The sequence below is a fragment of the Periplaneta americana genome, chromosome 4 (assembly GCF_040183065.1).
Source record: "Periplaneta americana isolate PAMFEO1 chromosome 4, P.americana_PAMFEO1_priV1, whole genome shotgun sequence".
Taxonomy (NCBI): Eukaryota; Metazoa; Arthropoda; class Insecta; order Blattodea; family Blattidae; genus Periplaneta; species Periplaneta americana.
The window spans coordinates 178,311,050-178,785,895 of record NC_091120.1 but is presented as its reverse complement, the minus strand read 5'-3'; the positions used below and the strand labels follow the sequence as shown (position 1 = coordinate 178,785,895).

Genomic DNA, 474,846 nt, shown 5'->3' with positions numbered 1-474,846 from the left:
ATTCGTTCTACGTCACAAGACGTTCCTGGAGCAAATTTGAAATATGATACAGTGTACCTTACTATCATCAGGTGAATAACTACTTTATGAATATAATAGTGTATCTCGTATGTGCCACATAATATTAAACCCATAATTGTTTTCAAGAACATTTTTTTATTTCTATTGTAATGACAGCTAGGAAGTTCGTATCGTAATTCCGATATTGAACTTGGACTGTAACGCAACTGAATGCATAGCAGCACGAGATGACAGCGTTTAACAAAGAATAATTCGGAAAAAAAATAAACGTGTTACACATTCCTGTTTGCATAATTGTTTAATAACAGATGAGTTTACTTTTTTGGAATCATGTATAATATTAACATTACTTAAATAGTAACAGGATAACTCAGTTTTTTCAGATCCTAAAATATTAATATAAATTAACAATATTCTTCAAACTATTCACAACTGCACACAGCTCCATAGAATGATACTATGCGTTGTTTATTTGTGAACTGCGTATCGTCTACAGCAGGCATGCCAAAACCCTGCACATTGTGCAGTAGTCTCTGTGCGATGTGCATTTTCTATTCCCCTACCTGGAGGGAGTGAATCACCTTGGAGGGGAACGCGACAGGGCTATACAGACCTGCAACAGCATATCAACTTTTGTTTCTGTAACGCAGTTTCAGTACGGGTACTGATTTGGCTGTCTGTGAATGAGAGTTATGATAAATAAAATGAGGAGTCCACAGATAACGAAGAAGAGAAATTACAAATGATATAACATTATTGTTATAATGTTTTCCTCAGCCAACAGTAATTGTTTTAAAATGAAAGGCTTTCATCAGCCCATCAGCTTTCATCAGTGTGTTGTGAGGTGACAATTTAGATCAGCGCTTATTTCTTCGGAATATGTATGATAAGTCTTTCCTGTGTTAAATTTTAACGTACCTTGTTAATATGTTTCGACCTATTTTTGGTCATCTTCAGAACTGGTCGTTGTTGGTGTGGGCGCCTCTTGTTTCCTGTGTGGGTGCGTTCGTAGTGTAGAGTCAAAGAGTGTATGTGTTTTGAAATTGAGTTGTGTTGAGAATATCGTAGGGGTGTGTTTTCGTGTGTCTGTATATTTCATATTGTTCTAGTGTGTTGAGTTTCTGGCTTTTTGGTTGGATGTGCAGTATTTCCATGTCTGTGTTGATGTCTCTGTAGGTGTGGTTGGCATTTGTGATGTGTTCTGCATATGTGGAGGTGTTTTGTAATTTTGTTTTTTCTTAATTGCTTTTTCTTAATCAGTACTCTCACGGCAAAACGAACTTGACAATGGCGTTGTTTTGGAGTCTGTACTAACACAGCCATCAAAGGTTAGACGACTTACGACTTTCATTTCATAAGCTGGTAAGTGATGAGAATATAGTGAGGAATACATGTGAGGCTCTTGAGGTTGTAAGGAGCGAAGAAAGCAACTATTTGCAAGACGGAAAAATGTTCTGGAAAAATATATAATGGCAAATTTTCCTTCTCATGTTACTATATTATGCTAATATACTTACATTAATAAAACTTTAAACCTGACATAAAGAGAATATCGTCGCTTCACAGCTTGTGAACTACACTTTTAATTTCTTTCAGTAACGCTCCCAATGGTCGATACTTGCTCTCAACGTTTTCCAAATAAACTATATGCGAATTTAAATTCTAAGCTTAATTTATATTATTCATTAATATTGATGTTAATTCATATTGACATACAGCAAGGAAATTATTTCAGTGTGAAAACTTCACAATGTTCTACTGCACATACAGACGTGGACAAATTATTAACAAAATTGACGATTTTTATGATAATTCTGTTTACAAAGTTTGACTTTTCAATTTAAACTACAGTTGACAATTTTGCATATTTCCATCATTACAGTAGACAGAAATATGCAAAAAATGTCAACTGTAGTCTAAATTGAAGAGTCAAGTTTTGTAAAAATATATAATAAAAATCTTCAATTTTGCTAATAATTTGTAAATTAGCAAAAATGTCAACTGCATTGAAGAGTCAAATTTTGTAAAAATAAAAAACAAAAATCTTCAGTTTTGCCAATAATTTGGAAATATCAAAAATGTCAACTGTAGTCCAAATTGAAGAATCGAATTTTGTAAAAATATACAATAAAAACTTTCAGTTTTGCTAATAATTTGTCAATATGCAAAAATATCCAATGTAGTCCAAATTGAGGAGTAAAATTTTGAAAAATATACAATACAAATCTTCAATTTGGCTAATTATTTGGAAATACACAAAAATGTCAACTGTAGTCTAAATTGAAAAATCATATTTTGTACAAATATATAATAAAAATCTTCAATTTTGCTAATAATTTGTCCACGTCTGTAATTAATTGGGAGTATAATATTTTATTCAACATTTGTAACAATGGTCCCAATAAATAATAATGCTCGACGAACAATGAATGAAATACTTGTTCGATTTTTGTTGGTTCGAAATTACTGCAATATTTTTTTCTTCAGATACTAGGCCTATACAAAAATCATATTAATAAATTATGCTTTACAAACCACTACTTTGTGAAGTATAACTGAGTAAGCCTAAAGTTTCTAGTATTACAATTGTCAAATATAGACACTGATAATAACAGTGTTTTTTCCTTCTGCTATGTGTGTTTATAATTTCCAAATGTCTATTTAATCCAACCCTAGAAGCGCAGAATAGATTATTGTACACCCCTCCAGCTAAGAACGGGTAAGAGCAACGCTTGAATGATGCAGTCTGCACAGACCGGCGATCCGCGCACAAAACTGCACATTTAGGGCCGTATTCATAGACATTTTTAGCGCGGGTTTCCGGTGGATGATCAGCGTTTTTCGTATTCATAAACCAGTGTTAGCGATAGGATATGATTTGAATTCTGTACTAGTAACCAGTGGATAGCCGGGGCTAGCTTAGTACGCTCGTAGGGCGTGCTGCGAAATGTCTATGAATAGCACCCTTAGAGTCTGATTTCTGGCATGCCTGGTCTATAGCGAGCGAGAGCAGGGCGAGGCTCAGGTGACATCTATACTCCTCGCTGTACTCAGCTGAAATCTACTGCTTTGGTACGAACTTCCTACCTATGATGATAACCGTTACTCCACAGCGGTGGTCTCAGACTACCAGTAGATGGAGAATAACTCTTCCATAATCCGCAATATAACCACCAAAATCCCAGCGATATTACATCATTTTGTGTGATAGGTAAACTGCGATGTCCATCTGTTTTTAAAAAGCGGAGAACGTGTTAATTATTGCGTAAATCATAAATTTCCTATCTCGTTATCTTAATACCTGCCAGCATTTTGTGTGTGTTAACAAAATGGATGTTCTTCCAGCGAGATGACGTCACTAATTGGCTTGCATTCGCATTTTAGTCCCTCCCGTCGTCAATATACGGTTCATCAAGAATTGAGGGACGCCGGGCGCCGGCGGCGTGGCTATAAGGCGCTTTTAATTTTCAGTCCAGTATCCAGCACATAACGTTGTCATAGTTACAGCCAGGCACCAGTTTAATACGCGCGCTCTGTGGTTTTAGAAAATATTGGCTGTAAACTTCCTTACTGCTTTCATATGATTGGCAGTAACCACTTCTATTCCGCTCCCAGCACTATACTGTTTCACGACATGCGGTGGGTTTATGGGGCGCGCTTAGGGGGAGGGCATCTCTGCAACGGTGTGTGTTCTACGCTTAAAAATAAAGTTCATATCCGCTGCTGTATTCACATTCATGGACTTGGTTCCGTATCACGTGCTAGCTATATTGCAATGGATTGTTAACCTTTATCGCGGTAGAGTTCTTTTGTTTCTGTTACCAACGTAACTCGTTATTTCCATTGCTGCAACACTAAAAGGAGTGGATTTTGAGGTTCCCCACCGCACAGCTTTACTGTTCATAAGATGGCTTATTTATACGACGTCCTGTTGTTTCGCTTACACCGCTAGTGCTTCCAGCCTCTGCAGCTGAATTGGCAGCGCTGACTTAAGAGTTCAGATCCCGGTGATAGCGAAGGTTTGGGGGGTTTTGACGAGAATTGTCTGTCTCCTCACTAGATATGGCGGGTAACTTGAGAATTCAGCATCGCATAAAAATGCAACCTCCTCTTGTTGTCCTTGTTTTCCCCCTGTTCTCCTTGTATTCCCCTTGTTCTCCTTGTATTCCCCTTGTTCTTCTTGCATTTCTCTTGTTCTCCTTGTATTCCCCAGTTCTCTTTGTATTACCCTGTTCTCCTTGTATTCACCTTGTTCTCCTTGCATTCCCTTGTTCTCCTTGTATTCCCCTCGTTCTTCTTGTATTCCCCTTGTTCTCCTTGCATTCCCCTGTTCTCCTTGTATTCCCTTGTTCTCCTTGTATTCACCTTGTTCTCCTTGCATTCCCTTGTTCTCCTTGTATTCCCTTGTTCTCCTTGTATTCCCCTCGTTCTTCTTGTATTCCCCTTGTTCTCCTTGCATTCCCCTGTTCTTTTTGTATTCCCATTGTTCTCCTTGCATTCCCCTGTTCTCCTTGTATTCCCCTTGTTTTCCTTGTATTCCCCTCGTTCTCCTTGTATTCCCCCTGTTCTCCTTGTATTCCCCTTGTTTTCCTTGTATTCCCCTCGTTCTCCTTGTATTCCCCTTGTTTTCCTTGTATTCCCCTCGTTCTCCTTGTATTCCGTTGTTCTCCTTGTATTCCCCTGTTCTCCTTGTATTCCCCTTGTTTTCCTTGTATTCCCCTCGTTCTCCTTGTATTCCCCTTGTTTTCCTTGTATTCCCCTCGTTCTCCTTGTATTCCCCTTGTTTTCCTTGTATTCCCCTCGTTCTCCTTGTATTCCCCTTGTTTTCCTTGTATTCCCCTGTTCTCCTTGTATTCCCCTTGTTTTCCTTGTATTCTCCTCGTTCTCGTTGTATTCCGTTGTTCTCCTTGTATTCCCCTGTTCTCCTTGTATTCCCCTTATTTTCCTTGTATTCCCCTCGTTCTCCTTGTATTCCCCTTGTTTTCCTTGTATTCCCCTCGTTCTCCTTGTATTCCCCTTGTTTTCCTTGTATTCCCCTCGTTCTCCTTGTATTCCCCTTGTTTTCCTTGTATTCCCCTCGTTCTCCTTGTATTCCCCTTGTTCTCCTTGTATTCCCATTGTTCTCCTTGTATTCCTCTTGTTTTCCTTGTATTCCCCTCTTTCTCCTTGTATTCCCCTCGTTCTCCTTGTATTCTCCTTATTCTCCTTTAATTACCCTTGTTTTCCTCGCATTCCCCTCGTTCCCCTTGCATTCCTCTTATTCTCCTTGCATACCTCTTGTTTTTGCTTTATATTCTTCTTGTTCTCTTCGTATTACTCTTGTACTCCATTTACATATTGAAAAAGCGGATGTACAAAGACAAAATAGAAATTTTCTATTTTCATATTATAACTAGGTTTCGTATTCCAGCTACCTATAAACTGGAATGAAGTTGCCTCACTCTTAGTATATGTGACGTCACAGCGCAGGTATAAGTACGTTCGTATACAAAATAGTTACGCCTCCTCTGCCCTCTTTCTCTAGAAAATCAAAACCGGGACGCAATTATAGTGAGTAGTCTTATCGATCACTGCTCTTACTAGTCGTATTATTTAAATAACTACATCTTTGTGGCTGATTGAAGGTTTATTGCAGAGGTAAAATGCCTTAGGTAAGACGCTCAAGCGTGTAATATTGCAGGGCGTAGTTGAGGATATTTGAACTAATATTTTCACTATCGATATATACAACATTACATATAAATTGTGTAAAATAAACGTAAAAGCGACAAAAAAACAGTGCACTGAAAGATACTGCAATACCAAAAGGCACAGAAAGTGTGTTGAACGTAATCAAAAAGAACCAGTATCATCAAAATCTGAAAATTGTGAAGATATTAACTCGACGTTTAGCATGGATTCGTGTGGGCTACCATGTTGTTAGTGCCAACATTCCAATTAATGAATTAAACAATCTACATTTTAGGGAATTTCTAGTAAAATACATATAAAATTAGTGGGTTTTCAATATCCTAATGAAACATGAAAAAAATATCAGACAATAGGAATATCTTGTACTACATCATGCACCAGTAACGTCATTTGCTATTAAAGAATTTATTTATTTTATTTTATTGGGTTATTTTACGACGCTGTATCAACATCTAGGTTAGTTAGCGTCTGAATGATATGAAGGTGATAATGCCGGTGAAATGAATCCGGGGTCCAACACCGAAAGTTACCCAGCATTTGCTCGTATTGGGTTGAGGGAAAACCCCGGAAAAAACCTCAACCAGGTAACTTTTCCCGACCGGGATTCGAACCCGGGCCACCTGGTTTCGCAGCCAGACGCGCTGACCGTTACTCCACAGGTGTGGACCCTACCATGTTGTTAGTGCCAACATTCCAATTAATTAAATAATCTACATTTTAGAAAATTTCTAGAAAAGTACATATAAAATTAGTGGGTTTTCAGTGATGAACGACATGCAATATCCTAATGAAACATGGAAAAAAATATCAGACAATAGGAATATCTTGTACTACATCATGCACCAATAACGTCATTTGCTATTGAAGGAATTTCTTGCAGTATAAAATCATTTCTAGTGAGATCCGCATATGTTCAAGTTCCGTAACTTACGAATGCACGTTATTATTCACTGCAAAGATCACGACGAAAATGAACGTCACAGCTTAAGCATGTGTTTAGTAGTATAGCTTCAGAATGTCGGCAGTTGACTGTACTCCATGAACACGCAGCGACGACGTGTTTATTTATAGCCTTATCCGTTGCATTACCTGTGTTCGGCATACTATATATCCAATGTGTCTTTAACTTCAGTCTTTAGGTAGCTGGAATACGAAGCCTAGTTATAACAAATATTGTTGGCTAACAGGGTGCTCTAAGGCAAATACCTAAGTTATATTGTTATACCTGTATTCTGTTTGGGGGTGAAAATGAGTGGTCATCATCTTCTTGTAGGGTCTGTATCACAAAAAAGTTTGATAGAAACAGCGAGAAACATCTGCTCAATAAAAATATATAAGGTAAGCCGATTTTTTTAATCTACGCAGTATTTACAGCTTAGCTGTACACTGGTGTGTATGGTAGTTATTAGCATTGGACGGGAAAATTGTAGACGACTGCCTAAGTAATCGCAGATGGGCTTCAAGCAAGAGACCCTCTTGGCTTCAAGTTTGCAGGCATGTCATATTCCTGTCCTGATAGCCTGTACACTTGGATAGGAAACAGCAGTTTAATAATAAATATGACCGCTTCTAGCTGTATTGTCGCTTATTTTTACATTTGTTTTCTTAAATAGCAGTAGCGGCCAGTGATCGAAATCCTCGGTGAGGCCAGATACAACTAGTTTAAGTGCCTCCGATAGGAAATGTTTATTCATGATATTAATTATTATTATTATTATTATTTTTATTATTATTATTAGTAGTAGTAGTAGTAGTAGTCTATTATTATTACTATTAATGAATAGTACATTATGCAACGAGCCTATAATGAAGGTAATTAAGAAGCGAGTATGGATATTTATGAAACGAGCGCAAGCGAGTTTCATAATTTTCATACGAGCTTCTAAATTACCATTATAGGCGAGTTTCATACGACTTTTTATGCTCGACCATATTTCTAACTTGATATTATTAATTTTCTTTGTATCTGACCTTGACCAATGTCCCGTATGTTGTGAGATGTGCGCAGACGCGAAAGTATTGATTTTTTCCGAGGAACAGATGTCCACATTGACCTTGCTAGGCCATAAGAACCTAAAGAGATAACACTGAAATTAAATTAGACATTGAAAAACGAGATGACAAATTGAATTTATTTGAATATTATTTACAATTAACGTTAATTATTATAGTAACAGAACATAACCTTCTGCGACAGTATTGGATTTCCAGCCTCCGTGACTTTTCGCTAAATCTCTTTCGATTGCATATCCGAGAATAATCGATACTTGCGGTTTTATAACGGTAGAAAGCTGACCTGTCATTGGCTGAACAGTTGTAACCTGAGTCGTCATTGGCTGAAAGACCTGACCTTTAATGAGTAGGTGTACTTTAATGACATGCATTAAAGGTCTGCTACCAGGTGTATAATTACTACATTTCGGCATGGTCGAGCATAAAAATAATAATGTCACTCACCAAATAAGCTGTTATGCTGTGAGTTTCAGTGATTATTTCAGTGTGATGATCAGGCTTCGAGACTTTGGACCCGATACAATAAGTTTACTGTGAATGTACTATAGGTTGTTGACTCGCTGCAGGTAGTGAAAGGTAGAGATGTGTTGAGGTAACAACGTTGCTATTTAGAATAGAGTACGGTAGTATGGCAACCGCACACATATGGACATTCTGAAAGTAAATATACATTACACAATGACAATGTCAAAAGAATGTGAAAAACATTTATTCCCCTGTCTTTTATAAGCATTTGTGTTTAATTATACACAGAGTTAATGGTGGAAATAAACATGTAGCAATTTTAATTTCTTCATTTATCCTATTGGTCGTCTTTAGGAAGTGCAGTTACAGTACCGAATTGCAATGTACTACAAGATACATTTTCAATGTCTCACACGTAAATCTTTTTCAGTTGTCTGCCAAACACAGTTTGTACTGTGAAAAGCTGCGCTCTACGTCGCATGACTTTATAGGAGCAAAACAAAAAAAACCTAACATCATTGCAGTCTCTAAGAGACAGTCCTTCATTCTCGGGTGACTCTATGTCCACTAATTTGCTGTTTATGTTACACAATGTTTCATATCCGTTATTTTTACATAAAATTGATTTCCACTTCTGTTTTACACGTTCAGTAACCGGTGTACTTGGTGTCTCATTAATTCTCTGTGTCATTTCCTCAATTAATTTGAGGGCTTCCGGCATCTCTTATTCTGACTTTTCTAACCGTTTAATAGTTTCAGACACAGATTGAAAATAAGTTTGTATGAAAACTAAATTATTCTTCAGAACCTTCAAATCCAGAGCGTTTTTCTTTGCGTATTTGTTGGCATTCATTCTACAGTACCCCCATCCGCTGTACGCTTTACCACTATACTCAGTACGCCGTTATGCAGATTTCCCACTGAACTGCTCTATTGGGTCCGAAGTCTCGAAGCCTGGTGATGATGCAACCCATATTATGTGTTGAAATTCCCCTTTCTTTCTTTTCTTTTTATTTTTTTCCCTTGACAGCAACAAGGCCAACAGAGAAGGTTATTTTGCACCACATTACCACTTAACCATTTATGTTGTCCATACCAGGATGCAATAGAAACTCGCGTTTTTAGATTATATGTCAGAAAAATTGTCAGCGATGTCGTAGGTATCTCGGTAGGCTCTCTCTTAATTTAAAACTTCCTTTCTTTCAATATTATTTCTTCTCGAAAAAGGACACTCTAACAATGAATTAACTACACCAGCATTATTTCTCGCATTTGTTTCCGTTTATATTTTCCCGAAATACATAACAACATTGGCCCAGATTCACTACTGTAGTACGAAGTACAATGTACAACACCCCCGCTTAAGTCATGAACTAAGACATAAGGGGAGAGAATAGTGTGGGTCTCTGCCTGCCAAAGAGCTGGAAATCTTGTTATTTATGGCCTATTTAGGAAGACAAGTTACCACTGTTATTCCCACCCCAATCTACCCTTGAGGCCGGCCCATGGATGGGAGGAGTGAAACCTGACCAGGCCAGACAAATTGTGCCTCAGCTACAACGTTTCAAGCGCAACCTCAAAGCCCGCGAATACACACGAAATGCAGAAGCCAGACCCGGCACGAGCGATTCTGGCCTCAGGAACAAATTTTACTGCAAAACAGGTCTATATACATCACAAGTCAGACCCGGCACGAGCGATCCTGGCCTCAGGAACAAATTTTACTGCAAAACAGATCTATATACATCACAAGCCAGACCTGGCACGAGCGATCCCGGCCTCAGGAATAAATTTTAATGAAAAACAGGTCTATATACATCACAAGCCAGACCCGGCACGAGCGATCCTGGCCTCAGGAACAAATTGTACTGAAAAACAGGTGTATATATACATCATAAAGTTTTCAAATGCTTCTACAGGCATATATGCCTCATTCAAATAACTCATACATTATACAGGGACATCATTTTATTTTTACTTCAATTTTTATTGTACCTGAGTTTTTTAATGTACTTCACTCCCACTCCTTCTACTAATGAAGTTCCAGCTGTCCTCCACACAGAATGAAGGCCGCATATAGTGAACAGCACTGAGTTAGTGAGTATAGTACGTTCCAGAAATATGTTTGCGTTTTCCAGTAACGAAAGAGCTTTCAATATTGAATCATATTTTCGCACAGGTACTGTCCGTTTGCCTACGTCGCATCCCGGTTTCCCCCACCTGCTTCTGCACGCCCCTCTGTAAAAGCTGGGCTGTCTTAGCTCTTTTCTGAAAACATTAATTTCTGTTAGGAATTGGACGTTTACGTAATATTATACAACTGTTTAAAATAACTTAAATAAAAGGGCCTCGTTAAGTAATTAACTGTCACGTGATTTCCCCCCTTTCTACGATCCTGCGGTATAACCACTTGGACGGACAGTAGATAGCATGTCTGAGTAATTTTATATTTTCTGGTCGGGCAGAAGTGAAGATTGAATTTACAGTACGTAAGGTACTCTTTTATAGAGTAGGTACAGAATTATTTAAACATGACTTGCTAGTACGAAGGACGAAACTGGCAATTGAAATTAGATGCAATAGTCTATAGTGCGATAATATGCACAAAAGAACTGAAGCCTGTTTCGAAATGAACGGCCACCATTTTAAAAATTTGTTTAAATATTCATATTATGATTATTTTTCAATTTAACTTCTTTATCTATATTGTACGCTAATGTGTTGTAGACAGTAGACTGTAATATGCACTGCATAATGAATACGTTCACATGGATAACTCAGTTCGGGAGTAAAAACACTTTTTCTTAATACAGTACTGTATTCTGATTAAACAAAAACCCAATGAAAATTACCGAACTCAAAATCGCGATATTTCCTACTTTACGTAAATGGATGAACTACTTTTCTTCCCTCCTGTACCTAGTAAAGTGATTTGTTTGTGTTTTACGTCAGTATCATCGAACTACATTCGTGGAAAGGGGGTAGCAAACTGTGTTTCCGGTTCTCTAAAGGTATAGCCAGGTTAATATTAAAAATGTTAGTAAAAATAAAATGATGTCCCTGTATAAAAACACAAAATTTGATTTCAGTTAAGCCAAGTGACTGAGGCCCGGCCTCACTTGCCTCAGTCAACCAGCCGCCACTGTTAAATAGTAGTGGGTTTCGAAGTTAGACGCTTCAGCCTAACCTATCCTAAACCAGTAGAAATACTCGGAAATTGTGATGTGCTGTAAGTGAGTTCTTCTCAGTCAGCTGCCAGCCACGGCCTGTAATGTTTATAGTAAAATATAAATAAGACAGGAGTGCAATTTCCCACGTGTCGTGACCTAGCAACGCGTGGACGGCAGGCGATTGTTTCAGCGCCGCCACAAACGAGAGTAATGGTGCCTAGGCCCGTTGCCAGCTGCTGCTCAAAACAAAACACGGTTGTGCAGTGATAATAGTGTTATAGAGGTCGCAGTGTTTTTCAAGACCTCGTCCCCGGAAGAAAATGTTGCGAAAACCAAGTCTCGACCTGACGCCACAAGGTGTTCTAAATTGTCGCTCTGAAGGTGCCCTACCCTGACTTCTGTGAAGTATGTGATACATACCAGAAGTATACGGTCGTGAGACGGCGAACAAATTGTACAGTGTGTTCACAGAGCCATGATGAGGTTATAAATTATAATGTAATTGTAACGAAACACGATAGAGATTTGGATAACAATAAATGCTGATTCACAATAAACCGGGAACGGAAATGACGAGAACGAGAACGGAAATAATGTTAAAATAAATATATTTAAATATGAGCAGTCACAATTAAGTACTGTGAATGCTCACATTTAAATACATTTATTTCAACATTATTGCCGTTCTCGTTCTCGTTTTTGTTTCCGTTCCCGGTTTATTGTGAATCAGCCTTTACTCCCCAAGTATTTTCTGTGTATTGACTGATAGTGATTCGTCCATCGGACGAGGACGTTAAATCTGGCGGCCCCCTTGATGCTATTCGACAGGAGTACCGGTACTCTACGTGCCAGCACCGAGTTTTCCCTTCTTGTCCACACCTGTGGAGAACGGTTAGCGCGTCTAGCCGCGAAACCAGGTGGCCCGGGTTCGATTCCCGGTCGGGGCAAGTTACCTGGTTGAGGTTTTTCCCGGGGCTTTCCCTCAACCCAATATGAGCAAATGCTGGGTAATTTTCGGTGTTGGACCCCGGATTCATTTCACCGGCATTATCACCTTCATCTCATTCAGACGCTAAATAACCTGAGATGTTGATAAAGCGTCGTAAAATAACCTACTAAAAAAAAAAATTTCCTTTCTTCTTTCCTCATCTCCATCATCCTCACACATTCCCCACTATAATTACAATTACATATACACTCACTCTAGTACACGACATAATTCTTCATAGATATACATCATGCATAACATGGCCCGCCGAAATGGTGTGTAACTTGAAAATGGGGCACACTCCTGCCATCTATCTGCAGTATACGGAACCCGAATCACGCAAGTGAAGTGAATAGGCATTAGATACATACCAGAGAGCTGCAAGAACAGCGCTTAGAACCGGTTTATATTCCACCGGTCGCAGATCAACCGACCAGGTTTGACATTCGTTCGAATATCCGGCCTTGAAGCGGTTGCGCCTGGCTAGACAGAACCACAGATATAGAGGACAGAATACCAAGCGCATTTCACCATACAGGAACTCTGATGACATTTTGTAACTACACAATGGAGTAACTTTTCCTAATTAAAAAAAAAGTGTTAGCTTGAAATTCTTACAAAATATTTGAGGCTAAGAGGGATGGAGCTACAGGAGAATGGAGAAAGTTACACAACACAGAACTGCACGCATTGTATTCTTCACCTGACATAATTAGGAACATTAAACCCAGACGTTTGAGATGGGCAAGGCATGTAGCACGTTTGGGCGAATCCAGAAATACATATATAGTGTTACTTGGGATGCCGGAGGGAAAAAGACCTTTGGGGTGGCCGAAACATAGATTGGAGGATAATATTAAAATGGATTTGAGGGAGGTGGGATATGATGATAGAGAATGGATTAATCTTTCTCAGGATAGGGACCGATGGCGAGCTTATGTGAGGGCGGAAATGAACCCGCGGGTTCCTTAAAAGTCGTAAGTAAGTAGGCTAAGTAAGTTAGCTTGAAATAGGGTTATAATTGATTGGCCACTTTGGTACATTTACCTTCATAACTAATATATGAATCAACTAATGGACACCGGCAACAACAAAGGAAATAAGTGTAATGCATAGATGAAATCTGACGTGTAAACAAATACAAGAATAAAATAAATTACAATTACTTACAAAATAGAAGAGCAAATAAGTACACACTCACTATTGTAATGTCCATACTTTAAACTCAAAATACATAGGCTACCTTTGAAAGAGTAGTTGTTAATATAGCCTATGTATTTTAATTATTCTAAGTGAATGTATTATTATTTCTCTAATAAATCATTTTTAAGGAGATATAAAGTTATTAACAAAAATAAATGCACTCATAAGCCTAATGATTGTAGCTTCATGATGCGTGGTGTTGCATTACATGGATTAATGAATAAATGAATGAATCAATCAATCAATGGGAAGAGAGGAGGAATTATCATTTGAAAGGTACACGATGATAATCGCGTCCTTGCAACGATTCTTGGAACTCCTGGATGGCTCAATATTATCTGTCGTTCATGATCCAGAGCCGTCCAACCGAGTGAGACTCGGACATTCGTTAAACCAAATACAGTGAAACCTCTCCTTACGGACACCTCCAAGATACGGACACTCCTCATACAACGGCCAGATTTTTATGTCCCAACTGAACTAATATAGAAATAATGATAAATTTAACTCTCGTTTACGGACACTCTCAGACACGGACACGGACAGCTGTTTCACAGTTCTAAAGCTTGCTTTACCTCCTGACTGCGGACAGAACTTGGATTTCAAGATCTAATATGTTACAAAAATGAAAAATTTAGTTGTCAGAACTGTACAGAAATTCCTCAACATGAAAGAAAGCAATAAGGATCTCGTAGGCTACCACTAGCCCAGCCGGCTACCCCTTGTTAGCTGGAAGCGGGTGGATAAACAAAGTCATAAAATTTAACCTGTCTGATGGGTCCAAGATTTCCGCGATCGTGAAATTGTATTCGACACGTGATAGGGTTAGTAGGATTATTCTCTTCACTTCAATCAGTTCTGTTTAGAGAATAAAATGGTATGGCACAGTACTGTATTTTCATATTTCGGTCTTATCTACTGTAGTTCAAAGTTGCAAAGAATTTACGGTAGTAGTATACTGTATTTAGAATTAAACTACAGTAATACCACAGTCTAGTATATACAGTCATGAAGCTCAATACGTAGTAAATATGCATCCATAGATAGTTGCTAACCACTAGGATCGCTACTGTCGCTTCATTACAGACAATGCTAAATAGTACCTGCACAGTCTATTGTTCCTAGCAGCCTCATAAACTCAAGCTTCGTGACTGTATATACTAGACTGTGGTAATACATTTAATTTAAAGCGTGAAGGGATACATAATGCACGTTATAAATGTACTGTTAGATTGGGGAGCCTCCCTCCCAATGAAGGATACCTCCCAGATGCGGACACATTGTTACGTTCCTTCGATGTCCGTAAATGAGAGGTTTCACTGTATTGGACTACTCCGAGAGACGCAAGAGCTTCGCATACTGTCTATAGCGCCAGGCGTTCAGTAACAATATGGCTCTTCTATCTTTCATAACCGGTTTTGCACGTCTCTAATACATACACACACATATTTTATGTGCATCATTTCCTTAAACCCATTGTTGGCCTACTCGTAGATACTGAATGAGAATAAGAAAAAATTCCGTAATATATGTAATTGAAGGGAGTTCGCTGCATACAGACAGACATATGCATATCCGAAAACACGTTTTTCGATATCGATGTTGCTCAGAACTTGTAAAAATTTCCGCAAAAAATTTCATGATAATACAGGGACATCATTTTATTTTTAATTCAATTTTTATTGTACCTGAGTTTCTGAATGTACTTCACTCCCACCCCTTCTACTAATGAAGTTAAACCGTCCTCCACACAAATCCAAGAACGCAAATACAGTCATAGTAGCCTTACGGTCATAGTAAACAGTACGTTCCAAAAATATGCTCGCGTTTTCCAGTAACGAAAGAGCTTTCAATATTGAATCATTTTCGCACAGGTACTGTCGTCCATTTGCCTACGTCGTATCCCGGTTTCTCCCACCAGCTTTTATTCGCCAGCTAGTGGCTGGGCTGTCTTAGATCTTTTCTGAAAGCATTAATTTCTGTTAGGAATTAGACGTCTACGTAATATTATACAACTGTTTAAAATAACTTAAATAAAAGGGCTACCTTAAGTGATTAACTGTCACATGATTTCCTCCCTTTCTACGACCCTACGGCATAACCACTTGGACGGACAGTAGATAGTATGTCTGAGTAATTTTATCTTTTCGGATCGGGCAGAAGTGAAGATTGAATTTACAGTACGTAAGGCACTCTTTTATAGAGTAGGTACAGAATTATTTCAATATGAGTTACTAGTACGAAGAACGAAACTGGTAATTGGGATTAGGTACAATAATCTATAGTGCGATAATATGCACAAAAGAACTGAAGCCTGTATCGAAATGAAAGGCCACCATTTAAAAAAATGTGTTTAAATATCCATATTATGATTATTTTTAAATTTAACTTCATTCTCTATATTGTACGCTAATGTGCTGTAGACAGTATAATTTTTTTTTTTAGATTTATTTATTTAACCTGGTAGAGATAAGGCCGTCAGGCCTTCTCTGTCCCTCTACCAGGGGATTACAACTATAACATGAACAATAAGATTACAATTAATATTAAATTTACAATTACAATTACAATAAAAATTAAAGTACGACAAGAATACCTGATTAATGAAAGCTAGACATTTTATCATAGAAGTTAAGAACAAAGAATATTTTTGTATTTACTAAATTACAAATTAAACCTACAATAACAAAATTCTATAGTGATGAAATTACCGGATATTGAGATATTTTGTGGTAGATTAAAAGAACTATTTACAAGAAACCATGTCTGAACGAGTCTCAATTACTGACCAAGTGCCTAGTAAGTTTGCGTTTGAATTGAATTTTATTTCGACAGTCCCTGATGCTAGCAGGTAACGAATTCCAGAGTCTTGGCAGGGCTATTGTGAAAGAGGATGAGTATGAGGAGGTGCGATGGGATGGTATTGTTAGTATTGTTTCATGGCGAGAGCGTGTGTTCAGATTGTGGTGGGAAGAAAGGTAAGTGAAGCGAGACGACAGGTACGAAGGAATAGAAGAGTTCAAGATTTCGAAGAGAAAGAGAAGTGAATGTAAATTTCTTTTCTTACCTAGTTTAAGCCAACCTATTGCTTCCAGGGATGGGGTAATATGATCATATTTACGAACATTGCTTACAAAACGTACACACAAATTATGAGCACGTTGAAGTTTCATTTTGATGTCGCTGGAAAGGTCAGTCAGTAAAATGTCAGTATAGTCAAAATAGGGAAATACAAGGGTCTGCACAAGGGACTTTTTTAAGCAAGAGGGAAGATGAACATTTATCCTTTTTAGCACATGAATAATAGAATATACTTTTCTGCAGGTTTCTGTGATTTGCATGTCCCAGTTGAGATTATTATCCATGTGAATGCCAAGATAATATACACTGCATAATGAATACGTCCACATGGATAGCTCAGTTCGTGAGTAAAAACACTTATTGTTAATACTGTACTGTATTTTGATTAAACAAAAACCTAATGAAAACGATCAAACTCAAAATCGCGATATTTCCTACTTTACGTAACTGGATGAACTACTTTTCTTCCCTCCTATACCTAGTAAAGTGATTCCTTTGTATATTACGTCAGTATCATCGAACTCCAGTCGTGGAAGGGGGTAGCAAACGGCGTTGATCCAGAGGTATAGGCAAGTTAAAAATGTTAGTAAAAATAAAATGTTGTCCCTGTATATTTATTGCAGCATCACGGTAATTCTTAGAATGAGAAAGAAAAAATCCGCTACTGACATTCGGTTGCAATTGCTACATAAGAAGAGAGTCACGCTATACTTATTTCCGTCGCCAAGTTAAATGGATTGCAGGCAATCTTTACGAAGGTTAGACTCTACTGGTCCAGCTGCGTGAAGTTTAATTGTAAGTCTCTCGCCAGTCGCTCTTCTTATTCTCGCAGGAACCAGGTCATGACTCTTGCCCGGGTCGACCTGTTTGATATTTCTCCCGCAGCGCGCGCTGCGTCCGTGCTCGGAATGGCAGGAACCTTGTGCATATGAAACTCACTCGCGTACTCACGTCTAAATAAACATGGCGCAGAGCGCACCTCGTCCATACATATTTCAGTCACACGAGCTGATATTAATATACGCGAGTCGAGTTTCTACGAGGACTCGCTGCATCATTCTACGCAGTTTTCATTTCTTTGCCATATACATACGAATAATAAGGGCTGTACTCGCATTTCACGTAAAAAGGGGTGCGTCACTTCAATTTTTGCTTGGGGGTAGGGCAAGGTTTTTTTTGGGAACATCTTATTTTATTTTGTGCGAGATCGTGCTTATTTGCTTAGTTTCCGCACAAAACCAATCCGCGGAAAGTCTAAAATTCCACATTCAGTATTCCCAACCTAACACACATAACAATTTCCCTCTTCTTAAATGACATATTGATTTTACTGCTTTAGGCTTTTAACACAGTCTACTATATACAGTCACGAAGCTTGAGTTTTGAGGGTGCTAGAAACAATAGACTGTGACGGTACTATTTTGCATTGCCTGTAATGAGGCGATATTAGCGATCCTAGTGGTGAGCAACTATCTAATGTTTGCATATTTACTACGTATTGAACTTCGTGACTGTATATATTAGACTGTGCTTTTAACATATTATTTTTAGATACGTTCAATATAGTAATAATTATAAATTGGAAACTTACCACTGCAATTTCACCTAAATTGCACTGTTAATTATTGTTTTTAAATATTTGCAAAAATTAAGTAAACTCTACAACTCCACTAAAGTTACTGCATTCGTGATGCAAGTAGCATTAAGGAAGCCGTGAAAAATTCAACAAGATTCCAGACTCATCATAGACTGGGGGAAAAAAAGACAGACGTATATCACCGGCCAGCTGGAGTATAGTAAACATAGATAACATTTTAAAGCAACAATGTTGAATACAGATATTTTTGTTTTGCAAATTTGCCGTCATTGAACAGAAACCAAGATGGAGATTTCATTGCAACTAATTAGAAATTCCTCTTTCAGGTATGTAATAAACGATCTTCGCACAAAATAATGTACGATACACGAGCGGTTATGTTTTCTTTCAATTCTCGGAAATTAAAAAAGCTCAACTATGTTTCGCTTTTTCAAACTTTTCCTCGAACATAAAAACTTCTACATACCACTCTTGTAGCGCATATTACTATTACCTGGCAGTGTTAAGGCCTTGAGGCCTTCTCTTTCACTCAACCAGGTCTACAATTGAAGGGTTCAGAGCCATAGTGGGCCAAGCACCATTTATTAGAATCGGAGAAAGCAAGGGTTACAGTTGAGTAAATACCATAGTTTAATGAAGATTGACATATCATTTAGTTTCAATGTGCATACTTTATATTACTTACTATATGTTTCTTTAAATTATGGTATTCACTTAATTTTAACTCTTGTTTTCTCCGTTTTTAATAAATAGCGCTTGGCCCACTATGGCTCTAAACCCTTCAATTAATACAAATGCATAACTAATAATAATAATAATGATAATAATAATCTTCACCTGACATAATTAGGAACATAAAATCCAGACGTTTGAGATGGGCAGGGCATGTAGCACGTATGGGCGAATCCAGAAATGCATATAGAGTGTTAGTAGGGAGACCGGAGGGAAAAAAACCTTTGGGGAGGCCGAGACGTAGATGGGAAGATAATATTAGAATGGATTTGAGGGAGGTGAGATATGATGCTAGAGACTGGATTAATCTTACTCAGGACAGAGACCAATGGCGGGCTTATGTGAGGGCGGCAATGAACCTCCGGGTTCCTTAAAAGCAAGTAAGTAATAATAATAATAATAATAATAATAATATTAATAATAATAATAATAATAATAATAATAATAATAATAATAATAATACGGTACATGCATGTATACATACATACATTCATACATATGTTGTGAAATACAGTAGAACTCCAATTATCCAGACTAATTGGGGATCAGCCCGATCCAGATATGCAGAAATCCAGATAATTGGATATAATTAAAGAAAAAACGATGTCTGAGAAAAACCCAATTTCTATTGATAAAAACTACATTAAGCAAGCATAGTTATGTTTGTACTATATTGTAGGCTACTACTGAAATTGTACGTTAAAGTAAATAAAAACTAAAAATTAAGATACATAGACAAATTTCACACAGTAATAGGGTTCAACGAACACATTTATAACAATCACCATCTCTTTACGAACATGTAATCAGATATGACAATCGTGCATGTACAAAGTAAAGGTCAAACTTTAAACATTCTAGAATCGATAGAGATTTATAAGGAAAAAATTACAAATAAAAATAATTTAAATGATAAAGGTCCAATTAGCAAAAACATTCTCATTGATCTGTGTATTGTCTTTCAACTTGACCAGCGTAGTCATAACACACGCCGCATTCAGTCTCCCACCCACACTGGCGTCGCATCTCAGCGGACACCAGCTGATTATTCGTAAGTATTCATTCTGTTCTATGGCAGTTTTCAATTTTAAACACATTATTAAATTTCACTTTCAACATTGTGATTTTTGAGTAACATTATATCAAGAGATTATTCTCCGTACAAGTGACCACTGAAGATAGGACCGCACGTCATGGAACATGTTTGCTTCAAACATGATTTTCAAAGTGTGTTTTAATACTGTAATAATTATATTGTCTTTGTATGTTACATTTTTTAATCAAGTGAATGAAAACACTGTCGAATTAGGACTAGATTTTAACATGTCTGTTACAAGCATGTCCAACGTTATTTTTATTTATTTATTTATTTATTTATTCATTCATTCATTTATCTATTCATCCATATTCATTTGTTTACGTATTTACTTCCAATAAGTTAGTTATTTATTTAGTTATTCGCTTATTTGATTATTAGTTATTTCGTTGTTTACTTATTTGGTTACTAACTTATTTACTTATTTAGGTTTTTACTTATTTTATTATTTATTTATTTGATTGTTTAGTTATTTGGTTATTTACTTATTTTATTATTTACTTATTTGAGTATTTAATTATTTATTTATTTATTTGATTATTTACTTATTTGATTATTTACTCATTTGATTTAGATATTTGATTATTTAGTTATTTCGTTACTTATTTGGTTACTTAATTATTTCGTTACTTATTTGGTTGCTTACCTATTTCGTTATTTATTTTGTTACTTACTTATTTGGTTACTTACTTATTTGGTTGGTTACTTATTTACTTATTTATTTATTTATTTATTTATTTAATTAATTTTTATTTATTTATTTATTCATTTATATATTAATTAATTTATTTATTTATTTATTTATTTGGTTACTTAACTATTTCGTTATTTATTTGGTTACTTATTTGGTTATTTATTTATTTATTTATTCATTCATTCATTCATATATTAATTTATTTATTTATTTATTTATTTATTTGGTTCCTTACCTATTTCGTTATTTATTTGGTTACTTATTTGGTTACTTACTTATTTGGTTGGTTATTTATTTATTTATTTATTCATTTATTTATTTATTTATTTATTTAATTTTTATTTATTTATTCATTCATTCATATATTAATTAATTTATTTATTTATTTATTTGGTTACTTACCTATTTCGTTATTTATTTGGTTACTTATTTGGTTATTTATTTATTCATTCATTCATATATTAATTAATTAATTTATTTATTTATTTGGTTACTTACCTATTTCGTTATTTATTTGGTTACTTATTTGGTTATTTATTTATTTATTTATTCATTCATTCATTCGTATATTAATTAATTAATTTATTTATTTATTTATTTGGTTACTTACCTATTTCGTTATTTATTTGGTTACTTATTTGGCTATTTATTTATTTATTTATTCATTCATTCATTCATATATTAATTAATTAATTAATTAATTAATTAATTAATTAATTTATTTATTTATTTATTCACTTGTTGATTATTTATTTATTTCATACGTTCTTACGCCTATTAATTTTATTATTTTTTCATCATTCCATTCGTTCATTGATCAACTAATTTATTTATGAATTTATTCGTCTTTTTATTCGTTTCTTAATTTGTTATTTCGTTAATATACTTCTGTTTTCGTTCTTCAGTTATTTGTTCTTTCTCCTCTTTGTTTATTCTTTCGTTAGGCCTTAGTGTTCCTAATTATTTTAATTAATTTAGTCTTCTTTCGTTTATTTATTCGATATGTATCATTCCTTTAATCAGTTTATTAATCAATTAGTTAAGTAAATATTCAACTATTAATTCATTTGTTAGTCCATACCATTAACTTGCAAAAGGTAAATAGCGGCAGAAGTTCAAAAGCGTCATTAAAATAACTGAGGAAATGAACACTGTAATTTCCTCTGTACCTAAATGGTTACAAAGCGTCAGTAAACTAATTCTGACAAACGAAATACGCTATAATACGAGAACACTAGTCTGACATTTTAGCATTGGAGTCTTACGTGCGAGAGTACACGGATGTCTGGTAGAAAAATAAATAATCCAAAACATTGCCGGTACAATAACAGTGAAAATGCACTCTTCCATACTTCCATGTTACAGTGCAATCAAGAGTGCTAATTGCCAACGTTTTCCACTGTTACAAAAAAAGGTTTAATATATACAGCACAATCATTGCATGGTTTACAGCCCCATTTCAAACAATACTTCAGCTCCCACAAATATTCTCTGGGGAAATACTAGCAATTTGCTAGCACCGTTTATTTCTTTAACACTGTAAACGGTAGTTAAGCTCGGCAGCTCCTTCTAAAACTAGAAGTACGGGGTTTATTTCGTAGTCTCTTAGCGCCTAGCGTAACAGGTTGTTTTACAACCATGCTTTACAACTATTTGCCAATGTAATCACAGTACACAGCACGCTGTAACGAACTTTAAACTTGTTTACTTTCATTCTGTTTTCGTTCCCACTAGTGATTCGTGTATATTCGAGAGTGGTAGGTATTCTTTATACTTTTGACGTGAAACTTCTGTATTCGACCTACAAGGAGGAAAAGATTGTAACGTTTTAACATTAAGGGTTACTCTGACGTCACTCGTGGTACTATGGAAACAGAAATTTAAGATGGATTTTGGACTACGCGGTTTTCAGCATCGGGAATGACTTTAGAAGTGTTAGCGATAGAATAGAGCCTCCAATGTAGAAACAGTCGCAACTATTGCATGTGAGTTTGTATACGCCTGACAGTTTCTACATTGGGCAGACAGCCAGATCATTCCAAACTCGATACAAAGAACACATTAAAGCAATAACAAGAGGACACAATACATCTACATATGCCGAACACATAACTAATGCTAACCACACATACAATAATATAAATACAGACATGGAAATCCTACACATACAGCCCAAAAACCAAAAAGTCAACATACTAGAACAATATGAAATACACAGACACACTAAAACATACCCTGATCAAATCCTCAACACACAGATCAATTTCAGAACACACACACTATTTGACACCACATTTCAACACTTTTCAACGATCGAACGCACCCACACAACAGGCAGCGAAGTTCGAGATGACGCCGAGATCTAGTAGGCTCTGAGGATGGTGTGAAGAAGCACCGAAACAGCTGCAAGCCGCACATTCTTACACAATTAACACGAGTAAGATCACCATTTAATCAATTATTTATATTCAAATGTTAAAAGTAGTGTACGAAAGATTCAACATGGAGTATATTTTCCTCCTGGACTTCTCGCATATTATGTTGGTAATTAGGATTAGTATGATCTAATACTAAAATCTATTTTGTCTGGCAACATGAAATTCATTGCTTTAACTAAACAGTTCACGATTCACGAGACCTAACCTAAAATGTTTGATCACATGAAATGATTAGTACGATTTCCGAAAACAGAACACCACTTTAAAAGGTATAGCTTACTTAAAAACTTACAAACAACTTTCTTTCTTGGGGAAGTCGCTACCATACTATTTCCTCTCTTGGACATTTTAATACAAATCTAAACTCGAAAGAATCCCATTAAAATGTTAAACATACTATTTACGTGCATCTTTCGTACGAAGTAGCTCCATCAGCTATTTCTTATTTAAGTACACTTACCTGAATATATAGAGTTGAATTGGAATCACAACGCAACAGAACTGAATTGTGTATTGATATTAATATTAATACCGGTATTACTAATTAATTATTAATTCACAAGCCTAGATACTTGCATTCTCATCAGTTTACTTTACTGCAAACCGAAGTTATTGCTGCCAACATAACAGTTAGAAAATAACTGTCAGTTGTAGTATTTGTCAGTACCCGAAATTCGAAACGAAGAACGTTGGTAAAAGAAAATTGAACCTGAGAGCTAGAAAATCACTATAATCCACTAGCGTATGTAATAATAAGGGGAAAATGGTTACATTTCACCCTTAGGGTATTAAGTAAGCTGACCCAGATTATATATATTGAAAACCAGGTATTTATAATCTGTCTATTGAAACCGCTTCTTCCCTAGTTTCCAGTGCCTCTTTGTTTATTTCTTTCCACCAGTAGACAGTCTAACGATCCTGAGTTACATTTTTTGTGGAATACAGTTGTTAACCCCCCCAAGTATATACGTTTGCTTGCAACGTACCCACGTTGTATTATGACGGCTATGCAGCAAATTATCGTACGAATTAATTTTCAATTATATTGCTCAGTGAAGCTGTCCCTACGTAATCCAGTCGATATGTTCGCTATTGATGACCCACAATACGGCGAAGCGAACGTGGAATAGCAATTGCACGCCTCTGAATTCCCATATGGCGTAACAAGTACGCGAAAAGACGAACTTCAACTGTCTCCTATAAACACACAGCCAGTAATTTCCTTTTTTTTTTTTGTCGACAAAAGGCTCGTGTTCGAGTCCCGGTCTGGCCTGGAACTTTTCTGTGAAAAATCCATAGTGACACTAACGGTAGACAAGACCGCAGTTTGAATTTTTACATAGAACTACAGCTCGATTCAACGTTATTGGCCCCTGTCCTTGGTTGTTTGGCTAGTGAGCGAGCTGTCTATGCTCGAAGCTGAAGGACACTCACGTCAACATGATATTGTTTAATCAACAGACGTAGTGGTTAGTAACGGGACGTGTAGAAGAATATTGTGTTTTAAGACGGAGTGTACCGTGACATGATAAGAATAAAGTGTTATGTTTTATGACTGCGCAGCCTGACCTGTGTGACCCAGCCCACCAGTAGTTATGAGTAACTCGCTCTTAAGGGCCATTCACAACGAAAATTAAACATAACCGTAACATAAACACAGAAGTTTGCGCCCAGGCTACCAAATGGGATCATTCACAATGATTCACATAAGCATTGACATAAACATTACCGTAAGACGTTAACATGAAAGTTTGCAAACTCCAAAGTTTCATGCTTATGCTTACGTGATGAAAGAGTGATGGAACGGAGAAAAATTCTCTCCGGCGCCGGGATTTGAACCCGGGTTTTCAGCTCTACGTGCTGATGCTTTATCCACTAAGCCACGCCGGATACAACCCCGACGCCGTTTAGATTCGTCTCAGATTAAGCTCCATCTCTTGGGTTCCCTCTAGTGGCCGCCCTCTGCACTACGTCATAGATGTCTATGAACGCAGGACCGAAATCCATACATGTGTTGAGGTGCACTCGAGTGAGTGACTGGTTGGCCGGGATCCGACGGTATAGGCGCCGTCTTAAATCACAAAGTGATTTATTACGCATACCATATATATTTTGATGTACCGAGGTACATATGATATTTCCATGCAGATATTCTGCGTCATCATATGATGAAAGAGTGCAGCACGTAGAGCTGAAAACCCGGGTTCAAATCCCGGCGCCGGAGAGAATTTTTCTCCGTTCCATCACTCTTTCATCATATGATGACGCAGAATATCTGCATGGAAATATCATATGTACCTCGGTACATCAAAATATTTATGCTTACGTGATTTGCAAACAGAACACAATCGTGGAGCGCTGAAGTATACGACAGAATATGAGGAAATGGCGTTGTCGTTATTTTTCCATGGTTACCAAGTATGTTTGCGGTTATGTTTATGTTCCCATCGTGAATGATGGTATGACTTCTTGATTTTGCCGTAACGTTTATATTATTAAGTTAACGCTTACGTTATGTTTAATTTTCATTGTGAATGAGCGTTAAGTCTATGTACTGTCGGTGACTCAGGAGAAGACGAGAGCGGACTGAGGAGGAAGGGATGTGAACAGATAACGTACGACAACACGTGCAATATTTGTACTGCAGTAAGCGGAAACATTAGGTCTCCTTCTGTTGAACTTAGCTTTAATTTCCATACGCATTGTTACTCATGTTTCCTGCACGAGTAATAACCTGGCTACTGGGATGCTTATCTGAGTGATGTTTATAATAATCAGCAGCGAGAGTCAAGAAGGTCACATTCTTTCCTCTCGTCTTCTCCTGAGTAACGGACAGTACTTACTTTTTGCAGGGGCCAAAATCTCTGAATCAAGCTGTACATACGTCTTTCGCCTCACTTCCTCCCATGTTCTCCTTCTTTCCCCTTGTTTTCATTTTGTTCCTTTGTTCTTCATGCATTCCCCATACTCCCCTTGTTATCCTTGTCATTCCCTTGTTCTCCTTGTTTTCCCCTGGATATATTTGAGTATAATGTGGAATTTTTCATAAGTAAGAGGTAAATTTAATCGCTCGTACTTTTTTTTTCATTTTCTACACAATTTTAAAAATTCTTGCACTGGTATATTACAAAAGACGTGAATCTTTTTTGCATCACCCCCATTACCGTAACTTCATCGTAGATTTGTATGTGTTCACAATTTTGTTCTTGTTCAAGTAACAGCCTGTCTTCAAATGCTGCATACAGCAGCACTGAGTTCGATTTCTGTAACATCTGCCAAAGTGTGTGCGATGGAGTCCTTCAACTTATTTATTGTCGTTAAGTTTGCTCAAAAACACTCTTTCCATCATGATCCATATATCTTAATGTCATCTATCACCTGATATCTTCTTCTGCTCCGAACTCTTCTCCCGTTCACCATTCCTTCCAGTGCATCCTTCAGAAGACAGTTTCTTCCCAACCAGTGACCCAGCCAATTTCTTTTCGTCTTTCTGATCAGTTTCAGTATCATTCTTTCTTCATCCACTATTTCCAACACAGATTCGTTTCTTATTCTGTATGTCCACTTCACACACTCCATCCTTCTCCATATTAAAAAAGTCAATGTATATATTATTTATGAATACTTGCTTTACATGTGCGCGTTGTAACTGGACACAATTTTCATATGTACAAATAAATATATGAATTAATTAACGAATGAATGATGTAATTACTTAACGAAGGAATTAAGTAATGAATTAACGAATTAATTAACAAATTAAGTAATTAACGAATTAATTAATTAACGAATGAACGAATAAACGAATAAAGAAATGAATGAATAAATAAATAAATAAAATAAATAATTAAGGAAATAAATAAATAAAGCAGTAGTTCCCCCTGGAATGAGTTGATATTTAGTCACAATTATACAGAGTGTTTCGGAGGTGGTGTTACAAACTTTCAGGGATGATGGCGAAAGGAAGGCGAAGGGCACATGTATCAATTTGAGATAAGGAAATCACCGAGTCGAAAGTTACAAGCAAAAATAGTTGTGTGGAAATGAAATAATTTTTATTCCTCTGTACACCTTATTTATGTGAATTTGTCTGTGCGTCTTACACATACTGTATTCATCTGACGTTGTTTACGTTGTCTACTTACAGTATTCCGTTCAGTGCGCTGTCTGAGGGATGGGGACAGGAAACTACACTAAAGCAATGCAGATAGCGTAATGTGTAACGGACATGGTCGGTCCTGATATGAACGTCTGTAGACAGCAGTGTATGTGTACAAGTTGAAGTGACCAGTCGATCAGTCCTAGTGAAATGGAGGAGTACACGAGAGCGGAATAAACAGACTTGATTTTCGAATACGGATAAGCCAATGGGAACAGTAGACAAGCTCACAGATTGTATCGGGTACAAGTACCCACGTAGGAGGCATCCGGCCCATATCATTTTTCCACGACTGTTCCAAAAGTTAAGGGAAGGAGGGAAATAATCTTACCGTAGTTGACACTCTTGGCATGAAAGAATGATACATCGTAAGGAATACTGAAAACAAAGTCTGGTTGCGGATATGAGCGAGGTTTAGTAGAGTGAATTTTCGTAATCAGCACGTGTGGACTGATGAAATGTGTGCCAAATTACAATTCCATTTCCACACAACTATTTTTGCTTATAACTTTCGACTCAGTCATTTCCGGACCATGGTTCCTTATCTCAAAGGGCAGGGCATAGTTGCGCCCCACGGTCAGATAAAATGCAGCAGATGAAAAGGGTCCCTGTTTTGTGGGCATAGTTTCGCCCCATTCCCATAGGTAGAGAAAAGGGCATGGTATAGTTGCGCCCCGATGAAATAGGTAGAGAAAAAGACATTACGGAAACTCGAGCCTCGTAATCAAGCAGCCTTATTGATTTCTTATTCGATTTAATTTTCATTATCGATACCGTTGAAATGAACACCATGAAGTTGGCAGTACATTATTAACTGTTCTTCTACTGTTTATGTAGTGAATATCAATACCCTACCGTTAAAATGAACACCATGAAGTTGGCAGTACTTTATTAACTATTTTTCTACTGTTTATGCAGTGATTATCAATAGCCTACCGTTAAAATGAACACCATGAAGTTGGCAGTACTTTATTAACTGACATATTCAAATGAGTGAGCCGTTGGAATAGGGGCCTTAGCAGTGTTGACATTTTATTAGTGATTTTCACACCGTCTGTGGCGTATAGTGAGGTTAATTTAAAATGAATGTTAAGTTTAATGAAAAGGGTGAAGAGTTAATAATTCACAATGGTTCTAAATTTCAATTTTCGAAACCCTGTACCGTAGGGTTTAAGATATCGATGCAGAAACAAAAAATGCAGTTCATTTATTGTGTGTGATCAATAAAAAGTGTTATTTTAAATAGCAAAATTGATCATACGCTAGGCCTACTTGATTTCAATGCAGCTATCACTGTAATATTTTTAAGTAATTTATTTATTTTATGACAATCACTTTCGTGTGTACTGTGCCTATCGGGGCGCAACTATGCCATGTCCCATCTGTTACCTGATTTCTTCGGGGCGCAATTATGCCATGTCCCATCTGTTACCTGACTTCTTCGAGGCGCAACTATGCCATGTCCCATCTGCTACCTGACTTCTTCGGGGCGCAACTATGCCATGTCCCATCTGTTACCTGATTTCTTCGGGGCGCAATTATGCCATGTCCCATCTGCTACCTGATTTATTCGGGGCGCAACTATGCCATGTCCCATCTGCTACCTGATTTATTCGGGGCGCAACTATGCCATGTCCATTCTGCTACCTGATTTCTTCGGGGCGCAACTATGCCATGTCCCATGTGCTACCTGATTTCTTCGGGGCGCAACTATGCCATGTCCATTCTGCTACCTGATTTATTCGCGGCGCAACTATGCCATGTCCCATCTGTTACCTGATTTATTCGGGGCGCAACTATGCCATGTCCCATCTGTTACCTGACTTCTTCGGGGCGCAACTATGCCATGTCCCATCTGTTACCTGATTTATTCGGGGCGCAACTATGCCATGTCCCATCTGTTACCTGACTTCTTCGGGACGCAATTATGCCATGCCTAGGCCTCCCAATTGACCGTAGGGCGCAACTATGCCATACTGATCTCAAATTGATACATGTGCCCTTCGCCATCATCCCTAAATTTTGTAACACCATCTCGGAAACACCCTGTAGATTAAATCATTCCAGATCGTCACAAAAGACAGAAACTGTTATTCAGACGAATTTTAAATTAAAAATCGAAGTTGTTATACTGTACGTGGAGCGGGTCGCGCTCTGTCTGATTGACAGGCAGGCTGAGCGCCAGAGTCCGCTGTCGTCAGGAAGCGCTGCAGCTCTGCTTGGCGTCGGGCCACACGCAACACGTGGCTCCTCACAAATCGAGTAACAAGGATCACATGGACCGGACATCTCGCTGTTCTGATTGAAATTTAAACAAATGCTGATACCGTATCAGTAACATCATCATTAATATCACCAGCAGCGACGCTAATGCACCCGTGGCGTGTATGCAGTATTCCAGTGGCGGGTTTCGTTCGTGCCAAAAATTACGTCAGCAATAATAGTTTAATGAAACACACAATGGTCACGTATGCATTTAAATAAGCATATTTAATGTAATTAATAAATACTCAGTATGTTCATTTGTAATATCAATAATCTAAAAATATGTCTATTCTGAAATTATTGAGGGGTCCAGTGAAAGAAGTGGACAAACCACAAATCCTGATACGTAGAATGTCTCATTACTTCACTGAAATTTTTACTTTTCATTCGAGCCCAAGATTAAATAATATAGTAAATAATTAGAACCGGAGATAGATCCGAGGAATTGGTAAAAATGTTTTTTTTTTCGAGAATTTCGTAATTTAATACCTGCCGAAATTAGAGTTCTAGAAAAAAAAACACACACGGATCAAATTTATTTTAGAGTTAAAAGTACTCGAAAAAAAATTGGAAATAGCAATATGAAATCTTGATAGGTTTGAAGTGGAATGGCTCTTGTGCTAGGGCAGGAAAATTAAACAAGACAGCTTCAGTCCACATAATAATAATAATAATAATAATAATAATAATAATAATAATAATAATAATAATAATAATATAATAATAATAATAATAGTAAGGAAATAATAATAGGAATAGATCCAGTTCCATCCAAAATCATTATAAATGGCACATTAATAGAACGTGTGAATTCATTCAACTATTTAGGTTATAATCCATCATTCATCACTGATATAGACGACAAAATCTCAAAATTTCTAAAAATTGCTGGAACCATCAACACTGTATTCAAACCTTCCCAAGTACAAAGACATACAAGGCTGAAAATCTACCAAACTCTCGCACGACCAGTTTTGGCTTATGGCAGTGAAGCATGGACACTAAGAAAATGTGACGAAAGACGGCTAACAACTGCCGAAATGAGATTCATTCGAAAAACTGCTGGATACTCTCTTCTCGACCATCATCGGAACGTAGATATTCTGAAGGAATTAAAAATTGACTCTATTGTCCATTATTTGCAGCAATACAGGTTTCAGTGGCAGACACATGTCAAGAGGATGGATCGCTCTAGATGGCCCAGACAGATTTAATCGTATGTCCCAAGAGGTGGAAGAAATTTAGGAAGACCTAGAAAACGCTGGCAAGAGACTGTAACAGATCCACTGGAGTCTAACACTTGAAGACTGATGATGAAGATGATGATGATGATGATGGTGGTGGTGGTGGTGGTGGTGGTGGTGGTGGTGGTGGTGGTGGTGGTGGTGGTGGTGGTGGTGATGATGATGATGTTAACAGTAATTCCAATAGTAAATGTAAAGATTCCTATGATATTGTTTTCATTTTTCTGAATTTCAAAGTATATCATACTGGTGTTTAATCAGCATAAATGAATAGCTGTTTGTTAAAAGTGCCGAAGTCCAGAATGATAAATTTTACAGGAAAAAGAAAAAACTATTTCATGCTTAATCATTTAAGTTTATTAATTTTCTGAATTATTCAAATTAAGAAGTTACACTTAACTCACATCCATGAGAAGTGTATTTGAAAATATAATCAATCATGCCCTTAGAAGGGACACTTAAATTAGCTGGATATATGCCCTTTTAGCAAATAAATATTTTAACAGCTACTTTTTTGTTTAAATATAATAAAAACGAGTTTTGTATGAAAAACAAGATTTATTAATATGTTTTACTGTATACAAAATATTTTTATAATGAATTTGAGCAATTTGAAATTTATTTTTTTGGAATATGAAAATATAATATTATACTGATCTCTTTGATTTTTTCACATCAGTGTTGGGTTCACTGTTCAATCTGCTCATAAAATACTTTAATATTATCCCCAATGTATGATTTTACTTTCTTTGCGTCATTAAGTTTTTTTTTTCCAAGTCAAAGTTTTCCTTCTGGATGTGCAATAACACTAGACAGTTCAATAGATGTATGCGAATTTTGACGCAAAACAAAGATGTGTGTGGTAAACCCAATAATGGATGGTGAGGCAATAATAACTCCTGTACGCTCCTGGTCATAAATGAACTTCATCTTCTTATGACGCTCGGCATTAGCTTTCTCCGAAGATTTTTCTTGTAATATTTCTGCCACCAGCCTTCAAAATTATAAATTTGGACAGATTTTGTTGCACTTCCACAACGGCAAATTTGAGCGAAGAACTGCTAAAAAATAATAATTTAAATCAGTTGTCATATGCTGTAAATTCGATCATGCTTTTGTAGAGCTCGTTTGATAATAGCAAAATCTGTCACAAGGCTCAAACTGTGGCTCCTGATAGATTTTGAATCAGATTTGTTACTTCGTGACATGAATAACTAGTTCTGTAGCTGCTGCTCTTTCGGAATCATCATTTAGGTGTGTAGATGTCTGAATTTGCAAACTCCTTGCCTTTTTTAATATTAGTATTACCTACAGCGTCTACTTCAATATCAGAATTCATTGTAATGTATTCAAATGTTGTTTATGTAATAGAACTATTTTCATCAGACTTCAAAACTTACGATTAACTCGAAAGCTTTAAGCAATGGAAACATTTCGAAAACAAATTTGAAGTCCCGGCGATGATTTCTACGATAATGCGCAGTTCTAGCAGACAAAAATTTAGTCACTCAGCATACGGAAGTCCGCCAGGCGAAACTAATCCTTTGTTTAACTCGTTATAACATGGAAACTAGTAAAGATTTTGAATACCAACCACTTTTAAAACTAATTTTAATTCTTTATAAACATTTCTCTCGCTTTGACCTCCCATCTAAAGTGAAAAATAAAAAAGTTTACCGCTTGCCAACTTTTGAGGGTGTTAATGTCTATTTTGAACAGGTCTCTTCGAAGTTAGTTTATTTTTTCCTCACTGTCCAAAAAGATTTTGATTTCGATTTTTTTTTTCTATGCTTTCTTTAGACATTTATCTATGAATACTAAAAATTACAGCGCGATTGATTGACTATCATAGGAACTATGACATGATAATGTTTAACGGTGCGGCAAATAGAGTCTTCATCTACAGCTACTGACTACTCGCACCAGCTACGGCTCAAAAGTGTGTGATATAAAATGTTTTGTAATGGAATGCATTTGAATGAGATGGAATGCAGGCTTGAAATGTAATGTCCCATGCTTGTGTGTTAAGTTTTGGCTGCGCATCACAAAACTTCACAGTTACAAGAGAATTATACGCTTCACCCAGACTAATTAAATTATGTAGTGGACCCCACATAATAATAGCGGACCATTTTACAGAAATTTCAACTCCCCATACCATGTGACGTGTACGTCAGGGCAGATACATACTGTAGCAGGCCGGTTCAACGCCTTGTTTCAACTTGACATCAGTGTGAGAAACTTGTTCGTTCGCTACCAGCGAAATGCAATGCTATGAGTCTTTTCTTCGTCGAAATATTTTACTATGTATAATTTAAAATTATTATGACTTCATGTTGAAGAGAGAAGTTTTGTTAATGAATTTGGCATTCCTAAGAAACTAGTTCGATTAATTAAAATCTATTTATTTATTTATTTATTGTTTTATATTTGTTTATTTATTTAATTATTTAGCTCTTTATTTATCTACCTATTTATCTTATGTGTAGACTTCGTTGAATTGCCACACGTAGCACGCAATCAGGTTGCCGATGTACGGTAGTATAGAGGAGGTGAGCGACCGCCCGGGCTCGTAGTATAAGCAGTTCATGTTAAGAGTTGTGACCGGTCCAAATAGATAGAGCAGCTACAGCTAATGTATACCTATGTAAGCACTTGTTTTTGCATTACTGTAGTTGGAATAGTCAAAGCTGACATTTGTTCAGTGCAGACAAGAATTCGATCAAACATACTACAATGAGAGTGTTGCTGTTCCAAATAATTTCCCCTGGAATACCCTTACCCCCGCAGCCAGTCTTGACCCATTGGGGAACGTATTAATTATTATGCAGAATATTACAGCAAAATAATGGAGGTAATTGATGCATTGGATAGCACAGACAGTTCCGCTGTTGCAGCTATAAAATCATTGCCTTCTGAACAGCTATTGGAAGATATTCTGTTCATTGATTATAATTTTAAAATCGTGTCCAAAAGCATCATACTGTTAGAATCGTCTAAACTACATCTCTCATAAGCTCTTAATATAGTGGATAAAGTATCACAAACTGTTATCCAAAATAACAATTCACTAATTTCAGAAAAAGTGAAATATAAGCTGGGAAACATTATTGCTAAAAATTCTGCGTATTCACAACTTCGTATTATAAATTATGTACCATCAAGTCACGACAAGACGTCTGAAGTTGGTGTACTAAAAAATAGTGATTTCCGTTCTTCAAATATGTACGTATTACATCGTATGATGTTGAACGTACATTTTCCCAAAATAAAAACTGTTTAAGTGACCATCGGAGGAGGTTACTTTGCAGTAGCTCAAAATGCACGTAACTCTTCACCGCAATGCACATATTCAAGGATGATGTGAATATCTTACATTAAATTTTAAGAGTTAATATATCTCACTATAAAATAATTGTGTATTTACATGTTTAGACATTTCCTAATTCAAAGATCATTCATTATATCATTTCTTGAATGCAGGATACAGGTTTTATTGTAACCGCAGCATACTGCTCAGTGTTTACATCAGAGGCATACTCCATCCGTTGCACGCCCCTTTCTCATACAGTCTATAACGCGTGCGCAGTAAACCTTGCGATTCTCATGGCAATTCCACGAAGTCTACTAATGTATTTTAACGTCAAATTAAGCAGGAGTTTTGATTCCCTGTCACGAGATGCGCAGATGTTTATTCTTTAATCCTTATTGTTGGCAGATGTTTTCGACATTTTGTTTTAGTCACTGAAATGTAGTACACATTAAATCAGGCATGACAGAAATCAGACTCTAAATGTGCAGTTTTGTGCGCGGATCGCCGGTCCGTGCAGAAGAAATCATTCGAGCGTTGCTCTTTCCCGTTCTTAGCTGGAGGGGTGTACAATAATCTATTCTGCGCTTCTAGGGTTGGATTAAATAGACATTTGGACATTATAAACACACTTAGCACAAGGAAAAAAACACGGTTGTTATCAGTGTCTATACTTGACAATTGTAATACAAGAAACTATAGGCTTACTCAGTTATACTTCACAAAGTAGTGGTTTGTAAAGCATAATTTATTAATATGATTTTTATATAGTATTTGAAGAAAAAAAAATATTGCAGTAATTTCGATACAACAAAAAACGAACAAGTATTTCATTTTATGTAGTAGGTGCTAATTATTTTAAAGTAATATACCCTACTCTTTCATTGTTCGTGGAGCATTATTATTTATTGGAACCATTGGTACACAAATGTTGAGGAAAATATTATACTGCAAATTAATTACATGCAGTAAGACATTGTGAAGCTTTTACACTGAAATTATTTTCTTGCTTTATATCAATATAAATTAACATTAATATTAATAAATGATATAAATTAAGTTTAGAATTTAAATTCGCATATAGTTTATTTGGAAAACATTGAGAGCAAGTATCGACAAGTTGGGAGCTTACTGAAAGAAGTGTAGTTCACAAGCTATAAAGCGACGATATTCCGTTTATGTCAGGTTTAAAAATTTATTAATGTAAGTATATTAGCATAATATAGTGACGTGAGATATAAAATTTGCCATTATATATTTTTCTAGAAACATTTTCCGCTTTGCAAATTGTTGCTTCCTTCGCTCCTTACAACCTCAAGAGCCTCGCATGTATTCCTCACTATATTCTCATCACTTACCAGCTTATGAAATGAAAGTCGTAAGTCGTCTAATCTTTGATGGCTGTGTTAGTACAGACTTCAAAACAACGCCATTGTCAAGTTCGTTTTTCCGTGAGAGTACTGATTAAGAAATAAGCGCTCGCAATACCATATTTTAAGAACTTTACTAATCTGATCTACTGTTCGCGCAACTTATCTGGGCAGCTAAAAGAGCGGGGAAGCGGGGTGTAGCGAGGTTGCTTGTAGCGGTAGCGTGGCAGGAGAGGGAAGGAGAGGGGCAGCGAGAGAGCAGTAGGGAACCCAAGTGCCTAGATAAGTTGCGCGGACAATAAACTGTCACAAGACTATTACCTCGACATGGGCTGACGAAAGCCTTTCATTTTAAAATAATTATTGTTGGCTGAGGAAAACATTAGGCCTATAACAATTATGTTATATGATTCGTAATTTCTCTTCTTCGTTATCTGTGAACTCCTCACTTTATTTATCATAACTCATTCACAGACACAGCCAAATCGGCACCCAAATCTGCTGTTGCAGATCTGTATAGCCCTGTCACGTTCCCCTCCAAGGCGATTCACTCCCTCCAGGTAGGGGAATAGAAAGTGCACATCGCACAGAGACTACTGCACAATGTGCAGGGTTTTGGCATGTCTGCATTAAATCAACGGCTCTTCCCTGTGAAGCAATACTGGATTACGAATTCAATTACAGCTACTCAAAGGGCATACCAAAAAGAATCTGGTGTTCGTAATCCTCCTCAAAGAAACGCAATACTGGGACTGGTAAACAAATTGGAAACAACTGGAGCTCTGTAAGAACAATAATTTTGATGACAATAAATATGCAGAATAAATAATAAACATCTGCGCATCTCGTGACAGGGAATCAAAACTCCTGCTTAATTTGACGTTAAAAACTGGTCATTAAGTGAATTTCCAGCCCAATAAATAAATAATTTTCCACATTTGCTATAGATGTTAGTAATCTCCCAAAGATATTCTATCTACATTTGAGGTAGTTGAATCGGGGGAAGATGACTATCGGGGGAAGATGGTTATTTCTTTGTAGTTTCACATTCTTCCAAGAGAGAACGCCACGCGCATGTCTTCATGATCACTGAGACAGTTGAATGTCTGTAGAGTGGAAGCTAACTCATTTTGCCACGTGTTCTTGTTGTGAGAAGAAGAAAAGCAAGAAAACAGCTCATTTTTCTGCTATAAAATAATTGCAAAAGTATGTTAAAATTTTAATACATCTTTGAATTCGTAATAACTGTCAAACCTTTGTAATGGATATTGTAGTAAAGGTTCTTAAGTTTGTATTGTTAACAACCAACGACCTTGTTCCGCCATATTAGGTTGCGTCACAGCACTAGGCATCTTACTCCCATACTTGGGGAAGATGATCATTTTTTTTCGGGGTAAGATGGTAACTTGTTGCAAGAGTTTCATTTTTTTTTTTGCAGGGAATGTGTAAACATTACGTTAGATCCTCTGGTAGTCAGTGGATTGAGGACAGTCTTCAACTTGCGATGGAACATGTTATAACAGAGGGTATGAACTGTTTTAGAGCATCGCAAGCATACGGGATTTCTTACCGTACCCTTAAACGCTGCCTAAAGAGAATGACAAAAAATGTACTGGATTGAATTCATTGTGTGCAAGAAGTGATTTCACGAGTCTTGCACACGGCAATAAAATATTTGCAATGACTGTGTTGCTAAGTAATGATAAACGAATGAGAAAGAATCCATGAGCTTTAGATTAAGCCAATTTTGTTATATACATGTATCAAACCAAGTTCAGGTAAAATACATATATCAGTAAATGTACTAATTGCATTTGCCATTTTACCCGACTATTGGGGAAAGATGCCTACAGTGCAGGCAAGAAGAAAACCTGTATCTATAAACAAGGTAATTAATGTTTTCCATTTTGTACCAAAAATATACTTTCAAAATAACTTTCAGACTTTGATATTTCAATATGATATTCAAAACTAAATGAACAGTATGTTAAATTTTCAATCAAAGAAAAAGTCAGGCATCTTCCCCCGATCCACTCTATAATAAATTGTGACTAACATCATTCGTTTTGAAAGAAAGAAAGAAAGAAAGAAAGAAAGAAAGAAAGAGAAAGAGAAAGAAAGAAAGAAAGAAAGAAAGAAATGTGTTAGTTCTATATAAATCACTCCGTATAAGTTCTGAACTGTCAGTCAAATTACAGCGAGCTCAGAATACAGTATGTGCGTCAGATACGTGTGCAACATCCGACCATATGATCACATATCACCGTCCTTCGCAAGTCTTTCGTGGCTCCGACTTCAAGAACGCAGAACTTTACACTCTTTGTCTTTACTCTTTCGAATTCTGCACACCTCAACACCAAATTACCTTTCGTCTCGTTTCTCTTATCTATACTCTAACCACGACGTAAATACCAGATCACTTATCTGTTGCACGCTAAGTATACCTCTTCATAGAACATCTTGTTATTCATCATCTTTTACAGTAGCCACCTCGCGTCAATAGAATTCCTTGTCACAAAGTATTAGGGGCTGCAAGACAATAAACACCTTCAAAAACAGCTTAAAAGATAACCTTATTAGCATTTCACTCCAATCTTACTGATTTAAACTATCACTGACTACATTGTTACTTCTTTCTTTAGACATCATCCTGATAGTGCTGTATTTTCAAAAATGTCTCATAATCTCTTTCTATTATCTAATATTATTTGAAATATATTAACATTCTATGTATTTTAGCTTAATTCTGCTACACAGTTTATTTCAGTGTTTAATTAATAGTTCATAGTATTTTGTTGTTTAATTCGTAAATAACTCTTGTATACATATAACTCTCATCTAAATCAAATTGTTGAATTCTTTGTAAGTTCATGCATATGTATGTATACCTTTTGCTGGTTGAGTGGAAGAGAAGGCCTTACGGCCTTAACTATGCCAGCTAAAATAAATTATTATTATTATTATTATTATTATTATTATTATTATTATTATTATTATTATTAAACTATTTTCTGGTGCAGTTCAGAGAAACTTGTAGATAGAAGCTTGTTAACAGAGATGCTTCGCTATGAGAAATCAAAATTTACAATTATATCTCGCAAAAAGAATGATCTGAATGAAATCTGGTTTAATAACTAACTTGACCTTCTCTTGTCTTTGCAGGTGGTGTTGGTGTTCATACTCAGCATCGCATCGCTTATCATCTACTTCATTGATGCCTCCAGGTTGGTGTATGTGCTCACACTCTTTTCTCAAGTTAATGTGACTTTTTTTTTTTGCACTATGTTTCTTTAAAAATTGTGACTACACAAATATTCACAATTTTCTTACGACAATGAAGCATTTTAAACATGGTTTTTAATGTCGGTATTCTTAACGAGGGTCCTGTAAATGAACTCAGGTCGAAATCTCCCTTCAAACTTACGTCGTATTCGATAAACTCAACAATGTGAACAAATTTAAGCTTGCTGCCCACGTAAATGTTTGAAAATATAATTGAAATACTGCATTAAAAGAACGACGAATGCTTGCAGATAGTCAATGAGTTGCCATCCGACGTCAATCCCTACGCTGTCACGTGACATGGGAGATGGCCTGGTGAACTCAAAGCACTTCGCCATCTAATCTCAATTTTTCGATAATCGGTCCGTTATTTAATCTTTAATTTCTGGACATTACAGTCAGTATAGGATAGCTAATATTCTGTGTGTGTCTGTCTACTGTGGAGATACTGTATAACAGTGTTCGTAGTTTGAAGGGAAGTTTCGTCATGTAGTCGTTTACTTCCTTTGTGAGTGTGACTATAACTGAAATTTGTATTACACAATATTCTGACAATACTAAATTAAAACAAGAGGCATAGATATTGCACTGCTGAATTTATATAATAATAAAATTAATTTACATATTTATTAGGAAAATGTATAACGAAAAGTTCAGAATACTAGGAAGAATGTTACTCTTTTTTCTTAATCTCTGTCATTCAAGATAAACACTGAAATAACCAGAAATAGAAGTTCACCCCTTCTTTTGCTTCCTTCTCCTTTTACCCTTCTTCAATACGTTTCTCTCTTTCAGTCTCTTCCTCACATTGTCTCTTCTCTCATCACAATTCTACCCTTTTCTCCTTTTATGTATCATCCTCGTCAAATTTCTATATTTTGTCTTTCTCATTTCTTCCATTCTTTTCGTCGCTGTTATCTGATCTTTTCCTTCCTCATCTCATGCCTTCTTTTCGCCACATTCCTCTCCTATTTTCGTTACTCATCTTCTTCCATCTTCTTCTCTATGCTTTTCGTTGTGTGACTCTCCTCTTTTCCTTCTTCATCTAGTCTCATTTCTCTTCTTTTTACAGTTTTCTTATATTCGTATAATTTCATTCTTCTACTCTTTTTCACCTCCATTCTCTTTGTTGTTTTTTCTCCTCTTTTCCTTCTTAATCTTTTCCTTTCGTCTCGTCGTATTTCTCTCCTTTATGTAAATTTCTCTATTCGTCTATTTTTGTTCTTTTCCTCTTTTTAATCCACTCCATTCTCTTTGTTGTGTTTCTCTATTCTTTTCCTTCTTCACCTTTTCCCTTCGTCTCGTTACATTTCTTTCTTTTTCGTAATTTTCTCTATTTCTATTTTCGTTCTTCTTTTTCATCTCCTCCATTCTCTTTGTTATATTTCTCTCCTCTTTTCCGTCTTCATCTTTTCCCTTCGTCTCGTCGAATTTCTTTCCTTTTTGTAGTTTTTCTATTGGTCTATTTTCATTCTTCTCCTCTTTTTTCATCTCCATTTTCTTTTTCCTGTCCCTCCTCTTTTCCTCCATATTTTCCCTTCGTCTCTTCGAATGTCCTCTTTTCGTAGTTTTTTTCTGTTCTTCAATTTTCGTTCCTCTCCTCTTCATCTCTTCCATTCTCTTTGGTACGTTTCTCTTTTCTTTTCCTTACTCATCGTTTTCCTTCATCTCTTCGCATTTCTCCCTTTTTGTATTTTTTTCTATTCTGCTATTCAGGTACCTCTCCTGTCTCTCGTTTTCTCCAATCTTCCCTTTTCATGTCTTTCCTCTTTTTCTCTTACTCCTTTTCTGTATTCCCAGCTTCTTTTTTCCTGCCGTTATATTTTTACGTCCTCGTGTTCAAAACACTTTTCCTCATCTGATACTCTTTCCTCTTCAACAGCTTTTATATCCAGTTCTTACTTCTCTTTCTTTGCCAACCTCCTTTTTCTTTTCCTTTATTCCTGTGTTCTCCTACTTTTTTCCTTCTCTTCTCTTTTTCTATTTTCCTGTCCTTTTTCCTCCAATTTCTGTTCCACTTTTCCTTTTTATTACTTTTGCTTTTCCTCTTTCTCTCCCATCTTTCACATTCTCCTTTTGTTCCTCTTTCTTCTCATTTCTCTCCATTTCCTTTGTATTTCCTCTCATTTTACCCACCCTTTCTTTATTTTAAATCTCTTTTCTCTTATTTATGCTCTTTCGATTTCAATTACTCCTGTTGTTTTCTTCTACTCTCCTCGTATTTTTCTTCCTTGCATATATTCTCCTTCTACATTTTAAAGTGAATATGTCTCTAAGCTCTGTCTAGTATTGGGGTTCCATCCCAGGAAGTCAGCCGACACATTTTCAAGCAAGTTTTGTCGCTCCTGTAATTTCTAAAGTACACGACATATTCCATTCAAGTATGCTATCGATAAAGGTTCAATGTACTGTATCTAGCGTGACCTTGAGATGGAGCGGGTGACGTCATTTAGCGATACGCGGGATGCGGAATTTGAGTCGCGACAGTCGATATAGTATAACTCTAGTTTGCGAAGCGATAGAACGTTCGCAGTGCTGTCAAACGAATCGTAATTGAGTAACAATCAAAAGCCGACAAGTTAAATTGGAAAAATTCTCGGGTAAAGTTGAGTGAATAGAGAAAATCAGCAATATCGAGGCATATACAGCGCAAATGGAAGTTGGCGTATAAACAATGGATACCTTACATTCAACATCTCATCCCGAGAGACGTATTCACATATAAAACTTGTGGCTGTCTCTCCGATACAGCTTCGTTCTCTTTTACTCATTTTTTTTTTCCTTTTCCTCTTACAAGCAAACGTTCTGATGGGGGCAGATAAAAAAGTTAATTTTTTTCTTCCACCATGTTAATAATGTCAAAAGAAGTGCTTATACAAATTTTAGCCACTCTATCGCAATTACGAGGGCAGTAAAAAAATAAGTTCGCCAGAGGTCGTTAACAGAAAAAAACCACAATTTCATTGACAATTTTATTGGAACAGACACAGCAATTGTTGAGCTATTTTCCAACATATTTTCCATCGGAATTGAGACATTTCTCATATCATGGGATCTACAGAGAGGTGTGTAAATGCAGTCAAACGCTGGTTCCGATCTGAGGCGTCTGACTTCTACGACACAAAAATTGATCCCATGGTATGACAAATGTCTCAATTCCAGTGGGGGGGATATGTTGACAAATAGCGCAACAATTGCTATATCTGTTTCAATAAATATTTCCATGCAATTGTGCTTTTTTCTATAAACGGTCCCAGGGAAAATCACTTTCTGGACGGTCTCGTAATTGCGGTCGAGTGACCAAAATTTGTATAAGCACTTCTTTTGAGATTATTAACCTGGTGGAAGAAAAAAAATTAACTTTTTTATCTGCTCCCATCAGAACGTTTGCTTGTTAGTCCATCAGAACGTTTGCTTGTTAGTCCATTCTCTGCCTTCTTAAGGCTGCTTCACAATAAACCGGGAACGAGAACCAGAATGAAAACCGAGAACGTAGACGACTATGCATATCGATATGTATGTTAATAACGATATGTAAAGTCGATATTACGCATTCTGATGTTATTTGTGTATAATTGACCAATGACGTTCTCTCATGAGTACAAGGCAGCCAACATAAACACAGGTTAACCAACTTCGAAATTTCAACTGAAACATTGCGTTAGGTACGGTACTATAAATATGCCCATGCATCTTTATTATCACAACCTATTTTAAGTCTACCATAACGTAAAATAATTAGAGAAGAAACATTTGTAATAGAACAAAAATGAACACAACAGTAGTTATTGAATTGAGGCATGAATATGTAGTGTGTAATACAACCAATACAGTAATAAAATATGATTCACTTACGATCGGTGTTCAAAGATGCAGCTATTGAAAGCCACGTATTCTCCTTCATTTTCTCATCTTTATACGAGGCGCGCCGCTTATCGTAAACGTGAGGATTTTCCTCAACACTCAATATTAGAATCTCATCAAATAAAACTTGCTCCATGATGCACAGCACAGAACAAAATAATGTATAGGTTATGTCACGGTCTTCTTGCTACAAAATGTATGACGACAAAATAGCTTTTAGATGGCAATAGAATGAATCTAGTGGAAACGTGAATGCCAAAGTTGAAACTTGGCCAACTCTCCGTTCCCGACCCCGGGCTCCGGCAAGCTTTTCGTTAATTGTGAATGCTCACATTTAAATGTATACATTTTAACAATTTTACCGTTTTCGTTTTCGTTCCGATTCTCGTTTCCTGTTTATTGTGAACCAGCGTTTACTTTGCTTCCCCATCTGTTTTTCTTCTCCGCAATATACAGGGTGTTTCAAAAATACGGGGCATAATTTCAGGTATGTATTTCCCACATGTAGACAATCAAAATAGTTCATTACAACATGTGTCCGGAAATGCTTTATTTCCGAGTTATGGCCTTCACAACACTGAAATTCACCGGAACCATGTTTTAGAAGACACTCCACTGATCAATCGTCAACACATTCACGTCTTGCATGATGGCGCTCCTGCACACTTCAGTCGTACGGCTCGCCAGTACTTGGATCGAAGGTTTCCTGATCGATGGATAGGTAGAGGTGGCCCAATTGCTTGGCCTCGACGCTCACCTGATCTGAACCCTCTCGATTTCTACTTGTGGGGCCATTTAAAATCATTGGTTTATTCGTCTCCGGTGCCTGATTTGGAATCCCTTCGGAATCGAATTGTGGCATGTTCTGAGGACATACGCAATACTCCTGGAGTTTGGGATCGTGTTCGCAGGTCAATGAGACATCGATGTGAGGTCTGTATTCAAGCTGGAGGTGGACATTTTGAACATCTTCTGTAATGACAAGGACCTACGGAAAGAAAAACGTTCCGGTGAATTTCAATGTTGTGAAGGCCATAACTCGGAAATGAAGCATTTCCGGACACATGTTGTAATGAACTATATTGATTGTCTACATGTGGGAAATACATACCTGAAATTATGCCCCGTATTTTTTAAACATCCTGTATAGCCTCAACTTAACATTTCAGCATATACTAAATAAAAGTCCGAATGACTACGTCACTTCTGTAGCAAATAAAACAAATTTAGTTCCTCCTTACAATTCACAAGGCAGACAGTGTCATGCTGGCCACAAGATTGTTTTCCAAAACGTTACGAGGTAGATATAAGTAAGCAAACGAACCTCTGCTTAAGTAAAAGTCTCCTAATGCTCTTGTTCTCTGGGTAGAAGTGTGCTTCTCATGTCTGACTACTCAATTTTAATCCTGGTGATGTACTTCTCACACCATGCAGCATATCAGGAGGGAGTCGTAACAGTACAAGAAGGTGTGTATCTCTGAGAGCACTGGATTTGAGCACTCCGCTGCACCGTCTTGTGTGACCAGAGTTCAGTTCACACCTGAGTGTTTGTTATTCCAGCAGTTTGAAGCTCTCAACAAGCTGAGAGTGTTGTGTGTGGCAACTGAAGTAAACGAAACTTGCAGTGTGATCTGTTCTTCCACATGTGTTGTTCATTCTTGAATGGTTTTGTGCACTTAGTTAATGCTTCTGTCATAAAACACAATTTGAGAATTGTCCTTATCCAAGCACTGTCTATTTCTGAACCCGATAAGATATCTTGTTAACTGTGAAATTTTTAAATGTTATTCATTATTATTGTTCCTGACGTTTTAATTAAACTTAGATTTTCATCATTACTGTTGCCGCAATTTAATTTACAATTTATGATTTAGTAAAATTTTAAATGTCAAGCTTTATCATCACCATAAGTCTTGCCCTTAAACTATTGCTTTGTAAAATTTGAACTTTCAAATATTGTCGTCTTCTACTTATATTTCTTGTGCTATTTAATAAAATTAGAGTTATTTATTTATTTATTTATTTATTTATTCATTTATTTATTTAATTATTTACTTATTAATTAATTTATTATTTATTCAATTATTTATTTATTTATTTTACTTATTAATTTACTTATTTAATTATTTACTTATTAATTTATTCATTATTTATTGAATCACTCATTTATTTACTTCATTATCTATTTATTTACTTATTCATTTACTCACTCAATTATTTACTTATTAATTTATTCATTATTTATTTATTTATTTACTTATTCATTTGCTTACTTATTTAATCACTTATTAATTAATTAATTAATTCATTCATTCATTCATTCATTCACTTATTTACGTATTTATTTATTTACTCAGTTTTTATTTATTTATTTGTTTATTTATTTACTTAATTACCTATTTATTTATTTACTTACCCACTTACTTACTTATTTATTTATTTATTTATCCAAAAAGGAGTTAAAAACATAGGACTTGTCAAAGAAAGAAAGGAAAAACAATAATTAAAATAGAAAACAATAATTAGAATAAATAAAATTCATTATTTATTTATTTACTTACTTATTCAATTGTTTAATTGTTTCCTTATTCATGTATTCATTATTCATTCATTTATTTGGCTGTTTACTTATTTATCTACTTATTTATTCATTTACTCATTTAATTATTTATTTATTGATTATTTATTTATTCATTCATTTATTTGTTTATTTGTTTATTTACTTACTTATTCATTTACTTATTCATGTATTCATTATTTACTCATTTATCTATTTATTTATTCACTTATTTATTTATTTAGTCATTTATTTATTTATTTAGTTATTTATTTATTTATTTATTTGTTTATTTATTTATTCACTTATTTATTTATTTAGTTATTTATTTATTTATTTATTTAGTTATTTAGTTATTTATTTATTTATTCACTTATTTATTTATTTATTTATTTATTTATTTATTCACTTATTTATTTATTTATTTATTCATTTATTTATTTATTCACTTACTTTATTTATTTTTTATTTATGTATTCACTTACTTTATTCATTCATTCATTCATTCATTCATTCATTCATTCATTCATTCTTGTGCAGTTAAGACCTACGGATATTTAGGTCAATCTGTAATTCACATAAGAACTCAGAGGTTTGTTTTGTAAGTTTTTCAACCTTTCTGTTCGTGAACATAACGGAATTATTTTTTGGGCATAATAAATCTCTGATTATTTAATTTTCTTAGTTTTTCAAAAGAATTACGTTCTTTTCAAAATATTTCTAGTAGTATAGTCCAGGCTATTTAGGAAAACGTTACCAGAGCTTATTTCTCGTTACAGGAACAGAAAAAAATTTCGGTCAATTAAAATATAATTATTATTTATATTGCGGGAACTTCAAGAATTGTGGATACATTACTAGTGTTCAACGCAGCGTAAATGAGACTTTGCGTATGGTTAGTTCAGGGCGAAAAATATAGCGGCTTTCATTATACAAACCATACAACATTTTTATTAACATTTTTGTTGTGTAAACATCATGAAATAAACTTCGTTTTGTTATTTTATTGCCATATTTCTTTGTCGCTTTTTCCCTTTCCTAGGATTCCTTTCTCTCTTTCATTTATCGTGCTATGCAATTCTGATAAAGCCACCAGCGTAGCTCAGTCGGCTAAGACGTTTGTCTACCGATCCGGAGTTGCGCTCGGCCGCGGGTTCGATTCCCGCCAGGACTGATTACCTGGTTGGGTTTTTTCCGAGGTTCTTCCCAACCGTAAGACAAATTTCAAGTAATCTATGGCGAATCCTTGGCCTCGTCTTGCATCATAAAAATCGTAATAAGATTATATTACAGGCACACAATGATGGCACGACACGAAATAATAATTCAACATTAGTAGAACCTAAATGTTTCACGTCTGTTGGTTAGCATTAATTTTGACCCTCGGTTGTATAATTCTTTAGCTAAATTAGACCCAGAACTTCTAACATATAACCTACTAACAAGAAAATTTAGAAACGTGTTAATGTCTTCAATTTGATTAAATTAATTTATAGCCTATGTGTATTAATCAGCCTATATTATATTTATATTCTATTATTTCGGAATATATATTTTTCATAAATTCTCATACTTTATTCACGTACGATATTATTCTTCTCAATGTTAATATTATATTATATAATTTTATTGTAGTTGTAATTTTAATTTTAGTTCCTATTTTATTTTATTTTCTATAGTCCTCTTATATTAATAATATATGCTCGCTGCTCATTTGATCCTCAAATTTTGTTAATATTATTATATCCTCTTTTTATATTGACTATATTATTTTATTTCTATTTCTATTATTGTAAATATAGTCTGTAGTCTGATGTATTATTCTGTATTATATGTTCTCTTCTGTATTATTATATAAATTTGTACTGACCATGTTATAGCATCTTCCTATGCATTTGAAATTTGAAAATTTGAAATTTGTAAAATAAACAAAATCAATATCATCTCGCTATCGTCAATTCCATTGACGCTAAATATCCTCGTAGTTTATACAGCGTCGTTAAATAACCAAGTAAAAAAATCTGACAATATATAGAACGCAAGACCCCATGGAACTTTGATACTGCAAGTGGAAGGGCAGCGATTATCGAATTAGCCTGTCAGGCATCTCAACCTGACGATATGTTTTAATATTGCCCAGCAGAGCACTTATTTTTACCATTAATATTAATTACTTTCACCTACATCTAGTGACTTTTTAGTTTGCCAATAATATTTAAGGTTTTTTTTAGCAACGTCTAGTGAATTTTGAGGTTCAATTTAGTTACAAAGCATTATCAGGAATTCGCATCCCAAGTCAGCAAGTGGGAGAAAAAGAAACTACGCCTACGAATTTTATTTCAATGCTATTTAAACTTAAGCCCCGGTTTCTTCAACCTTTGTTAAAATGCACCTAACATAGCGTTAATTAACTGTAAGTTAAAAGTATGAATTGCTGTTAAAATATTGCGTTTCTTCAACTTTACATTTCACATTTTAACATTCTGTTTGTTAACTCTCTGTTAGGACCAGAATTTCTAGAGTTTAACCATAACCTATAACCAAGTATAGGCTCACTTCTGTTTTCTGAACTCTGACAATTACGATTCTCGCTTGTTTCCGTTGTTTAATTCAGAGAGGATAGAAGTCTTTCTATTCTCTCAGGTTTGATTTCTGCTTCTTTTCTCATCTGTATCACAATAGCATGGAGTGCCGTATTGGTATTGCTGTTATGAAATGGAAAACACTGGAACAAATAGAAATCATGGGACTAATTTCTCTTCGTTCTAGAGAAGTCTTCTGCTGGAAATTATTTCGCAGCATAAACCAATTAATGAGAATAAACAAACAAACGGATCTAAGTTGAAAGCGAAAAGTGAGGCTTGGCAGAAAATAACCTATACCTTTGTATGAACTTCTGGTCTGTCAAATCACAGAAATCGTCCCCTCTGTTTATGTATTCATGGATATCATTTTCTAAATAATCCAAATATATAAGTTCAGCATCTAACGCACCAGCCATATTGGATACTTCTATGCTAACAGAGAGTTAAATGATTTAACTGCATGAAATTGGGCAGTTAAATTAACATAGGTTTTAACAGCCTGTTAGTACTAACAGCAGTTGAAGAAATGCTTCAACTGTTAAGTTTACAGTTAAAATGGAATAACAACACGGTTATAATTTAACAAAGGTTGAAGAAACCGGGCCTAAGTGTAATTAGAGAAAAAAACTTAAATTAAAATCTGATCATATGTATTAGTAATATACGTTACAAGAGCGGTATGTTGACGTTTTCATGGTCGAGGAAAAGATTGAAAAAGCGAAACGTAGTTGAGCTTTTTTAATTTCCGAGAACATGAAAACAAACATACCGCTCGTGTATCGTACATTATTTTGTGCGAATATCGTTTATTACATACCTGAAAGACGAATTTCTAATTAGTTGCAATGAAATCTCCATCTTGGTTTCTGTTTAATGACGGCAACTTCGGAAAACCAAAATATCTTTCTTCAACATTGTTGCTATAAAATGTTTTCTGTGTTTACTCTACTCCAGCAAGCCGTGATATACGTCTGTCTTTTTTTTCCCCAGTCTATAAATGCGAACTTAAAACAAACGGTAAGGTTATGTAATGATTTATTTTTTCATTTTAATATTATAACAATATTATTTATATAACATATTGCAGTAATAACATCGGCATCTGGAATCTTGTTGATTTTTTTCACGGCTTCCTTAATGTTACTTGTATCAGGAATGCAATAAGTTTCGTGTAGTAGTAGACTTTACTTAATTTTTGCAAATATTTAAAAACAATAATTAACATTGCAATTGAGGTGAAATTGCAGTGGTAAGTTTCCAATTTATAATTATTACTATGTTAAACGTCTCTAAAAATAATATGTTAAAAGCCTAAAGCAGTAAAATGAATGTCGCGCTTAAACGGTAAGAAGAGGGAAATTGTTATGTGTGTTACGTTGGGAATACTGAATGTGATATTTCACACTTGCCGCGTATTGGTTCTGTGCGGAAAACAAGCAAATACGCACGATCTCGCACAAAATACTTTATATCAATAATTTAGACTAAGTTGAATTTTCGGTTACATCAACACTGCAAACAGAACAGCTTGAAGTTCCTTGAGTTCTGACGAGGTAGGTGAAAAATAATGGATTAATTATGAGAACACAATAAAAATGTTTTGTGGCACATTTCACTGTCTGCATTTGAAATTCCTGTTTTCCCTTTCCGGAAGGTAATCTACACGTTTTCTCTGCTTTTCTACACTACGCACCATACCTAGTGTTCTTCTGCCAGGCTGCTATTTACCCATGCTGTTGTGTGTAAATTAGACCGTAGGGTTATCATGACACATTGACACGACATTCACTGAGCTCCTGTATGACTAAGACATATTTCTAATGTAAATTTTTATTCCAACAGGAAATCAGAGTTACTTAATTTATGTCATCTTGAATAAACTTTTTAGTAAGTGAACTGTGTTTTTGTAAATCCACCTACGTTACAAATGATACTGATATCAAAATATAGTTACTCTTCTACAGAGTGATTTATATAGAACTGACACATTTCTTTCATTAATTGTTTCAAAACGAATTGTGCTAGCGACAACTTATTATACCCAAAATGTAGAGGAATTTTGGGAGATTATTTACCTCTATAGCAAATGTTGAAAATGTCCTCCATCCTGCATAAGGCACAACTCAACACGTCGTTCCATGTTACTGGCCACTCGTTGGAGGACTCTGTTGTTAGCATGAATCTTCTGTGTGATGTTGTGCTTCAGATCGTCCAATGTCTGGGGACGTGTGGCGTAAATCCTGTATTTTAAGTAACCCCATAGAAAGAAGTCCGGCGTTGTCAAATCCGGAGATCTCGGTGGCCACAGGTTCCTGGAAATTATTCGATCGTCACATAACCGGATAAATGGAACCATGCTTCATCTGTGAACCATGTGATGGACAATATGGCAGGATTTTGCACAATGAACGTCTGAAATCAACGACAATAATTCAATCTTTTATCCTTATCTGGTTCCTGCAGCTGATGAACAACCGTAATCCTATATGGCTTTAGGCTCTCTGACACATTGAGTAGGTGTACCCTGCCTCCTGCGACAAACGTCTTAATGATTTTTTGGGTGACTGCTCCAGTCGTGCTCTTACGTCAACAACAACCGTGGGAAGCCTAGATGAACGATGCTTGCCCTTTTCACTCACCAGAGATCCAGTTGTTTCCAATTTGTTTACCAGTCCCAGTATTGTGTTTCTTTTGGGAGGATTGCGAACACCAAATTCTCTCTGGTATGCCCTTTGAGTAGCTGTGGCCACCGAGATCTCCGGATTTGACAACGCCGGACTTCTTTCTATGGGGTTACTTAAAAGACAGGGTTTACGCCACACGTCCCCAGACATTGGACGATCTGAAGCACAACATCACACAGGAGATTCAAGCTAACAACAGAGTCCGCCAACGAGTGGCCAGTAACATGGAACGACGTGTTGAGTTGTGCCTTATGCAGGATGGAGGACATTTTCAACATTTGCTATAGAGGTAAATAATCTCCCAAAATTCCTCTACATTTTAGGTATAATAAGTTGTCGCTAGCACAATTCGTTTTGAAACAATTAATGAAAGAAATGTGTCAGTTCTATATAAATCACTCTGTATAATCGTTTAAAACTATGGTGTTTGTACGCTGCGTTCCATAACCTTTGGGAAATTCCCATAACTAGCCGATATATCTAATAGTACATTATGCAAGAGCCTATAATGGTAGTAAATAAGACGCGAGTATGTTTATGAAACGAGCGCAAGCGAGTTTCATAATTTTCATACGAGCGTCTTAATTACCAGTATAGTCAAGTTTCATACGACTTTTTATGCTCGACCATATTTATAACTTGAAATTATTCATAAGTATTCATGTTATTCTTATCTGACTGAGGAGTGGAACTGACCTTATGCAATACCTCGTAAATTGTGAGATGTGCGCAGACGCGAAAGTATTGATTTTTTCCGAGAAACAAATGTCGACATTGACCTTGATATAATCTAGAGAGTAAAATAAACATTAATCTTCATATAACCTTGAAATTGAATTAGACATTGAAAAACGAGATGACAAATTGAATTTATTTGAATATTATTTACAATTAACGCTAATTATTATAGTAACAGAACTAGTTGTTTTTCGATTGCATATCCGAGAATAATCTATACTTGCGCTTTCATATTGCTACAATGATATTTTCTGATTGATGGAACAACTGAACTTTAATGAATAGGTGTACTTTAATGAGGTCCATTAAAGGGCTGCTACCAGGTGTATAATTACTACATTTCGGCATGGTCGAGCATAAAAATATTTACGGATTTACGTTACAGGGTTGACCAGTGCCTCCCGTTCGGAGTAGTTGGCAGTTATACAGTATGTTACAGAAATTCGTTGTAGCAAATCAAACCCCTGTATCTCCTCACGAGGAGCATAGGGCATTCACAAAGTGCCTCCATCGGACCCTATTTGCAGCCAACTTCTTCACTTCGCTCCATGTTTTCCCTTCCCTAGAAATTTACTCCAAAACTGTTCTCTTCCATATATTTTTTGGCCTTCCTCTTGTTCTACTACTATCCTGGGGATTCCAATCCAAAGCCATTCTTTCTACTGCTCCATCTTCTTTCCTGATTGTGTGCCCTATCCAATTCCACTTTCTTCTTTTGATTTCTATTGTGATTTCTTTCTGATTTGTTATCTTCCATAGTTCTGAGTTTGTGATTATATCTGGCCATCTAATTTTTAAAATTCTTCGTAGACATCTATTAACAAATGTTTGCAGTTTATTTTGTATAATTTTACTTGTTTTCCATGTCTCACAGCCATATAATAAGACTGATTTCATATTACTGTTAAACATTTTAATTTTTGTAGATCTAGATATAATATAAGATTTCCATATTGGGTACAACTGGACAAATGCACTATTTGCATTTTTATTCGGTTCTTTAACGTTGTAGCAAAGTAATTCTTAAAATGAGATGACCTGTATTTCATTCCATAAATTATTTTCACTTTTTATTCTGATTTAAATACGATAATCCATGGGAAACAGCCACTGGCGTAGCTCTGTCGGCTAAGGCGCTTGTCTGCCGATCCGGAGTTGCATTCAGGCGCGGGTTCGATTCCCGCTTGGGCTGATTACCTGATTGGGTTTTTCCCCCAAGTTTTCCCCAACCGTAAGGCAAATGTCAGGTAATTTATGGCGAGTCCTCGGCCTCATCTCGCTAAATACCATCTCACTATCATCAATCCCATCGACGCTAAATAACCTCGTAGTTGATACAGCGTAGTTAGATAACCAAGTAAAAACATCAATGGGAAATGGGACCTTAGCTAGCATTTTGACCACGTTGAGTTATTGACATGTTACAGAGGAGAACATAATGGACAAAATGATTTTTATTTGTTTAAAAATTCAAAATAGTGAAATTTTAAATTTTAAGTTTCGAAAATTTTCATTTTGAGAAAAGCAAGTTAAATTTAAACATATGTTAAAGTTTGGTACCCAAATATTACTTACCTTTTGTGAGCATATCTAGTATACCATATCACAGGATATTTTCTGCTGAATCCAGATCTGATTTTAGAATTGTAATACGCTAATTTTTACATGAATGATAATTTATCTCTCTCCTATAAAACGAGGTCTCTGAAGTTAACGTCCCTTTTCCTATGGATTGTCACAAATTAGGGCCGTATCGATGGTGTTTCGGTAAAGGCAACTTAAGTCATAAAAATGAATTTCGAGATAGATTAAAATTAATTTCTGGGGGTACTAGTGTGACGTTATATAAAAAAGCAATATGTATCTTTATGCAAGTCTAGTTTTTCAGGATCGATACCCGACCCCGGAACAATTTTTCCCTTGAAATTATTCAATATGTATCTTTGTTCTGGCGATAAAGTATTATTATTATTATTATTATTATTATTATTATTATTATTATTATTATTATTATTATTATTATTATTACTTACAAATGGCTTTTAAAGAAACCGGAGCTTCATTGCCGCCCTCACATAAGCCCGCCATCGGTCCCTATCCTGTGCAAGATTAATCCAGTCTCTATCATCACACCCCACCTCCCTCAAATCCATTTTAATATTATCCTCCCATCTACGTCTCGGCCTCCCCAAAGGTCTCTTTCCCTCCGGTCTCCAAACTAACACTCTATATGCATATCTGGATTCGCCCATACGTGCTACATGCCCTGCCCATCTCAAACGTCTGGATTTTAAGTTCCTAATTATGTTAGGTGAAGAATACAATGCGTGCAGTTCTCTGTTATGTAACTTTCTCCATTCTCCTGTAACTTCATCCCGCTTAGCCCCAAATATTTTCCTAAGAACATTATTCTCAAACACCCTTAACCTATGTTCCTCTCTCAGAGTGAGAGTCCAAGTTTCACAACCGTACAGAAGAACCGGTAATATAACTGTTTTATAAATTCTAACTTTCAGATTTTTGGACAGCAGACTGGATGATAAGAGCTTCTCAACCGAATAATAACACGCATTTCCCATATTTATTCTGCGTTTAATTTTCTCCCGAGTGTCATTTATATTTGTTACTGTTGCTCCAAGATATTTGAATTTTTCCACCTCTTCGAAGGCTAAATCTCCAATTTTTATACTATTTCCATTTCGTACAATATTCTGGTCACGAAACATAACCATATACTTTGTCTTTTCGGGATTTACTTCCAAACCGATCGCTTTACTTGCTTCAAGTAAAATTTCCGTGTTTTCCCTAATCGTTTGTGTATTTTCTCCTAACATATTCACGTCATCCGCATAGACAAGAAGCTGACGTAACCCGTTCAATTCCAAACCCTGCCTGTTATCCTGAACTTTCCTAATGGCATATTCTAGAGCGAAGTTAAAAAGTAAAGGTGATAGTGCATCTCCCTGCTTTAGCCCGCAGTGAATTGGAAAAGCATCAGATAGAAACTGACCTATACGGACTCTGCTGTATGTTTCACTGAGACATATTTTAATTAATCGAACTAGTTTCTTGGGAATACCAAATTCAATAAGAATATTACATAAAACTTCTCTCTTAACCGAGTCATATGCCTTTTTGAAGTCTATGAATAACTGATGTACTGTACCCTTATAATCCCATTTTTTCTCCATTATCTGTCGAATACAAAAATTCTGATCAATAGTCGATCTATTACGCCGAAAACCGCACTGATGATCCCCAATAATTTCATCTACGTACGGAGTTAATCTTCTCAAAAGAATATTGGACAAAATTTTGTACGACGTCAACAAAAGTGATATTCCTCGAAAGTTACCACAGTTGGTTTTGTCCCCCTTCTTAAAAATAGGTACAATTATGGACTCCTTCCATTGTTCTGGTACAATTTCCTTTTCCCAAATAGCAAGTATAAGTTTATAAATTTCGCCATATAATGCACTTCCACCCTCTTGTATTAATTCTGCTGGAATTTGATCGATACCTGGAGACTTGTACTTTTTCAGATTTTATATCGCAATTTCGACTTCTGAAAGCTTGGGTTCGGGTATAAATGGCTCAGCAGTTTGTATTATTATTATTATTATTATTATTATTATTATTATTATTATTATTATTATTATTATTATTATTATTATTATAAATAATTTTCAACGCAAATAAAACTTTTAAAATGCTAGTATTATTTTGTTTTTGCACACCCACGCTAGAGCCGGTGAGCTTAGTCCCACACTATCTCAAACGGTATGCTTTTTTCAGCCCTATAACGTAAATACTATTTTTAGATTCACTAAAATACAATGGGTTTGGGATATGCTTCGAAAACTTTTTCTCGCCTCTACGAATTAATTTCTGTTGTTTCTGTGTATGTTTGTGTATTTGTGTGTAGGTGTTCATGCTGTCTCTCGCTCTTTCTCTCTCTGATTTGTTTCTATAGTATAGTTGATATTATGCTATATAACTCTGAAACAAGCTGGTGCTTTTTGAAAATAACCTCAACTTATAGTGTAGGGTGAATTTTGAGAATGCTGACATTAAAGATATTTTTCTGAAAACACAATATGTCGTATTTCATGCCCCTATTTGTACACCTCTTTGTACTTGTCATCATTAATGCGTCATTAAACAACACTTCCTAATTCTATTTATCTACATCCCCTTCCTCTTTCTCTTGTTTTCTTCTTAATATTCCTCTTCCTGTTGTTTTTCTTCATGCTCCTATTGGTACGCTTGTCATAATTAATGTGTCAGTAAACAACAATAATCAGAACTCTTTTATGCAACCATCATCGTAATCGTTCACATTAGCCTATTTTTAAGTGCAGATCCATCGGAGATCATAAGCCAGGGCCGGGCATGAGAGCGGCTCTATTTAGTCGGCCAGAGCTGCTCTCGCTCCGCAAGGCACTTCAATTCCAAGCCAGAGCAGAACGCTCACGCAGTGGCGGACTCGCATTACAGCTACCTTCCCTGCATTAATATAACAAGAGTCACGGTTGTTCTAGTCATTCAGTCTGTCAGTACATAATAGTTTATAAGGATATTACATCAATCCATCCTACAGTACACACTTTATAACACTCTTATTAATTTAATGAAATAAACTTCGCTCTATGCAAACACACAAATCATTAGGCTTATTTACATAACCCATACGCACATACTGCAACCTCCTCACCACGGTTCTACGAGACAGGCGTATGGCTTCCACTTCCCTTACTTGCTGTGGACAGAGTTCATCTGCCAATATAATTAAACATCGCTTGATGAAATTACGTTCGTTGAATGTTTTCAATTCCTTTGCAATTTCGTGGCAAATTTTGTAGCTAATTCTCATAGCCGATTCACTAAGTGCATTATTGTCATTCTGTTAATATAATATAATATGATATGATATGATATGATATGATATGATATGATATGATATGATATGATATGATATGATATGATATGATATGATATATGATATGATATGATATGATATGATATGATATGATATGATATGATATGATATGATATGATATGATATGATATGATATGATATGATTTGATATGATATGATATGATTTGATATGATATGATATGATATGATATGATATGATATGATATTATATTATATTATATTATATTATATTATATGATATGATATGATATGATATGATATGATATATGATATGATATGATATGATATGATATGATATGATATGATATGATTTGATATGATTTGATATGATATGATATGATATGATATGATATGATATGATATGATATGATATGATATGATATGATATGATATGATATGAAATGATATGATATGATATGATATGATATGATATGATATGATATGATATGATATATGATATGATATATGATATGATATGATATGATATGATATGATATGATATGATATGATATGATATGATATATGATATGATATGACCATAAATTAATACAACTTAAAGAAAATGTTTCTCAGGTACATTATATTAGAGTATTTATTCGATATTTGTATTGCATTATAAGTTATTATAGTACATTTAGTAATATATAATTTTAAATTATACAAATATTATGATATATCATAGTATAGTATATTACAGTTCCAGTAGTATAGTAGAAAGAGGTGCCGGAACAGGATGAACAGTATATCCACCACTAGCAAGAGGCATTGCTCATGCCGGAGCATCTGTTGATCTAGCAATTTTTTCATTACATCTAGCAGGTGTATCCTCAATTCTAGGAGCTGTTAATTTTTTCTCCACAACAATTAATATATATCATGAACTGTAATATACTATACTATGATATATCATAATACTTGTATAATTTAAAATTATATATTACTAAATGTATAATAACCTATAATTCAATGTAAATATCAAATAGATATTCTAATATAATGTATCTGAGAAACATTTTCTTTAAGTTGTATTAATTTTGTGGCGTTCATTACCAACATATTTGTCATATTCAGTAGCATTTTGTAAAGAATACTGTTGTTAGATATTGAACCTCTCAATCAGTTGGAGTGTTTTATCCCAAATTAAACACTTTGCTAATCCACTGCTCTCTACCGAAAAGAACTCCTCCTCCCATGATACATTAAACGCATTGGGAATAGCGGGACGCTTTAGTGTATGAGCGGAAGCTCCGTCTTCAAAGTTCGCCATCATACTGCAGAGTCACCACTGCACCGACACTGAATGACGTACAGTATGCATACGTCACACCGCTCGCGAGACCCGCTCTTTAAAGCACACAGCGCTCATTTCTCAGAATCACGTAATGTGCCCAGCCCTGTCCTAAGCAAACCTCTCTTCGAAAATTGTAACCGAAGCCAGCCCTTGGAATGAGAAATGGCTTGCTAGGTATGCAACAGGTGACAGCGGCTTCTTAGGGTAGAATGAATAGTCTATTCTAGGGTCCTTGTCTAGCAGAGAAATGAGCAAGCAAATTGGCAAGTATATTGATTCGCGTAGATCACAACAGTAGACAAAGCTAGCAACTTAAACACGTCACTGGTCTGTGTTTGTTACAAAAGAAATGGTATAGTCAAAGGCGCACACAGATGGTTGACTGTCACTCCCACTGCAAAGCATTGCGACGCCAGTGTTCCGCCTATATCCAGCTACTTTCAAGTTCAGCTTCTCTTTTCGATGTCAGTTCTAGGGTGAAAGACCTTGTATTATTATTATTATTATTATTATTATTATTATTATTATTATTATTATTATTATTTTACTTTTTAACTTCTCTCTAGAATATGCCATTAGGAAAGTTCAGGATAACACAGAGGGTTTGGAATTGAACGAGTTACATCAGCTTCTTGTCTATGCAGATGATGTGAGTATGTTAGCAGAAAATCCACAAACGATTAGGGAAAACGCGGAAATTCTACTTGAAGCAAGTAAAGCGATAGGGTTGGAAGTAAATCCCGAAAAGACTAAGTATATGATTATGTCTCGTGACCAGAATATTGTACAAAATAGAACTATAAAAATTTGTGATTTATCCTTCGAAGAGGTGGAAAAATTCAAACATCTTGGAGCAAAAGTAACAAATATAAATGGCACTCGGGAGGAAATTAAACGCAGAATAAATATGGGAAATGCGTGTTATTATTCGGTTGAGAAGCTTTAGTCATCTAGTCTGCTGTCAAAAAATCTGAAAGTTAGAATTTATAAAACAGTTATATTACCGGTTGTTCTGTATGGTTGTGAAACTTGGACTCTCACTCTGAGAGAGGAACAGAGATTAAGGGTGTTTGAGAATAAGGTTCTTAGGAAAATATTAGGGGCTAAGAGGGATGAAGTTACAGGAGAATGGAGAAAGTTACACAACACAGAACTTCACGCATTGTATTCTTCACCTGACATAATTAGGAACATTAAATCCAGACGTTTGAGGTGGGCAGGACATGGAGCACGTATGGGCGAATCCAGAAATGCATATAGAGTGTTAGTTGGGAGGCCGGAGGGAAAAAGACCTTTGTGGAGGCCGAGACGTAGATGGGAGGATAATATTAAAATGGATTTGAGGAAGGTAGGGTATAATGGTAGGGACTGGATTAATCTTGCTCGGGATAGGGACCAATGGCAGGCTTATGTGAGGGCGGCAATGAACCTCCGAGTTCCTTAAAAGCCAGTAAGTATTATTATTATTATTATTATTATTATTATTACTATTATTATTATTATTATTATTATTATTGTTATTATTATTATTATTATTATTATTAATTGGACTTCGTATCTCTGAAAGAATTGAACGTTTTGCCTTCGACATTTTGAATGGATCAGACTAACACTATTCAACGCGTACTAAATACTTGAGCAGGATAACACAACACATTGCGTTGCAATGTTACTATGAACAGATCGGGGTTCCTTCGTTTTGTACGCTGCTGTACTCGCCAGGTACACAAAAGACGGACGACGCGGCACGTGCCATATACTGCGATACTAAACAACTTCACTTTTCCTTAAGTCATCCCGCATACACTGTCTGGTAATCAATCAAAGTTGTGTATATCAGGGCTTTTGTGAGAAAATTATAGTATGGCTAGCATGAGTGATATTAAACGATGCTCAGGGTCACAACTGAATTCTCTGTGGGAAAGTGATTATTTATTGTTCAAATTTTGCAGGCCACAAGACACATTGTTCTTTTCTTTGGACACCCTTCTTGCATAAATTGTAACAATGAAATTATTGCATTCTTTCGATTATTTATTTATTTATTATACTCCAATTTTACAAAGAACCCTATTTTACCTGAGATAGGTATGTTAGGGTTATAAATACATAATAGTAGGCTAATAATAATAATAATAATAATAATAATAATAATAATAATAATAATAATAATAATAATAATAATAGTAATAAGAATAATAATAATATGATATAGGTTTATGAAGTCTCCTATTGAATTAGTCTTACGTGTCAATTATGAAATTAATACAATTTAACAAATCTATATATTCAGCAAATCTGTACAAAGTTTTTTAAGTTATACACATGAATGAATGAAATGGAATGAGTTGAAATTAAATCCTAAAATACAATCTTATATTTCTATTAATAAGTTTCATGAAATGTATGCTATATTATAACCTAAGCAAATATCTAATCCTCATATTCACTAGAATGTAGTTTAAATTTCTGTGGGTTGAAATCTGTGAAGACGTTACACAGTTTTCCGTTAAACATTGTTGTCACAAGCAATTTTTAAATTATATACATCACAAACATAAGAACACAAAAATACATCACACTAACATACGAAAAAAAAAAAAACGCACATAATTACTACCTACATTCAAGAAATTAAATTACAACATCCCATACAGAACAAATAACACTCTACAAAAGCATCTCAACACACAAACAACACAAACAAACAAATACAACCACACAGGCGTATACAAACTCAACTGTAACACCTGCAACAACTTCTACATTGGACAAACAGGCAAATCGTTTCAAACAGGTTACAAAGAACACATCACAGCCATAACAAAATTACAAAACACCTCCACATATGCAGAACACATACCAAATGCTAATCACACCCACAGAGACATCACTACAGACATGGAAATATTACACATCCAACCAAAAACGCCAGAACTAACACAGTAGAACAATATGAAATATACACACAAAAAACACATCCCAACGAAATTCTCAACACACAACTCAACTTCAAAACACATACACTCTTTGACTCTACACTATACCACAGGAACACACCCTCACAGGAAACAAAACAAGTGGCGAAAAAAAAATAAAATAAATTGACACCGTATTTTTTCTTCACTGTCTCAAACTTACAGACGAAAAACTTTGAGAGTTTTATTTTAAGCTGATAACAATATTACATTTCTACCTCTATTCATTCAAAAAATATAATCCTCTGAAACCCGGCCATGACTTTTGGGATACAGTATAGCTACTTCCATTCATTATGTCAATGGAAATGAATTACTAAAACGCACAGAAAACACACCAACCTATGTAAGGTCTCTTGGTGACAGAAATGGAAGCAGCAACAGCCAATTAAAGTTCTTTCACCTTCGCATTGAAATTAAAGCAGTAAGCTAAATTAGACAGAAACTGGGCACTCACAAAACTGTGACGCTACAACCCTATTACAGCGAAAGGCTCAGCCATCTGAAAACACCTTTGGTTACATTTCTTTTGAAATGGACTCAGATCAGCGATGTGTGCGTAAGTTGCAGGCTTTTGTGTTATTGTGACCTTCATATAAAAGGTCAATGAAATTTGTTTCGTAATATATAAATAGGTTACAGTATTTTAGCAGTACGTGCAGTCTATATTAATAGTGAAGTATAAAATCATACAAATTGTTGTCATTATTTTAAAATTGTATATTATTGTCAAATTGATGTGGTAAGGGAAATAAAAGGGAGAATTATGCGGTTAGATGAAGTATACAAGTAATGTAGATCAAAGTATTAAATGCCACAGTCATATTTTACGACTGATAAATTGAAACAATTTATGATCCATATTGGAAGAGGAGTACGTCAAGGAAATTGAATGTTATTCAGTAATGCCAATTGAGAAAAGCGAAATACAGGTTTAAAAATGTTAATTATATTTACTGCGCTTTTCTCTTGTTATTATAACAGAAATACGTCTTCATTATCTGCTGAAATCATAGTTTAATTTCAACATTTCATAGTATAATTACAAATAACATGATTAATACATTAATTAAATGAACAATTGTTATGAAGGAGTGTCATTTTCTTTAGATACAATGGACATGGAATTAGAAGATGAAGATGAAGATGTTGAAGTAGGATTTCGCACTTTATTTAGTAGCCTACAATTGGATTCATGCTCATCGATTTACATGGAAACAGTTGGCGGCACTGACTAAACAAAAGAACGACCATGCGATAAATTGATAGTGATAAATCGAGCTGCACAAAATTATCGCGATGTATGACTGTGATTGGTTGGAATTCAAAATTTCATTACACTTCATTGGCAGAAAATGGAATGACGTCATATAAACGAAATATTCAAAATAATACACTGCTCTCTTAAATTGAACATATTGGTAATTAAATCAATACCTTTCCCAAAATACGCTGTGAAATGTTTCATATAAAACAATTTTTATCTTCGGAAAGGAAACAAAAACGAGCAAAATTGTATTAAACATTTTTGTTTGAAATATCTCAAAGAATAACCCCCTGAAATTAATGACATTACTTACGGTTCACTTTGTATTTTGATATAACATTAATAAAATTATTTAAAGATACTCTTGTATTAGCTAATTTTCTTTCATTGGTAGAGAAAACTGTACAATTGTACTCGTATGGAACTACATTTTTGAACTATTACTTTTGTGGAATAGGACAATAATTTCACTTGTAATGTTAAGTAAGGAATAACAAATTACAATAACATTGTACAAACACAATCCTCATAATCTATTTGCATTATAGGTGAATATACCGTACTTGTATTATACAATACTTTTGTGGAATAGGACCCAGAGAGTAGATTCATGATCCTGAAGCGTTCGAATTTCGCTTGGCTCGATTATTTAGTCGGGTTTCTTCCGATGTTTTCCAACTGTAAAGAAAATATCAGATAATCCAATGACAAATCCTGGGACTACCCTTGCATAAAGAAATCATTTCGCTCTCATCAATTCCGCCGGAGCAAAATAATAATAATAATAATAATAATAATAATAATAATAATAATAATAATAATAATAATAATAATAAGAAGAAGAAGAAGAATAAGGATAATAATAATAATAATAATAATAATAATAATAATAATAATAATAATAATCTATACTAATAATAAATCTGTAGCCAAAATTTTTCTGGTAATTTTCGATTTTCCAAAAATAATTGGTCCTAACACATATAATTAACCACCCTGAAACCGAAAATCGCTTTTTTGAAATTTTTTGTTTGTATGTCTGTCTGTTTCTCTGTATGTTTGTTACCTTTTCACGCGATAATGGCTGAACGGATTTCGATAAAAATTGGAATATAAATTAAGTTCGTTGTAACTTAGATTTTAGGCTATATGGCATTCAAAATACATTATTTAAAAGGGGGGTTATAAGGAGGCCTGAATTAAATAAATCGAAATATCTCGCTTATTATTGATTTTTCTGAAAAATGTTACATAACTAAAGTTTCTTTAAACATAATTTGCGATATGTTTTATTCCTTGAAAAATTTTGATAGGACTGATATTTAATGAGATAAATGAGTTTTAAAATTAAAATAACTGCCATCTAAGGCCGTGTAATGAATTAAAAAACAAATGACTTCGTCTATAAGGGGCCTTGGACAGCAACAATCGAAAGCTATGAAAGATAGCCTACAGAGAATGTTTCTGTGTTTGTATGAAGTAATATCGGAAGCTAAATTAACCGATTTGTATAATTAATTATTATTTCACCATTGGAAAGTGTAGTTTCTCTAGATGGACATAATGCTATAATGTTATTACAGTAACTTCTGATATAATATAATATAAATAATATAATATAATGTAATATAATATAATATAATATAATATAATATAATTTAAGTTATTTGAAGGGTTCAGAACCATAGTGGGCCAAGCGCCATTTACTGAATACGTAGAAAACAAGGGTTAAAATTAAGTTATTACCATAATTCAATGGAAACTTATAACAAGTAAGATAAAATATACACATTAAATCTAAATGATGTCAATCTTCATTAAACTATAGCTGCATGTAATAAAATTTAAGAAACAGGTTAAAGGAATTGTCATTGCACCAAATGAGTGTCTCTGGATCAAAATGATCGCATTTTAATTATTTGGATGCAATTTAAATTAAGTAACATATTAAACGATTTATCCTTCTATCAAACACGAATGTTCCCTGGATCAAATGTCCTATTTTAATTATGTAATTACTTTATATTTATTTCTAACGGGTGCAGCGGAGCGCACGGGTACGGCTAGTAATAATAATAATAATAATAATAATAATAATAATAATAATAATAATAATAATAATAATAATTTGCCAGAACAAAGGTACATATTGATTTTTTATATAAAACACTCTAGCACCCCCAGAAAGAGTAAGTTACATACTCGTGCTCAGGGGACATTCCGTATAATGTTAAGACATTTTATTAAATAACAGAGTAAAAAGTAAAGAAAAAATAAGAAAAAACATAGATATCACAATAATTGAACTTTAAATTTTCTCTGTAAACAGCAGTTTTTATTAACGTTTTTAAATAAGGAGCATTAGCAAATTGTATGTTTGGAATTTAGCTATTATCAAGTTATAAAGCCTTAGGTCGAAGTTGTTATTGTGATTATATGCTACAGTTGTAGTACATTTACGTACTGTCAAGCATATTTTTTCTGATCTTTTGGTTTTATATTTATGCGAATATAAATTAAATATACAGTATTTCGGTTTTTATGTACCAAATTCAATAATACATTTTTATAAATTTGATGAAAGTCATATACTTTAAATTCTGAATACAGCAGCTCTGAAGGATAATCAAGAGGTTTGTTAAGGCATATTTTTATTATTCTTTTCTGTAGCAGAGTTATTGGCATGAGGGAGGTAAATGCCGTATTGTAATATAGCTTGTACTAATGCAAGGTAAATCAGTCGTAAATTATGGACAGTCAAGTAATTTCATAGAATGACAAAATAGTGAATAATTGTTCTTAATCTATTGCACAGAAAAAGAACATGTTTATCCCAACGTAAATGTTGATCGATTAGTATTATTCCGAGATACTTAACTTGAGGAGATTCATTTAGAATAGGACTGTTACAACTATTAGAAGAACAATTGGGTGTATGAATTTTTAAATACAAGAGCGAATCATGAGATTTCATACCAACAGATGTTAATGAAAATAGTACAACCGTAGTTTTAGAATGATTTAAGACAAGTAGGTTGGAATCAAATCCATTTTTAAATCAATGTGATGCCATTATTTGAATTAAGGGGAGAGGATGGTATTTTTTGGTGAAAAATGAGTAAATTAAAAAAAAATTCTTTAAAATACTCTGTGATATGTGTGGAATGCATAGCATAATTTTTTGTGGGTATTTGTGCCCATGTCTGATGTTGAGTCGCCATTTTTAAACTTCCTGCGTTAGTGATTTCTAAATCAATCGCCCACTTTTATTGTTGTTTCCGGTAAATTAAATTAAAAAACAATTTTTTCTTTAAAATACCCTTTGATATGTGTGGAATGCATTTCATAACATTTTGTGGGTATTTGTGCCCTTATCGTATGTTGAACGTCATTTTTTAACTTTCTGCGCTATGGATTTTTTAATCACACGCCCGCTTTTATCGGTTTCCAGTAACTTCATTTTTTTTTTGCTACATTGCCAGACAAAAATGGATATAATTTCTGAACTATTAAAGATACATGCATTAAATTTAGAACACACATTCTTTAGACCATTAGGAAACTTTTCTCTGTAACAGAATTTTGTTAATTGATTTCATTTTAAAAGTACGTCCGTTTGTTTGTAAGAAAGGAAATCAGAAAATTCTTATTAAATTTTAATTGTTTATTTTACAAACATAGGGACTAATATCAAAATTCTGTTACAGACAGTTTGTAGAACATGCTTTTGTAAATACATTGCAAAAAACTGTTTGAATCTATCTTTAAAAACGGTTTAGATATATCGGTTTAGTACAATCCTGCATTGGGTACATTTTTTTCAAATTTGGGCCTCAAAATAATTTTTTTTTTTAATATTTTTATTTGATTGAGTTGTCACAGCTATGAGCTCTGTACATACAAAAATTAATATTTTACACCAAATAGGAAAAAAGTTTTAAAAAATACCATCCTCTCCCCTTAAAGTAGGTATCATCCAAAAATACCCTACTACTTGATACAGCGTTGTTAAATAACAGATTAAAATTCATATCCTTCCTTTTCTTTCTTCCACCTCAACCTCTTTCCCCCCGACTTCGTTCGTATTCGTGAATGAAGTAAATGTTTTAGTTGGTGCGATGTGAAGAAGTAAACACTCTTAGCTAAATTACAGCCAATGTTTCGTATCGATCTTCATCCAGGCTACACCTTGCCAGGGAAGCATAAAATCCTACGGTGGAGCTTTATGATGTTTGTTGAAGGTTCTTGGAGCAGTGTGGGTTGTTTGCTTGTGTGGCGAGAGGCTGTTTGATGTTGCTACTGTTCCGAGATAGTTACCGGTATGCAGCTATTGTCGCACGCTACGCTATGGTACGAATTCGACCCTTGAGGCGAGAGGTATGCAATGTTCCAGCTTGCAATTACCAACAGCAACAACATTAATGATGCATGATATACTATAGACGATGATTACAATAACGATAATAATAACAATAATAATAATAATAATAATAATAATAATAATAATAATACTTACTTACTTACTGGCATTTAAGGAACCCGGAGGTTCATTGCCGCCCTCACATAAGCCCGCCATTGCTCCCTATCCTGAGCAAGATTAATCCAGTCTCTACCATCATATCCCACCTCCCTCAAATCCATTTTAATATTATCTTCCCATCTACGTCTCGGCCTCTCCAAAGGTCTTTTCCCCTCTGGCCTCCCAACTAACACTCTATATGCATTTCTGGATTCGCCCATACGTGCTACATGCCCTGCCCATCTCAAACGTCTGGATTTAATGTTCCTAATTATGTCAGGTGAAGGATACAATGCGTGCAGTTCTGCGTTGTGTAACTTTCTCCATTCTCCTGTAACTTCATCCCTCTTAGCCCCAAATATTTTCCTAAGAACCTTATTCTCAAAAACCCTCAAACTCTGTTCCTCTCTCAAAGTGAGAGTCCAAGTTTCACAACCATACAGAAGAACCGGTAATATAACTGTTTTATAAATTTTAACTTTCAGATTTTTTGACAGCAGACTAGATGACAAAAGCTTCTCAACCGAATAATAACTGGCATTTCCCATATTTATTCTGCGTTTAATTTCCTCCCGAGTGTCATTTATATTTGTTACTGTTGCTCCAAGATATGTGAATTTTTCCACCTCTTCGAAGGATGAAACTCCAACTTTTATAGTTCCATTTCGTACAATATTCTGATCACGAGAATAATAATAATAATAATAATAATAATAATAATAATAATAATAATAATAATAATAGCAACAATGTTAAATTCGATGTACATAGCTGTTAAAGCGCAGATTTAATTTGCGTGTAGCTCTATCCTAATTTCATTTCAGAGATAGATATTTGGTTACTATTAGTAACAGATAACTCATTGCTATGTTAAAATCGGCAGCACTTTAAAGAGAACAATCGCCAGGATCGCCACCCGTCCGCCGTAAACGAACACGAGATGGCAGTACAGTCGCTAATGCAATTCAAATGGGAATTATGACGTGACTCCTTATGTAACAACTAGATGGCAGCGTAGTAAACCTGACAAAAGTTGTTAACGTCAAAGCCTATAAGGCCGACCTATCTGGTTACATATATATGATCTAGGCTATTAGTTACGTTTCATATTGTCATAGTTGAGCGTAAGATACCCTGCTGGATAGCCCGCTGGAAAATAATAATCAGTCGATTGGAATAGACTGATGGGGATCTTAAAGAAAATTTGTATGGACTGGAAAGAGAGAAGGTTGTTTTTTTCAGTAATATTTATATAAAACAACAATTCAAAGTCATGATAGGAGAAGAAACGTCAGAATGAAATGAATTTGGGAGAGGAGTACGTCAAGGATGTTCTTTATCACCTACACTGTTCAATATCTACTTGGAGGATTTAATAAAGAACTGTTTTCAGAACATGTGAGGAGTAATAGTAGGAGGAAGAAGAATAAAATACTTAAGATTTGCTGATGATATGACGTTGTTAGCAGAAGAGAAGATGATACTGAAGGATATGCTACTGGAGCTAAATGACAGCTGTGATCAGTATGGAATGAAGATAAATGCCAATAAGACGAGGAGCATGGTTATAGGAATAAAAATAAAGAAGGTAAACTTGCGAATTCTAAATGAGGCAGTAGAGCAAGTGGACAGCTTCACTTTGGGTATACTATTAGCAGTAACATGAGCTGCTGCCAGGAAGTCAAAAGGAGGATAGCAAAGGCCAAGGAAGCTTTTAATAGAAAAAGGAGCGTCTTCTGCGAACCTCTGGAAAAGGAATTAAGGAAGAGACCAGTGAAGTGCTTTGTGTGAGTGTGGCAGTGTATGAGGCGGAAACATGGACATTACGACGAAGTGAAGAGAAGCGAATAGAAGCATTTGAAATGTGAATATGGAGAAGGATGGAACGTGTGAAATGGGCAGACAGAATAAGAAAAGCTGTGTTGGAAAGAGTGGGTGAAGAAAGAGTGATGCTGAAACTGATCAGGAAGAGGAAGAGAATTGGTTGGGTCACTGGCTGAGAAGAAACTGCCTACTGAAGGATCCACTGGAAGGAATTGTGAACGGGAGAAAAGTTCGGGACAGAAGAAAATATCAGATGATCGACAACATTAAGATATATGGATGATATGAGGAGAAAACGAGGAAGGCAGAAAATATGAAAGACTGGAGAATGCCGGGTTTGTAGTGAAGGACCTGCCTTTGAACAGAACACTGAATGAAATGAATAATGTTAATAATAATAATAATAATAATAATAATAATAATAATAATAATAATAATAATGTTAAATGTGGTGAGCTCACGATTATGGTACGGTATATATTATATTATATTATATTATATTATATTATATTACATTACATTACATTACATTACATTACATTATATTATATTATATTATATTATATTATATTATATTATATTATATTATATTATATTATATTATATTATATTACATTATATTATATTACATTATATTATATTATATTATATTAAATTATGTTATATTACATTATATTATTTTATATTACAATTACATTATATTATATTATATTATATTATATTATATTATATTATATTATATTATATTATATTATATTATATTATGTTATATTACATTATATTACATTATATTATTTTATATTACAATTACATTATATTATATTATATTATATTATATTATATTATATTATATTATATTATATTATATTATATTATATTATATTATATTACATTATGTTATATTACATTATATTACATTATATTACATTATATTATTTTATATTACAATTACATTATATTATATTATATTATATTATATTATATTATATTATATTATATTATATTATATTACATTATGTTATATTACATTATATTACATTATATTATTTTATATTACAATTACATTATAAAGCCATTTCCAACTTTACAGCGTTTGCTCTGGTTGCGAGTGTGTACACTAACCTATTCTCTTTGTAAAATGGAATGTGCGAAGCTGCACGTGTCAGTGTTTTGGTCGGAGATGGACCCACCCTGCAATCTGGCTTACTGCCATGACCAATGCATCATGAAAAGAAAAGCAGTTGGCATTCAGCAAATAGACATCATCTTAGCAAACGTGTCTACTGCGTAAACACATGTAAACAAATGCTATGATTTCACTTTTCTCAAGCCAGGATTTTGCTAAGTTGTTTATTTCTATGCCGAACCAATCTTTGCGAGATCGTCTTCTGCTGCTTGATTACATCGTGACATCGAACAGCAAATCTAGTCCATCCCTACCTCTAAGGTAATGAATAGGAGTTATTCAAAATTACTTAATTAATGAAATATCGATGTCGCTATAATGACAGAAACGGAGATTTATTGGAGTTTTCCTTTAATAATAATAATAATAATAATAATAATAATAATAATAATAATAATAATACTTACTGACTTTTAAGGAACCCGGAGGTTCATTGCCGCCCTCACATAAGCCCGCCATTGGTCCCTATCCTGAGCAAGATTAATCCAGTCTCTATCATCATATTCCACCTCCCTCAAATCCATTTTAATATTATCTTCCCATCTACGTCTCGGCCTCCCTAAAGGACTTTTTCCCTCCGGCCTCCCAACTAACACTGTATATGCATTTCTGGATTCGCCCATACGTGCTACGTGCCCTGCCCATCTCAAACGTCTGGATTTAATGTTCCTAATTATGTCAGGTGAAGAATACAATGCGTGCAGTTCTGTGTTGTGTAACTTTCTCCATTCTCCTGTAACTTCATCCCTCTTAGCCCCAAATATTTTCCTAAGCACCTTATTCTCAAACACCCATAATCTCTGTTCCTCTCTCAAAGTGAGAGTCCAAGTTTCACAACCATACAGAACAACCGGTAATATAACTGTTTTATAAATTCTAACTTTCAGATTTTTTGACAGCAGACTGGATGATAAAAGCTTCTCAACCGAATAATAACAGGCATTTCCCATATTTATTCTGTGTTTAATTTCCTCCCGAGTATCATTTATATTTGTTACTGTTGCTCCAAGATATTTGAACTTCTCCACCTCTTCGAAAGAAAATTTTCAACTTTTATATCTCCATTTCGTACAATATTCTCGTCACGAGACATAATCGTTTTCCCTTAATAATAATAATAATAATAATAATAATAATAATAATAATAATAATAATAATAATAATAATAAATTATTATCCATTTTAGGACTTTCTACAGTACTGTAGGTTTTATTCAACCAAACAAAGTATCATGTTTTTTATTTAATTTTTTCCTCCATTTATCCGAGTCTTGCAGTCTTTTCAGTTGCATATTTCTCCTTATTCCGTTCATCCAGTTTTCATTAGTTCTTCCTTTCCCATTCTAGCTGAGTCTTGCACTCATTTGACCCATGTTTAGAGGGTTAAAGTGCATTTCTGTTAATAAACATAAAGTCACCCTCTAAAATCAGTGTTCACCTCGAGCTTACATTAGTTCCTATAATACACCCCACATGAGGAAATGCAGTCCATATCCCAAAAAAAAAAAAAAAAAAAAAAATTTCGAAGACGGGAGATCTGCTCACTCTTACAGGCAGAATATCATAAATTTGAGTCTACTGTAAATCGTAATTTAAAAGTGATATGGGTGTTGAACTACTACAAAAACCTAGCTTTCGTTCACTCGCGTTTAACAAACACTTTAATGAAAAGAAACACTAATATTACTACTACCTGAAGTACAAGGCGCCCTCTTCACTAATGTTAGTGGCTAACTAAACGTAGGGCCTATAGTCTTTACACACCATCAAGGTGCTCACGGGGCTTCATTCTTTCATGACTTCGGCACTAGAATAAGGTGGTGTGGTCGAAACACAGACGTTAGGTCCTTTTTATAATATCCACAATTTTAATGTCCATTTTATTATGTCCATTATATAAAAGTTCATTACACTATGTTCATAAATATATGTCCTATGAAGTATGTGTCCACTTTATTTTAGTCCGATAGTACAAATTTTATGTCCACATTTTTACGTCCACTACATGATTGTACAATACATTATGTCCATCTACAAAATTTACTTCAATTCCCTACTCAATCTCTTCTGTCTGTTCATCTTCATACAGCTTCAGATGATAACTAATAGCTTTGAGGTAAGTTCTTCGTTGTAGTGGTTGTAATTACGAACAGTCTCTTCTAGTCGACTTAAATTATGTAGGTACGATCTTTTAATAGGGTTTCGCACATTCAAATGCCCGCCAAGCAATTGGATTATTATAATTTCATTATTCCTTTGGTTTTTCTTGATAAATTCCATGAATTTCCAGATCGACTCGTGATGTGTCACGATGTGTTTCTGAAAGCGATTGTGCCAGTCCTCGACTATGTTAGTTGTTCGATGTTGTCCTGCCAGAACCTGATTATAAGTGTTCTATATTTCAGTTGCGAATCTAGGTGGCATTTCTCTTCTTCTTCCTCGAGCAGATGTTCCTCGGATGTAAGTTCTTTCCATGTACAATGCTAAATCCATTACGTCAGGCTCAATATTATCTATAAGGCTATCAAAAACAGCCTGAACATCTTCCAGTGGTACAAAAGGAAATGAATTGAATAAAAGTGGACATAAATGAAAGTGGACTTAAATAAAAGTGGACATAACAGCCATGGACCCAAAAAAATGGACGCACATGAAATGTGGACATAAATTAAAGACAAAAATATTAGAGGACATAAGTCATATGGACATGGTTTCAATGGACTTAACGTCTTGGAAGCGGTGTGGTCGGCACTCAGTTTGATACGAGGCAGCGAAGGACTGAATATTTTCCTGCATAATAAATAAATGTTGTAATCTGTACACCAATAGCCAGAGAGAGAGAGACAGAGAGAGATTTACCACATTAAACACAAGAAATCACACATTATTCTACATTCAGAATGTTTATAGAGGAGAAGTAAACAAAATAAATTACAAGTTAAAAGCGTGGTTCACAAGGTTTTATTTCAGTCATATTTCTTGAGGTTAAAGGAATTAGAAAATATATGACATAAGTTTATTAATACACGATGTGTCATTATCATCAATATTACTTATAAAAGGCTTTTAAGGAACCCGGAGGTTCATCGCCGCCCTCACATAAGCCAGCCATCGGTCCCTATCCTGAACAAGACTAATCCAGTCCTACCATCATATCCCACCTCCCTCATATCCATTTTAGTATTATCCTCCCATCTACGTCTCGGCCTCCCCAAAGGTATTTTTCCCTCCGGCCTCCCAACCAACACTCTATATGCATTTCTGGATTCGCCCATACGTGCTACATGCCCTGCCCATCTCAAACGTCTGGATTTAATGCTCTTAATTATGTCAGGTCAATAAAACAATGCGTGCAGTTCTGCGTTGTGTAACTTTCTCCATTCTCCTGTAACTTCATCCCTTTTAGCCCCAAATATTTTTCTAAGAACCTTGTTCTCAAACACCCTTAACCTCTGTTCCTCTCTCAGAATGAGAGTCCAAGTTTCACAAATACAGTATACAGAACAACAGGTGATATAACTGTTTTATAACTAACTTTCAGATTTTTTGACAGAAGACTAGATGACAAAAGCTTCTCAATCGAATGATAATACACATTTACCATATTTATTCTGCGTTTAATGTCCTCCCGAGTGTCATTTATATTTGTTACTGTTGCTCCAAGATATTTGAATTTTCCCACCTCTTCGAAGGATAAATCTCCCATTTTTATATTTCCATTTCGTACAATATTCTGGTCACGAGACATAATCATATACTTCTTTTCGGGGTTTACTTCCAAACCTATCCTTCAAGTAAAATTTCCGCGTTTTCCCTAATCGTTTGTGGATTTTCTCCTGACATATTCACGTCATCCGCATAGACAAAAAGCTGATGTAATCCGTTCAATTCCAAACCCTGTCTGTTATCCTGAACTTTCCTAATGGCATATTCTAGAGCGAAGTTAAAAAGTAAAGGTGATAGTGCATCTCCCTGCTTTAGCCCGTAGAGAATTGGAAAAGCATCAGACAGAAGCTGGCCTATACGAACTCTGTTGTAAGTTTCATTGAGACACATTTCAATTAATCGAACTAGTTTCTTGGGAATACCAAATTCAATAAGAATGTTATATAAAACTTCTCTCTTAACCGAGTCATATGCCTTTTTGAAATCTATGAATAACTGACGTACTGTACATATTCCTCACTACACTACATAATAAATTATATAATCCATTAGATCACACGCTCGTAACACGTGATGTAATAAACACTACATATTTTATTAAATATTGTGTATTTTATTTGTATTGAATTACCTATGTTGTCTAACAAACTTATATGTTTTCTCCGCATCAACAAACTTGACCAAGTAACGACAAAAACAATTGAAAAGAGCACAATTGAATTCGTAGTGTCCAGTAGACTGTGTTGCAGATCTAAAACACTTTTAAACAAAAACGTAAAACATCCCATATTTACAAACAAAACACTTGCGCATAAAAAACCAACTTCACAGACTGCGAGTGAACCAAGCTCTGGAGGGAGATTAGAGCGCTTAACCAATAAGGGACAAGCAGCCACGTCACGGGCTGTTTACTTCCGCTCTATAGACATTCTGAATTTAGTAGAGTGAAATTAAAATGACAATCGACTTGTGATATTTGAAGACGCTAAGGAGTTTCCAATCGCAACAACTCTTCCCTCTTTTTGTGGCCAGTAATACACTATCGTTTCCTCTTCCCTCTTCTCTTTATAAAGTACTGGTGAAAGGATAGAGGTAGCGGGGGCGTCTTATTGGTCACAGAGAGATTAGAAGTTTATATTTCCATGGAAACCGTTTGACGCCTTCAAATGTCACAGACGTCAGTTGTTTTAATTCAACTATAGTCTCACTTTGTATATTATATTGTTTACTGCAGATTCAGTTGTATGGAAAACTGGAAACAACTGGAATATAACGATTAATTTATTTTTTGTTATAATTTACAAATTTATGTTTCATGATTTAGAAGGAAATGAAAGATATTTAATGAATTTCGTGTTTTGTTGCAGTGAGGAGGTAGAGCGGTGCCAAAAGTGGAGCAACAACATCACTCAGCAGATAGATTTAGCCTTCAATATATTTTTTATGGTGTACTTTTTTATACGAGTAAGTATATGTCATCTCTTGATATTTAACAAGTTCCTCGAGTATAAAATGGTAAAATAATATTTCTCTATTTGATTTTGGTTAATTAAAAGTTTTTAGGGGGAAAGAACACTTCACTACTAACAAAATAACTTAAAAATATTTATTTGAAGTACTAATTATGAAACGTTTGAATAGCTATTAACATAATAGAGGCATAACAATCAGGGGCGAATGCTAGTCACGAAAGTTAGGCTTGCTCTTTTATTCATAGAGGAAGATGGGAGGATATAATAATTCATAATTATTTTTATTAATCAGACCCACATAAATAATTTATTTTATAATTATGAAATCATTATGAGTCATGGATCATATTCGCTTATCAGATGTAGACGTTCGATATGATATAACAAACATGGCCAACAAAACAGTTTATTTAGTTTTTTCGACCCTGCCACCAAAGCATATTGTTGTATTGAACTGCACTGAACGAGCGCACATATTCTCTATAATGTCTGTTTTCTCTTGAATAGTCCTTACGGAAAATGAATTTAATAATAAGGTTTCAATAACACACAATTTCGAACGCATTGCAATACTTCAAACTAATGTTTAAGAATTAATAATACATGCAGCAGCTAACACAATTACATTGCACTCGCAAATCACAGCACATTCCCGCTGTCAATACTGAACCGTGTAACGTTAAATAGTCGTTGGTGTAGCTCTCGGACCAGAGCTTCAAACAACACATAACAGAAGCATGTGCGCCTAGGACGGACTAAGGAGGAAGGCACTTGCGTGCGCATCATATTCTCGCTGTTTCTACGTCTTTCCTATAGCTCCGAGAAACGAGCAAGCGTTGCGATACTTGCGGTGTGCAACCTGCGGATGGTATTACGCCTATACAGTATTCCAAAAATCAAAATAAATTTTAATGTACGTAATCCCATTTTGAGAAATACACATTCTACGAAAATATTGGGCTTGCGCAGCAAGCATAGCATACCCTGAGAAATCGCCCCTGAACAATCTTCATTTACTTGCATATGTATTCACTCACTCACCTACCTATTCACTTCCGTAACGTCTTAATCTCAGAAATTTGTGAACTCATTCCATAAGCGTCCTCCATTCTGTCCTGCCGTGTGATTTATCTTCTGTTCTCCTAAGTGATATAGGTCCAAGCGAACTTTACCTTTTCATCTCAATATTTAGGTCTGTCCAGTGGTCTGGGACAAAGTTTTTCGACCTTTTTGAACATATGGCACACTAAAGGTGGAGTAATTAAAATTTCCAAGGCAGACGTATAATTTAGAGCTGTGGTTTCCAACTAGGAGGCAATTTTGATTTGTTTATCCATAGATACAATGATGTTTAAAATTCTATAGACTCCAAAATGTGCTTTAGTGGTGACCAGACAAATATCTCCATAATACTCTAATTCCTTCCAGGCGTGTTGCAACATTTCCATTGACACAGATTCACAAACAGTTTGAATTTTCTTCCGAAGATCGGAGCTGTATCCGGTGATCTAGGTGGTCATAAATTGTAACTTAATCTACCAATCCATCTCCCTGGAAATTGTTAGTCTGTGTAATCCTTGACTTTGAGAGTTTTAAGAGAGAATAAGGACTATAAAACAAAGTAAATTAGATAAATTTATGTGCATTAATATATAAAATAAAATATTTTCAATTTTGTATGCATTATTTTTTTAGTGAACGTGACTGACATAGGCTACGTATTATTCACAAATAGAACAAGCTCTTTTGTATTTTTATTTGCAACAAAATAAATGTAACATTGTAAAATTACTTTGCAGAATGTAAAATTTACATCTGTTCGGGTCAAATTTTAAAGGACAAAACTAAAATTCTTTCAGTCATTTAGTATCATAATACACTGCTTCCTTTAATTGATTGAGCATATTGGGAATTAAATCAGTGGCTTTCCTAAAACACTCTATGAAATATTTAATATAAAACAACTTTTATTTCGAAAAGGAAGCGAAAACGAGCAAAATTGTATTAATTTTTTTTGTTTAAAATATCTCAATGACTAACCCCCTGAAATTAATGACAATACTTTCCGTTCACCCTGTATTCTGGGTGACTCACGAGGATTTACCGTCCATTACGGAGCTTATTTCCGAAGACATTCTGAGCAAAAAATGTCATATAAACATGGGTCCTATTCTCAATATTTACAGAGTTACGTTTCGTTACTGGAACGCATTGCTGTGAACGCATGATCTTGGTCAGCGTGCAGTCAGCAGCCAGCGCGAGCGCTGCGGAAATCAAAGATAGCCGTATGCAGTTACGTAGAGCGACGAGTGCCGTTCACAAGCGTGCGGCCAAGTGTACTCAAGCGGACGGCGACGTTTTTTAAAATGTGTTGTGAACTCTCCAAGACTGTAAATTAGTATGCAAAATTGAACTGCAAATAATTAAGTCGGAGGAAGTGATGTGATTTGTAATAATTTTTGTGATAAGTGCGTAAGAATAATGTAATTTTCTAGTTAAAAATATAAAAAATATATATCTCTACGAAGCAACTAAGGAGTTCACAGCACATTTTTAGCTTCATAAAACTTGCCAATTAAAGAAATGATACTTCTGAATGGTTCATTCTCTATTTGTATTATTCTTTTACCTTCTAACTAAAGAAGAAACGTATTTTACAAACAATTTTAAATTAGTGTAACTCTGAAAATATTGAGAATAAGAACTATGTTTATATGACATATTTTGCTCAAAATGTCTTCAGAAATAAGATCCATAAAGGACGGTAAATCCTCGTGAAACATCCTGTATATGAACCAATAACTCTAGACAAGGAACTCTGGCGAACACTGAGCTCTTACCGTCCATGTCCTCGTTTTGAATTGGGAATTGGGCTTGGGACCGGCTATGGCAGACTTGTCTATAATTATCATCTCGTAGTAACTTGTAACCTTAGTACCGACATGTGATACATACTAATTAGAAGTAAGCTCATTCACATGCATATACGGTAAAGACACTTGTGAAACTGATAGAAAAGTATAGTTTTCTAATTAATCACTTCATTGGTGTTTTATGTATAATGAAATCATACCGTAATAACCGATGCAGCATCAATATTATGTGCCTTAAATATGTCCTAAAGTGGATTGTGTTTTTCGTGATGGTTTATGAGACATTGGACATGTATTTCTTTGTGTTACAGTTTATAGCTGCAAGTGACAAACTGTGGTTCATGCTGGAGATGTATTCGTTTGTAGACTACTTCACAATTCCTCCTTCCTTTGTCTCAATATACTTGGATAGAACGTGGATAGGTGAGTATAGTTATACTGCCAATAAAATCGTAATGTGTCTAACTTGACCTTTTTTCCTTAGATACGCTTAAAATAACAACACAGAAATTTTTGAAGGAACAAATAGCAATCTCAATATTATCCATCTATAAAATAATTATCTTTAAAATGCTAGATACCTGCTATTCTCGTAAGCAATTGTGTATTCCTTGTGAAAATGTAACAACCATAAATACATAATTATTATTTTCTGATAATTTTAATTTCTTGTTACTACTTAAATTAATTTTTTTTTATTTTAGTAATAGCTCTGACACATATAACAGATTGATCAGCTTAATGGACTTTCAAGACAACAACTTTTATCAATCTCACTGTGCTGCCTTCTAGCGGCTGCAAAAGAAATAACTAGAGCCCGGATGTTTTGAAAAATGCCTATTTTTACTGGGTGGAAGTAAATAATTATTTTCATAGATATAAATGTGATTTGGAGTAAATCAAAGTGATAGGACCAATTTTTATTTTGCCTTTTTAAGGTGTTTGTTACTAATAAATGTCTTTTTTGTCATTTTAAAGCAATATTTCTTGTTTATTTGCAATTTTCTAATTAATTGTAATGTAATGTGTATGAAATTTGAACGTTTGAAACAATGATTCATTTTACTAACAATAGTAAATAAAAGTGATTTATTTCGGTGCTTAATCTGCTGATAATCGTGCTTTAATACTATTGGTGTAATATGAATATTGATGGATAATCCACAGTTACAAATATAATATTTTCATGTCTTCACGATACTAACAATCAGCTTTATAATTTTAAATATTAAGTCCGTTCTCGTAGAAGTTGTCACGTAGCATTTTCAATTCCTTGCTTTCATATTTTCAAATCTTACTGTTACAATTTTTTGCTACACGTGTTTATTATTATATGAAGGGTACACGGGAATAACGAACAATGTCCATCAAAAATCGAAATTGAGTTAATAGTGCCATCTGATAGTAGAAGGGGAGTACTTTCATGTGGTTGCATTGGTTTTATGTAAGAACGAAAATTGTCCTCTGTATTCTGCGTTAAAGTTTCTGTATACTTTGGAAGAATGAACAATGTCACATCCATCCCAAGAAAGAACGAACAATGTCCATTTTAAACACAGAAACTAATCCAGACAGCTTTTACAAACTTGATCTTAGAGTCATAGCACATTGCTGATTAGGTTTTTTTTACATATGCCAATACGATCTGTTTTATACAATAATAACATTATTAAATGACTGTATGATGTTTAGCTGTTATTCCATGTGACAATAAATTATATTAATTTTCATTAGAACTACTTGTGAGCATAATACAAACAGCTGTACTATTCCAGTGTTCAGATGTCTGTGGTAGGGTATTGATTATTTCCTTGATTAAACTTTTATGGTACATATTGTAGTGTTTGTGGTTAATGCAGTTTATTTTTATAATGTCTGACGTTAGAGAAAATTAATTAACCGGACCCATTCCATGTTCTGTAAATTCAAGGAAGAGAAAAGTTACGGGACGTGTTACAGATGCATAAAAAAATTCGTGCTAAGAGTTATATTATGGGAGAAGACTGTAAATATTCTCGTTTTCCGTGTTTTCAGAAAATAAGCCAAAGTGAAAGAAGCGATCTTATTAAACATTTCAATGAATTAGCATCATATGACACTCAAAATGCTCACCTTTCAGTACTTCCTGTGCAAAGAAGAAGATCCAGAAAAACACAAGCCGAAGCTGATTTTCGTAATTTTTCTTATATATGTAAAATGCGAATAAACAAAGATGGGCAAAATACTGATGTTCCCGTTTATAAAGCAATTGCTCTACATGGAGTAACAGGCAGACGTTTAGTCACTTTGAAAACGTCATTGGCTACTACTGGAAAAGCCCATACAGAAACAAGAGTTAAACATGGAAAATGGGCTCACCAAATGAAAGGAGAGATTTTATCTAAAATTTGTCAGCACATTCAATCACTTAGAGGTCAGAAAGTCCACTAATCTCGTCACGATAGCCGAAGGTCGTATCTTCCAGAGCACTTGAATATTTCTAAGCTGCTTAAGTTACACTTAGAAAAATTTCTTGCGAACCCTGTGTCTTACGAGCAATACAGAGTAATTTTTGTCACTAAATACAACATTAGCTGACATTTCATACATTAAATCAGAAATTTCCAATGAAAAAGATGCAAGTAAATTAGATAATTTTGAGAAGGAGAATCAAATTTGATTTGAAAGAATGAATTACACAAGAGAAAAGGACATAAGTTCTATGAAGTAAAACAGGCTGCACGTCTAAAATCCAGGAAGTCAGAGTATAAAGAGGCTATCTGCATGGCTTTCCAAAAGAATTACCAGTTCCAAACTTTTCAACTATTGAGGGCTATTATCGTCGACTGCTGCCCTTTTATTCTTGTAACATACATACGCTGACAACAGGAAGACATGTATGACCAAAATATTTAAAGTAAAGGCTCTGAGGAAGTTTGCTCTATGTTATAGCACCACTGTATGAATATTGTACCAAGCTGCGTTGGTGAACTCCGTATCTTCTACGAGTCTTGTTCCGGACAAAATAGGAACTTTACGATATTTAGATTTTGTCTTTATGTAGTACATACTAAGAATAGGTTTGATGCTCAGTGGATCACATTTCCCACTCCAGGTCACTCGTACATGGAATGTGACAAAAACATGGGACTTGTCAATCAGAGAGCAAGATGTGAAGTACCCGATGACAGAAGGCAAGAGATTGCGAATTCTAGGAGGAAACCAAACCATTCATCATTGTAAATTGTAAACAGCTACAAGGCAATGTACAAGGAATTACAAATTTTGAAAAATGTTTGTTCTCCAACTGCTAGAGAATATTTCAGTCTTTCTCCTACCAATGACGAGTCACAAGAAGTCAATAACAGTGAATGAGACGATTTTATAGTTCAATCTATTCATTCACAATGGAAAATTCAGTGCAATTAGATTAGTTTGTAGATTTGTTTTTCAATAATTGTTTGGAACAATGAACACTCAAAGATAAAAATATTTATAATGGGTCAACAATATTTATAACCTTTAAAAAGGATACTCTACACGAAAGTTAACATGTGCTACATTGTTTGAAAATATTATGCCTGATTCTATTCCCAACAAATATTCAATTAAATTGTGACATTGTTCATTCTTCCCGTTTATAAAACGTAGCAAAGTAGACTTTTTGCAGTTTTGCATTGTTGTAATTCATGAAATCAAAACAATATTTTGTCACATATTTGCTTTATAATGGTACATTCTTGTGTGATAAAAAATAAAAATAAGTTAACAATAAACTAAACATTTCAAGTCCTCAAACTTTAAATTTCATTTATCTCAAAATTATTCTGAATGGACATTGTTCGTTATTCCCGTGTACCCTTCATATGAGAAAGAAATTTGAGTGAGGAAGAGTCAGTTATTGTCGTGTGACAGAAGGCAGAAGATCGGTTAGCTAGAGTGTCTAAATTCAGTAAACCGTTAAAAAGTAATCTTCATGCTTACGTTAGTGAATTTGATGCCGATGTGTTTTCAACCAATGTGCTATGTAAGGTTTGTGAAAAGTCAGTTAATCACAGAAAAAAAGTATTTTATAAGTCAACATGTCGTGTCAATTACGAAGTAAAAATATGAGTTATGTTGATATAATTTAAATTTATTGCTAAAATATATTATACCTTTTTAAAATTTACAATGTTTTTTCAAAATTTATTGTGCATTTTTTTTACGTTTTATTGCCTTTCTTGCCTGCCTGTTTTAACTGTCATAAATGCCTAAACATCCGGGCTCTAGAAATCACGTTATAACCCTGATGGAATTGCATGGAGTAATAGCTTGCAGCAGTACTTCTATCTAGCGGTCATTTTGACAAACAATTCATTTTCGACAGTGGAGATCCTGGTGGTTGTTCTCTTTTATATTTCATAGCATGGTAATGGCCAATCTGATATAAACGTGATCAGGGGAAATGGTTTTATATTTTTGTGTAACTTGCCTGAATTTCGTTTCTCGTGATTTCCCAAGTCTCTCTAGGCGAATTCTTGAATAGCACCAATTACAACGCCCACTACCCGCTTCTTTCCCATTCCTACAATCCTTCGTAACATGCGAGGGGAAATAAGATATTAAGTTACATATTATGGTAGTCAGTGGCGGCTCGTGATAAAATATTGTGTGTGTTCACAATTTTGTGTTCCAAAATCGAAGAGAATTTGAAATCGTACGTTTTTAGCCTAATATGAAATGCCATGATTCCAATGTTTCACTGTCGAAAAAAACCGTATATAAATTCAAAACATATAATAATAATAATAATAATAATAATAATAATAATAATAATAATAATAATAATAATAATAATACTAATAATAGTAATAATAATAATAAAATCTAATCTTTTTATTTCCAATTTTTACTGGAAAGCCAGTTTACCCAGTTCTTTACCCTTCAAAATGATTTGAACAGAGTTCATTCTTTACGTCTATTAAAAATTAATACATAAAACAATTTACAAAAGCGTGTGTTCAGTAATATACTGTATTTTGATTCAAAACACGCTGATACACTATAGCCTATACCAGTACTGTAATCCCATTCGCATAGATTGATTACTATAAATACATGCCAGTAAATATTATTCTTAAATAATATACACCACCATACAGATATTTAAATTCATACCACCATCACATTCAGCCAGCACGTCTTTGAAAGCCAAACTATGCTATATGCCGACACTGAAGTATAGTAATTCACAAACTACACTCTCGTAGCAGCACTGTACACACATCCACATAAAGTAAACATTCCGACAGTGAGATGCTGACACCTGCAGGCTAAAATACAGACATTAAATTTTCTCCTCGAGATATAGCACGTAAACGATAGGCATCGATGCACCTGACATCTGTAGGGTAGATTCACTGTTCACTTAATGCTTTGTGCTCTTGACGAGTCATAAGCGGCCAGCGAAAGACAATTTTCTCCCGCGCATGCGTGAAATTTCTGTAACCTTCTTGAAAAAAGCAAGGCTTGTACGTGAACGGATGTTGCCAAGTTTACATGAGATTTATTTATTATTATTTATTTGTTGGGTTATTTTACGACGCTCTATCAACATCTAGGTTATTTAGCGTCTGAATGAAATGAAGGTGATAATGCCGGTGAAATGAGTCCGGGGTCCAGCACCGAAAGTTACCCAGCATTTGCTCGTATTGGGTTGAGGGAAAGCCCCAGAAAAAACCTCAACCAGGTAACTTGTCCCGACCGGGATTCGAACCCGGGCCACCTGGTTTCGCGGCCAGACGCGCTGACCGTTACTCCACAGGTGTGGACTTTACATAAGAATTTTATGCAAGATGCGGAAAGTTTAAAATACTCGATCCTGATATTATACATCCCCACTACGCCAATACGGTATTAAATAATAAAACTAGTCGTGCATTAATGGAAACAAGGTGTTCACGTACTCTTGTGCTCTTATTGACACACCGCCACTGATGGTAGTAGGAACTTACATTGAAATTATCACCGCTAGATGGCAGTATTATCGATGTGCGAGCAAGCGAAACAAAGAAGCAACAGTTGCAAGTTGGCGGGACCTTTACACGAGTGTACCATTAGCTGCTTGATCCAAGCAGTGATGCACGCTTTGTATCTGGCTGGTAGTGATGCACCCAAGGCTCATCTGTCACATCCGGACTTGCATATCATCCTCTTCATCCTGTCTGCCCAGATGAAGTCTCCAACCTGTTGCACATTTGCCTTCATGACAGTCTCCACTGCCCAGCTGACTGCGTTCGATACTTGTCCGCCCTTCAGAGAATTCTGCACTCAATGTAGGCAGTTTGACTTGACAGCCAATGCTCACCATCCATACACAGGCAGTATTTCTTCAGATACGGAATAGAAAAACTACCCCATTATTGCTTAATCTCTGTATTCTATCAATTCGAAATAAAAACTTTTGTCACTGCGAAAAAACGCTACGAAGTTTTACATCAACCTAATAACATATTGTGTGTAAAACCTCATTGAATTGTAATGCTCAAAACTTGCACTAAGGCACATTCAATTTGTATAATGATGCGTTCTGTTGACAGGTTTAAGATTTCTCAGAGCATTGCGTCTGATGACAGTGCCAGACATTCTGCAGTACCTCAACATCCTCAAGACTTCGAGCTCAATCCGTCTCGCTCAGTTGGTGTCCATATTCATTTCAGTATGGCTCACAGCTGCCGGCATCATCCACCTGGTGAGTGTAGCAATCAGCATAACTCCCGACGTCTCAGACGTGAGAATAAAATCTCTCAGTACTGTGCAAATAATTACACAATACTTTACTAGATATCAGAAAGAATTGCTATCAATAAAAACAACGTATATCCCATAAACCATGTTTTATAGAACAATGATTTATTTATCCATAGATACAATGATACTTAAAATTCTGTAGATCCAACATGTGCTTTAGTGGTGGTCAGACAAATATCTACAGTACATAATACTCTAATTCCTTCCAGGCGTGTTGCAACGTTTCCATTGACACAGGTTCACAAACAGTTTGAATTTTCTTCCGAAGATCGGAGCTGTATCCGGTGATCTAGGTGGCCATAAATTGTAACCTACTCTACCAATCCATCTCCCTGGAAATTTTTAGTCTATGTAATTCTTGACTTCTGTGGCGCAGTAGAGTGATGTTCCATTTCCTTGAAATGGTACCCTTGAGATATCCTAGGAATTTCATAATTTCGTGATCAAGTCAGTCATCCACATTGCTGTGTCCTCAAGAAAAAATATATAATAAGAGATTTTTAATTCAAAGTACACTACACGTTTGGCTTCTGACTGCTGTACTCATATTTAATAACCAATTGAACGGAGTTACGCAATAAAAGACCAAGAGCCAAAAACCTGTTTTCGAGATACTAACCATTGAAATAAATCTGGTTTCTATTAAACATTTTATGCAAGAAGTCTTGTAACATTCATAATATTACAAAAAAATAGCTCAAATAATACTAAAAAAAAGGCCAACCGATTTTTAATAACAGACCAGCAGTTGGTTTAACATTGCAAAGCAAAATAAATAAATACATTTTATGCAATAAACGAATTTTGCTTATAAATAACAGCAACATGCAGATATCGCATTCTTGATTTTTTGCGAGTTAAATAATGTAGCCCACAACAGATTTGTGCATATACAATATATATATATATATATATATATATATATATATATATATTTTTTTTTTTCAAATTTTCCGTTTGTCTGTTGTATAACTCTATCCAATTGTGGACTTTTATTTTTCCGAATTTTACGATGTTTTAGGTTGATATTGCTGCAAACATGGACGATGGCTTCATCATGACAACATTACTGATAAATTGGCTTTGTGGTTAGATTTTATGTAATATCAATCTCAACAATGAAAACAATAACCTATATGAAACAATACTGAATATCAAAATTGGACAGCTTAGAAAACTACAAAAAAAGTTTACTCTATAATAAATTGTTTGCGAGATATTTGCTATTTTTATTGGTAGTAATTCTGCTGTATTATACCCAGATCGTCAGAAGGACGATTATGACATTATTTTTCTTAGTCTTGCCAACAAACACCATTCAGAGTCTCATATGACTGTTAAAAATTAAGTACTGTCTAATATTCTACCTAAGATACATTTAAATGATCTAAGCTATACTGTACCTTATACAAGGAGTAAATAAAAATTGGCGGCAGTCATTTCACTAAGAGATTATTTCGCAAAAATTAGATAATAAAAGCATATTTCTACATACATAAAATCTCTGTATTGCAATTTTTTAGAAATACGAATTAAAATTGAGAATATGCAACATTTTCAGTATTTGTTACTGCTACTGAAACAAGTTTATGAATGTTTATTCTTTATTTTACTTTTGGGACTTTAAGGTAGATTTATTGCTATTTTATTTTTAAATTTAGGATATTCATGTTTTTTTTAGAAAGGTTAAAGTCATGTACATATTTTCAACTCGCATTAAGACAGGTATTTTGTGAAAACACTTAGAAATATTTAATTGTCCAGAGTATTGAAATAATAGTTTAATTTCAATAGTAACAGTGTACGAAACAAAATTTTCCACTTACTTAAGCAAATACATGAGATTTGGAAAAATAAGTCTAAATATTTTGACAGGTGATGATAAAATAAACGCGAATAGAAAATTTTTCTCCAACTTTTTTCTTACCCCAGCGATTTGTTCAATATTTATCATTATATCGTCGAGCTATTGCTTTCTTCGAACGAATACAAGCGCCTGCAAGATTAGATTTCCTGCTGAACAGTTAATTCTCATTGTGTTTTGAAGACCTTTAATGAACCGGTCGTTCTGAGTTAGTTTATACTGTTCCATTGTATAGCGAAAATATTTATGGAATAATTGCACATATTTTCCTAAAATTCTATAGTTTGATGCCCATGTTTAACTTCTTCCTGAGGCGTTAGTGCATCTTACTCCATATTTATTGTATAAGTGGATTTTTAAATTCCGAAATGAATATTATAATTTTAACTTCATCTTCATTTGAATACCATTCAATATTTTTTATTCTATTATTTTGTACTTGGCCTGTTTTTGTGTACCTATCATTAATATCGTCTATAGCTGTCTTTTTCTGCTGATTACTAAAATAAATAAATAAATTAATTAATTTAATTTAATTGATAAACATAAATTGCAATTTTAATTTATGAAAACTTGAAAATTCAGTCCCTGTGTTAATATTTTGCTCTGGTTTCTAAATAAATATTTATTTTATTCTAAATATGGAGATTTCTTTTACAGCTGGAGAATTCTGGAGACCCGTTAGAATTCCATAATCCTCAGCAGTTATCGTACTGGACGTGTGTGTATTTCCTCATTGTAACAATGTCAACCGTTGGTTATGGTGATGTCTACTGCCAAACTGTCCTAGGGCGTACGTTCCTTGTATTTTTCCTCCTTGTCGGCTTGGTAAGTTCAGATAAATACTAATTCTTTTAAAATATAAAACCTCTCTTATTAAATTTGACTGTATTTTTTATGTATTAGTAAGTGATGTGTCAATACGCAGCATGTTGTATTATGGCATGAAGGAAGTTATATTTATCTGATTTTCAAATTGTAATTGTTACAATTTAAATATCTCTTAAAGGAAACTGATTCGTATGAAATGCTTTTTAAAATATAATTATAATGAAATTATTCAACAATATTATCTGAGATTAAACGTCATTAATATCTTAACACATTCTTCAGTGTTATACTTATTATCTTAATTTAATGCTACTGAATTGACACATTACTATTTTTAATGTATTATGAACCAGTGAAATGTCGTAAATATCTGTACTCATAATGAAATGAGATTTACTTTATAGGTTATGTTACATACTGAGATACGTTTCACGTTTTGGTATGTAAACTTTTCTTTCCTAGTTCAGATGTTTTTCCTTTCAAGTTTTTCAATAAGATTTTGTTGTATTTCACATTACAATTTGGACTGTGTAATGAAACCTGAAGAATTGTCTATTTGAAGCATATTATATAAGAATATTTTACAGAATAAGACAATATCACAGTCTACTATATGCAGTCACGAAGCTTGAGTTTTGAGGGTGCTAGAAACAATAGACTGTGCCGGTATTATTTCGCATTGTCTGTAATGAGGCGATATTAGCGATCCTAGTGGTGAGCAACTACCTAATGTTTGCATATTTACTACGTATTGAGCTTCGTGACTGTATATACTAGACTGTGACAATATGGCGATTATTTGTTGCTCCAAAATACATATTCTTCATTATTTCTCGCATAGAAAATCTTCCAAAATACTTAAATAATTAATTGTCTTTCATGCAACATAAAAATTAGTTATGAATACCGAAATTTATTGTAAAATAATATTGGTTAGCATATAAATTGATAAGAAAAAATATTTTTCACTGGTTCATAATTTATCTTTCTTTTTTTTTCAATTTGTACTTTGTTATGCTACTTTGAAGTACTGGTATAGTTTTTACTGAAACTTTTCTAGCTCATATCTATGATTTAGTCTGGATTTTAGTGATGGGTTACAAATGAGACGTGATTATGAGTTAAAATATGTTATTTACTGAGCAAGTAAGCATAACTGGGCAGTGAAATAAAAAAAAAACAGAATGTTTCTTGGTAGGAGGAAAGGAAATTGTAAAGCAAACTTAGATACTAGAAGAGAATTTGTTTGCTAATATCTTCTAGGACTGACTGACTCTTGCTTTCCTGTAACGCGATTGTAACTGTGTATTTGTTCTTTGCTTGGCCATAGCAGCAGGCCGCAGAGGACTGCCGCCATTTCTCTTATACTACTACTCACACTTCTCCTTCATTTTTCTATGTGTGCGAGTGTATTTCTGTCTTTCTCATACTAATGAAACTACTTTTACCTAGCATAATGGAATGGCCACTCTGATTGTTCTAACCATGGCTTTTGAGACTCTCTGAAGTTGTCGTCAGTATAAAGGTTCTCGTGTGTTTTACTTGTGATTGTGAGAATGTGTGTGTGATGTTGGAAGAAGAGGATTTACAACTCTCACAAGACACAGAATTGAATTGAATTGAATTGAAAGATATGAATTGGGAGGACAAATTTAAAAGGTACGCAAACGCGTCCTTGCAAGGGGTTCGGGACTGCAAGAAACTAAATATGTGAGCTCCAAGCAGCGGCGGATTTTCAGGGGAGGCAAGGGAGGCCGTGCCTCCCCTAATATTTTACGAGAACACAATATGGCAGTAATAATTCCAGCTGAATTAAGATTGCAGACAAGTTATAGCAAATGACGAACATTTTTTATTTTATATTAATTTTACTAATCAATATGACTAAGATGTAAGTTACGTAAAGTCGACCACATCCAGTTGATGCCCGCTCGCTATACTGTAGATAGTGCAAAAATTCGTACTGAACAATAGCAGATAGCGCTGTAACCTGTATAGTCGACATCTAGCAGCCTCCAGTGTCTATGCGAGAGCGGGAGAGAGGAGTCGGCTACATGACGCTACTCCCCGGTAACCATGACAACAGCAGTTCAACCAATAAGATAGCTGGTTAGAAGAGTATTTAAACTTGATAGAACGCGCGAGGGAAGCCGATTTGGACACGTCCTACCCACCGCTGACAACTGTAGCATTTACGGCTGGTTTCGGCTGTATTGGGAAGCTCTCTCTCTTTCTCTCTTCTTGGTTTTAGAAAATTTTGTCACGTGTTGTTAGTTTTCTCTCCCTGCGTTAAAGTTTTCATTTATGTTGTTAGATTTTCTCTTGTTTGCGGGTGTTCTTGTTATTTTATTCTTTTGTGTTACGAGATGTATTTACTTATACAGTATTTTAAATATATCGAGAGTTTAGAAACAAATGCAGATTTGTCTCTAGCTTCTTCTAGTAGCAGTTATTCAGTATGTTGTGATCTATTTGATCGGTTTGCGAAGAAAGAGGAACCTCCAGTTAATTTACTGTAAAATTAGACTATGTAATAGTAATGAGCAAGCCCCGGATTCTTAGGTTGGAATCAATTTTGTTGATATCTCGTTACTCTCGAAATATTGCTTTTCTTGTTCGTTTTGTGTAGCAAAGAGTAACATTCTTAAATTCAATATGACCTAAAAAGACCTAATTCGTATGTTAGGACTTACAGTGTTCTAAAGAGAGGCAATTTTTACTAAGCCGTTGTAATAATATTAACAGTAGGCCTATGTAGTTTATTTTTATTTTTTTTCCGTAAAATTATATAAATTCCTAAACATAAAATTTAAAATCCTAAAACATAAATTGGAAAACCTAATTTTAATTTCTTAAAATCTATAAATTCTGCGCTTGGTAATTAGGTACGTCACAGGCCTTATATTTTTATATTCTCATCATTCACGTCTTGGCCTTCTCAACTTTCAAACCCACCGTCCGCTACTGGCTCCAAGCCTGTTGGCCACTTGTCTCACTCCGGGTTACGCTGCTCCACTGAAGGAGCTCTAGAAAATTTTGAAGGGGAAAACCGAAAATGGACGTAACCTCTTAGGAACCACATACGCGAGGGGGACGGAAATGTGATCACGGGACGGGGCGAGGAGGAGATGGCTGGTGTAAATCTGCACATTGAAATTAACTGTGTCATTTCGCAGTGCAGGAGGAGTCGAGAAGACTCTGTCGTCTGTTGTTCGATGACAAGACAGGTGAAGACCGCCAGGAGAGACGCCGTGAATTCTGAATCTGCAAATTGAAAGGTTCCCTGTCCTTTCACATTGCGACTACATGAGTGACGTTGCACATGTATTTCATAATTTTATAGACTCTGAACTAGGCCATTAAGTTGTTTGTTAGAAAAAAGGGGATCTTATGGGGAAGGGCATATAGGTCCGTGGCCCATTTCTCTTAGGGCTCATCCCGACATTTGTCTTAACGCCTTAGGAATACCACGGAAATGCCTTAGGCAGGATGAGTTGTCTCAATCTAAGAGACTAGGCAATTTGGCTTTTAGGTAATAGGTCGATTGATTTATGAATTTATGATAGATGTAATTATTAATTTAGAGTAAGTAAAGGGGTCATGGGGATATGAATACAGGTCCGTGGCCCATTTCTTTTAGGGCTCATCCTGACATTTGTCTTAGCGCCTTAGGAAAACCACGGAAAAACCTTAGGCAGGATGAACAAGACACAGGAGCAAAAGCTTACATTTATAGCCCTTCAGACAATACCTTAGTTTAAACAATACCTTAGTTCAGGCTTGCAGAACTGGTGAAGAGAGGGGTGGTAGCATGGGGAAAGAGTTTGTTCCCCTGTCCACAAGACCGGAGCCTTCAGTGACGTTTCTGTGACGTTTGGCAAGCACACTGAATACATATCTCTTCTCCCCCTACCCTAAAATGACGCGAAGGTTGAAGGGAAGGGATGAGTTACGTATTCTGGCTTCTGACGTCTGCCTCAATTGGAGCACAGTTTTGCATCCCTGCCATTATTTATCATCATTCACCTCAAGAATTGGGCGCTTTGATTTCTTCCATCATGATTCAATTATGTACAGTAAAGATCTTGACATTCACGAGTTTTATTAGTCCCATTTCATTAAACATAATATATTTATTTACATATTTAAACATATGTAAATGTATGGTACAGTGCATTCAAAAGTGGGGAGATTCTGTGTATACTCGTATGTACACATATACTCGTATATTCGTAAATTTCTGCGATATTGCTTAAAGTTATGTTTCATGGATCGTTATCAGCGCTTGAAGTGAACATTCACGATACCAGGACGGAAAAGAAAAGCAACTACGCTTCAAGTGAACCACTTCACGCACTATCCTGTAACGCGGAACACCAAGTAGCGTAGTTTTACATGCGAAATATTAAACATTCAAGTGAATTACAAACAGTGGCGTATTTCTAAACAGTAAAGTGTCCTAACTCTGGGATTTCGGTAGTATCGGAAGTATAGATGTTTTAATAATAATAATAATAATAATAATAATAATAATAATAATAATAATAATAACAATAATAATTTATTTATTTAATCTGGCAGAGCTAAGGCCAGTAGTATAAGTAATGTTAGTGTGACAATAATAAGCATTGGTAAGAAATAGTGATGATAATAATAATAATAATAATGAGATAATTTAAATATTTATTCTGTGATATATATAACCATTAAACGTTGAGAAACCTGAGAGAGCTATTATTGTTTTCGTCATCGCCATTTTTCTCTTCATCATCAATCATCATCATCATCATCATCATCATCATCATCATCATCATCATCATCATCATAATTTCCTGAGGAATACGAAAATAGGTATATGGGTTAGAATCTTTAGATATATAGAGATTTTTAGATCTACGATGTAGATCTCACTATGAAATCGTTTAAATAGGAATAAAATATGACTTTTTATAAATTCAAAATTTGACGATAATATGAAAATCATACAAGTGCCCTGGCAACACCAGACTTCGAAAAATAGTACCTTGGCGCCGCCAGGATCCGCTAGACCTGAAATATACCCTTAATTATAAACAATACTTCAAGATGCACAAAAAACAGCTACTACTACTACTACTACTACTACTACTACTACTACTATTACTACTACCCACCGCTGTGGAGTAACGGTTAGCCTGCCTGACCGTTAAACGAGTGGGCCCGAGTTCGAATTCTAGTTGGGACAAATTACCTGGTTGAGGTTTTTTCCGGGGTTTTCCCTCAGCTCACTAAGAGCAAATGCTGGGTAACTTTCGGCGCTGGACCCTGGACTCATTTCGCTGGCATTATCGCCTTCAGCTCACTCAGACGCAAGATACCCATAGTAGTTGATAAAGCGTCGTAAAATAACCAACTAAAACGCTGCTGATACTACTACTACAACTACTACTACTACTACTACTACTACTACTACTACTACTACTACCGTCCACACCTGTGGAGTAACGGTCAGCGAGTCTGGTTGCGACACCAGGTGGCCCGGGTTCGAATCCCGGTCGGGGCAAGTTACCGGGGTTTTTCCTCAACCCAATACGAGCAAATGCTGGGTAACTTTCGGTGCTGGACCCCGGACTCATTTCACCGGCATTATCACCTTCATATCATTCAGACGCTAAATAACCTAGATGTTGATACAGCGTCTTAAAATAACCAAATAAAATACTACTACTACTACTACTACTACTACCATTACTTAATACTACTACCTCCATTACCTCTCACAAACCCATGCAAATTGGCTACTCCCTACGTATGCGTTTCTAATAATTCTTAATGATCAAATGTTGTTTCTTAAATGTTCGCTTTACATTAAACTACTAAGTTTACGTTTAAGTTTTCATTTGTGGCTCATAGATGTCACTAGTTTCAGGAAGCGCAGACCATTTAGTTCGTCTGAGGCTATCAAATTATTGTTTATTTAGCGACGCTCGCAACTGCAGATGTTATATTAGAGTCGCCGGTGTGCCGGAATTTTGTCCCGCTGGAGTTGTTTTACATGCCAGTAAATCTACCGATATGAGCCTGTCGCATTTAAACACACTTAAATGCTATCGATCTGAGCCGGGATCGAACCCGCAATCTGGAGCACAAAAAGCCAGTCTGAGGCTATTCAGAGTGCATCGCAGGCAGTAGGTCCGCATTATAGCATTATTATTATTATTATTATTATTATTATTATTATTATTATTATTATTATTGGGAACTGAAGTACCCGGAGAAAACCCTGTGTTCCCTGAGCCACGGGTTTGTCTAACAAAAGTTATAAATTTAGTGTAGACCGACCAGAGTTTGAACCCGGCCATCTGGCTTATAAGTCCAGTGTGCTGGCACTGAGTCACCGTGGCTGTTAAAATAGAAGAATAAACGAAATATGCAGTTAGTTCAGTCAACATTCTGCCCAGATGGCTGCACAGAATCTGAAAGGAAATGATTGCAGTGTAAGGAGAACACCCTGAATTTAAATTATTTAAAACGAACTGAATGCTCTTTTTTACTTCAATTGCATTTATTGCCATTACTTTTAATTAACATTTTGTAATTCATTGTTTGCCTTTCCGTCCAAAACTTCAGAGCTTTTAAATAAATTATTATTTGCTCTTGCGTTGTGAACATAAAAATTAGCTAGGTACTTTTAATGTAATTACAATCTATAGCCCTAGCAGTTGTCCCTCATGACCTAACGGTTACCAAGCGGAATCAAAATTGACTAAGTCGGATAGACTTTCAAGGAAGATAAATATCCCTAGTTACTATTTCTTTTAGGGAGTCCCGTGTTGTAGATTTACAACACACAAAAGAACTGTCTCTAAAACAGTGGGATGTAAACAAATTTTTTCTCGTTTTATTTGTTGTTCTTGTATAAACATAAACAGATATTACCATTGTTGCTAAATTTATTAACTATTCTATAGGGCTGTTAGATCTTTCAAAATTATGAAGAACTGGTTTATGTATTTATGTCATACTACTAAAACTAACTAGATACGGTAACAATACGTGGGATGTAACTTTAATAGTGGCAATAAGAAAATAACCTTCGATTTTCTGTACATTTTTATAAGTTGCAATGTTCTATGGAAAACGTAAAATATCTAGAGATTTATGTATTTTACTTTTATGATAACATCGAAAAGTGGAATTATCGGCAAATAATATAAAGTACCTATTTTAAAACGCAACAAAATAACTAGCATGATCATCTCTGAGAATGAAACCAAAAGAATTAAACAATGAACTACTGCGAATAAAATAATGCATATAGAGTGTTAGTTGGAAGGCCGGAGGGAATAAGACCTTTGGGGAGGCCGAGATGTAGATGGGAGGATAATATTAAAATGGATTTGAGGGAGGTGGAATATGATACTAGGAACTGGATTAATCTTGCTCAGGATAGGGACAAATGGCAGGTTTATGCGAGGGCGGCAATAAACCTCCGGGTTCTCTAAAACCACAGTAACTAAGTACCGTATTTAATAAATTTTATAGTGTTTTTTGTATCGCAGTTTTACTCCTGGTTGAGTGTTAGAGAATCCGTATGGCATTAACTCCGACAGTTTAAATAAACTATTATTACTATCACCTTTACTTTTTAACTTCGCTCTAGAATATGCCATTAGGAAAGTTCAGGATAACACAGAGGGTTTGGAATTGAACGGGTTACATCAGCTTCTTGTCTATGCGGATGGCGTGAATATGTTAGGAGAAAATCCACAAACGCTTAGGGAAAATACGGAAATTTTACCTGAAGTAAGTAAAGCAATAGGTTTGGAAGTAAATTCCGAAAAGACAAAGTATATGATTATGTCTCGTGACCAGAATATTCTACGAAATGGAAATATAAAAATTGGAGATTTATCCTTCGAAGAGGTGGAAAAATTGAAATATCTTGGAGCAACAGTAACAAATATAAATGACACTCGGGAGGAAATTAAACGAAGAATAAATATGGGAAATGCCTGTTATTATTCGGTTGAGAAGCTTTTGTCATCTAGTCTGCTGTCAAAAAATCTGAAAGTTAGAATTTATAAAACAGTTATATTACCGGTTGTTCTGTATGGTTGTAAAACTTGGACTCTTACTTTGGGAGAGGAACAGAGATTAAGGGTGTTTGAGAATAAGGTTCTTGGGAAAATATTTGGGGCTAAGAGGGATGAAGTTACAGGAAAATGGAGAAAATTACACAACGCAGAACTGTACGCATTCTATTCTTCACATGGCATAATTAGGAACATTAAATCCAGACGTTTGAGGTGGGCAGGGCATGTGGCACGTTTGGGTGAATCCATAAATGCATATAGTGTGTTAGTTGGAGGGCCGGAGGGAATAAGACCTTTGGGGAGGCCGAGATGTAGATGGGAGGATAATATTAAAATGGATTTGAGGGAGGTGGAATATAATACTAGGGACTGGATTAATCTTGCTCAGGATAGGGGCCGATGGCGGGTTTATGCGAGGGCGGCAATGAACTTCTGGTTTCTCTAAAACCATTTGTAAGTAACTAAGTACTATGTTTAATAAATTTTATAGTGTCTTTTGTATCGCAGTTTTACTCCTGGTTGAGTGTTAAAGAAGGCCGTATGGTCTTAACTCTACCAGGTTAAATAAACTGTTATTATTATTATTATTATTATTATTATTATTGTTATTATTATAAATAAAATTTTAAGTTATCATTATTATTATTATTATAAATAAAATTATTATTATTAAAGAACACTGTTTATCTTGCGAAATAATGACTGACTTTGAAGAAAAGACAGGGAAAAGCAAAAAGAGAAGATACTAGATAGAACAGTGGAGACTGAAGATCAAGCTTGTCATATAGGCCTATATATATATATATTTTTTTTTCTTTCTTTCTTTTTTTTTTTTGCATGGCATGTAATATTAAACTGATAAATTTATTTAGAATTAAGTCTATTTTTGTATTATATTGTATGTTATGTCATTTTTCTTGTGTACTGACGACGCCATGAATGCTTGTAATTCTATCGGCTAATAAAGATCTAATCTAATCTAATCTAAAAACGTGACCTTCAGACAGAAGGCTTCACAATCAGCCGTATGGCGGCGCTGTCGGCATCACTTACCTCGGACAGATGGGCCGAGCGCCTGGATCGAATGCTTGCTGTCCACCCAATACAGAATATACTAATCATCTTTCCCCTTCGGATTTAATATGATTATAAATGTTTGGTGTCACCACGCTTATCATTCATATATATATATATATATATATATATATATATATATATATATATATATATATATATAATTTGAACTGGTAATGGAAATTACGGGAAAACGGCTGAACGGATTTTAATAAATAGCCCCTCATTTTGAAGCTTGGAACCCAAAGTTTTTCGGAAAAATAGTAGTTTTCAGTGAAATGTCAATTTTCCTACATAATGTTCCTATTTTCCAAAATCCATCTGTCGTCAGTTTTGAGAACTAGCTAATTGCATTCAGGAGAAGCGAAGTGAGCATCAAGTCGGCCGTGTTGCATTTCAGAATAAAACAAAACACACAATACAGTAAACAATATTACACGAAGACCATGATCTGCAAAAATGCTGACATATTTAGAGCTCAAATTAAATTGGTTATTAAAAACTTAACTTACTAAAAATAATTTACAGGTTCGATTCTGTGGTGTGTAATTTTCTGGGTACAGCTGTGTATTGGATATTAAAAACTACAAAACTTGAGGTGGTTTGATGACGTTATTACTATTATAAATGAAATATTATTATAGTCAATGCCGTGATGTGACTATTTTTAATTAATTATACATATTAATGCTATATTGATGACATGAAAGTGAAACGGTTTGGGGTTATATAAGTAGATGTAGAGAATAACTTAAATTAGATTTTGATTTCTATATTTTACTGAGTGGAGGCTATATAGTATATGTTACTGAAAGCTATAAAACTTACGTAAGATAATAATATTATTAAAAATCAAATATTTTTATAGTTATTAATCAAGTGGGGTTGGGTCTTTTTCATATATTTAATGGCGGTGTGATGTATATATTTATATGCGTGGTTCTCTTCTGTATTGGCTCGAGAGAGAGTATCTTTCATTATTATGGAAGCAAATAACTTTCAGAATGTCTAGTATTCTTCATTGAAAATAAATCTGAAAAATGTTTATTTGAACGTCTAATGAACTTAGTTTGCAGCATTTGCTGCACAAGCCACTAGTGTAAATAGAATTAAGACACAACGCTAGCAATAAAACTATGGAGTCGTCGATCAATTCATTAAAAATGTTTTACGCAATTAAAGGATTCATTGAGGAATTCCTTGTCGCCCCTCATTTACGAGGACGGCGACGACAATCTTTGTTGTCCTGGAAGAGTTGTAGATCCTCTCAAAGAGAACTGTGAGATATATATCTGTCTCGTCGAGTGTGTGAGAGTATGCATGTGACAGACTAACTGCATGGTGGAAGGCAGTAATTGTTGATTGTTGTATTGTTTGCTTGTTGGCCTACAGAAGGGGAAGCGGCAGCTTCTTCATTAACATTGTCAATACTGGCATTTATGTCCCCAATGTGTCACTTCACATGTTTGGTACTGATACAGACATTAATGCAGGGTGAGATAACCGTCGTTCAACTTTTATGTATGTGTACGTTTGTGTTCGTGTCCATTCGTTATGGTACCCCTGTGACATATCACTCCCTGGCAGAATTACTAGTCAACCCTGTGAGTGATTAGTCTATAAATTTCAGTTTAGAAATGCTTCTTCCTTGCATTGACAGCATCCAGATTTTCATTTTCCACTGATTCCTTTGTTACCCTTTTTTAAATTTATCCGTAATTCTATGGCTGCAGAAATATCGTATAATCAGGCAATCGGTGACAAATAATTTCTAAATTTTTAGACTGAATAATAGTATTTCTGTGTTTATTCTATGAACATCGTTTGTTTTTGTTTCTTGATTTTTAAGCATTTCAGACCAACATTACGACAAAAAATGTATCTTATCAATTCCAGTTGTAAATAATGCGTAATATTTAAAAAAACAAATTGATAGTAATATTATATTTATTGAAATTAAATATATCGTACACAAATACTATTTCTACGGTACTGAACGATATATACATTATTTACTAAATATAGGCCTGTAATAGTAATATATGAAATTAGCTACTATTTAGGCCTACACTCTCGATTAATTTCTATGGTTCTTCATCAACGAACTGTAGCACGCAATATAATCGATTTTACACTTTCATATACCTTGAAAATCTTACATTTGTAATATAGTAACAATATGGGAGGGAAAAAACAGTTTCTGCCAGGGGGTTATTGCATTTATGGGATCCCTGCACAATAAACTTGAAATGCATAGCAATTCTTCAAATGACATTTTTAAATTACTGTTCAAGATTGTCTTTTAACTTTACTCGTTGAAGGTAGCTAGTATAATATACATTTAAAATTATTTCCTGCTAAATAGAGCTTGATTTAAAACAATGGATCGAGAAATGGAAGGCATTTGGTAATTATTTTATAAATATATCATTACTGTATGTGTATACACATATTTTTATGAAATTCACATATTTTATTTGTTTAATTTAAGAGTAACGTAAGTGAACATAACCAAACTTGACAGTTGTGTTTTGTGAAATGCACATACTTCATTTGTTCAATTTAAGAGTAATGTTAATTCCTCCATCAGCTATCATTACTGATTTATGTATTAATTTAAAACAGCTTAATTCATAATCAAAATGTGCATACAGGTTCTATGATATTTAACTCAAGTAGTTAATCTTTATTCAAAAATTTTCTGCAAAAATGTTTGACGCTTTAATTAAAGAATGTATCATTATTTCTCTTCTGATATTCATCTCTCTGGAATATACTAAATGGCTTTTAAATTAAACATAAATACAAAGAGATTAAAGATAACTTGTCTAATAAACTTGTACTTACAATTTTCTTTAAAAGGTCTACAGTATATTGATCATTTTTCTTGTATACAAATATTATTTATGTTTATTTCTTCTTTGGATATTAGCCTGCAATATAGAATCTTATTTATAGATGCTAAAGATTCAACATGAAAGTGTTTCAAAATTTCAATAAAAGAGTACATGTATGTCTCTTTTTAAAACTATGCAAAGGTTCGACGTATATGTACAAAATTGTTATTCTTCCTGATCACAAAAATAGACACGATATAAAACATAAATATGAGATTTAAAGTTTCATTTGTTCTTCCACAGGCCTAAATCTGAACACAACTGATAATTTGACTTAATCGATGCTGTGTAGAAAATTATAAATATTAAACAAATATTTTTAAAAATAATGTTAAATCACTGGCATACTTCATATAATGCCTATCTAACGCATTCTACAAATTTCATTCATATGTAAATCTCTTACACTCGAATTAAGGTTGGAATAATAGCCTTCCATTTCTCTACTGCAGGAATATTGCTTTCATTACTAACTGTAACTGCTTTAGTGTGCTGTTTTACATAATTCATATGTTACATTTTTACTACTTAAATGATTAGTGCTATTGTATTCGCTCTATTGCCTTTTACGTAATTTGTTGAAATAATTGCAGCTATTTTGTCTAATGTTTCTAAAGCTTCGTAAATTTTACAAAGAAAACCAAATTTAGATTCAGTACTTTAACTTACCTTATAGTTAGTAGCGATTATGCTTATTATGCTCAATAATGCTTCAATGTTGAAGGCATGAAAGGAGTATAATAAAAATAGGAGCTAACATTATGATTTTTTTTAAATTAACCTTTAATATGTCAGTAGAGAATAGGCTAACGGTTTTTACTTTTGTATATAAACTTTTAAAATGCTAAAAAGGAAATAGCAAACATATTTATATAGGTATTTTTTATACTTTGTAGTATATTTAAAATTTCTTTATCAATTCAATACCAAATCTGCATGTCAATTTTCAATGTGCTTGCGAAAATAATGTTAAATGCGATCTGTCAGCTTTCTTTGAGATACAGTAAATTTGAAGAAATTTAAATATGTTATATTTTTTATTTTTAATATAAGAATATACGGTCAATTTTCTTGTAATCCAAGAAAATATAATATATTGTAATTTGATGTACAAATTGATAATGGAAAAATCGTATACATTGAGAAAGAAATTAATGTTTCTTCTTGTATCTTACTTAAAACACTGGCACTAATGGCCGGTTTTTTCAAGTATTGTTAGAAAATTTAACGACTGTTAAACTCTAAACAGTTTGTTAATTAATAAAATTGTATGTTTTCAACACCAGTTTGGTTTAACAGATTGTTAACAGTTTGTTAATTTTAAATGTAGGATTTCGGGCAGTTAACTCGTTTAACAGTTAGTTAAATATGGCCGATGTCTCCACAGCTGTTCGAACAGAAGCTGCGAAATTAATATTTTGTGTCTCTCTGTAGGGAATGTTTAGCATATGACTGGTAATATAACATTTAAAAAATACTTTGGACTGTTTAAATACATCAGTGTTATTTTATTTCTTTCGTATTTCGTATCAATAATAGCAATGAGGAAATATAACCTTACTTTGTAATTATTATTCAGCACGTCACCTACAACTTTCATTTGTCAACTGTTTGCTTATGGAGCGTGGCCTACAATAACAGGTTGTCATTTTATGCAAGTTTCATGACTCACTCTATAATATAGAATTTAAAGATTAATTTTAGCCAATCGAAAATTGTCTTACATGTGTAGAATCATTACCAACTGCTGTTGAGTAGTTAAAATAGTGCTAACAGACGTTATAGTTAAGTGTTGGTTATCTTAAACAAAATTATGTTGAACAAATGGAAAATACATTAACAAAGCGTTAAAAATAAACAGACTGTTAATTTAACATTCGTTAAGCAAAATTAAACATTACTTGGACAAACTGGCCATTAATCCTTTATTTTGAACATTTTTATGTTTATTTTAAAATATTTCAATTTAGTTATTTAATATAACTTCCAACATTTCTTTTTTCTCAGTTTTATTGTAGAGTATATGTTATATTTAGCCAAAATTTTTCTATACTGTAGAAACAATTTGAAATCTTGTAATAGTTATGGAGCAAGGATTCTGATTTTTCTTCAGAAACCATATCATAAAAGGCAATAGATTTTTACTGTACAGATTTGAAAATAGGTACTGCTACTGCTTTCTAATTGTATAGTGGATGCAAGAAATTATTATCTTGAATTCTAATGCAAGAATGTCTATAATGAGCTACTAGCAAGTAGTGATTTCACATAAAACTAACACAGTTAAATAACTTTTTTTTTTTTTTGCTAAACACCAAAAATAAAAGTATGGTTCAGATACTTTTCTAAAATATAGGCCTAAATGTTTTCAGATTTACCTCAGATTCACATAAAATGTAATTTTATTAAAGTAACAAGTACCAGACTTTCCAAACATTATCATAAGTAAATTGTTAGCACTCTTATCCAATATTGTTTAGAAATAAACACAGTTCTTTTTTAATTTGACTCTTAATCTCCCATCCAAAATTTATTCAATTTGGACACATTTAAATATTAAATTGTAGTTATGTGAAAGTCTGAAATAATGTATCTACTCTGGATATAAGAAAATTTACAGTACCTTGAATTTGAGCCCATAAAAAGAATTTATAACAATAAAGGAATGCATTAAACGATGCTGTGTTTCTACAGAATATATTTCAAGAAATGTTTAAATGTAATACAATTTTAAAGGAACATAAGATAATGTCACACTGAATGATATAATATTCTGTACAAAGTGCCATAGTTAATTTAAAATTTTGTAGTGGAGTATGTATAGATTATAGTGTTATTGAAAAGAGAAAAATCACTTAAATAACATCATACTTGAACTCCCCTCCTCATTGCAAATGCTTAGGTAAAACCAGTTACACAAATTTAGTTCTGGGATCAGGGAAGTTTTGAAAAGTATGGAAAATTACGACATAACTACAGAAAGTACATAAAAATCACAGAAATCAATAAGATCTAAAAATTAAAAGGAGACAAAACGTGGTTTTAAATAAAATAGCTATCGTTATCTTCATAGAGGTGTGTGATAAAGTAAAGTCCAAAAATAAAGTGAAGGTTAAATAACAAAATATAAGAATTTGAATATAGGAGTTTGTCGAATGCAGAATATAAACTCCTATGTCGTATCAGCAATCATTGGAGTTAGAGGAATTACAATTAAAAAACTGAAAACTTATCTGAAATCAATACCAGGAAAGTAGCACCCACTCTACAAAAGCAATCATATTAGAAACGTTACACATAAAAGGAAAAGTGCTGAAAAAATTATGTGAAATCAGTATTACCAGAAAAATAGTAGAATTTCATTTTATACTTATTTTTTTCGTTTAAAATTAATTTACACGATCAAATTTAGCATTTATAACTGTGACTTCCAGATATTTCCTTTAATAAGTTCTTAATTCAGCACGGTTCCATAGCAGAGAAATTAATTGAAATTAAACATTTTATTTCAAGTAAATACTTTTATTTTATAGCTGTCTACTTCGTATTAATTAGGGAAAAAATTCAAATGCTTCTGAAGCTAATTTGTTTAAATTATAGTTCGGCAAAATTTGGCACTTTCATTTATATATGAACAATATTCAGTTTATCACAATTCAAATTCCAGGCCTATATTAAATTCCACAAGATGTAAATAGTTGATATTCTGTGAACGGATAAAAAGAGATGCAGGATTTCTTTTAAATGCTGGACTATATCAAAATTGAAGGATGCAACAACTCTGTCCGTAACGTCACTGGTAATTAAGTAAAGATTTTCAAGAACTTTTAGTATGCCCTATACATTTATTCATTTGTTTATTTATTTTATTTATTTATTTATTCACGTATATATTTATTTATTCACTCATATATTTATTTATTTATTTATTTATTCATTTATTTATTTAGTGTTTTTATTTCTTTTTATTTACTTATATATTTATTTTATTTATTTATCTATTTATTTATTGTTACCTATATTTTATTTATTTATTTATTTATTTATTTTATTCATTTATTTATTTATTTGTTTATTTATTTATTGTTATCTATATTTTATTTTTATCCATTTCTTTTTAACTTTATATTTTGTTTATTTATTTATTTATTTATTTATTTATTCATTCTTCTCGGACGATATGTACACATATAGGTCTATACTTTACGGATAAGAAGTAAAAAATATTAATGATAATAATAATGATAATAATAATAATAAATAATAATAATAATAATGAAGGATGTAGTAATGATTATAATGAAGATGTTGATTATGTACGATATATGGTTATGGATTAATATAGGTCTTGTATTTTAAATTAAACATAATTATTAATACGTACTTAATGTAAATTTGTTATGACCATTCAGTGTGACTATGATCTTAATATTCCTTTGAAATGTGTCACTATAAAACGAATAGGATCTTTACCATACTAAGATCTGAAACTAGTAGAATTTTATCTTTGACTTCCATTTCTCAATTTCTGTTTTCTGCTGTCTGTATTTTATTCTTTATTTCTTCCGTTGCTAGGTAACCTTATCTTTATCCATTTCTGTCAATTTCACATTCTCTTCTATTTTTCATACATCTTTTTTCATCTCTTTTTCTTTTGTCCTTACATTATATATCGGTTCCTGGAAGAAAACCGAGTTGTGCTGTGTTTTTTGCTTTACTAATAATACTTCTGTTTTTACTACTATCTAAGATAACGATTTCAGATAATAGGCCTACTTATAGACCTACTAGAACAATAATTTTCATCAGTTTTAGGAGTCAGAATATTCCCCTGTACTTTTGTACAGACGTAAATATTAGGAAGAGAGTGAGATAAGAGATGATGGGTTTTTGTAATCGTTGTTTCATTAGAGTGTACCTTTGTATATTTTCTGTCCGTTATGCTACTGTATTTTCAACCAAAGAAAACGTTATTTGTCTTGTTCCACGCTCTGTGTTTCCCGCTTGTTATTGCGTCGGCCGTCAATTGTTTTATTGCTTTAATGCTATTGAAGCCTAGTTGACCCGACATCTTTAGTCGGGCTTTGCTGGATTGTAGTTTCCTATTTATTTAGTGCTTTTGAGATTTTGTCTTCTTGTTTTCATAAAGATGGTAACTCTGAACCTTGTTTATCACATTGTATTGTCATATTTTTTTAGATTGAATAAATGCTTCCTTAACCTCCCAAATATCAATATAAATTCTTATTGATATTCATATACAGGCCTAGACAGTTTGCTTTATCAGTTTACATTCAGTCATTTCCAACCTGTGACGTCAGAGCGTGTTTACCCTCTCGGAGCAGAGCTATATTTTCGCTGTAAGAAAAATCCTAATATAAACAATAGCACGTGACTGAAGTGAGGCTTCATTGGCCGCTGTTTGGCGCCATAGATTCTCAGTGCGTGTTCCCGCCTACTGTTGTACATTCTGTTTCATGTTAAACATTTCCCGTTACTCGTCAAGTAGACCTAACCTCACTACTATACATTCATTTTCTTAGGAAACATTTACTTTATAATTATTGTAATTAAAACTCACATATTATATACATTTAAGCCTATTTGTTTTTCTCCGCTTTTGAGAGGGTTTCTACTCTTATGTTTAAGGGTATATGTACGTGAACGATCACAAATATTATCAGAAAATGCAGGCTCTAAATTTCTAAAATTTTATAAGGAAATGAACTCACAATTGGACAAAAATTACAAAGTACCACAACAAGACTTACTAGAGCTTAAATATTTGATAAAAGTATAAAAAGGTTACTAATAATATTTTTAAGAATTGACTTTTTACTTTACATTAAATTTTCCAAAATTTGAAAATTTTCACACATATTATTTCCTAACTCCACAACCGTTAGAGATAGAATTCTGAAATTTTGTACACTGATTTAACATGCATTTAATGAAACGATAGACTACAAAAATGCCCATTTCTTTGAAAATAGAAAAATTAGGTCACAAAACATTATGTAAATTTTAATATATTTTGTATAGGACAAATAAAAAATTAATTGCATTAAAATAAACAACTCTACATGTCTGAGAGTAGTCTACTTTTCAGAAATAAATATTTATTACAAGCATGAAAAATATTAAGATGTCAGAGCTACCATAACAATGTTATGGTTACCAAATTATGTAATGCTGATTTTTTGTTTTTTGTTTTTTTTTCATACTCTGATAAAACTGGTTTGAAAAATATTTTTAGTAACTTTTTTATACTTTTATCAGATATTTAAGTTCTAATAAGTCTTTTTGTGGTACCTTGTAATTTTTGTCCAATTGTGAATTCATTTTCTTATAAAATTTTAGAAATTTAGAAGTGCATCTTCTGATAATATTTGTGGTCCTTCACGTACATATACCCTTAATAACCAAACACCCATGGTTACAAGAACAGACTACTTCGGTATTACTGTTTGTATTCATCCGCGTTCATAGTACATAACAAAATATAAAAGTAGCTTTTCTTTCACATGTCGTTTTACATATGAGTGAAGTTATAAGATCCATCATATTTAACAACTAGAATTCAATTTTTTTTTATTTTCAAATAATACAACATGATAGTTTCCAAATACGGACTATATTTTCCTGCGTCGTGCGAGTGTTTCGACTGTGAGCCAATCACGGGTATGACAGCCACGTGCTTGTGTTTACATTAGGATTTTTCTTACAGCGAAAACGGTATAGTGGAGCACGTGAGGGAGGATAATGTCTCCGCTACCTAAACATGTCCATCTCTTCCACTGCCACTTCTCTTGCAGCTATGCTTCCCCTCCCAAGAAGCTCGAGAGCAGAGATGTGTGACGTCACAGAGCCAACAGTTGGAAATGCCTGTGTATATTGTTATTAAGTCGTTTTCGGAATTACTTTTAATTGGTTATTTTACGACTCTATATCAACTGCTATGGTTATCTAGAGTCTAAATGAGATGAAGGTGATACTGCCAGCGAAATGAGTCCAGGATCCAGCGCCGAAAGTTATGTAGCATTTGCTCATAATGAGGGAAAACCTCGCAAAAACCTCAATCAGGTAACTTGTCCCAACCAGGATTTAAACTTAGGTCGCAATGGAAATATTACGAAATTAATTGTATTATTAAATTTTGGTATTCTGCAAAAAATAAATAAAAATATTGTAATTAAGCATCATTCTAAATTTTACATTGAAAATGAATTTAATACTGTCCTATATTGTTTTGAATTGTGGCGTATTTGAACATTCAGGCGTTTGGCGCCAACTCTAGGGGATTCATGTAGTTTCTAAAGTCTGTGTGATGAATCTTGTGTCACTGTGAAAAGAGAGAGAAAGGAGATATATCTTACTTCGTCTGTATTGTTATGGCGATGGGGGGAGTGGAGCGATGCCGTCCATCCATCCAGTGGCGGAAGGGACTAGTTGATACGTTCTGTAACACAAAATAAAATAACAAAATCTCTCTCTTCGTAATGTATAGTTCCGTCATTGAGCTTGTCTTTCAAGAAACTGTGTTCCGGTAGCCTATACAATAACAAGGGTTTGAAAGGAATCCTGAAAATTTACAACCCTCCTATAATTTCCACCCTCGTTTGAAGGGACTTGGTTTTATTGCTACTGAGACAAGATAAACCAAAGCAGGTATAGCACTCGAGAACTTTCGCCTTGGTAAACCCACGAGGTTGTCTCAAAGGTAAAACTGTAATATGCTGTAGCTTTCCGTCGATGTTAAGGTTGTAGAATTATTCCAGCAGAAACGGTAGTATCCCAAGAAAATAACGTCTTTTCCCACAGGAAATTCAATTAGACTTGCCAGAATTTTCAGAGTAGAAAACCCGACTTTTTATCCTTTGAATAATATTATAATAATATGTAGTCTGTCTATACGGGTTAATTTAGTTTTAAACGAGCGATCGGCGTAGTTCAGTCGGCTGAGTTGCTTGCTTGTCGATCCAGAGTTGCGCTCAGTCGTAGGTTCGATTCCCACTTGGGTTCTTTTCCGACGTTTTTCTTTTATTATCCAATTTAATAAACCCTATTTCACCATGAGGTATATTAGGGTTATAGTTGGCATCAAAATACATATTTTATAACCAATAAACAATAGTGAAATGATAACATAAAATAGTGGTCACAGTTACAATTTACATGAATTATGTAGAAGCATGCACATTAGTGAAAGATTAATGAGATGTTTGAGGAATAATCAATATAAAAGTTATACAAGAATGTCTAACCGTTTCAGAGTAAATCACGATCTTAAAAAGATAATCAATAGTAGATTAATAAAACAAAGTTTCACTTTCACTTTCAAATTAATACTTAATTCATGAACAATGAAACAGTTAAGAATAATAAAGTGATATTACAAGCAAGTTTTCCGAGGTTTTCCCCAACCGTAAGTCGAATGTTATGTAATCTGTGGAGAATCCTCGGCCTCATCATCGCCAAATACCATCTAGCTATCACCAACTACATCGATACTAAATAACCTAGTAGTTGATACAGCGTCGTTAAATAACCAACTAAAAGTATATTTTGAATCGTCTGATATGAATCTTTATTGTAGGGAATATTTTCATCCATTTCCCTTCCTATATTGTCAGTTTTCATGTCTAAATTGTCGTCACAATCTCGTTTGATCTTCAAAATAGCATTTAACCAAAAGTGCAAATGTAATGTTATTAGACAATTTTTTAGTTACAATATTGCTTGACGATATAAGTTACATGAGAAGAGAGTTACTGGATTCTGTAGTCTCAGAAGATTATCTTTGAAGTTTGAACTCTCTGACTCTGTCACTGGAATAATAATATCCTTATGTTATATATTATAGGGTTTGAAGTTCTTAAAGTGCATTTATTTAAAATTGATTTCTAATAATTAATAACAATGTCGAAGTCATTATTGTGAAAGAATAAAATATGTATTGCATTATCCGCATGTATTTGTATTTATTTGAACAACATGTGATTGTAAGGCTCAGAGTTTCTGTCTTTGGGAAGCAAGTTAGCTTTTCTGCTTTGTTGACTCAATCACTTACTGCTATGTTGGTCAGATTTAGGATTGATCTTTATTATAAATATTATCATGAGAAAAAAATATTTTTGAAAAAGTATTTAATATATCTTAAAGTGTATAATGTACGGTACGCAGAAACTTTTATAATACAGGGGTATTTCCTGAATCTGACCTCAAGATATGGAAGAGCTGGCAGGATATTTTGAATAGGCTTATATTAGTTTGTAGTGCCAAGATGATATTGCGACATAATGTAACGAATTTATTTTGAGGTTATGAACTGGCTTTAGATAAGCTTAGTACAAAATGTAATTTGCTATGAGTACATTTTTCTTCTTATTTAAAGGCTGGATATAACAATATTTCTATGATAAATAAATTATACAAAAATTAATTAATGTTAACCATTAGATCATAAACATTTTATGTTGTTTTTACTTCATCTATTGTATTGTGCGAAAGATTTAATATATAGGCTAACAATATAGCCTAGTTTTGTAGTGATCTTGTTTTTGGTATAAAAACTTCAATTTTTGTAGCTTTAGCATAAACTATCGTGAGAAGTAATTAATTGTTTTCTCTGTGCAGGACAATTATTTAATATTTCCTTAGATATAATTTATTCCTTTTCTTACTAGGTACACATTACTCAGTTCCTTATGAACATTAAAAGTATTGTTATTATATGTGTAATATGAATAAAATACCCACAATTTTGTTTATCGGTACTATCCATCTTAATTGTTCGCAAATGTTTTTTCTTATACTTCTGACAACTTTCCTTATAACCCTCCCCTTAACTTTATTTAGTAACAAACTCTTGCAATAAATATTGTAATAGGGGTGGGAGAATATTGTCCAAATGCTTCAATCAGGATTGTGGCTTAGTAGTTTATGTCCCTGCCATTTGAAACTATATCTTGCCTATTATTCTACATATATTAGAGACTTGCTTTCTGTTATTCTTTCAGATAATTCTAAATAATACAAGTTTTATAAAGGGATAATTTTAACAGATGCATTGTAGGTACCGCCAGTTAATATATCTCCTAAAAAATGTCAACGGAAGTAACAGTTCGATAAATGAAATTATCGATACCTATTGTTCGAATGATTGAGAACCAAAGTTTATTTGTTTACATGTCACCATGTCGGGTATTTAAACGCAACAAGGTCGAGGGAAAATATTTGCTTAAAAAACTATAATGAATAATGAAAAAGTTTGGAAAAGGCAGTGACATTACGTATTATTTAAATATATTTTTAAAAATTAATTTTATTAAGTTGGCTATATTAGAATAACAATCGATAATATACAATTTGCAGATAATAATAATCATCATCATCATCCTTCACGAATTAGGCCTCTGTAGACCTGTTTCGGCCCCATCTAGCAGTCTTCTTAACGGTCTTCCTGGTCGACGATGTCCTCTAGGTTTATATTGCATCATAATTTTTGGGATTCTTGAATTTTCCATTCTTCTTACATGATCTAGCCAATTGAATTTGTATCTGCTGATTTTTTCTTCTACTGACTCTACTTCTAATTGTTCTAAAATTTCTTCATTCCTTTTTCGGTCTAAAAGAGTATATCCTGCTGTTCTCCTGAAAAATTTCATTTCCGTTGCTTTGATTCTGTTCATGTCTTTTTTCTTTAATGTCCAAATCTCGCTTCCGTATAGAAGGGTGGGTAATGCTAGTGTATTATATATTTTTATTCTTGTAGATTTTTGTACTAATTTAGCTTTTAATGTATTGTTTATTATTCCTAGAATTTGTGTAAATTTGGTAATTTTCTTGTTCACATCTTACAAGCCTGTCCAGAGGCTAAAAGTGGCAGCCCCACTACTGGACTACCTAACGATAAGGCTAGTAACCTATCTTAGGGAAAACTACATTACTTTCAAGCCTCAAACAAGCAGATAATAATATGAATCAATATTATCAAATAGGTTGGCGGTACCTATAATGCATCTAAGCCAAGTATTCTCTTACTTTCCTACTTTGGTTTCTGTAAGAATTTTCTTATAATCTAAAAACATCTTAAGACGATGAAGTATCAGCCATTGTTTACATACTTGAAGATGTGAACGTAATTTCCTGTAATCGCTTGTATTGTGTGTACATTGATGACAGACAGGTGAATTTTTCACCAACATACATTTTTTTGTTGCGTAATAAGAAACAGTAAACATTTGTGGTGGGTCTTACAATTTCATTAAAGCGAAAAATATGCCTGATCAGAATTATTGCAAAGCGAATTAAAATGTAAATACAATGTAATAATTAATTTTAATATATAGTGTGGATTTAAAAATATAGGGATTTAACATTGTTATTAGAATCGTATCGTGTAAACAATGTAATTGGACATGTGTATTAAATTATTACGTTTCTTATTTTTCTGAAAGAATTTCTTGCGTAGCTCAGTTCTATGAATAAAACCTTTTCTTCTGAAGTATAATAATAAAATTCATTATTTTAAAGGTTAATGTCATCAAACAGAATAAATTATTCTATTTGCCATAATTAGTAAATACCGATGCTCTTTTCTTTTTTACAAAGCCTTCCAATTCAATCCACATGGCCAGTTACATAAGGTATGAGTTAAAATTTGTTTACACATACATTTCTAATGGCCGTTTTAAATTCCTATATAGGTTGAAATCCACACAATGTATAGAGTGAAACGTAAGTCTTGTCATTAATACAAGGTTTCTTTTTAAATATTTCAAACAAAAATGTTTAATACAATTTTGCTCGTTTTTGTTTCATTTTCGAGATAAAAAAGTTTTCTTTTTATGAAAGCCATTGATTGAATTGCCAATATACTCAGTCAATAATGATTGGAAGAATTTTAATTCCGTCCTTTAAATGTAACATTTTAAAATTCCTTCGCAGAACGAAAAGTTCCATTTGTTCGGATCAAATTTCTGCACATTTAAAGGAAAAAATAAAATACTTTCTATAATTTATTACCATACACTGCTCTCTTAAGTTGACTGAGCATATTGGGAATTAAATCAATGGCTTTCTCGAAACAAGCTATGAAATGTTTAATGTAAAACAATTTTTATCTCAAAAAGGAAGCAAAAACGAGCAGAACTGTATTAAACTTTTTGAAATACTTCAAAGAATACCCCCCCCCTGAAATTAATGAAATTACTTAAACACTACTGTTTCTTTATTTGAATACAAATTTGGTAATTTCACGTAGATAAAGTCCCTGTTTCACAGGTTACTAATACGTTCCATTTATTACATCATTTTATTTAAATAAGAAATTTTCAGCCTTTAATTAAGGACAGAATAAATATGCTCATATTACCTAATAGCTCAGTGCTTACTTGTAGCTTATAGTAACAATATATAGTAACAATTAACGTAGCTTATTTTTATAAACATGGATTATTTTAGTACATCATAGTGCATGTGTTCATCTGTAAATATTGCAACAGGCAAAGTGAAAATTGAAAGTGGCTTACTTTATTTTGCTATGATAATAATATGAAGTGTGTCTCACCTGTAACAAAATAAAATGGGTCACATTTATTAAACTTATGGACAAGAACACATTTTAAACATGTTTATTTACCACCTAAGTGCTTAAATTTACCATAGTTAAGCAACGATTAGTTTATTAGTAATGATTTTGTTGTAAACTGTCAATGGGATTTGCACTGTAGGAATTTGTCGCATATTCACTGACATATCCTAAAAAGACATTCTACGTTGATCCTTAAACACGTTAAGTATAAATGTACCCTTAAATTTTAGGTTGTTCTTACAACTAAGAATGTTAACTTTTTAGAATATATTTGTTGAATACAGAATTTTTATGCATAATATAAAATGTTATTTTATTATTTAACGTTTTTGCACTAGTTGTATTTGCCAGTTAAGCAGTACATTTTTCTAATATTTTATAATAATTTTTGTTTTTTACCATTTTTCCCCACCTTTATACTTGCACATATGCACATTGAGAATGGACTTGGTTCTAACTGATGCCATTGGCAACATTTGAGAGGGATTAGATCATGTCTGAATGTGTAGGTTGTTATAAACTCAATTTAAACTATAAGTATCTTGATAAAAAAAATGCGTAGGTACTGATTTCACTTATTTATTTAGCATTTCCTCAAAATGTTACACAAATGTTAATCAAACTTCCTGGAAATCACATTTCAGATATTTCTAATCCTTTTCAATTGCTAAAATAGTAGGGAATACTAGAAGAAAAATATGTGCATTGCTGGTACACTTACCTTACATCGGCATATAGCCTATCACAGCATAATGATATGACATAGGATATAAATAAAATATTATTTAATTCATATCTCATACCATATTATTCTATAATACAGAACAGGGTAATGTTTTTGCTTTCATATAATTAAGAAGAAGCACGACGTAATAAAATGCTCTGTACATTTTGGTTTTTGAAATTTTTACTCGACTAAATAGGGTTACAGTATTATACCGGCAGTGACTTGGACAACGTACTATAGGGATTTCAATGCTAAAATTTATATGTTGTTGTATTAGCACAGTCTACTATATACAGTCGCGAAGCTCAATATGTACTAAAAATGCAAACATGGGTAGTTGCCCACCACTAGGATCGCTACTATCGCCTCATCAGCGCAGATCTCTCTCTCCTAGTAGACCACAAAATATGTTACACTTTAGTTGTGTTGTTTTGGAAAAATTAACACCTTCCTTCCATTATTGAAATATTAAATGCATAAAGTTAATTTATTATTTTAATGACGTATATTAAATTCCACCATAAACTCGAAGATACCTGCAAGAAATAGGTTAATATTATTTTTGTTTGTGCAAAACGAACTGAAATTTACTATAATCGCTTCACTCATTCAAGATTATAGCAATAATTAACTATGAAACCAATAAATATTAATTTGCATTTCCCTTTACAACAATAATAATGGAAATATGAATTAATGGAGTAACTTACGTGTACCGGTAGTTGTAGTGTAGGCTTACGTAGTTAACAAAGTGGGATGAGGTTAAGCAATAATAATCACACCAGAATTGGAAATAAAGCGTGATCAATAAATTTTATTGTAACAGACTTTTTCTACGTCTCTAGTAAAGTAACAAATAAAAATAACAACAAAATTAACAGCTATAATTAAAAGCATATCCTTTGAAAAAAAAAAAAGTAGGTCTAAGCAATAATAATCCCACCAGAATTGAAAATAAAACGTGATCAATAAATTTCGTTAAAATAAACTTAATTTTTCTACGCCTCTAGTAAAATATTATTATTCCAATTATTGTATTTTAGCCATTAACATTTTCATTACAACCAATAACGAACATTTCACAAGCATCAATGTGAAATACGCAACGAGCTAGCACTCGATGGAAATACGACACAGTCCAAAGTCGACCGTGGACAGTCTATTGTTTCTAGTTGCTAACCGCTTGGAGCGCTTTATCACGAGATTTGCAAAAAATCACCTCAAACTTCGCGACTGTATATAGTAGACTGTGGTATTAGCTTCCCTAATTATTATAGAAGAAAATATCATTAAAGTTTTTTGTAGAGAAAAAATACAACATAGCATACAGAACAGAAAACACACTACAAAGACATCTCAACACACAAAAACCACACACAAATAAATACAACCACACAGGTTTATACAAACTCACCTGTAATAGTTGCGACAAGTTCTACATTGGACAGACGGGCAGATCATTCCAAATATGCTACAAAGAACACATTAAAGCAATAACCAGAAGACACAATACATCTACATACGCCGATCACATAACCAATGCTAACCATACATACAATATGCGGACATGGAAATCCTACACATACAACCCAAGAACCAAAAACTCAACACACTAGAACAATATGAAATATACAAACACACTAAAACACACCCTGATCAAATTCTCATCACACAGATCAATTTCAGTACACACACACTATTTGACTCCACTTTTCAACACACTTCAACAATCAAACGCACCCACACAACAGGCAGAGAAGTTCGAGATGACGCCGTGATCTAGTAGGCTCTGAGGATGGTGTGATGAAGCACCGAAACAGCTGTAAGCCGCACGGACTTATAATTAACACGAGTAAGTCCACTAGTTAATCAATTAAGCTGATATTTTGTGTTCAAAATAAAACAGTTTAGGATCCAACCAGTTATAATAAAATTTAAAGAGAAAACAAATGAACGTGACATCAATGTAAATTCATTTTTTATAGATTGATAATGAAAATGCCAATATTTATATTATTTTGCGGTAAATTAGTCAATAACAATATATGTTCAAATAGACCTCCATTTCCTGCTAACAATAACCAAGTTGTATGACTTGGTGTCGGGCTTAATGGATATTCCTCACGAACATCGCACATACTCTGAGTGTACTGTTTCCAGTATAATACAATTTAATAATTTGAGTTTTTCTTTCATGGTTTACATTTTCTCAGATTAACAAATGAAGCATAAACAACAATATCTTCCCATTCAATTGTTTTTACTAATCCATGGCCAACTATGATCAGTATGCATTAAAAATTAATGCAGTTTCTGTGACGGGATTATTTTGTATTATTTTTCAGATTTTTTTTATCTCCAGCCAAAAATTGTTTTTAATGGTATGATTGGACGCAGAATTTTTTTCTCTACATTTTCTTCTATAAAAGTTAAGGGAGCTAATATATCAAAATATACATTTTTGCATTGAAATCCCTGTGGTGCGTGTTTCAAGACACCACACTGTATAGTAACTAACATAGTTGAAATTAATATAATTTCTTAACAAAATGAGTAATCAAGATAAACTGCTATGGAATGTGTGAAGAACAGGATTTGGTAGGTATTCCGCGTTAAAACAAATGCGTCCTTGTTATGATGCAACAATTAAGCTTTGGAAAATAAACAGAAATTTGTTAGCCATTTGACTTATTTGGTCCTGCACTTAAAACATTAATGTAGTAAAAATTTCACCGCAGATTAAGATTTCGAACGGAAGAAGACGATCCTTACACCACACTCTCTTATCATATATAAATGAAGAAGTTTGAAGGAACTGATTCAATTCATTATAAAATTAAATCGTGAAGACGAAGATTAGTGGTATATTCGAGCTATAGATATGCTTAATGAAAGGCAAAATCTAGCTAGAGAGAACACGTTATAAATCACCAGTGCTAATGTGTTAAACACTTGCAAGTATCTTACAGCAAATTTTACAGAAACTTCTGAAAATGTATCCCTATAAGTTGCAAATAATGTTTTAATTTAGAATAGATTATTACGAAGAAAGATACAACATTTTATTACATATGTATATTAGCTCAAGTGTAAATTGAATATCGATAAAATTAATAATCAACTTTGCAAGAAGACTGTAACAACTCAAAAAATCTAGTTTCGAGAAGACACGCTTCAAACTTTTGATTTCAGTTATAAACTCACATACAAATCATAGAACAAAGTTATGTTCTATGGCGGCAAAAAATACACAAATCAAATAAAATATTATTTCTGCCAACAGATGACACTATTCGGTTCAAGAATATATGAAAATAGCAAAATGGTATTTTTAGAGTCGTTAGACCGGTTACACACTATACCGAGAGACATGTAATGTGAAATGTGCGCCTAGAAATGCGTGAGAAAAAATATGTAATGCGAACTATGCGTTTTCAGTAGCCTAGCTTTTTTTTCACAGCCTTCAGTAACTACAGTATTACTATGTGGTCATAGTATAGGAAGAGATGGGGTTTCTGTCATGGCGCCAATTATATAAAATATTTGACAAAATTATCAACATGCGAGAGATCCAGGGCGAATTACTAATGAAATGTCCAGTTTCCATAGTATTACATTTAGACCTGTCGAGTGTTATATTTGTGAAAAGTGTGGGGCTACAACAATGCATTAGAATACATCAACATAACATTGAGAGGTACGGACGAATTACTAAGGAAATGGCCAGTTTCCAAAGTATTACATCTTGGACCTTTCGAGTGTTATGTTTCTAACAAGTGTGGGACTACAACAGTGCATTAGAATACACCAACATAACATTGAGAGGTACGGACGAATTACTAAGGAAATGGCCAGTTTCCATAGTATTACATCTTGGACCTGTCGAGTGTTATATTTCTAACAAGTGTGGGACTACAACAGTGCATTAGAATACACCAACATAACATTGAGAGGTACGGACGAATTACTAAGGAAATGGCCAGTTTCCATAGTATTACATCTTGGACCTGTCGAGTGTTATATTTCTAACAAGTGTGGGACTACAACAGTGCATTAGAATACACCAACATAACATTGAGAGGTACGGACGAATTACTAAGGAAATGGCCAGTTTCCATAATATTACATCTTGGACCTGTCGAGTGTTATATTTGTAACAAGTGTGGGGCTACAACAGTGCATTAGAATACACCAACTTAACATTGAGAGGTACGGACGAATTACTAGGGAAATGGCCAGTTTCCATAGTATTACATCTTGGACCTGTCGAGTGTTATATTTGTAAAAAGTGTAGGGCTACAACAGTGCATTAGAATACACCAACATAACATTGAGAGGTACGGACGAATTACTAGGGAAATGGCCAGTTTCCATAGTATTACATCTTGGACCTTTCGAGTGTTATATTTGTAACAAGTGTGGGGCTACAACAGTGCATTAGAATACACCAACATAACATTGAAAGTACGGACGAATTACTAGGGAAATGGCCAGTTTCCATAGTATTACATCTTGGACCTGTGTTATATTTGTAAAAAGTGTGGGGCTACAACAGTGCATTAGAATACACCAACATAACATTGAGAGGTACGGACGAATTACTAGGGAAATGGCCAGTTTCCATAGTATTACATCTTGGACCTGTCGAGTGTTATATTTGTAACAAGTGTGGGACTACAACAGTGCATTAGAATACACCAACATAACATTGAAAGTACGGACGAATTACTAAGGAAATGGCCAGTTTCCATAGTATTACATCTTGGACCTGTCGAGTGTTATATTTGTAACAAGTGTGGGACTACAACAGTGCATTAGAATACACCAACATAACATTGAAGGTACGGACGAATTACTAGGGAAATGTCCAGTTTCCATAATATTACATCTTGGACCTGTCGAGTGTTATATTTGTAACAAGTGGGGCTACAACAGTGCATTAGAATACACCAACATAACATTGAGAGGTACGGACGAATTACTAGGGAAATGGCCAGTTTCCATAGTATTACATCTTGGACCTGTCGAGTGTTATATTTGTAACAAGTGTGGGACTACAACAGTGCATTAGAATACACCAACATAACATTGAAGGTACGGACGAATTACTAAGGAAATGGCCAGTTTCCATAGTATTACATCTTGGACCTGTCGAGTGTTATATTTGTAACAAGTGTGGGACTACAACAGTGCATTAGAATACACCAACATAACATTGAAGGTACGGACGAATTACTAGGGAAATGTCCAGTTTCCATAATATTACATCTTGGACCTGTCGAGTGTTATATTTGTAACAAGTGGGGCTACAACAGTGCATTAGAATACACCAACATAAAATTGAGAGGTACGGACGAATTACTAAGAAAATGGCCAGTTTCCATAGTATTACATCTTGGACCTTTCGAGTGTTATGTTTGTAACAAGTGTGGGGCTACAACAGTGCATTAGAATACACCGACATAACATTGATAGGTACGGACGAATTACTAAGGAAATGGCCAGTTTCCATAGTATTACATCTTGGACCTTTCGAGTGTTATGTTTGTAACAAGTGTGGGGCTACAACAGTGCATTAGAATACACCGACATAACATTGATAGGTACGGACGAATTACTAAGGAAATGGCCAGTTTCCATAGTATTACATCTTGGACCTTTCGAGTGTTATGTTTGTAACAAGTGTGGGGCTACAACAGTGCATTAGAATACACCAACATAACATTGAGAGGTACGGACGAATTACTAAGGAAATGGCCAGTTTCCATAATATTACATCTTGGACCTGTCGAGTGTTATATTTGTAACAAGTGTGGGGCTACAACAGTGCATTAGAATACACCAACTTAACATTGAGAGGTACGGACGAATTACTAGGGAAATGGCCAGTTTCCATAGTATTACATCTTGGACCTGTCGAGTGTTATATTTGTAAAAAGTGTAGGGCTACAACAGTGCATTAGAATACACCAACATAACATTGAGAGGTACGGACGAATTACTAGGGAAATGGCCAGTTTCCATAGTATTACATCTTGGACCTTTCGAGTGTTATATTTGTAACAAGTGTGGGGCTACAACAGTGCATTAGAATACACCAACATAACATTGAAAGTACGGACGAATTACTAGGGAAATGGCCAGTTTCCATAGTATTACATCTTGGACCTGTGTTATATTTGTAAAAAGTGTGGGGCTACAACAGTGCATTAGAATACACCAACATAACATTGAGAGGTACGGACGAATTACTAGGGAAATGGCCAGTTTCCATAGTATTACATCTTGGACCTGTCGAGTGTTATATTTGTAACAAGTGTGGGACTACAACAGTGCATTAGAATACACCAACATAACATTGAAAGTACGGACGAATTACTAAGGAAATGGCCAGTTTCCATAGTATTACATCTTGGACCTGTCGAGTGTTATATTTGTAACAAGTGGGGCTACAACAGTGCATTAGAATACACCAACATAAAATTGAGAGGTACGGACGAATTACTAAGAAAATGGCCAGTTTCCATAGTATTACATCTTGGACCTTTCGAGTGTTATGTTTGTAACAAGTGTGGGGCTACAACAGTGCATTACACTACACCGACATAACATTGATAGGTACGGACGAATTACTAAGGAAATGGCCAGTTTCCATAGTATTACATCTTGGACCTTTCGAGTGTTATGTTTGTAACAAGTGTGGGGCTACAACAGTGCATTAGAATACACCAACATAACATTGAGAGGTACGGACGAATTACTAAGGAAATGGCCAGTTTCCATAGTATTACATCTTGGACCTTTCGAGTGTTATGTTTGTAACAAGTGTGGGGCTACAACAGTGCATTAGAATACACCGACATAACATTGATAGGTACGGACGAATTACTAAGGAAATGGCCAGTTTCCATAGTATTACATCTTGGACCTTTCGAGTGTTATGTTTGTAACAAGTGTGGGGCTACAACAGTGCATTAGAATACACCAACATAACATTGAGAGGTACGGACGAATTACTAAGGAAATGGCCAGTTTCCATAGTATTACATCTTGGACCTTTCGAGTGTTATATTTGTAACAAGTGTGGGGCTACAACAGTGCATTACAATAAACAAACATAACATTGAGAGGTACGGACGAATTACTAAGGAAATGGCCAGTTTCCATAGTTTTGCATCTTGAACCTATCGAGTGTTATATTTGTAACAAGTGTGGGGCTACAACAGTGCATTACAATAAACAAACATAACATTGAGAGGTACGGACGAATTACTAAGGAAATGGCCAGTTTCCATAGTTTTGCATCTTGAACCTATCGAGTGTTATATTTGTAACAAGTGTGGGGCTACAACAGTGCATTACAATAAACAAACATAACATTGAGAGGTACGGACGAATTACTAAGGAAATGGCCAGTTTCCATAGTTTTGCATCTTGAACCTATCGAGTGTTATATTTGTAACAAGTGTGGGGCTACAACAGTGCATTACAATAAACAAACATAACATTGAGAGGTACGGACGAATTACTAAGGAAATGGCCAGTTTCCATAGTTTTGCATCTTGAACCTATCGAGTGTTATATTTGTAACAAGTGTGGGGCTACAACAGTGCATTACAATAAACAAACATAACATTGAGAGATACGGACGAATTACTAAGGAAATGGCCAGTTTCCATAGTATTGCATCTTGGACCTATCGAGTGTTATATTTGTAACAACAATGTGGGGCTACAACAATGCATTATAATACACCGACATAACCGGACGAATTACTATAGAAATGGCCAGTTTCCATAGTATTGCATCTTGAACCTTTCGAGTGTTATATTTGTAACAAGTGTGGGGCTACAACAGTGCATTAGAATACACCAACATAACATTGAGAGGTACGGACGAATTACTATGGAAATGGCCAGTTTCCATAGTATTACATCTTGGACCTATCGAGTGTTATATTTGTAACAACAATGTGGGGCTACAACAATGCATTATAATACACCAACATGACCGGACGAATTACTATAGAAATGGCCAGTTTCCATAGTATTGCATCTTGAACCTTTCGAGTGTTATATTTGTAACAAGTGTGGGGCTACAACAGTGCATTAGAATACACCAACATAACATTGAGAGGTACGGACGAATTACTATGGAAATGGCCAGTTTCCATAGTATTACATCTTGAACCTGTCGAGTGTTATGTTTGTAACAAGTGTGGGGCTACAACAGTGCATTAGAATACACCAACATAACATTGAGAGGTACGGACGAATTACTAAGGAAATGGCCAGTTTCCATAGTATTACATCTTGGACCTTTCGAGTGTTATGTTTGTAACAAGTGTGGGGCTACAACAGTGCATTAGAATACACCAACATAACATTGAGAGGTACGGACGAATTACTAAGGAAATGGCCAGTTTCCATAATATTACATCTTGGACCTGTCGAGTGTTATATTTGTAACAAGTGTGGGGCTACAACAGTGCATTAGAATACACCAACTTAACATTGAGAGGTACGGACGAATTACTAGGGAAATGGCCAGTTTCCATAGTATTACATCTTGGACCTGTCGAGTGTTATATTTGTAAAAAGTGTAGGGCTACAACAGTGCATTAGAATACACCAACATAACATTGAGAGGTACGGACGAATTACTAGGGAAATGGCCAGTTTCCATAGTATTACATCTTGGACCTTTCGAGTGTTATATTTGTAACAAGTGTGGGGCTACAACAGTGCATTAGAATACACCAACATAACATTGAAAGTACGGACGAATTACTAGGGAAATGGCCAGTTTCCATAGTATTACATCTTGGACCTGTGTTATATTTGTAAAAAGTGTGGGGCTACAACAGTGCATTAGAATACACCAACATAACATTGAGAGGTACGGACGAATTACTAGGGAAATGGCCAGTTTCCATAGTATTACATCTTGGACCTGTCGAGTGTTATATTTGTAACAAGTGTGGGACTACAACAGTGCATTAGAATACACCAACATAACATTGAAAGTACGGACGAATTACTAAGGAAATGGCCAGTTTCCATAGTATTACATCTTGGACCTGTCGAGTGTTATATTTGTAACAAGTGGGGCTACAACAGTGCATTAGAATACACCAACATAAAATTGAGAGGTACGGACGAATTACTAAGAAAATGGCCAGTTTCCATAGTATTACATCTTGGACCTTTCGAGTGTTATGTTTGTAACAAGTGTGGGGCTACAACAGTGCATTAGACTACACCGACATAACATTGATAGGTACGGACGAATTACTAAGGAAATGGCCAGTTTCCATAGTATTACATCTTGGACCTTTCGAGTGTTATGTTTGTAACAAGTGTGGGGCTACAACAGTGCATTAGAATACACCAACATAACATTGAGAGGTACGGACGAATTACTAAGGAAATGGCCAGTTTCCATAGTATTACATCTTGGACCTTTCGAGTGTTATGTTTGTAACAAGTGTGGGGCTACAACAGTGCATTAGAATACACCGACATAACATTGATAGGTACGGACGAATTACTAAGGAAATGGCCAGTTTCCATAGTATTACATCTTGGACCTTTCGAGTGTTATGTTTGTAACAAGTGTGGGGCTACAACAGTGCATTAGAATACACCAACATAACATTGAGAGGTACGGACGAATTACTAAGGAAATGGCCAGTTTCCATAGTATTACATCTTGGACCTTTCGAGTGTTATATTTGTAACAAGTGTGGGGCTACAACAGTGCATTACAATAAACAAACATAACATTGAGAGGTACGGACGAATTACTAAGGAAATGGCCAGTTTCCATAGTTTTGCATCTTGAACCTATCGAGTGTTATATTTGTAACAAGTGTGGGGCTACAACAGTGCATTACAATAAACAAACATAACATTGAGAGGTACGGACGAATTACTAAGGAAATGGCCAGTTTCCATAGTTTTGCATCTTGAACCTATCGAGTGTTATATTTGTAACAAGTGTGGGGCTACAACAGTGCATTACAATAAACAAACATAACATTGAGAGGTACGGACGAATTACTAAGGAAATGGCCAGTTTCCATAGTTTTGCATCTTGAACCTATCGAGTGTTATATTTGTAACAAGTGTGGGGCTACAACAGTGCATTACAATAAACAAACATAACATTGAGAGGTACGGACGAATTACTAAGGAAATGGCCAGTTTCCATAGTTTTGCATCTTGAACCTATCGAGTGTTATATTTGTAACAAGTGTGGGGCTACAACAGTGCATTACAATAAACAAACATAACATTGAGAGGTACGGACGAATTACTAAGGAAATGGCCAGTTTCCATAGTTTTGCATCTTGAACCTATCGAGTGTTATATTTGTAACAAGTGTGGGGCTACAACAGTGCATTACAATAAACAAACATAACATTGAGAGGTACGGACGAATTACTAAGGAAATGGCCAGTTTCCATAGTTTTGCATCTTGAACCTATCGAGTGTTATATTTGTAACAAGTGTGGGGCTACAACAGTGCATTACAATAAACAAACATAACATTGAGAGATACGGACGAATTACTAAGGAAATGGCCAGTTTCCATAGTATTGCATCTTGGACCTATCGAGTGTTATATTTGTAACAACAATGTGGGGCTACAACAATGCATTATAATACACCGACATAACCGGACGAATTACTATAGAAATGGCCAGTTTCCATAGTATTGCATCTTGAACCTTTCGAGTGTTATATTTGTAACAAGTGTGGGGCTACAACAGTGCATTAGAATACACCAACATAACATTGAGAGGTACGGACGAATTACTATGGAAATGGCCAGTTTCCATAGTATTACATCTTGGACCTATCGAGTGTTATATTTGTAACAACAATGTGGGGCTACAACAATGCATTATAATACACCAACATGACCGGACGAATTACTATAGAAATGGCCAGTTTCCATAGTATTGCATCTTGAACCTTTCGAGTGTTATATTTGTAACAAGTGTGGGGCTACAACAGTGCATTAGAATACACCAACATAACATTGAGAGGTACGGACGAATTACTATGGAAATGGCCAGTTTCCATAGTATTACATCTTGAACCTGTCGAGTGTTATGTTTGTAACAAGTGTGGGGCTACAACAGTGCATTAGAATACACCAACATAACATTGAGAGGTACGGACGAATTACTATGGAAATGGCCAGTTTCCATAGTATTACATCTTGGACCTATCGAGTGTTATATTTGTAACAACAATGTGGGGCTACAACAATGCATTATAATACACCAACATGACCGGACGAATTACTATAGAAATGGCCAGTTTCCATAGTATTGCATCTTGAACCTTTCGAGTGTTATATTTGTAACAAGTGTGGGGCTACAACAGTGCATTAGAATACACCAACATAACATTGAGAGGTACGGACGAATTACTATGGAAATGGCCAGTTTCCATAGTATTACATCTTGGACCTATCGAGTGTTATATTTGTAACAACAATGTGGGGCTACAACAATGCATTATAATACACCAACATGACCGGACGAATTACTATAGAAATGGCCAGTTTCCATAGTATTGCATCTTGAACCTTTCGAGTGTTATATTTGTAACAAGTGTGGGGCTACAACAGTGCATTAGAATACACCAACATAACATTGAGAGGTACGGACGAATTACTATGGAAATGGCCAGTTTCCATAGTATTACATCTTGAACCTGTCGAGTGTTATGTTTGTAACAAGTGTGGGGCTACAACAGTGCATTAGAATACACCAACATAACATTGAGAGGTACGGACGAATTACTATGGAAATGGCCAGTTTCCATAGTATTACATCTTGGACCTATCGAGTGTTATATTTGTAACAACAATGTGGGGCTACAACAATGCATTATAATACACCAACATGACCGGACGAATTACTATAGAAATGGCCAGTTTCCATAGTATTGCATCTTGAACCTTTCGAGTGTTATATTTGTAACAAGTGTGGGGCTACAACAGTGCATTAGAATACACCAACATAACATTGAGAGGTACGGACGAATTACTATGGAAATGGCCAGTTTCCATAGTATTACATCTTGAACCTGTCGAGTGTTATGTTTGTAACAAGTGTGGGGCTACAACAGTGCATTAGAATACACCAACATAACATTGAGAGGTACGGACGAATTACTATGGAAATGGCCAGTTTCCATAGTATTACATCTTGGACCTATCGAGTGTTATATTTGTAACAACAATGTGGGGCTACAACAATGCATTATAATACACCAACATGACCGGACGAATTACTATAGAAATGGCCAGTTTCCATAGTATTGCATCTTGAACCTTTCGAGTGTTATATTTGTAACAAGTGTGGGGCTACAACAGTGCATTAGAATACACCAACATAACATTGAGAGGTACGGACGAATTACTATGGAAATGGCCAGTTTCCATAGTATTACATCTTGGACCTATCGAGTGTTATATTTGTAACAACAATGTGGGGCTACAACAATGCATTATAATACACCAACATGACCGGACGAATTACTATAGAAATGGCCAGTTTCCATAGTATTGCATCTTGAACCTTTCGAGTGTTATATTTGTAACAAGTGTGGGGCTACAACAGTGCATTAGAATACACCAACATAACATTGAGAGGTACGGACGAATTACTATGGAAATGGCCAGTTTCCATAGTATTACATCTTGAACCTGTCGAGTGTTATGTTTGTAACAAGTGTGGGGCTACAACAGTGCATTAGAATACACCAACATAACATTGAGAGGTACGGACGAATTACTATGGAAATGGCCAGTTTCCATAGTATTACATCTTGGACCTATCGAGTGTTATATTTGTAACAACAATGTGGGGCTACAACAATGCATTATAATACACCAACATGACCGGACGAATTACTATAGAAATGGCCAGTTTCCATAGTATTGCATCTTGAACCTTTCGAGTGTTATATTTGTAACAAGTGTGGGGCTACAACAGTGCATTAGAATACACCAACATAACATTGAGAGGTACGGACGAATTACTATGGAAATGGCCAGTTTCCATAGTATTACATCTTGGACCTATCGAGTGTTATATTTGTAACAACAATGTGGGGCTACAACAATGCATTATAATACACCAACATGACCGGACGAATTACTATAGAAATGGCCAGTTTCCATAGTATTGCATCTTGAACCTTTCGAGTGTTATATTTGTAACAAGTGTGGGGCTACAACAGTGCATTAGAATACACCAACATAACATTGAGAGGTACGGACGAATTACTATGGAAATGGCCAGTTTCCATAGTATTACATCTTGGACCTATCGAGTGTTATATTTGTAACAACAATGTGGGGCTACAACAATGCATTATAATACACCAACATGACCGGACGAATTACTATAGAAATGGCCAGTTTCCATAGTATAGCATCTTGAACCTTTCGAGTGTTATATTTGTAACAAGTGTGGGGCTACAACAGTGCATTAGAATACACAAGTATCAAAATATTCTTATCCTGATAGTATCTGTAGATGCAAACTAAAGGTAAGCGTTCACTACATCGTATCTCACTCATCGGACAAATCGCATGGATCGGAAAATGATAATCTTTACTGTACAGAGTAATTGTTATGTAACCGCGTTCACTACATCGTATCGCACGCATCGGGTCACGATAAATCCGTCCACGTTTCTCGGATGAGCAACTTTTCCGATGCGTGCGATCATGGCCTTCTTTAATAAATCATTTTTAATTGGTCAACTGTTACTATTATGTTGTGCCATATTCAGTGTCGCGCCAAAATGCCAAACGGACAACTTACATGCTTGTAGAAAACTGCGAAGAATTATATAATTTGAAGCATTCCCATTATAGTAATCAAGTCGTTTTTTACATATATTATGTAACCAATATCTCTTTCGTTTCTTCCTCTTCAATTAAGAAGCATGAAGCAATTACAAATTCTTATTCGCTAGCACTCATGATTAATAGACCTAACCTCAACACTCCTCTGTTTTCAGCAATGTCAATATCGTACGTCATATGTTTTAAACAGCTGATAGGGAATCCGAGGAGGCGATGAGGTAGAGCCGTTACAGTGAACGCAGTGCACTTTAAATATCCGTTGCGTGCGATTCGTACGAGGATTGCGATACGGTGTAGTGAACGCTTACCTTAAAGCTACGTTTTTACTACTATGTACATCTCGCAAAAGCCAGTGAAGCAAACGAAAATTGAGCTTTCTTTGGTGTAACTTTTCTGGAGAAATAGCGTTATTCTCTCACTAAATTAAACGGCATGCAGCAAATTGTATGTTACTTTATCACGAAATGGAATGAGATTGTTCACTTTTTCATTAACATGAACAGTATTCGCTCCGGTAATTCAACTCCTGCATCACGGGTACAATGAAGAAAACAAAATCCTTAATAAATTATCGTGTTGACTAGTATGTAATACATACAGTAATATCTAATATTATAAATCATCATATTTTATTTTTATTGTTAAATATTGTCTGATAATGAAGTCGTAATTTTATTCATAGCCACTCGCATGTTGATTCACATTGCAAATCAGAAGCCTAACCTAATGCCTAATGTTTAAATTTATTGATATCTGTTTCTAGATTTCTTCTTCTAATTCAGTATTTTCATAGTTATCGTTTCGTATCTCATACAATAAGTATGACATGAACAATTTCAATGAGCCGCTGACATATTAGAAAACATTTTGCCATGTTTCCGAATAATTAATTTAAAACAGCTAAAAAAAAGTATTTTCCCCCATCTCTGTGTGTAATGGTAATCGTTGACAGAGGCCGTATGTGTCTTTTAATTTCACGCATTTCTCGGTGCACATTTCGCATTACACATCTCTGGGTATAGTGTGTACCGACCTAACAGTCTTGTTACCAAGGTACGTAAATATAATAATAGAGTAACTTGATATAATTATTTATCCTGTATTTTACAATCTTTCTGATTGAAAGTAAAATATACTGAATGATATATTATCTCGGAAATTGTGAACACTTGAGGTACACTTTACTCTCAGTTGTAGGTTCAGTATTCACAATTGTCGAATATGGACAACAGACAATCCACATGTTCAGACTGTCCCATTCTTATCACATTCCATAGCCGCTTGCATCATCTTGTTGGCTCAGTTTGTTTAGCAGTTATAATAATTTTAAAAATCTATGTTGATTACCTTTGAGAAACCATATATTTAAAGTTAAAACAAGGATTTAACTTAATTAATTGTTTCTTTCATAAACATGCTCGGAAATGTAATATATATTTTCAGAATTTTAATTCGCGTAAAGCGTTGAAAAATAATTTGTTGTACAGAATTCGTTTCATGTTATTTTATTTACGATTTTTTCGAAAGAAATCTTCATCTAATATAAATAATAGGCCTAATAACTTAAAATAATTACATACCGTATGGTAATGGCTATCGCCCATGGTGATATCGTGGTTGCCATACTTTCGATTCGATCTAAGGTTCACAGACTCTAACCCGGCAGAGAATTTGATTTTAAATGGAAATTCAATCCTGAGCATGGCTTCTTCCGGGAAGTAAGTAAAGCTGTGGGTCGTGTGTCGTAGATTTATGACAGGTAATAAATTATTTTATTAACAGACAACCATAAAATATCTACTCCGCACTATAATTATTTGAAGTAATGTAAAAGTTATGTAATTTGTTCAATTCAATCTTCAGTCTCTTAAATTGGCTAAAAATTAGTGACAATTTCATTATGTAATTTTTTTACACAGCAATGCACGTATATTTTTCTGCCCAGTATTCCTCTTAGTTGTGCTCTATTATATATTTTAGTTATGATCACTTTATATTCTCAGCAAACTGGATTGTTATGTCTATGAACTTATATAAAATTACCATAAAACATTTGCGTATAGCCTATACAGTAATTTATAGTTACAACTTTTCAAACGCTGTTCAACTTTCAGTAACATTTGATTATTATTTATAATCGTTAAGTTTCACATGATTAGCTGTTAACATTTAAAAAAATTAAGTAGCATAACACATTATTTCTCATACTCCACAGATTTTTCCAGAAGTAGGCGCCGAAAATTACGTTATAATTACATCAATTGTTATAATAAATATAATTTTCCATGGCTGTTGGATTATTTCGTTGTGACTTAGTTTAAAGTAATGTATTATTTAAAAAAAGTATGATATATGCCTACATACCGTGAACCAAGCGATTTCAATTTCACAATCGTGTAATAAATTTCTTTGTAATTATTAATACTTTCAATTGTTTAATATTGTTAACAAGAATTGTTTATTTTTACGTAGGTTATAAATTTGTTTGTTCTTAATCCCGTTAAAGGACATTGTTTATCTTTGCTTGTGAGTTGTACATATAGGCCTACGTATTTTGAGTGATTTTAATAGAATATATAATTTAAAATATGGAGAATGTTGGAATACTAAATCTTTTTGTATGCATTTTTGCCACTGAAACTCAATTTCTTTTTGCATAGATTAGAACAACCATAGTAACTGTTATAACAAATAATTGACAATTTTTTCAATTTCGTAGCATAGCATTTTCAGTCAGCATTATTTTATAACTGCCGTTTTAATACGAATAAAATTATAAAATATATCCTGTTCTAAAACACATTATCTTTAATATTGGCTTTTTTTCGGATTCCCATCACGTGAATACTGCACTACGCTTCAGACTTTTGAGATAAACTGACCAGGTATGACGCCAACTGCTAACCATCTTGTCATGAACTTGAAAATTTCATTGAAATGTGATGTTGGCATATTAGTACGAAACTCCTGAATTCGTTGTAACGATAATCGTTGTGTTGTGAATATATTGTAAAGGAGGCACTGAAAAGTTATCGTTTCTGTACCTATGCAGTGCCTTTCACTGTATTTAAAAATTTTGTAATTAAAATTTTTGTCGAAATCTATTTAATAATATTCTAAGGAACAACGTATGTAGTCGGCCTGGTTGGCTCAGTTGGTATAGCGCTGGCCTTCTATGCCCGTGGTTGCGGGTTCGATACGGGGCCAGGTCGATGGCATTTAAGTGTGCGACAGGCTCATGTCAGAAGATTTACTGCATGTAAAAGAACTCCTGCGGGACAAAATTCCGGCACACCGGCGACGCTGCAGTTGCGAGCTTCTTTAAATAAAACATAACATTTAATCACGTATATATTTATGTAGCCTAGGCTATTAGAACCAGTAAATCGAATAGTACGTTTTTGTGTTTTTTTACAGCTAAATATGATCTCGTTCTTTCTTTAGTTGAATTATTACTTTCAAATATTGTATTGACATTTTTCATAACCATCTTCGTTATAAAAATATAAAAGAAAAATATATTTTTTACATGATGGTGCGTTATTTCGTACTTATGGTGTTGTTAACATGTCATGTAAATTGATTATACTAAACGATGACTGATTGCTATATAAACTCTAAAAATATCGATGCCCGGTCTCGGAACAATTTTTTTCCCTTGACGATGACGATGACGAGGAGTACGATGATACAATAATTTGAACATGTTTGTTTTGCGTTGTCGGTAACCATGTTTCATTAAGGAAAAATTCATTAATCATTAAGGTTGGTCATGTAAGTATGCATATTAATTTATTTTATTGTCATGAAGAAAATTATTCTGGAAATAAACAAACCAATGATATAATATACAGGGTGTTTCCGAAGTGGTATTACAAACTTTCAGGCATAATGGCGAAGGGCACATGTATCAATTTGAGTTAATGAACCCTGGTCCGGAAATGACTGAGTCGAAAGTTATAAGCAAAAATAGTTGTGTGGAAATGGAATTGTAATTCGGCACCACGTGCCCTCCTTCCCTTAACTTTTGGAACAGTCGTGGAAATATGGTATGGGCCGGATGTCTTCTACGTGGGTACTTGACCGATACAATCTATGAGCTTGTCTGCTGTTCCCATTGGCTCATCCGTATTCGAAAATCAGGTCTGCTTATTCCGCTCTCGTGTACTCCTCCATATTACTAGGACTGATCGACTGGACACTGCAACTTGCACACATACACTGCTGTCTACAGACGTGCATATCAGGACCATGTCCGTTACACATTACGCTATCTGCATTGCTTTAGTGTAGTTTCCTGTCCCCATCCCTCAGACAGCTCACTGAATGGAATACTGTAAGTCAGCCGTGGCGAAAAGGCCATGGTGCGCCGAGCCACTGTGTAAGCTGCAACGTGCATAGCACCTATGGAGGGAGGCGGACAACCGAAGGGGAAGTTAATGTTTAGGACGTGTAACGAAGAAAGAAATGAACAAGAAAACATAGGACACATTATCACAACCTAAAATTAACTGTCTTCAGAATGTCTCTGCGACAAAGTTTCAAAATCAGGAATTATGTCACTTACTGCCAATCGTAGTTGATCACGAAGGTATTTGTCTGTCAGTCGTGATCTAAATTTGATTTTTACTATTTTCATTGTTGAAAACAATTTTTCACAAACGTAAGTTACAGCGAACATGGCTTCAACAGAGCAAGCGAAAGAACGAAGCTTCAAATATTTATTTTTTTCCAAAGATTTGAAAAGTTCAATATCTGTCAAGTCCTTACATCTAGCTTTCATTTAACGTCACATTGTAAATCTGTGAGTTTAAATTGAAAATCTAACCGCATTATTCGTACATCTGCTGTAAAAGAATCGACGTACAGAGATGATAATGATAATAATAATAATAATAATAATAATAATAATAATAATAATAATAATAATAATAATAATAACAACACTTAACCTTTTAATGTTTCATCAGTAACATGTAGTAACTTATAATGCCGATTTATGTTATACAACCGGTTTCCTAGTAATATTTGTGAACAAATCATACATTTAATATTTTCATCATATTGTCAGCAAAAGAATGCATCCTCCCATCCTACTTGAAACTTTCGTTTTTTATAGAGGCACATGGTATCGAGAGAGACATTGCGACGATACGCCACTCGCAGGTCCGAGACAAATACAAATAGAACGGAGTTTGACTCCAGTGAGTGAGAGGGTGGGGGTTGTATGTAGGAAGCGAGAGAAAAGCACTGCGAGCCACAATGTGCTCGTGAGTCGCATTTTCGCCGCGGCTGCTGTAAGTAGACAACGTAAACAACGTCAGAGGAATACAGTATGTGTAACATGTACAGATAAACACACATAAATAAGGTGTACAGAGGAATAAAATTATTTCATTTCCACACAACTATTTTTGCTTGTAACTTTCGACTCGGTCATTTCCGGACCAGGGTTCCTTATCTCAAATTGATACATGTGCCCTTCACCATCATCCCTGAAAGTTTGTAACACCACCTCGGAAACACCCTGTATAAGATGATTTAAATGCAGTGTTTTTTTAAGAAGTGCAGTGTTAAATCTGTGTTATACAGTTACATGATTCAGTCTATGCAGAAAGGAGTGCGAGTGTGGCGATTGAAGTATCAATAAGGAGATTCCGAAATATAAAAATAATATGTTTTTACAGTTAATATATTGCGAATATCTTCTGATTATTCATTTATGTATTACGATTATTAGAGAAGATTTTATATGCAATTTTCAATTTATAACTTAAAATTGTTCAAACCCATTGAAATAAGATACCTTAGAGTAATTTTAAGCCTGTGATTCGTAGTTATATTTTATGAATTGTTTAAAAGCTTTTAAAATAATAATTTCATTGCAATACACAATTCAGTTCGCTGAGTGCTTGGTGGTGGTTGTGTAATGTTTGTTATGCCCTGTTACCTTCTAGGCAATTTTTGCCAGTAGCATCCCTGAGATAATAGAGCTGGTAGGGACTAGATCCAAGTACGGGGGAGAGTACAAGCGCGAGCATGGAAAGAGGTACCTACAAACAACACATGGTAACCGTACATTGGTTGCCTCACATTACACACATCAATTCATCTCACTCATAATCATTGCTTGATAATCTTAAGGAATCTTGCATATAAAACACGGTTACCAGAAATGAGATAATATTAGAATACACCATTCAGACACTTTTATTACGCTATGAGCAACATGTGATTTCATTGCAGTTTCGTTTAGAATCGTTTTTCATGGGTACGTCAGCGAATAGGGATTATAAAGAATGGACACTTCGCGTCGGTACCTTTGATGTAGTCGGACCGATTTCAGTGACCTTCAACCCAGCTAGAGCGTGAGATTCTGCTTTCTCCCTAGAGTTGGCGCTGACATCACAACAGCTAGCAGTCGACACAGCGGAAATATAACACATATAATTAATACATCTAGGTACATTATGTACTCAAATAAAATAAATTGGATCCATAAAATAATAAATCCGTCATTAACTGTAATGTCTAGACTCTAGAGTTCCTTTATAATGAGAGTTGAGACGTTGGCCCCAATAACAATTAAAATATGTAATGATTTGATAGCACTGAAAATGGAAAAACAAAACTCTTGTGAGAAGTAAAACCATATACCTATATTATATTATATATAAATATTAAACGAATTTGATACATAATTTTATAATGTATTATATTATTTCATAATATAATTCATTATATCTGATATATAAAAAATTATTATTACAACTAGTTTGGCACTGAGAAATAAAGAAAAGCTGTTAACTTGAATTTATTTGAAGCAAAGCGTTACTGGATTATGCAATAAGGTAGGCGATGTTTGGATCCTGTGTCTCAACTCTGTACTCAATTATTATCTTAGCGTATGCTCGATTACACTGACCTCTAGCGCTTGAAAATAGAACTAAACGCTGGCGCACAGAGAAACAAAACACAGGAAAATTCGCTCAGTGTCCATTCTTTATAATCCCTATTCGCTGGGTACGTAGATAATATTACAATACAGTGACCTTCATCCGTATGATTATATATAACCAGTGCTTTTCTTCTGGAAGAAAAGGTGGTGGAACTTTGTATACGTATAGAATAGAGGACGGAAAGATGATTACTGTTCAGTGCAAAGGAACTTTGTCGTTTTTAACCTCCTTTTTGTCAAACTATAAGACTTTCAAGGCCTAAGCGGATTTGAAGAAAAATTATGTTTAAAAGATAATTATTAACACATTTCTCGGTTCCATTATGAAAAATAAAACAGAAACGGTGCCAGAAAAAAGCCAGAATGTACTATATAATGCACTTTATTAAAAGAAATTGTCATTTTTACACTTTATATTGCTAACTAAAACAACACATGTTCGCAAACAACTTCATGGTTAACTGAAGCAAGTAGAACAGTAGTGAAATGTGAGTTTAATTCTATTTTCATGTTTAGAATTCTTTAATTGAAGACAAAATATCCGCAACTGAAGCTATGATTTCAATTTTTGTTGTAAACGATAAACACAGGTACTCCATTCCGTAGTGCTTTGAGCTCCACGTTAAAATATTCATTTTTACTCCATTTGTATTCTATTTTTGGTACAGGAGAAAATGCAATAAAATGTACAATTTGGTACTTTACCTGGACCAAATTTGTGGTAAAGTGACTTAAGTACACTCTACCTAGGCTAATAGAAACTGTTTCCTTCATTTTATAGGTTATCTGAATGATTATGAAGTGCTATAAGATGGCGTGCCTGTACTTATCATTTAATTTTTTTTAATCTCAAATTTGATTTTCTTTTGATATACTTGTCGGTATTACTGGAAATCAGTATAATTTTAGTCTTTATTCTGAATTAAATAACACAGAATGCTAAATTGTCGAACACAAAAAAGAACATTAAGCCTAAATTATATATGTATTTAAATTATGATCGTTAGAAACTCTGTTCTATTACAGAATGTGAATATGGAATTTAACGTCTCTTAAGCAATGATCACAAAAATAGTAAGAAAGTAGCACGCAGTGAGTTAGATGAAAACGAGATAATATTAGAGATCATATAATGATATTAAAATTTAAAATTGCATTCAAAATTGTATAGTATTGTCTCTGATGGTATAAATATCAGTTTCCCATTAAGATTGTTGTACAAGTACATGAAACCACGTTTAGAATGCAGATATATCTCGTAACAATATATTATGCAAGATTCCAAATCTTTGAGGTTTTCAAGCATGGATCCAGTGTTTCATATTGATTCTGGTGGAAATATTGGAAGACTCATTAAGCATTTTCAGATTCTGGTGCTAAGACATGGAAAATCAGTTTAAAGTCACAATTTAGTGGAACTGGTACATTCTATTAAGGTTTCAAAAGATTTAAACATTTGTGAAAATGGAAGTACCGGTACAGGATTGTCTTATTTATTAAATAGTACATTCTTATTATACTAAAAACTTCACCATTTTTTCCACATTCGAATAATTTGTTTCATTTCTTACTTTTCATGTGTCTTCAACTTCTTGCAGCTACACTACCTAACAAACACTTCATATGAAATTATAACATGTATCCATGCGGAATTAGAATGCGATGGATTATCTGTTAATTTTACCTAATTAACCCTTTGTAGAATGTGCAGCCATGTTTTTGTGTAATTTTTTATTTTCTGTCACTTGTTAGCAATCCTTTTTCGCCTCATATTAGCGGACTAGAGGTAATTCTTAGATTAAGTATTTATTTTTAAACAAATGCGCTCATAACTGATAAAGCTTTGATGAAGTGATTGTAGGAGTAACAGTGGATGTAATGAGTGCCGATATACAGTGTTACAGCCTCCACAGATAGGCTATTCATAAATAAATCGGTATGATTTGAGGAATTATACATTTTGAGCCATGATAAAATAGTGTAGACCTACTCTCTAATCGCTACAGTAACCTGTGTCCTTTCAAATTTTTAACTGCGTATGACATTTGGTCATTGAAGATAGACAGTTAGGGCCGTATTCATAGACATTCTTAGCGCGGGCTTCCGGTGGATGATCAGCGTTTTTCGTATTCATAAACCAGTGTTAGCGATAGGATATGATTTGAATTCTGTAAAAGTAACCAGTGGATAGCCGGGGCTAGCTTAGTACGCTCGTAACGCGTGCTGCGAAATGTCTATGACTAGCACCCTAAAAGATTAAACAATCATTATTACCTGACTTTAATTAAAATATTTTAATTTTGTAATTTCTTCGAGATATTTAGAATCTCTCACTAAATATTATCTTCAGAATAATATTATTCTGTTAATCTGTGTGCCTTCTCCATAAACATTAATTGAATCGTTTATTCTAGAAAGAACATAAGACACTTTTTTGTCAGTTTTACAAGAGCCATAAAAACTATTTAAATTGAAGACAATTTTTTTTCAATTCCTTGTATTGCATCTTCGGAAGAATACTAAAGTACACTTTACACACGAGTTTCAGATTTTCTTAAAGAAAAGAGTGGTTTCTATGGATTGTTTTTTTTTTTTTGTCTTGGACTTGTTTGGAAGTAACTCCCGAAAAGACAAAGTATATGATTATGTCTAGTGACGAGAATATTGTACGAAATGGAAATATAAAAATTAGAAATTTATCTTTTGAAGAGGTGGAAAAATTCAACTATCTTGGAGCAACAGTAACAAATATAAATGACACTCGGGAGGAAATTAAACGCAGAATAAATATGGGAAATGCCTGTTATTATTCGGTTCAGAAACTTTTATCATCCAGTCTGCTGTCGAAAAATCTGAAAGTTAGAATTTATAAAACAGTTATATCACCGGTTGTTCTGTATGGTTGTGAAACTTGGACTCTCACTTTGAGAGAGGAACAGAGATTAAGGGTGTTTGAGAATAAGGTGCTTAGGAAAATATTTGGGGCTAAGAGGGATGAAGTTACAGGAGAATGGAGAAAGTTACACAACACAGAACTGCACGCATTGTATTCTTCACCTGACATAATTAGGAACATTAAATCCAGACGTTTGAGATGGGCAGGGCATGTAGCATGTATGGGTGAATCCAGATATGCATATAAAGTGTTAGTTGGGAGGCCGGAGCGGAAAAGACCTTTGGGGAGGCCGGAGCGGAAAAGACCTTTGGGGAGGCCGAGACGTAGATGAGAAGATAATATTAAAATGGATTTGAGAGAGGTGGGATATGATGATAGAGACTGGATTAATCTTGCTCAGGATAGGGACCGATGGCGGGCTTATGTGAGGGCGGCATTGAACCTCCGGGTTCCTTAAAAGCCAGTAAGTAAGTAAGTAAGTCTTGGAATTGTGCTCTTTCTAAACTAAACACAGGAACAATGAGAACTCAAAAAGGCGGAGATATTACAAATCAATGCTTTAATGAACAATAAGTGTACAAAATAGTGATAAACATGGAAATATGCCTCTTATTTTCATTTTTGGAATGAAAAACTTTACTCTGCATTACCCTGTGTTGTAGTTGGCTAATTCACAATGGTGTCTTAGAAAGATTTTGTCCCTTCACTTACATATTTGAGAACTTTTTTTATATCTTGAATTTCAGTGTTGATTTCAGTCAGCTTAGTGAAAAAACTCACATATCCATGTTATGTGCTCTTTCTCAAATGAACGTATTTAGGCTATCTAACCTCCATAGCAACAAATGGAGATGAGTTAGAAATGTCCCATTCCTAAACTTAATGCGGCTATCCCAATAAAATATATATTTTAACAGAACACCAATTTCCACAAAAATGTGACTTGTGCCCTTTCTAAAAAAAAAAAAAAAAGATTCAATTATCCTGAATGTTCCAACTAGTCATTCAGTCTTCAATTCTTTTTTTTTCATTTTTAAATCACTATATCCATTTATAACCACACGATACATCCATTCTGTTTGGATGATCGTCCACCTCTCCTTCGACATGTGGGCGTGAGGCCAGCAGCCGGCTGGTCGGTCTAGGCCCTTCACGGGCTGTAGCGCCACGGATTTTTATATCCATTTATTGTGTAAAATCAGTGGTCCTGTAAAAAGCTTTGACTCTTAATTTAAACAAACTGGGTTATTGTATTGATTTAAGATTTTCGAAAAGTGGCTTATAAATTTCTTTTTTCCAGAATATAGTACTCTAGTATGTACAGATCTATTATGCATATGTACATCTAGATTCTGTTGAAGAATATTAATACAGTATCTGTTTTTACACGCTAGAGGAAATATACGATACGCAGTTTCCTGAAAAGGGCTCATGGTTCAAATTTTTCTACCATTTACATTATTTTATTAATTTTGATTTTAACATCGATTGTAAAAATGTATTGTCTCGCATTCTTTCATGGAATGAATGATGAAATTTACATAAAGGTATTTATTGTTATACAGTATATAAATCTATGTTTTAAAATTACATTTATTTTATCATGCACATTTATAATATGTCGATAACTGCAAATTTCAAGAGCAGAATTAATCAAAGCTTTACAGTTATGTAGTTGCATATAGAGTCATGTAAGTTTCCTGTAACAAAATAACCGTTTATGACAAACAGTAATAAGAACCCATTTTAATAACCTTTTGAATATAGACACATCATTTACCCCTCGCTTGCAGTGTGCCATTTCAAGATGTAGTGGCTTCTGTTTGGTGTTTGTAATCGTGTTTGTGAACCATAATGATGCCAATATTTCCACCACTAACTTTATGAGTAAATCCGAATATAAATATTCAATAGCAAATTCATTTCTTCCATTGTTGTGCAAATAAGAAAGATAACTAGGTTACTTCTTCTGTTTTCACATAATATAATCACAGTCTAGTGTATACAGTCACGAAGCTTGAGTTGATGAGGGTACTAGAAACAATAGGCTGTGCCGCTACTGTTTCACATTGTATGTGATGAGGCGATAGTAGCGATCCTAGTGGTTAACAACTATCTATGGATGCATATTCCCTATGTATTGAGCTTCGTGTCTGTATATACCAGACTATGGTATAATCTTATCACATTTGATATTCCCGCTTCCTGTATTACAGCCTAGAAATAAAATGTTTGGCTATCAGAATTCCTTATTATTTCTATCAGAATGTTTTGTCATTAAATATTATGATAAAATGGAATTACAACAAAAATTTTATAATTTATAGCTGCGAGTACAATATTTGTTCCTCCCTCCCTGTTGATATTGAGGTTAGGGCAGAATTGAAAAGCTGAAGCACACAATGGAAGGAGTGAGTTAGCTTGGTTCGATGTTGTTTGTTTTAATTTACTTACTTAGATGTTACGTAATGATGTCGCACCTGAATGGTTGTTTTAAGTTTTTGTGTTTTATTAACAAGTAAAGGAATTTACAATAACACATCTGTCAGCTGCTCTTTCCTCACAACTCTATCTCTGTCTCTCTCTCTCTTTTTGGTGGGGAATATTAATAGATTAAATTTAATTTAATACTACTTTTTTCACTTTCTTTCCATGTTATGTTACAAGCTTAAGAACTGGATGAGATTGGTTCAGAAGAAAATATCGAAAAGTTAATTAAGTTAATGAATGTCTTGTGTCAACGGTTACAGATTTTATGCAATGAAGATTCATTACATAAGTTAAACATGTTGACTATACGTGGTGGACCATTTAAGTTGATACTGTACAATATCTCCAAAACTAAGCGTTGTAGAAATAAATATCTTGAATAAAAGTTGCTTGATATTATGGGGGAAAGTAAATGCCATTTGTCGTGTTTTATTTGGAGGACGTTGTGATGGTTATTTTAGGGTCAATTTAATTTTTTTAAAATAGGAACCTACATTTTTATGCTGTTTTCTTATTCCTCATAAAAAACTAAACAACTTTTGTATGAAGCACTTTGCAATAATTATTCTTACACCAACGTAAATAACAACAAAAATTATGAATGGCTCCTAGATTCCCCGTAAAATGAGAATCATTTCCACTTTTTCTTGTTGAGAAAGTAGGTCCATTTCAACCCACAGACAACTGAGTACGCTTCAGGCCCATTCACAATGAAAATTAAACATAACCGTAACATAAACACAGAAGTTTGTGCCCAAGCTACCAAATGGGATCATTCACAATGATTCACATAAGCATTGACATACACATTACCGTAAGACGTTAACATGAAAGTTTGCAAACAACACAATCGTGGAGCGCTGAAATATACGACAGAATATGAGGAAATGGCGTCGTTGTTATGTTTCCATGGTTACCAAGTATGTTTGCTGTTATGTTTAAGTTCCCATCGTGAATGATGGTATGACTTCTTGATTTTACTGTAAGTTAACGCTTACGTTATGTTTAATTTTCATTGTGAATCAGCCTTTTAAACGATTTGCATGGAACTGATGGTTGTCGCTCGGTAATCATTAATTGTAGGTACGTACCACCAGTGGACCAACCTGAACTCGAAGACGACTGCAAGTACACTAACGACAGATGCAAGGAAACCGTCCTACCGTGGAAAGTAAACAAACAACGGACACAATGTCTCATTTCCTCCTCGCCTACTGTGATGCTGGACTGTTTCGAATGGGTCCAACCATTCATTGCGCTCTTCGTACACAAGCATTCATAATTTTTGTTATTTACGTTGGTGTAAGAACAATTATTGCAAAGTGCTTCATACAAAAGTTGTTTAGTTTTTTATGAGGAATGAGAAAACAACACAAAAAATGTAGGTTCCTATTTAAAAAAAATTAAATTGACCCTAAAATAACCATCACAACGTCCTCCAAATAAAACACGACAAATGGCATTTACTTTCTCCCATAATATTTAAGCAACTTTTATTCAATACATTTATTTCTACAACGCTTAGTTTTGGAGATATTGTACAGTATCAACTTAAATGGTCCACCCTGTATATTTCAGTAACAGTTTTAAAGTAGGAATTCACTTTCTTTGCAGCCACTCTCATAAATACATAATATTTTCTTACACATATATTTTTCTAACAATTAAAATTGACATTGTAATGAGCCTATTAGTTGCTGTGCATCAAGAATTTGTGTAAGTTTAGATTTTAAATAGTATAGTGCTTTTATTATGTGCGGAGTTGATTATAATACATTGTAAAGAAAAAAGAAGCTACCATTGTGCTGACATAACCTAATTCTCGGTTAAGCAGCAATGGTATATCAGCATGAACATTAACACAGGATAATATTCCTGAATACCCACGTTTCTTCCAGCTCAGTGGATTAGAAGAATGTAGCAGTCTTGCATAGTAATAACACACAACTGGGAAATTTGCGGGGGCTCATTTAATGCATAACAAAAGACTCATAAAACCAGATTAATAGCTATTTCAAAACGTAGAACTAGTATGTGTTGAGTAAAACATCACTCCATAATAATTAAAATGCATTTCACACTATATGCATAAACATAATAGAGTAGGTATACGTGTAATAGAGTGAGTTACATACAGGGTTTTCATTTCAAAACTTCCCAGTCTAAATAACGAATTATTTCAATTGAATTCAACTTAAACAAAAAAAAGTCAATTTAGATATTGAGGGGGAAGTCTGAAACCAAGTTTAATTGCATTTTAAATTTCACCTCCCCACGCTCAGCCTCCCCCACTTTGAAATTCCAAACGGCACCCCTATATTTTTTATACTTAAATATGAAACAGCAATCAATTGTTTATACACCTCATTCGTTTTCGCATCTTTTGTTTTCTATCGTAGCTTGGCAACCTGAATTGTTATTGTTGTTGATTAGAACTGAAGAGAATAAAGCTACTAAAACTTATTGAGCATTTCATGTAATAGTTGTGTATGTGTATTAAATTTTTTAAGAGAGAGAGAACATAAATCATCCTTATTGATTAAATTTAGGAAATTACACAACATAAGGGATGAAGTTACGGGAGAATGGAGTGCAGAACTGCACGCATTGTATTCTTCACCTGACATAATTAGGAACATTAAATCCAGACGTTTGAGATGGGCAGGGCATGTAGCACGTATGGGCGAATCCAGAAATGCATTATAGAGTGTTAGTTCGGAGACCGGAGGGAATAAGATTTTTGAGGAGGCCAAGACGTAGATGGGAGGATAATATTAAAATGGATTTGAGGGAGGTGGATATGATGGTAGGGACTTGATTAATCTTGCTCAGGATGGGACCGATGGCGGGCTTATGTGAGGGCGGCAATGAACCTCCGGGTTCCTTAAAAGCCAGAAGTAAGTAAATTACACAAAATAAGCTGTTTTTTCATCCTACAATCAACTGATAATAACAAAAATACAGGTTTCCAGGCAACGATAGAAAACAAAAGATGCGAAAACAAATTAATGAGGTTTATAAACAATTGAATGCTCTTTAATATTTAAGTATAAAAATATAGGGGTGCCATTTGAAATTTCAAAGTGAGGGAGGCTGGGGGTTGGGGTGAAATCTAAAATGCAATTAAGTCTGGTTTCAGACTTACCTCTCAATATTTAAATTGACGTGTTTTTTGTTTAAATTTAATTCAATTTAAATAATTAGTTATTTAAACTGGGAAGTTTTGAAATGAAAGCTCTGTATAATACAGAACAGGTTAAGGAAAAATTGGAAACAGTTTAAGGAAATCGTACGTTGTAAAATATACACCACATCCAAATCATGTTCTTGTTTGACTAGATTTTGTGCTAAAGGATTGCACCTAAATTTAATATAAACTGTAGATGAATTAAAAATATTGCACAAAATGTTTGGTTTATTGTTGAAAATCACATTGTTGAATTTTATTATTTGAAAATTTATCGTTTTATCATTATTTGTATTTGTTGTGAAATTTACATAAGAAAATATACGCATTTAAGAATTACATGTACGGAACCTATATTCGGATATAAGTATTTCTGAATATTAGCTCGTTGTTATCAAGCTGTAATATGTAAAAAAAAAACAAAAGAATTATGAGCAGAATTTACCGTACATTCAGTAGAATCATAGGTAAGCTATTTGGTCCGTTACTATAGCAAAGTAATAATAATGTATTCAGTATAAAAAATTATGTTCATTCACGAAAACAGCAATAATGCAAATTAAAAAAAAAAAAAAAAAAAAAAGAAAAGAAACGGTGGGCGTACTACATTGAAAGTAAATCTTGATTATGGAGGCTAACGCGTCATTATCTTCTCCTCCTCACCCTCTTCAGATTTCTGCTACCATAGACGCTTAATACAGTGCGATTGAAAAGTCTCTCCGCAGTGCTTGTGTAGCCGAGAATCCACTAGGTAGATAATTCAAGTGGCAGCACTGGCCGCTAAGCATATGATGGTCGGAGGATGTGAGATTGTCAAACCGGAATGAATGGGGAAGTGCCAACTTTCTGCAAGGTTACTAGAACTAATGGAGCTGCGGAGAAACTTTTCGATCGCACTGTATAAGCGTATCAATTTTGTATGTTCGATCATGGTTTATAGCAGTGTTATTAATTTACCTCATTAATACACGAGAACAACGCAACAAGACTGTAATCTTTCCAGTGTTAATAAGTAACTGGATAATACTTCTTACATTTATGAGAATAATTTGAAGAATATCAGTAACAATTTTTTCGTTTTGTAAATTTTGCTGAAATATAAGAAAATTCTCAATATTACCTAATCTAAGATGCAGACAGAATACCAGTATTCTTTAAAAGAATCTTTATTGTTCAGTTATGGTCAGTGTACATAAAAAATATGCCTGAACATTTATTGAAATATAAAGAGAAATAAGAAGAAAAAGACAAAGTTTTACTAGGCAGCAAGACAGAAAATAAGGAAATTCTTCCGTCCACTATTTTACATAGACAACAGATATTTAAAAAAAGTCTTTACATATGGAGTATGTAGGCTTTTTAATACATGCAAGATATTTAATAACCTAAAATATTAATGAAATTTATATTCCTACCAAATCCAATGAAACTGTACGATATCTTATATAAAAATTACAAATTTTAAAGGCCCATTCACAATGAAAATTAAACATAACCGTAACATAAACACAGAAGTTTGCGGCCAGGTTATCAAATAGGATCATTCGCAATGATTCACATAAACAGTGACATTAACATTGCCGTTAGACGTTAACATGAAAGTTTGCGAACTCCAAACTTTCATGTTTATGCTTACGTGATTTGCAAACAGTACACAATCGTGGAACGCTGAAGTATACGACAGAATATGAGGAAATTTATTTATTTATTTATGGCGTCGTTGTTATGTTTCCATGGTTACCAAGTATCTTTGCGGTTATGTTTATGTCCCCATCATGAATGATGTGATTATACCGTAACGTTTACATTCTTAAGTTAACGCTTACGTTATGTTTAATTTTCATTCTGACTGGGCCTTAAATATAAATAATTCTGTACTTGCACACAGTTTGCTCAAAATTCAGGAATATGCCAAATTATGTAAGATAGCTCAATGTCATTAATCAGGAACAACTGAATACACGTGACCGCACGTGCGTGCGCGCCCATATACACGCTCGCGCGCGCGCACACACACACACACACACACACACACACACACAAATCTCATATAATAAGTCATTGAACATAGGACTTTCTTTTCTATAAAATTTAATTCGATAAATAAATGCGTATTATTTTATTGTTCTCTTGATGCAGGTCAAAATCAATGCTTCCTGATCCTCTAGCGGAGATAAAATAACGATGTTTCCCTTAGCAATGCCGGAAATAGGCCTAATACATACATAACAAATTTAATAGCGTTCTTCTAAATATGTTTTTATCGCCTTTTTTCCATATTGACGTAGTTCGTCATCATACCCGCAGAGGGCACGTGGGTGCGATACTTGAATGTTGCAGGCATGTTGCGGTAGATGAAAGGATGATAGATGAAGTAATGGTGAAGGGTTAATTAGGGTTGGGAAGGGTTGGGATTGTGGCCTTCCAACTTGGTACTATCCTAGCATTCGTCTGGAGGGATTTGAAGAAACCACAAAAAAATAAAGCCAATATAGTCGGCCTCTGGGATCGAACTACAAACCTCCTGAATGCAAGGCCACAATAATAATAATAATAATAATAATAATAATAATAATAATAATAATAATAATAATAATAATCTCTGATGTCTCCTTTAAGTTTGTGCTGTGCCGATATATCTTGGCAGTGACCTATGGAAGCAGAAATCTGAATGAATATGCCTTTGACTTTCAATCAAAAATAATTTAGGATACTCAACACGTCTTTTATAAAAAAAACTGGTTTGTAATATATATCATGTCAGACATATGACACATATTTTCTTTATAATTAGGTGTCTATACAAAGAACATGCTTTGTTGCTTTGTTTACAGAACTCTTTTGTTGTGAGTCGTTAATGTAGAAATTTAAAAGCAATATGAGACACACAAAAATAGGCTAATGTTACTGACCTCTTTACTAATCATTGTGTTTGTAGTCTATAATATGCGTTAAATAAAATACGTGTGGTTTGGCATCTTCCCCTTATATTGGTTTTACTAATAGTTTAGTTTTATGTTCAGTGTTCGTTGGAGGTTGTGGTACGCTAGTTTAGGCAAATGTTAAGTCATGTACTTTGACTCGTTACAACACTTACTTAAGTGTACACTTATTTTTGGTGAGCAATTCACTTAATTACTTCCCATATATAAATGAAAGTGAACAGCTGTTGAGTTTAAGATCGCCTAATCTTCGCCTGATTTCTTCTGTCTGTATTTTGCTCCCTTGAAATTTCCTTACTCCCGTTCTCCCTATAAATACAGATTCACAATTTTTAAAAATTTAATAGCTGAAATACTGTAGGTAACAAATACAAATTAATTTTGGCTATTAAAGATTCAATGTTTAGTCAAATTAAATAAAATTAAATTTATTTTTACAGTACAAAAAGTGGATTGTATATTTCTTTCTAATTTGTTGTAAAGGACATTTTAAAAACAATTACAAATTCAGGGTATATAACTCGAAGAGTAGGGTTAATTGTTCTGGACATTTATGCATAACTGATTTATATAATAAAGTGAAATAAGTTAATGGAACAACAGTAGGCCTACTAAGATGTGTGGTCAGTAAAATTAAAAAATAAATATCACCAAATTATTATGTAATTAATTCATTTCTTACAAACATAACACTTCCTGTTTCTACGTCTCAAAGGTCAATCTTTTTTTTTTACTTAGGAACGTTTTTTAAGTACTTTAATTTTAATAGGCCTACATTTTTTCTTCGCCTTACCCCGGTAAAAAGAGTATTTAATCTCTTTATTAACTGTTTATTTACGTATTGATTAAATAATTTTCTCGATGATTTGCTTATTGTTATTTTCCCTTTACAGTTTTGTCATGGTCATACATTAGTATAGGAACATTATGTTCATAAGGAAAAACTCGGAATATAACAGGCCTTGAGACGAAAGTAACATTATAGGTTCCATAAAAAAATACATTACAGGTGTTGTAATCCATGATAGATTACAAAAATAATATAGGCCTATATAAGCAGCTTTTTTCATAATTCTACCAGTTATTATTCGTTTATATTTATGTTTTATATACAGGGTAATTCACGAGAGTTACCACCATTTACGGAGCACATTTCCGAAGACATTTTGAGCAAAAAAAAAGTCATATAAATGTGGGTCCTATTCTCAATATTTTCAGTATTACATAATTTGAAATTGTTTGTAAAACAACTTTTTTTCTTTAGTTTTAAGGGTAAAAGAATATTATAATTAGAGAATGAACTATTCAGAAGTATCATTTCTTTAATTGACTGGTGTTCTGAAGCTAAAAATGTGTTGTGAATTCCATAGTTACTTCATATAGAATTTTTTTTTTTTTTTCGATTTTAACTACAAAATTACATTTTTGTTATACACTTATCACAACAATTATTACAAATCATGCCACTGTTATAAACTCTTTAAGACTGTACATTAAAATATAAAATTTAACTGTAAAGAATCAAATTACTGGAAGTTACGTGATTTGTAACAATTGTTGTGTTAAATGCGTAGGAATAAAGTAATTTTAATTAAAATTGAAAAAAAATATATATATGTAGAAAACAACTATGGAATTAACACATTTTTAATTTCAGAATAAAGAAATTATACTTCTGAATAGTTAATTCTTTATCTGTAATATTCTTTTACCCTTAAAACTAAGTAAAAAAAGGTAGTTTACAAACAACTTCAAATTAGTGTAACTCTGAAAATATTGAAAATGTAACCCATGTTTATATGAAATTTTTTGCTCAAAATGCCGTCGGAAATAAGCTTCGTAAGTGGCGGTAACTCTTCTTGAATCACCCTGTATATACTTATTTGTAATATGGTTATGTAATAAAATTGATAGTAGATTACATATTATGAACATGTTTTATAGCCTTAAAAATTATTAATTATATTAGGTGTTTTATTATAAAGCAGGATTATTCAAAAGTCAATGATTTAAACTCCCTTAATTTTGTTAGACAGTAAGTAAGCTTATGGAAATATAATAATAGGCCTACAGTTTTATTCATAAAAAATGAATTTTATTCAGATGTAAATAAATTTCAAAACATTCAAATGTGGTCATCATTTCTCTCCTCCGTTATTTTATCCTCTTTTCTGGGGAATGAACAGCATTAAAAAAAAATCTTGCGGGATATCTTTATATTTTTAAAAGCTTTACAATGGCGACAAATAGCAGAGTCTATATCTCAACCCATTTACAGTTTTGAATGTTCTCAGTGCACTGGAACAATCTCTATTACGTTTACAGTAGCACTGGATAACGACAACTCGCATTTGTGGAGGTATGAATTAAAAAAAAACACACACACACATTAAATTCATCCAAGAATAGCTTGAATTTCTTTTTATTTATTTCATTTGCCATAGGAACAATAGCGAAACAGTTGAAAGGGAAGTTTCTGTTAAAATAGAATATTTTCTACTTTTTAATAGCCCCTTAATTGTATCACTTCTAATATGATAATATTCCCCATGTTTTACTTGAAATCAGGAAGTAATTGAAGACTATGGTATCTGCTTATTCTAGTTGTCAGAAATATTTATAAATGAAAAAAAAAAAAACGTGCAATTTCTTAACACTACTAATGACAGTCATCAGTTTACTAAAATTTAAACTTCAATAAACCAATTGCAAGTAATGTATATTTCAGGACCTAATTTATTGTATTGTTTTATAAAATAAATGTCTTATTAAAACTATATACAGGGCAGGGCTTTCATTTCAAAACTTCCCAGTCTAAATAACTAATTATTTAAATTGAATTCAATTTAAACAAAAAAACATGTCAAATTTGAATATTGAGGGGGAAGTCTGAAACCAGGCTTAATTGCATTTTAGATTTCACCCCCCATCCCTAGCCAACCAACCCAATTTGAAATTTCAATGGCACTCCTATATTTTTATACTTAAATATGAAAGAGCATTCAATTGTTTATAAAACTCGTTCATTTGTTTTCGCATCTTTTGTTTTCTATCGTCGCCTGGCAACCTGTATTTTTGTTATTATCAGTTGATTGCAGTATGAAAACACGGTTTATTTTGTGTAATTTCCTAAATTTAATCAATAAGGATGATTTATATTCTCTCTTGAAGGGTATACACCATTAAAACTTTTGTAACTTTATTCTCTTCAGCTCTAATCAACAGTAACAACAATCCAGGTTGCCAGGCGACGATAGAAAACAAATGAATGAGGTGTATAAACAATTGAATTCTCTTTCATATTTAAGTATAAAAATATAGGGGTGCCATTTGAAATTTCAAAGGAGGGATGGTTGGGAGTGGGGGATAAAATCTAAAATTCAATTAAGCCTGGTTTCAGACTTTCTCCTCAATATCTAAATTGACGTGTTTTTTGTTTAAATTGAATTCAATTGAAATAATTAGTTATTTAGACTAGGAAGTTTTGAAATGAAAGCTCGGTATGTAAAAGTACAGTGTATCGCAGCTGTATTTTGACAGTTCATTTTGTCAACTCAACTGTAGAGTTATTACAGACACTTGGAGATAAGATATTCTGTCGTTTCATAATTTTATTATATAGTATTTTGAGTTTGCAGAACTAGTGTGCCACGATCTTAAATATCCCTGATATGAAGGCAAAACAACCTGATCCGACCCAACAAGTCCCTATGGACCTACTATGTGTTGATTAACCAATTGTAACCTGTGACTGGAGTAGCAAGGAAATGGGCGGTCTTCTAGCTGGCTTATGTTGTGTGGAGCAAGCACTCTTTTGTTCTTCAGATGTTAAAAACAACTGAAGATGATATATGTTGTGCTTCTATCATATTTATCCCGGTGTTGCAAATGTTATCAAACTTATTTAAATATATGAAGTTGTGTTTTATAATATATATATATATATATATATATATATATATATATATATATATATATATATATATATAGGGCCTAATTGTGTATTACATAATGTAATAATACAATGTTGGAAATTCTAAACCATCATAAATTACAATTTTGTTCATTTACTCATAATATGGTATGCATCTAAAACCGAAATACTTCGTGCATTATTTGCAGTGGCGGCTCATATAAAAATTATATATATTATAATATATAATGTCAATGTGTAAGTTATACATATGTACAAATGCAACGTTGGAAATTCCAAAACATCGTAAATTACAATATTCACAATATAGGTATTAATCTAAAATCGAAATACTTCGTGCATTATTTGCAGTGGCGGCTCATATAAAAATTATATATAATACATGTCAATGTGTATTACATATGTACAAATGCAACGTTGGAAATTCCAAACCATCATAAATTACAATATTCACAATATAGGTATTAATATAAAACCGAAATACTTCGTGCATTATTTGCAGTGGCGACTCATATTAAAAAATTCTATATAATGTGTATTACATAATTTACTAATACAACATTGAAAATTCCGAACTATCATAAATTATAATACTCATAACATAGGTATGTATCTCAAATCGAAATACGTCGTGCACTATTTGCAGTGGCGGCTCATATAAAAAATTCTATATAATGTGTATTACATAATGTACTAATACAACGGTGGAAGTTCCAAACCATCATAAATTACAATTTTGTTCACTTACTCATAAATATAGGTATACATCTAAAATTGAAATATTTCGTGCATTACTTGCAGTGGCGGCTCATATAGTGAATCATAGATATCCTCAGTTACGAAAATCAAACTGTCAAATGCTAATGTTGCAATTGTAGAATGAGGAATCATACTTATTAGAGAATGCAGTTAGCTTATTTAAATTGTCACTCTATTCATATCCGCCGTGAGCACTCACTTCCAAGCATTTGAATTGCCATTGTATTCATAGCTGTTGTATGGTTCATATTCACACACACATTTACATACAAACCATAAAGATTCGAATTGACTCTCCGTAACCATTGAGTGAAAACATTTAAAGATTTCATCAAACATGCGCCTGTGATGTCAGTGACAGTAGTGGCAGTGTCTTTTGTCAGGACAATGCCATGTTTAATACAAATCATGCTTTCAGGTATAACTTCCTGTAAAGTTTATTTGAATAATTTCGAGAGAAAAATTGTTCCGGGGCCGGGCATCGAACCCGGGACCTTTGGTTAAACGTACCAACGCTCTACCAACTGAGCTACCCGGGAACTCTACTAGACATCGATCCAATTTTTCCCTCTATATCCACAGAACATAAAGTGGGCTGACAAAATTCAAGCAACCAACATTGAGTGCACACTAACTCTGTGTAACTTGAACTGAGGTTTTCTGTCAACGAACAGTGACGTGTATTATGCAAATCTGGCTTTCCTTGAAATTATTAAAATCAGCTTCACAGGCAGCTATACCTGAAAGCTATATTTGAATCATTATTTCAATTTTACAATTAGTAATGTTTCCCATTTGTCAACTGACTCCTGTGTCACACAGTATAACGTAATGACGATACCCGTGTTAAAAACGGTAGCATGTGGAAGAGAACAACCACACATACAATAACATAAGTACAGACATGGAAATCCAAAAACTCAACACACTAGAACAATGTGAAATATACAGACCTACTGAAACACACCCTAATCAAATTCTCAACACACAGATCAATTTCAGAACACACGCACACTATTTGACAACTCTTCATCATATGAACGCACCCACAAACAGGCAGCGAAGTTAAAATGGCGCCGAGACACAGAAGGCTCTGAGGATGGTGTCAAGTAGCACCGAAACAGCTGTAAGCCGCACATGCTTACATAATTAACACGAATAAGATCGCCATTCAATCAATTATTGATAAAAGTTGTTGCCTTCGAAGCCCATAAGGCTGATCAATCTGCTATATGTTATCTAGGATAAAAATGACGGGACAGTCAATAAAAAGGGACTTGATCACCCTGTCGAAATGTATTCAAATAAGTTGTTTATTACTGCTTTAATTCTATTAAAACCTAAGACTAATATTTATTTTAATATGCAATCAGAAATAGCTAATTGCAACAGAGATATATTTCATGAATTCACTAATAACTATGTTGAAATCTAGAATCTGTCTCCTATAGCCTATATTTTATTGATAAAGCACAACATAGACTACTGTAAGGTACTGTACCGGTACTTTAAATAGTTTATAAAAAGTAAAATCGTTTTCTGCAAGTTCTAAAGCCTGTTGTAATATGTTCTTTGACACTTTAACAGTGTCGACTCCATGAGAGTGTTCTTGTGTTTGCTCCATACAACTATAATGATGTAATAATTATTTAATTTGAAGTGACAGAATATAGGTTAGGTAGTTGCTTATTCATGTCCTTAACTATCTAATGTATCTTTGTATTACAGTTTACAGTTTCCGTCCTGTCTACAACATAACAAATAGTTGAAGTTCCTTCTTCTTCTTCTCTTTACACATTTCTCTTTCAACAATTTATTTATTTATTCTAGATTTTATTTTAGTACCTGTAAACAGAAGTCTACTCATATGCTTTTCTAGATAATTACATGGAAATTAAAATCGCAGTAACAAGTATTATGATACAGTCAAACTTCTGTTAAATTTTATATAAATATGTTCTTAAGATCCATGCCTGTTCTTCAGAGACAATCCAATTAAATTTATTATTCAAATTTACACCACATCAATTATATTTGAATATATAACAAATCCAGTTTCTGAACGTAATGGGTCTAGTTAAATTGTCGTACACTGTGTAAATCATTGACTGTAATGTAAATATAATAAGAAATATTAATTTAATCGTATAACTTAAGATTTTTTACGTTTAACATGACACAGAACTGTTAAGATGTATGGAGTTAATGATTCATCGTACTCTCTGTAGAATGGTTCATATTAAACAGGAAAGAATGATTTTTGCTCACATTATTGGTTACGATTAAAGAGCCTCCACTTTTGTAAAAAGATTATTTAAAATAAAATACTTGGATAATATCCATATGCTAATAATCGTATAATTTGGTAACATACGTATTTTTTTGCTAATATGTACGCTTTATTTTCCTTCGAAGGAGGACTCTTTGGGCAAGCATTACAGCCTTTAGGCTTATTGTGCAACCTCTTTATATTGGAATTTCAATGACATTTTCAATGGTATATTGGTCCGTTAAGTACAATATCAATTAATATAAGAATTTAATTCAGTCAATACTTATCAATGAGAAATACATTAAAATTTATGTTATACAAAAAAGTAACATTACATATGTTTTTTAACAACAAACGTTTACGCCAATTATATTGGCATCTTCAGGTCGAATAAAACATGTTCACAAAATGAACACTTGGTCTTAACTAGTTAAAACAACGTTAAAAGTAGAATATAAATTAAAACAGTTAATAAAATTGAGTGATGCAGCCACCAGGTTGTATGTAGAAAATTATGTATAGTAGAAAGCATGTATGACGAGGGGGACGATAAGACCTCTTCTAGCATTGCGGTAGCAGTTTTGAAATCAGATTAAAGATGCTACAGATTATATTAGGATGATTTTTATAAGTCCTTGGGATCGTTTTTCTCAAGTGCATGATTCACTGCTTGGTACCATCGTATCGATTCAGCCACAGCATCCAGGTCTGACAGGAGAACCACATCTCCGCCTCCCTGTTTGTACCTCTGCAGCCTTCTCAGATCGATGGTATCTATTCGCAATTCACGTACTTAAATCTGCTGCATCCTTAACTAGAGGGACACGTCGTCGTCGATTCTGTGATTCACCAAGGCGCCATCTATCCGAGGGAGCTACACTCCCCCGTTAAACCGCAGTCCGCTTATTGAAGCCCCGGCGGCTTCTCTAGGGTATGTGTAGCTCCCATAGACAGATGCCATCTGTAGGCAGATCCCGGAACCACGTCCGCTATATCCTCCTGATCAATCTGTAACTATTAAAGATGATTAATAAAATGATGCTAATGAAGGCGAAATGAGGCCGAAATCCAACGTCTAAAGTTACCCAGCAATTCTGCTTCAAATGGTTGAGGGAACACCTCGGAAAAAAAAACCCAACCAGGTAACTTGTCCCAAGCTAACCACAGCGGTGGATAATCGGTAGGTTTACTACATACTTTTCACAACTATACTCTGAAGTTAAACTTATTTTTAAGTAAACTGTACTAAGTAAATAGTACATACTTTCTCATTATACTTTCAAGTAGTACACCGAATTAACATAGTGGCGGTTTAATTCAGATTAGATGAAACTACTTTTTGTTTCTATTATGCAGAATAAACCGACAAATGAAGTGACATAACTAGTACCCAACAAATAATGATTTTTTAAGATAAAGTTGTTTATTTCTACAGAAGTGATTTGGTTCTGCATTTGCTACCATGATGAATATTGCAAATTGCAATGCAATGAAATTAAAAAGTAAATTAAATTATAAAATGTGCTGTGGAAAGTAATATTAAAAAGTAGCAGTAAAATGTAGAGAAGGGGATTATGGGCAGAGTGAGGCGGAAAAGGGTAAAGGTCCCAAAAAGGGAAAAAAGATGCTGGAAAATTACCTCCATTCTCATCTGGGAGCAACATATCACACATGCGTTGTTTTAAGAGCTCTAATTTACTCTACAAAAAAAATGTGCGCCTAAAGTCCTAATCCTTTCATGGGAGTTGTAATTTAATTAAAAAATTATGTTATTAGTTGTGCTTTGACATGAACGTGAAACACGTGAAATGATGTTTGTTTTATGAATATTACTATTTTGGCAGATAAGTGCAATTAATTTAGAAGCTTTATACCCATACAGATTTACTGCGAATAATATTTATGCGCGTGCACAATACATGCGTAATAGAGTTGAACAACGATCGAGAAAACGAATCAGCGCCCGCAAAGCCGAAAACCCGCACGACAATGTTGTATTACGTCGCGTCCTTGACGTAAAGACCGGTTGTGAGTCTTCCGAGACTCGATATTGATCATCTCCCAAAGTCAGCAGGTGTTTATACCTGACTGAACTTTTATCTACTTTGGCAACTGTTATAGATGTATAAACAATCAAGTAGTCTATTTGAAACGTCATATCTACCTTTCAGTGTATAATAAATAATCCGTTCCCCAGTCTTTATTTAATTACTAGGCCCTTATTAAAAGACTAGGAATTTTCTTTTCATATGTTTGAGATCAAGTGTGCAATCTCAACTAAAAAGATATTAATGTAATGTTTTATGTTTCTTAGAAATGCAAATTTATTTGAGAATTGTTTTTTTTATTTATATAACCATAGGTAATATCATATAATAGAACCACAACATTTTGATAACTAAGATACTGTTCTGTTTTGCCTTTCTATCTCATTTAAACATTTGTATTATTTATTTCAATGATGTAGACTATGTTATTCAAAGTTACGAAATCTTTCCACGCCGACCAAATGCTATTTCGAGAATGATGAGCGAGACTCGAAGCGCACGAGAATGACGACCCGAGACTCAAAAGACAAATGCCAACGAACACAGCGAGCGAGAGCGGCAGTTAGTTTTGTTCATCTCTAATGCGTAACCATGGATAAATATATAATTATATATTTATCCATGGCGTAACTATGGAAAATTAATACAGGTTGGCATTACTCACATGCAGTGGCGGCTCGTGATAAAATATTACGTGTGTTCACAATTTTGTGGTTCCAAAATCGAAGAGAATTTGAAATTGTACGTTTAGTCTAATATGAAATGTCATGATTCCAATGTTTCACTATCGAAAAAAAAACCGTATATAAATTCAAAACGACATATAATAATAATAATAATAATAATAATAATAATAATAATAATAATAAGAGTAATAATAATAGTAATAATAATGAAACTGAGTCTTTCTATTTCCAATTTTTCCTGGTAAGCCAGTTTACCCAGTTCTTTACTGTTCCAAATTTCATTCGAGTTCATTGTGTACGTTTGTTAATAATGAATACATACCACAGTCCCGTTATTTACAAACACGTGTGTTCAGTAATATATTTTGATTCACAACACACTGATACACTATAGCCTATACCAGTACTGTAATCCCATTCGCATAGATTGATTGCTATAAATACATGCCAGTAAATATTATTCTTAAATATTATACACTACCATACAGATACTTAAATTCATATCACCACCACAGTCAACCAGCACGTGTTTGAAAGTCAAACTATGCTATTATGCCGACACTGAAGTATAGTAATTCACAAACTACACTCTCGTAGCATCACTGTATACACATTACGTAAAGTAAACGTTCCTACAGTCAGATGCTGACATCTACAGGCTTTTAAATTTCCTCGAGATATAGCACGTGAACGATAGGCACCGATGCACCTGACATCTGTAGGATAGATTACTCATCATGTTCACTTAACACTTTGTGCTCTTGACGAGTCATAAGCGGCCAGCTAAAGACAGTTTTCTCCCGCGCATGCGTGAAATTCCTGTAACCATCTCGAAAAGAGCACGGCTTGTACGTGAACGGATGTTGCCAAGTTTACATAAGAAGTTTATGCAAGATGCGGGAAGTTTAAAATACTCGATTCTGATATTATACATCCCCACTGCGTCAATACGGTATCAAATAATAAAAGTAGTCGTGCATTAATGGAAACAAGGTGTTCACGTGCTCTTGTGCTCTTATTGACGCACAGCCACTGCTCACATGTACAGACGTGGACAAATTATTAGCAAAATGGAAGATTTCTGTTACATATTTTTACAAAATATGACTCTTCAGTTTAAACTACAGTTGACATTCTTGCGTATTTCGAAATTATTAGCAAAACTGAAGATTTGTACTGTATATTTTTTACAAAATTTGACTCTTCAATTTGGACTGCATTTGATATTTTTGCATATTTACAAATTATTAGCAAAACTGAAGATTTTTATTATATATATTTTTACAAAATTTGACTTTTCAATTTGGACTAGAGTTTATATTTTGGATATTTCCAAATTATTAGCAAAACTGAAGATTTTAATTTTATATTTTTACAAAATTTGACTCTTCAATTTGGACTGCAGTTGACATTTTTGCATATTTACAAATTATTAGCAAAATATGAAGATTTTTATGATATATTTTTACAAAATTTGACTCTTCAATTTAAACTACAGTTGACATTTTTGCATATTTCTATCTACTGTAATGATAGAAATATGCAAAATTGTCAACTGTAGTCTAAATTGAAAAGTTAAATTTTGTAAACAGAATTATCATAAAAATCGTCAATTTTGTTAATAATTTGTCCACGTCTGTATATGGATAAATATCAATAAAAATATTTAAGGGATATTTTCATGTGTTTATATAAAATATACCCAGTTGATTATTGTCTGCAGCTAGAGGGCATTTCTTTACTTTTCCTGTTAATAGTACATCCTGTTTTAGTGTATTATGAGTATTATCGAAGGATTGAGTTATCCATAATTTATTTCATGCCGTTCATTATAAACAATTATTACAGCAAATTATATTTATTTATCCTAACCCATTACCCTGAGAGTTATGAACGTTAGCAAAGAGGATATTCCTTCGATGCTACTGCCACCTACAGCACTAGCAAATTACTTGAAAAAGGTGTCAAATCAGATAGTTTCAAAATATCAGACATACAATTTACGAAAAGGAGGACATTTTTTTATTTTTTTTAAATCCGCCCAGACCCCGGACAAAGGCCTAAAAAGGACGACATGTCCAGATAAAAGAGGACGTCTGGTCACCCTATCCGAACAAATGTCACATTGTAAAATTCCTTTGCAGAACGAAAAGTTAGATTTGTTCGGATCAAATTTCTATACATTTAAAGGACAAAACTAAAATTCTTTCAATAATTTATTATTACAACACAATGGTCTCTTAATTAAATTTAAATTGTTAACTGCCTCCCATTGGAAGCAGTCCAGAAGGACTCAGTATACTCTCCTACATGAATTTTACAATATTAAATGTTTACATAAATTTGTTGACAGAAAATTAAAATAAACATACAGTATATGAATTATAAAGTGAAGAAAAAGAGCATATTGGGAATTCAATCGAAGACTTTTCCAAAACACGCCATGAAATGTTTCATACAAAACCATTTTTATCACGAAAAGGAATCAATACGAGCAAAATTGTATACATTTTTTTTGTTTGAAATATATCAAAGAATAACTCCTTGAAATTAATGGTATTACTCACGGTTCACTCTGTATAGATATAAACCATGATTTCGAACTAGCTATCATTACAAAATTGATATGTTATTTCTTTATTAATTTTTATTTATAATGCTGTCATACAAAAAATGTATGAAACACGTTTATAATGTTACACAGTTATTGCATTTGTCAAAATTAGCGAAGCAAGATTCCTAAACATTGACTCATGTAATAAAGTACAACATTGTGCACTAGTTTCAAAATGATGATATCTTTATGTAGGGCCTAGGCCTACTGTAATGCAGTGGCGTAGCATGAAATTTTGAGCAGGGGAAGCTAACTCAAGTTGTCTTTCATGCAATATGAGAAAACGTATTACAAAAATACAGTCTTAAAATAAATAGTAGTCAATTTCAAGTCAGCAGTCGAAGATTGGTTGGAACATCGTAAGTAACACCAATAAGGCATGACCTCAAATGATACGTAATAAAATATGATTTCACGGTTTACACATATCTCTAACAAATAGACACGTATACATATAACATTAGCTCACTCCCTGTCATACTTAGAGAAATCACAATATTAGTATCATTACGTAAGTATGCGTCTGTCTTTTGGTTGTATCCTCCATTGACAGCAAGGGAGTCGGTCATTTGTTTTTTAAATCACACTTTTGTCCGTAAGTCGGTCTTGATAATACAATTATCCTAAAAAAATTCAAGTAAATTAGTGTCAGGAACTGTTATTTCACTCATTATTTATTATATCAGCCAAATGCACGCTAACACTTCAACTGAACACAACTGACGAAAAGGGATAACTCGGAAACTACTTATTTTAAATGTTAAAGCTAGCTTCTTTGCGAGCCTTGCGACTAGGGTAGCTTAGTTAGAAAGGGATGGAAAATCTGCGGGGTGGATTACACAGAAGAAACCGGTCTGCTTGGAAGCTGGTGTGTGCAGGCTTCTTGTTTACTGCTGCATCACAAATCATCCTGAGCTGCCGCATCGCATTATTTAACGCGTAAATATAAATTCTATTAAAATTAATAAATAATTTTCTCCATAAACTGCAGGTTTATTATTAAATTATTATTAACTAGGGAAGCTAAGCTTTTTAGCTTACATTGACGCTACGCCACTGCTGTAATGTACTCATTTCATATAACCGAGAAACATGAGTTTAAGTAGTCGGCTACCAAATCATATGTCTATAAATACTTCTGATTTTTTAAGAAATGTATCTTGTATCTGTAACACGTTTGATTTTAAAATAGTTGGATTTATAATCTGGAAAAAGAAAATTGGATGTCCAAAGAAAAGATGGGCTGATTTCTTCGAAACCGGAACTGGCCTTCGTTCCTATTCCACTATCATCTTTGCAGCTGGGTAACAAATAAAAGTTCCATCTTTATTACGAATAATTTTTTACTAAATTTAAAGTCATATATTCATAGAATGAAGTCAGTATTGTTACAGGATAATTAATAACTATATAATAAACTATCAGTAAGTTACTCTCCACTGTCATAATGATCAAAATTATAAAAATTCTTGACCTGTTCCCATGAAAGTAACTTGATAAATTTCTTGCAAATTTCAGCATTCGAGCATTTACAAAGTGCTACTTTTTTGTGTAAATATAATAGATTCTGTAAGTATTACCAGTAAGTGAGCAAATATCAGTCTATCAGCTGTTTGTAATATTTTTAAGTGATTTCTAGTTACGAGTAATTGACGCACTAACTAAACATTTATAAAATGTTAAATTTTATATTTGTAGAAGCTGAAACCAGCTTTTTAAAATCTAATTCGACCAGACTTTCTTTTACAAAATTTCCAAGCTTTCAATTTATTATATTTCATCAACTTCTTGCAATAAAGATATTGATTTTAGAATCTGTGACTAGTGTCAAGATCATTTTCTGTCTCGTTATGTACCAGTACGTTTAATTCGTGATTTGTGTTCCATTCGCAATACTCCTGTTACAAGAAAATCATCTTATAATTTTTTCCATTAACTAACCATAATTATAATGATTGAAAGCAAAGAAATTGAATTGGTGTGACAGCAATAAATAATTTTATATACCGGTACTTTATAGATTTAATGAAATATTGTGTTAGAAATCGATACATATTCAAAAGAACGAAATCACCATCTTCATTCCGGGTTAAATAAATGAGTTATTTACAACAATTTATTTTTTTGACAAATAAGAGCTGTATTTATATGATTTCTAATTTTTTTTTTTTTTTTACATTTTATGCGTGGGTTTTCTGATATACAGCTGTAAAAATTATAGGAATTTTTAGGTGAAATAATATAAAATTTGTTATAATAATTCTTAAAAATTTAAATTTTATGTTTTTATTCAAATATTACTTTAGATTAAAAGAGATTACAAATGTTACGATGTAAAGAGAAAGAAAAAGGTACTTATTAATTGCAAGATTTTCCTGTTCTTTGATAAATGTAGTATAATGTAATCGATGTAATAGAATAAAATGTTGGAAACCTGAAAGTCAGATTGTTATTGCATATATTTTCATACAAAAAGCAAGTTTCAGTTTAAGTTTTAAAATTATTACAGAATAGATTTAAAAAAGAAAGCCACAACATACGCTTTTGTCCAGAAAAAACATTTTGTTATCCCAGATGAAAGACTCTGTATACAGTAAATCGTTATGGGATTAGAATATGAAAGGCATTGTCTCTTAATTCCAGTATATGGTAGTCGAAAAAATTTTTTCAAAATTATTTTTCTCTAATTATGTCAAAAGCCAGAGTTTAATTTCTGTATAACGTTTTAAAAATAATTTTGTATACATGACTGTTTATTTTTGTGGGTTATATGAATCTTTAAATATGTTCTAATAATATTGCCTTCAACATTCATTTATAATCATTCCAATCTTGGAATATTAAATATCCCTACTTGTGTCTTCAGTCTTAATGTATTGTGGTTTTCTTTCCTCAGCCAAATTATTTTTAGGTTTTGTTACTACAGCAGGTTTCCAAGATATGAGTAAAATTACACAGTCAGTCAAACAAACTTCATGTAAAAGAGCTATATATCGGTACATATGCTTGGGAATAAAGACAGTTTACAAGAAACTAATAATGAACTTAACATTTGTTTTATATAATGATGTTAGCTTGGCTGACTGCAAAGAATGAAGGTTAGTGAAAAATAGAATAGCTTAGATTAGTTGTAGTGAAGAGCTTTATTGGACATTTTCCAGTGTATCTGATACCAAATTGGATGAATACTTGATTGTTAAAGTGCCAATAAATATAACGTGATGTAGTTATTGAGTACTGGGCAATGTCCAAAATATATTTTTGATCTGTGACTGTATACGTGCTGTGTACATAGTTAGGCTACTCTGCAAAAGAGCGGAATATTTCTGTCAGCCTTGTTATTGCTATCGGCATAATCTGGATTTACTACATGAAAATTACTTAGGCAAAAACTAATCGCGGAACTACAAATTGATGTCCAATCTCATTGACATACAATAAACTCGTTGTGATATAAATTGCGAAGTCTGTTGTATTAGTGTTCTTTCTCTTCGACTTTCAAATTAAATATAACACTATTGTTCCGATACCGATATTTAAATATGTCACTGAAATAATCTACTTAAGTAACTAACTAAATTCATTTAACAAGAACTAATTATCTTAAATCTTTCACTATAATATTCTTTTCTATCTCTATAATCATAGTTCAGTTAAAGATGAACATTGGCTTAAAAAATAAATAGATTAAAATGATCTAAGAAATAAGAATGAAAGTGTAGCCTATGCTTTATAAAATCCCGGTATTTCAATTAATGTTTAATGCTTTTAGTATTACTTAAAATTACAGGAACTACGGTACTGATATTATTTTTAATTCATCAAAATAATGTAGTCAAATGTGACACACTTGTCACGAAATATTATTTTGATTTTACATGAGAAACTTAAGTTGCATATTTCTGTAACTTTAAAAAGTTATGTTGTGAATGGTTTACAGAATTCCATAGGTATCTAAGATCAAATAAGTAATAAGATTTCTTGCTTAGGCCGTATATTTTTAAGTTAAATTTAGTACTTTTTGAAGAAATTTAACGTAAATTTAAAAGTACTTCAGGTTTTTAACTTTTTATTACAATTTGTGACTAGTTGCAAGAAATGGGACATAAAGTCGGATTTTTTCATTTTTTTTTTTTTTTTTTTGTGGTTTCAAAAAGAGGATGAAATACCGAGCATTAAAAAAAAATTCATGGTTCTTCTAGGTGCTATAGTTTTTAATATATTACTTATTGAATATTGATATTACATTATGCACTTTTCGAGAAAAATGCAAATTAAAATTTTCATTTGTTTCCTTAGCAACTATAAGAAAGATTTAAGTATTTAAGAAGCACTGTGTAAAACTACGTCCTAGTTTAGTATGTAAAAAAGCCTACACGTAGCGCAAGATGTCAAAACATAGAAATGCAGTTTTTATACCGCAAATTCGTTATTTTGTTCTCCTGTAAAATTTCCTTTCTCAACTTTAGGTCCCTTTTTGCACAACAGGTCACATTTATAGACCAAATCTATTCTTTTCTATTTTCTGTCTTTTTTAGTATATTGTAACTTTAATTCATTAATTTACATAAACGAAAAATAGAGACCAAAATAAAATGTTTTGTAATTATCATCCTTATTTCCACGTGTACTTTATTTTTCCTTTATAGATTTTCGTTTGCATGATCTTACAAATGAAACAAATTCTTCATATTACACCAAAATATACGTATAATGCAGAACATAATTATTGTTGAATTTGTTAATACAGCAATGATTGCAATTGCATGATACATTTGATAGCCGGATGTAGAATTATAATAATTTTTATAGTGTCCGGAGAATTTCATTTTCACAATATTTTACATAACATTTACGAAAAGTAATATTAATATCCGATGTTATTTCTATAAAATTATATTATAAAAATGTTATTGATGTTTATGAAATATTATTTCCATTTGTGCTGTGATAAGCAATTAATGAGAGAGACGTAGGAAATTTTTCAGCATACAATAAATACGAATTACATAATATGTGCTTGGCAATTAGCTTATTTCCCTCTATTAGGAAAAAGTTCGGTTAGTTTTTCTTTGTGTACATAAGTGTGAACTAAGCATTCTATATGCACAAAAAATGTGGAGAGAATATTAGCACTGAACAACAAAGATATCAGAATTTTTGTACATGAATTAGGTAGAGGGGAATGTAATCCAATAAACTGCAACACTGTGGTCTTATGGTGCTATTGAGGAAGTTTTATATACATATGTTTCATAAAATAAAGCACTAAAAGTAATGATAGATGTGCATAAAAGGACATTCTATAAAAAGGTTTTCCAAAATTTGGAAATCTTGACCTTGTCTTGTGAGTAGACCTACATTTTTTCACCTCATGACGATTTATGTTAAAATCAAGATACATCTAGCACTAACCAAACATTAATAATTTTAATACAAGGCACAAATCAGATCTCCATCTACTCCCTGTTAGTCTTAGCTATTTTAAGATAGGAGTTTGCTATTCATGTGTTATGGTATTCAATTACTACTGGTACCTAATTATATTAAAGCTTTGAAAGGCCAAGAAATAAAGGTTCAGAACAGAATTAACAAACTTTCTCCACATTCATACTTTCTAGTGAACTGCTGAATCGATTATGCTTGTAAATTGAATTAATCTGCTTACTATGTATTACGGATGTATTATGGTACATATTTCTGTGTAGTTTTTTACGTGTTCTTCCACATCTCAAAGCTATTGTGGTGATGTAAGATCTATGGAATACAACAAATGAAATAAAAATACAATTAAATTTTAAAATGTAAAGCTTTGAAGGACCAAGAGAAAAGTTTCAGAACAGAATTAACAAAATTTCTTCACATTTATACTTTGTAATCAACTGTTGAATTGGTTTTGCTTGCAAATTGAAGTAATCTACTTGGTATGTGTTTCATATTTTTGCATAATTTATCAAAATCACAATGCTGATATAGTAATAAATGAAATTAAATGGAGATAAAGAAAAATTTAAAGCACTGAAGGACTAAGAGAAAAGTTTCATAACAGAATTAACAAAATTTCTTCACATTTAGACTTTGTAATCGACAGATAAATTGTTTTTGCTTGTAAATTGAATTAATCTACTTGGTATGCATTTCATATTTTTGTATAATTTGTCAAAATCACAATGCTGATATAGTAATAAATCAAATGAAATGAAGTGAGATAAAGAAAAAATTTAAAGCACTGAAGGGCCAAGAGAAAAGTTTTAGAAAAGAATTAACAAAATTTCTTCACATTTATACTTTGTAATCAACTGATGAATTGTTTTTGCTTGTAAATTGAATTAATCTACTTGGTATGCATTTCATATTTTTGAATAATTTGCCAAAATCACAATGCTGATATAGTAATAAATGAAATGAAATGAAATAAAATGAGATAAAGAAAAATGTTAACACTGAAGGCTAAGAGAAAAGTTTCAGAACAGAATTAACTAAATTTCTTCACATTCATACCTTGTAATCAACTGGTGAATTGTTTTTGCTTGTAAATTGAATTAATCCACTTGGTATGCATAGTATATTTTCATATAATTTATCAAAATCACAATGCTGATACAGTAATAAATGAAATTAAATGTAGATAAAGAAAAATTTAAAGCACTGAAGGACCAAGAGAAAAGTTTCATAACAGAATTAACCAAATTTCTTCGCATTTATACTTTGTAATCAACTGATAAATTGTTTTCGCTTGTAAAATTGAATTAATCTACTTGGTATAGATTTCATATTTTTGTATAATTTGTCAAAATCACAATGCTGATATAGTAATAAATGAAATGAAATAAAATGAGATAAAGAAAAATTTTAACACTGAAGGGCTAAGAGAAAAGTTTCATAACAGAATTAATCAAATTTCTTCACATTTATATTTTGTAATCAACTGATAAATTGTTTTTGCTTGTAAATTGAATTAATCTACTTGGTATACATTTCATATTTTTATATAATTTGTCAAAATCACATTGCTGATATAGTAATAAATGAAGTGAAATGAGATAAAGAGAAATTTAAAGCACTGAATGACCAAGAGAAAAGTTTTGTAACAGAATTAACCAAATTTATGTATACTCGTATCTTCTCTTGTGATGAACTATTTATGTTTGTAAATTGCATTATGTTTGTAAATTGCATTAACCAGCTTACGATGTATTACGTATTTTTGTATAATATTTTACTTCTTCTACATCTCAAGATGTAAGATCTATGGCATCATTGAAGTGTAAAATCTGCACATGAGTTACCAGTAATAAAATGAAAGTCTTGAGAAAGAACATTCGTCAGATATGTGGTCAGAGATGGAATAAGTTCCAATCAGATCTCCAGGCCATTGATTAAGTTAATGAATGTGAGGATTAGTGAGGATCCAGGTGATGTCTTGAAGCGAGAACAAGGCTTGAGCTGAAGTTAGGTTCCATGTTGGTGTTGTAGCGGTCGCTAAGAGTCTGGTTGGTGGTTTGCTGGTTCTTGTACCCTATATAGGCGGTGTTCGCCAGCTGGATCCCAGAGATTACCGAGCTCGCAGGAAACCGGTGCAAATATGGCGGGAAATACAAGCGGGAACGTGGACGGAGGTACACGAACGGTGCTGCTCGCTCCGACTTGGTCGATTTGACTTCTCTCTCTCTCTTTCTGTCTCTCTGTCTCTCTCACTTGTGATGACACACGTAACTTTTAGCATTGTTATTACTATTGTTATATTTTTGCAGCTGATGCAAATCTTCCCAGTCTTTTCAGTATGGAATTTTTGTTGATTAACAACTTAGTTCCCCATTGGCTAGTTGGACGGGGAGATGCAGAGGGGTATCCCGGGCCATGTTGCACAGAAATGAGAGGAAAATAATTCCATGAACCATGAGCTATTGTTATGCGCCATGGTATCAATATTATACAGTATGCAGTTGGAATCGATTGAGCCTGGCCGGTAAGCTATGCATTGCTTGAGTGCCTTGACTACATGAGTCATTTTCTGAACGTTTCTGAGACATGGATCGATGTTCCATTGCATCCAACCGTGCAACTAGATTAAAGAGAACTGTAGAAACTTCTCGGGCTTATGACACCGCCCGTGCCCCTGCCGACCAAGTAGTAAGGTAGGTTAGGTTGGGATTGTTGGAGTTGTTGCAATTTTGAGTTGGGCCGGCCACCGGTGTCATAACCCTGAACGAAACCACTTGAGAGCAACTAACCGCCTTTGTAGATGGAGTTGTTTGAAGAGTGGTTACGTCATGTCTTTAGGCTAGGTTTTTTTGATTAATTGTTGGGTACGAGTATGTATGCGAATGTCCATCTACCACTGTAGCCAATGCCATTAGATTTCTTGGTGGCATGCCTTCATTGATTGATATAATCAGAATGTCTTAACTAGGCTTTTCTATAATATTTCTCTAATGAACAGAAGCTCTGCTCGGATATGCTACTACTAGAGTAGAGTTTTTATATGATTATAGCCTACTCATGCTAGTTCAATCCACTGGCTGACTTGACATGAGAACCTGTAACCTTTTAACCTTTGTAGTAGAAATGCACTTCACATGCTTTAGAGTCTCAAACAAAAAACATCCCTCCCCCTGCCCTGTTTCACTCACTCACACGTAAGTGGCGGTGCACGCTGTTCCGAGAAAGAACATGTTGGTGTCCTGATGCTTTAGTTTGAAATCGAGAGACGCGGACTTCGGCAGGCTACAGATTCTAGTTCGCGGGAAACGAAAAACCTAGAAAGCTTGCTTATTTACTTTTTTTGGCTTTGCTCCGTATCTGGCTGGAGATTGCTAAGGAGAAAGAATTTTGTTCCGTTTGGCTTTTGATCAGCCGCCTCGCGCGGCAGCCGGTCGTCTGAGGGTTTTACATGAATGCAATGCACGTCGGCTATACACCAAGAAACATTGGCTCGTTGGTTGGTGGATGTTGATTGTCTCTGAATAGCCTCACCGTAGTTACCCGAATAGCAATAGTTAGATAGAAAATTCTAAATTTGTATTGTTGTTCATGTCATTGCTGGAAATTGTTTCCCTCCTCTGCATTGAAGACCTTGCCTGGGGGAATTCGGTAATATTGGGGTAATTACGGTGACTGATTTGTAGCATAACAACATTTGAATTTGAAAGCTTGGTTTGTGACTTGTGGTTTAACAGACTAAAAGCGAAGAATTTGTGTGCCAGGAATCTAACAAGCCAGGGTTTCTCTGTGTGTGTGCCTCATTTTCTGCATTTCATTAACAATTTTTCTTCTTTATTTTAATGGGAATGAAAAAGAAAAATTAAATGACATGTTATTTTAAGGTTTAATTTTTGTGGGCTTTTTTGCGGGTAGCTGGTTGCCTCCTCTCAAATAGTCGGTCCAAAACTGGCCTCTTAAGCTCAAAAGCAAGGTCTACTCCTTTCCATTTCCTTACCCACAATCCCCTATACTCGAGTAAGTATTGTCCTGAAAGCATGAGTTTCATTGCGCTGTTGAAGAAACAGAAATGCAGTATCAGCTGTGCAACTAAATTTTCTGGCAGCTTTCTTATTTTTGCAGAAGTAGGTACGAAACAAAAGAAGTGAGATGAAATAACTATTTGTAATTTCTTTTTATACATTCGTCATGATTTTTTTTTATTACAGCCTATAGTACAATAAAATTTTTGTAAGTTTGTGCATACGGAAATAGGGATGCTACATACTGCACATTTATGTGTACATAATTAAAATTTGAATGTTCCTGCTGATTGATCGAATACCTACATACCTCCACAGTACTTCAATATGGTTGTGTTTTATAACATTTTATTCATAAATAAATATTAGTGCATTAAAGGGGATTTGTCTAATAAAATGTATGTAGGCTTAACGTATTTTAATGATATTTTGCATTTGAATTCTGCACTATTAATTTAGCATGCCTTTATTTATGCTTGTTGTAATTAATTCATTTCTGTTATAAAAATATATACGGTAGTTGATTTTCATAATTTTGTTGACTAAATTTAAAGCTACTTACATAAATGTGATTTACACCAGTAAAGATTTTCAAACTAGTAAAATTAATAATAACGTATGCATAAAATAAAAATTATTTTAAATTCCTAGATCTCTCGTACTGAGATATAAAATTAATTATATTCATATTATCGGTAAATAGGCTACTTAATATAAAAGATCAGTATTAAAATGGAACAACCGGTAGGATTAAGATAAATTTTTATATGGTTAAATAGTTTTTTATGTTTGGCAATACACAGATTGAAGTATATGATCTCGAATTTAAAATTTTAATTTGCAGCAAAAGTAGGACAAAGAAGTGAAAATCAAGAACCAATTTAACTAGCTCTAAAGATAGCATTAATTATTTTCTTTGCACTGAAAGACGAAAAGGAAATTGTTCCATAATTATTCTCCTTTCAGAGCGTAATTATTAAATTATTTGTCAAAAGATTAGTTGAAATACTATGTTAATATTTTATCAAGTAACTTGAATTCAAATTATGAAAAGTAAGAAAAAATTTAAGTTAATTTCAAGTCAAGAAAACTGACGTTTTTCAAGTTACAAATGAAGTCTGAAATAATTTCTACTCATTAATTTCTACTCATTGCTTGACTTGACATATAGTAATTGAAACGACTTGATCAGTGTGAAGTGAACTGCACTTGAATTTGTCAAAAGACACGAATTTGGTCAATCAACTGTTTTCAAACGGGAAACATATTCTATTTTGAGGTTTACAATTAGGGTTGCCAACTCTAGAGGACGGAAATTCAGGACACATTAAAAAAATTAAAAAGCACAAACTTATAATGAATTTCAATGTAAATACATTTGTATTTTGATGCTCAATTAAACAATTAGAATTACCTTCGTGTTATTATTTGGTTGTAGCGGTGTAGCCCTATATTAAAGAACATGCCATAAGTCTGTACACATTGAAAAGCACAGGGGTTGATATACATGTTCACTACATTAACATTGTTTAAAAGAATACTTGTTGTTTCCTTTGCTTTTGTTTAATAGTTCTTTGTTTGTTGAAACATAATCAAAAAATTCTCTACATGATATATTAAAGTTTATCTTTGTTAAGAGTTCTGATTTTACAAGTTCTGGCCTCATCCGGTTTCTCTCGTCAGTCCAGAGATTCTTCATTTTTTAAAAAAACTCGCTCCACATGAGCATTACTAATTGGAAGAGCAGTTATGTTTTCAGCAATTTTCTTTAAGTGTGGCACACTACGTGTCTTCAAAACAGTATTCCAGCATTCTTGAGGAGTTGGTAGATCTTTCAGTACTAGCATCATCTCTTTCAATAGGCAATACTCTTGGTACAATGCATCACCACTTTCAAAGTCCAGTTCTGTATTAACGTGCAATATATTCACAATTTCAGTAAGGACACTGAATGTGAAAGTATCATTAAGGCTTAGAAAAGTGATTTTCTTAAGAAGTGAAGAATAGTAATCAAAGCATTTTTGCAGTCATTGGCCCTCTGATACACATTCAGTGCTTCTTTTGTAAAGAGATGCACATCAGAATCACTCAAGTTATTCAAATGCTGATTTACTACCAAGCCGTTCCGAACAATGTCTGGTCTCTAATAATGAAATATCAGTAAGAAATTTCAGAATATAATATGGCAATGAACAAAATTCCAGACATTAAGCATCCTGAAAAGAACTTAATTTCTTTCCTGCATAGAGTACTGATTTCCTGACAATCCGGAAAAATTCCGAACAGTTGGCAACCCTATTTATAGTAACAATTAAAATCAGTAATAAGGTCAAGTAAGCAAGTAAAGAGATTGGGTTGGAAGTAAATCCTGAAAAGATTAAGTATATGATTAAGTCTCATGACCAGAATATAGTACGAAATGGAAATATAAAAATTGGAAATTTATCTTTTGAAGAGGTGGAGAAGTTCTAATATCTGGGAGCAACAGTAACAAATATAAATGATACTCGGGAGGAAATTAAACACAGAATAAATATGGGAAATGCCTGTTATTATTCGGCTGAGAAGCTTTTGTCATCTAGTCTGCTGTAAAAAAATCTGAAAGTTAGAATTTATAAAAAGTTACATTACCGGTTGTTCTGTATGGCTGTGAAACTTGGACTCTCACTTTGAGAGAGGAACAGAGATTGAGGGTTTTGAGAATAAGATTCTTAGGAAAATATTTGGGGCTAAGAGGGATGAAGTTACAGGAGAATGGAGAAAGTTACACAACGCAGAGCTGCAAGCTTTGTATCCTTCACCTGACATAATTAGGAACATTAAATCCAGACGTTTTAGATGGGCAGGGCATGTAGCACTTATGGGCGAATCCAGAAATGCATATAGAATGTTAGTTGGGAGGCCAGAGGGGAAAAGACCTTTGGGGAGGCCGAGACATAGATGGGAAGATAATATTAAAATGGATTTGAGGGAGGTGGGATATGATGGTAGGGACTGGATTAATTTTGCTCAGGATAGGGACCAATGGCGGGCTTATGTGAGGGCGGCAGTGAACCTCCGGGTTGCTTAAAAGTCAGTAAGTAAGTAAATAAGTAATAAGGTCAATAATGAAACAATATTTATATTCCTGAAGAGGTTATAACGTTCTGTGGAACATAGAAAGTGGTTTGTAACGGGATAAGAGTGCTCAGAGTATGGCAATGAGAAATCACTATTTATTTCCATAGTTTACATAACCTTTATCGACGCCATTTTCTTATAACTTGATACAAAATAATATGGCTTCACAATTTATGAATCATAATGTGTTACTTGATAAATGTGAAACTGACCTACAAAACAATGGTAAAAGCATGATGTATTGTAATCATGAGAAAGACCTTGCATATAATATTAATTAATATTTCTCTGTAAGGTAGTAAAATTAAACAATTGGCTGAATAATTCTGGATTCTGAACTGGTACAGTAATTAATGTACTGGTACTGGTATGTTAAAATTATTCCTTTAACCTATGGAACATATTAAAATATATTGATTCTTGATTACACTCTTTGAACTTCTGTATATCACTAAAGAATTAATAATTTATTTAAATAAAAACTACTTCACTGTGTAAATATTAAATTTTGTTGGTATCGGTATTTTACCTTAGTGTCGAGGTGGTGTGCATCATCCCAGCAAAATGATAATAGGAAACCAAAAGATATTGTGGAATCTCTCTAGAATTCAGAAGATGATGCACACTACATCGAAACTAGTCACTTAAGGTAAAATTCCAACATAGTTTAATTTATTAACACAGTAACTTAATAGTTTTTTTAGTTAGTTAAAAAAATTACAAGACAAAGCATTAAAGCACTATTCTACTAAATTTAACTAAATTTACTTAAAATGTAAAACTTACTGTGCATAATGCAAATATAAGGAAGATGCAAGATGGCGATACTGCGTAACACATACAGAATGTGTCTGATGCTCTCAGGTGAAATCCTTCCATCCCTTCTTGTCCCTAACCACTTACATATTCAACTACTTGCTACAAGATTTGAATTTCAGTAAGTGTTTTCTTGTCTCTCTGTTTTTTCTCGTTTCCCTCAACCATCATCCATCACGGTGCCTTCTTCTTCATCATCCACGGTTCGCGTCTTCTCTTCTTGTGTGTGTAGGCCATTTTCGCGAGTTGTATTCCCGAGATTATTGATCTGATCGGGACTAGGCCCAAGTATGGAGGGACCCTCAAGAACGAGCGCGGCAGAAGGTGAGATTTGACCCCACACAACAAACAAACACCTCTAGCTGTTATGTACACACCACCAACCACATGTTTTATCTCTTGGTTGGGAGTCATCGGCGAGTGCCAGAGGCAAGGAAGAGTACAGTCATGTCTCATCTTGTACAGTGTGTTGACTCTACCCCTCACCTCTCCCGTGTGTTTCCTCTTCTTTGTAAGGGATCCATGTCCTTTACAAATTCTGTATGCTTTCTTTAAAAGATATTATAAGAATGAGGTTTACACGTTTGTTAGTATAGAGCACAGACTCTCATTGAGATGTACGACAGAATATTATAAAACATTATAGATTAAAGAGATTAAATCTTTACCTATTCCAAAGAAATTAACAATAGATAACATTTTTCCCAAAGCAGTCGCTTTGTTGTGCATAATTTAGACCTCATGTTGGGTGGAATAGAACTGTTCGTGATGTAAATGAGTTCTGTTCGAATAATTTGATTATCATAATTCTGAGTTGTTGTTACTGCTGCTGTCTTATGAACGGCTGCAGATTAACTATAGAAAAGCTGTTGTAAAAATTATGGTATTGTTGTACGTGAACTCTGAACTCTTATACTGAAAATAAAATGTTTGAAAATTCACTAAACCAACATGCCGATAACAATGAAAAGGAAAATTATAGCTAATTCAACTATACAACAGTATACATTGAATAAATAAAATTATTTAACTAAATGTTGTTTTTTAATAACGTGACAGATTGAGTGGAAATTATATCTCTAATTGAATTCTTCCAAACGGCCATATTTTCGAACGTCTCGAGCATTTTTCTCATCGAGATGCAATGATTTTCTATTTCTGTTATGTACGTTATGTTAACAGGACTTTTCAGAAGAAACAGCGCATCTCCGAACTAAGTATAATTTAATTCACTTAATGAAAAAGTTTAATAAATATTGAGATAATTATGTAAGTTTCCCGCCACTTATGAAAATCAATATTTTAACATCGAATACTGAAATGTAGGTGGTTACCAATTTTTCTGGTAATTCAAAGAAAACAAATACTTTTGTCGATCTTTTAAAATATTACAATCTTGAAGGGAATGTATGAATCCCTAATGGTGACATATGCCGTCCTTATAATTCTGTATGTCGTTTTTATACAATAGTGCCATATTGTATTACATAATATTCAGTTCACTTAATGTTAGTCGCCAATATTTATATTTATTTGATACTACAGGACAGTGATATGGTTAATTGTATTCCAAAATTGATTATGTTATTCAAGTACAAGGCTATTGGTGTTTGTCCAGGGGTAATTGTTATTTAAAATTGGGAGTGACTTCAGAATTCAGCCTCAATAAATCAACCCGTGTTAGTGACCATGTTGTACTGTGCCGAGCCAAAATATATAAAACACTAACCCATGATGCATTGAGCAATGAAAAGGCATACCGTAACAATTAAAAAAAATGGAGCCGATTGAAACTGTAAAAGCAAAATATCAGTATTACATTGTATTTTGGTCCAGGGAAAGTATCCTTCTTTTACAAAATTACTCATAAGAAATACGAGTATTTTCGTTAAAAAAAGTCATATTTTAATTTCATAAGTTGGCACCCATAACCAGTGGCGGCTCGTGACTTTTTAAACGTATGCGCTAATACAATAATAATAATAATAATAATAATAATAATAATAATAATAATAATAATAATAATAATAATAATAATAATAATAATAATAATAATAATAGCACTCATCCTAATAACCAAAATTAAAGTCCATTCTCCTTCCTGTTGGCGAACTTTTCTGTCACCTTAGTATTGAAAAATGTTATGTTTTATTTAATGGCGCTCGCAACTGCCGAGGTTATATCAGCGTCGCAGGGTGCCGGAATTTTGTCACGTACGAGTTCTTTTACATGCCAGTAAATCTACTGACATGAGCCTGTCGCATTTAAGTTCACTTAAATGCCATCGACCTGGATATATGTCTAATTTTATGAACTAGAAGAATTGAAAACGATGGATAAAAATCATATTTCTAATAGAAAAATAAATGTTTCATATTTAAATACATTTTTGATAAATGAAGTTTTAGGTACTAAATACATAAGTTGGCTATTCTGTTCTGGCTACTCTTTGGTGAGCACAGAAGGGACAGCAGTTTGAAGAGGTTTTCAGTGCTTGCGGGGAAGTGAAAAGGGTAACTGAAGCACGCGCATTTCTCCATGTCGACATCTTTCCTGTGCTCAGCACATCTCGCACTACAGTGGAGGGTGAATGATGAAACGTGTCAAGGCGGACGATTCAAATGCTTTAACAATATGGAATGGAAACATATGGTAACTATTTAAATTAAAGAAATATTTTTTAGGTTTTTAAAAGAAAACATATTTTTCTCTCTTACTTTTATTATGTGCTGCAGCACATAAGTACCGGCCGCCCCTGCCCATAACATTCTTCGGTATTTTAGACGTAAAGAATGAAGTGTTCGTTTTCTCGAAGAAACATAGGCTAACATTGCAATGTAAGAAATAACAAAAAGGGTGGGGAGCTTGAAGAGGACATAGGCCTACAGTATACAACAATATATACCTATTACATTTCTAATAAGAGCGGCATATGTCACCATCACGAATTCAACATTCTTATCAATCTTCATGTTATTGTGGGAAATCATAACAGTGTTTCATTTTGATTTAGTTTGTTTTGCTAGTTATAAATAATAAACATACGCCTCAAATATCGACTATATTCCATGTAAATGTTCATTTAGGGTTGATTTTTATGTATTCAATTTGTTATTCGTGGTTGAGATTATGTACCAGTAAGTTTAAGAAGAACTATTTACTCATTATGCATACTGTGGACTGAAATATTAAGCAACTACCGGTATTACATAAACATATTGTTCACAGTGTTGCATTATTAAAAATAAGAATGAAATCTAGTTATCATACTGGTACTTTAATACATAGGTACTTTATTTTCAAATTAATTTTAGGTAAGAGATAAAAATATACAAATAAATCAATAATTGGCAAAACAAAAATTCAGTTATTAAACCTTTGAATGGAAATTACTTTATTGAATGCCAAGATATATTTCTTTTCCCAATACCACCAGATTGTCTTTAAACATTACTAGCCTTCTCTCCTGGCAATGGTTTATGTGTAACCCACTTCTGAGGTTCGGGCACCTGAAAGGCGGAGTTATGTTGCCCCAATGATATGGTGGGGATAATCATGATTATATAGCACCAGGAGAGGTCTTAAATCTAGACCTAACCTAAATTTCAGACAATGCACGAACACAGCAACATTTCTCTTTAAGGAAAAGTATGCCTTCACCAGGAATCGAACCTGGGGCTACAAACTGTGGCCAGGAACTCTGATCACTAGACCATGAGGCTGGTCATGCTAATGATATTGGTATGCAAATATTATGAAATTTCTTATTGGTGCTACAGCTCAGAAAATAAAATATATCATCTCTAGAGCTCAGTAAGAAATACAACACTAATTTTAGATGGAAGTAGAGAGAACTTGAGTTCTATTCCACCATAAAATGACCTATTAATATATATTTAAAATACAGTTTCAAATATTTATACAAACTGTAACTCTTATCATTTCCATCCTACAAGGATCATTTCATAAATAATGCACAGGTTGACAGAACTGTGAAGTTGATGGCGCAACACCAGTGAAAATTACCGGTACGTCAGTTGCAGTTTGAAGGATTGGAGAAGAAGCACGTGTGTTCGTTTCGTCCATAACATACTCTGTGTTTAGGTAACGAGAGCTAGAAATGGAGCCTACACGTGTCTCGGGTACTGTGATGATTGAAGATCAAAGATAGTATCTTTATGTCCAAAACCTCACAGAAATCCACAGCAGAGCGGAGTTTGTGGTGAGCTTACAGTAGACAGTAGTAGAGTTTCTCTTTGTGCTACTCGTTTTCGTGTCAGTTTAGACGATAATGCAAACCAGAAAGGACGAAAACATCAACACGTGAACAAAGTGTGAACTTGTGGCATCTGCTCTTCAAAAAGATCTTAGAGTGTCGTGTGAGGAATGAGAATTTCACCAAATTCAGTATTCCGTATTTTGACAAATAATTTGAAGAGAAACATTTCTGCGCATTGGGTCCCTCACTGCTTGACTGCTGAACAGAAGCAGAAATGCCTGGGCATTGCAAACTTGCTGACAGGACCATCACGAAAACGAGTAGCCCAATGAGAAACTGTATTACGGTCCACTGTAAGTTCACCACAAACTCCACTCAAAGTACTGTGGAAGTTTGACTTTCTGTGGGAGGTTTTGCCACATAAATATTCGATCTTTGGTCTTCAGATGTCACAGTACCCGAGACACATGTAGGCTCCATTTCTAGCTCTCGTTACCTAAACACAGAGTATGCTATGGACGAAACAAGTAAACGTGCTTCTTCCTTAATCCTTCAAATGCAACTGATGTAATTTTCATTGGTGTTGCATCATCCACTTCACAGTTCTGCCAACCTGTGCATTCTTTATGAAATGATCCGCATATACTAAAACTTTGGTTAATTTCTTTACTGGTAAGTTTCTGACTTGGACGTATAATGAATTTGACCAATATTAACTTAATATTCTTACTGTAGATTTATTAATTAGCCTGAACATAAATTTAATAAATACTGTAATCTTGCTTAAAATATCATTAAACTTGAACTGTAAGAAAAACAGAAAAGAAAAGAAACGTTGACTGTAGGTACCTATGCCATTACCTTGAATTTTATAGGCAGTTCCCACTTGCTCACAAATGATATTTGTGTGTATATTTAACAGAAACCAAATAATGTTGTTGAAGAAAGAAAATAGTTTTTCTCAAAATATATCAGTTGTAGTAGGGTAGTTAAATTGTTACCTACTGTTCTTCATAAAAATAATTTAAAAATTTGTATTAAGTAATTTAATCATCGTGTTGAGTTGATTGGAATTTGAGTTCTGAATTAAACATTCTAATAAAATGCAGTAGGTTCATTTATGGCACAATTTCGTACTATGAAAATTAATTCGTTTTAAAGTTTGATGACGAATTTGTACAGTATCATACCTCAGACTTCATGACTGAGTTACATTCATTTTGTAATATGGTGCATGTGCCTTAATTTGGAGGTAAAATCAAAGGAGAGGAAAACTAAGAAGCAGAAGAACTGATATTAATTTCCTGATCTCTTAATTTTTTTATTGCACTAGACTATTTGTCGTATATACAGTGTGGTGATTTGGAATATGCACCATAGGGATTTCAATGCTAAAATTTATATTTTATTATATTAGCTTCCCTAATAATTATAGAAGAAAATGTCATTAAAGTTTTTATAGAGAAAAAAATTCTGCTTCCAAATTAAAAACAATTTTTGGCTGGGAATAAAAAATCTAAAAAATAATACAAAATACTCCCGTCACAGAAACTGCACTAATTTTTAATGCATGCTAATCATAGTTGGCCATGGATTCGTAAAAACAATTGAATGCAAATATATTGTTGGTTATGGTTCATTTGTTAATCTGAGAAAATGTATTCCATGAAAGAAAAAGTTCAAATTATTAAATGGTATTATACTACAGGGACATCATTTTATATTTATTAACATTTTTAATATTAACCTGGCTATACCTTTAGAGAACCGGAAACACAGTTTTCTACCCCTTTCCACGACTGTAGTTCGATGATACTGGCGTAAAACACAAACAAATGACTCTACTAGGTATAGGAGGGAAGAAAAGTAGTTCATCCGTTTACGTAAACTAGGAAATATCGCGATTTTTGAGTTCGATAATTTTTATTAGGTTTTTGTTTAATCAAAATACAGTACTGTATTAAGAATAAGTGTTTTTACTCACGAACTGAGTTATCCATGTGAACGTATTCATTATGCAGTGCATATTACAGTCTACTGTCTACAGCACATTAGCATACAATATAGAGAAAGAAATTAAATTGAAAAATAATCATAATATGAATATTTAAACACATTTTTGAAAATGGTGGCCGTGAATTTCGATACAGGCTTCAGTTCTTTTGTGCATATTATCGCACTATAGACTATTGCATCTAATTCCAATTGCCAGTTTCGTCCTTCGTACTAGTAACTCATGTTGAAATAATTCTGTACCTACCCTATAAAAGAGTACCTTACGTACTGTAAATTCAATCTTCACCTCTGTCCGACCTGCACAGATAAAATTACTCAGACATGCTATCTACTGTCCGTCCAAGTGGTTATGCCGCAGGATCGTAGAAAGGGGGGAAATCACGTTACAGTTAATTACTTAACGAGACCCTTTTATTTAAGTTATTTTAAACAGTTGTATAATATTACGTAGGCCTAAACGTCCTAAATTCCTAACAGAAATTAATGTTTTCAGAAAAGAGCTAAGACAGCCCAGCTTTTACAGAGGGGCGTGCAGAAACAGGTGGGGGAAATCGGGATGCGACGTAGGTAAACGGACAGTACTTGTGCGAAAATATGATTCAATATTGAAAGCTCTTTTGTCACTGGAAAACGCGAACATATTTTTGGAACGTACTATACTCACTAACTCAGTGCTGTTTACTATATGCGACCTTGATTCTGCGTGGAGGACAGTTGAAACTTCATTAGTTAAGGGGTGTGAGTGAAGTACATTCAAAAACTCAGGTACAATAAAAATTGAAGTAAAAATAAAATGATGTCTCTGTAGAAACAGTGCACGTAGAGTATGTGAAATGTTCAGTGAGAAATATCTATTAAGACTGGCAACATCACATTGATGTCACATCCATTTGTTTCCCCTTTAAATTTTATCATAACTGGTTGGACCCTAAACTATTTTATTTTAAACACAAGATAATTATAATTACTTCTTTACAAGAAACTTCAATATGTTCTTCTATAATTTTTTTTCTTTTTTTTTTTTTAAATCCAATGCCACCAGGTTGTCTTTTCGACATTTCTGGTCTTCTCTCCTGGCCGTGGCTTAGTTGTAACCCACTTCTGAGGTTGGGGCACCTGGAAGGCGGAGTTACATTATCCCGATGATGTGATAGGATGATTATAATAATAATAATAATTTATTTAATCTGACAGGATTAAGCCCATAAGGCCTTCTCTTCCATCCTACCAGATAGCACATATAAATACAAAAAATAAATACAAACACTGATGAAAATGATACAACTTAAGTTAAAGCCCTATAGAGGGTCAACAGAGTCAAAAGTACATTATAGTGCTCTCATCGAGCTAATACAACGAAAAGAAAGAAAACAGAGATAGCAATGATGTTATTGATAACTGACAATAATAATAATAATAATAATAATAATAATAATAATAATAATGGTAGTAGTAGTAGCAATAGTAACAATAATAATAATAATAATAATAATAATAATAATAATAATAATAATAATAATAATAATAGTAATAATAAATACATTACATATTAATTTTCAATTTTACAACAGCATAGTTACAATATTTACTATATGTCATGGGTTAAGGTGAAGTTGCGCAACCTGACATGTGTTCAACAAACAATTCCACGAACTAGAATGTGATTTTTTAATTTAAATTTGAATTTTGATATTGTCCGACAGTCTCTGACGTGGTCAGGGAGAGAATTCCAGAGGCGTGGAATAGATTATGATTATGTGGTGCCAGGAGAGGTCTTAAATCTAAACTTAACCTAAATTCCACACCATGGACGAACACAGAAAAAATTCCTGTGCTCTAACCGGGAATCGAACCCGGGACCTCATGAACTATAGCCAGAAGCTCTGACCACTAGACCATGAGGATGGTCTTCTATAATAATTAGGGGAGTTGATATAACAAAATGTTAATTTTAGCATTGAAATCCCTATGGTGCGTGTTCCAAGTCACCACCCGGTATAAACATTTAACGATTGTTTAAATTGTTTTAGATTTGTGAATGTTATTTATATGTTGGAGGTGCATGTGAAATTTATAGTAGCTCAAAGAAGACAACTTATTACTTATTACACTTTTAAAAGATTGTTTGTTCCTAACCTATACAGATTTGTATCACGATTTTTTCCTTGCACCTTCCTCTCTATGTAGTACCATTTTGTAAACATCATATCATTTTCACTTAGCAGCTACTGAAGCAGCAAAGAACATAAAATAAACAATATTCGTAATTTTGCGATACAAAAAAAAATGTTGTCAGGAATATAACATGAACCTACTGTACTCCCTCTTAGATAAAAATGATAGTTTTAGCAAAAAGGGCGTAAAAAAGGGTTACTTTCTCGGAAGAGTGTCAAGTGGGACTGCTCGTCAGCTTTCACAAAGATCCACTGATATGTTTCCATGTTAGTCAACCACATAACTATACTGTTACTACCACTACTGCTGCTATTACAAAAATACTGCTGATTAAAAATTAAATAAAACAAATGCAAACAACATAGCACCTGCCGCAGGAGTGAGCAAGCTGTAGCTAGTTTAGCTGTGGATGACTCTGGTAGCTTCCTGAATGATGTTAGATACTAGTATTTTGATACTCTGTTTTGTTCGCATCTCTCACAGCAGCACCAATAGCATTACAGTGTAGCCCACTTACAACGAATTATTCATTTAATGATTTAGAATTGTAATTTATTAGCATTAATTAAATAAAACTGCGAATTGTAACGACACTCTTTCTTTAAAACCTGGAGGTTTTGTGTTAAAATAACGATTAATATACCGGTAATAGTTTTATTTTATTTTATTTTTTTTTTCCGTTGTTGGTAACTCTATAGCATTTATTCGATGCTTTATGGTTGTGCTAACAGATTAAGTTACTTGTCAACAATGTGACGCTGAAACGTGTATTCAGATTACTGCCCAACGACAGTCCTGATGTATTTTTTATATTATGATGATTGGTTAATTAATATTAATCCGGCACACTCACAATCACACTCACATTCATGCAAAAGTAATAGTTTTATATTTACAACTTTTAACCAAATAAGATCCTGTGAAATTACCAATTGAGGACGTAGCTGCAATAAGGGCCCATACTCCAAAATACTGTTCTGAGATATATAGAGTTGAAATTTTTAAAAACAGTGGAGGCCATATAAAATATAGTCAGCCTGAATGCAAGAACTAGGTAACTTGATTTTTCATAGTTTGTGATATCGCCTATTTACTTATTTATTGCACTAAGAAACATGTCTTGTTTTCTTTTACCTATTTGTTATATTGGAAAATAGATGTTGCTGATATCGTTCGATCAGTTACCTAGATCCTGGATTACATTTTGTGCGATTTTTGCTATGCTATAAAAGAGGTAACTAAAAAACGCAAATTTCGAGTTACCTAGTTCTTGCATTCAGGCGACGATATATTAATATAAACAGGTTTATCAGCATTACTGTTCAAACAGTTCTCAACGAAACTTTGTGGGTATAACAAAGAAACTACGGAGAATCGATTTATGCATTCTCTGGAAAAAGGGCCTATGGGGCTATGGGCCCTTATTGCAGCTACGTTCTAAATGTTGTATTTGTTTCTTTTTTTAATTTGCATCTATGTAGTTACACTTTTAATGTAGTATCACTAAATTAAAATTATAAATATCAAGAAATGCTTTTAATTCTTCATATTCTGTAATAGATACATTTTATTTTACCTTCTCATATGTAATTTTTAGCAAGAAGAATTAAAAAATTTACCTCATAATCCCAGACGATAATGTATCTCCTATATTTCTTTACTTACTCTTGAAAGTCGATGAAAAATGATAACTCTGAGATTGAATTAAAATTACATTTAACGTAATATTCATAATATTTTAATCAATTTATTGAAGTAAGTGCTTAGATGCAGAGTTCTTTTAATTAAATTCTTACTTTTTAAATGTACATTTCCATGCTGCGAGGTAAAAAGAGCTAAGTCAGTAATTGTTTTGAGATAGGCCTCTATGGTACTTCTCCAGAAGGCATTAAGGGTATATGTCTATCCTTTTTCATAATGATATGGAGCATAGGATTTCCAGCCCATTGTAATGGTATAGGTCCTCATTTCAAACTTTGCTTTTGCTCTACTGAAAACTTTCAATTTATGACTTACGTCCTTTTTACTGCGCACCATAGATTTGTAATTACACACCTATTAAATTTAATGCAGCATGGCTGGTGAAATTTTAAATAAAAGTGATTTTAATTATTCATTTTCTACCGTTGATATTATTATTATTATTATTATTATTATTATTATTATTATTATTATTATTATTATTATTATTATTATTATTATTATTATTATTATTATTCGTCCTGTATAGTTAATTTTCATCAGAGCATTTCAGAATTTATCTATTAATTTTATTTTAAAGACTAATACACTCATCATGTTCCTTTACTTATTCTTGAAATACAATGAAAAATTGTAATTTGTAATGTTATTTAAAAATTGTATATTTTGAAGAAATATTTGCAGTTAAGCATCATAAATGATCGTACACAACAGATTCTATATAAATGATTTCCAATATAAAATTATTATTATTATTATTATTATTATTATTATTATTATTATTATTATTATTATTATTATTATTATTAAATACGAAAATTTAAAATTCGACTTTATAACTCTGAAAGAAAATTCTGTTTGGAATATACCAATAAATTATGAATTTTCCTTACATTTTGATTATAATTCTACCTAGTTGAATTGGCTACTCTGGCACTTTTATATTTTTAAGTATACTTTGTTAAACTGACTTAAACATTAAATAGTCGTAGATTAGTTTACCACCTCTTATTTAATTTGTTATTTGGTTAGTTAATATTCGGCGCTGTTGTGTTCTCACATTCTGTAAATGAAATGTAAATTATACTATTACAAAATTAAAAATTTGAATGGTATTAATATTTGTATCATAACAAGATATTTTCATTCAAGTGCCTGGGGGAGGGGGGAAATAGCTAACGCCAATACATGAAATACAACTGAAGATTATGTCATACAAATTAAATTATTAATATCTATTTGAATTTGAAACTACCGGTATGTTATTTGTTCTGTTTGAATTGTTTCAAATCCTTGGAATAACTAAAATTATTTCATTCGAATTGTATAAAATTATGTTATGGAGGATAAATAATGAACTAAAACCTGAAAGAAGAAACATAACTTTTTATGAAAATTTGTTGTTACTATTTTTTATTTTAATTAAATAAATAAAAAAATAAATAGATAGATAAGAAAAGGAAGGAAGACCATAGACAATACTTCACAGACATCGCACCAAATAATTTTATGCGTCTATTGTTGGAATATTTTACGAATACTTTATTTAATATTAATTTCTTTGCTGAATCTGAGAATCGCAGTTTAATAGCCGACATGTTGAAGTATTTTGTTAACTTCTTACTAATAATAACTAAATAAGGTGTGTTTATTGAAGAATCCTTGAGTTTCATTACAATTCAGTTTTTATTTTTTAATAAATCATAATCAAATTCATGGTAGCAGGCTGTACTAAAAACAGTCACAATTTTTAAGTTCTGGTTCTTATCCGTTCCGTAACCATAACAATATCTACATATTCGTAAGAAAGCGTCATTAGGAAATGCATTGCACACTATGAAGATATGAATGCATAAAACAATTGCATCTCTTTTCACTTAGCAAAGAATCATTGTAAGTGGGCTACATAGGCTTAGTTACCAGGGATTTGAGTGCATGAATTATTGTAATTAAAACAATCCACCATCACCTGCTTGACTAATGGATAGTTTAGATTGATTGAGCAGATGACTGTACTGGAATCCCCATTCCCTCGTAAGAAATTGTCATACTGTGTGTGAGTTTTCCAGCACAGTTAGTGCTAGGGTAGATTAAATTAATTGTGTTTAGGGTAGGCCAGAACTAGAGAAGTCCATTCGCCCTTTAGGAACATTTTGTATTTAGTCGTTTTGTTTTAACTCGTTGTAGACAGAGTTTTTGGAGTGATACTTGTATTGTGTTTGTATTTGCTAGTTAAAGTGATAATCCTTTCACTGCTAATTTCGAATCTTCTTTGCATATTTTGCTAAGTAATTACGTGCAAAAATTTCAAAGCAGTGAAGGGATTAGAGCGTATACTTTAAGGGTCATTTAACTTGTATCTACTTTAACGAATTTCTCACTTTTTTAATTCTACAATTTATCTCAACTTGTGAACTTTCCCTTCTTTGAGAAAGGGCAGCAGACGGGTAATTTGGTTAACATATTGTTCATTAAAAATAAATATTTTTAATATACTGGATTTAATTGCAATCGATTTTTCAGTATTGTTATTGTTGCATCTTGGAGGCTGAAATTAAAGCATAAATTTGCACTTAGTCTTGTTGAAGAAGCTGAATTAGCTTAATGCAATAAGTTTTTCATTATGAATTTTACATTTGTCATGAACTTATTTATAATAAGCATTGTGTTATAACAAGAGTATATCTGATATTTTGTTCAATTTGGCAAACTTTCACTTGATTTTATAGTCAGAACTGTTTTATATCTTACTTCCTAAGGTATTTTCATATATACTTGAAGAATAAAAGGATAATCATGTGTACACCTAAATATGTAAGAATATGTGTATAATCAGCTCTGTTATCGTTAATATAATGAATTTTGATTAGGAATAAGTTTATATGCTTGCAGTGCAACGCATTTTTAATCAAATAACTAATTTTAACAAAAATTAAAAAGTAATACTATAATTGTAATTTATTTCTGGAAAACAGCCAGAAAATTATTTACCGGTACTTCATTTACTCACTCATTCACTCACCAATACTTTTTTCCTTTTCTTCAAATTTTAGATCTGTCTTCTCTTGCATACTCACTTTTGTTAATATTTATACAAACTTTCCACTCATTTTGTTTCGCGTTTCAACATTTATAAGGTAATCCACGTTGAATCTTTCGTACACTACTTGTAACACTTGAATATAAATAATTGATTAAATGGCGATCTTACTCCTGTTAATTGTGTAAGCATGTGCGGCTTACAGCTGTTTCGGTGCTTCTTCACACCATCCTCTGTGTTTTGTGTGTTTGTCTTGTCTGATGTATTCTTGGTGTTCTGTTTTTGTGTTTTGTATTGCTGTTTCTGTGTTGATGATTGTCTGTGTTTTTTGTTTTGGTCCTGTGTAGTTGTGTGGTATGTTGCACAACACAACAAACATAACCTTCAATCGCAATACACCACACAACAACACAGGACCAAAACAAAAAAACACAGATAATCATCAACACGGAAACAGCAATACAAAACACAAAAACAGAACACCAAGAACACATCAGACAAGACAAACACACAAAACACAGAGGATGGTGTGAAGAAGCACCGAAACAGCTGTAAGCCTCACATGCTTACACAATTAACACGAGTAAGATCGCCATCTAATCAATGATTTATAAGGTTGGTACCTACATAAGGAAATTTAAGTGTTTTGGCTATACTGTAAAAATTGGGTCTTTTTTATGTTCCTATTTTTCATATGAATAGTGCTTAATTAAAGCTCTTAATTAATTGTCTCCACCATCAAATAAGATACAATACGAGTATTAATAAATTAATCTTTTCGGTAAGGTTTTGCTCAGAGATTTAGCTAAAAAGAAGATATCTGCTATTCATTTTCAGATGTTAAAATTATAAAAGATAAATCTGTGAAATTGCTGACATCGAAATAATTAATTTCAAGTTATATATCTTACACTAATGAACATTGTATTTTTATATGGTGAAGAATCAGTAGAATGGAGAAAAATTCTCTCCAGCACCAGGACTCGAACCTGGGTTTACAGCTTTATGCGCTGGTGCTTTATCCACTAAACCACATTGGAGTCAAGCTTTGATGCCAGATTGAATCCCTCTTAATTTTAAGTTCTACCTACTGTGTTCGCCTTTGTTGGTCATAGTATGTGTGACAGACACAAGTACAGAGGTGTCGGTATCCAACAGAACATGTGCCATCTTGAATCACAAAGTCATTACTTAAGGTAAGCATTCACTACACCGTATTGCACTCCTCATTGCCTCATCGGATTCCCCTATCAGCTGTTTAAAACATGACGTCGTACGATATTGACATTACTGAAAGGAAAGGAGTTGAGGTTAGGTCTATTAATTACGTCTGTTAGCGAATAAGAATTTGTAATTGCTTCGTGCGTCTTAATTGAAGAGGAAGAAACGAAAGAAATATTGGTTACATAATATATTTGCAAGAAACGACTTGATGACTGTAATGGGAAGGCCTCAAATCATATAATTCTTCGCAATTTTCTACACGCGAAATAAGTTTTCCGTCTGCCATTTTGGCGCGACACTGAACATGGCACAACATAATAGTAACAGTTGACCAATTAAAATTGATTTATTAAAGAAGGCCATGATCGCACGCATTGGAAAAGTTGCCCATCCGAGAAATGTGGACGGATTTGCCGAGAGGCAGTGCGTCCGATATGATGTAGTGAACGCAGTTACATAAGAATTACAGCAAAGATAGTCTTTTTCCGATCCGTGCGATTCGTCTGATGCGTGCAATATGATGTAGTGAACGCTTACCTTATGCTTTATCATATTACTATGATGTACCGCAGTACATATGGAGTTTCAGTGCAGTAATTCTGCGTTTCTATATGGTGAAGAATCGGTAAAACAGAGAAAAATTCTCTCTGGTACCAGGACTATGGATCGGTGAAAATAACGAAAAAAAGAAATTATAAATTAAAATTTTGTTTTTAACTCTAAAAAATAATGTAATGTTTTACTTTTCTAAATCTATGCTTATTTTGGCTCTAGACAATTTAAAGCTCCTCAGGATGAATTAAAGGGACCAGCGTGTGCTTGGAGTTGCAGTCGTTTAAACTGACACTCAGCTGTCATTCTGACAGACTTTGTTCTTCGTTCTAACCAATTTTACTTTTCATTGAGTTCATATTTCGTTAATTCCCGATTTACCACGAAAATCGTCTGTAGCTGCATTTAGATTGGCAACAGGCCATGATTGTTTGGCCAAACATCTACATAGAATTGGAATATATCAATCCCCTAACTGCCCATTGTGCAACTCAAACCAAGAAATGGATTCGGAACACCTCAAAATCTGTGCTTCAGTGGCTGACCATGATAATATCTTTGAAAAATATTGGAGTGCAAGAAGTCAAATGACTTTATTGTCAAATGCCTGGCATTAGAAAACAATAACAACATTTCGCGATCTTATGTAGGAGAAAAATGTGTGTGGTAGACCGGTATAGGAAGGAAGGATATCAATAGTATATACCATATAATAAGATATACTGTACTTCGATACTTGTGTTTTCTCGATTTTCCAATTTTCAACATTTCGTAACATTCAAAATGCTCTTGAATGTAATTTTCCTCCAATTTCAGTGAAATTTTGCACAGACATCCACAAAAGCAAGTGAAGTAAACTGACGCATGTGTTTTCTTCTGTTATTGAAACTATTCAAATCATCATGTGTTGAGGATGTGATAAGTTTAAAAAAAAATTGAAAAATTAACAACTAAAAGGGGTAAATATTTTTTTTCTCAAAAATTAATTTGAAGAATATGAAAAGCATGTGTCATATTTTACATACATCTATCAGGAATAAATTAAACATAAATTCAAATAAAGATTATGTAAACTTTTAAAATTGGAACAATTATAATTCAGTATTTAAAAAAATAAAATTAAGTATAAGCAAACTAATAGGAATATCAACGAGAAAATTTGTGTAGTGCATGTCCACATTGTAAAAAATATGTGGTACAAGTTTCAGATTAATTGATGCAAAAATGTAGAATTTAGAAATTTCGCAGGTCCATAGCCTCAAAAAAAAGCTAGACTCCTTGGCACAGTCTTTAAAAATGAAAAACATAATTTTTAAAAACGAGTATATATGCAAGCAGTGTTCCATATTTTTTACTCACTTTGTATAATGAATCAACTATGGTGTAAATGTTGTTGTTGTTTTCTAATGCCAGGTGTTTGACAATAAAGTCATTTGACCTCTTGCACTCCAATATTTTTCAAAGATATTATCATGGTCAGCCAATGAAGCACAGATTTTGAGGTGTTCCGAATCCATTGCTTGGTTTGAGTTGCACAATGGGCAGTTAGGGGACTGATATATTCCAATTCTATGCAGGTGTTTGACCAAATAGTCATGGCCTGTTGCCAATCTAAATGCAGCTACAGACGATTTTCATGGTAAATCGGGAATTAATTGTGGATTAGGATGGTGTAGATGTAAAATCGACTTCAAACCACTTTCTTTGCACATATACACACGCAAATTTCAAATCCAACTTATCCGTTCGCCTCTTAAAAGAATAAAGTTGAATCAACTTCACAGTAGCCTACTCGTATATCTTTTGAAATTAATTTATATATAGACAAACATAAAATGAATGATCTCGTTTTTTCGATCTATTGAATTCCTACATCTAGTGTTTAACATTTGGAACATATTTAGTTAATCTTCTTGAATACTTCTCTTAGCAAATAATTCCTAGTTATTATATTATTATTGATTATTCTAGTCAACTTCAGATTACACTTATTTAATTTTATTTTTCACATCAACATACATAGAATTTTTTAAAACTAGAGGTCAAATTTTGAAGATATATTGGATTCCTATGTCTGGTATTTAATATTTTTACCATTTTTTTCTTAAATATCTTCAGCACTTTCCATCATAAATAATTGTTAATTTATAACTATTAATTGCTTTGTGTAGATTGTAATGATTTTAAGCATTCTATTACTTCTAACCCTATAAACTCCAAAATAAAATCCATCACTCGCCCTATAAAATAAAATTTAACTTCATTTGAATTCAGTTTCAGCATACACATATCTTTTGAAATAATTTTCTTCACATGAGCTAATGTTTAATTTTACGAAAGTAATGATTTAATTTTGTGACTCTAATGGATTTCTATATCTGGTGTTTAAAGTTGTGAATATTTTAATTAAATCTTTTTAATACTTGTTATCGTAATTAATTACTAATTTAATGTCACTCATCTATTTAAAAAAGTAACTTTAAAGGGAGACATACACCGTTGAGTGCTGAAAAATGGTTGAAATTCAATATTTTTCTTTCTCAGCAAGGAATAACTCTGTAACCTTGAAATTTTATATGCTAAATATTTTTACTCTATTTCTACAATTGTGTAGGCCTACTATTTTCAGATTTAGTAAAGCTTTTACTGTTTAGCAATACAAAATGGAGCCGCATTTTGTGCATTGAAATGTCGTTTCCCTAATAATTTCCACAAATATCAGAATTTCTGAGCGATTCTTTTTTCTATGTATTCCTAAATGTCATATGAACAACATGACGTACAATCTTCGAAATATCTTTAGTATAATTTTTTTTTTAATTTATATTTTAAAGTCCAATTTTTTAGATTCCATTATGTTAAGAAAATAATAATAATAAACTGTAAGAGTTAAATCAATGGTTGTAGGTAGGTTTGTCTACAAGTATGATATGCAGTTGCACACGAAATGTTACTGCAACATCTTAAAAACTATTTGAATTATCAAAGAAACCATTTTAATAAACACAAGTTGTGGATGCCATTTTGTATTGATAAATACCCATACCATAATTTGTTTCACTAAATTTGAAAATAGTACCGGTACCTATACAATTTGCAGAGGTTGTATATTCAGTGTATTACATATCAAAGTTAATAATTAAATTTCATCAATTTTTCAGAACTCAAAGATACATATCCTCCCTTAAGTCATTTTCAGAGCACAAAAATGTTTTTAATTACGGTAATTTTATGCATGTACTGTACAACAAGAAATATATAATTATTTTTTAAAAGTAGTCTTCAAGTTTTTTGATATAATGGATTTCTATATCTCATGTTTAAAATTATGAACATTTTTTTTATTGAAATGACTTAAATATTGATGGCTTAAATAACACGTTTTGACTTGAAGTCAAATGGAAGTCTGCCAGTAAGACAGGAGTTTGAAGATTTTAGTACCACTGTTATGAATTTGAACTGTAGCTCTTGCGTATTTGTGTGTGTGTGACATCCTTAGGCACATCGTGGTATGTGGTCACATCACCTACGAGTCGGTATCACACTTCCTCAAGGACTTCCTTCACGAGGACCGAGAGGATGTGGATGTGGAGGTGGTATTTCTACACAGGTATGACCGAGCTTTGCCAAGCTTCTTGCTCAACAGCTTGTATCTAAACTTGAACAGCGGGAGTTTGACTTGCTTGACTTGATATATACAATAACATGCTGCCAGTTAGGTATAAACTCCTTGCATCGCATTACAGTGTTGACATGCATGCCACTGGTCGAGGAGTCTCTTTCCCAGAGATGAATGTTCAAATTTACTCTTTTTAAATGTGCTATTAAAAACTTGCACTCCCATAATAACAAATTCCATAGCTGTTCAACAAACATCCCAAGCGCTATCATTATGAGTTCGGATGTATATGCAGATCAAAAAACTGAACACACAAGACTTTACCGATACTAGTACAAATATAGTACACAAACAGAAAAAAATAATACAACTTTACCGGTACAGTAGAATTCCTCGTATCCGCAACTGTGGGACAAAGCCAGTGCTGAATATCTGATTTTGCCGAATAATTGGAAAATACGCGTTTATAGGTTATGTAAAGACATACTGTTCTGCACAAATATTTTTTTCCATGTTGAAATTTAGTAATTTTCATATAGATATTTAAAAATAAAGTTTTGAAATATGTACAATGTTTATTTTTAGTACTGAATACGGTAATGTATATTCATCAGGTCATAATTTATTGTAATACATAATAGCGTAAAAAATACTAAACATTTTCGTAACATGACAATTTTAAATAGCGGTAGCGGCCATGTGACGTGAAGAGCAGTGTAGCCAACATCGCAACAACGAAGATGAAGTAGCGCTCGATGATTTGAACCTCTTTAACATATCTATAATGTCGTCTTGTTTATATATACTATCTATCACTTGAATGAAACTTTTACGTGCTGTAGGAATAGAGAATTTCACACTTTCCTATTTAGACGGGCGAGTTCAAGTGGTAAATTTAAATATGTCTCTGCGAATTATTTGCAAGGCCCAAGTGACAGCTTACCGATCTCCAGGGACATAACGGGGTTTTTGTCTGTTTTCACGCGTGAACAATGTAAAGAGTAAACGATATGCGGCATGTGCGATCCATGAAAACCACTCACATCTTCATCTGACCCTTTCGCATGAATGACTTTTTTTTTTTTTTTTGGCCTGGCCAAAATTGCCGTTGTTTTGGTATTGCCGGTTATTTGGGTGCCTGATATGAGGGATTTTTACTGTACTTCACTTTTCATGAAAGTATACATGAAAAATATATTCTTATCGAAATATGTATTCATGTGGACAAACATATGCATGCTGTATAAAATCATTGACCAAATAATAATATCACTTAGTGCTTATAAATCAGAATATAATATGTAAAATATATTTTGCATATAAATTCGGACTTTGATCATCGTATCTGAAGCTCATATGTATCCTCAAATTCTGTATGCAATTTGTTTATCATTGGTGTGCAAATTTTTATAACACATTAAAAATAGTATTTACCTGCATTCATCTTGTACTCTTTAATCTCCAGTCATATTGAATTCTTAGACTGTATTTGGATAAGCTAAATTACTAAAAATACCGTAATACATGTTTTTCACTGATCTCGGTTGAAATTATACATTGACTGTTATGCTACTTTGACATGGAGATGGAGTTCTGTGGTTCTGGACTGGTGATTGTCTCACTGAACGCATTCAAGGCACTTGCAGTCAGTGCTGGTCCATAGTATAATATTTGTTTGCGTGGGGGTTTCTCCACAAACCCAGAAGGAAAAGGGATGCAGAACATTTGTAAAAAAAAATTAAGATTGTTTTGTATCTTTATTTTTAACTGCCGTATATTTATACTTTAGGCAGAATCAATATTATAGTATTAAAATTGGAAGCTTTCATTCTGTCATTGATATAAATGATATATTATATACCAAAGAGGTACATGTTGCTCTGACGCTAAGCTACTGTCCTCTGAGAGTATCCACTACTTCCTCCTGGTACCCTGGTCCACCCTGACTGCAAGGAAGAATTCTGCAGGTGTGCTAGTGGTTCTGTCCATGCACATGTCAGCTCGTTGCCCATCAGTCATTAGGAAGAGGGGGTAACCTTCCACATTCATCACTTCCAGTCATGCACAACTCACATCCCAACAGAAGTTTATAGTTTTTACATGGAATCAATTTATATTTCTTATTGCAGGTGATGGTTTAAACATAATAAATAAATACCTACATCATGGCATCAGCTGTGCTTATATACGTAAAACATTTATTAAATAATGTGAACAACTAGTTTACTTCTTGAATAAAATTGCATGTGTAAATTCAACGTAACTCTATCTAGTGATATTTACCTTTCATAACTGTAACTTGAATGTGAACATAACCTCTTATTCTTGTTAAATTATTTTAATTAAAAATCTGATGCTTAAAATAAAAGTATGTCATATTATGAAAGCTTATGTGCAACAGTAAAGCTTAATCATAAGAAACAAAATAGCCTACAGTAAGACTGTGGTATTTTATATGAAAAACTGTATTGAATTCTATTATCAGAACTTACTGCATTCGTAATTAATCTCTCATTGGTATACCATTATGCTAAAGTTACAAAACAAGCAACTTTTACACAATTTAACAAGAATTTAATGATTTGCAAACAGATAGTAAATGTTATGTTACGGTATCATTTTTGTTTACTTTTCAGACCAGGATTTTTATTTTATGAGAATAGTTTTATTTAATTATAATTTTAATAATATGAAGTTTTTTAAATAATCGAATTTTTATAATAATTCATTCTAACTTTTTATACAATACCGTACCAATAAATATAGCCTCTGATTGAGGTTCTGGCTGATATGTACATCTATTATTATCAGTCAGTACATCTCACTTGACGATGTGTGTCAGAGGAAGAATAATTGTTTGTATGCATCTGAAGTCTGACTAGTGTAATATGTAGCTAGTCGGTGATGTATGCAATGGAAGGGAAGGAACTGGCCACCCTACCCCATTATCTCCTGGCCTAGTTGCCTCATAAGTGGTACCTTCTTGGTATCACTTGTGAGGTTCGGACAGTTGACTAAACAATAACCAATAAACAGAAGATCCAGTTTACTCAGTCTTAATGTCGCCTGTGAGAAGAAAAATAAATTCATTTAATGTAGAAAATATATTTTCTACAAGGGAAACAAGCATTGAGTGATGTCGTGTACTGACTTATAATTCTTGAGGGTCTGTAAAATGAAAAGATTATTTGAACAGTTAAGTGGGAACTTTACATTTACATAATGGGCTTCTTTTTAATTTAATGTTCTTATTGTATTTTAATAAGAAATTGAGAATTGCTTACTAAGACTGCAAATCAATGGACTTGAACTGTTAGGTATGAAAATTATTATTACAGGTTAAAAGAAGATGTAATAAAATGTATATACCTTTTTGTCATTGAATAACACCCAGCTAGCCATGGCAATTGTAAATAACACTCTGCCTATAGTGGGTAAGTGACAACTATTTAGTTGGGTAGGATGATGACTGTAATTTTTTGTGGATATTAATACCACATATTACCACATACTTTTTTGAAAGAAGAAGAAGTAACTTTTTTTGCGGAACATATATCGTTACCATTAGTTCTGTATAAGCACTTCATATGTATAAACAATGCACAGTCCCTTATAGTAGTAGATAGACTTTTCCAAAGTGAATGTAATGGCTGTAATGCCCCACGTGCAATCTTGGTTGTCAGACCAGTGTATACAATGTATTCCGTTGTTTTATGTACGTAATTTAATTAAATATTTCCAAATTTTAAAGAATAAATCATATTTTCTTAATGGTAATTAAGCCAGTATTTATAAATTAATTTAAATACAGAATGGAATATGTCAATTTTTTTTATTGATCCAGGAATTTGTATTAGAATATTTTAAAATTTGATCATTATAATTTTTATTTTATTATAAACTTAAATAGCTTTTTGATTTAATTATTTACACACACAAATTCCACAGTTTTGGACATCTGGCCGAAATCTACGGCTGACCACTAGGATCCAGAATACAAAGCAGAGGTTAAATTTAAAAATACAATATGATTGCGGAGAGAATACGGAACAATGACAAATTTAAAAATAAAGTACAATTTGATTTCGGAGAAACATGAGATGAAAATACATTGAAGAGTGATGAAATGAAGTAAAAAAAAAAATACATAGTATTATACAAGTGATTGTGTAAAATAGATAATGATTCTCTCAATACCATTAGACAAATTTTGTTAATGTCCTTATTAGAAAATTTAAGAGAAAGGAGAATGGTTTTGGTTAACTTAAATGAAGTTCCCCTAGCGCCAAAAAGAAGTCCTTTCACTTCCCATGTATTAATATTCATTTTGTATCTCTCACTGAAGTGAGGAATACATGGGTTGTAAATAGACTTCTTTCATCGTTAACGTTATTGGCTTTAAAATTTTAATGCGGTATTTTCACTTTTTCTATTAGAAACTTTCCTCATTACAGAATTGCTACAAGGACAAAGTATACCAGTACTCTAACAATTTGTGTTTTTTGTATAGAAGAAAATTAATGTTACACATATAAGCCTTATTGAAAACTAATAAAACTAAAAAGTGTATCAGTAATGTAGGCATAGGCCTACTTCAATCTTTCAACCACACTAATAAAGTCTAAATTGGAACTTGGATTGATATATTAATTATTTGCAATCGACTCTAGAAATATATAATCTGTAAACTCACATAAGTATATTATACTTATGCCAACATCTGTACATAATTTAAATTCATATTAAATAAAATACTCCATAATGAATGTAATATGAGCAAGCTATTGACACGTTATTACCAAAAGTTAAGGTCTGTCAGTAAGATTATACAAAGGAATAGCTAACAAATTTTAGATTTTGTACTACTATTTAAACAAAGACTACAGTGTTATTAACTACAGTTCAGATTTGTGTGATGAACTGTACATCAGTTATTAAAAACTTTTTTTTGTAAAGAAGTTCAGTTATTCTCTTTTTTGGTTCCACGTTTAGTGAATATGCAATAATATTTTAAATCTGTCTAGTATGGAAGGCTGAGTTCATCATATTGTAATATGATATTGTACGTAAAAATAGATAACTATAGGTATATTCCATAATAACTGGCGTGTAGTCTATGGCATAGACATCACATTTAATTATCCTTTTTTAACGTGAAATTTTACTGGAATCTAGGCACATATCGCCTATTCTGATTTGTATGTAATCAGCCCACCTTTCATGAGGATGGTCTGTATTTTTTTATAAAGCAATTTGTTAGTAAAACACCAGTATCGTAAACTGGGGTTATTTTGAACAGAGAGGAAACTTTGAACATTTTTTTTCAGAAAATCATATTTACGTTTCTACATGCTGCACTTGTTATAGATGGAGGTAAATTATCATAAAATCATTCTCATACCAAATTTACCTCCATCTATAACAAGTGCAGCATGTAGAAACGTAAGTAGGATTTTCTGAAAAAATGTTCAAAGAATCCTCTGTGTTCAAAGTAACCCCAGTTTACAGTATTTTATATAAAAATAATTTTATTTTAATAATTTGATTCTTAAGATTGTTATTAAACTTGGCACATTTACAATACCGATACTTAACGTTAGGTAGTAATTTCAGTGTAATTTGCTCCTTCTATTTGAATTCGGTACATACCAAGTGAAGTAAAATTGTTTAAATTAATAGTACCGGTACATTAAGAATTGCGTGCACAAACAAAACATTGCAATACGGCCTTAAATCACTGCAGTCTTACCAACCAAGATTCCAAGTCATGTTGTATGTTTGTGTTGTGCCATTCCAGGGTTTAGCTGAAGTCCCTTGCATAATATATTCATGATCTGTGTTTTTCCATAATCCCACTGCATTATGATTCTATAAGGGAATGACATGTGGAGTCAAAGAGAGTGTAGAAGAGTCGAAATTCATTAGTTGTAATTAATTAGCTATTTCCATGTAGTTATACACTTCTTATAACTTAGTGTAGGTTCAGACTGAAGACATGAAAGAATAACGTCTTTAGAAATGGGTGGGATGGGTGTAGTGGTGGTAGGTTGGAAGTGCACTCAGGTCCGGGAAGTAACATTTGATGGCCCATATGTAAATATTACAGTTTTTCCCACCAGACAACATACTATGGACGGTAAAATCACTCTGTTTTACTAAAAAAAAATCTGGCTTAGAAACTTCACAATCAATGGACATTTGTTGTCTTCTTTCTACCATTGCGAATGGTCACTAAAAGACGTGACAGTATTGTGGAAGTACAGATTTGGGCCTGAGTGCACAGCGGGGCTGACCCTCACCTTGTATTGCAGGAAAGAGCCTGACCTGGAGCTGGAAGGGCTGCTCAAGCGTCACTACACAACTGTGGAGTTTTTTCAGGGAACAATGATGAATGCTGTAGACTTAGAGAGAGTGAAGGTAAACCTAACCTAACCTTACACCGTACGCTCGTGCGTGGCACATCTGGGACCGTGGCATCGTGCGTTGGGCTCTAGGCCCTTCCCCCCCTTATCAACATTTGTTATTTATTTTTTTGGCTGCCTCGATGATTTTTTGATTGGCTAGCTGGAATGCTGGGTTCGGCAATGAAGTACATATCTAGAATTTGCCTCTTTAAAAAGTTATTGTTATTATTGCTTGCATATCTTAGTTCCCCTCTTGCTCCTTTCCAAATAAACCGCAAGATAAACCTTGCAATAAGTTATTTTTCTGTGAATTCCACCACTTTATACAAGATACAAATTCGTCTGGTACCGGTAGTGTTTTCAGAGTGTCTTTGAAATTTCTCGTTGAACTGGCAATAATGTAGAAGCACAGGAAGCAGTGATGTCCTGTAGTGACCGCAAGCATTGCCATAGTATTACCAGTTGCGAGTAACACTTTCGAAGACATTGAAATGCCTACCAGTATCGTAAGTCGCTCAAGTCATTGCATATAAAACATTAATTAATTGATTAACTAGTGGACTTACTCGTGTTAATTATGTAAGATTTGTCCGGCTTACAGCTGTTTCAGTGCTTGATGCACCATCCTCAGAGTCTACTAGATCACGGCGTCATCTCGAACATCTCTGCCTGTTAACTGGGTGTGTTTTATTGTTGAAAGGTGTTGAAGAGTGGAGTCGAATAGTGTGTGTGTGTACTGAAATTGATCTGTGTGTTGAGAATTTGATCGGGGTGTGTTTTAGTGTGTTTGTATATTTCGCATCTTCATTCAGAAAACAGAAATACAACATAACATACAGAACAGAAAACACACTACAAAGACATCTCAACACACAAAAAACACAAACAAATAAATACGACCACACAGGTGTATACAAACTCACATGTAATAGTTGCGATGAGTTCTACATAGGACAGACAGGCAGATCATTCCAAACACCCTACAAAGAACACATTAAAGCAATAACCAGAGGACACAATACATCTACATACGCCGATCACATAACCAATACTAACCATACATACAATAACATAAATACGGACATGGAAATCCTACACATACAACCCAAGAACCAAAAACTCAAAACACTAGAACAATACGAAATATACAAACACACTAAAACACATCCCGATCAAATTCTCAACAGACAGATAAATTTCAGTACACACACACTATTCGACTCCACTCTTCAACACCTTTCAACAATAAAACACACCCACTTAACAGGCAGAGAAGTTCGAGATGACGCAGTGATCTAGTAGGCTCTGAGGATGGTGCATCAAGTACTGAAACAGCTGTAAGCCGGACAAATCTTACATACCGGTAATTAACACGAGTAAGTCCACTAGTTAATCAATTAATTATATTCAAGTGTTGAAAGTAGTGTACGCAAGATTCAAAATGGAAAAACATTAATGCCTGAATTAACATAAATGGCTCATTTATCAAGCCATAATACAGTTGTAGCTGTACAGCTTAGAAGAAGAGTTACAGCTGTATAAAACTGGTAGAATTTCACGGAAAAGTATCTTATTCTGTCCTCTACTGGGGCCGAAGTTCATGTTGCAGTCTAGTTTAGCTCCTTATCCTACTATACATACTTATACTCCAAGACACAAATTTTGCATGATATTTAATAATGCATTCTTTTCTTTTAATAGCAAAACATTTTTTCTAGAGATGTTTAGGCAGCAAAAATTGTGCTTAATTTTTGTAAATAATTCATACTTTCATCTGAAGAGTAATTTGGTAAGATTGGCGATGGTAGTATCACTCTTAGCTAGATGTCAGCAAGGTTCAGATGTTGTTAAGAGAATATCTTGGTAAATAAGACTTCTTTGGGCAACATGTGCACCATTATCACTAGTAGGTAAATTAGTTGTAGCTGTCAGAAATAGTAGTAACCTAACAAAATAGTTTTTAATTACCAAATTACCTTCAGTGGTCGTATAAATGTGAATTCTATTCATATAAATCATGTGCTAAATGGTTATTCTTGCTGCATCTAAACGCCTCTTAAATTTTCGTAGCTGTTTTAATTTCTGCAAGGGGTAAGGGGACGGGAGGGGGGCAATTTCTTTTTTCCCAGGAACAGCTCATGTTATGCAATGGATCTCTCGCTGAGGAAGATCACAACTTTCTCCATTGCATACACATGATCAGTTGCCATCTTCTGTTGTCTGTTGGTTAGTAGCTCACATTAATTATTTTTTTCTTTCCCTTGTTTGTTGTTATTGGTCCGTGGTGTTCTGTGATTGGCTGGTTCGGTTTCGTCGTATGGTATGATTGGCAGAAAACCACCGGATCTGGAGCTGGAAGGCCTGTTCAAGAGGCATTTTACTACAGTTGAATTCTTCCAGGGGTCTATTATGAACCCCATCGACCTTCAGAGGGTCAAGGTAAGCTGGACAAACGGCCACTGCAGTGGAACGTGAAGAGTGGCGTGATTTGGTGGGTGTGTGCGTGTGGTAATCAAAGGAGTGTTTTCCAGACGTTGGTCTTCAGAGCTGTACTGTGTTCGGACGTGAGATGAGATGCCTGCTGTTTTGTGGCGAACCAATACGAATGAATTTGTGTTCTTTCTCCGTCCTCACTCTTTCTTCAGGTGTGAGCTTCTTTCATCCTTCTATGTTCTGTCTCATTTTACATATCCTGGTGTTACTGCTTCAAAGTTTTAGCTTTCTTCGGAGTATAACTAATTTGGCATTTCAGGTTTTATAAATAATATTAAATGTTTTCAGGATGCTGGGTCTTCTTTATTTAATAGGGACGTGAGAAAATTTAGATAAATTAATTCATTTTGAATCTTGCGTACACTACTTTTAACACTTGAATATAATTAATTGATTAACTAGTGGACTTGTGCTAACTATGTAAGATTTGTGCGGCTTACATATAATAGTTGCGATAAGTTCTACATAGGACAGACAGGCAGATCATTCCAAACACGATACAAAGAACACATTAAAGCAATAACCAGAGGACACAATACATCTACATACGCTGATCACATAACCAATACTAACCATACATACAATAACATAAATACGGACATGGAAATCCTACACATACAACCCAAGAACCAAAAACTCAACACACTAGAACAATACGAAATATACAAACACACTAAAACACACCCCAATCAAATTCTCAACACACAGATCAATTTCAGTACACACACACTATTTGACTCCACTCTTCAACACCTTTCAACAATCAAACACACCCACATAACAGGCAGAGAAGTTCGAGATGATGCCGTGATCTAGTAGGCTCTGGGGATGGTGCGTGAAGCACTGAACAGCTGTAAACCGCACATATCTTACATAATTAACACGAGTAAGTCCGCTAGTTAATCAATTAATTATAAATTAATTCCTAAGCCAGAAAACGCTAATGTAACTAATCATACACTGAAAATTCATAAATTGTGTTCTGAATGGGGGGGAAAGCTATAATGGATTATTTCGAAGAGATTTTGATTGGTTTTTCCATTTCTGATGAGAAAAGTAAGATTATGAAATAAGTTCCGAATGTTACGAAAGTTCGGTCTCCGCTTTGTTGTCAAGTGAAAAATCCAAGTACCGGTAAAACGTTAGAATGTATCCTACACATTGAAGTCGTTAATAATTGCTAAACTCGCGTGGATACTTCTTTCCTTTCATCCGGATTTTTTCACTTGAAGGCAGAGAGAGACTAAACCTCCAAAATGTCGTGAAATTTTTATTTTATATATGTAGCTTTTTCACCAACAATGGAAAAAGTTAGTTGAATTCAAACCTCTTCGTCATAAACTGTATTGTAAATTTTATTTATTAAGGTCTCGTGTGGCAAAATTTCCTGGTCTTAATTTGGAATATAATAGACTAATGCTCCATAAAAGTTCTTTAGAACCTATTAATGGTAATATTAATTATAATAATTACCATTTGGAAATGCAACCACTATTATTTATATATTGTTCATTGATTAATCTTAATTTCAGGAAAAGTGTTTTTATTCTTCAAGTTACGATGTCTTAAAATATGATCTAGAATTTTCAGTTAAAAGAAATTTCAGATGAGTTGAAAATATATTTTCTGTCAGTGACACCTCTTTTGTTCCTTTCAAATTGTGAATTGTCATTTCCTCCCATCTAGAATGCTTTCCATTTCCTGCCATTCCCCAAATCTTGTGAACGGCAGCAACTTGCTAGATCTGTCCCTTGTTTGTGTTCACTTTGTTGTGGGGTTGTATTGTCTGTGTCTTGTTTTGCTGCAGGGACTTACAAAGTGAGGTTCAGCACTGACTGAACACTTTCATAAATGGTTTTGTAATAAGAAAATAGTTTCATCATTGACCAATATATTTTTTTAACTTGTAAATAATGTCAAATTCACTCACTTCATTTGAAACTGAAATGTAGTAGAACAAATTGGTGATTTAGTTCAATGCAGTGTACCCTCACTTTATCATAAAATAATTTACAGAGCTCTGCATTTGATTGGATTGATTCCATTGTAATGAATATTGACTTGTGTGCCGATTTATTCATGACAGTTACTTATTTTCTGCCAGTTACACACCATTTTGTTAGAGTTTCTCCACGACTTAATAAATTACACATAATTTTAGTAACTTCGCCATGTTGGCCACTGACGCAGCTCAGATGGTAGAGTGTTGGACTCGAGATCTGAAGCTTCACTTGGCCACGGGTTCAAAACCCGCTTGAGCTGATTACCTGGTTGGATTTTCTCCGAAGTTTTTCCCAGCTGTCATGTGATTGTCATGTAATTCCATGGCGAATACTAGGACTTATCTTGCCAGATAGCCTACTATCTGGATGTCAGGAATTTCACCGGTAAGCATAACAAGCCTTGAGGCTGTGGTGTATTTGGAACAGTGATACAGTAAACGTATAAAATATATCGCAGAGGGCAACTATAGATTGGGTCCTCACAATATCTACAATAAATCTCACTACGTCACAAAATGGGTTTTATTTATACAGATACATCCATTATACATCACATATTCATTATATATGAGGTCTCGCCTACCTCATTGAATATTACACGACTACTATGAAGTAGCCAATGTGTATTATCATCATTTAATTCGAGAAAAATTCGTCCCGGCACCGGCAATGGAACCCGGGACCTCTCAGTTCTGCGCGCTGAGTGCTCTTTCCAACTGAGCTATATCGGGACACGATCCACAACGAGAGGAGTTCGGCTGGCACTGTGGATCGTGTCCCGGCATAGCTCAGTTGGAAAGAGCACTCAGCGCACAGAGCTGAGAGGTCCTGGGTTCGATTCCCGGTGCCGGAACGAATTTTTCTCGAATTAAATGATGAAAAGAACATCCATTATAGTCGCGACGCTGTTATTCCCGGCGTGACTCCTCCTCTTTGCTTACATCTTAGGAAGTGAAGGCTCTATAAAGTCTAGGTAGGTAGTATCGTTCGCCATTTCTGTTCTTTCGTTGCCGAGCTACCATACGAGGAATCTATTTGCCACACCGTTAAACATTATCATGTCGTAGCTCCTATGATAATAAATCAAACCCACTGTAATTCAGCAAATAATTGAGCTGCAAATAACGTCTTCGTGTGCTTTCTGCGAACGCCAACGAAAGAGCCAAAGTGGCTGCCGATTATATTAAGTATTTATCGAGCGAATCACAAGACGCACACGTTTAAATGTAGCCGACCTGCAATGCGATTGGCTGCCGGAAATTAGAGCGACGGGACTATAGTTCTCAAGAGAATAGTAGAGCAGGCATTTATAGTAAAGAATATGCACACTATAAGCGAAAGCAACGCAGCATTCGATGGAGAAATAAAAGCAATTCAAGTCGTACTGACTAATTTATTACACAGAGCCCAAAAACTTTTTAAAGCAGCCATATTGATTGACTCAAAATCAGCAATAATTGTAGCAATAGCATCAAATAGGAGCCCCAAAAACAAAGCAATAGGAAAAAGTCGAACAATTCTTCGAATCCTAGAGAAACAACAGAAAATAATTACCCTACAATGGATCCCCTCAATGGAAATGATATGGCAGATCAGCTTGCAAAAAAAAAAAAAAAAAAAAAAAAAAAAAAAAAAAAAAAAAAAAAAGGAACAAAACTTTTTGAACAAAACAAACAGCACCATTATTTAGCCTAAACCAAATAATGAAGTTAGAACTAGATAGCCAATAGTACGGCACATCACAAAAACAATGCATCTTGTGAAGATGTGGATCAATATCGAGAGAGATAGAATGGACTCTCACTCCCTACCAAGAAAAGAAGCAACAGCAAAATTTAAACTCTACACGGGACATGATTGCTTGCCATACCACCTGCATCACATCAACATAGTAAACTCTGAAAGCTGCTACTCTGCAAAGATGAAAACTCTACTATGGACTCCAGCCATCTCCTAACATGCACAGAACTAGAAGAGAAAAGCAGAAATCAAAGGACCAATACCCAAATAAGCCTCTACTGGAAAGCAAGAAGGAAGATGCCGTTAAGCTAAGATTCAGCCATTGGAAACTAACTAATTAACATCCAAATTTATAAGAATACATACTTGTGTTTTTAATTGACGAAATCTTTACACTTAACACTGCCAAACTTAATCATGAATGAGACAAAGGAGGGGACCTATATATTCAGAAAATGTCAAGTTCAACACTTAGATATTTCCCAAAGGAAAGAAAGTTTGTTAATGAGCGACAACCTAAATACCATTTCAGTTTAGTCCTCATGGATGATGTCAAAATATCTGAAACAGATAAACTAATTTCGAAGACTCTGGCTATAGAAACAATTGAGACAAGATTCCCACATAAGGAGTGTTACAAATTTACTTTATACAGATGGATTTCTTATATCACATTCAAGAGGAGCAGAACCTGGAGCAACATGTCCTCTCTTCTTATTTTACCATTCTGTAGCAGAATATACAACAAATTTTGAAGGAGAAGTTACTGCTATTTATATATATTTGCAAAACCTCTTTTTATGTGCACGTTATCCTAACTGGGCAACATATCGAATCAATTATTGGCTACAGACCTTCAGGATAAACACATTGTGAAGTAACTCATGTGTCTTCTACAATAAAATATTTTTCTTATTCAACAAATAAATTTGTTTTCTTAATACATCTGAAATTTAAAAGGAAAAAATATTAGTAAAATATGAACTTTTTGTTTTGCAGATATTAGAAACTGTGTGTAAAACATTATCCCATAGAAACATGTCTTTACATACGACAAAATGCATGTAACTCATAGACTAAAGCTGCTCGTACACGATCAAATTTTTAATCCGATTCAATACTTCAAAAGAAAACTTCTCAAAGATTTATCATTATTGAAAAGCATTTGTGGAAGGCTGTTTCATATTGCTCAAGATTTGACAAGATTATAAAACAAGGTCTCATTCCCAATGCAAATTTAAATGTAAAAATAATGTTGGCATGAAAACTAGAATTAGGAACTACGATATTCAAAATGTGTTTATGCAGTCTCAATTATAGCGCAGCTCCAAGCTTTTAAGTTTAATAATATATATTTATTTATTCTGGCGAAGTTAAGGCCATCAGGCCTTCTCTTCCACTTAGCCAGAAACAAAAGAAGCTGATACAATTTTACAGACTAATATTTAAAGAACACTGATAAAAAATTTATATAGTTATACAAGCACAAGTCGAGTAAAATAATGCGAACATACTAAATAATAATTACAAAATAATGTAAGGCTAGAAGTTACACTCAATGAATATACAAGCGGTAGGTGAACCAATATTACAAATTACAAGAATAACAAATTCAAATGTAAATTATAACTATACAACACTGAGGAAAATTACATATATACACATATACACACAAAGGAGAATGAAACCTGAATATTGGTCACGTGTTTAAACAATTCACTTTTAAATTGCAATATCGTTTGCCAGTTCCTGAGGGAGCTGGGTAGGGAGTTCCAGAAACGAATTGCTGATACTGTGAAAGAGGAAGAATAGCGAGCTGTTTTATGGCAAGGAATAGATAATAAAGGGTCATTTTTAGAACGAGTACCCATGCTGTGATAAGAGGATAAGAAATTAAAACGCACCAAGAGATAGTTAGGTGAAGAAGTATTGATGATGCGATATAGGAAAATTAGTGAATGGATATATCTTCGGTCCTGTAATCTTACCCATTGGAGCGTTTCAAGGGAAGGTGTAATGTGGTCGTACTTGCGGATGTTGCAAATGAAACGCATGCAGGCATTATGAATGCGCTGCAATCTTTGGGAATCTTACATCAAGGAAAATTCAATCTATTATCGTGTCATTAAACATACTTGGAAAAAAAATCGAGCAGTACAGCTAAACCTGCTTGCAATGTCAAAATTAATGCCCAGCCAAATTGTGTAATACAGAATGTAAACAAAACTTATAGCCTCGACAATATAATACACAATCGACTCCTCCACATACGAATCAATAAAAGTGATTATTGCTTGCGTATATGTTTCTTAATTTGAATGCACAAGTTTTCTTTCATATATTTATATTTACCTCAAGAGCTGTTATGTTTACATGTAAATTTACATTTTAAATATAACCCCATATCACATAGTTTGAACTCTTAATGAAAGCTCAAACATATGTACTATGAGTTCATTAAATCTTCTGTTCAGCAATGACATAGCATAGCTGCCTGGATAGGTTCTCGCAGTTGCAGAAATATTCTGTAGATTAGGTTAAAATGCGGAAAATTACCATGTAATGTCTGCACAGTATTTTTTTGCTAGTTAATCTAGTCTTCATTTCCGAAAAGCCAACTGTTCATGACTGGTTGGTGTGTTTTCCACAAGTTAGATAAAAGTGATTAATCTTGAACGCCAGTATTGCTTGATGCCTTAAAATTTAATAGGAGATGTTTACAGTATGCTTCCCTCTTGTATTTCAATATTACCTAGAAACCAGTAAACATAAGTGTTTATGCATATACAGGGTGATTCACGAGGAAAGGTAACAAATTTGGGATGTGAATTCTGAAGTCATTCTGAGTCAGAAAGTTCATATGAATATGGGTCCATTTTCGAACGGTTACGGAGATATGGCGCTTTGATTTCACAAAAACTTATGGGATTCCATTGTACTAACTCGCATTTAGGGAGAGATAAAGGACGAATTTAAAGTTTATATTCACGTATGCATACGTACCTAATATTCTAGACGTCGGGGTCTATGTTTTCGCACATTTTCAAAAGTACCTCCTTCTGCTTCAATGCACTGTTGCACTTGGGCGTGAATCATGCTCATCACTCGGGAAAGTTGCACGTGGCTGTTCTTAATGCGGCGTTCAGCATCCAAAATACGGTCGATTAGCGCCTCTCTCGTTTTCACTTTTCTTTAGTATACCAAGTCTTTCATCCAACCCCATAGACAGTAAATACTCTTCGATATGGTACCCTTCTGTTCGGAAAGCATTGTTCATATTCAGGGATGGCATGCAAGGAACTTCCATAGCACAAACCATAAACATACACAATATCGGCGTATTCTGCAGTCGAAAATTTATAAGGCATCTTGAAAAACACAACTTAACACTTCCGATAACTGTACCTGTATAACTACTGTACTGTAATTAGCTGACTGAACTGCAATGAACTGATAAGCGATAGTGTATTTGTGTTGTGCGCGGGATCTGTGTCATTACATCAGATAAGGGCAGGCGATTGGACATTTGTAATGCCCCATCACCCGGTTTGTGAGATAAATGAACTTATCCACGTCGCTCACAATGCAGATTCCAAATGTTACATCATTCATTGCAATCCGTGACCTTGTCTCACATCTCATGTCAGCAGCATATGGTAACGTCTGATTCACGTTGGGGCGAGACGTTTTACCAAGAAAATGCATCTATAGTCGCGATGCTGTTATTCCCGGAGTGACTCCTCCTCTTTGCTTACGTCTTAGGAAGTCAAGGCTCTATAAAATCTAGGTAGGTAGTATCGTTCGCCATTTTTGTTCTTTCGTTGCTGAGCTACCAGACGAGGGATCTATTTGCCACACCATTAAACATTATCATGTCGTAGCTCCTATGATAATAAATCAAACGCACTGTAATTCAGCAAATAATTGAGCGGCAAATAACGTCCTCGTGTGCTTTCTGCGAACGCCAACGAAAGAGCCAAAATGGCGGGCGATTATATTAAGTATTTATCCAGCCTTAGGAAATGCTTAAAATCTTCATCAGCGAATCACAAAATGCACACGTTTAAATGTAGCCGACCTGCAACGTGATTGGCTGCCGGAAATTAGAGCGACGGGACTATAGCTCCGCCATCGTTCGAAAATGGACCTATGTTCATATGAACATTTTCACAAAATGGCCTAAGATATCGTATACTAAATTTTTTATCTTCCCTCGTGAATCACCCTGTATTAAGTCTAAAATCATTGTAATACAGCATTCCTCTAGTAACATCGTTACCCTTAAATGCACGGTGTGTTTTATGGTTCAGAAAACATAGTACTGTCAAATATATTTATTTTCATACTCAGTGCTTCTAAAAATTCTAAATGCTGAAATTAGGAAAACTTATTAAATTGACCTTTTCATATTCGTTAATAAAGTAAATATATAGTTAACTTCCCTTTGCAGAGTAACTTGCTGTATTAACCACCCGTTTTTTGTTTCTAGCTCACTTTCCACGATACATTTTGTAGCATGAATTGTTATGAAAACAAATAAGTTATTTTATAATTGTAGAAGGTCCCCTATTTATAAGTCGCCCTGATATTTCTGTCTGTTGTTTGTTTCTGTTGATGGGATGAGAGGTATTGTTTGTCAGTTAATGGGCGATGTGATGAGGGTTGTATCACAGGTGTATGACATGATAAACTTGATTCCAGTGAAATGTGCTGGAAGTCGTCAGTCTCCATAGTTATGCAACATCTTATGATGATACAGTATGATTTCGCTACAATTTAGAACAGCATATATTTACTTACGTTGGCCAGCACCCAACTGAGAGAACTTCTACTTGCTTTCAAGTCTCACAAGACTGATGTGAGACTGTAACAGACCACTTGGTCTAATACATATTTATGATGATGATGGTGATGATGATGATGATGATGATGATGATGATGATGATGATGATGATGATGATGATGATGATGATGATATATTTACTTATACTTCTAATGTGAAAAATAAAAGCTATAAAAAGTTTCATGGGAATCCAGTTCTATGTAAAAAAAAAATAAATAAAAAAAAAATAAAAAATCTTTTTAAGACAGTGCAACAAACAGGATCTGCCTAAGGTTTTTCCGTGGTTTTCCTAAGGCGCTAAGACAAATGTCGGGATGAGCCCTAAAAGAAATGGGCCACGGACCTGCACTCATATCCCCATTAATCTCCCTAATTACTTTAAATTAATTAACTAATTACATCTCTCCCCCCTCTTCGTAATTGAGCCATCATATAGCCAAATGGCTTGTCTCAAAATTGAGACGATTCAACAAGGCTCATGACAACAATCACCTCCTACATAATAGCCAAATTGGCTAGTCTCTTATACATGAGACAACTCATCTCGCCTAAGGTATTCTGTGGTTTTCCTCAGGCGTAAGACAAATGTCGGGATGAACCCTATAAGAAATGGGCCACGGACCTATATGCCCTTCCCCATATATATATTCCCCCCCCCTTATTATAAACGATGTATGCCCTAGTTCAGATACTATAAATAGTCTATTAAATATACGAGGTCACTCAATTAGTCGCAAATTGAAAGGACAGGGACCTCTCAAATTGCAGATTTAGATTTCACGGCGCTTCTTCCGACGGCCTTCACATGCTTTGTCATCGAACAACAGATGACGGCGTCTTGCCATCCTAACGGCAAACACCAGCCAACTCCTCCTCGCCCCGTTCCGTGATCACTTGATCAAATCTCAGTCCCCCTCGCGTATGTGGTACCTAAGACGTTACGTCCAATTTCGGCTTCCCCTTCAAAATTTTCTAGAGCTCCTTCAGAGGAGCAGCGTAACCCGGAGTGAGACTAGTGTCCAACAGGCTTGGAGCTCACATATTTAGTTTTGTACAGCCCCTAACCCCTTGCAAGGACGCGTTTTGCGTACCTTTTAAATTTTCCTCCCAATTCTCCTTCGATTTTTCGATTTTTTCGAGGATCTTTCCCGAATACGAAGAAAAAAAATTCGGGGCAGGCTATATTGGAGGTGCGCGGCTGCAAGTTTTATGAGTGAACACGTTTTTCGGAATGAGTTGTTTAATATAAGATATCTGTTGCTTGTAGCCCACTCCCATTTGCGTTGCATATGCCTCAATATTGTTAATTTTCTCTCTTCGCTCAACTTCACTCGCGAATTTTTTCCAATTTAACTTGTCGATTACTGTTACTCAATTGAGATTGTGGTCCAATTCGTTACAAATCGTTTGACACCACTTCGAACGTTGCATTGCTTAGCATTCTCGAGTTACACTGCCTCGGTTGCCGCACAACCTTTCAATTTATGCCTGAAATTGTCCCCTCCCGTGTTTCACTAGATGATGTCACCTGCTCCAACTCAAGGTCATGTTGGATACATTAATCTATCGATCGCTGTTTACTTAATTAGAATATGTTGTATGTGGACCGAACCTGTGAATTATTCACGTCTAAAAAATCACTGTCGAATGTTTACAACTGAAGAATTAATCCATTTTTGAATCTTGCGTACACTACTTTTAATATAATTAATTGCACAAGAAAACGGATACAATCCAAACATAATAGACAACATCATAAGAAAGACAAAACAAAAACTTGACAAACACAAAAACACGCAAAACACAACACAAACACAAAAACACAAGAAATACATCACACTAACATATGAAAACAAAAGCACACATAAGATCGCATCTTCATTCAGAAAGCAGAAATACAACATAACATACAGAACAGAAAACACACTACAAAGACATCTCAACACACAAACAACACAAACAAATAAATACGACCACACAGGTGTATACAAACTCACATGTAATAATTGCGATAAGTTCTACATAGGACAGACAGGCAGATCATTCCAAACACGCTACAAAGAACACATCAAAGCAATAACCAGAGGACACAATACATCTACATACGCCGATCACATAACCAATGCTAACCATACATACAATAACATAAATACGGACTTGGAAATCCTACACATACAACCTAAGAACCAAAAACTCAACACACTAGAACAATACGAAATATATAAACACACTAAAACACACCCCGATCAAATTCTCAATACACAGATCAATTTCAGTACACACACACACTATTTGACTCCACTCTTCAACACCTTTCAACAATCAAACACACCCACATAACAGGCAGAGAAGTTCGAGATGACGCCATGATCTAGTAGGCTCTGAGGATGGTGCGTGAAGCACTGAAACAGCTGTAAGCCGCACAAATCTTACATAATTAACACGAGTAAGTCCACTATTTAATCAATTAATTGAAGAATTAAATTAAACGACATTGTGGTGTGATTAAAACAGTCTCCAAAAAAGTCATTGCTACATCTCCTACAACGTTACTGAAAGTTCTTCTTGGAGAGCTAGAAAATTGTTGCAACTTAAAGCATACAAAGTAACCTCAGTGCACAAGAATTTTTTTTAACTGTAGAGGAAGTGTATGAAAATAATCTGCATGCATTAGAAGAATTTGAAAGACAATATTCGAGCTACAATGGCTAGGATTATGCCACCTGAGCTTGAAAGAGTGACCCAGAACTTACCCAACCGGTGCCATTTGTGTCTGGACTGTGATCAAGGACATTTTCAAGCTTTCATGTAAAGGTAGGAGTGAATTTATTGAATTAATGAAATTTTATGCTCGACCATGCCGAAATGTAGTAATTATACACCTGGTAGCAGCCCTTTAATGGACCTCATTAAAGTACTCCTATTCATTAAAGTTCAGGTTTTTCACCAATCAGAAAGCACCATTTTAGCAATATGAAAGCACAAGCATCGATTATTCTCGGATATGCAATCGAAAGACAACTAGCGAAACGTCACGGAGGCTGGAAATCCAATACTGTCGCAGAAGGTTATGTTCTGTTACTATAATAATTAGCATTAATTGTAAATAATATTCAAATAAATTCAATTTGTCATCTCGTTTTTCAATGTCTAAATCAATATCCAGGTTATATCAAGATTAATGTTCATTTTACTCTTTAGATTATATCAAGGTCAATGACATTTGTTCCTCGGAAAAAATCAATACTGTACTTTCGAGTCTGCGCACATCTCACTTCCGCTCCCCAGTCAGATAAGAATAATATGAATACTTATGAATAATTTCAAGTTAGAAATATGGTCGAGCATAAAAAGTCGTATGAAACTTGCCTATAATGGTAATTAAGACGCTCGTATGAAAATTATGAAACTTGCTTGCGCTCGTTTCATAAACATACTCGCGTCTTAATTGCTACCATTATAGGCTCGTTGCATAATGTACTATTATGTTGTGTATACACTGTCATCCAATGGCTTCTACTCATAGAATCTGCTTGTTTACTTTCTGTCGAGTGTTCTGCCGGTATATGATTAGCATGGGCGACTTAATAGGGGATCCTTCATTACAATAATTAGAAATTCTTGCAAGTTATCACTTATTAAAGAGGTGGAATTAATATATACATTATCATTAACCTAAAATACTTTTTCTAAACTCAACTTGCCCATTTGGGTGGTTAACAGCAAATGTAGTATCCAGTCAGTAGTTGGGTAAAGATATTATGACATGAGGTTAAACATTACCTATAGCCAATGAATCGAAGGTAGAAAAGAGTAGAAACTTTGCTAATGCAGTACGGTACCGTAATATTTAATCGATGTGTTGTTACTTACGTATGGTACAGTAAGGGTTCACTGTATGTAGACATATCTATATTCATAGTTGCTAGTTGCTGATACTCTGGTCATCACTCAAGAATTCAACGGAAATCAGTCTCAGCAACAACTGCATCAAGAAATGTCCACTTATAGGAAAAATAAGGTGTATCGGTAATTAAAAGAAATTTAAATTTAGTAATTACAGAACTAACTTTTATTTCATGACACCATGTCGTTCTTCTAGAATTGTAGATTATATAAATATTTCATTATATATTTTTTTTAAGAATTTATTACAGATTACAGTTCCATTGCTGTATTAGGAGAAAAAGTTGCTTCTAAAAGCTTACAATATTATTTTGTCTTCTTTTCAGATATTAAATACCAGTAGTATTTTATATTAGGCCTTATGTTTGTATTCATGTCTTACAGATTGAGAAAAGGTGACTTTTGTTCTCCTAGCGTTAAATTATTTATTCTCATCAGATCACATCCCTTATCAAACTTAGACAAGGTCTTGATCGAGGAAAGCTTCAAAAGTTCTGTTATCTCATATTGAACCAGTTCAGAAATATAATATAATTCAGTTTAGAATAAGAAAATGTTCAAGATCAATATTGAATACTTTTGATTAAAACATTTAACTCATATATACAGAAATATAACATAATTCAGTTTAGAATAAGAAAATGTTCAAGATCAATATTGAATACTTTTCATTAAAACATTTAACTAATATACAGTATTTTTAAAAAATCATTGCCTTCACTGGCTTTTGTACGAACGAATTCTTGTACACTGATGAGTATTCAGCTTCAACGTGCTATTTGATGAGCCATTGTAAAATATGAAGAATATGTGGACTTTGAAAGCTTAGAAAATCTGAAGCTTTAAAATGAAACTGTGTAAGAACTATTCAGATATTTATTCAGAGCCAGTATATTATATACGTAGTAGTTGGTATATTTGTTCAGATCAAAACTAGTTGAGAGAGATGGATTTTTAAGAACGATATGAAATCTTGTAATGAACTCTTCTAAAGAAAAGTATGATCACAGTATCATATTGCGTATTCACAACTTGTAAAATAATATTATATTCCTAAAAGAGAGAGTTACGGGCAAAATTCATCGACTTTCTGCTGGTCTCACGTCCATATGTCTCAGTAGAGGTGAACGATCATCTAGCCAGTACAATGGTAACGTGTAATTAGCACGATGATCCTCTTAGTCACAATATCTGGCTTGCAAAACAGAATTTCACTATTTACTATAGCTCCTTCAAATTCATCACGTTGCTGGGGGGCACTGGTCCAATACACAGACCAAAATCTCATGACAAAATGCCTTTCTCCATGAAGATTAGAACCAGTGCTTATTCCGTAACACTAGTCCTAGGCATGCTTCCTTAGATCACAATGCTACAGGACATCTAAGTAAATTATTGTGTAAAAAAATTAATTTAACAATATTATGTAACTGTGTAATTATTAAAATCATTTAATTTTATAATGCTTTTCTACTGCTTTTTGCAGACAAATTTATATATTGTGAGAATGTCTACTTTTATTCAATATGTTTATATGTAGGATTTTGAGTTAGGGATTTTTTATAGTAAGTTAAATAACTTGTAGTCACAAATTGGTAGAATATAGATCTATATAAAAAAAATTCAAGCTTATTTGTTTTCGTGACCATAATAAACCGTTTCTTTAAATGTGAGAACGTAATACTTGTGTAGGCCTATAGAAAAATGAAATGAAGCTGTTTTCGTCCAAATACGGAAATGATATTTCCTGTCATGTTGATTTGGAAGCTACTTTGAACTAATCCTTCTAAACATTAATTAAAATTAAAGGAAATTGTAACAAAACCAGTGTACACTAATGGTTCATTTATTTAGCAGAACATTAAAAAGTTTTCCTCGTCAAATTCCTGATTTTGCTCATAAATTTACTTTTAATTGAAAACACGCAAATTCAATCATTGGTAAAGAATACAAGAGATATTTTAATTTACATATATTTGGTCTAATAACGTGCCTTTTTGCCATACTGAGGCTAAAAAAAATTAATATTGATAATAATATCAAAATTATTGATATCAGAAAAAATAATTACTCTAACAGGTAAGTAGATTAACTTTTTTGTACAATTTATTTACATGAATGTCGACATATTCATATTAAAACTGATTTTAATTAAATTAATTCAGAAGTGCCCTTTTTACATAATTTTTCCATGATTCTAGTACTGCATCTGTATATAATGCAATAACAGAGTATAGATTAAACTTAAAACTCAGATATTATATTTTTAGTTAGTTCCATTTTTTATTCTTTTTTCTTATCAAGAGAGTTTATAGTTTAACATTCACTTACAAGTTAACTGAGTGATATTAGTTCTACCATGAAGAGTGTCTTTCACTAGTAATAGTTTCCTGTTCCCCAGAATAGCCTAGAAAATAATTCAGTGATGTGCTGATTGTTTCTGCATAATTCAAAATTACGTATAAATTTACAAATGGTTCTGGACGAAATCTCATTGCAGAAGGAAAGAGGATATTTTTAACTACAATATTAAAAATTTAGATCTGGCACATCACTGGAATGAAAGAAAGAAGTACCTGAAAATCTTCACTTCACTTTAAGGTTACTCAAGTTTGATATTTACTATAAATATAGACCTACCTGTTAAAATAGCTTGAAATATTCTGTTGTGTTACCGGTATGTTTATATTATCATTTTTCTTTAGGTTTGGTATTATTTTTAGACGTGAAAAGTAGTTTCCCCTCGTGCCACAAGTTAGAGAAATAGAGAAGTGAAAAAACAGGCAATCACATGCATTAAGGTCGACCTGGTTGGCAAGTTGGTATAGCGTTGGCCTTCTATGCCCAAGGTTGCGGGTTCGATCCCGGGCCAGGTCGATGGCATTTAAGTGTGCTTAAATGCGACAGGCTCATGTCAGTAGATTTACTGGGATGTAAAAGAACTCCTGCGGGACAAAATTCCGGCACATCCGGCGACGCTGATATAACCTCTGCAGTTGCGAGCGTCGTTAAATAAAACATAACATTCATAACACATGCATTAAGAGGCAAAGTAATAAATAATAGAAATAACAACCTGAAAGCCAGATTTGCATAATAGAAACAACATATTTCTAAAAAATTATATCTCTTCTTCCTCACTCAAAAAAGAAATCTGATACAAATTCATCAATATAAAATGTTCCAATTTTTATTAACCTTACATATATTTAAACGTTTCTTCTTTCTGTTATATTTAACTTTCCTATAGACATTTTCTATTTTATAATTTTAATTAGTTCATTTTCAAACATCTATGGTTTAAATTAAGAATAAATTGTGTTGCGAATATCTATAATACATTATATTAATTGATCTTTTTGCTTAGAAAAACTACTGGTAAGTGATTTATAACTAAGTGTAAATATTAGATGGGTGTAATGTAGCAGTAAAAACAAGATTAAAACGACCTATAACACTTTGTCTGAAAGTGCTTTGTTTCAGAATTAATGTAGCAAGGAAGCAGTAACAAACTTAACACAAACTGCAAGTAATTTCTCTCAAGAAGTTAACAGAAATTACAATGTAGCCTACATAATAAGTGTTTGAAGTGATTTTCCTGATCTACTGATTTTGTAACATACCGTAACCTGTTCAACTCACTTCGAAAATTTTCACAGCAGCATTCAATTTGTCACTGAACTAATGCTGTCTGGAATGTCAGTGACGTACAGTAGTGACTTTAGACAACTAAACAAGTAGAGAATTCATGTCCGGTGATCTGACTGGCCAACCAACTGGTCCTTCACGACCTATCCATTTCACTGCAACAGCAACATAACTCTGAAATGAAGCACTTTAAGAAAAAGTGTTACAGAGCACTTTAGTATTGCTTTACTGCTACATTATACCCATCCAAACATTTACACTTGCTTATGAATCACCCTTATAATTTTATTTGCATACCATACTTCAGAAATTTTCAGTGATAACATTTATTGCTACGCTTGCTTTTAAATTAGGTACTCGTATAAATTGGTGTATTTTATTGTGGTCGAGGACGGTTGAAAAATACTTTGGTAGATTTAAGGTATACAATAGAATCAAGTCTCTGAACGATAGGGCTCCAGACAAAATTACCGGCCTTTTTTGCCTTTTTTCAGTTCTTCTAATCAACATCTTTATGTATTATAATATTATCAGTGGTAATGAATTATATTTTATTAATACGCTTGCCTGTCCTGCGCCATAGCGTCGCGGTCTAAGGCATCCTGCCTAGGACTCGCGTTACGGAATGCGTGCTGGTTCGAGTCCTCGTGGGAGAAGAAATTTTCTCATGAAATTTTGACCAGTGTATGGGACTGGTGCCCACCCAGCATCGTGATACACTTGGGGAGCTATGATAGATAGCGAAATCCGGTTGCGAATGCCAGCTATAACGGCTGGGGGGGATCATCATGCTAACCACACGATACCCCCATTCTGGTTAGAGATCGTCTCCCTCTGCTTCGGCATGTGGGCGTGAGGCCAGCAGCCGGCTGGTCGCTCTGGGCCCTTCACGGGCTGTAGCACCACGGATTATGTAATACGCTTACCTACCTCAGAAAGGGAATTCAACTCTAGCAGACTACCAGATTTTGGAACAGTCTTTGGAAGCATTATTAATTAACCACTGAATTTAAATATACCGGTACTTAATAATTGTATAACAAAATGGAAGGTAGTTGCATGTTGAAGCAAGTTTCCTTATGTAAAGTCTGTGTGTTTAAATTACTTGCTAGATTTGTCGGTATTTTAGGGACAGAGTAACCTTAGAATGAAGGTGTGAATGACGAGCAAGTGGTTTGTGTGAGCAAGCAAATAGGTGGATCAACATTTGCAAGTCTCCTTAAAAATATTTGACCTAGGCTGCTTACCTGTGTGTTGGTTCTGTTACATTTACCGACCCCCCGATTTACCATGGTAAGTGATATTACTTCTCTCTTACCATCTGTCCTGTTGTCTCTACTTGCCTGTCTCTCTTTCTTCTTTGAGAATGCTAGTCGGCATGCCGTGTTCCTCAATAGATTTAGGTTAGAGTTGTTATTGCTACCCAGTTTGCAACTGATAGTCTGTAAGCTGTATTCGATTTTGATTAATGTTAATACCACCTTATAAAAAAAAAGCTGTGCTTTCAACGTAATCTATTAAAATTCCTGCTACAAAGTTTATACTCTTCATTTGAAATCTCTAAAAATGTGATGGTTTAATTTCTTTATAATCATTGTTAAAACATAATGTATTTTTATATTTGTAAAAAGTTTATGTATGTGTTAAAACAAGCTGAGACTTCAATTTTCGGCATCTTCAAGTTTTTTTTCATAGCAATTGGATTGAACTCTGTTAAATAAAATTAATATTATTTTCTTTACAATTTTGCTGAATCACTAGAATATAATTAGACTTAAATTTGAAATAAATATTGTTGAATAATATTACGGTGTTCCCCAATTAATTTATTTTGCCATTAACCAACTACAAGATATTCTCAGAACATCTTTGGGGTCGAGGTTACTCAAGGCATTTGTAATATCACTCTGGGAATTTATTTGTCATAAATGAAACAAATTGTGTGAAAGAGCTTGTGACTATCAGTAGCTAAAAATTATATAATATGGCATGTAAAAGATAAGCTACCAATATAATAATAATAATAATAATAATAATAATAATAATAATAACAACAGTAACAGTAACAAATATAAATGACGTTCGGGAGGAAATTAAACGCAGAATAAATATGGGAAATGCCTGTTATTATTCGGTTGAAAAGCTTTTGTCATCCAGTCTCCTCTCAAAAAAATCTGGAAGTTAGAATTTATAAAACAGTTATATTACCGGTTGTTCTGTATGGTTGTAAAACTTGAACTCTCACTTTGAGAGAGAAACAGAGGTTAAGAGCATTCGAGAATAAGGTGCTTGGGAAAATATTTGGGATAAGAGGGATGAAGTTACAGGAGAATGGAAAAAGTTACACAACACAGAACTGCACGCATTGTATTCTTCACCTAACATAATTAGGAACATTAAATCCAGATGTTTGAGATGGGCAGGGCATGTAGCACGTATGGGTGAATCCAGAAATGCATATAGAGTGTTAGTTGGGAGGCCGGAGGGAAAAAGACTTTTGGGGAAACCGAGACGTAGATGGGAGGATAATCTTGAAATGTATTTGAGGGAGGTGGGATATTATGATAGAGACTGGATTAATCTTGCTCAGGATAGGAACCAATGGCGAGTTTAGTGAGGGTGGCAGTGAACCTCTGCATTTTCTAAAAGCCATAAATAAGCAATAATAATAATAATAATAATAATAATAATAATAATATTGTCTCAGGACATTCTTTTCTTCTCGGAACTTTATGCTGTTGCAATTTGGTAGCAAACAGTACATTGCTGTTCAGAGCACATCATATTTATTGTTTGTAAGTTGCGTCTAAAATTATCTGATATATATAAAATAAATATTTAAATCATTTTGTAATTATCGGCGAAATGGTCTGGAAAATTTATTTTTTGTTTTTTGTTTTTTTTGGGGGGGGGGATGTTATTAAGATTAGTTCCTGTATGCAAAAAAAAAAAAAAAATGGAAATTATCAGTAATTTGAAGTTCTTTGAAGGCTTGTGTACTTTACACAAATCATAAATTAGCTCTAATTGCTAAATACCAGTCTATCGTAGTCAAAATTTGAACTGAATATTGTTATGTATTTTATTTCACCTTTATTAGAGGCTTTGATAACATGTTTCGATAAGACTAAAATGCTAGTTATCCAATTATAAAATATTATATGAGTACCTTTTGGAACCATCACATTGATTTTAAATATGAGTTGTAGTGAACTTTGAGCAGTTTTATAAGGTGGCAATGGGGATAGTAATGATGCTGAACGGTAGCATAGAAATGCACATAAACAATAAGCAGCTTGAGCATCCAATGGAATGATTTTACACTTGAGCTTATTAGTTAACAATAATATATCATTCTGGCGAGCCATCAACACTCTGATAAATGCTTTCAGTACAGTAAAATTTAATGTACGTAACTAAGAGCGTAATATTTATAATTTCTGCATAAAAAGCATGTTTGCCAACAGTAGAAGTATATAATTCTAACAACAGTTCAAAGAACGGTATTTTCCGGTAAATCAAAGTCAGAAATGTTCAAAGTGTTGATGAAACATGTCAGAAATGGGTGATTATTGTGTTCCATCGTGCTTAAGCTTAGTTATGCAGAAGATATTACATGGTGACATTTTAATTTGTCGATACAAAATTTTTAAATTTGACTATAGAGTTCTTTTTATAGTGGCTCTGTAAAGATATACCTATCCATTGGTTCCTGTAGATTAGTCTTAAATTGTATATATTAGCTCGTAGCTCCAGTCAGTTGCTAAAATTATAATATAACATGTTTTTCAATTAGATGAAAGTTGTTCATTTTGCAATAACATGTAATTGATATTCTTTTTATAGCAGAATATATTTAAATGACGATAAATTAAGTAATTAAGTGTAATATGATAAAGAATTTATTACTTGTGTTTACTAAGTAATGATATATATTAATGAATAATGATTTGTAATTTGGAAGGAAGTGGGCTTAGCCACCATTTCCTAAAACGCAATTTCTTTGAAGCCCTGTAATTCTTTACTCTAGTTCAGGGTTTCTCATTTCATAAAATAAGAGATTTTGATACACTTTATAATTATTTACAGTTAAAGAAAAGTAGAATTCTAATGGAATGAATGAGGTTAATATTGAAACCAATATTTAAAAACATGGAGTTTCGAAATTGTTTGAAGTCATTTATTGAAAGATAAACAAAGATAACTGCATAACAGTGAATGGAAATATAAAATAAGATTTGCATTATTCTCTAAGCATACGTTATGAATTTGCATTGCAGTTAAATGAAGGAAGGAAATTTCATAGCATCTATTTCCCCTGATTTTGGCATTATAATAGAATTTTTTAAGTATAGCATTTGGTTGCATCTTCTGCATTTTTGAACCAACGTTAACTAGGCATGGCATTCAATTTTTTTTTTTTTACATTTGTAAGAATACGGAGTTCTTAAAAAAATTTTCCAGGTTATAGAAGTTATTAAGTATGTATTACATATGACAAACAAATATTCAAATCACTGGAAAATAGAATAATTATATGCTTTACCGGTACTTATGTATATACCGGTATGAGTAATTTTAGTGAATTTTTATTAGTAAGACATACAATTAATATCTCTGTTGCCTGGTAAAATTATTTTAAGTGACCCTGTGTATTTTAGACCTACGCTACTATTGCCTAAAATATATCTTTTTATTTTTGTTTGTTATCCAAAAATATGAACCACATAAAATATTTACATTTTGTACAATAAACAACATTTACTTGTTATTTAATTACACTTAACGGCATTTACTGCAAAATAATGTATCAGAAGATTATGTTAATCACATTATGAAAACTACAAATGTATACACAGCACTGGACTGCTCACATTACAAAAATAGCCTGTGCACAATACAAAGTCAAAGCATATATTTATGTCCTTGTGGCAAGTATAAACTTTATTATATACCAGTAGTACATACTTCAGTTTGTTTAATAGTTTCATTCTCATTATTTTGAGTAATATCTATGTATATATATTTATAATGGCCTGATCTTGTAATGCTTGGTCATTGACTATATTTTAAGCGAGACTAAATCACTTCAAAGAGTCAAGAGGCTGATTACTAGGTAGGATAGCATGCCTGTCCTTTCTGGACAATAAAAGAATAACATATAACAGTAAAATGAAGATATGGTATTGCTAATAAATTGTAGCATTCACAAAGGATGCCACACTCACTCTAGTATACCCAGTGGCACTTCTAACTTTTAAAGCATATTAATTTCGTTATCTGTATATAATTACAGTGAAATCCTGATAATACAAGTCCATTTGTTATGCTATCTGCATTATATGTTCTTTTCGTCTGGTCCCTTGATATCCCTATATAAAACCATGTAAAATCCACCGCTTAATATGCTAATTATCTCATTTAATACATTCTTTCATCTGCTGAAAATTCTAAAATATCGTACTTTAAAGGATACTGAGAAAATTTTCCTGGACTTCTACAATTACCGCTATTCAAGGATCTGTAGGAGTCTTTGGTGAATACAATAGAATGGAATGCAACCCTTGGCCTGCAAGACTGGGCGATAAGAAAGCTATTTTTTTTCAGATCCCATGTTCAAAACAATCAGCCTTCACAAAAACAGGAAGTAGAAAAGGACAGAAAATTTTATGGTTTGACAAATTAATTGGGCTATAGAATAGATCTGTACTTATCAGCGACAAAGAAGAAAATGTAAATTTAAAAAATGCCTCTAACCCTAAAATCGTTCCAAGTACTTCACTTTGAAAAACATTGAAAAAAAAATACATATGTACTAGAAACTAAAGAAGCAAACTCTGTAAAAATAGCTAAAAATAAGTGGAAAACAAATATAAAAAGATGTGTTCAAAAATTGAATCTGAAAGTAATTATAGAGACGTTACTTAGTAGACTTATCATTTCCTTAAACAAATATTACAAATGGAAAGTAAATTTCGCGGTGAAATTCCACGAATATTGCTAATAGCTAAACTCTATTATCTAACGTTTCCAAATTTAAACAGCCTTATTAAACAATTGTCTTTCTGTGATCTAGAGATTAATAAATTTTCCTTGACCTTATTCTTCTTCAGAAAAAAAAAAATTATTTACGTCACAATATTGCCATTAAAATCACTTCCAATAACACTTTGCATGTCCAAGTCTAAAATTCTAAAATGTAAACACAATTATTTGAAAACATTGAAATACAAACATATGTAACAAAATGACATCTACATGTTTGACATTGACATTGATAAAATAGATGCTAAAATTTCCTAATTCACATAACATAACATTCATAAAATTAGAATTCTACAACATGCAGAACAATTATTCTCACTTTTGGACAATGACATCTATTTCGCATGTCTTGATTATAATTTTCTTTAATTTCAGGTAGATTACATTACGGTAGCGATAAATTTCACTTGACACAGGTTCACAGCTGCCAGATGGTATATCATTAAGTGGGTATAGTTACAAAATTTATTTAGAGATTAATTACAGTTTGAAATTGGTTTGTTTCATGTCCATTTTATCTAAAGTAGATCAAGTTAAACTTTAAGACTAAATGTAGACCTAATGTATGAATATAGTTTTTCTGCTTTTGCATTGTTGTAGTCTGGGATTGCACGGGGGTTTCAAATGTATAAAATGTTTTGGAAATGATTTACGAAAATACAAGTACTGGTACCGGTACATGTTTTTAAGAACTGTCGCATTAATCTAATGTTTAAATTGTGTAATAAGAATCAGATTAATTTGATGTAGGCTACTTGCCAAGTTTATTTACATTTTTTAAATTCCTATAAAGACTAAGAATTCATCTTCATGTATGGTACATACTTAAAGTTCTAAAGGAATGCTATTTTCAGATTTTATACCAGTAATGTTATATTATTGCTTACAAATAATAATATATGAAGGGTTCAGAACCATAGTGGGCCAAGCGCCATTTACTAAAACCATAGAAAACAAGGGTTAAAATGAAGTTATTAACATAATTAAATGGAAACATATAGCAAGTAATATAATGTATACACATTAAAACTAAATGATATGTCAATTATCATTAAACTGTGGTATTCACTTAACTTTAACCCTTTCTTTCTCGGATTTTAATAAATGGAGCTTGGCCCACTATGCCTCTGAACCCTTTATATTTGATATATATTCATGCATGATAATTCTGAAGATAAAAAGGATAAAAGAATGTTTAATAGAGTCGATTAATGCTGCAAGAAAATTTGTAGGTACGGTACCTTATTTCTGCATTTGAAGGTTTTGTTATTTTGAAATTTACAATACTACATGAAAGTTGTCTAGCGAATCATTCGCTTCAATAGTTCTTAGATGTTATTTATTGAACATAAAGTTTTCCAATAAGTTACTGCAGTATTAAAAAAATTAGTTTAAAATAGCCTACGGGTACTAAATTCAAAATAGCTTGATATGCCATTATATTTTTATTATAAAACTTTCAACAAAAATACCTTTCATACAATTGGTTATTTTTATAAAATTAAATATAAAATAATTTATGCATTAATTTCTAGTGAAAGACGGAATACTCTACTGGACAAGATTTCTTGGTGCAATGTTCTCTGGCTACAAACATGTCTAAGCAATTTTGTTGTGTTATTCATATTCATACCCTATTCTTATTTATTCAGTTGTTGAGCATTAAAAACTGCAATAAACTTCGTGTAATAGAGTTAACATACCAGTACATATTTTATAACAAAAGCTAAAATAAAAGGTGTAATATAATGACACTAACATAATTAATAATAAAATTCAGACCTAAAAGACTTGGATTTATTTGAATCTAGAAATTTTTTTTATAAGAGCAAAATTCCTTTTCTTTTAACCTCTTTTTAATTATTATTTTGAATATTTGTTCAGAGACTGAACTCTTTGAGAGAGGTAATACATTAAATAACTTTACATTTAGGTTTTTATAGCTGTTGGCTATTTTAGTAAGTCTAATATTTGGAACCTCTGTGTTCAACTTGTTTTTTATTCCATAGTTGTGTGTACCTAATATTATAATTACTTTATTATAACGAAAAAGAACAAAACGGTCTGTAATAATGCTATTTCTTCTTTATCAATACACTATAATGTACTGCAATAGCAGCTGTTTTGTATACAGTTATCGATATATTCTGACAGTTATCGATATACGTATAACACTGGCAGCTGTGTTTCCTGGATTGGGAAACCCTGGTCTGGCTTAAGAACTGAGATTTTCTCGCACTATCTTGTTTGCTGCTTGAATGTGAATGCTATCAGTGAGTATAGAAAAAACTATACAGAGACTTGATGTCTTCTAGATCAGTATAATCAAGAGGGAAGAAGAGGGGGATGTGCTTTAGATTACCACCTTGCTGCCAGCAAAGCAATATGGTTGACTTAGTGCTTTGCTAGAGGAGGGTAGAGAGATTTCAGGTGAAATCAGGGATGCTTTTGAGCTGGTTGCTATGAACTAGCTCTAGGACATTACATGCTTCGTAGATTGCACCTATTTCTTATTTTAGTAGTGAGAATAACAGAGTCCGTTGAGTGCATTGAAATGTCTTGTAGTTGTCTGCTGTTAACGAGTATTAGACAACAATAATAAATAAAATTTAAATATAAAGAAATTCACATTTAGGGTGACCATAATCTTTGAAAAATATCTAGCAAGAATTTCATTCTTTCGTCATTGCAAACAAATTATTCTTCAGCTACAATATGCTACGAATGAGAATTAAAATCTGTGAACTGTTATGATATCTGTATAACATTTATATTACTCTAATTTCCATTATTTATAGTATCACAGCTACTTTATAACAGTCATATTTATTTCATTTGGTACACAACAAATTTTTCACTGAAACAAATTACAAACAAAATCATAAAAGACTACTGGATTGATTAGACTATATTAAATTATTTCTTACGCATAAAATGGGTGTAGGAAAATTAAATAAAAACAGTACAAATACCGGTGCATTCAGACGTGATATAGTTGGTATGCATCTAAGGAAAAAAAAAAAAAAAAAAAAAAAACACTATCTTCAATTAAGCAGAAAACATAATGCTCTGGATCAAATTTAGAAAACTGCAAAATGGTAAAACAGTAAAATAATTATTATTAAGAGAAGAATATGGTATATGGTCACTCTTCTCACATGTGAAATAAATGTATCTGTAGGTGCTTTCAAATTCATAAAATATTTTAAATAATATAGGTATTATTTATTTCTAAGAAAGTATAATAAAACTCTTGCAGCAAATTTACACATTGTCATGCACTATTAGAAAAATTACACCAATAATGTTTGTAATTTTCATGGTAGTTTTTACAATTTATCAACATTGTAGACATGCACAATTTCTAAAATTCCTTTATCAGAAATCTCGTAGTTCTTAAATTAAAATGTTTAATGCTGTTGTTTATTTTTATTATTGCATTACCAACGAAAAGATAAATTACCATAGCCTTTGTTACAAAATACCGAAGAGTTTTGGTAATTAAATATGATCCAAAACTTCATTTCGTTGTAAAAGATAATAATCATTCATAGTTACTTACTAACTGACAAAGTAGTTCCTATTTAGTGTAGAGCGCTTGTATACATTCTTAAATTAATGCTTTGAAAAATTATTCATTTAAATAGTTGCCTTCTTGATGTTAAAAATTATTCAATGTTGTGAATTTGGGCTATAATTCGTACTGTGCTAGATGCAATTTGTGACTGTGAGAAAATTATCCGCATTTCATAAGGGAAATATAAAATTTACAGGAGCTGTTCGATATCATATTAATATTGCGTGAATACATGTTAGTTTTGCAGAGTGTACAGATATGAATAATTCGTAAAAATTCTGAAAGATACCGGTACAAATTTTCAACAGAACCATAGGACTATTCAAAGTAAATGTTTAAAATTACTCAATTGAAAGATGGTAATTGTGTATTGTGCTAGTAGATACTCGATAACTGAGACTTGTTTCACAGAAGTATGGACTAATAATTTATGGGTATACTCTATTGTAACTATTTCGTATTAAAATGTTTCACAAAAGAAGAGACTACATTTGTATTTTATAATCTCATACTTACAAATATTAATGAAGGCCTATTAATTAATAACTATTAGTCCAATATTATAAGTATCAGTATTCCAGAAATGTGTAAGTTGGTGACTTTTAAGATATAGAGATTTTCCTACAAGTAAAGAAACTTCGTAAAATAAAGTATTTACAGGATTTTAGCTCCATTTATATTTGATAGTGTGTAGTCAAGCGACAGTGTTAGTGAAAATAATAATATATGCTACACAGGCATGTTTTAAAAGAAGTAATAAGCTTTTATATTACTTCAGAAATTGAAGATGATGAAAAATTAAATGCAACAGTATTGGAAGGTAATTGATCATTAGGCCTACTGTTCGAAGTCATATCTTACTTATAAATCTTATACATCTGCAACCTACTTTATTAAATCACATATATTTTTTTCTAAAAATATCTTTGAATATGTGATAATGTCTCGGTACTTTTTTTGCAAGTGAAGATATTTGGTAAGAGAAAGTATCACTAGATTTTCAACTTCACTTGTAACAATAAAAAAATAAATAACATGTCAAATAATAATGACAGTGAAGATGGTTATACTAGACAAGTGTTTCTGTCCAAATGCATAACTTTTTGCTTTTCTTCAGAATGTTAATATATTGAAGTATTTAAATTAAGTCTTGCATAGTGGAAGTCATAACATAATTACCGGTATCTACGATTTCTTAAATCATGCATATCTTCGTTTGTTTTATAAAATTGTCTATGTGATGTTATTATTTGTAAAAAGTTATTAATATTTGAATAATATGGTATTTTAATTTGTGAAACAGAAAGATCCAAAACCATTTCTTACAATAATTTAGACTTGTAAAATATTAGTCTATACAAGTATGCCTACTTTGTGAAACAGGTTCCAATACATATAGAAATACCTACATCATGAGAGAAATTTCTGAAGGACTGAACTTTTCGAAACTTGACACCTATAGAATTAATACAAAATTTTATATTTAAGCTTAAACCATTGTTGATGATCATTGAGCTCAAAGTTGACTATGGTGTGTAAGATTTTTCGACAAGTTAGCGATTAAATTAAAATTAAATACTGGTACATTCAAGTTTGAGCATTTATACAATAGAGCTCCAATAAATATATTTGTTTTTCACTATTTCTACTAACCATCATTCGCTATTTAATGTCATTATATTCGATTATTATCGAAAGTCTAGTAATAGTTGTTTTTGTCAGATCATATATCGGCATATTTCTCCTAAATGACTAATATTCGTAGAGCATCCAATCACGTACATTTCTTTTCATAGTCCCATGATCAAAGAGAATATTAGCTGTTAATTTCAATGTTAAAATCCGTAAACAAAAATGGCATCCGATCGAAATAGAAGAGTCTATTTAATTTTGCAGCATTTATTAAGGTTTCATGTTAAAAGTTCTATAAGAAAAGTAATGGATTTAATATTGTTTATTGAAGTAAATTAATATGATAGTGTTAAGGGATATTTCTAGTAATGCATCATTTTGTTAAAGTTATAGTCTAGAATAGAAGTGTTTGTATGTATGTTGGTAGGTTTTGCTTATGAAAGGAATTGTCTGCATAAAATGGATTTTAATGATTAGATTATCTTAGTTTCCATAACTATAATAATTTCGTGGAACAAATTAAGGAGAAAGTTCGATTGCAATTTAATCACAATAATTCTTCACAGAACATTCCTGGAAAGATACGTCTCTATCTTGCACTTCCCTCCTGATTGTATTGATGTGGGAGGGGTTGAGACTTAGTATAACTCTTTGTATACCCACTGAGCTATCTTGAATGAATAGTAAGCATCTTGAGCATAGAGTGGTGGCTACGTCCTGCCCTCTCACGCGACGGGTTTGATGGTGGCACTCTTGACTCTGGCACAGGTGCATGAGGCAGATGCGTGCCTGGTGCTGGCCAATAAGTACTGCCAAGACCCTGACGCTGAGGACGCAGCCAACATTATGAGGGTCATCTCCATCAAGAACTACTCGGACGACATTCGAGTCATCATCCAGCTTATGCAGTATCACAATAAGGTACGTGTTTTGTTCCTTCTCATTCAAAAAATTAAATTAAATTATATAATCATTTTAATCATCTTAAGTGTTTGCAGTAATCTTAAACAAATCAGTATTTTATCAAACTACTTTATATTTATCAGTATAGAACTAAAATATTTTATGATTTACAAATAATAGAGATGGTAAGAAATGTTGGTATTAATAATTGTAAACAAAAAATTGAAGACACAGCACTGTAACACAAATCAGTGCCGAATTCAGATAGTGTTCTCCGAGGAGAATCATAGACTGAGAATTTATTTTTATTCATTCAATCCTAGTGTTCTGCCCAAGGGCAGTTCTTTCACTGCAAATCCAGCATTCTCCAGTCTTTCCTATTTTCTGTCTTCCTCTTTGTCCCCGCATATGATCCATATATCTCAATGTTGTCTATCATCTGTTATCTTCTTCTGCCCCAAACTCTTCTCCCATTCACCATTCCTTCCAGTGCATCCTTCAGTAGGCAGTTTCTTCTTAACCAGTGACCCAGCCAATTCCTTTTCATCTTTCTGATCAGTTTCAGCATCATTTTTTTTTTTCATGCACTCTTTCCAACACAGCTTCGTTTCTTACTCTGTCCATTTCACACGCTCCATCCTTCTCCATATCCACATTTCAAATGCTTTTATTCACTTCTCTTCACTTCGTCGTAATGTCCATGTTTCTGCCTCATACAATGCTGCACTCCACACAAAGCACTTCACTAGTCTCTTCCTTAGTTATTTCTCCAGAGGTCCGCAGAAGATGCTCCTTTTTCTATTAAAAGCTTCCTTTGCCATTGTTTTCCTCCTTTTGACTTCTTGGCAGCAGCTCGTGTTACTGCTTATAGTACATTCCAAGTATCTGAAGCTGTTCACTTGCTCTACTGCCTCATTTAGAATTCGCAAGTTTACCTTTTTGTACTTTTTTTTCCTGTGACCATGGTCTTCGTCTTGTTGACATTTATCTTCATTCCATACTGCTCACAGCTGTTATTTAGCTCCAGTACCATATCCCTTAGTATCATCTCCTCTTTTGCTAACAACATCATATCATCAGCAAATCTTACACACGTTATTCTTCTTCCTCCTACTATCACTCCTCCTATGTTATGAAACAGTTCTTTACTAAATCCTCCAAATAGATGTTGAACAGAGTATGTGATAAAGGGCATCCTTGTTGTACTCCTCTCCCTATTTCACTTCCTTGTGACATTTCTTCTCCTATTCTGACTTTGACCTGTTGTTTCATATAAAGATTACTGAACAGCCTCTTCTCTTTCCAATCCACGCCTTTGTAAAATAAAATGAATCTATGTAAAAAAAAATACAAGGAATTTAAAGAAATTCTATTGACTGCGTGAAACGTCTATACCCAAATTAAAGTAATACCTACAATATTTAATTTACTTTCTTCTCATTTCGTCAAAAAATTGTAATCTTGTAAAATTTTGACTTGCTCCATATCTTAAAGCTTCAATGTTAATGTAAGATCTATGGAATATAATAAATGAAATGAAAAGTAAATTAGGGTATGCCCTACTGAGTTTCTAGTGAAAATGTTCAATTTTTACCATTTTTCATTTTTCCCAACAAACAAATTTTATACTGGTATATGAAAAATCTTTGTACAAAGTTTCATTTCATTATTCGAATTGTAAATGACTTCCTAATTATTTTTAAGGGCCATAACCTAATCTGTCAAGTAATTACATAACCTCTAAATTAATTTTTCTGGGAATGAATTTGTTTTACATTTTCCAACGTAGTAAAGTAGATTCCTCAAAAACTAAGTAAAATAATGTAATTAAATATTTACTACACATTTTAAACACTATATTCTATGGAAACGTGCATAATTTTTTATGTAACTCGAAAAGTACCGGTAGTCAGTATAATTTTTTTATGCATGACCTTAATAAGAAAAAATTTAAAAAAATTCTTCTACAATAATTTTTTTTATTACAAAACACAAATGAAGAGTCCACAAAAAGAACAAACTAAGTCACTTCTACAGTAGTTTATTTTTCTTTTTTGGTCTCAACTGCTAGTTCGTAAAGTAAACTATCTTTGTTGTAAATCAGAATGGCAAAAAGCATACATTATAACATGGTAACTGAAACTAAATAAGATGTAAACTAATGATATCTTTTCAGTGTATTAAAGTTGAGAAATGCTCCCCTGTAGAATTTAAGAAAAGTGTCTTAGCATGTTCTTTCCTTGGACCCTTCAAATGATAACAAAAAAACAAATATACAGTTCCATTACCGGTACCGTAAAGTGGGGTGACTTTGAACGCTGAGGTGACTTTGAACAGTAATGTAGTGCCTTTCTAAATTAAATGCTGTACCCAATTGCGAAAAAACTGTTTAAGTTGTCAATAAATTAGTTCAGTTTTTTCGCAATTGGGTACAGCATTTAATTTAGAAAGGCGCTACATTACTGTTCAAAGTCACCCCACTTTACGGTACTCAATTATTCACCTACATTTTAAGCTATGAAACTAGAAAAAATCTTATATTCACTCATATGTAATCCAATTTACTGGTAAGAAATGCGTTTTCATTTTTTTATTTTTTTTTGGACCAAATTATTTGTATAAACCAAAAAATCTAAAATTTTCAATATCATACAAGCTTGCTAAAAGAAATTAGTGATAGTGATTCATTGAAATCAGATAAAAAAATTATGGAAGTTTTGAAACTCGGTATCACATTTTAATACTGTAGGTATGGTAATGTATTTTATTTCATATTCATGTATATACACAGCTTATATAGTCAATATTTTCATGAAAACTTCGAGACACATTGAATAGAGAATGAAACGAGACAGACTATGTGGAAAACCATGAGGGACAAAGTTTATCTTACACTTTTGTTTCTATAATATCACTAGTGAAGTCAGAGTAAACCGTCCTTATCAAAATGTTACAATTTTTCTGTCTTATACCGGCATCTCGAGCATAGATGTTTCACGTCATTAAAACAATAAACTCTAAGTAACAAGAACTTCAAGTAAACTTACTTTTGAAGTATGTATATACAACGTACCTACATACCGTTTTAAAATAATAATACATCTGTTAAGAAATATTATTTATAATATATAAATTTATGTATTCCGGTTCGGTTTGCATTTGGCTAATATATTCATTCAGAAAAGAAGGGCTTTTAAAAATTATAGTTCTGACACATTCGACTAAAACTGAAACACTTACTACTTAAATTCTAATACAAATCCTAAAGTATTGCAATAACGAGACAAAATAAGTGGGCATTTGTACCTTCGTTTGTTTTATAAGTATCATATTCGAGATGTCCAACAGCACATTCAAGACAGTGATTTGTAACAGTTCTAAAATAAACATAAACATGTAACAGAATGATTTTATTATTTTTATTTAACTATTACATGAACAGAATAGTGATTGTTGGTCACTATAAACAATAATAAATTTTATCCTAGGAGAACATTAATTCTTCCCAAAGTACTTCTTGAATTTATCACTTGCACAGACAAAGACTATTGTTGGATTTAACTAATCTGTTCCTAATAATTCAAATAACTGTTCATACTCGTAAATAATAATTAGGCTACATTTCAAACAAAAAATATACATGTTATCATAATGAATTTTCTTCGAATATTCTGAGTTTCAGAAATTACTTTAGAGGTTAGAATTTATTTAAATATACAATTTCTTTTAATTTCTGTATTTGATATATTAACCCGGAAAAAATAGTACTTGAAAGATACACAGTCTGAAGAGGAAAGTTCCTGCTACTGTTAACAGGCCTACCTTCTGAACATCCCGTCTTGGGACTGGAAGCAGGGAGATGACGTGATATGTCTGGCAGAGTTGAAACTTGGTTTCATCGCACAGAGCTGTCTAGCACCAGGGTTTTCCACCATGATGGCGAACCTGTTCGCCATGCGTTCCTTCAAAACGGTAAGCTTGTGAAATTCATGTTAATACATGTTACCAGATATTTCTAATTACTATTCTAGTTTCAGATTTTTTCTACTGGATGGCAGTCAGCAAGAATACATTTGCTTTTAAACCTTCTCTTCTTCAGTTCATCTCAGTCCAGTTCTTTACTGTTTTATCTATATCTGTTTTCTACATGTAAATTTATTTAGCATAAGGATTTGATGGTATAGTTTTTTCCATGTAGGTAACAAGCAACAGTAGTTTCTAATTTTATACATTTCAGTGAAAGGATTGAAATGCCTAGCACTTCTTCATAGAGCAGCGTAAAAATATGAGTATACCGAGAAATCAGCCTCAAAACTATTTTTGTTATGAACAATTTCATTTTTGAGTAACTGAGATTTAAACATTTGTCTTCGATCACATTTGGATCTTGTTTTTATAGAATCCAGACAACTACCATTTTTATGTGCTATTTGTAGAAGATAAAACTCTCATAATATTTGGTGTTTATAAACATCTGATACAGTGAGGGAAGGAGGATAAATTACAGCATTTTAATGAGTCTCTTTAATACAATAAAAATTTACTGATTATTTTCTCGAAATGAAAATGTTAGGTACCGTATCTTTTACATCACTTTGTACAGCTTTTCGTTATGTAGGCCTACTGGTGATTACTTAAATATATTATCTAAATTTAATTTTAACATATTAGCAATGAATCGAATAGAAAAGTAAAGTAAAATATGTTACAGTGGTTTGTAACACAGACAGGGTTGCCAGATTTTAGATCTACCAAGGAGGGACATCCTTTTTAACCATATATAGTACTTACGTTTTGTCTTAAAGAAAGAGTGATATGAATTTGGGCAGAGTTGACATTTTCTTGACTATACAAAATAAATAAATAAAAAATTACCCCGCAGCTGAAGAAAGTAATATTCTCAAAATTGCAATGTGAATAACAGACATAGGCCTACAGTATTATAGATACAGCTATCCAAGTACAAACAATATTTATCTGGCCGTAAGTTACATCACGTTTATCAGGCGTCTTTCTGAAGGATTGTGGCAATAATATTTTATGCCAAATTATTAACTTAAATGACTTAATAATAGTTCTGGCATCACATGTGACAAAATATTTAAATGTCAAAATGTTTATTAATTGATAACAATGACAAATTTATTTATACTTGAATTCATATTTAGTTTTTATGCCTTAGCGTATTACTGCTCCAAACCCATCATTTAACGTACAATATATATTATTTTTAGAGCTTCCTACATATTTATCACTGGACTTTAGCATTTTCAATAAGCTTCTGTCCATTCTCTGTGCCCATGCATTTCTGATGAACGTCTCTTTTTAAATATTTAGAAATATCATATTCACCACTGAATTCGCTGCTACAAACCTTACATTTGCCAAAATATTAGTTTTTTTTTTTTTCCAATGTGCAAACCTACATTGTTAAGAAAATTAGTTCAAATTTAATGTAATTATTTAGCTTGGAAGAAAATAATTACTACATAACGATAAAATTATTCAAGTGATGTTAATTCTCTAAAGGAGGGATTTTTTGCGTCCCGCCTCGAGTCGAAGCGGGACCCGGGACTTTTATATGAAAATCGGGACATGTCCCGCCAAATCAGGTAAAAAAAAAAAGGTATCCCCGTGACATGCCATGAAGGCACTTGGGGGGCATGGAGGTAGAGCCCCATGCTTTCCATGACCTCGGCACTAGAATGAGGTGGTGTGGTCGGCACCATGCTCTGACCGCCTTTTACCCCCGGGAAAGACCCGGTACTCAATTTTTATAGAAGGCTGAGTGAACCTTGGGGCCGTTCTGAAAGTTTGGCAACGAGAAAAAATCCTGTCACCACCTGGGATCGAACCCCGGACCTTCCAGTCCGTAGTCGGCAACCCTGAACACAGAGCTACTTCCATTACAGATGTTAAATAATATCTTGCATAGATAGGAGTATGCAGTAGGCCTATATATAGTTGTAGAGATATTCTCAAAATTTAATCTCACAGTACTTCCATGTATGCGCTTTCTGTCACACTACACACATCCACGCAATAGGAAGAATCATTCCACACTAATTCCAATGTGTCCCCTGTTATTCTTTCTATAGTTACTGTGATTCTGTTCTTCAGTTCTTAGAGATTTGCGAGTAGAGATAGCACTTTGTCGATGTTTCTTTCTTAGCCACACGTAAAGAAATCGCATGGCGTTAAGTCTGGAAATCGAGGTGGCCAACAGTTTAGGATGAGATCATGGATAACTTCGCATCCAATCCAAGGATGTGGGAGAACTTTATTAAGAAATGTACAGACTTCCCGAATAAACTGGGGTGGGGTGACGTCTTAGTGAAAAATGAAGTCATCAGAATCATCATTTAGATGTGGGAACGATAAATTTTGCAACATGTTATGATAGGAGCTCAGTTACTATTATATCAGCATACACCTTTTAAAATATTGAAGACTGTTGTTCATTTCTGTAGTCTGGACCTGAAAGACATTAATCAGTACATACATTGGCAGCACTGATCAATTCTTAAATCTGGGTATGTGATTGTTCATTTTTAAATTTTATAATGCTCTGGCTAATGTGTGATGATATATACAGCGTGTGATCAGCTCTGCTGGTTGAGATTTGATTGAATCGGTGACCATCACTTTATACTTACGTGTTTAAGGTGTGGTTATCATTAATTAAAAAAATATATATATTTCAAATAGTTCTAAAAGAAAAGGACATTGTGGCATGTATAGTGCTAAAGAATACAAATTATTAAGGAAACTCTTCTTAGAAAATAATTCAAGTTACCTATGTTAGGATTATAAATTAACTGAAAATTAAATTATATTCAACCAAAAAGAGAATTAGATACATGTAAATATATGATAATAAAACATTTAATAGCTGAGCAACAAAATTTGAGAAATAATTTGCTTAAAGGTAACAACAAAGAAAAAATATATCCCTCAAAATTGTTCATTGTCTCTCATTTTAGCCTGCTAGTCCCTTTTTCTTTTTTTCATTTTCGCAGTTAGTCAATCTATCGTGGACAACTTTTCTTTCTTGTACTCCATACCATTGACATTGTTATGGAAAAATGTTTCTAATATTAAATATTAGTAAGCTTACACTATGTTACAAAATTATGGCAGCACTTGACATTTGATTATTATTAAGAATTAAAGATACAATAACTTGGTACATATAATTTGTTTAAGAAATTCCCAAAGTTTTTGACACATCATAAACACTCAATATGAGAACCTCTTCTTGCTACACTCTCTTCAATATTATTTGTTTATGGATGCAATCATAGTGATGAACCGATTTCTGATTTCTTACCTCTTCAAGATTTTAAGATAGAGGTGGCACATAAACTGCATCCTTCACAAACCCCCCCCCCCAAAAGTAAGTCACATGGTGTCAAGTCTGGTGATCTAGGAGGTCAAGGGCAATAAGTAAGATCAGTGATAGTAGAATATTCAGTCAGATGGTCAATTCTAAAATGTCTACGAAAAACCATATTGTCGTTGTTAGGGTTCTGAACTTGTTTTTGCAAGCTGAAAAATATAAAATTATTTATGTTGTAGAATTTCAATTTTAACAATGTCTCCTATGGTAACAAATAATACGTTTTAGAACTTGAAACTTTGAGGTTTTGACTATCAAATGACGTGTAACATGTTAATTTCTCATTAATTGGCTACTTACGTACTTTATAATAATTATATGAAAATACCACCATCACTTGAAATGCCTATCGAGATATAATTCTTTTTCAGTTGTGTACCACCTAGATCTGAATTAAAAACAAACTAGATGAAGCTAAAATTTAACATTGTCAGTTTATGCACAGCTATAAGAAGAAGTGTGAACTAATTATTAAGGAAAAGTTGTAAACAAATTTTGGTCACGCTTTCAATATTTATATATTTGGGGACGAAACAAAAGAGTGAACTTCAGTTGTTCATTAGCTCGCCAAACCCTCTCTCTTCCCCCATTTGCACTGTCCCTGGAACCACTGTTGCATTGTCAAATTACTGAAGGTCTAAATTACCGGTATATTTTAAAATATAAGAAATGTGAAGGTTTTAATGACATTAAACTACTGCTTAATATGTTGAATAAAAGTTAAAATGTTTTCATATAGATGAAAACTGGTTATAATTATTCATTTCACATCATTACCTGAATAAAAATATCAGTAAATAATATGCTACCATGTACATACTACATACAGAGCAATTTCTGGAAAAACAAATAAATTAATTTTTCAGTTTGCTTATTTTTTTTAACATTTTATTTGAAGACAGTAATAATAATAATAATAATAATAATAATAATAATAATAATAATAATAATAATAATAATAATAATACTTATTGGCCATTAAATAATTAACATTACAATAGGTTTTGTTAAAAGGAAACATTACAAATTAAAAGACAAGATCATTCACTTCCACATTAAAAAACTCATCAACAGTATAAAAAGTTTTATTAGTTAACGACTTTAAGAGAACTTTTTTAAAATGGGAAAGAACAACACATTTGGCATTAACAGACAAGGCATTGAAAAATTGTATTCCCATACTTCCCAACTTTTCAGTGCTTTGAAAGTGCGACATTATTTAAAACTCAAATCATCACGTCATGACTTAGTGCCATAATCATGAATGTTTGATCTTCTACAATATTTATCCACATTTTCTCTTATAAGAATCAGGCAAGCAAAGATAAAAATTCCAGGAAAAATGATCAAGCATTAGAATAGCACTTAGTTCCTTTGTTTTCGGTTGTTGAAACTAGAATTCAAGAGAATCAGAATTCGATTAATAAGAACTCGACATTAATTTTAGTTGGTTTAAAATTACATTGTCTTATTATTATTATTATTATTATTATTATTATTATTATTATTATTATTATTATTATTATTATTATTATTATTATTATTATTATTATTATTTTTTTTTTTTTTTAATTTTATAACAGGTTAGCTGAAATGTTGCTGTTTGTGAGATGCCTGCTGGTGTACAAAAGTATATTTTTCTGTGTTTACTAATTTTGCACATTTTGTTTTTAAGAGTACTACATATCTATACAATATGAATTAGTGCACATTATTTTGGTGTGTAATAAAATGTCGTAGTATTATGAATTCAGTGGTATAATTTTAATTACCTTTTGGATTTCAAATGCATAATTATGATTATTTGGCTGAAATAATAATTCAGGGGTTCGGGCGTAAAACATGGTAACTGACATTTTGGTAAAAAATGAGATATGTAGCATATAATATGGTATATTCTTACATTCTGCATCTAATGCAGTAGTTACAGATGGCAGAAGTATACAGACTTTACTTTCCTGGTAACTATACAAACTGTTGCATGTATAATTGTTTACCTGCTTAGTAACTTCAAAACAATAAAACGTCACTTACAATGTTTTACGCCCGAATTCCTCAATCATTTATTGATATTAATACATAATTTCTATACATACTACCTTAATGTAATAGGAACTAATTTAATGTGTACTGGTATATATTATGTGAAACATTATTATTATTATTATTATTATTATTATTATTATTATTGTCATAATCATCATGATCTTAATAATAATAATAATAATAATAATAACAATAATAATAATAATAATAATAATAATCATCATCATCATCCTTGCATGTATAGGGCCTAGTGGCCCATTACGGTCTCTTGCCAATGCTTGAACGGTCTGCCCAAGGATCTCTTGCCCACAGGATGGTAATTTAAAATTTGGCGTGGAATTCTAGAACGAGGCATTCTGATGACATGTGACCTCCAGTTTTGTCTGTATTTCTGTAGGTATTCCATAATTGGCTCAATCTGCAGTTCTTTCATAATGTCAAAATTTTTAATGTGATCCATTCTCGTGTATCCCACTGTACGATGCATAAAAGTCGTTACCATTGTAAGCAGTCGTGTTCTGTGTTTGTAGAGACTTTTTAGTAAGAAGATGTCCTTCCAACAGGTTACTAGCCTGGAGGAAGTAAGTCCAGTGGTGGGGTTGCCACCTATAGCTTCAGGACAGGCATAGGGATGATAATAATAATAATAATAATAATAATAATAATAATAATAATAATAATAATATTTTTGGCTTTCTCCACAATATAATGGTTCACCATCGTACCCACAGAAAGCATATTTTTCTGAGTATGATACCGTTACTCTGATGGATAGGTGGCAGGTCTATCACGGGAGATGACAGAATGATAGAAATGGTGGTGATGGGTTAATTAGGATTGGAAAGGCGTGAGGTTGTGGTTCTTTAAATGGGTATTGTCCAAGTATTCCCCTGGAGGAATTTGAGGAACCATGAAAAACCCAAGTCAGGAAAAGTGACTCCTGGAATCGAATAATAATAATAATAATAATAATAATAATAATAATAATAATAATAATAATAATAATAATAATAATCATCACAGCCCTTTTCCATACTGCTCATACAGACTTTAATAAGATGAACATTCTATCCTGCAGGTTACACGTAACTCTTTTGTAGTTGAGCTTGTTTTACAGGAGATGTTGGTAGCATTGTGCTGTATTGTAGTGTGTTGTGTGTTTTCCCTGGCATATGATGACGATGCAGTCACCTGATATGCAGTCCTGGCAGAATGACTATTTGCGCGGAACTGGAATGGAAATGTACACGGAAACTCTCAGCCCCACGTTTATAGCCATGCCATTTGCGCAGGCCACAGAGTAAGTGTGAAGATTTTCTCCACCAGCTGTGTCCAGTGTTACCAACAGCTCTGTACCAGGGGCACCTCTTCAAGTGCTGTCAAGTTGGTCACTCAAATAACACAGGCGGTATTATGTGATGCATATTTAAGCAATAATTATTATTTTCAATTATAATGTTTATATATGAAAATAAAGTGAAGTCTATTTACATTTTTTTTTAGAGAACTGTACCTTCATGTACCGGTATTAGGCGAAATTATTGCTAAAAATATACCATCTAGGCCTACATGTTATACAGTGTAGAAATCAGTGCCAGTTTCCCAATAAGAAGGGGTTACTTTGCAACATTCTTAGTTATGGAAACTTTTTCCTCTTATTTAGAGACTTGTTTTGTTCTGGCATCCAATCGCCAACCTTTTTATGCCTCAGTCAAACTATTAAAAAATCAGTGGCCCTACAGCCCGTGAAGGACCTAGACCGACCAGCCAGCTGCTGGCCTCACGCCCACATGCCGAAGCAGAGGTGGACGATCATCCAATCAGAATGGAGGTATCGTGTAGTTAGCACGATCCCCCCCCCCAGCCATTATAGCTGGCATTTGCAACCGGATTTCGCTACCTATCGTAGTTCCCCAAGTGTATCACGATGCTGGGTGGGCACCGGTCCCATACACTGGCCGAAATTTCATGAGAAAATTTCTTCCCCCTGGAGAACTCTAACCAGCGCGCATTCGGTAATGCGAGTCCTAGGCAGGATGCCTTAGACCACAGCGCCATGGCGCCAGACATCAAACTATTAACTCTATATTATATTAAACAGTCAAGTGTGATGTGGACTGAGGAGTCCACACCTGTGGAGTAACGGCTAGCGCGTCTGCCCGCGAAACCAGGTGGCCCAGGTTCGATCCCGGTCGGGGCAAGTTACCTGGTTGAGGTTTTTTCCGGGGTTTTCCCTCAACCCAATATGAGCAAATGCTGAGTAACTTTCGGTGTTGAACCCCGGACTCGTTTCACCGGCATTGTCACCTTCATCTCATTCAGACGCTAAATAACCAAAGCTGTTGATAAAGCGTCGTAAAAAACCTACTAAAAAAAATGTAGAGTGAGGAGGGGTGGGGCAAGGTTAACATTCAAAAATGTTTTCTCTCGGCTCCATTATTATTTCTCAAGGTTGTACACAGTCATCTCACTGTTGTTTATTAAAATTACTTTAATTGTACGGAACACAATCAGATGGCATGACATTAGATTGCATTGTTACACTATATCCCTAGATGCTGGACTGAGGCCCTTTCATTTTTATAAGGTTTGAAAAATGCAAATGTGTAATTATTGAAGGGATCACATAGAGAGAATGGATAGAGAAAGAATAATCTCTGTGAAAGTCCTGTGGTATCGTCCTAGAGGGAAGAGATCTGTTGGACGTCCTGTTAAGAGATGGCATGGACTGTTACAGACCACTTGGTGTGATACTTGCCTGGAAGATGATGATGATGATGATGATGATGATGATGATGATGATGATCCGTAATGGGCGTTTTATGAAGTTCAGCAAACAGAAAAAGGCATAATGCTATCAACTGGTTCTCCCAAAACAATTACAGTGAAACCTCTCATTTACGGACATCGGAGGGATGTCACAATCTGTCCACATCTGAGAGATGTCCTTTATTGGGAGGGAGGCTCCCCAATCTAACAGTAAATTTATAATATGAAGAGCTTGCGGGAAAAACGATGAATGTCACATTTCTATTAAGGATTACATAATGATCTAATTGAGTCTATAACTGCAAGATGTAGTGCTGTTTCTATAGAAAATAAAGGAAAGGATTACTGTATTCGTGGTGATAATTCTCCTTTTTACCGTTTTTCATAAGAACAACATTAAATTCCATTATATATCTCTTCATGCTTTAAATGAAATGTACCACTGTAGTTTAATTCTAAATACAGTATTCTACAGTAAATTCTTTGCAACTTTGAACTACAGTAGATAAGACCGAAAAAGGAAAATTCAGTACTGTGCCAGGTCTACAGTTATGCAGTACTGTAATTTACAGTTTTCAACTTAATCTTTACGTTCAGGTGTCATGTCTCTCGAAACAGAACAACTGATTGAAGTGAAGAGAATAATCCTACTCACCCTATCATGTGTCGAATACAATTTCACGATCGCGGAAACCTTGGACCCATCAGACAGGTTAAATTTTATGACTTTGTTTATCCACCTACTTCCAGCTAACAAGAGGTAGCCGGGTGGGCTAGTGGTAGCCTACGAGACCCTTATTGTCTTCTTTCATGTACAGTTTTCAAAACTAAATTTTCCATTTTTGGTCTTGAAATTATCTAAGTTCTGTCTGCAGTCAAGAGATAAAGCAAGCTTTAGGACTGTGAAACAGCTGTCCGTGTCCGTGTCTGAGAGTGTCCGTAAATGAGAGTTAAATTTATCATTATTCTTATATTATTTCAGTTGAGACATAAAAATCTGTCCATATATGAGGAGTGGCCATATCTCTTGGGGGTGTCCATAAGGAGAGGTTTCACTGTACACAGTTTCCATATAATTAGTCATATCAGCAGATCATTCCCAAAAATTGATGAACAAATGTCTGGACTCTATGAAATAATAGTACTATATTATTTATTTTCAGTTTAATTATTCTTACTTGAATAAAACTAATGGTACCAGTATGTTAGGTGTGATCATATCTTCTTAATTTATATTACAGATTCATTATTTGTCCTGGATTTCTTCAGACGGATTATGGCAATATGGCAACCCTACTTTTTATTCAAATGTTTTGCTTGCTCCCCTTCATCCCCCTAACAAGCAGCGCTCCTGGGTCATTGCACCTAATCACGTGATTATTGTTCAATATTTTAGATACCAGTACAGTATGAAGTTAAAAGTTTTTGAAATGTTAAAGTTGGCATCACTTATATGAGACCTGTGTTGTTTAAAGGGCCATGATCTGATCTTTCTGTTTCTCTGTGTGTATGTTTGCCTGTACATCTGTCCATCTTTCTTTCTATGTCTTGTTTTCCTTTGAAACTTTTCTTCAGCTTCTACCCTTGTATGCCGATGTACGACCAGTTCCGGACAGATGACCATCCCCTCCGTGTCCGACATTTTTTTGTACCCTGATGTATGCTAGCCTGATCCTAGCCCCTGGGGACGTGTGTCACCCGACCCAATGTTGGTTTTTTCAGTCCCCAGACACTCAGGCCTGGCAGAACGATTATCTCCAAGGAACGGGCTGTGAGATGTACACAGAAACTTTGTCCCCCTCTTTTACTGGGATGACATTTCCGCAAGCCAGCGAGTAAGTTGCCAACTTATGGCAATTCACGTATTCCCCAAAATAATCCCAAACTAATGTATTGTTCCGGTTAGTTTGATATGTAGATTTCACTTTGCCATACTTAGTTATTCATACGTTGAAAGTGCAAATAGTGTGAGGTCAGTTGAATCTGTGTAGATGTGGAGTTGGATGGTAAGTAGTTGATAGACGTAGCATTCTATTTGTTGTTGGGTGGAGGTTCATACGTGTAAGCATGCATAGTGAAATAGTTTGCCACAGTTCAACAACATGTAAATGTGGTGTGACCCTTGTTCATATTGTATCATTGGTCAGAAATTTGCATGGTTGGTTTATGAAAGTGATATAAGATTAAACCAACTTGTTTATATTTCAGTAAAGTTCAATATAATTGTAATCTGGCTGGCTGAAACCCTCATCCAATTTCTGGGTTATTCGTGATGGATTTAAGGGTGCTGAGAAGTGACACCATACAACTGCAGCTTTAAAATTGCTTTATTTTAAAATCAAAATTAATAGATTTTCACTTATGATACATTTATGAAACTTTCATTTAGCACCAGGCAACCCTTTTTATTCTGTCTTTAAGATAAAAATGTCTCCATACTCGACAAAATACTGTGCAGGATGGTCTCATTTTTTTTGCGTATTTTCTTATAAATCTTCAGAGATAGAACTTTGAAATGTTTACAGTATATATGGGTTAAACAACTCTTTAAAATTAATATAATGAATTTTTGTTCAAGCAATTTTTTTTTTTAAATAATTGATTAAGTGGCGATCTTACTCGTGTTAATTATGTAAGCATGTATGGCTTACAGCTGTTTCGGTGTTGCTTGACACCATCCTCAGAGCCTACTCAAGACAACTCTACAATTTTTTTTTATTTAAAAAATTTATTAGGGCCTATCTAAAAAAAATTCTTGCAAGTTTTTGTTGCAGTATATAGCTTGTGTACTATATTAACGCTATAAACTTTGAACAATTGTAAATATATGTCTTCAGTTTTGTAACATGCGTATACACACTCAATAAGCAAAATATTATAATCACTACAGTTATAATTACTAAAAGTGTAAATAGTGTAAATAGAGATAGAGATAGAGATACTTTCATTAACTGAAAGATTGTGATAGTGAAAATCCAATTACAAAAAGTGTATATATGTAAACAGCATAAATAGAATTAGTATCATTAACTCAAAGATAGTGATAGTGATAGTGATCATTCAACAGTGAATAACATAAAATAATATAATAACACAATGAATTTCAACAAAATTACGAAACAGTGAAGCTAAAGACAATAGGACACCAATGAACACATAACAGATAAACAAGTTTCAATAAACCATGTAATATGACTATATATTATGGGGCATGGTGATAATTAAACGAAATTAAAAAAAAAATAGCTTCTGTTCGATAAAACAGAAAAACTATCTCAATCATTTTGTCAAGTATCTAATATGTATACCTTTCGCTAGTATAAATTTAATCAAATTCAAAATTTAATTTCTACATATCCTCAATTAATATTATGCTATAATTTTGTGTAGTGACTAGACAATACTTCTGGATTAACAAGCAATTTTTAGAATCCAACAAACTTTAATTGTAAAAGGTAATTATGTTTTTAAATTGTAGAAGTGCAATTTGTGTATGGAAAATTGGTTTCTCTAATATCTTGCGCAGTTTTGAATATTTTTAATGCTTTATTCACTGTTTTATTCATAATAAGTGTGTTAATAAATCCTCCACTTATAAGTCGAATATATTAAGAAATATTTTTTGTGAATTTTTTTTGTTATGGATTGTAAAATTTATTTTTTTTTTTTTTTACATGAATAAAACTATTAATGCGAAAAGAACTTGAAATGATAAAACAGTGTTAAAGGCAGGGTTTATTCTCTAGTATCTAAACAAATGTGTAAGTTATGAGGAAAATGGATTTGGAAAATTTAAGTTACAGAAAATGAGCGACAGACTTACTGAAGATGAGAAATTCTGTCCATATTTGAATGCCAAGTCAGTTGACACAGTCTGAGTTTTAGGTCGTAACTCGAAAAGTACTAAGCAGAGATTTAAAAAAAAAATTATGATGCTATTGAGGAAAGTGCATTCTGCAAAATGATAATACTTACTTACTTAATTACTTAATTACTTACTTACTTAATTACTTACTTACTTTTAAGGAACCCGGAGGTTCATTGCCGCCCTCACATAAACCGCCATTGGTCTCTATCCTGAGCAAGATTAATCCAGTCTCTATTATCATATCTCACCTCCCTCAAATCCATTTTAATATTATCTTCCCATCTACGTCTCGGCCTCCCCAAAGGTCTTTTTCCCTCCGGCCTCCCAACTAACAGCAAAATAATAATAATAATAATAATAATAATAATAATAATAATAATAATAATCTTTTTCGACTTCGAAGAAATATATGCTCCCCCTTAAGCCAGCACAAATTGAAATACCTGTAATCAGACATGTCTGAGAAAAGTGTACTGGTACTTAACTGATTAGAAGTGCATGTTAATTATTTTGTGTAATCCTTTTCGGACAACCCTATAAAACATTTGGTTCAGCAAGGAGATACTTTTTTTAATCTTAAAACAGTATTAAAAGAGTTGCTTGATGCTTGGTGAAAGTTTCTTAAAGTTACCATAAGTAGAATTACATTAATTTTCATTTTAAAATATAGTGATTTTAGAGCTACAGTTATATGGTTGTCATTTTCCAGTACCCTTAAGCTGGATAGAATAATGATAAACAGAATAAAAAATAAGGATATTTCACTTATCCTCTCTACTTACGTCAGCTTATGAAAATAAAATATAGTACCATAAACTGGGGTTACTTTGAACACAGAGGAAACTTTGAACATTTTTTCAGAAAATCATATTTAGGTTTCTACATGCTGCACTTGTTATAGATGGAGGTAAATTATCATAAAATCATTCTCATACCAAATTTACCTCCATCTATAACAAGTGCAGCATATAGAAACCTAAATATGATTTTCTGAAAAAATGTTCAAAGTTTCCTCTGTGTTCAAAGTAACCCCAGTTTACCGTATTAAGTTGGTCTCTAAAGTCTTTAATGGTTACTGAAATAGTCCATATTTCTACAGAAGAGAAAATTAAAAATACTGGTAGGTGAAATGTAATTAACATATAATGCGACATACGAGTCAAGATAGACTTCTTTTAATTACCATATTTAAAAAACTTTAAATTTTGATAGAAGAGAGGGCAAACTCGCAAGTAAATTTTTTACAAGCCAGCCATTCTCAGAATTATAGTCTTTAGGAGTAAATCTTGTTCCTGTTCACTAAAAAATTAACTATTGTGATCATATATATTAAATAAAATTTGTAAAATTAAATTTTTTCACTTTCTGCTCATCATGTTTTACTTCTTAAACAATTGACTTCATGCTATTTGTACTGGAAAAGATAACCTAATCTTTTATTTACGTTAGAATGACTAGGATTAGTAACAGCAAATGATATAATAGCTTGTGTGTGGAATTGATTTTTGTTATTTTGATTTTGAGTGCCAGCTTTTAACACAACATTAAAAACGCCAATATATTTTTGACCTATGAAAGATCCTTCCATTCCTCTGATCTGTGCAGCAGTCACACGCCTAGATTTGTAGTCGGCCAAAATACACTAATGTCCCCATGCATGATCCAGTTTATTCACACTCCATCACAATTTTGCATCAAAATTAATTAGAAAAATACAAAGTTGGCAACACAACTTTGTTTTAAAAATAAATGTACTTAGTATTTTTATTTTCACTTTTTGACAACATTTAATACCATTTAAGGGGTTATATATGTATTTTTTTTTTTTCGTTAGTGAAGGAAATTTAATACTTGGGTTGGATAAAAAGTAATGGCAACAGTTCGATATTTCTGACATGGCTTTATTCACAGGGGTACAACATTTACGTACCTTCTATATAGTCGCCCCCCTTATTTATTACCTTTTGCCAAATGTTTGGAAAGCGTCATACAGCATCAGCGCTTCCATCTTTGTTGATGTTCCGTATTGACTGCCCTAAAGCACGGATAAGTTCATCTCTGGTATTGTACCGGGTCCCTCGCAGTGGTTCTTTCACTTTGGTGAAAAGATCGTAATCGCATGGATCATATCGGGTGAGTACGGAGGATGTTCCAGAATCTCCCATTGCCAGCGGCGCAAGAGGTCCTTGACAGCAGCAGCGGTATGACTCTTTGCATTATCATGAAGAATGATGGGGTTCTGTACCCCCAAGTGTCGTCGTTTTCTCCAGAGGGCTGGACAAAGGTGGTGCTGCAGGAACCTGCAGTAGTAGTCCGTGTTTACCGTCTGCCTTGGAGGTAGAGCGTGGTGCAGTATTACCCCATCAATATCATATGCCACAATGAACATCACCTTCACAGCACTTCCAACAAGGCCTTCCCGAAACGCTTTAACCCATCTTGCCACTGTGCGATATGGCAACGCTGCATCGCCACATGCTTCACGCAGTCCCTGAAAACATTCTTGTGCACTACGACCTCGTGCCACTTCAATTTTGATCCAGGAGCTTTGCTCTAGTTTTGTAAACGTGATCTTAGGGTGCTCGCACTATCCCTATGAAAGTCAACGTTCTGCACACTGCAGTAGATTGACAGAGTACTGTCACCGCTGGCTACACTAACTCATCTAACAGTCTTTGTTCATGTCCATACAGCTGGCAACTCTCGAACGCACCATCGTCACGTGACAGCAGTGTTGCCATTACTTTTTATCCAACCTATGTAAATTGGTATGACCTTCATAAGTAATTTTATAGGTTAAAATAATACATCTTCAAGACTGCTGTGAGCTACAAGCTATGGATTTTGCAAACTAATAACAGGAAATTCGAAGTAGCATTATTAAAATAATGTGTTAAAGTGGATTGAATCCCATATTTTATTGTAATTTTTAAAACATCCTACTTCAGAGTGAACTACGTATCAGAAATACCGGTAACTTATGCTAAAGTAAAAATTATAAACTTCACAATTGAAAGACAAGTAATTAACACATATCAGTACCTAGAATATGTTAAATTACTTTATGCTCGACCATGCCGAAATGTAGTAATTATACACCTGGTAGCAGTCCTTTACTGCATGTCATTAAAGTACACCTACTCATTAAAGTTCAGGTGTTCAGCCAATGACAAGTCAGCTTTGTACCGTTATATCGATTATTCTCGGATATGCAATCGAAAGACAATTAGCGAAAAGTCACGGAGGCTGGAAATCCAATACTGTCGCAGAAGGTTATGTTCTGTTACTATAATAATTAGCGTTAATTGTAAATAATATTCAAATAAATTCAATTTGTCATCTCGTTTTTCAATTCTAAATCAATTTCCAGGTTATATCAGAGTAATCTTCATCTTATTCTCTGCCAAGGTCAATGACATTCGGCCTCGGAAAAAATCAATACTTTCGCGTCTGCGCACATCTCACAATTCAGGTTAGTTCGCACATAACCATAAGAAGACCTAATTTTAAATAATTTCAAGTTAGAAATATGGTCGAGCATAAAAAGTCGTATGAAACTTGCCTATAATGGTAATTAAGACGCTTCTATGAAAGTTATGAAACTCGCTTGCGCTCGTTTCATAAACAATTATACTTGCGTCTTAATTACTACCATTATAGGCTCGTTGCATAATGTACTATTTTATTTAATTGTGTTTGGAATATGAATAATATTCTTGTAGGCAAATAATGGTTGTTAATGATTTCCAAAAAGTCGATGTTAGTGATTTCTGGGGAGTTTTAATGTCTTTTTTAAAAACATTGTCAAATTCATCACTTTTATTTAGTGAGTCTGGATATTTCTGATTGATATCACGCCATATTATGATATTATTAGGTCGTCTCAAAAGTTTTTTTCCTATAACTGTGTTTCAGTCATTTCATGCAGATGTGAACTGAAATAATGATGAAACGGTATACCTACCGGTACATTAGACTCTTATTCCAAGGGTACTGGTACTCAATTGTCACCATTTAAACAATCCCAAATTGATATTTCACTGTATTCGGCTATGCTATTTCATTTACTCATAGCTACCCATGCAGTTAGACGGATTTTTTTCCTAGAATATTGTTCTAAAATAAGGGCGTATCTCATTAGCCATGAATAAAAGGTACTGGTATTACAAGAAGGCATCTATGAAAACTGCATGTTCTCTATCACTACTTGATGTATTGGTCCAATGTTCACACTTGAGATAAGCGAATGTATGCTTGTTTCATAACAATGTATTGAAATGTAATAAACATTTCGGAACAACTTATTGCTTTCATCTTCAAAATAGTGTCGCTGTGCCTAGTTGGGTACCTGAAGAGGCATCCATTAAGAAGTTCCGAATCATTTCAAAACACGGTTGCAAAGCACTGAAGCACAAGAAAACTCATCACAACTTTTATCACCATTAAAATCTGCAATTTAATAACCTTAAATTACTGTTCCCAATATCTTTATCTTGTAATTTGCACACGTTTGATTACACAGTTTTTCATACACCGAGTTTCATTATTCAAATGATAATTTAAAAAAATTATGACCCTGTCTCTTGCATCCTAATCCGAGTATGTGTGTATTTCTCTATTCTGTCTATAACCCTAATGATGCTAAATCTGTTTTGTATTATTTTAAACACAAACAGCAAAAGAACAACATATTGAAAGTCAAACTCGTTAGTTTTATTTAAATGAAACCTGTTGCAAAAAAAAAAAAGAACCGTAAGGAAAGAAAAATGTACGAGCCATAGCTACTGGCGCTATAAAATGTAACGAAGAAAGTTTATTTTTAAAAATACCTGAATTTGCACTTCCAGGAGGCTTCTGAAACCGTCAAGTACCAACTGTGTAAGACTGTTCTAATAAGACAGTGTAACTAGAAAAGAATTTAATTATTTATTTATTTATTTATTTACCGGTATTTGTTTATTTATTATTTATTTGTTCATATAATTAAATTTGCGCTATTAATTACCCACATTTGAAGTTGTAAATTTCATATGCCCAACTCTCACACCTATTCTACAGATACATAGATGTACCAGTAATTAACTTCCTTTGTTTGATTTCGTTCGCAGACTAATCTAAATTAATGGGAACTAGGGTGTAAAATTTTAAACACTTTTGTTCATGAAAATGAAATCATGATTTGCATTATATATGTTACCATCAAAACCCGAAATCAGTGTCAACCAGTAAAAACTAGTTTAAGCAAACAAAACATGAACAAAAGGCATGTATGCAAGATCTACCAAAAGCCTAAACAAACCAAACCTAACCTGTCACTGATTCTAGACCTTACGCAAACTCGTTTTCTAAAGCCTAACCAAACTAAACCAAACCAAACGTAACCTGTCACTGATTCCAGACCTTACGAAAACATGCCTTGTATTTATCTACATTTGTTTAAACTAGTTTTTACTAGTTTTTGATGGATTTAGGGGTTTAACAGTAACGTTTACATATATTTCGCCCAGATCTCTAATACTGGTATTTTATAAAATGGAAGAATTGAAGACATTCAAATGTGTAGTGGAATAATGCTGAATAATGGTTTAGTATTTAATACGTTGGCTAATTATTGCTTGGTAATGTGCGAATATAAAGTAAGACGTGAACAATTAGGCCTACAGTTGTACAGCATACAGCTGATGAAAAATTAAAAAAAAAAAAAAAAAAAAAAAAAAAAGATAAATGTGAAAGAAATTTAAGATGCTCTCTTTCATCCTCCAAAAAGATCAAAGACTGAGAGAAATATTAAACTTGACATTAGTTAATCACATTTTTTTCAAGATGATACCATGAAAATCGAGAGCAAAATAGTAGTTTCTGAAAGTGTGCATTGACAAGAAACTATTATATAATTAGGCCCTATTCGTTTTGTTAAGATCCTATTAAGTACCGGTACGATGCATTTACATGCTGATGAGCTACTGGTACTGTGTATAAAAGATATTCATACTGTTTACAATTCTAGTTATTTTATCTTAGGTAGGGTACTTTCTGGACCAAAATTTTCTTGAAATTGATTCTTTTCAAATTGCAGCATCTTTCCTAGACACAAAATACTAGAAATGTCACGTGTGTATTCTGATTCGTGCACATGGACTATGTCTTAATATTGAATGTTACTTCTTGTGCGTATAAACATCAGATTGTTTTTCCAACTTATATTTTAAGAGTCTTTTGGCCACATTGTATGTATGTGTGGAAATGTATGTCTACTATCTGCGTTCTAATGAGTGAAGTTCAAATGAATAATTTTAGAGTCACATTTTTTAAGTTACGTAATTTCATAAACTGCATTATTTTGGACGATACAGTTTAATCAGTTACAAACGTTATGAAATACGTTGTACACATCATCTGTGTACTGCACATCTGTAATAAAATTTACTGCATCTTTGATTTTCAGTATGTTGTTCTTATAAGGGACATCTGCTTGAATTGAAATATAGATATAATGCTGTAGTGGACAGATTATGTTTGCCTGTATTCTGCATGTAGACATATTTGACTTATAACATACTAGTAGTGCATGGTTTTTATTTTTCTATATGCATTAATTATAATAAAATAATAAATAGAAGGGTTCAGAGGTGAAAGTATAAGCTGTTATTTATTTAATGTATCTGATTGCTAATATTACAATTAATATTCTAAGGATATAATATAAGGAAAATTTTTAATTTCTGCTTTTTATAATGTGCAAAATATAGTCCAATTCGATATAATTAATGAAATTAAATCTGTTGCACATAGTCAGTCCTTTATAAGGATATTGATTGTATATGGAACACAAAATAAATATAATCGGACTTAAAAAGTGCAAATTGTGAAGAATAGTACCATGTATTCTCATTTTCTGAATTAAGTTACATTTTTTTACGTAAGAAAAGTATTTGGATTGATGCAATAATGTTATTTTAAAGTCTTTGATTGATTTAGTTCTACACTACTGCCCAAGATTAAGTCAATATTTTGCTCTCTTTTTGTTATGTTACATAAAATAAATCCTGTTTTATCACATTACAATGATTTCTCTGAACATTACTTGAAGTTTTATTATTTCTCTAATAAAAACTATTATGACATTTGAAAAATATTACATGTATAGGCATCATTTGACTTTCCAGGATCATAAAGCAGTGAGTGAGTCATGATTTTTTAAATGTTAAATTTACCCACGCATTATCAGAATTAATTCTTCATAATTACCTAGTCCTTGTCATTATAGAAATAGAGTAAAATATAAATAAAGCATTTTTCTGTGAAAATTTTACATTTCTGTTGGCTAAGTCACAGTCTTTCTAGTTACAAATACAGTAATTTTGAAGACAGACAGTACTATAGAACCAGTCGAGGTCGTTCTTCCTTAAAGGATTAGCTTTCACTAGTTGTAAAGACCTCTCATTCTTCAATACAGCCTATTGTGCCATGGTGTCTCATCTTTTTTTCTTTCAAATTTCATTGGTAATTCCTGCTAAAAAGATCTTGAAATGATTTCTTAAACATGCGAAAATACGAAGAGAAAAAAACTTCTTATAGTCCTGGTGTAAATTGTCAAATAAAGAGTTAAATAGGCCTTGATCCTGTCTTTCCAAAACCAATGGATGGAGCCAGACTCTTCTTCTATTTTTACATCTATTCTTTCTCCATATGAGTAAAGTTGCCAAAAGTGTATTTCCCTCTATGTCCATGTTCACTGGAAGACTGAAAAATTCTGTACAAAAATTTGGTGTATTAAGCAGTGCTTCAAACGCATGTTTACAGTGCCACAAATACACATTTGCAACACCACAAATGAGTCGCTAGTGACGCTACTAAGTGGCCTTGTCTGAAGGGGTCCTTAAATTTAAGAACAACTTGAAATGAATGAGTGGGAAATTTGCATTGCCTGCTCATGCCTAAGATTTTATATTTCATTATTATTATTAGTTCAACTACAAATCTGGACAGCCGAAAATGGTACTTGAAGTCCATATCTTTGTAAGAGACGTTCCAGTTGTATAAAATTAAATGAAATTTAACATTTTATATCTCACTATTTTTCAGTCCTGGTGAAATGAAATTTGACATAATTACAACACATTTCTTCTGCTTTATTCTGAATTTTTAATCTTTCAAAGAACTGTTTGTAATTAACCAGGTGCCGGTAATTAATTTCCAAAAATTTCCGAGATATTGTTAAAGAGCTCATTAATAATGTAAAAGCATGTAAATTATTTATGTAAGCTATCTATGAATTTTGATTTTTAGTAAAAAAAAATAATTTAAACGGAAATATCATGGCAACGTGGTAAAAGCACTGATTGAATACTAAATTCGGTTACAACACTCTACACAACTGCCAGGGCTGTGATAAGTAGGGCTAGGATTTTGATGACCTATAAATCATGAAAAAATGTCCTAAAACAATGCATTTATGACCTAAAAATCTTTCAAAAATGCTCTAAAAATTGTTCTTACATAATTGGCTTAGTAGGAAAAGAAGTTTTGTACTAAATATTTAGACTATAGTCCCGTTGCTCTAATTTCCGGCAGCCAATCGCATTGCAGGTCGGCTACATTTAAATGTGTGCGTCTTGTGATTCGCTGATTCATTTCTTAAGGCTCGATAAATACTTTATATAATCGCCCGCCATTTTAGCTCTTTCGTTGGCGTTCGCAGAAAGCACACGAAGACGTTATTTGCCGCTCAATTATTTGCTGAATTACATTGCGTTTGATTTATTATCATAGGAGCTACGACATGATAATGTTTAACGGTGTGACAAATAGATTCCTCGTATGCTAGCTCGAAACGTAAGAACAAAAATGGCGAACGATACTACCTACTTAGACTTTATAGAGCCTTCACTTTCTAAGACGTAAGCAAAGAGGCGGAGTCACGCTGGAAATAACAGTGTAGGGACTATAGTAATTAAATTAAATTCTACGAGTAGTACCAACATAATTTTACATAATTTTCTCTACACTTTAATTAATTATTTTACCTGAAGTAATTTCCATGTAGCTCACCACAAGGCCACTCTTATCCGGAATTAGCAGGTATAGAGGAGTCTATATTGAAGGAGTGGTTGGAGTGTACTACGTTAAAATGGCAATATTTGTGTAGAAAAACTATTAAAATATTATACAAAATAATGGGTATTAGCCACCGGCGTAGCTTTGTCGGTGAAGGCGCTCGCCTGCCAATTCGGAGTTTCACTCGGTCGCGGGTTCGACTCCTGCTTGGGTTGATTATCTGGTTGGGTTTTTTCCGAGGTTTTTCCCAACTATAAGACAAATGTCAGGTAATCTATGGCGAATCCTCGGCCTCATCTCGCCAAATATCATATCGCTATCACCAATTCCATTGACACTAAATAACCTCGTAGTTGATACAGCATCGTTAAATAACCAAGTAAAAAAATAATGGGTATTAATGGACAAAATATGTAGACAAATATCAAAGGAAATAAAACATTATTTTGTATTAATAATGGAAATTTGTGGCCAAAATTAAATGAAAATTCCTCAGAAATGTCCGAATAAAACAAAAGCTGCTCTTATGAGTTGAAACAGGCAAAAAATTAAAAAAAATCCCCTAACAAATATGTCTTAAAACACTCAGTTTATCACATAACGTGTAGAAGTCATAGATATTCGGACTATTCGTCCATTAGATTATGAATCTAATACTAAAGCAGGTATGTTTCTGGCTTACTAGAAAAAAGATGCAATTTCATCAAAATCCTAGCCCTAGTGATAACAGTACATTGGAGTTTGTGGCAAGTTACAGAGAGTTTAGCTAAGTAGTTGGCCGAGATCTGTGACATACATAACTTACAGCCCAAATGTTAGCCCAGTGATTTCATACTACATACTACGAAATGTTTTATCTTAGCTTAACTTTCATCAAGAACCGAATTATTGTTTCGAAATGTATATTTAGAAAGTATGTGTCTTCATGGCACCAATTTTTCTTAATTGACATCCTGGAAAGACATTTGACTGCCATTATATGTGAAGTTGGTAATTCCAGCTTATATGTTATTTCTGGATAAAATGAATTATGAACTGGGTGGGGGTAAGGCAGGGAGCTATATTGTTGTTGCCAACAGGTTATGCTTCACGAAACTGAAGTTGCTGCTTCTGGCCATTGAGATCAAGGGCGAGGATGGAAGCGACAGCAAGATCTCCATCAATCCACGAGGTGCCAAAATACAAGCCAACACGCAGGGATTCTTCATAGCTCAGTCTGCAGATGAGGTTAAGAGGTGATTGTCTTATCATCTGTAAGCAAAAATGTGTAGGCTATAAATGATTGATGTGTAATATCATTGTGGACCTTTGTGAATGGGTTTTGAGAAAATTAGCGTTTCAAGTGTGAATGAGTCATATGTAATTTTGTCTTTAATGTAGTTCTGTGCTCGACAAAAGCAAATAGCAAAATTCCATTATACAGGGTGATTCAGACCACCCATAACAGTCATTTGTTTTCGGAAACTAGTGCATTAAAATTTTCGAGACAAAATATTTATTACTAAAGCACATGTAAACTTTCACTTGAGCTTGGTTTCATCAAGCCAGCACGATCTTCTGATTTGAATCTTTGGATTTTTATCTTTGGGGACGGTTAAAAAACATCGTGTTATCAAGATCGTTCAACAACAAGCGAAGACATTAAACAGTGAATTGGAGAGACCTTCCAGTCACTTGACCACGCCGAAGTCAAGTTGGAGTTGCTGACAGTGTTAGACGAAGAGTACGGGTGTGTGCTGCTCAGAACGGCAGACAGTTTTAACATTTATAAAAATTGTCCTGTCTTTCAGTAACGTCTGTCAATATTAATTGTCTTGTTTACATTTTCGAATTGTAACATTTCTCAATATTGATGGCATTGTCTTTTCGTACGTTTTTTCATTGAAAGAGTAGGAATTGATAAGAACATTTCCTATGAAAGTTGTTTGTTTTGAAGAGCTCTATCAAAAGGTACCATATTTGATCCTGACTCCCATTTGAAATTTTAAAGTAATACGCCACTGACCCTACTTTCTGTTAAGGCTGATTGATGAAATCAAGCTCAAGTGAAAGTTCACATGTGCTTTAGTTAAAAATATTTTTGTATCGAAAATTTTAATGCATTAGTTTCCGAAAAAAAATTACTGTTCCGGGTAGTCTGAATCACCCTGTATATGGCACACATGAAAGATTAGGCCTACAGCCTCTGAAAGACCATTTCCAAGTCATTACTCATCCAACATAAACTGTAGCCCTTTCAAATCATATAGGCTGTTTCACTGACTATGATACAAATTCGTATGGTTGATAGGGTTAGTAGAACCTATGTGAGGTTAGACACAACATGTCTAGTAGATATCCATATGTTGTTTTGACATTATAAGGTATAATGTTTGTTGTTACACTGCCATATAGTTTGACAATGTTTCTTTCATGCATATTGAAATGTCTGTTGAACATAAACGATTTTATACGCATCTGACTTCATATGGTTGAATGACGAACAATCAATTACCCACCATTAGTAAAAAAAAAAAAAAAGTAGATAAGGAGAAGGATGGAGCATGTGAAATGGACAGACAGAGTAAGAAACGAAGTGTTGGAAAGAGTGGATGAAGAAAGAGTGATGCTGAAACTGATCAGAAAGAGGAAAAAAAATTGGCTGGGTCACTGATTGAGAAGAAACTGCCTACTGAAGGATGCACTGGAAGGAATGGTGAACGGGAGAAGAGTTTGGGGCAGAAGAAGATATCAGATGATGATGACATTAAGGTATATGAATCATATGAGGAGACAAAAAATAGGAAAGACTGGAGAATGCTGGGTTTGCAGTGAAAGACCTGCTCTTGGGCAGAACACTATCAATGAGTAAAAGAAAAAAAATATTTCAATATATTTTATATCAAGATGTGTAACATTTTATATAGTTTTATTACAATATTGGTCCATTTTATGAACATGAATAATTTCACTACTAATATTTACATTGAGTTTTCAAAATTACTATCATTCCTGGTGTCATTTCGATATTGTCCTAGACAAATAGGATTCTTTCCAGAATATCCATGCTTCAGTTCTGCAGGTTTCTTTAGGTAATATTATCATTCATGTGAGAAGGACTCCAGTGTATATTAACACACACCTAAGTGTAAGCTCTTATTTGTTATTCTTAAGTACACACCAACTCTAGAAATGTCAAATTTCTTCAAAAATTTAATAAATGTTTTCGTCTCATCTGGAAGCTCTCTTCTGGTTTTCAAAAATATGTAACTTGTACCCATTATCTCAATAATTTCATAATTATTTGGACATTTATAATATAAGCACACTATACTTTCTATACCTTATGGCATCTTCATTGTCTGTTTTCTCCTATTTCACATTTTCCGACATTTATTACCCTTCCGACGGACAAAAAATTGACTTCCAATTGCGCAGAAGACTTCATTGAGGACCAAAATAAAGTTTAAATATGTGACTATGTTGTAAACTAAAATTATTATTTTCAATCGATTATAACTATTTTATCCCATAAATATACAAATATTATATATATATATATATATATATATATATATATTAAGGTGCTTATATAATGTGGGATATTTTTTGAATGGTTCAAGATAAATGAATAATTTTAGTATGCAACATTCTCCATATGTAGGGGATCATTTTGACGAAAGAAGTTTTACCCTAGGTCAATTTCTAATGGAGTTAGGTCAGTCCAAAATTTTATTAATTAAAAAAAATGTTTCTTTGAGCCCCCAAGTTCGATTTTCGAGTTTTATTTATATAAATTGCTTCCTAGGTCAATTTCTAATGGAGTTAGGTCAGTCTAAAATTTTATCATTTTTTTTTTTCCAAAAAAAAATTTTTCTTCGGGCCCCCATATTCGATTTTCAAGTTTGAATTGTATGAATTACTTAGAGCGTATTCCGAATCTCAGCGCTGAGCAATCTGATGGCATCACGGTGTTCCGAATTTCACCGATGGAGTCACTGATGCTCCACCGGTGTCGCACTGGTGCCATCAGCTTGCAGAGGTGGTGGCAGTCTCCATCAGCCGCCATCAGTGAATCTGATTGGTTCTTGTATAGGGCGGGAATTAGCAGACGAATGACATAGTGCACTGTTGTGTCATGGCGGTGTGTTCTGCTTTAGTTCTGCTGTATTGTTTGTAATGAGCACGACGTAAAAACAATATGTTAATGGCTTATGAGCGAACATTTCAACGGACCAGTTATTACTACCGGTTCAAGAAATAAATTGTTTATGCTCTCTTTTCTTTGAACGAGATGGCAGTACGGAAATTTCGCAAAATTTTGCTAGCGTAGCACAGACAACAACTTATACAGTCGCCATGACAGCCATTGATCCTCCCAGCAGTTTTGTTCCTATTTCGCTGCAGCGTGACGTCATTGTTGTCCACCAGTCCAGTGAGATTCGGAATACGCTGTTAGATTACTCCCAATAATCATGTTACCGAAATTTGAAAGATATTAAGGAAGAAATGTGGATTTTTATCCTAAGTAAGAGTCCAATGTATACCTTAAGCCCAATATGAGCATATGCTGGGTAACTTTCGGTTCTGGACCCCGGACTCATTTCACCGTCATTATCACCTTCATATCATTCAGACGCTAAATAACCTGAGATGTTGATACAGCGTCGTAAAATAACCTACTAAAAAAAATAAAAAAAATATACCTTAAGTCACTTTTTTTTTATATTTGAGTTATTCTTGGATATATGCAACTGAATTCATATAATGTAATAAATAATTTAATCTAATTTATTAAATGAACTGAAGCAAAATGATCGCTTTAATTTCTCTCTTTCCAAAGGGCGTGGTTCTACTGTAAAGCATGCCATGACGACATCAAGGATGAAACACTCATCAAGAAATGCAAGTGCAAAAACTGTGAGTAACCATTCTTGTCTCTGATCATCGCTTTAGTAATGAAATTCAAAATGAATTCCTATTCTTACACGATACGTATTTCTGTTAATGTTACATGAAAACTCTCCTTAACGTCTAAATGCCTTTCATTGTTTGTCTCGCTCTCCAGCTCAGAGTTTATTTTCTCTCTTGTCTTTGACTGTCTTACACCTCTCTTTATATCTCTGGGCTTGCAGTATTTACAGATAGCCTCGTTTTTATTGGTGCATTTATTTACATATTATATATATTGGAAATGGTGACTTTCTGATTGGTCACGTGTTTGTTTTCTTTGACTGCTCTGCTGCATTGGTCGGCTGTTACTGGTTGGTCCGTTGGTTGGGAAGTGGTTTGCATATATAGCTATATCTATTCTTATATCTCTTTTCTCTCTCTTTCTGATTCATGTTGCCCACTAGACCAACAGATCTTGTGTATCCAAGTCCCTGCTCCATCTCTTTGTCTCGTGGATTGCTCGGGTAAAGATTAGCATACACGTGTTTGTTTATAGCATGCTTTTGTTGATTTGGGATATTTCTCTGCCCGACATAAATGGGAAGGGCAAATGATACAACCACGTGCATTATAATCCTGTAATGGGATTTACTGCAAAATTTACTTTTTTTATGCTCGACCATGCCGAAATGTAGTAATTATACACCTGGTAGCAGTCCTTTAATGGATGTCATTAAAGTACACCTACTCATTAAAGTACAGGTCTTCAGCCAATGACAAGTCAGCTTTGTACCATTATATCGATTATTCTCGGATATGCAGTCGAAAGACAATTAGCGAAAAGTCACGGAGGCTGGAAATCCAATACTGTCGCACAAGGTTATGTTCTGTTACTATAATAATTAGCGTTAATTGTAAATAATATTCAAGTAAATTCAATTTGTCATCTCGATTTTCAATTCTAAATCAATTTCCAGGTTATATCAGAGTAATCTTCATCTTATTCTCTGCCAAGGTCAATGACATTCGGCCTCGGAAAAAGTCAATACTTTCGCGTCTGCGCACATCTCACAATTCAGGTCAGTTCGCACATAACCATAAGAAGACCTAATTTTAAATAATTTCAAGTTAGAAATATGGTCGAGCATAAAAAGTCGTATGAAACTTGTCTATAATGGTAATTAAGACGCTCGTATGAAAATTATGAAACTCGCGCTCGTTTCATAAACAAACATACTTGCGTCTTAATTACTATCATTATAGGCTCGTTGCATAATGTACTATTATTGGAGCATTACAGATTGTTGATAAGAAAATAAAATATATTTATCAACACAACGAAATTTAATGAAATAATCTTATACTGAAGAATAAAGTGTTTACATTTACTGCAGCGTGTTCAATAAACGAGGATATTAAGTGTTACATTTCATGAGCATTCTGTCTAAATGTACATTTTGTAAGAGAAAAGACTAAAAGTGTTTATACAGGGCGTTTCAAAAAGGTATGATCAACCTAGGTGAAAGAAGAGCTTGAGTAGAATAATACTGCATACAAACTTTTCTTGTATTCACTATTGTGATACAACCACGTGCATTATAATCCTGTAATGGGATTTACTGCAAAATTTACTTTTTTTATTGGAGCATTACAGAGTGTTGATCAGAAAATAAAATACATTTCAGAACACAATGAAATTTAGTGAAATAATCTTATACTGAAGAATAAAGTGTTTACAATTACTGCAGCGTGTTCAATAAACGAGGATGTTAAGTGTTACATTTCATAAGCATTCTGTCTAAATATACATTTTGTAAGAGAAAAGACTAAAAGTATTTATACAGGGCGTTTCAAAAAGGTATGGTCAACCTAGGTGAAAGGAGAGCTTAAGTAGAATAATACTGCATACAAACTTTTCTTGTATTCACTATTGTTCAGTGGTACAGTTATAGCTAGCGCAAGAAACGATTACCGAAAACCAATGGTGGCGTTGCTGTCTGTTTTGACGTGTGTATGTAGGCACACCGAGGGGGGAGGGGTGCGAGCCGATGGAAGTACTGTCTCTTCCAAGAAGATGAACAAATGAGGACATCGCTGTGGAAATAAAGAACGTAGGAAGAGAAAAATTCGAAGTTAATTAAACGCGCAACATATTTTTACGAATGAAATAATAATACCGTGCGATACAAGACACGTATTCAACTGCAATGGAACAAACTAAAGTCGTAATGTAACTATCACAACGCAAGACTGATTCTATCGATGTCATTTCTCTTCCGACTGTACACTTGAATATCATTCAAGTTATCTCGTGACCTTTCCTCTCGCCCGCTCTTCCATATCGCAGTGTTTGATTCGCATTCCTTCAGTCGGTAATCCGTACTTGCGAAACCTATACTTCATATGCAAAGTCACCGGCGTGACTCAGTTGGTTAAGGCGCTTGCCTGCTGGTCTGAAATTACGCTAGGGCGCGGGTTCGATCCCCGCTTGGGCTGATTACCTGGTTGGGTTTTTCCCGAGGTTTTCCCTAACCGTAAGGTGAATGCCAGGTAATCTATGGCGAATCCTCGGCCTCATCTCCCCAAATACCATCTCACTATCACCAATCTCATCGACGCTAAATAACCTCGTAGTTGATACAGCGTCGTTAAATAACCAACTAAAAAAAAACTTCATATGGAAGGCAATCATGTTTGCGCAGTTGATACAGCGCGTAGCTGATACAGCGTCGTTAAATAACCAACTAAAAAAAAACTTCATATGTAAGGCAATCATGTTTGTGTATAGTTGACAAATAAACATAAGTAACCTCGTAGTTTATACAGGTCGTTAAATAACCAACTAAAAAAAAACTTCATATGTAAGGCAATCATATTTGTGTATAGTTGACAAATAAACATAAATAACCTCGTAGTTGATGATACAGCGTCGTTAAATAACCAACTAAAAAAAACTTCATAATATGTAAGGCAATCATATTTGTGTATAGTTGACAAATAAACATAAATAACCTCGTAGTTGATACAGCATCGTTAAATAACCAACTAAAAAAAAATAAAAAACTTCATATGTAAGGCAATCATATTTGCGTATAGTTGACAAATAAACATAAATAACCTCGTAGTTGATACAGCGTCGTTAAATAACCAACTAAAAAAAAACTTCATATGTAAGGCAATCATATTTGTGTATAGTTGACAAATAAACATAAAATATACATCCATTATTCCAAACAGCTTCATAGTGTTTTGAGTTTAATGGGATACGAGTAGCTATTCAGAAAGCTGTCTTCCTTCGTGCAAGCAGAATTCAGAGCGCTGTTCAACTGTGCACTGCAAATTATCACATACCCTGTGTTGTTGTATATTGCTGCAGATGCATGAATTTTTCTCACAAACTGTTCTCTATCTTTTATCGCGGAGTTGTGCAACACCAGAGAAAAAAATCACATGGCATTAAACCAAGGGAGCATACTGGTCATGACATAGAACCTCCCCTTCCAATCCAGCATACTGAGAAATGCTGGGAGTACCATCTCATTGGTACCAAATTCGTTGAAATGTACATGGGGGGGGGGTCCACCATGAAAGAGTAACGGTTAGCATGTCCGACTGTGAAACGAGCAGATCCAGGTTCATATCTGGTTGGGACAAGTTACTGGTTGAGGTTTTTTTCCGGGGTTTTCCCTCAACCAATTAAAGACAAATGCTGAGTAACTTTTGGAGCTGAACCCTGGACTCATTTCGCTGGCATTATCACCTTCTCACTCAGACGCTAGGTAACTATAGCAGTTGATAAAGCATCGTGAAATAAACAAAAAAAATATGTACATAGTGGCACATGTCCTACAGTGTGCGTAACTAATTTAGATAAATGTTATGAACTTTTACAGATTCAAATAAAGTGTTTTATGATGTTTTTAGAAATGCATCTTATCCTTTGATATTTACTAAATTATAACGAATACAAGAAAAGTTTATATACATTACTTATTCTTCTTTCATCTACTACCGTAACTGATTAATCGTATCTTTTTAAATATCCTGTATATATAAAATATTATAGTTTATCTTTAAACACAAGTTATTTATAAGATTCATATTTACAGAACTGGAATTGTCTTCATTGAATTATAATATATGGTACCAGTAATAATTATGTGTACAGACATCTTTATTAATATAATTACAAGACAACTAAAGCATAAAATTTAATTTTATCCTTGTTTGTAATGTTTTCAGAACATAAATACATTCCTATGTAGAGTGCTTCATATGAGCTTAATATGTAATGCATTGAGTGTTTGGTGGATAACATATAGTAAAAGATGTCATATGAATTTCTTTTTACAACCATTATGATATTTTAATACATATTAAGAAAAAAGAATGTGTAGGGTACATTTATAAATCTGTTTCATAACAAATTCAGTCTGTTGAAACCTCAACCTTTCTTATTTAAAGTATTAAATTCCTTAAATTTTATAAGTACAGTGTTCCCTTTTTGGTATACTTACTCTAATGTTTACTGAAGCAAGATTGAGGAGAAAACCCTTGTGCCTTCAGCTAGAAAACATTTTTATTATACACAATTGAAAACAAGTGAATCAACTCATATATAAGACAGTAAGGGTTTTCTTTCACTTCTTCAAAATAATCGCAAATTTGATGCAAAATGCAGACATATCCATCCTCTAAAAACAACACACCCAGTTCCTTTAAAAAGAATGTAAACCTCGACTTAGCAGCTAGAATTCGAACCCAGGATCATTGAATATGCAGCTGCAAATGCTGTTAAAAATAATAAATTTATATTAATTAATTATTTTCCAGAAAAGAAATAGATATATTCTAAATATATACACAGTTAATAATTATTTAAATAAATGTATAATACTAAATCTGATTATATTCAGTGGTTGTAAATAGAAAACATAGGCAGTCAGTCTTTTACTTGATTTTATTCTCTAATTCTCCCAATTATCAAACTGAGACTTGAAAATATTAGGTTGTTCAAAGTCTGTTTAAATTTTAAAGCTTTGTAAAAATTATTATATTTGAGAGAGAAAAAATAAACGAAAACATCATTTTAAATAAACTTTAAGGTTTATTTTACAATTACAAAACATTCTGAATGTGTCCACTGTTCTCTTGTTCAATAATCGTAATTCTTTTTTCAGCGTCAACCACAGCTTTTTTGCGGAAAACGTCTCGGAATATTCTTAATTTATTGCAAAATTGAATCCTTCAGTTAGCTTACTGTAAGGATTGTTGAGTGTCCCACGAAAATTCGTTCTTCGAGGTAGTCCCACAACCAACTAAAAGTCGACTTGATTGAGATCTGTCGACTGTGGAGGCCATATTGTTCGAAAGTGTCCGCTGATGATACTATCACCAAAGATAGCCGTAATTAATTGTTTTGCAGAGTTGTAGATGTGGGGTGGTGTGCCATCTTACACGAAAATTGTTTTCCAACATGTGATTCCTAATTCTGGGAAATACTAAGTTTTGCAGCATACTGAAGTAGCAACAGAACCAGTTTTCTCAAACATGCTATTTAAATTCTCATAATTTCGAATGGAACGTGGAATTTCTCTTAAATATTGTTACCAGTACATGTTCAATATTTTCTTAGACCTTGATGAAAAATGCTCCTACTGCTTTCATAACAACATTGGATGAGCTGTATTCTAACAATATTCTTGTAGAGGTAACTTACCTACTACAAAATTATTCGTCAAGTATTTATCCAACAACTAACGCCGAATTACACGCAATTCAACATAAAAAACACATCATATATACTACACATCCAACCAAAAAGCCAGAAACTAAACACACTAGAACAATATGAAATATACAGACACACAGAAACACACCCCAATGAAATTCTCAACACACAACTCAATTTCAGACCACACACACTCTTTGACTCTACATTACACCACACGAACACACCCTCACAGGAAACAAAACAAGAGGCGCCAAGACCAACAACGATTAGTTCTGAGAATGACCCATAAAAGGTCGAAACATGTAAACCAAGTACGATAGAATTTAACACAAGAAAGTCATATAATACATATTCCGAAGTGATACAGTGTTAAAAGTTGTGTAATCAAGATGTATAAAAAATGAAACGTAAAGGTGGACAAAATAATTTTGTAACATAAACCCCAAAGTTTACGTAACATAATGATGTTTATGCTCGACCATGCCGAAATGTAGTAATTATACACCTGGTAGCAGACCTTTAATGCATGTCATTAAAGTACACCTACTCATTAAAGGTCAGGTCTTTCAGCCAATGACGACTCAGGTTACAACTGTTCAGCCAATGACAGGTCAGCTTTCTATCGTTATAAAACTGCAAGTATCGATTATTCTCGGATATGCAATCGAAAAAGAATTAGCGAAAAGTCACGGAGGCTGGAAATCCAATACTGTCGCAGAAGGTTATGTTCTGTTACTATAATAATTAGCGTTAATTGTAAATAATATTCAAATAAATTCAATTTGTCATCTCGGTTTTTCAATGTCTAATTTAATTTCAATGTTATCTCTGTAGGTTCTTATGGCCTAGCAAGGTCAATGTGCACATCTGTTCCTCGGAAAAAATCAATACTTTCGCGTCTGCGCACATCTCACAACATACGGGACATTGCTCCAGGTCAGATACAATAAAATTAATAATATCAAGCTAGAAATATGGTCGAGCATAAAAAGTCGTATGAAACTCGCCTATAATGGTAATTAAGAAGCTCGTATGAAAATTATGAAACTCGCTTGCGCTCGTTTCATAAATATCCATACTCACTTCTTAATTACCTTCATTATAGGCTCGTTGCATAATGTACTATTTCGTTTTTGCTTTATCTCAAATATTGCAATTGTTATAGCTCTTCAAAGTTTGAACTGACTTTTGAATAACCTGAAGCTTGAATTGGCTATTTAAACTACTTAAATTTATATATTATACACTAGTATTATATACAATAAAATTGCACTCTTATTAAGACATATTTCTATTGCATATCATGTAAATGATTATCAATATTAAAGTTTCACATTTTCTTTTTATTCTTTTTATTACCTGAAATACTGTGGGCTAATTTAAAGCAATCGTTCTCGCAGCAGATGTGCTGTTCTGCAGGAGTGAATTACTCTAGAATTATTCCATATTATTACTAATAGTGATTGCTTAGAGCTTTGGTTTTTTGTCTTGTTTTCGTGTGTGCATTTGTGAAGTTATTAGTGAAATTCTCCACTATTGCCAATACAAGACTTGACATGTGTGGGTAATGTATATATAGATATATTGCACAATTTTTTTCAAGTAATATTACTAACATCGTTCTGCATTTCCTGTAACTTACTTCTAAGTAATTACAATTTGAACGTATTCACACCGTGAGTGTACTAGTGTGCTGGATACGAAAGATAAAAGTGAAGGTTACTGATTCTTGAAATTTCTTAGAATGAATGAACTCTATATTATACCGGAACGAAAAATCTCCAAAATAATGTCATAATGCAAGTTTCTTGTTGAGTTCAATAGGCACTTTTGAATAAGAAGTTACACAATGAATCCAGTTTTTTAAAGTTAAAATACCTTAGTAATACCAATGGTACAGTGTATTTGGTAATGTGTGCAAAGACCAGAATGTCTGCTCATTTATTAAGTAAAATTTAAAATATGAATTCATTATTTTCATATTTGAATAGTAACATAAGTCACATCAAAATGGCTCTGTAGTAATTAATGAGAAAATTACTAAATTGTACTATTTAAAATTATTATTATTATTATTATTATTATTATTATTATTATTATTATTATTATTATTATTATTATTTCTATTTCATTTACTAAAATAGCAATTATAAATTCTATTTGGTTGATGGTTAATTGGTTGCCGATGCTTCCAGATATGGTTGAGAAAAATGACTAGCACAGTTACCACCTGTAAATGTTGACCTGAGATAAAAATACAGTGCTCTCATTTTACGAGAATACTATTCCTCATTTCAGTTTGGTTGAGAGGCTTTCCCCTCTACTCACACTCTCTACAGTCAGTGAAGGGGAAGGTGCTACAGTCCGTCGTAAAAACGTTCGACTAATTGACTTACAACACAAAGTGTCAAAATCTATATTTCGAAAGTCTATACCAAGAAATTAATCCTATTTTTATTACTGTCTATATCAATAATTTGCATATTAAAATATTTAATGAGTTCATTATACGACAGTTACTTGTAACGTAAGAAGAAATAAATACTAAAACAGGCGTACAACTGACATATTAAATTTAAGTATTTCGATCTTAATAAGCATAGGTCTACTGAACCTGTAGTAATACATTTCTACGTTCTGCTACACAAATTATAGTACTATGCAGTGAATTTAAGTGGAATAATTATGAATTATAACATTATAATACAAAGCCTGTATTATGACATGCATTATAATAAAATTAGGACTAGAAATATTTTTATAGACTTTCATAATCTGTTTTGTGCGGAAATCAAAAATTAATTTAAATTAACATACCTCGAGAATTTTGGTAGGTTGTTATCACTATTATCTTCATCGCCGTTCACCGCAGCTAATATTTTATCTAAAGTTGGCAGTTCTTGACGAAAAAAGAATTGGTGAACTTTAGATCTTATTGCTGATTTTGTGAATTCGTCGTATTTTTCTAATAGTGGAACAGTTTTGCGAAATTTCACCGGACTCTTTAATTTATTGTCATTCATCTTCGCCTCTCTTCTGATGCTATAAACACTTGCTTTTCCCACTCCCGTCGGTTTCCCCGTCATGTCAGCCACCTTTTCTAAACTGTAAGTTGGATTTTCAGCACATAACGTTTGAAATAAATTCAGCACACATCTCTTCTGACCACTTCGCATTGGTTTACCTTTTTTAATGTTTTATAACACTGCTGGAAGCCATAATGTTCGTTAAATAATTTACGAACTACGATAAAATACGGTCCTAAGCCTAAATAAAAAAACTATGTACTTATATAAGAAATTAACACTACACTATGTACATTATTTCCTATACCGGTACCGATATTCACAAAACAATACGAAGTAAACTGTAAGAACGAAACAAATCTCAAACCACTCAGGGCAAAAGATAAATGTTTTCTCCACCGCTAGTTGCTACACTGCGACATACACACTGGGACAATCTTCACTGTGTCGCTCCCCAACATTCAAACCAACATTCGTTAATTTTATTAGTAGCGAGTTGAAAATATTATAACAATGACACTAAAATATACTGAAACAAGTCACTGCCAAACATCTGTATGGCAGCATTTTATATCCCCTAGTGTACTTTAGTAAATATTTTATTATGTTCTGTGTACAGCATAGGGGGTTCAGGTATAAGAAGTAACAGCTACTGCTCGGTCGCTAACGGTATCTGGAGAATAGGGAGGGGGAAAAGAATGTCTTCGCGCCCTCTCAACTTGCAAGAAATGCCGTTTAATTACACTAGAACTCCAGCATACACTTCATTGCAGCCCTCACATAAGTCCGCCATTGGTCTCCATCCTGTGCAAGATTAATCCAGTCTCTGCCATCATATCTCACCTCGCTCAAATCCATTTCAATATTATCCTCCCATCTACGTCTAGGCCTTCTAGGTTTTTTCTCTGGCCTCCCAACTAACACTCCATATGTATTTCTGGATTCGCCCATAGGTGTTACGTGTCCTGCCCATCTCAAAATTCTCAAACACCCTTAATCTCTATTCTTCTCTCAAAGTGACAGTCCATGTTTCACAACCATACAGAACAAGTGGTAATATAACTGTTTTATAAATTCTAACTTTTAGCTTTTTTGACAGCAGACTGGATGACAAAAGCTTCTCAACCGAATAATAACAGGCATTTCCCATATTTTTTCTGCGTTTAATTTTCTCCTGACTGTTGCTACAAGATATCTGAATTTTTCCACCTCTTCAAAGAATAAATTTCCAATTTTTATATTTCCATTTCGCGCCATGTTCTGGCCACGAAACATAATCATATATACTTTGTCTTTTCGGACTTTATTTCCAAACCTATGTCTTTATTTGCTCCAAGTAAAATTACCGTGTTTTCCCTAATATTTGTGGATTTTCTCCTAACTTATTAACATCATCCGCATAGACAAACAGTTGATGTAACTGCAGAATAAAATAAATTTACGAATTTAAATTATTATTAAAAATACATTTATACTCACCATTTATTTCAGATACTGTTGAAAATGACCTTTTTACTGCAGTAAGACATGCTTCACATCGTTTAAACAAATTATCTGTAATTCCGCTTCGGTAATAGACTGTATTGTACGTGTTATTTCGGCTTTAAGTTCTTCTATAGCACAGGGATTATTTCGGTAAACTTTGCCCTTTAGGTTTCCCCAAAGATAATAATCACAGTAAGTTAGGTCGGCTGATCTATGGGGCCATAAATCTGTACTAATTACCTGGTCATCTAAAACTGGATGTAAAGTGTCTATAGAATTATAAGCAGTATGTGCTGTGGCACTGTCCTGTTGGAAATATTCATAATTCTTTCCTTCCTATGTCATTTCATTAAAAAATGGACGCAACATTGTTCTCACATACACATCTGAATTCACACGGCCTTCGAAAAATATGAGCCCAGTTATCCACTGTGTGCTTACCGCAAACTATACCTAACCCTATTTTAATGGGATGCGATGGCACTTTCTGTATAATATACGGGTTCTCGTACTCCACATTCGCACATTTTGAGAATTTACATGTCCACAAAGATGAAACCATGCCTCGTCAGACATAAACATTAGCTGTGGATTCAAATTTCCTTTGCAAACACTTTCACGAAACCAATTATTCTTGCAGCGAAATCTGTCCGATAAGTTCCTGCACAAACCTTTGTTTATATGGTCGAAATTTCAGCAGTCTGATCGCTTTGTGGGTCGATCTCATGGATATGTTCGTTTCCTGCACTAGACAATTAAGTGATTTTCTGGGACTTACTTCTAACTTTGCCCGAATATCTCCAAGTTTATCTTCAGTTAAGGGGAGAGGATGGTATTTTTTAAAACTTTTTTCTTATTTGGTGTAAATTAATTTTTTGTATGTAGAGAGCTCATAGCTGTGGCAACTCAACCAAATAAAAATATTAAAAAAAAATTATTTGGGGACGCAAATTTGAAAGAAAATATATATACCCAATGCAGGATTGTACTAAAACTGATATATCTAAACCGTTTTTAAAGATAGATTCAAACAGTTTTTGCAATGTATTTGCAAAAGTATGTTCTACAAACTGTCTGTAACAGAATTTTGATATTAGTCCCTACGTTTGTAAAATAAACAATTAAAATTTAGTAAAAATTTTCTGATTTCCTTTCTTGCAAACAAACGGACATATTTTTAAAATGAAATCAATTAACAAAATTCTGTTAAAGAGAAAAGTTTCCTAACAGTCTAAAGAATGTGTGTTCTAAATTTCTGCATGTATCTTTAATAGTTCAGAAATTATATCCATTTTATCTGGCAATATAGCAAAAAAAAAAAATGAAGTTACTGGAAACCGATAAAAGCGGGCGTGTGATTTAAAAATCCGTAGAGCAGGAAGTTTAAAAATGACGTCTCAACATCCGATAAGGGCACAAATGCCCACAAAATGTTATGCAATGCATTCCACACATATCAAAGGGTATTTTAAAGAAAAAAAAATTTTGAAAATTTAATTTACCGGAAACAACAATAAAAGTGGGCGAGTGATTTAAAAATCAATAATGCAGGAAGTTTAAAAATGGCGATCCACACATGTCACAGAGTATTTATAAGAACCTTTTTCTTTTTAAATTTAGTCATTTTTCATCAAAAATACAATCCTCTCTCCTTAAAACGTGTCTTTTTCTGCTTCCTCTGTTTATCACAAACTGAACCTGTTTTACGTCACTTTTTCATCAGCGCAAGATTTTGTAGAAATGCTAGAATCAGGATATTTACGAGCAAATCTCCGAACGCATTTTCTGTAGTTATCTTTTTTTCACGTAACATTCCACCAAATAAATTTACTGTTCAACCGTATACTTCATTTTTCAATTGATTACTTAATACAGAAGCAACAGTCACACACACGTTGCGGTACGATTATCAGAAGCAACTAACTGCTGAGATGTTTTGTAGAACTGGCTTCCCATGCTGCAGTCGAGAGAGCAGGAATTCGGCTGGCAGCAGAATGATGCGAAGTTTCCTCATAAAATGAGATACTGTATTATGGCCTTTAAATTTTTTCTGAAGTTCCTGTTTAGGGTCAGAATTTTCTTATGTACCGTAAACTGGGGTTACTTTGAACACAGAGGAAACCTTGACAATTTTTTTCAGAAAATCATATTTAGGTTTCTAATGCTGCACTTGTTATAGATGAAGGTAAATTTGGTATGAGAATGATTTTATGATAATTTACCTCCATCTATAAGAAATGCAGCATGTAGAAACCTAAATATGATTTTCTGAAAAAATGGTCAAAGTTTCCTCTGTGTTCAAAGTAACCCCAGTTTACTGTAGCGTAAATGTGCAACACAGGACTGCCAGCATTTCTTCCCTTATTAAGGAGCAGTGATAACAATTGTTTTGTCTTTAGAAGTCCATCTCTCTCAGTTGTGTTTGAAATCCCAAAACTGGATCCGATGACTATTAATATGTTAGGCTACGGATAATCAATTGATCAACTATGAGGACTGTAATTGTTTCTCTTATAACAATTTAACTTAATTTATAATAAGTTATGTTATGATGATAAAATATGAAAATGAAATAGTGAATTTATACTTCATAGTAACAGGATCAAGTGTTTATTGTAGTTAAGTGTACTGGCATACAAATCTTTTAAGTATGTACAATACAAAATTTTAATTAAGGATTACAACCTTTGGGAACAATTTTTTCGCTCTGTGTACTTGTTAGAATATGGAACAAACCATTCACTATAATTATAATGTTTCGATTTTTAGCCTTTGAAGCATAATTCTTTAAGTCTTCAAAATAAGATTTTAGAATAACCTGAAAAGAAACAGAACTTCAAAATTGGTAATTGTCGGAATAATCTCGTACATACAGAAGTACCGTACGCATATTTATATGCTACATAAATTTACAAAATTTAAAGTAAAATGAAATAAATAATTAATATTAAATTGTATCATAAATACAGTCTGTTCAACATTACAACAAAATGGGTTTTCTAGAACAGACAACTTCATCAAAGATGTCGTCATATCTCGTATTCACGTAGACAAATTGTTTCTTTAGTAATTGAATCTACTAAAAAGAACTCGGAGTATAAAACTGGATGAAGTTACTTGAAATTAAAAAATTATCGAAGTGTGTGTTTTTATTATTGCTTATAAAGAACAATTCAACATAGCATATGAAAGATTTAGGATTAAAGCGAACTAACTCAAACGAGAATAATTCCATTTCGGTAAGGAGAGCTTAAAATTTATGTAACATAGTTACCGGTACTACAAACTTTGAGTGTCCTTGAGATGTGCAGCAATCTAACTATAAATATTGCAAGTATCAACTTCATCTCCTTTTGCACAGAAAAATTCAACGTGTTAGTATTTATTTGTATTTAAATATGACAAAGATTGATTGTATACGTATCAGACTATTTATCTGTTCATAAATATTTAAAGAGAAATTATATAAAATCGTAGAAACTTAGCTTTCATTGCTATTGAGTACGACAATAATATTGTAGAAAGTGAACTTAAAAGTTTTATTATAAATTGTCATCTTCAGTATGCCTCTCTGTACCAGGTGTACAAGACGAAATGCCACCACTAAGATGGCATCTGTATGCTGTGATCATAATCGAAATTTGCGGCAAGATAAACTCAAATAAAAAAGCTTACTTTATTGTTATTGTTACTTCCTGCGTTCTTTTAAAAATGCTTCACATCTCTTAACACATTTCCAGAAACTTTCTGCAGTTCATTTTGATTTACCAGTGTATATCATACCAGTAGAGTCGGATTTTTTTCTTCATCCTAGCCGCATCGTCTGAGAGCAAAAGCTTATACACTTCACGGGTTTTGTACAGTTTTAACTTCAACAAGACCACTGGCGTAGCTTAGTCGGCTAAGGTGCTTGCCTGCCAATCCGGAGTTGCGCTTGGGTGCAGGTTCGATCCCCACTTGGGCTGATTACCTGCTTGGATTTTTTCCGAGATTTTCTCCAACCTTAAGGCGAATGCCATGTAATCTATGGCGAATCCTCGGCCTTGTCTCGCAAACTTACCATCTTGCTATCATCACTCCCATTGACGATGAATAACATACTAGTTGATACAGCGATGTTAAATAACCAAGTAAAAAAAAATTTTAACAATTTACTGGCGTGTTGAACTGAAGTATCAGACACCCCTATTTGCTGAGCTAATCGGCGCAGAGATTTTCTAGGGCTTTGTTCTAATCGAAAACCTATATCTTCTAATTTTTTCTTTGTTAAGACCTGCTTATTCACTTGAGGCTTCTTATTTTGAACCAAATCTGCCTCGTTAAATTTTTTTTGCGAGTCTGCATATTGTTGTCTTATTCGGCACAGATGAATTGAGAAATTGACAATGGAATTTTCAGTCACAGTTTTCCCACGACAATTTTTTTGCGAAATTGTTACAAATAAAAATGCGTTGTTCTGTATTGTACCTAATGACAACTTACACGCGAGATCTATTACGAGAATAAACTGAGCCATAAAGTACGTATGTACTGTATGTATTTTACCATTTATTAATGTGATTGTGCTCAATGAACTCTCGTAATTTTGTGATATATTTTGTATAACTGATCTGAACTGCGCCCGAGCACGAGCTTCTGCTCTTTCGGGCTGCAATGCCTAATGTAGCTCAAGTGTATAGAATTAATAAATATTATTATTATTATTATTATTATTATTATTATTTGTTGTAAGCAACAGTTCATCGTATTACGGATTGAAATCGTTTGTAGTTTATGCATCATGAATTAGATATAATTAATGAACTGCAGTTTTAAAATGTTATAGTTTACATAATGTAAATAATGCAATCGTGAATTAGATATAACCTGTTCATAAAAAAAAATAAATAAAAAAAAGGTACCAGTAGAGGCTCGCAGCCGACTGTTTTCTTTGAATTGTGGTGGTGTTTTTTCTTGTCCACTTTGTACCAGTATATATTTCGATGTAGATACTCTGATAAAATTCTACTCAGAATTTAATACCTACGTTTACATAAATTGATTAATATAACAAGTCATTTCTGTTTCTTGTAGTGTTGGACAGACTGAATTTAACATACAATCATTTTAGTCTTACATTTAAAACAGATGACTGTACTATGTCCTCTTTTATTTGCACATATTTCATGCACTGAAACACAAATGCACACACAGGGATAAAACTGCTTAAATCAAGAGAAAAATATGTTGAATATAAACAGGATGATTCAAAAGATTTCGCACAAACTTAAGGAGTTTGTAGAGAGGTCGAAATACAACCACTTTCGAATAGGAACTTACGGTCTAGGTAGTAATTCTGAGTCAATGTACGCTTGGGAATGTCAGGAACTACATTGCAGATGTAAGCTTACTTTGCAATGAGGCACTGGGTTCGATACACTATGAAATTATGAAGACGTTCCTCTGCCACCACGTTTGAATGGGGTGAGGTACAAGGTCTTCATACGAGATGTTCCTTCAGAACTGTTAAAGAATGTACCACTTATCGTGCGTTGTCAGATGTAGATGTAACTAGACAGATCACCTGCAAACTTTCCTATTCAAGTACGTGGCATACTAAATGACACATATCCTGGGCGTTGGCTCGAAAGGGAAAGTCCAATTGATTGGCCACCCTGTTCCCCTGATCTGACGTCTCTTGATTTCTTCTTCTGGGGGCATATCAAAAGCCTCGTGTACGAGACACCAGCTCCCGACCAAGGAACACTTCTTGCCAGGATACTTGCAGCATCTGATTAGGTTCGTGAGATGCGTGATGTACTTGGTAGAGTGTGCCAGAATTTCCTACGACGATGTTAAGCCTGTATTGAATGTGGTGGTCGCCAATTGAACAACTTTTGTAAAAAAATGTTGAGTAAACTTTATCTTTGCTTAACTTAAATGTGTGATTGTCCATTATATACACTATCTACCAAAAAGTAATTGGGCACCCAGGATTTTACGTGCTAGATGCCATGTTTCGGTGGCTATTATGCAATGGTATGCAGACAATAATGTTCACCGGTTGAACTGGCCTGCACAGAGTCCTGATCTCAATCACATTTGAGACGAATTGGACCAGCGATTGAGGTTTCGGGAAATTCGGCCAACTTCCATTGTCCAACTGAGTGCCATATTGCAAGAGGAATGGCAACGCATTCCAGTGGATATCCTACACAAACTAGTGGAGAACATGCCTGACGGGGTGGCTGCTGTTATAGCAACAAGAGGTGGTACCACGAGGTTCTAAAGGGACAAAAAACAGTGCCCATTTACTTTTTGGTAGATAGTGTAGTTCCTGACATTCCCAGGTTTGCACTGAACCAGGATTACTTCCTAGACCATAAATTTCTATTTTAAAGTAGTTGTATTTCGACCCCTCTATAAGCTCCTTAAGTTTGTGCGCAACTTTTTGAATCACTCTGTACATGAAATTTCATTACCGGTACGGGATAAGAATTCATGTTTCATACAAAATCTTATAAAAAATTGCTACTTCATAGATGAGCCAAATTGTCTAAACTTTTAGGTTATATTCAGCGAAACAGTTACATGTTTTTCATCTTGTAGCTAGATATTTTAGTAACAAGATCTTCTTTAAGTTAGAAGATGAGAAGGTAATATCTAATTGTGGATGTGTAAGAATGTGAATTTTTTAGGATCTTAATTTCAGATCATTCTCTTTGTTTATCCACAAGTGAATTAATGCGTCTACATACTGTGTACAGAATGAAACAAGTGGTCATCATCGTCGATCTTCATTCAGTCATACAATATTTCATGGAGCTTGACTATAGCTGCAGATTATGTTGCGAACAGATACAATTTTGGTATTTCTTCAGGGCTCCTAAAAACTTGGAACATTGGTATGGGCTGATGAAGCATGAAACCAGAGTTGAAGCATGTTATTTAAGGAAGAAAGTCTGCTTATTTGGATGGCAATTGGAAATATTGCAAGGCAGAAGAAAAGAGTTCCTCTCCCCAAATCATGCTTTGTTTTTGGGGACACGTAAAAGTGCATTTTTACGAAAGAGATGGAGGTACAAGTTTGAATTGTTGGTGAATGCATCCCCCAACCTATCCAGGTAGAATTTGGTACTCGATCTTATTAAATCTTTTTGTTTTGCGTTGTTTCTGTTTGTTGTTTGCGTTGTTGTCCTTGCTGTTACAGATGTGGGGATGATGATGATGCAGACAGGCATGATGAAGGGTGGCTTCAGTAATACTACTGCAACCTCCTACCAGAGCTATCTGGAGGGTAGGCCAGACCCGCGTTACGTTATGTTACAGTTAGGGATGCTCGAACCCCCTTCTGTCCGTCCAACAATTGGTTGACAGTTTGAGCTCTCTCTCACTCACTCACTCAGTCACTCACATTATCTCTATCTCTCTCTCTCTCTTCTCTTTCCATTTTCCTTTGCCTGACTTCTTTCTCTGTCTCTTGCTGAACAGTCGCGTTCTGAGAACATCTTGCACTGTCAGAGATGCTCTGATGTAAGTACCCAAGACTCGTGCGACAAGAGATCTCTGGACACGACAGGTGTGGGATCTACTTGGAACGTTAAAGTGGATAACATGGAATTGTGGAAATATATTTCTCTCATAATAATCATTGTTCATAACAGAAGACAAATTTTTAATAATTTCAAGGGAAAAATTGTTCCGGGGCTGGGTATCGATCCCAGGACCTCTGGTTGAACGTACCAGCGCTCTTACCAACTGAGCTACCCAGGAACTCCACCCGACACCGTCTCAACTTTTCCCTTTATATCCACACAACTCGTGTGGGCTGACGAAACGTCAGAGACCCACATCGAGTGCACACAATCTCTGTGTGACTTGGAATTGTGGTTTTCTGTTAACATACACAGTGACGTATATATTATGCAAATTTTTAATCAATCAGATGTATCTCAGACCTGCATGGAATCGCAGGGACAGTTGTTTCTGGCTATGACCCCCATTGTTCGTGCATGAAAGAGACTTTGTGCTTTGTATATCCAATAATTCAGTTATTTAAAACTATCGAATTGTTCGATTATTTGGAAAAAATCGAATGAATTCATTTGGATTACAAAGCATAATAAAATAATATTAAAGCTGAATGAAAACTATAAAATTAATTGTTCGATAGTTACATTGTACTATCGAGTAAGTGTCCATGATTAATAAATCAGTACTGTTAGGAGATCTGAGCTAGAGTCCCTACATAAAACAATATTCTATTATTATTCATTCTTCAATACACTCTTTTAACACTTATACAGTAATTACTGAATAACTTTATGATCGTGCATGAAAGGGACTTTGTGCTTTGTATGTCCAATAATTCAGTTATTTAAAACTGTCGAATTGTTCGATTATTTGGAAAAAATCGAATGAATTTATTTACATTACAAAGCATAATAAAATAATATTAAAGATGAATGAAAACTATAAAATTAATTGTTCGATAGTTACATTGTACTATCGAGTAAGTGTCCATGATTAATAAACCAGTATTGTTAGGAGATCTGAGCTAGAGTCCCTACATAAAACAATATTCTATTATTATTTATTGTTCAATACACTCTTTTAACACTTATAATTACTGAATAACTTTATGATCGTGCATGAAAGAGACTGTGTGCTTTGTATGTCCAATAATTCAGTTATTTAAAACTATCGAATTGTTCGATTATTTGGAAAAAATCGAATAATTCGTTTGAATTGCAAAGCATAATAAAATGATGTTAAAGCTGAATGGACACTATCAATTAACTATTCGATAGTTATATTGTACTATCGAGTAAGTGTCCATGATTAGTAAACCAATACTGTTATGAGAGCTGAGCTAGAGTCTCTACATAAAACGATAATCTGTTATTGTTCATTGTTCGATACACTCTTTTAACGCTTATAATCACTGAATAACTTTATGATATCTTTACTGTGTTAACTTTTGCAATTTACCTGGCTTATTAGTTTCGAAGTGGTATCCTTCATTGTCTGAGGCTTAGTTGAAGAAGCAACTTCAAGTAGGCCTACAATCCAAACAAAGAAGAAAATAATTTTTGACAGATCGACAAATTGCTTTTCGGCGAAGGAATTATAGGCCTACTATACACGTTTTAGTTTTATTTTATTATATACAAGAAGCTTTTATCTATTAGAAAACTTATAGTGGAATTAAAAAAAAAACAGCCGACTTGTGATATTTGAAGGTGCCCGAGAGTTTCCATGGCAACAACCCTTCCCGCTCGTTTTAACCAAAAATCTATTAAATCATTGATGGAAGGAAGAGGGAGCAGTAGCGTTTTATTGGCCGCAATGAGAGGGAAGGGATGTTGTCATGAAAAATCTTGGCACCTTCAAATGTCACATGTTGGTGGTTGTTTCAATTCCACTATAAAAAAAAATCTCATTTCCAACTTAGCCTATTTAAAATAATGTTACCACAACTTTATTAAGTTTTGATTTATTAATTCGCACAGTATGAAGAAACATGGTGCTGATTAATCATCATGATTTACTGGAACTTTGAAAGAATTAAGATTAACAATTGCTTAATTTCAGTAGTTCTTAAATAACTAAAGTTAATGAAATCGTAACAGAATTAAAATTATTTTAAATTTATTTGTTGTTGCATAAAATAATAACTGAGAAACCATAAACCATACTAAGGCGCTCTGGTTACTCAGTGATTAGAGCATCGGTGCTCCACGCTGGAGACACGAGTTCATTTCTTGGCGAAATTTTTGCAGGAAATTAAATGGTACTGTGGCAGATTTTCTCAGTATGCTCCCTTTTCTTCTGCCATCATTCAACCACTTCATAATTCATAACTGTCCATCACTAGTGAAGCAGCAATGGAAAATTATTGCACTGTGCCAGATGAGTTCACAAAAATCCTACGATAAATGATGGAAAAATAACAGCTGGCTCACGTAATCCTGAGTATTCAGTATGGAGCCATACAAGCAAGCTAACTATATTAAAATTAAGAAAATCTGAGAAATATATTTCACAAGTTCCATGTTATCTGAGTTCGGTGAATATCTCTCTCTCTTGTTTCTGTCTGTCTATCTGTCCAATTGTCTTGCTAGTATACTGTCCCCTTGCAGGAGAATGCTGACTGCTTGGCTTCGGTTTGTTGCAGGAATCTTGTGTAGCGTGAGGGAGAATGTGTCCGTCCATTGAATCGGATGCATGATTTAGCGATGATCATTTGTGGTGTCCCGTCACAATAGCTTGATTTTTTTTTGTTACATAGTATCATGGCATTTTGTTGCATAATGTAAATAATGTAGCATTGTGATCTACTAACTCATATTTTATGGGGATCAACATAGAAAGTATTTCCTTCCATTGAGGTAATTGGAAATAACAAAATTACTGAAAATTTTAAAAACATAAAATTGTTTAGTCACACGTTAAAAAGTGTTACAATTTTTAAAAAAGCTATATACCTTGGACAGACGGCCCGTTTCGACGTGATGTTACGTCTTCATCAGTGCCTCCTGAACTACTGATGATCTTGAATTCTGCGATGTGCATTTGTCGGTTGTAGGGGTGGGGGTGTGTTGCTCTTATGGTGGGGGCTGATTGTTTGTGTGTTATGACGTATCATGACATCGAATAATGTGTGGGTATTGAACTGTAATTGTGTATTAAGTATATGTTGTGGGTATGTTATTTTATGTTTATATATTTCGTATTGTTCTAAGATGTTTAACTGTGAACTTTTGTTACAAGAATAATTATGACTACAATAATATAGAAACAGATACACATCACACCAAAACGTTCACAGTTAAACATCTTAGAACAATACGAAATATACAAACATACAATAACATATACTTAATACACAATTAACAGTTCAATACCCACACATTATTCGATGTCATGATACGTCATAACACACAAACAACCAGCCCTCACCATAAGAGCAACACACCCCCATCCCTACAACCGACAAATGCACATCGCAGAATTCAAGATCACCAGTAGTTCAGGAGACACTGATGAAGACGTAACATCACGTCGAAACAGGCCGTCTGTCCAAGGTATATACCTTTTTTAAAAATTTTAACACTTTTTAACGTGTGACTAAACAATTTTATGTTTTTAACAAACAAAGTGTTAACGTGAACTATAATCAATGAACATTTTAATGTAACTTGAAATAAAACTATTCAAATTCATTTCAATTTTGTCCTTGTATAATTCGTCATATACAGGGTGTTCCATCACAAAACCAACAAGCTTTATCAGCATGTTCGGATGGTAATTCTAAGCAACTTTTCATAATACACCAGATTGAAATGCAGTTGCACCGTAGATATCTTCGGAACTCGTGAAATCCTGATTATCTCCTGCGAGATCCATCAGTTGTCTGTTTCTGCCAAATTCTGACAGGGGGTGCATTAATCAGTGTAACGTCATTGTAAAGGCCACTATAACAGATGTGAGTAATGTCAGTCTTCATTTTATGTTAGTGAGACGTCAGTGAAAATGTTGTGCAAAAGAAAACTAATTCCTCGTTTGTATATTTTCCAGGTATTTTATTTAGCATAATATCTTTACAGTTACGCCTCACTGATGCTACATCTGTTACTTGGCCGATAACAATGACATAATCATTTACACTGGATAATGAATCCTCTTCCTGTACATAATAGAAACAAACAATTGTTAAATCTCGCAGGAATCAAACCTAGCATTTCATGTGTTCGTACCTCCGGTGCATTGGTGTCCATATCTTAGGAATGGAGCCAAATCGACCCATAGTGTATTATGAACTCTTGCTTTAAAGACCATCCAAACACATTGGCAAAGCTTGTCGTGATATTTGACCATGAGAGGTTTATATTTGCCATTTTCCATTGTTTCATAAAATGTAGAATGCACGACTTCACTAAGATTGTATTTACTTTCATCTTCACACATGAAGAGTAAGAATGGAAATGACTCTTTGAGGCTGTTCCTAATGGTTCAATTTGACTAACAATTCTAACTACTAGTGTTGCTTCTCATCTTCAACTCTTTCATCTGAAGACGAAGGTAAATTCAACCTTTGAAACATCGCGTTTTCTATATTTCAGCAACACTTAAAAAGTTCAATGCAAACCTCTCTTGAGTATATAACCATTGTTTCCTTCAAAGCAATGACATGTTTAAGTTATCGTCTAGTTTAAGAAATATTTAATGTTGTGGAAAAGTATTAAGAATTATCAGATTATCACCAGTAATATTCAAATGCTAATAAAATCTGTAATTTCAGACTAATTCTTCTAATACTTGAAGTGTTAAATTCATGTTTCTACACAAGTATCTATCAAAGGTTTCGTGGTTCGATGCAAAGAAACAAAATTGTGAAAATTTAGATTTCTATGCAGGGCCTGTTTTTTAATTGGAAATACATTAATTTTTGCCTAAATTCTTCTACCTGGGACAGCATTCTGGAACGTTCTTAGAGTTATTTTTGTTGCTCCAGAAAAATAGCCCTAAACGGTATGTGAAACAGATAAATCTTTATTACCAATATTATGAAACGATAGACAATTCTTCAAGAAAGAATCGCAGGAAGCTGTGTTTAAAGTGAAGCTGAATAGGAATAGGTTCAGTAGGTGCATCTTATATTAATCACAGTTGAGGAGTGCAGGGGAAAAATGATGAATGTTACATTTCTGTCAAGGGTGAGATAATGACGTACCGTAATTCAGTATATTACTGCAAATTTTGGACGGTTCAGAAGCCAACCAGTGTAAAGGCTGGTTCACAATAAACCGGAAACGGAAACTACAACAAAAACGGGAACTGAAATAATGTTAAAATAAATGTATTTAAATGTGAGCATTCACAATTAACTATTGTGAATACTCACATTTAAATACGTATATTTTAACATTATTTCCGTTCTCGTTTCCGTTCCTGGTTTATTGTGAATCAGCCTTAAGTCATCAAATGGAGGGAAAGAGAAAATGATGGTTTTATTAGATTGTTTATTCCAAAATCGCATTAAGATTTAAAGAGTAACATCAGTTATTCATGTGTGACAATAACTGAAGTAACTTAACACGTTTAATTAATAGGTTTGTTCCAGCAAGCAATTCAGAAGGTGTTCCGAACTAATACGGAACTTCTTTCGATATATGCACCAGTCAGGGGCGGCCCGTCCTTATGTGCTACAGTGCTACAGCACAATGATAATTTTGGCTCAAATAATGTATTTGTAATACCACCATAATATTTGATCTGTCATTTGACAATTTCCCGTGGTTATGTTCATGACGCGTTATAAAGTGTTTAGTCTTCGCTCTCCGCTCTTTGGTGCCTCAGGGGGTTCGTTGTGCTACTCAAAGCTCCACATGAAAAATGTAGACAGTTATACGCATGTGCGAAGCTGAAATCACTGCTTTGATTGGCTATTTTTACGCGGGAAAGTGCTGTAGTCAGCTTCAGCACAACATAGCTTGGAGATTGCAAAAGTAAAGCGTAACGAAAGAAAGCTTGTTTGTGGAAGAATTCGGAACTATGTACAATGTATTTGGTAATTCAAGTGTCCGACTGCTGCTGCCATCTACCAGTTAAAGTTGCTGTCAACAGCTATACTATACTGAACAAAAGAGTGTTCCAGATACAAGTTGGATTTCTATACGGAAGACCTGACTTCCGAACAACAATTTACAGGATCCATTCTGTGAAGTATCGAAGTTGTTAAATATTTTGGTTACCGGTACAATACCAATGACCACTGCTGAGCCAAAAATATATTTTTCTTGCTTGAAACGCATAAAAACGTTTTTAAGGAACACTATGTCCCAGGATCGTCTCTCTGCTCTTGCAATACTGTCAATAGAAAAGTGTATGATGTCCAAGATGGAGGGGTTTAACACCAAATGACAAGTTCTGCAGTACGAAAGAACGTCTTATGGACTTCATATTTCATCACTAGGCGAGACTCCAAATTAAGATAAATACATAAGTGTAGGCCGATATAGAGATTATAGCACACTCATTATTTTGACCGCCAGCCGCTACTGGCACCAGTTATGTACGGTGTCAGAACTAGTTCGAGATTTTACATTGTTGTAACGTTTCTTGAACTCTTCTTTCACGGCCTTCGAAGTTTCTTCTCATATTAAAATTAATATTCATCTTCCGAACTTAATTCTTCGTAAAATATATCTCTATCACCTTCCAAATCACTCATGATGGACTTTTTTTATTTTAATCTGCCTAGTCTCGAAGCATTTTAACCTTAACTTCAGATTAAACCACTTGCGCATACGTCAGCAGTTCAGAATTGTGGCTCAGAATTCCCAGTTACTGCTCTTAATCGAGAACCAATGTCACTCATTCCGAACGAGTTCTAAAGTACATTGGAACAAGTAACTGGGAGTTCAGTATCGGTTCAGAATCATTTCTAGTCTTGTTGGAATGCACATCGAGCTTCTGCGCATGAGCAGGCAGTTCAGAATCGATTCTGAACTGTGCTGGAACAAACCTAATAACGTCACCTTTAACAGAATTGTGACAGTCACCTTTTTTCCCTTGTACTCTTCAATTATTTAACAGTACCGGTATCGTAAATTCTGGAGGCTTTTTTCTTTAATGTATCACATCACATTATTATACATGATTATTGTATTCAGGATCCTTGTGGTCGCTCAGAATTCTTTGAGCTGATGTCTATAATTTAGAAATTTATTATTACAGATATTTAATTACAAAATAAATTCTCAGTTTGCATCTTGAACAAGGCATGATTACTTTTTCCACTTTCAACTTAATGCACAGATTATATTCATTATTGTTTCATTCTTTGTGAGTTACAAAGATAATTCACGATGTAATATAATTCTATAATTTTATAATCATTTCAACTAAACATACCTGTAAATAGTTAATAGTTTTGTAGTTCCATACACATATTTCGAAATGGAAATGTATTACATTAACTTGAAGTATGAGATGAAGTACACAATTTCATGCAGTAGAATCTATAAACTTTTTAAAAACATTTGCTGATATGAGATACAATATAACCTCTATTATCCGACCCTCTAACTGTTTTTCAGATTATCTGCACTCCTGTCCCAATAAAATAGCCCGATATCTAGCTGTGTACAGTAATTATTTATATCACTTTTTTCTACTTTTATGAATTGTTGTACCTATCACAATTACAAATGTTACTTTGCTGGATGCATAGCTTTTGCTTGGTTATCTGTCAAGATTAAATAAACATTTACACCTCCCTTGAACTATAAAAAAATTCACTTCGAATCTTCATTCTCGAATATTTCTTAGTACCGGTATTGTAATTGGCAAGCTTAGAATGGACATAAAAAATAAAATTAATTTTTATGAAAGTGCAGAAAAAAGTAACAGATTTTTAAAACTTCTTAAATGGCACCAGATAGACTTAACTTATGTCCATTAAAATTCAAATTCTCATTAGTGATGAAATATTAAACATAATATATAATACCGGTAACCTTAATGTGACCTGATGTTGACCTTCTTCACTGTCTTATTCAGAACCCATATTTGAACACAACTTTTTCAGATATTAAAAATTACATAACTGTGAATACCGGTAATGTATGTTATTAATTGAAAGTGGCACTCTCAATTTCCTAGTTATAATTACACATAAGTGCTTCTAAAATATAAAGATTATGATTAAGTTACGGTGTATATATATTTTGTGGTAATGAAGTTCAAAATTTTGCCTCCATTACATCCGAATTAATATCAAAATAAAAAATAAAATAATAAATTGATTTGAAATTAAAATTTAAGATAGTGTTTGTGAAAAATTTTCAGTTTTTTGTATTATGTGTATGAAACAGTACATGTTGGTCCCCATTATTGTAGAAAAAAGAACCACTTTTTTTTTTTATAATCGTACTTACACTGTAGTGTCATTTGATTTAACAGAGGGAACGTGCTGGAGGAATCTGTGCAGCTTTCTTTATATGCCGTCGATAATTTTAAGACAAGTTTCTTCACAAGAATATTTCAGCTTGTACATATATAGATATTGTTTTTCATTGTTATTGTAAAAAGGTTATGTCACTTTTTAAAATTTAACTTAATTAATGTCTGTTGCTTTGATTTCAGAGTCAACAAAACTTCTTTTCATTGATTTTGAAGTGTTTTTCATTCTTATTTATTGCTTACTAAACTGGTAGCTTGTTTTGTATACATTGACTTAAGAATATATTAGTTATTGAGATTTAAAAGTCACATTTTCAGTGGTTATTGAACGAACTTTAAATAGGAATGCATAACATTTAAAATTCAGCAGCAAAGAAGTTTTTAACACCGGGCATTGATTAGTTTGAATGAAGAATAACAAGAGTGATGGAACCTTTCTCTGTGACTATGAAAAATATATAGATTTTAAAGTCTGAATCGTTTGTTATTCAGCAAAGAGGTGTTTATTGCATGTCATAGATGTGTCCTTTGTTCAATACAGATAGAGTTAATCAAATATTAATTTTATGTATTACATTAACACTGTAATATTTATATTAATAAAATTGTAATTTACTCCTCACAATTTTAATTAAATATGAACTTTTTTAATGTAAATTTTTCATTTTTTTTCTGTGCATGTCACTCTGAGGTATTTAGGGGTATTCTCCAGATGATTAGCACTATTATCATATACGTAACAATAATTTTGATGCATGTAGAAATCCTGTGACGGGGCAGGCATGGCCACCAAATATGTAGGGTGGCCATTGTATCGTAAATTATTATTATTATATTTTTTTGTAGATTACTGTACTGTAATTAATTTGTCTAATTTATTTCCGTGTGTAACAGCAGTATTTCATGTATTCTTTGAACTTATAAATTGGGTTTTGAATTCATAAGTCGAAGTAGATTTGAATTAGCATCTAATGTAGGTTATGTAAAATGTAAAAATCTCCACGCATCATAATCAATATAAATGTTACACATAAAGAAGGGAGAGAGTAAAATATTGCATAATTTAAATTTACGTTTAATTACCATTTTTCCCTTAAAATTGCCATAAATAAAATATATATATTAATTAAAAATCTTGTTTCAAGTAAACGTACTTTCTACATATGGCCTTGAAAATGTTCATTTAAGCAACTTAAAATATTAAATAAAAAGTAGGCCTACTTTCTAATGCTGCACTGTTACAAAAAGGATTATAAATAAAAATATTATAATGTAAATATTTTACCCGTGTTATATAATTACATTTTAATGCTCATGGTCTATTTGTAGATGTTATAAAAGTATTTATTACAAGATTCTTATGTAATACCTCGAAAAATCTTACAATGTTCAACGTTGGGTCTCAAACCTCGGACCTGTAGAAGAATACTGTGGTTGTCTTGTGTCAAGACTTTGTATTCAAAATCTGGAGTCTCTTTTCCATGGGATATCATCAGATATCTGTACCGGTAGTTTAGATTTATTCATGTAAATAATCCTTTTATTTACTACAATTATGTAGTTAATCTTTATCTTACATTGTTTACACTATTTAGCTAATATGTATAAAGCATTTCCAAAACCATGCATCGGTATAATAATTCAATGTGTCAGATGTCAGTAGAGTTTTTATTTTGTCACGAAAATTGATAGAAACAAATATTGTAGAATATCCTTTTTTTTTTAGTTAATGGATTTTTTTTATTAATTTTTGTGTACTTCACATAAGATGCAATTGAATTTTTGGTGTTGGTTCATTACTGACTCTTGCACTGCGATTTGTAGAATCGTTTGTGCATACACATGACTGAGTTAATCATAATATAACAGAGTACATGCACATTGCTTTCAGAATGTCAATAAAACATTGTAACCATAAGTCTTTGTTATGGGATGTATATAGCAGATATTTTTTTGGATGAGAATAGCAAATTGTGCCCTTCTGATTGCAGCTAACCCTTCTGGGGACATTGTACTTGCGAGGACCAATTAACATTGGTAGACAGCCCTTAGTATTCCTTATTTGTTATCCCTTTTAATTAATATACAATCTTTATTTGTCTGCGATGGTAGTCTGTTTCTTACATAGAGTGTTAGAATACTGTTACAGACTTTTTGGCAGGTAGTATTCATAAAATTAGATACTGGTAATATATTTCTAAAAGTAAATGCCTACCGAGCTAAAATATCTTTATTGTTAATACTACATGTTGTTCAGTCTTTCCCTCTAGTAAAACATGGGTCCTTTAAAATTTTCAGATTGTTTACGAGACTGTTGCCCGACATTCTAAGTTAGTTTATGTAACACTAGCCGTACCCGTGCACTCTGCTGCACCCGTTAGAAATAAATATAAAGTAATTACATAATTAAAATAGGATATTTGGTCCAGGGAACAGTCGTGTTTGATAGAAGGATATATCGTTTATTATGTTACTTAATTTAAATTGTGTTAAAAAAAATTAAAATGCGATCATTTTGATCCAGAGACCACTCATTCGGTCATAAAAATTATTTTAGGAAATACAGGAAACGAATGTACAGAATAGCCTATCAAGTTTTCTGTGCATAAGAAGCTTTTTTAATCTTACCTGTCCTCGATTCACTCAGAAGTTACTGTAATAACATTATAGCATTATGTCCATCTAGAGAAATTACACTTTCCAATGGTGAATTAATAATTAATTACACAAATCGGTTAATTTAGCTTCCGACATTACTTCATACAAATACAGAAACATTCTCTGTTGTTGTCCAAGGCCCCTTATAGACGAAGTCATTTGTTTTTTATTTCATTACACCGCCTCCGATGGTGTTGTTATTGTAATTTTGAAACTCATTTATCTCATTAAATATCGGTCCTATCAAAATTTTGCATAGAATAAAACTTATCGGAAATTATTTTTAAAGAAACTTTTGTTGTGTAATATTTTTCATGAAAATTAATAATAAGGGAGATATTTCGATTTATTTAATTCATGCACCCTTATACCCCCCTTTTAAATAAAATATTTTGAATGACATATAGCCTAAATTCTAAGTTACAAAGAACTTAATTTATATTCCAAATATCATATAAATCGGTTCAGTCATTATCGCGTAAAAGGGTAACAACATCCAGACAGACAGACAGACATACAAACAAAAATTTCAAAAAAGCGATTTTCGGTTTCAGGGCGGTTAATTATATATGTTAGGACCAATTATTTTTGGAAAATCGAAAATTACCAGAAAAATTTTGGCTACAGATTTATTATTAGTATAGATTTGAAAGTCGTTAATTGGAACTAAACAGAAAAATGTCTCACTTAACCACCTGTGACGAGTACTTCATTTCATAGACAATATAAAGAAGACAAATGTCTATTCAGACATTTTCATTTCATTTTTTCACTTACTCTGATATACATAACACCTTTGGTATTACTTCTTACATTCCAAAAAAATTAATCAAATAATAAATATACATGTGATTTGACTCCTGTAAATCATAACACCTTTTCACATGTAGACAGTCTCCATTCTATACTCTTCTTAGCACTACATGACGTCATCAATGAGCCAGGGACATAACATTCAGGAGACAGTAAAGCTAGGGATGAAGATGGGACTTGTAAGATAGGTACTGATTTTATGATCTACGTATGTTCTGTAAGAAGTTACATCATCCACTTGTTTTTATGAATACATCTACTGACTGGAAGGTGCCAGATGGTGGTGGGATTTTTCTCGTTGCCAAAACTTCCAGAATAACCCCGAGATTCACTGAGCCTCCTATCAAATTGAGTGGTAAAAGATGGTCAGAGCAGGTGCTGGCTATCTCAGTCTTAAGCCGAAATCACGAAAGCATGGTCCTATACCTCCATGCCTCCCAAGCGCCTTCATGGAATGTAAAGGATATACCTTTACCTTGTACTTTTTTCGAGCTTGTAATCCCCCCTTCTTACATACTTTTTTTTAAGCTCTGAAACTTGCATGGGAAGATTTAAAACTCCCGCAGGCAAAGAAGCAACTTGTGACAGATCTGTAACTTATATTTTTGAACCCCTTTGTATCCTCTTCAGCCATTGGGAACTGGATACGTCACTTGCCTTTCTGGCGTCACAGATAGGGTGGCCAGATAAAAATGTTCAAAAGCAGAACATATGAAGGAAAAAAGCAGGACATTTAAAAAAAAAGCCTGACAACACATTAAAATTCCTTTTCATTCATTGAGAACGATAAAAGCAATAGGCAAACACAGTACCAAAGCTATTCATTGTTATTAATCTTACAGTTTCATTGTTCATACTTCTGTGAAGAGGAAGTGTCCTTCAGCACCTTTGGGAATTTCTATAAATAGGTGTGAAATTCTTTACATGTAAAATGCTTCAAATTATATTGTACTGTTAACAATACCCTTTACTGCTTCTACTGATAGTCTGTTCCTTTCATCTGACCATTGGGTGTTGATTAGTGAAAATACCCTATCAACATTGACATTATGTGCAGTTATCGAAAAAAAAGAAAATTGTCATATATATATATACAGCAAAGTTTGGAAACACGTAACATTCACAACCTGCTCAAAAAATGTATTCCACTGAAAATCTATTGTTTCCAAGAAAAAGCTTCATCTTGCTTCCAAACAAATTCTTTTAGAGCACAGAATTCATAAAATGCATATTTTTCATATAACAACAGAAACACAAACTTTTGATCTCAGATTTTATCTTACATAGGCCCAACTGTATTTTTAATATTTGGTACATTATGTTCTTGAAAGTTATATGCAGTTATATTGTCAGACTCCAAAGCAGCTTTTCTATCAATAGTCTCTAAACACACACCTTCATCTCAAACAGCAGAAATAACTAAAATCCTCTCTCAATTAATATCACTCAATAAAAGAATTGTATTCCAATGGATACCATCCCATTATGGAATCATGGGAAACGAGAATGCGGATGCTTTAACAAAGAAGGGCAGCACTGCTACTTACAGACCTGTTACTAAATCTACATATTACTCTGTGAAAAGATTTATTAAATCTACATACTTAGACTTCAACAAACAAAATTTGATAACACAATCACAAGGGAAAAAATGGAACTCTCTGCATCATAATCCACAGTTAATTCCCGATTTACCACGAAAATCGTCTGTAGCTGCATTTAGATTGGCAACAGGCCATGACTGTTTGGCCAAACACCTGCATAGAATTGGAATATATCAGTCCCCTAACTGCCCATTGTGCAACTCAAACCAAGAAATCGATTCGGAACACCTCAAAATCTGTGCTTCAGTGGCTGGTCATGATAATATCTTTGAAAAATATTGGAGTGCAAGAGGTCAAATGACTTTATTGTCAAGCACCTGGCATTAGAAAACAACAACAACAACATATTCTTGAAAGGCAAGAAGTCGGACATTTTGGCTTTATTGTAAAAAGCCGGATGCTCACAAAATACTAAAAACGGAGGACATGTCCGGTGAAATCTGGACGTCTGGTCACCCTAGCCACACAGGAAGTAAACACGATATTGTTACATGTATACATCTCCTAACTTTCCTTCTGGGCTTATCTGTCCGCCCATCCACTCACCTGCTATCCAGTTGAATGTCTCCAATTGGGGTGAAGGAAGGGGGAATGCTGTTAGTTGGAACATCGTGCTTTGCCCCTGTACCACGTGCTTTACTAGAGACGTCAGAAGTTGCATCTTTCTCCCCGACTACTGTTATAATTAAATCTTTTTATGCTCGACCATGCCGAAATGTAGTAATTATACACCTGGTAGCAGTCCTTTAATGCATGTCATTAAAGTACACCTATTCATTAAAGTTCAGGTTTTCGATTATTCTCGGATATGCAATCGAAAGACAACTAGGGAAACGTCACGGAGGCTGGAAATCCAATACTGTCGCAGAAGGTTATGTTCTGATCCTATAACAATTAGCGTTAATTGTAAATAATATTCAAATAAATTCAATTTGTCATCTCGTTTTTCAATGTCGAATTCAATTTCAAGGTTATATCAAGATTAATTTTTATCTTACTCTCTAGATTATATCAAGGTCGTCGACATTCGTTTCCCGGAAAAAATCAATACTTTCGCGTCTGCGCACATCTCACAATTTATGAGGTAGGCTATTGCACTCACTCACATAACAATAACATAAATACTTATGAATAATTTCAAGTTATAAATATGGTCGAACATAAAAAGTCGTATGAAACTTGCCTATAATGGCAATTAAGACACTTGTATGAAAATTATGAAACTCGCTTGTGCTCGTTTTATAAACATCCTCGCGTCTTAATTACTACCATTATAGGCTCGTTGCATAATCTACTATTATAATGAGGACGTATAGATATGGGAAGTCCCCTAAAATAAATGACAGTGATTGGGGGCAGAAGGGTAGGCACGAATTAATTTCTAATGATGAAAGAGTAATGGAACGGAGAAAAATTCTCTCCGGCGCCGGGATTTGAACCCGGGTTTTCAGCTCTACGTGCTGATGCTTTATCCACTAAGCCACACCGGATACAACCCCGGCGTCGAATAGAATCGTCTCAGATTAAGCTCCAACTCTTGGGTTCCCTCTAGTGGCCGCCCTCTGCACTACGTCATAGATGTCTATGTGCAGAGGGCGGCCACTAGAGGGAACCCAAGAGTTGGAGCTTAATCTGAGACGATTCTATTCGACGCCGGGGTTGTATCCAGTGTGGCTTAGTGGATAAAGCATCAGCACGTAGAGCTGAAAACCCGGGTTCAAATCCCGGCGCCGGAGAGAATTTTTCTCCGTTCCATTACTCTTTCATTGTATAATATATATAATTTCTAATGAGTCGATGTTTCCCTACTGTTGGTATCACCCCAGAGGGGAAGAAATTTTCGAAAATATTGGTTTTGGGATTTATTTTCTATAAAAATGTGCTTTTTATGAATACTGTTTGCCTTCAAGTTTGTATTCCTCTTCTTAAACACTTTATATAAGACTGAAAAAATTCGCGAAACATGTACGATACAGGACTGTTTAATAATGAATTCATGTTGAACCTTTTAGAATGAGGACACATTGATATGGTAAACCCTCTAAACAATGAAATGACAGAGAGCTGCACACTTGCAAGCCAGTTTGTTGACCTCCTGATCCGGTTTGTAGAGTCGCCATGGAAACACATTCTCCCCCACTCCTGTCGAGCAAGTGAGCAGTACGGAGCAGGTTGATTTGTACTAGGTTGCTTGTGTCGGTCGCCCACTATTGCTGCTGCTGCCGCTGGTTGATGCTGCTGACGCTGCTACTGTTACTGTTACTGTTGATGTTGATGTTGTTGATGTTGTTGTTTCACCGTTATACTTGGTAATACAGTATAATAGAATGTCGCTCTCTTTTAGGTGAGGTTGGTAGCCTGTTGCCTCCATTACATACTTGCATTGTAGCTGGAAGCGGAACCACGAATAATATCTGGGAGTGTTTGCTTACAAAACCTACTAGCTCCAGACAAACAAATTACTTCCCTCCATATTAATTTAAAATCATGATGTGCAATAATCATGATATGTTTTGTGGTACAAGTCAAATTACATGCGTATGTTTTAAGTTTATAAAAAAAATTACAATTAAATTACAAAGTTGCTGTAATATTGATATTTATTTTATATAGTTAAATGATCAACATCGGAAGTCTAGTAAGTTTGAAGCTATTCTTCCATCAGTTCGCATATTACGTATGAAAAGACTATCCTTCAGATTACATGATGTGAATGTACATCTGAATTTTCTGTAAAAAATCCTGTAATTTTACAACAAAAAAACAGAAGTCAGTTTTCATTATTAAAAACAGTTCTTTCTATACTTTACGGTATTTATAAAAACACAATTGTGTTGATTAAACAAAATTGTTTACAAATTTTTTAATGTACATCTTGATTACACAACTTTTAATACTATATCACTTCGGAATATGTATTATATGTCCTTCTCATGTTAAATTCTATCGTACCTGGTTAACATGTTTCGGCCTGTTATTGGCCTTCTTCAGAACTGGTTGTTGCTGGTCTTGGCGCCTTTTGTTTTGTTTCCTGTGGGGGTGTGTTTGTGTAGTGTAATGTGGAGTCAAAGAGTATGTGTGTTCTGAAATTGACTCCACATTTCACTACACAAACACACCCCCACAGGAAACAAAACAAAAGGCGCCAAGACCACAACAACCAGCTCTGAAGAAGGCCAATAACAGGCCGAAACTTGTTAACTTGGTACGAAAAAATTTAACACGAGAAAGACATATAATACATATTCCGAACGTTTTTAACTTGGGAAGATACTTTTAATCTTGCAGAAGAAAGCCATGAACCCCACGCCATATCAAGTTACGATGAAAGTGAAAGGTTGATGACAGTCCTTACTGACCGTGATTATTGTCTTTTTGAAAACACATTTTCAAAATTCTTAACTGTCACATGTAGAAGAGAACAACCACCAGGATTGCCACTGTCGATTAGTAACGACCACTAGATGGAAGTACAGTTGTTTCATGCAATTCAAATGGGAGTTATAACGTGATTTCTTCTTCTGTCGCTAGATGGCAGCATAGCAAAATTGATAAAAATTGTTGCCTTCAAAGCCAATAACAGTGATCAATCTGTGATATGTGATCTGGGGTATAAGTAACATTCAGTATCCAACAAAAAAATTTCCCTCTTACGAGACATGAAACCCATATGCCATCTCTGTTGAAGAAGAAAAGAATGGAAAGAAGAGCTGTACTTTTCTGTAATTTATGCATTATGCAGTCATTTATAGACAGCTAATAGAATTAAACTTTGTGAATTATGCAGGATTGGTATTCATTATTGCATTCTTTCCCAGGGAAAGCATTATTTCCACGTATTTATACTAAAAATTAATGGCATATGTCTCCACATAACTAATAAAGCAACAATGAATAATGAACTATTGTTCGTGCGACAATTTTCACAAGTGTCATAATAAGATTATCCACGAGTTGGATACAGCACTTTATGGCATCTTAGCATTATAAATTGTAGAAAAGAAATTATAAAGAAATTCAATTCGGAATCCATAACTGACAAATTGTCTTCATATGTTCGTATTAATTAGTTGCGCCTGGCCTTGGCATTGAGTATATAGAAATGGATGACCTTGCAGGTTATGTTACAAATGTTCCTTTATTTTGTTAATATAGTGTCTTTGAACCACAGAACTGTTTTATGTGATATTAGAAAGGTGATACAAAATTGTTAAAGATTGGAAATAAATGATACGTTACCTTCTGTCCTGCATTATATTTCTTGTTCCATCGCGCGTAGAAACTATAACCAAGATAGCAAGCATTCAGGTATTACGTCATAGCAAATACATCATTGCTTTTATTGGCACGCATGCTATAACAAGTCAATCACGCACGATTTTTGATGTAGTAACAACCTGTTTATAATGCTAGGATGCCATAAAATAATTTTATTTAATATTATCTGTATAACAGTAATTTAATAACTCATTAACTCAGTTTACAAATTCACACTATTTAACTTCAGATGAACGGACAATTATTACTTCCTCACATTCAAAGTATTTTGATATTATGCCCATCTGGTAACAATTTTCTTTATTTCTAATGTGTATTAAAAATAGTTTCAAAAGCTTTTATTAAGTCTGTAATAAATTTATAGACCTTACATGACATACAGATAAAATCTTATAAATTATAACTGAAAAATACAAAAGTAAACATTAATTATTTCTGGAGATATGAATTGTAGACTGTCGTATTAAAAAATTATAAGTGGCCAGTTTTCCATTGTCATTATAGAAGGGGAATATTTTATTGTCGGAGTTGGTAGCTTATGTAAACAAGCTGCTCCTGATAGTACCGCAGCTTGAGGTTCACTCTTGGTCTCCTTTGTCACTTTGCATCAATATGAGGCATTGCTCTGTTTTCCTTAACAATCGAATCGTCCTTCCTCTCCTAAACTTTCCCCCTTTCCCAATAGCAGTTTGCTGCAGCTGCTTCCATCTTGTCACCTTCTTATGCTCTGTGAAGCTCACAATATGGGGTGGGGAGACCAAGACCAAAGCCTCCCAAATTTTGCCCTTCTATGTCATTATGAGGAAGATAAATTTTATCAACTAATTTATGACTCAGTTGTCACGAAACAATGTTTCTACGTAATGATGCCCAAACATAGCTACATTTTATTGCATACTAAATTTTATCAGTGTAAGTTAATTTTTAATGGATTTATAGTGACTTGTATCTTACTTGGTCTTTTTAATATGTGTAATGATGGTAATATGTATTTTCATTATTCACATAGTGTACGAGGCGCGTCCAGAAAGTAAGTTTTGATTGGTTGCTGACATTCAGGTGGTTGTTAATAAAAGGAATGATAAGATTTTCAGTACTAGTCATAATCACTTAATTACACGAACTGTTAGCCATCTTCTGTAGTACTCTGAATATTTTGTTACAATTACGACCGCAAAATGTCCCAATTTTATGCATTAAGGCAAACATAAACATAAACCCTCATTTAGCCATTGGATGTAAAAAAAAATCAAGATATATGTTCGATGTAATTTTAGATCGCCATATGGAAAATAAAATTGTTTGCGATAATCTATTTCCTCCATTGTTAAAGAGTAATATCTTGATTACACAACTTTTAACACTATATCACTTTGTAATATAATATATGGTGATTACTTTCACGTGTTAATATTTAACTAATTTTATAAATGCGTAGTTTCAGCTTGGGAGCCATCTTCAGAGCCATACTAGTAAATGAGGTACCGTATTTACAGCTTAATTCAGTATTAACACGTGAAAGTAATCATTAGGGCTCGGAAGTTGAGGACCTAAAAACACAGAAAATGACCTATAGAATAACCTTAAATTTCTGAAAATATGACATTAACATGATTTTAATAGTAGAATGCAAACAAAACAGTACACTTCCATCTATGGAAAATACATTGTCACCAAACTCGACTGCCGCAAAAAATGTTGTCTGCTTTTTTTTTCTCTCTCTCTCTTGTACAGAGGAGGGACCCGAAGGCTTATTGTGCTTACCGCTTCTATTCTGACATTTTTATGTCTTCACTTGTGTGATACAATATGTTGACTGCGAGCACTGCGGCTGCAGTATTTGTTCTCTTGCGTTTAATGGGGGGAAGCACTAATACACGTGATCAGAAGTAAGGCTGATGCAACCATACAGAAAACTCTTGTAAGACGCAACGGGTTCTAGAATATAGACTGCGACTACACCGTAAAAAAAATGTCCGTTCGTAAGTAGAAAAGGGCAAAAATGCAACAAAACGTAGGATATTTCCTAAAAAATGACCAATAGAAAATAAAATACCAAAAAATGCAAGAAAATGCAAAATAAAAGTAGGCTATATTAGTTTGTATTGCATCCTGCATTGTCTGTGATGTCTCAGAAAAAAGATGATATTTCACAAACTTCCGAGCCCTAGTAATCACATAGGTCTATTATATTGCTAACTAATATCTGTTGAACTCGAATTATATGCTTTAATATGAACTGTTGTATTTCGGTCACATCTCTAAATGTATAGTATAACTCCAGTTATCCAGACTAATTTGGGATTAGAATGATTCGGATATACAGAAATCAGGATGATTGGGTCAGAAGTGAAAATCATTCTGTCATGCTATTGTAAAATTTCAGTACTGCATACATTAAGAGAACAAAAGTTGCTAATATTTAAACATGAAAAGTATTTTTTAAAAGAACAAAAGTTACAAAAACATTTAAATGCAAAATGTATTTTTAATGGACCGGTACCGGTACTCTACACACAATGAAACATTAAAAGGAACTCTGTATATTTTTTTTAAATCGACCTGGATATTCGGTGTTCGGATAATTGGAGTTATACTTAATGTCTGTTTTTGCATAATATCTTAATATTATCCATAACGGAGTCAATCTTTTGGTAACCATTGTAATCTTCTTTTTGTGTGAGTTGTTGGAGTTTCGATAACAGATAGAAAATATGCTGTCTCAATGTTTTATTGACTTCAGTCATTACAGCAATTTTCGTTTTAGTAGTGCTGGTAGTAGGCAAGCGATTTCATTTCACTATGAACAGTTTTGTGGTTACACACTTGTGCAGAGTGTAAATTTGTGTTTAGTGCTTTGATAATTATAGTTACAAAGATTTTTCTTTGATTGGTAGCCTAAATTAAATCTCGAAACAATTTATGCAGAAAAAAAGTGCTGAATATGATCAAAAGCAATAATTACGTGAACATAACTGTGAGATTTGGGTCGGAAAAATGGCAACAGGCTTGATAAATGCTTTAAAACTGTATTCCCCAGTATAAAGATATGTAGAAGTAGCTAACAATGTGTGTAATAGTGTAGTAATAAAATAGTTCCGGTATTGAAAATGTTGCTATTTCACTTATTTACTACCAATCGGAACTTACTTTCTGAACACGCGTCGTAATTTAACTATAAATATTTTTTTTCTTCATATTGGTTAAGTTATTCAAATTCAAAGTGTTTTGTAACATTTTAAAAACTTTCTTATGTCTTCGTAATTTGATCTAAGTGTTCCAGTAATACATAACCTAAAATACTGATAGCTATGCGAGCCATAATTGCCTTATATAGTCCTTTTAATTCTCCTGTATCTGGCCCTAATTGGTCAGCATTGAGTAGAGTGACCTTGTTTATAAGTTTATATTATGAAGGGCTACGAAATCAAACTATGTTATATATATGCTCATTAGACATTTGGCAGACTTTGGGTAGGCCTTTAAACCCTGTTCCTCTCATCACATCACCTTGCATTGCTGTCGAGATGCACACAATATCACCTCCACTCTGGTGCTTTTGATTTTGCTGCAGCTGCATTCCTATCCCTCCACGTCATTCTTCCCCTCCATCCTTCACATGTTAGGTTACAATTTTTATTGTTATGGGTTAATTTATTGTGATTCATTTCGCCGGCTTTATTTAGTATGATTTATTGTTCTATTGTGTGAAATTATATAACTCCATTTATCATAGCAGGGCCATTGAGGTAGGATCATCGCATCATGAACAGCCTTGTAGCAACCATTTTCTATCCAAGTGTGTCCACTTCCAGCATCCCTGGTTGATTGGTTACTGATGTCTCCAAAAGTTGTTACTTAGATGTTCCTAGACTCTGCTAGTCTGATATTTTGAAATTAATTTTCTAAAATGAGAGTACCTAATTCAAAATTTAATATCGTCTGCTGATAGGGTTATAGGTGAGGATGATTGGCAGAGTTATATTTAGCCCTGTACGAGAAACGGGTATTAAATTTTTGCCTGGAGCCCTCATATTTCGGGACTGTCTTTTGTGTTTAGGTGAGGGGTTTGGACTTTTACCATTGCTGGTTGTCACAATAAAAAATTAAGACACAACGTTTCGAAGGGTGGTCTCCCTTCGTCTTCAGGTGGAAGGAAGGAGAGAAAGGAAAAAACCTACTGTTGGGATCGTTACGTACGTTCAACGATCAGTCATACAGAATAGCTGAAGACGAAGGGAGAACACCCTTCGAAACGTTGTCTTAATTTTTGATTGTGACAACCAGCAATGGAAAAAGTCCAAACCCCTCACCTAAACATTAATGATCCACCATTGCTTTCCAACGTCTCATTTAGATCAACACTGTCTTTTGTGTTTTATGAAACTACCATACATGGTACCCTCACTTTACTTATCTTTCAGGCTAAGGATTTATATTCTACTTAAGAATTTATGGTCCTTTTCTTGGTTTAAATCTGCCAACCTCAAATATATTAATAAACACGGTAACCACTCGACCACCAAAGACGACCTGCACCCCCATTTCACCTCCACCCTTAATAAGGAATGGATTTCCTATTATTGTACAGGATCTTTTGGGACTTGATTATACCCTTATTTAACCCTGCAACCCCATGAAGAATGGTATACCAATTTTTTCAACCCCACCTATTTCCTGTCAACCCTTGATAAGTGTAACACCTTTGTTACGTCCCCTAACACCCTTAACTAACACTAAACTTGTCTCTCTCCGACACGCTGGGGCGGAAACACACAGTGGCTACGTTCCGGAAGGGAGTCCGAGCAGTGCAGATGGTGGGCAGAGCAAGTATGTATCACGCCTGCTCAGTCGGACACTCACACATTCAGACACGCACATTTTTCATACATTTAGTCATTCTTACAACCATTTTGTAGATCAAAGAAGGGTGCTTGAAGGTTGTAAGAATAGATGGAGTAGACACTTGCATCTTACCAGCAGAGGTTTGATATATACAGAATTGTATACTTTTGAAGTCTTCTTTTATAATACAAATACAAAAAATATATTTGGTTTATAAGTTTCGACATATTATCTAGAAATAAGGAGCATTACTGTATGCTTCTGGTGATGATAACCTTAAAAAATAACGAATACAGCGAATAGTTATTACAATAATCTGTTGGTGAGTTGCAAAGAGTCCATCCCATGTAGTTCTTCACAACCTAATTGCATGCTCCTGAAGTCAGGTGACGCTTGTGATTGGGTATGAACTCTGCCGGGATTTAGTTCTTTAACACAAGTACATTATAATAATGAAGTAGTGTACAAGTTCCCAGTCTAAAATTATTTTTCTGTTGAGTTAAAAAAAAGAAAACATTTTTATTTTATTTTTATTAGCTTAATATAGGAATGTTGCCTTTTGGACTTTTTAGAAATACCTAATTGTAATCAATGAATAGACTGCATTATAGGTAATTCTTAAACTAAATTTCTAAACACATGCAGTTCGGTGTCATTTTGATTACAGTTAGTCTAAAAGCAGTGGTATCGTAACCTTTCTTGAATTAATTTCCAGGAGCTAGAAAGGAATCATTGGTCTTGTTAAATATTTTTCTTAAACTAATACCAGTACTTAAAAGCTTTAAAAGTTGAGAATTTATGATATCTTTATTTTTTTAATTATAAAAAATCTGGAATACGAGTATAAATGGTCTTTCATGTTTCAATAAAGTGCACCAGTAACAGCATGAGATTTTTCTCAATTTTGTTCACAATAATAATTATTCCATTTGCTCTACAGTTACTTGAATATCTGTCTCAATATTTAAGCTTTTTCATGTGTCGTAATTACTGCATAATAAGCAGTAACTTAACGGTTTTCTTTGAACATACAACTCAGTGTGTCGAAATGTTTTAAGGGAAAATGATTGTTAAGATGTATGAAAAATTAGAAATAGTCTCCTGAAATCACATTGCCATAGATTTATTTGTAATGATCGTAGCTTTTTGAATTTTTTTGTTCTTAATAAGAAAACCTTTGGCTGTTGAATTAACCTACAATGGTTGTTATCTATTGCACTGTAAACTAGAAATTATATATAGGCTATATTTTTTTAATTTGAAGGTTTTTTTAGATTATTATTATTATTATTATTATTATTATTATTATTATTATTATTATTATTATTACATCACTATACATTAATGCAATTTATTCATTTTCTGTAGTTCTCAATGGTAATAAAATTTAAACCGTCAGTTGCCAGATGACAAATTTCAGAAAGCTACTATTGTTAGGACCAAATCTATGGCAGTCTGATATTTTTCTAATTTTTTATACATCAAAACAACTATCTTCCATTTTGAATCCTTCGTACACTACTTTTAACACTTGAATATAAGTAATTGATTAACTAGCGGACTTACTCGTGTTAATTATGTAAGTCTGTGCGGCTTACAGCTGTTTCGGTGCATCATCACACCATCCTCAGAGCCTACTAGATCTCGGCATCATCTCGAACTTCTCTGCCTGTTGTGTGGGTGCGTTTGATTGTGCGGACATGGAAATCCAACACATACAACCCAAGAACCAAAAACTCGACACACTAGAACAATATGAAATATACAAACACACTAAAACACACCCCGATCAAATTCTCAACACACAGATCAATTTAAGTACACATACACACTATTTGACTCCATTTTTCAACACCTTTCAACAATCAAACGCACCCACACAACAGGCAGAGAAGTTCGAGATGACGCCGAGATCTAGTAGGCTCTGAGGATGGTGTGATGAAGCACCGAAACAGCTGTAAGCCACACAGACTTACATAATTATCACGAGTAAGTCCGCTAGTTAATCAATTACTTAACTATCTCCTCTTAAGTGTGTTACTTATTACTAAACATTTCGCCTACAACCATTCTAAACTTCTATTTTGTTTATTATTTTCGTGATACGAGTTCATTATTATTAGAATGTCCTTGGTGAGTTACTTTTTTTATTCTGGAGTTCTGGTAGCTTCACTTATCAACAAGAATGAACCAGCAATTTATGTACTAAACAGAGACATAAATTCTGGGCCACGATTTCTTGTGTTAGAACGTATTGCGATATGAAAATAAAGCAGACATCCTTATCACCAGATACCACTGCTGAAAGATTATGTAATGTTCCTATAATTTCGATTTTGGCCGTAAAAATTCAGTTATGTAGTCGCTGATATTTGTACATTTATTCACAGCACTGAATATTTCCGAGAAGGCTGAATGTGGTAAGAAACATGCATGGTGTGTTTACTTTCCACATAATTCACAATGAATGAAATGAAATGTTTCATTAGAAGTGAGAGCACACACAAATGACTGCACGTTTTGTTGGAATATGTGAAGTTTGATACTGTGTCTATTAGGTAAATATTGAACTCTTCTGAAAGAATTTTATGTATTTCACAGGATGAATATGTGCCACAAATTTTGCAATTACCCGTCTATGTTTAACAGATGTAAGAATATTTAATCAATTATATAATGTAATAGGGAACTTGCTACAGCTCTTCCAAGAAACAGAAATATTTGACTTTAAAAACATGTTTATATTAAGCCAGAATAAATTACCTTATTATCACCAAGTGGACATGCATTTCTGATGATTTGTTTGAGGATTGGGTTAGGTCCTATAATTTGATTTTAAAAAATCGCATAGGTAAAATAATTGCGAATGAGGCCATAGAAAATTATGATATTTTTTAAAACTTAATTTGTGAACGAAATGATTGTGAACATTTTATTTCTATAGTCCCGTTGTTCTAATTTCCGGCAGCCAATCGCGTTGCAGGTCGGCTACATTTAAACGTGTGCGTCTTGTGATTCGCTGAGGAAGACGTTATTAATTTCTTAAGGCTCGATAAATACTTAATATAATCGCCCGCCATTTTGGCTCTTTCGTTGGCGTTCGCAGAAAGCACACGAATACGTTATTTGCCGCTCAATTATTTGCTGAATTACAGTGCGTTTGATTTATTATCATAGAAGCTACGACATGATAATGTTTAACGGTGTGGCAAATAGATTCCTCGTATGGTAGCTCGGCAACGAAAGAACAAAAATGGCGAACGATACTACCTACCTAGACTTTATAGAGCCTTGACTTCCTAAGACGTAAGCAAAGAGGAGGAGTCACGCCGGGAATAACAGCGTCGCGACTATAATAGACTACATATTATCTGGTCTCATTTCTGACACCATGTTGATGCATATTGTTAAAATATACATACTGTATGTTTCTTCCCTTTTTCGATATATATTTTTTTTATTATATTTTTCCCTATATAATATATATGAAAAGGCAATATCTATATTTAATCTCACTCCTTCATAACTTATTTCGAAAAGCATTTAAATATATTATGGACCCAAAATCTCAAATTAACCATTTATATTGCATTGAGAGCAGAAATAAAATGATGTTTATTATGTGATGGAAAATTATAGTCTTCATTTACATATGCATGGATATATTCTTTCTCATATTCGTTGCAAATGGGTGAAGTTTGAAGTGTACGGTTCTTTCTTTTAGTGTTATTTTTACAACTCTCTGAAAAGATAAATATTCTGAAGCTATTTCCAAAGAATGATGAAAACAGGCATTTCAAAAAATAATATTTCCAACAAAGAACTTTATTAACATTCATAATATTACGTATATATTTTTTAAGTAATTTTCTCATCATCGCGTTACAAAAAGACAAATATCATAAAATATAATTACCTATGCATTTTACTTGCCCAAAAATCAAGAAACTTTAACCAAAATATATGTACAAAAGACGCAATGAGCAATATTATCATTTTATAAGATACTATTGTTGACATCGTACTAACCATGACACTAGAACATCTTCAGATATCCGTTTAATTTCAGATAAAAAAAATTGGGCTTAAAATAACACCCCGTTAACAATTTTATAAAAGCTCTCCACAGACAGAAATTTCCATTTGTTTTTGCGTATTTTTCATTACTTAGAAAATTGTTAGAAAATGAATATGCTTTTGAAATGAGCTCAATTTGCAACAGTTAATTAAATTATACTGAAGTAATATTTGAGTGACGGAAGTTAAGGTATCAAAGGAAAATTTTAGCTACACGTGAACAATGCCTGACAACATGCAGAAGTACCAATCAATTGGCGAAATTAGCTTCTAAATGAAACTTTCTTCATAACAAAGAATATTAGCATAGCTCAGTCGGTTAAGCACTTAAGGCTGGTTCACAATAAACCGGGAACGGGAACGACAACAGGAACGAGAACGGAAATATTGTTAAAATAAATGTATTTAAATGTGAGCATTCATAATTAACTATTGTGAATGCTTACATTTAAATACATTTATTTTAACATTATTTCCGTTCTCGTTGTCGTTTCCGTTTCCAGTTTATTGTGAATCAGCCTTTACCTGCCATTCCGGAGTTGCGCTTGGGTGCGGGTTCGATTCCTGCTTGAGCTGATTACCTGGTTGGGATTTTCCCGAGGTTTTCCCCAACCGTAAGCCGAATGTCAGGTAATGTATGGCGAATTCTCGATCTCATCTCGCTAAATACCATCTCGTTATCACCAATTCCATCGACGCTAAATAACTTAGTAGTTGATACAGCTTCGTTAAATAACCAACTAAAAAAATAGCAAATAATATTTCAATTTGAAACTCTAGATTCAGACTACTGTCTTATAATTATGATCTTGAAATTAAATTCTTTCGAACGAGTAAATCACACTCTTGTATCTCATTTATGTCTTAGCTCTGCGATGTAAAATTTCTTCAGAAATGGATGTCCACTTGTCTACGTGTATATCATGAAACAGTTTCATATGTACATGTGAATAACGAACTATACCCGATGTTCATACCTCATCAACACCTGTTAAGGCAGGCTTCTAGAGGGAGCAACTGTATTCCAGACAGGTGGGCTCTTACACAACATATTATTGAATGTTTACACTAAACAGTCGCCATTGTTTATGTACAGCACATCGTGATTCTCTTTATTAAAAGAAAATAAAAGGACGAAAAAGTGTACATCAATATTTGTATGTTTTTCCGATACATTTATACTGAAATAAGTATTTAATTTACTACAATAGTAATACTCTTTGACTGTTTAATTTTTAATTATAGTTTTGCCAATAATTTATCTGAGCTATAGAAAGAAATATTTTCGTTATTTATGAGATATGTTTGTTTTTCACAGAAAAAGTGTAAATAAATTCAAAGACACGTTTTTCACAAACGTACAATCATATTTATGTCCACATATTCTTTTGACCATTGAATTTTGTATCCACATTTTTAAAGTCCACTCTGTTTTGGTCCACAGCTAAGTCCACTAATGTAACCTCCATATTCTGCAATGTTACGTAGCTGGTTAGTGGCCACCAATTGTTAGATATCTCATTAATAAGTTATACGTTCTGAATTTACAAGTAGGGTAAATAGTTCAGAATTATTACGTACACATACAAAAATGAAGTTAACATACCGGTAGTAAGTTACTGCCTGAAAGGCATTGGCTCTCACCTCAAGATTTATGAAATGCGGAGTTACAAAAAATTAATAAAATTATGTAATAGTAGCATTAAAGGAAATCTATTTTTTACTTGACGCAATATTTTTTTATATGTACTAATTAATATTATAATAAATTTTTCTGTGAATGTCCTTACTCAAAAATGAATATATCTATTGAACATTCCACAGTTACTAATTTCTGTTGTGGACTTCGGAAATCATGGGCATTCTTTTATTTGGACTTATTTATCGTGGACATATAATTTTACCAAGTGGACACCATATCTGTGTTCCATGTAAGTGATGTTGGAATATTAAAGAGAAGTAAGGTTCATATTTTACATCTCTTGATTATTATTATATATCTGACCTTTAATTCAAGATTGCACTCAGCCGTGGTTTGATTTTTTTCGAGGCTTCCCCATCTCTAAAACAAATGGCTGATCATCTCATTTTGCCAAACACCATATTGCTATAAAAATTCCACCGATGCTAGGTAACTACACAATAGATAAAGTGTCATTAAAAACTGATTAAAAGTCACTAACCAGGTAATTAACTGTGTGTCAAGGTTGTACTGTTTGTTGTACACTGCGAAAGATCAATTCAGATTGGTAATCCATTTTTAAATTTAATTTCGAAATAGAAATTTCTCATAATTTTATGCATGAGATCAACAATCAAATCAGGCGCAGATTTAGACATTAATTTATGATGAGGTTGGAAGATGGCTGTAATAATAATAAACAGAAAAACAGTATTGTCACTTTCAGGTCTAATAAAGTTTTAAAATAAATTTATCATGAGAATATTGCCACTCTAAAATCTTAATTATGAATAGTCTTGAATTACTTCCGCTTAAGAGCAACAAGTTCACACTTGTGGCGTAACGGTTAGCGCGTCTGGCCGCGAAACCAGGTGGCTCGGGTTCGATTCCCGGTCGAGGTACCTGGTTGAGGTTTTTTTCCGGGTTTTCCCTCAGTCCTATATAAACAAATGCTGAGTAACTATCGGTGCTGGACCCCAGACTCATTTCACTGGCATTATCACCATCTCATTCAGACGCTAAATAACCTATGATGTTGATAATGAGTCGTAAAATAACCTACTAAAAATAAGACCAACAAAGCTTCGAACGTAAATTAAAGTCAATTAGATATTCTTTATTGGCACTGTTTAATGAAGTTGAAACCTCCTTTACTTATCCTCATAGATATTAAAAAAAGTCTCATTCGACACACTCTGAAACTTTATAATTGTAAACTATGTCGTATAGGCCTACTATTTTATTGCGTATTTTTATTGTTACTCAGTATCTACAATGAACTGAATTCTTTTTAATGGCCAATATAAAGCCTGTAGCGTCGTGATCTAGGCATCATGCCCGAACTCATGCTCGAGTCCTCATGGGGCAGGAATTTTTTCAAAATATTTTGGCCAGTGTATGGGACTGTTGTCCACCCAACTTCGGATGAATTTGAGAAGCTACGATAGATAGTGAAATCCAGCTGAGCGGATCATCGTGCTGACCACACGTTATCCACGTTCTGGTTGGTTGACTGTTCACCTTTGCTAAAGCATGTGAGTGTGAGGTCAGCAGTTGGTAAGTCGATCTTGGCTCTTCATGGGCTGCCACGCCACTGATGATGATTATTATTATTGTTGTTATATTTACAAGGATTGAAATACAAACGAGGAACAATGTAAGGTCAAGTTGGTTCACAACAGCAGAAATAAAGCTAAAAAACAAAAAGAAGGAAAAAACCTTTTGTCTCGTAACTATACATATTAGTTAAAAAATATATACGAAATGGCAAAATGTGATAGCTGGTCCCTGTTAACCCAAATCTTTGTCCATGCCTGAATTTTAGCCAAAAAGTTATTTTCAGTCTATTGTTTCTATATTTTATTTCAATATTAATGGCTGAGATTTACTTGAAAGTTTAAACAAAAGACTGTGTTTTTATTGTTTAGTCAACTGTCCGAAGACAGGTTGGAACCTCATAAGTGACACCAATAAGTCATCACTCATCTGATTTAACTCCTATTTTTTTATGAAGCCTAACTTTTATTTAAAAGACAAGCATTTTTAGTTTAAATACTTGTCTATTGATTTTTGTGCTAGTCATAATTTTTTACATGTGTTTTTTTATTTCGGCCATCAGAGGTCCCTGCAGTCTCAATATATTGACGTGCAGAAACATTTGTTACGAAGCAAATTTTGTGGATTTAGGCAATAAGTTCTGCAGCGTACACTGGTATGATGTAATCTAAAGCTGTACATAAACATAAGCGAGAAAAAACTTAAACATAAATACGTACACACACGTACACGATACTCCCCAAGGCCAGCCCAGTATTTTAACACATCCCTGAGCAATGATGAGGCCGGAGAATTGAGAGCTGCTGGCTGACACGACAACACAACACGGTGTGTGAGTGTTGTAGTCTCCCTCGTTGTTTGTGTCCCCCTCTCCCTCGCAGTTATTGTCGTGATGTGTGTTCACTGTCTCGGTTGTGGCCACTCTCACTAACTACTAATACTGCGGTGCATGAAGCATCCACCGCCAACGCCCCATTTCCTTCTTTTAGTATTCTAACCACTAGCTGGTGATCTTGGCTGTCATTATGTGAACCTGCCAGAACTGCTGTACTTAAAATTAATTTAAAATAGTATCGAGCATTGAAGTGCGTTTAATTTAATCTTCATGCTATCAGTGCCTTAAATGTGATAAGTTTCTTGTTTGTATGTTACATTTTATTTAATCTTTATTGTTTGACTTTTAAGGCTGGTTCACAATAAACCGAGAACGGAAACGATAACGGAAATAATGTTAAAATAAATGTATTTAAATATATTTATTTTAATATTATTTCCGTTCTCGTTCCCGTCGTTTCCGTTCCCGGTTTATTGTAAACCAGCCTTTACACCATCATTAACTCACCCTATTTTACAACAACCCTTAAATTGGCAAAGTATCCTATAGGATACAGTATTTAATTTAGCCTGTGCTGTAATTTTAATAAAATAACAGAAAAGGAATTGGTAGGAAAATTAAATTTAAACAAAATTACAGAATATATTATTTTAATGTACCGAAGTACATATGATATTTCCATGCAGATATTCTGCGTCATCATACGATGAAAGAGTAATGGAACGGAGAAAAATTCTCTCCGGCGCCGGGATTTGAACCCGGGTTTTCAGCTCTACGTGCTGATGCTTTATCCACTAAGCCACACCGGATACCACCCCGGCGTCGGACAGAATTGTCTCTGATTAAGTTCCAACTCTTGGGTTCCCTCTAGTGGCCGCCCTCTGCACTATGTCATAGATGTCTATGAACATAGGACTGAAGTCCACACATGTGCTGAGGTGCACTCGTTATGAGTGACTAGTTGGCCGGGATCCGACGGAATAAGCGCCGTCTTAAATCACGAAGTGATTTACGCATATCATATATATTAGTGGATAAAGCTTCAGCACGTAGAGCTGAAAACCCGGGTTCAAATCCCGGCGCCGGAGAGAATTTTTCTCCGTTCCATTACTCTTTCATCGTATAAATTACAGAATATAGTATTATACGGAGTGATTTATTTAGAGCCAACACATTTCCTTCTTTCTCTATTTCAAAACGAATGATGCTAGTCACAATTTGTTATACCTCAAATGTAGAGCATCTTTGGGAGATTACTAACCTCTATAGCAAATATTGAAAATTCTTTATTTATTCGGCTGGAAATTTACTTAAGGGTATATGTACGTGAACGACCACAAATATTATCAGAAAATACAGGCTCTAAATTTCTAAAATTTTATAAGAAAATGAACGCACAGTTGGACAAAAATTACAAGGTACCACAACAAGACTTATTAGAACTTAAATATATGATAAAAGTATAAAAAGGGTTACTAATAATATTTTTTAGAATTCACTGTTTACTTTAAATTACATTTTCCAAAATTTGAAAATTTTCACACATTACTTCATAACTCCACAAACATTAGGGATAGAATTCTGAAATTTTGTACACTGATGTGACATGCATTTATGCAAAAGATAGACTACAATAATGCCATTTCTTTGAAAATAGAAAAATTAGGTCACAAAACATTATGTAAATTTTAATATATTTTATGTAGGACAAATAAAAAAATAATTATATTAAAATAAACACTCTACATGTCTAAGAGTAGTCTACTTTTCAGAAATAAGCGTTTAATTACATGCAGGAAAAATATTAAAGATGTCAGAGAGACCATAACAATGTTATGGATTGTTATGGTTACCAAATGATGTCACTGCAGAATTTTTTTTTCATACTTTGATAAAACTGGTTTGAAAAATATTATTATACTTTTATCAGATATTTAAGTTCTAATTGTTGTGGTACCTTGTAATTTTTGTCGAATTGTGAGTTCATTTTCTTATAAAATTTTAGAAATTTAGAGCCTGCATTTTCTGATAATATTTGTGATCATTCACGTACACATACTCTTAATGACTAGTTTTTAACGTCAAATTAAGCAGGAGTTTTGATTCCCTGTCACGAGATGCGCAGATGTTTATTCTTTATTCCTTATTGTTGGCAGTTGTTTTCGACATTTTGTTTTAGTCACTGAAAATGCAGTACACATTAAATCAATGATTCTTCCTTATGAAGCAATACTGAATTACAAATTCAATTACAGCTGCTCAAAGGGCATACCAGAGAGAATTTGATGTTCGTAATTCCCCCAAAGAAACACAATACTGGGACTGGTAAATAAATTGGAAACAATAGGATCTCTAAAAGAATAATAATTTTGATGACAAATATACAGAATAAAGAATAAACATCTGCGTATCCCATGACAGGGAATCAAAACTCCTACTTAATTTGATGTTAAAAACCGGTCATTAAGTGAATTTCCAGCCTAATAAATAAAGAATTTTCAACATATGTTATAGAGGTTAGTAATCTCCCAAATAAATTCTACACTTGAGGTGTAACAAATTGTGGCTAGCATAATTCGTTTTGAAATAAAGAAAGGAAGAAATAAATGTGTTAGTTAGTTCTATATAAATCACTCTGTACAACAAAATAATATGTTATGGACATTGTGTTAGTTGTTTTCTTTACATTCCGACTCAGTTTAATAAATTAGTGTGAGAAATAAAGATCTGCAAGTTTAAGGGTTACGTTTTCAATTATTATTATTTTTTATTTTATACCACTCATATTTTAGATCTGTTTTGTTTCATTTAAACGACGATCGAAAAAATGAAATGGAGTTTATTATCTATTATAAGCTTGATAGCAAGAGGGTTAATTAAAACTTATAATACTTCCTAATAGCTACATTTGCAAAAAAAAAAAAAAAAAAAAGTTAGGTAAAACGAATGAATGCTAAATGTTCTAACCGAAGTTTCACAACTTAAATATTTAGATTACAAATTATATCTTGTGTTGAAGGAAGTGTAGCAGATCTGGCGGTTCAGAATGATGTAAAGTCTGTGTACTGGAGTCACCTAACTATAGTGGAAGAGTCTAGAAAAACAATGTGTTTTGTGGATTTTGTTATGACTTACTAAGACAACTCCAATAGTTGTCGTCTGTTGCTAATTTTGGAAAGTGTTTGGAAGCTGAATTAGCTGTGTTTCTTGGAGCTAGGATGTAGTATGACTACTTGTCTATAGAAACTCTATATAGAATACTGTTTTTCTGCTGCTACTTTCTTGATATTAAAAAAGAAATGTTATTTTTTTCTGTTCTTTAGTTTATGAAGAAATCAGTTCACTTCTCCTCATTATTTTTTTCTCTCTGTTCTTTTTTTTTCTCACTCTCTCTCCTGTTCTCCTATTGGCTGATAGCTGACGAGGACTACCTGTACGCAAGTAAGTTAGGCCAATCAGCTGAATCGCTCGCTCATTGAGGATTTGGATTTCTCTCTATATCTATCTTTCTCTGCGTGCACACAACTTTCCAAGTCTTGTACTGAATCTTGTTTCACTTTCTCTGTCACTCACTCAATCTGATCTTTCACTCACTCACTCTCTCTATCTCTTTCTCCTTCATGTGAACATATGTTCTCATATCTCTATCCATCTTTTCCCCACGTTACATATGGATCTAAAAGACGGCCGAGAATCTCGGAATAACAAAAACCGCAAGAGGAGGACATACAAGTAATAACTGACATATTTTTATTGAATGATTATTTGAAATACATGAGATATAACCTTTGTTTCTGTATCTAAGTATAAATTTAATTGTCGTCCTTAAATTATGCTTGTCTATTCTACGTTGGGCCTATTATAATTGTTTACTATAATTATTTTTATTTTTTTTTGTAAGTAAATATAATTAACTAAGCAATAAAGTCGTTAGTTTTTAAGTATATGAAGGATTTACAGGTGTAAAATTGTCCGGATATCCCATACTGTTAATAAAGCAGTATAATTAGCATAACAATTCCAACAGCTTTAATTATGAAATATGATTTAAATTCTCGAGCGTGAAGACTTCGTTACTGATTATGCTAAAGACAATACGTACTTATGAGTGAATTAAAAATCGATTTATGCCGTGTTTAATATTTTTCACAGAAAATATGAATGTTACTACATGATATTAATTGGTAAAATTAAAAAAGTCAGCAATTGTTCAATGCATTTCAGGTTAAACTCTATTAAAATCAAATTTTTGTGTCTTTAAGAACAACATTTATAATTTATTTTTTACAAATATAGTGACTCAATCTTAAACTTAACAAGATAGTGTCCTTCTAAGCGCCATTACGCTCAGTTATACGAGAATCTGTCGCCAACATTAGATCCTACTGTAACTTGGTGGTATCTGTTACTCTCTTGAATCCTGCATTATAAAAAAGCAATTCTTTTTCTTATTTGTTCTTATTTTCCTTCTTACTTTCCCAATCCTGATGACTGATATTTCATTTCAGTTGTTTTATTCCAGCTGTTTTATTAGTGTGTTGGTGCCACCATTGAATGGGGCATGTCACCCAATCCTGGCCTCCATTCTATTTCCTTTGCCTCTTCACTGCAGAGCTGACTAGCGACTGTGGCATGCTCATAAGCTCACCAATCCCTGTGTGCTATAGTTCATACCTTCTGCTTCCTGGACAAAGTTAGAGCCCTTTTGCCTGCTCGAATTCTCGTATAATAGCTCCTCTTATAGGCTACTGTGTTTTGCATTTAAAACAAGCTATTGTTTCCCTTGTAATGAACTCCATTTGACGCAGTAAACTTCTTAATTAGTTTTGAATGATACACTCCATCTCCCGTGAAAACTCTGGATTTTTGGGGTGAAGGGATTTGACGGGAGGGTGTAACAAATACATGTGCAGTATTTCTTAATGGAAATATATCGCGTACCAAAACCTAATCATAGTTAAGACTGTATTTTACAAAAGAAGTTTATTCAAATATAAATTGTAATGTTAATACAAAATTCAGCTAATTAATTTCCTGTTTTGGAGACATGCGTTGAATTAATTAGTGAATTTTGTTGTAACCGGAATTTATAGTATTTTTCTACCTACCGGTACCATTTTTTCTATACGCGACTGTATCAGTCGCGTGGAAGTCATTCCAGATTATTAATTACGCAGTAGGCATTTTTAATATAGCCTGTATCTTAATGACAGAACTAAAACTGTTTCATATTGATGTTTAGAGCACATTTGTATCAATTAACTGTATAATGCAGTTATATAAATACAAATGTACGGTAATATTTTATATTGCTATTTATTCATGAAGTACCTAACCTCTATTTTATACTGTGTAACCGGTAACTTACATACGGATTTAACAAATTAATTAAATATTTATAACTACTATCATTTCTGTATGTTTGACTAGAAAATTTTATACTTAAAAAAATGTTAAGGGAGTAAAATACATCGAAATGCACTAATAACTATTTTATTTTCTTATTAGGTTGAGAGGAATTAATTAAATAAAATTCTAAAATGTAACTACATTTGCTTTATTTAACATTTTACATTTGTTTCTTCTACATCAATTATTTTTTTATTTCTACTGTAGGCATTTTATCATCGAGTTTTATGGACAAATACGCAATTAAATAACATAATTGATATCGTACAAAACCCGGCAAGAATTTCAGAATTTCATTTAATTAATTCCTCTTACCGTATTGATAAAATAAATTAGTTATTAGGCCTAGTGCATTTCGATGTATTTTTAACCTCTTAACATTTTTTCTTATATCATTTTTCTGTGAAACATATAAGGAAGATAGCACCAGTATTTACAAATAATTGATTTTCCATGTTGGATCCCTATGTATAGCAAACTCTGTTACACACAGTATATGGGAGGTAGTAAACAGACTTCCAAAATATTGCGAGATTGTATTTATACAGATGAAGGATCTTTATATCGTTAAAATTGTAATTTGTTTTATTATGTTTTTTTGTGAGTAAATTTTAGTATAATTTATAGTTGAAATAATTTATCAGTGTATGGTACCCAAATGCACTCTCCATAAGATAACCTATAAATTTACACTGATTCAAGTAGAATTCAAGATGGCTAAATGGGTTAATAATATTGGCCAGGAAAAGGATAGAGTAACATACACTTGTCAGAGCCTGCTTCAGAGAATTGCGAGTCTTCTGGTTGTCTGACTGATGTACTGAGGCATCTGTGACAAGTGTTCTAGTCTCAGGCATGTTTAATACTATATGTGTGTATGTGTGTGTGTTGTAGACTGTGGCTAGACATCTCTTGCAGGCCCTCAGTGTGTCTTGTTTAATGACTCCATTGTTGTATTGTTGTGTGGTGATGGTGGTGATTTGATTTGAATTGCACTACACTGATTGGAACAGTTGCCAGATATTACAAATAGCTGTAACTAGAATATGTAGTGTAGTGTTACTAATCAAACATATTCTATAGAATTGGGCCTCGTTTGCATATGAGATTCTTGTAAGATGCTCATATTCCTGAGTCCTGCAAATGTTACAGGGAGTAAAGCATGCATTAAACATGAGCATTGTGTGGGAGTTAGAAATATGTATCTGAGAAATCTCTAGCTTTCCATGGTTGTTTCTATTGGATATGTGTCGTGTATATAAAATTATATTTTTTAGGTTGATTTGGAGCTTGTGACTGGTAAGGAGTGATAAAAGCTGATATTACTTACTTTTAGTAGATTAGTTTCCAATTTTTAATTAATCTCACATTCACCCATACAAGTTCGTATATTCTTTCTATGAACTAAAATACCGGTTAGTTATACTCTTTATTAATATTATTTGACCCTCATCACCATTGGAGATAGATGTTACCGGTATTGTAGTTTCCAATATTTCGAAATATTTTTCGTAGGGCGTAATGTTCCATTAAGAGACGATTCCTGTGTTTAAAATTTTATAAATTTTAATTTTTATATATTTGTGAACTATAGTGAACTTTTTTGTCAGCAAACAGTTGGATATATTAAGAAGATTGATTGATATTTGTGTTGTTGAATGTGAGTAAATAATAGAAGTTTTCTAACTCTAACATAAAAAACAAAGAAACACGTAATGAGAGCTGTCAAGTAGAATGGTTTTGCATGACAATTGTTTACAGAAGAAATTCTTCACTTAGCTGTCAGCATCATGTGGCTGTGATTATAACTGATGTGAAATAATATTTGAATGTTTTAATTAGATGATTTGCTGAATTTTTACCCTCTTTTTGTGTAGCAGGAAGGTAGAATGTATGATACATATATTTTTGTACCATAGTCATAAGATTGGTAAATTTGTAACAAAGCTAATTATCTTATGAAAGATTATAACAGACCTTTTTTGGCTATAATTGTACATTTGAATGTCCGTGTTTAATTTTATTTATTACTTAATTAAAAACAGCTGTAAATTTTACTGTGTGCTTATAGATTTTTTGTCTGTGAAATTCCCTCTTTGGTTCAGTTTTTTTATCCACACTAAATTAAAACTGTGAAAGTTTCTGTCATTTGCTGTTCCAAAAAACAAATTATCACAGAAATGAGGCCTTCAGCTAAGTGTTGGATTACCCTTAAAATACAAATAAGTGGCAACTCATAGTTGAAGTCAATAATTTTGATGGGTGTGTGGTTTAGTTCTGTAACATGAAAGTTGCCCCCATCCTCTATGTGTGTTAGCCTACATGAATGAGTCTGGTTGACGTGTTTTGAGGGTGGTTTTGTTCTTGCAGATGACCACCACCCTCCCCCTACGTTTACGCCACCAGAACTACCCAAGAAGGTGCACGTACGAGGTATTTCCTAAATGACAGAGACTTAAAGGGAAAAATAAAAAAGCAATTTTGAAAGCAATGAAGAAAGTTTTAAGCCTGATTTAATTTCAGACACAAATTTATTTGTTTGTTTCTGCAATCTTTCAAACACACATGTGTGGACCAGACCAACAGAGCAGTTCAGACTGGTGGGCTATGGGATTGTCTGTCTGTCTGTATATCTCGCCATTTTGCCTGTATTTCCTATCTGACTGCCTTTCTGCTTGCTGACTGACTTGAGTCAGCTTGGTATTTTAATTGTAGCTCCTTTCTACTAATTGATTTTTTTTTTCAGGTTTTTTGAAGAAATATCTAGCTATTATTATTATTATTATTATTATTATTATTATTATTATTATTATTATTATTATTATTATTATTATTATTATTATTATTATTATTATTTCATTCAAACCTTCATTTTTAGTGGATATTAAAATTGCATTATACATCTCGCTTATACACTTCTAACACTTTATATCACTTAAGAGTTAGTTACAGGAACAAATTTCTAGTGTTAACTTGAAACAACGTTTATTATTGTTAAAACCGTCTGTTAATCATAATGGTAATTTGCTAAGAGACGTCGTTGCATATAGACCACTTTTACACTGAACCTAAAATTTGTGAATTTAAATATTATTATAGTCACAATCATGCCATGGTATGAAAGAAAAATTTCACAACCTCGAGCGGGAATAGAACCTGCGACTTCCTGTTCTCCGGTCAGGCGCTCTACACATTACATTTGTAAAGTTTCTTTCAACCCATAAGCAGTGTTGACTAGATCAGACGCTATGGACAGTACTCTGTAACAGAGTCGCCAGTATGAAAGGATAATTCCAAGCCTTTGGCATGAGACAAACTTGATAGCTCAGTGGTAGAGCGCCTGACCGGAGAACAGGAAGTCGCAGGTTCTATTCCCGCTCGAGGTTGTGAAATTTTTCTTTCATACCATGGCATGATTGAAACTATAATAATATTTAAATTCATTAATATGTCACATCAACGGACGTGTATACGTCACCAAACATCGTAAGATGAAGATTACTAAAATTTGTTTTTGCAAGATATACTAAAACCCTAAACTGACCTAACCTAACCTTGGTAATTATAAATTACGGGGACTCCACTTCGCCATATTTCGTTAATATGATAGTGGGTTTCAGTGTCGCCAACATAGTAATAATACTACACCTAACCTAATCTTTCACCTGTAGCAACATTCCTCACGTTTAGTATCATTTCGTTTGCATGTATTGGCAACCCTGCTACTCGTGTCGTGTGAAATATTCGTTCAGTGGCCTGTAATATACTCCAAGCTTGATAATTAATCTAACCTTTTCCTTAATCTGTGACAGGTTACGTTAGGTTAGGTTAGTGTTTTAGTATACGTTGTATACACTAAGGTTAGGTTTAGTGTAAAAGTGGTCTATTTGCAACGACGTCTCCTAGCAAATTACCATAATAATTTCATGTCATTATTATGAAAGTCCAAACTATTTAACATGTTCGCTTTTTTAATTTTAAATTTATAACTGCAGTAATAGAAGCCAGTATTAATTGTCCACCATTTTGCAGTCAGCTGGCCTTATTGCATTTTTTTCGACCCTCTTTTTGCTGCATCAGAGGCATGAAGTGCTTTACTGAAGCGCTTTAAAAAAACGCACCATATCTAATTTGCTTCCGCTGAAAATGCAGCTTTAAGACATGGCCTAAGTCACCTTTAGAATTACTGTAGTGAGAGCCTTATTTGTTTCCGGTTTCTTCCGGGGGTGTTTCGGTGGCAAATGCGTTTGTATTCGGTAATGTAGAGTCAAATAGTGTGCGTGTTCCGAAATTAAAATTTCAGTGAAGAAATACACACTATCAAATACATAGGTAGCACAAAAGAATGGATACAACCCCAACATGATAGACAACATCATAAAAATACGAAACACAATCACAAGAAACAAAGAAACACAACACAAACGCAAGAAAAGAAACATTACAACACACAAACATACGAAAACAAAAACGCACACAAAATCTCATCTTCATTCAGGAAATTAAATTACAACATTGCCTATAGAACACAAAAACATCTCAGCACACAAATAAGAGAAACAAACAAATGCAACTTAACAGGAGTATAACCTACAAATTAACATGCAATAGTTGTAACAAGTTCTACATCGGACAAACTGGGAAATCATTTCAAACGCGATGTAATAAACACATTATAGTCATAATGAAATCACATAAAACTACAGTCTAATATATACAGTCACGAAGCTTGAGTTGTGAGGGTGCTAGGAACAACAGACTGTGCTGGTACTATTTCGCATTGTCTGTAATGAGGCGATATTAGCGATCCTAGTGGTTAGCAACTATCTATGGATGCATATTTAGTACGTATTAAGCTTCGTGACTGTATATACTAGACTGTGATAATACCTCCATATACGCAGAACATATCATAAACACCAATCACAATTACGGCAACACAGAAACAGACATGGAAATCCTACATATTCAACCGAAAAACCAGAAACTAAATACATTAGAACAGTACGAACTGTACAGACATACAAACACAACTTCACAATATAGGTACCGTATCTTTAATACACAATTACATTTCAAAACACACACCTTATTTAACTCCACACAACACAAACTCACCTCCCCCACCAAAGCAACTCCAGAAGGAACCGGAAACAAGCAAGGCTCTCACTAGTTCTGAAGATGACTAACAGTGAAGTCGAAACTATTCAGATAAGGTAATTTACCTGCTTAGTTTCAATTTAACACTAGAAAGTCGTTTCCATGACTTAATCTTAAGTGATTAAATTGTAATTAGATATTATCACTGGACCCCCTATGCTTATTGCATTTCATATACACTGGTAGTAAATCATATAGGTATGTGTAGATATTTTTTTTTATGTCCCTATGGCCCGGTTTCTTCAACCTTTGTTAAATTATAACAGTGTGGCCCGGTTTCTTCAACCTTTGTTAAATTATAACAGTGTGTTATTCCATTTTAACTGTAAACTTAACAGTTGAAGCATTTCTTCAACTGCTGTTAGTACTAACAGGCTGTTAAAACCTATGTTAATTTAACTGCCCAATTTCATGCAGTTAAATCATTTAACTCTCTGTTAGCATAGTAGTATCCAATATGGCTGGTGCGTTAGATGCTGAACTTATATATCTGCATTATTTAGAAAATGATATCCATGAATACATAAACAGAGCGGATGATTTCTGTGATTTGACAGACCAGAAGTTCATACAAAGGTATAGGCTATTTTCTGCCAAGCCTCACTTTTCGCTTTCAACTTAGATTCGTTTGTTTGTTTATTCTCATTAATTGGTTTATACTGGGAAATAATTGCCAGCAGAAGGTTTCTTTTGAACGAAGAGAAATTAGTCCCACGATTTCTTTTTGTTCCAGTGTTTTCCATTTTATAATAGCAATGCCAATACGCCGCTCCACGCTATTGTGATACAGACGAGGAAAGAAGCAGAAATCAAACCTGAGAGAACAGAAAGACTTCTATTCTCTCTGAATCAAACAACGGAAACAAGCGAGAATCGCAGTTGTCAGAGTTCATAAAACAGAAGTGAGCCTATACTTGGTTATAGGTTATGGTTAAACTCTAGAATCTCTGGTCCTAACAGAGAGTTAACGAACAGAATGTTAAAATGTGAAATGTAAAGTCGAAGAAACGCAATATTTTTAACAGCAATTCATACTTTTAACTTACAGTTAATTAACGCTATGTTAGGTGCATTATAACAAAGGTTGAAGAAACCAGACCTATATGTCTTAATCCCAACCTCATTTTTTACCATCAACTATAATGTTAATTATATCAATAGAAGAAAACGTTCTTCTTATGTTTAATTGTAAACGGAAGGAAATAAATAAGATTCCTATTTAATGGTTTAGCTTTCGTTTAGCATATTTCTGTATTAAACATAGACATTATTCACACTTTTTATTGCTATTATTTAATTGGTCTTTTAACTTCCGAAGGAGGAGATATTTTACAGTTAAAATGTCAATAAATTTTTTCTGAGTTCCTTTATTGTAAGAGAACATTTTACAATAAAATTATCAAAGTCCTTTCTTTTTTTAGTTTGAAACTGTGTAATAGAAGTTAGTGGTATTTAAATAAAAACAGAAAGCAGAAGATTCTTTTTTAAGTCACCAGCTATTATTTTAGTTGTATAGTTATATTTTTTATATTAAATAGCTCTTCTTGTAAATAACTGAACAGATGTAAAATTATTCTCTCTCTTCTATCAATTTCAATTAAAATGTCATAAAGAATTGTAGTTCAGGAACCGTAATCTTTAAGTAACAGAGAAGAATATAGGAAGAAGATGAGAAGTTCAAGATTCGACTTGAACTGTAGAGCTGTATGATATGTATATCTTTATACACTAAATAATCTTGATAAATATATTCAGTTATAAATTGTGTCACAATCTTTGACATATTCAAGTCAGCAGGCAGAAGGAAACTTTAATTGTATATAACCTTTAGTTATTAATGAATGCTATCGTAGATAGATTTATCTCCGTAGTGCATTCTGATAGTCAAGTTCCTTCAGCATGAATATTATACAGTAGCCAATATAAATCGTAGTTTATAAGTATCAAGACACATGGAGGAAAGAAAGATACATTTTCAATTTTTATATAAAGTTCGCTACATTCGCATTGTAAAACTTGAAGTTGTGTGCAGAGAAAGTACAAAAGATACAATAAGGTTATTAATAATGATTTATATACTTACTAGGAAATTGTGAGCACTAATTTACGTAATAAATAGAATAAAGCAGATTTCATAATCTAACAATTGACTATTAATTCATTATTCTTGTTATTATAGTTGTTAGTGTGGTCTATTGTAATAAATAAACTTACGAATATATTCTTGTAAATTTCTTGTAATATGGTATTAACAATGCACATATTGTACCAAATTCAGTGTGATTGCTTTCATTGTTTCTATAAATTTCGTACAAAAACTTTTATATCTTACATTTAGGACTTACTGTAGAAAAGTATCTTTTGACAGAAGGTTTTGTAATAACCTTTAGTTATTTAATTAATTAATTTCTTGATCAGTCAAAGATGTGTTAATTTACAGGTAATAACCTGTATTTCTAAATTATCTGGATAATATGCATGCAGTCTCAATATGTATACCAGTATATTTAATTTTCGTTGGTATTATTTCCCCCTTGGGAGATTAACTGCCCCATCCTGTAATGCGCTAATTTTCAATTTGTTTATTTAAGACCCAGGACCTACTGAAGATATCATACTGAAATTTTTACGTAATGAAGATACAAGGTTTCTAACCAAACTGACGCAAATTTTATCATAAATATACGTTCCTAAAAGATTTTATTATTTTTTTTAACGATTTGATACTGTTATTTTTTATGCAAATGCCCCATTTTCTCAAGAACTATAGAAGGATGAAATTTTAAACTCATGTTAACAACATTGCATTAAAAAATGGATGCACATTGAATGATATTAGTTTAGTCAGAAAAAAATAAAATAAAATCAACATAATTTTAAAAGATCAAATCTTTTTTAACAACTTGTATTTCTTGATAAACTTGTGTCAGTTTAATACTTAATATTTTAGGAGAAAAATTCGCTCCAGCGCCGGGGATCGAACCCGGGTCCTTGGTTCTATGTACCAAGCGCTCTGATCACTGAGCTACGCCGAATTCAATCAGTGATCAGAGCGCTTGGTACATAGAACCAAGGACCCGGGTTCGATCCCCGGCGCCGGTGCGAATTTTTCTCTTAAAATATTAAGTGTCAATATTACAGATAAATTCTGTAGGACAAAGTAATATATCTATAATATTCTCTCAGCTAGCAGTGCATAATAACTGCGGATTCCCGACCAATAAATCACTCAGCTGAGTGCGCTCCTAGTATAATGGCAGTTGACATTGGATTACGTCAACATATATTTGCCTAACTTGGAGTCAGGCCACAAAGGGAATCATCGAAGGAGGAAAGTTCGGTCCGGTGCTGTGGATTGAATTCGGCGTAGCTCAGTGGTCAGAGTGCTTGGTACGTAGAACCAAGGACCCGGGTTCGATCCCCGGTGCCGGAGCGAATTTTTCTTCTAAAATATTAAGTGTCAAAATTACAGATAAATTCTGTAGGACAAATTAATATATCTATAATAATAATAATAATAATAATAATAATAATAATAATAATATTGTGTCAGTTTGCTAAGAAACTTTATATTTTGAGCCTTTAGAAATTTCAGTATAATATCTTCAGTTGCTGATATAATGGATCATTAAATAAGTAGGCCTAAATTTAACATTGGCAGTATAGGGCAATTAATCTCCCATTTTACCGTTTATAAAACAAAAAGTATTTTATCATATCTACGTTTTAGTGCTAAGTAATAGGGAAGAAAATTTAGTATCTATAAAAGATGAGTACATACTTTCTTAAATAGAATTATAAGAGCATTAATATAAAAGGACATTTTCTTCGTACTTACAGACCACTATTGTATAGACTACGCAATCATTAATATTAGCAATATCTGAGATGAGATGAGATGAGATGAGATGATATGAAAACATAACCTGTACATATATTACATCAATATGTATATATTCTTGAACTTGTATTTGATACTTTAGTTTGCAATACTGTTGAAGGTTATATTTCATAAATTACATACGTAGATGTATTTAAATGCTAGTGATATGGTACTTAATCAAGCTTTGTGTAGACAATTCTGTATTCAGTGATGTGAACTTGGGAAACAAAATTGGCAAGTTTTATGCTGGAGTTTGTTAACGAGTGAGGGAGGGTTGATAGCCCTTGTCTACAGTCTGGGCTCCTCTGTTAGTGCTGTACTGAACTTCCTCTGAATGCTGCTCTTGCTGCTGCTTCTTGATACTCCTCCTTCTGTTTTTGTCCATTCTATATCTCTATTTCTCTTTTTGCAATAGCTCACTAGCTGTTATTATGACCGTGTTATATAATGAGAATCTCCACACATGAAACTTTATATGCTTATTCCACATTTATAAAATAGATTTTTAGAATGTTTTTTTTTTTATCCCAGGTTTAAAATTATACCTCTTTTATATAAGTTAAAAGAAAGAAATATTCTTATTAATGTATTATTTCTTGCCGTTTCAGGCTGTGCACCTGTGAATATCATACTTCAAGTAAAACTTGTAGCATAGAAAATTAATCATATAGGTATCGTAAAAATTGTAAAATAAAAGTTAATTGGCCTAAGGGGAGAGGATGGTGTTTTTTTAACTTTTTTCCTATTTGGTGTAAAATATTAACTTTTTTGTATGTAGAGAGCTCATAGCTGTGGCAACTTAACCAAATAAAAATATTTAAACAAATTATTTGGGGACCCAAATTTGAAAAAAAAAAAAATATACCCAATGCAGGATTGTACTAAAACCGATATATCTAAACCGTTTTTAAAGATAGATTCAAACAGTTTTTTGCAATGTATTTGCAAACGCATGTTCTACAAACTGTCTGTAACAGAATTTTGATATTAGTCCCTACGTTTGTAAAATAAACAATTAAAATTTAATAACAATTTTCTGATTTCCTTCCTTGCAAACAAACGGACGTATTTTTAAGATGAAATCAATTAACAAAATTCTGTTACAGAGAAAAGTTTCCTAATGGTCTAAAGAATGTGTGTTCTAAATTTCATGCATGTATCTTTAATAGTTCAGAAATTATATCCATTTTTGTCTGGCAATGTAGCAAAAAAAAATGAAGTTACTGGAAACCGATAAAAACGGGCGTGTGATTTAAAAATCCATAGTGCAGGATGTTTAAAAATGACGTCTCAACATACGATAAGGGCACAAATACCCACAAAATGTTATGCAATGCATTCCACACATATCAAATGGTATTTTAAAGAAAAAAAATTGTTTTGAAAATTTAATTTACCGGAAACAACAAGTGGGCGAGTGATTTAAAAATCCATAATGCAGGAAGTTTAAAAATGGCGACTCAACATCCGATAAGGGCACAGATACCCAAAAAATGTTATGCTATGCATTTCACACATATCACAGAGTATTTTAAAGATTTTTTTTTTAATTTACTCATTTTTCACCAAAAAATATCATCCTCTCCCCTTAAGGGAGAAAGCAAATTTCATTATTTATGTTGCATTTGGAGGACGTTTTCGAGGTCATTTTAAGGTTAATTTAATTTTTTTTAAAGATAAGCCTATAGTATTTTTATCTCATTCCTCGTACAAAAATAAACAACGTTTGTATAAACAATTTTTCAATTTAGCGCGCAGCAAAGATTAATAAAATGAATTCATGCTGCCTTTCATAATCATCTGAATAATACGAATTTCTTTTATCAGTTTTTACTTACGCGGTTACATCATCGAGAAAATTGATTGATGTACCAACCACCTCAGAAAACATGCAGGAGAAAATATGAAATGTTTGTGCGAATATTGAAAGATAAGTCATCTTAAGCACCTACGCTTCAATCTTTTCTTCAAAGAATTGGAAAGTGAATTGAGGTAGTAGGGCATCACTTTGAACATTTTTTTAATATAATTAAATGTTAATTTCTTTTGTTTTTGTAGTACAATTTACATGCTTATCACATATACGAATTACCTACTTTAATCTAGTTTTACTTTTAAAATATCTGTGAAAGTAAGTGCTAAATTGAAAATGGTTTACCAGTATACCTATGTAAACCTTGTTTATTTTTTAAGAGGAATGAGAATCAGAAATAAAAACTACAAGCTTCCCTTAAAAAGTTAGGTTGATCTTCAAATGACCTTGAAAATATCTTCCAGTTACAATATATATAATGCAATTTGCTTTCCTTCTTAAAGTCAATTAACTTTTACTTATAATGTTTCTTTCTAAACACTTCGTTTCTTCAGATCTTTCACATTATCAACTTAAATGGTTCAACTGATATTTCTTACTGTTATTATGACTAATATTTTACTATTAACCAAAACAGCATAATCATGTAATTTAGTAGAGGGTGCGTGCCTCTGCCTAAGTGCAAAAGCTTAAGCAGTACTTTAATATTACCGTAATAAGACACTGTTTTAATCATATTTGATTGTATTTTTATTTTGAGAGCGTTAAAATATGGATGTATTTTATAAATATGGTTCCAGTACAACAGAATGAACTCTAATGTCATTAGTTTCAGGAGGTTATTCTTTGAGATATTTCAAACAAAAAAGTTAAACATTTTGCTCATTTCTGCTTCCTTTTCGAGATAAAAATTGTTTTATTTGAAATATTTCATAGCGTGTTTTGGAAAAGCCATTGATTTAATTCCCAATACGCTCAGTCAAATTTAAGAAAGCAGTGTATTATGCTAATAAATGATTGAAAAAAATTTAGTTCTGTCCTTTAAATGTGCAGAAATTTGATCCGAACAAATGTTTTTCGTTCTGAAAAGGAATTTTAAAATGTTATATTTGTTCGGATCAAATTTCTGCTCATTTAAAGGACAAATCTAAAATTCTTTCAGTAAATTATTATCATAATACACTGCTCTCTTAAATTGACTGAGCATATTGGAAATTAAATCAATGGCTTTCTTAAAACAATTTTTATCTCGAAAAGGAAGCAAAAATGAGCAAAATTATATTAAACTTTTTTGTTTGAAATATCTTAAAGAATAACACCCTGAAATTAATGACATCACTTACGGTTTACCCTGTATTATTAAATTTTGCATCTAGAGTTTCATTTTGTGGATATTTCAAAGTTAAAATTAGACCATTTTCCTAGGAAGTGAAGAAACCCATTGTTTTCTAAACTGGACTATGTTCCTAAATTAAAATAGTACAATCTAGCTAGGAGCTATCGTACAAATATTTTCCTTGTAGACAGAAGTGTAGTCAGTACACTCTCATAGACATGCGTCTGCATTGATGAGTCTTTATATAAATATTTCTTTAGCTCATTAGGATCCAATATGCAATGGTTATGTAGGTACTAATTAATCGAAATAACATTTTAAAAGTTAACGAGATTTACCGCATATTTAGAGAAAGAATAAGCAGCTTACTTTTGAAACAGAGAACATTTGCTGACATGGGATATGGACTAGAACATCTTACATGTTTTAATAATATTTCATTTGACGAGACTTTAAACTGAAGAGGTTATTCAGCATAGAAATACAACACGAGCAAGAAATACCGACAAATTTTGCCTAGAACCCTATATCAGGGACTCAGTTCTTTTACGTGCCCTAAATCTACGTGCCTCCCAGCTTTAACTCCCTTCCAAAAGAAGATATGCTAAGGATTTTATCGCGCTTTAAAACTCATTGCCCTCAACCTGGTTTGAACCTTTGAATCTCATTGTAAAGCATTTAATAATTACACTAATTAAATTTCTTATTTATCCACCACAAAACCCGTAAAATGCACCTTTTATTGTTCACAATATAAATGAAATAATGAATGAATTATGGCATCACATGTAAATATTAATTAATAACAAAATACCATATTTAGAAAGCTATTCCCGATGGTACATTTGTTAATGCTAGGCAAGCATGTTAAAAATTGACTATAATACGATGGTGTACAAAAATGTTTTTAACACTAATGCGATAAGTATTTTTATCCACTTTACATCACTAATAAAAATGTTGTAAACGCATTCATTATGCAGCTAGTTAGGTAATGATACTGCTATTACCTAACTGGTTGCGTAATGTGAACCACACATTAATTTAAATAAAATGGAATTGATTTTATTTATTATGAACATTAACAATAATATGTTTACAATTTGGTACTATTGCAGAATTTGTATCATTTTCAATATATCTCAATTCTTGTTTGAATTCATTTAACAATGTTTGTTCTTCTGTTATAAACAAAAAGCTATCATGTTCAAAACTAATAAAACAAAAGTGAATCACCTCTCGCAGGAAGATAATAATAATAATGATAATAATAATAATAATAATAATAATTAATAATAATAATAATAATAATTAATAATAATAATAATAATAATAATAATAATAATAATAATAATAATTAATAATAATAATAATAATAAATAATAATAATAAAATCGCCTCTCCACAAAAGACATGTTCAAAACTAATAAAAATAATGCAATTACTTTTATTAAAAAATTATATTTTTTTATCAAAGTGGATAAAACGTTGCACGACATAATACTATCGTAACGATATTCATATCGTAAATAACTATTAACACTTACTTTCAACTGTTTACACTGATTTCACATGGAAGGGCATGGTTAAGAAATGTACACAAATTAAGTTAATTGAAGAGTGTGATCGCAAAACGCGTTCAGTCCATTTTTATCCACCATTTTAAGGATTGAGCGAGTTTTCAAGTGACATGCACAATAACACAACCTGTTAGACAAGGTTTGCGGTTGTTTTTGAAGAAAACGTGCTTAAAGTATAATGATAAAGTGCTCAAATATAATCATTTATATGTAAAAATGATCAAATGGACTGAGTGAGTTCTGGGATCACAGTCTTCAGTTGTTTCAACAATCATTCTTGTTGTTTTTAGTCAACTGTCCGATAACAGGTTAAACCTCATAAGTGACACCAAAGTAAGGGACACCTGCTTTTGAATCAGAGACCTTTCAATCTGCAGTACAGCGCTCCTCCACTGAACTAAATCTCCATTTACTTATAATGTGATAAGAGATAAAGTTTCCTATTACAGTGAGAGGAATACAGCAATCCAAAAGTCAGGGAATTTTTTCTATCAGCACTAATGAACGCCTGTATAAAAGAAAACTAGTGCATGACACACATGATAAAAATGACTTTATTTTGTAAGTAAGGATGTTTGCGAAATGAGGCCGTAGGCGTGTCATTTTAACACTTGTACCCTAAATAACTATGCTACTATTAGTATACAAGACTTGTAACTTGTATTATTTTGCAGAACAAAAAAATACAAATCTGTACTTTTGTTTTTAATTTGTAAATACGGTAACTAATTACTGTATAATTTCGTAGAATAGGCTCCCAGTATGTTGAATATTAATGGTGCAATATGAAGAAAAGCAACTAAATTACTTTTTGTCTTGATATAAACCAAAATAGTAATAAATTTGTACCGGTACTTGACTACACTTCTGTAATAGTCTTTTTTTTTATAGCAAAGTTATGTCTTTCATGCAGTGTCGAGCACAACTTTTGGGCTTCTCTTCCAGATCACATTCTTCCACACATTTAGAATTCTTCAAAAGATACACAAATAGTTTTATAATTCTTAGATTATCTATTTTATTGGGTGTGAATGTTCGAACTGCGAGCACTTGAAGTACATATATGTAACATTTGTTTTTGTTATTTTCCTTATTAGCAAGTTTTGTTGGATTGCTGTTTGTTGGCTGTTTGTCGTGTCTGTGTTTAGTGAATATTGATGATTTCTTTATAGTGTTATGCTTCAGTTTCTCTTGTCAGTTTTGTTGCCACATTGGTTGAATGATTCAGTGTGTGGGTGTGTATGAATGGCATGCGTTTTATTTGTAAATTTAATCCAGGTTCTTACAAACATCTGATGCATATCTCATAAATTTGAAATATACTTTAATATTGTGAAATTTGACTTTATTTTTGAAACTGAAACTGAATGATATTTAACCGGATATAGGCTACATATAATTATAAATTATGAGCTTTCTGTTAGGAATATTTCAATTTGATTTATTACAATTTTTTCCGGATAATATTACATTTATACCTATTCTAGGTTTAAATCCAACTTCAGGTACTTAAGAAAAGTATATGAGGCACATTATATTGTAATTTTTTCCATCAATATCTTGTAAATGCTGTGGATTGCTGAAAGGGCTAATTTAGCAGTATATATATATATATATATATATATATATATATATATATATATACTGCTAAATTAGAGGTATAATTAATTTCCACTAATATATATATATATATATATATATATATATTAGTGGAAATTAATTATACCTCTAATTTCCTCTAGATCATTCATTAGTTCAGTAGTAGTAATATGCGTTACAAGAGCGGTATGTTGAAGTTTTCATATTCGAGGAAATGTTTGAAAAAGCGAAACGTAGTTGAGCTTTTTTTAATTTCCAAGAATTGGAAGAAAACATACCGCTCGTGTATCGTACATTATTTTGTGCGAAGATCGTTTATTACAAACCTGAAAGAGGAATTTCTAATTAGTTGCAATGAAATCTCCATCTTGGTTTCTGTTCAATGACGGAAAATTTGTAAAACAAAAATATCTATCTTCAACATTGTTGCTTTAAAATGTTTTCTGTGTTTACTATACTCCAGCAAGCCGTGATATACGTCTGTCTTTTTTTCCCCCCAATCCATAAATGCGAATTTAAAACAAACGGTAAGGTTATGTAATGACTTATTTTTCATTTTAATATTTTAACAATATTATTTATATAACATATTGCAGTAATAACATTGGCATCTGGAATCTTGTTGATTTTTTCACGGCTTCCTTAATGTTACTTGCATCACGAATGCAGTAACTTTAGTGGAGTTGTAGAGTTTACTTAATTTTTGCAGATATTTAAAAACAATAATTAACAGTGCAATTTAGATGAAATTGCAGTGGTAAGTTTCCAATTTATAATTATTACTATATTGAACGTCTCTAAAAATAATATGTTAGAAGCCTAAAGCAGTAAAATCAATATGTCACTTAAGCGGTAAGATGAGGGAAATTGTTATGTGTGTTAGGTTGGGAATACTGAATGTGGAATTTTAGACTTACCGCGGATTGGTTTTGTGCGGAAACCAAGCAAATACGCACGATCTCGCACAAAAGTTACTCGTATTAGGCCTGGAAGTCTTTCAGACTTTAACAATTTTCAAACGTACCTACTATAGGCCTATTCACTTTTTGTTACTCCTATTTATAAACTGAAACTTGATTCAGGCCTATATGACGAAAGTAAAAAAAAAAAAAAAAAAAAAAAGTTGTATTTTAGAACGATAAATGCAAAAATATATATTATCATAGTATCATATTTTTCATCAATATACTAAACCTAATTTCAGACTAGCACAAAAATCCAATTTAATAAAAGTTCAAAGCAGAATTTAATATTTTTAACAAACAAGTTCAGCGAATAATGGTATTTACTTTTTCAGCATTGGCAGCAACTTTATGTTTTTATTTTTTTTTTTACAGGATATTCATGATGATGATAAATCATTCTCGTTTTGTGCTATAAATTGAAGTTAATTCAGTAAAGAAATGTTTTCTTTTGGAAGGGAATAAACTTAGTTATAGTAGAATTAACATTTCTTTCGACTTGTAACAGCTGTCTAACCGCATTGCTTATGGATTGGCTGTCATGGCAACATTGCCAACTTGCTGCTTGCTAAAAGCTGGTCAGTCAAATGCTATATGTTTGATAATGACAGCATTGCCCACAAGTTAGGGCGAAGAGATATGGGAGCGTCAAACGGAGATTGACTACTTCCAAGGTTAACCTTGGTTGCCATGACAACAACCCGTAACCCACGTAGCTAGCGACCATAATCCATGCGGCTAGGAAGCTGTCAGAAGTCTAAAGTAACGGTAATTCTATTATATACACATTATTTTCACCATCATTTTTTATAAAATTTGAATAACTTACAATATTCTTATTGTACTTATGTCTGGAGTACTGCACACTTGAATTCCGTTTAAATATGAAGTAAACAATTGATTTCGGGAAATGACTAGTTTTGAAAGTACCTTTGATATTGCATTTTATATATTGGTTCTGAGACACATAGAAGTACTTCGTTCCGAATTCTTCAGATTTATGGGTAATGTTCAGATGTTTGAAATAACTACCTGTGGTAGTAACATTTCTATTGAGTGTGGTTTGTCCTCGCTCTTAAGTGTGTAGGATAATTCCATGGAAGGTACATACTGGTAAAAAGTATTTTATTGTAACATAAATAATGACTGTTTTATTTTATTGAAGGTTATGTTTGTCCTCTACAGTCATTTTATTACAATTATAATTTGTATTGTTTCGTGTAATCTTAAGTTTTGATTCTTTCGTAATTAAAATTTAAAAATCAGTAAACAATAATATAAAAATACCTAATTTAGTTGGGCATTTCCTATCAATGTGTTTTTTTAATATTACAGTTTTGCTAGTATAACATTCTACAATACGATAATAATATAATGAAGGCCTGTGATTATGAAATGTATGAATGACTGTACGTTAGTGTATATAGAATTGACGGAATTAACATACAGCCAATGCACATGAGAGAACATCTCCAATCCTGTGCTCATTCACTCCTAATTCCAACTGAAAATTATTGGAATTTGTATATAAGTAGCGTACCAGTACGGTACCGGTATTCAACATAAATTTCGTTACAATAGCTATATGGTTAATATGTTACAGAACATATGCCTACTCAGTCGGTTAAGGCGCTTGCCTACCGGTCTGAAGTTGCGTTCGGGCGTGGGTTCGATCCCCGCTTGGACTGATTACCTGGTTGGGTTTTTTCCGAGGTTTTACTCAACCGTAATGTGAATGCAAGGTAATCTATGGCGAATCCTCGGCCTCATCTCGCCAAATATCATCTCGTCATCACCAATCTCATCGACGCTAAATAACCTAGTAGTTGATACAGCGTTGTTAAATAACCAACTAAAAAAAACATAGGCCTAAAATAGTTTTAATACCGTACTTAATATCAATCAACTTAATATCTGTTGTTCACTTTTATTGTGAAGTATCGTATTTTGAAACTGAAAATCTTAAAATTGTATTATTTTTCTTGACGTTTTACCCTCTCTAAAGTTTATGTACGAGATTAGAAAAAATATGAAACACTGTTTGTAGTTTACCTATTTTTAATTGTATAAATAATTCTATATACGAATGTTGTTGAGGGTAGATAAAGATATATTTTGAATATTTCTTTTTCAAAACTGCAATTTCAGTTAGAGAAAAATATGCCGTAGAATCGTTTTTTTTCTAATGACACCATATACTTATTTTTACAATTTTTGTATTTACAGGTTTCAAAACGTACGATATACAAAAACATTTTCAATACATTAAAAAAAAAACATATTACTGGCTTAGAAAATGGAAATGAACCATTGACATTAACTACAATATTAATACAAGTTATAGAATTTAAAGAAAGAAAACTGCTAACTGAAAACAATTAAACAATGTTCTAATTATGTCACGTATTGATATCACTTCAAAGAAGATGTGTAAAATGGTTCTCATTCACTGTCAAACAATGTATAAGTCAATCTTGGAAATCGGTTAGTGTTTTCAGTACAACTGTTGAGTTGACCTGTTGTATTTCATCCCTCCGTTTTAACTCTTCCAGATCTCGTGGTCGGTCCTGATAGACTCTTTACTTCAAGTAGTCCTACGAGACAAAATTTAATAGTTTAAGATCAGGGGATGTTTGGAGATATCAAGAACCATTATTATTAATTTTTTTATTAGCTTTTATCTGTTGATTATTTAGTTCGTGGCTCCCCTGTTCTCCATAATGTCCACACCTGTGGAGTAACGGTCAGCGCGTCTGGCCGCGAAACCAGGTGGCCCGGGTTCGAATCCCGGTCGGGGCAAGTTACCTGGTTGAGGTTTTTTCCGGGGTTTTCCCTCAACCCAATTTAAGCAAATGCTGGGTACCTTTCGATGCTGGACCCCGGACTCATTTCACCGGCATTATCACCTTCATTTCATTCAGACGCTAAATAACCTAGATGTTGATACAGCGTCGTAAAATAACCCAATAAAATAAAAATTCTCCATAATGATAAATTGAAAAACTGAACTATTTCTCTTTATTGGGATCATAAACATGAGATAATTTTTTACAAAATAATAGTTTAAAAATTAGTTTATAAATGTTGAAAAATATAATTGTGTACGTTTTGAAATGTGAAAAATCCAAAAATGGAAATACAAGTAGGTGCATGGTGTCATTAAATGAATCTTCTTGGCACATAAATGAAAAAGAGTTTTTGAAAGCATGTTCAGATATTTCTTTTTTCACCCCTATACATTTTATATGCTTAGTTCCTTCAGAAAGTTAATATTAGAAAAGCTACTCCCAGTTACTCACCTCGTATTATTTTCATTCAAAATTAATACTTAAGGGTTGGTAATAGGTGTAATAATAATATAATGGCGGAAAGCATGAATAGGAGAAGAACCCTCAATAAAGTAATGTTTGAAACATGTTCCCCTAACAGCTCTTTCTTAAGAGACTGGTCAGTAATTTTCAAGTTACAAAATAGAAGATGTTTTCATCATACAGGCGATGTTGCCAGATCGACCTTCATCATAGACATCCATTAAGAGATGTAAAGACCAATTTTAAAACAGATTCTAAACACTCTAATGCAGACTAACCCTTTAAATTGATTTACAATTCATTGTACGGTATGTATATATGATATAAACCTTTAAATTAAATTTGGTGATGTGTTTTTAAATTAATTTTAATTATAATTTACACAGTTCCGCGTTTGTTTTCAACCAATGAGATCCTAGGATATTCTCCTACACACTTTGTTTAGAATGGGCTAGTATTAGTAAATATGTCTATCAATTGCTTAGAAATAATGTGTCATTGCCAAGAAATCCCTTGGTGTTTAGAGAGGTTAGTAATTCCGCCACCTTCTATGGAGCCTCAGGGGTGTTTCAAGACCCATGATGCGATCAAGAGGGATACTTTGGTATGTGGTAGCTTATGTTAGAATTTACAAAAAGGAAGTTCAACGCAGGCATTAAGAATGAGACTACTAGCCTCTGATTGGTCATATATTTAGTCTCTTGACATTAGGAAGCCCACGTGGGTGCGACAATAGCTTATCTGTGGACACTATATCTACCAGTCTAATCTGTGTTTTGTGTTGCTTGTGTTCACAGGTGAAGCTGGTCGGGAAAAAGAGGATTCATGTAAGTAAATCAAGTCTCATATATTTACTTTATATCTCAGGTAAGAATTTGTCTTCATTGACTGGATGGGCTTCTGATTTTTTGTAAAAGGTGATCGCAAATGGAAAGCGTGAAACCAATACTAGATTAAGGGGTTCGGTACAGCTTAGGCAGTAAAAGTTTTGGAAATATTCAACATTTTTTTTCCACCCTCACTGTATCTTGTACAATAATGAAAATTAGTATGTGTAAAACACTGTCCTTCGTCTATATGAAAAAAAAAAAACATTACGATTTAAAAAAAATTATTTACATTTTTTTTTTTCAAAATTCACTTCACTGATGAAGCGTTTCCTACTTAACTAAAAAAAACTATGCAACATTCTGTTATGAAATTGTTTGTGTGTATTTATGCATGTCATATTTACAATATGATGCAAAATCTTTGATAGATTGATAAAAAAATAAATTCATTTTAAAAAAATGATCAAATATCAGTATTTTCTATTACACAAAATACTTACTTACTTACTTACTTACTGGTTTTTAAGGAACCCGGAGGTTCATTGCCGCCCTCACATAAGCCCGCCATTGGTCCCTATCCTGAGCAAGATTAATCCAGTGTGGTTTCAGGCGTAATAGATCGACTATTGATCAGATTTTTTGTATTCGACAGATATTGGAGAAAAAATGGGAGTGATCATTTCTATTTGGCCTCAATTGGATCCTGTAAGAATTTCAATTTTGCCTGTTTCCTTCTATCTACTACAATGGAACAATCTTCATCAAACCGTGGTTTCTTTTTCTTAGTTTCATGATAACCTATGCACTGCTCAGCTGCAATTTTGATATTATCTCTGATATTGTCCCACATGCTATTAACATCTAACTCTTTCTCAGCTTCGTCGGAAGTTGCTAAAGCAGCAAACCTATTTGAAATTTCAACCTGATAACGTATTACACAAAATAAAATATATTATATATTATTTATTAAGAAATGTAGTTGTATTGTAAACATGAGTTTTAGCAATAAAATAAGAGAGAAAATGAGAAAGTTAACAAGTTTTTGAGTTATGGGGGAAACGCTTCATCACTACACAGTGAACTGCCAACATTTTGAATTTTGAAAAAATATATATATAAATATTTTTTTTAAATCGTAAAAATGTTTTTTTCATATAGTAGAATTACAGTGTTTTATACATATCAGTTTTCATTATTGTACAAGATACACTAATGGAGGAAAAATTTTGAATATTTCCAAACATTTTATTGCTGTAAGCTGTACCTAACCCCTTAATAGAGTTTGAAGGGTGGATTCTAAAGATACGTGTACACTATCAAATGTTTCTTCCAATTCAATATTTTACAAGAAAACTTATCAAAGATTGATTGAAAAAGATTTGTCAAAGACTTTTTCATATTGCTAAAGATTTGATAAGATTTAATATTATAATATAAATATGGAAATTCTTTGGAGAATAACTAGGCTATACAAAAATATTACGACTTCATATTGTTTTAAATCAAAATATTTGCGATACAATTATTATTCACTTAGGTTATAGGTTAGATTTTCTTAATTAAAAAAGTACATGTAGGCCTAGTGCTAGGATTCAGTTCACATAATTGAATTAACTCGCAAACAACTTCTCTTGACCAGGATGCGATGTTTTTCTTGTAATATTTTCGAATTCCATAGGAATTGTCAAGTTTTTGATTGATTAGAGCGACTCTCTCAGCTCTTTACAAGATCCCCCATTAATTGCGACCCACACTTTGAGAACAACTGTTATAATATACTCTTTAAATCTTATAACTTGATTAATAACGGAGAAAAATTCACTCCGGCGCCGGGGATCGAATCCAGGACCACCAGTTCTACTCACTGGGTGCTCTACCACCGAGCTACGCCGAAGCTCAATCCACAGCACCGAATTGAATCTTTCTCCTTTGGTTTTTGCCTTTGTGGCCTTACTCCATGTTCGACATATATTATGTCATATAAGGAGCGCACTCATAAGAGGGACTTGTGCGGCCGGGACTCCACAGTTTATATGCATTGTTAGGCGAATAATGTATGTGAGGACTATTAATGTTTTTGTCCTACAGATTTATCTGTTATAGTTATTATTATTCCTTCGCAGAACGAAAAGTTACATTGCTTCGGATCAAATATCTGCACATATGAAGGACAAAACTAAAATTGTTTCAATCATTTATTATCACAATACACTGCTCTCTTAAATTGACTGAGTATATTGGGAATTAAATCAATGGCTTTTCCAAAACACGCTATGAAATGTTTGGTATAAAATAATTTTATCTCGAAAAGGAAACAAAAACTAGCAAAACTGTATTTTTTTGTTTGAAATATGTCCAAGAATAACCTTAAAAATTAATTACATTGCTTACGGTTCATTCTATATGTTTTGTAAATAACTAGAAAAATTTAACTCATTTTGCTCACATATCAGAAATATTATGTGTTCAATATTTTATTAGAAACAGTCTTGTTTCGTGAAATTTAATACAGTTCCGTTTGAATTGATGTCATTTTGCATTGTAGTCTTATTGCTATAGAAATTTATTTATTGATATTTGTCTATTTTTATTAAATACGAGTGTAAGTAAAACAAAGAACGTGTTCTATCGAACTGATAATAGCTCATTTTAGTATTTCTTTCAATTATGATTTTTAAAATAGTGAAATTGCATACACATATAGACAAAGTTTTACAAAATATAAATAACACAATTTTAAAATATCAAAATTAGCTTATTTTGTAAAAAAAATGTTTTGCGAAATTTTGGCATGACGTGTATTTAATTCGCATCATATAATGAAGCTGCGACCGATACAATATTAAGAAGTAGCTATCGCAGCAAGATCAAATGAAGTTAGCTCCTTGTACGAGCGGCAACCAGCGAAACAAACTTGTCAGGGAGGTGGTCGCTATACCAAGGCGTATCGCAATTTGAAACCTTACTGCAGTCGTTTTTTCTCGTGTAAATAAATTTCAGCCTAGAGATTTAATGTACAGTACTTCTCCCAGTTTGTTGTAATGATGGATATTGAATTGGTGCAATAGTGGCAGGCAAGGTAGAGTTCTCTAAGGAAATCTGCATTCAACGTCGACTTTATACGCCACATCGTATTCCACCTGGATATACCGGAATTTGTATTCACGTTTTCGGAATGGAGACGATATAGATTTTCAGTTGAGTGTATACCTCTGTGTGTAGGTGCATACATTAACATTGGCAAGCAACTACATAGAGTTTCGGTTTTCCACGCAGAAAATCTGGTTTCAAATCCTATTTACAGTAATTGATGTAGAATTTGTGCCGAGTAAAAATGGTGCTCAGATATGTTTCATGCGTATTTTGCCACAATGTCTACATTTAGTTTTATGTGCTTAATTTGTCATATATTATTTAGTTATTATTGTATTGTATTTTATACTGTGAACCAAGCTTTGTAATTCGTTTGAGCTTATACGGCCATACCAAACGCAGCTATTTTTGTACAGGGTGACCAGGCTGAATATATACAGGGTGTTTCAGAAATACTTTGACAAACATTGGGTCATGTTCCTCACAATAAAACAAGAAAAAAATGTTCATATAAACATATGTCCGAGAATTCTTAGTTTTTTTTAATTATTAATGAAATAACATAATGAAACATTTGTTAAGATATTGTCAGCTTGGTAGGAAGTGTTGCAACTTTAATCATTTCAGAAACTCATAACAATTAAAGTTTACGTTCAAAGCGTATCGAGGTACAATCCAACAATTTAACTTAAGTTTGTGACCGATAATAATATTCATTTTGTTAGATAATCGAATGATGTTATTGATACCAGTCTGCTGATGCACCCATTGTATTCTAGATGGCTATGTGTTGCCAAGGAGACTTTTTACTGCAGGAGAACATTTTGAACATTTATTATGAGTTTCTGAATTGATTAAAGTTGCAACACTTGCTACCAAACTGACAATATCTAACAGATGTTTCATTATGTTCTTTCATTAATAACTAAAAAACTAAGGATTTTCGGGCATGTGTTTCTATTAACTTTTTTCCTTTTTTGGTGTGAAGAACATGCCCCCAAGGTTTGTCAAAGTATTTGTGAAACACCCTGAATATATATAAAACGGAGAATTGTACATTGCAATTTTGTGACGTAAAGCTCAAACGATAGAAAATCTCTCCGAGATTTGTTTTGTTAAATTTGCAAGGTCATTGTGTCACCTTTCGCGCAATCGAAGGTACGGAATGAAGATAGTTATGCATCAGATATTTCCTTGTCAGTCGAGATATGGACGTCACAGCGTAAAGTGTAGTGCATTCTCTTGTTTGAAGAATTTTAATAAGTTACACGTGTTCGACTGCCTGGACGAAGGGAATGGAATGTGGATCCTCTCATACGCAAATCCGTTTACGAGTGGGGTAGAACTCTACGAGAGTGGAAACTTGATTTAAAAAACACGGAAACATCCTAAAAACATGCGACTGAAGAAATTGTGAAACAAGTAAGGTTAGTCATTCGCTAGAAACCCACCTAAGTCAATTAGACTGGTTAGTAGAGAATTGAAAGTTCCTCGTTCGATAGTCACGACATTCTTCACAAGCGCCTCGTTTGCTTGCTTGCAGACTTCAACTCTTCATCATCTTAAACCAGTCGATTGCAACAAACGAACTGATTTCGGCGATTCGCCAGTTCGATGAAAATCCCAGATTCAGCACGCACTGCACTTTACGCTGTGGCGTCAACATTTAAATTCTCGACTGATAAGGAAACGACATACATAAACCTGTCCTCATTTTGTTTCTGCACTTGCGCGGCAAGTGATGCAAACAATGACCTTGCAAGTGTGACAAATCTCGGTTAGATTTTCTATCGATTGCGCTGTACGTTTAAAATTATAATGTACAATTTCCGCATTATACTCTGTTGTTTATGTATATCTTTAGTCCGGTCACTCTTATTTGAAAATTCAAATTTGTGCAGTGAGATTCCTCGGAGAGGGAAGTTTAGTTTTGAAAATCTGAAGTGAACGTATTTTCTTGCAAGGAAAATAAACTCAATATATAGAAATATTACAATTTATAAGACAATGACAATTCGTTTCTGCTACATGAAATAAAATAAAGTTACTGACAATCTTTTGCGTAGGTTAAAATACACAGTAATTCTATACAGTATGAAGAAGAAGTTCCAAACATTCTGTATTATAAATACATTTCTTGTTATTTAATGATATATCCGTAATGCTATTTTATGCTCGACCATGCCGAAATGTAGTAATTATATACCTGGTAGCAGTCCTTTAATGCATGTCATTAAAGTACACCTATTCATTAAAGTTCAGGTTTTCGATTATTCTCGGTTATGCAATCGAAAGACAACTATCGAAAGGTCACGGAGGCTGGAAATCCAATACTGTCACAGAAGGTTATGTTCTGTTACTATAATAATTAGCCTTAATTGTAAATAATATTCAAATAAATTTAATTTGTCATCTCGTTTTTCAATGTCGAATTCAATTTCAAGGTTATATCAAGACTAATGTTTATCTTACTATTATCAAGGTCGTCGATATTCGTTTCCCGGAAAAAATCAATACTATCGCGTCTGCGCACATCTCACAATTCATGAGGTAGGCTATTGCACTCACTCACATAACAATAACATGAATACTTACGAATAATTTCAAGTTAGAAATATGGTCGAGCATAAAAAGTCGTATGAAACTTGCCTATAATGGTAATTAAGACGCTTGTATGAAAATTATGAAACTCGCTTGCGCTCGTTTCATAAACATCCTCGCGTCTTAATTACTATCATTATAGCCTCGTTGCATAATGTACTATTACGCGTTCTAGTATTTTATATTTTTTTTTGCCGTTGTTAACAATAACTACAGTTATTTGAGATACATTTTTGCTAGTTGTGATGGCTTCATGTTTATTACCTATTTTCCTTCCAAATTGCTGTTTTTCCATATGTTTGTAATTGTTGTGCATTATTACAACTTTCAGTGTCTTGCACAAAAATATTTTTTTACACATTACAAATCAGTCACGTGACTTCCTTCCTTACGATTCAGTTTGTAATAGTTATATAATGATTTAAGAGCCATTTTCACGTACATTTATTTACTCAAGATAACCACAAGAATGGTATGGCTGTGAAACTTGGACTCTCACTTTGAGAGAGGAACAGAGATTGAGGGTTTTTGAGAATAAGGTTCTTAGGAAAATATTTTGGGCTAAAAGGGATGAAGTTACAGGAGAATGGAGAAAGTTAAACAACACAGAACTGCACGCATTGTATTCTTCACCTGACATAATTAGGAACATTAAATCCAGACATTTGAGTTGGGCAGGGCATGTAGCACGTATGGGCGAATCCAGAAATGCATATAGAGTGTTAGTTGGGAGGCCAGAGGGGAAAAGACCTTTGGGGAGGCCGAGACGTAGATGGGAGGATAAAATTAAAATGGATTTTAGGGAGGTGGGATATGATGCTAGAGACTGGATTAATCTTGCTCAGGATAGGGACCAATGGCGGGCTTATGTGAGGGCGGCAATGAACCTCCGGTTTCCTTAAAAGCCATTAAGTAAGTAAGTAAGCAAGTAACCACAAGAATGGACCGTCTTAGTGTCGGTGTAATTTAATGAATCACCCTGTATATGCGTCTCATAATTGAACACGTAGATTTTTCTTTTACAAGAAAATGAATTTAATAAGTATTTCGCTTTCTTTATGTTAGTTATTGTTGCTTAATCAGTCAATCATGTTTATTACTTGTGTCATTAAACTGAAGATCTAATATTAAGTAACCTTAATTCCTTTTTGCAGTGATGCGCAATCACAGAAGTACACCAACAGCGATGGTAAACTCTATGAGCAGTAGTAAACAGGTGAACAAAGTGAAGCCAACAGTGAATCGCTCAACGCCCGACAACATGGCCGTCTCGCCCAACCAGCAGCCAGGAGGTGGGGGCTACAACAGGTAGGAAGCTAACCCTTGGTTGTTGGTTGTTTCTCTCTCTATCTATCTTTCTGCATCTGTGCGTTGGTGCGTGTGTGGATCCAATGTTACGTGTTCATTGTAACGGATTCTGCCCAGACCTTTACAATATTATATAAATTAACCTCAGAATTTTTAAATGCATATTTTTGTCATAATTCGAATAGTTATGATCACAAATTCCCTGAGTACATGGTCTATGTTTGCTATGAAGTCTGAAATTACTTAGTTTAAAATTGAATGTTATAAATAAAAAGACAATCAAATTCATTGCTATGATTATTTTCGTAAATTTACGCCATATGAGGGAATCATTTCACTGTCTGAGAAGGTATCATCATCATCCTTGTCAGCTTCTTCACCATCACCACGTAATCTTAATCATTTCTAATTGAATTAAAATGTTCTCCAATGTTGGAAATATCCACGACTATGTTCTGATTGGTTCAGAAGGCTACTGCACAGGGTTCAGCTTTTTCGGAGGAAGGATTGCGAACGCAAATAACAACTGTCAAGCGCAAGATTACAACGGCCTGGATATAGGAGGGTGCCAGTAGTATGTTTCCATGGCAACCAAATGCCGTCATGCAGAACGCTAGATTAGTTCCACAAACATCCGTGAACAAATGAATATTAATGAAAGAAGTGGTAGACCGCAAATTCCGCTGCCTACATCTCGATAGTCCACACCTGTGGAGTAAAGGCTCATTCACAATGAAAATTAAACATAACGTAAGCGTTAACTTAACGTTACAGTAAAATCAAGAAGTCATATCATCATTCACGATGGGAAAATAAACATAACAGCAAACATACTTGGTAACCATGGAAACCTAACAACGACGCCATTTCCTCATATTCTGTCGTATACTTCAGCGCTCCACGATTGTGTTCTGTTTGCAAATCATGTAAGCATAAGCATGAAAGTTTGGAGTTTGCAAACTTTCATGTTAACGTCTTACGGTAATGTTTATGTCAATGCTTATGTGAATCGTTCTGAATGATCCCATTTGGTAGCCTGGGCGCAAACTTCTATGTTTATGTTACGGGTATGTTTAATTTTCATTGTGAATAGGCCTTAACGGTCACCGCGTCTGGTCGCGAAACCAGGTGGCCCGGGTTCGATTCCCGGTCGGGGCAAGTTACCTGGTTGAGGTTTTTTCCGGGGTTTTCCCTCAACCCAATACGAAGAAATGCTGGGTAACTTTCGGTGTTGGACCCCGGACTCAGTTCACCGGCATTATCATCTTATATCATTCAGACGCTAAATAACCTAGATGTTGATACAGCGTCGTAAAATAATACAATAAAATAAAATAAATACATCTCGATAACCTTTGAACATTGCATAATTTGGTTTCGTTATAATTTACTTCATTTAACATTATTAACTTTCATTCGAAATAGTATCATCAAAATCGGTCGTCCTAAAATATTATAGTTTCTTCTTTTTCTTCTTATACTGCAAGGAATAGACCTTTTGGCCTGTTCCGATATCAAAGGAAGTTTTTATTCCAGCTTGCATGGGGTCGACCCACACCTCTACTCATATAATCCTTAGATCTGTAATCCATTATAAGTAGGGGTGTGATTTGGTGGTGATTGTTTTACTCTGATTTCGGTGTTTAAAATGGTTTAATTTCGGTGAATATTTTATAAAAAAAACAAGCAATTTCGCGCATATTTCGCACCCTAAAGAAATTTGAATGAATGAACGAATGAGTGAATGAGCGAGTCATGATGTCCCATGTTGGGCAAAGGCCCCCTGTGCTGGGGATAGGACCTTCTTTACAGAGGTGGCTCATGGGTACTCGCTTGGTGAGCCAATCCAGGTGAGTTGACATAGTTGTCGTGGATACTATCGTGGCACGGTTATTAACACTGTTAACTGTATCTAAACTGAGCACTTTGTTCTTTGTTCATTTTATGCACTGTCCACGTATTACTAACACCAGCACTTTGACAAACATTAAGATTACTATTTACAGTATTTAACTAGAAATTTTACAAACACTGACTTTACTATTTACAATATTTTCAACACTAATGTTCGTTATTTACAATGCCTTTTCCTAGTTATTTCCATTGTGCCGCGTCCTTTGCTTTCCTCGACCGTTGTTTGCCACATGGCTAAAGAAACTTAAAAATTATATAAACATTTTTTTTAGTTATTATTGAAACAATCCATTTGAAACAAACAGGAAATTGTTTGCACCATTAATTAAATTCATAATTCAGTTTCATTAGACTATGAACGGGTGACGGCACTGCCTTCTTGATCACAGGAATACAGTTGATACGGGAAAGAGAAATGATCGTTGTCTGTTTGCGCTGCTCCCTGGAAGTAGTTCTTCAAACTATGCATACATCGTTGTCAGAAACCACACACATGTAATGCTGAACGATCAGATAATTATGTAGAACTGTTCATGTATATTTCTTAACGAAGAAGATTTTCACGTTTTATTTGGAAGAAAGAGTAGTTTTTGGTGCGAATTATCCATAAAACCTGTTTTTTATTGAAAATATCGTGATTATGAAGTAATTTCGTGGATTTCTATAAATTTCGCGAAAATTCATGTATATATTTCACTTCAGTTTGGACTTGCATTAAGGGATTTGCATTTTCCATGTACAAAATTAAATTTTTAACACATTTCGCGTATATCGTTAATACGAAAAAAATCACACCTCTAGTTACAACTGTTGGGATTCGGTGATCTTCCAACCTCAATATTTATGTTGATACCAGATGAATTTTACTTAAGTCTCTGATTTTTTTAGTTAGATTAAAAATATGTAATTGTGCTCTTATATTTGTATTTTTGACCAACTCTATGAAGGAAAATCCGGCAATAAGTAGTAAAGTCTCATTTCCGCGGATTCGATTAACACTCTACAAAAACATCTCAACACACAAACAACATAAACAAATAAATACAACCACACAGGCGTATACAAACTCAAATGTAACACCTGCAACAACTTCTACATAGGACAGACAGGTAGATCATTTCAAACACGTTACAAAGAGCACATCACAGCCATAACAAAATTACAAAACACCTCCACATATGCAGAACACATCACAAATGCCAACCACACCTATAAAGACATCAACACAGACATGGAAATACTGCACATCCAACCAAAAAGCCAGAAACTCAACACACTAGAACAATATGAAATATACAGACACACGAAAACACACCCCAACGATATTCTCAACACACAACTCAATTTCAAAACACATACACTCTTTGACTCTAAACTACGAACGCACCCTCACAGGAAACAAGAGGCGCCAAGACCAACAACGACCAGTTCTGAAGATGACCCAAAATAGGTCGAAACATGTTAACAAGGTACGTTAAAATTTAACACAAGAAAGTTCTTATCATACATATTCCGAAGTAATAATCTTATTCCACGATAGTGAAGACATTCATGACGATCTCATTTTTTATCATTAAATTACATGTTGATATTTATAAGATAATAGAATTATTATGATCATTTAATTTTTAAATGTGACTTGAATTGTATCGGTCTGGGTAGACCAATGGGTGTGTTTGAGTGCATGGATCATCAAACGAGAAAAGCCTGTGATTTTTTTGTGTTGAAATTTTGGTCGGCAGTGTTGTGACGTCGACATACTGGCATAATATGTACGACGGCCAGCTTTCATGATTAGTTACATGTTATGTGTTGAAGCGTCTTGCCTTTTGTTAAGTGATTTAACATTTGTTTACATATAGCCTAAGTGAAGATAAGAGTAAGTGATAATATTCTAAATACTGTAGCAGTAAGTTCTTCTTACAGGAAGGTCTTAAGTAAGAAAATGTGAAATTTGTCATCGATGTCTGAATTAAACATTATTAACAAGAATGGATATTTTACCAGTAACACCTAATCGATAAAATAATCTGAAGGCTGTGTATTCAGTCTGATCACTTGGATATGTTGAAAACAAGATAGACTCTATTTTTGCTTGTGTTTTTTTGTTATGTATAAGATTTCTTATGCATTCAGGGTACATATTTTGTTCTTGAAAGAAAACCATAAATAGAAAATAATTACTATTTTATATAAGCAATGAGAACCGTAAACTGGGGTTACTTTGAACACAGAGGAAACTTTGAACATTTTTTCAGAAAATCATATTTAGGTTTCTAGATGCTACACATGTTAGATGCACGTAAATTTGGTATGAGAATGATTTTTATGATAATTTACCTCCATCTATAACTAGTGTAGCACGTAGAAACCTAAATATGATTTTCTAAAAAAAATGTTCAAAGTTTCCTCTGTGTTCAAAGTAACCCCAGTTTACGGAATAAAGTTAAATATTATGTTTTTTTTCCCCTAATTAGGGTACAAATATTAGATCTATACTACATCTCAAAATCTTCTCTTTTATAGGGGAATGTGGTAGTAGAGTTTAAAAGGGAATTTTGAGCCAAATTCACAGATTTTTATCATATCTGGAAGAAGAAATTACGTGAAATTTTTGTCTTTCTACATTATGAGCCGCATTCTAATGATTTACGCGTGTTCACAAAATGAAATCTATATATTATACAGAAGATATTCTAGATAACATTTAGATTCGTAGTAATTTCTTCAAGCCTTTATTTATTTTGTGTATGGTATATAATATTTATTTTTAGCTACCGGTATACAATTTAATAGAGAGTTTCAATAAAAGTTTTAGACATTTGGCTCACTGTTCCAACATTTCTAAGGAAATACATTTTGGAATCATGTAGGCCTATTTGTCGATTGGAGTGTAGCAGATTACACTTTTATATACGATATAATAGAAATGTCTTTAAATTTTCTTCAAGAAGAGGACTTTAAATAATAATTTAAATTTATTTAATTACCATACTGATGACTCATATAATATAATAGTACATTATGCAACGAGCCTATAATGATAGTAATTAAGACGCAAGTATGGATATTTATGAAACGAGCGCAAGTGAGTTTCATAATATTCATACGAGCGTCTTAATTACCATTATAGGCAAGTTTCATACGACTTTTTATGCTCGACCATATTTCTAACTTGAAATTATTCAGATGTATACATTTTATTTGTATCTGACAAGATCGGAAGTGACCTTGTTCTAGGTCGTGAATTGTGAGATGTGCGCAGACGCGAAAGTATTGATTTTTTCCGAGGAACAATAATGTCATTGACCTTGATGTAATCCCGTTAAACTTGATATATAACCTTGATTATTGAATTCGACATTGAAAAACGAGATGACAAATTGAATTTATTTGAATATTATTTACAATTAACGCTAATTATTATAGTAACAGAACATAACCTTCTGCGACAGTATTGGATTTCCAGCCTCCGTGACTTTTCGCTAATTCTCTTTCGATTGCATATCCGAGAATAATCGATACTTGCGGTTTTATAACGGTACAAAGCTGACTTGTCATTGGCTGAACACCTGTAAGCTGAGTTGTCATTGGCTGAAAACAACTGTACTTTAATGAGTAGGTGTACTTTAATGACATGCATTAAAGGACTGCTACCAGGTGTATAATTACTACATTTCGGCATGGTCGAGCATAAAAATATTATTTGTGCCAGTCACAAATTATGGTTATGTGTTGTTATGAATTTCGGTATGGATTACCGTGTGGTACACAATATTACATAATATAATACAGTTTGAACTCATGCTTTAATTGTATTTATGCTCGACCATGCCGAAACGTAGTAATTATACACCTGGTAGTAGCCCTTTAATGGACCTCATTAAAGTACACCTATTCATTAAAGTTTAGGTGTTCCACCAATCAGAAAACATCATTGTAGCAATATGAAAGCGCAAGTATCAATTATTCTCGGATATGCAATCGAAAGACAACTAGCGAAACGTCACCGAGGCTGGAAATCCAATACTGTCGCAAAAGGTTATGTTCTGTTACTATAATAATTAGCGTTAATTGTAAATAATATTCAAATAAATTGAATTTGTCATCTCGTTTTTCAATGTCTAAATCAATTTCAAGGTTATATCAAGATTAATCTTTATTTTACTCTCTAGATTATATCAAGGTCAATGACATTTGTGTCTCGGAAAAAATCAATACTTTCGCGTCTGCGCACGTCTCACAATTTATGAGATATTGCACAAGGTCAGTTCCTCTCCCCAGTCAGATAAGAATAACATGAATGCTTATGAATAATTTCAAGTTAGAAATATGGTCGAGCATAAAAAGTCGTATGAAACTTGCCTATAATGGTAATTAAGACGCTCGTATGAAAATTATGAAACTCGCTTGCACTCATTTCATAAACATACTCGCGTCTTAATTACTACCATTATAGGCTCGTTGCATAATGTACTATTATGTTTTATGCGGCAATAACATTCATTTTCATGAAGTTTTAGTTTTAAAGTGTGGGCTATAAGAGAGTTTAAAATCTAAGTTTATAGCATTTCAGAATATTAAATTAATTTATTCTTATTTTCTCTATGAGGAAATTCATCGTTTTCTTCTTACTTATAAAGTGAAATTAAACGCACAAGAAGATTTAAAAGGGGAGGTATTAGGAAAATGAGAATTTTGATATATCTATCAGATATTATTTTATGTAAATTTTACAATGATTTTTATTATAATTATGACAAATTTTATATTACGAATGATACGTACCTTTACAGTTACATTAGTGGTGGTGCTTTGCTAGGACTTTTATGGACATACTGAACTATATGCTGGAATACTTTGGGATTCTTTGAAATGTTTCTGTGCAGACCATCTTAAATATGCAGGGTGAATCGTAAGTAATGTCATTAATTTCAGAGGATTATTGTTTGAGATATTTTAAACAAAAATGTTTTGCTCGTTTTTGCTTCCTTTTGGAGAAAAAATGGTTTTATATAAAACATTTCTTAGCGTGTTTTGGGAAAGCCAATTCCCAATATGCTCAGTCAATTTAAGAGAGCAATGTATTGTGATAATAAATTATTGAAAGAATTTTAGTTTTGTTCTTTTAATGTACAGAAATTTGATCCGAACAAATGTATCTTTCCGTTCTGAAAGGGAATTTTAAAATGTTACATTTGTTCGATTCAAATTTCTGCACATTTAAAGAACAAAACTAAAATTCTTTCAGTCATTTATTATCATAATACACTGCTCTCTTAAATTGACTGAACATATTGGGAATTGGCTTTCCTAAAACACGCTAAAAATGTTTAATACAAAACCATTTTTATCTCGAAAAGGAAGCAAAAATGAGCAAAATTGTATTAAACTTTTTTGTTTAAAATATTTCAAAGAATAACCCCCTGCAATTAATGACATTACTCACGGTTAACTCTGTATATATTGAGTTGTAACAGTTTTAAATGTAGAAGAACAAAAATTAATACAGAAGCATTTCAGCATTAGAATCATTCTTTGTTTTAAAATGTTAAGAGCTGAAGCAATTGGACATACATCCAGAAAAATGCAAATACTGTGTGAACAATAAGCTTTGAACCCACGCGCTCGGGTTGTCCGTCCGAAGCAAGTCAGACCAATGAAGCCGTTGTACAAGTGTCAGGAAGTCCGCGGTACAGTATAAGTTAAACCTACCCACGGGGATTTCTCTCGTAAGTTATTGTTAATGAACATTGAAAAGTAAAAGAAATTTACTCAATCATGTCGCGCGAGGAGATATTGAAAGTGCCTCCATTTCCCATACATTTCTGGCATCTGCTTAAGAAATTAACCATGACACTACGCGGTATATTAACATACTTACGTAGTTGGAACCATGCTTCGTTCGAAAACAAAATGAAGTTGAAAAAACGAAATGTACAAGACAAATTCCCAAACTCTGGATGAAGTGAAACATAATATTCGTGAAGAAATGTGAAAGACGTCTAAGAGATTTCGATTTGGAATTTTAACGACTGGAAATCTCTCTGCAAGTAATCCGATTTCATACACACTTACACCGGGCTGAAAAAGAAATGTCAAGTCGAAGTCGCTATCGATTTGAAATAGTATCGTGTTACGAGGATTTCGCTTAGGAAACAATAGAAATAGATACTATTTTAATGTACCGAAGTACATATGATATTTCCATGCAGATATTATGCGTCATCATACGATGAAAGAGTAATGGAACGGAGAAAAATTCTCTCCGGCGCCGGGATTTGAACCCGGGTTTTCAGCTCTACGTGCTGATGCTTTATCCACTAAGCCACACCGGATACAACTCCGACGCCGGTTAGAATCGTCTCAGATTAAGCTCCAACTCTTGGGTCCCCTCTAGTGGTCGCCCTCTGCACTACGACATAGATGTCTATGAACGCAGGACCGAAGTCCACACATGTGCTGAGGTGCACTCGATATGAGTGACTAGTTGGCCGGGATCCGACGGAATAAGCGCCGTCTTAAATCACGAAGTGATTTACGCATATCATATATATTATTTTAATGTACCGAAGTACATATGATATTTCCATGCAGATATTATGCGTCATCATACGATGAAAGAGTAATGGAACGGAGAAAAATTCTCTCCGGCGCCGGGATTTGAACCCGGGTTTTCAGCTCTACGTGCTGATGCTTTATCCACTAAGCCACACCGGATACAACTCCGACGCCGTTAGAAATAGAGATACACAGAAGGCATTGCATATAAACCCTATTATTGCTCTGTTATCATTAGGCCTACATCATCAGCTTATATTCAGTTTTGTGTCTGTATTTATAATAACATTTTATGTTTATAATAAAATTGATACATTTTTTGTTGTTAATGCAATATGAAACGTAACTGACCGTATATATCGATTGCAACAATGACAGAATCCATGGATAATAAGGAAGACTGTGGAATACCATATAAACTGCCCGGAGAATGAAACCCTTGCCCACGTCCAAGGTCAGTGTAACAGAGGTTTACTCCTCCGAAATGCCAGACATCATCATGTTCGATCCTTAATTGCAACTGCTTTGAAAAAAAATCTCTTGGACAGTAGAAGAGGAAGTCTTTTGCCTTGCTACTAATGGCTCCTCTAGACGTATTGACATCATAGCGTATTCCCAGACTACCAAGAAAGGTTATATAATTGATCCCACCATAAGGATTGAAACGGGGAGTAGCCAGCCGGAGGATGTCAATCAAGAAAAGATCAACATTTATCTCCCAACAGTTGATTACTTCAAAGAAAAATAACAGCTTGAAAACATTGAGGTGATTGGTCTTCTTATTGGAGCTCGTGGTGTGATTACCAAGTTCTTTGAAAGCTTCAGGAAGACTTTTGAACTACCACAGACACTTACTACTGACATCATAACTTCAGTTTTGAAACGCTCTTACCAAATTCTGAGTCATCATATTCACTGTGTTTAATTTCTTTCTCTTCACTTTGTAATTCATATATGTTTATTTTAATTTTCTGTCAACAAATTTATGTAAACATTTAATATTGTAAAATTCATGTAGGAGAGTATACTGAGTCCTTCTGGGCTACCTCCAATGGGAGGCAGTTAACAATTAAAAAAAAAAATTAATGTTGTACAATAGAAGTACAGAGATATTGTTATCAAAGGTCCCAAAAAACAGCGGCCGGGCGGCCAAGCCCTGCGTGATTTCAGGCGCGCGTAACCGTTTCTCCCGCAAAATCAACCTCCAATAGCCATATGGCATTCAGTGTGCTTAGAAGTCTTGTAATGAAATTCTTCAAGTGTACAACGTTAGTGTATAAAGTTTAGTGATTATTGTTGATTTAAGTACAGATGCCTCAAACTAGCAAGCTGTCTCGTTCGCGTAGGCGCATAGAGCACTTCTCTCCTACCACTGTCCGCCTACTGCTGTGCACTGTGGACTAGAACGGTACACCTCAGTTCTAATAACAGTTGAGAAGGCTGCATAGGGAGGGTACATCTTGAATACATTGTCAAGAGGTCAACTTTTCAGATAATATGACTATACCTGGGTATCGGAGCCTAGGTGGGCCCCCTCCGTTAGCTCTACTACTTCCCCTCTCCAGGCAGCTTCCTAGTTTGAGGCATCTGTAATGCCTAGCAACAAATTCTAATTGTGTGAACGTGCATATATGTACAATACGTACAGTAGTTGCACAAAAACCGGACCGACCCTTGTAGCTGATTTCAGAGCCTTGTTCACAGTGACAGCACGATAGACTGGTAACTAAGACTTTCGTGGTTCGAATTCTGCCTGGGAAGGAAACTTTCTTTTGTTTCTTATTCAAATTCATTCCCAATATTTTTCGATTTCAGCGATATTTTACTACTTAATTAACTTATTATTCCCAGAACATGAATTTTACTAGCTTATTTTCTAATGACTTTCGAAATGGGCTACGTCAGCATTCGAAACTACAACAATTTCAATAGATTACTCGCTATCTTGTGAATGCGGGCGTGGCATGCGCAGTGACTCATTTCGGAAACTTTGATTATTCCATCGGTCCGGTTTTTTTTGCCACTACTATACATAAAAGGCAGAAGGCCGTGCGCGAAAACAAGACGAAAATTTCGAATGAAGTTTCCAAACAGACCTGTGCCTTCTGCCAAAACAGACGACTCGCTAAAAGATTTAAAAAAAGAGACTCGGTGAAGAAACGAAAATTAAGCATAAAGCGTAGTGTTCTTACGCGGAACGATTGTCAGTTTATTTCCAACAAGATTCCGCCACTGCTCAAACAGCTGCCGTGTCAATGAGGGAATTGAGGAGTATTTTCGGTACGAGAGTAATCAGTGACAATTTGTGGCCTCCACGAAGCCCAGATATAACACCCTGTGACTTTTATTTATGGGGAAAACTAAAAGGTAGGGTTTATAGGAAAAATCCTCATTCTATAGATGAACTAAAAGACTATATACGAGAAGAAGTCTACACCTGTGGAGTAACAGTTAGCGCGTCTGGTCGCGAAACCAGGTGGCCCGAGTTCGAATCCGGGTCGGAGCAAAGTTACCTGGTTGAGGTTTTTTCCGGGGTTTCCCCTCAACCCAATACGAGCAAATGCTGGGTAACTTTCGGTGCTGGACCCCGGACTCATTTCACCGGCATTATCACCTTCATTTCATTCAGACGCTAAATAACCTAGATGTTGATACAGCGTCGTAAAATAACCCAATAAAAAAACGAGAAGACATCCAAGCTATCAATAATGTGGAACTTCAGAGTGTTGTTCATTCGTTTATCAGAAGATGTCAGTTGTGTGTGGCGGCAAATTAGAGCCATTTTCAGCAACGATTGTGAGCATGATAAGTCCAAATTATTATTGAACATTTATTGTTAGTACTGTTATGTATTGGAGAAGCGCCGGAGAAATGGTTACGCGCTCGGCGGAAACCACGTAAGGCGCGGCCGGCCGCTCTTTTCTGGGACCTTTGATGATAATAATAGCTCTGTATATGAATGCCTAATTTAAAATCAACTGATATTAAATGAAGAGTCCACTGGAAGAATGATAGATGTCATTTGGAATGCATTTTGCAGGAGAAGCAATTGAAAGTTTGAAATGCTTAGCGCTCAAAGCTTAAGGGGAGTTGGTCATTATCGCATGCAAAATAATGGTAAAAATAGCCTATCTTCTAGCAGTCATAAATATAATAGTCTACTATTTAATCAGTGCTTTTTCATTTTTGTTAGCTATGTGTGTATACATATTAAGCTTTAAAATGAAAAAGAATGGTGACTCTAGAGTAAATCTGTATCCTTAAATTAATTTTTTTAATTAAGCACAATTTTTTTTATAAATTCACTACATGTCTGTGATTAGGTACACTCTATTCACTTATTATAATATATATAGAATTGAAAATTTGACCACTTACTGCTAATAGATACTAAAACATACCCTACTAAAATTATTCATATATCTGTAATATTATGGGCATAGGGCTTATAGTAATCATCACCGTCAATTAATTTAAAAAAAATTGAAGATTAGTATAAGCCCTGTGCCCATAATATTACAGATATTTTAATAATTTTAGTAGGGTATGTTTTCGTATCTGTTAGCAGTAAGTGGCCAAAATTTTATTTCAATGTGTGCTATAATAAGTGAATAGAGTGTACCTAATCACAGGTATGTAGTGAATTTATATAAAACATATGTTTAAATTCAAAAATTAATTTAAGGGTAAGATTTACACTAGATTAATCATTCTTCTTTCATTTTAAAGTTTAATGTGTATACATATATCACTAAAAAAATGAAATAGCTGAGATAAATAGTATTACATTTATGACTGCTTGAAGATAGGCTATTTTTACCATTACTTTGCATGTGATAACGTCCAATTCCCCTTAACTGTGATTTTCCGATCATTACTGGACAATGACTATCAGTGTTAATGCCATATAACTCTCTATGTACATTCTATATGTGTTAAGCTATGCATTGACAGTCTTGGTTCATTTTCGACAAGAAAGTGACATCCATCATTCTTGCATTGGACTCTTCATATGAATACCTAATTTAAAATCAATTCAACGTAAACATGTTATATAAGTCGTATTTACGTGTTTTTTAAGAGCTAATGTCAGGAAAATAGCTTTCCACCTCTCCAGGTTTGCTAAAGTCCTCGGAAAACAATATGATTTCTTATCGACATTTCGAATCATACATACGTAAACACTCTTTGCGGAATAGAATATCTGATTCGAGCTGTATTAATTTAATTAATACACACATACACTGAATAACGACCTTAAAGAACACATACTAATCCTAAGAAATTATAACACAAACTAACGTGACGTGACCTAGAGGCAGCGGGCTTCACAACCAATAGTGTGGCGGTACTATCGGCTTCTATCGGTTTGACTTGCCGCGGACGGACAAGCCGAGCGCGAGAGTCAATGCTTATTGTTCACCCAGTATTTAGATGGACCAGAAAATTTTGTTGAAAAATAGTTGGAACTGAATCTAAATTCAGTATTTACAGATATTGAATATAATTACCTACAACGTATGGGATTAAGTTATTCGTTAATACATAAATTATTTATCTTAAGTTGCTTAGAGTTAAGAGGATACAAGATGAGTGCACTTAATAACAGTCAGTAGCTTCGTATTTTGGGAAATATTCAAGTTAACTGCTTGAATAAACTGATTCTTTGTCGAAGAAAATTTGGTACCTAAAGCTTTGTGCCATTGGAAACTAACGCGTTAGCTTTTTAGTACGCTATTAATGTTTAAAAAACTATAGGCTATAACTAAAAAACATGTTTTTCAGGTTTAGTTGGTGGCAGAATTGCACAACACATTAATTATTTATATTTTTATTCGTAAAAAAACGCAGATACTTAGTGATATATCATGGTAATAATATTAAATGTTGATGCAGGTTTCAACAAATTCATGATCAAATACTTAATAGAAACATCTGAACTAACCCTACATTCATTGAAATTGATAAACAGTCCAGTTATTCGATTGAGAACGAATTATTCCGTCTTAAGCTCCCAAACTTTGGATACACATCGCCATTTCAACCCGTGATTTTCCATCAACATACCATATTTCTGTCTAGCCTTCTCTTTCTGGTTCTTCGCCTTTTTCGATTTTCTGGAGTATTCATTTATTAATCTTTTAGTTCTTTCTTTGTTTTTTATGAGCTGTCACACGAGATTAACTTTAATTTTGTTTTATATTCTTCACGTTATTTAAATAATGGCCTACAATTTAGGATATCTGTTATTTTAGACTCTCATTCAATACTGAACAGATGAAAAAACTATTTTGGACAACTACTAAATGTACATAGGCCAAATAGAAATGATCGGGACGAAATTCAAATACAAACTGATGAGCCATTTATACCCGAACCCACATTTTCTGAAGTCGAAATTGCGATAGAAAATCTGAAAAAGTACAAGTCTCCAAGTATTGATCAAATTCTAGCAGAATTAATACAAGAAGGTGGAAGCGTATTATCTAGCTATTTTTATAAGCTTATACTTGCTATTTGGGAAAAGGAAATTGTACCAGAACAATGGAAGGAGTCCATAATTGTACTCGTACCTATTTTTAAGAAGAGGGACAAGACTAATTGTAGCAACTTTCGAGGAATATCACTTTTGTTGACGTCGTACAAAATTTTGTCAGAGAAGATTAACTCCTTATATAGATGAAATTATTGGGGATCATCAGTGCGGTTTTAGGCGTAATAGATCGACTATTGATCAGATATTTTGTATTCGACATATATTGGAGAAAAAATGGAAGCATAAGTGTACAGTACATCAGTTATTCATAGATTTCAAAAAAGGCATGTGACTCTGTTAAGAAAGAAGTTTTATATAATATTCTTATTGAATTTGGAATTCCCAAGAAACTAGTTCGATTAATTAAAATGTGTCTCAGTGAATTGTAGGCCTACAGCAGAGTCAGTGTAGGTCAGTTTCTATCTGATGCTTTTCCAATTCACTGCGGGCTGAAGCAAGGAGATGCACTATTACCTTTACTTTTTAATTTCGCTCTAGAATATGCCATTAGGAAACTTCAGGATAACAGAGAGGGTTTGGAATTGAACGGGTTACATCAGCTTCTTTTCTTTGCGGATGACGTGAATATGTTAGAAGAAAATCCACAAAAGATTAGGGAAAACACGGGAATTTTACTTGAAGCAAGTAAAGCGATAGGCTTTGAAGTAAATCCCGAAAAGACAAATTATATGATTATGTCTCGTGACCAGAATATTCTACGAAATGGAAATATAAAAATTGGAGATTTATCTTTCCAAGAGGTGGAAAAATTCAAATATCTTGGAGCAACAGTAACAAATATAAATGACAGTCGGGAGGAAATTAAACGCAGAATAAATATGGGAAATGCCTGTTCTTATTCGGTTGAGAAGCTTTTGTCATCTACGTAGTCTGCTGTCAAAAAATCTGAAAGTTAGAATTTATAAAACAGTTATATTACCGGTTGTTGTGTATTGTTATGAAACTTGGACTCTCACTTTGAGAGAGGAACAGAGATTAAGGGTGTTTGGGAATAAGGTGCTTAGAAAAATATTTGGAGCTAAGAGGGATGAAGTTACGGAAGAATCGAGAAAGTTACACAACGCAGAACTGCACGCATTGTATTCTTCACCTGGCATAATTAGGAACATTAAATTCAGACGTTTGAGATGGGCGGGGCATGTAGCACGTATAGGCGAATCCAGAAATGCATATAGAGTGTTAGTTGGGAGGCCATAGGGAAAAGTGGTTTGCAGGCCAAGACAATTTTTCTAAAAGATTTAGAATTGTTTTATGACTGTTATATTAAATACGTGGAGCTAAAAGATGATTGTGTTGACTAAATAAACCTTTGTTTTAAGATACAGTAACTTTTTTTTCCGTATTAGGTTAAGAACTTAGCAATACCGCCTCCTGTTATTGCTAAGTTCTGAAAAACGTGCACTCAGTACTTAATTTCAATAGCCCTGGTCTTAATGAAAAAGTTGTTCTCTTACGCCTTTTGTTTACTCTTCTATATTTAAATATTTAAACTTGCACGTTGTGTAATAATTTAAATCAGTAGATTATATGGTTAACACTTTAAAACTATTTTACTTAAGTTTACTCGATTATTAATATATTTAATATTTACATAACATTACTTTTGCTTTTAATATCTGTGAAGAAGTTTTAAGAATACTTTAACCAATAATTGAAGGGAAATAATAACTGCTGAATGGTTTTAGACTTCTCAGCTATGCTGTCACTCATGCTCCTCTTGGCTCTAACCTATTTGCTGCTTATTTCACCACTATATATTGTTTTCGAAGCACCACAATACTTTCCAAGCACTAAAAAGAGTGTGATTTCCTTTTCTGTTTCGAATCTATAAAGTGAGACAAAGTTCCAAGACTTGAAAAGTCAATATTTGGTTTACCAGTTATGTTTTGTAACTTTTGCTGTTGTAATTATTTAACTTTAAAATTCTCTGAAAATTTTTAAGCTTTAAAAACCCTATAACAACAAAGAGAAAAATATATTTATTTAAAATCTGTAATAAAAAGTAAGGCTAGTAGTAAATAAGACGATACAGTTAGATTGGAGTTTTTCTATTGCTAATGAAATATATAAAACACGACGTTTCGAAGGTTGTAATAAAGTTACATTCGTCTTGGAAAGTGGCGAAGAACCAAGTGTATTCGTTGTTGCTGTTACAGATGTAATAATCCCACGATATGTTAGGATTTAACGGTGATTATGTTTAGAAGAAGACTTTTGGGTATTGCATCAAATGCTGGAACTTAACAGTCAAGAGTTTCGAAACTATAGCTTCCGTTTGCAGAGCTAGTTAGAACGACTTGAAGAGTATGTAAGGCAGGGGCGGCTCTACAATAAGAACTGCAGAGCTGCAGAACCGCCATTTAAATGGACCTGAAAAAATTAAAAATGTAAAATGTGCTTTTATGTAATCTAGTTCATTGTTTCATTTATTTTTCCAATTCATTCTCCTTCGATTCGAGATTTTACTGTCTGTAGGAGCCTTGAACTGCTCGAGAATGTTAGCTGTAGTGTACTTTTCGGATCTGTGATCGGCAGTTCCTGGAGCTCAACGCAGGGTAGCCGGCAGCAGAAAACTGGTTTTCTTCACCGTCCCATAAGACTGCATTAGCGCTGCAACCGAAGCAGCTCTCTCCGAATATACAAAAGAACCGGCAACACCCTCATCTCTTTATGACCTGCGTTAGAACACACAGGCTTCTGGACTACTGTATATCATTACAGTTCCAGTGTGTTATAGTACTGTGGGTGGTATGATGTGATTAGTGAGTGTCTAAGGAAATATTTTATATTAAAAATGAATGAAATGAAAACCTAATCGACCAACCCTTTTCGAAATTAAAAGAGAAATTGCATGTTAACATAAGAAATTAGGACGTCCTACACAAAATTTAAATATTGAAATTTCTGAAAAAAATCATGTAGCCTACCAGTAATTTTAATACCGAAATGTGTAATGGAAACGATTGGTTTTTTGCTGCGCTCATGAAAACTCTTTCTCCACCTTCCGTGTATTCTGTTTAGAGGAGAAAACACATGGTCAAACACCGGAGTGAAGGATTTAGTTAATTTGACTTAAAAAAACTAGAAAAGCATGTGGGGCACATCTCCACTACGTGACTAGTTGTACCAGGTGTAGGGCACGGATGGTTGAAGTACAATTTCGGGCGCACAGTCAACTTCGAGAAGGGGCTGTAATTACACGCGTCATCCGATTTAGATGCAATAAACAGCATGCGTTTGCTAAATACACTATTTTTCATGCAGAACTGCCAACCTTTGTAACCACGAGCCGCTACTGATGTAAGGACCGTTATGTATGACTGCTTCAAACAACTGAATTAGTAGGTCTGTAGCCGATACTCTATAGAGATGAAGCATGTATGGACAAATCTTAGTTCTGTGGAGTAGCCAAGTATAACGGTTCCAATAGAATAGGTGGCTCTTTAGGTCGTACTAATTTATCAAGAAATTGGAACCTGTATGCAGTTTCGAAACATTGAAATGAAAAGCCCATTTGTTTGGAGTAGCCAAGTATAATGGGTCCAACAGAATAGATAATCCTTCAAGTCGTAATAACTTTACCTGAAAATGTAATTTATGTGCAGTTCCTAAACGTTACAATGAAAGGCCCAACTGTTTGGAGTAGCTAGGCATAATGGACTCAACAGAATATAATGTTCCTTGAAAACACATGACACATGACATTAAATGGACTCGACAGAATATAATGTTCCTTGAAAACACATGACACATGACATTAAATGGACTCAACAGAATATAATGTTCCTTGAAAACACATGACACATGACATTAAATGGACTCAACAGAATATAATGTTCCTTGAAAACACATGACACATGACATTAAATGGACTCAACAGAATATAATGTTCCTTGAAAACACATGACACATGACATTAAATGGACTCAACAGAATATAATGTTCCTTGAAAACACATGACACATGACATTAAATGGACTCAACAGAATATAATGTTCCTTGAAAATGGAACCTGTATGCAGTTTTCAGACACATAATATTAAATGAAAAAGCCCAGTAGTTTTGATTAGCCAGGCATAATGAGTCCAACAGAATAGATTACCCTTCAATTCGTACTATTTTTTCCCTGAAAATGAAAGGTGTATACAGTTTCAAAATGTTAAAACAATAAATATTCAGTTCTGAGTAGCCATACATAACGAGTCCAACAGAATATAGACGGTCTTCAGATCGTACTAATTATTCTTGAAGATGGAACGTATATGCAGTTCCAAAACATTATAACAATAAATGTTGAGTTGTTCTGAGTAGCCAAGCATAACGAGTCCAACAGAATAGATTATCCGTCAGTTCGTACTAATTTTCCCTGAATATGAAGGGTGTATGCAGTTCCAAAACATTATAACAATATTTGTTGAGTTCTGAGTAGCCAGGCATAACGAGTCCAACAGGAAAGATTATCCTTTAGTTCGTACTAATTTTCCCTGAATATGAAGGGTGTATGCAGTTCCAAAACGTTAAAACAATAAATGTTCAGTTTTGAGTAACCAGGCATAACGAGTCCAACAGAATAGATTATCCTTCAGTTCGTACTAATTTTCTCTGAATATGAAGGGTGTATGCAGTTCCAAAACGTTAAAACAATAAATGTTCAGTTTTGAGTAGCCAGGCATAACGAGTCCAACAGAATAGATTATCCTTCAGTTCGTACTAATTTTCTCTGAATATGAAGGATGTATGCAGTTCCAAAACGTTAAAACAATAAATGTTCAGTTTTGAGTAGCCAGGCATAACGAGTCCAACAGAATAGATTATCCTTCAGTTCGTACTAATTTTCTCTGAATATGAAGGATGTATGCAGTTCCAAAACGTTAAAACAATAAATGTTCAGTTTTGAGTAGCCAGGCATAACGAGTCCAGCAGAATAGATTATCCTTCAGTTCGTACTAATTTTCTCTGAATATGAAGGATGTATGCAGTTCCAAAACGTTAAAACAATAAATGTTCAGTTTTGAGTAGCCAGGCATAACGAGTCCAACAGAATAGATTATCCTTCAGTTCGTACTAATTTTCTCTGAATATGAAGGATGTATGCAGTTCCAAAACGTTAAAACAATAAATGTTCAGTTTTGAGTAGCCAGGCATGACGAGTCCAACAGAATAGATTATCCTTCAGTTCGTACTAATTTTCTCTGAATATGAAGGATGTATGCAGTTCCAAAACGTTAAAACAATAAATGTTCAGTTTTGAGTAGCCAGGCATAACGAGTCCAACAGAATAGATTATCCTTCAGTTCGTACTAATTTTCTCTGAATATGAAGGATGTATGCAGTTCCAAAACGTTAAAGCAATAAATGTTCAGTTTTGAGTAGCCAGGCATAACGAGTCCAACAGAATAGATTATCCTTCAGTTCGTACTAATTTTCTCTGAATATGAAGGATGTATGCAGTTCCTAAACGTTAAAACAATAAATGTTCAGTTTTTAGTAGCCAGGCATAACGAGTCCAACAGAATAGATTATCCTTCAGTTCGTACTAATTTTCCCTGAATATGAAGGGTGTATGCAGTTCGTACTAACTTTCCAAAACGTTAAAACAATAAGTGTCCTATTGTTTTGAGTAGTCAGGTATAAGGAGTCCAAGAGTAGATTATCTTTCAGGTCGCAATACTATTGCTTGGAAATAGAACATTGATGTCCAGTTCCAAAACTTTGCAAATTTTTAATTTCCATACAAGGTGAAATGCCCAAAAGTCTATATTTCTGAGTAGGATTTCTAAATCCATCCTTCGAATCATCGTGTTGTGTGTTTTTCATGAGTAATTGAAAAATTGTAATCTAGACAAGTCAGTTTGACAGTACTGAACTAAAATATTGGTCAGATCTCAGTATAATTTCGAGACATTTTATGATCATCCTTCAAAAGATTATCTTTTGAAGTCTTGTTTATCTATTTCAGAAGTTTATACTTTTAGTGATGAAAACGAGAATGAATTAACGAATTGTTCTTAGAAGGTATGAAATTTTGGTCCTGGAACTTTTGTGTCAGATCTTGTATTTGGGAGCAGTCACTATTAAGGTTTGAGGTGCACTTACTTTTATCTGGTTAAATTGTAGCACATTATGATGTTCTTTTATCTTACTCTTTAGTGCTGCTTAAAATAGGCACCACACTGATCTATTATGTTCTTGGGCTATGGACACTGCAAGGGACACTGCATATCTATATCTGTATTTTCACTAGATGCTATTACTTTCTCCAATACCTCACCTCTTTAATTTATTCCATGATACCTTCATCTTGATTGCATGATCGGAATTTCAAAGTAGAGTTTATCACTTAACTGCGCAGTGACCATGTTTTAGAAAAGTAGTGCGTACTTTCCCCATGAACTGGTGATCGGTGTGTTTTCCGCAATTTGTCCCACATCTCTATTTTCTTCCGATAGAGGTCAGTGTCTTCCACCTTTTGAATGCGTTACTTGGAAAGGTGGCCAGTCACTCGAGGAAGATAACTGATAACTTGAAGCGGGGTGATTAAGAGCTTTCTTAGACTTTTCCAAACTGTGCTGTAACTCATTTGACTGAACACATGACTAACACTACTAATTCTATAATAATTACTTCTACAGGGACATCATTTTATTTTTACTTCAATTTTTATTGTACCCGAGTTTTTTAATGTACTTCACTCCCACCCCTTCTACTAATGAAGTTCCAACTGCCCTCCACACAGAATGAAGGCCGCATATAGTAAACAGTACTGAGTAAGTATAGTACGTTCCAGAAATATGTTCGCGTTTTCCAGTGACGAAAGAGCTTTCAATATTGAATCATATTTTCGCACAGGTACTGTCCGTTTACCTACGTCGCATCCCCATTTCCCCCACCCGCTTCTGCTGCGCCCCTCTGTAAAAGCTGGGCTGTATTAGCTCTTTTCTGAAAACATTAATTTCTGTTAGGAATTGGACGTTTACGTAATATTATACAACTGTTTAAAATAACTTAAATAAAAGGGCCTCGTTAAGTAATTAACTGTCACGTGATTTCCCCGCTTTCTACGATCTTGCGGCATAACCACTTGGACGGACAGTAGATAGCATCTCTGAGTAATTTTATCTGTGCGGGTCGGGCAGAAGTGAAGATTGAATTTACAGTACGTAAGGGACTCTTTTATAGAGTAGGTACAGAATTATTTCAACATGAGTTACTAGTACGAAGGACGAAACTGATAATTGGAATTAGATGCAATAGTCTATAGTGCGATAATATGCCCATTAGAACTGAAGCCTGTATCGAAATGAACGGCCACCATTTTAAAAAATGTATTTAAATATTCATATTATAATTATTTTTCAATTTAACTTCATTCTCTACATTGTACGCTAATGTTCTGTAGACAATATAATATACACTGCATAATGAATACGTTCACATGGATAACTCAGTTCGTGAGTAAAAACACTTATTCTTAATACAGTACCACAGTCTAGTATATGCAGTCGCGAAGCTCAATACGTAGTAAATATGCAAACAGTAGATAAGTTAGTAGCTCACCACTAGGATCGCTAATGTCGCCTCATTACAGGCAATGCAAAATAGTACCGTCACAGTCTATTGTTTCTAGCACCCTCAAAACTCAACCTTCGTGACTGTATACCTATAGTAGACTGTGACAGTACTGTATTTTGATTAAACAAAAACCTAATGAAAATTATCGAACTCAAAATCGTGATATTTCCCAGTTTACGTAAATGGATGAACTACATTTCTTCCCTCCTATACCGAGTAGAATGATTTGTTTGTGTTTTACGCCAGTATCATCGAACTACAGTCGTGGAAGGGGGTAGAAAACTGTGTTTCCGGTTCTCTAAAGGTATATCCAGGTTAATATTAAAAATGTTAGTAAAAATAAAATGATGCCCCTGTATTTATTTCGTTACTTCCCTGAAGCACTTCCGCAGCAGGGACATCATTAATTATTGCCATTGATCTTCCAGACTTTTTATCACAAACAGAACCAGTTTTCCCAACTTCCTGATTAAATCCGCACAATTACGAATGGAATATGGACGTTTTCTTAAATTGTTAAGTGTTCTCAATTTTCCAAGACCTTGAGAATGACTCTCATTCCTTTATAATACCATTGGACTAGCTGTATTCTAAGCTTTAATGATAGAACAATGGCTTCAAACTTCAGAATTCTTGTAACAGTACTAATAAAATAATATTTTAATCAGCAAAATTTTAACTATGGAAATGCAAAAAGCATCACATGAAAACCCCCCCATTGTTTGTCTAAAACAGTGATTTTTTTTTCTATCTTAAATATTATAATATTTATAAATAGAGCCCGGAAGTTTGGACATTTTTAACAGTTAAAATAGGCAGGCAAAAAAGGCAATAAAAACGTAAAAAAAAAGCACAATAATCTTTGAAAATGGCATTATAAATTTTAAAAAGGCATAATATATTTTAGCAATAAATTTAAATTATATCAACATAACTCACATATTTACTTCGTAGGTGACGCATGTCGACTTATAAAATACTTTTTTCGTGATTAACTGTCTTTTCACGAACCTTAATTACATAACAAAACTGTTCAATCGGTTGAAAACACATGAACACCAAATTCACTGATATAAGCATGAAGTTTATTTTTCAATGGTTTACTTAATTTAGGCATTCCAGCTAAGTGATCTTATACCTTCTGTCACCCGACAATAACTGATTGTTCCTCACTCAAATTTCTTTCTCCTACAATAATAGCACAAAATTGTAACAGTAAGATTTAAAAATATGAAAGCAAACAATTGAAAATGCTACGTGACAACTTCTGTGAGAACGGGCTTAATATTTAAAATTATAGAGCTGATTGTTGGTATCGTGAAGACATGACAGTTTGTAACTGTGGATTGTCGATCATTATTCATTTTACATCAATAGTATTAAAGCACGATTATTAGCAGATTAAGCACCGAAATAAATTACTTTTATTTACTATTGTTAGTAAAGTTAGTCATTGTTTCAAATATTTAAATTTCATACACATTACATTACAGTTAATTAGAAAATTGCAAATAAACAAGAAATATTTCTTTAAAATTACAAAAAAAAAAAAAGGCATTTTATTAGTAAGATATATCTTAAGAAGGCAAAATAGGTAAAATAAAAATTGGCATTATCACTTTGATTTACTCCAAATCACATTTATATCTATGCAAATAATGATTTACTTCCACCCAGTAAAAAGGCATTTTGCCAAACATCCGGGCTCTATTTATAACTCTTCAAAATTTGAAGTAACTTTTGAATGACATACACTAACAACAGAAGAATCGTCAAAAAATTACAAAGTAAAAGTTATATTTTTACAATATAATTCATAAATATACAAGCAATGTCTCGTGACTCGAAGAAAAGAAAATATAACATCAAAATCCAGACGTTGATTATTAACATATTATATTTCAGAGTTCACTGTCTGGTCATGAAACACTGTCCTCCTCCAATTAGTCTACATCATTTTGTTGGATACTGTGCAATTCATGTATAGAGGACCCTCTGTTATTTTCGTCCTCAACTGTCGTTGTTTCTACAAATCGTCATTGGCTATTTAATAGGCCTACCATTAAATTCGATTATCGTCAAAATTCTATTAACAATCTTTTTTCTGGATCAATACATTTCTCCTGAATAACTAACATTCTCACAATCTTGATCTTCCACTCACGCGTCCGAGTGTTTCGTAACTTTGTTAGCCGTGCAGCCACGCTTGGATTTCAGGGATTCACAGTGTCCACAATTTGATTATTGAAGAAATAAATTGTAACCATTAGTGAAGTTTCTTGGTTCCATTTTACATAAAATGACTCGAAAATGCGTTATGATTTTTAAAACAGTAAAGACGACCCTAAGCGTCTCTTGTTTAGAAGTTATTTTAAATGTTATTGGTCAATTTGATACGGGGAAACTGTTTGTGGACATAACCCATACTATGTAAAAATGTTCGCGAACAAGGATTACAAAAAATAATCAGTGAAAAATATTAATATACAGACTTGCAAAACTATGAGTTTCTGGAACAATTAAAGTAATGAAAGCTCGTAACATTTTGGTGAAAATAGAGCATTTACTTCTAATATGGATAAGTGGACAAGAGCTTACTAAAGGGAAGTAGTGCTTTTCATCTTCCAATTGTTTACATCTTGTGCCTACGTAACTTTTCAACACTTCCATCTGTCTTCCGAATTATACAAAGTGGAATGGGTACATCTCTAGATGTAAGTATTATTTTCAATCGTGTGTTATTGCATGGATTCGTAGTAACGTAAATCTTTTGTTTTCTTACGAACTATTTTGTTTCTCTATGTGGTCACGACATTCTGTCCTTGTGACGTAGGCATCTGAAAGCGTGTCAGTTAATTTCAATATCAAGGTCGATAAACAAACATGACGTATCGAGTATACATTTCGGTGGTTGTTGAATGTTAAAGTACACTCAGGGGCAAAAAAAACCGGACACTTTAATATTTGCTGGTATTTCGCAAAACATTATCTTCTCATGCAAATTATGGTAGCCATCTGTTGTTATGGAGACGTGTATACATTGTTGATTGTTTTTTGTTTTATAAACAAACCATTACAACCAAATATTCCAATTTTGCTTTCGGAGTCTCAGCTATAACAATTTTGTCTCAACCATTTTGTGCTTCATTATCGTTATCATTCGTTATTTCTTTATTTTTACATTTTCTGAGTTTAAGTGGGGCTGTAACATTTGTCTTAAAACAAGATGCGACCTGAAGATGTGGCTCGAGCTGTAGCCCTTTACGATGATGGACGCAGTGTACGTTACATTGCAAATGTTATGAATATGGCTAGAAGCACAACCCATGATGCCATAAAACGGTATAGAGAGACCCTACAATATGCCAGAAGACCAGGTTCGGGTCGTCCAAGAGCTACAAATCCAAATGAAGACAGGTATATGATGTTGAGAGTTCTTAGGGAGCGCAACCTGCCAGCTACTAGTGTAGCCCAGCAATTTGTTAACATGCATGGACGCCCAATTTCGGCCAAAACAGTTAGAAGGAGGTTGAAAGCAAGTGGACTGATATCAAGTAGACCTGCAACTGGTCCCAGACTCCTCAGGATCCATCGAGTTGAACGACTGCGTTTTGCAAATGATCACAGGGATTGGAGAAATGGACAGTGGAGCTGTGTTCTGTTCACCGATGAGTCCCGTTTCAATCTGTGCTCACCTGATGGACGTGAAAGAGTTTGGAGAAGGAGGGGAGAACGATTTTCACAGTGTTGCAGTTCCGAAAATTTGCCGTATGGAGGTGGTGGAGTGATGGTTTGGGCAGGAGTGTGTACGGATGCTCGTACAGAGTTGGTTTTTGTTGAAAATGGAAGACTAACAGCTGATAGGTATATAAATGAATGTTTGGCTGATCATGTTGTGCCATTTGGCCAATTTGTAGGCGATAATTTTGTTTTAATGGATGATAATGCACGGCCGCATATTGCCCATGCGGTCGGAGATTATCTCCAAGAAGTGGGAATCCATGTTCTTCCATGGCCAGCAAGGAGTCCAGACATGAATCCAATTGAACACGTGTGGGACATGCTGGGACGGCGTGTTAAGAATAGACGACCGAGACCAGAATCGTTACAAGAGTTGAGGCGAGCAATTGGCGAAGAATGGGAACTTATTCCTCAAGAAGACATTGCTAACCAAATTGAGAGCATGCCAAGACATATGGTTGCAGTTATTCAAGCCAGAGGGGGTAATTCCCGTTACTAAAAAGAGTTTTTAATGTTTAAGGCACCATAAAATGAAAAAACAGTTAGACTAAACGATGCCATAGTTATACGCCCTTTGTAATTTTTTGTAAATGTTCTCATCAGATATTTTTTTTTCAAATGTTGTCGTATAAGGTGCTAAATGAAACATTATTTTGTTTAAATGGGTTTTGTTTCATTTTGAAATAATTGGCAACAAAATACAAGCAAATATAGAAGTGTCCGGTTTTTTTGTCCCTGAGTGTATTTCTTAAACTTTTATGTAAAAGTCCTATAAGAAATGCAGGTCTAATTAGGGTACAATGAGAAGAAATTCTATAGGAGGACATAGAATCTAAAATAAGAGGACATTGCTGAAAAAAGGAGGACTTTTTAAAAATTGGTATGAACAAAATTAAAGATAAAAACATTGGTTCACCTTAGTCAGTTTTCTCACTAGTTGCTGGATTAGTATTACATCTGTACCCTACTTATCGGTGGAGACCACTTTGTGCACAAGAGCCTGAACAGACAAACTTCTGTCTTGTAACAAATAACTATGGAACTGTTCACAGGACATGTCCTTGAAATCATATTTCACCATGATGATACCTCTGACTGTCTCCGTTAGCATGCGATTTCGTTCTTTTGTCCATTGAGCGGATATTAGGGAAAATACTCTCTCAGCACTTCCATTGTGACTTGGGATAAATAAATAGAATTGACATATTTTTAAGAGTTCTGAGAAAGTTTCAGTGCTCGCAGAACTATTGGAATTGAAGAATTTGCACCATTGCTTACCTAAACTTAAATGTTTGTCAAAATTAACTTAATTCACATATCTTTGTACATTGCAGAATAAAATTGATAAAATAGCTTAGAATTATGAATAGTGACATTTTTAGATTGTAGATTGTAAGAATTCAATGAATGTCAGTAGGTCATCATATTTTATGTTTTTTTATGTTCTCCAGCTTCAACCATTGAAAGCAGTTAAATTCTTTCATAGGTTTTCACCATTTTTTCAGATATTCTATGCATAATATCGCACATTATTCAATATTCATATTAATTTTAGTTGAAATGCGAAATGCCGGACATTTCCATTTTTTTTAATGCCTGCCGGACAGGATAAAATGATTAAAAAAGAGGATATGTCCTCCTTTTGCCGGACGTATGGTAACCCTAGGTCTAATGCAGTGAGATTATTTGTTCGTGAGTCAGCTCTCTCCTCTATCTGTTATCGGATGTGAATGTGTCTCCAGTTGTCAAGGTCAAACTACGGTTATTGGAATATTTTGTCTGTTCAGTATTCAGTAAGTTCTACAAGGAGTGAATAAGCATACAGATACATAATCTTAGTGTTTGTCTTTTTTAGATAATAAGTAAGGTTTCTTTACAATGTGAAGCATTTAGTAGTGTATACTGCTAGAGTCTTTCTGACAAGGACATCGAAATGCAGAGTAGGAAATATTCGTTACGAATGTTTCTGTACGATATATTTGTTAAAACTGAGTCACGTATAGGACAATAAGACAAGGTAAATTTCCTGACGCTACTGTTCCGAATATAGAAATTGTTCGAAGGCTTGTAAAAAATTTGAGAAAGTCCGGAACATTACTTGAAAGGAAGCGAAATGTGAACCGCCGGGTTTTAAGAGAGCAGAAACTAGACGAGATAGACGAACGATTGGAAAATACACCAACAAAGTTACTTGAAGGTCTTGTCTAAAAGCCTGGAATGTCTAAACCGTCAGCACAAAATGCTACAAAATTGCTTAATTTAAAACCACATAAGACCTCGGTACATCAGCTTATTCAAAAATAAGTGGAGGTGAAATTTCTAGTTCTCGGAAGTAACTGTTTGGAAGAAATATCGTAAATAACTTTACCAGTATTCTATTAAAAGTAAACGGGTTACGTGTCATATTATGGAATAAGTTAGATTTGTTTTGCAAAGTTTCATTTTTATGCAATATCGTACATGTAACCACTTTTTTTTTTTTAACTATGTAGACCCTTCAAATAGACATTCATCCGTGAGTGTACGGCCTCGCGTGAGGGACGACTGGAAGCACGTTGTTTTCCGGCAAAGTCGGATGTTCATAGTCCAGCCGTCGTCGCCGTCGGCAAATTTGTACTCACGATTATATCACTGAACGCAAGCCTCAACACTTAAGATCTAATATCAATCGAGGAGTACAGTGCAACCCAATTCTTCTGTCTAGGAACATATCCTTTAACAATTTTGGCATTTACTGCTGCAGGAAGTGCGGATACAGAGAGGTTTTTTCCCTACCCGCGGGGAATTCACTCTCTCGTCTAGCGGACGAGAACGCTATGATTACCGCCACACGGAATCAGTAATAGACGGGCAGGTGGGTGGATGTACGAACGGGAAACATCCAAGCAGTTGTTTTGTACGTGTAAAGGCTGGTTCACAATAAACCGGGAACGAGAACCAGAGTGAAAACGAGAAGCAGAGAACGTGAATATGAACATTTTTGATTCACAATAAACCGACAACGTAGACGATTATGCATATCGATATGCATGTCAATAACGATATGTAAAGTCGATATTACGCATTCTGATGTTATTTGTGTATAATTGACCAATGGCGTTCTCTCATGAGTACAAGGCAGCCAACATAAACACAGGTTAATCAACTTCGAAATTTCAACTGAAACATTTCATTAGGTACGGTACTATAAATATGCCCATGCATCTTTATTATCACAACCTATTTTAAGTCTACCATAATGTAAAATAATTAGAGAATAAACATTTGTAATAGAAGAAAAATGAACACAACGGTAGTTATTGAATTGAAGCATGAATATGTAGTGTGTAATACAACCAATACAGTAGTAAAATATGATTCGCTTCCGATCGTGTTCAAAGATGCAGCTATTGAAAGCCACGTATTCTCGTTCATTTTCTCATCTTTATATCAGCCGCGCCGCTTATTGTAAACGTGAGGATTTCCCTCAACACTCAAAATTAGAATATCATCAAATAAAACTTGCTCCATGATGCACAGCACAGAACAAAATAATGCATAGGCTATGTCACGGTCTTCTTGCTACAAAATATACGACGACAAAATAGCTTTTAGATGGCAATAGAATGAATCTAGTGGGCTGTGATCGAAAACGTGAACGCCAAAGTTGAAACTTGGCCAACTCTCCGTTCCCGATCCCGGGCTCCGGTAAGCTTTTCGTTAATTGTGAATGCTCACATTTAAATGTACACATTTTAACAATTGTACCGTTTTCGTTCCGATTCTCGTTTCCGGTTTATTGTGAACCAGCCTTTACTTGTATAGGATGCATGTTGATGCGATTTTTTAAAAATCAATTGGCCTCTGAAATCGTTTCCTAGTTATGTCCTTAGCTCGTGAATCATCCTGTATATAAATTTACTATATTACAGTAAAACTGAAAGTGTCAGGCTTTTTTTTTATTAGTTGTGAATTTTGAGTTGATGATCTTGAAAGTAAAAATGGTCTTAAGTGAGAATTTGTTCCGTTTTAGTTAAATGAACTGTTCAAGTACAGGACTTTATGGAAACCATCAATCCTTATTTTCTCTACAGTTCCTTGCCATTACTTAAATATTCCTACTAAAGATGCAGCTATAGATGCAGGAAGTCCTCGGACACATGCTCTTACACATGTCATGTTGTTGCATGTTACAGAAAAATAATAGCAGGAAATATTTCGTTTCAAAAGTTTATGGTTAACACTTTATTTAAGGGTATATGTACGTGAACGACCACAAATATTATCAGGAAAAGCAGGCTTTAAATTTCTAAACTTTTATAAGAAAATGAACTCACAATTGGACAAAAATTAAAAGGTACCACAACAAAACTTAATTAGAACTTTAATATCTAATAAAGGTATTAAAAAGGTTACTAATAATATTTTTCAAACCAGTTTTATCAGAGTATGAAAAAAAAATTCTGCAGTTACATCATTTGGTAACCATAACATTGTCAAGGTCTCTCTGACATCTTTAATATTTTTCCTGCATGTAATAAACACTTATTTCTGAAAAGTAGACTACTCTCAGACATGTAGAATTGTTTATTTTAATACAATTAATTTTTATTTGTTCTATGTAATATATATTAAAATTTACATAATGTTTTGTGACCTAATTTTTCTATTTTCAAAGAAATTGGCATTATTGTAGTCTACCTTTTGCATAAATTCATGTTAAATCAGTGTACAAAATTTCAGAATTCTATTTCTAATGGTTGTGGAGTTATGAAATAATGTGTGAAAATTTTCAAATTTTGGAAAATTTAATTTAAAATAAAAAGTGAATTCTTAAAAATATTATTAGTAACCTTTTATACTTTTATCAGATATTTAAGTTCCAATAAGTCTTGTGATGCCTTGTAATTTTTGTCCAATTGTGAGTTCATTTCCTTATAAAATTTTAGAAATCTAGATGATAATTGTGGTAATTCACGTACAAATACCCTTAAAACAAAATATTCTTTGTAATATTTTTTTAATCTGATGATCGCATTGAAAGTATACAGGGTGATTCATTTACCGTCACTTACGAAGCTTATTTCTGAACACATTTTGAGCAAAAACTGTCATAAAAACATGGTTCCTATCCTCAATATTTTTAGAGTTACGCTAATTTAAAGTTGTTTGTAAAATACATGATACATGAACCGCTTGTTGGAACTAACCTCCTAACATTCGCAACCAAAGGCAACAACCTGACTCATTGAGCACGAACCTCGTCAGTGAAACAGCTGCAGACACGATATCGCCACGTGCTCGCGCTGGCTACTGACTGCTTGCTGATCATTGCATTGTTCACAGCAATGCGTTCCAATAACGAAACGTAACTGTAAATATTGGGAATAGGACCTATGTTTATATGACATTTCTTGCTCAAAATGTCTCCAGAAATAAGCTCCGTAAGTGGCGGTAAATCCTCGTGAATCACCCTGTATAGTACCGAAGAATAAACATCATTTGTTACTTAATATACATTTAATTTATCATTGGTTCGTTAGCATGTAAGAAATTGGAGTAATTTGAAGTTTCGTAGTTTCAATTTAAATAACAGCTTGATCTTGTGCTTTGGTCAATAACAGTGTTCATGACAAAATTAATCATTGTTGGAAAGATATTTTATGCGGAACGTATCGTTGTTCATAAGTAATTAGAATACTAAAACATGACCATTTCTGTAAGATGTGTTTATAAACTGCTTCATACTTATTTTCGTAATTATGCCTTTGACATATTTTTATACAGGGTGTTTCAGAAATACTTTGACAAACGTTGGGGGCATGTTTCTCACACCAAAACAAGAAGAAAAGTTCATATAAATATATGTCCGAAAATTCTTAGTTTTTTAGTTATTAATGAAAGAACATAATGAAACATCTGTTAGATATTGTCAGCTTGGTAGCAAGTGTTGCAACTTCAATAAATTCAGAAACTCTCAACACATGTTCAAATGACAAATGACTGTAGTAAACCAGTCTCCTTGACAACACATAGCCACCTAGGATACAATGAGTACATCAGCAGACTTGTATCGATAACACCATTCGATTATCTAACAAAATAAATTATTATCGGTTACAAACTTAAGTTAAGTTGTTAGATTGTACCTCAAAACGCGTTTAACGTAAACTTTCATTGTTATGAGTTTCTGAATTGATTAAAGTTGCAACACTTGCTACAAAACTGACAATATCTAACAGATGTTTCATTATGTTCTTTCATTAATAACTAAAAAACTAAGGATTTTCGGACATATGTTTATATGAACTTTTTTTTTCTTTTTTTAGTGTGAGGAACATGATCCCAAAGTTTGTCAAAGTATTTCTGAAACATCCTGTATATAAAATAAAGGGTTTTATTTTCAATCGTTATTATATTTACTATAAAAATAACTTGCAATTTTTAATCTCTTTGTGTGCTTCTATTCACATTTATTTCTGTGTGTGTGGGTGATATGATACAAGAATCGAAAGAAATAGTACAAATGACTTCTACACGGTACGGTAGTTTTTATTCCTAGCAATTTCTCTTCTGTATGTAGAAATATTAATTGACAGGAAATCAGATTATGGAGTCTTATTTCAAAGTTCTAGAGAACTTAGTGTTATTTGTAGCTCGTGTGGTAAGTACAATACAGTGTACTCATCTATGCAGGATTTATAAATGGATTACCGGTACAATTAGTGGTGCAACTTAAAAACCCTGAAATACTTTATTTTTACCACAAATATTGTCCACCTGGTTATAATCATCTTTCTAATACCGTGACATTATACTGTTAAATATATATATTATCCTTGCAAATGAAGGATACATACTTATATATTTAAATGAAAAAAAAATTGTTTTATTAGTGAAAAAAAAAGAAAAACGTTACTTTTTTTTGTTTCCATAGTTAACTTAATATACGTCGGTCGATCAGTGGTAAAACTCTCGCGGTGTTTGCCTCCACGAACTCTCAGCGCATTTCCTTCATCGATGCATTAGCAGTATGAGCTGTGGCGTTATCCTGCTGAAAATACGCTGTGAAACGTTTCGCATATGCTATTTCATTCAACAACGGTTGTAGAGTGTGCCGTCTGCATATCGGACTATTGATTTTATTTCTTCAAAAAATAAAATGGTCAATAATCCTATGGGCACTGATGGCACACCACACCCCTATTTTTTCATTATACAATAAAACCTCATTCATGATTCTAGTCGTCTCTGCAGATCATTATCTGTTATTACGTGATGCAAGGTGGCAGTGCAGTTCTGCGTTGTGTAACTTTCTCCATTCTCCTGTAACATCATTCCTCTCAGCCCCAAATATTTTCCTAAGAACCTTATTCTTGAACACTCTTAACCTCTGTTCCTCTTTCAAAGTGAGAGTCCAAGTTTCACAACCATACAGAGCAACCGGTAATATAACTGTTTTATAAATTCTGACTTTCAGATTTTTTGACAGTGTACTAGATGACAGAAGCTTCTCATCTGAATAATAACAGGGATTTCCCATATTTATAATTGAGTAGTACTACTAAAAATGTGAGATCTACACTTTTAATATTAAAATATTCCACTTTTATAAACGCTTGAAAATAGAAGACGACTTAGTTAATGGCTTTGCTCGAATGAAACCAAGGCATTACCCCTTGCATTAGTAGTTGTTACCTTCTGTAAATAAAAGTATAAATTTTGTTAGTTTAATTTAAAATTCCATTGTCAGTAAAATTATGTTTATTTATTTGTTCGCACCTATGTCATGTTAACAGGAAGTGCATGTGAATTGCACATCGTATAAGTAAGATAAGAAGTTAAAACTAGGCATATCTGTGAAATCTGGAGATGTACTGTAAAGTGGAGTAACTTGGCCATAAAAACATAATTTCAGCCGTGTTTGTGACTTAAAATGATACAAAAGTATTTAAGAACTGAAGAAAAAATAATGAACTTCAAATGGATATCATGGTTTAAATCCTTTCTTTTTTAATAGTCATGTTTATCTAAGTTTACGTTATGAAAAATAGTTCATTTCAGAGGCAACAGTGAGGGAGTACATCACTCTATAAGGTTTTTTCCTAAAATAAATCTTGCAACCCTAAGCAAAAACTGAAATGACGCCCTTGATTTCCTCATTAGTTTCTTTCTAACATCCAGTTACAGAAATGAAGTCTAACGTTGTGTGATTAATTAACATATGCTGTAAGTTTCACGGCGCATTTTCAGCGGTATCAGGATACTGCCACAGCTCATACTGCTTATGTATCCATTATGGAATTTCGCCGAGCACTCCCAGTGGCAAACATCGGCAGAAGCGTTGACGTTTTATCGCGCATCGGCTGACACGCATTGCGTCAACGTTTTCTGAGACTCTCTGTATTATACACCATCTACCATTTTTAAAATCATATTGCATAGTTTTTATTTAATATGTTATGGAAAGGGAAAATATGATAGAAATATGCCAATTTTTATTGGCGACTCTGTATTAAACACTTCTATCTATATTTTTTTTTACTTCTATAACATACTTTTTATTTTGTATGGTAAGGGAAAATATGATAGAAATATGCCAATTTTTATTGGAGACTCTGTATTAAACACTTTTATCTATATATTTTTTTTACTCCTATTACATACGTTTTATTTTGTATGGTAAGGGAAAATATGACAGAAATATTCCGATTTTTATTGGAAATATGTGCTCATGTATTATTAGTAAATAAGAAATGTGCGTTGTTGTTTCTGACATCTAAGCTTTTTATAATGTTTGTTTGTCTAAATCGGTATTATTGCCAGGTAAATGTGTTTTATCTGTTAATACTATTGCCCATAAAAAGCTTGCAGTGAAAAAGACCAGTTGGGCTATGTTGGGAATCCAGTGGATGAATACTTCCACAGAAGATCCCCTCGGCGGATTCAGTTGCTGCAGCCACAAATAGATGTAATTGTACTGGCTCAGAGATAGCCATGTGGCTGACAATAAAGACCCTCCATGTCTGACTCAACATCTAAATTTGATTGTTAAAAGAAAACTAGTTAAAAGGGATTGAACATAGAGAAACAAACTGTGGCAATAGTGAATGTTTAATGTGATTGCAGGCCTCAAGAGGATTCAACATATGCTGGTTATCACCTTGCCTATGAAGTCAAAAAACTCATGTATGCTTTCCATAAGAGCTCTCTCTATTAAATAACAAACTTTCTTTAGTAATCTGTTAGCTGAAAATGCTCTTTTTCTCTCTCTCTTTCTGTGTAGCATTATCTGTGTATCTGTCACTGTCATCTGTTGTACATGTCTGTCTCTTTGTGGTGGTAGAACTTCTGCTAGCCCGCTTACTGTTGTTCTGGACTGTCACGTAGATAACGGTAGAATGTGCATGAAGGTATACATGGTTGGTTGTCTGTGTTATTAATTTCTGTCTATGTGGCTTTGTGATGCAAGGAAAGCCAGTTCCAGACCCGAGAATTTTAAAATTCTGACTCATCTTTACTCTGTGACAATTTGTATAATTATAATGTGACACGTCACAATAGCTTGTGATAACATATTAGTTTGCCGAGTGAAGATGAACAGAATTGTAAAATTCTGCTGGCCCGGAAATTCTTTATTGGGGTTAGGTTGGTACTATTGATACTGTTGTTGACTCATTGTCTTGCTGTTTCATACAAACATCTTACACATACATAATTTTATTCTATTTTTAGGATAGTGATGACAACATAATAAATTCACCTTCCCCTTACAGCTAATCTCTTTAATTCAGTTGGCAACAGATTAGCAGTGGCGTATTCTATATAATTATTTAAATTTCATCACAAAGAGAAGGTGTGTTTGTAAAAATGATCTACCCGAATTCCCTGTACCTATATGAAATGATATAAAAAATATGGTTTATAGGATAAGGGCATAATAAAAAGTGGTTAAATATTATGACATTTTCCGTCTTACTATTTGTCTTCCATGCTCGTAGATCCAAACTTTGTTTGAACAAGTCTGGGACTTATCGGGGTGTGTACAGTAGTGGCAAAAAAAAAAAAACCGGACCGAACCTTGTAGCTGATTTCAGAGCCTTGTTCACGCCAGAGCACGATAGACTGGTAACTAAGACTTTCGTGGTTCGAATCCTACCTGGGAAGGAAACTTTTTTTTGTTCCTTATTCTAATTTATTCCCAATACTTTTCGATTGCTGGTAAAATCCATGTTCTAGGAATAATAAGTTAATTAAGTAGTAAAATATCGCTGCAATCGAAAAGTATTGGAATAAATTTGAATAAGGAACAAAAAAAAAAAAAGTTTCCTTCCCAGGCAGGATTCGAACCACGAAAGTCTTAGTTACCAGTCTATCGTGCTCTGGAGTGAACAAGGCTCTGAAATCAGCTACAGGGGCAGGTCCGGTTTTTTTGCCACTACTGTAAATCTTTCGCGGTGTAAATTTAATAACATTCAAAATTTCGTACATATCCTGAATTAATAAACTGGAATTTGATATAGTGATTAGACAATGCTTGTAGATTAATAAACTACTTTTAGAATCCAAAAAGCTTTTATTGTTGAGGACAATTATATTTTTAATTTGAGCGGGGGAGCAATGTATGCAAGGAAAATTGGTTTATCAGATATATTGTACAATTTCGAATATTTTTATTGCTTTCTTCTGTATTTTATTCATAATGGGTGTGTTAAACCTTGTCTTTAGCACTGTTTTATCATTTAAAGTTTTTTTTCGTTAATAATTCTTTATGTAAAATATTACATTTTTGCAAATTCGTGGCAAAAAAATTCACAAAAAAAATATTTTTATTCTTATATTAAACTGATAAGAGCAAGATTTGTCCACACACTCACATTGAATGACATAAAGAAAAAAGCATTAAATAATATTCAAAATTGTACAAGATCTCAGTGAAACTAATTTTCCCTGCACTTCCTAGTTAAAAAATATAATTGTCCCTAACAATAAAAGTTTTTTTTCGAATCTAAAAATTATTTATTAATATAGAAATTACTGTGTAATCTCTATACCAAATTCCAGCACAAATGTAATCCAGGATATGTAGAATTAAATGACGAATTTTACTAAATTTTTACTAGCGCAAGTTGTACATATCCCCTTAATTGGATATGGAACTTTTGGATCATAAAAATAAAGGTATAAGTATTAACACTAACTGAAAGGTAGCTATGAGAATATAAAAACGTATGAAATCTTAAACATTATTAGAGTTTTCAGATAAAGTCCTCTCTATATACTTACACCGTATTTTAGAGGAAGAATCATCCTGTGTTTTGTTATCTTGTTTGTATTAATAGAAACTAAGTGATGAATTAAACAGACCATACTGCCAGAATCAACTAGGAAAGGATTGGGTATATTTCTATTTTGAACTAGCCGTACCCGTGCGCTCCGCTGCACCCATTACAAATAAATATAAGGTAATTACATAATTAAAATAGGACGTTTGATCCAGGGAACATTCGTGTTTGATAGAAGGATAAATCGTTTAATACGTTACTTAATTTAAATTGTATTTAAATAATTAAAATGCGATCATTTTGATCCAGAGAGCACTCATTTGGTGCAATGACAATTCCTTTAACATGTTTCTTATTTGTTATTACATGCAGCCATAGTTTAATGAATGTACAAAATAGCCTATTAACTTTTCTGTGCATAAGAAGTTATTTTAATCTTACCTGTCCTCTATTCACTCAGAAGTTACTGTAATAACATTATAGAATTATGTCCATCTAGAGAAACTACACTTTCCAATGGTGAAATAATAATTAATTATATAAATCGGTTAATTTAGCATCCGATATTATTTCATACAAACACAGAAACATTCTCTGTAGGCTATGTTTAATATATTTCGATTGTTGTTGTCCAATGCCCCTTATAGACGAAGTCATTTTTTCTTATTTCATTGCACCGCCTTAGATGGCATTATTTTAATTTTAAAACTCATTTATCTCATTAAATATCAGTCCTATCAAAATTTTGCAAAGAGTAAAACTTATCGGAAATCATTTTTAAAGAAACGTTTGTTATGTAATATTTTTTTTACAAAAATCAGTAATAAGCGAGATATTTCGATTTATTTAATTCAGGCCCCCTTATAACCCCCCCCTTTCAAATAAAGTATTTTGAATGCCATATAGCCTAAAAGCTAAGTTATAACGAACTTAATTTATATACCAATTTTCATATAAATCGGTTTAGCCATTATCGCGTGAAAAGGTAACAAACATTCAGACAGACAGACATACAAACAAAAATTAAAAAAAAATCGATTTTCGGTTTCAGGGTGGTTAATTATATATGTTAGGACCAATTATTTTTGGAAAATGGAAAATTACCAGAAAAATTTCGGCTACAGATTTATTATTAGTATAGATTATGTATTCCTCTGATCTTTATTTTGCTCACTGTTACGTAATAATCCGATAACAAGTTCGTTTGTACCAGATATCTCAGTGCTACAGATTGGAAGAACACAATTTAAATTTCGTACAGAAACAAGATACTTTTCAAGTACAGAAGTCCCTATACCCCTCCATCTTAGTTTTTTATGTTATATATATTAGTAAAATGTACATGTTACTTGAATACATATATCAGTAAAGTTTTTGACAAGGTTTCTAGTTGCAAAAATATAATTCTGATATTGTAAATGGCAATATTGATAAAATTGATTATTAAACTCAATACCATCACTGTAATCAGGATATTTCACTATTTCCCACAAAAATAATCTCGGAAATTTAATACGTTCGTATGGTATTTCCAAGTTAGTTGCGGTTTCTACATTAAGTGCCTATGATGCTGAAGATCTTCGTTTTACTGAAGTCCTGTCTCAGAAATAAAATTTTATGCTCGACCATGCCGAAATGTAGTAATTATACACCTAGTAGCAGACCTTTAATGCATGTCATTAAAGTACACCTACTCATTAAAGGTCAGGTCTTTCAGCCAATGACGAAGCAGGTTACAACTGTTCAGCCAATGACAGGTCAGCTTTCTACCGTTATAAAACCGCAAGTATCGATTATTCTCGGATATGCAATCGAAAGAGAATTAGCGAAAAGTCACGGAGGCTGGAAATCCAATACTGTCGCAGAAGGTTATGTTCTGTTACTATAATAATTAGCGTTAATTGTAAATAATATTCAAATAAATTCAATTTGTCATCTCGTTTTTCAATGTCTAATTTAATTTCAATGTTATCTCTGTAGGTTCTTATGGCCTAGCAAGGTCAATGTGAACATCTGTTCCTCGGAAAAAATCAATACTTTCGCGTCTGCCAATATCTCACAACATAGGGACATTGGTCAAGGTCAGATACAAAGAAAATTAATAATATCAAGTTAGAAATATGGTCGAGCATAAAAAGTCGTATGAAACTCGCCTATCATGGTAATTAAGAAGCTCGTATGAAAATTATGAAACGAGTGCAAGCGAGTTTCATAAATATCCATACTCGCTTCTTAATTACCTTCATTATAGGCTCGTTGCATAATGTACTATTATCACATTATTAGATTAAGAAACTCGTGGAAAAACACTAACAAATCATAAATTAACAGTAGATCAAAGGTTATTAATCTAATGTTGGTATCTCTTCATACAATCTGCTTAAAAATAGTAATATTAAAACCAAGCAACAGAGTTATGCAATCAGGAAGTGCTCGTTGGAGTAGATTAGATAATTTGTAGTGTTACATGAACAAGAAGTCCTCATTTATTCTAGAAAAGATTTCAAAATGCAATAGTGCATACTATCTAAATATTTGTAACGAAATTTGTTTCAAACATTACATCAGTTTGCAAGTAAACTTTATTATAGTATTATTGTTTTGGACACAGTTTTCTTAATAAACGTATTTTACTTACTACTAAATAAATAAATCAATAAATAAACAAAAAGTAAGTAAATTAATAAATAAAATAAGCTAATGTTTAGGTGAAGGGTTTGGACTTTTTCCATTGCTGGTTGTCACAATCAAAAATTAAGACACAACGTTTCGAAGGGTGGTTCTCCTTTCGTCTTCAGGTGGAAAGAAGGAGAGAAAGGAAAAAAACCTGCTGTTGGGATCGTTACGTACAGCTATTCTGTATGACTGATCGATTGATTCCTGGCTTCGGTGGATCCCAACAGTAAGTTTTTTTCCTTTCTCTCCTTCTTTCCACCTGAAGACGAAGGGAGAACCACCCTTCGAAACGTTGTGTCTTAATTTTTTATTGTGACAACCAGCAATGGAAAAAGTCCAAACCCTTCACCTAAACATTAATGATCCACCATTGCTTTCCAACCCCTCATTTAGATCAAAATAAGCTAATATCATAGCATGATGCAGAGTACGTTAAAATTGATCTCAATAACTACAATTGATATATTTTGTTACTTTAACATTAATTTTTCTCTCCGTTATTGTTGCTATCATTTAACAGCCCAGTTTAAAAGAATTAATAAAAAAATAATAATACCTCTGTATATTTAATTTTCGTATTTGAATGAAGTATTAACAATGGACATTGCGTAATTTTTCTATGTTAATTTCTGGTGTTAAAAAGATCGTAATTATTACTGTAATATTTACAGTTAATTATTAAACTGTGCATTTCTGTTCCAATGAGTATTTTAATTTTTAAATGACTGCATTAGTCTTGCTCTTTCACCACAATAATGACATAAATAACCTTTCTTCACGTCTTCTATTATTTTCATATCACATTTGATTTTAAAAATAACGAATAAAGTTTGAACTTTTGTAAAAAAAAACACGTTTCGTATTCTGCACAAGTATTCAGTTTTACAAAGCAATATTGGATTAATTTTGTACAATTAAAGTTATTATTGTTGGAAAATTATGTATCAGGATGTTTTATATCATATTTCATTACATTGGATTTCATGCATCATAAGCCATTTCTTGCACTTACTCATCTTTCGCTTCATAAAATATACTCGTTAAAATAATAAAATGAAATCAACATTTTCTTTGTCTTAATAACATTTTAATAATTTAAAAATATAAAACACGAATTAAAATATATAATTGTATCTAATAATATATTATTAAAATTAAGGCTTCGAATATATAGTCTCACATCGAACTTCTCTCGCACAAATTAAAATTTCTCGTTGATATATTATCATTTTTGAAGTACAAGAGTGTGATATTTTCATGTTTTACTGTTGAACAATATGGTAAAACAAATTTACATAATCAGAAGCTTCAATTTATAGATACAGTAGAATTCCTCTTAACAGGCACCAAAAGGACCGGGCTAGTTCCGGATACGAGATTTTGCTGGATAATGGAATAAATACCGTTATATACAAAAAAAAGTTCGTATTTCATGATGCCAAATGTTGAAACTGCGTCCATGTGAAGCTTATTTCGCTATCACATACTCATAACTGTATAAACATAAAAGCTGTGTAGATTTCCCTTAATAAAAAAGACACAAATAATACACGAATTCTAGGTTAGAATATTCACTGAAAATAAAAATTCATGCTAACTTCCTAATGTGGCAACACTGACGACCCGAACATAACTAAATAAACATAAAAACTGTGTGGATTTTCTTTATTAAAACACATCACGCAACACAAATAATACACTAATGTTAGGTTCCAATGTTCACTGAAAATTCGTGCGAACTTCTAATGTGGCAGCACTGACAGTCCGAACATAACTAAATAAACATAAAAACTATGTGGATTTTCTTTATTAAAACACATCACACAACACAAACAATACGCTAATTTTAGGTTCGAATATTCACTGAAAAAGAAAGTTCGTGCGAACTTCCTAATGTGGCAAAACTGAAGGCCCAGACTGTTGCAATGTGGTAGATTTAAACTTTTTTTTTTGGTCCAATTAAAAGTGGCGTTGTTTTGATATTACCGGTTATTTGGGTGCCGGTTACGAGGGATTTTACTGCAGTTACTGTTTTTCATTATGAAAGTACATATTTGTAAAGATATTTTTTATGAAAATAATATTTGATAGCTTGTCATGCTGCAGACTTGATTGAACTAGACATTTAACTAATATTAATTCTTAAACGATTTGTTGTTCGTCTTAGAAATTTAACTTAGGTTCATGGAAATAAATGTTGGAATGTACTAAAATGTTATTGATCGATAAATCTTTGAATTAGAAATACTGTACATAAAAATAATACATTATAGAGGTTATATTCCCAACAAAGGTGCTAAGTTCTATAGAAGTTCGTAACGTAATTGTTTTGTTTTTTTTTTTTTTCCTCCTCCCTTCCCAAGTTAACGTTTTCAAGCAATTATTTTCACATTACGATATGACATGTTTTCAGTGATGAATACCATTATTAAATATACTGAAAACTATTTTAAGATACTGAATAGAATTTACACAAGAGTAGTCTAATCTGATGATCGGACAAATTTTGGTATTTCTCAATAGAAACGTATCATATTTACAGATTGGTATGTATATTGCATCTTTTGGAATTTTCATTATTTCTGCAGCGAATTCTTTCTTTAAACATACTAACTGTCATTTCTGAATGTTAAGAGTTCACGGATGATACAAGTACAGTTGTCGAGTTTCAGTACTTCTGAGAGCATTACTGTAAATCTGTTGGATTTTATGTTCATTTTATTGCTGTTTGAAAAATAACCTCTTCACGTCATAACAAATGCCTATGCTCTTCTTCTGTTATATACTCAATCTATCCATTTCCTTCATCAGCATCTGTGTTTTCTCAATTTGTCAAGTCTTTTTCTATTTCACAAATTCTAATGTAAACAGCAGCTTCCGCATTAATTATATTAGTGGCAGTACCACAAAACTATTGTATTATACATTATCATTGGTGATGAAAACTCAATTGTCCTCTTACTTAGTGATATACACAATTATTATATAATTTATTTTGTATCTTCGTTACATAAGTCTATGCTATTTTATGTTCCAATTACTTATTCGAGAAATGTGATTGTTTACTTGAAGCTAACGTGGCACAAGTGGCGAAAAATATCCAAAATTTATGCAGAAAGTTTAAAACTTTAATTTCACTACATATTAGTCATATTAAAATTATGTGTTGCTTTCATTGTAATATTATAAAGTATTTGGCTACAATCAGTTTCAAGTAAAACGGTCTGTGAATACATGCTAAAATATTATGGTAGAACATGAACTATGGTAACAATTTTCATACTATCTGCCACAATATGTATCATAGTTAAATTCATATTGTACAAGTGCATCTTTAAAGAATTCTGAATTTAATGAGTATGGTTTTGAAATGTCCTGAGAGAGGGTCATTGTGTTGGTAAATTTTAATTGCATTTTCTGCATATTTAAATGTTTTCATATTTAGATACCATAAAATGAAAACACTTAAACCTGGAGGTCAAGAAGTTTGCTTATTCATTTTTGTTGGTCTTGTGATAGCGAAACTCTACTGTTATTTTAATCAAGTTTAAAATATCATAAATCCTATATATCTTTGTTGATTTTAATATAAGCTGAGTTTCATATAGCCACATGTACAAAATCTAGGATTATCGGAATCATTAATTTAGTCGGAAAATGTATCAATGTATTCCTGTGTTGTTTAATTGCAAAACTTAAAGAAAGTTTACAACATAAACCATCTAAATAAAGTGTTCTACATATTTAATTCAGCATTCCGTAATGATTCATATTAAAATTTGAGTTCACCTTTTATAAATATTGTGGCAGATATTATAACAGTATTGTTACTACATGTTTTACCATAATTTTAATAAATATTCACAGACTACTTCCCTTAATATTAGACCTGTAATGTGTTCGTCAGGAAATATATTTATATTTGTATCTTTATTCATATAATTTAATTTGAAATATTAAAAAGAAGAAAAATTTACACTTGTCAATCATCCCTGGTATACTTCAGAATGTTAACTTGCATCATTAACTTCTCTTTTAGCTGTTTTATTTTAAAGACAATTATATCGTGGTTAATGTATTCCTTGTATGCTATTAAATTCAGTGGCGTATACTGGTTAAAGGGTTTGGGCTACCGCTGACCCTATTATTACACAAAATATATCTAACAATTACTTTAATTTTAATTACTATGGTAAAACTAATAATACAAAATTATTACATTATGTTATATTATAAACTTTTTCTTTTGTAATTTCCTTGGGCTACCGCCGGTAGCCCCGGTAGCCCGCAAAATACGCCCCTGATTAAATTTCATTTACCACATAATATGCTACAAGTTTTAGAACTATACTATTATTAAAGGTTCCTATTTATCATGAATGTTTTAACAAACAAACATTTGGACGAAATAATTAAATAATCTAAGTTTAATAAAATTTAACTAAATGTATAAATATTAATAGATTTACTATTGAAATCTATACAATAAATAATACGTAAAAGCATTTAAAAAGAAAATGTAATTTTGTTTACCAATGACACAACAAAACATACGTGAACCCGTTCACAAAAACCAACTACGCCCCCTATAGAAAATAGTGCCTACAATTCATTTTAAGAATTCTCTCCTGTCACTAGAAAAGCATCTTATTACATTACTTTGATTTAAAAAAAATCACAATTTATGTGTGCTTTATTCGGCTGATGAATGTTAAAAAAATTACATTTTTTTCTGTGGTTCTCACGACTGAATTCTTACAAATCATTTCTTCTTTCCGTACCACAAAACTTCATTGTTCCTTTAATTTATCATCGTTTCTTCTTTCAATAACAAACACAAAATTCTTGTCGATATTTTCTTGCTTCATATGCAGGTTCAAGAGCCCTTTTTCTTTGTAAGGAATAAGTTTATAGAAAAATAATAATACAGATTTGTGGCAAATGAAATACCATGTGTCTACCAATGCGCATTACACGTTTTTGATGTTATTATGAATGTAATAGAGATTGTTCCAGCTTACTGAAAAGATTCAGAACTCTAAATAGATTGAGGTATGGACCTTGCAGTTTATCGTCACTGTGATAGCTTGTAAAAAATTCAAGAGACCGGTTTCGTGGCATGTAAAAAGCGTTGTGGTAGACCACAGTCCGTGGAAGACGATGTGAATACTGTCTGGTTTGAAATTAGTTTATATCTGAATAAATCCAGTTCTTTTATGAACGAAACTGTGTTATTATTTTCCTATAAACTTACTTATTAACAAAGTTAAAGGACTTTAAAATATTTCTGAATAAACCCCACTCTTTAATATCAAAACTATGTTGTTATTTTTGTTATTTTTTATGGATTGAACTTAATTCCTAACAAAGTTAGAGGAATTTAAAATCTTTCCTGACTTTTGAATGAAACCCATTCTTTAATAACATCATAGATTGAACTTAATTCTTAACAAAGTTAGAAGACTTTCTAATCTTTCCTGAAATTTCAATAAATCCCTTTCTTTAATAATAAATCTATGTTATTATGTTTTATAGATTGAGCTTAATTCTTAACAAAGAGGACTTTCAAATCTTTCCTGACTTTCGAATAAATCCAATTCTTTAATGACAAATCTATGTTATTATTTTTTATAGATTGAACTTAATTCTGAACAAAGTTAGAGGACTTTCATATCTTTCCTGACTTTTGTATAAATCCTATTATTTTATGAACACTACTATGTTATTATTTTTCTATAGAGTAAATCATTTATTACTAGATATTAGAAGCAGCATAATCATATGACGAAGAGGGAGGACAATTGCTTTCAATTTACACATAAAACAATGATGATGCGGTGTATAGCGGTTACCTGTTTAAATACTTTCATAATCATAATTTTTCTACTATTTTTAGACCAAGCGTCTCGATATTTTTCCGTTATTATACTGTTTTATTGAAATGTACCTATTTTTCATTTCCATTAATTAAATTAACACTATTGTACAGGCCTTGAACATCTAGTATGTAGATCTTCAACTTTGTGCACATTTTAACATCACTGATATTTTTTTTTTATTAGTAGACCATCGAACCTTAGAAGAATTAAATAAGAATATCATTATTTTTAATTTGTTAGCATTAACAATTTCATTTAATTATTTGCATTCCAATGTAAAAATTATTCTCTTCGTGATAAAATCACACTTTACAGCAACAGTCTCTCGCGTTAGAGATAAAATTTGGTTCAGTATAACGTCTACATCAATTTTATTTAATAAAATTTACATAGACGTAACATTGTCTGAACCAAATTCCAACCCATATGAAATGATAACAGCTCAGGCAATGCTGGTAAGGGAATAATACTTTTTAGTAGAATCAATCATGTTATAATATATTTCTTATTTTCTACTTTAGCTATTTCGGTGCATTTGTATTTATAAAATAATAATTTAATACTCGTCTAAGAATATAAGTAACGCGCCGGGAATTTTCTCATGAAATTTTCTATCAGTGCATGGGACCGGTGTCCACCCAGCATCGTGATGAATTTGGAGAGCTACGACAGCTAGCGAAATCCTAATATGCAAATCATAGGAGATCATAGTGCTATTCACACGATAATTCCGTTCTAGTTAAATGATCTCTCATCTCTGCTGAGACATAGTGAATATGAGGCCAGCAGCCGGCTAGTCGACCTTGGTCCTTCCTGGGCTGTCGTGCCACGGATTTATTATTATTTTTAAAGAATCTAAATATATATATTTTTTCGCATATTCGAATCCGTGAAAGAGTGTTTGATTTTAAACGTAGCTTCCTTCGTTAAAGAATTTATGGCTCTATTCTATTTCTTTGAGTATAAATAAGGATTAATATAGGCAAAATTTTGTGTCCAAGCCCACAATTAAGGGGTTTATACCATTCTCAACTCTCGGTAATAGTTTTCACCATGTTAACGATTGTGGAGACGTCCTGTAGAGAAAAATAGAAACACGTCAATTCAGAATTTCACAAGTCTATACCGGTATTGTTTTTTCTAAAGATGGGACATGACAGGCCTTAGCTGACGAACTTAGAAGTACATGTGGAACTATGCGATCAGCTGATACGAGCTACCAGCTGATGTTAAAACGTTAATTGACAATATACATACCGGTATAACGTTTGACGTTTTATATAGAACTGTGATACATAAGACGAAGGAAATTATAACTACCGGTAATTATCGCATATTCTTAACACAATATGGCGCCAAGAGAGCGACTGAATATAGGAATGTAGCGTCACTGTAACATTGGCAACGCAGCCGTTGTTACCGTAGCAACAGACCTCTCTCGTTATGTGATATTAAGTTATTTTATGCTCGACCATGCCGAAATGTAGTAATTATACACCTGGTAGTAGCCCTTTAATGCACCTCATTAAAGTACACCTATTCATTATAATTCAGTTGTTCAGCCAATGAGAAATCACCATTGTACAATTATAAAACCGCAAGTATCGATTATTCTCGGATATGCAATCGAAAGACAATTAGCGAAAAGTCAAGGAGGCTGGAAATCCAATACTGTCGCAGAAGGATATGTTCTGTTAGTATAATAATTAGCGTTAATTGTAAATAATATTCAAATAAATTCAATTTGTCATCTCGTTTTTCAATTCTAAATCAATATCCAGGTTATATCAAGACTAATCTTCATGTTATTCTCTAGATTATATCAAGGTCAATGATATTCGTTCCTCGGAAAAAATCAATACTTTCGCGTCTGCGCACATCTCACAATTCAGGTCAGTTCCGCTCCTCACATAACCATAACATGAATACTTATGAATAATTTCAAGTTAGAAATATGGTCGAGCATAAAAAGTCGTATGAAACTTGCCTATAATGGTAATTAAGACTCTCATAATTAAGACGATGTAGTGAACGCTTACCTTTATAGAGACACACCGAGTTCGTTGACTTCGTACATCTGTATCACGAGTAATGTGTGTTAGCAGCGATGTTACCGGACTGCTAATTAACCGTGCATTTAATCACAAAATGTATCTTATCGTCCCTTTCAATCTGCAGGATTATTTCACTTCCTCCCTACATATTGAATAATAGCCGCCGATATAAATGAAGTGCACAAAATAAATTTCTAATAGTTGTCAATCTCAAACCAGTTAGAAGAGTCAGTGGCTTCTTTGTCATGAACACGGCTCTAGAAACTAACAAACGCAACATTTGTTTTTTTTTTTCTACAAGTTAATTTGTAAAATTATTATTATTATTATTATTATTATTATTATTATTATTATTATTATTATTATTATTATTTCTGACCTGGGATTTATATATACTAAAAGTTAATATTTATAGTCGGTATAGTTTATAAACGGAAAAGACAAACACCCCACTTCTATTAGATACCATTCTTCCCATTCATCATTTCCCTTTGGTACTGTTAATAGTCTTTAATACTCCTAACCGCCAGTTACAAATCAGCGCACAGTTTACAAGCTCCATTATCTAGTCCCTGTAACTAAGTTCTCTTTGTTATATTTCGGAATCTTGTGAATCAGGCTTAAAGAATCATCCTAACCGATACCACATCCATTTAACTATACTCGGTACCATTCTTAACTTTTAATACATATAAATCTTATCTATGTTATTATTATTATTATTATTATTATTATTATTATTATTATTATTATTATTATTATTATTATTTCAGATCTGGAATTTATATACAGAGTGTAAAAAAATATATGTTACAAGGCGATGTACAAAATGTATCGAAGTTGGTGGAAGCCATTTGGAGTACCTTCTGTAGTTGATTAAAATTCTGTTTACGTACAGTATTTCAATTGTATTTTTTACTTCTTTCCTAACTTTTATGATCCGTACTGCCTACGTCCTCGTCCACATTTCAGAGACGCTAGCACGTAAACAAAGCGTTTCTGGACATGGGTTTATTAACAAAATATAATCATATGGTACCCGTCTACCTACCACCGAGCCTTGTAACATTTTTTACACCCTGTATAATAAAAGTTAATATTTCTAGTCGGTATAGTTTATAAATATAAAAGGCATGCCCCTACTCCTATTAGATGCCAATTTTCTCATTTATTATTTCCGTCTTCTACCGTTGACGGTCTTTAATCCTCCTAACCGCCACTTAAAAATCAGCGTGCGGTTTACAAGCTACATTGCCTAGTCGTTATGACTAATATCTCTACTATATTTCGGAGTCTTGTGAACCAAGCTTAAAGAATCCTTCTGACCGATACCACATCCATTCAACTATACTCGGTGCCATTCTTAACTTTTAATACATATAAATCCCTAACCTATTATTATTATTATTATTATTATTATTATTATTATTATTAGCCACCGGCGTGGCTCAGTCGGTTAAGGCGCTTGCCTGCCGGTCTAAAGTTGCGCTCGGTTGCGGGTTCGATCCCCGCTTGGGCTGATTACCTGGTTGGGTTTTTTTTCCGAGGTTTTCCCCAACCGTAAGGTGAATGCCAGGTAGTCTATGGCGAATCCTCGGCCTCATCTTGCCAAATATCATCTCGCTATCACAACTCATAGACGCTAAATAAGCTCGTAGTTGATACACCTGATACAACAAAGTAAAAATTATTATTATTACTACTACTACTACTACTACTACTACTATTATTATTATTATTATTACTATTATTATTATTACTACCAGGCCTACTATTATTATTATTATTACTACTACTACTATTATTACTATTACTACTACTACTACTATTATTATTATTATTGTTATTATTATTATTATTATTATTACTACTACTATTATTATTATTATTACTACTATTATTATTACTACTACTATTATTACTACTACTACTATTATTATTATTATTATTATTATTATTATTATTATTATTATTATTATTATTATTATTATTATTACAATTCCTTCTTTAGGAATTAGAATGAAGTATTTGCACTTAAATTCTTACATGATCGGAAGATTCCGCTGTTATTCTGAAGGTTAACAAATGCATCCAATTAGTTCCAATAGTCTCACTATAGGTGGTGTAATATACTTCTTAAACATGACCTAATCTTTTCTCCTTGTATTGTAATTGAGTAGCTGCAGTCTCCTTCATTGCATACTGTCCTCTCTGTGTTGTTCAATTAGCCACACTCATTGCAAGCATACATATACTTTCCTCACATATCTTAGATAATTGAAATTTATGACAGCACTGTTGGGAGAGAGATGCGAGTCTAGGCTTCGAGGGTGGGAGAGGGCTGTAATGATAATCACAGTTGAGGAAAATGCATGGATTTGAAACAAAGTTGCCACATCTTGAGAGCAGTAAGTTATTCTGTTGCCTGTCTATAGCGCACCTGGTGCACTCTGATTTCCGCGCTATTGCCACCGCTACTCTGCTGCTCTTTGCTCTTTGCTGCTGGTGCTGCTCTTTGCTGCTATTCTGCATTTCAGTCGCTTCTTCAAACCTTCCGAACACAAACACGAATACCAACAGCCATAGATAAGAGTTACTATTGTTCGATAGTTTTCTTACAAGGATATTGCAGTGCAAGTTCTGATAACCATGACATATGACTTTTTATTTGTCAAATTAATTTCAGGTAATGGTGAAGATTAAAGGTAAAGTTCAGTTTCACTTAGCACTGTGACGTGGTGTACCAGGTGACTTGGAAGTACAGGTAGTCCTTAATTCAAAATGAGTACCAGTAAAAGTCCAGAAATAATCTCATTGTAATTACTAGAGCTCAAATGTATACATGCAAGCAACGGACACTGACAAGGGAACTCATAACCAAAGCTCGGAACTTGGGGACTTGTGTCTTTGCACGTGGCTAAGCGACCGGACTTCAATGTCAACAAACTCCCGCTTCCAGCACGGAGGTACTGTCAGGTCTGCTACGAAAGTGGTTTCTGGCTGCAACACCATATCTATAATATTATGGTAGGTTGAAACACGTAATTTCATAGCATATATATAATAAAAATAAACATGAGAAATATATCAAATTTACTGTTCTGCTGTGTATATTTTATTACAGTGTATGACTACGTACATTCGAAGATTTTTCGGTAGCAGACTTAAAATACTAAATGTTTTCACTGTTACTGTTTTCTGTTCGATTTTCAGCAGTTGCTAGCTGATCTCGTATCTGAGAAAGATAAGTATATCCTAAATTTTTCTCGAAAATAGTTTTCAATTAGTGTGTCACTAGTAGGGCAAGCCCCTCTACGTTTCGACCCATGGCTATGGACAGACTTTCTACAATTTGAGAGACTGCAATGCCTTTCAATGAATTTCGTTTCCAGCCTCTAGTTTGTGTGTGGCACAACTTACAAAATATAAACTCTCCATTCGAAGAAAATAATGTATCTCCTCCGAATTCTCCACGAAATTCTGTATCATAAATTTAAAACAAAATGTATTTTCAAACTTCTATAATACCCATTCGAAATAACACGTATTTTCTATTTCCTCAAACAGACCGTTTACCTTTAATTCTCTGAATGTCATTGGCTTCGACATAACAATTTCTTCGTTCGTCTTCCTGTCATTAGTTGTGGCCACTTTCTTAGTACACACGACTGTCCCTGAGCACTTGCAGGGTGAGCTTTGTGTACGTTGTACCTGTAACCTTACTCATGCACACGACACAAGTCCCCAAGTTCCGAGCTTTGCTCATAACGCGCTTATATCGCAATCTCCCCTCAAATTTTGTATATGGTTAAATCTCCACAGCAGACAGATAAATAAAAAAAGTAAAAACAAAAAAACAGGGGATTCATCGAAACGTTTATGCCAAGCCTGCATAAGGTTTGCGCTCTCCGAGTCTGCTCACAGCTCGAGAGCGGAATGCAGATATTGACTGCGCTCTGTATAAGGGTGGACTGGAAGAAGGGGTGATCTCGTACAAAATGTACACAAAAGTACTAGTACGAGTGTTCATGAAATGAATTCCCGTTCAGTGTTTACAAAACTAAATTGGACTATTATTAATTATTAAAGAAATATTTGTTTTACTGAAATAATAGAAACTCTATAGCTACTTAAATACACAATATCATTTTGTTTTATTTTTATTTATCAGTACATCAAAACTGTGTGATGTGAGGGCGGCAATGAACCTCCGGGTTCCTTAAAAGCTACTTTTAAGTAAGTAATTCAAGTGTAGATTTTTCACGCAATAATTGGGATTTCCTTAAATCCTCTGTCATTTTTTTAATTTAAAATTTCAAGTAAGTTTTCACATCTTTACATTTAGTATTATCTGCTGTGGAGAGCTGTGTGCTCAATTTAAGGGGAAGTTTCGACACGAGTTCATTAATGTTTTTTTCTTGTGACAACTGTATGCAGATATACAGTAATAAAGTGAGAATTATTAATAAGAAGTTACATTAATATAAATATGATAGGACATACCGGCACGTACATCATTCTGTGCATAATGCTAGCCGTCAGATGGATGGACCAATAATGACCAATATTCATTCTATAGTTCATTATTGAAACGTACAACAGTACAGTGGAGATTCAATTGTTGTAGGTGATACCACGAGTTTGCTAATAAATTTAAGAGCAACGTCAGTTGACGAGTAAATTTGTCTAAGTTACGCCAAAACTTTTAGTGGGATTTATTAGGATTGTTTTACAAATATAATGAAAAATAATAATAAAACGGTGAAGTGCGCTAATGAACTAAAATACTAATTACTTACAGTCATACAGCTGAGATCGTGGTCATTGCAACTAGATAATGTTACTATAGGCCTACATTGACGTTCATTAGAAATCAGCCATGATTTGTTGATACACATCCTTTCGTACCGTTTTATTGGTCAAAAATAGTATGACGTAGTAAACGTGTAATAGTCATCTTAAAAATAAACTGTCCAAGAAAAATGTACCAACATAAAACTACATTTAATACAATTTGGACAATGATAAAATTTTAAATTATAATTAACGAACGACTGTTATTTTAAAAACGACAAAATCTAAAATGGCGGTAATCGAAGCTCCACTGTGCCTTTCTTGTCACAAGGTATTGAATACTGCACAGATAGTGCGCGATTGTACTTAGGTTTGTTGTATTGAGGTCTTATAAAAACTTACTCATATTCATACTCTTAGAACACATGCTGTGAAACTAGAATACAAATTACAAAAAGTCGACATATTTTGCCTTGGGCTGCGAAGGTAGCCTTCGGGGTCCCACAACCGTATAAAAAATCTTCCACTGAAGTGACCCAAATAGGGGTGGCAAGCTCACTTAAGTGTCGTGTATTAAGATTATTTCGATTTTTCATTACCACTTTTGTATGTGCTCTAAGATGTTATATGGCTAAATCCCATTACATTAATATTATTATCATTATATCGATATATTTTAGATTTACAATTTGATCCCTATAACATAGCTCAAGTAAACTATTAAATTAATTTTCATCATTTAAGAAATTAACTAACTCAACTTATATTCTATACACGTGTATATTTCATATAGATCGAATTATATGATATTAGCTCATAAATTATTACTTTTTCGTATAGGCCTAATCTCAGATTAAATAAGCATATACTAGTCGTTAAAATTCAACTCAAAGACTCTGCTGTTGAATCTTTAGTGTACTGTAAATAGGCCTATTCATAATTTAAATATGTATGTCACTATGTATTGATTAAGGCTGGTTGAGTGGAAGAGAAGGCCTTATTGCCTTAGCCCTGCCAGTGGAAATAAAACATTTTACATTCTACATGCATTATGAATTTGAGCTCTAGTAATAATGTTAATTATACATTATGTTCTTAAGATATTTTGGCCAAATACTGTACAAACAACATTATTTTCTATAGAAATAATTCAATGCTTAAATAAGTGTTAATGTTCCAATACTACATAGAAATAAGCATACTACATAGAAATAGATTTTATTTGTACACAATAAAAAATTAAGAAAACTATATTTTACGTATTTATAGGCCTATATTTTATATCTTTAAATTTTTCATAGATTTTATCCCTTACACTGTGTTCAGTACCTTAATTTAAATACAGTTTTAAACTTCATTAATATCGTTTAAATTTTATTTCCATTTATCAAAATAGAAAGGATAATCCAAAAATATCAGTGATCTCTGTGTTGACGATTATTTTTAAGGAATCTTTGAATATATTTTATAGTGTTAATATTTTCTAAATAAGAGTATTTTAGCATTTATGTACATTTTGGGTACTTTGTCAAGTATTGTAGATCTTAATGCCTAAATGCCTGACAGTACGAATTCCATTGCTGAAGCGTGAAGATACGCCTGTCAGGTACCTAAAAAAATAAAAATTAAGACTTAATTTTCTGCAAGAAAGATATATTTCAATCAAATGTGCAATGATTACAGAATTTTTTTAAATAAATAAAAATATAATGCACGTTCTCCATTATGGGCAGTAGAGAATATATGACGATAGACTATACAGAACACAGTTAATAAATTAAAACTGGTTGAATAGTTTTAAAAAGTGGAGTACCTAATTTAGTTTGAAATTTTCTGTATATCATATTGATAATTTCTTCGTTTACCTATTGTACGGGTATGTTGTATGCTTGTTTTATGAAATTCATTAATTATTATATATAGAAGATAAGTAGTAAAACTAATATACGTAAGTAAAATTTAATAGAATTATTGATTATACAATATTACATACTATTGCAGTGATATTAATTAAAAATATGGGACATAACACTGTTATTTTGTTCACTGTTAGTGGATATTCCCAGAGTAAATCACGTAACATCATTCCAGATGACAATGTTTAAGGACTACTTGTACAGATCCAATAATGTTTCAAAATACGAACAACTTCCTTCGTTGGTCACCTTACCACAGACTCGTAGGTCCATGTCGTAGATTTAGAATAAAAGTCTTATCCTTGTACTAAAAAAGGCTCGAGGCATAATTACCTGTGACCATTTTCTCGCCAAAGTTTTCTGCTTTGTGTCAACCTGTATCGGTCTCTGATTTTCGAACCAGCAAGTAAAAATCAGATCCCACCATTGTTTCTTATATTCTGCATATCTAAGTGCATACATAGAGAATAAAATTAACCCTCATTCAAAATATAATCTAAATCTAAACGTATAAAATTGTATGTTGTCATTTTTAAAAAACCTACATATGAAGCGCCTAGAATCAAAACCCGCCAAGTCCAAAAAAAAAAAAAAAAAAAAAAAAAAAAAAAAAAAAAAAAAAAAAAAAAAAAAACTAAATCGTCGGGAAAACTAAGAAAACATTTTCTATATTATGAACAAACGTTCTTGGAATATAAGTAATGCTTTCATAAAATAGTTTACTATTATTAGATGCAATCATGTTAATTACAGGCTTGCCTCTTCATGGAATATAATCTTTTTTTTTAGATTTAATTTGGACTTAATTGTTTTTGAAACTTAATAGTGGATTTAGAGGATTTTGAAAGTAAGAAAAATATTTCCGAACATGAAGATATCGAAAAGAGGAAGATAGTTTAATTTTAACCATAGTAAATTAGGTAACAAATAAAAACGAGACAGAAAATAGATATATACTTACCTCATAGTATAAAAATATTTACTTTATTTTATAAAGAATGACGTCTACAAAGCAATATCAATTTACAATACAGATACAAGAAAACCAGACTTTTATAGTGTAGTTTTTATACAATATTGTCACATTCTTCTTACTAAACATAAATAATTTCATCTTCTTCTTCATCTTCAGTGATATTACTTGAATATAATATGATCTCCACATAAAACTTCAGTACAGCTAGCTCTCGCCAATCAGTCCCGAAGTGCTTCTCCAAAAGTTTGGTCACATCTCTTATTATAAGTGCTTTCAGAGGAACTCCAAGATTTAGAATATCAGGATCAATTAATTATCGAAGATCTTCTATTAATTCTTGTTACTACTTTTGGAGGACCAAAAGAGGAGTACCTACCAAATTATAATTATTTTATAATTTATATAATAATAGAGTATGCGGTAGCCTATAATAATATGAGTTATATATTTAATTAGCCTTAAATTGTATTATGTAATAATTTTATTAGCATTAACACTTTATATTATTTTTAATAAAACGTAACTTCATTAGGTGATACAGACAACTACACATAGATACCTTTCTTTACTTTAATTTCACGTTTCCATCTGTCCTTATTTGGTGTTTTCATTCAAGCTTTTCTTGGTGAACACTTTTATAACTCTCGCTGATTGTATCCACGATTTCAATCACTTTTATTGAGGAGAAATAACAAATATATTATTAATGTGAGAACACCAGTTGCTTAGTCATGTTTGTAGGATTTCCGATAAGCTGAATTGTTAAAGGTTAAATATGTTAAGATTATGTTTGCCGTTTTGTTTAGCTTATCAAAATGACATGTTATTTATTTATTCACATGCATCACAACACATAGAAAGCAATAACAGATTAATGTTTATGCTCGACCATGCCGAAATGTAATAATTATACACCTGGTAGTAGCCCTTTAATGCACCTCATTAAAGTACACCTATTCATTATAGTTCAGTTGTTCAGCCAATGAGAAATCACCATTGTAGCATTATAAAAGCGCAAGTATCGATTATTCTCGGATATGCAATCGAAAGACAACTAGCAAAACGTCACGGAGGCTGGAAATCCAAAACTGTCGCAGAGGTTATGTTCTGTTACTATAATAATTAGCGTTAATTGTAAATAATATTCAAATAAATTCAATTTGTCATCTCGTTTTTCAGTGTCTAAATCAATTTCAAGGTTATATCAAGATTAATGTTCATGTTATTCTCTAGATTATATCAAGGTCAATGACTTTCGTTCCTCGGAAAAAATCAATACTTTCGCGTCTGTGCACATCTCACAATTTAGAAGGTCAGTTCCGCTCCTCACTTCGATAATCATAACATGAATACTTATGAATAATTTCAAGTTAGAAATATGGTCGAGCATAAAAAGTCGTATAAAACTTGCCTATAATGGTAATTAAGACGCTCGTATGAAAATTATGAAACTCGCTTGCTCTCGTTTCATAAACAAACATACTCGCGTCTTAATTACTACCATTATAGGCTCGTTGCATAATGTACTATTTCGGCGTGATATGCCATCATCAGATCGTAATAACCATTAATAACAAGATATGAACGCTTCAAGGTGTACGCTTTACAATTATTATTAAGCCTTAACTAGGCAAAGCTTCATTTCTCACACTAGTTTATTAAACCTTGTCGGACCGTAAAGAAAACAACTATCGCAATGTCCATATTTTATATGTTGTACAATATTATAGTATTGTGAAGTTTTAATTTTCCTACCAATTTTTTTTCTATTCTATTAAAATTATAGCATATAGCCTATTAACCTGTTGTATCCTATAGGATACATTGTCCATTTAAGGGTTAATAAAATAGCATAGTTGTAAACAATTGCTATATGATAATTAAAATAAGTTAAAATTGAGCGACTAATTGATCATATGGTATATGGTATTGAATTAAAAAAAAAAGTGGTATAAGATTGTTCGTTAAACATATAACATAAGTTTAAACTGTATAAAGCAATTAAACACCACAATTAAAAGTAAGTCTGTTGTATGGACTGCTGGTTTCTTAATGTGGAGTGATACAAACTCTTCCTTGGGAAGTACGTTACATGTTGTGTCTTTCAGTGAAACCTTATGTATTGTATTGTATTTATTAACATTCCATGGCATTCATACATGCTTACAGCTAGAATATGGAACAAGTCAAAAAACTTAATACTATTATAAAATCTTAATTTATAGTCACAGTCTAGATGAAATATATACAGACGAGATTTACAATATAGTCTACTAGTACAACACAAGGTTTTAGTATCAATTTCATGAAGTGTTATTGAATGTCATGAATTCACCTACAGAATAGAAGGCGTGAGAAATTAGGTACTTCTTTAATTTGGCCCTAAATAATTTTATGTTTTGAGTTTCATTTTTTATATCGATAGGGAGGCCATTAAAGATTTTTACTGTCATATAACCCACTCCTTTTTGATAGCACGATAGACTTGCCGATGGAGTATGAAAGTAATTTTTTTGACGTGTATTTATGCTGTGAACTGTTGAATTAGTTACAAAGTTTTCACGATTACATACGGGGAAGATTATTAATCAAAAGATATACTGACAAGCCATGGGAATTATTTGTAATTTTTTTTTTAATAGTCCTACACGATTCCCTAGATTTGGCACCTACTATTATTCTAATTACTCTTTTTTGTAATAGATATATATTGTTACTATCTGTGGAATTTCCCCAGAATATTATTCCAAAACTCATTACCGAGTGGAAGTATGCAAAGTATATTGTTTTTAAGGTATTGATATTTACTATCTTTTGCATAGATCTAATAGCAAAACAAGCTGAATTTAGTTTGTGGTCATTTCTTTAATATGATTTTTCCAATTTAACACATCGATTTTTAAGCCAAGAAATTTGGTTGTTGCTGTTTCTAATAGGGATCTATTATTAATTATTGACGTTGAATTTGAACAGGATTTAAATTGAATTATGTTAGTTTTGTTACAATTTAATGAACTGCAAGTCAAAGGAAAATTATTATTGTGAAAGCCTGTTATGAATTAATTTCGATAAATGCAAAATAATAAAATATTGTTAATTTAATATGAGGTCGTTATTAAATGTGTACAACGGATAAGCTAAAATAAATAAGACGGTTAACATAATCTTAACATATTTAATCTTTACCAGTTGCTAAACTGTGAAAATTAAACAACAACTAACTGCATTGTAGAGGAATGCTGGACAATGCAATCCTACACCTGGCTGGCTGAAATGGACTTAGCGGTTTTTGAAGCTAACAAGGGTGACAATCAAGATGGATCTAGCAGATATTAAAACTAACCCAGATTATCGCCCAGCATTTTTAAAGGATTATAGTAGATTTTCAAGAATGTCGGCATTGAATTTGCCATGCAAAGGAACACATAAAAGCAATTTCATCTCACTTTTTTCTTTCGATGGACTTGGCGGGTTTTGATTCAAAGCGCTTAGTATATATAGACTTCCTAGCTATATTTTATGTTTGGTAAGAACAAATTCTAACCAATCACCACAGTTCCTCTCATATTGATCAGTATCATTTAGCAGTTGCTTTGCCAAATAAGCTAACGCAGCTCTCGCCTTAAAGCTTTGTAGTGGCATTAGAAATTAATTTAATTACAGAGGGGATATTCAAGTGTTAACTCACATACAAAAGGAAATTATTTAGAAGATCATTCACAATTTTTATTAATGCTTAATTAATCTATATTGGAATACGAAGTAATGTTAAAGAAGCGAAATCACTAATGTAATTATACTGTTCGAACATAATTCGGCGAAAGGTATTATGGATTGTGATGCTTTACATTTTTGATTACGTAGTATTTATCATGTTGCGTTTATGAATGTTGTTCATTTTAGAATTTGTGACTGTATAACTATAGCACATAAATGATCACACTGCTGAAGTTACTGGCACGCATGCTTTGTGAGAGTAGGTGATATGTCAAAAGATTTTATTGGTACACTAATGAGAGACAAAAAGCATTGACTCTTGTCTGATCACTAACATAGTAAAATAACAATAAAATTTAAGATACTTACATAGTTTTTGTGTTGAAATATATTCTAAGGCTTTTGAACAAGTTTTTGCTTGTACAAGTAATGCACTACAGTTAAGAAGTAACGGGTGTCTGAATTAGGAGAAGATTTTCTGCCGACATTGTTACGACCTCAGTGCGTTCGGTGGTTAAGCAATTGCCATTTTTGGAGGCACAGAAACCTACAGTCACTTGATTTAAAGTAGTCTCTCGAAATGCTGTCCCTCTGCGAAGATTTATGCCTCACATAGTTTTAAAATGTTGGTAACAACTCGGAAAAGTTCTTGTTCTCTGATGTTGGTAATATTTATTACCAATATCGTCTTTCAATTCATTTAGGCCCAATTGTATAAAACTCCCTGACTAAAGATCAACTTTGATCGAAGATCGAAAAGTGAACCGAGTTCAGACACTTCTTCTATTGTATAAAACTTTTCTGCGATCAAATTACCTAGGTTCAAATGCAATCTAAGTTCACGTGAAAAGGATTTGGCAACATCGCATAAACAGGTGAAATATGTGATGCGCGGACCACGTTGTACAAGTTTGTTCAGTGTTGCCAATCTAGCGACTTTAACTCTTTTTCGACGACAATTTCTTTTAACTTTTATATTGCTTAAATAGGGATTTAGCGACCTTTTTGGCACCCCATAGCGAGAAAATTTAATCTTTCTTTGTTGATAATGAGAAAATTAGCGACTTTACAACTACTTTTTGCCGACTTTCCGTACACTCTGTTGGAGACACTAGTTTGTTTTGTGCAATGTAAATAATGGCAGGCAATAAGAAGAAGGTTTACTGTTCTCCAAATTGTTATCATGTTATGGTGTTTGATACTGCTAAACATAATAAAGCTTTATAAAACGACAATTTTCGTTTAGTAATACAATTAATTGAAAATTTATGAATGTACCTATCATATCTATTAATAATTAATGGTTGTTATAATATAATTATAGGTTATGTTATTTTATACTGCTGAACACGATAGAGCCTTATAAAATATAATATTGTTTGTGTATTAAGGCAAGAAATTGAAAAAAATATATATATAAATGTACCTACTATATCTATTAATAATAATAATAATAATAATAATAATAATAATAATAATAATAATAATAATAATAATAATAATAATAATGGATATTTTATTTGCACAATCTGTTACTCGTAAAGAAATAACTGAACTTGTATCATCTAACTTAATCGGAGAAATTCCTTCAGTCAAAGTTGACTTTAGTTTAAGACAAATTAATCTCAGATTAGACTTTATACAACACAAAATTCCAAGTTCAGCTAGAACAAGGATCAATTTAACCTCTGATCTAAGATTAAATGGTTTATACAATCGGCCCTTAGTGTATGTGGATTGTTGGCATAGGTACACTTTCTCGTTCAATGCCGCCAATAAATATAAATCGCAAAGATTGAAATCGGGTGAGCGGGTCGGCCACAATCCTCGAAGATCATCCTAATTTTATCAACTGAGATATCTGCAGTGTGCACGATAGTATTATTCTGCATAAAATAAGCATAGCTTTTCTTTTCTTCTGTAAATTTTTTAAGAGCGGAGTCAATATGTTATTATCAGGGAGCGAAACTTGTAGCCTACAACAGAAGGCGACATGGGTCGTGACCCCTAGAACAACTGTGCCTTAGTTGTTCTATATTTACTTGCTTTGTGTTGCAGTCGACGAGTAACTTTTTAATTGGTTATTTTACGACGCTTTATCCACTGCGACGAGTAACTTTCATCATGGGCTATAGACCACAGTATTCCGTATTAATTAAAAAAAAAATCGTTATAAAAATATTATATTTCGCGATTTATTTCCAAATAGTTGTTAGATAATCGCAATAATTTCGTACAAATTGGAAAGAGATTTTTACGTGAAAAAATAATCCTATATTACGCATTAGGCGTCAAAATAATGATAAAAAGATTTCATACATAAATTTATTCAACAGATCCACAAGAAACCCAGATACATTTCAACACAACAGATTAAAATTCAAGGTAATTCAACTTGAGAGCTTGTAATGCCTCGATCACGTCAACTTTAACATTGAAAATGTTGGATGATTTTTTCAAAGTGAGAAATGCTATACTGCAATCAGTATTTTTTATATCCTTGAAGTAAAAAAACTCTTTTCTGCTAATTTTGCTATTTTACAACTGAGAGATATACTAAACACCAAAATATTGATTTCAATTTACTGTTCACTTGGTTATGCATATCTCAGTTATGCCGTTTTCTTATGGGGTAACTCTACCAATGTTAATAGAATATTTATTGCACAAAAAAGAATTATACGATCCATTTTTAAATTAAAGAGTTTTGACTCATGCAAACCTTATTTTAAACAATACAAAATTTTAACATTTCCATCCATTTATATTTACAAATGCCTAATTTTCTTGAAACAGAATGAGAATAAATACAATAATAATTTAGATTATCATAATTATAATACACGAAATGCACATCTGTTCTCAATAAAAAATCATAGACTTGTGAAATATGAAAAATCGCCTGCATATACTGGCATTGTGTTTTTTAATAAATTACCATTGCAGATACAATATTTACCTTATGCAAAATTTAATTTGAAAGTTAAACAGATTTTAACTGATCAAACATTTTATTCAGTAAAAGAATTCTTAAATCACAAGTTATGATATATGCAATACTACTTGATTATATTATTTATTTTAAATGTATTTTAACTTGTAGTGTTTTTAATTTTGTTGTGTTTTTTATTTATTATGTAATTGGCGTGTACATCCATGTATAATGGCCATGTATGGAATAAATAATCAATCAATCAACTCATTGTTTTAACCCTTTCTGTGAGTGCATTAACATTATTAACATTTATCTGTACAGTATTTGTTGGATTGAATAAGTTATTTAAATTTACAAACAATGAATATGAATCACCAGTTTACTGACATGCTTGAATAATTTTTACATTTCAGTTTTTTAAGTCCAAACTGAAATGGTTCATTAATTTGCCTAACGACTTACCTACATTGTTATAAATTGCTATATTCATTCTACGCTTCATGTCATTATGCGGAAATCTGTGGTCTTTGCTTATCTCTCTCAACCTCTGACCATGACTACTCACGCGCAAGTAAACAAACCCGTACCTATAGTAAAAACACAGCAAACCTGTTTCATCGGGCAATAAGTTTCGCATTCTGGTTATTAACATATCGTTCAGAATTTACGATATTCTCGAAAAGCATTGGCCTGATAGTTCTTCGCACACTTATTGCAAAACATACCCCGATTTTCACGTCATGTAAGAGAATCCCAGACAGGATATACGGATTTTCCGAACTCACTATTAACATGTCCGATAAGATGAAACCAGGCGTCACTGTAAAACACCAGTTCTAGATCAAAAATCTCGTCATGCACAGACTGTTCGAACGAGTGCAATAATGTAATCTTGAATTATTTCAAGGGAAAAATTGTTCCGGGGCCGGGTATCGATCCCGGGACCTCTGGTTGAACGTACCAGCGCTCTCCCAACTGAGCTACCCGGGAACTCCACCCGACACCGTCTCAACGGTAGCTCAGTTGGGAGAGCGCTGGTACGTTCAACCAGAGGTCCCGGGATCGATACCCGGCCCCGGAACAATTTTTCCCTTGAAATTATTCAGATCTGTTTTACAGGGAGCTTCACCTGAAAGACTAGATTTGCATAATATATACGTCACTGTGTACGTTAACAGAAAACCACAATTCCAAGTCACACAGAGTTTGTGTGCAATCGATGTGGGTTTCTGGCGTTTCGTCAGCCCATGCGAGTTGTTTGGATATAAAGAGAAAAGTTGAGACGGTGTCGGGTGGAATTCCCGGGTAGCTCAGTTGGGAGAGCGCTGGTACGTTCAACCAGAGGTCCCGGGATCGATACCCGGTCCCGGAACAATTTTTCCCTTGAAATTATTCAAATCTGCTTTACAGGGAGCTTCACCTGAAAGACTAGATTTGCATAATATATACGTCACTGTGTACGTTAACAGAAAACCACAATTCCAAGTCACACAGAGTTTGTGTGCACTCGATGTGGGTTTCTGGCGTTTCGTCAGCCCATGCGAGTTGTTTGGATATAAAGGGAAAAGTTGAGACGGTGTCGGGTGGAATTCCCGGGTAGCTCAGTTGGGAGAGCGCTGGTACGTTCAACCAGAGGTCCCGGGATCGATACCCGGCCCCGGAACAATTTTTTCCTTGAAATTATTCAAATCTGCTTTACAGGGAGCTTCACCTGAAAGATTAGATTTGCATAATATATACGTCACTGTGTACGTTAACAGAAAACCACAATTCCAAGTCACACAGAGTTTGTGTGCACTCGATGTGGGTTTCTGGCGTTTCGTCAGCCCATGCGAGTTGTGTGGATATAAAGGGAAAAGTTGAGACGGTGTCGGGTGGAGTTCCCGGGTAGCTCAGTTGGGAGAGCGCTGGTACGTTCAACCAGAGGTCCCGGGATCGATACCCGGCCCCGGAACAATTTTTCCCTTGAAATTATTCAAATCTGCTTTACAGGGAGCTTCACCTGAAAGATTAGATTTGCATAATATATACGTCACTGTGTACGTTAACAGAAAACCACAATTCCAAGTCACACAGAGTTTGTGTGCACTCGATGTGGGTTTCTGGCGTTTCGTCAGCCCATGCGAGTTGTGTGGATATAAAGGGAAAAGTTGAGACGGTGTCGGGTGGAATTCCCGGGTAGCTCAGTTGGGAGGGCGCTGGTACGTTCAACCAGAGGTCCCGGGATCGATATCCGGCCCCGGAACAATTTTTCCCCTGAAATTATTCAAATCTGCTTTACAGGGAGCTTCACCTGAAAGATTAGATTTGCATAATATATACGTCACTGTGTACGTTAACAGAAAACCACAATTCCAAGTCACACAGAGTTTGTGTGCACTCGATGTGGGTTTCTGGCGCTTCGTCAGCCCATGCGAGTTGTGTGGATATAAAGGGAAAAGTTGAGACGGTGTCGGGTGGAGTTCCCGGGTAGCTCAGTTGGGAGAGCGCTGGTACGTTCAACCAGAGGTCCCGGGATCGATACCCGGCCCCGGAACAATTTTTCCCTTGAAATTATTCAAATCTGCTTTACAGGGAGCTTCACCTGAAATACTAGATTTGCATAATGTAATCTTGCTCCTACATTTAATGGGCTAAAGCGCTGAACAACGTTGTTTTGTAAAGCTTTAATTTTAACAGTTTTGTTGCCAAATGTGCAGACACTCTTAATACTCTTGTTTGTTGTGCATAGACGTTCCTGGACTGCCTTCTAAACAGGCACCTATCTCGTCCAATTTGCCTTCAGTAAGAACATATCTACGTTTACTTTTCTTCCTATTCAGCAGAGATCTCCTTAGACGAAGTTTGGCCACTAATCTGTAAATGCTAGACCTACTAGGTATTGCGCAATTTGGGAATTTTCTGTGAAAGTATTTTCGACATCTCCAATTTTTACGTTAGCAAAAGTGTCATGTATAAACACATACTGTCCAACCGAATAATGTTGCCATAATAAAGTCAATGACGCTACTAAGCTACTGAGCGAGCACACCTTGGCTTGTCAGCAGGAATGAAAGCTTGTTTGTATGCATGAGTCACGCGGTAACTGCGTAGTACCGCATTTTCTCTCCTCTCATCTCCTCCTATGTCAGATACCCGTTATTTTTATTTAACAAGTTCCTATGTCGTACGTGGTCTAATGATTACCATTTGATCCAAAATTTCGCTGTTTCAAACCCAACTGAGGACATGAAAAATAATCCAGTCCTTGAATGATGGAAGTGGCTATAGGCAAAATTTACCGGTCAGCTCTTCCCCGGCTCATCAAAAAGGCTTTTGGTGGAAAAAAAGGGACACAAAGTACGGACTATTAGGATGGACGTAATAGTTTTCGCACTATTCCCATCTGTAATTCGTTAAAACTATCGTGACATTATTAATCGCAAAACTAATCAGAATCGAGATCCATACGCTATTGTAATAAGTGAAGCGGCTATTCCAAAACAGACACCGCGAACCATAACGTTGTAATGAAATGATGGCTTCTCGTTTGAGATTTAATATTACCGACGATATTGGGGTTCTGATCTTTCTTTTGCAAGCACTTGCAACAACAAAATGTCTTAACACTTTTTAAATCTCTACATAAGCCACAATTTGTAGAATTTCTTTCATCGCTTAATTAGGAAAAATATAATATGAGATGGAAACTACGTAACAATTGCAGTAAACAAATGAGTGAGAGGAAGAAATGAGCACGATAATAATTATTTACGATATGACCACAGTCTAGTAGGCCTACATACAGTCACGAAGCTTGATGTGATTTTTTTTTTTTTTTTTTTCATTTCTCGCGATACAATGCTCCAAGCGGTTAGCAACTGAGAGTACTAGGAACAATATACTGTGCGATAATAGCGATCCTAGTGGCTAGCAACTAAAGTTCAACTGTCATTGGATGCATATTCTCTACGTATTGAGCTTCGTGACTTTATATACTAGTCTGTGATATGACTATTATCGTAACGTTTCATATTACAATACAAGTTTGATAACCAGTTCAGTATTGTAATATGAAGTTATGACAAGTATATCGTACAAAGTTTTATTCACTTTGATAAAAAAAATTAATATTTTACTAAAAGTAACTATTATTTTTATTACTTTTGGACATGTATTTTGTGGAGAGGCGATTGTATTATTATTAGTTTCATAGTAAATCCATATACCTTGATTAGTTTCTTCCTGCGAGAGGCGATTCGTTTATGTTTGTTTTATTAGTTTTTAACACGATAGGTTTTTGTTTATAACAGAACAACAGCAGTACTAGGAGAAATAAACAAACATTGTCAAAATGAGTTCAAAAGAGGATTCTTATAACGAAAAAGCTGCAAATTCTGCAACTGAATGTATAGTACCATCGAAATACCGCGTAAGATATGAAGTGGAATATAAAAAAGGAACAGATGCATTATAGGACCCATCCTAAATATAAAAATATGCAAAGCCACAAAAAAGGTCAGCGGAAGTAGCGTTTCGATCAATTAAATGATCGATATATATTGTTTTCATTATGTTGCCAACCAATCAATATTGTTGTAAACTAGTTTGATCATAATCATGGCGGCAATTTCGAATGCTATAGTTAAATATAAAAAGAAGTGGATGAAATTCTCCCTCTTGATTTAAAATGTAGGCCTCGAAATGGAAATTATGGAATTATAAATAAGTTGTAAACCTTTTAGTTGCTTTATCCATGAATAAAGACATGTAGGCTATGTTTATGTTTTTATGCGAATGTGGTTTACTTAGGAGTGAAATGTTTTGCGGAACATGTAATCCTGGGATGAGACTGAAGAAATTTAAAAGTAAACGAGATGAACTCCTGTGGAGGTGTCATTGGAAATTACAAGGTATTAAATGATAGACATAGGAACGCCGTATCGTAGCACTTTGTGAAATGACTCCGATAACGGAGAAGATGAAACGGAACATCTCCAGTGAGGTCCATGGTGAAATGCTAATTTTACACTAATTTCGTTTTTAATTCTTTGGTCCAGGGAAAATACTAGTAAAAATGTGTTTTTGTGAAAGGCTAGTATTTTCCCTGGACCAAAAATGCAGTATAAATTGAGTAGAATTAGTATTTTATAATATATTATAAAGATGACTAATATGAACTTAATTTTATTGTTGTATTAATACCAATGTTGTATTGTTTGAAAGTTTAATGTTACTGTGTTTTAAGTTTAGCTTTGGTTTGTTTCTTTAACTTTATTTTGAATAAAATTTAATATATTGTATAACAAAGGTGACTAATATGAGCTTAATTTCATTGTTGTTGGTTTTATGAAATTATACATGTTTATAGTACTATGTATTTAGTTTTGTTAAGACGGCATACTTGATATAATAATCGAAAATATGCAATATATAATCGATACTATGGAATACTCTGAGTGGGTCCTATAATGCATCTGTTCAATAAAAAATATGAACAAATACCTTACTATAATAATACCGGACAGCTAGCAATTTTACGTGCGAACGATGCTGGTGCTGCTACCTAGGCGGCCGGTGTTGTGATACTCGTGAAACAAACTGTAATCAACTGCAATGTATATTGTTGCTGGGCTAGTTAGTAGTTTTATTAATTGGTGCTGTGTTAAAATGTCAGGGTGTATATTATGTGCTGTTATAATTGCTACAAAATTACAGCATTACAAATTGTTCCAAATCTTACTTTCGATTTTCGAGGGATCATAAAACGTGAGTCAATAACATTCTTTAGTAGGCCTAATTCCTTCGTCTTTGTGTTGATAGAAGAATATAAATTGACTTTTTTATTTAGACCTAATAAATGAATAGAAGTTCAAATGTATCGGAAATTTTAAGATTTTATCAAATTAAGTTTCTTTGTTGTCCACATGCCTTTACTAATTATTACAAGCATCAGATTACTATCAATTTTATCTTTGCAGTTGTCAGCAATGCGTATATAAAGCATTATTGTAAATTCATTTCTAATATCAGAATTTATTTTGTCTTACTAAACCAAAGAAAAAATATGTAACAATTAATTATGGAAAGTAATATGAAGTATGCAATATTTCTCATAATATTTCTTTGATATAAGATAATAATTTTACATTAAATATTAATCAACATTTCTTAAGTGTTTCATATATTATTAGTAGTTTTAAACAATAGTCAGAATCCCTCTATGTTAATATTTGTGTATGTGGACGTAATTCCATCCCGCTCCGCTAGATGTCAGGTCCGCGATATTTCGCACTCACGCCAATGCTGCTAGTATACAGCTGTCCGGTATTATTATAGTAAGGTATTTGATATGAATATTTGCGTTCCAAGAAAAATATATAAAGTGTATCGGAGAAGGTAATGCTGGCATACTTTAATGAGAAAACTGTATGCGAAAAGCCAAGTTCATTGTGGACGCACTATTCGATGGTACGTACTTCATTAGATATGTCTATTGTATATTACAAGAAATTGTAGTCCTATAAGAAAGTTGCTAAACTTTAGTTTATTAATCTATGTAAAGATTATTAATTTTTGGTCCTACAGAATTCTCTGTTATGGTTATTATTTGTTAATGACGGAGAAAAATTTGTTTCGACGCCGGGGATCGAACTCAAGACATCCAGTTCTACGCACCGGGTACTCTATCATTGAGCTATGCGAGGCTCAATCCACAGCATCGGAAATTAGTTTATTAACGTTATAAAACAAACATTTCTACTAATTGTTTTTATTATGTCGCAAAGAATGAATTAAACGCGAGGAGAAACAGTGTCATGTACTTCTCTTTGAGATTGTACATGACATCATCACTGAGAACCATAATATTTTAGCCACATTTTACATTAAATAATTTTTATTTAGTGATTTAGAGCTTTAATATTATTTCTTATTACTTTTTAAATTTACAGTTTACATCAGTAATTCATTACTTGAAGTATATGTAACGCTTCTAGAAATATTTGTACATATTAATATAAGTTGATTATTATTACTATTATTATTATTATTATCATTATCATCATTATTTTAAATATTATTTTTATTTATTATATACAATATACTATTTACACAAACAATATACATAAAGTAGACTAATATATGCCACAGATAGTTTATAATATGTATTTCGTGCTCCATAATAGATTCACAAAATTCTGAATAAAAGTAATAATAATTTCTCCCAAAGAAAGGGAGACATCTTCCTGACAAACCAGGTGACCATTCAGATCGAGATTAGAATACATACAAGGAGTTAATTTTAGGAGACACTATACTGAAATTTTTAAGTTTCATATTTTTAAGGGTTCATAATAGTGAAATAAATAACTACCAAACTTATGAAGCTAGACTCATCAAATTTTGATCACTGGTATGGCTGGTTAAAAATGATAAATGTACCAAATTTTATCCGCCTATGATAAGTGGTTTGTATTTTAAAATATCTTATTAAAATATTGAATTGCTTTATATAAAAAGTTATTTGCACCATAATTTACTTTATTCTTAACTGATATTCACTTATATGGATCCTTATGTACGTGGGACCAAAACTTACTATAGGGTTTTGCTGTAAAATTAATCATTAAATTACTAGATTTTTATTATAAAAGGATAAAAAATAAAAATATTAATAATCATTAAAAAATTCCTAGTAATTTACCGATTCGCTGTAGGCTACAGAATAACCCAATAGTAATGTTTGTCCCAATGCATGTAAAGAATCATATACGTGAATAATCAGTTAAAAAATAATGTAAATTTGGCGCAAGGAACTTCTTATACAGGGTGATTCACGAGGATTTGCCGTCCTTTACGGAGTTTATTTCCGAAGACACTCTGAGCAAAACATATCATATAAACATTTGTCCCAGTCTCAATATTTTCAGAATTACACTAATTTGAAGTTGTTTGTAAAATACCATTATTAGTAATTGATTAAATGGCGATCTTACTCGTGTTAATTATGTAAGCATGTGCGGCTTACAGCTGTTTCGGTGCTACTTGACACCATCCTCAGAGCCTAGCACCGAAACAGCTATAAGCCGCACATGCTTACAAAATTAACACGAGTAAGATCGCCATTTAATCAATTATTTATATTCAAGTGTTAAAAGTAGTGTACGAAAGATTCAACATGGAATACCATTATTCTTGAGTTTTAAGGGTAAAAGAATATTATAGATAAAGAATGAATTATTCAGGAGTATAATTTATTTCATTAACTAATATTCTGAAGCTAAAAATGTGTTGTGAATTCCATAGTTGCTTCCTACAGCATTTTTTTTTTTAATTTTTAACTACAAAACTATATTTTCTTACGCATTTATTACAACAAGTTACAAATCACGCCACTCTTGTAAATTCTTTAAGACTGTGCATTAGGATGCATTTAAACTGTAAAGAATCAAGTTCCTAAAGCCGTATGATTTGTAACAATTTTTGTGATAAGTGCGTAAGAATGATGTAATTTTTAGTTAAAAATTGAAAAACAAAATGTGTACAAAGCAATTAACAACATATTTTTAGCTTCAGAATACCAGCAAATTAAAGAACTGATACTTCTGAATAGTTCATTCTCTTTGTTGTAACATTTTTTTACCCTTAAAACTAAAGAAAAAAGGTTTTTACTAACAATTTCAAATTAGTGTAACTCTGAAAATACTGAGATTAGGACAAATATTTATATGATATTTTTTGCTCAGAATGTCTTCGAAAATAACTTCTGTAAGTGACGGTAAATCCTCGTGAATTACCCTGTATAAGGCGATACAATATTTTATTAAGATATTAATAAAATACAAACCACCACATATCACAGAGGGATGCAATTTTGTACATGTGTTGTTATTAACCAGATACAGCAGTGATAAAAGTTTTGTGAATTTAGCTTTATAAACATGGAAGTTAGTAATTTAAGTATAGTGTCCCCTTAACTAATTAACAAGAAAACTGTACTAATTTAAAAACGCGTTTATTACCAGCCTAGCTGAGCTTACTATAGTTCTGCTACTTTATTCATACTATGAAAGCAATAACGGTAGAGTCAGGTCGTATCAAATACTAGCATACTGTTAAATGCATTTTTTTTATGTCAATATGTCTTACTGAATTTGGCAGACGGGGTTTACTTTTCAGCAAAAGTTAGGTTATGTTTTGTGATCATAAAACATGCACGTTATGTTAAAGGACACATTTTCACGTGAAACGTCTATATTCTACCTACAAGGGAAGAACAACTGTAAAGTTTGGAGATGACAGGTTTACTCTGACTTCACTCGTGGTACCATCGAAATGAACTTCGTACCTCTCTCTCTCATTGGTGGCGATTAAATCAAATTTTTATTTTTCCGTTTCAAAATTCTTATAAGTCCTTTCAACAGAGACAAGTGGCCAACAGGCTTGGGGATCACATAGATTCTCTCTCACAGCCCCAAATTCCCTTGCAAATATGCGTGACCGCCTACTTTTTAATAATTTCTCTTCCCATTTTTCATTGCATCCTTCCACACGGCCAGTCTCGCTCTAACATATAATAAATTATTGGATAATGTGTACTCATCCTGCCTGTGTCAGTATTTAAATTTATTCTTACCTAACCTAAACTCACATACCAAGAATAAAGGCGTTTCACGTAATCCAATGCATTTCATAAATTCCCTGTCACTTCTAATTTACTTTTGTTCAGAAGTATTACTTTTAAATTCAGATGTATAATTAAACTCATAAAAAAATATGTTCATATATTCAATAGTTGAGCAGTTTGGACTTTTTTCTTTGCTATTTATCAAAAATATAAACACAATGTGGATTTCTCTTCGTTTTCAGGTGAAAACCGTAATGTGGGGATCGTTACAAACCGCTAGCCTGTCTGACTGATATAGACGATTTCACGTTAAGAAAAAATGCATTGAGCACAATGAGGCTATTCCATCAAATGACCAGTTGCCATAGAAACGCCTACCTACCATTATAGCTTGTACAATGTATTAGGCAAGACCCATAAAACCAACGCTTTTTTCCTTAATATGGAATCCATAAGGTCGATGCGCGATATAAAGACAGAAAACCCGATGTCATGAGCTGTTGTAACGTGAAATATAGAATAAAAAGAAGAATACCCTGGAAGTAACTAAACTAATTGTGTGAAACAATAACACAACAAGGAATGATAGACACCAATAACTAACAGTGGAAATCGTGGAATGATGTAACAATAGGAAATAAGTAAATCAGCGGTGATCCATTAAACTATTATTGCCATCTAGTGGTGGAAGAGAGTAATTAATCAGTGGGAACCAATTAAACAGCTACTGCCATCTATTGGTGAAGGGGAATAATTAATAAGCAGGAATCAAACTATTACTGCCTTCTAGTGGTGAAGACGAGAACCAAGGTAAACCTGGGCAACAGTGGTGTTACTTGGTGCATTTTCTTTGATTCTTTTTTTATATCCTGTTCGACTGTAGGTAGCCATATTATGTCTGGAAGATTGAGACTGGATTGGTTAATAGCGTTATCCGAAAAACTCGTATCTGCGACTTCTTGCACTTCCTTTGAACCAGAGAACGCTCGGTTAGTAAGATGGAGATGTTTTCCCACTTTATTCTGTACCCAGATTCAAAGCTATGTTGGGCTGTTCTGTATTTGTCTATGAGGCATTGTTTGAAGTTGTACTTGTGTTCTTTGATTCTTGTGGACAGCGGTCTGCTAGTCTCTGCTATGTACAATAGTGGCAAAAAAACCGGACCGACGGAATAATCAAAAGTTCTCGAAATGAGCCACTGCGCATGCCACGCCCGCATTCACAAGATAGCGAGTAATCTATTGAAATTGTTGTAGTTTCGACTGCTGACGTAGACCATTTCCAAAACCGTTAGAAAATAAGCGGGTAAAATTCATGTTCTGGGAATAATAAGTTAATTAAGTAGTAAAATATCGCAGCAATCGAAAAGTATTGGGAATAAATTTAAATAAGGAACAAAAAAAGTTTCCTTCCCAGGCAGGATTCGAACCACGAAAGTCTTAGTTACCAGCCCATCGACGCTCTGGAGTGAACAATGCTCTAAAATCAGCTACAAGAGTCGGTCCGGTTTTTTTGCCACTCCTGTACACACGACCGCATTCATAAGGAATGTTGTAAATGCAGTCTCTGGTGTCAGCGCTTATGGCATCGGGTTTTCCGTCTTTATGTCTCGCACCGACATGAAGTCAATCAGACAGGTTAGCTGTTTGTAACGATCCTCACAGTAGGTTTCCACCTGAAGACGAAGAGAGATCCACTCATCGAAACGTTGTGTGTTTATATTTTTGACAACTAGCAATGGAAAAAGTCCAAACTGCTTAACTATTGAACAATTCACCGTTGCCCCCCCCACCCTAATTCAGATCATGTTCATATATATTTCTCTTATAGAGTCAATCAATTCAATGCATAAAGACTATGATGCTATCAACTGGTCAGGTCGTAAAATTCGTAAACACTTAAGAAATGACGCATTCCAAACTTGGACAAACCATACCTTGCGTGGTAAAGGGGTTATTGTTTATAGTGACGCATTCCAAACTTGGACAAACCATACCTTGCGTGGTAAAGGGGTTATTGTTTATAGTGACGCATTCCAAACTTGGACAAACCATACCTTGCGTGGTAAAGGGGTTATTGTTTATAGTGATCTCCCCAAGGCTAACTCATGGGTAAGCAATCGAAAGGGCCTATCTTCCTCAGAATGGACCAATGCTTTAAAAATGTCAAGCAATATTTCTGCGGTTCGCGCAATACCGGGTAGAACTCTAAGCACAACCCGCTGCCGTCATCCAGACTGTAGCGAGCTTGAAACACTTGGACACGTGCTTGGACAATGCCCCAAAGGCGAACTGCTGATCAATGCTAGACATCATCGTGTACGACATGCTTTGGCGACATCGTTAAAAACTTTAAATTGGGAGATTTATGAGGAAGTACATTGTGTATCATCAGATGGTTCTTTTAGACGGGCACACATTATTGCTATCAACAGACGCTTAAAACGGACTCTTGTTCTTGACCCTACTATCCGTTTCGAAAGGAACCAAAATCAGGCCACCGAAGTTGATATTGAGAAGAATTCTATATATGAACCTTGTCTGCCGTATCTTTCTCAAAAGTACAACGTCCCTCTTAAACAATGGTCTGTCATTGGTTTGCTGTTTGGCAGTAGAGGTTCAATCACAAAATTCACATGGAATTATCTTAAGGAACTTCACATTCCTTTTGATTATGTAATGTCTGTCCTTATAAATATTATCAAGGATTCTCTTCAAATATTACATCATCATCTCTATTTCAATTAATCAACTTATATTTGCCTAATTTTCCTTTTTTTCTTTAATGTATCACATCACATTATATTGTACATGTTTATTGTATTCAGGACCCTTGTGGTCACTCAAATTCTTTGAGCTGATGTCTATAATTTAGAAATTTATTTTATTAAAGTAATATAATATAAATTGCACAGTCTCTTATAAGTAGAAATACACGAGGATTTAAATATTATTATATTACAATTTGTTTTCATTAGTCGTCCGAATATTTATTCGATTAAGGACTGCGAAATTGAAAGGAGCAGATGCTGCATTTGAAGGTATTTATGCTGACATATTGTGTGCAATTTTTAATTTAATGTTTCAAGTCTGCAGAATGAAGATGTATTAGAGACCATACAAACTTATAAAATGTGTTCCATCGTATGCATCAGTGTTTTCTCGTTTTTGTATAATATGTTATGTTAATTGTTTGTCCATAATCCATTGTTCGACGAGTTTGTTGCCACTAAAAGTTTCGGTATATATTCTGTTATTCATGATTATAATTGCCCTTATCCTATTTCTAGATACTCGTAAATTTGATAAACTTTATAGTAACAGGAGCAAAACAGAAAAAAATAATAATACGTTTTTGAATACATATGTTGTCAAAAACGTTTTACAGGATATCTGATTTTGTTACAAGATGTCTCAACTTTTGTGGCAAGTGTGTGACACTCACGTTCCCTTGCACTGTGAATTCAAACATATCTGCGGTTACTATGAATAGCTTAATTCATATGTAATACAAATTTCTAAATGATATAATAACTAGGCCTATGAAAGGAATTGCTATTAACATGTCTTCAGATAACTTAGAACACAACAAGTTCATGGGGAAGACATTGTGTTGGATGACCATACATACTTGGAGAGATAGGCAACATGACCTGTTCCATATTAGAGGTTATCTCGTTGACGACGATGATAAATATTTTTTAAATGATTATATCTTTACAGATGTTTGATAGAAACAAAAAATACGTGATTTTCAATAATGAGGGGCTCGGACATAAAATATGGTAACAGACATTTTGGTGAAAAATGAGATATGTAACGTATAATATGGTATCTTACATTCTGCGTCCAACATCTCAACAGATGGCAGAAGTATACAGATTTTACTTTCCTGGTAACCACAAAAACTGTTGCATGTATAAATGTTTACCTACCTAATAACTTCAAAATACTAAAGCGTCACTTACCATGTTTTACTCCCGAACTTCTAATTTGATAGTTCTTCTTTCATTTCTCCCTGTTTTACAGTAATAAGGCTAATATGAAATAGATTTATCAGGCAATCATAAATTTATATAAAAAGCTAAATATTTGACTGTTTGGTTGAACTGTACAATTCATTTTGTAATTGTGCCACTTAAGCCTTGGTTTTCTGAATCGACGCATTCGAGTTGCGAGGCCCGCCACGTACAAATCCGGACTGCACAAAAGATAGTGAGTGGTTTATATAACTGAGAGATCTGCATACCTCGCAATTATAAAAACCACTCACTATCTCTCGTGTAGTCCGGATTTGTGCGAGGCGGGCCTCGCAACTCGCATGCGTCGGTTTAGAAAACCAAGACTTTAAATGGCATATTGCAACAATTTAATTCGTAAATAATATAACCATCCATTCTTTTAAAGCTTCGTTGTCAAAACAATCGCATAAGTGGGCCTATTGTTAAATATGCCAAAAGTAACAAAAATAAAAGCAATGTAGATTACTGTGACAATAAAATTATCTGTGACATAGGAGTAGAAAGGACAGGCCAAATTTAATACGGGAAAATATTACTATCCGGATAAAATTATTAATTTGTTTATGTTTAAATTGTATGCAAATTGTAGCTGGGAAACACTCTCTCCTTCAAATATCCTGGTTACTATCATAATTATTTTTATGAGTATATTTATCTCACAGCACTTCTTTACGCCGTACATTAAATTTTAGAATCAAAGTGTGTTTATGTGTGTGTGTGCGTATGTGTGGCATGCCATTTATTACTGCTAATTTCGTATTAGAAAATATTGTTTTTTTACGTTTCCACATGTTCCTTGCGGTACCACAACTATCTCCCTTGTCTTCCGTCAGAGGACAGTAATTTCGGCCGTTTTAATATCGTTACTAACCGGACAGATGGCTGGTCCGCCACAGAAAATGGCTAATGACATGTGGAATGTAATGATTAAAAATTGTAGATTGGGTAGAAAGCGGGTCGTGTTTGTTTAATTTCTAACTTCTATGGTATGAGGTATAAGGAATGAGGTTTGTCCATGATTAATTTATATCAAACTGAATACCCCTCAACTTGAAAAATTATTGTTGTGTCATTAAAATAAGCAGTTTTCATTTTTACAACACCCATCTCAGCCTGAGAAATTTAAATTCTGAATTCAGGTTGTATGGAGGTGAGTCAGTAAGTCACAACCCGAAGTAGCGATCTATATTTTTGATTGAAGCTTCTGAAGCTGTCGCCACTAGATGACAATATTATTCAGGTGTCAAGGTGGAGCGTCACAAGTGAAACTAAAAAGCAGTAGTTGCAATATGGCGGCACCTCTGCACGAGTGTACCATTGTCGAGTAGCGCTCCGTTGTGCAATTTTTCTGGGCAGAATATGTTACCCGTGTATGGTGATCATTACCTGTCACTTCAAACTGTCTGCAATTGAGCGCAGAATTTCTCTGTAGGTTGGACAAATATCGAACACCAAGATGGTCGGTCAGTAGAGATTGTCACTGAGGCAAGGGTACAACAGATTGACGACTTGATCCGAGCAGACACGATGAAGGGGACGATATGTTAGTTTGTATAGTCAAAGGTGATGAATCTTGGGTGCATCATTACCAGCCTGAAACAAAAAGTGTGTATCAATGTTCGTATGAAGTCGCCAGTGGTACATTCGTGAAGAGATGCCGCCATGTTGCAACTGCTCCTTCTTCGTTTCGCTTGTGTGCATTTCAATAATCCTGCCATCTAGTTTCGAGTGGCTCATTCAAAATTGTAGACCGCACTTTAATTTGTAACTTACTGATTCCTCCTCTTATTAAAGAAGGTCTTTATCACTTACGAGTTGTGATATAATGTAACAAAGTGAGATATCCTAACTGGTTTCCATGTCGATGTGTAATAATGATGGTGATGAATGTTCTTCTGCTGTGCCTCCTGCTTTCTGTGTGTCACTGGAGACATTATTCTACTCCATCAATGGTTAGTTATTCCAACCAAGCGGTGAGAGTTACGAGTCACATTTGTCTTCTCTAGAACATCACGGCACATTTGTTTACGAGAGTTGAATGGTTTATTTTAATACTACCTTCTAATTGACTCATTCTATTAACTAATCAGTATTCTGTCAGTGGAGTTTCACATTTTCCTCTTAGCTATTGAACATATTATTTTGTATAATTACAATACAGTAAACTTCCAAGTGACATTATTTATTGGAACAATGCAGCGTAGCTTCGATCATTCGCTATTTAATATAATTAAATTCAATTTACGACAAACTTCTCGTTTTTGCTTAATGATAAACCGATACATTTCTCCTACATTAATAACATCTCACAATTTGGGCATTCGTTCACGCGCCGTTTCGTAGATCAACTGTCTTTGTAACGTAGCCATCGGTTATATTAATGTTAAAGTCGGTAAACAAAACATGGCGTCTTAACCAAACATACAAACGGTTGTTACTAACACCTAAACGACTAAGCATTATTTACATTCGTTTGTTTTTCCGGTTTTTACTAACACCTGAACAACTAAGCATTATTTACATTTATTTTTCCCCTTGTTACTAACACCTAAACGACTAAGCATTATTTACATTTGTTTATTTTTCCCCTTGTTACTAACACCTGAACAACTAAGCATTATTTATATTTGTTTATTTTTCCCCTTTGTACTAACACCTGAACAACTAAGAATTATTTACATTCGTTTGTTTTTCCGGTTGTTACTAACACCTGAACAACTAAGCATTATTTACATTCGTTTATTTTTCCCCTTGTTACTAACACCTGAACAACTAAGCATTATTTACATTCGTTTGTTTTTCCGGTTTTTACTAACACCTGAACAACTAAGCATTATTTACATTCGTTTGTTTTTCCGGTTTTTACTAACACCTGAACAACTAAGCATTATTTACATTCGTTTGTTTTCCGGTTTTTACTAACACCTGAACAACTAAGCATTATTTACATTCGTTTGTTTTCCGGTTTTTACTAACACCTGAACAACTAAGCATTATTTACATTTATTTTTCCCCTTGTTACTAACACCTAAACGACTAAGCATTATTTACATTTGTTTATTTTTCCCCTTGTTACTAACACCTGAACAACTAAGCATTATTTATATTTGTTTATTTTTCCCCTTTGTACTAACACCTGAACAACTAAGCATTATTTACATTCGTTTGTTTTTCCGGTTGTTACTAACACCTGAACAACTAAGCATTATTTACATTCGTTTATTTTTCCCCTTGTTACTAACACCTGAACAACTAAGCATTATTTACATTCGTTTGTTTTTCCGGTTTTTACTAACACCTGAACAACTAAGCATTATTTACATTCGTTTGTTTTCCGGTTTTTACTAACACCTGAACAACTAAGCATTATTTACATTCGTTTGTTTTCCGGTTTTTACTAACACCTGAACAACTAAGCATTATTTACATTCGTTTGTTTTCCGGTTTTTACTAACACCTGAACAACTAAGCATTATTTACATTCGTTTGTTTTCCGGTTTTTACTAACACCTGAACAACAAAGCATTATTTACATTAGTTTGTTTTCCGGTTTTTACTAACACCTGAACAACTAAGCATTGTTTACATTCGTTTATTTTTCCCCTTGTTACTAACACCTGAACAACTAAGCATTATTTACATTCGTTTGTTTTTCCGGTTGTTACTACAGGGTGGAAAAAATAAAACTGGCCCGGAAAATCTGTAATATTTACATTTATATATATTTATAGTTATAAGACTGTTTAAGACTGACCTTTGTTAATGAACATCACAGAAGATGCATCGAAATCACGGTTTCCTTCATTGTCAGGGTTATTTCCGAGTCAGTCTTATACATATAAATTCATATATTTCATATATATTTTTCGAGGGCCAATTTTATTTTGCCCACCCCGTATATACCTAAACGATTAAGCATTATTTACATTTGTTTGTTTTACCGGTTGTTACCAGTACCTAAAGACTAAGCATTCGTTTGTTTTTCCGATTATTACTAACACCTGAACGACAAAGCATTATTTACATTCGTTTGTTTTTCCGGTTGTTACTAACACCTAAATGACAAAGTATTATTTACATTCGTTTGTTTTTCCGATTGTTACCAACACAAACCTAACGCCTGTTGATGTTGCGTAGCTGATGGGTTGGATGCTGATATAGAAAGACTTTGATACATTTTCGAAAGTCCGCAGCATGTGTAAAGAATTTCCCTATATTTTGGCTTTCAAGAGGAGAGCAATCATCCCTTCTGTTGTGGTTTATGGCTTTTTAAATCGTGTGTGAAAATATGAAGCATTGGACGCTTTTGGACTACTTACTAACTACTAGCGATTAAAGATTAATCTGTATAAGAAACCGACAGACTTACTGCTTTCGGAACTTTGCATAGCCTATCTTATACTTTAACTCAAAGTTGAAAGGCCACTGCAGAAGTCTCAGTTCCCAAACCATTCTTTTAATATGTGAAAATCTAAATTTAAATTGATAATTATACTTCATAGAATAGAGTAATATCCGGTAAAGAAGTATATGTTTATTAAAATTTCTTAATATATACAAAATAGTATCTGTAAAATTACACTATACAATTTCGAGTGATATGTTCAACTATCACTATACATAATTTTAAACTGCGAAAGCTTGAGAACAATCATAACTTAATATTGCTTTTTGAATCGATTTCCCACTGTAGAACAATGAATGTGAAGCTCAGATGTGTAATTCATAAACAGCCCCATTTTTTCTTAATAAAATGAGAGTTGGCACATGTGACTCAAACTTTCATGAACGGCAAGATATGGATGTGACAGTGTTTGAGATTTTACTGAAACATTAACCTAGATAGTTGTGTTTTAGTGTTTGAAGCTGATCATGTTTGTTTGTGTAGATGTGATGTACCCTTTGGTGAGATTTTCAACTGCTTGAAAGTGGCATCGTCATACCTTTTGCAAGTGTACTGCATAATTTTCAATACAGTTGAAAGTGAACCTTGTATAGAGTTTTAGGATATTTTATTTTAGAAGGAATAAGAGTTTTTCAATTCTCTGACACTCACTTTCTTCATTTTATTTGAATTCTTTCCTTTTATTTAAATTTGTCCATAAACGGTGCTGGAACACATTTCCTTGCGGCACTCCTGTTTCCTCAGACATAATTTCACCATTAGCCTCTTATTGACAATCATTATCGCTGATATAGTACTAATGGGAAACTACTCACCGTACTATCTTCCCAAAGAGATCAACTTCATGGGATCCCATATGACGAATGTTCTTTGGATCAAGCAACCATAGGGATCCTTGGAGTTGGCACTAACACCTGATTATTCGAGTACGGTATCGTACCAGAAAATTCAACTGTAGTAATTATCTTTGTTAGGAATATTGTATGCAACATGTTCAACTTTCCTGGCTCAGGACATCGTGATGATCGTGATGATAATGGTGAGAGGAAACAGGAGAACCCCGAGAAAAACCTTGAGCACCTGCTTTATCTACCACAAATTTCGTCTTAACCCAGACGGGGATCGAACTGTGGCTAGGTAGTTAGCCACTCTGCTTTTCACCGCGAAGACCTGACACCTGGAGCTGAGTGTTTAGCCGCTCCTCCTTTCACAGTGACGGGTCGGTTTCGATCCCCATCTGGGTCAAAATGGAATTTATGGTAGAAAAATTGAATCCCATTTCAGATCCTATACTCTTGAAAAAGTGGCGGCGGAGTTAATTTATACATGTTTTAGTATTTTCGTGTAAAATGTAAATTATTTAAGCCACCGACGTAGCTCAGTAGGCTAAGGCGCTTGCCTGCCGATCCGGAGTTGCATTCGGGCGCAGGTTCGATTCCCGCTTGGGCTGATTACCTGGTTGGGTTTTCCCCAACCATAAGGCAAATGTCAGGTAATCTATGGCGAATCCTCGGCCTCATATCGCCAAATATCATCTCGCTATCACCAATCCCATCGACGCTAAATAACCTCGTAGTTGATACAGCGTCGTTAAATAACCAAGTAATAATAATAAGAATAATAATAATAATAATAAGTTATTTACGTTTATATCAAGTAGGCTAATTTAGATTTGAAGTCAATGGTAATAATACTACAGAAGAATTCTATTGAAAGCAATTAAAAATATCGACTTTTGTCAGTTATGAATGATTTGAAGGTTAATCTACAGTAATTTTTAATTTTTAAGCGAGCTTAGGTGAACTCCTGACTTTTACATAATCAACATCTAATATACTAGCGTCCCGGTCGGGGAAAGTTACCTGGTTGAGGTTTTTTCCAGGGTTTTCCCTCAACCCAATACGAGCAAATGCAGGGTAACTTTCGGTGCTGGACCCCGGACTCATTTCACCGGCATTATCACCTTCATATCATTCAGACGCTAAATAACCTGTATGTTGATACAGCGTCGTAAAATAACCCAATAAAATAAAAAAAATAAAAAATATACTAGCAGAAGTCGATTTAGTGATGAAAGATTGTGGGCATTTTGTATTAATTATCTCTATTGGCCTCGACTTATTTTATACCACTTTCAGTAACTGAAAGTGGTATAAAATAAGTCTAGGCCAATAGAGATAATCCCTTGATGTACAAGGTGCAATCAATATATTTCCGACCTACATTTGTATTTACTGTACCGTTAAACATACACATGCGTGTTACTAAAGATAATTGCTTCCATGCCTGTCGAGTCAGTCTGTCAAACAGTGTCATATTTTCTTTAATAACTGAGCTTGTGATTTTATGCAAACATGTGGACCTATTGCGATTTTTCCAGGAGTCTATCCATTTACGCCTTATGACTAGTCTTCTTGTCTGCCTTTCAAGTGATGCATTTAGTATAGAGTCTAGATGTTTCCCTGGTTTTAGATAACTTCTCCGTTTTCTATGTCCTGTTGTTGCCTATATTCAGGGTCGTCTGGAAACTTACTGATTGTACCTTGTAATTAATTTGAAATTCGAACTTGACAGTTCAAGATAATAGTGTCAAGTTATAATGCGAAGGTTACTATATTAACACGTATACTGTGTTCAGTGAAAAAATCGTACAACACCAAATACAAACCAGAATGTATCACTCCGCCGTCGTTAAAATAGTCATGACAATATAAAATTAACAATATCAGTAGACCTGTTCATACGGTAACAAACAAAGAAAAACGTTCCTCTTTTTTATGCAATGTGTGTGTTTGTGGGTGGGAGTGGTGGTGGGGATGTGTGAATGTTGATAGTTACATCACAGCTTGTTGATCGTTGCATTCATATAACTAAACTCTAACCAACGAAAAATAAAGTGATGTAAATACAAACACATTTTTTTTAGATCTTTGTTTGGTTCTTGGACGCATCACATGTTTTTTCCCATAAAATATGCCTAGAGAAATGTTCTCATCTTATTTTATGACATGTTCTATGTTATATAAAACGATCTTTGAAAGCATGCCAGAAAAATAAAATGCAAATATTTCTCTAGGGCTGTTTTATGGGAGAAAACATGTGATGCGTCCAAGAACCAAACAAAAATCTCAAGAACATGTGCTTGTATTTACATCACTTTATTTTTTCGCTGGAGAGACTTTAGTTAAGTGAATGCAACGACTAACAAGCAGTGATGTAACTATCAAAATTTACATATTGCAATCGACAGGAAGAATTTTCATTTCGAATTTTATTTGCTTCTAACATGATGTAAGTTCTACAAGTCAACAGTTTCTTAAAATGGAACAGACAAAATTATGACATCTGATGATGATGATGATGATGATGATGATATTGGTGATAATGATTATGGTGATAATTATGGTGATAAAGTTGGTTACAATGTTCTGAAATTTTAAATTCGCATAATACACAAATATGTAACAATAAAAATCTCTAAAGAAAACTAAAAACAAACCTCACATAAGCTAATATGTGGAATACTAGCAAAACAACTATTGGTTGATATTGATACTTGAGGTTGTCATGGTGGTGCATCGCAAAGAACTGTCAATTTCAGCATATTTTTAATCAAGATCTATAGTTGTCAATTTCTCGGCACTAGAATCCAACCTACTAATAATTTTGAATGTTAGAAACCTGTCTGAGACGACTTTATTTTTAATATGAAAAGCTACTGCATTTTATAATAGCAAATTTATACAGAGTGTCCCAAATTGATGTATACACATTTTGAAACACTATTTCTCAGCAACGAGATGAGACAGAAATACGATTTTCGCGGTTTTGTATTCCTTAAGCTCGTACATGTTCAAAATGGCCACCTTCCGCCACAGTACACTCCCAACAACGACGTACAAGAGAGCGACATACCAACTGAATTGTTGCTAATGGAATATCATTACAGGCATGTTCAATCTGAACTCTCAGTTCCTCCAGTGTTTGTGATTTTGTGGCGTACACTATGTCCTTTAGAGCTCCTCATAGGTGGAGAGGTTAAATCCGGCGATGGAAGCGGGAACTCCATGGCACTTTCTTTTCGTCCTATCCATCTCTGGGTAGTTCTCATTTAGTGCGTGGACAAATCTCGGAATGTAAAGTTTCCATTTTTGAGCTCGCAAAATTCGATGAACAATGGATTTGCTGATACCAATCTCACGAGAACATTGCCTCATTGACTTCTTTGGGGATTGTGCAAAAGCTTGTGACTGCATCAACACTCTCGTTATCGGCGGAACTTCTCTTTCTTCCTCACCGCCTTTTCAACACATCTTGCATCGTTCCATCGACTTCAAACTTGTCTCGGATTCTTGTGATAGTTAATCTTGTTGGTGGTTGTGTTCCAAATTCAACCCTCCAACGTCGTTGAACCTCAACAACATTCTCCGCTTTCCAATAACATTTCAATATCCACTTACGTTCATCAAACGATAATTGAGGGGCTGGGTGCAAGAAGGGCATTTTAGAGGATATGCCCTTTTTTAGTAAAACGCTTTATTGTGTTCTCTGATCAGTTATGTACATGATCACCAAGTTTCAGTTCAATACTGTGATCACAGAGGTCAGGAGTAGCCAAAATGTAAAGGCGTGCATAGGTAACATTTGAATTTTCAACATCAATTTTTTCAAAACTTGCATTTGAGAGAAGTGCCTTTCTTGCACCCAACTCCTCAATTGCACCACCATGTTTGTTTATAAGCAGATGAACATGTTTCCATGCTTTCCACTGCCTTCTGAATCATAAACCGCAAAAAATCGTATTTCTGTCTCATTTCTTTGCTGTGGAATGGTATTTCAAAGAGTGTATACATCAATTTGGGACACTGTGTATATTTTTTCAAAATACTTTATCGAATCGTTGATTTATTTTTAGCTAAAATTGGTTTTGCTTAATCGTTATGAAAGGGGGATGAGGAGACAGCAGTGTTTATTTCCTGTGCATGACACATGATTTCAGTTTGGTTGTTATAATCATTGTTTCATCCAGATACAAGTATCAAAACAGGAGAAATCTCAGGAAGAATTTATTCAAAGTGGTAGGAAATTTCGCCATGCATTCTTCTAAAAGTATCAACTTAAATTCCACTCATTGCATTAGTGTTAGCACCTACAAAATACTATAACTAGATCACCTTGACTTTTACTAGGTAAACTGTAATTAAATTAACACGATACTATTTATCACAAAAACCTTACTCTGATGTTTTTAGAATAGGAATTCTTTTGAATACTCTGCACTGCGCATGTTCCTGTTTCCGTCCGTCTCGCCTACAAATCTATGGCGACTTTCCTGATGTGTGTCATTCAGAGATCCTTTCCCTAAATCCACAATGTCTATTTATTTGTTTTTGTGAGTAGTGTCAGATATTTGAAAAATTACTTAATATTTAACAACTGTTATCTGTAGTGAGAGCATTGAGATTTAATACTTATACAAGATATTGTTATGTTTGAATAATGTACCTTTTAAGTGCAATTGTTATTAAATATTGTATGTAATTTATTGACCGTTTAAATATCATACCAAATCTTGATGTTATAGATGCATGTAAAGGACCTCCAAACGTTACTCTGGTATAACAGTATATATTTATACACCATTAGCTTTATGTAGATGTTGGGGCATCATAGGCTAGAATTAAATAACTGTTTGTTAAACAAGTTGGTTATAAACATGACTAGCCTTCCTGTAGGCTGTTGACAGCTTCCATTTTGCAGATTTAGATGTCGATCCCCTGAAGTTAGAGTGCTGGTGTAGTGTGGACAATATTTTTTTTTCTATATGCAGGGCTATGGATGAGGAAAAATTGAAGCATTCTGCTGACCCCAATGTAACTTTCAGACAGCATGCTCTTTACCCAGACATAACATAATCAGTTACATTGGGGATGGTCTTTTTAGTGTTAGAAAAAGATGTGCAGCAGCATAGATGTACAGTCGACAGAACTGAATGAAATTCTTAGAAAGCCTAACAGGGTGATGTTTCTTAGAGTCACACTATATTAAGAGTTGAGACATTTAGTCCAGGTCTCAAACATAATTATATATGATGTATGTCATAAAAATGACCAAATGGACTGAGCGAGTTTGTATTTCAGATTTATCAATTTTCTTTGAGAAAATATAATTTGTATTTCAAATTTATATATTTTATTTCAGAAAGTATATAAATGTAATTATTTAATAAAACATAATTTAACAATAACTCATTTCGTTATCATGACAAGAATTTTCTTTTGTTGCTGATATAATAATCCTTTGAACTTACATTTGCTATATTTTCTGAAATACAATATTGATTTTTTCTCAAATTATAGTTACTAATCTCGATCATAATTGATATTTTCGAAATAAAACTTGTTAATCAGAAATACAATTGATATTTTCTGAAATACAAGTTATTAATCTGAAATGCAATTAATGTTTTATGAAATAAAAGTTACTAATTTGAAATACATATGATGTTTTTTGAAATTAGTTAATTTTTTTGAAATACTACTGGAAAAATTTAGTCCTCGGTATTATCGAGCAAATTGAATTTATTCTACAGAAGAATGAAATAGTTAAATTATTTATTCTATAATTTTCTTTCGGGTTTCGGTTTTATTTGGAAAAGTATCGTGTGTATTTCAGATTTATCAATTTTCTTTGAGAAAATATAATTTGTATTTCAGATTTATATATTTTATTTCAGAAAGTATATAAATGTAATTATTTAATAAAACATAATTTAACAATAACTCATTTTGTTATCATGACAAGAATTTTCTTTTGTTGCTGATATAATAATCCTTTGAACTTACATTTGCTATATTTTCTGAAATACAATATTGATTTTTTTTCAAATTATAGTTACTAATCTCAATCATAATTGATATTTTCGAAATAAAACTTGTTAATCTGAAATACAATTGATATTTTCTGAAATACAAGTTATTGATCTGAAATGCAATTAATGTTTTATGAAATAAAAGTCACTAATTTGAAATACACTAGTGGCAAGAAAAACCGGACCGACCCTTGTAGCTGATTTCAGAACCTTGTTCACTCTAGAGCACCGATAGACTGGTAACTAAGACTTCCGTGGTTCGAATCCTGCCTGGGAAGGAAACTTTTTTTTGTTCCTTATTCATATTTATTCCCAATACTTTTCGATTGCTGGTAAAATTCATTTTCCGGGAATAATAAGTTAATTAAGTAGTAAAATATAGCTGCAATCGAAAAGTATTGGGAATACATTTGAATAAGGGACAAAAAAAGTTTCCTTCCCAGGCAGGATTCGAACCACGAAAGTCTTAGTTACCAGTCTATCGTGCTCTGGAGTAAACAAGGCCCTGAAATCAGCTACAAGGGTCAGTCTGTTTTTTTTTTCCACTACTGTACATATGATGATTTCTGAAATTAGTTTTTTTTTTCTGAAATACAACTAGAAAAATTTACTCTTTATTAGTCCTTGGTATTATGGAGCAAATTGAATTTATTCTACAGAAGAATGAAATAGTTAAATTATTTATTCTATAATTTTTCTTTTTGGATTTTCTTTTCTTTATTCTGATTTGTAAGCCAAATGACTTCATTCGATTATTTCCAAATTACGAACAAGTTCAGTAGTTTCAATAATATGTGTTACAATAAAGCTCTATATCATTTACGAACAGTGAAGGTAACCGTTAAAAATGTTCGTCTTTCTATAAACGTTGTTTGATTTACTTGTACGAACTTTGTCTGTGATCTATTATATAATAAATATCACAAATGTAAACGTTGCAGAATGCAAACAGCTTTCCTCATCAATAACCTCTTTTGTATGTATTGCAGGATCTGTTCTTGAATAGACTCTGCAACAGTTTTGCTTTGAAAAGCTTGATGCTATAGATACTTATGGCCTCACCTCAAAGTTACGTGTTAATCGATGTTTATTTTCATAAATGTGTTTATTTATTAACCGAATAAATGTGTATGTAATCATTTTCAATGTGTTCTTAAAACTTATACAAATAATATCTACTTGACCAGTACTTATCTGAGCCAAATAATATTTGCAACTTCAAATGTGTGATTAGAAGAATACTGAAATATTTGTCAATAAAACTTACTAAACGTAGGACATGTTATTTTTTTAAAATTTCCAAATTAGGCCCTGTGTTGCTAATAAGTATGCCAATTTAGAAATGACTAACGTCCTATGGTCTGTCAGTAATTTACCGATTACATCCTATTTGATGTTGATTATGCAGTTGGTACCATTGTGATTTTAATGACTTGGAAACATGATTCAAGTTTTTATTTTTTTCCGTTTCTATCACATTCTTGATAGTAGTATGCACTTTTATGTTAAATTTGCTCAATTCAGATGTTGGTACTTCATTTGTTTATCTCATAATTTGTTTTCCTCTTCTATAAAATAATCTTTCTGCTTATTTATTTCTTTGATCACAACCAATTAAATTTGAGATTTTATAATCAAATTTAATCATTAAAGATGTAATTTTGTCGATCTTTGTAATATTTACCAACTATATCTGTAATCACATTATTTTTACGTGTTAGTAGTTTTGCTTATGACAGTATTTATTCAAGATAATATGTAAACAAACATTAAAATGAAATCTTTAAGACAATTTACCCCACTATACATCTTTATTTCTTTCTTACAGAACTCTAGTTTTTCATTTATATAACATGCTGGTAATATATTATATGAAGGGTTCAGAGCCATAGTGGGCCAAGCGCCATTTATTAAAAACGGAGAAAGCAAGAGTTAAAGTTAAGTGAATACCATAGTTTAATGAAGATTGACATATCATTTAGTTTGAATGTGTATACTTTATATTACTTGCTATATGTTTCTATTTAATTATAGTGATAACTTCATTTTAACTCTTGTTTTCTATAGTTTTAGTAAATGGCGCCCACTATGGTTCTGAACCCTTCATATTAGTAATGACACAATTTTACGAACCATAGACTGAATGAATTCCTAAACGTTGTATGTAATGATTTAAATACATTCAATAATATTGAGGCCAGATAAGTACTTAAAGTTTCATATACTTATTGGTATAATAATTGGTGTGATTTTTTGTGATTTTTCCACTCTGTTCAATGAATCATGCTCTTAGAGAAGTTTTATTAATAAAATTTGAAGATGAAGATGCCAATGGATATTTTAAAAGGAATGATTTCTTTATTACAATATTATGTACATACAAAAATGCAGGTAGAATGATTTTTAATTAGTCAAGAAAGCGTGGGAGTTCTACCTTCCTGCTTTCTAACGCTTAAAGCAGAATAGTTAAGACTGGATCTGAAACATTAGTTATAAAATATACATTCTTTATGAAAAGTTAGCTATTGCATATCAGAAATATTTTATATCATGCATAGCCGGTCAGGTACTTGTGTCTCTACCACTAAAACTCTACGTATTTGTTTCATAGCAGGCCTACAAGCTCTCAGATATTGTGCTATGAGTATATACAGGGTGTTATATGTATGTAGGAAACCTTTTGATAATAGATTCAGGACCTAAAAACAAGAAAAACAGTTAATGTAAATATATAGTCAACGTTGTTTTTTTTAATTACGGGTAAAGTACTTTTTATTTCATGTGGTTTATTTCTTACATTAATGGACCATGCTATTAAATTACTAGGCTTTGTAAAAAAAAGAAGAGAATCTGAAAACAAGGGATAGTGGACGTCCCGAGATGCATATGGGCACAGTACATTTTTCTCTTTCTGCTAGAACGATTCTAATTCAGCGATTCCTTAATAAATGGATAGGTCATGGAGGAGCAACATTCTGGCCTTCTCGCTCTCCTGACTTCAATCCATTGAAATTTTAGTTATGGGTACACTTAAAAACAATTGTTTGTTCAAGATGTATTGAGAACATTGAAATTCTTCGTCAGCATGTCGAAGAAAGATGTCAGTAAACAAAACAGACATCTGGAATATGGGAGAGAGTAAGACAGCCCATGATGCGGCAGTTGTAATAGGCAAATATACATGAACTAAAAGTACTTGTAATTAAATAAACAAACCGATAATTGACTATATATTTAAATTAACTTTCTTGCTTGGTTTAGGTCCTCTAGTCATTTCTCAAAGGTTTTCATCATATTATTTAACACCCTGTATAATTCTTTTTTTCTGTGATTTAATTGATTTAATTTAGATTGTATTTATAGCACATAAATGAGTCAATTGAAAATTTAGTTTTCAGAAGATTATCTTTGTCGAATTAAGATTAGATCGAGTGCGCAATACTTGAGTATCACACCCATTTTTTACCAATAAGTTCTGATCACTAGTAAAGGTATATTGCTGGCATGAAACCTCACACATATTGCCAGGGTTTGCGAGGTAAACCGAGGCTATATCTAACATATATTGGACTAATTTGTTGCAGGCCAACATCTCGAGGATCAGGTGGTAACAACATGAACAACAATGGAGGTCTGCAGGTGGGCATAGCAGACGATCAAGCTAAAGACTTCGACTTCGAGAAGACAGAGATGAAGTATGACTCAACGGGAATGTTTCACTGGGGACCTGCCAAAAGCTTAGAGGAATGCATACTGGTGAGCCAGCAATGCGTTGTGAAATTTCTATTTTGTCTGGGTCATGTCTGGACAGTACTCTAAGGCGTTTTATACAGTGTGTTCAGGTAACTGTCATGACTACTTCGTGCCTATGTTACAGCTACTTTCCATTGCCCTACTGACCAGTTTTCCAGTGAAAAATATATATGTAAACCGATCTTAACCTAGGACATGAGACAGGGTTTCAATCTCACTTCATTTTCTGAATCGGTTGCTGTTGTGGATTATGCTTGGATTTGATCGCACAGGGTTCACGTTTGCAGTAATTTTGACCGTATCTCTTCATTTTTTTGTTCAATATCACAGTAAAGAAGTGATAAATTATGATAAAGCAGATGGAAGAATTGAGAACATTAAATTTCTGGTCAGGGCGAAACTATGGACTTGAAGTCATGAAGTTAAGGAGTTAGGTACAACTTACAGCAGTAAAATTTTTGAAATATTCAACATTTTTTCCCTCCGTTACTGTATCTTGTACAATAATGAAAATTAGTATGTGTAAAACACTGTCTTTCTGCTATATGAAAAAAATATATATTTTTACGACTTAAAAAATCACTGGGAGTTCACTGTGCAGTGATGAAGCGTTTCTTTTCATATGTTTGAGATCAAGTGTGCAATCTCAAGTAAAAAGATACTAACGTTACGTTTTATGTTTCTTAGAAATGCAATTTTATTTGAGAATTGTTTTTTTGTCTATGTATATAACCATAGCTAATATCATATTATAGAGCCAGAACATTTTGATAACTAAGATACTGTTCTGTTTTGTCTTTTTGTCTCACTTAAACATTTATGTTATTTATTTCAATGATGTATGTTATTCAAAGTTACGAAATCTTTTCACGCCGACCAAATGCTATTTCGAGAACGAAGAGCGAGACTCGAAGCGCACGAGAATGACGAGACGAGACTCGAAAGACAAATGCAACGAACACAGCGAGCGAGAGCGGCAGTTAGTTTTGTTCATCTCTAGTGCATACTCAGTTAACGCTGAAACGCAATATTAGTTACGCAGTTAAAAAAATAGAATTAAAAAAAAAAGCTTTGCCAGAGCTCCTTAATGAGAGCAATGGTGATTATTATTAGTATTATTATTATTATTATTATTATTATTATTATTATTATTATTATTATTATTATTATCCATGTTTATGATAGTTATAAAATATTATGTAGCCCAGAAATAATTCCAGGGGAAAATAGTTTATAAATGTTGGTAATATTGTAAATTCATTCTGCATGCAGGATCGGAACCAGGCGGCCATGACAGTGCTCAATGGTCACGTGGTAGTGTGCCTGTTTGCGGATCCAGATTCTCCGCTCATCGGTCTGCGGAATCTGGTGATGCCCCTACGAGCTTCCAACTTTCACTATCATGAACTGAAACATGTAGTGATAGTAGGCTCAGTGGATTACATCCGTCGTGAATGGAAGATGCTGCAGAACCTTCCTAAGATCTCTGTCCTGAACGTAAGTATTGTTTCTACTTCTCACGACTTGTTGAATGAGTTCTGGGTTATCCTTCATTTATAAATGTTGTTGTTGTTGTTGTTGTTGTTGTTTTCTAATGCCAGGCGTTTGACAATGAAGTCATTTGACCTCTTGCACTCCAATATTTTTCAAAGATATTATCATGACCAGCCACTGAAGCACAGATTTTGAGATGTTCCGAATCCATTTCTTGGTTTGAGTTGCACAATGGGCAGTTAGGGGACTGATATATTCCAATTCTATGCAGGTGTTTGGCCAAACAATCTTGGCCTGTTGCCAATCTAAATGCACCTACAGACGATTTTCGTGGTAAATCGGGAAATAACTGTGGATTTTGATGCAGAGAGTTCCATTTTTTCCCTTGGGATTGAGTTATCAAATTTTGTTTGTTGAAGTCTAAGTATGTAGATTTAATAAATCTCTTCACATAGTAATACGTAGATTTAGTAACAGGTCTGTAAGTAGCAGTGCTGCCCTTCTTTGCTAGTGCATCCGCATTCTCGTTTCCCAGGATTCCGCAAGGGGATGGTATCCATTGGAATACAATTCTTTTATTGAGTGATATTAATTGAGAGAGCATTTTAGTTATTTCTGCTGTTTGAGATGAAAGTGTGTGTTTAGAGACGATTGATAGAATAGCTGCTTTGGAGTCTGACAATATAACTGCATTCCTAAATTTATTGTTGTGGCATAGAAGATTCCTGAGACTTTCACTTATTGCAACGATTTCACCATCAAAACTTGTTGTTCCATATCCAAGAGATCTATAAAGTGAGAAGAGACAGCACGTAACACCTGCACCGGCACCTTGTTCTCTGGAGATCAGGTGTATAAATGAAGCCAGTTTTGTGGAGGGTACCTAATATTAATTGTCTCTAAAGACAATTGTTTTAGTATTTCAGTGTTTACTTCTGATTTCAGTATTTCTTCTCATTTATTTTTTTTATCCAATGCCACCAGGTTGTCTTTTCGACATTTCTGGTCTCTTCTCCTGGCTGTGGCTTAATTGTAACCCACTTCTGAGGTTGAGGCGCCTGGAAGGCGGAGTTACATTACCCCGATGATGTGATAGGCAGATTATGATAATGTAGTGCCAGTTAAATCTAAACTTAACCTAAATTCCAGACCATGGACGAACACAGGAATAATCCCCTTTAAGGAAAAATTCCTGTGCTCTAACCGGGAATCGAACCCGGGATCTCATAAACTATAGCCAGAAGCTCTGACCACTAGACCATGAGGCTGGTCACCAACCTAATATATAATGGTACATTATAGAGACGTACCACACGAGATGCCATGATGATTGTTTCCCTTAGGAAATTGGCTTAAAGAAATTGTGAACAAATCTGAAAATGTAGAATAACTCTTCTCGGGTTCTCAGCCAGGTGAGTTGGAGATTAGCTTCCAAGCTTTCGACGGCTAGCTCTGCCATCTTCTTCAGGGAAAGCCTCAAGTCATACAAATCTGAAAATAATACTCATTTATAAATGTTTATAACGGAATACGTTAATTCAAAATAAAGTAAGTTAGATCAGTGCTTCCCAAACTGTGAGGTTCGTGTAAAATAGGCTGACCAGACTGTCAGGGAGAAAATATGCCCTTTTTGTCCCCATAAATTTTTATTTTGTTTCAATGACATTGCACACATGAATATTTAAGTATCGTGATGAAACTGCTGTGATTCATGCACATTTCTGAGCAGTTCTCAGTATGAGACAGAAGAACCAGGGAGCACAGTATGAGATATTCTACACTCTTTGAGAAGAACATGCGACATACCATCTTTGTCTTCATTCGCGTTGCGCGGAAGCGTTAGAACTGCCGCAGCGTCCATTTTTAAGTAGTTCAAAAAATGAAAAGTTTTGTAACAAACCAACAGGTGAAAATTGGTGTGATGTTTTTCAACATTTCAAAAAAAAAAAAATTCTATTCCATTTGAAAATCTTCTCAAAACAGTGTCATTAATCATGTGTCTTTCAGTCAGTAATTCGCCAGTTGAAAGACTTTTCTCCACAATGAACTCAATCTGGACTGATGAAAAGTCAAGAATGAAAATTGAAACAGCTTTGTTACAAGTGAAAACAAACTTTCGTTTCTCATGTGAAGAACTTAGTGTGAAGCTGTATGGGAATGAACAGATCCTTAAAAAGATATATTCTTCAGACCAGTACTTGTAAAATGTGTGTGTTAGAATTCAATGTGTAGGGGAGACTGTTGTACCTTTAAACACTTTTCACATTTTATTTTTTTTTTTTAATTTTGGGAAATGAAATTTTTTTAATGAAAAAATGCTTGAAATAAATTATTGAAGATTCCTTTACAACTTCCTGTATGTATTTTCCTGTTTTACAGCTCTATTAAGGATGGAAGAAATAAAATGAAGGGATATGTAATGTGTTCAAAGGTACAACAGGTTCATGTACCTTGGAACATACCCTCTTGTAAGTTGAAACACATGGAATATAGGTGGGAATATAGCTGTAAAACTGTCAATCATATTTAAAATGTATTTTCAATCATAAACCAGAGCAGGCTTCTCTGATTGAGATTTTATTTCTGGAGAAGCAATAACTACTTCAACAGCTTTCTTCAAGGCATCCGAATCAATTGGGGATCTCTTTAATTCCAGACTTACTTCGTGACACGACCTTAAAATAAAATAAAAACAAAAACCGATAGTATCGTGTAATTTGGAACATGTTCCATGGTACAAGATGTTTTGTGTTCAAAGGTACAAGAGGGTGCACGTTTAAACAAATATGGCTCCGAAAACTAGAGAGTCAAATAAATCATGGAAATTAAAATGTGTTATTACTCACCAGATGATAGGGAACACACCGTACTTGAAAGATATTAACAAATGCAATCTGGTTTTGTGTTAGAAAAGAAACATCAATGAACGAAATGTTTACTTTTGGTACTAAAAAAATTATTTTGTCCACGGAACTCACACTTTGCAATAAATCAAACTGAAACTTCGACCAGAGCTACTTAGCGGCTTTCTCTACAATCTACTTCATTTTGAGTCCTCTAGGTAGCAGCAAAAGTTAAAAAACAAAAAATGTTCAAAGGTACACTATGCTAAAGGTACAACAGTCTCCCCCACAATATCATGTGAAAGACTTCGATACATGCGTCAGTACTGAAATTGAATTCTTAGTGGCCATAATTATGTATAGAAGTTATGTGTGTTTATTAATTTAATTCAGAACGTTAAGATACTCTGCAAATTAGTGTGCAAAGTTCTATAATTGTATCTAGTGTTACATATAATTTCTGCAACATTTCAACGGATAGTAACTAGATAAGCGTTTGTGGTTTTTCTTGAAATTGCCGATGTCCCCTGTTGGACCATAAAAAATCTGGTCAGCCTAGTATAAAAGCTGAGGAGGGGGTCGCGACCAAATTTCTACACATTTAAAGGACAAAACTAAAATTATTTTAATCATTTATTACCATAATACTCTGCTCTCTTAAATCGACTGTGCGTATTGGGAATTAAATTAATGGCTTTCCCAAAACATGCTATCAAATATTTCATATAAAACAATTTTTATGTCCAAAAGCAAGAAAAATAAGCGAAATTGTATTAAACTTTTTTGTTTGAAATATCTCAAAGAATAACCCCCCTGAAATTAATGATATTACTCACGGATCATCCTGTATACGGCGTGCCCTATTTTAAATAAAAAAGTTAATGTTATTTCGGGTTAAACAGGAAATTATATTTACGTAACATTAAAAACAGTTTGTATATTTTAAATCAAGTAAAAACGTCGAAAAGTTTCACGTAAATGACGTAAATCATAGTATAACCACAGTCTAGTATTGTCGGACCATCGGATCTGTGCCCCCGTAAGATATGCGAACTGAACCCTAATTCCTTCTCAGCCTCGGTAATTCATTTCTCTCCCTGCATTCCTATCTCTCTCTTTTCTATCTCTCCCCCACTACTCACAATTTTGGCCTTCTTGCGGGACGGTTTATTTGCACTTGCAGTCCAGTGTTGTCAACTCAACATGAATACTGTAGCACGGAGTGGTGGAAAAAATATTATTAAGCAAGTGGTAGCATTTTGTGATGAAGAGAAACAAACAGGTCATCTATTTCCTATAAATAAGGCAACGATAAAAGCAGCTGCGATCACTGGTGAGGCTTATTTTATTTCAGTTGATTACGTATTAAAATTACTTACTTACCTAATACTAATACAATATGTTATGTAATTGATATAGGCAGGTCATAGCTCCTAATAAAGAAAATCAGAAGAGAGGAAGTCTGTGCAGGAGATGAAAAGCTAGAATCACCAGGGAAGAACAGACTAAGAGAACCTTTAATTCTTGTAGATCATATGAACCGATGTATATTTTAAGAAAAAAAAGATACAAGAATTTAATACCTTGCAGAAAGAAGTTCCGACATTGAAAAAATTACTGAAATTATTGAAGGTTGCGAGAGAAGCAATGATTTCCAAGGTTGGAGAGAAACGCTACGGAAAGTGATTCGAGACATGTTCTTTAGGTTAAAAAATATAGACATACAATATGTATTTTGATTGAAAGAAATGATATTGTAGCATGGAGGACCAGTTATTTATGACAACGTTTGATGGAAGTTTGGCAACATCCCTATTCGGCAAGGTTCGTGGTCTGCTGTTTGACGTGGTGGGAGGAAAGCGGGTGGAATGGAGTGAGTACGTTAACTTTTTCAAGAACGACGACAGCGCCGAAGGGGCACAGATCCGATGGTCCGACAATATATACAGTCACGAAGCTTGGGTTGTTGAGGGTACTAGAAATAATAGACTGTGCAGGTATTATTTCGCATTGTCTGTGACGAGGCGATAGTAGCGATCCTAGTGGTTAGTAACTATCTATGGATGCATATTTACTACGTATTGAGCTTCGTGACTGTATATACTAGTCTGTGGTATAACTGTAAAATATATTTGAGTCTGCAAGAATCCAGTTACACCAGGTATATTTTTAATCACGTTGTTTGATAGAAATCTTGCTAGCCTCCACATTACAATTTGTTGTTGCTCCACAGGGTTCGCCACTGAGCCGGGCAGATCTGCGGGCTGTGAATGTAAATCTCTGCGACATGTGTGTCATACTGTCGGCGAAGGTTCCGAGTAACGACGACCCTACGCTGGCAGACAAGGAAGCCATCCTTGCGTCTCTAAATATCAAAGCAATGACCTTCGATGACACCATTGGAGTTCTTAGCCAAAGTCAGTATAACACATTTTAGCTACTTTATTTTTTTACCAAATATACTACAGAGAGCCCGCAATTTAAAAATGAAATAACAGGACACATTCAAGTAACGTATTTTTAATACAGATAACTTTCTGATGAATCAGTGTCAATTCAGGGCAATTCATTTGTAGTTATCGTGGTAGTATTTGGTAGAATCATATCTTTAGAAACATTTTACGATTTCATAGAGATAAATGTAAAATAATGTGCAATTGTAATTATGTAAATAATGTTTCACTGTTGCAATATGTGACTTATACAGTGTGCTCTCGATTATCCGGGTTAATTGCTTGGAGAAAGAGTAAGGATAGTCCGGAACCACGGGTAATCCAAAAATCCTGTTTTTACTGAATTTATTTGCAAGGATCATGCTTCCAGTTAGAAGCAGATGTAGTATGACGTTCACAGCTGTGGAGTAATGGTTAGCATATCTGACCATGAAACGAGAGGGTCCGGATTCAAATTCTGGTTGAGACAAGTTACCTGGTTGAGGTTTTTTCCGGAGTTTTCCCTTAACCAATTAAGAGCAAATGCTGGGTAACTTTCGACGTTGAACCCTGGATTCAATTTGCTGGCATTATCACCTTCATCTCAATCTAGGGTTGCCAACCCTCTCGTATTTCCAGGGTTCTCCCGTATTTGTCTCTAATTTTTAACAGTCTCCCGGCTCCCTATTTTTCTTCTCTTCAAGCATTATTTTTGCATAATGTAAAAATTGTAATTCTAAACATTTGATTTTTCCGTGCATGATAACGATTTATACCGGGCTGGGCATCGGGAGCGCATCCAAACTCCAAACGGGGACGCTTAATATTCATTAGTCACGGAATCAACCAGGGGCGGCCCGTCCTTATGTGCTACAGTGCTACAGCACAATGATATTTTTTGCTCAAATAAAGTGTTTGCAATACCATAGTATTTGATCTCCATTTGACAATTTCCCGTTGTTATGTTCATGACGCGTTATGGAGTGTTTAGTCTTCGCTCTTCGCTCTTTGGTGCCTCAGGGGGTTCGTTGTGCTACTCAAAACTTACATGAGAATGTAGACAGTTAATGCGCATGTGCGAAGCTGAAATAACTGCTCTGATTGGCTATTTTTACGCGGGGAAGTGCTGTAGTAAGCTTCAGCACAACACAGCTTGGAGATTGCAAAAGTAAAGCGTAAGGAAAGAATGCTTGTTTGTGGAGGAACTCGGAACTATGTACAATGTATTTGGTAATTCAAATGTTCGACTGCTGCTGCCATCTAACAGTTTTTTGAGGTACCTCCTGAATCGATCAGCAAGCGACGGAAAATTGAATCCCAGAAAATTGATGCCAAGGAGGTATGTAACCGTATAAATCAGGAAACTACTCATCGTTTCCAATCTTTAAGCTACCTAGACGCAACAAAATTGTTAAACAGCGAATTTTTTGACAATTTTTTGCATAATTTTCCTGAACGCGAACTTGAAGTTGCTGTCAACAGCTATACTGTACTGAACAAAAGAATGTTAAAGACACAACTTGGAGTTCTATACGGAAGATCCGACTTCCGAAATATAGATGGCTGTTCAATTGTTACAAAACATAGTCTCCAACAATTCACGGGATCCATTCTGTGAAGTAACGAAGTTGTTAAATATTTTGGTTAAAACACCAATGACCACTGCTGAGCCAGAAAGATGATTTTCTTGCTTGAAACGCATAAAAACGTTTTTAAGGAACACTGTGTCCCAGGATCGCCTCACTGCTCTTGCAATACTGTCAATAGAAAAGAGTATAATGTCCAGGATGGAGGGATTTAACGTTTAACACCAGGGTAATTGACAACTTCTGCAGTAGGAAGGAACTCCATATTTCGTCACTAGGGGAGTCTCAAATTAAGATAAATGCATATAAGTGTATACAGTAGGCCGATATAGAGATTGTAGCACACTCATTATTTTGACCACCAGCCACTACTGGAATCAACTCTGCGCGACGGGGAAGAAAGGGGATGAAGAGAAATCATATGGCTCCCCGTGAGAGAGTAGAATTCGCTCTTGCTGCCCAGACCTGATTTATGTGATGAATTTTGTTGTTCAAGAGATGCATTCAAATGTGCAGTCTTTATAGAACGTAATCCTTGCCACCCATTTAAAATCAAACCATGTTAATCTTATAAATTTGGAAAAACTGGCGAGTTTTGTTCTAAGCTTACCAAGTAGTAATGCTCATACAAAGAGGGTGTTTCACCTGTAAACAACAATTTTACAGATGTTCGAAATAGGAGCACAAAACATTTAATCAAATCAGAGCTGCAAACTGCAGTCGACTTCAACCATTATGCGAGACAAAATCTGTCTCAAAATACACTTAATTTAAGCCTAGCTGTCGAAGTGTAGAATAAAGTTGAATAATTTCAAGGGAAAAATTGTTCCGGAGCCGGGTATCGATTCCGAGACCTTTGACTGAACGCACCAACGCTCTACCAACTGAGCTACCCAGGAACTTCACTGGACACTGTGTTAATTTTTCCCTTTATATCGACATAACTGGAGTGGTCTGACAAGACGTCAGAAACACACATTGAGTGCACACAAACTCTGTGATTTGTCGGGTGAAGTCCCTGGGTAGCTCAGTCGGTAGAGCGTTGGTGCGTTCAGCCAAAGGTCCCGGGATCGATACCCGGCAGCAGAACAATTATTTTTCTCTTGAAATTATTCAAGTCTTCTTCATAGGGAGCTTTACCTGAAAGCTAGATTTGCTTGTAGAATAAAATTGTTTTTCAGTAACTGAACTGAATAATTTGTCTATTTTCTTTGTGAAATTTTGTCGATTCGTTAGTCTCCCGTAGTTTTTTTTTTAAGTTGGCAACCCTATCTCAAACAGACTCTAGATAACTATAGGTTTGTTTCTGCAGCGAGTTTGTGATGATTTGACAATTTGAAAACCGTTCCAACCTCAACTATTGCGCATGACCAGTGATGATCGGTTTAAAATTAATTTCAAACCATCCCTTCATGAACACTCACGTAATGTATAGTAATTGAAGCGTCAGCTGGAACAACGTTGTAAGTTACAAAATTTTCATTCGGCGTGTTTCCGTGTAATAATGTTGTATGTCATGTTACCTTGCTATACTCCTTGGCTTGCAACTGCCCATCAATGCAGTACGTGAGATTTGTCCACCCAAAAGTTTGCTACCTTATAAGAGCAACGTTGTATGTGTACACATTTTTTTTCAGTTCCTGTAAATTTTACCAAATGTAACATATAACGTTGTTCCAGCCGATACTTCAATTTACTAATCTCATATATTGAAGATGTTATTAAATTCGACAGTATGTTTTAATAACCAATATAGATAAGCAGGGAAACATAAACTATAAATGCAAAAAGTGCGTGTGTAGCCAGGCCAGTGAATAAAAGTAAAGCAGAACTATTGCAATGCACATGCGCAGGTTCAAATATTTATGGAGATTAATTTTATCAATTGTGTTTTTTAATATTGTTGTCAGCGGAGATTGTTGGTGATTGATTTGTACTCTTGCCGGAGATTAATGGAAATTTTTGAAAATACAGTTATTTTGGAATTATTGGAGTATTAACTCAGTATGAATATTACTTTCCAAATAATTAACATTAAAGGTTCGTTGGATTCTGGTAAATGTGCGGTATGGTCAATAGACAATATTTGTTGGATTGAGACTGTATTTAACACACATTCATTAAAAACGAAAAGAAACTTGCAGCCCTCAAATTAAAACTTTCAAAATATTAGTGAAATGTTGAATTCTCCGTATTTTCAGTTCACTAATGTAATCAGAACACCTGGAGTACCATGTAATGTAACTTACTTCAATATATAACAAATTCAAGTGAAAAGAAATCCGGAAAAAACTCAGAATATGAAATTCGTTATAAAACGACGCAATAGTAATAATTCGCTAATGTGTTCATATTTCGCTATTAGAACTCTATTTCGCGATTTGTCGCGTTTGTTTTATCCGCATATTATTAATCAGAATCACTTAATTCGTAAAGATTAGTAAAAATCTATTGTATAGCAATTATGTCGTGATTTTCGCGATCTCCGTAAATTCCCGGCCGTGCACATGCGTCACTATGGTTTGAGAATGTTTGCTCTTGATCCGCAAACCTTTCTGATCGTCATGAAATAGTTTGAAGACGGTTTGATATCCTGCAAGAACGCCTGACTTTAATCAGCAAGTAGTCAGTATTTGAAGTTATCGCTGCACGAACAGTAAACTCGATGCAAATCAAGATTTCAGGTATGTTGTTGTTTTCTAATGCCAGGCGTTTGACAACAAAGTCATTTGACCTCTTGCACTCCAATATTTTTCAAAGATATTATCATGGTCAGCCACTGAAGCACAGATTTTGAGGTGTTCCGAATCCATTTCTTGGTTTGAGTTGCACAATGGGCAGTTAGGGGACTGATATATTCCAATTATATGCAGGTGTTTGGCCAAACAATCATGGCCTGTTGCCAATCTAAATGCAGCTTGATGCTTTCAGGTATAATTCCTGTAAAGTTGATGTTAATAATTTCGAGGGAAAAATTGTTCAGTAAAGTCGACGTGCGCATGCTCATGACTGTTGGTAATTTCTGCAGAAACAAACCTTAACCATAGTAGTTGTTAAAGCATCGTAAAATAAATTAATAAATAAATATGACTATAAGTTTTTTAATCAATTATTTAGCCACTATCATGAACGGTTAATCCGCAAAATATATATGTACACGGATAATCGGGAGTATACCGTAATTAACAAAATAGATCTCATATCCTGTCCTTTTATCTCTCTTTTTAATGGTACGTTTCAGTAAAAGACACTGATCTTTCAACAGCTGCAGCAGGAGAGCAAGACAATCTGACACCAGTTGGGAGTCCTATTGTGTTGCAAAGAAGAGGTTCAGTGTATGGAGCCAATGTGCCTATGATCACAGGTTCGTCATAGTGAACTCGAGTATTGTAAACCGTTATTGCAAGTGTAAACGTTATGACTAGGGGGCGGATGTTGATGAAAAGTCATCTTCTTATTTTTCACATTAGGACGATGCCTATTAATATAGAAATCCTTTCTATGTTAATATCAACGTAAAAAAGTAATTTCTTATATTTAATTTTTTTGCCATTTTTGACGTTTTTGAACTAAGAGGTAATTTTTATATTTTTTTCGGCAATTGTTGGTCATTTTTAATACTTTGAAGAACTTTTAGATCATTTGGAATGTATTTTACTTTTTTCTTTACCGATGGGTCTGTTAAATCATTTTCTAAACAAATAGATCAGTAGTAATTACCTACTGAATAAGTGAATAATAGTGAAGTTTGAGTTTTATAGTTGGGAACAGATTCTTGTCCTGGACAGGACGTTGTGTCCTCAACATGGTTCGGAAGGGATGTCTACTGTAGTAGATAGTATTTTTAACACAAAGATTGCAAGAATGCACGCTGCGCCCACAATTTGTTTTGTCATTCACTCTACCTCATCTGGAAGATCTAGTAACAAAAGTGAAGCGCGGAAGGGAAGAGGAGACAGAATGAAGGCACTGACATGGACCACCCCTGATTGAAACACATTGTAAACCCATATTAAAATTTATAGTTTTCCCTTAAAACCTCCATTTTGTTGCATGTTATTTTCTTTTATCTTAGCTAAATTCCAAGGAAGTTGCCTCCTCTCTCCGAGATTTGCAGGGAAGTCACTGAAACAAGGTGACTAATTTTTAAGAAGTTGTGGTGCGAGTACGGTGAATAATATTTAAATGTCATTTTTGCATTAGTTTATGGGCATTTTAATGATCATTTTAAGTAGTTTTTTAGGTCATCAACATCCGCCCCCTAATTATGACATTAAAAAATCTCTCTTGGAGAAGAGAAAAGAAACAATGTTCGAGACTCCATTCTTGAGGTTATGTGTCTGCTCTCTCATTCATTTTACGGTTGGATTAGCGAGATGAGGCATGTCTGTGTGAACTCAGCTCTCTGTCTGTTTCTTCCAGAGCTGGTGAATGACAGCAATGTTCAGTTCCTGGATCAAGACGACGACGATGATCCAGACACAGAGCTGTACCTGACCCAGCCTTTTGCTTGCGGTACAGCATTTGCAGTCAGCGTGCTGGACTCGCTCATGTCCACAGTAAGTTGTTTTCTATGCTATAGTCCCGTCACTCTAATTTCCGGCAGCCAATCGCGTTGCAGATCGGCTACATTTAAACGTGTGCGTCTTGTGATTCGCTTATGAAGACGTTATTCATTTCTTAAGGCTCGATAAATACTTAATATAATCACCCGCCATTTTGGCTCTTTCGTTGGCGTTCGCAGAAAGCACACGAAGACGTTATTCGCCGCTCAATTATTTGCTGAATTACAGTGCGTTTGATTTATTATCATAGGAGCTACGACATGATAATGTTTAACGGTGTCGCAAATAGATTCCTCGTATGGTAGCTCGGGAACGAAAGAACAAAAATGGCGAACGATATTACCTACCTAGACTTTATAGAGCCTTCACTTCCTAAGACGTAAGCAAAGAGGCGGAGTCACGCCGGAAATAACAGCGTCGCGACTATACATATGTCAGATTTTGAGATATTTCGTTCTTACAAAATGTAACCTGATCTCTTAGTCCTGAAGCACAGTACGCCTTTGTAGTCGGCCACTTCACTGACAAGCCCGTTTCTCTGGTTGCCGCCTGAGCAAGGCGCTACAATTTACTGCAATTTGCCTCGTGATGCGGCAATTTCTTTCACTCGTCTACATCGCTGGTTGCAACCTGATAGGCGAATGTTTGAATTTGAAGTCGAGTTAAAGGCAAAGTAACGGAAGAAGCTTAAAATTATTATAATAAAATTTGTATTGACAAATAATTTCAGTATAACCAAATAAAACTGTTGCTTGTTTCGTTTCATTTATTATTTTCCATACATAAATTGTATTGTTTGGTTGATGTTATATTCAGAATCAGAAGGCAAACCGAAGGCAGCTTCGGAGTAAGATGAATTGTTGAAATTAACGAATTGAATGTGACATGCACTGTTATAAATAAAACTGTACAAAACAGAATTATGTGGAGAACCTTGCACAAAGAAGAAATAAAAAATAAGGTTAAATGTGTAACAGGGCATGGATTAGGTATTCCCAAGAAGCTAGTTCGACTAATTAAAATTTGTCTCAGGGAAACGTACAGCATAGTCCGTATAGGCCAGCTGCTTTTCCAATTCACTGCGGGCTAAAGCAAGGATATGCACTATCACCTTTACTTTTTAACTTCGCTCTAGAACATACATGGGCACAATTTTCGGTTACGTGAGGCACTCGATTTGAAATACTGTGTTTACTAGGAGAGGAGACTGCAGAGTAGGATGAGAAATATAAACTGCTGTGGTCTGCATCACCTTATCGTAATCGCTAAGGCGGTCAGTGGCGAATTATTAGGAAAGCGCTTGGTTAACGTGAGACTCTCGAAAACTTTTATTCAATTTGGCAAATTAATTCGGCAGCTTTAATCATAAACCTCTTTACTGTTTCTCCGTCGCTGAATTGATTTAAATCACAGGCGAGAAATTGCGTAACTAGCCAATAATATTCCATCACGTTATTTTCTTGAATATTCTGGCGTTTATCAAGATTACTTAATAGATATGCACGTTCTCGACCTAAAATAATTTCAGAAAATCATATTTCGTTTTCTACGCATATTTGATATTTTTTATAAATTTCTTTTGGAAATAATACGTACAACCAACATTTAATTCCTCATACCTTTTAATGCAGCGTGTTTAAGGTATAATGTCGCATTATTTAATATACTATGCAAATGTTAAGATCGTACATTTTCTTCGGAATAGTACGAAAAATAACATTTAATTTTTCTTACCTTCTAATTCATCATGTTCTTTATGACATAAGGAGTAATGTCGTTGTATATTAAATTTATTAATGCCTAATAGGATTTTCGAGCATAACATACATCGTATGTTCTCCCCTTCTAAACAGCAAAAAAAAAAAACTCTTCCTCCCAATTCTCATGAAATAATCGTTTCCTAATGCGTACATACTGCTTTGTTAATGCCATTATGCCACCACTGATATTGCTTATGAAACTGATAGGTATAGAACCTGCCCACGCCTAGAAGCTACATGAGGGAGGAACGGGCACTGTGGAGATGATGACACTCAGAGCGATAAGCTCTGTGAAGGTCAGTGAGGCACGATGTCCATGTATTCTCTAGAATATGCCATTAAGGAAGTGCAGGAAAACGGAGAGGGTTTGGAATTGAAAAGGTTACATCAGCTTATTGTATATGCGGATTACGTGAATATGTTAGGAGATAATCCACAAACGATTAGGGAAAACAGGGGAATTTTACTTGAAGCAAGTAAAGAGATAGGTTTGAAAGTAAATCCCGAAAAGACAAAGTATTTGATTATGTCTCGTGAACAGAATATTGTACGAAATGGAAATATAAAAATTGGAGATTTATACTTCAAAGAGGTGGAAAAATTCAAATATCTTGGAGCAACAGTAACAAATATAAATGACACTCAGGAGGAAATTAAACGCAGAAAAAAATAGAAAATACCTATTATTATTCGGTTGAGAAGCTTTTGTCATCCAATCTGCTTTCGAAAAAGCTGAAAGTTAGAATTTATAAAACAGTTATATTACCGGTTGTTCTATATAGTTGTGAAACTTGGACTCTCACTTTGAGAGAGGAAAAGAGATTAAGGGTGTTCGAGAATGAGGTGTTTAGGAAAATATTTGGGGCTAAAAGGGATGAAGTTACAGGAGAATGGAGAAAGTTACACAACGTAGAACTGCACACATTGTATTCGTCACCTAACATAATTAGAAACATTAAATTCAGACGTTTGAGATGGGCAGGGCATGTAGCACATATGGGCTAATCCAGAAATGCATATACAGTGTTAGTTGGGAAGCCAGAGGGAAAAATACCTTTGGGGAGGCCGAGACGTAGATGAGAGGGTAATATTAAAATTGATTTGCGGGAGGTGGGGACTGGATTAATCTTGCTCAGGTTAGGGATCGATGGCAGACTTATGTAAGGGCGGCAGTGAACCTCCGGGTTCTCTAAAAGTCATTTGTATTATTGTTGTTGTTCTTCTTCTTCTTCTTCTTCTTCTTCTAGCATCCCTAAAGCTTCCGTGAAGGTCACCTACTGATCTCACGCAACTAACATAACAAACCAATTTATCGTGACCGTAATGCATGGTCTTGCACATGACTTGACAGTTGCATTTCTTTTTCTGTTGTAGACATATTTTAACCAGAATGCACTGACGTTGATCCGTTCATTAATTACGGGAGGAGCGACGCCTGAACTGGAACTGATATTGGCAGAAGGGGCTGGACTCCGAGGGGGTTACAGGTATGCTTCGTGTCTACCTATTCTTCCACCTCGTCTTTCTTTCCTTCGTCCTTTTTTATCTTCACCCCCATCTCTTATTTCTTCTTGTAATTTTCCTTCCTCTTCTTTATTTATTTTCTCCTATTCCTCTTTTCTTTTTTTCCCCTCTGTCTCTCCATCTATCTCCTGTTCTCTCGCTCTTTTCTAATTTTTTCTGACCACCTTCTTTCCATCTTTCACTCTTTCTCTTTGTCGGCCATCTCCTATTTCTTCTCCTTTTTCATCTATCATCTACTTTTCTTTCTATTTCTCTCCTATTGTTTCTTTTCCTTTTCTCTTTTTTCTTTTTTCTCATATTCTTTCTAATCTCCTTCTAACCTGCCTTCTTTTTCCCCTCTTGTTTCTGCTCTCTTTCTTCTTCCATTCTTGCTTTTACTGCTCATTTTCTTCTCTTTCCTTTCTTTTATCCTCCTATTCTATCTTCTCTTTCTCCTCTTGTTCCTTTTCTTCTCATCTTCTTTCTGATCTCCTCCTACTCTGTCTTCCCTTTCTCCTCTTGTTTCTTCTCCTTTTCTTCTCATCTCCTTTCTGAGCTCCTCCTATTTTGTCTTCACTTTCTCCTCTTGTTTCTTCTTCTTTTCTTCTCATCTACTTTCTGATATCCTCCTATTCTGTCTTCACTTTCTCCTCTTGTTTCTTCTCATCTTCTTTCTGATCTATTCTGTCTTCACTTTCTCCTCTTGTTTCTTCTCATCTTCTTTCTGATCTCCTATTCTGTTTTATCTTTCTCCTCTAGTTTCTTCTCATTTCCTTTCTGATCTCCTCCTATTGTCTTCACTTTTCCTCTTGTTTCTTCTCATCTTCTTTCTGAGCTTCTCCTATTCTGTCATCACTTTCTCCTCTTGTTTCTTCTCATCTTCTTTCTGACCTATTCTGTTTTCTCTTTCTCCTCTTGTTTCTTCTCATTTCCTTTCTGATCTCCTCCTATTCTGTCTTCACTTTCTCCTCTTGTTTCTTCTCATCTTCTTTCTGATCTCCTCCTATTCTGTCTTCCCTTTCCCCTCTTGTTTCTTCTCATCTTCTTTCTGATTTCCTCCTGTTCTGTCTTCCCTTTCTCCTCTTGTTTCTTCTCATCTTCTTTCTGATTTCCTCCTGTTCTGTCTTCCCTTTCATCTCTTGTTTCTTCTCATCTTCTTTCTGATCTTCTCCTATTCTGTCTTCCCTTTCTCCTCTTGTTTCTTCTCCTTTTCTTCTCATCTCCTTTCTGATCTTCTCCTATTCTGTCTTCACTTTTTCCTCTTGCTTGTTCTCGTCTTCTTTCTGAGCTTCTCCTATTCTATCTTCACTTTCTCCTCTTGTTTCTTCTCATCTTCTTTCTGATCTCCTATTCTGTTTTCTCTTTCTCCTCTTGTTTCTTATCATTTTGTTCTCATTTCCTTTCTGATCTCCTCCTATTCTGTCTTCACTTTCTCCTCTTGTTTCTTCTCATCTTCTTTCTGATCTCCTCCTATTCAGTCTTCCCTTTCTCCTCTTGTTTCTTCTCATCTTCTTTCTGATTTCCTCCTGTTCTGTCTTCCCTTTCTCCTCTTGTTTCTTCTCATCTTCTTTCTGATCTCCTCCTATTCTATCTTCCCTTTCTCCTCTTGTTTCTTCTCATTTTCTTTCTGATCTCCTATTCTGTTTTCCCTTTCTTCTCCTTTTCTTCTCATCCCCTTTCTAATCTCCTCCTATTCTGTCTTCCCTTTCTCCTCATGTTTCTTCTCATTTTCTTTCTGATCTCCTATTCTGTTTTCCCTTTCTTCTCCTTTTCTTCTCATCCCCTTTCTAATCTCCTATTCTGTCTTCCCTTTCTCCTCTTGTTTCTTCTCATCTTCTCTCTGATCTCCTCCTATTCTGTCTTCCTTTTCACCTCTTGTTTCTTCTCATCTTCTTTCTGATCTCCGATTCTGTTTTCCCTTTCTTTTCATTTTCTTTCTAATCTCCTATTCTGTTTTCCCTTTCTTCTCCTTTTCTTCTCATCCTCTTTCTGATCTCCTCGTATTCTGTCTTCCCTTTCTCCTCTTGTTTCTCCTCATCTTCTTTCTGATCTCCTATTCTGTCTTCCTTTTCTCCTCTTGTTTCTTCTCATCTACTTTCTGATCTATTCTGATTTACCTTTCTTCTCCTTTTCTTCTCATCTCCTTTCCGATCTCCTGCTATTCCGTCTTCTCTTTCTCCTCTTGTTTCTTCTCCTTTCTTATTATCTTCTTTTTTCTCCTATTCTGTCTTCCCTTTCTTCTCTCTTTCTTGTTCTATTCTTTCTTCTTTTTCTTCTCTTTTCCGGTTCATCTATTTTCTTCTCCCTTTTTATTCTGTCTTTACCTCTTTTCTCCTTTCCTTCTTTCTTTCACATTTTCTTCTCTTTGTTATTATCTCTTCTTTCTTCACCTGTCCCATCTTTGCAGCCCTGTTCCCAAGAACTCTAATAATACCACACAAAAAGAAACAATAGTTTCTCATTTACAACTAATATCGGTTTCTGTTTATACAATAAACTGAATAAGAAATTAAAATTCAGTGTTTATCTAATACTCTTGGTGGAGTGTTAGAGAAGGCCATATGGCCTTAACTCTGTCAGGTTAAATAAACCATTATTATTATTATTATTATTATTATTATTATTATTATTATTATTATTATTGTTATTATTATTATTATTGTTATTATTATTATTATTATTATTATTATTATTATTATTATTATTATTATTATTATTATTATTATTGCTGTTAATTTATATCGCACTGGTAAGTATTCTTGAGTACTCTAACCTTTTCTTTTTTCGCAGAGATTTCATAATAGCTATAAATAAAATAAAATAATATATTAGCACTTCCAAACGACATTTTAAAATAAATGCGTACTGTTTGTGTTGACAGCACTGCAGACAGCCTGTCAAATCGGGACCGGTGTCGAGTGGGCCAAATCTCATTGTACGATGGCCCACTGGCACAGTTTGGTGAGGCGGGAAAATATGGAGACCTCTTTGTTGCAGCCCTCAAGTCGTACGGCATGCTGTGCATCGGTCTTTATAGGTAATTACCTTCTCCAGCGTGATCTTGCTTACCCGCTTATAGCAGAACAGGAGGCCAGCAGGCTTGATGGTGGTCCACTATCGATCCTGACTGTGCACTGTTGCCATTTATTGCACTTATTTTACAAACGTCGATTACGTTACAAAGCCGCAAGTACTTGAAATGTGTCGTAAAATGTATCTTATGCAATATCTCTCATTTTTGGGCATGGACATTGAGTAAAGATGTGTATTTTTGTAGAAAATAAATATTTAAATCTCTTTCATTACCTAGCTGCGAAAAGGATGATTGTGGAAGTCTTACATACACTTTCTTACACCCCGTCATTACAAAGGAATTCTGGTAATACCACGCTCAGAGACATTTTCTCACCAACCCAGACCTAAAACTGGATTTAAACCAGTATCTTGAACGAAGTCTAGCTCCATAGTCATAAGCTGATTACAAAAATGTTTCGCACGAAGTTGACTCATATTTCTCACTATATGCTTTACTCATTATCAAGAATCCAGTCCTTTTATCGTGTTTGAAATGATCAGGGACAGGTATTTATGGAGATTAATTTTATCATTTGTGTTTTTTAATGTTGGTGTTGGTGGAGATTGATTTGTACTCTTGGCGGAGATTAATGGAAATGTTGGAAAATTCAATTATTTTGGAACTGGAGTATTAACTCAGTATGAATATTACTTTCCAAATAATTAACATTAAAGGTTTGTTGGATTCTGGTAAAGGCGCGGTATGGCCAATAGACAATATTTGTTGGATTGAGACTGTATATAACACACATTCATTAAAAACGAAAAAAACTTGCAGCCCTCAAATTGACACTTTCAAATTATTAGTTAAATGTTGAATTCACAGTCTTTTGAGCTCACTAATTTTCATTCATTTATTTTATTCCATAGATCTTACATGAGCAATGAAGCTTTAAGATGTGGAACAAGTCAAAATTTCACAATATTACAATTACAATTTTTACAAATTTTTACAGTTTTAAAATTTAGTAATTTTCTACAATTTTGTGCAATTTTTTACAATATTTTGGCGAGATGTAGTGAGCTGAGGTGAGGTCCGAGGATTCGCCAAAAGATTACCCGGCATTTGCCTTTTGGTTAGGGAAAACCTCGGAAAAACCCAACCAGGTAATCAAATCAAAGGGCTTGATGCCAAGGACTTGCTATAGACCATCCGGCTTCAGTCCCACGGCTGGGGAAAACCTCGGAAGAAACCATTCAATGAGATCAAAGGGGGATCAAACCCAAGCCCGAATCAGCAGCCCAGCGAATCTGCCGACTGAGCTACATCGATGGTTCTACTAAAAATATACAATACATAGCCAATCAGATTATGAAATTTACAAACGCAAATTAATGTAATCAGAACACCTGGAATACCATGTAATGTAGCCTACTTAGCTATATAACAAATTCAATTGAAAAAAAATTCGAAAAATAAAAACTCACAATATGAAATTCGCTATAAAATGATGCAATAGTAATAATTCGCGAATTTGGTCATATTTCGCTGTTAGAACTCTATTTCGCGAATTGTCGCGATTGTTTTATCCGCATAATATTCATCAGAATCATTTAATTCGTAAAGATTATTAAAAATCTATTGTATATCCATTATGTCGTGATTTTCGCGATCTCCATAAATACCCAATATACAAGTTCATTTTCTTAAACTGTTATTCAGAGGAATACGAATACTTAAATGAAATCATTTAATATGTATCCAAATAGGATGATTAACTCTCGTTTTCTAGATTACACACAAAATTAAGGTATTATTTAACCTATTAAAAAATTCAATAAGTACCAGTATAAAGAATGTTTCAAAGTACCAGTATCATCCTTTTCTCTCGAAAACAACATGATACTGGGTGTTCCCAAAAAAAAATAATAATTAAGCCAACCAAAAGTAGGGGTAACTGGAGTCAACTTCGAAATTTCAAACTAGATTCAAGATCGTGTAAAAGCCCGCTCCCACTTAGCAGAATCGAAATGAAATGTCTTCCGGCACTCACAGATCTAGTGAAATCAAACAGAACCGAAGCGTGTACAGATTAAAATGAATTGCAAAATGGCTTTTGCACAGTTATATGAAGAGGTAGAAAGAGAAGAAATAAGTATCCAAAACAAGAAAAGGACATACTAGATACATGGAATTTCACTTTATTTGACTATATTCTTAGAGGTGAAGCAAAATTTCGTTCTTTAGCTCTGCTTTGGATATAAATTTTTACCTGATATTTCCGTTAATTTACTTACCGGTATTTTGCTTCAAGCATTATCACGTGAATAATTATTACAGAAGTACTTTTATGTTTTGTCATACTATAGCAGATAATTTTGAACAAAATGTATTAATTTTTCTTCGTTCATATTATTGTATTGTAATTGAATGTATACGTACTATTTCACCAGAAACTTTCAGTAAAGAAATTACGATACCTACCAAAAATAGATATAGCTCATTTGTTTTTTTTTTTTAATTTGATTCGGTTCTGCACGATTCGACACGCTCTTTCTGCTATCTTCCATTTAAATACATTGTGAAGAGAAAGTCTGTTCGATTCGAGAGGGGAGTGGGCCTTAAGGTAACATTGGATAGGATTTTTAAAAAAGAAACTTCTTTTACTACAATTTTCGTTCTTTATTCAAAATCAAATAAAAGATAAAAATAAATTATTAACCCACAGCTGATCATGCAAAAGATATACATAATTGAATGAAATCATTTACTGTACACAGAAATACGAAGATTTTAAAAACTAAGATGTCCGACTTTATTTGTAAATCAAAAGGCTTAAATTAATGTAATTAATGTGACATAAAATAGCTACATTGCACATTATAATATATTATATTGTATTAGATGTGCATTAGACTCAAGCTCATATTGTTTATTATTCACTCAACAATCATATGTTGTATATTAAGGAACCTAAAATTAGTATAAATTTTAAATATATTTACATTTTTTTTTCTCTTTGAAGGATAATATGTTATTAAGTAAAATACAAATGAAATGGTCTGGAGCGGTTGAAAAATGTTATGAAGATGGTATTCGAAGAAACTGCCACTGAATAATATTTTCGTTGCAAACAAAACATTAAAACATAACTGTATTTTATAATTAATATTAATTAGTTTTTAGGAGTAGAACCTGGATTTTGATGACGTAAATATTGCCAAAAATTAGCTACAGAAATACCTTAGAACGTTCAATATTACCTGTTATTCTGTTATTTTTCTCCTTCCCGCCAAAAAAAAAAAAAACTCTTAAATATTATCAATCCATTCATATAACATTTCATTTCTCTCTTTTCTTTTTAGGATATTTCTTTATATGATATTCACTAATTAGCACTTGCTCTCTAGCTTTGAACACCTGACTCTTTCAGCACTATTCTACAGAATGCAGAAAGTAATGGAAAGAGCGTGCTTTTAGACTACAGAGTGACTCAAAAGGTTGCGCACAAACTTAAGGCGCTTATAGAGGGGTCGAAATACAACTTTATAATCTTTTCGCTGTAAGAAAAATCCTAATATAAACAATAGCACGTGACTGAAGTGAGGCTTCATTGGCCGCTGTTTGGCGCCATAGATTCTCAGTATGTGTTCCCGCCCACTGTTTTACATTCTGCTTCATGTTAAACATTTTCCGTTACTCGTCGAGTAGGCCTAACCTCACTACTATGCATTCGTTTGCTTAGGAAACATTTACTTTATAATTACTGTAATTAAAATTCACTTAACTTATTATATACATTTAAGACTATTTGTTTTTCTCCGCTATTGAGAGGGTTTCCACTCTTATGTTTAATAACCACACACACCGAGGATGCAGAAGCCATACTTCAGTACCACGTGCTTACGTGAACAACTACGAGCTCGAGTGACGCCAGCTTGTTACAAGAACAGACTATCTCGGTATTACTTTTGGTATTCATCCACGTTCATAGTACATAACAAAATATAAAAGTAGCTTTTCTTTTACATAGCGTTTTATATATGAGTGAAGTTACATGTTTCATCGTATTTAACAACTAGAATTCAATTTTTTTATTTTCAAATAATACAACGTTATGGTTTCCAAGTGTGGAACTATATTTTCCTGCGTCGTTTAGTGTTTCGACTGGGAGCCAATCACGGGTATGATAACATCGTGCTTATGTTTACATTAGGATTTTTCTTACAGTGAAAACAGTATAGAATAGGGACTTATGGTCTAGGAAGTAATCCTGGGTCAGTGCAATCCTGGGAATGTCAGGAACTACATAATCGACAATCACATATTTAAGTTAAGCAAAGAAATTGTTTACTCAACAATTTTTTTACAAAAGTCATTCAAATTGGCGACCACACATTTAATACAGGCATAAGATCGTCGTAGGAAATTCTGGCGCACTCCACAAGTACATCACGCATCTCACGAACCTCATCAAATGCTGCAAGTATCCTGGCGAGAAGTGTTTCTTGGTCGGGAGCTGGTGTCTCGTACACGAGACTTTTGTTATGCCCCCAGAAAAAGAAATCAAGAGGCTTCAGATCAGGGGAGCAGGATGGCCAGTCAATTCGACCTTCCCTTCCGGGATATGTGTCATTTAGTATGTCACGTATTTGAAGAGAAAAGTGTGCAAGTGCTCCGTCTAGTTGCATCCACATATGATGACCCACGATAAGTGGTACATTCTCTAACAGTTCTGGAAGAATGTCTCGTATGAAAACCTTGTACATCACTCCATTCAAACGTGGTGGCAGAAGAATGTCTTCATCATTTCATGGTGTATCGAACCAAGTGCCTCATTGCAAAGTAAGCTTACATCTGTAATGTAGTTCCTGACATTCCCAAGCGTGCAGTGACTCAGGATTACTTTCTAGAACTTAAGTCCTATGCGAAAGTTGTTGAGCTCCTTAAGTTTGTGCAAAACCTTTTGAATCACCCTGTATATTACTCTTCATTAGCATGTTAGACTAATTTTAACTCTATACAGTAAATCGAGTCATTTATATTAGTAGATATTTGTAGCTATGTTCTCAGATACAAGCTTATAGTGCTTTCTACTTAATAACTTTGTATTGAATAATTTTCGTATTGTTCACCACTGCAAAAAGTTATTAGAAAGTGATTGTGGTTATATTTCCATCATTGTATCTTGCTTTTGACAAATGTATTCTGAAAATTGTAATGCAATGAAAGTTAAAGGTTAATAAAAGTGACAAAATAATTATGCAATGCTGATTAAAATTTACGTAACAATGACGCAAAGACTCTGACAAACTGAAAGTTGAAAATGCTGAAAATTACAAAACACGTTACCTATTACATATTTTCACGTCATAGGCCCTTTGTAAAAATATTAAATAAAAGATGTTAACGTAATTAATGTTTGGACCCTTGTTAAAAGTAAAATTTGAAATATTATCACTTTATGAATAAATAAAAAATTGCAATTATTGAGAAAAATCATTTGAAAGTAATAATGCCATGAATTTTGGAAAATTAACATAATTATTGTGAATGAAATTATTTGTACTACCGTGCCTTAATTAAATCTATTTGAAAGTTCGTGATTTTATTTTCGAATAGGAAGATAAAATTATGTTACGTACTTACTTTGCTTGATGGATTGTTATAGAATTGAAAATACTTACAGTTTTAATGCTAATTTGGAATTTGTAACTTTCTTTATTTATTAACTGCATTGTGTGTCACGTGTGGAACTTTTCAGCATCATGTTACAATCAGAATATTGAGGTGATTCACGCACACCACATCTGTCACTTCTGTATGAGTAGTAAAGTATCATGTACACTGATATTTCTGCTGTAAATATCACCACTTATTAAATTTATTATTTATAGTCACTTCTTTGTGAGTTGTAAATATCGTGTGACACAAAATTCACTTGTCAAATACGAAAATTAGCATTAGTTTTAAATGACAAACATAGGTAGGTGTAATAAATTAGTTTATGCTCGACCATGCCGAAATGTACTAATTATACATCTGGTAGCAGTCCTTTATTGCATGTCATTAAAGGACATCTACTCATTAAAGTACAGGTCTTCAGCCAATGATAACTCAGCTTACATGTGGTCAGCCAATGGCAAGTCAGCTTTGTACCGTTATAAAACCGCAAGTATCGATTATTCTCGGATATGCAATCGAAAGAGAATTAGCGAAAAGTCACGGAGGCTGGAAATCCAATACTGTCGCAGAAGGTTATGTTCTGTTACTATAATAATTAGCGTTAATTGTAAATAATATTCAAATAAATTCAATTTGTCATCTCGTTTTTCAATGTCGAATTCAATAATCAAGGTTATAATATTATAATATTATCAAGTTTAACGGGACTATGTCAAGGTCAATGACATTATTGTTCCTCGGAAAAAATCAATACTTTCGCGTCTGCGCACATCTCACAATTCACGACCTAGAACAAGGTCACTTCCGACCGTGTCAGATACAAAAAAAAAATGTATACATCTGAATACCGGTAATTTCGTTAGAAATATGGTCGAGCATAAAAAGTCGTATGAAACTCGCCTATAATGGTAATTAAGAAGCTCGTATGAAAATTATGAAACTCGCTTACGCTCGTTTCATAAATATCCATACTCGATTCTTAATTACTATCATTATAGGCTCGTTGCATAATGTACTGTTCTATGTAAGAAAACTCGCAATAATTACTTTTCAGTGAAACTGAAAATAACATTATTAAATTATTTCCAAATAAAAATACCGTACTCGGTTTATCTTGACATGAACAATACAGTATTCATAACATATGTCTTTCAGAAGTAGAGCCCTGTGTTTGGACACTTTGAATACAAGTTAAGTGTACGGCTCAATCTACAGGGAATCTCCCTGCACACTCTGGTACTGTGTGTTTACATCTGTTTATCCGAGTACCTGTGTGTATAAGCCAGTGAACAACAGAAATAATACTGGTATTCATGTACAAAACACCGGTACCTCTTGAATTTAAGGGAAGAGGATACTGAAATTTGACTGTAGAGAATATACGAGGGCTATTCATAAAGTAACTTCCGTTTATTTTTTACATACTTGTGAACCACGTTACAGAATTGGGTTACAATACGTTTGAAAGTATACACTCTAGTTTATTTTTCCACATAGTTTCCAGTCACACTAGTTTATTTTTCCACATAGTTTCCAGTCACATTGAGACACTTGCAGCGTTTCATGAGCTTTGAAATTCCGCAATCGTAGAATTCGGCCGCCTGCGACTGAAGTCAACCTACGACGCTGGTTTTCAACTCTTCGTCATCGTCAAAGCGCTTCGAGCCAAGCCACGTCTTCATATGCATGAAGAGATGGTAATCGCTAGAAGCCAAATCTGGGCTATAGGGAGGATGATCCAATACCTCCCAGTTGAACGCTTGCAGTTTGGTTGCAGTACGATGCGCTGTATGCGGCTGGGCATTGTCATGCAGGAAAATCACTCCAGAGCTCAACATGCCACGACGTTTCTTTTGAATGGCCCTTTTCAAGTTTGTTAGTGTGTTACAGTAACTCTCAGCGTTAATTGTGACATTAATCTCCAAGAACTCCACTAGCAAAATTCTTTTTCTGTCCCAGAAGATAGTTGCCATGAGTTTCCTCGTGGAAAGTGTTTGACGACACTTTGTGGGTTTTTTCGGGAAGTGAGTATGGCCCCACTGCATTGATTGAAGCTTTTTTTCTGCATTCACATACCGCACTCAAGTCTCATCTCCTGTCACAGTCTGATCGAGAATAGCATCACCTTCTCTTTCGTAACGCTCAGGAAAGGACAGTGCTGTTCCCATCCGCTGAGCCTTTTGTTCCTCAGAAAGGAGTTTAGGCACCCATCTGGCAGAAAGTTTCCGGTAGCCAAAATCTTTGGTAATCACTTTGTACAGAAGAGTACGACTAATCTGTGGAAAATCCTCACTAAGCTCCGACATGGTGAACCTGCGGTTTGCTCTAACCCTTTCGTCAACCAAATGAATCAGATCTGCATTCACGATACTCGGTCGACCACTTTTCTCTTCATCATGGACATTGGTTCGCCCATTTTTGAACATACGGCACCATTGCCTTACACCACCTTCACTCATTACGTCTGGCCCATTAACTTCACAAAGGTGGCGATGGATTTCACTAGCTTTACAGTTTTTGGCCACAAGAAATCTTATTACAGAACGTACCTCACACCTAGCGGGACTTGCAATTGCAGCACACATTTTGACAGCTTGTGGCTCAGAGAGGAACAAAGACACGACCTTGACTCTACTGCTGCTCTACGCGTACTGCTTCAAGGTACACTCCACCGCAAGAGCGGCGCCACTGTCTCTGTTGTTACGCATGCTATATGAAAACGGAAGTTACTTTATGAATAGCCCTCGTATTACAAAGAAAATGTAAGCCCTAACTCAAGGATATGACATTTAACGATGTCCTTTTTAAAACTCTGTTATCCGGATATCTAAAAGGCTATGCCCACTTCATTTTCCAATCTCATTTGTTTCAAATTTACCGCATTTTCAATCTAATTTCGGTTGTTCATTTTATTTAATTTCATTCGTCAATAGTGTGACAGCCCTATCTCCAATAGTTTTTCGTTTTATTCACTAGGTAGCAGGAGATGGTATTATTCCTTCAGTTGTTTTTGTTTGACATGCTTGAAAATAATAAAATTTCATTCACTTTAAGTGCAGTATTTTTTTCTCTCCCAAATTAGAAAATGTTGTAAACAATTTTGTGTATGATTTTAAATAGTGTACACGTATTTATCTTACCGGTATTCTTTCTTGTCGTAATTTTCCCACGCATTTCATAATGTAATATATTAGTAATACTTCGTGTTTAATATACCGATAGGCCTATCTATTTCCGGTTTAATAAATGTTTGATTTATATTCTTCCATTTACCAAACATCACAAAATAATACAATGATACATAAACTTACAAAGTAAACAAAAGAATATCATTGAAGTTTGTTCTAATCTAATATTAAAACTGTTAACATATTTCAGAAATGTTAAAGATTTCGTAATAAGTTTTTTTTTCTCTCTTTCTTCGTAGGAATCTTCTTCAAGTCTTTCTCTTATTCTTGGCAAAAATTCCCTGCTGCCATGTTATTTTTGGTCTTCTACGTTTTTCCTGGTAGCTTTTCGTGTATTATTATTATTATTATTATTATTATTATTATTATTATTATTATTATTATTATTATTCAAATCAATGCTTTTTTCTAGAGAAAATGATGGTAGAACTCTGTGTAAAATTTATTGGAAGGGACGGGGAGATGATAACTGGTCAGTGCACTGGGAGTTTAGGCCTGAACAGAGTTCACAAAAAATCATGTTGAAAACAAAATTGACCCCTATTTATTTTATATCTTAATGCACCTTTAAGAATAAATATAAATTAAATCCATGTTAACATAAACCGACTCAATTTGGGCTAAAAAAATAGTAAATTGGTTTGCAGCAAAGGCATTTATTAAACTATATGAGTATATTGGTACCCAAATATCAGAGGATTTTCCACGGCATAGCTATTTCTTCAGTATTTTCTCGTTTACTATTACACTCCTTCCTTGTGACGTCTATTGCAGCATATGGGGCCATACATCATATGGGAACCTACAATCTTTTTAATTAATCGTATGGGGAAAAAAAATTTTGTCTGTATGGAGCCATACGGCATTTGGGTACCTAAGTTTTGTATGCAGAGTCTGTACAGATCTTAGATCATCTCTTGCTGTTCCTAATGTATTTTGTTTGATATTCATAAACAAAAATTGTCCACCTCTGCAGCACTGGAATCCAGAATTATATAAAATAATGGTTGAAAAACAAGAAGTGCTGCAAATACACACTTCAAGATTCATCGAGACAAGTGTGCATCTATGGGGGTGCTATATGGTGTATTCTTTAAATCAAACTTGTTGTACAATTAAAATGTAAAGCAAAAAAATTTCTTTACTTTTTTTAATACAGTTGATTCCCGATTTATCACGAAAATCGTCTGTAGCTGCATTTAGATTGGCAACAGGCCATGATTGTTTGGCCAAGCATCTGCATGGAATTGGAATATATCAGTCTCCTAACTGTCCATTGTGCAACTGAAATCAAGAAATGGATTCAGAACATCTCAAAATCTGTGCGTCAGTGGCTAATCATGACAATATCTTTGAAAAATATTTGAGTGCAAGAAGTCAAATGACTTTATTGTCAAATGCCTGGCATTAGAAAACAACAACTTTTTTTAATACTGTATTAAAAAAAATCATTAAATGACAGTCAGAGAAATAGAGAGGAGAGTAAAATGTATTTCAAGGGAGAAAACAAGGGGTGGGATGTATGGCCAAGAAAAAAATTACCATGACAGCACTGACTGGCAGGTATGCTCTTGGTGGAGAGACAATGAAATTGAGTTGCGAGAATCCTCACAATACTCGTATATTGGCTGCGCAAAATTCGAACATTTGTCGGTTCCACGATGAAAAATATAATAAAAAGGTGCCAGAAAGGTTCTGCCACATTCCAACAAAAAAAGCACTGATTATTATTATTATTATTATTATTATTATTATTATTATTGTTATTATTATTATCATTATTATTATTAGTAGTACCATTATTATTATTATTATTATTATTATCATTATCATTACCATTATTATTATCATTATTATTATTATTATTATTATTATTATTATTATTATTATCATTATTATTATTAGTAGTACCATTATTATTATTATTATTATTATTATTATCATTATTATTATTATCATTATTATTATCATTATTATTATTATTATTATTATTAGTAGTAGTAGTAGTACCATTATTATTATTATTATTATTATTATTATTATTAGTAGTACCATTATTATTATTATTGTTATTGTTATTATTATTATTATCATTATTATTATTAGTAGTACCATTATTATTATTATTATTATTATTATTATTATTATCATTATCATTATCATTACCATTATTATTATCATTATTATTATTATTATTATTATTATTATTGTTGTTGTTATTATTATTATTATTATCATTATTATTATTATTATTATCATTATTATTATTAGTAGTACCATCATTATTATTATTATTATTATCATTATCAGTACCATTATTATTATCATTATTATTATTATTATTATTATTATTGTTATTATTATTATTATCATTATTATTATTAGTAGTACCATTATTATTATTATTATTATTATTATTATTATTATTATTATTATTATTATCATTATCATTACCATTATTATTATCATTATTATTATAATTATTATTATTATTATCATTATTATTATTATTATTATTATTATTATTATTAGTAGTAGTAGTAACATTATTATTATTATTGTTATTATTATTATTATTATCATTATTATTATTAGTAGTACCATTATTATTATTATTATTATTATTATTATTATTATTATTATCATTATCATTATCATTATCATTACCATTATTATTATTATTATTATTATTATTATTATTGTTATTATTATTATTATTGTTATTATTATTATTATTATCATTATTATTATTAGTAGTACCATTATTATTATTATTATTATTATTATTATTATTATTATTATTGTTATTATTATTATTATCATTATTATTATTAGTAGTACCATTATTATTATTATTATTATTATTATTATTATTTATCATCACTATTATTATCGTCAACAGAGTATCACCAATGAAATGATAACTTATGTATTTTTTATTTCTAAAGCCTACTTACTAGGAGTGATTCTGTTCTCATATAATACATTTTTGCATTACTCATCTTGTATAAAAACAACCTTTTAATCAGAATTTTTGTTAAATCCACGGTCTTAATATCTGGACTACACTGTAAGTGTTAAAAATGTTTGCTTAAATTATTATGCAGTAAAAGATTCTTGTTTGTAATAGATCTTTGGACTTTTTGTAAGTGTTATTATTTTCTTTAATTATGCTGCACTGTGAAAAATAAATGATCGTAATAATATTTGGATTTTAATTTGCTTAAATTATGATGCAGTTTGAAAAATTTGTGAGCATAATATCTGGACTTTACTTTGCTTAAGTGATTATGCAGTATGAGACATTTGAAATGATCTATTGCTTCCTTTGTATTTAATTTATTTTAGCGCATGAAGGTTCGTGTCCTAACAGTATTCGAAGATGGAGAATCATAAAGAAACCTGAATGATATTATATTTTCCAGCAGCTAACTGATTCTGAACGGTATCATTGTGTTACAAGCATGTGCAATGGCAAACACGAATTTGTTTTTTCCGTCAGCTGAGCATGCTGCATCTTATCGGTTGGCAGCTTTGGTTTGCTGGCTTTATGCTGTGGCTGAACTGTCTCTTATGTGTCTGTAGTCAATTCATACTTATCGTGTGTGCCATATATTGGCTTAGGTTTCGGGACACGAGTTCCTCGTGTGACGCCTCGTCGAAGCGGTACGTCATAACAAACCCTCCAGATGACTTCTCACTGCTGCCAACAGATCAGGTGAGTTGTTATTTCATTGTTTTAAGACTTATCTCCCTTCTTTTCTCTTTCAATTCTAAGTACAATAAAACCTTGGATTACGAGTAACTTGGTTTTGCAAAACGAGTGAACAATTAGAAAACATTTTTGTTTTATAAAATGAGTGATGTCTTGCAATACGAGCATCATGATTTGTACATAACCACCGACAAGGTTATGAATCTGCAACAGCAGGAGGCAATGGAGGGGATCTCATCTGAAGAGGAAGAGGAGAAAAGAGCAGACGAATTTATTCCTTACTTCAAATAAGATTAAAGAGATGTCGAAAAACGTATTATTAGTCTTCCTTGTTTTAAATTTTATATTACCTTGTTAACATGTTTCAGCCTGCTATTGGCCATCATCAGAACTGGTTGTTGCTAGTCTTGGTGCCTTTTCTTTTGTTTCCTGTAGGGGTGTGTTTGTGTAGTGTAATGTAGAGTCAAAGAGTGTGTGTGTTCTGAAATTGAGTTGTGTGTTGAGAATTTCATTTGGATGTGTTTTTGTGTGTCTGTATATTTCGTATTGTTCTAGTGTTCTAGACAAAACACAATCACAAAAAACATAAGAATACAACACAAACACAAGAACACAAAAAATGCATGATACTAACAAACGAAAACAAAAACACACACAAGATTGCAACCTCATTCAAGAAATTAAATTATAATATCGCATACAGAACAAATAATACTCTAAAAAAACATCTCAACATACAAAGAACACAAACAAACAAATACAAGCACACAGGCATATACAAACTCAAATGCAACACCTGCAACAACTTCTACATTGGACAGACAGGCAGATCATTTCAAACACGTTACAAAGAACACATCACAGCCATAACAAAATTAAAAAACACTTCCACATATGCAGAACACATCATAAATGCTAACCACACCTACAGAGACATCAACACAGACATGGAAATTCTACACATCCAACTAAAAAGCCAGAAATTAAACACACTAGAACAATACGAAATATACAGACACATAAAAACATATCCAAATGAAATTCTCTACACACAACTCAATTTCAGAACACAAACACGCTTTCACTCCACATTACACTACACAAACACACCCCCACAGGAAACAAAACAAAAGGCGCCAAGACCAGCAACAACCAGTTCTGATGATGGCCAATAGCAGGCTGAAACATGTTAAAAAGGTAATATAAAATTTAACACAAGAAAGACTAATAATACGTTTTCTGAAGTGATATAGTGTTAAAAGTTGTGTAATCAAGATGTATAAAGAGATGTGTAAAAATTGAGAAGCAGTAGAAAATGTTGTTCAAATTCACCGCCTGATAAGGTTGTAGCAGTATGTAAGATAAATCTGTTTAACGACAACACAATGCCACATTTCCGCAAAAATCCTCAAAACGAGGCAAAAGCAGGTGTCATAGGATAAGTTCTTAGTCTAGGCAAAAGATTCCAGTCAGTCAAGCAGTCAGAAGTAAGTCCGTTATTGATAGTGCAAATATTTTCTTTAAATGTTCAAGAAGTTTACTAAGCAGTAAAACAGGTGCAAGACATTCAAAAACAAAATACAGTAAAGTAATTTGTGTTACACTATAGTATTGAATTTCACCTAAATTATACGTATTTTATATGAATAAAAGATTGTGAAACAAATTCATCTGAGTTTTTATTGTTTTTATGGAGAAATTCGCTTTGATATGCGAGGGTTTTGGATTAAGAACACGTTTTCGAAACAAATTATGCTCGTAATCCAAGGTTTTACTGTAGTTATTTTGACAAATTTAACACAATGTTGCCACCACCAATCATATTATTGTCAACAACACCACTCCGTCATCATCATTACCATCATCTTTAAGGGCAATATAAACCCTTAGTATGGCTTTCCTTAGAAGAAAAGGAAATCCAGTGTTTCTTTATTGTAAATCTTGACAATCTCCTTGAATGAAGAGTGACAGCATTTCGACACTGCTGGAATAAACAGATTCCAAAACGGACATATGTGCATATCAAGGTATAATACCTTTTCTTTTAACTATTTTAACACATTGAAGTTTTTGAAGTGTTTTAATTTTTTAACTTTTATCATATTTCTGCAGTCGGGAGGAAAAAGGTCTTCATTAAAAATTTTATACTTTTCAGGAGAGCAGTAGAAAGATTGAAATCGGTGTCAGTTATGGAGTTCTTTTAATTAAGAGGTTTTTCCTGGATATTATTTATTTATATTTCTTCTAAAATAGGTAATGTTGCTCATTTAACAATTTTCTTGATTATTTCCAAAAATAGCCGCACTTAAACCTTTTTAAGACTACAACCCAATCTGAGAAGAAGGGACTATTTAAACATAAGACTTTTTTCATGTCAAAATAAATGGGAAATATAAATTATAAGAAATAGCAAAATAGGTCTTAAACAATATAGGACTGTTTACCTGGTGCTTAAAGTTTTAAAAGGAAAGAGCATCAGTATGTGATAAAATAGCTAAAATACAAGTTAGACCTCTTTAATAGGGAAGCATGGAAAGTAAACTAGTGATGTTTGTAAGGAATAAAGTATTAAATATTCTTAAGTCCTTTATTCTGTGTGTGCTTGATTCAAAAAGTACTTAGGGCATTTGGTAACGCTCTATGAATCCAGTCAGGGGTCTTATTTGACTTTAACCGTTTAACCAGAGTGTAGAGAATTGTTTCCGGTTTCAGAATATATAAAAACTCATTTTCACACAAAAATTGACTTAAGACCTTTTTCCTCCCGGCCACAGATTTCAAATGATTAAGTATTACAAAGAGAATCGATATGAAATACGACTATGAAATTTGATAATAATTTTATAGGCTGAAAATTTTAGTTCAGCTCTACCGAACAAAAATCTCACAAGCCGCCACTGGATCTAGGAAACATTATCTATGGTAGTTTTCTTCTTCACAAAGATGGTTCTCTCTGCTGACTCATGAAACTGCAACAGTGTCTGATGTTCTCTAATCAGGAATAGCATATTGGAGTTCCACAAGAGATGATTTTAGGACTTACCTTATTTTTAATATACGAGTACATTAAAGATTTATTAAATCTAGATTTGGAAAGTAGTATTGGCACCAAATATTCATATGCAAATGATACAGTGGTGATATTTAGTGGTTATTTCTGCAATGAAGTTCATAAAAAATGCTAATATAGGTATATTGTCTTGATTTTAATTTTCTTTTTTTTTTAACAACATTAATCCCTTTCTATTTATCATTTATTGGTCAACAATCTTTGAATCACTGTAGCAATTTAGGTTTAGTAATACATAATATTGTTCTTCTTCTTGTTCTTTATGGTTGTGAAACTTGGACTCTCACTTTGAGAGAGGAACATAGGTTAAGGGTTAAATTGCATAAGTTAGGTCAGATGCAACAGTGTTCATGAGTAGGATAGTTATATACAATAAAAGTGATTTAATACAGTTATATGAACACTTTTTAATGATTGAATAAAATTAATAAAATCAGTTAAAAACCATACATGTTTCGGAGGAATGCTCCTCCATCTTCAGTGGTAGTACCACGACGCTGATATGGATGTTCGACCACGTCTCCAAATTGAACTGCGAAACAAAAAAATTTGGTTTAACAAAACATGCCTTAAGGAGTCTTCCTTAAGCTACGTTATGCGGTCAAACATCCATACCAGCGTCGTGGTACTACCACTGAAGATGGAGGAGCATTCCTCCGAAACATGTATGGTTTTTAACCGATTTTATTAATTTTATTCAATCATTAAAAAGTGTTCATATAACTGTATTAAATCACTTTTATTGTATATAACTAGGTTAAGGGTGTTTGAGAATAAGGTGCTTAGGAAAATATCTGTGGCTAAGAGGGATGAAGTTACAGGAGAATGGAGAAAGTTACACAACGCAGAACTGCACGCATTGTATTCTTCATCTGACATAATTAGGAACATTAAATCCAGACGTTTGAGATGGGCAGGGCATGTAGCACGTAAGGGCGAATCCAGAAATGCATATAGAGTGTTAGTTGGGAGGCCGGAGGGAAAAAGACCTTTAGGGAGGCCGAGACGTAGATGGGAAGATAATATTAAAATAGATTTGAGGGAGGTGGGATATGATGATAGAGAATGGATTAATCTTGCTCAGGATAGGGACCAATGGCGGGATTATGTGAGGTCGGCAATGAACCTGCAGGTTCCTTAAAAGCCAGTAAGTAAGTAATGCATAATTGTAGTTATTCTCTTTTTAATTTTAGCCTAAATGTCTCCTTTTGAAAGAAACTGCAGTTGTGAAACATATGGGAATCATTATTGATCAGCATCTGAATTGGTATTCTCCTATTTCTTACCTATGCAGCAGACAGCAGATTACGTAAAACAGTTTATAAATTTTATTTGTCATTCTTCCTCATATTTTATGCAACAGCATTTTACGTACACTTTGATATATGAAGGCTTAGGCCTACACTTTGCCTCAAATGTATTCTAATGGACACAAATGAATTCAGGGTAATAAAACTTGGATTTGTTGCAGGTGTTTGTCCTGATGCAGTTTGATCCGGGACTGGAGTACAAACCGAACAGAGGTACACGAGGAAAAGATGACAACTCCTGACTATTGCTCTGTAGCGCCCTCACCGACGGGCCTTACTCCTACATCTAGGCCACTTGCTCAACGCCTACACTGAACTGCTGCCATCAAGTCTGCCCAGCAAGGAGGGAACATTGCAAACCACTTGAAGCAATAGTCACATCATTACTACGAGGATTCAGATCTTATGCTTTTTTCTTTGTCTTTGCCAGCTTCGCCATAAAGATACGATACTACAAAATGCATTTCTACATCTGCTGAAAGATGAACATCACCCTTATACAGATCGATGTCATGAATGCTTACTCTTCTAGTGCCATCCGAATGGAAAACGCGTTCCATTTCATCGCTTCAGAAGAGCTGAAGCTTAGTTGGTTTTAGTTGTAGTGCCTACGACTCAGTTACGCCCAACAATGGAAATTTAAATCAATCCCTGCTCGAGTCAAAGCAGTGGTTGATTTGTGAGGTTAATATCCAAGCCCTACATACTCCAGAGAAATCAGGCCGTGCGTATTCTAATACCAGATTATAAATCTCGGACATTTGCGGTAAATTTAATCCTGTACCGTCCTTTGGAGTTTGTATGCTGTTGGAATACTGGTGATGTTGTTGGGTTTGTATGTTGATTTCATGAGATTCCATTCAAGTGGGAGATGAAGACATTGCGAGTTCCTTCACAGGGAGTGGAAGACACGAACGGCTGATTGAGGGTAGCAGGAAATGTCTCATCACCAGGAGTAAAGGCCTTCGTTGGGTCATGGGGGTTCCATGGTGACCCCCATCTGACCAGCATATAACTTGGGGGTTGCTACAAAATAAAACCAAAGAAAATAATAACAAAATTGACTATTTTACACAATGAAGAGAATGCAAATAAACATTTTTTTAAAAGTATATAGTCCGATATAATTATTGGACTTAAAAAAGGCGTGAGACTTTGTCCTTCCATCTTTGCAGTCCATTTGGAATGTATGAAGAAAAAAGTCGAAGTGGTGCAGAGGTAATGTTTAGTCAGGAGGCGATGAATGTAGGATCAGTAAGTTTGCATCGCTGGGAAGTCAGTTCTGGACATTGCAAACTTTTTAAGTTTTTGGTGCTACAGTCATAACTGGGTAAAATGTTTGCCTCCTTCCTCCTGTTCTCGAATATACACATTTTGGAGCACATAAGAAGTTGAACACAAATTTTTCAGCATTACATACAGTCTAATTCAGGTGTTAGGTATCCCTTTTCCTATAGTGTTCTCTAAGCAGGGTTCAGCAGTGTAGTGCGTTTAAAAATACTCAAACGAACTGACTTTCCAATATCAAACTTTCCAAAGTCTGGGGTTGACTTAAGAGCGCTTTGTTTGTTGGTAAAGCCGTGCCTAAGTTGACCCCAGAAGTGACATACATAAACTCACACAAGTGGCTGGCCCACTGAAGAGAGAAGTTTCAAACTTGAGAAACAAAATAACAAAAAAAAAAATAAATAAATAAATAAAAAATAATTACTCTATTACAATCATATTGAATCTTTTGGAGGACAGAACTGTGTCTTTTCCTCCCTAATGTTCCAGAAGATTCTGTGTTGGCTGCATTGATATCAATGGTACAGTTGTTGTTCCCTATATCCCTTACTGGTGACAGTGTGCGAGTTTTATTCGTTTTTTATTTTTACAATTCTTTTACAATGTATGATTAATAAATTAGCCGTAGAATTCTAGAAACACATGTTATTTGGCTGAGGATTCGCTGGTTCCCTCTTCAACATTGACTGTTTGAGCTGATGTGTCACAGTTTTGTAGATAAAATGCTCGGATGCCATTGGTTGTTGACTTTGTATTTGTATTTGTTAGTAACATTACATTTCACCACAGAAATGGACTTACTATACCTGAATGTTGTTATTCCTCTATGTCCATTCAAGTCCATTGTTGTTCTGTTGATGTTTATATTGCGCAGCGGAAAAGTAATTTGTTTGAGCGTTTCAGCCAAATGGACACCCCAGCCAGTTAGCGTGTGTTTTTAGAAACTGGCTTCCTACGTTCACTGTAAAGTTAATGCAGTGTGGAGCCCATCCTCGTGTGTGCAATGAGTGAGAGTTTAACTTTTACATTTGCGTGTGATTATCATCGTTGGAATTTTTGCAGAAATGAACATCGTCTTGTTATTTTGAGGAGAATGTTGACAGAAGAAACTGGATGGCAATTAGTGGTGTGTTGCAAGACAATGATTAAATCTCAAGTTAAAAAAAAAAATACTTTTTTCATCAAATCACATTTTTGCACTTTGGTGTGCAGAAATATTAAACAATTTTTTTCACCTGTGTGTCTTGTTCAATTTATCGATGGGGTCGCTCGATCGCAAATCATTTTTATTATTATGAATTATAATTCACGCGCATTCATTGAAAATTAAGGAAGAAAGACAAAAATTAAAAAAAAAATAATAATAATAATTGTTTTGTATATTTTTGTGCAAAGAAAGCTCAGAATATTTGTTATTGGAGTAATGTGACTACTCATGATTGTTAAACAGTTCTATTGGTCTAAACAGTCTTAGTAGATTTGTATGAATCAATTCAATACTAGTGCAAGTGCTGATTATATTCTCGTTGGCTAGTTGTGTGGTGATGCCACCATATGAACTGGGTCACTTGTACCACTGTGCAGTCGCTGTGGAGCTGGCAGCCACGCTTTGAAAACACCACGAATATGTAATGTTTTAGAAATTTGATCTATATTCAATACTTTCCTTATAATTTGCATATTTTGCTCCATTAGTATTCGTATTAAAAAGCTCACATTCTACAGAGTGATTTATATAGAACTGACACATTTCTTTCATTAATTGTTTCAAAACGAATTGTGCTAGTGACAACTTATTATACCTAAAATGTAGAGGAATTTTGGGAGATTATTTACCTCTATAGCAAATGTTGAAAATGTCCTCCATCCTGCATAAGGCACAACTCAACATGTCGTTCCATGTTACTGGCCACTCGTTGGAGGACTCTGTTGTTAGCTTGAATCTCCTGTGTGATGTTGTGCTTCAGATCGTCCAATGTCTGGGGACGTGTGGTGTAAACCTTGTCTTTTAAGTAACCCCATAGAAAGAAGTCTGGCGTTGTCAAATCCGGAGATCTCGGTGGCCACAGCTACTCAAAGGGCATACCAGAGAGAATTTGGTGTTCGCAAACCTTCCAAAAGAAACACAATACTGGGACTGGTAAACAAATTGGAAACAATTGGATCTCTGCTGAGTGAAAAGGGCAAGCATCGTTCATCTAGGCTTCCCACGGTTGTTGTTGACGTAAGAGCACGACTGGAGCAGTCACCCAAAAAATCATTAAGACGTTTGTCGCAGGAGACAGGGTACACCTACTCAATGTGTCAGAGAGCCTAAAGCCATATAGGGTTACGGTTGTTAATCAGCTACAGGAACCAGATAAAGATAAAAGATTGAATTATTGTCACTGGTTTCAGACGTTCATTGTGCAAAATTCTGCCATATTGTCCATCACATGGTTCACAGATGAAGCATGGTTCCATTGTGTTTCTTTTGGGAGGATTGCGAACACCAAATTCTCTCTGGTATGCCCTTTGAGTAGCTGTGGCCACCGAGATCTCCGGATTTGACAACGCCGGACTTCTTTCTATGGGGTTACTTAAAAGACAGGGTTTACGCCACACGTCCCCGTACATTGGACGATCTGAAGCACAACATCACACAGGAGATTCAAGCTAACAACAGAGTCCTCCATCGAGTAGCCAGTAACATGGAACGACGTGTTGAGTTGTGCCTTATGCAGGATGGAGGACATTTTCAACATTTGCTATAGAGGTAAATAATCTCCCAAAATTCCTCTACATTTTAGGTATAATAAGTTGTCACTAGCACAATTCGTTTTGAAAAAATTAATGAAAGAAATGTGTCAGTTCTATATAAATCACTCTGTATAAATACTGCAGTTCTGTGGTCTCCAATGTTAAAAAACTATCTATTGTGCAAATTTTGCTGATAGCAGAAATGTATTTAAATAGAAAAATAATTACACTACTATTCATTAAAATATTTTGGATAATGATATTGGGGGATTTTAAAGCACCAGTGTTTGTAAACTTTTACAATTATATCTTCCTTCTGAAAGAAATACCAGTATAAAAGTTTTAGTAATTCTGAAAATTTATAAAAGAAAATTCTCTTAGAACAGTGATTCCCAGTCAATACCAAATTTATGTGGCCCTCAATCTTACCATTGAAATGGTTATATTTAGTGATGTATACCGTAAATGAAGTAGTAGCAATGTCTTTTCTTGAATACTATATACGGCCGGTAACTTTGTTACTTGTTAAATAAATATATTTTTTTCGTTAAGTACATAAAACATGCAAGAATTTTTTTTTTTTCAGTTAACTCGTAAACAAAATCCGGATTTTGATGACATATGCCCATAGGATTTTACGCAAGGGGTGAGGTTAACCCACACTTTTTCCAATAGTATTTTTCTTCCCTGATTTATACTTCTGCCACATTACTTTACACCAAACATAGTTACAGTAAAATTACAGACTGCAACAATAACAACGAGTTTCTAAACATTGTCCACTGACTGAAAAGCCTGAGAGTACAGTTATTGCATTAAATGCCAAGAAATGAGACGTCTATAACGTATATTCTAAATTTACTAAACATTATTTTCGTTAATTAATATAAAAAGATGTTATGAACTGAGAGATTCGGGAGTAAAACATGGTAAGTGACGTTTCAGTGCTTTGAAGTTATTAGGTAGGTAAACATTTATCATGTAAAGTTTGTATAGTTACCAGAAAAGTAAAATCTGTATACTTCTGCCATCTATTGAGATGTTGGAAAATTAACTACTGCGTCATTCTTTTTTATCACATACATTATTCGTGTATTAATAAATTCTGTCTACACATTCTAAAAATGTATAATTTATATTTTTTTGCTAGGTATTTTGAAGTTCTTAGTCCTAAATGGGGAAAAAGTGATGATTACTTTAAACAAATGTAGACCAACGGTATGTCGAGTATGGTGAAATTGACTCTCAATTCCTGTACCGGTATTAGTGCAGTGAGGAATAAATATTAGATATAGAGCTACCTTTCACTGTATAACAGTAAAGAATGTTCATCATTTTTAAATTTAATTCTTCTATCAATTCTGCTGAATTTAGATTTTTGTTTTTTGATACTGGTAACAAACAAACCCTCTTGTAGCCTTACATTAGATCATTCTTGGATTGCGAGTTGCGATTTGAATTGGGAAGCACTGTACTAGAACACTAAACTGTAATCAAAACCTTGTGTTGGAATCCACGGTATTTTTTAACCTATAAAAACTTTTAAGTGCCAGTAACATAATCTTCACCTGTCTTGAAGACTGATTGTGTACCGGTACACACAATATTCTTCAGATCAAGTTACTTGGAACATCTTTCACTTATGCACAAGAACGTCATTTCCAAATTATTTTCTGTGCTAGTAATATATTTTAAAAGGCCATAGTTTTAAGAGACGCAGATTTTTGTTTGCATTGTAGTTTTCATAACCTAACCAGTTTCGCAACTTTTTAGTTTTGTATTTGTTTATTCACAATTTAATTTTGATGCTATATAATCTTATTTTTGTTCACATATATCAAATATATTTTATCCAAATATAGTTCTTTATATGTTACCATACTCGTAAACACAAAACATAAAGAAACTCAATTTTTATGTAGAATTTATATTTTGTTAGTTATGGCTTTGTGTCATACACATTTTAAGGGACACAGATTTTTGTTTGCAATGTAGGTAGTGTGCATAATCTAACTAGTTTTGTAAGTTTTTAGTTTTGTATTTGTTTATTAACAGTTTAAATATCTTTATTTTTATTCACATATGTACCGGTATCAAATATATTTTACACAAATATATTTCTATGCTACTTTCAAATAACATAATCTTTACCAGAAGACTCATTGTGGGCACACAATATTCATCAGATTAGGTGACTTCATAAACAAATTGACATTTTTAGAACATCTTTCACTTATGCACAAAAACTTTATTTCCCTAGAGTTTTCAGTACTAGTATGGTGACCAGATCAAAATGTTCAAAAGCAGGACATTTGAAGGAAAATAGCAGGACATTTTTAAAAAATGCCTGACAACACATTAAATTCCTTTTCATTCACTGAGACAAACACAGTACCAAAGCTATTCATTGTTATTAATCTTACAGTTTCATTGTTCATACTTTTGTGAAGAGGAATGTTCATCAGTAGCTTTGAGGATTTCAATAAATGGATGTGAAATTCTTTACATGTAAAATGCTTCAAATTATATTGTACTGTTACAATACTCTTTACTGCTTCTATTGATAGTCTGTTCCTTTCATCTGACCATTGGGTATTGATTAGTAAAAATACCTTTTCAATGTTGGCGCTATGTACAATTATTATTGAAAAAAAGAATTGACATGTATACTGCAAAGTTTGGAAACACTTAACATTCATAACCTGCTCAAAAAATGTACTTCACTGAAAATCTATTGTTTCCAAGAAAAATTCTTCATCTTGCTTCAAAATAAATTCTTTTAGAGCACAGAATTCATAAAATTGATATTTTGGAACAACTGGATAATACGCACGGCAGACCAATATCGATAGTCGACTCTACTCGCTGGCCACTAGTCACCGGGCCGTACCGAGCCGTATCAAACAAAATATAATCGAAATGGTGGTAGTCAAATTCGCGACTATATTCTTAAATAATTCACTCCATTAGTATAGTTCAAGGTTTTATGTAGTACAACGGCGGTTTTTTGAATGCATTAAAAGAAAATGAAGATGTAATAAGATAATAAACTAGGTTATCACAAGGAAATTAACAGGAAAAAAAGGTGTGTTTCACGGAATACAATTAAAATGACGGAAAGTAAATTTCCGGTTAATGTTCGCCAAAGCGTAAAGTACGTAATTATGACGGCGTTGCTGTTTTATTTCTGGCCTATCGAAAAATACCTAGCCTTTTACGAAAAAAAATTTAAGGACCATGAAATTATTCACCGCTTTCATTATAGGCCTATTATTTTTTAACAATATTACGAATCAAAAACTGTCATATTATATAATTTTAACTACTACATGGACGAATCAAATCAAGCTAACCTAACCAAAGCTAACCTAACCTAACCAAAGCTAACCTAACCAAAACTAATCTAACCTAACCAAAGCTAATCTAACTTAACCAAAGCTAATCTAATCTAACCTAACCTAAGCTAACCTAACCTAATCTAAGCTAACATAACATAACCTTCGTAAATGCAAGGCCTGTAACCGGAGCAAGAAGGGATCTCAATCATTTAATCTGCAAGTACACGCAAAAATAAATTCAAGTAAGGATCACGCTCCCACTGCATGAGAGGTCCGCGCATGCGCTACAGCAAAACTGTTTCTGTCCCGAGCCTCTCATCTAAGGCACTCGTCATAATTTACTCGCAATATTTACGCAAATACACATTGTCGTTAACAGTGGTGCTATCTCTCAATAATGTTCAGAACGAAGGAGGTAGACAGAGAGAGAAAAAATTTCTCCTGCCAACTACGCCACACACCAACGTCATGTTATGTTGGTGACATTGTGTATTTACTTAAATTTGGTGGTAAACGTAACGGCACGGTTCAAAGTGGCCGTGCTAATTCTCCAGTATAGCGGATATTCTTCATATAACAACAGAAACACATACTTTTGACTTCACATTTAATCTTATATAGGCCCTACTGTATTTCAATATTGGGTACATTATGTTGTTGAAAGGCAGAAAGCAGGACTTTTGGCTTTATCATAAAAAGCCGGGCGGAAGCTCACAAAATACTTAAAAAAAAAAAAAAAACAGGACATGTCCAGCGAAATCCGGACGTCTGGTCACCCTAGGTACTAATAACATATTTTAAGAGACGCTGATTTTTGTTTGCAGTGTAGTTTGCATACCTAACCAGTTTTTGTATGGAAAGATTTACCGATAGTTGTTATATATTTTTTGTTCTAGTAATATATTTTAAGAAACCATAGTTTTAAGGCACGCTGATTTTTGTTAGCATTGTAGCTTTCACATCTAACCAGTTTCTGTAACTTTTAACTTTTTGTGTTTGTTTATTCACAATTTAATTTTGATGCTATATATCTAATTTTTGTTCGCATGTATCAGATATATTTTACTCAAATATAGTTCTTATACTCGTAAACAGAACATAAGAAACTCAGTTATTTTGTAGAATATATATTTAATTTTTTATGGTTCCGTAAAGCTATGTGCGGAAGTTGAATCATGTTCTCCTTTTCAAATCTTGAGAGTTTAAAACAGTAATGTTTTATCTTCATACTTCTCAGATTGAGGTGTTCCATAAAATATGAAAAATTTTAAATTATATAATGTTTACCTGATGTGAGAGGATATTTAAATCTCTATCTTATAAATGTTAAAACAGCCATAATGCTCCATTGTCTCAGAAACTATTGGGTGTAAAAATGTGATTCTTCGTACAGAAAATTCAGTCATTCCCGTTAATTACACTGACCATCAAGAACTTCTAAATATCGATTAGAAAGAAGTACCGGTATACAAATGTTGATAGATGTCCCATTTTTTAAACAAATTTTCAGACATTTCATTTGTTTAAGGATTAGGCCTAACTTCCTAAGAAAATTTAACAGAAGTAGTTCCAAAACATCACAATACTGTCTTAATCATGTGGTAAAAATTTCATGCAGATGTACATAAAACTTTATGAGAAAATGGGACAAATATGTTGAAAAAATTACCATACCTTTGAGTAAATTGCGTTTAAAGTACCAGTAAACATTACCGGTACTTAACGGTAGAAATGTACAAATATTTTAAAACAGTATTTTTAAAATAGTAAATATTCTAATATTTTAAAAAATTTACACCAACTTAAACAGTATAATTTGTATATTCGGATACTGTGTATAAATAAAAATTTGTCAGTTACGACCTTTAGACTTCCTCTTGAAGACTCATTGTGGACACGCAACATTCTTAAGGTCAGATTAGTTGATGAACATTTTGACATTTTCGGAACATCTTCAACTTATGCACAAGAATTTTATTTCTATAGTCTTTTCTGTACAAGTAACATATTCTAAGAAAAACAGTTTTCAGGGACTCTATATCTTGTTTACATTGTAGTTTGAATATCTAACCAGTTTTTAACTTTTCACATTTTGTGTTTGTTTATTCACAATTTTGAAGAGACTCTGATTTTTGTTTGCATTGTAGTCTGTACTTCTAACCAGTTTTTGTAACTTTTCACATTTTGTGTTTGTTTACTCACAATTTTGAAGAGACTCTGATTTTTGTTTGCATTGTAGTCTGTACTTCTAACCAGTTTTTGTAACTTTTCACATTTTGTGTTTGTTTATTCACAATTTTGAAGAGACTCTGATTTTTGTTTGCATTGTAGTCTGTACTTCTGATCAGTTTTTATAACTTTTCACATTTTCTGTTTGTTTATTCACAATTTTGAAGAAACTGTGATTTTTGTTTGCATTGTAGTCTATACTTCTAACCAGTTTCTGTAACTTTTCAGTTTTGTATTTGTTTGTTCACAATTTAATTTTGATGCTATATATCTAATTTTTGTTCACATGTATCAAATATATTTTACTCAAATATAGTTCTTATACTCATAAACAGAACAAAAGAAACTCAATTTTTGTCTAGAGCATACATTTCATTAATTATGTCTTGATGTGCTTCACATAGCAAGGCTGTATGCTTAAGTGGATCATGTTCTTATTTTTCAATCTCGAGAGATTGGGGATAATAATTTTGTATTATCTTCCGACTTCTCAAATTGAGATATCTCACAGGCGACCATAATCTACATTGAGAACCGCATTTTGCGAACTACTGGTGTAGATTGCATCATTGATTCCATAAATGTTTCTTTGTCCAGTCCTTTTATTTCTATAACTTTCTTATTATTTTAATCTTTGTACTAGTAGTTAGTCTTCAATAATATAGGCTAATAATGAATATGTCTTATTTGTCTCGTGACATAATAGAATATTAATGCTAACAGCTTATTTTTAATATTTTAAGGGTATAGGTACGTGAACGACCACAAATATTATCAGAAAATGCAAGCTCTAAATTTCTAAAATTTTATAAGAAAACGAACTCACAATAGGACAAAAATTACAAGGTACCACAACAAGACTTATTAGAACTTAAATATCTGATAAAAGCATAAAAAAGGTTACTAATAATATTTTTCAAACCAGTTTTATTAATGTATGAAAAAAAAAATCTGCAGTTACATCATTTGGTAACCATAAGTTAACGTTGTTATGGTCTCTCTAACATCTTTAATATTTTTCCTGCATGTAATAAACACTTATTTCTGAAAAGTAGATTACTCTCAGACATGTAGAGTTGTTTATTTTAATACAATTATTTTTTTATTTGTCCCATACAAAATATATTAAAATTTACATGATGTTTTGTGACCTAATTTTTCTCTTTTCAAAGAAATGGGCATTATTGTAGTCTACCTTTTGCATAAATATATGTTAAATCAGTGTACAAAATTTCAGTATTCTGTCTCTAATGGTTGTGGAGTTATGAAATAATATGTGTGAAAGTCTTCAAATTTTGGAAAATTTAATTTAAAGTAAAAAGTGAATTCTAAAAAGTATTATTGGTAACCATTTTTTTACTTTTGTCATATATTTAAGTTCTAATAAGTCTTGTTGTGGTACCTTGTAATTTTTGTCCAATTGCGAGTTCATTTCCTTATAAAATTTTAGAAATTTAGAGCCTGCATTTTCTGATAATATTTGTGGTTGTCCACGTACGTATACCCTTAAATAAAAACG

At 33.7% G+C, this 474,846-nt stretch overlaps 1 protein-coding gene and 1 non-coding gene across 7 annotated transcripts; both read left to right on the top strand.

Moving 5' to 3' along the window:
* The first annotated feature begins 38,703 nt into the window (after positions 1-38,703).
* On the top strand, positions 38,704-466,419 carry slo (calcium-activated potassium channel slo). Of its 6 annotated transcripts, none has more exons than XM_069824442.1 (27): positions 38,704-38,761; positions 74,284-74,380; positions 77,573-77,684; positions 83,822-83,973; positions 86,557-86,724; positions 170,410-170,501; positions 188,604-188,714; positions 195,035-195,140; positions 225,783-225,935; positions 229,734-229,889; positions 236,550-236,662; positions 252,136-252,291; positions 255,879-255,955; positions 296,254-296,304; positions 312,249-312,311; positions 330,320-330,349; positions 337,201-337,354; positions 371,808-371,867; positions 427,399-427,570; positions 428,840-429,064; positions 434,138-434,321; positions 439,164-439,286; positions 440,345-440,481; positions 443,622-443,734; positions 446,632-446,788; positions 459,259-459,357; positions 463,896-466,419. In XM_069824442.1, exons 2-27 carry the CDS (start codon positions 74,360-74,362, stop codon positions 463,974-463,976), a joined length of 3,066 nt encoding a protein of 1,021 aa, XP_069680543.1. In that variant the 5' UTR covers positions 38,704-38,761; positions 74,284-74,359; the 3' UTR covers positions 463,977-466,419. The 6 variants fall into 6 exon arrangements, with proteins under 6 accessions (XP_069680543.1, XP_069680548.1, XP_069680545.1 ...); XM_069824447.1 differs by having other exon boundaries at positions 38,704-38,767; positions 446,632-446,787; positions 459,264-459,357; XM_069824444.1 differs by having other exon boundaries at positions 38,704-38,767.
* On the top strand, positions 200,400-200,476 carry TRNAC-ACA (transfer RNA cysteine (anticodon ACA)). The gene has a single exon. It is a non-coding gene; the product is annotated as a tRNA-Cys (tRNA).
* Positions 466,420-474,846: the final 8,427 nt, after the last annotated feature.

Excerpts from the sequence above, each read along its gene's own strand:
- slo (XM_069824442.1), top strand. The coding sequence starts at position 74,360 with ATGGTGTACTTTTTTATACGA. Across the intron at positions 74,381-77,572 it reads TGGTGTACTTTTTTATACGA|TTTATAGCTGCAAGTGACAA; the intron begins GTAAGTATATGT and ends TTTGTGTTACAG. Across the intron at positions 371,868-427,398 it reads TATGAAGTCAAAAAACTCAT|GCCAACATCTCGAGGATCAG; the intron begins GTATGCTTTCCA and ends AATTTGTTGCAG.